Source organism: Hesperophylax consimilis, chromosome 16, assembly GCF_061612785.1.
Source record: "Hesperophylax consimilis isolate HC1 chromosome 16, BYU_Hcon_1.0, whole genome shotgun sequence".
NCBI lineage: Eukaryota > Metazoa > Arthropoda > Insecta > Trichoptera > Limnephilidae > Hesperophylax > Hesperophylax consimilis.
The window spans coordinates 25,416,279-25,986,770 of NC_142851.1; the positions used below are offsets into that span (position 1 = coordinate 25,416,279).

The window sequence follows — 570,492 nt, forward strand, 5'->3', positions numbered from 1 at the left end:
ATTTTTATATATAAATTCTTTGACAGATCTAATACGCCTAAATTTTAAATGAAATACCTATATTATTATTATTATCATAATAAAAGTTGAACACATCTACTATTTCTGCGATAGTATTGCCAACTGCATGCAATATAAGTACAAGCGAGTATCCAAATGACTCGTCCTGATATTGTTGTAGCAATTAAAAATAATTTTCGATCCAGTAATTCTTGTTGGTATGTCGAAGATGATTATGCTCAGTAAATCGGGGATGTCTATAAGTCCATCAACAATTATAAAAGTAAAAATAAAGTCGGAAACAAGTTTTCTATCTGAGAGTTTTGATTCTTTCATTGAGTGGTTGAATTTATAGTTTCTATGGGTAGACCGAGTTTGTTTTAAAAAATATTTTCCAAAACAACCAAAATTAAATTAAAATTATCCTCCAACCAAAATTTAAAATCATGATGAAAGAGAAAGGGGCTTTTTTGTGCCCGGAGCTCTCTATGCCAATATTTCATTAGTTATAAGAGTTTGTTTTATTTTATTTTTATTTATTTCATTTAAACGCCCATAGGGCTTTTACATAAAATGCAAATATTTTTCTTTAAATACAAGAAAAATAAAGTTTTTACATAATATATAAGAAAATACAGATTACATAAAATATAAGATTTAACAATGCATTGGTTAATTAAATAAAGGTAACATGAAACATAAGAGTTTACGAAACGTGGGTAACATGGAATTTGAGTAAGTGAAATAAAAATAGATGATCTGCCAATATCCTCAAAATCAATTGAACAAAAAAGCAAGAAATTGTTGTTCACATTAGCCTATAAACTATGTAACTTCAATTAACAATCTCTATTACGCAAGATTAGGATAAGAATCGACAATAGGTCTAATAGAAAAACATAAGAATTAAGATTAGGATAAGAATCGACAATAGGTCTAATAGAAAAACATTTACGAGTATATCAATGTAAACATTCCCTAAAACTGAGTTTAAATTTTGACACTGATTGGCAGCGGTAAACATCGATTGAACTATACTTATTACCAAGTCTGTGTAATCTTTGAATAGGCGAGTTTACGAAATAATTGTTAGCAGATTTTGGAACATTATACAGGGTATTCAATCGAGTGTCCCGTGTAGGTAGGTATTCGCAACGAAATAACGCTTGTTAAATCAATGGCGTCCAGTCTGCCATTTGATATTTTGAATAAACATACCATTTCAGTCACTGTGCGCCTTGATGATAAGTCAGTTAAGTTTAGCAAGTTCATTAAAAGGCATGGTAAAATTTCGATCGCGCTGGCCTCGCTTATTATGAATATTTTTTAGATAAAACCTTTAGATTCACCTTAATTACTGTACGACACAACTTTTAACCTTAGGGGAGGTGGAAAATATTGCAATAAAAATTTCAATTACGTAAAATTAAAATTAGCTTTCGTTTTGTGTAACGAGACCGTCCATTTTCAAACTTTACTGTCAAACGTCATTTTGTTTTGTTGGTATTTCTGTTACTATGGGACGAAACGAACGGCTAGAAGTGGCTAGAAACATAATCGCGCGGGCGTTTTTTTTAATGTTAAAAAATTCCGTCAAATTAGTATTTACCTAATATGTGTGCGTTGTGATTGAATTTTATTAGCTGGATTTTATTTTTTTACGTTCAAATTTTATTTAAGTAAACTATTAGATTACTATAGATGCCAATATACAGCCTAAACAATGTGCAAACATATTTAATTCCTTCTTTGCAAATGTTGGGAAAAATCTTGCGAAAAATATTCATAAGCCTTCAAACCAAGAAAACCATAAAAATAAAAATATACAGAAACGTAATATACTTTCAATGTTTGAAACAACAACAGAATGTGAAATCTCGAAAATAATAGAAAATATGAAAGGAGGTTCGTCCCCCGGTTTTGATTCTATTACGACACACATGTTAAAAACTATGAAACCTCACTTAATAAAACCTATCACTCATTTAATAAACTTAAGTTTAACAAATGGAATTTTTCCAATGAACTACAAAACCACAATAATCTCACCTATTTACAAATCTGGAGATCCACATCAAGCAACGAATTATCGCCCAATATGTCTAATTTCTAATATAGGAAAGATCTTTGAAAAAATAGTAAAAAAACAATTGGTAAATTTTCTAGATAATAATAAAATATTACACAAAAACCAGTTTGGCTTTATAAAATCACTCAGCACACAAGATGCTATTGCTAACGTAACTTCGTCCATTTATGAATCATTAGATAAAGGTAAAAAATGTGCGGGTATATTTATTGACCTTAGAAAGGCATTCGATAGCATATCCCATGAGATGTTATTCAAAAAATTGAATAATATTGGCATAAAAGGCAACGCAATTAAATGGATCACCGACTACTTAAAAAACCGTCCTCAAGTAGTAAAAATCAATCGTGTTAATAGTGATCAAGAGATTACAAGCTTTGGAATCCCCCAAGGTACAGTGCTTGGACCAATTCTATTTACTATATATGTAAACGATATTTTTTTTCAACCCTTACATGGTCAAATTACGTCATACGCCGATGATACAGTATTAATAATAAGTGATACGAATTGGGAAAATGTAGAATTAAAGGCCACAGAAGACATCAACACGCTCAAGAATTTTTTCGACACTAATTTACTGTCACTTAATAAAGAAAAGACATTTGTAATTCCATTTGCAATCCATACAAATGATACTCCTAAAAATTTTAACATTGTCATACATAATAATACTAAAATTCACAGCCAAAACTATTGCAAATCAAACTGTACAGTACTAAAAACAACACATAAAATTAAATATCTAGGAGTAATTATTGATAAAAATCTGAAATGGAAGGAGCAAATATGTCAAGTAGTAAACAAAATTAGAAAATTAATATATATATTTTTAAGAATTAGAAACTTTCTGTCGATAAAAAATCTATATTTAATTTACTATGCCTTAGTTCAATCCACTTTACAATACGCTATTATTAGTTGGGGATCCGCGTATAAATGTAACCTTCTTCCAATTGAAATTATACAAAGAACAATTATTAAAATTATATTAAAAAAAATCCTTCGACTACCCAACAGAACGCCTGTTTGAAGAATTTCAAGTACCTACATTTAAAGACCTATATATTAAAAACTCATTAATCCAAATTATAAAAGAAAAAGATAAATATCAATTTTTAAATGAAAACAGAACGCGACTTAGACATGTTTTTCTATGCCCAAAACTAAATACGTCTTTTGCACAACATCATTATACTTACCAGGGAAGAACTTTTTTCAATCGTCTACCACAGTGATGGGCAAAGTACGGCCCGCGGGCCAAGTCCGGCCCGCCAGGCTAGTCAATCCGGCCCGCGACATTGTTTTGAATAACCCTACCACAATTTACCAATTGAACAAAATGTATTTTCTACGTAGATAGAATAGAATACTTAACGGTTTCCTTCTCATTGTGTTTTAAGTACGGTATTATTGCATCTAATATTAGTTTGCACACAACCTCGCGCTTTGTAGATCGGTAGCATGGCAAATGCATGGCGATGTGAAGTGCAATGCGTGTGTTGCTCGGCTAAGTTCGGGACGAATCGGGCGCTACCATTGACTGACCACCATTTAGCTTCACTACTGCGAATCAGCTCATCCCAGTTTTTACCAGATTATGATAAACTTTTAGAAGCTCAGCCACAGTTTCATCTGTCACATACGCCTTCATACTCTTCTAAAGAATAATCAATTTTTGTTACTTTTTTACCATTTTAGCATATAATGTACTCAATATTATGCATGATGTAAAAATTTAAAAATTAAGTACTTATATCACTTATAAAAAATTATTTTATTAAATTTTTTTTCCGGCCCGCCTAGATAATTTTTTATTTTATCTGGCCCTTACCTTAAAAAGTTTGCCCATCTCTGGTCTACCAGAAGAAATCAGAAGCATTAATGATAAAACCCGAATACTGCTCTCTGTCAAGAGACATTTTAAAAATATTCTGAAAAAAAAAACTACTGTCACTTAATTAATCTCACAAATATCCTTAGTTTTCCATAACTTCCTTTCTTTTTTAAATTAAATTAAAAAAATAAATTAATATATTATCCTTCACTACTATCAAAAAAAATACTACAGCAAACATACATTTATGTAAAAAGTATTATTTAAGTACTAACTAACAACAACATTTATGTACACTCCCCTTCCATACACAAGCAAATGCTTTCAATGGAAGAGTAGTAAAAAAATACAAGATGTAAAATGAATTATGCACCATGTAAACATATTATTAAAAATAAAAAATAATTACAAAAAAAAAAAAAAAAATTCTGCGATGTTGAGCGGCTACGCTAAGTTTTTGTAACATGGTTTATGATGAAAAAGAAAATGCCCTTTTATACCGCCTGCTCGCGTCAAGGCAAGAAAAACATCCCAGTTTTCAATTAGTTTAGCGGCTACGCTAGGTTTGTGTAACATGGTTTGTGATTGAAAAAAAAGTGTCCCTTTTATACCGCCTGCTCGCGTCAAGGCAAGAAAAACATCCCAGTTTTAAAATAGTTTAGCGGCTACGCTAGGTTTGTGTAACATGGTTTTTGCCTTGACGCGAGCAGGCGGTATAAAAGGGACACTTTTTTTTGAATCACAAACCATGTTACACAAACCTAGCGTAGCCGCTAAACTAATTGAAAACTGGGATGTTTTTCTTGCCCTGACGCGAGCAGGCGGTATTAAGGGGACACTTTCTTTTGAATCACAAACCATGTTACACAAACCTAGCGTAGCCGCTAAACTACTTGAAAACTGGGATGTTTTTCTTGCCTTGACGCGAGCAGGCGCTATAAAAGGGGCACTTTCTTTTGTATTACAAACTTAGCGTAGCCGCTCAACATCGCAGATATAGTTTACTTAAATAAAATTTGAACGTAAAAAAATTAAATCCAGCTAATAAATTTCAATCACAACGCACATAATGCATGCATATTAGGTAAATACTAATTTGACGGAATTTTTAACATTAAAAAAAAACGCCCGCGCGATTGTCTCTAGCTACTTCTAGCCGTTCGTTTTGTCCTATAGTAACAGAAATACCAACAAAACAAAATGACATTTGACAATAAACAAATAAAAGTTTGAAATGGACGGTCTCGTTTCACAAAACGAAAGCTAATTTTAGTTTTACGTAATTGAAATTTTTATTGCAATATTTTCCACCTCCCCGAAGGTTAAAAGTTGTGTCGTACATTAATTAAGGTGAATCTAAAGGTTTTATCTAAAAAATATTCATAATAAGCGAGGCCAGCGCGATCGAAATTTTACCAAAGGCATAATTGTAAGTATAGTGGAATTTCTAATTTATTTGATTGATTTATCTTAGAAATTTACTGGAATGAATTTTAAAGTGTATCGATTGTGCAATCCAGGCCGCTTCCAATCGCCGTCGAAAGTACATACTTTGGTCAACGTTCTTATTTTTGAGTCTCGTCGAAGTTACATTCTGGTTCGACCCACTCGTTGTTCGAGTGGAATGACTTTTGACGTTTGGCGTATGTAAATATGTAATTTCGACGAGGCTCAAGAATAAGAACATCGACCAATGTACCTACGTATTTTCGAGCGGCCTGGATTGGAGAATCGAAACCCTGATAGAAGTTTTTTTTTTTTTTGTTATTTGTTTTTGGGGTATTATGCCGTGTTGCGCTAACTCCTTCTTTAGCCAACGTTTCGGACAGCATTGCAGTGTCCATCATCAGGGCAGATGTCTGCCCTGATGATGGACACTGCAATGCTGTCCGAAACGTTGGCTAAAGAAGGAGTTAGCGCAACACGGCATAATACCCCAAAAACAAATAACAAAAATACTTTTGGCCGTGAAAATCTTAAATCATATTTCCCTGATAGAAGAATTATTTTCGACTTGACTTCGAACTAAAGAAGAATATGAAATTTTTTTAATTTCGATATGTTTTTAAAGTCTCTGACATTACGGAGAATGAAGCCAAGCATTTTTAATCCTTTATTTGTAACTGTATTAATGTGAGAAAGAAAATTACATTTAGAATTTAAAACAGGCTTTAGAATAACAATTATTTTATAAGCAATAATTATTAGCCTGAAACACTCATCCACATTGAAAAATCTCCTGATAAAAGATACATGACGCCAACGGGACTTGAACCCGTGTCCTTTCGATTTCCGGTCGACAGCTCTGACCACTGAGTTATGGCGGCTTATCTCTTATCCGCGAAATAATTCAATATATACTAGTGTTTCATTCAACAATTACTGCTTGTTACATTTTTTCACCTGAAAACAACCAACTTTATTTTATATTTTTTATTTTTTTTATTTATATTTATAATTTGTACATTTATTTATAACAATTACAGGTAATAAAGCCTAAGACGTTATAATTGTACCATTTATGCAGTGTATATGCAATGCCAAAAATCTCGTAAATGCGCTATAGGACACAAAAAATAAATCTAATTTCTTATCTACCGCATTCAAAAAGCACGTAGCTCTCCCCACAGGTGAGTTCATTAATAAATTAGTGCGGCTTGCTCTACTATATAGAAGATTGTGATGACGTCCTCGAGAGTGAGATTCTGGTACAAAAAAATTTAATTGGGCCAGTATCTCATTATTAGATAAGTGACCGTTTATTAGTTGGAAAAAATATTTAAGCAAAGCAATACCTCTACGTGTCTCTAGGGAGTGGTAATTGGTCATGCCTAATATATAAATCGATGGGTAAAGCCAAGGGTAACGTCCATAGAGCCGCGAGAATAAAAACCTTAAAAATTTTTTATGGACTCTTTCAATGCGTAAAGTGTATGTTAATTCATGTGGAGCCCAGATGATCGAGTTTGATTCAAGTACACTTAGGACTAGTGTGTTATATAATAACGTCAGTGTTTTTGTGTTACGAAACGGATATGAGTTTCTAATTACGAAGCCGAGAAGCCTGTATCCTCTGCTTATTAAATCATCGATGTGTTGGTGAAAGGTTAGTTTGCTGTCGTAAATAACTCCTAGATCTTTGATTTGATTTAGGTGTTGGAGAATAATTTCATTGATTGTATATTCAAATACATGCGGTTTCTTTGATCTTGTATACGAGACGATATTGCACTTGGGTGTACTGAAGTTCAAGCCATTTATTTTGGCCCAGTTTGAGACGCAGTCAATGTCACGTTGAAGGAGAATACAGTCAAGATGGTTTTTTATTGAACGATATAGTTTCAAGTCATCTGCAAATAGTAAATACAGCGAATGTGTGATGACTGAACCAATATCGTTGATAAAAATCAGAAACAGAAGTGGTCCAAGGATAGACCCCTGAGGAACTCCAGAAAAAACTGTGAATTCCAAAGAACTGGAACCCTTATAATAAACAAACTGTCTACGATTTCGAAAATATGAAGCAAAAAAACAGAGTAGTCTTTTGGAAAAACCAAATGAAGCTAGCTTATTTAGAAGAATGTCGATGTCAACCTTGTCGAATGCTTTTTCCAGGTCGAAATAAACAACATCCACCTGTCCCCGATTGTCGAGAGTTTGTGATAAGAAATCTGAGATGCATAAGAGGTTTGATGTTACTGACATCTGGGGTCTAAAACCATATTGACGGTCATCAAGAATTGGATTAACGTGATTAAGTATATATTTATGTAGAATTTTCTCGAATATTTTCATGATGGAACATAGAACGGCAACTGGTCGATAATTCCGGATATCGCGTTTATCTCCCTTCTTGTAGATAGGGGTTATTTTAGTTAATCTCCAGATGTCTGGGAGAATCCCGTTTTTTAGGCAAACATTGAAGAGATGACATAATGGTGGTATTAAAAGGTCGGAACAACCCTTTAGTATAAATGTTGGAATATTGTCAGGACCGATGGAGTGAGGTTTCTTTAAATTTGAGAGTGCCTCCTTAACATCTTTTTCTGAAATACTGACCAGGTCGAATGAGGGCCCAATCTGTACAGTGTGAAGGGTAGAGTCAATATTGAGAGTTGGTTGGACATTATGAGAAAGGCATTGTAAGTGCTAACTCTCTCACTAGATGGCGTCGAGATAAATTGTCTACATTTTTTGGTGAAGACACTAAGGCTTTATAATCATCATCTTCGAAGCCAAATTTCTTGTATGTGTCCTCCTTATGAGTCTCGTAAAAATTCAAATGTAAATCCACAAAGTTCTTATGTATGGGTCACAAAATAGCATTTTATTTTTTTTACGATTTATAGCACGGATCTTATTTCGTGACCAGAACTAAAGTACCCAAGTTTCTCTTATGTGTTTCCTTGTCTTCCCCACTACCTTCAGACTCACAACCTCACAACCCCCCAATTGCAGATGCCATAGACCCTCTGGCTTCGGACATTTGCAGCTGGGAGCAGTCAGAAATCTACCAATCTAGAATACCAATTTAATTTTAGATTAAGTAACATGGGTACAAGAATTTGGTCGCTAGTGTTGAAGGGCTTTAATCTCATACATGCTTTTAACTGAGTAAGTGTTGACGTGATCTGAATTATTTTAGTCATTTTCTGCTTCTTCTATAACACAATCTGGTGGGGGCACTTATACAAAAGTCCCTTAGTCCCTCGCATAAACATAAAACAGTTTGGCCTTGAGTGGGAAATGCTCCCCAGAATGTTAGGCTTCAGCACTGCACAGATAATATCAAGAAGTGAAATCCAAACCAATTTGAAAGAAAACTGATGTCGCCATACTACGGAATATCTTTCTACTTCTAGGCCCCAGACAGGCCAATGAAATTGTGTATCAAAAATAATATTTATTATTTATTTATCCGAGACACTATCTAGATTACAAACCAATTTAGTACAAAGTTGTGATCATTCAAAAAGGTAGTTTTCAAAAGATGAAAAAAAATTTTGCAAGTTAATATTGTTAATTTTGAATTTTAAATATGAGGTGGTAAAATATGACGTTTAATAACTAGGTCCTAATGGTCAAGTGGGTAAGATGCTGTCCCGGTAAGATAAAAGATCTTGGGTTCCATTCCTTGTTGTGACCATTATCTTTTTATTTTATAAGTCTTGTTCTGTTTCAGTTGTGTTTAGATTATTTGGTATTATCTTCTTCAATAAAATTATCATACATTTCATACCCTTCAAATTTTGCTTGAAATGGCTTTAGCCGTGTTTCGTGACCAGATCTGAATAGTCAGGCACTTCTAACCTTCCCTTTCCCCTGCTCTTTTCCTTCCCTACTCCCCTCAGCCACCCAACCTACCCCAATTGATGCTATCATAGACCCACCGGCTCCAGGCATTTGCGAGCTGTTGAAACACTTGAATGTGGTATTCACAAAAATATAACTAGTGGTTTTGAGAACAGAGCCCTCGCGTCCAAAAGAGGATGTCTAATTTTCTCTTACTTAATAAATCAAAACAAAACAAAAAAATTCGTCTGACATCATAAGATGTGTAAATAGGTAAACTTAAATACCTACCTACTAAAATATAATCCGATCATTTTTTATTTATTTTTCAAATAAGTAATAACTCAATTTGTACAACGAAACATTGCTATCTCGATGAAAATTTTTTCAAACTTTATTCAGGCAGGTAGGTTCCGACGCGGAACGTACAAACAAATTTACGTCTTGAAATGCAAAACGGTCGAGTTAAAACAGGACTTCTCTACGCTTAGTCAATATGTATGTGTGACCAAATTTGAGAAACCAAGAAAATTTGGGCTTCATCTGGCACACCGACACGCCCACAACACAACTTCTACCTGCTTCCCTCTTCAGTGATCATCAGGATCTGCGGGCGTGCGTTTCTTCGTAATTATCATTTTTGTTCGTGAGATACATTTTAGATGCTAGCATCCGACAGAGGCAAGTTATCTGCATGTGTTGTGGACCTAGATAACTCGAGTGAGTAGGTACCCACCTACACTGTTTGTAGAGTAGACTAAATATAAAGAGGCTGAAGCTGGCAATTCTACTATGTTATAGATCTTTCCGACATAGAATTGCTGCATACATATACCAAAGAACCATAGATACATTTTTATTCGTGAGATACATTTTAGATGCTAGTATCCGACAGAGGCAAGTTGTCTGCATGTGTTGTGGACCTAGATAACTCGAGTAAGTAGGTACTCACCTACACTCTTTGTGGAGTAGACTAAATATAAAGAGGCTGAAGATGGCAATTCTACCATTTCATAGATCTTTCCGACATAGGATTGCTGCATACATGATTAAAATAAACCAATGAACAATAGATACATTTTCGGTAGGTACCTGTGATATTCGACCTGCAATTGTGCGAAATGTGTGGCGTCTAGGGAGAAGAATTCTCGCGAAAAATGTCTAACATAATACCTTACTGCTTTTTTGCTCATGCATTAAAAAAATATTAAAGCGACTTTAACCCCGTCTTTGAGAGTTTTAATAGGTAATAAAATACTTATACAAATATCATAAATATAATTACAATAGGTAAGATATCAATATATTTAATATATTCGATAATTCAAAGCACCTAAAAAATTCTGTTTTTCCTCCATATAATCCTGGCCTATTCAAGAACCGCATTAATAAATTGTTTTCCACAGTCCCCACCTTAACCTCTCTAACAAGGCTGCCCAACTAAAGCTGATTTTAGTGTCACGCCGACCGCACGCGCACCGTCGGCGCTGATGGTCGAGATATATGAGATATATACTTCTAGGAAGCGTTTTTGAATGACGCGTAGCTATCAGCGCGCAAGGTGGTCAGCGCTGATGGCTACGCGGCCGTACGCGTCGCGCGTCGGCGCCGCGTAGCTGTCGGCGCTGACGATCGCACGAGCGCCTCTGCTTTCAGCGAGCGTTCTAGTGTCGAGCGGAGCAGGCGTCATCGCGTGTACAGTCATGGCGAATCGCGAAGTGGATACAGGTGGAGTTATCGATGAGGTTCGCCATATAACAAGACAAAGTCTCCAGCAACGGCTCTCTGCTCAATCAATGGATGAACATGGAGTCTTCGTCGTCGCCGGTTTTTATTTTTTTAGGATAGGTAATACAAAGCAGTAATAACTAATACACTCCGCATTTTGGTCTTCGACTGTACAGTAAGGCGGTCAGTACGATACTGAAACGAGCCACGCTGAGCCTCAGCGCTGACGAACTACGCGCTGATCTATGAGCGCTGACGGTGAGCGTGACACTAAAATCAGCCTAAGTGGTGACACAGCTTCCCCGCCTTTACACTGTACGGACAGAGGCGCCTTTGTGAGGTGTTACATAAAAAAATGTGATTTGGAGATCAACATTGACGATGATATATAACTTGAACACAGAATGCCACATGGAACTAACACAGCATTGCTCAATTACGTTTAAAAATATTATATTTATATTAGAAAATATTATATAAAAGTTTTACGTAATCAAGAACATTTTATTTCCTAGGATGTAACGAAATAATTTCACAACCTATAACGTTTTTTGGCATCTTGAAAAACGACTTGGGAGTGTTTTTGTTGTTTCTTCGTAACCACGGAAACTACTTTTAAAAAAATATTTTTAAATTTTTTTTTATCAATATTGATAAAATTCAAATTTTAAAGTGCAAAACACCGCCACCAAGTACTAAATAAATTCAATTTGCCGCCATTGAGAGAAATGTCAGAGTCAATTTATTTATTGGACATTTGTAATGCGCCGCTTTTGTGATATATCACCTCAGGGGCGCTTTACAGCTGATGCAGGTATTACAAAAATATAAAAACTGGACGAGCTGCTGCAGCGAGAGAGTCGACCGCGTCCACCAACAGTGCCAGCACGAGGTTCGCCATCCGTCCAGATATGTGTCTGCTGCTAATTAAGCGCTGACACAGTATCCACACATAGATAACAGACTTTGGCAGCATCGCTGTGACGTTCGGCGAAGATAGAGGATGGAGACTCTGCAGCAAGAATCCTAGGTGGTGAAGAAACTGGACCAGCTGCTGCAGTGAGAGAGTCCACCGCGTCCACCAACAGTGCCAGTTCGAGGTTCTTCATCCGTCCAGGTATGTGTCTGCTGCTTATTAAGCACTGACACAGTATCCACACATAGATAACAGACTTTGGCAGCATCGCTGTGACGTTCGGCGAAGATATAGGATGGAGACTCTGCAGCAAGAATCCTAGGTGGTGAAGAAACTGGACGAGCTGCTGCAGTGAGAGAGTCCACCGCGTCCACCAACAGTGCCAGTTCGAGGTTCTTCATCCGTCCAGGTATGTGTCTGCTGCTTATTAAGCACTGACACAGTGTCCACACATAGATAACAGACTTTGGCAGCATCGCTGTGACGTTCGGCGAAGATAGAGGATGGAGACTCTGCAGCAAGAATCCTAGGTGGTGAAGAAACTGGACCAGCTGCTGCAGTGAGAGAGTCCACCGCGTCCACCAACAGTGCCAGTTCGAGGTTCTTCATCCGTCCAGGTATATGTCTGCTGCTTATTAAGCACTGACACAGTATCCTCACATAGATAACAGACCTAGGCAGCACCGCTGTGACGTTCGGCAATTCCATCATTCATCTCCATGTAATCTTGTTCCTGGTGATTTTGTTAGGGGTGCATTATGCCCGCAATAAAAGGCGACGGTCGGGATAGTAAATCACCCTGTGCTTAACGAAAAATTTCTTAGGGCCTTCAGAGTTTCCAAGAATTCTATGTAAAACATCTGGCGTACCTACAATTAATACCGATCCTCGTCGAATGTTCAACTTCATCGAATTTCGAATATTTTTTAACATGCCACACTAGCTCCCTCTAGCGGCTAGTGTTCTTGATATTGCTGTATTACTGGAGTTGAATGTATTATTAGTAGTGGATCTTCCAGAATGCGACTTTTACATATTGCTCAATAAAATTTAGCCATCAGGCCCGTTCCCACAATTCGTATTTTCAAAGTTAGCATAGTTTCCCACATTTGCACATTCGACCCTACAATAAAACAATTCATTGGCCTGGTATTTTTATAAAAATATTGTCTTGTTTGGATATCATTTATGATTTAAGAATTCGTGACATTTTACTTCAAGCGGCGACGGCTTTCAAATAGAGCTGTTTGCTCTCCATTTTATGATCACCCTAGCTAAACCATTATGCCTAAAAATATTTTCCAATACCTTTCCCACCCTTGTCCCATAGTAATAAAAACCCCAAATAAAGTTTCATCTCCCTTAAAATAATCCCTTTAAAATATTTGTATTGTTTAAGTCACGTTTCTATCATTTTCTAGGATAGTTAAGTGCATTATCTTTTATATTTAAGAATGTTGTTTGCCGACGAGCGAGTGGAACAACTTTATTTTTGTAATATGTCCTTCAGAATTTAGTTTAAATACAGATACCAATTTCAGAATTTAGTTTAAATACAGATAACTGGTAGGTACAGGCGTACCTAGGCAGGAGGGAGTATTGAAATAACTGGTAGGTACATGCGTACCTACGCAGTCAGTCGTGAGATAATTACTAGGTTTATGTAAACCTAGAGAAAACTGAAGAATAAAGGAAACTAGACCCTTTTTGTGTTAGTTAAATAACACATCTGCCCTGATGATGGACACTGCAATGCTGTCCGAAACGTTGGCTAAAGAAGGAGTTAGCGCAACACGGCATAATACCCCAAAAACAAATAACAAAAATACTTTTGGCCGTGAAAATCTTAAATCATATTTGAAACTAGACCCTTATTTCTTTCAGTTTAAGTTTGAGCAGAGGAAAATAAGATCCTCTGCAATTATATTGTGAATTAATAAATTTATATGTCAAGAAGATGTGTTTTCCTGCATTCCATCTGACGGCGTGTTCTCGTACCACGATACCAGAAACAAGTAGAATATTATATTTGGTACAATTAATTAATTATTCGATTTTTAAAAAGCAACAGAAAAGGTCAGGTGTTGTAACATTTCCATTAAGAATGCTTTTAATGGCGTTTTGGATCCTTTGCGTTTTAATGTTTTTTGTTAGATATTCTTATTGTCATGTTATTAGTTAGGGAAAGTTTTGTTTTTAGGTATTAGGAGCTTTGTGTAAATTTTGTTCGATATATATTTTGTGAACGTTTTTTAGGAAATTTTTCCGGGGATATCATAAAAATGGGTACAACACTAATGTATAAATATTTTATTCTATATCTATTTGATGAATAAGATTCGGGAAATCGTATTTAGTTTTATGTTTTAGTTCAGTTAGGTTAGATTAGGTTCATCAAGTGAGGTGTATCATTAGGTGACCTGGGTTCATCGGATGAGATGTGTTCAGGGTGTGCCAGATCGAGGGAGGTTGGTTTGGGGAGACCCTTTAACCTCACCAACTAATCTTTTGCGCCGCAGTGGGAGGGAAATATTAATATGTCTTTCAATCCTGGACAAACTGATCCCTAGATTTCTATCCTACCCCCATACCTTTCACCTGCCCAGAACTTCCTCTTCATCCTATTCTTAAAATAGACCCTCCACACAGCATCCTAAAAGATAAAATTTGCCATGTATCAAATTATTTTCTGAAACCCATGTACCCGTGTACCCCATAAAAAAAAATAGTTTTAAAAATATTTTTGTAAATTATCGAAATTATTTCTGCCCAAGTTAGGTTAGACATTTGAATGTTGGCTATGTTATTGTTACATCTGGTATTTAGTCAAATACCTATACAGTTAAAAGTTATTTCAGAAATGAGAAATTTAAAATTCGCGGCGCCTCTCCGGCTCTCCTTCAAGTTGTGGGCGCCACACGACTTTGCCCTCACAGAGTACAACAGACGGCACGTCCTTGAGTGTGTGTGACTGTGACTGGCGAATTTAGAATTCACTATGAGCCATAGACGCAACAAACGTTGCTTTTAAAAAGAAATATTGAGAAAAAAAAGGCGTTTGTAAAAAAAAGTTTGTGACTACACAAAACTTATTACCTGAATTTCAGTATGAATGTTTTTTTATGATATTTTTAATAATAAAATAATAAACTTTTTTTTATTTAAAAATATATTTCTTTTACATAAAAACATAAATATGTTATACTTAAAAACTAATAACAATAATATCTAAAATTATATATTTTCTTTTTTCTACTCTGTTTCTAATTTCTGATTTTCCTCTTATTTTATTATTATTATTTTTACTATAATATTTATATTTCTTTTTTTTTCTTTTTTAACCACTTATTTGTTTTTATGTAATTAGAAATTGTTAGTTACCAGCCTCAGAACAGACTTTGTCTAGTGAGGAGGGTAAGGAGAAAAATCATGTATGTACATAACTAATAATAAATAAACGCCCGGGTTGCCGGCACTGAATTGAAAAAAAAAAAAAAAAAAAATATTTTCTTTTTAACGTAACTACCCAATTTAATAGAAAAAAACGTTTCTCGTATTTGAGTTGGAGAGTAGTGCCATTACAATATATATTGGGTAAAGAAAAGAAAGAAAGTTTTTATTTATAAAGTAAGAAATAAACAAAATGTATATAGCATGGTAACAAAAGTATAGATAATGAAAATAGACTCAAATTGCAGTTACTAAATTAGATACACAGTAAATGGAAATAATTTTAAGAATATATTTATTCACATTTAACATTAATTTAAGAATAGTAGTAAAATAAAAATAATATGATTACATTTCGATTTATAAGTAGGTAGTAGGTGGTATAATTAGTAGTGGTATAATACATAATACACAATTATTATAATAGTAGTGGTATAATACATGGAGTTATTTTATTCATTTGGAGTAAACGGAGCTGATTATTGCAAGCCAAGGTACATAATAAATTGCGACAATAAGCTGTTGGTGGTTCGAATGCTGATATAATATTTCAAGAGGTTATGGTAAAAGAAGAAAAATATATTTTTTTGTTAATTAATGATGAAATTAAATAGTTAATTATGTACTTAGTATGTACTATTAAAATTTGAATTTGATCAATTACTACCAATATGTACCTGTAATCAAAAGACGCGTAAAAAAATAAATTATAACTTAGCATTATTATTTGGAGGTTATAATTATTATCATCAAGAAGTTGTTTTATTTGTAATTTAAAGGCTTTATAATTTTTTTCAGATTTGATTTTATATGGGAGTGTATTAAAAAAATTATAATAAATATAATGGTGTTGAGAAGCGCTCATTTTAAATTTAGGGATTTCTAAGTTGCCACGCGATCTTGATCGGTTACTTATTTTTGGAAATGTTATTGTAGGATTGAAATGATCTTTGTGAGTTTCTAACAATGAGTTCTTTTTGAATAAATTATTTAGACTGAGAACCCTAAAAGAGTTAAATAACTGTGTTGTTGGAAATATAGAAAATTTACGTAGGATGACTTTTAGAATCAACCTCTGTGCTTTTCTACAGGTAAGAGGTTAGTTTTGAAAGTCCCCCCCAATTATACCATATTGTAGAATAGATTGGGCAAGAGAGAAGTAAAAAGTTTTAATCATATTATATGGTAGGATGTTTCTCAATCTAATGAATAAGTAAATAAGTTTACTTACTCTGGTTGCCGTATTTTGGACTTGTTCGTTCCATTTTAAGTGTCTATCTACTATGATACCAAGATACTTAATACTATTTTTGCATGTTATTGGTAAACAAATTGCATTGCCGCATTCTTTTTTTTATTTTCACACTGTGATGAATGAATTTTAGTGGTAATATTGTTTTCGAAATGTTTTTCCTGCAAAGAATTTGTAATGAAAATGGGATGAAATATGTTTTCTCGGTATTTAGTGATGGAAAATTTAGGTCGAACCATGTTTTGAGTATGTTTATATTGATATTGGCTATCCTCATTGTTTTCTCCCATGATTTTCCTTTTGCGATAACTACAGTATCATCTGCGTAAGATATGATATCTCCAACAATGGGAAGAGTGAACATTTGATTTACATATATAATAAAAAGGATTGAACCGATGACAGTTCCTTGCGGTATGCCAAAAGAAGAGGTTTTGGGTTCACTAAGGGTATTATTGATTTTGACATATTAAAATCTCTATTTTAGGTTACATTGGTACCATGATAGCACTATTCCGTCCAATCCAATTTGTTTTAGTTTCTTGGTGAGTTTCGAGTGTGATATGTTATCAAATGCTTTGCGGAGATCAATGAAGATTCCAAGACACTTTTCTCCATTATCTAATTTTTGCATTATCGTTGACGTTAATTTAGCAATCGCATCCTGTGTGTTGAGATTGTCCCTAAATCCAACTGGTTTGGGCTCATTTTCGTCTTATCTTTTATGTAGTTGTTGAGTTGTTTTTTAGCAATTTTTTCATAGATTTTTGCTATGTTTGATGTGAGTGCTATGGGACGATAGTTAGAAGTGTTTTTTTCGTCCGCAGATTTAAAAATAGGGGTCACAATAGTCTTCTTATAGTTTTTCGGGAATATGCCCTTCTTTAGACTTACATTTATTATATGAGCAATTGGTTTGCTGATTATCTCACGTACAGTTTTTAATGTTTTTACAGTTATGTTGTCGTAGCCAGGGCTTATTGATAATCTTAAACTTATTATGGCGTTTTCAACTTCTTTATCAGTTACTGAGGTAAATGTACGGAAACCTTCTTCAAAAGTTGGGTTTAGCTCTGGTTGTTGAGTTTGTTTGGATAATATAACTAGCAAGATTAGCGCCGACATTAACAAAATAATCGTTAAAGATATCATTCACGGCCCAAATTCAAACGTGGCATCATGTCAATAATTTAAACTATTCAATGCGCATACATACAGACACACACACACACACACACACACACACACCCTCACACACACGCACACATACCCTTGTTTGTCCAATCCCGATTTCGAGGACTTCAACTGGCTACCCGAATTTGAGGTCCTGTTATATTATATAAATTAGACATGTATTCTACACTTATACGTATACTCAAGTTAATCGTGATCGTTGCTGTCTATTCGGTTTCATCATACACCCGGTAAGCACCTAGAAAACGGTCCTCAAAAAACCGGAATACACAGCCGGTAACTGAGGACTTCCCATATCCGAGGCCTGTCCAGGTATTCAGGATTACACATACGTAAAATACACGGATCTCGGAAGGTCCTCGATTTAGTGGTCTATAGTTTTTGGAGGTCTTGGGTCCTCGAAATAGTGTGGAACGAATTTCTTACACGTATCTTGGAAGCGTCGCGGCTCGTCCTAACGTTCGCTCGTTCGGTGAACAGGCAACAAAAGTATACGCCTCATCGTATTGCTAAATATTTTATTTAAAATATAAATTTGCACAAAACTTAAAAAAAGGTTCAAAATAAAATTGAATTGCCTATCTAAATATATGAATTTGGTAAGAGATCATTACGGCTCATTTTTATAAACTGTTTTGCTTTCATGTTAAATTGTGTCACTGGCAAATTTAACGTTTTTCCATCTATCACAGTACCGATCTAATACGAGTACCTACCTTTTCATGTTAAATTGTGTCGCTGGCATATGTAAGGCTTTGCCATGCATCACAGTTAAATTGTGTCACTGTCAAATGCAACGCTCTGCCATCTATCACAGTACCGATCTAATATGAGTACCTACCTTTTCATGTTAAATTGTGTCACTGGAAAATGTAAAGCTTTGCCATCCATCACAGTTCAATTGCGTCACTGGCAAATGTAACGCTTTGCCATCCATCACTGTTCAATGTTGTCACTGGCAAATGTAACGCTTTGCCATCCATCACAGTTCAATTGTGTCACTGGCATATGTAACGCTTTGCCATTTATCACAGTACCGATATAATACGAGTACCTACCTAGTATTATGAATATTCATTTTAATATCTGGTCTGTAGAACGGTTTAAACTTTCTTAGGGATCGTTTGAAACAAACAATAAACTAATTTTGTATCTAGCCATACGAACTACTCACTGTAATGATATTTTCGAGGAATTATTAAACTTGACAATGATAAATATGATAATATTCAGCTTACGTGATTTGTACGATGTATAGTGTGTCGCAATGCGCCAAATAAAATAAAATCATGTAATGCCCAAGAAATTAAACGTATCGATGGATAAATCTTATCACTTCTCTATACTAAAATGGCGTGTATCTTCATTAAAATCAATACCCTTTTATCTGACGGATAATGATCGTATGATTTACTGTAATTTGATAATAATTGAACACATTATCAAAATACCGCTGTATTTTATAAATACATGTGAGACATTCTGAGCTATTTTAAGCCTACGATAATCTAACAAAACTTATTTGGGTTATCTGTGCTTTTCGTTAGTCCTGTGTTCAAATTGCTCAAATTTGATTTGAATTTAAGTGTCATTTTCAAAATTGGAACTGATTGTGTGATGAATTCAGACATGTACCTATACTACCTATAATATGGTATTTTTTTACAAAAAAGCTTTTTTAATTTTCTATTACATATTTGAAATGTGTGTTTATTTTGTTTAAATTTCTTAGGGTTAGTCTTGACTAGTAAAGTCTAGCCTAAAAAAACTAGCCTATAAACCTAACCAAACGTAACCTAGTTATTTTTCATCCGTTTCGTGACTGTAATTTTTTCATGGTTGTATTGTCACTGTCTTAAGTTGTCCGGTTATCGAAACAACGGTATCCCCTTTTTATAAATTTTGGTAGCTGAAAGTTAGACAGGAAAAGGATAAGAGGGAGGTGAGTAGGTATTCATAACTGATAAGTAACGACTTAAGCCATTTAAATCTACATTTCAATTCAGAGTTGTATGATCTTATCTGGGCGATTCCGAGTGTCTCTGTTTTATTCAAATTCTTTACATGAAAAACTAATATAAGTAAATAAAAATAATAATTTTGAAACCGTGACGTCTGGCTCAGGAGCTAAAGATCTTACCACTCTTCCACGGATGTCGTAATAATAACTATAAATAGTGAAGATTGGAAAAAAGTCACTACACAAAAGAATGTCGCGTGACCACGTCCATTTCGTTAGTAAAATCGTTCCGTCAACGTCATGTTTTCTAATAAAACTCGAGGAAATGAAAAAAGACGTTAAAAAATAATAGTTTCGAGCCATTTACAGCATTTTTCAAACAGCAGGCTTCAGTCCTGAAACGTCCAATGTCCGTGGCATTGTTTCTCTTCTTTCTCTACTCGGTCACTCGGTGTTTGAAATTATGTATGTTATTTCATCCTCTTTTCATCCGCATTATTAGATTATAATCATAATTTTAGTTTTATTACCCGACATCGTTCGTCATTTGAAATCTTATTTAAAACCTTTATTGTACATACATTTTATGTTATGAAATAAAAGACTGAGAATTATTTTAAAAAATTCGATACCCTCATATTCTATTCCTCATGTCAACACATTTCTTAGATGAATTAATCACTCTTAGAATCAACACTAGAATTACTTTATGAACTGAAGCTCATTGACGACACAGGAGAATGGACGCAGTGCATGACGGAGGCTTCATTGTATTTGATGCCTAAAACTCTTCGACATCTATTTGTTTTAATTTTAATACAATGTATCCCTTCGGATCCGTTGCAGCTGTGGAATGATATCTGAAGATTTTTTCATCATGGTGTTGCTGAAGAAACAGCTATTAATCTTTGTCTTAATACGTACAGGATATTCTTTTTTTGTCTATGGTTAACTGTAGTGCTAAGATCTGAAATTTCCGCGTCCCTTATAAACTAGCCGAAAAATTAATAGGAGTTGTTTAAAGCCACAATAAATAGATTTAAATTAAAGTTTAAACCTTCTACGTTTTGTGGAATCAAAAGTTTTAGTTAAGATTTCAAAGTGTGAGTGATTTTTGCGCAAAAACTAATTAAAGTAAAAAAATATTAAATGTCAAGTTGAGTGACTTTGTCTATGCAATAAAACAAATATTAAATAGTGATTGCCACCATCAATTTTTCATCAAGCATAATTAAAGAGGGGCATTTGTGAACTTACTAAAATAGTGATGTCTAGCACACGTAGCAAAACCCCAATAATTTCGGAAGATAAATTGAACATGGATAAGATTATTGAATACATTGATAAAAAATTTGAAACCCTGAAAAAAGATATATTTACAAAAATTGATTTACAAACTACAGAAACTACAAAAAGTATTGATTTTATCAGTGCTCAATACGATGAGATGTTAAAAAAAATTGAGGTCTCAAATAATTTAAATCGAGCGATTCAAACAGATTTTGAAAATATAAAAAAAGACCAAATAGAAAAAAATATGATTATTAAAAAACTTGAAATCCGACTTTCTGATTTGGAAACGTTATCAAAATCTAATAGTTTGGAAATAGCAGGAATTCCACAACAAAACCGCGAACAACCTGTGGAAATTGTTAAAAAAGTTGCTGCCGCAGCAGGAATCCACCTCTTACACACTGATATAACTGACGTCACGAGAGTCTCAGACAGACGAAATGAAGCCCCTCCTAAACTTCTTGTGACCTTTTCCGATAAAAGAAAAAGAGATTCCCTCCTTGATAAGAAAAAGGAAATAAATTATAATGAAATCAAGGATCTGGCGACATCTCGAATCTTCATCGGGGAAGAATTAAGCCCGTATCATAAAGAAATCCTATGGAAAACAAAACAATTATCAAAAGAAAAAAATTACCAATATGTATGGTACAAACAGGGTAAAGTTATGATACGCAAAAAACAAGATGATAAAATTATCTACATTAAGCACCTTGATGATATGGTGAAAATAATTTAGTGAATAATATGAACAACATTACTTAATCCACTTAATAATTTAAATTGAGAAAATGAATAACGCACAAACAACAAACATACCAAACATATCATCCATAAACAATAATTTTAACATAATGCACCAGAATATTAGAAGTATCAATAAAAACTTTGATGAACTACAAATATTGATGAAAAGCTTAAATTTAAAATGGGATATTATTATTCTTACTGAATGTTGGCTAACTGATAAATACTACCCCCTACAAATTGGGAATTATGTCCCTTACTCTACAATAATGAACAACACAAAAAATGATGGTGTCATCGTATATATTAAAGAAGATATAGAAGCTGATGTCAGAGAGATCTGTATCAATAATGCAAACTGTCTAAGTATGTCAATCGGTAATGACACAACAATACTCGCAATTTATAGATCTCCTTCTACACAAAATCTAGAACCATTCCTCAACTCCTTACCTAATCAACTAAGTCTACTAAAAAGAACTAAAGATGTATTTATCATCGGTGATATAAATATTGATATTCTTGAAAATGGCCATCCAAAAAAATTTGATTATATGCAAACACTAGCATACCATGGATATAAAAGCCTAATTGATGAACCAACACGTGTATATAATGAAAGCAAAACTTGCATTGATCATATCTTTTGTAAAACTAATAGAAAAACTCAAGCCATTATTTGTACTACCACACTGACAGACCATTATACAATAATTCTATCTATTACAAAAAAAAATACATATGTAAACCAAAAAAAGAAATCACTCCTAACGAAATCTGAAACAAATTGGGAAAACGTCAAATGCGAGTTAACAGTGAATGACTGGACAAGCCTTCTGGAAAAAGATGATACTGATACTGCTTGGAGTTATTTTATAGAAGTTTTACAGAACATTATCCTATCAAACACCAAAACCATAGAAAAAAAGTTATCTCATAAAAATTTACACATTAAACCTTGGATTAGTCAGAATATTATAAACTCAATCAGAAAAAGAGATGAACTGCACAAAAAAGTCAAAAACAACCCTTATGATATCCTAACACTTCGATTCTACAAAAGATATCGTAATACATGTAAAAATGTAATACGTTATGCTAAAGAAACATTCTATAAAAACAAGATTGATGAATGTAATAATGATTCACGTAAACTCTGGCAGATCATAAATGAAATAACTAATGCTAAAGCCTCACATAATGACAATAGCATTAAGGAATTAAACATTGATGAGATTCCCACATCTTTTACAGAACACCCGGACAAACTTCTTGACTTTATAAACAACTATTTTTGCAATATAGGCTCAAACTTAGCAAATAAAATTAAACAAAATTCAATTAGTACTATCGAAAATACAGTGAGGATTGACGATGTAAATCAAGAAAACAGCCTCAATATTGTCAAGATAACAAGTGATGAAATAAGAAATATTATAGCCTCCCTAAATATAAATACTTCATCGGGAAATGAACTGATATCAAGCAAATCAATTAAATATCTACAAAATGAGTTAATCCACCCACTGACGTATCTTATAAATCTGTCAATATCAAATGGTATTTTTCCTGCTTGTCTTAAAATTGCTACGATCATTCCAATATATAAAAACGGTCCCAAAAATGATGTATCAAACTATCGACCAATTAGTATTTTAACTACACTATCAAAAATATTAGAAAAAGTTATAAAAAAACAAATGCTTACATTTTTAGATTCTAATAAAATATTATCATCTACGCAGTATGGTTTTAGGGAAAACCTGGGTACTGGTGACGCTATAGCTAATGTAACAAATACAATTATTAGAAAATTGGATGAAGGCAAAAAATGCCTAGCAGTTTTCATTGATCTTCAAAAAGCTTTCGATACCATTGACCACGAAATACTGTATTTAAAACTAAAAAAAAATGGAATAACCGAAACAACCCTAAACCTACTTAGAAGTTACTTAACGGGAAGAGAACAATTTGTACAAATTGGTAAAAGAAGGAGCAAAACTCTACCAATTAAGTACGGTGTCCCCCAGGGAAGCGTATTAGGACCTATACTATTTCTAATTTACATAAATGACCTTATGAATCTTCCCATCAAAGGAAACATAATGAGCTTTGCAGATGACACTGTAATTTTATTCCATGAACAAGATTGGACAAGCACATATAAGGAGGCTGAACATGGCCTAACTGTTCTTCAAAACTGGCTTAAAGCAAACTCCCTTACATTAAATGTGAATAAAACCAAATATTTAATTTTCTCCAAAAACAAAAGAGGACAACCAATGAATGAGCATATACTCAAACTACATGAATGTCAAAAAAAATTTCCTCAATGTTCCTGCTCGATTATAACTCAAACCAAAAGCATAAAATATCTTGGTATTGAAATTGACGATAAACTACACTGGGATTCACACATTGATCGAACTTCAAAAAAGTTAACTAAACTCATCTACTTCTTCAAAAAATTACGGAACATTTTGTCAGCTAGGGATTTAAAGAGAGTTTACTATGCTTTATGCCACTCCAAATTGGAATATGGAATAATAGGATGGGGCTCAGCAGTATCAAAACATATAAAACAGCTGAAGGTAACTCAGAATTGCATCATAAAGACCATACTAAAGGTTCCCATAAGGACATCAACAACAGAAATTTTTAAACAATTTGACGTTCCAAGCATACAGAAAATCTATGCCAAAAACATTTTGGTACAACACCTCAAAAATAATTCTCAGGAAAACACCTCACATACTCATAATACCAGAGCCAAACAAACAGAGATACTAACTATACCAAAGTGTAACTCTACCTTTGGACAAAGAAGCTCTGAATTTTTAGCAGTAAAGGTATATAACAAACTCCCACTTAGTATCAAACAAATCAAAACAAAAAACAACTGCATTAAGAACATTAAATCTTGGCTTAAGGAATTACCGGAAAAAGAACTTACTAGCATATTTAAAACATCGTCGTAGAAGTTTCTGGAAACCCTTACCCAAAACATGAAGTCGAACCATAGAAGTCGCTGAAAAATTATTCAAAACCTAGTCCCCCTCAGCACAGGATCTCCTAGTGAGGAGGACTATAAAAATCTATATCAATTAATCATATAAATATATATAATTCTTATAAAAATGTTTAAAAAAATGTAATATAGTAACTAAATAAAAAAAAAAAAAAAAAATAAAAAAATATGCTTATGAAGGAGAATTAGTCTTGCAGAATGCAAGGCTTACCTGAACCCGATGAAAGTTGCAGTTTTTGAACAAGTGACTGATTTTAATGTAATCTGAAAACACTTTAGGTGAATTGATGGCTGCCAAACTCAATGACGAACAACTTCAAGCATATAATTCTATTTTGAATAAGTTTTTTTCAGATGAAAATGATGACAATAAGTTTTTTTTCATTGATGGCCCGGGCCAAAGATATTAGAAGAACCTAATATCTTTGGCCCGGGCGGAGCGGGGAAAACATACCTTTACGAAACTTAATTCACACTCTAAGAGGAAAAGATAAAAAAGTTTTATCAGTCGCTTGGACAGGCATTGAAGATCTCTTACTTACTCTGCTTTTAATTTACCCCTTAATTTACAGGACTATACAACATGTAAGGTCACATCAAAGAACCGGAAAATTATAACGGAAGTAGAAATTATAATATGGGTTGAAGCACCGATGGCCTAAGGTGTAGCTTTAGAAGTAACAAAGTTATCTCTTTGGGCGGAAACTTTCGTCAGATCTTTCTCACGAAGATAATTAATTGCCGTTTGCATAAAAAGCAGCACACTTTGGTACTATTTCAAAACTTTTCAATTAAAAACAAATGTCATAGCTTTAGAAAGTGAAAAAATATTTTCTAAATGGCTTTTGGACTTAGGAGATGGAAAACTTCCTCCTGTAGAAGCGACATTAGAGTCATCTGTGTTTATTCCCAATGTAAATATTTTCTAAAATATTATTTAATGTATATGCGGTGAGACACATACAACTGCTGATGCTTTGCTGATGAGTCAACGTACCATATTGTGCCCCAAGCATAGTCATGTTTGTGCAATCAATGAGGATGTACTTCAACGGTTAGAAGGAAAAATGAAGACTTTTCATTCTGTTGATACCATCAATAATGAAGAAGGAGATTTAAATTATAATGAGCAGGCTAATTTTCCTGTTGAATATTTCAATTCTATAAACGCAAATGCCTTTCCACAATGAAATCATTTCGGTGGTATGGGAGAGGAAACATTTTTCTCATTGACGAGATTTTTGTTGGGGTGAAGGGTGTTCCTGTCACTGTCCGCGCTCTGACTACTACAGAATATCTTACTATTATATATCTACTCACTGTACTAATATCTACCTATTAAATGTAACTGTTGTTAGTATCACTTAAACTGGGCAAAGCCCAACGAAGTGCCGCCCGCAGTGCCCCGTATTCTAAGATTGTGTGATGCAGATATGTCGCTGAATTCGATATAATATTAAAACTAGATCTTCATAAAACAAAAACTAAACATGAAGTAAATATGAAACGTCTCTGTTTTTCTACTTTTTCCAATTTGTAAGTAAATATTAAAAAAAACATCGGATCAATGGTCTAACTAAAAATGACTTCAGTTCAGTGAACCAACTCTTACAAAAATAATAAATGAGATTCTTTATTTTTTCAGCTAGTATAACCACTGTTGTCAGTTTTGTAGAGGAATATTATCTCTGCTGGCAAATGAATTATGTTTATTCTTAAAGGTATGCAAACAACCTTGTCATTTTTGATGATACGCCGTATTAAATTATTGTAGCAAAAACCTTTGTTATACTGTTTGTATTACCAAATAAACATTGTATTGTAATGTAAACACTGTAACCTCAGAACAATGGTATTTAAATATTATATTGGAACTTGAGTGGCTTATTTATGATTTGAACTATTCACAGTGGCTGGTTATTGGCGAGATATGCTTCTCTACACGAGCATTACTAAGAGAAGCGTAGTATTTTAATTGAATTGTACTATTATAAATATTGAATAACCCAATAGATGAGACATTTAAAATTTGCTTATACCTACTTCATTAGAAAGGATTAAGAACTACAATTTTTAATACTGACGAAATTACAAACACATTTTAAGGACATTCGTAATAGGTACATTAACTGTGTATAATTTAATACCTAAAACTTAACTAGTAGTAAAATTTTTGTTATTTGTTTTTGGGGTGTTATGCCGTGTTGCGCTAACTCCTTCTTTAACCAACGTTTCGGACAGCATTGCGGTGTCCATCATCAGGGCAGATGTGTCACATCTGTATAATAACAAAAATACTTTTGGCCGTGAAAATCTTAAATCATATTAGTAGTAAAATGTCCAAATAATTGAATATAAAAAATTCTTCCAATTTCATTTCAGTTCTTAAAAGTTATTTTGTCACTAGCGCAGACCCGTGAAAAAAAATGTATGTTTAAAAGAAATCTAAATGGTATATGTGATTTTTAACAACTACTATCAATGAGCAATAATTGTTAGTAATAATGATGAAAATGGAAATACTGCATCATATTTCATATTATTCTGTTATTATCGGCAGGTTCACGTTTCGACGTATTTATTTTGTATATTTTTATGCAAGCTTACAGTGTTAACGCCATTGCCGAAAAAAAACACAAATTACCCAATGATATTTTTGTGCTCCTGGTGTTTTGTCTCTTTGTATAAAATACCTATCGACCATTGGTATATCACGGGATGTCATGATGATGATGATACCATTTTAAAAATCACTTTTGAAATAATGTTCTGTTCAAATATTATATTGCTAGCTGTACCCCTCAGTCTGTCTGTGCAGATTGAAAAACATTAGAGTGTGTTACCTTTACATCAAACCTTTAATATAAGCATGTTTGTCCAAAAAAATTACGTCATTTTTCAAAAACACTGGTCTTGAACTCTCGCGGGTGACATCTACACAATATAAATATATATAAACAAAAATGTTTCAAAATTTCAAAGTGTGAAGAACTTTCGGAGACTAAAGATTTTGAACAAACGAACATTAACATTTTTATTTATATAGATAGAGAGTTAAATATAGGTACATAGGTACGTACTTTATCGCTTGTCTGAGTTTTTCAGTCAGTTCCGATTTTGAAAATGATACTTAAATTTTAAGCATGTACTAGAGTTTATTAAAAAAGAGTTTTTTTTCCTCTCTCGTACACACTGAAGATTTTTAAAACGTCTTCTTTCTCAAATACAGTTACGGGAAAGTATTAAGTATTATTTTTTTTCAATATCTACGTATTACCTGAAATCATTTTGAACAAGTTAGGTTAGATTAGGTAAAGTATTGTTACAACCATAAATAATCGGCAAACTCGAGAAATTATTGAGAAGCACAATACATCCAGGGCTGGACGCAAAAGGGTTCACGAATCAAAGGAAAGAGGAAAATAGTATATAATCAAAGTATTTCATTATACCTTATTTAATTTAGGGGCAAAAAACTTGCTTTCATTTTACTTTTATAACATTTTAAAACGCTGAAAATTTTTGTCGGGTTGTTTCACTGAATTTTATCAAATTTCTAAGTTAAAATTCAAGTTCTGTAAAAATTCTATTCAATTTCCATCAAGTCATCGTGGGACAGTTGTTTCACATGTAAATATAACATTTATTACCGTTGTTATATGATAATACACAACGTTGTTACATGATAATACACAACTGTAATTTGTAGTGTACAACTACTGACCCTGTACCAATCGCAAGTCACTTGCATTAGTAGTCACAGTATGATCTGGTGCCGCAAAATAATTTAAAAATCCTGACTCAATGCTGTGCAGAAATGGGTGGCCCTTTGGAAGACTACATTTTAGATCACAGGCGTCATGTGGAAATGCCATACTTTTTCTACTGGTAAGGAATTAGCATCATTAATCCCTTCGGCACCGGTGCATAGTCGGGAAACAAAACAATATATTATTTCTTATCCAAAAGTATCATAAAATCGTTGACAGCCCTGTTTTACTAAAGCCAAATTGCGATACTTGCCCAGCTATTCCAAGTAGAATTAATTTTGAAGGCAACAATAAACTCACTACTAATACTCTATTATAATATTTTGGTAGATTATACATGTGAAAAAGTCACTTATTTATACATATTAATATTCTGTTCAAATAAAATATTCTCTGTTATTATAACATTCTAGGCCTTAATAGAATTTACTTTATATTAATTACTATTCATTATCACAAACACCTCATACCTCGATTTATGTCAGGTCTTATACAAACCTAGTATTCATTCAACTATTACTACAATAATAGATATTTCTTTTAATTATATATTGTTTAACTGCACTTATATTAACAACTGTATCACTTGCAAAAATATTTTGTGTACACATTACTTGTTCTGTAATCACTCTATTGTATCACTCTATTGTAAAAGCCATTTTATGGCGTTTAAATAAATAAATAAATATTTATATTATGTTCTTGTCATCGTTGCATAATATTTATAAATGTGCACTTTAACACTATTTCAAATAGATTAGGTGTTACGATTGGAAGATACTTTCAGTATAGCCCTGGTAAACGATCACCCTTCAGAAATGAGACGTTGCTTGAAATGGCCATAGACATGTTTTGGTGCCATGTCCTTCCCAATCAACCCATCTCTAGTCTCTCCCCCAATACTACCTTCGGCCTCACAGAATACCCCGATTAGAGATGCCTAGTCTCATTACGTCCAGACGATTTGGAACAGTTGGACTCAGTTATTCACATGAAAAGGTTTGTAGTATATTTGTTTTTTCCAGGTAATGGTGTGATATTATCAAATTTCACAACCAGAAACACGATATCATAATAATAATTTAATCATTGACGACAATATTAACGACTCTCAAACGAAAGATGTGAAACAGGAAATACCCAGAATTGAACTCAGGAACTCAGCAGTGACCATTCGACCATTTCAAGTTTTTAAACTACCAATTATTATCTACATTTTCTATGCGTATTTTTGGCTGCTGACTTCATGACGTTTCTCTCATCTTCCCTTTGAGAGTCATTAATATTCTTGACAATGATTAAATATTACAATTTAAGGATTTACTCATTAAGTAATTAGTTTACTTTTATATCATGTATAATTTATCCGATAAATTATCGCAGTAAACACTTCAATAATTTATTCTTATGACGACAAGTTTTTGACAAAATGTAATATGTAGGTGCGGAGCGTCAGATCATTCAGATAATAACATAGGTAATGTAAAAATACATTACTTTATTCAGTTGTGCCATATAATCAGTACAGGTATTTATGGACTTTCGACTGTCACACTAGGTGACATGCTCACATTGTTTCGGTCGAATAATTAAATCGATTATTTGAAAAACTCCTCGAGTTCAATAATCAATACAAAGAAAATAAGTTCTGTACACCACTTTTAAAAGAATTTTAGCTTAATTCTCCGTTATAAGCAATTTAAAAAAATATGTTGATAACTGAAGATGGTTTAAAAGGGAGATATGTAAAGACAAATGACAGAGGAAGCGCGCTAACATAAAAAAGATAACAAATAATTATAAACAATAATTAGTCGCCTGAAATATCAATACAAATTGAAAATATCTCCCGAGTAAAAATAAATGCCGCCAACGGGAATTGAACCCGTACCTTCTGATGTTCGGTCAGATGCTGTGAAACCACTGAGCTATGTCGGCTTATTTCCAACCCACCAAATAATTCAATATGTACTAGTACCTCAATCAACAATTACTGCTTATTATTTAAGCAACCAACTTTATTTTTGTAGGAAAGGCTTTGTTAGTGCTAAATTTCTCGCTAGATGGCGTCGAAACATATTATATCTTCATTTGTTGGTGAAATATTTTTGACTTGTCAAATATTATTATTTTTTAATGATAACAAATAATTATATATAAAGTATATAATTTTTTGTTATCGTTTATGCTATGCATAAAACCTTGTCTTATAAACATTACTTTATCATTAAAAAAAGATAAAATTAAACACGGCTTCTTTAAAATAGAGCGAATATAAGTCGACATCTAAGTTATGAAGCATTTAAAGAAACACTGCAAATTTTATTTCTGCCTGTAGAATGTTATGTAACAGAAAAGGATTTTTTTTAATTTTCGGAATGTACTTTGTGATTTTTATTGATCGAGGTAATTTCATATATGTAGTCACATTTTCAACTCGGCCTCTGAGTAGAGATTATCTTAAAAATAACATTTATTTCTTATGCTTAAAAACTTTTAGTATTTAAGCGTATATGTCGGTAGAAATTATGAATGCTGGGAACTTGAGTTTTTTCACGTTTTCCCGTTTGTATTTATAAGGCCTTTTCCCATTTAATTTTGGGGTCAATAATGCCAAATGAATCTGCCATTTTGTAAAATTTAAAACAAACCGTTGTCCCGCATGTAAATATGTTGTTATTGTTGGACAATCTGTCTTCAAGGGTTAAATCTGCATTTATTAACGTTCACAAACATGGTTTTCGTAATATCTTCTTCTTTATCTTTAGAATCTTTGGTCTTAGCCCTACCTTATTCTTCTCCTATATTTCCTATTCTCGGCTGCCTTAAGTAGCCAGTAGCTATTTTGAGGTTATATTGTAATTCCAAAGATCATCGTCAGCAACTTTTGGCTTGCTCCTAATATACTTATTCGTATTTTCACGAACAAAAGAAATGTCCAGATTAAATTATTATTTCATTCACAAGTTTGTGGAGTGGTGGTGTTATCCAAATAAGCGATTGAAATAATTTAGTAAAATAAATAATGATTACCTACAATTAATCACAGTCTAACCTTGTGTTGAGTTTTGAATCATTCGTTGTTTGATTAGGGACATTATCTGATGACTCCATGTTATATCTCCTGACGTAAGTGATTTGATTACCATCTGGTCTCGGGTTAGGCACTTCAAATATAATAAAAGCGTTGACTCAGCTCAGGTTTATCTTAACCGTTCATTTTGAAAGAATATGGGCATGATTAATCTGGCAGGCGGATTTGCTTAAGCGATTATTTTTTACCTTGTAGTGATTATAAGAGATATAAGCCACGGTTTAATCCTATAAAGCAGATAACTAATTGTATGAAGCAGCGATAACTCTTGAACGGTGAGCTCCGGCGTAGTAAAATTTGCGCAATTTGAGTCTTTTGCGCATAACATCTTTTATAGTTTTTGAAAGATAAAAAGATATTTTAAAGCTCCATAACCCATGATAGAAATTGCTCCATTTTACTTGCCTCTTGAATGTTGATCTCTGGTGTGACGTTTTTCTAATTGAATCTAGTTGACGGCCTCCGTGGTTGTGGGACGTTCTCGGCTATAAGGCCGACGGTCGCAGGTTCAAATCCCGGCATGCGCAAATACATTTTATTTGATGAATTAGTGTTATTTGACTTAAAAATAATATAAAGTATACTTGCAGCACATTCGAAAGAAGAAGATACTCTCAGTATCGCCCTGGTGTAAGACCACAATTTAGAATTGAAAAGTTGCTCGAAATGGCTATGACTATGTTTGGTGACCAGATCTGGATAACCAGGTCTTCACCTTCCTGTTCCTAATCTCCTTCCCCTCCCCAAGTTAGTACCTACCTTCAGTCTCACGACATATCACAATTGGAGATAACGTGGTCTCACTGGCTCTAGACGGTTGGGAGCATTTGGGACTTTTGTGTTAAATTCACGTAAAAAAATGAATATTGTGGAGAAACACCTCTTTTATTTTTTTATGTAACACCTCACAAGTGTCCCTGCCTGTGCAGTGAACAGAAAGGGGAACTATGTCACCACCCGGTTGGGCGGCGTTGTGAGGCGGAATAAGGTAGGGGCTGTAGGAAGGGATTTGTTAATGCGGGCCTAGAAGAGGCTCGGATTATAGGAGGGAGGAAAAACAGATGCCGGTAGCTCGTTCCACATACGAGCCGACTTACACAAAAACGAGTCGTAAAAACGGCCCGTTCTTATGAAGCCAACGTCAACCGTGAACGGGTGTTCAGTTCGTGTCCGTCGAGTTTCGCGCACGTGCACCGGTGCATCAGGAATCAATGCTGCTAGCTCCTTGGAGCAGGCTCCATTGAAATACCTGTAGAACAGACACAGCATGCCTACATTGCGTCTATGCATTAGAGAAGGCAATCGGTCTGTTAACAACGGATTGTCAATCAGACGGATCGCTCTCCTTTGCACAGATTCAAGCAGGTTTATTAAGTATTTTGGGGCAACAGCCCAAAGGTGGCTGCCAAATTCAATAGTTTGACATTTTGTTTTGTTTTTAAAATATATAATGAGGAAATTTCAAAGCGCCTCAACTAATAATGGAAATTTCTTTTACCTTTTAACGGGTTATCATTAATGTGTAACAGTATCTAATGTCTGTGTATTTTGAAATGCAATGTACTTACAAATATTTTTTTCCGATTTATAATATTATACACGACAGACGATTATGATTTAATTAATCTTTTAATCTACCAAATAAATATGTTACATTTTTTTATCTGTTGTTATTATTAATCAGGGAGTTACAATATTGATAATAACAAATTGAAAAATCTCTAATTAGATTTATTTCCTTGAAGTTATGTGGTGTAAACAGATTTATTTTGTCGTAATGAATCAGGCAATAAAATAATAATACAAAAATAGTGATATCAAAAATATTTACAAAGAAAACATTTTTATTTTATTTATTGTGCTACACCATATTATTTTTGAAATTTATTACTAATTGATAATGAAATGTTATATTTCCCGTAATTGGCAAAGATACAGAAATAGAAATAGATGAAAAATGTCAAAAAAATAAAAGTAGTTTTTATTTATTTTGAACGGTAGTGGGGAGGGTTAGGAAATAGGGAAGAGGGATGTGGGAACTATCTGGTTATTGAGATCTGGTCACTAAACATGGCTAAAGCAATTTCAAGCAATCTTTTCAATCCTAAGTGGTGGTCTATCACCAGGGCGGTATTGTAAGTATTTACTACTTTGGATCGTGTCGCTAATAGGCTAAGTATTATTTTTTTAAATTAATAAATTGTGAAATAACACAAATTAATCAAATGAAATTAATGTACTTGGGGACGCCGGGATTTGAACCTGCGGCCTCCATATTCATAGTAAAGGATCGTGACCACTCAACCACTGAGGCCGTCAAAGTATACTTTCTATCAAAGAATTTAGTGAGGATATTTTTAATGGTTTCATATTGCAAGAGCCGTTCGAGATTTCAGTGTTTCCCCGAGTTCCAACATTCAGAATCAAAACGTTGCTTGAATATACTTTAGTGTTTGATTTGGCTAGATCCGATAGTGGGGTTTTTCCGAACCTTCCCGTCCCCCATCTCTTTGCCTTATCTCCTTCCCTTCAGCCTCACAATATAAGCCAGTCGAGGGTACTATAGTCCAACTGGCTTCGGCTTATGAGAGGAGTAATGGACGAAATGCGTCTCATTTGTTCAATATTCACGTGTGAGTCATTCCGTAGAAGAAGTGGGTACTTGTTCATTCATGCAAGGTAACCCTGACCCATTTTTCTCCAACAAAGAATGGGGGATGAAGGGAGAATATGTCACTATTTTCAATACCGCACGGGTTATTTCTTCCCTAAAGTGTGAATGAGGAATATTCTAGTCTATATTTTAAACAGTAGCACCAAATAACTACGTAACCAAAGGATGGGTTGTTTCACAAAATTTGAACATTTCATCAAATTTCAACGTTCATTTTCGGGTTGTGTGAAAGTCCTATCCAAGTTCTGTTATTATATTATTATAGGACAGACCTGAAATAATAACAGAATTTGAAAAAATCTTTCACAGAACTTTAATTAAATTAACTTTGAAATGTAAAGAATTATTAAAATTTTCCGAAACAAGCCATCCTAAGTGTCAGATTTTTTTAATTGTTAATTGTGTTAAAAAGCATTTTTTTCGTCGCAGAAATGGTTCATTTTTCAGCTTTTTAAAATAATATATATTATAAATTGCTGTATTATAACCCTAAGATTCATAGAATGGGGAGTAACTCGGCTACATACAGCCAATCACTTCTGTAACGGCATCCGTGACGTTGGGCCGAACCGGAGCGTTCAGATTTTTGTAAGTTATTGACTGAGAGAAATTAAACATTTTTTTAATGTTCCTGTACATTTTATTCTGCAGAGTCCGCAAGATTGAGGTTCTTCCTACGAGCTGTCAAATTGTATTATTTAATATTATGGTAGGTACCTACCGGCACGAAGAACGTTTGAAAAAAGAATTCTCATTGAGATGATGACATTTCTTCGGACAAATTGTGTAATTATTACTTACTAAAAAGATGTTACATAGAATTTTTATGGTTTATAAGTAAGTAGACGGGTATTTAAGTACCTACTTATACATTTTTTTACTTAAAAAGATTTCAGAGAAAATTTAGATATTGATTAATTAATTAAGTAAATTGTATTTGATTAATTTATGTTATTTCACAATCACTCAATAAAAATAATATATAGTATACTTGCGGCACGTTCTAGAGTGCAAGATACTTTCAGTATCGCCCTGGTGTAAGACATGTATTGAGAATTGAAACGTTGCTTTAAATTGCTTTGACCAGACCTGGCTATACATGTTCTTCCCAACCTTCCCCTTTGGTACTCTCAACATACCCCTATTTGGTATGCCATAGTCTCACTGGCTCCAGACGGTTGGGAGCACTTAGGACGCTGTTTCACATTAAAAATTGAAATTTCCACGTTTTCTATAATATTTTATATTAAACATGATATGAACGTTTCTATATACTACATGAATACACGAAGTCAATATTTGTTGTTATTTCCACCCCAAGCGTTCATCCGGCCCAAAGCATCAGGTGTTCTCTCAGTCCTCGGTCCCTAATGTTAATATACTCGTACAATCGGATTAGCCCGTGTTGAAGCAATTAATAATGATGTTTTTCTTTAATAATGTTTTGTGCCCATAGAGCTACAATTAGAGGCGTCATTGCGTACTAATATCTCGTCGTCATAAATTTATTCCGCTATTAGAACGCGATAAGCGGTGCGCCTAGACCGGATTTGGTAGTTTTAGTTAGAGCGTTGGGAGAGTTGGAGGTCAGTTGGAGGTTAAAAAAGCAGAACCTATTTTTTCGCCTCATGTCTCATCTGAATACATCAATGTTTGTGTTCAGAATTTGGGTTTCGGAATATGCTTGAATATGTTGTTGTTGTGAAATTATGTCGGGTTGTTTCAAATGGCTTAAATTTACAAGGTAATATATATATATATATATATATATATATATATATATATATATTGTCCTCTTCCCGTAGTATGTTGATCCAGTAAGAAGTTGTTAGACTAAGTTGATCCACCTTTAACACCAAATAACTTGGCTATTATGGAATACATCTGTATGAACTGACAACAGTGGTACAATAATTATCAATGTTGCCAGTTTGCCAGAAAAACCATTTGATATACTGTTAATAAAATTTTCAAATTTTGTATGGAAATCGGATGCATAATTAATGTTGATCTACCCAAATTGGCATACTTATGTTGATCTCATATATATTGATCTATTCCCGTAGTATGTTGATTCAGGTAAGAAGTTATTAGACAAAGTTGATCTGTGTCCCTATATATGGTTTTACTAAATGAACCAATCAAGGGGCAATCGGTGGACTGTTCATCACAAGGTTTTATGTGATTCCGTAATCTTTTGTGATATTGAACCCAAAGTATTAGTCTCTAGAGTCGAATATCGCATGAAATGACTGTGAGATGGTACCGTTTCAAATCAAAATGACGTGTGTTGCTTGAATTGTTTATAAGAAATGTATGCGTATTTAGATTGAAACGAAAATTTCGCAAAAACAAATCCATAAAAAAATCATAACTTAGCAGGGGTACACGGGTTCATAGGGTGAGGTTTGTCTAAGTCCTGGCGGCGGATGCGTTTGCCCATCTACTGCGTGGCGGGCCGGATCGAAAAAGAAACTGGTTGAGGGATACCTTTCGACCATAAAAATCCAAAATGGCGGCAAAAGGAATAATGTTACGTAGGAAACTTTGAACCTGTATCTTTTACCATCTCTCCTGATTACGCTTCGTGACTTAGTAGGGTAGGCCGGGTTCTTGGTTATAATGGGTAATTAATGGGTGATTGGACGCGGTTGGAGCTAACTAAAAACTGTCCAAAGAAGAGAAGCTAGCAGTCCACAATGGAGTGCTGGTACCTACCCTAATATATGGAAATGAGGCATGGAATTGGCAGAAGAAGGCTGAAAGTAGACAGAATACTGTAGAAATGAGATCCCTGAGGCATATGTGCGGTAAAATCATGTATGACGAAATGTGCGTATGCTGTGTCTATTCTACAGGTATTTTATTAGAGCCTGTTAAAAGGAGAAGCAGCATTGATCCCCGGTGCACCGTGCACGTGCTTTATACCCGACAGACACGAGCGGAACACAGGTTCACAGTAAAGTTGATGTTATCTATATATGAACGGGTCGTTTCTCCGACTCGTTTTACCGTAAGACGGCTCGCATGTGGAACGAGCTATCAGCATCTGTTTTTCCTCCTCCATATAATTCGCGCCTCTTTAAGACCAGCATTAATAAATTCATTCCTACAGCCCCTACCTTAACCCGCCTCATAACGCTGCCCAACAATGATCATTTTGTATGTCTTTATATTCAAATTCGCAAATATGATTTTTTATGTGACACCTATCACAAGAGCGCCCCTGTCTTTACACTCTAAATACAGAGAAACTATGTCGCCACCCAGTTGGGCAGCGTTATAAGGCGGGTTAAGGTAGGGGCTGTAGGGATGAATTTATTAATGCGGATCTGAAAGAGGCGCGAATTATATGGAGGAGTAAAAACAGATGCTGATAGCTCGTTCCACATGCGAGCCGACTTACGGTAAAACGAGTCGGAGAAACGACCCGTTCATATACACGGTGTCCGGAAACTCGTAGTACAAGCGGGAAACTGGAGAATCTACACCACATGGGGAACCCAAAAAAACATAAAGTTTTTTGATTTGAGCATTTTCAAAAAAAAAAAAAAAACAAAAAAAAAAAATTTTCGGCTATTTTAGGGTTAAAGTTTTTTCTGGTGTTTAGGGTTGAATAACAGATGTTTTAACCCTGCAGAGCAGAAATATTTTATGATTACACCGGGTTAAATGAAGGGTGATTTCAAAATAATGCTTCAAATCCGAGTTTCTTCATTTGTTTTACTTTCAAATAGTTTTAATTAGTTGGGTACTTTGATCTTCAGTAATAATTTATAAGAATTTGATTAAAAAAAAAAAAAAAAAAAAAAAAAAATCAACTTCAAACTCGATTTACTCGATAACGGAAGCTCAAATAAAAAAAAAATATACTACAAAATCGACTCCAAATGTGATGTAGATTCACCAGTTTCCCGCTTGTACTACGAGTTTCCGGACACCCTGTATAGATAACATCACCTTTACTGTGAACCTGTGTTCCGCTCGTGTCCGCCAAGTATCAAACAGGTGCACGGTATTATATGGAGGAAAAAACACACACGAGCGGACTTACGCAAAAACGATTTGTAAAAACGACCCGTTCTCATAAAGACAACATCAACTTTATTGTGAACGTGCGTTCCGCTCGTGACCGCCGAGTATCACGCACGTGCACCGGGGATCAATGCTGCTAGCTCCTTTTAACAGGCTCTAATAAAATACCTGTAGAATAGATTTCGTCATACATGATTTTACCGCACATATGCCTCAGGGATCTCATTTCTACAGTATTCAGTGTACTTTCAGCCTTCTTCTGCCAGTTCCATGCCTCACTTCCATATATTAGGGTAGGTACCAGCACTCCATCGTGGAGTTTCGCTTCTTTGGACAGTTTTTTGCTATCTCCAACCGCGTTCAATCATCCATTGATTACCCATTTTAAATAATTACCCATTATAATCAAGAACCCGGCCACCCCTACTAAGTCACGAAGCGTAATCAGGAGAGGTGGCAAGAAGTTCAAAATATACCATATAACATTATTCCTTTTGCCGCCATTTTAGATTTTTATGGCCAAAAGGTATCCCTCAACCAGTCTCTTTCGATCCGGCAAGTCCACAATGGAGTGCTGGTACCTACCCTAATATATGGAAATGAGCATGAAACTGGCAGAAGAAGGCTGAAAGTAGACTGAATACTGTAGAAATGAGATCCCTGAGGCATATGTGCGGTAAAATCATGTATGACGAAATGTGCGTATGCTGTGTCTATTCTAGGGGTATTTTATTAGAGCCTGTTTATATATGAACGGGTCGTTTCTCCAACTCGTTTTATCGTAAGTCGGCTCGCATGTGGAACGAGCTATCGGCATCTGTTTTTCCTCCTCCATATAATCCGGGCCTCTTTAAGACCCGCATTAATAAATTCATTCCTACAGACCCTACCTTAACCCGCCCCATAACGCTGCCCAACTAGGTGGCGACATAGTTTCTCTGTATTTAACGTGTAAAGACAGGGGCGCTCTAATGAGATGTGTCACATAAAAAAGTCATACCTCCGAATTGGAATATGGAGACATACAAAATGATCTATATTATAAGTTATAACCAATGAATTCACCCAATTTTTATCGATTATCACTTTTTATTAGGATTTAAAAAAAATCGTAAACATTTTCTAATCACATAACTCTTGAAAAGAAAGTCCCAATGATTGGCATAAATCATTCAAATCGAATAAACATTATTTTTTAAATATTAATATTCTGTATAAATTATTGTCACATCTTACCGGAAATCGTTATATTTTAAAGTTCTCTAAATAAAATTAAATCTTCTTATTTAAAAGAATTATCTCACATTTAATATTATTTAAACAATATGACCGGAAGTCGGCATCTTTCAGTGAAAAAACACCACAAGGTGGTTACAAATGCAATTATATTTAATCAATTTTTTCGATTATATTTTATGTGAAGAATTTTTCACAGAGGCCCAATGAATATTATACGATGAAATCACATGCTTCATCGGTAGAGGAGACCAAAGTCAATTGAACCAATTTGACTTTAACATTTTCTACGTCTTGCATATAAAGTTTACGATAAAAATACTTATAATCAACGTCAGACAATTTAACTGCCCACCAAATTCGTATACGATTTTTTTTCAATCTCATATAAATTAAGCTATATACTCATAAACCAATTGAGTGAAATGCTGCAATGACCCCGACCCCGGGGTCATTGCAGCATTAACGGAATGTTGATTGAAATGTAGAATTTAGGCACATAGTTGTCCAATTTCAATAACTTCGATGACGAAAAGCAGTTTTTATAATTAGTTTAAACTTACTCTTCAAATTTTCAATTATTTTTAACGTAATACACTATATATCCTCAAGAAAATCTGTTTAATCACGAACCGTAACTACTTGATGTAATAAAAAAAGAAAAACAAATATATTTTAATATCATAGTTTGCTTTAATCTCGATAAAAACAGAAGAAGAAAAAGTTTTTTTTATGAATGAGATAAAACTTTACCCCAAACAACGTGTAAATATATTAATTAAAATCAAAATATAAACTTCACATTAGGAAAGAGGACAACGAACAAATAAGTACATTGACTAAGTGTTACGGACGGACATGCACTTGAGCAAGACTTGGGAGCTGTACTCACAGAAACTTAAAAAAACTTGGGTTTATTTGTAGTACGGGGTCAATTATTATTATTATTATGTAATGAGCAGGCAGCATTCTGGTGATGCGCTCATATCTGATTTCACAACAAGTTTGACAGTAATTGAGTTGTACTGGTATAATTATCCCCCGAAAACATTAAAACGGAAACAATATAAACTACTTTTTTAAAAGAAAGACATACATTCCCGGGTTTTGAATAACCTGGCAATATTTGAAAATCTCCTACTACCACCACAGTCAGCTGAAAATGTTGCTTGTGTTGTGATGGAGGACTTAGCCAGCCCAGGAATTGAACACACTACGCCGCGCCTGGGTGGGACCCAAACGCGATGTCAACTCGGCCACCGACCGGTCTAAAATATGACAGAGATCGCTCCAGTGGATAAGTAATAAAACGTAGTTTATAGGCAGTTTATAAAAAAAAAATTGTCTAAAGAAACAGATACATTTTTAAAACAGTAATAAATAAAGTACATTCTGGAATCGTCAATAAGTCGTTTTGAAATATTTAGCCGTGTTAAGTAATCAATAGTAAACGGAAACGCGGTGGCAAAACGTGGAATTCCATAGCCGTTTTTAATTTATTAAAAATATTTATAAAATCAAAGACAAAACAATTAAATGTATTCTAATCAGGGTGTTGTTATAACAAAAGAACGCCGGCCGGGATATATCCGCGGGCGGCCACGCAGCTGCATTATCTTAACAACGAAGTTAAGGTCTGGTAAGTTTTTAGATTCTCACGGCCAAAAGCATTTTTGTTGTTTGTTTTTGGGGTGTTATGCCGTGTTGCGCTAACTCCTTCTTTAGCCGACGTTTCGGACAGCGTTGCAGTGTCCATCATCAGGGCAGATCCGGTAGATCCGAAGATGTGTGGATCTTAAAAAAAAATTTTTGAATACCACACCAGAGTCCCAACTGCTCCCGTCTGGAGCCAGTGAGACTATGGCATCCCCAATTGGGGTTGTTGTGAGACTGAAGGTATTGTGGACCTCGAAGGAGATGACGTAGAGGAAGGTGGGAAAGTACCTGGCTATTCAGATCTGGTTACCAAACACTAATTGTAAAATAGTACAAATTAATTTTAGTAAAATTTATTTGAGCCCGCGACCTTCGGATTGCTAGTCGATAGCCTTACCCCTCGATAACGGAGGCCGTCATTAAGGTACTTTTTAAATTATGTTTTACATTTGAAAGTAGAAGTTTATCACAATTTGGGAGGAGGGTATGTGTACCGCCGCCCCGGGAACCATTTATTTGATAACCCACACTTCTGCCATAGGTCTCCCCAAGTTGTTTGATATGTTTGGTGACTTATCAGGTGTGCCCGAGTTTATGGGGTGAGTTATGTGAGGGGCTTGGCGGCAGATGCGCCTGCCTAATAACTGCGTGGTGGGCCGGATCGATTAGTCCTCTTTCAACGCATCGCCTTGCAACGCAGTAGGAGACTTAGATTCTTATGTATATCACTCGAACACACTGAACCCCAGATTACTACCCACCCATCAAACCTATTTACTTCCCAGAACTCACTCTCCTTCCTTTCCTTCAAAATTCCCCCAGCACAGCATTCACAAAGATGACATAGGCCCTGAGGGTTACGATTTTCGTCAGGGCCTCCTGTGTGGATATGATGTAAAAAATATAAGAAATAAACAAAAATCTTGCTAAACGTTGGCGGTGACCTATGGTAGGGGTGTTGGTTATCTAATAAATGGCTCCCGGGGCGGCGGTACACATAATTGTAATAGTTCTCGAGGGCTCTGATGTACAGACATTATGGCTTCTGTTGATTGACGAACATATACTAAAACATCGTTGGTTGGAATCGGTGCTTGAAATGACTTTAGCCATGTTTAGTAAAAAACAAATTGGAATAAATTTTTCAGCAATTTCAATTTAAAATTTGAAAAATTAAATTCTCACCAATCTAATCACCGCAATTTTAATAGGCACATATTATGGATATTACGCTTTGTTTCAACTTAATCATTACAAGAAACTTACGTCGGGAGAGATGGTAAAAGATACATTAAAATAAAATTTTATTCAATCAATGTTCAAAATTTCTCTTATAAAATGACTTAGACAAATCTCACCCCATGAACCCGGGCGCCCCTGCTAAGTCACGAAACGTAGTAAATGATGCATTAAAGTTACATTTTTGTAATAAAGTTCAAAAGATTTTGTTGATCTCATATATATTGATCTATTCCCGTAGTATGTTGATCCAGGTAAGAAGTTATTAGACAAAGTTGATCTGTGTCCCTATATATGGTTTTACTAAATGAACCAATCAAGGGGGCAATCGGTGGACTGTTCATCACAAGGTTTTATTTGATTCCGTAATCTTTTGTGATATTGAACTCAAAGTATTAGTCTCTAGAGTCGAATATCGCATGAAATGACTGTGAGATGGTACCGTTTCAAATCAAAATGACGTGTGTTGCTTGAATTGTTTATAAGAAATGTATGCGTATTTAGATTGAAACGAAAATTTCGCAAAAACAAATCCATAAAAAAATTATAACTTAGCAGGGGTACACGGGTTCATAGGGTGAGGTTTGTCTAAGTCCTGGCAGCGGATGCGTTTGCCCATCTACTGCGTGGCGGGCCGGATCGAAAGAAACTGGTTGAGGGATACCTTTCGACCATAAAAATCCAAAATGGCGGCAAAAGGAATAATGTTATGTAGGAAATTTTGAACCTGTATCTTTTACCATCTCTCCTGATTACGCTTCGTGACTTAGTAGGGGAGGCCGGGTTCTTGATTATAATGGGTAATTAATGGATGATTGGACGCGGTTGGAGCTAACTAAAAACTGTCCAAAGAAGCGAAGCTAGCAGTCCACAATGTAGTGCTGGTACCTACCCTAATATATGGAATGAGGCATGGAATTGGCAGAAGAAGGCTGAAAGTAGACAGAATACTGTAGAAATGAAATCCCTGAGGCATATGTGCGGTAAAATCATGTATGACGAAATGTGCGTATGCTGTGTCTATTCTACAGGTATTTTATAAGAGCCTGTTAAAAGAAGCTAGCAGCATTGATCCCCGGTGCACCGTGCACGTGCGTGATACTCGACGGACACGAGCGGAACACAGGTTCACAGTAAAGTTGATGTTATCTATATATGAACGGGTCGTTTCTCCGACTCGTTTTACCGTAAGTCGGCTCGCATGTGGAACGAGCTATCAGTATCTGTTTTTCCTCCTCCATATAATTCACGCCTCTTTAAGACCAGCATTAATAAATTCATTCCTACAGCCCCTACCTTAACCCGCCTCATAACGCTGCCCAACCGGTTGGCGACATAGTTTCTATGTATTTAACGTGTAAAGACAGGGGCGTTCTAGTGAGAGGTGTCACATAAAAAAATCATACAGCCGAATTTGAATATGAAGACTTACAAAAACTTCCGTCTGGAGCCAGTGAGACTATGGCATCCTCAAAGGAGACCTCAAAGGAGATGGCGAGGAGAAAGGTGGGAGAGTACCTGGCTATTCAGATAAAACCAAACACTAATTGTAAAATAGTGCAAATTAATTTTAATAAAATTTATTTGAACCCGCGACCTTCGGATTGCTAGTCGAGAGCCACCTCAAGTAGTTTGATATGTTTGGTGACTTAGCAGGAGTGCCCGGGTTTATGGGGTGATGTTTGTTCGGTTCTTGGCGGCGGATGCGCTTGCCTACCAAATGCGTGGTGGGCCGGATCGATTAATCTTCTTTCAACGCATCGCCTTGCAACGCAGTAGGAGAGTTGGATTCTTATGTTTATCACTCGAACACACTGACCCCCAGATTACTACCCACCAATCCATACCTATTTCCTTCCCAGAACTCACTGTCCTTCCTTTCTTTCAAAATACCCCCAACACAGCATTCACAAAGATGACTTAGGCCTTGAGGGTTACGATTTTCCTTAGGGCCTCCTATGTGGAGACGATGTAAAAAAATACAAAAAATAAACAACTATCTCGCTAAATCGTTGGCGGTGAGTAATGGTAGGGGTATTGGTTATCTAATAAATGGCTCCCGGGGCGGCGGTACACATAATTGTAATAATTCTCGAGGGCTCTGATGTACCTACAGACATTATGGCTCCTGTTGATTGACGAACATATACTAAAACATCGTTGGTTGGAATCGGTGCTTGAAATGACTTTAGCCATGTTTAGTAAAAAACAAATTGGAATAAATTTTTCAGCAATTTCAATTTAAAATTTGAAAAATTAAATTCTCACCAATCTAATCACCGCAATTTTAATAGGCACATATTATGGATATTACGCTTTGTTTCAACTTAATCATTGCAAGAAACTTACGTCGGGAGATATGGTAAAAGATACATTTAAATAAAATTTTATTCAATCAATGTTCAAAATCTCTCTTATAAAATGACTTAGACAAATCTCACCCCATGAACCCGGGCACCCCTGCTAAGTCACGAAACGTAGTAAATGATGCATTAAAGTTATATTTTGTTAAATCAAGTTCAAAAGATTTTTTAAGCATGGATTTGACGTTTGCGAAAGTTCCATTTCCATATAAATACGCGTGAGGCAGTCTATCCTCTTTAAGTACAAAGTCATTTTCATAGAATATGGATGTTCTAACAGAATCTAAAAAGTACCACGACGCGCGCGGAATCGGCGGTTTTCAATTTACAACGCATGCAAGCCGTCAAGTTTGACAGAAATATATAGATCAACAAAATAAATCGTGTAAAATGTATATGCGACCGAAAAATGGGCGTGGCTTACAGCAAAATCTCGATGACACAAGTTGATCTGTACGGATTTACATATGTATGCCAGCTTGGGTAGTGGATCAACATATCCGGGGTGGATCAACAAATGCAAACGGATCAACATATACCTGGCGTACCGTCGCGCGAGATCAACATAGTACGAGAGGGGATAAATATATATATATATATATATATATGTTTATATATATATTGTCCTCTTCCCGTATTATGTTGATCCAGTAAGAAATTGTTAGACTAAGTTGATCCACCTTAAACCCCATATAACTTGGCTATTATGGAATACATCTGAATGAATTGACAACAGTGGTACAATACTTATCAATGTTGCCAGTTTGCCAGAAAAACCATTTGATATACTGTTAGTAAAATTTTCAAAATTTGTATGGAAATCGGATGCATAATTTATGTTGATCTACCCAAATTGGCATACTTATGTTGATCTCATATATATTGATCTATTCCCGTAGTATGATGATCTACCCAAATTGGCATACTTATGTATGTTGATCTCATATATATTGATCTATTCCCGTAGTATGTTGATCCAGGTAAGAAGTTATTAGACAAAGTTGATCTGTGTCCCTATATATGGTTTTACTAAATGAACCAATCAAGGGGCAATCGGTGGACTGTTCATCACAAGGTTTTATGTGATTCCGTAATTTTGTGATATTGAACTCAAAGTATTAGTCTCTATAGTCGAATATCGCATGAAATGACTGTGAAATGGTACTGTTTCAAATCAAAATGACGTGTGTTGCTTGAATTGTTTATAAGAAATGTATGCGTATTTAGATCGAAACGAAAATTTCGCAAAAACAAATCCATAAAAAAATCATAACTTAGCAGGGGTACACGGGTTCATAGGGTGAGGTTTGTCTAGGTCCTGGCGGCGGATGCGTTTTCCCATCTACTGCGTGGCGGGCCGGATCGAAATAAACTGGTTGAGGGATACCTTTCGACCATAAAAATCCAAAATGGCGGCAAAAGGAATAATGTTATGTAGGAAATTTTGAACCTGTATCTTTTACCATCTCTCCTGATTACGCTTCGTGACTTAGTAGGGGAGGCCGGGTTCTTGGTTATAATGGGTAATTAATGGATGATTGGACGCGGTTGGAGCTAACTAAAAACTGTCCAAAGAAGCGAAGCTAGCAGTCCACAATGGAGTGCTGGTACCTACCCTAATATATGTTGCTTGAATTGTTTATAAGAAATGTATGCGTATTTAGATTGAAACGAAACTTTCGCAAAAATCAAATCCATAAAAAATACCTACTGCGTGGCGGGCCAGATCGAAAGAGACTGGTTGAGGGATACCTTTCGACCATCAAAATCCAAAATGGCGGCAAAAGGAATAATGTTATGTAGGAAATTTTGAACCTGTATCTTTTACCATCTCTCCTGATTACGCTTCGTGACTTAGTAGGGGAGGCCGGGTTCTTGGCTATAATGGGTAATTAATGGATGATTGGACGCGGTTGGAGCTAACTAAAAACTGTCCAAAGAAGCGAAGCTAGCAGTCCACAATGGAGTGCTGGTACCTACCCTAATATATGTTGCTTGAATTGTTTATAAGAAATGTATGCGTATTTAGATTGAAACGAAACTTTCGCAAAAATCACATCCATAAAAAATACCTACTGCGTGGCGGGCCAGATCGAAAGAGACTGGTTGAGGGATACCTTTCGACCATCAAAATCCAAAATGGCAGCAAAAGGCATAATGTTATATGGGAAATTTTGAACTTGCATCTATTACCATCTCTCCTGATTACGCTTCGTGACTTAGTAGGGGTGGCCGGGTTCTTGGTTATAATGGGTAATTAATGGATGATTGGACGAGGTTGGAGCTAACAAAAAACTGTCCAAAGAAGCGAAGCTAGCAGTCCACAATGGAGTGCTGGTACCTACCATAATATACGGAAGTGAGGCATGGAACTGGCAGAAGAAGGCTGAAAGTAGACTGAATACTGTAGAAATGAGATCCCTGAGGCATATGTACGGTAAAATCATGTATGACAAAATGTGCGTATGCTGTGTCTATTCTACAGATATTTTATTAGAGCCTGTTAAAAGGATCTAGCAGCATTGATCCCCGGTGCACCGTGCACGTGCTTGATACTCGATGGACCGAGCGGAATACACGTTCACAGTTAAGTTGATGTTATCTATACATATATGAACGGGTCGTTTCTCCGACTCGTTTTATCGTAAGTCGGCTCGCATGTGGAACGAGCTATCAATATAATCCGGGCCTCTTTAAGACCCGCATTAATAAATTCATTCCTACAGCCCCTACCTTAACCCGCCTCATAACGCTGCCCAACCGGTTGGCGACATAGTTTCTATGTATTTAACGTGTAAAGACAGGGGCGCTCTAGTGAGAGGTGTCACATAAAAAAATCATACCACCGAATTTGAATATGGAGACTTACAAAAACTTCCGTCTGGAGCCAGTGAGACTATGGCATCCTCAAAGGAGACCTCAAAGGAGATGACGAGGAGGAAGGTGGGAGAGTACCTGGCTATTCAGATATAACCAAACACTAATTGTAAAATAGTGCAAATTAATTTTAATAAAATTTATTTGAACCCGCGACCTACGGATTGCTAGTCGAGAGCCACCTCAAGTAGTTTGATATGTTTGGTGACTTAGCAGGAGTGCCCGGGTTTATGGGGTGAGGTTTGTTCGGTTCTTGGCGGCGGATGCGCTTGCCTACCAAATGCGTGGTGGGCCGGATCGATTAATCCTCTTTCAACGCATCGCCTTGCAACGCAGTAGGAGAGTTGGAATCTTATGTTTATCACTCGAACACACTGACCTCCAGAATACTACCCACCCATCCATACCTATTTCCTTCCCAGAACTCACTGACCTTCCTTTCTTTCAAAATACCCCCAACACAGCATTCACAAAGATGACATAGGCCTTGAGAGTTACGATTTTCCTTAGGGCCTCCTGTGTGGAGACGATGTAAAAAAATACAAAAAATAAACAACTATCTCGCTAAATCGTTGGCGGTGACTAATGGTAGGTGTATTGGTTATCTTATAAATGGCTCCCGGGGCGGCGGTACACATAATTGTAATAATTCTCGAGGGCTCTGATGTACAGACATTATGGCTTCTGTTGATTGACGAACATATACTAAAACATCGTTGGTTGGAATCGGTGCTTGAAATGACTTTAGCCATGTTTAGTAAAAAACAAATTGGAATAAATTTTTCAGCAATTTCAATTTAAAATTTGAAAAATTAAATTCTCACCAATCTAATCACCGCAATTTTAATAGGCACATATTATGGATATTACGCTTTGTTTCAACTTAATCATTACAAGAAACTTACGTCGGGAGAGATGGTAAAAGATACATTAAAATAAAATTTTATTCAATCAATGTTCAAAATTTCTCTTATAAAATGACTTAGACAAATCTCACCCCATGAACCCGGGCACCCCTGCTAAGTCACGAAACGTAGTAAATGATGCATTAAAGTTACATTTTTGTTTAATCAAGTTCAAAAGATTTTGTTGATCTCATATATAAAAACAATATACACAAACTTAACCACATGGACTACAAAGACAATAAATATGATGGATCGTCTGAGATCGCCGCAGGTTTCGCACACTATTTTCAATCAGTATTTAGCGACAATATCCCCAAACTTGACATATCGCCTATAGCTTCATTGTCATTTAACTCTTTACCTGTACAAATTCATGAAATTAACGATGACGATATTATTACAGCTTTCCATAAACTAAAACCTAAATACTCCGTCGGCCCAGACTGTATTCCACCTATAATCCTCAAAAGATATGCAAGTTATTTTGTTCAACCTCTAAAACATATTTTTAACCTATCACTTCGCAAAAATATCTTTCCGGAAATGTGGAAACTAACGAAAGTAACGCCTATACATAAAAAAGGAAAAAAGTCAGAAATAGATAATTACAGACCTGTAGCTGTGTTGTCAGCACCCGCAAAACTTTTAGAAACCATAATTTATTCACAGATATATAACCAAACAAAACACGCACTCACCGAAAATCAGCACGGATTTCGTCCCACACTGTCACCTTCAACGAATCTTATGAATCTCATTACCTATATTAATAATTCATTTGAAAATTTTGTACCTGTTGATGTGATTTATACAGACTTCGAGAAAGCATTTAATAAAGTCGACCATGATATTTTATTAAAAAAATTAAGTGACATCGGATTCTCTCAGAATTTCCTCGCTTTTATGGCTAGCTACTTACGCAATCGTCGTCAGTATGTCAGTTACGGACACCATATCTCTCACGAATACAAAACTAACTCCGGGATTCCCCAGGGATCGAATCTAGGACCCCTTCTCTTTCTCTTATTCATCAATGACATTGGCAACACTATAAACCACTCAAAATATCTCCTTTTTGCTGACGATATAAAACTTTTCAAAGCAATCAAAAGTTACATCGATTCCATTCTTCTGCAGAACGATCTTGATTCTCTTGTCAAATGGTCGGAACTGAACAACTTACCCTTCAGTATTCAGAAATGCAGTGTCGTTACATTTACAAGGTCCAAAGATACATTCCTGTTCCCCTACCACATTAATAAACATGAATTAACACGTAAAAATGAGATTCGAGACCTTGGCGTAATTTTTGAAGCAAATCTCTCTTTCAAATCCCATATATCTGATATTGTCTCCCGTGCCAACAAAATATTTGGATTTGTTCTTCGTAATTCAAGATCATTTACCAACGGAATCGCAATCCGAAGAACGTATGAAGCACTTGTTCGCAGTATCTTGGAATATAGCTCCATTATTTGGGCCCCTTCTGAGCAAAACCATATTCTCGAAATAGAAAAAGTACAAAAGAGATTCATGCGTTACCTATATATGAGGGAATATATGTACTACCCTTTCCTGTATCCATCCTTATTCTTAGCAGGAATGCTCGATCTTAATACATTAGAAGCCCGCCGAAAAATATTTTTAGGAAAACATTTTTTTAAGATAATCTCTGGAACTATACATAATCCATCTATTTTGAAAGAGATTAACTTATATGTCCCAGACAAGTATACTCGTGGAAGGTCCCATACCCTTTTTTATGCTCCAAAAGCGAGGACTTCTGCCTATCAGAACGCCCCAATCAACAGAGCGACTGAACTGCTCAACGAGTCTGCATTGACCAACGACATTTTTAACGTAACCTACAGGCAGTTTAACAATTATCTTTTGACGTATGTCACAAAGTAGTGAAACTGACCTTTTTATGTGTTTTGCTATACTTTTTGTCTAATTTGTAATCTTCTCCATAATGTATTGGTGAATAACCGTTTTACGGAGAACATGAAAAATAAATAAATAAATATATTGATCTATTCCCGTAGTATGTTGATCCAGGTAAGAAGTTATTAGACAAAGTTGATCTGTGTCCCTATATATGGTTTTACTAAATGAACCAATCAAGGGGGCAATCGGTGGACTGTTCATCACAAGGTTTTATGTGATTCCGTAATCTTTTGTGATATTGAACTCAAAGTATCAGTCTCTAGAGTCGAATATCGCATGAAATGACTGTGAGATGGTACCGTTTCAAATCAAAATGACGTGTGTTTCTTGAATTGTTTATAAGAAATGTATGCGTATTTAGATTGAAACGAAAATTTCGCAAAAACAAATCGATAAAAAAATCATAACTTAGCAGGGGTACACGGGTTCATAGGGTGAGGTTTGTCTAAGTCCTGGCGGCGGATGCGTTTGCCCATCTACTGCGTGGCGGGCCGGATCGAAAGAAACTGGTTGAGGGATACCTTTCGACCATAAATATCCAAAATGGCGGCAAAAGGAATAATGTTATGTAGAAAATTTTGAACTTGTATCTTTTACCATCTCTCCTGATTACGCTTCGTGACTAAGTAGGGGAGGCCGGGTTCTTGGTTATAATGGGTAATTAATGGATGATTGGACGCGGTTGGAGCTAACTAAAAACTGTCCAAAGAAGCGAAGCTAGCAGTCCACAATGGAGTGCTGGTACCTACCCTAATATATGGAAATGAGGCATGGAATTGGCAGAAGAAGGCTGAAAGTAGACAGAATACTGTAGAAATGAGATCCCTGAGGCATATGTGCGATAAAATCATGTATGACGAAATGTGCGTATGCTGTGTCTATTCTACAGATATTTTATTAGAGCCTGTTAAAAGGAGCTAGCAGCATTGATCCCCGGTGCACCGTGCACGTGCTTGATACTCGACGGACCGAGCGGAATACACGTTCACAGTTAAGTTGATGTTATCTATACATATATGAACGGGTCGTTTCTCCGACTCGTTTTATCGTAAGTCGGCTCGCATGTGGAACGAGCTATCAATATAATCCGGGCCTTTTAAGACCCGCATTAATAAATTCATTCCTACAGCCCCTACCTTAACCCGCCTCATAACGCTGCCCAACCGGTTGGCGACATAGTTTCTATGTATTTAACGTGTAAAGACAGGGGCGCTCTAGTGAGAGGTGTCACATAAAAAAATCATACTGCCGAATTTGAATATGGAGACTTACAAAAACTTCCGTCTGGAGCCAGTGAGACTATGGCATCCTCAAAGGTGACCTCAAAGGAGATGACGAGGAGGAAGGTGGGAGAGTACCTGGCTATTCAGATATAACCAAACACTAATTGTAAAATAGTGCAAATTAATTTTAATAAAATTTATTTGAACCCGCGACCTACGGATTGCTAGTCGAGAGCCACCTCAAGTAGTTTGATATGTTTGGTGACTTAGCAGGAGTGCCCGGGTTTATGGGGTGAGGTTTGTTCGGTTCTTGGCGGCGGATGCGCTTGCCTACCAAATGCGTGGTGGGCCGGATCGATTAATCCTCTTTCAACGCATCGCCTTGCAACGCAGTAGGAGAATTGGAATCTTATGTTTATCACTCGAACACACTGACCTCCAGAATACTACCCACCCATCCATACCTATTTCCTTCCCAGAACTCACTGACCTTCCTTTCTTTCAAAATACCCCCAACACAGCATTCACAAAGATGACATAGGCCTTGAGAGTTACGATTTTCCTTAGGGCCTCCTGTGTGGAGACGATGTAAAAAAATACAAAAAATAAACAACTATCTCGCTAAATCGTTGGCGGTGACTAATGGTAGGTGTATTGGTTATCTTATAAATGGCTCCCGGGGCGGCGGTACACATAATTGTAATAATTCTCGAGGGCTCTGATGTACAGACATTATGGCTCCTGTTGATTGACGAACATATACTAAAACATCGTTGGTTGGAATCGGTGCTTGAAATGACTTTAGCCATGTTTAGTAAAAAACAAATTGGAATAAATTTTTCAGCAATTTCAATTTAAAATTTGAAAAATTAAATTCTCACCAATCTAATCACCGCAATTTTAATAGGCACATATTATGGATATTACGCTTTGTTTCAACTTAATCATTACAAGAAACTTACGTCGGGAGAGATGGTAAAAGATACATTAAAATAAAATTTTATTCAATCAATGTTCAAAATTTCTCTTATAAAATGACTTAGACAAATCTCACCCCATGAACCCGGGCACCCCTGCTAAGTCACGAAACGTAGTAAATGATGCATTAAAGTTAAATTTTTGTTTAATCAAGTTCAAAAGATTTTTTAAGCATGGATTTGACGTTTTTGAAAGTTCCATTTCAATATAAATACGCGTGAGGCAGTCTATCCTCTTTAAGTACAGAGTCATTTTCATAGAATATGGATGTTCTAACGGAATCTAAAAAGTACCACAACGCGCGCGAAATTGGCGGTTACAAGTTACAACACATGCAAGCGGTCAAGTTTGTCAGAAATATATAGATCAACAAAATAAATCGTGTAAAATGTATATGCGACCGAAAAATGGGCGTGGCTTACAGCAAAATCTCGATGACACAAGTTGATCTGTAGGGATTTACATATGTATGCCAGCTTGGGTAGTGGATCAACATATCCGGGGTGGATCAACAAATGCAAACGGATCAACATATACCTGGCGTACCGTCGCGCGAGATCAACATAGTACGAGAGGGGATAAATATATATATATATTAGGGTGTCCCAGGACATAAGGAAGAATTTTTTTTTCATGAATTTAAATATGCATACCCTCTTATTTTATTTTATTTGATCCCAATAACTCATATAATAAATATTATTTTGATTAAACAACGGCAACCCGTGCCGACTTGATGCCAAACATATGGTACAGAGTTGATATGGAAGGATTTTCAACTTTCATTTTTGTCGGATAAATAAAATTTAAAAATGCACAAATGTTCAATTATGTAGTATTTTATATTTAAAAATGGTTTATTGGTTAATTTTTTTCTTCATAGTTTGTTTGTTACAGTCAGGATAAATCTTCCGGTGATCCTGAACGCATCGTAACAAAAATTATTTTTGTTCCTCTTCAACCGTGAGATTAAGCCATGAAAATCTTGCATTAACTTAACAGTTTTTTCAGCTGTATCATTCACTACCCTCAGCGGCGACACCTTCTTTCTTACTTCTTGATACGAAGCATTATTTGACCACATCGTAGGTAATTCGTTAAGAAAACTGGCATCTGTTTTCAGACGATCAAACAAATACTTGCTCTTGACTGAAATGAAGTCGTAAATATTTTTCTCTGAAACAAAAGTCACTAAATTATGATATGAACAAAAACCTCAATACAAAACACAATTTAAACTACTTAATAAACTTACCATACAATTTACCATCAAGATCTTCCTTCGATGGGATGTAACGTTTGTCATGTGTTGATAAAAATTTTTTTTTTGATATTTCGAGCTTTTTTTTTTAGTTGTTTGATCCACAGCGTCGTCAAACAGCGATAAAATAGATCCTTAATCGGTCAAATACCATAACTTCTTACTGAACAGAAATAAAGCTGCCATTGAGATGTTTTCATCAATTTTTTCTTAAGCCTTCATCGATTTCAAAAAGCACAAGTCCTGGTAAGGTGCTTTAACTGCTATAATACATTGTAACCATGGCTTGACATAGGATGTTACTATGACTGTTCATACACATTATTGCCTGTGCAAACGTCTAAAAGTGCCGCCTTATCCTTGCCGGTAAATTTAAATTGCGCACAAATTGATGCTATTTTCAAGGAATAAAGCGCCTTTGCCATCCATCGATCACCTGGAGGCCGAATCTTAAATTTTCTCGCTGTATCTCCTCTTAAAACTATCATACAGAGCTCTAAAAACTCTCAATGGTCATCTCCAAGTATTTTTGTTGTCAGTGCAGTACGGTAAAAATCAAGCAAATCATCGATTTCGGAAGCGGTTAGGTGCAATGTAAGATTTTCTCTGTAGCACTGAATTTTATCGGGATCAACATTTTTACAGTTATCTCGAAATTTTTTGAAGAGTGGTATGTCAGGGCTTGTAGTCACTTGACTGATTTTTACTTCAAACACAGCTTTTAATACCAACTATGGCTATATTTGGTATATATTGACAGTTAAATTCACTTTCCGGATATTGTAGAACAAAACTTCAAGAACTTGTCCATTAGATGACAGTTTAGAACCCGATATTTGGTGTTTTAAGACTCCTATTAAAAATATACTCTTTTCAGAAGTGCGTAAATCTAACAACATCTTGCCTGAACGAGTGATTTTCGTTTACTAACAAAATAGCAAGTTACTACAAGCTCATCAACACGTTTGCTCGCTGGCGTCTTAATGTACAAGTACTAACATCTTTCGATGCAAGTCGGCACGGGTTGCAGTTGTCCAAAGTAAACGAAATTTTTTTTATAAGTGTTTTGTCATTATTAAAACAAAATTAGAGGGTATGCGTTCAAAAATAACAACTTTAATTTTTTTGGGACACCCTAATATATATATTACCTTATAAAGATCAGATTAGATTATTATAGAAGAAGTCGGTATCAAGAGTTAGAATAACAGAAGAGTATTTATGAAACGATGTATGAATGTGAATGAGGCAAGGAGTGTGGGCCAAGACTGCACGGAGAAAAATGACTAAGGATGAATTATTGAAATTCTTTAAAAAATATGATGGTAATACATTTCCTGATGAAGTCCATTACAAATATATCTGAAACACGTGTTCAAGCATCTGCGCTCTTTATAATATATATAAAATGAAGAAATGCCACCATTTTAGTATTTTTATACACACGTGTTCCGCCGTCCTCGCAACACATTATCTTTTTACAGATACTTTGTTGGGAATTCTTTCAATTCATTCGTTAAATGTCTGCAGTCCCATTTTTAACAGGATGACGAAACATTTTAACAGATTTGTAATAAATTCGCATCTTCACAATTTTTGCGGTCCGTCCTATTTCCTACCACTGAGGGATACGACATGATGTTAGTTAGTTTCATGCAGATTTATCTAATCTTTGATGACTACGCAAAAAAAAATGCTTGCCCGGTAAAAACACGCTATATTTAACGATATATTTTTTCTTCTGTAATAAATTTTAAATTTATAAATTTAAAATTTTTAAATTTAAGTATTTTAAAATTATAATTTTTAAAATAAAATAAATGCAGCGAAAATCAACGTTCACAAATTATTACGTGATAAATTATTGTAACATTAGTCCAATCACACATATTTCTACCTCACTTTCTTGGAGGACTCGTGTTCAGTCGGTTTAGTGAACATTTTACTAGCGGTCTATTTGCAAATCTTATATTTTATTTTAAGATGGATAATATTACCATATTCAAATGTGTTATGATGTGTTTAATTGTAATTTTTCTCATCGTTGGCTTCGTCTACAAAGCCATGAGAATAAAACCCGACGTCAGAGTTATGTGAAAAATGTACTTTTTTATGTGTTTTTGAAGAATTTATTAGTAGGTACCCAATATCAAGACCTCAAAAATTCTTCATACGGGTATGTACAAAGAAAAAATAAAATTTCCTCGTGTATAAATGTAAATAATATTAGCCTAAAATTATTTGCCTATTGTAATGGAAGTAATACCTACTCATAAGCATAAGTTATTTCACCTTTACAAAAAGTTCGACATGAATTTTTTTATGAAGAGTTTTTATACAATATTTTGTTTTCAATGAAAAATATATTTGTGACTGATATCGATATAAAATAAATTATTATGAAAATGATTGGAATAAATCTTTTTCACAAATGATTTCGTTTCATATTCATGCTTGGATATGTTTCAGTACTTTAGATAAACGTTTCTTCAATAATCACATTTTAAAGTATACCTACCTACATATTGAGATTAATATAATGCTTGTATAAATTAACTAACTAACCATCAAGCCGTTTTCCGCAGGGGTAGGCAGAAAGGACAGACCGCCAAACAACTCGTTAGTGTCACACATTCCTTGCCTCATTCAAATTCATACATCGTCTCAAACATACTCTTCTATTATTCTGACTCTTGACATGGCCCGACTAAAGTATCTGAATCACTTGATCGTGCCATGTCTTACTCGGGCGTCCCCTATTTCTGCTACCATTCACATTTGCGTCTTATATGCTCTTTACACTCCTTTCTTCGCTCATTCGGTCAACATACCCAAACCATTTAACGTCCCTTTCTTAATCATACTCATTACGCTTACATCAGTCTTGCACCCTTGCGGATCTCCACATTTCTCACACGATCATACATGGTTTTACTACACATACGTCTCAGGGATCTCATTTCTACGGCATTCAGTATACTTTCATCATTTCTTTGCCAGTTCCATGCAATAGGGTAGGTACCAGCACTCCATTGTGGACTGCTAGCTTTGCTTCTTTGGACAAATTTTTGTTAGCGTCAACTGCGTTCAGTCCTCTATTAATGGACCGTACTTATATAAGATGATTATTTAAATGGTTAGTTTAAATTTTATGGTTATAATTTTCGCAATTATTTAAGGAGCGCTTGAAACAATTAGCAAATGACTTGTTAAATCGCAAAATACAATTTTTAGTTACAATCAAATTTAATCTAAATATGATATACTTCCAATTATTTAATTGCGGGAAATTGACATTTTATATTTTATCATTTTGTAAATGTCATAACAAAACCAATTATGGATTTCCTCCTTGTGTGCCTCTAACATGACAACAATAAGAAATAAAAATAGTAATTTTGTGAGAAAATTATATAAAAATTAAATATTTCTCTTAAAAAAAAAAATGTTATTTATGAGAATTCGTTAAAAACTAGTGAATACAAATTGAGCCATTCTAGTATAAATGAATGTGTCAAATTAAAATAAGATATCGTATTATGTATAATACATTAATAACATTAATTAAGGTCGTTACCGAATTACATAAAGCCAGAACAACGTATTACGTATTAGTAAGTTGATACAACCTTGTTGGTAACCTTTTTCTTAAAATATTTTCCATGCTGAAGAAACCCTGATTTATTTACTCACTCTTAAAATTGCACAATGAGCATCAAATATTTTCTACGGAATTTAGTTTTCCTTGAGGGAACCTTGGTCCAAAATACTTACATAAACTCTACTTTTACCTGTCTTTTTCTAAAATCCCGTGATGTGTATTGTGAGTCAAATAACAAAAATATATATCTCTCATCTCTCATTCTTCTTCTAGAGCAGTGATGAGGAACACGAGGCCCGCGTCTTGTTTTCGTAAAAATATTAAATGATTTCTGTTCTGTTTTGTAAAAGGATTTAGCGGAGAAATTCAGTTTTGATATCTTGATGATTGCATTAGTTCCATTTTATAAGGGCAGGTACGCTTTTTTTCTGATAACATGTAAATGACAGAAGAGAATTTTGATATTTCTTATTTTAGAGCAATCGTTGTGATTTTCAGGTGTTATGATAAAATATTTAACGTTTTCAAAATCTGTATTACAAAGATGAAAGGGTTTTGCAAACAAACTTTATACTGTCTATTTTGAATAAGCCGCCTAAAGTCTTTAATATTTCAGGATGATAAAATCAAACATTTTCGCCTGCGGCGCTTTGTTTTTGCTTTATATGATTGTTGTATTAAGGCGATGCACTACGTCGTGTAATATTTTAAATTGAGCCGCTATTAATAACAACCCTTACGTAGATGGCGATAAGGTTTAAATTCCCGCTTAACACCATATCTGTTTTGATTTATGCAAGAAAAAAACATGGCCAAAAAGTGCCGTTTAATTTATTTTGTCTATGTTCAGGCATAAATATTTATTTTTTTCCGATCGTTTTATAAATAACTTAATTTTCCACATTATACAATAAAATCATAACCGAAAATGGGTTCGTAAGTAGGATATTTTGAACTTTAAAGCAGTTTTCATAGGCCTTATACATTATTTTTCTCTGGGCTTATAAAAATACTTATTTAAAAAATACTCGATTATTTCAAAGGCCAAGATGTATTCTACTCGCAGTATTTAATTAAAGTTTCTGAAAAATTTCTAGGCGACCAAATTTTCAAACCGAAAACACATGATTTTGCATTACTATGTAAGACATCGCCTTAATAAAATTACGGTTTTAGCAAATATAAGTACAGGTTTGCTACACCACCGACTGCAAAATTAACCACTACACTACAAGCTTCTTATTTAACCTTTCCCTAGAAACTGGTGTATTTCCTGATTTGTGGAAAATATCAAAAATTTATCCGATTCATAAAAGCGGCATAAAGATTTCTGTGGAAAATTACAGACCGGTAGCAATACTATCTGCACCGGCTAAATTGTTCGAATCGATTCTTCATAAATTCGCACTATTACAAGTTGAACCCTTTCTAATTTCTGAACAACATGGATTTAGAAGAGGTCGATCGACAGAAACCAACCTATTGGTGTTTACTGATTACGTATCTAAATCATTAGACAAAGGCCATCAAGTACATTGTTCATACAATGATTTTCATCAATCAAGGCCTTCGATACTGTAAATCACGACGTTTTACTCAATAAACTGGCTACAATAGGATTCTCCATAAGACTACTTACTTTTTTGCTAGCTATCTTGCAGACAGGAAACAGTTTGTGTCTCATGGACTATTCCAATCCAACCATTTCTTTGTACGATCGGGGGTACCCCAAGGCAGTAATTTAGGCCCACTCCTCTTTTCCATATTTATAAACGATATTTCAGAAGTAATTCTGCATTCTAGGTTTCTTCTCTTTGCTGATGACTTGAAACTTTTCTTAGAAATACTTAATTTAGAAGACTGCAATCAACTCCAGTCAGACATTAATAGAATTGTTGAATGGAGTAAAATAAATCGGATTGAGTTTAATGTTTCAAAATGTTAAATTTTGTCGTTCACTAGGGCGAGTCATACCTGGTATTACCGGTATACAATGGACGCCCGAAGTTTAAAACGTGTCTCGACAATGAAGGATCTTGGAATCATGTTTGATAGTAGACTGACATTTCATGCTCATATTGAGGCGGCATGTAGCACTTCACTTAGAATTCTGGGCTTTGTTCTACGCACTGCAAGGAATTTCAGAGATAACCGTGTGCTTATAGTTTTATTTAATTCCTTAGTAAGGAGTAGACTTGAAAGTGGGTCGGTGATTTGGGGTCCACACCAGGTAAAGTATTTTCTCATGTTGGAGAGAGTTCAGAAGAAATTCTTGAGATTTCTCTACATGAGGGAGTATGGCTACTACCCGTGGCTCTATCCCACTGACTTTCTTTTGGGTATGCTCGGAATGAACTATCTACGGGTCAGGAGAGATGTGCGCATTGCTACACATTTCTTTAGACTGATTCGTGGATGGTTTGAAAACTCGGTCATCATGGAGAGCATTCATTTCTATGTTCCCGATGGTTATCTACGTCACCGACAACATAGACTATTTTATCTCCCGGCCTGCAGAACTAACTTGCCAATGGTCATGCCTGTGGGGAGAGCAATCTTGCTGTTAAACAGAATCAATTCGGATATCGACATGTTTGCCATCAATGAAGCTTCCTTTAAAAGGCAAGTTTTATTATCACTGGTATAGTTGATATACACACTGTAAATATTAATCTCTTAATTCTTATTATAAAAATTATTTTAAAAACGCTTTGAAATGAACAATTTTGTAATGTTTTTGAAATTAATAAACAAATTGAATTGAATTGAATTGAAAGCAGTACTACTTACAAGCAGTACCTTACCCATTGCGGCCCGCGAATTAGTTGAAAATTAATAAATTGGCATTGCGGTTATAAAGGTTGTTCATCACTGTCCTAGAACATATTCATGTAAATGTTTTGACCTAGATACCTCCTTATTCCTTTACCAACGTTTTCAAACCCCTAATTTTCTTCATCGATCAGACTGGTATGCGCAAACCGACACACATTGGACGATTGATTAAAGCATCAGATTAAAAAAATGAAATGGTGTTTTATTAATTAACGACTATGAATCGCTTCTTTACACAGTGTGCGACACGACGCGAATCTGAATGCCTGTGTGTATTACATAATATGTACCCTGTCTGCCCGTGACACTAATATTTATTGATACTTATTGAACTGATTATAAACTGATACAGTTTATTGAACCGTTAACTACCTTTCAATGTCAACGGCTTAGCGTCTCTCCATAATAGCGGTAAATTTCTCGTAAAATCATTACGCGAACCGAGAATAAATCGAAGATCTTAGCTATACAATCGAAATTGCAATAAAATCGAAAGTATGGTTCTGCTGGTGACCGGATAAATCATCACAATGATAATTTATCACATCATTAAAAAGTTATATAAAGTCATGGAAACTGATGAAACAAAAACTTTATTGACTGGGTTAAGTAGGTTAGGTTAGATAAGGTTAGGTTTAAATTTTTTTTATCGTTTCTAATGACTTTATATAAAGTGTGTTGAATTGTCACTGTGTTGAGTTATCATGGAACCGGTTCTGCTATCTCTAGGTACATACGTAATATCATTCTTATATGTAACATTACTATTCTTAAGTAGGTTACATCACAACTGTGGGTATGGAGATGGTTATTGTCTGGTGATCTGTTGAAGGAACAAGTCGAATGTCGTCCTTGTCAATAAACTAACTAACTAACTAACCATCTCGCTGTTTCCCCGCAGGGGTAAGCAGAGAGGACGCCAAACAACTTGGTCTTGGCACACACTTCATACATCGTCTCATACATACTCTTCTATTATTCTGACTCTTGACATGGCCCGACTCGAGTATCTGATTCACTTGATCGTGCCATGTCTTCCTCGGTCGTCCTCGACTTCTGCTACCATTAGCATTTGCATTATATATCCTCCTTACACTCCTATCTTCGCTCATTCGTTCTACATGCCCAAACCATCTAAGCGTCCCTTTCTTAATTTTGTCAATAAAGGCATTTATTGACATGATAATCAAAAGCGTTCTCAGTAATCATCCTTTAAATACTAAACAAAAAATTATACATTGATGTAGGTATCATATTTAGATAAGACACGAAGCGAAAAAATAGGTTCAGCTCTCTTACCAACTCTCCCAATGCTCTGATTAAAACTACCGGATCCGATCTACGCGCACCGCTTATCGCGTTCTAATAGCAGAACAAATGTCGACGAAATATTAGTACGCAGTAACGCCTCTAATTGTAGTTCTATGTTCTTTTATATCGATTTTGGTGTTTTCAATATGTAATGAATTTTCGCTAAACACCACAATGAAAATCTTAATCCAGTCGACCCTCTGAAGTATCCAGGGGAAGGAGAGGTGCTCATTATGACGTATTTAGCTAATGTTAATTGGAAATCTGAAATATGTTTATACTTTTGTAATAATTTTCTTGCTAGTTGTTGAAGGCAGTTAATATTAACGTTTATCTGTGATTTTGGCAACAACTCTTTTGCGTATAACACATTTTATCGTCACATCACAAAATGCTTATCGGATAATCCCTCCTGGAAACAGATTTATCTGAACCCAGCCACGTTTCCATTATGCATGGCGCATCATATGTGACGCTATTTTCTGCGGAGGCTATAAAAGTTATACGGGATACGTGAGGATTTACTCCTGGGCGGTATTACGTTACGTATACGATACAAGTCCCGAAGCTGCCTTCAGAATTTGCCGTCGCGGATTTTGCGAAACGCAATGCACTTTGCGGTAAAGCAATTACACCTAAGAACACGAATGAAAATCAAAAAGTGTTATTGAATATTCCTAAAATTCAAAACGGTTAAAGCAATTTTTTTATCATATCCTTAGGAAAATAATTTCCCTCAGGGCCTATGTCATCTTTCGGGAAGCTGTGTGGCGAGTTTTTTTAAGGAAAGGAAGAAGAGGAAGTTCTGGGAAGGTAAAAGGTATGAGGTTTGGATAGGAATCTAGGGTTCGATGTGTCCAGGAGTGAAGGAAATATGAATATATCCCCCCCACTGCGGTACAATGCGATGGGGTCGAGAGACCAGTTAGAGAGGTCAAAAGGACTTCCAAAGCCAGCCTCTAATGTCTACAATCACGACATTCCCCTCTCTGAAAATTCTAATTCTCACAAAGCTCTGTACGCAGATGATACCACAGTTATGGTTAGATACTGTTCACCCAGAATGATTACATACCGACTCCAAAAAAACATAGACTCACTCCAAGATTGGTACGATAAATGGCGTATAGACGTGAATCCCTCAAAGAGCGTGGCCGTCTTTTTCTCTCGTAGAAAAGGCGGCCGGGATCCGCGAGAGGAAATAACGATGTACGGCCAAACTATACCATGGCAAAAATCGGCCAAATATCTTGGAGTTACACTTGACAGATGACTCACATGGACAAAACACATAAATAACACTCTCACAAACGCTAAAAAAACATCCAACGCCCTTTACCCGTTGCTTCACTCAAATTCAAAAACTTCCATACAAAACAAACTACTCATCTACAAAACACAAATACGCCCCATCATGTCATACGCCTCACCCATTTGGGGCACAGGTAACACAAATTGTCTTGCCTCATTCCAGAATGCCACACTTAGAAGATACACCAAAAGCCTTTGGTTTGTCCGAAATAACATAATTAATTCAGGCACGAAAATCCCCCCATTTAAAACCCATGTGGTAGAATTAGCCAAAACATTCTATGCGAAACTTCCTATGCACACAAATCCAAGAATAGCATGTCTCGGGCGTTCAAGCCCCGACGACAAACCCACCTATCCATTCCCAGTCTCTATTACCTTCCCCCCTTGATGAGTGGACTCAAATAAAAAATTAAATTGCAACCAAATATACAAAAAATATAGTATAAATTTTACAAACACCTTAATTTAAAATAATATATAACAAACATAAAAAATAAAAAAAAATTATTTACAAAAAATACAAATAAATAAAATAACTACATACAAAAAAAATTTAAAATATACAAAAAAATAATAGTATTTCAGCCCTATAAGTTGCTATAGGCAGCCCACTCATAGGGTAGAAAAAAACCATCCCCCAGGTACTTTACACCCTCAGTTCACGAGACATGGAGAAAAATTTCCCCGAACCTCGTCAATGTACAATAGATACCGTTCCTCTCCCTATCTGGCACGCCACGCAGCTGCTGGGCAGGTGCATCCAGAACATAACTCACCGGATGAACCCGGGCACCCCTGCTAACTCACCAAAAGGCATAAGACAGAAATGTTGGTTATCCAATAAATGATTACCGGGCGGTGGTATCCAAACCCGCTTCCCAAATTGAAAATTTAATTACAGAACCGGCTTTTCTGATTGGAAAATTAATTGTAGTAATACAAATAAAAAGGAACATTTTGTGTGAAATTATTAATGATATTACGTAGTATATTTAGATAGGCATTTGAGCGCTTGGAAATTCCGTTATCCGTGATTGTAGTTTATCGTGGCAATCGCCATATTACGATTAAAATCCTTGTGTTTGAACATGTAATAATTATTAACCTTGTTTCAAGTATTTAAAGTTTTTTTATGTACTAATTGTCACTTTAAATACTTTGGATTACGACTTAAAATTGTACGACTTACCATTGTAGGTACAAGAGGAACGCTTTGGATATGAAAGAGGAAGATACGATACTGTTGTACCTCACTTACCAGGAGTAGGTACTCATGTCATGCTGCGACCGGTAAACCAGGGGGAGCACTTTTTTGTTAGGATTCGGAACCTCCTAGTTAAAATTTAATCAGCCGGTAACAATACATGGCAACCTAGAGCCAATACAGGAATGTGAGATAGTTACTAAGAATTGTTTCTTCTTTTCTTAAAATAATATATTTATTCATATGCCACACAACACAGGGTCAATTAGTATTATATACCGTGTCAAGTTAATTTACTAAAATTATCAAAACGTTAAATAATTAATGACTTGTTTATATAAAATCATGAATTAAATAATTGACATAATTTATAATTGATTTCTTACCATATACCTTGCATCGAGACATTGTCCACTCTATTATCTAACATGGAATTACAATTATAATTGTATACAGAATTTGGGTAATGATTACAAGAAGGTTATAGACATATTTAATGTATCAATCACTAAATATTAACAGGTCGTCAAATTTCGGCAAGCAGAACAAAAAATCAAGTTGAACAAACTGCCTAGCTCTGCTTTGACTCAACTCATTTATTATTTATTATGTGACTAATACCAGTATTGATATTACGTACATACACTGACGTATTTTAGTACACTAGGAATTTTCTATTGACTTATTTCTTTAACGATGTTTCCGGTAATGTTTCAGAATCTATCTATTATCTTATCTACTATTTTTCCTTCTAGCAATGTAAAGTGTTTTATTTTATGTTGTTTTGTTTTAGATGTTCTTTGTCTTAAAAAAATAAAGATATAAAAGCCTAGCTGGTAATTTATGAATAGGACCTATAACTGCTAGAACAATAAACATACAAATATAGATTTACATGCTAAAATTGATTGCAAGTTATTATCGTTACAGAAGTTCATTTAATCATGTTTGCTTGAACATTAAGTTTGGCAGGTCCCTTCCCATCCCTTAATAATAATAACATGGCATTTATATAGCGCAGTTTAGTATCATTTCACTTCCATTAGTCTATTAGTATTAGACTCCAACTTCAAAACATATTTTCCACTACGTCTAGGTATAAGTACAATCACATGTATTGTTGTGCAAAGTATTATATAGATATTAGGTGTATTATATTTAGATTATTTAATTTTATATTAGTTACTAAGTTCTTATTTTTTTATATTTTAGTTAATATTCTGACGTAGTTTTATATTTCTTGTGTATATATTTCTTTCTGTTTCCCCTCGGGCTAGTTTTGTTCGCCATTGGAACAGTCCAAAATGGTCTCGTGGAAATCGTTGTCTCCCTTGCTGTCATGGTTAGATATATGATCCAAATGTTGTTAGAAAGAGAAAACGCCATGTTTCATAATCAAATCTCGAACTTAACCACAGAAAAAATTAAATGTAGACCTCTACGAAACCAAAGGCCTTAAAATATTTTATGTGAAACGAAAAAAACGAGGTGAAAATAATGCTTTTAATTCATTTGGCTAGTTAAAAGTTTTTTAGTTTTCAGATTGCTTTCAAAACTATAATAATAAAAACTTATGTGTTTATTACTAATAATAAAAATTTAAGCGTATTTAACTATCTTTCAAAAGTGTTCAAATATTTGTCAATTTATTCATTTAACAAAATACATAGAGTGGAAGATACTCTAAGGATGGGTCGTTTTACAAAATTTGAATAATTCATCAAATTTCAACATTTATTTACGGGTTCTGTGAATGTCCTATTCAAGTTCTGTTTTCTATCATGATTGGCTAGTTGCTTGAAATAACTGAAATAATAACTGAACTTGAAAAAAATCTTTCACCGAACTTGAAAATTATCTTTTAAATTTGAAGAATTGTTGAAGTATCACACTGGTCCAGACCACCATTCAAAATTGAAACTTTGGTTGAAATTACTTTAGCCGTGTTTGGATCTAAATAGCCTGAAGGAATGGCGCCAGACTATGTATCCGAGTTTAGTGTCCGACAAAACTTAACCAATAGACAGCCTACTCTAAGGTCAGCAGATCTAGATGTTAGTAATCGTGTAATCGAACTTTCTAGGTCAAATCGAGCCGTCTACTATGATCGCTCTTTTAGTGTAACAGGCCCGCTCATCTGGAATAGACTTCCCTCAGCTCTTACTAATCTCCAGAATTTGTCTGAATTTAAACGCGCTTTAATAAGAAAATTATTTAAAAAATCTTACCATTCATAAACCTTAACATCTTTTATATATTTTATAATAAGCCATATTCTAAAACTTCCCGTAATTGTTTGGTTTCAGTTGCCTCCTTATTGTAGCTTTTTAAAATGTCTGCTCAGAAGATTCTCATTTCTGAGCACAAACTGCCTCCTGTTTTATATTATGTTTTAGTTTTAATATTCTTGCTTTGTCCTGTCCTGCTGTTAATGTTATTCTAAGTTTTGTCATCACTTTGTATAAACAGCATATTTAGTGTTATAATATTAGATCTGTGTTGGGTAAGGCAGACTGTAGGAATGAGATGACCAGTAAAACTGAATTAAAGTTTTTAAATTTGTTTTAGTTAAGCACACTTAAAGTGAAATGACACTAAACTGCGCTATATAAATGCCATGTTTTTATTATTATTACTCCCTCATCTCCTTCCCCTACCTACAACCTTAAGCCCCACAGCATACCCCAATTGGATGACTTACAACAATGAATTAAAACTTTAGATTTCTTCGGCTTAATTCGTAGAATGCGTAACTACGATTTGTTAAATTTTACACGAGACGCAAAAAAACTCGTAATGAAAAAAAATGAAAGACATGTTATTATTTTTATTTATGTTCAGAATATACCATATTTTTCTGTATATATTTATGATCATTAAACATGTGTGATTTAAGGCTTTCTATTTTAAAACGGAGTTAGGAACTTTACTTAGTTATGCAAAATGGTGCCATGGACATCTTACTATTTTGTGTTTAAAAACTAAGTTGGTTTTTTTTAACGAATTCACGATTTACTATAGCGGCACTATTTTTAAAACCAAATGGCATTAAAATCTTATTTTCAACGAAAACGGAGTAACTTATTAAGCTGACGATTTATGACTAAGATACTTATTTATATCTAATATATAAAATATTTCAAAAAGTTAATTTGCAATAAATTTTATTACATTAAAGTGGGTAATCGAGGAGAAAGATGAATCGATCTAAGTAAATCCCTTGGACTGAATGAAATACTCTTATAACTAAAAAAACGACGGATATTATTCTAGATACGATAGTTAGAAAAGACGTTTCTCTGAACTCTGATGAGCTGCCGATTTTTGGCAAATGTGTAGGGAGTTTGCTCCAAGTTGTTGGGCCAGCTACTGCAAAAGCCCGGTCTCCAAAATTGGTGCTATATAAGGGCTGGATGTTTCGCCGTCTAGGAATTTCTAGAACAATCCGGAACATTAGAGAGTTTTCAAGAGCATTCCACAACATCCCGTAACATTCTGGAATGTTGTGGAATGTTCGGGAATAGACTGGAACGTTCGGGAACATCTTAATATATAAATTACCATAGGTACTGAGATAGGTTGCTTGCCTAGGTATTAACATAGTTTTGAATGCACACTTTCGTCAAGTACGGTGGCGCTTTGTCATGTATTTCTTTAAAGTCCAATAAGGTTCCGCAGATGTTGTGAAATCTTAATATATAAAAATTCAGCCCGCGTATTTTTGTGGTCGCAAAATTCTAGAAGAAGTCGACCAATATTGCTGCAAATTTCCAAGTTTGTTGTTGTTAATGCCAGTTATATGGTGTGGTAGGCATCTATCCTCCATCCGTGAGGACGGTTCCCATTTTTTACCTGAAGGGCGTACTTTTGGATGTTTCGCCCTCTAGAAATTTCTAGAACAGTCAGAAACATTTGAGAGTATTCGCGAGCATTCCACAACATCCCGGAACATTCCGGAATGTTATGGAATGTTCGGGAATAGACTGGAACGTTCGGGAACATCTTAATATATGAAAATAAGCCTTATTAATTTAGTCGATAAGTAGTCGACAATGGTGAAAATTTAAAAGTTTGTTGTTATTAGTGCTAGGAGTGTTTAGATGTTCGAATGGTAGAAGAAATTGAAAACGCCCGAGGAACACTCAACGCAATATTTCTGCACTGGAATGAGATACGAAGTTGAATGAAAGTAGATGTAATGTAGTTATTCAACAGTAACATTGTAGTATACAGTAGTGAATGGTGGAAGAAGTCGGAGATACTCGAGAAAGACATTAGCTATAGTAAAACATTGGGGGTTTACTAGTATGGGATTAATTATGAAACTGTTTTTGTTCCTTGAATACATACATAACATTTTATTCCTTATTTTAAAAAATCACCCCAAATATCCCGGGTCCTGACTCCTACTACTATCATTAAAAGCAGAAGATGTATCCTACGCAATGATGGTGGTTAGCCGACGCACGACGTCTGGGTGAGACGAGAAACTTAGCCACTAACATATAACTTATTAAACGAGCGAAGACCTGTTTTAACCCGAACGTTTTACATTTCGCTTGTCTATAAATATGTTTGTGTGTTCCGTGTCCGGTCAATCCTATTAAGATGGTAGCTGTGTTAGATATTACATTTTTACCCCGAATTTGTCAAATATGAATTATCAACATGATGCGAGGTCTCTGTTCACAAAACTACTAGTTTATTCGTGGTGCTTCCAGCTATGTTTTGCTAGTTCTTGATACGCCTGGCTCTTTCCTGTTTCTTTCAGCCTTTTCTTACTGATGGACGTTCTTTATTGTTTCTTTATGATTCTTTATGATCTGTGAGTTAAAGATAAAATATTTTTTAGTGTTTGAAACTTTAAAATGTTAAATTTTTTTATAGTGGAATAACTAATTGTGTAAAACTTCAAATTGTAAAAAATTGAATCACTGAGGATAATTTTAACAAGTCTCAAACCAAAAAACGTGAATTAGAAAAAGATTCAGTTGCATCTAGAAAATGAACCCAGGACCTTAGCCTTGTAAGGGCTTAGCTCTGACAACTGAGCTAATTCATCCCCATAAAATTCAGTAATATTTACATAACTCTATCACACTTCGACTAAGGTTCTTCCAACAATATAATAATAATATTTGGATAATTTGTTTAGGCCGTTTTTCTGAAAAATCACCTCAAGGGCACTGTACAAATATTTAATACATTTCGACAATGATCTATGTTATTACTAACTATTATCAATTGTCAAACTATTATCAATTTATGGCTAAAAATCATACATTTAGGTTAAACTATTATCAACAGATTACATCCACCGGTTCGTTGATCACTAATACAAAGCTTTATGTACAACGTATTTGATTGATGAACGTGATTTATTTATATTTTGTACAGACAGATAATATACAGTAACACACTTAGGTCACTTGAGATTAACAATGTTTATTGTTTATTAGAAAACATTAGATACGGTTCGCACGCACAGGACATAATTGGACTTTCCGGTATTTATTTTAATAATATATGTATATTTATGGTGTTTCAGGAAAGGAAGAGCAAATTTTATGCTGGGCAGTACTACAGTACAAGGTAATGATCAAATTTCATCATCCTAAATGTGATTCATCCCTCGGTAAAAGACAGATTTTGAATAATGTAAATCCAATAAGAAAAGTGTGATTTGGATGTATTATAGGCAATACAAGTGCTACTCTCAGGAATAGTATATTTAATGTAAGGGTGTGAGTGCGTAAAAGGGTAAGTTTTTAGTTTAGACCTGAATTCTGTTGGACTTGTTAGTAGACATCGGAGTTGACTGTTTCAGACCAGTGTTTTCCAGGACGCATATTTCAGAGATGTGATTTGGATGTATTATAGGCAATACAAGTGCTACTCTCAGGAATAGTATATTTAATGTAAGGGTGTGAGTGCGTAAAAGGGTAAGTTTTTAGTTTAGACCTGAATTCTGTTGGACTTGTTAGTAGACATCGGAGTTGACTGTTTCAGACCAGTGTTTTCCAGGACGCATATTTCAGAGATGGTGGGGCCATTTCATCGATGGACTTAAAAACCATCCAGAACAATTTGTACTTGATTCTTTCAGGGCACTTGAGCCAGTGAAGCTTATGAAGGTGTTCTAAAATGTGCGGATATTTAGAAACCCCGATTATGAGCCATGCTGCTGCATCAAACATTGATTGTAGTTTGTCTATTTGATATTTTGGAAGGCTGGAATAAATGCCGTTGCAGTAATCGAGACGTAATACTTTGTAAGAGTTGATAAGTAGTTTTGTTGCATCAGTAGGAAGGTTTCTTCGGACAGACTTGAGTTGTATTAGGTGAAAAAACCGGTACTTACCGTCCTATTTATTAGACTTTCAACCCGTCTTTTAAGTCCGAATCTAAATTGACACCAAGAAGTTTGACTATTGTTTTGGGGTTGATATCGCTGCCGAAAATAGAAATAGGTGAATCGTCTAAGAAATAAAGACGTTTGTTTGAGGCCGCCCAGAGAAACTCAGTCTTAGATGGATTTAGCTTCAGCTTGTTTGAAGACATCCAACGAGTTGTTGCTTCTAGACATTCAGCTATAAGGATCTTGAGACTATTGATTTCCTTTATAGCGCTGTAAAAATAAAATTGCTGATAGTCAGCGTAGCAGTGAGACAAGAGACCAAATGACTCGATTATTTTGGCGACATCATTTGTAAAAAGGATGAAGAGAAATGGACCCAAAACGGATCGCTGGGGTACCCTTGAAGAAAGTGTTGCGAAGTTAGAAAATTTATTTCCAACCCTCACGGCTTGTAAGCGATTGGATAGATAGGATACCAGATAGATAGGATTTTCGGTGTCAATGAATGGAATTCAAACCAAATGTTTCTTCTAATCTAAAAGACAAGAGACAGAAGACCAAATGTATTATTTTGGCGACATCATTTGTAAAAAGGATGAATAGAAGTGTACCCAAAACGAATCCCTGGAGTAACCTCGAAGAAAGCGTTGTGAAGTTAGACAGTTTATTTCCAACCGTCACGCTTTATAGTTAGGTAGGATGCCAGTCAATTCTTTTATTGTCTCTTTATGAGGAATTCGTGATCAATCGTGTCAAACGCTGCACTCATGTCTAAGAATGAGATAAGTGCTAACTTACTTGACTCTATGGCAAGAGTTGTGTATAAAGCTTAGCAAAGTAGTCCGGTTTCTGTTGAGTGGAACTTTTTGTATACAGATTGCGAATATTTTTTTCAGATTATACTGTTTTACATTTTTGATTTGAGAGTTGTTAATATTTTCTCCAATGATCACAAATATGTATTGAGTACTACCCCAATCTCTCAAAAAGAATCCAGAACCTTTTTTGTTGATCCCTACTGATTACTGATTCCTATAGAAATCCAACAACCTGTAGGAAAGGGCCTAATTATCGGTTTTTCTCGTCGCTAATCGTTTCTGCATAAAGGGTCTAGTACTCCGTGAAACAATGGTGACGATGAATATCGCAGAACGGCAATGGAGAGATTGTCACCGTGCTGGGAACTAGCCTTCCCTTTCTTCCTGCCATCTACTCCCGTCTCCTTTGTTCCCTTTTACTCTTAACACAGCCGGTCCATTGAATCCACACGTTTTGCTTAGCAAGTTCAAGTTTTCAAGGCGTTTTGTGTTTAAAATTTTGCTGAATACCCACGGTAAATTTGCTGTACAATAGAACAAATAATACTTTTTTTAAAACTTGTCTTCGAAGACTTTTTGAATTCTGTGTCGTGCTTTATGTTAGTCAACTCAAAAAAGGCTTTATATTATTTATTTTCTGATGACCTCCAAGGTTCATAGTTAATATCCTTTGCTCTGACTCCAGATTTGTTGAATAACCTCTGCCATAAGTCACCGCTACGTTTGGTGGCTTAGCAGGGATACCCGGGTTAATAGGGTTAGGTTTGTCCGGGTCTTGGTGACGGATGCGTCTGCCCACGAACTGCGCGATGGGCACTGGTTGAGAGAGATCATTTGACCTCTCCAACATGTAGTTCGACACATTGAACATTTAATTTGTATTTTATAAAAAAAAATATCGCCATTTCGGAATCTAAGGAAGAACTGAGCTCGGGATTTGTATCATTTTCATTAATTCATTTATGCATTCATCGATTAATTCTTCGTTAATTCATTCAATCTTTCAATCAATCATTCATTCGTTCAATAATTCATTCAACTCCCTCCATACTCACAATAGACTCATATGTTATGGTGTACCTGGCTCCGGGCACTCGAAATTCTTGTTAGGAATTCGGTTTTTTATCTCACAATCTTTAAGTGTATATAATATATACACACGTTTAATTTTCTAGAAATTTCTGCTTATTTGACGCATACCATAAAAAATATTCTTTAAGGGTAAACGATACATCTCTAAATAGTATAAAATAAAGTCGCTATCCGTGTCTGTTTGTGCGCTTAGTTCTTCTAAACTACGCAGCGGATTTTAATAACGTTTTATCTATCATTTAGAGAATTTCTTCCGTAATAATTTTCTTTTTTATATAAATATGTGTATAATACATGTAAATTATATTTATAGATAGTAGAAAGTCGATGTTTTATAATCAAGTCGTAAAAATATATTTTCGGGCAATATTGCTAACGCTGGCTAAACCTTGTTAGGTACATCAAAATAATGTACAACGGAATTGTATATCTTGAACAGGCCTACAGAAAAGTCCTCCATGAAATGTCTATCTCCATATATCTACATAATATGTGTATAACCCCCAGCAACGCTGGGTAAAAGTATGTTATAATCGTAATTAATTATTTCTGAAAAAAAAAACAATTAATTATTTTTGAAAAAAAACGAGTTACGCTTAGAATATATTAATATGAATGTTTTGTGTGCGCATGAACTTACATACGTAATATGAATATGTATAAATAATTTGTTTTGTCCACATAAATTCTTTTAAGAGAGGCATGTAAATACAATATTGGATTGAGTCACCGATACAATATTGTCTTGTATGCCTTTCTTGAAAGAATTGAGTTTTTATACGAAGACATTATTAATTATTCATATTAATATTATGTATTTTCATGCGCAAACAAACAATTCATTTGAATATTTTAAGGCACAACTTGCAAAACATTTTTTTCCTAAAATAATTCAATTAGTGTAGATTGAAAAATTTATCTTCATATTCTTACTCATTGAATACAGTCAGTAAAAGAGGACAATCATTTTAATTAAATATACGCGTGATTACGCATGTCTGTAAAGATTTTTTTTCATTAAACGCCAACAGTAATTTTATTTACGTCAGCTGCTATCAGTATTATTGATTAAACGATATCTTTCTATTTTTGCAAGTTGATTGTGGATAATACCAGGTATTGGCGAAGAAACAACATGACGTCTTTGGTCCAATATTGACGCAATTCAGTGAGAAAGAATCCTTAAAAGATTATCTAAATTAAAGGTTTAACTCGTTATTAAGATTTCGCCAACGTCATAACTATAAAATATTGTGTTTTATGTTTGACGTTTCTAATTGATTTTCCAGTGCGCCTACGAATGAATTTGGTCGGTTGCGAAAACTTCCGAAAGCACATATTAACCCTTTCAATACCAGACTTCCTCTGGAGGAACGCGACCAAAAAAATTAATATCTTTTGATTTTGTAAAACAAATCGCCCCATATTTTGCGTATCGCTTATGAAGGATATTGGTCATGGTGTCTTTTTTTTATGCCAGATTGCAACCTTTATTCCCGCAGCAAATACTGTGAATATACTGCAGTTTTGACTGTTTTGCTTGGACTGGGATCCATTATTATTTGATGTTTTGTGTAAATTTGTGCACTATAAATTTAAAAAAAATAAAATTGATCAATTATTAGTGAGATAGGTTTTTTTTCTGTACCAATAAAAAATAACAATTTGAGACCTAAAATTAATAAAAATCAAATACAAAAAAATCTAAATTAGTCAGTAAAAAAAAGTTTCCAAAATATTGTTGAAGTTCTCAAGCATCATATTATCAAACTTTAAATATGGTATATATACGTGGAATCGAAAGTGCCATACTGAAAGAGTTAAGGTAAATAGGTACCTACTTACCTACCTACTAGTTGTGCTATTATGCAGCCCTTTTTTTAAAATTATTTCTCGATTGCCGGCAACGTGTTTTCAAATAAATTTTTGTCTATTAAATTCATTTATATAAATATATTTGCTGTATAAACTCGTTGATTAATAGAAGATCATTAAATTTGGTTAGGTTGAGATTAGCTTATAGCCTCGGGTGAAATAGAGGCCTTGTTCAAATACTATGTTTTGTAAGTGAAAATGTGGAAGGGAGATTATTTTATGCAGTTACTATTGTGGTTAATTAAAACAAATACACTTGTTTTGGATTACTTGGTGTTTCGTTGGAGGTAGTGATTCTAATCATTGTTTTATAACTTACGTGAACTGATAACGCGGATTCCCTTCCAGAGCTGGGCTATCTTTCGATACCGCACTATCGGCATATCGTATCGGCGTATCGGCTATTGCTGGAGTCGCTTCACTACCTCCTCTAGTTCCGCCCGAGTCTCCGCCACGGTCAGCGGTTCGCGGTTAGTGCGGCCCTCTTCCGACCGGTTCTTTCGCGATCGGCAACTTGCTCGACTCTGAAGTTTCGCGTAATTGTTGTTTTGTGTGTGTTAAGTTCTTCACGTAAATTGTGTTGAGTAGTGAGGTTGTTTTGATTTTCTTTCAACGTTCTGTAAACGGTTTCCAGTACACAACGTATATTGACCTTCTCAACTCGTTTGCCCGTCTGCTCAACTGGTTTCGGACACACGCCCCCACCGGTTTATGAATATCCACCAGTGATTATTACACCATCGAAACGAGATTGAAACTGTGGCTCGTTCCTTCACCTGCTCAGTTGTGATGGCAAAGATGATCGTGGGTAGATGATATTATCTCAATAAACGATAAAGTTTTGTGTGATGATTTAGTATAGTGAATGAAAAATATTAAAAAATTAGATTCCAAATTAATTTAATAAATAAACAGAAAAAAAACAAGATGAAATTTATCAGTAAGTTATGTCTTATAGTTTGCCTGGTGGCGGCTCCGGCCCTGTCACAGAGTACCGAGGCATCGCCCAGCGAAGGTGAGGTGGCTACCACCCTGCACGATGCATCCATGGCGAATACAACCATCTCAGATAAAGAAGATGGGGTTTGCGTGGATGGGCTCATGCTGCCGATGTGGAGGCCCCAAGAAAATATCACCACGGGAGACAAAGTCTTGCGAGGCCTTATTTATTTCTTCGTCATGCTGTACCTTTTTATAGGTGTGTCTGTCATTTCCGACCGCTTTATGGCTTCTATTGAAACCATCACGTCACAAGAGAAAGAAGTTCGTGTAAAGAAGAAGGACGGCGAAGTGCAGATAATTGTTGTGAGAGTTTGGAACGAGACCGTTGCTAATCTTACTCTGATGGCTTTGGGATCCAGTGCACCCGAAATCCTACTGTCAATCATTGAAATTGGTGCCAAAAACTTCAATGCCGGTGATTTAGGCCCGGGTACTATTGTTGGATCGGCTGCATTCAATCTGTTTGTGATTATTGGCATCTGTGTTCTTGTCATCCCTGATGGAGAGCATCGAAAGATCAAACATTTGCGAGTATTTTTTGTAACTGCCTCTTGGTCTGTGTTTGCCTATGTGTGGCTTTACTTGATTCTTGCCTACTTCTCCCCAGGTGAATTGGAGATTTGGGAAGGACTTCTTACTCTAATGTTCTTCCCGGCAACAGTTCTTACCGCTTGGATTGCTGAACGTCGACTTTTGTTTTATAAATATTTGCACAAAAGCTATCGCATGAACAAGAGAGGTGTCATTATCCAAATGGAAGGCGGCGAGAATCCCGAAGAAATGGAACTCAAAGAGGCTCGACAAAAATTCCTAGGAGATGAAATTATGTCCGAGGAAGTTAGGGATTTCGAAGAATCTAGGAGAGAATACATTGATACATTGCAAGAGCTTAGAAAACAATACCCTAAAAATGACTTGGAATCGATCGAAACCATGGCTCATGAAATGATTCTCAGCAAAGGTTCTAAATCTCGTGCCTTCTACAGAGTGCAAGCTACTAGGAAAATGATGGGCAGTGGAAATCTAATGCATAAAATTTCAGAACGCGTACAGAGCGACCTTAGCGAAGTGAAGGCAGAATTACTGAGGCAAGAAGAAGACGAAGAACTCGCTGAGACTGGCGTCGGCAAGATTTTCTTCGATCCTGGTCACTATACAGTAATGGAACACTGCGGCGAATTTATGGTTCGAGTAGTCCGCACAGGAGACATCAATGAAGCATGCAGCGTGGTATTCCACACCGAAGACGGAACTGCCAAAGAAGGTAGCGACTACATCGGTAAAAAGGGCACTCTTTACTTTGAGAAGGGAGAATACGAAAAACGCTTCACTCTCCAGGTGATTGACGATGATGTATTTGAAGAGGACGAGCATTTCTACATTCGTCTTACTGACGTTCGGGGCCCGGTGTCCCTGGCCTCTCCCAGCATGGCAACGGTGATGATCCTGGACGATGACCACGGTGGAGTGTTCTCCTTTGCAGAGAGGGATCACGAACTGGTGGAGTCAGTAGGGGCTTACGAACTGAAGGTGGTGCGCTACTGTGGGTCCCGGGGCCGCGTATCCGTGCCCTACTGGACGGAGGACGGGACTGCCAAGGAAGGAAGTCAGTACGAGCCCATCAAAGGAGAACTCGTGTTTGAGGACAATGAAGTCGAGTAAGTCATATTCCAGGAATGTTTTCATCTGTTTGTTTGTTTCTGAATAAGTTTTAGAACGCATGGCGCTCCGTGATGATATTAAGGTCTAAGACGATTCATAAGATTTTACGATTAAGTATATTGTTAAGCACATCATTTTTGGTATAAACGTATTACCCGAAACATTTAAACACTATGCGTGTGATATTAAAAGTGTCCTAGTGACCGCCATTCAAAACAAAAAGCTGAAGATATGATTACTTCTCGACCCTGATCAGTCTCAACTTCTTTCTCTTCCCACTTCGCAGCCTCACAATACACCCCAACTTGGGAATAAAACCATTCAGCCCAACCCAACAAAATGGTTCCGCGTAATTTGTTAGAACCTCAGTGCAAAATATGCACAACTTCAATAAATACATCTTTTCGAAAATAGAACACCACATATACTAAATAACTTCCTACCTAGTTTAAAACATCTAGATTTACACACTACAGAATAACAGTGCAGTAGGTACAATACCCTTTGACCAAAACATCTAGCTATGTGTAGTTTTTCAAGTTCGGGTATAAATTGTGCATTGAATATTTGAAACTGTCAATTTTATTACATTCACGCTGATTGTTTTCACACGACGCGACGCGACGGTTAGTAAATAAACAATGGCTTAGAATGATTTACAATTTAAAAAACATTTTCAGAAATAATATTTTGACATGAAAGTTTTGTTTAGGTATGTATAAACATCGAATTTGTTATGATAAAAATGTCAATATCATTTATATGCTCGTTTGCCATGAAGGCTAGTTTTCTACATAATTTGTTTGTGAACGGTGACAATGAAATACATCCTTATTCCTAGTATGTCGATTATGTACCTACTCTTATATTAACTAAGGAGTTTAACAGTCGAGCTCCGAATTTAAAATTTTTAAAAAGAAGCTTCATCCGCTTATCCTTCGTCGACTCTCATTGTATGTATTCAAATCAATCAATGTAATACAAAATGTAGTTCCTTTGTTCTAAAGGAGTATTCAACGTAAACTTAATAAACCGTGAACACTTTTGTTTTTAAACTCTTCGACAACAATGGTAGCACGGAGAAAAAAAATATTGTTACAAAGGTCTCGTAATAAAAAACTGTTTATTTGGAAAAAAATCTATATATTATTTTCTCGTCGTACGTATGTTCTTCAATCAAAATCTGTTAACTTTCAAATCGGTAATGACCACACTTCTTGGAATTATCTGTTCAGTGGTTACTGCATAATTACAGATCTGCCAACAACGCGTGCTTGCGTATTAATGAATGAAATTATAACTCGTACATGCTAGTAAGTTACCGTGTACGGAATTGCCGTGGAGATATATTTTACGAGTATTTTTGTAAAATTTGTTGATAGTCGCCGACCAGGCACAAGGGCGGTGCTGAATGTCAAGTTCAACTAATTTGTGTGAGGCGGCCTTGAATTTAAAATTATAATTTGGTACGCATTCTAAAAAAATATACCTCTTTACTCTATACCATACCCGACGATTAAATAATTATCTAACGTTTGCGAACGGAATTATTGATGTGGTGCGGACTAGAGGTGATTCGTATTTATCGTACCCAGTAAAAGTACCGGGTATTTTCATGCGATACTTTGTACTTGTGACAAATCTCCAAAATACCTGGTTCCAAAATACTCACAAGTATTTTATACTGGGACTAAATATTTTTAATGGATACTTTTACCAGGTATTTTTGATGAGTAATTTTGATAGGTATTTTAATAGATATTTATGATGGGTATTTTTGATGGGTATTTTTGATGGGTATTTTTGATGGGTATTTTTGATGGGTATTTTGAATAGGTATTTTTGATGGGTATTTTTGTGGGGAAAATTTTTTCTTAGAAGTTTTTGTAACAGCCCCCCCCCCCCCATTGATTTGAAATATTTTGTGCGGAAGTACATATCTGAAATTTTTTGTGGGGAATTACGTTTCACTTACATTCTCTAACAACCTCTCCCCCCCCATGGATTTCGAATAATTATTGGGGGAATCAAGTTTTAATTTGTGGGCAAAATGTGGGTAGAATTTATGTGAGTACAGTTTAGAAATTACTTATTCTGAATCAATCCTCAGTAAATTCAGGTCGGTATTAAATGTATTTTGTCAGCGGTATTTTTACCAGGTATTTATTTGTACCTGTACTCATTGTACCCAGTAACGAAAAGTACTCATAGGACCCACCTCTAGTGCGGACTAATTATTTTTTCTATGGTTGGGAATGTAATATTATTATTTTGGTTGAATTTCCTATACACACTGTGTTCGGCGCTTACGTCGTGAATTTTGGGATGTGATTGGGGAAATGATTCATGAACCACGTAGAAATTAAAAAAAAAAAATATATATATTACAGGTGACCAGTATATAAAAACACACGCGTATTTGAATGCTAAGTTGTGTCAAAATTTCAAAGCAATCAGTGAAGAACTTTTGGAGATTTAAGATTTTGAACAAACGAACATTTGATTGCTTTGATAAAATATATTTTTTTCTTATATTATCATGATTCACCAACAAACCCCAAAGTTTCACGGTACGAGTGTAAAACACGCTGTGAACTGGTTTCGCTTCTTTTCTTTTCGTAAAAGAAGTTTAACGAAATAACTACAATTTATAATTCAATGATAACACGTGGATAAAAACCAGTTGTTGCAGAACATTAAATTAATCCACTTAACTGATATAGTTAACTTGGGTTAGTTCGCCATAATAATAACTCGTCATAATGCCTTGTGTTGGTTGGTTGCACTGAAGTGATAAACTGTAGAACGGTGTTTGCGTATCCACGTTCCCGAATAGGCTCAATTTCTCCTTATTTCTGGCAAAATTGATCAAACGTTTTTAGGTAGGTTTTGAAATTTTCTTTTTTATTAATTTTATTGGTCCGACGGGCGGAGTGAAAGCTCTTATGATGTTCCAATTCAAACAATTCGAACAATTTGAACAATACAAACGAATAAGGTTTGAATTGTCTCTTGACGCCTGCCGACTATTTCAGTTTATGCAAAAATAAAAAATAGTTTTATTTTTATTTTGTGAAGCTCACGCACAAACATTAACGTGTCTAGTGTAAATACAAAAGATCTTATGGGCTTAAATTCACCATTTACACCCAATATATGGATGGGATGGTCCGATGCTCTATAGTGAACCCGCTTGCACAGCGCGGGTGTAAATTGTGCACCCTAAAGTTTAAGTTTAGACTTACGGAATTCAATACTTCGTTTGTGTGAAAGCACTATAAAACAATACAATGATTATTACTTCAATGGTCACAAACAGAGATGAATACAAAAAAAATCTGAAAAAAGGATCATAAATAGAAGATTTTACACATAAAAGCATTTTATCGGCCTGATATTGTTTTTCTAAGTTTATAAATAGACCCATAATAAATGTAGTTTTAAAGTAATGGCAAATACTTTTATGTTTTGTCGATTAAAATTTTGAATGAAAAGCACGCTATTTTGTATTATTTTACATTGCATCGCCTCAAGTAAATTTGCGACATCAGTTTTCGTTCTATCAGTATATATCACACTTCTAGGGACTACGTGTTCGGTGGTTGTAGTTATAATGTGGGTCTGATTGAAAGAAGTGTTGTGGCGTAAAGAGGAAAACAGTTTGGCGTGGGGGGAGCTAATGTTGGCTGGGAATGTGTTAGTCCATTTAGCATCAGATCAAAGCTGCTCAAACTGTGAGTTAATCAATATATATTATAAAAGTAAGAGTATAATGTGCGTGCCACTAAAACTCAGAAACGAGTCCCGTCACGATCAAGGGAGTTATATGGTGTGGTAGCCCTCTATCCTCCATCCATGAAGAAGGTTCCCGTTTTCACCCGAAGAGCGTGCTTTTGAAGATAATAATATAAGAGATGGGTGTTTTTCCCTCTAGAAATTTCTAGAACAGTTCAGAACATTCGAAATTATTCGAGAGCATTCCACAACATTTAAGAACATCCCGGAACATTCTGGAATGATGTGGAATGTTCGGGAATAGTTAGGAACGTTCAGAAACAACTTCTCGAAATAGTATAAAACAAAGTAGCTATCTGTGTCTGTCTGTTTGTGCGCTTAGTTTATCTTAGCTTAGCTTAGCTTAGATATAGAAATATAATATAACAAGCATATTTTATTTACAGAAAGTAGAAAAAAGTCGATGTTTTGTAATCAAGCCATAAAAAATGTTTTCGGGCGCTTACATTGCTAGCGCTGGCTAAACCTTACCAACATTTGTGTAAATTTAAAAGTTTATTTTTATTAGTGCCAGGAGTATTTAAAGATGTTTAAATGGTAGAAAAAGTAGGGGATTCCTAAGGAATACTTGTAGCAATATCTCTACACCGTAATGAGATACAGAGTCGAATTAAAGTCAATGTAATGGAGTTTTTTTAACAATAACATTGTGGTATACAATGGTGAATGGTGGAAGAAGTGAAAAGCGCAAGAGAAGGACATTAGCAATAGCGAAGCATTGCGGGGGATACAATATTCTAAACAAATTTACACATTTCGAAAAACTCTTTGTAAAGCTCAGGCATCCCCGGGGTTTCAGCTAGTTAAAATATAAGTTGACCAGGGTGGAGTTTTCTTAATATCAAAAACAAACAAAAAATATTTTTTTGAATATTTATAAAGACGTTGAATATTTTTTGTTAATTAGAAGAACGGATCCATCCAAAGGCCAATTACCAAAGTGTTTCTTCTACCTATGGACGATGACCCCATATTTTAAACGACCTGCATCTAAAATAACCTGTTACATCTTAGAAGACCAGGATCAAAAACTCACATGTTAAAATTTTTAAAAAACTCTGGTCTAACAATTAAAAAACATACAATGCGTTGATGAAGTATGACTTAATGTTATTACATATTATTTTTAAAACAAAATTGTAGCATATATACACAGATTTTGCAATAAATATTTAATCTATTTAAACATTTCTAAATACTGTTCAGAAAGCATTCACAAAATGAGAACCCAACTCATTAAAAAGTATTATCTTAATTGCTGAAAAAACCTAAAACTTTTAATTGCACTTTCACTTTATATCCATAGTGCAAAGTTAGCCATTTGTCAAATAAAGGCTTAATTGAATAATATTGTGGATGCAGCAAATTTTTGAAACCAGAAACGGAAAGTACAAACAAATTTACAGACAGATAAAAAGTCAAACGGTTAAGTTTAAACAAAGATAAAATCCACGAGTATAATAATAATGAAAGGTTTGACAACCTGTTTAATTCGCAGACCAAATCGCCCATCCACACACTATTTTTCTGAAAAAAATTATTCTTTATGTGAATACCTGTGGGACTGTTGTGCGGTATTCATAATTAAAAATATTCCAAGTGTTCAAATTCCAGGTGTTCAAATTACCCGCGTCATAAAAAGTGAAAAATTACATTTTATTTTCTGAATGACTTAATGAGTATAACTTCAATTCGTAACATTTAATAATTTAATAAAGAAAATATTAGAAACTTATATTGAAAATTTTGAAACAGAATAGATCGCATTTAGGAAATGAACACAGGATACGACCGAATCTTTATTCGATTTTTCTGTTCAAAATTTTCGTTTAAGAGTCGTTAATATTGTATTCAATGATTATACGTTTATCCTGACGAAGGAACCTTTGGTTAATTTTAATTATTCTTAAAAATAATAAATTATGCTCAGTGAATATTACATTTATCATGTTACATTATATTATAATAAGCCCTTTATTCGTGCCAATAGTGTTTGATCTTGATAATGTCGGCACGGTTTACTTAATATCTTAGGTTGATTTTATTTTTATTAGATTTTTAAAATGAAATGCGTCGCGTGTCCGCTGGGGTTACAAGTAGTATTTAATTTAGACGATAAGTAATACGTATGCATTAATTTATTTTGAAACACGACAAATAATTATTGTGTAAGAACACAGCGGAAAACGTTCGTGAAATACAAAGCAGATAATAAAGTTTATCGGAAAATCATCGCGAAACGGAGCTACCCTCGGGTGGAGTATGGTGGGTTATGTGTATGTAGTATATGGTGCGCAGGCGCCCCCTCTCCTCTCTCCCCTCTCCCGCCGCGCCACCACGGACGACACTGCACACCGCTCTGAACACAGCGGCGGGACGGACGTGCGCTACACCCAGCCACTTTCAGCGGGAAAGTAAAAGCGCGCCAAAAGATGCGGAAAACGTCGCGACGCAACTTTCGTCTTTCCGATAGATGGCGCGGATAATTTGACAGTTCTTCTCACTCTTGTAAAATTCTTGTAAAAGTTCGGCTGTTTCTTCATCTGTCTGTGATTTCTGTTTGTCGCGCCAAGTTTTTGATTTCTCCCCTCGTCCCCCCACCCCCTTCCGTCGCCCCTCCACCGCCTGTGTTGCATTTCGCGCCAAAGCTCGTCCGCGGCGTCAGCTAAACTTTATTAGACCAGGATGAGCGTCGCGAGGAAAGCTCCGCGCTAGGAATAGATCCTCCGGCTCTACGGCAGTACGGCCCTCCGCCCGCGTTCCTCCGGCGAGCGCTTCCTATCTGCGCCCGTGATCTGATAACGTGGACTGCCTTCCAGAGCTGGGCTCTCTCTCGATACCGCACTATCGGTATTGGCTATTGCTGGAGCGGCTCCACTAGCTTCTTTAGTTCTTTTAACTCCTCTAGTACGGCCCTCTTCCGACCAGTTCTTTCGCGATCGGCAACTTGCTCGACTCTGAAGTTTCCCCGTAATTGTTGTTCTGTGAGTGTTGAGTGCTTCTTTTGAATTGTGTTAACTTGTGAGTTTGTTCTGATTCTCTTTCATCATTTTATACTCTTCCGAATTATATTTGTTGAAAGGGTTTCCAGTGCATAAATAAAGTGTTTATTCGCAACATGTCACAGTGTCACTAACGTATTGACCTTCTCAACTCGTCTGCCCGTCTGCTCTTCTTGTCGACTGGTTACGGATCCACGCCCCCACCGGTTTATGATTGCCCATCCGATGACTCGCCAGTGATTATTACAGCATCGAAACGAGATTGGAATCGTCGCTCGCTCCTCGAACTGCTCAGCTGTGATAGCAACGATGATCGTCGACAGATGATCTTACCTCATTATACTGGAAAGTTTTGTACGATGATTGGATTTAATGCAAGATAAAAATAGAAATCAATTAGACTCGTAGTTAAAATTGAAAATTAACCGAAAAATATCAAGATGAATTCCATCAGCAGATTGTGTCTCGTACTGTGCCTAGCGGCAGCTCCGGCCGTGTCCCAGAGCACCGTGGCGTCAACTAGCAGTAGTGAGGGGGCCACCACCCTGAATGGCGCCTCCAAGGCAAATACCACCACCCCAATTAACGAAGATAGAGTGTGCGAGGATGGTCTCATGCTGCCCATGTGGATGCCCCAGGATAATATCACAACAGGAGACCAAGTTCTGCGAGGCGTTGTTTATTTCTTGATCATGCTTTACCTTTTTATTGGCGTGTCTATTATTTCCGACCGCTTCATGGCTGCTATTGAAGTTATCACGTCCCAAGAGAAAGAAGTTCGAGTGAAGAAGAAGAATGGTGAAGTTCAGATAGTTGTGGTGAGAGTTTGGAACGAGACCGTTGCCAATCTTACTCTGATGGCTTTGGGATCTAGTGCACCCGAAATCCTACTGTCAATCATTGAAATTGTTGCCAAAAATTTCAAAGCCGGCGATTTGGGCCCGGGAACTATTGTTGGATCGGCGGCATACAACTTGTTCGTTATCATTGCCATCTGTGTTCTTGTCATCCCTAACGGAGAGCATCGAAAAATCAAACATTTACGAGTATTTTTTGTAACTGCCACATGGTCTGTGTTTGCCTACGTGTGGCTGTATTTGATTCTGGCCTACTTCTCCCCAGGTGAGTTAGAGATATGGGAAGGTCTTCTCACCTTTATGTTCTTCCCGGCAACAGTTCTCACCGCTTGGATTGCTGACCGTCGTCTCCTCATTTATAAATATCTGCATAAAAATTATCGCATGAACAAGAGGGGTGTCATTGTGCAAGTAGAAGGTGGCGACAGTTCAGTCGAAATGGAACTCAAGGACGATGGACTAAAATGCCTCGAAGATGGAGTCATGTCTGAGGAAGTAAGGGAATTCGAAGAGTCTAGGAGAGAATATATTAATACTTTGAAAGAACTCAGAAAACAATATCCTCAAAACGACTTGGAATCGATTGAATGCATGGCTCATGAAATGGTTCTCAATAAAGGTCCGAAATCTCGCGCCTTCTACAGAGTGCAAGCCACTAGGAAAATGATGGGCAGTGGAAACATAATGCGCAAGATTTCAGAACGCGCACAGAGCGACCTGAGCGAAGTGAAGGCAGAACTGCAAAGGCAAGACATAGACGAAGAACTCGCTGAGACTGGCGGCAGCAAGATTTTCTTCGAACCTGGTCACTATACAGTAATGGAAAACTGCGGCGAGTTTGAGGTTCGAGTTGTCCGCACAGGCGACACCGAGGAAGCATGCAGCGTGGACTTTCACACCGAAGACGGGACTGCTGAAGACGGTAGCGATTACATTGGCAAAAAAGGCACACTTTACTTTGAGAAGGGAGAATCCGAAAAGCGCTTCACTCTCGAAGTTATTGATGATGATGTGTTTGAAGAGGACGAGCATTTCTACATCCGTCTAACTGACGCCCGGGGCCCAGTATCCCTCGCCTCCCCCAGCCTGGCCACGGTGATGATCCTGGACGATGACCACGGTGGAGTGTTCGCCTTCGCGGAGAGGGATCACGAGCTGGTGGAGTCTGTGGGGACCTACCCCCTGAAGGTGGTGCGCTACTCGGGGGCCCGGGGCCGCGTGTCAGTGCCCTACTGGACCGAGGATGGGACTGCCAAGCAAGGAAACCAGTACGAATCCATCAAAGGAGAAGTCGTGTTTGAGAACAATGAAGTCGAGTAAGTTACATTTCAAGACTTTTACTGTTTTTTGTTTGTTAAATGTTTTGTGCATACGATTTTAGAACGCATTCCGCGATATTTTAATGTCGATACAAAAACCCCTTTTCTATTTATAAATGAATGAATATGTTGTATAAAATGTCATTTCTGTACAACATATACGGATGACATTTTATAAAACGTTTTTATACGCACCTACTAGCCGTAAACATTTAAGACTAACTGTACGTTATATGTATTTGAGCTTATGTTATACATTTACATGAGTGAAGTGCGTACTATCCTCTGTTTTATTCCTCAGATTTTCTCACTGAAAATCTAGGACTAGATCGACTAGATTTTAAAAGAAAAATTGTAATGGCGTGAGTAGCATATAGGCTGCTCAGTGAAATATTTGAAATCCTGATGATCCTTACGCTTTACGTCTCGATAACCTCACCAGAGCTAGACAGACCATCCTTTTTTTATTTTACCCATAAGCCGTACCAATCTACCAATGATCGCTATGGGGATTCCGAGGCAAACATTTTTCGTTAAAACTTCAGAAACAGATAATTTAGTGTTTGTGTACATAATTTGAGATCTGAATACAACTCATCCATGGAAGCGTTAGCTTGTGGTTGGAAGCGGAGTGTACAGTACATTATTGTTATGTTATCAAGTACATTGCAGTGGTAGCTAAAACGTGTCTAAAATAATGTAAATAGTAATAAACACGTCATTATATAATGTATGTATTTGGAGAAGAAATATTCACTAGTGGGAAATTAATCAGATTTAGGTTATTGTCAAGATTTGATAGATTGTCTTTAAAATAATATTTTTTCGCAGTTTTCAAAGTGTGGATTTTGTCATTAATGTTTCTAATTTCCATTGAAAATAGTTCTTCCTTGGTAGGTATAGTAATTTTGTGCAAATAATTATTTAATTTTGGGCATAGAAAAATATATTAATACATTTAAATCTCGTAATTATTCCTGATTTAAATAGCTTCCATTCACCAGCTAGAAATATTCGATCAAACATTATTTTTAATTGCAACAACCATTGATTGAACGTAGTTGACAATACTTTCTCGGAAACAGTAGTTGTGTTCAACTGCACGGTTTATTTATTTTATTTATTAATTTAATAATTTAAACGCCCTGATGGGCTTTTACTTTATACATAATTTACTGCATAATACAGTGACAACAGAAGGTTTTATTTTTAAAACATCAACACAAAAATAACAATTTTTTTTAAGTTCTCAATATATCAACAAGAAAACAACAAATATACGCAATTGCCCCTTAAATGTGCTACATAAAAATGTCATTCAGGTATCTCTTGAAAACAGGCAAACTCATATTAAATATGTCGATAATTGAGGTGAATTTATTTCCAAGTGTGTGAAAGCGAGAAATAGGTGTATGTATGTGATAGTTGGTATTAAAGATATTGTTGCAGAATAATATATTTTGCCTAGTTGCTCGAGTAGGTAGGTAGGTACTCTGAAATCTATGAATTGCAGGAGTTCACAACAGTCTAGTTTCGAGTTAATAATCTTAAATAAAAAAGTTGGGTCATTTATTTTTCTTCTGTTTTCTAGGGAATGTATTTTAAGTGTATTTAGTAAGAATGTATAGTTTATGTGTTGAATAGGTATGTGTAATTTGAAGTTAATAAATCGTAAAAATTTGTGCTGCACACGTTCAATATTTTTTATATGAATCTGGTAGTATGGGGACTACACTATTGAATTGTATTCTATTATTTAGTTACAAGAAGTCTATAATAACATACCTCATAAATACATATTTATGTTAGCTTTTATTTTTCTGTTGCACGTGTTCCATTTTATAAATTTTTTAACAAATTTTGATTATTTAACAATATTCCACAAATTTATTATACATATCACATCTTTGTGAAAAGAGAAAGCATATAAAATACTATATATAAATAAATAAATAATACATATAAGTGTTTTACTAATATAATGGAATGGCAAATTCTCCTTGCTTCGTTGTGATGAAAGATCACCAATCAGAATGGATAATTTATAGCTTGTTTCCTTTTCCCCTCTCTTCCACCTAAGCAAATTGATTTATCCTCACAACGTAACCCACATTGTGGATGTCATAGTCCGTAGTGCTTCGGGTCACTGAGAATCATTGTGAGGTAAATAAAATAAATATATAAAATCAAACGAGTGAACCCGGCCCAACGTTTTCGAATAATATGTTAAGTTCCTCATTTCCTCAATGAATTAATAAACAAGTATTTTATTTAATAAAATATCTAGTCCTAAGTGCGACCGTATTTTTTTCTAATTTCTCGGTTTCAATTTTTCGTTTGAGGTAAAGCTTAATGCTTAATTACTATTTTCGATTAATCTTTTAAACGCATTGTTTTACGTTATGAATACCAAAATTTATGCTAACTTTAAGGTTTTTCTATCATTTCATAGGATTATATTAAAATGTCACCCATCTCACTCTTCAAACCCACTTTTTAAAAATTTCGCAATCTAGACGTTAGACAATTACACGTTAAGACAATTCTCATACACATAAGGAAAAATGATTTAACACGCAAAACTCAACAAAATATTTGCACCCGCTATTCATCACACCAAAAATGTAAAATTCCTCCAACAAAAACAGCCTTCGCCCAGCGACAGTTCTCTTATATAGCGCCTAAAATGTTCAACTTACTGAGTATTGATATTAAGACATCGAAATCTGATGATCTTTATGCCATTAGTGTATAGAACTGGTTATTTGCTGAGGAAAGGAAATATAATAAAGAATGCCTTACATCTTAAAACTGTTCTTATTTTTTCATATTTCTCGAGTAAAATTTTTATCTTTAAATTAACTTTCAACAAAAACTTGATACTACGCTGATGCGATTATTCTTATTTTTATTTCTATTATTCCTAACATTATCTATTATTTTTATTTGTATCCTACCTTATTTTTATTTCTATCTTTATTTTTACAAGATTCAATCTACCTATTATATATTCAGAATTGGTTATTTATGAAGGGAAGGAACTATTTTAAAGAATGCCTGACATGATTAAATTAAGTTCATTTGCTTTATTATTCTTTTCTTTTCATTTAAATTCTGTTTGAAAGTTCTTTTTAAAATAATGAATTAATTTATCTTTATTTTCAGTTAAAGTATTACCTATTTCACAAATACATTACATTCCACAAAATAATATATTAACAAATGAATCATGTATTGCATTTATATAATTATACAAAAATTTCGACTTCCATAATACGGACATGTGTCTAGTGTGGTAGTCGAAAAGCATGTAAAAAACTGTATTCACATATATTGTTATGAATAAAGAAAAAAAAATTCCCATGAGCACAATTCAAATAAAAAATTATTTACTAAAAAAAAATATAAATATGTGTTAAGAATGTATTTATTCAATAGAAATGTATGAAGGCATAAAAAAATACAATATTATGGCTAAGATTACCCGTGACAATTTCCCTTGATTAACTTTTTTCGATTTGTTATAAAATTGTTTACAAAATAAATAATAAAACAATTTTTCGCTTCAAATCGAGCATTTCTTGACTCACTTTTACAAACAATTTTAATGTCAATTACCTACGTTCGTGACGATTTATTATACAAATTTTTAGCTTGTAGCTTTATCTTAAGAATCGCCAATATTGTCTTCAATAATAAAATATTACAATTTGAGGTTTTACTTCTTATTAAGGCGATGCACTACGTCGTGTAAAATTTTAAATTGAGCCGCTATCAATAACAACCCTTACGTAGATGGCGATAAGGTTTAAATTCCCGCTTAACACTATCCGCCTGTTTTGATTTATGCAAGAAAAAAACATGGCCAAAAAGTGCCTTTTATTTTATTTTGTGGATGTTCAGGAATAAATATTTTTTTTTTTCCAATAATTTTATAAATAACTTAATTTGCCACATTATACAATAAAATCATAACCGAAAATGGGTTCGTAAGTAAGAGATTTTGATCTTTAAAACAGTTTTCATAGGCCTATACATTATTTTTTCTGGGCTTATAATAAGACTTACTTATATAAAAAATACTCGATTATTTGAAAGGCCAAGATGTATTCTACTCGCAGTATTTAATTAAAGCATCTGAAACATTTCTAGGCGACCAAATTTTCAAACCAAAAACACCAGATTTTGCATAACTACGTATGGCATCGCTTTAAGTTATAAATATATTTTTTGTATATGTACCGCCTTGAAACAAAATACATACACAAACTGCACGTGGTTGGCAAAATCGATACAGACATCGTATAATACATAATGGCTTTGGCTAAGACCTTGTGAACCAGTTTAAATGTGTGTGTACACCTATACATTTACGTCGATAAATCTGCGTTATTTTGTCCAATCGCTGGGTTCTATGTAACTCATGTATCTATACTATTAGTTGCAACCGAATTGAAATCAGAACATTAATTATAATGTTGATGTTATTAAATTGTCGACATACAATCTACATTTAATAATCGACATACAAGGTACATAAAATGCAATTTTAGTAAATCAGAAGCCGCCTTATGAATTAATTTAATATATTCCCTTGTAAAACATCAAATATTTCTGGAATGCAGCTCTGGTAGGTAGTGAAAACTAGGTCTATTTTTAAGGTGGAAATAGTATTATTCTAAAGAATTTAAAAGGTTTTTCTAACTTGATTGTGCCATGTTTTCTCGGGCGTCCTCGAATTGCACCATTCACTACTGTTACGATTTAAAAAAATGCATTATTTCTACATTTATTCGACTTAGAGAAAATGTCTTCTGATAAATAATCTTTTTCGGGAGTCCCCAACTTCTTTTACCATTCAAACCACTTTTTAAAGACTCTAGAAAGTAATAAAAACAAACTATGAAAATTTCAGCGAAATAGGTCCAGTAGTTTTTGACTATATTGAACAAACAAAGAAACAATCATTTTTATATATATTGATATTAACTACCGTAAAATATTATAATATCATTATAGTGAAAGATGGAGGTAGCGCAACACGGCATAATACCCCTAAAATAAATCACCATAATACTTTCAAATAATATCTTTGTTAATGTCATCCATTTTCATAGAAATGCTTGTGTCTACGATTGCCTAAGTTGATAGAATGAATTGTTATCTATAACGAGTCTATCTGTCGAGTTTCATCTCGATCGGATATCGGAAATTGGATAAATTTCCACTTCCAAGATTCGATTTCATTCGTTCATTCATTCATTTTTCATTCATTCAATCAATCAAGAAAAGAAAATCTAAATTTAAATATTTATATTAGGGTAGCATGGCTACATTATTGTTACGAAAATAATAATTTCACTTTATTAATAATTATCAATTAACTTAAGCCCAGAAATTAGTAATTAGTGTCAACTAAACCCGTTTAGATTTATTTATTTATATATAATTTGTACATTTATTTATAACAATTACAGGTAATATAGCCTAAGACGTTATAATTGTACCATTTATGTAGTGTATATGCAATGCCAAAAATCTCGCAAATGCGCTATAGGACACAAAAAATAAATCTATTTTTTTATCTACCGCATTCAAAAAGCACGTAGCTCTCCCCACAGGTGAGTTCATAAATAAATTAGTGCGGCTTGCTGTACTATATAGAAGATTGTGATGACGTCCTTTTAGTAAGTAATTTAGTAAGGCAGTAATAAACAATTGACTGCAAATGAATACTTTTTGACTTGAAGTTTAAGTCTGTTGTTTTGGTGACAGAGGGCGAACTTCCTTTTACTCACTTCTTAAATTATCGCTGCAAGAAAAAGCGACATCTCTGTAGACAGAATCTCAGCTCTACTGAAACTGAAGTTATGGATTCCATATAAAGGAAGCCTAGCGCCCATTTCATAAATATAAATAATATACCTTCAGCCCTTACAAACAATTTGTCACTTTAATCCTTTATAATATTGGTGCCAACGTAAATTGGATCAAACTCTATAACATGTGACACCTACTAAAATATTTACTATAGCATTTGCACCTAATATGTATTGTAACATTACCTCCCGACATACTATAGCAATAATTTATCAATGTAAATGTATCTTCCATTGATTGAATGTAAGAATTCATAATTCTAACATGGGGGGCGGTTAACATCGCCCATGCCTCTAAAAATATTGACGATATTCGTCACCAGAATAAACTTGCTTTAAAACATGATTCAATTTTGTTCCATGACTAAGGTGATGATTGTATAAACTTAATTACCTTTTTAAATGATTTTGTCATTTTCGTTAACCTTTAACGATGAATTTAATAATATCCTCGAACTACCACTTATCTTTTGAAGTACATGATTATTTAAAAGGACGTTGAAATTTTAACATAGTCTACTGAAATTACAATACAGTGCCGAATGTGTGTATTGTTTACAAGGTGTAATTATTTGTATTTTTTAATCACTGGCCTTATTTGTATCCTCACTAGATACGTCACCAACTTCAAAGTTAAGTATGCCAGGCTGGTAACAGTTAGTATTATTATAATTAAAAACTTATTACATTAAAACAAAATTGTGGAATGAATTAAATGAACACAACATCTTCTTTACCTTATGATTGATTTGTAAAACGAAACGTATGGCGTTTTTCCATACAGAATATAAATTCTTTTTTCAAAATTTATACAACAAAATTCTGAATTGACAACTTGTTTGTAAAAATGTGAATATTGCACAAGAGTCCTAACTGCTCCCAACCGTCTGGAGCCAGGACCATGGCTTCCCCAATTGGGGTATGTTATTAGGCTTAAGGTAAGGGGAGGGGAAGGAGAAGGGAAAAGGAAAGTGAGAAAGTACCTGGCTATTCAGATCTGGTCACAAAGCCATTTCAAGCAATACACTCTTACACCAGGGTGATACTGAGAGTACCTTCCTCTCCGGAACCTGCCGAAAATATTCTATTTATTATTATTAGTAAATTGTGAAATAACACAAATCAATCGAGTAAAAATTTACTTGCGAACGCCGGGGTTTGAACCCACGATCTCTTGCTTGCTAGTCGAGAGTCTTACCCTCGACCACAGAGGCAGTCATCGACTATTTTACAGTTCTATAATGCGTTCAAGTCGAAACAGCCGCCAGCTGTTGTAAAATAATTGTACATTATAATTCATAAACAGTTTTTATTTTAATAATAAAAATATGTTTACCTATATTTTCTATGGCTAAGTAAAAATAGAGAAAAGTTTGAACAAACGCAAAATATTTGTGGTATAGTTCGATTGTATATACCTAATACGCAACGAAGCAGTAACATTGCAATCATTTGGTGTGTTCGTTTCCTGTCTTTATAACTTTATATGGAACCAAATTGTGTATAATCGAGAAAAAATTTAATTCCAAGCGACTGCCACTGAATCTTTGTGGACCTGAGTAGCGTTGTGAACAGAAGTAAGCTCTATTTTGCCTTACTTCTTTCGAAATAGATAAACACTTTGAAGTACCGAATTTTTCACCTTGAACAGAAAATTAATTTACTTCACCTGTATGTGACTTAGGAGTCGAATGGTAATTGTTCTAAACCGGGATTTTCTCCTAGTTGGACAGACAAAACAATTATATAATAATTGGCTTACTGTTAAATTGGTAAGAATACACTTCTAGGGTTCATAATATGTTCAGTGTGTACTGCCTAGTCACTTATAGGTCCGCCAACAACACATACTCGTGTATACATGAATTAAATTATAACCCATTGTATTTACTCGTATTTTAGCGTGTAGCGAATTGCTATCGAGATTATTAATTTTTTATAACTCATGAGCTTGAGTTTGGATCGCTGTCGCCGGCTAGGCAAAAGGCACTTAGGTAAAAGACACATAGATACAAAGCGCTTAGGTACATAGAACGGTCACCGGATAAATCATTACAATGATAATTCATCACATCTTTAAAAATTTATATAAATTCATGGAAAGTGATGAACCAAAAACTTTATTAACTGGGTTAAGTAGGTTAGGTAAGGTTTGGTTTAAATTTTTTTTTCATCGTTTCTAATGACTTTATATCACTTTTTAAAAGTGTGTTGAATTTTCACTGTGTTGAGTTATCAGAGAACCATACAGGGCACGAGGCACATAGGTTCAATGCCCATAGGTTGTATAAAATGTCATGTTCAACCGACTTGTATGAGGCGGCTCTGAATTTGAAATTATAATTTGGTGCGCGCTCTTATAAAAATATATATATACCCAAATAATCGAACATCGGCGCACGAAATTTTGGTTCGGTAGGAATAAATTATTATTAATTTGGTAGAATCACAAGTAGTGGCTAACCGGTTTAGCATATTTTCGTTCAGGTACTTATTCAGAGACACTGTTTAATTAAATATTTTTGTACTGACAACATAATTTGCGATTTCACGCATTTTAACTCTTTAAAACGCTAGTACTATTACGAAAAAATTTGGAACATTTTTCACCTAAACAAAATGGATTACCACAAAGAATACAATGAATCTATTGGACTTGTTGAAAACTCATTTTTTAATTATATGTATGCTGTTTGTGTATAAAGAAATTGAAATCTTCGTATTTTTCATGAGACCTCTGAACTGTTCAGATTGTATAAACTTCGTATCTAAAATCTATTGATAATTCTGACATAAAAATACATGAGAATTTTCCGTTTATTCATTTAAATATTCAAAAAAAAATTCTGAATAACAAAAAAAAATCGTCTATAATCGTCCCAATATGTCGATTTCAGCTTTAATTATTTACACTGAACTTAATTATTTGCTTACGAATTATGTTTATTTACTACTTCTTATTTTTTATTATATGTTCAGAGAATTGTATTTCAAGAAGTAGATTTGGCTGTGGTATTATAACGTCAATAAGCTTTGACAATTCTATTGGGATTAATATTCAATGCAGGATTTAAGGAACCCAATAAGAATACAAAACATTTCACAATATTTGAGGGTAGCAAGTTCATTAAATATTTTATCGGGGTTACGTCTATTCATAGGTCCAATTTTATTATGTTGATCACAAAACATTTCTCGAAAGCTATCCTAAATAAATACCTAGCTAAAAAGGCACTTGAAGATAAACCTATTACCCTTAGCAACTATCAGGGTTCAGAATCGATTTGGTGCTTTAAATGGCTCTAGCCATGTTTACTGACCAGATGTGAATAGGTAGGCACTCAATTTTTCCACGGTCTCAATGTTACCCAATTATGAGTTTTTTTTCTCCACAGTAATAACGCATAAAAGTAATTAAAGATAATAATTTCAGTATTGTGTGTCTATGTAGCTCCAGTTGGATGACCTCTAGAACTGGGATTTGCTTTGATTTTCAATGTTGGAATTGATTGTAGGAACGATTTAGACAAGCGAAAAAGTAGGTACAAGAAGGATTTTATTTTCATTAAATAATTAATAATAATTCTTTGAATTTTGATTTTTTTTTCTTCTTCACACATGCATTTTTCTGAAATTGGATGACATAAGTACAGGATATAATATGTGTATATTTATTATAGTTTATTCTAAAACGGAGTGAGATGTTTTTTCTTGAGATGTAAAGATGCAGAAGAGGATGATCATGGCGTTACTAGGCGTTTTATTAATTTCAGCCTGTTGGAGGGAGAAAGCGACAAAGTGCCATCTGTCCTTAAAAATACAAACTGTTTGAATTACAACCAAACTCATATTCAACATCTGGTTTGGGTCTTTACTTAATTTTAACAATATGAGTACATAAAAAATATATTTACATTACAAAATATATTTATGTTCGCAATCTCACCAATGAAGAAACTGGTTCTTGTGCTTGGTGAGAGAGTTACACTAATTATAAGAAAAATAGAATATCATTATGCTATAAGTAAGTATATATATATGATAGGAACAATATATATAAAGAGACAAAATCTAAATACAGTGGAAATGAGTATAGACTGTTAATAAATATCAATGGAGGGAAAAACAGGCAATTATTTAGTTAATTATTTCTGAAAGAAGTCAGTTTCAATTTCAATTTCAGTTTTAGTTTAAGTATGTTAATATCCTTTAATTTCTCTATTTCAATCGGAAGGTTGTTGAAATACTTTATTCCTAAATATTTATAGTTATTTTGCATTTGTTTGGTATTACATCATTATTATTTATTACATAAATCATAAATAAAAATGTACAGTAGTTAATATACGAAATAAAAGTAAGTACTATCTTATTGGATTTTGGCTAGGGAGGTAGCCTCTTTGACTCCAGTCCCTGGGGAAGAACGTTCAATCCTCAGTAAAAAATAAATAAAAATTAAGTTGCTTTAAAATTTTAAAAGTCCACGGTAGTTAACAGTCTCTAGGGAGGAAGGTTCGATCCGCAGTCAAACATTTTTTTTTACAATAAAAATATATAAATTTGTTTTAGACCACTTTAATTTTAATTACACTCTACCGGTTTTGGAAGCACCCTTTCTTCGTCAGGAGAACATTAAAACTCTTTTTTTATATTAAAATTGTACATATGTATAAAAAAAAAATTAAACACTAAAATATATACATATATATATAATATATAAAACCTTTGATTTTACCAGTTGATTTTTTTTTTCTAATTCGTGGCAATAACCTCTTATCTATTTTATTTTTCTAATGCAATCGATTGAATGATAAATAATGTATTAAGTTTAAATATAAATGTGTTATTCACATTTGTCACGAACTGGTGGCTTCAACAAAATCATAAATAATAACTACATGTCACAAGGTCATTAAACACTATTTGTTGTGATTCTCATCAAAGTTATATACTAAAAATATCGATAGCACGATATGTTAGTATGATTACTTACAGTTTTTGTGCATGTTTATTTACTTCATTTGCCAAATATTTTCAAAATTTCTGAGCCAGTTTAACCCATCCAGCGTTTTAGGGTCAAATATGGGCGTCCACAATTTATAAAATTATTTTTAACTTTTTTTCTATCTTGCATTGAAATTTCTAAATTATTTTTAAGTTAGAAATAAAAATAATAATTCTTTCCAGTTTGCTTCAAATATTTATACTGAATTCCATAAACAAAATAGCTAAAATGAATAATTCATATTAATTTAAAATTATTTTTTATTATTTATTTATTTATTTTATTTTGTAAGAAACAAACAGATTTTATATAATACACGAGATAAATATACAAGTTAACTGAAGTCAAGCCACATAAGTTTCTTATGTTAAAGTGCATTAGAAATGAAGTTTTAGTATCTTAAAATTAATTTGGTGTTAAAGGAAGGGGAGAGGAAGAGGAAAATAGGAAGAGGATAGGAGATGCTGCCGATAAATTCCATACTCTCATATTAATAATCGATCGTACGCATTACTTCATATCGATATTTCTTAAGGTTATTAACAAAAATGTCAATGCTGTAAAATTTTGTATAATATTGTGCACATATACAAGGAATTGGGGAATTTTTTCGAATGTTTGTTCTACACAAGGGTAGATAAAATAAATCAGATTGTCGGATTGATGTAGACGGAATATGAAGATTTATTAAATTGGATTAATAAATCTTCATATTAAATACAGAGATAAAAGTGAAGTTATAGTTTTCTTACGAATTTCTTAAAAACTAATGAGATTTTGAAATATCGAGTTCTCTCATTTTTTCTACGATTGGGGTAAAATAAAATAAAAATACTGTTAGCGTTTTTGGTAACATTTTTACGTTGTATTTATGTAATATTGGTAATATCAACAACTCTGGTCGAGTAGCATACTGACGATAGCACTTCTTTCAATGGCGGCGAATTGAATTTATTTAGTACTTGGTGGCTGTGCTTTTCGGTCCTAATTTATATTTTGATCAATATTGATAAAAATATATTAATGTTCCGAAAAATAGGTCGTAAAAGTCGTTTTTCAGGATGATAAAAAAAAATGAAAAAAAAATCCATTACGCTTCATGTCATTTTCTTATTGAATATGGAATTATAGGATGGGGATCTGCTGTATTTAAGTATATACATAACCTAAACATGATTCAAAAAGGAATCATAAAGACCATACTGAAAGTAAGAACGCCTTCAATTGAAATTTTCAATAGTTTTGATGTACCAAATGTACAACAAATATATGCTAAAAATATACTCTTGAAACTATTCAAAAATACTGAATCTTCTACAATAACGCGTATTCATCGAACAAGGACAAATCACTATGACATAAAAAATATTCCAGGTCATAAAACCACATTCGGGGAAAGAAATTATATTTATTCTGTGACGAAACTCCACAAAATCCTTCCCTCCTTGATATGAGGCGAATAGAAAATTTGAATGATTACAAATCAAGAATATCATCTGGCTGAAAGAGTTTAATGAAAAAAACATTAAAAACGACATAGAAAACTAATAAAACAGAAATAAATAACTTTTTTCCGCCTCAGCACAGGTCACCCTAGTGAGGAGGACTAAGAAAAAACAATTTACTGTAAATATATTTAATATCATATTTTGTATGTACAATGTTTAAATAGTCGCTATATTAACAGGTTAGTTAGAATTGTGGGAATTGCATTGAAATAATAATAAATAATTAATTACAATAAATAATAAATGCGTTATAATATTAATTAGTCCTCATTAAAGCTAATGTAAAAAGAATTAATGATAATCATTAAGTTCCTTAATAAAAACAAAAAATAATTTCCACGAATAAATTCTTATATAACAGTACAACACTGCAAATTACCGATGTGTTAGGATTTTATTTATAAATAATAATCAATAATAAAGACAAAGACGACATATTAAGCCACTCGGGTATTTATAAACTTAGCTGTAATGATTCCCCTGCCTTCTAAATAGGTAAAACAGCACGTAATGTAAACATCAGAGTGAAGGAACACTTACGCTGTTAATGGTAAAGGTTTTTCTGAACTTACTAATTTTGACGGCCGGCATAGTCCAGTGGTAACGCATTGGACTGCCATTCCGAAGGTCGCGGGTTCGAACCCGGCGTGCGCAAATAAATTTTATTTGATTAATTTGTGTTATTTCACAATTAATTAATTAAAATAATATATAGTATATTTGCGGCACGTTCCAAAGTGGAAGATACTACCAGTATCGCCCTGGTGTAAGACCACCATTCAGAATTGAAACGTTGCTCCAAATGGCTTTAGCCGTGTTTAGTGACTAGATCTGAATAGCCAGGTACTTCCCCACCTTCCTCTTTCCCTTCCCCACTTACCTTCAGCCTCACAACATCCCCCAATTGGGGATGCCATAGTCTCACTGGCTCCAGACGGGAGCAGTTGGGACTCTTGTGAGGTATTCACTATAAAAAAAAACACTTGATATCATCAGATCATATTTTTTAATAAAAAAAACAGGTAGTCTCTAACATAAAAATGGTAAAGGTATTAAATTAGAATCACAGAAATTAGGAAGTCTTTAAATACAAATATGTCTAATAACCTACTAAACAATCGAATCAACTTATCTGAACCAAAAAACTCTCTATAGCTCTATATATTTTTTGTTTCCTACAATCCATTGCACTCCATGATATTATGTAAATGTTAATTTTTTTCTTAGGTCTTTAATTATTATTATTATATGTGTAATACTTGTAATTGTTATTATAATGTAAATTATACCGTAGGTTCATTATCACAGGTATGTTTTGTTTTCTCTGTCCCGCTTATTAATTATCAATTTGGTCATCTCTTTCAAGTATTCTGCCACTGTCTAGTACATATATACTCTTTTGTAATATTTAATATTCTGTCTCCTTCTGTCTTCTTATCTATATATAAGCGCTTACTCTGCCTTAGTATTTACTAATTATATATTTTATACGGGTATTCCCACCATGAAAACGCGTCCATAAATTGCCTCGCCCGGTACGACGAAAACATACGTAACACATATAAAAAACCTGAACAAATCATTCGTTGTTAATATTGCAGCCATGTCCCTATGCAAATAATTTTTCACTAACAACCAAATTAACAAATTTTTCAACAACCACTATTTTAAAATCACGATGAAAGAGAAGGGGGCCTTTTTGGCCCGGAGCTCTGTATGCCAGTATTTCAAGTCAAAAGTCAAAATAATTATATATATCCTGAAGAAGCTTTACCTAAAACGGTCGAAGTAAAAAAAAATAAAAAACTCGTTGTCAAAAACTAGATTTTTGATTTAATTAAAATATATGATTACCTTTCTAAACCATCAAAGACTAATTGTATTGATGTATTAAATTGAGATGATGACCTCCAACTCTCCCAACGCTCAAACTAAAATATTGAATCCGGTCTACGCGCACCGCTTATCGCTTATTCTAATAGTGGAAGTGGAACGAGTGTAGACGAAATTTAACGCCTGCAATTGTAGCTCTATGATTAACAGCCGCATTAATATTTTTACGTATGAGTAAAAACAGCAGAAAGGTCGTAAGTATTTTATTTATTTTTTAGATTTCTATAATTTATAAACGTTAAATAAATAAATATATTTCACATAAAATCCATTGAAATGTATGAAAGAAAACCAAGGCGCACAACTCATACCACTAAGAAACACTAGTGTAGCATGTTAAAATGTCAAAAGTTGGAGGTATTTTTAATATTATAGGGTGTTTGGTATAGGTAACATTGTTATTCTGTTCCACTACAAAGACGCTAAAGATACTGTATCTACTGGTATCTACCAACATCGAATTTATTTTTACATCCATTATGAGTTACCTTTGAACTTGAACGAGTGGGTTTATCTGGACTATCCCAAGATAGGTCGGTGATGATATGACAATACTTAAAAGGGAAAAACAGAGACAGCACGGAGTCACGACTAACCGACATTAATTCGTAATCGCCAAACATGTCAAGCGGCTGTTCTCTGATGACCTTCACCGTAGAATTCGAGGCCCCACTGTACGAAAAAAAATCAATATTTTTGCTAGGCGGGTTCAAGATGACAATTCAGAAATTCCCCGAAATTGTCATTTTATCGAAATTGTCGTTTTATTTTGTCGAAATGTTAGTTTTAGATTTTTTTAGTATTGCTTTTCAAATTCTGTTATCTTATCTGTAAACCATGAAATCGAAAAAAAAATTCTATTAAGGCGATGCCATACGTAGTAATGCAAAATCATGTGTTTTTGGTTTGAAAATTTTGTCGCCTAGAAATGTTTGAGATACTTTTTATCTTGGCCTTTCAAATAAACGAGTATTTTTTAGATAAGTATTTTTATAAGGCCAGAAAAAATGTATAAGGCCTATGAAAACTGCTTTAAAGTTCAAAATCTCCTACTTACGAACCCATTTTCGGTTATGATTTTATTGCATAATGTGGCAAATTAAGTTGTTTATAAAATGATCGAAAAAAAAAGAAATATTTATGCCTGAACATCCACAAAATAAAATAAAAGGCACTTTTTGGCCATGTTTTTTTCTTGCATAAATCAAAACAGGCGGATGGTTTTAAGAGGGAATTTAAACCTTATCGCTATCTACGTAAGGGTTGTTATTGATAGCGGCTCAATTTAAAATATTACACGACGTAGTGCGTCGCCTTAAGTGGTTTGTGTTTGGCGTCATTGCTGTATTTCGCCGGTGTTTCGCGATATAATAGTTTCAGGTTAATGCACTATTTACAGTCGGCTAAGTCATTTTCTCATGAGCTATGGAATTTTGAAATATTTCAATGAGCGGACTTCTGTTTTGACTCGACGGTTTGGCATTTCATCTGTATGTAAAATTGTTTGCACGTTCCGTTTTCAGTTTTTAAAATCTGCAGCATCCACGTTATTATTCAAGCAAGCCTTACTTCGAGTAGATGGTTAACTTTGACTGAGCTTTTCAGTATTATGATAGCTACCTGCCAGAAGAAAGTTTGAAAAAGGAATGAGATTTGAGATAGTGACGTTTCTACGGACATTTTGTATTTATTTAAAATATTGTGTGGTTTATAATTAAATAGTACTTATTTAAAAACCTACATACAAATCTTATGATTTCAGAGGAAATTTTGTTTTTTATTTATTAAATAAGAAAAAACTAGAATCATAATTTTTGGACCTAAAGTCTACTGTTCGCAGAACTTCTAGTTGTAATAAAGCTGTTATTAATTAGATTCTTACACACCCGTTCAACGTTGGTGTGGTAAAGCCGGCCTTGAGCCTGGTTTAAGACCATTAATAAGTCAAGTTTTGCTCTGACCTTACGCGCCTTAAGTGTTATTTTCTTATCAAAAATATATACGTTTTTTAAATGACCGCTAGCGAGGCAGGGAATTCTTTAGTAATACGAAAAAAACTCTTTCAAACGTTCGAATTTTGAAATTCGGTGGTCTATAAGAGTATAAAAGTTTTTTTCCAGTTCTTACCGAGTTCATTCACATTGAAAAGAAGTTTAAGCATACAAATTGAAAATATTTACAAGTTGGCTAAAAGTTTAAAGTACCAAGAAGATATTAGGCACGCGTAACTTTTATTATAATTTTCATTATTATTCGTTATTTTATTTACGCTCAACTGGGCTTCGATGATGGGATATTTTCACAAACTATGATTACCGCTAGAAATATGTGGATTTTTTCTGATTATGATCATCCTACTTAAAATAATGTAAATTTAATATTGTCATTCATTTAAAGTTATTGATTTCAAAAACCATATAAAACTGCACATTCTGAAATGGTTTCAACTGGCTACAACGAAATTATGACGTAGAAAACGACAATGTTTGGGAAGACGGCTGTCACAAACGCCTGTGACAAATCGAAAATGGCACATTTTAAATCGTTGTAGAAAATGTATTCGTCAACATAAAAATAAATGAAAAATACCTTAATTATTGTCATTTTTACAAGAATAATTGGTGACAATACCTTATTACGTGAAATTTAGGAATTTAATGAAAATAACACATAGGTACGTACGTTTCTAGCTGTAGGTTTAAAATCAAAATCAAATAAAAACTGTCAGGAATAGGATAAAATGGTAGTTCATTTTGGAAAAACAGAAAGTTTACATAAGGAGTTTAACAATCCAAATTATGTTAGAAAGTTCCATAATGTAAAATCAATTATACATAGTGAACAAATAAAACATTTTGTTTTTAATTCACAACAAACATTCTAATCGTCATCAAAAATATTAATTTTGACTGTTCGAGTGTCCTGCAAGAAGAATGATGTATTTTACTAATGTTTTGTGATTTCGATTGTGGATTTCCTGCATAACTTTGGTTCAATGAACTCCAATTTTCTTTGAATTTAGGTATCATTTTGAAAATTGTATCTGATTGTGAAGCTAAAATATTTTTAACAGGAGATCATTTAAATTATCATGTTTTTTATAATAAAATAGATTTTTTAACAATTCAGGCTATCCCGTAACTTTTCACGGATCTGGGTTTTTATCTAGTAATTGGCGCTAGGAATATACTGGTTAGTCTAATTTCTTTTCTAGCCATTGGTGCTAGGAATATCCTAATTAGTCTAATTTCTTTTCTAGTAATTGGCGCTAGGAATATACTAGTAAGTGTAATTTACTTTAACATGTACGAAATTAATTGTTTCGTGTGATTTTTTTTAAATTTTACTATTCATTATTCAAGTCTGTAAATGATTGATATATGACCATTGCCCATGATGTGCGAGTTCCCCCCAAGGCACGGAGCAGCCGATGTGTCACAGGACCTCTCCAGAACAAACCGGAACTATCTGAACAGAAGTGAAGTGAAGTGATGCGGCAACCCAGTGAACAGAACAGCGGCCTATCATTTGACATGGCGTGAATGAGCGCATGACGTCAAAATCATCGGACACTTCGGACTACGATGAAATTTCAATCGATCTATTCCCGTAAATCAATGGAAATTTGATGTACGTTAAGCAAAGGGGTAAAGCTTTTACTCTGGATGTCTGGTATCTAGATTGCTTCTTAAAAAAGCGAAAGAACCGTTAAAAGATGTGTTTTATCATGATTTTTTATTTATTTGGTATTGTATCAAACATCAACCATTGTCATTGCGAGGAAGATGGGACAGTTTACGTAGGCATTTATCGATATAACGTGTTTTAGGCCCGTCCGTGTTTCCCATGTAAGAAGTAAGATCACGTTATCCTCATTTTCTGTGAAATTGATCGAAAATTATTAAAACTTGGAAAAAATCAGCTCGAAGTCCTATTTTAACTTAACCGTTTTGCATTTCATCTTTCTGTAAATTTGTTTGCGTTTGTTTACGTTTCAATAAGGTTGCCGTTTTAAATGATCAGTTATGTTTATTTGGTCTTATTTGATTTTTTTTAAACATTGTGGTACCTACCAAAAAATTGTCATTTGTTTAATTTCTTTTGAAAACTTGTATAATTCCTTGCTCGAAATAAAAAAATAAAAATAAAATATACAACTTATAATTAAGTTGTTAGGTAGGTATTGAAGTACTTACTTAGAAATCTTAAGATTTTAGAGGAAATTTTGGCTTTCATTTATTAAATAAGAGAACATTAGAAGCATTATGTATTTAAAAAGTAATTGTTAAAAGAACCCGTTGGCAAACTGATATCAATCAGTTTAACGGGACTTAATTGTAAAAAATGTATTTTTGAAAGTTAATAAATAAAAAAAAAATTAAAATAAAAAAAAAACACTTTTTAGACACGAGACTACTAGTATTCAACTTTCCACGGTTATAATTTGATATAAATGAGTATGGCTGGTAAACGTTTTGAGTATCTGATCCATTTTCCGTAAAAACAGGTTACCAACAAAATGGTATATATGAGTAAAGGCTATTTTAATTCCTCCCTTAAAAATATCTACCTTTGTCTAAGTTTCGGTCTATGAAGATGAGTGAAACATGATTTAATTTACAATTCTAGCTCAAGTTGTTGAGCGTGCTTAAAATGTTTAAGTTATTGGAATGCCGAAGTAGGGTCTGATGTGTGTTTAAATAACCAACGCTAGCTTCTATATTTTGGTGTTCTTGAAAAGTTTTACAAAATGACATGTCTGACACCCAAATAAAGCAGGCGACGGCAGAAGCAAGTGCTTCTCGTATGAACTATTATAGCAAAGCCTACACCCAAGAGATATGAGATATGTGGGTATGTCTTGGGTGCCTGATGTCAGGTTATTTTTTTACTTGCTTCGGGTAATACTGTTTCAAAATTGTTCAATTATTGGTGTTCTTTACTAAACAAATCGTCTATTTCATTAACATGTCTGGTACCAAGAGCCGAATAGCCTTATGTAAATTGGCGACATTGATTTTCTTTCAAATCTTGAAACTTCTAGGGATTTTCAAGGGAAAATAGTATAGATATGCTTACAGTTTTGTACAATATCAAAATAAAGCAAAATTCATGCTACTTCATGTGATTTTTGGCTCAAGACCGGGATGTCCACACTTATTCGAATTAGGTGTTCAAGGTTTTTGAAACAATGGATGATTGACTCATACCTCGTGCAATAGCTAATTTCACCAAAAAGGTTTATTGGGTTGTAGCTTATAAATAAGGCTAAACGAGGAGGCGTGCTTATTATTACGGGAACACGAGTAACGAAATTTCGATTTTGGCTGCGGGCTCAAAGACTCTTGGAAAATTAAACTTGATACGGTTTCTGAATACCCTGTAACCTTAACTTGTCTGATTTCTGAATAAGGTTTTAGAGTAACAATTATGTTTAAGATATTATTTTATAATACAAAAATGTTACGATATCAATGGAAATCGTTTCACCCTCGGAATGCTCACAATTTTTTTGACAAATGCGTAAAAGTAAATTTTCAATTATATTACTTGTCTTTTCTATATTGTTTGTTGAAGGAACCAACAATTTTATTTTGAGTTTGGCCCTCCGAAATGGTGGAGTTAACAGTTTAAAATGATATTGTTAACAGCATGATTCTATGTCTAAACCTCGGTTTAAAAAAAAAGTTTCCTGGAAAATTTTGAAATTAGTGACCAACGGAAGGAAGATTTTCAACCGAAAACGAATCTGAGTAATGTAAAATAATACGAAACACCATATTTCCTTGAAATTAATTTAAATAAAACACACATTAATATATCGAATAAATTGGTTTACTTACAGCGCTTATTGATTCGTTGTTGTGTAGCAGATATTCAAAACACTGATAAAATAATGTTTGTAAATTAAGAATCTCTTCCAATTATTTATTCAAATTAATAAATCGGAATTATGGACCATTAACGAATGTATTGACAGGTATCCTGATAAACTTCAAATAAAATACCAATGTTTTGTCAAGATGTTTGGACACGTGTTTATAAAAATCCTAATATTTTTGCATTTCGTCATCATATATTATACCGAACATGTGTTCCGATAATATTACGAGTTTACTAACACCTAATCAGTAAGCGGCTTGCAGTCCCTTTTTTAACAGGATTACCAATAATTAGAAGAATTTTTTAATAAATCAGGATTACTCATTTTACTCGCTGTAAATGGGTGCTTACTTTAACCAAAGAAATTACAAAAATAGTGAACATCTTAGAATTACTAACTATAGTAAATAAGTAAGTCTAGTCTTAGGGCGGGTTGTTTCGGAGAATTTGAACAATTCATCAAATTTCAACGTTCATTTTCGGGTTCTGTGAAAGTCCTGTTCAAGTTCTGTTATTATATCATTGTAGGCTAGTTGCTTGACAAAACTGAAATAAAAACAGAACTTGAATAGGACTTTCACAGAACTTGAAAATGAACGTTGAATTTCGATGAATTGTTCAAATTCGCCGAAACAACCCGTCCTTAGAGTCATTGGGTTAAACTAAAGCAACGCAGTGAGTAATTATTATGTAAACATTGGCCTAGACGAAGTTTCGGTAATTATTGGCTGAAACCGAAACCTCGGTCGGTCACTATTTGTAATCGATTCGGAACGTTTCTCATTAACTTTTTTGCTGTATTCTTCTTCGTATGGTACGAGAGTGGATGGTTGATACATACATACAGGGATAGAGAGATTTTTCAGCCATTTAATAGCATCCGGCGTCCGGGCGTCGCGACGTGCAGTATCGACGTGCCTCAGGGAATTGGTGGAGAGTAGACTCTTTTATATTGTGCCGTACAGTTTGAGCTTATCCACATTCACTCGATACTGACTCCTTGGTCCTCAGTTCACTATCATTTGCTGTATACTATATATTATTACGTAATACTACTTTCTTAACCACCTATTAGAATAAACATCGAATTACGTTTTCCGTACAATAGCTTTAACGTATTTGTTTTCATGCACTATATTTTAAAAACTTATATGAATCATTGGTGGCTTCTTCAAAGCATGTGAAAGATTTGATCGAATGTGTCTTTTGTTGGGATTTTGCACTGTATCTATGTACTGTGTGCTTGGTTATCTTTATGGGAACAGTTCCAATATCAACAACCACATTTTATTAACGTATTATGTCCATGTGTTCTGCTCGTGATCCGTTGTATGGCTTTAGTCCATGGAATTAATGAAATCGCTGAAAAAACATTTAAAGACAATAGGCCACTTGCAAGGATTTTCTAATGACTTGGAAAAAAATGAGTGGATAGATTTCTCTACTAAGATTACGAAAATGTTACTCAAAAAATTTTGAAATGTATAGTTTTTTTTAAATAAAATAAATAAATCTGTTATTTTTGGCTTGTGACGTCACCACTTGAAAATGTTCCGTCTCCAATATTATTGAATTAATTTTTGTAAAATTCCACACTGATTATTTTTTTTATATGGCAACACCTTGATTTCCGGCGACTTGTGAATTTGAATATTGACACTTGTTTGGGGTTTGGCTGTTTGTATTGTAGTCCGCTAACTTTGTTGAGAAATTAAGCATATATTATTTGGAAATGATTGAAGTAGGTTTTGTTCAGGGTCAGTCTGACAATTTGCCGAACATAGATTCATTTATGATGGCTACTTTTCTAAGTAATAATATGAATTTCATTGGAAGCGAAATTAGAAATGTCAAAACAAAAAGGTTAGTATTTTTTCTGTATCTTCTAATATACGAATATTATGTTATATATTTTGACAACATTTAATATGTACTTATATATTATGTTTCCATCAATTATTATTATTAAGACAATTGTTAACATTCAGTTATATGCAACTGTCTTTTGTTTTCAACGTGTTATTATTATATATTTTAAAGGTCTGCACGTGAAAGTTATGGTGATAATGCTATCGGGTATGTGCAGGTAAAAAGAGAAGGTCCTATCTGCACAGTGAAAGCAAAAATAACCCCCGAGCACCGTGTCCGCCAAAAAGCATACTCTGTTGTACTTTTGTGTGATGAGATGGAAGATGAAATACAAGTCTTAGAATGTCAAGACTGTGCAGCTTCTAGAGGTTAGTTGAACTGTATGTCGCTATATTGTAAAATATGTTTCTCTCCTCTAACCTCTACACTCTTCTACCCTATGGAGATGTGGGGAAGAGCAAACTCTTGTGTGATGTAACAAACACAGAATCATTGCGAGGGTCTCTGCCAGCTACCTGTTGACAAATAATTTATATTTGGAACATTTTGCTTTCAGGTGGCTGTAAACATGCACTGGCATTTCTAACATGGCTCCATAGGAGAAGTGAAGAACCAGCGTCGACATCTGTCGACTGTTATTGGAGAAAATCAAAGTTATCGTGTGTCGGAACCTCCCAAAAGTTCATTCTGGCATCCCAAGTTGGCAAGAACGCAGTAAAAAGCGTGGAAAAAGGTAATGGAGATTTCCTGGCAGCAGTACTCCAAAGGAGTCTTAAGGAGGGGCTTCGATGCCAACTGACTCAACTTTACATGGATCCGAAGCCCACTGACTGTTTGTCCATGCACAGGATGATTTCTGCTTTTAAGAAAACACGAAACCTGCACAATACAAGTGCTACAGATTTCATCAATTTTATTACATGTGATCTAAATATTCCTCCAAATATCTTCGAGGAAGTTTTTTCATTAACAAGAAAGCAGGCTAACTGCCCGTTATGGTACGAAATGCGATATGGCAGAATTACTGCATCCAAACTATACGAGGCAGCTAACTGCAAAACATTGGATGGAACATTGACTGAAGTCATCTTAGGGGCAGCCAAGATTCCAGACACAAAGGCTATGCAACGAGGTCGGCTTTTAGAACCTTTGGTGTTAAAGGTACTAGCAAACCAACTGGGACACAAATATAAAGAATGTGGTTTCAAAATCAGTTGCAAATTACCAATTATCGGTGGCTCCCCGGATGCAGTCACTGATGATTATATTGTTGAGGTCAAGTGTCCAGTCAAACATAGTACAATGAAAAATTACTTTTTTGAGGGTGTTGTTGCCAGAAAGTATTATGCACAAATGCAAATACAAATGTTTGTACTGAACAAATTCAAGGGAGTGTTTTGTGTTGCTGAACCCAACTTTGAATCATCTGGCAAAATAAATGTTTTCCACATCGATTACGATGAAGAATTCTGTGTCGAAGCTATTAATAAAGCCATGCTGTTTTGGTCCAGAGCTATATTTCCTGTACTTAAAAAAAATGTATAGGTATACATTATTTGAAATAAATCACGTATTTACTGCACTACACTCGCTTCTTTATTCATAATAATACATGATTATATTGATTATGTACAATAGCATCATATTATTTTCATCCCATCCACCATAGTATAATATGTATTTGTATAAAGTGACAGAAAAACAAAAACAAAAAGTTTACATAAGACATATTTTTACATTTATACCTAGTATTTATTTGATAATACGTACACATGTTATTGTATTATCGCATAGATTTTTTTTGTATTTATTATTGGAAGTAAGAAAATGATTACAAAGTGGAAATTCTAACACAAATAGAAATGTATTAAAAAGTGGAACATGATCACTTTGCTACAACACAACTGTATTTATATAAACTTGATGTAAAAGTAAGGCGTAATGAATGAATAGCAATCAATCCACTCTCAGTAAAATATTGGAAGCATTATTATAGTCAGTACTTGCACTGACTGGTAACGCTGGCCGCTAGATGGCGCTAGTGTAGCATGTTGCATTTCTTCGGGACAATACAAACCTAATGGCGGGCTTTAATATTCTTTTTACGTGTGAGCATAAGAACAGTAAGGTCGTATGTAGGTTACTAAATATTTTATTTTCGACTTATATAATTTATTAACGTAAAATAAAGAAAACATTTCAAATAACATGCATTAAAAAAAACCAACCCACAGAAGTCACGGGGCTAGGAGGCGCTAGTATAGCATAATCAGAATGTATGGTAAATGTAAGAAGTTGAAGGTGTTATACATAAATTATTCTACAGTATTTGATATTATCCCTTTTGGTGGCTTCATTGCCTATAAACTCTAAGTAAAAGCTCCAACATATGTTTTTATAAAAAACACATACTGGCGCTATAATTACATAATATTATACACTTTAGACTTATTCTATATACATTACATGAAGGATAAACAAAATTACACTGGTACATATTATGAATATTTATATTCAAGTTAAAGTTTATATGATAATGAAGCGCACATAACATTTTAAACTAAACATTAGCGTAGAGCACAAAACACTAAAAGACTAATAATATTAATAAGACTAATATGATCAAATTATTGGTTTTTGTAGATTTATGAGTCCACATGCAATCATAACAATATGGTCAACTTGTTGAGTCAAATGGAAGTCTATACAAGAATGTGGCTTTAGAATATTATACTCTCTGAGCCGGCTTATTACACGTTCAACGTGTATACGCAGGGCTGCTATTTGCTTGGATAACTTCACCTCTCTTTTAGTGTTATTTACACCTGTAACAACACTTGGTGGACGCACAAGTTGACAATGTTTGCCTTCTAAAATAGTAGCTAGTTGCTTAAAACCTCTATCTGCCATTACCGACATGCCTTCAGACAAGTTGTCCAAGAAGCCGCACTTTTCCACAATCATCATATCTGTAGTACGTCCACCAAAGCCCTTTGAAATGAAGTTAATAAAGCCATCAGGAGTGATTGATATTAGGTACTTGAGTGTATTGCATTTTTTATATTCTGACCAAGTTAGTGCCTGCTGCAGTGGATTTGATGGCTTCTCTATCTGAATTTCAAAACAGTCTATGATTGATACGACATGTTTGTATCTTGCTCTGAATGGAATTGGTAGTAAGGCTTCTATTGCTTCTGACTTAGGCCAAAATACCAGTTCTGCAAGATGACGAGATAACTTCGGTAAACTTTGCTTAAAGATTCTTGAAGCTTGAGCCTCAGAAAGGCCAAATTCATCACCTAAAATGCTGAAACTAGAGTTTAATTTAATTTTTTTTAAAACGATTAAAACATTTAAAATGTTTATATTTTCAAGGAGTGCTAGGGTTTTAACAATCCAATAAAAATCTTTAAGGATTCCTAAATACAGCTTTGGTTTGTTTTCAATATGCTGCAGAGTTAATTTCAATGACAGACTTTTGAAATCACTATTTGAACTACTATCAACGTACGAATCTGACGTAGCTTGTTGGGAGTATTCTGAACCAGATGCCGATTCCGAGGCAGAACTGTCTGGCTGAAGAGTGACATGCTTTAGTTGTACATTCTTGGTATTTTTATTATGCTTCACAGGAGAAGTACTTACGTCACGAGTAGTTAAACACTCGATTGGACCCCTACTGTGTTCTTTTCCTGTATTTGTCAATTTACTTTTGAATTTCTTTTTCAAATTGCATTGAATGGCTTTCGAATCAGTTGCGTTCTCAACTATCAACATGTGAAAGTTTTCTTCGGAGCTTGATGTATCTTGTGGTCCATCCACATGTTGTTGAAGTATTTGGAGTCCAGAGCATTGAGGCTTCTCGAGAGGAAACGACACTTCCAGTTCAACGTAGTCTTGAGGTTGATTGATGATCTGTTGTGGCACAGACTCATCCACATCAGACAGGCAAGGAGACATTGGCTCGAGACTTGCAACAAACACTTCACCGCCTTTAGATGAGCTTGGATGCTGATCCACCACATTGAGTAGATCTCGCCCATCAGCTCCAATTTGACATTCAAATTTATGAGGAATGGTTCCTTTTTTTAAAAGCACCCTTTTACTTAGATGTTGGGGCCATTTCCGAGCATCCACGCTTAACTGAAAATAAAAATACAACTTATCAAGAGACATTGTATTTATTCAATACAAACTTAACAATGCAAATATAATAAGTATCTTCATTTGAGAATAGCCTGCAAAAGTGTAACAATATTGTAATGTGTGTAGGCTTGTTGTCACTAGGTAATAGACCCACCTACTCAACCTACTGTACTGTACAGCAAACTATTCGTGAAGCATGCAACAAAGAAAAATATGTATTTTTTAAATATTGTGTTCAAACAATAATATTGTAAAAAATATACTTACATTAAAATGATCTTCACAGACATATCGTACGGTTTTATTTGACAGTTCACCCAATTGACTGGACCTATGAATTGCAATACACCATTGTTTTCTAATTGCTGAAATTCGCGGTACAACGAAAAATCTTTTTTCCTTAGTAGTCGCCGAAGTATTTGGGCACAAAGGAACCATACAATATTTATAATTATTTTTACGATCTCGGATCCTACGGTTACTACACGAATCCATGTTTAATTAAATAACAAAACAGTAACAAAACGCAGCGTTAGAATTGGAAGTACTTCGTTTTGACATGACAGATATTATTCAGAAGTGACAGATGTTATGATGTGAAAATCGTACAGATTATCCTTCCGTGGCGGCTGTCTTAGAAGTATAATGGTGATGGTCCTGATTTTAACAAAATCAAATTTAATAATATATTATTATGAGTTTATGAGTACAAGAATAATTTAAATCGCAACATTTGGATAGTATCAAACAAGAGGTACAATATCAAGTTATATGTTATATAACTAGAATGTGCAGCTGTTAAAAATAGTCTCATTGCAAAAACAAAAACCAACCTTGGTACATATAGAATATATAGGTACTTCGACCAACTAAATATATTTTATGAGAACCTTCTTTATACTTGTTTATATATTTCATATTGTTGATAAACCTTCCCCTTTAATTCATTTAATTTTATGTACATTAGGTTTTATTGTAAAATATTTGGATTAAGTGACTGAACATTATAATCGTATATATTCATCAATCCTATAATATTGTGTATAAGTATATTTATATTATATGTCATCTCATTTAATATGGCAGACTGAGATTGCAATATCCTCCCAGTACTGCTGGAATAAAACTTTAAATAAATTAATAAGGATTAATGATCAATAAGAAGGTTCAAGGAAAAAAATATTTATGAGATGTAATATTTTTGGTATGCCTCGTTATTCTCCTCTGCCATTCGTGTGAAATGCGTCGTTTTTTTTTTAAATGTTTTTGGGCTATGTAATTATTTTGTTTTCGCACCCATAAATTATGTTCCGTCTTTCCGGTTTATGAAAAAATGGTCCGATTTTTCGGATTAAAATTTTCAAAAAATCGCCATGGTTTCAAAAATACGATTAAAAAAAAAAAAAAAATACAGAATGTCTTAGAATATTTGCCTAAACCGGAAAATAAAATAAAAAAATGGGATGCAAGAGGCCTATTGGAATTAGGGGTTTTGATACCATGGTATTTGCATCATTGGTGTTTACAAAATACTTGTTTTTCTCACAAACACAGAATTTTTATACTTTATGGATGGAAAGCTTTTATAGTTTTCTTATTAGCTTTCTTGGGCACAGTTTCTTAGTTTTTATAGTCTGCACGCCACTGGTGCACGTAATAAATGTATACTGTGGAGCTAGGTAAAGTTTGAACGAACTTTAAATATCAAATAGTTTATTTAAAACTTTTACAGACATACTCATTCTGTATGCACCTATTACATGTTTATATGCACATATCTGCGAACTTGGATACTTGAGACTCAACATTATACCCGTGTTTCAAGGTGTAATATATGAACATATCATTCCACACATAGCCTAGGTGCGAGACGCTATAGTTGAAGCCTTGAAATGTGTATCGCTTTGAAATTTACTTCGTTTATACACATTTATTAAACTCCCTCATTTAAATGTTTTACGAAAGTAACGTTTCGCAGATAGTAAAACTGATAATAAAACGAATTATTTATTTTGTTTTAAATATGGATTCGCACACATTTTCATACTTAAATTTTCTTTTAGATTTTTAGTTTAAAAGTAAGGAATAATCATAATAATATTAACTGAATTTTTTTATAGCGCCGTTTATGTGAAAAAATCTAAAGAGCTACTGAACCTGTTAGAAAGTTTTGCCGTTTCAGCATACAGAATTTGGCACATTAGACTCTAATTACGTGGGTTTGCTCGACGCGCACATTTAAATTATTTCTGATGAACGTATTACCTAAATATCAAATGTTTTTATAGGGATCCCTACGAATGTAAGTTATTTATATTTAAGATTAAAAAACACAGGAACTAACCATTAAAATATTTTTTATAAAACTGTATAATTATATAAAAGTTTTTTCAATTATAAAATTAATGGTAAGCAACAGATTTTATTATTCTAGACAGTGAATTAGTTACTTCCCGAAGGATCCCTCTAGAAAAATTTGGTGTTTTAGTAAAAAAATAATCAGAAAAATCGATTTTCTAGGCCTGCTAGGGATAAGTCATTAGGCTGGGCCGCTCGCCGAATACCATTTTTACACGACTTCATTACTTATATTGTCAAGATTCCCACTTAATTTTAGAGATTTGTAGGGCAAATTCAACCGCAGGGCTGTCTAATATACCAGGGCAGCGCGTCGCATATTTTTGTGCACGGCTGCTTCGCTTACGTCGTTGATATTCTGGCTTTATTTTAGGGTATTGTCTCGTTTTAATAGGTACCAAGAATTATTTTATCGCTCAATCAATAATTTCCGTTCTCTGTGACATACTATCTACTGTATTCCAATACACATATCTACCAACCCACATCAAATTTTGCTGACCCAATACCCCTTCGATAATGTGAATATATTAATATTTTATTACGTAAATGAATTTAGTCATCATTTTTTTGGTTTACTAAAGGTTTTTTTCACATTTAAATTTTTTTAACTTGTTGGGGAAATATGTTCAAATTACATGCATGGAAAGAATGAATCGTTAACTTTTTAGTTCCCATTTAAGCCAACAAAGGTGGTATATGACGCAACCACACGGCTACGCAATCCTCAGAATGCTGCCCCCACCCAGCCGTGTTGGTATTGCCATTTGTTCGTATGAGATTTCGCTAAATTTGGTTTTTTAGTCACCTAACTTCATTAAAAGTTTTAAATTAAATAACACACAATGAGTCGCCAATGGTGCTACTATTGTACGTTTAACACCTCTCGCAGGTTTTTTTGTATTAATTTACTAAACGATAAAATTATTTATATTTTCGGTCGAATCCAGCAGATTCTTCGCTTAATTGTATGTCATATGATAATTGGGCTCATGCATTTTGTGTCGGTATGCCATTTTGTCAGTGAATTCTGCACACAAGACTATATCATTTTGTCCATATTTCGGGTATATTTTTAGCCGATTTTACAAAATCTTTAATATAAATTACATATTTTATTAAATTGACATGGGCAATTGGTTCATAGGTTATGAAGAATAAAACTTATTTATCAAAAATTTGAATTGAGTACTGAATTATGCATTAAACATAAAAAAATATTTATTTTTCGGAATAACTTTATTGAGTAAAACCTCAAATTGTAATATCTTTCCGTGTCCCAGAAAGACAAGGGTCCTGGGTTCGAGTCCTAGATGTGACCGTATCCTTTTCTGATTTTTCTGTTTCAGATTTTCGTTTAGAAAATCGCTTATATTGTCTTCAATAATTAAAAAATATTTTATTTTGAACTGAATGCTCCACTGAAAAGAGTTTTTCTTCGTCATCACATATATATTTATTTATTTGATGGTAATATTTATTTACTAATATTAAGTTGGATCATTCTGCGGTGTGCTCTAATATACAAAATTTAACATATCTTATCTGATTCTGCGTCTGAACTTTTTTTAACTGTGGTGTATTGTATTATACTCTATTTTTATTTCTCGAATCCGGCATTTAAAGTCCGAACAATGCGAACATTTGGCATTTTTCCAACAAAGCTGGGTTTATTGATTAACTAAAACATTATTATTATTAACCTTGCGAATGCGTTGAGTTAGGAGAAAGGGTATTATCCGAATAACGTTGTTACGCCATGATAAATCATTCCAGCACTTCAGTCGAGCTAAAACGTTATACATATTCGATTTACTCGTAACATATGGTTTTCCCACCTCCAACAGATATATTGCGATTTTTAAACGTTGGTTCGTCCAGATCACTAACAGCTGCTTCCACCAATCAAAACTGAGCGAACACTAAGAAAACCAAAGCTAAGAATAATAGAGGCAAGTTCTAAATTCACGAGAAGTCGGATAGCCCAGTGGACTATCGGAGTTTTTCACCAATAAATAATAACAAAAATTACCCTTACCCGAAGTATTAGCTATATACATGACCATCATAATATTCTAATGCACCCGGAGTGGAAATCAATTTTCTTTAACTCTACTTCATTGTTTTGCATTACCTGTTCTATTGAGCCTTAATTCGTCTTGTAGGCAGTCAGCCCATCTCTTCATCGGTCTGCCTCTGAGTCGTTTGACTGGGAGACCCACTTCTCATGTTTTTTGGTGCCCTGTCACCTTCTACTCTTTTCGCATACAAATTTGTGCTACACTATTGCATGAAATTTAAAAATATATTTAAACGTACTTATCATAAAGGTAACAGGCAGAATACTGTAGTATCTCGAATTCAGATAGGTAGAAATTCTAATAGAAATATCTTAAATTATTCCTAATACCACGACAGCGAAACTATCGATATCTTCTGACTAAGTTAAAATATTTTTAAAGCACCCCCTATTTGTTCCCAGACCTCCAATTCTTTGATATTAGGAGAAAACTTTTCTAATGAAAATGGCAAGAATTTGCCAACTTTGTTCCTTTGCGAATAATAATTTTCATTATGAATTTAATCCACGAAAATTTTCGTAAGGGAATTATCGGAAATAAAATATTCAAGAATTTGAAAAACAGTCGCCATTTCAAAAGAAAAAAAAACTATTGGAAAATTACATTTCTGAATAATTTGATTAATGACTCACAACAAACAGGATGTTTTTTTAAAAACACGGAATATTATTTATTTGGATTTGTGATGCTGGAATCATTCATAGAATATTTGCCTGGGGATAACATTGTCTTTCAAATACAAATTTTGCCAATTTTATTTATAATATATAAATGTTTTTTTTGGCAAATTAGAGAGACGTCAGAAATTTACCTTAAAAAACTGTTAGTAAACATGAAAAATCATCTGTCAAAAAATTAAACAAAAGAATACCACGTTTTAAATAATATTGAATAGTTGAATAATTACAAATCATATAATTTTTTTCAATTTGTAGGTACCTACTTTATCGCTTGTCTGATTTCATACAATCATCGGTTCAAAATTTAAAAAATTGAATAGCGAATTTTTACTTAATTACGTAGGAATATTTAACATCACAGACCACTGTAATTACTATGTTTAAGGATAGGTTGTTTCACAGAAATTACAAAATTCATCAAATTTCAAAGTTAATTTTAAGTTCTGTGAATCAACTGGCCAGTAATGACATAATAACATAACTTCAATAGGACTTTCAAAGAACTTGAAAATTAACCTTCAAATTTGATGAATTGTTCAAATTGCAAATTGCTAGTTTTTCTCGGATCGTCAGATCGCCCTGGTGAGCAACCACAAAACCGATTCGGAAATTTGCTTGAAATGTCTTTAGCTAAGATTATTGACCAAGTCAAGCCAGATAATTCAAGCCTTTCTCCTCCCCTCACCTAATTGCTTCAGCTTTAGAACATTTCCCCTTGTGGGGATTTTTGGAACGGATTAGTCGGGAATTGATATTTAAATGATTGGATTTATTTTACCTCCAATTACTACAATTTGACCTCTCGCTTTAACGCTGAAAACGAATCCGTTCCCCTGGACTGCTACTCGCTTGATATTAATGGAACACGTTTCGACGAGATATTAATGCGAAATAGCTATTTTGTGATTTTGCACGGAGAAAACTTAGCGATATATTGTTAATTTTTGAAAAACCTAGTAAAATAATTAGTTTTCCTGTTAAAAAAGGGACTAGAGGCCTACAACGAATGATTTGACAAATTTCATAACAATCAGTAAAACATGAATATATTATGAGGAAGTCGGAATACGTGTTCTTCCAAGTAATAATATTTTCGTATTTCGTCCATTATATTTATTCGGACAAGACCACCTGCGTGAACACGTGTTCAAATATATTCTGAATGACTAATATCTTACTAGGGAAAGGGCATACAGTCACATTTTAACAGTATATCGATAAAACAAGCCGTACTCATTTGTCTCCATGTGCGCCAGTGGGTACCTACTTTTAAAACATTAGTCGCAAGTGTGTAGGGTCGTCAGCCATGAACATACTCCAAATACAAATATCCGTGTCCCAATAAAATTCCCGCGCCGGACACGTGACAAGATGGCGGTTGTTCTTTTTAGCGAATTCGCGAATAGTCCGGCGCGGAATGGCGGACGGCGGATGGCGGGAATGGCTCACGGCGGGGCCGTATTAATAGCCTGAGCGTCACGACGCACGGCGGCAGCAGGCCGATGACATCTCAGCTGTCTCCGGCGGTCGGCGGCGGCGATACCAATTATTATTATTGTTTTGCGGGAGTTTTTTACTCATCGCGTCACCCGCTCACCCGCCCCGCCAACCACTCACCAGGTATTGTGTAACGTGTCACGTCGCGAAATGTACGGCACGCGGAATGTGTCGCTCGTCCCACAGCGCAGCTCTGGAGATGACCTGCACGAACACTCCCTGTGGTGAACCAAGTTGTCAGCAGGCTGCAAGATAAATGCAATACTGTCTTACAAATTGTACAGCACGCGGAATGTGTCGCGCGTCGCACAACGCAGCTCTGGAGATGAACTGCACGAACACTCCATGTGGTGAAACAAGTTGTCAGCGGGCTGCAAGATAACTGTGGTACTTATCTTACAAATTGTACAGCACGCGGAATGTGTCGCGCGTCCCACAGCGCAGTTCTGTAGATGACCCGCGCTAACACTCCCTGTGGTGAACCAAGGTGTCGGGCTGCAAGAGAACTGGGTACTATCTTACAAATTGTACACCACGCGGAATGTGTCGCGCGTCCCACAGCGCAGTTCTGTAGATGACCCGCGCTAACACTCCCTGTGGTGAACCAAGGTGTCGGGCTGCAAGAGAACTGGGTACTATCTTACAAATTGTACACCACGCGGAATGTGTCGCGCGTCGCACAACGCAGTTCTGTAGATGACCCGCGCTAACACTCCCTGTGGTGAACCAAGGTGTCGGGCTGCAAGAGAACTGGGTACTATCTTACAAATTGTACACCACGCGGAATGTGTCGCGCGTCCCACAGCGCAGTTCTGTAGATGACCCGCGCTAACACTCCCTGTGGTGAACCAAGGTGTCGGGCTGCAAGATAACTGCAATACTGTCTTACAAATTGTACAGCACGCGGAATGTGTCGCGCGTCCCACAGCGCAGTTCTGTAGATGACCCGCGCTAACACTCCCTGTGGTGAACCAAGGTGTCGGGCTGCAAGAGAACTGGGTACTGTCATACAAAATCCCGCTTCAGATGGTCTAAAGCTGCAGATACTGAAGTTACTTCAACAGATTTATATTAGTGTACGGTACAGATTTTTATTTATGAAACCACCGCTCCGCTCCGGTGGAGTAAAAAACAAACTAAATATATTTTATGTTTTTTTTATTATTGATTAAATTATTGAGGTTACAAAAAATCGTATAAAAGTCTGCGGTTACAACTTGTGGTAAATAGAATAGTCGTAGGAGCATCGACTCGTAAAAACATTGGACTAAATAGTATACATAAATAAACGAAAAAAAACAGAAAAGTTCTTATTAATATTGCTAACATTTTCAATATCTCCTTTCTGTTACTCTAAGCAAAACTAACACACTAACATGTGATGGTTTATATTTCTGACTAATCTAAACTTTTCTTCGGCTATTAGTGGTTGACCTCTTGATCACTTCACCAAATGTAATAATCTCCCTCCGTCGACTTTTATAATAATAATAATAATAATAATAATAATTGGATGACTTGTATAGCGCCGTTTTTGTGCAAAATCACCTCAAGGGCGCTGTACAAACTTATAATACATTTCTACAGTGATCTATGTTATTACTTAACTATTTATGGAGAAAATATACAGTACAATACTTACCTGGTAGGTCACTTGAGATTAACACTTAATTAACATTATCTAATTGTTTATTGGCGAAATTTAGATACAGGATTTAGGACTTTATTGAAAAATTGAATATAACTGGACTTTCTCTTAGGAATGGTATATTTAATTTAAGGGTACGACAGCTTAAAAAGGTAAGTTTTCAGTTTAGACCTGAATTCTGTTGGACTTGTTATGGATCTTAGTTCCGGAGGGAGTTTATTCCAAGCCTTCGGCCCAGATACTCCGAAAGCGCGATCACCAAACTTAGTATTTGGCTTGCGCATAGGTTCTATCAGTCTGCCTACAGCTGATGATGTTGCTGATCTAAGCGTTGACTGCCTCAGACCAGTGTTTTCCGGGACGCATAGTTCAGAGATGTAGGGTGGGGCCATTTCATTGATGGATTTAAACACCATCCAGCACAGTTTGTACTGGATTCTTTCAGGGCACTTGAGCCAGTGAAGGTTACGAAGGTGTTTTGAAATGTGCGAATATTTTGAAACCCCGGTTATGAGCCGTGCTGCTGCATTAAACACTGATTGAAGTTTGTCAATTTGATATTTTGGAAGGCTGGCATAAATGCTGTTGCAGTAATCGAGACGTGAGACTACGTAAGAGTTGACAAGTAGTTTTGTTGCTTCTGTAGGAAGGTTTCTTCGGACAGACTTGAGTTGTCTTAGGTGAAAAAAACCGGTGCTTACAGTCCTATTTATTTGACTTTTAAACGAAAAGTCTGAATCTAAATTGACACCGAGAAGTTTGACTGTTGTTTTTGGGATGATATCGCTGCCGGAAATTTTATACATACATTATTTGTGCAATTTGCAAACACGGTTTTTTTTCAAATTGCATTGTTGCTTTTTTATAGTATTTTTGGAAACAGTTAAGTAGTTTTGGACTTACAATATATTATTCTCACTTTAATTTAAATATGATAAATAACTTTGTACACACCATTATTGAATCAAAATAATGGGCATTCAAAACCGATGGTTTTTTCGTAAGGATAAATAAAAATCAATATAAAATATACGTTCATCCTGATGAACATTGAAAACCATGTTTCGACATCTCGACATGGTTCAAAACCATTGGTTTTGAACCATGTCCAGTCATTTGATTAAAGAGTGTTGAAGTGAATTTGCAATAATGGAATAGATTATATTCACATTTAATACCTCTTTAGTTCAATTCAATCCACGCTTAAATATTATATTTCCTTTGCCTAGTAAAAAATATGTTAGGTCTCACCAGATTGAAGTCAAGGAAAGCATTCGAATTAAACGGAAAGTGGCCGAAGCGTGAGTTAGGGGAGTAACGATCTGGTCTGTTACATCTAGTCCACCTGGAAAACTCATTTTAACCCTCAACTTGCGAGCTTTCGATAAAGTTAAGGTAGAAGCCAGAAACCAGTTAAACTAGTAACTAGGAGTGGACGCCGATTAAACCAGCTGCGTTTCCAAATACGGAATGCAAAATTAAATTAGTAGGGACGCAGTTAAGTTCTAGAAAGCACTGTACCAAAAGGAATGCGTGCAAATTTAGTTCCGTTCTCAACAACTCATACACGGCTTTTAGAAATGTTTAGAAGTTGCACTTGCAATGGTATCATCTGGTTTCCAACAAAAACCTAAACCCTCTTTTAAATATTTTCCCACTTAACCGGTCTTTCCCTTCTAATGACATTGTAATTCCTGATTATAATAAGCTTTCTTTACTCTTACCCCTCCCTCTTCCTCTATCAACGCATCTCCAAAGGTGATTGATATATAATCCTTTACTTTAATGTACATTTACCCCTCGCGATTGTTCGCGAAACATGTAGATTGTGAATATAAAAATAAAGTGATGCAAACTAAATTATTTTCCTTTTTAATAAAATAAAAAAAGTCATTACAAAGTGATAACCAAACAGGGACAAAAGAACTTTTCTTCGAAAACATATTGATTGAAATCTATGCATGCAATTATATTAATGCTATTTATCTTGGGTACCTACTTAATCTTGGCAATAATTATTAATTTAACGCCATTAAAACCTCAATATTATGCGAAAATAAAGACGTAAAATCTACAAAAAATAGATTTATAGTCGCTAAGGAAATTTTTTTGCTTTATTCCATTAAATATTATGTAATAGCGATTAGGCAAGTGATGAAATATGTACGCATTGTTTTTAAGTTTTCAAGAATTTACAAAAGCTCTGTCGATTTCTATAAACATATTCATAAACTAAACAGGAGCAAGCGATGTGTTTATTAATTCATCAGTTTGAATATTGCTTGATCGCTATAAATTATTTTAGATTTTGATTGTATATTATTTATGAGAACGTTTTGGATAAATTGTTTATGCAAGTTACTTACACTTTGCCGGTAAGAATATGATAACACGACCAGTCTATGAATTGACGTGAAAATAATCAATGTTTCGAAATCGATTTGAGGAAATAAACATCCGATTTTGTTATTTTAACAAGGGCGGTTTACTCCGATGCATCGATTTAAAACAAAATATTTAAGCCTTATAGGTAATTTTGCCATATACATAGATATTAAAAACCTACGACTCTATCTATCGAATTTATGTAACAAATATTATGAAATGTAAGATTTATTCGTAGATGTCACCTATAAATCGTAATAATATCAAAAATGCAGCATGTAAACACGTTTTTATATCTGTCCATCTTTTGGTTTTTAATAATTTCTAGTCGTTCAATACCTCATAATGAAAATCCTTACATTTCCCATCTAACTCTCTGAGCTTACTGAAATGTGTGTATTTAAAAAAATTGAATTGTATATTCTTCTTTTTTTGTATGGTGGGGGGTCAGAAGGAAACATCTACACCTCAGGTTAGTGAGGCCAGTCTAGGGCCTCAGGCATCGCCGTCAGACCTCATCAATCCCGCCGGGGAATGAATGCAGCGGGCATTCTTTGACCACATGTTCGATGGTCTGCACCGCACCGCATTAAAAAATCGCCGACTTCCCAGTCCCCGAGTCCCCACTTATGCATTATGTGGGTACAGCGGCTGCGAGAGGACCTTATCCTAATTATGTCGGACCAGAGTTTACGAGGCAGTGAGTATCCAGGCTGTCTCTCAGTGGGGTCGTGGATGAGATAAGTATTTCTCACAAGTTTTCACTTATCTTTTGGAGTGAGGGGTAATCAGAGGAGTCACTCAATAATGAATTTAAAAAATCACTTATTTCGTTAAAATCACTTTAGTTTTTGGCAATATAAATCAGTTCTGATTTTTAAGCATCTTCGCGGCATGATAGATAGCTGAACTAATCTCAACTTTTTAGAAATGCTATTAGGAAGAGGTCACATAGTTTTATAATAAACCATCAATCATGATTATCTTTCAACTCTTCGCTTACCCTTCAAATTTCCTAATATCCGGAGAATAAAACCCCATAATTCGGTTATTACTTAGAAAATGCCAGTTATACCCTTTGGCATTAAATTGTAAATTTGGCTTCATTTAATAAAATAAAACATCATTCCACCAAAATCTAAAAGTTGAGAGGAGTTTAATGTATACCGGTCGGTGGCCGAGTTGATATCGCGCTTGGTTCTCACCCAGGCATAGTGTGTTCAATTCCTCGGCTGGCTAAGTCCTCCATCACAACACAAGCAACATTTTCCGCTTACTGTGGTGGTAGTAGGAGATTTTCAAATATTGTCAGGTTATTAGTAACCCGGGAATGTTTGTCTTTCTTTTTAAAAAAATTAAATAAATACGGAATGTGTAATCTTGACAAAGTTAATAAAAAGTTTTTTTCTTCTGTTAGGTGCATTTGGGCTTTTTCGGGTACGGACTTTACGTAAAATAAAGATTGTGTCCCCACATACACTGGGCTGGCTTAGAATTAAGTCAATTTATAAATATACTTTTTTGATTGGATATGCTCAACCTTTTAAACTGTGTACCTTAAATAACTTGTTTACATAAACATAGAATAATATATATTTTTAAATATGTGCGTATAAAAATTGGCTACGAAACGTTTTTTTTTATTAAAGAAATTTAAGGTATACATGTGAAATAGGATTTATATAACGTTTTTAAATACATATGTGATTTAATACCACTCTTCCATGAAAGCGTTAGTTCGTGGTTGAAGAGGAGTGTACTTTATTGCAGCTATTTATCGGGAATTAATTTAAAAAATATAGATATATGTATTAAATGGTGTACCTAGTTAGTACATTGCCACAATATATAGTACATATTAAGCAAAATAAAACATAAGGCACATCTACAAAAATAACGAGAAATCAAAGATATTTGAACAAGTAAAAATTCTGTCAAGTATAAAACAAACAAAAAACCACAACAAATAATAAACACAAAAAAACAATATAATCACTAATCAGTCACAATTATTCAAGTCTGTATTTGATAGTTTTCACTAAATAGATTATAGGTGGTTGAAAAAAAAAACCTTCCAATGATTAATTTCCTAGTTTTAAAGTTGTATGGATTTAATTTTTTTTTCTTTTTTCTCGCAATTTTATATTATATGTGTATAAGTTATCCCTATATCTTTCGAATACATACTAGCTTAGGTTTATAGGGCTCACTGGCTTATTTATCAACGACCCTCTCCTTGTGATTTTATCGATGAAGTTTTGCCTTAAAATTGGTATTTACCATTTAGGGATATGACTTTATAACATTTGAATGCCAAGGTCAAAAGAAAACCTCGAGTAAAGTGGAGCACATACTCGAGTCCATACGTTACTCATAATGCTCGCACTATTCATACCTCATACCTACGCATATTTCTATAGCTGCCGGCAGACCGTGAACTAATTCTGACGACATTCTAGATAAAACTATAATTTAATTGTCATATGACATTTTTAATCTAAATTCCTCAGCTTTTCAACGAGCATTACGACAGTGGAACTAGGATGTTGTGGGTAGCGTCCGGAGTTCTTATGACATTTAATTGGACCATGTTATGCAAAAAAATCATCCAACCCACAAATTGGCAAGCTTAGATAAGCGCAATTGAATGTTTGCGGAACTCAAACAAACATTACATCACCGTATTAAATGGTTGAAGTTAGATTTTTAAAGTTTATTATAATTAAAAAAAAAAACATTGTTTATGTTTTGTCGTATTCAAAGTCTTGATTATTTTGTGTATAAATTTACATTTCATTGGTTAGATGGTTTCAGTAAATTAAAAATGTTTTTTTTTAAAGACTTGTTAGGTATGGCTTGATTCTATGATCTATGGTTTGGATGAGTTCAGCGAGGTTGTTTTTTTTTCTTAAAGTTCAAAGTCGAATACATCATCTAAAGCAGATGATTTTTTTCTGAAATATTTGAAGTATGATAATAATTTGAATGTAAAAATATTGAAAGAAGGGTTGTAAAATCACATGGATGTTCCTAACATTGAGATTTTGAGTTGGGTGTCTTCAGTAAATGAAAATATATCTATCGATGAAGTACATATGAGTGATCAAAAAGTCAAATTTAGTAAATTGTGGCTTGAATGGAAATCAGAATATATGGGCTTCATTAAAGTGCCTATACAACACGCATCCATCAAAGTGTTGTCAAATTGAATCGGTGACAGACTTTTTGTTGGTGTTCATATATGGCCTGGTAATAATACTGATCGACACACCTAACTTTGTAGCCGGTGGCTAGGTAAAAGTAGATATTGGAATGCGAATGTAAAAAAGTTTCTACATTTATTTAAGTATACTTTGGAATAATAATTCATTCATTAACAGGAGTGATATAATTTTAAGAGGGACGGCTGCGCGGCCTTTTTCATACAAAACTTAAATTTTGTTAAAATACCTAACAAACTGAATAGTTATTATTTTTTTATCCATTTATACCATTTTAATTAGTTAGTGAGACTGTCTGATATTTTGTTGTGTATGTATTGTAGACGAATGTTACATTTTGTCTAGTGTTCCCAGTCGGCACATTGACTTATGATAATTAAATAATTTTATAGACAACTTTGGTATTTTTTTGTAAGAATACTGTAAATATTTTTAAAAAATTCCCCTTTAAAAAAATTAAACATTGTAATAAAAAATTTTTTTGCGCAGAAATTTTAATTAACGTACCACAAATTTAGTGTTCCAACGTAAATCTGTTGTTTGTTATCAAAATGCTTTTTCAATTATTTTTATAAATACAGTTACATATATTTTTTTAATATTTCCCTAGATTGCCTCTAAAATTATGAAAAAACGGATTCTTTAATCCTTTACCCTTTAAAAAAGACTTTATAATTTAAAGTAGGGCATAATCATACTAGATTATTATATTTGCTTTAATTTGATTAAAAAAATAATTATTCATTTTGGTTGGGTATTTTGGCCTCAAATCTAAATTTATGTTTAGTTTGAAAAGCCGGTCCTTAATGGTTACATTTATACCTAATGTATTTTTTCTTCAAAATGTATTTATTATTAGTAAGAATAACCGACTAAATGGAGAAAAATGTGTATTGCTAATTTGTTAAGAATCTCTTAAAAAATTTGTTAATCCGGTAAAAACTGATTTGCAGGCCTTTAACGAAGAATTAACAGGTTTGGTAGAAATGCACTAAAAGTTTTTTAGGAAACCTGTTAATTTATTCGTTAAAGGCCTGCAATCCCGTTTAAAATCGGATTACCAATATTTTGAAGAGATAAAAATAATATTCATTTTCAGTGGTGTTTCTAATTCCTATGCCAAAAAAATATACTTAAGCCAAAGGCATTCTTTTTACACTAAAATAATGTCATAAATATAATCGTTAAACATTTTAAATTTCTTTAGAGTTCCAATTGTCTATAATGCGACTGTTACGAGTTGCACGTAATATCACGAATGACATTGGATTCAGTGCATAATGCAACGGCTTACTCAAAGAGAATAATGCATTATTAAATGTGTACTACTTGTGAGCTTGCACTTGACGTCAGTTGCATTTTGAGGGATTCAATTGTGTATGTATTATTTTAGGGATAGAATGAAAAGCAGCAGCGTCTGCTATTTTCCACAAAAGTATCTATTTAATAAATAATCTTCAAGTCAAAATGTTTTTCCGCAAACTTTATCTGAATTAATTTATTTATTACCTACATGTACCTTACTGTGGGTGGAGCGATTTCGTAAGAATCTATGTTTTCTACCACTTATGGATCATAGTTTTAACAAGAAAACACATAATGGTATATTACGCCTTCGTGCAATCGCTCTTACAGTAGGAAGATTTGAGTGGGGAGGGACACATCTCAAAACCAAATCTCTTCAAAAGAAAAGGGATATTGAAAGTCTCTCCTCATTGATGCAATCTTCACATGTGTCTGAATATTTTTAGAAATTTCAAATTTTTAATGTACCTATTGTAACATTATGTGATTTGTGAGTAGTTTTTGTAATTGGTAGGGGGACTTCTATGGTTGCGTGGTTACGATCCTTGGCTACGAATCCGGAGGTCACGCGTTAAAATCCCGTTGTGCGCAAGTAAATCGTATTTGATTAATCAGCATGTTCCAGAGTAGTAGGTACTTTTAGTATCGTTCTAGTGAAATACCACCATTCACAATCAAAACTTTGCTTGAAATAACACAAGATCTGAATAGACAGGTACTTACCCACCTCGTTTATCTCCCAACTACCTGCAGCCCCAAAACATGCTCCAATTGGGGGTGCCATAGTCTCACTGGAGCAATTGAGACTCTTGCGTGGACTTAAAGATTAACAAAATGTATTGAAACAAAAAACCAGAAAAATTTGTAGTTCCATTAATCAAAAACTATAAAAAACGTTTCCTTCAAAAGCTTTTAAATTTTGAAACAATCACGAAACTGTTAAAAATACTACAAGACGCTGTATAAATCTGCGATACTTTGCATTATTTTGAATTGTATTGCAATAAAAGAATGTTGAAACTCGTGTGAAGCCGGGTAGTAAACCTAATTATGTGTAGGTATTAAATGCAATTCATTTTGTCATGTTCCACAGTGTATACCAGTATATTCAGCAGCTGTCAGTTTTATAGAAGGGAAGCCATATGACCGAAGAAGGAAAACTAAAATCAATTGGATTCAGGTCAGTGTCCCCCAATAGCTAAAGCTGGGATCATCGTTGGGCGGCTCGCGGAGTCAAGCGACAAGCGGTCAACAATTGCCTCGGGGCGGGCGCTTCAACAACATTTCAATACTCCACGATTCCAGGATTGTTTAGGATGGGTTGTTTCACAAAATTCAAACAATTCATCAAATTTAAAGTGTGGTGAAAGATCTGTTAACATGTCAATATTTCAACATGGGCCGATTTTTTCACGGTATTGGATAGTGACAGAACTAAAATAGGACTTTTACGGAACTTGAATCATAAATTTTATGAATTACTTTCACGAATTTATAAGATAAACTGGGTTTTCCTTCAATAACGAATAACATATGCCTTTTACTAAAGATATTAGTGGATGGCATCACTCAAATGTATCTTTAAATCGTTATAATTATCTTTGGTTTTAACCGTTGATGTTTTAAATCTAATAATATAATTTTAGACGATTGAAATTTTGGTACTGTTTAGATTTTCATGGTAGGTACATTATTATTTAATACATCTCTTTGAATTCTGATTGTGTTTTCTTTTAGAATGAATGCAAACCTTTGAAGTGAAAATTAACCTAATTTCCGACTTCTGATCATGCTGAAACTCGGCACATATACTCATTGTTGATAACGATGCTTTTTACTAACGTTGGTGGCAATCAGCACACACACGCGGACATATATGCATTTCCCTGAAATAAGATGATGTTATGGCAGTAATATACGAAAGAATTGTCCGTTCTACCGAATCGGGATTTACATCAGTTGTTAGCGCGGTTGACTTTTGTTTTGTGTATAATTTTTGATAGCTCACTAAGTATATTTTGTTCTTGAAATCCGTGTTAAATCGCGGGCGTAAAATCATATAAAATATAAGGTGTCTAATAGGTAAATCAAAATTAAGACTATTCGAAAAACGGATGTAAGACCATCCATCTAGTGGCTATTGATTTATTTTGTATTGATTGTTCTGCTCTAAAACCCTACTTTCTATTTAGCTTTACACAAATGTCTTTTAACCGCCTTTTCAACATTGCATCTCTCATTAGGTCTAACTGTGTTATTCCATATTTGGCATTGTCATCAAATCAACAATATGCGACAGCATTTGGTTAAGTTTTGATGACCGTTGAGTAAGGCGGCTGTTTAAATAGTTTTAAAATGATGTGATAGTTACATACCTCATGATAACTCATCCTATTATTTATGGCGTGAAACATGACATGACATACAATACTACCAAGAGTCAAGCGTACGAACTCCAAAAATTTAAGCACTCAACCAAACCTGTAACCGTATACGTTTTTTTTAAATCACTACCAGTACCAAATCATTGGAAGTACCAAAACCATTCGAGCAAGATTCACGGGTCGCTGAGATTTAACAATCGATCACAATATAATATATTCACTATAACTACGTGTTATGTATCTAAGTAATTCAGAAATAGATTATTCAAACTTGACTTTTGACTAAGTTACCAAACAACTCAAATAAGTCTGCTAAAGCGAATTACGTTTTTTTCCATCTAATCGATCATAAATTTCGCAAAAGGCTAGAGTAAAGATACGCTGCGATTGTTAACAACGGTACACGAAAGCATTTTTAATGGCAAAGAAAAAAGGCTTGGTTCGTCATTTCGCTCCAAATTTGATTGGTTTATTGACTTCCTTTTTTTCAAATTAAACTATTGGAATACTTGGAAACGTTATACAGAACGTAGTATTTAGAAGAAAATTGATTTAAACGGTGTAATAATGATAGATGATGACTCTGAATTACGAATTTCTATCGAACTACGACTTAATTTCCTTGAAAACTGTTTTTAAGTTCTTAAAAATGTAACTAATTTGTTAAAGAAAATATTTGTACATTTGCTGAGCTGAAAAAGCAATTATGTGAAATTCCCTCGATACAAAAAGTTTGTTCCGAAATTTATAAAAAAAACTGGTTCTGTTATTTCAAGTGGTGTTTCTTTAAGCGCTGTTTAAAACATTCGTCGAGAGATTTTTGTTCTTTTGTAAATAAGTCATGCTTTATTAAATATTATTTCGCTTATACCCATTATTTTTTATATTAGCGCACTCCCTCTAACATTCATGTTATAACATCTCCCTTTCAAAGCATATTCTTCTTCTTTTTGAACGCTTACTACGAAGCCTTAAAGAATCAAACATTACTTTCACAAAATCTTATGTAGGTACTTAGTAACAGATTGGAATTTCACAAAATTAATTACTTCACCTCCCCTTTTTCAAATATGTTTTCTTTTGCCCTGCGCCCATACCCCATCCAGGAAATTTTCTAATTGCTAATTTGATTGATTATAAATTCGGTACATTGGAAATCTTACAAAACCTCAAAGTAATTTGTTGAAAGCGTTTTGTTAAGATCTGCTGTCTCAAAAATCGATGGGTGATTTTGTACGTTTCTTCAGAAAATGTAGTTTGTTTACCAGCGGCGTGCGTTGAATATTAAAAATGGCCATCTCTTTAATATGTTGTGACCAGCTGAATAAATGAGCTTCCATTACCAAATTCATGAGAACGAAAGCATTTATGGTAGGCACAGCTAGCCTATATGTATTGCACGCCACTTCTACTGGTTTAAACATAAATAATGACAGTTCATAGTTAAAATTCTTAGGAATATGCGTGACTATATCTAAATAAAGTCTAAAGCATTTTTTTTCATCCCTGTCTATTGCCCTTGCCGCGACTTATAGCCAAATAATTCATGTTATTCTCTCTTTTCTCCCGAGGCACCCATAGCCACCCCTGAATCTCTCCAGCACCTACCCCAAGGCGGCTTAACCTAGATAGATCCTTTATAATATTTCATTCATTTTGGGAATGAAGTGAATAGTTATTTATTATTGTAGAAAGCAATCACTTTGTGGTTTGATATATTTAATTAAATAAAATACTTTTTGTTTTAAAACCACGAGTTTTTAATAATTTTTATAACCGACCGGTTTCGCTTTACTCAAGCATCTACTTTCTGTCATGGCACCGGCGCTAATATATTACATACAAACGGGCATGGTAACAGACTCAATAATCTAGAAGCACTGGAAATAAAAAAAGCTGTAAAAACCAAAAGTCCTATTCTCAATAATCAATTAGACATATAAAGTTCTCCTTATCACCATGTCAGTTGATGCTTTGTTTTTCCATATATATTATTATAATCCATTAGTCTACATAATTATCTTTCGTTTTTCCCCATGTCTTTTGAACTTGTGTAAATGAATTGTATGCTTTCTCTGTGTTTGTTATATTTATATCATGTTGTCTCCCTCTAATTTTTTTAATATTTAAGCTAACACTTTGTACTTCTTGTTTAGTAATAATTTGTACCCTGAAGATGCTTGAGTAAAGCGAAACCGGTCGGTTCTAAAAATTATTAAAAACTCGTGGTTTTAAAACATAAACTATTTTATTTTATTGAATAGTTTTTTTTATTTCTAAAGGAATGCAGGGATAGCAATATATTTTATAATGTGTAAGAGTAATTTAGTTAAATAACACAAAATATGTGGTAATAAAATAACAAATAAACCTTAATATATGTAAGTTTAGTTTTTTATGTATTTTTGCATGGCTCTATTGCATAGCAACCTACAAAGAATGAAGAATTACAAAAGTAAGAATATTTAAATAGAATAAAAATTAAACCTGATTCGTAGTTTCTAATGTTGACGAAAAGTAAGCGTTTTTAATGTGATAGCTTTCTTTAAATTAAATCATTTAAAAACCATTTCAAGTATTTGAATAAGAAACCTTATTCTTTGGGAAAGAGGACGTATATTAAAAGCGCTCTGCAAGCACTAAAACACCCCGCCTAAAAGGGGTTGATTTCTGTTTAATTGTATTTGAGAAATACCGTGGTTTTATTAGGAGCTCGTATTTAAATATCAATGTTGATTCTTCCACCCTTCGTTCATTTACTAAAGAATTAATCAAAATGAAGCTAAAACGATTGCTTGCAGAATGTATGTATAATGGTACTATCTTTGTTCCTAACTGCTATAAAATTGATGTTATATTTTCAAGTTGGGTTGATAAACCATACAAATTCACTCAATTCTAAAAGGGATATTGATCGAAACATTTTTTTTGTCAAATAATATTAAACTAAAATTTTTTCTCTTGTGTTAAGGGACTCCATTATTTAAAGAAGAAAAAAAACAAATTTTGGTCTGCGATTAGATTTTTAATGGTTTCTTTTTTTTCCAACTAAAAACATTTTATAGAATCAGCAGATATTGGACAGATAGTGTTGGGTTAAGGAGTTGAGCAGTTAATCGACTGAGTGACCAGTGATAACACGTGAAAGATGTTTTGGAGACCAAAAATTTGATTTATTTTTTTTACTACAAATAGGATAAAGAATCACTGGTTAAAGAAAGTCAAGTGCTTCCGTTCCCAACCTCTAATACCTTGTTCCTTTCCAGAACCTCCTCTCCTTAAAAATGCCCTCCACACAGCATTCCTAAAGATGAGCAAACATAGGCCCTGAGGGAAATTATTTTTCTCTCAGCCTTCCGTATGGGATTAGTGTAAAAAAACTTTTTTGGTTCGATCTTATGAATATAACTTGTGTTGTATTTTTTTAATGTCATTGGATAGTGAAAAAAAATGTAAAATAAATAATTTAATTTCTTAATTTTACTAACATTCGTCATGTAAATTTTTTCATTTGAAAGACACTGAAAATATTTTTTTATGAATATTTTGAGCTTCACAAATCCAAAAATAATATTATAACATCCCAAATACTAGTAACTTTATATATAAACAAATTGTACCGATATATTGAGTACGATCAAAATAAAAACGGGCAGTAGACGTAGCATAGAAGACAGACAACCGAACTCGTAATTCATTGGTGCCCATGTTTAGTGGAACCAACAGGGTTCAAGGTTGTCCCAAAGCCCGCCAGATCGACCAGATTACAAGTTTAGGGCCGTTACGTGCGGCACAAAGCGCGGCTCACACTTGGCTGATCTACGCGTGAGGGACCGTCTTATCCAGAGGTAAATTGTTGCGAGACTGGTTCAGTCTTCTCAAATGAGTGTGGCTAAATTCGGAGACAAGCCGCTTAACGTATTGGATCCATATTTGGAGAATGAACGAAAAGAAATTCTGTCAATAAAATACTTAAGAATTACTTGACCCCTAAAACCGTTGACATTTCGCAATATATATAGAAAATATTTCCGCATTACATTTGAATCCAGTTAAATTCGGTGTTTTTGAACTATTTTAAAAATAAAATAATGTTCTTTAAAGTAGGTGAAAATCTCCATACAAAGCAGTTAGAGCTAGAGGATTATCCCCACCATCAGGAATTCTACAAGGATCATATATCGGACCGCTATTGTTTAATTTGTACATCAATCCAGTTAAATTCGCTGTTTTTGAACTATTTTCAAAATAAAATACTGTTATTTAATGTAAATGAAAGACTTAGAGATTTTTGTATTAAAAATTGACAAATGCAATTCAAGATCTTAAAATTTTGGACGCAAACAATAAGACCGTGTAAGGCTGTATATATACCCCCAAAAAGACTACGGTTGTTCTTTGTATTTGAATAATATCTTCAAAATTGCAAAATTGTCCAAAGGGTTGAGAAAAATTTATTAGTACTAATATTATTTGTAATTTTGATAAAATCAAATTAAATGTTTTTTTAACGATTTATTAAAAAAGTACATTTATTCATTAATTATTGCTACTAAGTTCTAAATTCAAAATAACTTTCATATCAATTTATCATAATAAGTTATTCTTCTTATTTATGCTATCATCTGTACATTCTACAACCTACATCCCGCAGCATGAAACAAATCTTGAAACAATATTTCGAAAAAATGAGGTTATATGTGTTAAGCCGTCACGCGTAACCGACATATTATTATACATATTACTCGTACAGTTTTTCTACTTGTAATGTGCAAGTAAGGTCGCCAAGTAGAGTAATTAAAAGCATTGCTGGCTTGGGCGGCACCAGCGGATAGCAGTGTTATACGAGTAGGTACCGGCATCATAAGTACCTACTACCGCAATAGGTACTAGGTACCGGGGCTATAGGTACCATCGTAATAGGTAATAGCGTAATCCTTCAATGGCACTCTGCGGTTGTGGGGTGTCCACAGGCGATATATATTGACATTGTAGCGAAAGAGTAATTTCCGCTAAGCCAACTGACTGGGTCGTTTAATGCCGCTGTAACCTTAGTGTAACAATGCTGTAACATTGAAACGGACTAAGTCAGGGGCGCACATCTTTTGGCTTCCCTGGGCCGCGGCCGCATTGAGCGAGAAGTGTCTCTGAAAGCACGTACAAGTACTAAAGACATTGAATTTCGTAAATAAATAATCACTAAATAGCAGTTAGAGCTAAAAGCTTATCCTTACTATCAGGAATTCTACAAGGATCACATCTCGGACCGCTATTGTTTCTTTTGTATATTAATGATATTGTATAGTCAGCCTAACTCCCCGCATTCGCAAGTTATCTTATTTGTTTCGAACTCTTAGAAATATACTTACTCCTACGACACAACTCCTACAACACAACTACAATAGTATACTATGCTCGCTTCCAATAAATATTAGCATACGGCCTCATAATTTGAGGTGGCTATGCTCAAACTATTATTGATCCTCTGCAAAAAGCACAACAAGTGGTGTTATCAACAAGCGACCGACAAGATATTTCTCAATTCGACTTTTTATCGAGTTAAATGTGTTAAATTCACGTCAACTCCTTTAAAAACACATTTCTTGTACAGATAAAATAAAAAAAACACTCTTACCACACAATCACACCACCAGAAATATAACCAAACGACACAACGATGCACCTAAACCTCATACTACATCAGCATAAAGACAATTCACCTACCTAGCTCTCAAAACTTTCAACCTTCTTCCTCATATCCTAAAAGCCGAAACTCAACTCCATACTTCCAAAATCCTAATAACTATAAGGATCCTTTCAACTGCAATACATTTCAATTACAACACCATACATTTTAAACTTTAACCCTAATCTCCCTCCACACACCTCTCACATTCCTCAATTAATTTAATTCGCATAAAATAAAATGCTATTGTTCACTTTTTGTTTAATTCTTAACTTAGTATTTGCCACATAAAATATTAACTAAATTAGAATTGTATAATTTACAAACTACCTGTATATTATGAAAATCTTCAATCCGTAAACTTCACGCGCCATAACACAGGGGCATCCCTACATCCCTATCATGGCGGTTGAAATAACATTCAAAATTTATCATCCAATATAAATTTTCTTATAAATAAAAAAAATGTATATGGGCATATAAGGCAGATGTTTTAAAAATTCTAAATTTATAATTTTTTTGATGATACTAAACATTCCGAAAAAATCACAAATATTAATGACAGTCTAGAATTGCAACATGATATTAATAGGCTTAGAATCTATTGTACAAAAACCAAATTTGAAAAACTTCGTTAACTTTCTTAACCTTGAAAATGTTACACAATACCTTTCACCAAAAGCAGTAACCTCCCGATATTCCCATCTACGGTGTACAACTGGAAATATGTGGTGAAGTAAGGGGTTTAGAATAATAATTGACCCCGGTATGTCTTTCTGCTCAGATAATGAAAACATACTATAACATCTTTTCAGACTCTTTAGGTAATTTTCGCAAACTAGAAATTTTTTAAATCACAATGTTAATTACAAACTCTCTACACCGTTAGTTAAAGATCTTTGTTATTTTTGTCATTTTAATTCTCAAAAAATGTTTCAAATTTATAAGTCCACAAGAGACATTATTTGACCTTGCTTTTGCGAGACAACTGCTGTTTATCTGTTTTTATTGAAATATTTGCAATTCTCACGTGGATTTAGTTCCGAAAATTTGCTTTATTTCCACTATTCACTCATCCTTGAAAACCGTTGTTCACAAAAGTCAAAAATCATGCTGCCTGATGGGAAAACATGAAAAAGGCGTGATAATATTAACATATAATAGTAAGAAGTTTATCCCGTAGAAGACCAAGTAAAAAACATGACTTACTTTACAGTTTTGCCGCCCGAATTACTATTTAACCTTGGCCGCTGGTTGGACACTCCTCGACTCTATTTGGTAAGGTCCACCAATGTCCAATAAAGGCGACATCAGACTTGGTCCTGTTCTTTTACAAAATCAGTGAAAAGAGTCATTTACCGTAGAAAAAAAATCTAAAAGTTAAGTACGAAGTAAAGTGCTATTCAACATGTCTCTGATTTGCTCTCTGATATTTTCGAGTTTCGCCAATAAAAAATATTTCTCGAACTCGTAAGTGATTAATATTTTTTTGTATATTATGGTTGAAGAGTATTTTAAATAAAAGAAATCATCTCCAACGGTGACTGTTTTCATAAGGCGAGAGAATCTTTCACTCTGCAATACATTTTAGATTTATTCGTCACTCTGAAATTTAATACCGCGGTTTTAAATTTAAAACGGTTCAGATTCAAAGAAACGCATCATACAAACATAAATTAATATTATTAAAATATGTTCGCATGCATTTTTATTTTCACTTAGTGCAATTTAGGTACACTTACTTCACACGGTTTAAAGTGTTACACAGATAGAATAACTTAATTAATTATTAAGTTGTTTCTGCCTGTTTACCTTACTCTTGTCCATTCAATACTATATACTATACATATACAGGAATGGACTATAAAACACATAAAGATAAACCGGTAATATCATAAACCAGATCTGAATTGCAAACGATTTTATTTTGATCTTTTAAAATAAATTTCAATGTTAATAATTTTTTGTTCTGGAATGTGGGGAGGAGAGTGAAATCCCAGACATCCCTTATAAATACATATTTGCAAGTAAAAATATAAACTTTATTAATAAATAGTCAGTGTAAATTATGAAACATCATTCTCGCTATTGTTTCATCGAATTGAAGATTGTTGGGGATGAAAGTCTTATTCCAATTTGCTTCGATATTCGAACCTGAAATATTAAACCTTTCGTATGTTATTTGAAAATTATAACCAGTTCTTACATAGATCTTGATGAAGTTGAACAAATTTCAAAGTAAGTATTCAAGTTTTATTTAAGATCTGTATTTGTTTTATTTAAGATATATTTAAGATATGTTCCAATATGGGCCAGTTGTCTCACAGAACTTGAATGTAAACATTAATATGTGATGAACATAGCCGAATAAGTGGATGAAAAATAATTTTATAGTCATTTTCAAAAAAATTTGTGGAAACCACATTCGGTAATTTGTCATAAATTTTGTATTGATGTGAACTCCATCAAAACCTTGTTCCTGTCTTGACTTGACATTATCTTTATGGTTTTATGCTCTATTTTCGTCAGAGCTGTATTTTTTGAAATTATTCTCTTTTTTAACAATTCTCCTTGTATTAACTTGGTGTAATATGTAATGTGTTGTAATTGGACATGGTAATAAATAAATAAATAAATAAAATCGATCTGTGACACAAGAACACTGTGACTGCGTGGAGAAAAATAAGCATTGCTAAATTATTAAGAATATCTTCAAATTATTAGTAATCCGGTTAAAACAGGATTGCAGGCGTTTTACGAATGGTTTAACAGGATTCCTGATAAAATTTTAGCAAATTTCGAATACATTATACGACGTCGGAACACTTGTTCAAACAAATGATATATATTCGAGATTTGCTAAAAGTTTATTAACTTCAATTTATTCGTTAAAGGTCTGCAATTCGTTTTTTTACCGGATTACCAATAATTGTACGAGATTTTTAATAAATTAGCAATACTCATTTTTCTCCATGCATCGGTGTCACTTTATTTAATGTCAAAAGTATGCGTAAGTATACGTCACAATAGTGACGATCTGTGATTTTGAGAGCACTTTTAGGGATGTAGCGACCATAATTTTTCTTTGACTACCATAGTCTCACTGGCTGTGTTTAGTAGGGAACAGATAAAATTCTTCACAAAAAAACCTTCGAATCTATCAAATAAAACTCATTGCTTTGAACTAACATACATTAATTTGTGTCACAAATGACGTGCTTCATGATGGAAAAATTTAAAATTACTTTTCGGCACGGGAGTGGTTATTTACTTTTTTTTAATGTTTTTATTTTTTTTATTTAGTAGCTATATTATACATTTTTTTTACATTTTTATAAGAATATATATATAAAAAATAGATGTTGATTATATTCATAGTCCTCCTCACTAGGAGATCCTGTGCTGAGGGGGACTAGGTTTTGGATAAGTTATTCAGCGACTTCTATGGTATGACTCCATGTTTTGGGTAAGGGTTTCCAGAAACTTCTACGACGATGTTTTAAATATGCTAGTAAGTTCTTTTTCCGGTAATTCCTTAAGCCAAGATTTAATGTTTTTAATGCAGTTGTTTTTTGTTTTGATTTGTTTGATACTAAGGACGGGTTGTTTCGGAGAATTTGAACAATTCTTCAAATTTCAAGGTTAATTTTCCAGTTCTGTGAAAGATTTTTTCAAGTTATGTTTTTATTTCAGCAATGTCATGCAACTAGCCTACGATGATATAATAACAGAACTTGAATAGGACTTTCACAGTACCCAGAAATGAACGATGAAATTTGATGAATTGTTCAAATTCTCCGAAACAACCCGTCCTAAGTGGGAGTTTGTTATATACCTTTACTGCTAAAAATTCAGAGCTTCTTTGTCCAAAGGTAGAGTTACACTTTGGTATAGTTAGTATCTCTGTTTGTTTGGCTCTGGTTTTATGAGTATGTGAGGTGTTTTCCTGAGAATTATTTTTGAGGTGTTGTACCAAAATGTTTTTGGCATAGATTTTCTGTATGCTTGGAACGTCAAATTGTTTAAAAATTTCTGTTGTTGACGTCCTTATAGGAACCTTTAGTATGGTCTTTATGATGCAATTCTGAGTTACCTTCAGCTGTTTTATATGTTTTAAATGCTGAGCCCCATCCTATTATTCCATATTCCAATTTGGAGTGGCATAAAGCATAGTAAACTCTCTTTAAATCCCTAGCTGACAAAATGTTCCGTAATTTTTTGAAGAAGTAGATGAGTTTAGTTAACTTTTTTGAAGTTTAATCAATGTGTGAATCCCAGTGTAGTTTATCGTCAATTTCAATACCAAGATATTTTATGCTTTTGGTTTGAGTTATAATCGAGCAGGAACATTGAGGAAATTTTTTTTTACATTCATGTAGTTTGAATATATGCTCATTCATTGGTTGTCCTCTTTTGTTTTTGGAGAAAATTAAATATTTGGTTTTATTCACATTTAATGTAAGGGAGTTTGCTTTAAGCCAGTTTTGAAGAACAGTTAGGCCATGTTCAGCCTCCTTATATGTGCTTGTCCAATCTTGTTCATGGAATAAAATTACAGTGTCATCTGCAAGGCTCATTATGTTTCCTTTGATGGGAAGATTCATAAGGTCATTTATGTAAATTAGAAATAGTATAGGTCCTAATACGCTTCCCCGGGGACACCGTACTTAATTGGTAGAGTTTTGCTCCTTCTTTTACCAATTTGTACAAATTGTTCTCTTCCCGTTAAGTAACTTCTAAGTAGGTTTAGGGTTGTTTCGGTTATTCCATTTTTTTTAGTTTTAAATATAGTATTTCGTGGTCAATGGTATCGAAAGCTTTTTGAAGATCAATGAAAACTGCTAGGCATTTTTTGCCTTCATCTAATTTTCTAATAATTGTATTTGTTACATTAGCTATAGCGTCACCAGTACCCAGGTTTTCCCTAAAACCATACTGCGTAGATGATAATATTTTATTAGAATCCAAAAATGTAAGCATTTGTTTTTTTATAACTTTTTCTAATATTTTTGATAGTGTAGTTAAAATACTAATTGGTCGATAGTTTGATACATCATTTTTGGGACCGTTTTTATATATTGGAATGATCGTAGCAATTTTAAGACAAGCAGGAAAAATACCATTTGATATTGACAGATTTATAAGATACGTCAGTGGGTGGATTAACTCATTTTGTAGATATTTAATTGATTTGCTTGATATCAGTTCATTTCCCGATGAAGTATTTATATTTAGGGAGGCTATAATATTTCTTATCTTGTTATCTTGACAATATTGAGGCTGTTTTCTTGATTTATATCGTCAATCCTCACTGTATTTTCGATAGTACTAATTGAATTTTGTTTAATTTTATTTGCTAAGTTTGAGCCTATATTGCAAAAATAGTTGTTTATAAAGTCAAGAAGTTTGTCCGGGTGTTCTGTAAAAGATGTGGAAATCTCATCAATGTTTAATTCCTTAATGCTATTGTCATTATGTGAGGCTTTAGCATTAGTTATTTCATTTATGATCTGCCAGAGTTTACGTGAATCATTATTACATTCATCAATTTTGTTTTTATAGAATGTTTCTTTAGCATAACGTATTACATTTTTACATGTATTACGATATCTTTTGTAGAATCGAAGTGTTAGGATATCATAAGGGTTGTTTTTGACTTTTTTGTGCAGTTCATCTCTTTTTCTGATTGAGTTTATAATATTCTGACTAATCCAAGGTTTAATGTGTAAATTTTTATGAGATAACTTTTTTTCTATGGTTTTGGTGTTTGATAGGATAATGTTCTGTAAAACTTCTATAAAATAACTCCAAGCAGTATCAGTATCATCTTTTTCCAGAAGGCTTGTCCAGTCATTCACTGTTAACTCGCATTTGACGTTTTCCCAATTTGTTTCAGACTTCGTTAGGAGTGATTTCTTTTTTTGGTTTACATATGTATTTTTTTTTGTAATAGATAGAATTATTGTATAATGGTCTGTCAGTGTGGTAGTACAAATAATGGCTTGAGTTTTTCTATTAGTTTTACAAAAGATATGATCAATGCAAGTTTTGCTTTCATTATATACACGTGTTGGTTCATCAATTAGGCTTTTATATCCATGGTATGCTAGTGTTTGCATATAATCAAATTTTTTTGGATGGCCACTTTCAAGAATATCAATATTTATATCACCGATGATAAATACATCTTTAGTTCTTTTTAGTAGACTTAGTTGATTAGATAAGGAGTTGAGGAATGGTTCTAGATTTTGTGTAGAAGAAGATCTATAAATTGCGAGTATTGTTGTGTCATTACCGATTGATATACTTAGACAGTTTGCATTATTGATACAGATCTCTCTGACATCAGCTTCTATATCTTCTTTAACATATACGATGACACCATCATTTTTTGTGTTGTTCATTATTGTAGAGTAAGGAACATAATTACCAATTTGTAGGGGGTAGTATTTATCAGTTAGCCAAAATTCAGTAAGAATAATAATATCCCATTTTAAATTTAAACTTTTCATCAATATTTGTAGTTCGTCAAAGTTTTTATTGATACTTCTAATATTCTGGTGCATTATGTTAAAATTATTGTTTATGGATGATATGTTTGGTATCTTTGTTGTTAGTGCGTTATTCATTTTCTCAATTTAAATTATTAAGTAGATTAAGTAATGTTGTTCATATTATTCACTAAATTATTTTCACCATATCATCAAGGTGCTTAATGTAGATAATTTTATCATCTTGTTTTTTGCGTAAACATACTTAAAATGTTTAGTTGGCTTAGTGTTTTTAATGTCTATGAATGGATTATCGCTCAGTTGAATAATTAAGAAATAAGAAAAGTCGTTCAAAAATTGAAATGGTTAATGGATAAATGTTCCACGAATAATGAATAATGAAGTATTACGCTAAATTTCACTCTATTCTCTGTGTAGATTTGGTTCTGTGTGCGTGTATAACGTAGCACCTTTCCTCGAACCCTTTTGAGGTGTGTTCATAAAATATATTGCTTTCTTCTTTGAACTTGCCAAATTCTGGAAAAAAAATAATAATCCGAAATGAACAATCATGACTAAACTTGTTCAAATATGGGGAAATACGTACATGATGTATTTAAATGACTTACAAAAATAATTCAGAATAAAATAATAAATATGCCTTTTAACTGTAACCCAGATACCACCACTAAAAAGGCATTCCATCGAACAAACTTACTGAATATCAGAAAATTATACGAATATAACATTAAAAATAATCCACAAAATCGAAAATGGATTTTAAACACACGAATAAAACATTTATGTAAACATCACAAGAAGTACATGAACACTCACTACACAAGATAAAATAATTAACTGTACATTAATTCCGTAAAGACTGAAAGTGGTAAAAGAAACACAGACCACGAGGGTGTGCACACATACAATTTCCTTTCCAATAGCTTGACAACGGTAAATAGAATGAATATATTTAAGAAAAAAACGGTATGCTCTTAAGGCCCCGTAGTAAGCGTTCAAAGATGGTTTGAAAGGAAGATATGTGTTTACGAATGTTAGAGGGAGCGCGCTAATAATAAAAAAACGATAATAATTAAGCGAAAATGGAGAAAATTTGTTATATAACATGACTCCTTTGAAATAGAGCAAAAATCTCTCAATAAATGCTTTAAGATAAACTGTGAATTTTTACATGCCTATAACATATTAAATAACAGATCAAAACGTGTTTTTAATCATTTTCGGGGCTTACTTTGCGATTTTTTCTTTCGAGGGAATTTCATATAATTAACGTTTCGACACAACAAATATATATAGATATTATCATAAAAAATAACATTTTTTTGGTACTTACGTAAAGAGTTAATGAGAAACTTTTTATAAATCGGTAGAAATTGGGTAAACGGGGGCTTAAGATTGGTGAGCAAAATTAGAGTGTACTTATGTAAGTTGGTAGTAAACAATAATATTTATATTTTTTTAACGTGTGTTTTTAAGTTGAAATTGAAATAAGTGAAAAGTGAAAGTGAAAGAAAGTGAAATAAGTATATTATTTTTTAGTTAAAATAATAATAAATATATCTCCTCACCGTGTCAGACATTTATAAAATTAATATTATGAACAAACAATAATTATTATTCTTCACGGTTTTGGAAGACGTTGAATCTTATTTTGGTTACGTTTCTGAGCACAGTGAAATACACAGAGTAAATTGTGTTGAATAAAAATATTGGACAAAATCGTTAAACTGGAATTATGTGTATTGTTGCCGATAGCGCAAACAAGAATTAATTAAAATTTGTCAATCAGTATGAAAACACTTGGAACGTATTAACCCTTCAGGTTTTTAAATATTTTTGCCAACAAGTCCCAAAGACATGGTGAATTTTCTCGGAATTTCAGGATGATAAAATGTGCTACATATTAATTATTTTTAAGGTGTCGTAATAAGCAATACTATTTTAGAAATAAGATTAAATTATATTTGAAATATTTGAATTTGAAAAAAACATAGATCTTTCCAAAAAATATTAAAATTTAAACAAAAAAACTTACCCGGACATTTTGACTCGGAACGTCCATAATTTTGAAAGAATTCGATATTTATAAAACATATCCCTTTTGTGTAGGTAATAAGTAATAAAACTGTAACTTCACTTTTTATACCGTTTACTCAATAAAAAAAATAAATATTTTTTAAACTTTCAACTGTCAATGGAAAAATGCCGAATTTCGTAATCATGGATAATCTTTGAAGATTTTTTAAATTTTATCCGTCTAATAATGTATAAATATTTGATACAAACTGTGAAGAATAATATTTATCTTTTCAATAACTTTCCAATTGACGCCCCGGTCAGATCTGTCCTTCAGAGGTTATAATGGAATATGATGTTTGTGGCTAGTAATGTCCTTCCGTGGCCTGAAGGGTTAAGTACCCTTTAGATTTTCGTGAGTTTTGATAATATATTATTCATTTAGACATATGTTTGAGCATTGAGGGCGATCGATATAATTTTTTTATGTATTAGGTAGCGGAACTTTATCTTCGATCAATCATACATTTCGTAATACTTCTCGATGCAATAACTTGGGGGCTAGCGTGGAGGGCGTTTAGTATTCAATATCCATGAATTAATGATAATGTCACGAATCAACTTTAAAATGTGTGTGACCGAATTTACTCTTTCTGGGCTGCAAATGATCGTATTTAGGAATAATTATTAATATATTAGCATGTAAACAATTAGGTGTCTCATTGCAGAGATACTAAAATACTTTGTTTACTTAAATTTTTTTTTTTCATCATACATGATATAAAACTTAAAGTTCTTCCTACCCTCGGAAAAGAGCTTTTAGACAGACAAAATTCACCCAAAAATCACCATTCGTAGCTGTAAATTAAAATAACATGTAACTGTGTACTTATCCTTGTATTTTTACAATCGTTGAATTGAATCATGGTGGATAGTGTCACAGCTATTGCAGCTGCCCATACGCTAATGTTTGTGTTTTAATTATACAATCATGTTTATATTATCTCTCCAATGCATTTTACGACAGTGACCAACAGTCATTATTTCCGCCTGACTTGTCAGTTTCCTGTTTTTAGTACATTATATTCCCACATTGAATATAGTGCGTGTAATACATTAGGTGGTGTAGTAAGGACGTCGTTCAAAAACAGAATAATTGAAAAAGGCATTACGTATATAATCATTTGCTCCCACCGTAAATAAGATTGATGGTAAAATTCTGCGGTATGTAATTTGTAATACTTTTAATACATTTTTCATGTCAGCTTATGTAAGCCGCCATTTAGGATTATGCAATACACATAACAATTTGGGCTTTTCATTATTTATATGTTGCATCGTACGGTCTCAGTGGAACTATGAGATCCTCGTTGTATTGAAGGAAATGAAGATGAAGAAGTCTGAAATGTATTTAGCTATTCAGATATGCTCACTAAATATAGTGGAAACCAGATGCGGTTCTTTGGTATGTGCATTTTTGCATTGCACTACGTGTCATAACATAACTTACAACGACTCTATGGCCCCGTCATCTATATTCGAAAGTGTGTTCCAATCATAATTACCATTTGGAAAATGGAAATGTGAGCTATCTTATAATATAAGTTTTGTCAAGTGATAAAGAGTGCATGTCAAAAAATCGCTCCACAAAAATATCCAAAATTTGTAGATTATAACTCCTAATAACCAAATAATTTATCGTTAAATGTGTCCCCGAAGAACACTCTAGAGAATTGTCGAATTTTGTGAAATCTATAAAGTCTCATTTATATTTTACAAGTGTTTTAAACTAACTGTGAAGTGTCAGAGTGTTGTTGCCGAAAAATCAACCATCTGTTATTATATACTGTGCTAAGGCAATTTACAGTATATAGGAGTGAAATACGCCATCACACAGAAGGGAGCCGTGGCAGTGCGGGTTAACGCACCACTATCGCTTGCACATTATCCGGCCGCGGCGCATCGAGTTCGATCCTCACACCGACAAAAAAAAAAAAAACTTTACTTTTTTTTTTAAAATAAATAAATTTAAATAAATAATCCTACACCATCTATCTGAAGAAATAAGAACTAATTATTGACAACATCACTTTTAGCCAAAATCACAACCAGGCATAATCATTCTCGCTCTGTGCATTAGTCACGATACTGTGTCTACATTCAAATTAAAAATAAATATTTAAATAAATAATTGCTTTAACATGAGTCGACAGAGGAATGCTAAAAAAAAATCAACGACATCTAGTGACGCTGAGGAAGATGACAATAAAATCATTAGTTATATCGATAAAAAGTTTCGAGAAATGAACGAAACAATTAATACGAAACTAAATATTCTGCCAGATATAAAAGACTCCATCAGCTTCATTTCCGCCGAGTATGAAGACCTGAAAAAAATGTTATCTGATTCATTGGGCACAATAAAAAATTTACAAGCTGAGAATGTTAAGCTAAACTCAGAAGTGCGCGATCTTAACGCACGCGTGTCCCACATGGAACAGACAGCCAGGGAAACCAACGTCGAGATCCAGTGCGTACCTGAGCATAAATCTGAGAACCTGATATCGATCGCTAAACAACTTGGAACCGTGATTTCTCGCCCCTTTGCCGAGTCGGAAATACTTAACATTCATCGAGTCCCCAAGATCAAACCAGATTCCAGAAGGCCTAAGTCAATCGTCGTGAAGCTCCCGAGCGTGAGGGCAAGGGATGAAGTCCTGGCTGCAGTCGTCAGCTACAACAAGAAAAACATGAACTCCAAGCTAAACTCAACACATCTAGGCATCGACGGCATCAAATCACCGGTATACGTCAGCGAACACCTCACACCAGCAAACAAGGCCCTGCATGCAGCCACGAGGATTAAAGCGAAAGAACTTAATTATAAATTCGTGTGGATCCGTAATGGTAAAATATTTGTACGTAAAGATGAAAACTCAGCGCATGTAGTTGTGATTCGCAACCAGGACTCGTTAGCTTCGCTTGCCTGATTCCTACCGTATTTTGTTTAATTTCAATTGGTATATTATCTGTGAATTATGTATACTGACATGGACAACCTAAGAATTTATTACCAGAATTGCAGGGGTTTAAGAACTAAACTTAATGAAGTTTATCTAGAAATACTTAATAACAATTTTGATATTATTATTCTAACTGAAACATGGTTGAACGACTCTATATCTGATGCAGAAATTTTTGGCTCGCGTTATAATGTTTTCAGAAGGGACCGTAACAGTTCTTCTAACCATAAAAGTGACGGAGGGGGTGTATTGATAGCCGTTTTACAAGAGTACCAAACTAACCGCTGCAAGCATTGGGAAAGTACCTTGGAAGACGTATGGGTGACTATCAAATTCAGCCAGAACAAATTAACGAGATGTCTCTATATCTGTGCTCTTTATATACCCCCCCCCGTTGCTTGTTGATAATTTTGAATACCTTTTTAAAAAAATTAGCAATGTTATGGAAGGCGTTGGTGAATCAAATTTGTTAATTATAGGAGATTTCAACCTGGCAGGTATTCGTTGGACCCGCAATGAGCCTAACCAGACTCATTTCTTATCTCCAGAAAATTATAATAATGACATCGGCAACCATCTTGTGAACTTTCTTGCCCTAAATAACCTCAATCAATTCAATGACATTGTGAACAGTAACGGTAGAATCTTAGATCTCGTTTTATCCAATTCACATGCACTACAAGTCAGGCAAAGTACCGATATCTTAAGTCGCATTGATGTACATCATCCACCCTTAGAGATTGATTATAGTTTTGATTTCAAATTAACAAAAATGCTAAAAAATAAAATCTTACTTAAATATGATTTTAATAAAAATGATTACATTCAATTCAATAGGGAATTACAAGAACTAGATTGGGCATTACTTTTACCTGAATTCATGTCGGTAGACAATATGGTTTCTATATTTTACACTCATCTGAATCGTATAATTGAGAAATGCGTAACCAAAATTGTAAATTGTAATAAGCAGTATCCCCACTGGTACTCACCAGACTTAGTTAAACTTATTAAGGAAAAAAATAAATTTCGAATTCTCTATAAAAAATATAAAAATCCTCGTGATAGAAATTCTTACGAACTCTTACGCACCCGTTGTTCCAAACTCATTAGTTATTGCTACTTTAAATATATTCAACAAATCGAATCGTGTCTGGTTAATCATAATAGCGTTAAAACTTTTTGGAGATTTATCAAACAAAAGAAAAAAAATAACAGTACTATCCCCCAAAATATGACGTATGGAGAAAAAAAGTCATCCAATGGCGAGGAAAGCAGTGAACTATTTGCCCAACACTTTTCATCAGTATATGAGAAAGATAACATAAGAGGCAACGAAGAGACTCAACCTCATCCCGTTTCAATTGATCAATCAAACGGCGTTCTGCACACAGTAAATATTAGTGTGCACGATGTAAAAATAGCAATGCTTAACCTCGACCAGAGCAAAGGTCCGGGTCCCGACAAAATTCCACCTATCCTAATTAAAAAGTGTGCACACAGTCTCGCACTCCCTCTGACTATCATTTACAGGAAATCGTTGTCTTCATCCGTTTTCCCAACAAGATGGAAACAAGCAAATATTGTACCTATACCTAAAAGTGGCGACCTTCACGACGTCACAAACTATAGACCCATCTCCATTCTCTGTTCATTTGCTAAAATTTTCGAAAAAATAATTTGTCCAAGTCTGAATTATCATCTCAAAAATCTTATTACTCCAAAACAGCATGGATTTCTCTCCCAGAAATCAACATCCTCCAATTTACTTTGCTATGTCACTACCTTAACCGAAGCTGTCGATAAAGGTCAACAGATAGACAGCATCTACACTGACTTTAGCAAGGCCTTTGATAAGGTAAATCACAGATTATTAATACATAAACTAAAACGCATGGGTGTTCATGGTACCTTGCTAAACTGGTTTCACTCCTATCTAACTGACCGTGAACAAAGAGTAGTATTTGATGGTTATGAGTCAAGAGGATTAGATGTGCCGTCTGGAGTACCTCAAGGGTCCCATTTGGGCCCGATCTTGTTCCTTGTTTTTATAAATGACTTGTGCGATGTTATTTTGGATTCTAAAATTTTATTGTTCGCCGATGATTGTAAGATTTTTAAAATTATCCACACATTACTTGATTCAATACTCCTTCAAAATGATATCAACAGAGTTTCTAAGTGGTGCACTGACAATAGAATGTTTCTGAATTCTTTAAAATGTGTCCACATAACTTTTACACGTAAACCCAACTCAATCTCAACTCAATATTTTATCGACGGTACTAAACTCCAGGAAGTCACAACCATTCGGGACCTAGGCGTAATATTCGATAAAAAACTAACTTTCACACCTCATATCGACAGCATTATTTCTAGATCCCTAAAAATGCTAGGATTTATCAAACGAAATAGTAAAAATTTTCAGAATCCCAAATCAAAAATAACGCTATACAATTCCTTGACCCGCAACGTGTTGGAGTACGCAAGTTCTATATGGAGTCCAACCTACAAAGTTCATATTCAGCGAATAGAGCGGGTTCAAAAACATTTTATGTACCACCTAGCGTATTGTGATAAGCGAGCTCGATCACTTCCTCATTACACCGATAGACTAAATTTCTACAATGTACGCACCCTTGAACAGAGAAGACTAAATATCGATTTAAATTTTCTTTTCAAAATTGTTAATGCTCTAATAAACTGCCCTTTTTTACTCTATCAAATTATGTTCAACGTTCCTAGAATTGGTTCCCGACTCATACATTATATTCCGTTACATATTAAAAAATATAAAACTAAGCTGGGGTATGACTCACCTTTACCAAGAATGTGCCGTTATTTTAACGAGACATATAAAAGTCATCCCATTGATTTGTCAATGTCATCACTGGCCACCTTCAAATCAAACGAAAACAAGACTTAAAGCTACCTATCGTGTTGATCTATAAAGTAATTACTATTGCTGTTATGAAATGTATATGTAAGTGTATGTATTTGTGTATACATGTATGCATGTAGGTGCATACATGTACATTATTCTTTACTTATAGTTTTGTGTTCATCAATGTTGTGTTTGTCTGTAATTAGTGATAGTATCAACCAAGTTTAAATTGTGTAATTGAATTTCGAGAGCTTTGATATGAATCACTGTTGACAAACCTAAGAAGAAAAAAAAAAAAAAAAAAAATATATAAGACTATCGCGCAAGCGCAAAAGATTCGTGCATAAAACTTTGTTGAATCATTCTACTAAGACAGCATCGGGCGGTATCGAGACAGCTCGGCCGTTCTTAACGGTGACATGAGCGAGACACATTATATGCTACGTATACATACGAACTGAATCTCAACTTATAGGAAAGGAACGAAGCAACCGCAAATAGCGCGAAACGCCGCATGCAGTTGCTTCCTTCCTTTCCCGTAATTTGTGGCTCGGTTCGCTTTTCGGTTAGCAAATATATATTATGTACCATTACGCTCCTAACGGAAAATCACGTAATGGAGCAGTACACATATATAACTCACTCCGTGCACTATCGACGCATGCGCCTTGTCTTGCAGGCAAATTAATTTTGCAAAACTTTTATCAAGCGTAATCCAATGCATCTGGAATATATTCGTTTAGGAATACTTATTTACAATGTTAGCGCTATAACATTCACGTATTGGCACTCGTGCGCGGTGAATTTAAACGGTTTTTCAGCGATTTTCAGCCATGAACTCGAGATGCTATTGTTAAAGCTGACGTAGCAGTATTATTAATTCATTTATTTAACAAATGTTACTTTGTGGAGTCAATAAATTATTGCAGTACTCCTATTAATTAGTTTTCTACATCTTTACTACATTTGGGGGCTTAGGATCAAAGGATACAAAAACACAGTTTTGAGGTAAACTCACATAAAGATTGGAATGCTCATGTGACCGACTGAATGCCCAATTGATATCCTTAATATCTCTTAAACGGTTGTACGTTGGAGATAGAGCTTTGTGTCACTAATAAATGATTATAACATAACAGTTTTTGTAGTTGGCAGTGTAGTTTTGTATATTTTAAAAGTGAAATGCACTGCTGGCAATTCCAGCCAAGAGCCGCCTCCGGTTAAAACTATTTTGAACAACCACGTTCATACTCTGAAACGGAACGGAAAAGGCGATGCTGAGAGTTCCTTCGACTTGGGCAGGATATTCAAATGTATTACCATCATACAAAATTTTACGACGATTTTTAATATTTTATTCAAAATCTGCATATGGATAAACCCCTACATACAAAAGAAAAAAAATTGCCTTTCGCTAGTATTTGAAACTCCGATCTCGTGTCCCTGAGATAATTACGTGGGTTACAGCACTGCAACGGATATCTTTATACAGTTTATTGAAAACAAAATTGCCAATTTGTATGGCCCTTCATACCTACTGGTGACCAAATCCAAAATTTGCAAAATCCATAATAAAAGCATTAAATCGAAAAAAAATATAATTTGAAACACCTAATTTCTATATGTTAACTTATTAACGAACACCTTGACCGTTTCAATGAGTTCCATATAAATAAAATCATGGATTTCGAATTACTTTCACGTGAACTTGACCACAAGTATGGAGGTCCGCTAATGGGATTGCCTACTTGTAGGTACACATTATAAATACTCATAAATGTTCGGCCCGTGCGTCGTTTTTTAGAAAATTATTAAACGAAGGTTTTTCTATGGAAATTGGGGTGAGTTGTTGCTGTACTGGCGGAGGGTCGATGAGGATATTTTCTTGGAAAAACTTATCGACCATTTCGTGTATTTTGCAAGGTCAATGACTAACATACTAGGTTCAATTTGGTAGAACGGTATAAACCTGCCATTGCATTATTGAAATGTGACGTACCATGAGACTACCGCCAATCTATGATTAATGAACTTGATAGGGCTTTCGAGCAAGAATTCAAGAAATGTTCAATTTAAAGGTACACGGAGCAAAATGAGTACCTATTGCTAATTTATTTCAGACGGCTTCCGTGGTCGAGGTGTAAGGCTCTCGACTAGCGAAAATATTACGATCCTTTTAATACATTTGTATTTTACTAAAAGTTTATGAAGAAACCTATCAATTAATTCGTTAAGGGCATGCAATCCCGTTTATAAACGAAATACGAATAACAAATAATTATAAGCAATAATTAGTCGTCTGAAATATCAATACAAATTGAAAATATCTCCCGAGTAAAAATAAATGCAGCCAACGGGAATTGAACCCGTACCTTCTGATGTCCGGTCAGGTTCTCTGAACCACTGAGCTATTTCGGCTTATTTCCAACTCGCAAAATAATTCAGTATGTAATAGTACCTCAATCAACAATTACTGCTTATTATATTTTTTCACCTGTAAGCAACCAACTTTATTTTTGTAGGAAAGGCTTTGTTAGTGCTAAATTTCTCACTAGATAGCGTCGAGACATATTATATCTAAATTTGTTGGTGAAATATTTTGACTTGTCAAATATTATTATTATTATATATTTTTGTATTGATATTTCGGACGACTAATTATTGCGTATAATTATTTGTTATCCTTTATGCTATGCATAAAACCTTGTATTATAAACATTAGTTTATCATTAAAAAAATAGAAATACGAATAATTTGAAGAGATTCTTAATAAATTTGAAATACTCATTTTTCTCCATGTATAAATTGTGAAAGTGGTTTTGTAATGTCTGTTTTTTATCTACGTATGTTTGACAAACTTTTGCAGAGTGATAAACTCTTTGATATTGGACCCATTGGTCACGTGCTTGAAACACCGCTTGGATAAAGCATATTTTTCCATTTCCCCTGTTGCCTCAAATTCTTTATGACAACTTATCGCTTTCAATATACTTTCGCGTAAAATAATAAACTGTTATTTTCAATCAATACTCGACTAATGGAAACCAGTTTCCATTGTCCGGAACGCCCAGACTTGTCAACTCAAGTCAATAACTTGAATTCTTTGGTAGACATTTCGATACAAATCTAATTGCGTCACTCATTATGACGTTACGTAAACATAAATTTATTTTTTATTATTATTACAAGTAAATTATTTAACATTACAAATGATAACAATATGCAGAGTTTTATATATATATTTTTTTTATATTATTCTACTACTCCATAAGTTGAACTCCAGGAGCTCGTCTTTATGAGAGGAATTGGTTTAAAGCCTTTTTTTAAATTAATTCCACACGGGAGGCCCTTTTGTTAATATGACACCTCACAACAGCGCCCCTGTCTGTACAGTGTAAAGGGTAACTATGCATCAGGTTAAGGTAGGGGATGTAGGAAGGAATTTATTAATGCACGTCTTCATGAGGCCCGGATTATATAATGGAGTATAAAAAGATGCAGGTAGCTCATTCCAAATACGAGCGACGTATACAAAAACAGTGAACAAGTGTTCCACTCGTGTCCGTTGAGTTTCATGCACGTGCACCAATGCCCCAGGGATCAATGTTGCTTGCTCCTTAGAGCAAGATCCATCAAAATACCTTTAGAACAGACCCAGCATGCCCACATTGCTTTTGTGCATTAGATAAGGCAATCGGTCTGTTAACAAAAGTTAACAAAAAAGTGATTTCCCTCAGGGCCTTTTTAATCTTTGGAGAAAGTGTAAAATACAAAGGCTTGTTTATTTTCATTTTTACTTCCTGTAGTATGCAATTTCGATGTTTCGCATCTGCCAGGCGTCCTTTGACGGCAAATATAAATTTTTAAATTTCAATTTTTGGATGAAAATTTTTCAGTTTGGGTAAGCGCAGTATCCTCAAACTGAAAGAATCCTGAATGTCTTCATACAAAAACTGGAAATTTAAAAAAAAATATTTGGCCTTCATCGATTCAAATCTTTCAATCTTACCACACTATTCATTGAAAAGTCACGGACCGCCACTGGTACGTAAAGTAGGGATGTTGTATGTTGTAATTGGACATAAAGTTTACACCACTGTACATTGGGTCACCTACGTTTAAAAATTAAAACAACAATATTTTATGATTAAAATTATTTTGCACTTGTAAGGTGAACTTCCCTCTTTGGTTAATTATAACAATTATATACACTTAGGACGGGTTGTTTCGTAGGATTTGAACAATTCATCAAATTTCAATTTTGATTTCCAGGTTCTGTGAAAGTCCTATTCAAGTTCTGTTATTATATCAGCATAGGGTAGTTGCTTGACAGAATTGAAATAAAAACAGAACTTGAAAAAATCTTTCACAAAACCTGAAAATTAACTTTGAAATTTGAAGAATTGTTCTAATTCTCCGAAACAACCCGTCCTAAGTGTCACAGTCACGCTGTTTATTTGTCTGCCTGTAAAGAGATATGTAATAATGGCAATTATTTGATAACACGAGTCAGCAATCAGTTAACAGTCCTGAAACTTGGAACAATCAGTCATTAATTTGTAAGCAGTAGTTTTATCAAATTTCTAACACAGGTGAACTAACAATATTTCTGTAAACCGAACGATGATTCGTTCAAAGTAATTAAAGTTGGTGGTCATTAAACTATTTTACTTCTTTGTTTTGTCACGTTTACCACAATTGATGTATATTTATGATTCACGGCCCTTGGGCACACTAATAATACATGCTTTATTATTTATGACTAGCGCAGACTCGTGAAAAATCACGGGATATTATGATTGTACACAGAGAAAAATGAGTACGGCTTTTTTATCAAGATGCTGTTAAAAATGTGACTGCATGACCATTTCCTAGTAAAATATTAGTAATTCAGATTATATCTGAATACGTGTTTACGCAGGTGCCCTTTTCCGAATAAATATAATGGACGAGAAGCAGTAGTTACATATAAACCGAAGTTACATATAAAATATATTTACATATTTAGACCGGTCGGTGGCCGAGTTGACATCGCGTTTGGGTCCCACCCAGGTGTAGTGTGTTCAATTCCTCGGCTGGCTAAGTCCTCCATCACAACACAACCAATATTCTCAGCTTACTGTGGTGGTAGTAGGAGATTTTCTAATATTGTCAGGTTACTCGTAACCCAGGAATGTTTGTCTTTCTTTAAAAAAAAAAAAATCACAACAGAAATTAGTATTTTTAATGGTTTATTACATTCTAATGAAATATATGTTAAATTACTGAAGAGTTGGTCCAGGTACGACCTCTATACAATAATATGATCTTCAGTTTATGGCCCTCCACATTAGCAACCAAATTCTTCTGTATTCATATAAGTATTCAGAAATGTTAGATTCAATCGTAAACCTAAGCTCCACAATGCCGTCCACGACCAAGTCCATGGTTTCTATGTTTTAATATCCAATTATGCCTTTAATAAAATGAATACCTTTTAATGAACATCTTATTTCAATTGGCTCTCCGAAGAAACCGAAAAGTGTTATAAATAAAGTCACATTAAAGCTGTTTATTTAAGAAAATTTAATCCGCTAACGTTCTTAATACCGGGCATCGTGCATCATTCCCGATTTTTTCATTAGAACAGCGAGTATATTTAATTATGAACCGTTTTTTTTCCAAGTTTCCAGAGTAGGTAATTAAAGTTGCCAGCGTATTTCTGAATGGCGAAGAGTAGGTACCTTGAAATTTACGTAGCAATGAAAAGAACCGGAGTTCTTGCTTAATAATGTAGCGTTTCCCGTAATCAAACAAGAGCCCAGTTGGTATGTTTCGCTGAAAGAATGTTGGAGGAATTTGCCATTACGTAGGCGCTTGATCGTTGCAACGATTGCGCAAGGTTGTCACCCCCGCGTTTTACGCGAACTCACTAATGATGAAAAAATACCAGAATTTTCGCAACTGTTGAAAAGTACCTGTCGCATTAATAAAAAGTTTACAAATAATTTATTTATTATATTTAAAAATTGTCAATTCATAAAATGGAAAAATAAAACTTTTTCTGCTTTTCTTAATACTCAAGATATATTTTTTGATAAAGTATCCTAAAAATTTTAATATTATCAGTATAAATTTATGATGAAATTTTACCCAAAAGTGTATTTTAAAACCGTTCATGGAAAGTTATATATATATATATATATATTGTTTATACAGTCAGAAAAAGTTATAAAAACAAATACCATTTTATAAACTAGATTAAATATTTGAAATGTACTTTAATTATTGTAAATCGGAAATTTTTCATTTGAAAAATGCAAAATGTTCAAATACGATATTTAGGATGGGTTGTTTCGGAGAATTTGAACAATTCATCAAATTTCAACGTTCATTTTCAAGTTCTGTGAAAGATTTTTGAAAGTTCTGTTTTAATTTCAGTTTTGTCAAGCACCTAGCCTATGATGATAATTACAATATTGTATTAATAATTGTCAAGCACCTAGCCTTAAGGACGGGCCTTAGAAAACACGTTCCTTTTATTTAGGGAATCTGCCAGAAAATTGTCTCTTTACTTTCATTTTTCGTTTATACAATAAAATATATATTGTTTTATTTATCAATAGTTTTTTTACATGTGTTTTTCGACATCTGTCTTACTAGGGTACACCTGTGTTGAGAAGATACAAATATTTTGATACTTAAAGAATATTTACATGCATAACTAAACCAAAACACAAATTACAAAGTTGTATACACTTTAAACTATGGAGACAATAGAAAGATAATAGAAAGTGTAGGTACAGTGACGACAATATTATAAATGTACATATATGGAAAATAAATGCATCTAGTTAGGTTACACACTTACAAAGGGGCTTTGTAAGTATGTATGTGAATTTTTGTTATTGTTTACGTGTAGTTTGGTTTACAGATGTTTGCCATAGTGGGACGCCCAATACTTGTTATCCATTGCTTTATTTTATGTTTGAATTTGGTCATTGACTGTGTTTGTCTAATCGTAGCTGGTAGTGTATTTTATATATAGTTTGCAAGCTATGTATTTAAAATGTCTTTGCCCAAAGGTGGTTTTAGCAAAAGGAGTTTAGAGAAGTTCTTTGTTTTTGCTCGGGTATTGTGTATCGTTTGAGTTGTTTTGTGTAGTGTTCTGTTTTGGTGCAAAGAGCTGTTTTATGTCCATAATGTTGATAGTATTGAAGATAGTATCAGTGCTGGTAAAAAGAGGAAGTTTGATAATTATTTTTATAATTAATTTTTATGCTTTAATAATATGGTCGAGGGCACTAGAAGAAGTATTACCCCAAGCTAAAATTCCGTATTCTATGTGTGATTGGCACAGTGAGAAATACACTGATTTTATGAGTTTGAGGTCAAGGAAATTACGTGTTTATTTGAATATATGGTAATAATTTCTAAATAAAAACCAAAAAAATACAGTCTTGATTCAAAGTCAGTCTTGAAATGCAACTTTGCCAGCTCTTTCGTAGCACATTTAAAGATATTTTTATTACTACTAAAAAATTTTTTTAAGCTCATTTAGTCTTTTTTTAATATGTAACTAAAACACTGTTTAACGGTTGGGAAGTGTTTTTTATTAGTAAGGCGTTAACATCTGTTAATTTCGTAAAGTCTCGTTGAAAATTGCTACGTTTAATTTAAATAAGTAACATTTTAAAATAATATAACCTATCGCCTGTAATACTGACATTACAAGTTGAACATCAATCAATTTTCAAATATGGAATATCTGTGTTTGCTAATTCCAGAAAACTTTTCAAACTTCAATCTAAAATTTTTTATTAATTTTATTTTTTTTAGTTAAACATGAAATAAGGTAATTATATTTTAAATAAAGCTTTCCGCGTTTTTTTCGCTAGTATGAAATACTAAAAACATTTACATAACATGGTTAAGTTGTTGATGTAATTTATTCTAGCGCAGACCATTGAAAAGACACGAGATATTATAATTGTAGGATCTGGGAGGTTGAAAACATTTATAAAACAAATATTTGCCTTAGGATCCCTTTAGAAGAAGAAATTTGCCTGTCGAATCTAAATAAACTTTGAAAATTACAAATCTATCCACTGACATTATAAATTATATCAACAACTTAACTATGACATAAAAATAAAAATACAAGACACATTTTATTCAAACTAATTGTGTCTCCCATATATTGAAGTTTTTTTTCTCTCTCTCTTTTTTTTTCCATTTTTCCTTTTTCTTTGTTACATTTTTTCTCCCACACTAAAGTTTGTTCAATTTTTTATTTTTATATATGTATGTAATATTTTACATCTACATTATTTTCTGTATTCATTTGTATTTTTATTAAGCCTGATTTGTCTACAAAATATATGTAACTATACCGCTACCCGGCTCAGAACAGATATTGTCTAGTGAGTAGCGTAACGCATATGATTTTGTTAATAACCATAATTAAAAATTAATAAAAAAATAAAAAATTTAAAATTGATCAAACAAATATTTACATGAACGGGCCGCTAAAGTATGTCCACTGGACTTAGTTTAGTGAAGCAAGACGCGTTGTATATATCTTTACTCGATTAATTCTTCTAAGCATTTGTCAAACATTTGAACAAAACAAATACGCATTTCGAATAAAGAATTATTAATTCATAAAATAAGTTTTGAACGTATTTTATCGCTTGACTGATGTAATAAGTAGTTCCAATTGAAATTTAAAACTTCATTGAGTTGAATAATATTTATGATTACGCAGAAATGTTTCAAATTACTTACCAATTTACCCGCGCACCAAGAACCGAAGTTAGTTATTTGTTAAGTGTGTGAAACGTGATGAGTTAGGTTTAGAACAAATAAAACATGATAGATACCAGAATCCTCACAATGTAGTCTAAAATGGAAGTGTAAAGGTTTTGTGAACGAAAATACCTTACAATAGGTTTTAAATTGGCAAAGTAGTGATTTTTGATATCATCAACTTTTCCCTTATAATGATTCAAAATCGCGGATACTAATGAAGGAGATACTCTCAGTATTGCCCTGATAAAACCTACCATTCCGATTTAAACGTTGCTTGAAATGGTATTAACACATAGAAATCCAAATTTATAGACTTGCCCTTACATGAAATCTGGTTATCATTTCGACGAGCTGGAAGTAGACCACGTCATCATATTTTAGGCACGCAGCATTCGAGAATGCTTTGAATAAACTACGACATCAGTTATACATTGACCACCGAAGAGCGCACTTTGGAATAACCGGACTGCACAGAAAAAAAGGTTAAAGTAAGGCAAAGGTTTGCAGCACAGTTCATTGTGGGACTTTTCTGCACAGGATCTAAATGTTCTGAATGCACCTGACTTAGCAACTTAGTGAGGCGTTTAAATTTTGACACACTAGTTGGCGTGTACCTGGCGATGCTGGGGGTTATCCTTAGGGAATAGACATTTACCAATGCGGAATTTTCCATAGGCCTTTGATATATATACAATTCCGTAGTACATGATTTTGATGTATATCTTAAGGTTTGGCCAGCATTAACAATGTAGTGCCCGAAAATATATTTTTATGACTTCATTATAAAACATCGACTTTTCTGTAGTTTCTATAAATATAATATGCATGTATTATATATGTAAAACTTCACAAAATGATAGTAAAAATCCGTTACGTAGTTTGGACGAACTAAGCTCACAAACAGACAAACGCGGATAGTGACTTTATTTTATACTATTTAGAGATAAGCAAAAGTTTCTAACTAAATAGCGTAATAAAATTTTCAATTTTAGAACAATTCTGAACAATTATTTACCCGATTTGGGATTTGTAGTTAAATATTTTACGTAGCCAGCAATTTCTGCGCCATTGTAAAAAGGACAAAAGATTTTATTTTCGAGGACTAAATATTGATATTTATTTATTTATTTATTGATACATTACTCTACAGTACTTTACATTTCAATTCAGCAACGTTGGCCTCACTGGGTTGTTCACCCGTGCTGAGGCCCCCATTTTAAAATATGCGAATTTATACATTTAAACAAAAAACAACATTAAAATAAAGATAAATTTACATCAAAAATAAAGATTAGAAATCAAAATCCAATTCTGACACCAAAATAAAAACATTAGAAGAGAATGGAAATCGGCATTTACAATGATCTATGTGCTTGTGCGTGCCGCTTGCCTTATACATTTTTTGTGTTGCGTGTATATGTTTTATTCTCTTATGTTATAGAATTTTGGAAATATTGTCTTTTTTGTTCTTTAATCCATTTTTTTATTTTGTGTTTGAATTTATTTTTATTTTCCTCAATTTTTGTTTCAAGTGGAAGACTGTTGAATGCTTTAATTGCGTGGTATTTATGGTGTCTTTGTCCAAAGGTAGTGTTTACCGTCGGAGTTTTTATGTTTTTTTTATACGCTTTTCTGACCGGTCTATTAGTGATATTTTGTGTTTGTTGGGGATTGTTTTTTTGGTCGAAAATGTAGTTCAGTAGAGTTTTAACATATAATTGGCGTATATCAAGTATGTCACAGCTTTTAAATATTTGGTCTGTGTCGGTTAGATTATGTTTTTTGAGTATTACCTTTAATATCGTTTTCTGTGCGATTTCTATTTGAGCGATAGCTGCGTTTGTTGCTCCTCCCCAAGCAATTATTCCATATTCCATTATTGATTGGCATAGTGCATAATATATTGTTTTCAATTGTTTTATTTTATATATGTTTCTAATATTTAGGAAAATGTGTATTGTTCTGAGGAGTCTATTTGTGATTTGTTTGATGTGATATTAAAATGCGAGTTGCGTCAGATAACTGTCAGATCCATTTATCGAACAATCACAGAAAGGTAGACGATCACTTCGCCCCCCGCACATTTGCAACTTGTTTTGTGCCCCTTTCCCCAATTGACTTGTCTAGCAATTTGAATGTCTGTGTATTAACTGTATTTAGTGACTAGTTTAGTTTAAAGATGAATGGACACTTATTTTGCAACCTTCCTCTTCGTCATCTTCTTTTCTTTCGCACTCCCATCATCCTCACAATATGCCCTATAATTGTGGATATCACATTCTCACCGGCACTGAGTTGTTGGGGCTCTTATGCAGTATTCACATTTTAAATAAATCAATAAAAAACGGTACAAATTTCCATGTGATTTGAACAAAATACACTTCAAAGCTATTTTATTGCAATATCAATTAATCATCATGCATTAAGTTCGCACAGCAAAAAATAACGTTACGGTTCAGTCGCAATTAATCGTTTGATTTACAAAGGTTTCAAATGAATCCAGTTCTGTTTGATAAAACTGAAAGAGTCAGGTAAATTTAATTTCAGAATACCTTAGTTTTCAATTAAATAATATAACTAGTAGTTCTGTGAACAGTAGACCTTATTTAACAAATCAAAGCCAAAATTTCCATTGAAATCATAAGATTTGTTAATAATGCATAAATACCTACCCATTTAATTATTTACCATATATTTTATGTCACATTTTTATTTTATTTTAAATAAATTACACAATTTGTCCCGAGAAACGTAACTATCTCAATGACATTTCTTATTTCAAACTTTCTCTAGGCAAGTAGGTACCATAAAAAATCAGTCTAAGTTAGCCACTTAGACACATCTAGTCAAAGATGCTTGCCTGATGTGGATGCAGCAGATTTTTTAACCTGGAAACCGAACGTACAAACAAATTTACACAAAAATGAAATGCCAAACGGTCGAGTTTGGATAGCATATAGTTTTTCCACAGGACATTGCTATGCTCAGTCAACAATATTATGATTTTTATTTTAATGAGGTTTTTTTTTGCATAGCACAAAGGATAACAAATTATTATAAGTATTAATTATTAGCCTGAACACCCATTAAAATTTTCCGAGAAAAAATACGTGCCGCCGACGGGAATTGAACCCGCAGCCTTCTGCTTCTGCTCGTTTCTTCTTCTTGCTCGTAAGCTGCTTTACCATTACGCTACGTCGGCTTATTCTAGTACTAGTGTACTTGTACTAGTGTATTAATTCAATAATAATAATAAAACGCCAAATAATATTACTAGTGTTTTTTGTTTTTGTTTTTTTTTTCACTCAGCAATTATTACAGCAACCAATGTTTTCTCTTAAGATTTTTTCAATTTATATGGGTGTTTCAGGAAAATGACTTTTAATAATTTGACATTCTTTGTGCTATAGAAATTATTGACAATATTTGTTTTTTAGAGGTAAAGATCCTTAGGAAAATATTTTATAAATACTTTAAGCTTCACAAATCTTACAATTATAATATCCCATGATTTTTCATGGGTTATTTATATTTAATAACTCTAAATGAAATTTGTCTAAGCTGAAACTTTGACATTTTTTCGGATTCACCGCCCAAATTCAAACGAGGCATCATGTCAATAAAATAAACCGTACAATGCGCATACACACTCACACACACACACAGACGCACACACACCTTTAAACTACACACGTCACCTGGTAATTAAGGAACAAACATACCACTTACCAAACACTACAAGGAAACATATCATAGGTACCCAACGTGAAATATCTAATTCCTGTATATTGTTTCAGCACTGTAGCTCATGAACTGTTTGTTTCTATAATATCAAATAAATAACACATATTTTGACTACTATTTTCAAAGGTTGATGATTTCTGATCAATTTACTGGGGCTTCCTGTCTTCATTACCAAGTGCACGTGATTACAGCATTTTGTTCAGCAATTCAAAACACTTAACCCGTAATTATTGTCCGGTGACGGTTTCTGTGAACCAACCCAGATAAATAACCTGATTTTTAGTCTGGCGCGAAAGCACGCATTTAAAAATCAATTTAGGTAAGTACGTACATCTTGAAATCATCCAAGTTCATGGAAGAAAATTACTTCAAAAAACTCTGTTGCAGTTTCAATACAACAGTGCCCTTTGCAGGTTAGTTAACACTAAGTTACATCTGCTTTGAACCCTTTCAGACCGTGTTTATATTTGAAAAGCCACAGATCGAAGATTTTTTTCTTTTTTTATCTAGGGCTAGTAATTTTTTTAACGGTTTTCGTTTTCCAATTACTGGTATAAACTGGCTTTAAACTCTATTTTTTAATTGAATTTGATTTACTAGTTCAGGCGGAAGCCATTTTTATATTTAGAAAGGTTATTTTTATGCTTACTCTCGAACGATTTTTTTCTCCGAACTTTTAAAGATAATTTTTTAATTTTTAATTTTTGTGTATTTTTTTTTAATTTAACAAAATATTATTATTTTGTATACATTGTAAGAAATTCATCATTTTGTATGAAACACGCCCTTTGGCCTAACTTTATTTCAAATAAAAATAGAAATAATTTGTAAACTAAAAAATAAAATAAAAAAACATGGGTACATCAAAAAAATTCAAATACCTCTGCATAATGTTATCAAACATACATTTTTTTCTACCACTGCCAGTTTTAAATCAGGTGTAAAATGGTTGAAAGGAAAAATAATAACGAATAAAATTTTAAATTCTTCAGTTAGGGAATGGATGGGAACAGGAAAAATAAGATATGAGCTTAGTTAGATAAGCATGGAAGTAGAACGTTTAGTTGGTGGGAACAGTTGTGCCAAAATATATCCTTGATTAAATGGCTTTGAGAAAGCCCTCGTAAACCACAGTGTTAGAATCTGATGTGACTTTTCCAGGACAAAATATTGAAAAAAATTGTTAAATAATTTTTAAATCAGTTTTTCGAAAATGTATATTTTTGTGATGAAAGGTTTTCAGGTGTTTTGCATAGTCAAACTGGAAGCCTGAAGTCCAACATAAAAGAGACTCCAAAAAGTGCTTCTACTGTGTAAATACAAGGTTTTCCAATAAGAGGTGTTATTTTTAATAACCCGCTATTTCGGTAGATGTTACTTTTGAAGCTGTCAATTTTTGACATTTGACTAGTAAAAACTACGCCATTAATAAAAATGGAACGAAACACGCTTCAACAACGCATTTAAATTATTAAAATTCACTTGAGTGAATCAAATGCAAATCATCTTGAGTGATGAGGCCCATTTCCACCTCGGTGGCTTAATTGAAAAGCCTATTATTGAAAAGCCTTTCTATCTTCAACGTGTGAATGTTTGGTGCGGTTTATAGTCCAGCGGAGTCATTGGACCTCACTTTTTCGAAAATGAGGCTTGAGCAACAGTTACGGTGGATGGTTGCGCTATCGAGAGATGATTAATGATTTTTTATGGCCGGAATTGGATGGTTTTGATCTGGACAACGTTTAATTTAACAAGACGGCGCTACGTGCCACACAAGCAACGAAACCATTGATCTTTTACGATTGAATATTAAAATAACACCTCTTATTGGAAAACCCTGTATGATGTTTCTGTACTGAGATAATCCCACGGTCACCGTGGTCACGATCTCAGGCTACGAATCCAGAGGTGGCGTGTTCAAATAGAAGTAAATTTTATTTTACTAACTTATGTTAAAACACAATGAATTGAATGTTATTTCACAATTAATGAGTGAGTGGTAGATGCTTTCAGTATTGCCCTCGTGGAAGACAACCATTCACTATCGAATCCTTGCTTAATATGGCCTAAGCCGTGTTTGGTGACCAGATCTGAATAGTTAGATACATCCATATATTATTACCCTCCTCACTATCTTCAGCCTCACAACGTACCCCAATTGGGAATCTCATAGTCACACTGGTTCCAGACGGTTGAGAGCAGTCGGGACTTTTATGCAGTACTCACATAGAAAATAAAATATTTTTATTGGTGTGCAGAAACTGGTACATACTTACTGTATAAATCCGTGCTTTGTGCATAACTGATTTTAACAGACAAAAATAAAGATATAAGAGTAGAATTAGGTTAACGGTATTTATTGCCTGGGGCCAGGAAGTACGTTGTTACGTTTCTGACACAGAATTGAGTTGTTATTATGATAATGCTGTACTTCTCAAGGACTAACGAATTATGTTTTGAATAACTCGGTTGTATCCACTAACCAATGGTTTCCTACATCAAGAGGCGTATTTGACCTATATTTAAATGTTGGCATAATCAGTCAAATAATAAATTACCGAAATTCTTAATTTGTAACCATTGTTACTAGTTTATAGAACTTAGTTTTCAATTAATTAACTAATTGTAGGTAATTGACTGAACGTAACTCTCTTAATTTTAAGTCGGGCTACCATTAAATTTGTTTGTTACGTTCCGGTTACGGTTAAAGATGGTGGCCGGCTTAGCCGATAACCAAGATCAAAAAAATCATTTCTCTACATATAAATAGCTAATTTTGGTACCTATGGTAGATTATGTACCACATAAAAAATATATATATATATATTTACATAAAAATTACGTGTCTCTATGTTCGTACACGCTTTGAAACCGCCAAAAGCGATTTTTTGTGAATGTGTATTGTGTATGGTTGGTTCCAGCTTGAAAGATAGGATAGTTTTGGACCCGATATGTGGCGCTGTTGTCCAGATCTAAAAAAAATATTTATTTTTATATCCTCATACATACAATAGCAAATTTTAACTTCCCTATATAGAAGGCGGTCTGTGGCAGGATAACGTCTGCCCGGGCCCACTAGAATATATATAAGCATACTAAGACTGTAAAATTTACAAAAACATAAAATAGAACCAGCTGACGCACGGACAAAATTTAGCGTCAGCAGACGACAGGTTAATGGTTCAGTAAATATATTTTTTCTAAATCAAATCGTCGTGTTTACTATTTTTTTTACATTAACCCCACACGAGAGGCCCTGAAGAATATAATGTCTCTCAGGGATTATGTTATATGTGTGGTGGAGGTCTTTTTTAACGAAATGAAGAAGAGGAAGTTTTGGGAAGGTGATAGGTATGATGGTATCTAGGTATATAGGATCAGTTTGTCCAGGAGTGACATCCGAACATATGGGTTTAGAGACCAGTTGGAGAAGCCAAAGGGTCTCCCCAAAACCAGCCTCTCCTAATCTGGCACGCCACGCAGCTGATAGGCACGCGCATCCTGAACACACCTCACTTGATGAACCTGGGTACCCCTGCTAATTACCAAACGTTGCTGACCATTTGGTGTGAACTATGGCAGAGGTGTTGGTTATCCAATAAATGGTTCTCGAGACGGCGGTACCCATACCCGCCACCTAAATTGTTTATTAATTAAATACATACCTACTTTATGAAATAAGAGAAAATTAGAAACGTACATTCTTAAATGCCAGGTCTACTATTTACAGAGCGTTGCGTATTAAACTATATCTGTTTAAAAATCATTTTTCCTATTCAAATTTAATTGCAGTAGTCCGGCTGTTACCCTTGAATAAATCCAAAAAAAAAATTCTGGAAACACAATTAGGCATTAGCCAATTTGTTTATGGGGTTCGAACAGAATACAAAAAGCACTTCGCTTTGATTAAAGATTTATAATCGACTTCAATCTTGTGCTCAAATTGGTTGTGGTCATTTGGTGTGTTGAAGCATTCTCGCCTCACAAAAAATGTGAGAAGTAACAAATAGCCGTTTCGGACAATCTTCCAGTATCCATTATGAAAATACCGCTAGGGTATCCAAAATATTGGTTCAAGTGGTGAAAAAGGTGTCGTGCTTCGTTCTCTTACCTTATCTAATATTTCGGCAACCTTGTAGTGTCCATCACCACATCACTGGGAGGCTGTTAAAAGTGTTGGCCCAAGGAGGACGGAGCTCAACATTATCTCCAGATTGAACAGCCTTACCATGAGTTACTGCCAGTTATGCGATGATATGGATTCAAGGATTTCCAAAACGTTTGATCGAAACACAATACAGCATGGCAAAACACTTCAAAACAAAATAACAAAAAACTCAATATTCAAAAAAGGTATTCAATTTTAGGTATTCAAAGTATACTTAAGTGACATTTTTTTTTGCATAGGAGCACAATGTCCGAATTTACTTTAATTATAGTTAAATGAATCATACTGAACTTTTCAAATAACATTTGTCCGACAGCCAAGCATTTCAAGGTGTGGGCAGCTGATTAGGACCAATAAAAAATTCAAGAATTACACCAATCGTAATTTTCTCGACGAAAACGAGAAAAATTTGGTTATGTCATCGCCCGACACTAATTATTTAACGAGGGCCTTTATCTCGCCTTTGTCTTGACTGAGTGAACTGTTGATTGTTCTCGGTGGCTTATAATAGAAATGTCATAATCGGTCCCTAGTTGTGGCCAAATCAATTTAATTTTTGATCCAATTCTCCAATAATCCAAGCTAGGTGTCCCATTAATTTATTACTAGGGTTTGCAAATCCCAAACCTTTTTAAATCCCGCGTGATTGCGGGATAGAATTCAAAAATCCCGCTGATTTTTATTATTTGGTATCAATTATCTTTGATACTATGTAGCCATGTTGCCCTGGCTTAGGGTAGTAAGTGAAACATAATTTTGTAGCGTTTAAATAAAATAAAAGAACAAGTAATGAAAACTAGATCTCATGCGGAAAATGTCTTTCGTGTGTTCGTTTAAGGTAACTCATGCTTTTGGCATGTCTCTCAGCTATGGGCCTATATACCGAAGGAGTTAATGACTCCAGTTCTTGGTTTCTATTCCAAATTGAAAAGGATGCAATACATTTTGGTAATTTTATCAATTTTAGCAGTAACAATGTTACTTTTAAGGGAGATATAAGATTTGGTTAAGAGTATACACTGGTAAAAAAATGTGTATATTCTTAGCGTGCCTTGTATCTGTTATAAATAATCGCTTGACAAACCAAAGTCGAAAAACGGTAGATTTTAGCGAAAAAGTGTTTTTTATTTTTATTTCGTCAATAATTTTACAAGAAAAACAAGTTAATCAACGGAAACTGTTACAGATAAAACAGAATTTTAAAGTTGTTTTTTTTTATATGCATTCATTTTCTATTGTAAAAATACATTTTTTAGTAGTTTACGCTTATATATTTTTTAAAGTTATTAATAATTTTATTTTAATTCTACTCAAACGAAACGATAGGAAAATCACCAATATGGCATATTTTTTGATATTCACAATGTAAATCGGTTCGTTGTAATTGCAATTGAAAATGTTGATTTCGCATTAAGCTTCGCCTTATAGGGCAATCAATTTGGAGAAGATGTCTGGAAATAAGTTAAAAATTTTACTTAGGTAATTGTTAGTTAGGTGTTACAAATAAAATAATATTAATGATTGAACTTGTTAATAATACAACAAGAGGATAAGAGTATGTCTTCAGCAACAAAATATCTAGCTTCTGTTTTATTTTTTAACATATTTGATGATGAATCGCCTGAACGAAAGCGACTCTAAATAAAACATCGTACGTTCCTCGCTTCCTTCTCTACACACGTTCCATCAAAACAGACGCGCACGAGACGTGTCTGATGAATATTTTAGCTGTATTTTATTTCCCGACTCTCCTTGCCCCAGGGAATTTCTGCTACCCTGGACCCACGACCTGCTACAACAGGGACTAGGGAGGGATGACTAATTATAATTCACAGGATCAGAAAGCATTTATAAAGGGGCGAGGAAATTAATTAACAGGCCCATCTATTAATATGTTGCTGTTGTGTATTATTATATCTACCTGTTGAACCTGATTCATGTTTACGCAACGTTGATAATCAATCAAATAACGTGGCCATGTAAAGCAGGGAGAAGTGCTGTTTATCATACAAATTATGGAACTGAAATACTGTTGGACGAAATCAACTTTAAACTTTCTGCTCCTCGGTCAGCTTAGAAACCGGATTTCTGAATATTCGGATCTTGTCGGGGGTTGGACACCCATACATAACTTACTAAAAAACTTAACCTAATAACCCATACTAACCTTTCCTAACCATTTCAAGGATAGTAACTAAATATCACGCCATATTGAGCGAGGCTAGTTATAAAGTACACTGTCATAATATTATTACGATAATAACGTCTCTACGTTTTGAAATGAGATGGAGCTATCGGTGAAAAAATATTTTAAACAAAAATATTTGAAATTTGGTAGATTATTATTAATTAAAAGTGGCGTACACAAACTGTTTCATTTTCGTATTATTAAAATTATGCCATGAAATAATTTTGCAACTATTGAATAAAACATTTAACAAATTTCTTATTAAAAATACTTAACTCTAAATTCGACTGTTGTGAACTCCTGCAACTTATAAACATACATACACCCACAGTAACAACACGACAAAATACAATATTCTACAGCAGCACACATAAGCTTAACTACATTGCCCACTCTCCGATACAACGACTTCACACCATGGGAAATCATTACTTGGGTGATGTTGACATATTCAATACCAACTTGGCAAGTTTTGTGGATCATTTAAAACATTTGTTTCAACAATACTCCTAAACACATCACGTAAACCTACAAATAGCTGTAATTTTCTGTTTTTGTTTCTTGTGTTTCTATGACTTATTGCATAGCTTTTATCAAATTTAATTTTATTCTTATTTTTTATGTTTCGAAGTATCTGTCAAATTAAAATTATACTACCGACCATGTAAAAGCCCCCTGGGCGTTAAATAAATAAATAAATAAAAAAAAACATAAATTTAATCAAGTTTAGTGCACGAACTATTTTATTCGCTTTTGTATCGACAACCCTAGACAGGCAAGCTTTGTTGTATAACCTGCCATTCTAAAGCAGAATTTCATTTTTCAGTTGTTTCAAACATCCCTTACCTCTTTGTTCATAAAGTCTTAATTAGCAATTAGAGAGTTCAAAGAACCGTTTGCTTTATTCTTCCGATGCCTCTTTCAACAATAACTTTATCGGACCCCTTTTCACGAAAAAACGGATAAAAAGTAAACCTAAGTATCTCGGGTAGGAAAAAAATCCATTATGGATACCAATTACAAAGAAAATGATCCTTTCTTATCTAATGAAGCAAGCATCCAGTTAATACGTTGCGATGGCGATAACGAATCATCGCATCAGGTCTCTTTCCTTGGCTTGGTTAATGGTTACGAATCTCTTGTTCGGTTTTTGCGTATGTCTGGCCCCTCGCCAATTGCTTTGCACAATTCTTGTCGGGTAGTTGGTTTATTTACGAGGGACTATTAAAGAAAATCGAATCTGAGGAGTCGAAACGGAGTGATTATGCATGTAGGGGCCTTGACGTGGTGGCTCCCTAGAGCTGGAAGATTTGACTCCAAGCTCTCGCACCGACAGCAATTCTGGGCCTTATTTTAGAAAATGTGGAATTCCGTACAAATATTTGTATATTTTTACAAAACTTACGGTCTAACTCTAATGCCAGTATTTAAAACCATTTGCACAGTAAAACATTAGATCATAAAATTATGACCGATATAGATAATGAAAAAGCAGAGACAATACAGTTTTAAGAAATTATTTAACCACTTCTGTTGTATCGATTGTGTAAATTAGGATTTACACAACGCGGTTTTCAAGCAAACACAACTATCTGAACTAATCAAACATATGTACAACTTAGCAAGCCTAACTAAGAACTCACAACAAGTAACAACTAATGGCTTCACATCTAAATGGCATGACACACCTGAAGATTGGTTAACTAGATCGTATCACGTTTTCTTCGGACTTTCTTTATTTTCACGATTATCTTGTGAGGTTTTTTTTTTGATAATATGTAAAGTCTTGTTTCGTGCTGTGCGTATGTGAAGTGTGCAGTCCTAAGGTATTTAAAGATTCCTGACAGCATCCAGTGGCGCTAGTCGGTCTGCTCCTTGCGAGCTATTTTAATGGGATCCACTTCAACGTTAAATTTTTGTTCCCTAAAATAGACGCTCGTCGTTTACTCGCGTTGACAGACGTCGGATTTGTATAATTATAGAAGTTGCAACGTTTCACAGCTGCTGTGTGGATTTTGGATCATCAAAATAAAGGTGTATTAACGAGGCTAATTTGCCGACGTCAAGCATCGTGAAATATTGTATTAGTGAAATTTTGCTAAAATAATAACATTTATGCTTTCGTAATGATCTGACGCGTTTCTGTACGTTGGTTGGTGTAATTATTGACTTTGAACAAATATTTCAAATTAAATTAATTGCTTTTTCTTAGTAATTCGATAAAAAATATATCGTAATATGGATTTAAGTGAAGATCTGAGCTTTAAAACCTAAAAAATTAAAACTTCATTTCCGCTGACTAGGTCCCTCCGGTAATTAGACACCTACTATCTAACCATAACTCTGTATCGGTACACACGCCTTGCTTTATTCATATTAATGCATCATCTCATACATAGGTTAGTGTTGTTTGATTCACTTAGTCGTGTTATGTCTTCCACGGATGTCCGTTAATCCGCTCCACTTGTCCAAACAATCTAAGCGTCCCTTTCTTAATTTTGTTCACAATTATCTCTTAAAGTTATATCTAAAGCTCTACATTATTTGTTATCAGGTTATGCTACATTCAAATAAATTATTTATCAATTACCACGTTTTATTTTTAAATACTTTGCTCTCTATTAAGGGAATATCCATTGTAACCGAAACGGTTTACGAAGCCCATTTTTGACGTTATTTTAACGCACTCATAATATTATAACTTGATTTAACACAGAAAGTATAAAAATTTAATAAATAAAAACGTTACGTAAATTTATGTTACCACTATTATTAATAGCTTAACAATTGTGCGGGTGCTTTGCCTATCGTTAAAAGTGAAAATATTGTAATCAATCACCGGTAAATTATCTAAAATAGGTGGATTTCTTTTTTTTGTGACCGATAAAATAAATACATAACCATGACACAATTTCCCGAACCCGCAAGGAAATTAAAATAGACTGAGGGACGACTATTTGTAAGCCAAGAGTTAAATATTACTTTTTTCTATTCACACATCAATCATTATGTTTGCGTTTTACATTATAATTATGTTTCTGATTTTCACGAGCCGCCCATTACGATAATCAATGTTTTAATGCGGGTTCATTTTGTTCGGAAAACTTGACTTAAGGCGACAAGGCGATTTGCTCGACGATCAAATTTTATTCATTTATTTATTTATTCATTTTCGGGAAATCGACAGTTCACATTAAATCAGTTTGAACATAAGTATTATATAGTAAAATAAAACCAATTGTGGATTTCCTCCTTGTGACTTTAACTGAGACAGCATAATTAGGAATAATTTATTTAAATAAATTATACAAAACAAAGATTATATAAAACGAAAAATTTACAAAACTATACATTTATAGCCATGGAGAGAGGTTGTAGGTATAAATCAAATCATTATAGAGATATAGAACAATAGAGACATAAACATTATTCACAAACCATCAGAGAAATATTATTTTATGGACCTCTTGTATTTGGTAAGTTCGGAACTGAAAATATCAACCTTGGATAATACGCTATTGTAATTATTGCATAGTCTGTTCAGGCAAGAATTCTGCTTAGAGTTCGTTTTGCTTTGATCAACCCTGAACAGTACACAAGAGCGTGTTGAACGCGCAGGTACATTGAACGGAATCGTGTTCAGCAACTCTGGGCATTGAATATTATTGTTAACTACTTTATACAGGAATTGTGTATCCTTATGATGCCTCCGTACACTCAGTGAATCAGTTTTAAAGTATAAAGCTGATATAAAATAAATAAAATATTAAATATTTCTGATGAACGTATTACTAAAATCTCAAATGTTTCTTGAGGGATCCCTACTGATTTAAATTATTTATATTTAAGATTGATAGAAACAGGACTTAACCATTAAAATATTTTATTAAAAACGGTTTGAAAATTTTATAAAACGTTTTTAAAATATAAAATTAGCGGTGAGCATCAGATTTTATTTTTTTGGATGATGAATTAGTAACATCCCAAGGGATTCCTCTAGAAACATTTGAGATTTTAGTAATACGTTCATCAGAAATGATTAAAATAAAAGTCCGTCCATTACGCCGGGCCACGCGCCGAACATTATTTTTCATAACTCCATGTCCTTAAGATTCCCATTTAAGTTTAGAGATTTGATAGGGCAAATTCAACAACAGGTCGCTCCAATACTCCAAGGCCACGCGTCGCATATATTTGTGCACGGCAGCTTCACTTACGTCGTTAATATTCTGGCTTTATTTTAGGGTATTGTCTCATCTTAAAATTGAAAATCTATGTTTGTGTTGTATTAAAAACCTCTCAAATGAGAACTCTGCTTACAGTAAAATACAGAAAACTATCGTATTACTGATCTCCCAGAAAGGCAATGGCGTTCCTAATAAGGGTGTGTTTGAAGCTGAAGGGAATGGGAAGGGAGGGAGATTGGGAGGATTGAATTAGAATACCTGACTATTCAGATCTGGTTACCAAATTGGTTTTCTTTCACCAGGGTAATACTAATAGTATCTACTTCTCTGATATTAGAATTTATGATGATGTTTGTTTGTTTCAATTAAAAAAAAAAAAAATCTAAAAAACATTTTGTTGAAGGTTGTAGATTAACTGATTATTCAAGTTTCGACCTTTAATTTACTTAAATTCAAATACAATATCATTTTTTAATAGAAAATCAAGCTAAATGTTTACTTTCCTTTTGTATTTCATGAAGGTTGAATGTGTAAACATGGTGCATAAATAATACTTTACAAAAATTTCACAAAAATACGATAAGTAGGTACCTTAAGAATCGGATCCCCTCATAAATCTTTTAAGGCTACTAACAAGCTCTTGGTCCTATTTAATTTTTTATTCATTGCCTTCTTGCGTATTTACACAAATCTTTAAAGGACACGAATTACGACTTATCTTAATAATGTATGCAAAATGCAGACCCGTGAAAAATTACTCATCAATCCGAAATCTTGTCGAATCGGTTCTAAATATGGAAATGGCATTAAAAATTAATTTAATTGTAAAATATTTATTAGTAACACATCTTGCTCTTATTTATGCCTCTAATTTGGTGTTTACTCTTATTTATGCCTCTTTTTATTATTAGGTTAACTACAGGTATTCTACTTCCTATAAAACAAAGTGTTATAAAATGGTAAATATTTATCTTTTCCTTTGTTTCAATGTATTCTACATTTCTCGGTCTGATGAGCTCGTGAAAAATTTCAAAGGAAGAGCCTGCGTTAAGGCTGCCTAATGTTAGCGAAATTCGTCTTCCGGCTTCGGAGCAACTTCCGGCGGAAATCTACAACGCTGATTGATCATGCGTGCTTCCTCTAACCTACTTGCATTCATTTTACAAACATGAAAAAATACAATTTTGCCCTTTTTCCTTACGAATTTGTTAAGGATAATCCGAAATTTTTTTTGTTTTTCTATCTTTCGAATTGTATTAAATTTCAATTTGTTAGGATTTTGTAGCAACAAGATATGACTGACATTTGAAGCAGCAATATATGACTGCCTTTGGTAGCAGCAAGATATGACTGAAATTTGTAGCAACAAGATATAACTGACATTTGTAGAAGCAAGATATGATTAAAATTTGTAACATCAAGATACGACTGACATTTGTAGCAGCAAGATATGACTGACTTTTATAGCAGCAAGATATTACTAACATTTGTAGCATCAAGATATGAATGACATTTGTAGCAGCAAGATATGACCAACATGTGTAGGATCAAGATATGACTGACATTTGTAGCAGAAAGATATGACTGACATTTGTAGCAGAAAGATATGACTGACATTTGTAGCAGAAAGATATGACTGACATTTGTAGCAGCAAGATATGAATCACATTTCTACATCTTCTAATGTATACAAGGTACTTTTTTTTTCTATATTAGCGATAAGTTATCTTCTTTATATTTTGTAGTACAACTTAAATCTTTTAAAATTGGTAAATAAAATATTTCTGGCACACATTTCTGGCTGCGTCCAATTAATATTTCGAGTTTTGATTCACTTGATCTCTCCATGTTTTTATGAACATTTCGATCCACAATTTTATTTATTCTCCTGTTTGGTTGGTTAAAAAAGTATGATTTTTTCCGCAACTCGGGTGTATATTGACATTAAATATAAGTAAACAAGCAATCAGCCTGACAATATGATGTCTATTCTGAGAAGAGTTACAATGTAAATCAATTTTAATTACATACTTTAAAATTAGAATTACTTGAAATCTTAAAAACTCACAAAATATGCAAATAAACATGAGAAAAGTGCGGTCATAAAATAATGGTCTTAATATTATTAACTTCTGAATAGTTAATAAAATACGAGTATAGATATAAGTACTTATATTTAAATTTAAATAAAAGAGATTAATGAGGGTTTACGATAACTTGGTGAAGCCGGTCCTTTTTTTAATAGCCATGATGTGTTGAATACTTTTCATGTTTATTGTTTATTTCTTAGATCTCCTTATTTTTAAAAGTTACATTCGTGTTTTTTCCTTCAAACTTACGCCACAGGGATTTAATTTCCACTGCATTCGGTCTACTTTCGTTCCCCCCATCAATTCCATGTCACGTTGCTATTCACTAAGGATGACATCAGAACTCATTAATGTTTGCGAATGTTGGGAGATGACAGGTGAAAGGAACAGGACAAGGGAATGTAGAACGGAGAAAGTTGTAAAAACATGGCTATAAATTCTCATATGGATACGGAACATAGCCTAAGGCATTTCAAGGAATACTGGTAATTACAAGGTAATGCAGTGAATACTGAGAAAGAATTCTAACTGCTCTCCCAATTAACTAGTGTGGGATGGTACTGTGCACATTTTGAACTATGAATACCGTTCAAAATGTGCGGGAGATTGAAAGTTTATTTTTCCGATTCTGATCATCTTACTAAAATTTTAAAATTTCATTCAAAACAATTTATTTTTAAAAACTATTTAAAACCTTATATTCCGAAACGGTTCCAACTGGCTACAACGTCATTATGACGTAGTAATTGTAAAGTTAAAAAGATTTTCTTTTTGTGTTTTAAAAAACCGTTGATTTAATTTATCAAGCTGTTACAATTTCAAGCGCAGATTCTAAGAAACGTCTAAATTGAACTTTCATTATCGATTAGTCAGTATCGTTGCAATTTTGCCTTACCTGTTGTTAAAAAAGACGGACAATACCTGGTTACGAATAGATTGAAAATATATTAATTACTTCGTCTATCATTTACAAGCGGAAAACATTGTTTGAGCCATGGCAGTGGACTTGATTCACTCAGTTTTTGGCCGGTATGTATTAGCATTAAGAACGGAGCAATGATTCAGCTTCGGCAAAGTTTTGTTTTTTAAAATGAAATAAGTATTGTTGGGTTAACTATTATTTATTACGTAAACCGAGAAAGCTGGCACGCACCACAAAGCCGAAAGACCGGGCCGCAAATACTCAGCGAAACCTCGCGTTTTTCACACTAGTTTTATGCTTTGTTCTATTTCTGCGTAAGCAAAGTATGTTTCCTCGTAGTTGATATTAGGAGTAAGTCACATAGAAGTGTGTTGCTATGTGCGTGTTCCCGAAGTAGGCTCAACTATTCCTTACTTATGATTAAATTTATCAAACATTGTGGACCCCTCAATGCTTCGCTATTTCGAATGTCTTTATGTCTCCGACGTCTTTCGCCATTCACTACCATATATACTACAATGTTACTGTTGAATAACTACATTACATCGACTTCAATTCGTCTCCGTGTCTCATTCCGGTGCAGATATATGACGTTAAGTTTTCTCGGGCGTCCCCGACTCTAAACCACTCTGTAAACACTTCTGGCACTAATAATGTTTTAAAATAAAAGAGTTTTTGGCACTAATAAAAGAGTTTTGCGAGCACAAACATAAGCAGGCAGCATTTTCATATATTTTGAGAATTGTGAAAGAGTTTCATCTGCTGCCTACCGCCTGGAGACAGTGACACTATAGCATCCTCAATTAGGGTGTATTGTGAGGCTGAAGGTAATGGGAAGAGGAAGGAGATGGGGAAAAAGAAAGGTGGGGAAATCAAACTGGTCATTAAACACAACTAAAGCCATTTCAAGAAACGTTTTAATTCTGAATACAAGTCTCACACCAGGACAATACTTAGAATATCTTCCACTGTGGAAAGTGTCGCAAATATACCTTGTATTATATAAAAATAATATTATCCTAGTCTTAAATCCTGTATTCGTCTAGGATAACTTGAAACTTGTAAATTTGACTGTCCTGAAACGGGAATCCTTCCTAGTTGGACAGTCAAAATCATAAAATATAATCAATATTATATTATAACAAAAAAATTAATAAATAATATTAAATAATAATAAAATAATAATTATTTTAAATGATTAAATTGTGAAATAAAACAAATTAATCAAATACAAAAATTACAAAAAATCAATGGTAAAAATATTCTAGTTCATCACTTAAAAAATAAACCAGAGGCAAACCCCTCTCACGATCATAAAACCAGAGCCAAGCAAACAGACATGCTAAATGTAATTCTACCTTTGGACAAAGAAACACCGAATTTTTAGCAATAAAATTATATAATAAACTCCCTCTCAACATCAAACAAAGGAAAACGAAAAATAACTACATTAAAGACATCAAATCTTGGCTTAAGGAAATATCGGAAGAAGAACTAGCTAATATATTAAAAACATCATCTTAGTCGCTGAAAACGTATACTAACATATATAGTCCCCCTCAGCACAGGATCTCCTAGTGAGGAGGACTTCAATGATCTGTTTTAATTTTATTTATATATTTTATTTCATGTGCCATACAAAAATGTACCTTATTATTTAAAAAAGTAACTAAATAAAAATGAAAATAAATAAATAAAAATAAAATGTACTTGAGCACGCTGGGATTTGAGCCCGCAACGACTCGAATTGCTTATCAAGAACCTTACCCCTCGATCATGAGGTCGTCACGAACAGATTATCAGTTTTTGGGGCTTATGTAAACTGGCGACATCAGTTTTTTTTCTAATCGGTATGGATCGTGCTTATTGGGAATATTATGTTCTGTGGGGTATGCAATAGTCTTCGCGTGTCTGTCGCGCTATAATTTCTTTATGGTAGGAAGGAATCAACCAGAATTTTGCAACGTTTTGCAAAAAGTCAATGGAATTATATGGCGGTTTTTATCGTTTAATTTGTTACTTGTATTTTCCTCTAATGAAAGGCTTGCTGAAATAATGAAGTATCTTTAAATTGCAGATCGGTGTTATTGATCCCATCTAGCTACATTTATCGTGATCTTTTTTCCTGACAGATTGTGATTTTATATATATTGATTTGATCTATTAAAAATACGACTCAGCTTTTTGCATTAATACAAAAAATATATGTATTTTCATCGTTACGCTTGGTGTTCGTTACAGCGCCCAAAACAACGTTTAATTATGATGGTTATATGGAAGTTTTAAAGCCACATAGGTGGAAATAATATTATTGTTTAGCATTTCTTTGTCAGCAAAGTTGTGTAAATTTCACTATGCAAGAGCTCACATTTTTAGCGGGAAAGAAAAAAGTGCTTGGTACGACTGTGAAGTGGGGTCAGTACAGTGTTTATTTATGTTTATTTATATCCTGATATATCAGGAATTCCAAGAAATATTTTTATCTTGTAATTTCGATTTCACTATGGCATATAGAATTTTGAAATATCTATTTATCTTAATAAATTCTCTTTTTCCCGTGTCTGCTAATCAATAAGAAACAATGTTTTACAAAAGAGGGTGTCTAATCTCGGGTAACGCCGGATGGAAACTAGGTATTGTGTAGTGAATGAACACCATATTAATTATTGTTATTCACGTTCTGAAGCTCAGACGATCAGTAGTAATCGGGTATCGGGTAGTTTTTACGACTCGTTCTTGAGTTCAACAGCTCGGATGCGGAACATTCAAGACCCATGTTCACTCCTTCCTTTCCTCAAAAAATCCGTCCACACAGCTTTCTTGAAGATGACAGGCACTGAGGGAAATTATTTTCCTCAAGCCTCTTATTATATTATATAAGCCGGTTATTGTTTAAAGTGATATAAAGTCATGAAAAGTTATGAAAACCACAAGGTTTGATATGTTACGTTAGGTTAGTTTTTCTTATCGCTTAATGATTTTATGTTACTTTTCAAAGGTGTGTTGATTTCTCACAGAGTCTAGTTGTCATGGTATCATAAACAAGTGAAATAAAGTTTTAACCGTTTGGGTGCCAAATGTCGATTTTCGTCGATTCGTGTTTTAACGAAGATAGCCGATCGTCAATTTCCGTCGATTGCGTCAGTCGTGTTCTGATTCGCGCGTACGTCTGTACGTAAAATTCTCATTTTTTCGAAACGCCTGGACTTCGGGATCCTCCTCCGCGTGATTCTAAACCAATATTATTTAATAAAACACCGAAAAAATCATCGAAATCCTTGAAAATTCAAAGAATTTATGGGGTTTTAAAAAAATATATAGTTTCATAAAAAATAATGTTTTTTTGGTGGCATTTTACAAGCAACTGTATGAATTTTTTAACGGTTAAATTGGTTTCATTCATTGAATGGAGAATTTTTATTCAGTCATTGGTTTCATTGTTTTCGTTAAGATGGAATCCCACCAAGAATCTTCTAACAGTTAAAAAAAATTTGGTAAAAGTGAACAGAAATATTCTATTTTAAAAACAGTTTAATTTTACCAATAGTTCATAAAACTGGGACCTCAACTCATCTATTCTATGATATGTTTCATTAAATCTATTATCAGTGAGAACAGGCCATCTAGACGACGGAAACACAATGTTTAATTGACTTCAACTTCCGTTCTATGAAATAGACTATGTAATATTTAAGAAAAGAAACTAGTATTAGTTTATAACTAACATAAATAATTAATATAACATGATTAGGTTCATAACGAACGACATTAATCATGAGGATTATGTAATGATAGTAAAAGCTGTTTGATTGATGGGAATGCTTGCAAATATTCTATCATAGATTTTCCAGCCTACTTAAGAACAAGCTAAGATACAAGTAATACTACAAAATGTTATTTAGGTAATATCCCATTGATGAATACATTTGATCAATCAATTAACAGAGTGGAAGGAGATATATTTCAAGTTTTGCTAATTTCGTTTATGTATGACCAAAAGTTTTTTTTCGAAATTTCGAAATGAAAAAATAATCATTCCATTGACGGCAAACCGGGCGTTTATTTGTATTTAATTTTCATAATACGCAAGTACTGTAAGTATATGTCTATTCGGAGACGGATTGCAATAATCGTTAGTTTTTTTTTGATAAATCTTGTTAGTCTACATTAAATATATAAATATCAAATATAAAAAAACTAAATTTGTCTTACTAAAACATCATTAAAAAGCATTAAAAAAATATTCAGAAAACATAAAATAAAATAATGATGTAAATTAATAAAAAAGATTTACCTATGTTTATTTTCAATATTTTTTTACAATATAAATGATACAGTTTTATTATTACAATTTTCTTGTGCGTATCTACGACATAATTAAATTATTATAGTATCTACGTATGATACTTTTTACATTAAAATACGCGTATGACATTTAAAAATAAGATAGACATAAACTGAGATGAGAACCTTTTAAAATCCAGATAAATGAATTTAAAACACCTACCTGTATTGTATTTTACCAAACGATTTTTTTCGAAACAAAATTTCCCAGTTTTAATCTGGAAAGTTAAATTATTAATACTTAAAAATCTCTAATCAAAAATGTTAAAGCTTACTCATTGTATTGCTTGGTTAATTTTTGTAATTCAAAGTTATTCAATGCTTACAAATCTGCCCTTTGATATCACGGTTCTCGTAGGTACATAAACTTCGCCATAGACGTATTTGAAGTGTTGTTATTATTATTTGTTTGTGTTTCAAAATTACTAAAATTACTCAATTTGACAAACACAGCACTGTGCTCTCTGGAACTATGATTTTCACAATTATATGAACTGTGTTAACGAGGTCATGATTTAGACACGTATGTGGTATGGGTACACTATACACCATACACCCGAGGTGATATTGCACAAAAACGGCGCAATACAAATCTTCCAAATATTATTATTAAATGCCAAAATGTTTACGCGTAGCTGTGGTGAATAAATAAATGGTATCAACACATATTACACTGTGAGGATGATCCCGCTAGGTTTTGTTGATTCCTTTATCACCACTGAAAAGATGCATAATAGAAGTTACATGATTTTGGTTCCAGATGTGCAAATTATGTCTTTTGATACTTGTCCTCAGGACCAGGAGAACCTTTCTGGGGTGAAAACAATGTGTTGTGGGTGTATCCGTGTATCCTACGTAAACTTTTGCAGCGGGTCTTTCTAGGAGTAGAGAGGTCTTGTCTAAATTTCGCAACAGTAATAAGGCTCGTTGCTAAACGTCTCATTTGTGTCGACAGGATGTACTGAGATCATTAAGTCTCATTTGGTAGAAACTAAAGCCTTTGAAGCCAGGAAATGTCTCTCAGCCCATTACTCGGATCATGACATCTGAGTTATTGTTATTGTTGAAAAACTTTTTTATTCTCAAAGTGTGACTGTTTGGTGCGGTTTATGGTCCGGCGGAGTCATTGGAACTTACTTTTTCGAAAATGAGGCTGAAGCAACAGTTACGGTGAATGGATCGCTATCGAGAGATGATTAATGATTTTTTTATGGCCGGAATTAGATGGTATTGATTTGGACAACGTTTAATTTCAACAAGACGGCACTACGTGCCACACAAGCAACGAAACCATTGATCTTTTACGATTGAATATCAAAATAACACCTCTTATTGGAAAACCCTGTAGATTATTCTATTTGGGATGCGGGTATGTTGGATAAAAAAACACTTCTGCCATGGGTCACCTCAAGTGGTTCGCTACGTTGAGTAATTTAGCAAGGGTACCCAGGTGATGTGTGAATGAATACGTAATTTTTGGATACAATATTTTACGTAATTTTTTCTATGACTAACTCATTACATGGGGAACTATATATGATTGGATTATAATATTGTATTTTTAAATATGAAATTGTCGCTTATGAACTGATTTTTTATAACGCCATAACTGAACAGGGTTAAATACTTACTTTTAATTATTATTCGAATACGTTTTAGTGTTTATTTGAATTTTTTCCTTTCAAAATTCTATATTTCTTTGTGTTTCTGATTCTTTCAATCTTACCTACATAGTATCTCTTATAAGCGTATTTGTTTGTAATATATAACAAAAATAAGAATATAATATATACTCAGTTGTATATTACCAAATCAACCACCAGTGAACATTTATAAGTGGGATGTTTCTTTTCCATCCACATTTGTATATTAATTTATTATTAATACGAAGACTGTTTATGTTCCTTAAAACAAATAAATAATTAAAATGTATATAATTATTATTGCTCTTTAAAAGTGGAGATCTCTGACAGTTTAACATATTTCTAAAAATTGTTTTTCTTTTGTTACAGGTAAGTGCTACATTTTTTGATTTACGACCTTGCAAACTGCTAAGATAATGGATTTGATGCGGAAAAGGGACTCTTTATACGATTACGGAATGTTCTCATTAACTAAACAATGATTGCGTGTATGAATATGAATAATGCAATGAGTGTTTGCCAAGACAGGGTTGCCAGGGTTTCCACTCGTACGTAAGTAATTAATAATATATAATGTTTTTTAAAATATGTTAAATCCAATTTCCTTTTTTTTTAAATTATATCCAAACAGGAGGCCCTGAGGAAAAACATGTCATCTTTGTCTGAGGGTCTGTTTAAGGAAAGGAAGCAGAGGAAGTTCTGGGAAGTAAAAGGGTATAAGACGTGGGTAAGAATCTAGAGATCAGTGGGTCCAAGTGTGACGAACGAATGAATTTATCACTCTCACTGCGGCGCAAGGCGATAGGTCAAAAGACCAGTTGGAGAGGTCAAAGAGTCTCTCCAAACCAGCCTTTCTTGATCAGGTACACCACGCAGCTGCTGATGGATAGGCGAATCCTGAACACACCTCACCTGATGAACCCGGGAACCCCTGCTAAATCACCAAACGTTGCCAACCAATTGGGATAACCTATGGCAGAGGTGTTGGTTATCCAATAAATGCTTCCAGGGCGGCGGTAGCCAAACCTTCCTACCAAATTGAATGATAATGAAGTGATGACTTGTGTTTAGCACTCGCGTTCTACGTTTAACCATATCTATACCAAACTACCTATTTATTCATATTCCTACTATCGAATACATTATCAAAGCAATTTATAAAACAGCAGTACTGTTACCATTTGAACCAAATTCGCTGACATCAACTCATTAGTGAACACTTATGTACGGGCTGTTTGGGAGAATTTGAACAATTCATCAAATTTCAACGTTCATTTTCGGGTTTTGTGAGAGTCCTATTCAAGTTATGCTATTATATTATTAAAGGCTAGTTGCTTGACAGAACTGAAATATCAACATGAAAAAATCTTTCACAGAACTTGAAGATTAACTTTTAAATTTGAATAATTGTTTAAAATCTCCGGATCAACCCGTCCTAAGCGTTCCGCTCTTCGCATCAATTTTCGAAACTCTTCTCCAGTAGCAAATGAAATAACGCCAAATTAATTTTTCATTTCTAGTTTATGGATAGGTGCATTTATTATATACATTTCCACTATCCTGTTGTCCTCTCTTATCGGCGGTTGGCTGTATATAATAAGGGGAATCTTACCTCTTCAGACTGCAGCCGTTATCAATTCAGTAAAACACATTTTTATTATCCTTGTATTACTTATGTTTCCTCAAGTTATTATTTATTCTCCAACGTTTTAAATTTTCTCCTCTTACTGGGATATATATAAACGTAATGAGGTGCATGAATTATTCGAGCTTTTCCCATTTTGTAAAATAAGGCATCGTTCATAATTCCTCATTAATTTAACGTGCATGAATAAATTCAAAATCGTCCCGTCTTCAAATGTCTCCTAACGTATGGAAACTAGTCGAGTCATAATATGAAACATATTCACTGTGATCGCATTCAGACCGAATAGAGTCACTAAAGACCGGGGGCCTGGCTCCCGAAAGATTAATCCCCTAGCCAGGCTTGTTCCACCCCCAGCCCGTCGGGGCCCTCGGGGTGTTTAGGCCGCTGAGCGGGGGCGGAGAAGTAGTTGAGTCAAGAGCTGTATTATCGTTAAGGCGGTTGATACATTTTCAGAAATTGGATTGCTGAAACTTGTGATGCTACTGTATTTTGTATTGATTGTGTATTGGTTGCTATGACCGTTGCGGTGGGCGTGATTTTGCCTTGCGTTGGCCTTTTTGACAACATAATCAAATATTTGCTTTATTCTTTTGTAAAAGAGAAAGAATTTGTAAATTGCTAAAGCAGTTGATTGAATCGAATAACACAAGAAAAATATATTCTGTATTGGAAGGCTTATTGAATTGCGTAGAATATCAAATGAGGATAAGAAAATAATATTATCTAACATATTTTTATGCTGTCTTATGAAACATTCATAGCCAAGAAAATTCTGTTTTATTTTTCAATATATTCTCAAGGAAGTCTGTTGTACTTTTCTTTGTACGAAATCATGACAGTTATTTTTCTCGGGAAGTTTGAGATCGAATTTCTATCTGATAATACGTTGTAACATGAGCAGACCTTTGATGTTACACGTTTTGTAAAAGAAAACTATCTCCTCTTTAGACGACCTCCTTGACAAAGCGGTAAACTTTTTGGCTCTGGAATCAGATGTCGTTAGTTTAAATCCTGGTGTTGAAAATGAAATAAAATACATTTGTCACATTCAGTTTAGAGAAATAAAAAGTAATATTTATATTGGCACCATTTCCCAGAATAAAGAATAACATACAATAGTATCTCTCCATTGAGACCACTTTTCAAAGCTAAGAATGGGTTGTTTCAAAAGTTTTGCCCAATGCTTTGAACAGTTGTCTCACTGGGAAGATACTATTATATACTATTCTTTATTCTGGGAAATGATGGTAAATTTTTAAATTTGAAAAATTGTTCAAATTCTGTGAAACAACCTGTAGGTACAGTGTTACCGAATGACTTTTACATACAATACAGTACATCATTTTTTTGAAAAAATTCAAAGAAAATAAAAAGTAACACAATATACATAACATGATATTTCATGTTAACGATATTTCGTTATTATTATAATAAATACGTTTCATTAAAACAGATAATCTGTTAATAAATATTCTCCAAATTAACCATACCTAGTGTAAAAACGCATAAAAGTGTGATTTAAAATAATTTATAAATATACTAGGTAGAAATAGTTCGCACATACAGCGTTCGAAGTTCATTGTTTTTAAACGTGACATAGCACTGAGATACTGATAGTATCTTTAACCCTGGAACGTGCCACTTATATAACATATATTATTTGTAATTTGTGAAAAAGCACAAATTAATCAAATAAAATCTACTTGCGCATGTCGGGATTAAACCCGCAACCTCCACATTGCTAGTCAAGAGCCTTACCCCTCGACCACGGAGAATGGGATTTACTTAAATAACATAAAAAATGTTAATGTTTGTCTAGTTGTTCGTTTAGGTACGTGCAGATTTATTAAATGCAGGAGTTCGCAACAATAAAATTTAGAGTTTAAAAATTTTACGGAAAGGTTCCTGCACGAGTGCACTTTTTCAGAGCGCTTCTCCGCTACAACATGGGAGGCTTATGGCGTAGACTACGCCAATAAAATAACACAATCATCACTGCCATGGTTGCCTGGATGGAGTCCCTCCTGATGACCCTCTGGAGACGGGAGATGTTCAAATATCCTCCATAAATGGCTGCTTGCACACATTTTTCACTTCTGTTCCGCATTTTGGTGCCTACCTATGTATTCTTATTATTTGTCTGTTATTTTAAAATATGGAATGTATTGCATTGCACTATCCCTGCATACATTCTAGAAATAAACTCTTATTATTATTATTCTGTGTCACAAAGATTTCGCAACACCTTCGCTTCAATTTAATCGTTAGTATATAGGGCCGTTCAAATGCTATTTCAATACATCTATATAGTTACCGTAAAAAGGCTTTACGGCCACTTATTGGATTACTACTTTTGCCGTATAGTTATGTAATGTAGCGAAACGACACGTAAAATAACCACCGTCGGCCAAAAAACAGATATCGATTCACCCACTTAAGTTTTACGAATTTTATTCTGAATTCAGAAAATCAAACAGAATTGTGATAATATCGATGGAAAGATAACTTTGATGGATTATACCAATATCTGACAACTTGTCACTTTATTAATTATTATATATTAATAGGACAAATACTGGTTGGTAAATAAATACTTTATTATAATTGATTTCAACTTTCATATTTTTATCAATATTAAACTCCAAAATTTAATCTTCAAAAATGGCGCAAAGAATTTAAACACATTAAAAGTAGCCAAAAAGGTAATATGTATTAGGGTTGTGTAGGAATCTAGGGATCGTGGGTCCAGGAGTGACGAACATATCCCTTCCACTGTATATATCTCGCGACGCAGTTGTTGGGCAGGCGCATCCTGATCACTCCTCACCCGATGAACCCGGTCACCACTGCTAAATCACGAAACGTAGTGAAGCACTTGTTGTGACTTATGGCGGAGGTGTTGGCTATCCAATAAATGGTTCCTGGTGGTGGCGGCACACATACGCACACCCGCCTTCCAAATTGAAAAACACCTCCCAAAGTTGATTACTCCAATGCATCGGTAATCTTTTTCTGTGTCTCCTGTCAAAAACATTGCCAGTGCTCAAGGGTTTTTCCAAGTTATCCAAGAGTAAGGATTATTGATTGTTCCGGATTTGTCTCACAAACTCCTAAAATTAAAATTCCAGGTCAATCAAACAATTTGGAATTTATTTGGGATTTATAACAATTAATTCGTATTGTATTAGCAGGCGGTATGAATAATTCCGTGCCTCGACAATGAAGTTGTAATCGCATTTATTTAAGTCTCAATTCCTGCATTATTATTGACAACTGTGCGCCATCTATGGGGAGCCTCTTAAACTAATAGGCTATAACATGTCTGCCATACGTTGTAGGCAGACATTTTATAGCCTATTTTGGATAACCAGCTCTTCCAGATTGCATAGATTAGTGCGCCTTCTATCCATAGAATCCTGAGAGAACAGAAAAATCTTACATAATCTCCATGTCTTTCGGCAGGTGAAAAGCAAAATGGTTTGTACCTAAGCCGTTAACACTCTACAGAATAAAATTTATTAATGTCATTGAACCATTGTACCTTCTGAATCGATTAAGCGGTCATTTCTCTTTACCGATTTCAGCAGGTCAGTGCAAGTGTAGAGAAGGTATGGAGCATGGAGTTGTAGGTTCAGTCACGCCAAGGTCAACCCCAGTTTTGTTATACTAGGACGGTTTATTCTTATACCCGGAATAACTATTACATAACACGCTGAAGCCTTATTCACAGCTTGTGGCAGGACACAACATGCAATACCATTAATGGGGGGGTATTACGTTCATAACGGGTTATTATATTTCTTTTATTTTAATTTAATCTTTTTTGCTAGTTTCCCAGAACAATGATTTAAAGAAATGATAAGAATAACAACAAGATTATGAAAAGGGCGCTTAGACGGTTTGAACATGTGGAGCCGATGAACGGGTAAAGGAGCACGAGGAGAATATATTAAAGTGGAAGTAAATGGTATAAAAAGTCGGAGAAAGAGATGGCATGACCAGGTGAATCAAGTACTCAAGCGCCGGATTATTTACAGAGTCAGAATAACAGACAAGTATGCAATATATTTTTTTTTGCTTCTCTGCCGTTAACTTAATCAATGCGCACTCACAAATCCACTACCAACACAATTAACTATTTATCACTGTTTATCTTTAATTGTTTATTGTTTCTTTACATTGTATATTTTCTACGTTAGAATTTTAAACCTCACTAGGACAAGCCGGTGTTGAGGATAACTGTGTTTAACTCAAATCAATCCCCAGCATGTACTGACGTACTAACTCTGGCCGGGAAAATGTGTATAATCACTCGCCAGATATTTCATAAAGAGATTTCATTGGTACTGATCCTTGTAATTATTTCTAAAACCTTGTCTCCTCTCATTTTATCTTTGTGCTGTTTTTTTTTTCGACGATTTATTAATGTGATTAAAGCAAGGAGCTAATACATAATTTTGTGGCGATGAATCCTCATTTCCAGCAGCGTGATTTTTAATTTGAGTTAGTTCGTAGTGACTGGCTACAAAACATATGAAATTGGTCATATTATGACGCATGAAAAATGTAAGTTTACCCAATCGATACGTAGGAAAATAGTAGATTCCGCACGTCATGGCTTTGTAATCAATGTAAACGGTACAGCCTGCAGTCTGCGGAGTGAAGATTTAGTCACCCTTATAATAGTCAACGAAGGTAATAGTAAGGCCATAGGTTATCTCAGGGATGTCCATCTTTGACCCCTACAGTATGATTAACATAGAAAATAATACTATTTATTTCCACAAACTAACCACAAATACATTTTATATTTACCGGTTTATATTATTAACGTCAATCTACAGTCAACGTGAGTTTTTATGAATGGTCTTTGATATTTGGGTGTTACACAACGCAGCGTTTCCACCGGCAATTGAGTGACGAGTTACAGCTTTTTCTACTGGTGCACACTTCAAGCGTACCTCGCCTTGCCTAGACAAATGATAGTCTTTGAAGATCTCTACGTCTGTTGTGTAAACATAATCTATAAGATTTCTAAGACATTTTATGTAGAATCTATTTTTCTATTTTAAATATATTCAGTCCGATCTGTTCAGTGGGTACTACATATTAAAATAAAAGAAAAACACGTACATCCGTGATGGTTTTTATAGTCCAGATATTTCCCTGCGTGAGTCGAAATGTTAGATTTAATATTGTGGAAACCTTAGATACTGTATCAAATGATTGAAATTTTTAGCAACTTCTTCTTCAAGAGCCTTCTGGTTACCAGTTTTAGACATAGGCCTTTCTAATATTTTTTACAGCTTTTCCTTATCCATCTCATTAGCAACCATCAAAATCTAAAAATATTAATGGATTAAAAAAGTTCATGCGAACACGCCATTTGAAAATGTTGTGTAATACCACTATTTTAACCTGTCACTTACTGTGCTAAAAAAATCCACGCGTTCGGGTGCTGTGTAGTCAATACACATCTCAAAATAAGCGATTTAATATCGGAAAAATATGAATATTCATAGCTAATGGATTATGTTTATTATATTTGATAACAAAAGTGATAGTAATTATAATTTAATTGCTGAAAACATGAAAAAACCATCGGCAGATGCTAAAGAAACGTGCGAAGGGTCCACATCTAACGACGCGACGGTTCGCAGCCAACTGGCTAGCGGCTGGCGGCTAGCACAAACACAGCTGTGCGGTCGTAGGTATCGATGGTCTAAATCAAAATACAACTGCAGACGTGTGTATGTCTCATGTTTCCGAATTAAAGCGGGACATCAATAGCGTGTCATATTTCCTCGCACACTCTTCGCGTATTAGTATCACACGGTTGATTGTATTGGTGTATTTGTTCCCGATTTTTGACAAAAATCTCTGATTTTTAATTGAATTTGAAAACTATGTAAAATATTATTTTTTAATTCAGTTCATAAATGTAATACGGAGAAATACCTAAAATCTGAACCCTATTTTTTATATTTATAGAGTTATTAAAGTTATTAGAAGCAATGTGTAGTAAATACACACCACAGATAAGGAAAGGTTAAATATACGTTCATTTCATGTTCATGATAATTCATATATACATATATCTCTAAAGATAAAGCTGAATTACAATACATGCATGTAAGATATGAACACAATGCTACACTACTTAACACAATTCACATACATACATACACAGACACATACACGTATGCACAACAAGCATTTTTTAAAATATCCTTTATCTATATCTTTACCTCAAATTATTCCCTAGCATGTCCTGTAAAATAATCACTCCCTAGATATTTATAGACATATATAATTTTTACCGATCTTTGTAATAATTTCTAGAAACTTGGAAACTGTTTACCATTTTTTGATTGAACTGTTTACGTATTGTTTGTTTCTAAAATAATAAAAATATAATAAATAAATGATACATTTAAAAACTTAAAACGAAATAGAAAGATCCATTATTTCGATTGTTACCCTTTATTGCAAACGCCAAGTATTTGAAATAAAATTTTATTACGATCCCGTCCAATTTATGGTGAAAGTTGTCAGGTGATCTGATAAAAACCCTTTCCCTTTCCAAACAAAGTAATTGCACAATAATAATACTAAAAATGATGTTTTTTCTTCAATAAGCTGATTACGAATTAAATAATAAATTACGTTTACGAGGCATGGGGGGCTGGTAAAAGCACCGCGTGTTAGTCGATAATATTTCTTGTGTAACGTTCAGGACATAATTAAATGCATTCTGTAAAGCGATCATCTTGGCATAGTACACGCTGCATGTCTGCACCAGCTGTGGAATACGTAATAACAGACTTTATCAACTAATATCTACCCAATTCTACTGCTGACGATAAAAAATAAATTAACACACGATTCCATATAATTTTATTGAACAGATAAATCCAAAGACTATGAATACAGAACGGACCATCTCCGAAAAGAGAGCTAGGCCATTCTGACAAATCGGCGATTGCCGAGCATTCAGTTGAAACCGGCCATTACTTTGAATTTGTTCCTGGGAAGACCCAAAACGCATCGAGCAATTCACAAACATCCCTTTAATATTAATTGAGATGATGTTGCTAAGCTCAATAGTTCTTGGTATCCGGTAATTGACGGCTACACAAAAAACGTCGAAAACAGTTTTAAATTATACATAGTTTTGTATCTACATAGATAAATAAGCATACACTTCATAATAATCTTCAATTACACATCTGACCTTATGATAACCCCTGTAACGCTGCACAAAACGTTGGCTAAAGCAAGAGACCTCCTGGCATGGCATAATATCCCAAAAATAAATAACGGTAAGATAAATCCAATGCTTATTTTGTTAACATTGTTTTTATTTACTTTACGCTCAGCTGTTATACAAACAGGAAAAAAGCAATAGTAAAGGAAATATTGATTTTAGACTAACTGAACTAAATCGTCGGATCAATCATTATCATCTATTTTCCAATCCTATAGTATTTATAAATTATCCTTTTATTTTTTGAAAAACGCTTATACTATTTTACATTGTTTTCGATACGGGCATTTAAAAATAAATATATTTTCACAAATAATCAGAGTTTTTTATAAAACATTATTTAGTAATGAAAGTCTTACTGGGTGGATCACACATGCTGAGGCCTTTCAACATACAGTACAACGTAAACGACGTGAACGTTAACGACAATTTGGTCAAAAATGAGTTAAATATACAGTTTTGATCAGACGAAAATTCTGATCAAAACTGTATGATGAACTAATTTTTGACTAAATTGTCGCTTCCGCCCTTTTACCTTTCCGGCGGCGATATGTTACCCATTTAATCACAGTAGATTATTTAATGGAAACCTTAGATGATGATGTTTATAGAAGGAAGAAGATGTATATATTATATATAATTGCCCCTCGTATGCACTTTCCCCGATTTACACGGGGAAAGTGCATACGAAGTTTTTTAAAATTATATTTCACATAATGCAAACATATTATTGAATAAGATTAAAAAAAATAAATGATCATGGAAATAAACTGTCTAGAACAACAGACGTTTTAACATTGCATCAGTCTGCAAATTTGTTTATTACGTTCCGGTTCCGGTTCAACATGGTCGCCGTGTTATATCGTGGTTCGTACTACGAGCTGGGAAATCCGAATAATCAATATTATGGCGCCTATCGGCAAGAAGAAAATTTTGGTCTTGATTTATTAAATAACACAAAATTATGAACCAACTTTTTTAAAATGTATTTATGCATAAAAAAAATGAACTATTAACCCCTCGGATTAATTTGTTCCCTTTTGGGAACAGCTCATATGGTCTAACAGAAATCATTTTGTCTCCCTTACTATGGTAAGAAATGTGATATAAAAGTGTGAGAAAGAGAATACACCCCGCTTTATATTCAAATCTATAAGTTAATACAGAAGAATTTGAACAAAATATATTACTTTTTTATATTAATTGAGGTAACTATAATATTTATAATATATTTGTCTAATAACACGTTCAACTTCATCATAGTTCAGTGTTTAGACAAAAAACGTTAGATGGGCTATATAACATCTAATTTTTGCCTGGAGAATTTTAAAACATCTATGTTTGCATGTAGAATTTTAATATTTAAAAAGTTTTGTATATACTTCTAATAACATTTGAAAGGGTATTTTATATACATCTATGAAAAACAGTTTTTAGTTTTGGGATATGTTCAAAAACATTCCGATTATTTGGATTTTATTTCAAATCGGAATAATATCAGATTATGCCAAAGATCTGAGGGGTTAAACGATCAAACTTTCTTTGCACTGTTTCCACTTTGTTTGTACTAACCACGCCATAACTTCACAGGAATCTTCGTACATCTAAACTATATATTTTTGAAGCGCGAAAATCAAATTGTTTTTCATTTTTTCATGCTTGGGTATATTTTATATTGAATCCATCTTATTAGTGTTTTGCTAATTTGCACAAAATTTTATTATATGTGTTGCTTTCTTACAATTAACTCCATTTATCTTCTTATGTTCAAATATTGTAATCAATGTAAATGTATATTTTCATGTAAAAGCCCATAAGGGCGTAAATAAAATAATAAATAAATAAATAAATAAATAATAAATAAATAAATTATTATATTATATGCAGCCGGTGGGACTATCGCATCCCTAAGTATTGATGTATTTTGTGTGGTTGAAGTAAGTTTTACATGAAATGCACTCGCAGAAGAAACAATTGTGATGAATGCAAGGAAAAATATTAATTGAAATGACCTCAAATTCTAAGCGATGACATAACGGTTCCAACTGTTTATCACCGCGGAACTGAACTTGATTGCTATTTGCGTCATCTACGCCAATTTTATTACTATGCGGCAGGGGGCGTAAGTGAGGGTAATAAAGAAAAGGTCAGATAAAATTGGGAATTCAAATCCGGTCAGTAATTTAGCTATGCAAAGTGACGACACGCAACGCGCTATGCTGAAAAGTTATCAAACGAATTATTGAACACAATGAAGAACAAACACAAGCTTTTCCGACTACAACTCTGGGTCGTGTTCAGATATGCTATCTCAAACATTGACCAAGAACTTTACCTTGTCCTTGCAAAACTAATGGCAGATAGTACGTCATAAACCATTATACAAGGTTTTCCAATAAGAGGTGTTATTTTGAATAGCCCGCTATTTCGGTAGATGTTACTTTTGAAGCTGTCATTTTTTGACATTTTACAAGTAGAAACTACGCCATTAATAAAAATGAAACGATACACGCATTGAAATTATTAAAATTCACTTGAGTGAATCAAATGCAAAACATCTTGAGTGATGAGGCCCATTTCCACCTCGGTGGCTTGGAAGGAAGGAAGGAATGGCACGACCAAGTGAATCAGATACTTGAGTCGGGCCATGTCAAGAGCCTCTCTGCCTACCCCTGAGGGGAAACGGCGTGATGGTTAGTTAGTTAGTTAGTTAGTTAATTTTACTTTTAAGTTAAGAAAGTGAAATGTGTATATTTATTTTACCTTGAAAAAATAAACATACCCCATTTGGGTATGCCATAGTCTCACGGGCTGCAGATGTTTGGGAGCAGTTGGTACTCTTGTGCGGTTTCACATAAAAAATCCAGATAAAAATAAAAATAAGTGTAGGTCCTTTAACAGCAAAATACTTTAAATTGTCATTAAATTACATGGTAAATTCCTCTCATGTGGATTTTTGACGCATCTTGTTTTTTTGCATTAGGGCGTTTAACCAAGCGATTGCGACTTTTATTAAAGCATTTTGGAAAATTTAATTGCTTGCATCTGGAGTTGGCCACTTTATACCTCATTTTAGAATGAATAAAATCGAATATTTGATGTAAACCTTTCGCTGACACTGCAAGACCTCAGTAATCGAAACAATAAATTCTCTATAAGCTTCCTGTTATCAGTCAGGATTGTATTTGTACCCCGGAACAATGAAATAACGCTGAATAATTTCCTCACTATTTTGAATTATATATATATTTTTTCCAGTCCCCAAAGTTTGTGTTGAAATGCCCCCAAACACCATGAACATCATCAACAAAAAATATCTTAAAATTAAAATGTTAAAAACATAGTACAATTCCATTTCCCCAGTTCATTAAAAATTGTTTTCTCGCGTGTCCATTTTGGTGCCCTTTAAGATATCGTTCCTAGGAGCAGTGCCCCGGGCGTCCCCCTTACCCCAGCTCTACGTTTTAATAGTGGCGGCCCGAGCACTTATTCGATGGAGGTGACCGACACACTACCCGAAGAACACATAAAATTTCTCTGATAAAATGTTCATGGACGTGTCATGCACCTAATCAGATGTAAAAACACAAAATAAATTAAAACCTCTATGGATATATACAAATTTATAATACGATATAGTAAAAATAACGCAATATCCTAAACGAATATCACTGAACATAATTATACCTATAACTTGCGTTTTTTGGTCGCGCAGAATTAATTTCGATGGTCTTATATGAATCCCTCTACGTTCGATGGCGTAAACGCACTAACAAGCCACGGAATATTGTCTATTTTTTAGAATACACACTCCAATTCGCGCCACAACCCTTGGGCCACGAGATATATTTAAATATTTAGCGACAAGAAAACCGTTTTATCGCGAACTCTCACACTCTTACGCTCGGAAATCAGGTCTAGTCTAAAAGTGTAGAATAGGCAATTTATATATTTCTGAAAAGAGATTTCTTTCCAGTCATTACTTTTTACATACAAACAAATCATCATCATCAAACACGTTTCAATTCAAATCTATGGAGCAGCCGCCACGCTACGTCTCCACTATTTATTTTTCAGAAATTTCTGGCATTTCCTCGAATTACTGACTGTTTATCCGCTCCTCCTACCCCTGACAACCGGGATAATATATCTGCAGAGAGTGTTAATTGAATTCAAGCTCGAAATTTCTTCTGATTTTTTAAAGACAGTTTGTTTATCAAACAAACTCGAGTTGATTCAATAAAAAATAAAACGGCGTTGCTTGTGTTCGCATTGGCCGTAATGCTTTATTAATCATCGCCACTATTTGTTTGTAAAAGTAATGTTTGTGTGGATAGTGCAAAGTTTTTATAGCATTTCTAAAAAAAACAATTCGTTACTAATAATGCTAACTAGTTTTTTATTATTGTTTAATGAGCGACGAGCAGGCAGCAATCTGCTGATACGCTCATATATGATTTGACAACAGTAATTGTGGTGTTTTCAATATCAAATAATTTAATCCTTTCATCTCTCTAAATGAGAATCCAATCGATCTTTGAATTGTTTTATATTAGTAAAATCGGTGACATGTTGTGGAAGTTTGTTCTATGCATCCACAACTATATTTGCAAGGAAGTACTTCCTAGGATTGGATGACTACATAAATGTTGTAATACGTAAAAAAAGTCTTTTTTGTCTTTCAGCTTTATCAAATTTTTTATCGGTTTTCACTTCACATAATTTGTGATGTAATTTAAATATTTTCACTATAATACGTTAGTATTCACCATAGCCCATACATTACTCTATTTATATTATCCAATAAATATGTGTGTATAAAGTTTTCAATATAGCCATTAATTAATATGTAAATACTGAATTCTCTGTTCTTCGAAATACATACTCGTTCAACAAATACATAAATATATTCGGTTATCGATTTAAATTGATAACATAAACACTCTTCAAAGCCAAATACATAAAAAATCTTTATCAAATATAATGGCATTAATTTAAAAAGCACGATCCCATTGAAGTGGTCGAACTGTCTCAAAGGATTACTTTAAAAATGAAATGTTGAGAAAAAAATCAAAAGTAATTAAAGTTGGAGAGGAATATGATAAATAAGTTTAAAATAATCTCAACTCTCAAAAATAATAATTGGCAATTTTGAATTAATTAATCTCTTAATTAATGTTAAACGACAATTACGAGTATCATAATATCTGTAACGATTGATGAAATTTTTAAATATATGGATTTTGACTTCTCAAAATCAAAATCATGTTTACTTGAACGCATCTTAATATACCTATATTTATGCTGTTTATTAGCATTTGTCTGAGTTAAAAAAAATACATTTAAAAAAAATACATTTAAAAAAAATATATATTTTTTACAATGGACATACATATTATTACATTTTACACTGTAGTAATTTATTTATTATGAAAATCGAATTACAAGCGTACATAGTAAACAGGATAATAATAGCAATAAATTAAAGAACAATTAATGTGTACCCAAAAACACTATTGCAAGTTTTTTTTATTTTTTTTATTTTTTATTATTTAATAAATGTTTACAAGTTACATGTTTAGACATTTTTTTAACTACCATACTAGGCTAATGCCCGTGTTGTGGTAGTTATACATGAAATAATAATAACAATGACATAAAAGAACTAAAAAATACTTATAGTAACATAAGTATGTAAGTATAAATCATAATGAAGTAATAATAATAAAAATAACTTAGAAGAACTAAAAAATACTATTTTATAGAAACATAAGAAAGAATTAGAGAAGAAAAAAAAAAGAAAAACAAATTTGATGATAAATAAAACTAAAAACAAGTATATTAAAATTAAAAGTAAACTGAAAAATAAAGAAAAAGTATATGTATATTAAAAAGATACAAATAAAAATTAAAAATATTAAACATTAAGATTAAAATTTAAACATAATTAATGTAGATTGTTTAATGCATATAATTGTTTGTGTGCAAGTTTATATAACTTAGGTATTATCTATAAGACAACATGTTTATGTTCAACACTTAATTTTAATTTTCGTGATATGAGACAAGTTGGAAAAGAAGTTTTTAATTTTTTTTTTTGTGTTAGGAACTCATATAATCTTTGAAGAAAGGTCGTCCCCTTTCAAATATCCATTGATGTACACGAGCAGTAAATATGGATATAGAATTACTTGACTTTAAGTCGGTACTCAATGCATTGTATATTTTAGGCGCGATGAACCAGAATTGCCGTTGAGCGAAAGAGGTTTTAGTTTGAGGAACCACGCAACCCAGGTTTGATGAAAAGCGGGTGTGAGCTTGGTGTTGTGGAGCCAACAGTAGGTTATTTTTTCGTATGTAACAAATGCTTACCTTAGTAAATAACTGTCGTATATCTAATACCCTGATTTTAGCAAAGAGTTCATTAGAGGGATGGGTAGGTTGGCATTTAAATATAATTCTCAAAATTAGTTTTTGAACTGTAATAATAGGATTAATAATGGATTCAGCACAACCACCCCATCCCACTATACCATACGTTGCTATAGATTGGAAAAGGGCAAAGTATACGCTTCTTAAAGTCTGTAAATCAAGGATGGACCTAAGGGAGCAGAATACATGGCAGAGTTTACGAAGTTTGTTTACTGTGTTACTGATATGGGCTTCCCACCGTAGTTGGTTGTCTATGATTATTCCCAAATATTTAACTGCATTTGATGATTTAAGGGTAGAACACGTGCAATTTATATTAGGTGTGATTTCGTGAGTGTGTAAATTGAATGAACACGAGTGAATAATAGGTTTAGGGCAGTTGTTGGGTACATTATGTTTGCGGATGGAAAATGTCATATATTGGGTTTTGTCGATGTTAAGTGTGAGGAGGTTTGTGTCCAGCCAATGTTTTACTTTTAATAGACCATTATTAGCTTTGTTAGTGACTGATTCCCATGTTACATCTTCAAATATTAGAACAGTGTCATCGGCAAATGATGATATTTTACCTCCAATATTCATGGCATTCAAGTGATGCAATTATTAATATAAGTGCAGTAAGACAATGCATAATTCAAAAGAAATATATACCAGTGTAACAATAGTGAGCTAATTTATACTAGGCTTGTATAAGACCTGTCATAGATCGAAGTATGAGGTGTCTATGATAATAGTCAGTAGTGAGTTTATTAATATTTTCTATGATAATAGTCAGTAGTGAGTTTATTATATAGTTTAGTTTATTCTTACCCACAAAATTAATTGTACTTGGAATACCTGAGTAGGCACCGCAACTTGGCAATGAAAATACAATTAAAACTTTACCTCGCCATAGAGACAAATCTCTTTTTTGGTTAGGGAAATTATGCTCAAATAAAATATTGTAAATATTTTATAAAATAACAAAAAAAATAATAATTACAATAAAATAATAATAAGAAAATGATAACAAGAATATAATATCAAGGACATATTTAAAAAAAAAACAATAAAATAATTATTAGAAAATAATAACAAGTAAATATAAATTAGAAGATAAAAACAAGAAAATATTAATAAGATAATAATTACAAGAAAATATTAATAAGAAACTAATAACAAGAAAATAAGAGAAAGAATAACGCAAGACTCATCGATAACAGAAAAAGAAGATTTAAAAAATATACTAACAAATATGGATTCTTAGAGTAGTTATTGATTTTTTTAGATTAAAAGCTGAACGAGTTTTTTTTTTTTTTACACCCGAGGTGGCTTTTACAAAAATAAAGATAGTATAACGGTAACATGACAAATAACTTTGAACACGAGAAAGAAATACTAAAAATAAAATTAGAATTGACAAATAATACATACATGAAATAAAAATATAAATAGAGAAAATCAATGGTTTAATAATTACCATATATATATCTATATATATAAATGTTAGTGACCAAATATTAAACTTCCTATTTTTATCTAAAGAAACAAACATGTTTTAAGCAATGCTTACTTTTTCAATTTTTAAACAATAAAAGTACTTGAAACTAAATGTTGATTAATTTTTAATTAAAATTTCTCAGCTTTTATCTTGGCAACTCGAGTTGCATCCCTTGATTTTTCACGAGAAAATACTAGAGCGTATTATGATTAAGTATTCAATCGCTCAGTGGATCCGTATTAGGAAATGACACAAAGGTGTATCGTTTGTATACAATTCGAATACAAAGAGATCTTTTCCGTTAGAAATCAATCGGTTGTTTACGGAGTCCCGAAGTTTTTCATGTATCAGGTAAACAGAAAATTCTGACGAATGTACATTTAAAAGGTTTACAGAAGTGTTTATATCGAAAGCAGTCCGAGGCAGTAAATCAACAGCATAATTATTGCAAACACAACAAATTCTTTGAACTTAGCATTCGTGATGAATGGCAAACATCTTCATACGATGTTATGATCGGATCAAAAGTTAACATCTGGCGGGCTCCGGGAAGACAAATTTCTGGGCAGTGGCTACTGAACAGATCACAATCCCTAGATATGTGTGATCTTTCAAGTCGGGGTCACCACTTTAGGAATATTTTAGGTCAGTGCCGGCCGGCTGGCGCCTCAGCGTCTCGAGGAACACAAAATAACAACATTTCGCTTCGAAAACGCATGACAAAATTCTTTGTAACTCTGAAACCAACTGTTCCAATTGTTTGAATTCCAACTTTTTAACTCCTAAGAAGATTATATCCGATTCGGATGACAAAGTGATAACGATTGAAGAAATACTTGAAAAGATGCTAGTATCAGCAAATAATGCAATAAATATCAGGTTTGACGAAAACATTTTGTCGCTGAATGTTGAGACAAATCACTCTCTACCTTTTAGCAAAACAGAGAATATTGAAAATATACATGTAAACATAAAAGTTCACGAAATAAATTGTCTACTTAAAATTACATCTTGTAAGGCAAATTGTACACACATAAGTAGTAAAGAATTTTTTTATTTTTTTTTTATAAGAAAGAAAAAGTATATAAAATAACTTTAAATGGAAAAGTCAAACTCCACAGTAGACGAATGAAAACAGATTCATATGTATTTTACACGGAGAAAACTTATTCATATAAAATATTGCTAACTTACTAAAAATCTGGTAAAATTATTCGTATTCCTGTTAAAAAGGAGTCTTTAACGAATGAACTGTAAGATTTCGTCAATATATAATAACAGGATAAGCACAGCTGCACGAACATGTGTTCCGATATATTATGAAACAACAACGTTTTAATATTCTCCATTTTATCTTATTTGGTGCCAAAATCTTGTTATAGTTTTGACTCGACAATATCTTCATTTTTAATGTGAATACCGCACGACTTCCAACTGCTCCCAACTGTCAAGAGCCAGCGGGACTATAGTGTACCCAAAAGAGTATACCCAGTTAGGGTATGTTGTGGGGCTGAAGGTAGTTGGTAGAGGAGGAGGAAGATGGTGAAATTTCTGGCTATTCAGACCTGATCACCAAACACCACTAAAGCCATTTCCAGCAACTTTGCGATTCTGAATAGTGGTTTTTGCCGGGGTGATACTGAGAGTATCTTCCTCTGCCGCGTTATTAATTGAAAACAGTCCGGAGAAATGATAAATAAAATCTGATTTTGTGATGATGTAAAAATCTTAATGGAGTATTTTTACAAACAATGAAAACTATTAAAATGAGTTGAAGATTTAGAATTTGTTTTTTTTCTGAATCTGATTATCGTAGTAAAGATGTTTAATTGTAATGATGTCATTCTTAATTATTTATTATCAAAACGTCCTAAAACCGCACATTCCGGAAACGGTTCCAATTGGCCACAACGTCATTATGACATAGAAAACGCCAATGTCTGGTAAGATGGCATCACCAACGTCGCGCGTCGGTTGGTCATGAACGCGTAATCAACGCAGCCATATTCACGAATAAAAACGAACTTGTCGTTTTGGTGGCAATCCGAAAATGGCACATTTTAAATCGTTACAGTAAATTTATTCGTCAACATAAAAAATAAAATAAAAATTCCATCTTTGTAGTAATTTTTTTCAAGAAATAAAAACATTTTAGTTACAAGTGAAGTGCCGAAACACGGGGGTGGATAAAGCTGAGTGCCTATTCATATCTCCTTGATGATTTTTCAGTGAAAACATCCTTGGTGGCGAGAAAACCCTTATTTCTTCAAGTATAATTTCGTAGGTGTGTAATGCGCAGGAAACCATTTCCTAACAAAAGAAACAGGGCCATTAACATCAAAGCTGTTTTTACGACGACCAAAGAACTAAAACCAAATGTATATATCAAAGAAACGGATTCGGTACGTGGTGCGTATGAAGCAGTTCGAGTCATTCGTCTCTGCTTCGTCGCTTGACTGGACTTCTGACGAATATTTTCGAATCGGACATAAAACTGAGAGTATTATAAATGTATAAGATTTGTCAGTTGTAATGTTAATCGGTTTCAGTCTATTGTCAATTGCTTGCCTTTAAACTTTTATATATTAACATTTTACATTTAAATTGTGATGTGTTTCGTTTTTTAGTGTGCACAGCTTAAAAGTTTTAATTTTATCTAATTTAAAATTTGATTTTAGCCATTTATACTATGTATTGAAAATAAGAAAAAGATGATTTGAAAAGTAGAAATGTAACTACAAATGTTAGAGAAAGCGCGCTATTCTCAAAAACGATAACTATTAATCGAAAATGGTAAAAGTATTTAATAAAACACGACTTATTTTGTTGAGAAGTAAGAGCTTCATAGATGCACGCACAGATGGCAGTGCATAGAGCTTGCGTGGAAGTCCGCAAGATGGAGCCGAAGGCCAGTAGTCGTCAGGGCCAGTGGGAAGGCTCCCAGAGAAACTTACTGTTTCAGATTCCAATTAGCCAGCTACTAGTTAGGTCGACTACCGAGTCACCATTATATACGCGGAGTATTAATTATATCCCTGATTAATCTAAAAGAACCATTTATTTATAACTCCTGCCAAGATGAGTTGGAGATCTGTTTGTACGAACACAACACATTTCAAATAGAGCAAAAATCCCTTGACAAAAGTTACATTTAAAGATACACTGTGATTTTTTTCATACCTATAACATGTTGAATTTCAGAAAAAAATGTGTGTTTAATCATTTTCAAGTATTTAAGTATTATTCTCATTGTTAGAAAATTTGAAAATTATTTTTTTCTCTGTCGTTATAAGGTTTAATTGTAAATGTATAAGGTTTCACAGTCGTCTGTGAAATCTTTGCTCAATATTAGTAAAACAATCAATGGAAAAATTCTTGGTTTTTAAGTTGGTTTTTAAGAAGTCACATAGTAATTTAGATCCTAATACAATCCTACACGAAATATTTTTAAAATAAATAAATATTTGTTGTGTAAATTAATCACATAATTTCGTTATTTTTATTTTTATTTGCTTATAATTTCTCCTAATTTTATTTCCTCTGGTAATTCGCCAAATATCTTCTTTACTCCTGAAATTAACGACTTTTGATTCTGGTTTATTTTTTCTAAAGGGGAATATCATTTGATTTCTAATTTTAAAAAAAATACACACGACTCTGTGGAGAAATTGATAATCCGTTTGATAGATTTCCCTACCTTAGTAACGGATTTCAATCTTTGAGCGCCGCTCTTGTTCTACCGATATTTAAATGGAAGTTACCCCCGAGATACTAGTGTCATTGATTCCTTCGACACCGGTGAATAACAATCACATCGGGAAACAAAACAATCACCCGCTCAACTTTTGGACACGGTTGACATTGTCACATGAGAATAAGTAGTTTCTATGACTCGTTCTTGAGTTTAACAGCTCGGCTGTGGAACGATTTGTCGGCTTCTGTGTTTCCTCTCCCCTATAACATGGGTCTCTTCTTGACCCTTGTTCACTCTTTTCTCTCCTACAAAATATTCTCCACACAGCTTCCCCAAATATGACATAGGCCGGGGTGAAATGTAAAAGAAGTAAAGTCATAATAATGATTTATTTTCACCAGTGGTCGAGGGATAAGGCTCATGAATCCTCGGGTCGCGGGATCGAATCCTGGCATGCGCCCTGGCAATTGAGGGTTCTACTTAAGCCATTATATATCTTAAACTAAATCTTATATTAAAAAATTATTTCCAGAAATGAACTTCTTATAAAATTACCTAATAGTAATGTGAACTAAAACCTTTTTGCTATCTGCAATAGTTTAGCAAAATAAAATGAGATTATTGTAAGTAAAAATATTTTACTTTGAACTATTTTTTTTTTAATTTGAAGGAAAATGAAAAAATGCTTCAAATAAACTAATTGACAAATTTAATAAGCTTTTGAATGATGTGCAATAATTATTACATTATTTATCCCCTTACTCATCAAATTCAATTTCCCATAATTTGTTCCAGTTGAATGCATTAATTGACTGGACTAATATTCAACTGCGACGAAACAATAACAACGTTTAATAATTAGTAATTACATAAATAAATCACAGTGATTCACAGAGCGTTTTCCGTTTTCTATTTAACAAAAAAGAATTCACTAAATAAATATTTGCTCTCTAGACAAAAATACTTTAATGTTAACATGTCTGTTGTCTATGTTTGATCAAGGTTGATGTACTGTCTTTAAGTTGATAAATGCTGCATAGTTAATACTTTATTTAAACAGTACGATCTCCAAAGCCGAGCGGTAAAGAGCCTCGACTCTGAAATAACAGGGTTCCAATCAAATGTTTAAAATTTTACTTCACACAATGTAATGAATATAAAATAATTGCACCTGTATATAAAACTGGCGCAGACATTTCAATTTTGAAAAAGGTAATAATTATTAAAATAGTTTTCTGATAAAATATTATATGATAGAGCTTCATCGATTGTCTGAATTATTCTTCAAAAAGGCAGTTTTTTAAAAAAAATTTTATTAAAATTTGAACGTTGATAATTTCACGCAGGACTAACGCACATCGCGGACAACAGACATTTTAGTATGTTTGATAGTGCTGTGGAATCTTTTTAACACTTTATACCGGTGAAAGATAACCGTTCAAATTTGCATCGTTGCAATAAATGTCTTTGGCCGTGTTTAGTAGCCAGATGTGGATATCTAAGTATTTCCCAGCCTTCCTCTTGACCATATCCATCCCCTCTTTACTTTTGCCCTGGCGATCAGCATGCCAGTTGTTCAATTTTGCTGTTCAAAAATTGTTAAAAAGCTGAAATGGACCTTGAATCTGTGTTAAGCCATTATAATTTCGAAAAAGAGTCAAAAGTATTAAGAATATGTTTCATTTAATGATCCGCATCCCAAGTTTGCAAAAACGTCTTCAGCTAGCGCTTGCCATAATGTGCTAAATTTATAGAACCTATAAACATGGGTTGAACTGTGAAATCTAAGTGGATTCAATGGCTTTAAACCAAAGTTTATTTTTCACGAAAAAAGCACAATACAAGTTATCCAATAATTTATATTATTATTACCAAGCAATAAGCATAATATGTTTCATGAATTAATTAAATCGAGTTGCTAATTGAAAACCGAACTCCCATCACTCAAGTGGCTAAACCTTATTTTTGTCTTACTCCTTTTTAGTTCATCATTAATAACTTTTTTCTCGGCTAAGGAAGAGTTCTCCCGATACTGTTCGATAATAAAAAATTAACGATTTAAATAATACTTCATATTATATTCTAAATATTGCATAAAAACTGAAATAAATATTTCTCAGCGGCGAATAACCAATGAGTAGGAACCCATACCACCTACGCAGTTAATTTGTTTAGTGCATTTTTTATCGATAAACACTTAATAGTTCATTTTAATATTGGATTTATCAAAGAAAATTAATCATTCATTGGCGAAACGCGAGCTTTTACTGCTCGACAGTAAAGTTAAGCTCTCAACGCGGTGATTCGGAAGCTCCATGGGCCGTTTATTTAATACAATATTCATCAGTTTGGTTGTTTTTTTGCCGAAACAGCTCAATAAATGTACACGTGAGATAATCGATGGCTGGGCAGTAAATCAGTTATCCGTTCGGGCTATATGTTTAATGTAGAAATACTGATTATTGACTATTTTTTCCCGATATCGTGTACAGATAAAGTAGCCGAAATACAACGCAGCATATTTGTGTTTACTGTGACGGTGGGAACAGAATTATGCTGTAACGGCTGACATCCCAACAATTTTTATATGAAATAAAACTTATGATCCCGATTTGAAGTGGAAAAAACTAATTAGTTTCTCTCAATTTGAGAAAAAACCGCCAAAAATCGAAACATTGCGTGAAATGGCTTCAGGTATTTTAAATTTAAGACATGATAAGAAATTTGGTTTTCATCTCTTCACTTTTTCCCCTTTTACAACGCCTCATCACATTTTCCACAACTGCTGCCTTTTCCTATCAAATGTTAGCTATCATCACCTTGTAAGCTGCACTTACAAGATATGTAGATTTGATAGTCACGATGAAAAGTGTCTTCCTCTAACCTCTAACATCTCTTCCATCAACTCATTGACCTTGAGGTTTCTTCTTTTCTCGTCAAGTAAAAATTTTTGGCAATTCGATGATGATTTTAAAATCAGTTTCGCTATCTGCCTCCGTGGTCGATGTGTAAGGCTCTCGACTAGCAATCTTGAGGTCACGGGTTGAAATCCCGGCGCACGCTAGTAAATATCATTTATTTTCAAGTTATTTCACTATAATTTATTCATTTAAAAATATTTGTCACGTTCCACAGTGGAAGATACTCTTAGAATCGCACTGGTGTAAAACCACCATTCAGAAATAAAAATTGCTTGAAATCGCTTAAGCCGTATTTGGCGATATGATCTGCACAGCCACGTATTTCCTCACTTCCCTCTTCCCATCTCCTTCCCCTCCCCACTATCGTTAGCCTCACAACATACCTCAATTGGGATGCCATAGCTTCACGGGCTTCAGACGTTCTTGACTTTTGTGCGATCCACGTAGAAAAAAAATAGAGTATTATGTAAATGCGCCGAGATACTCAAATTTAAAAAGCTTCATGACAATTCAAATGTCTTCGGAATGTTATGCTAGGTAAATCTTCCAAAGAAAAAAGAAACGAAGCAACCGCAAATGGCAATTGATTCGTTGCTTTCCGTAATTCGTGGTACGTTTCGCGTTTCGGTTCGCAAATGTTTAAGTACACTTATACACTCACGCGTGGTGATCGTAAAAAAGTGTTTTGTTTTCATCACATTTGTATCAAGGGACATTTGTACCATCGTGTCATTGTTGAATTTTACCTCTGCACTTGCTATTTGAAAATTACATTCAATTAATGCTTTCAATTTACTGCTTTCTCACGCCAAAAACACGTCGTCATAATTCATTGTTTTATTTTGCATATTCGCAGTTTCAGTTTAATGGAAATACGCGGGCAGTCTTGAAAATACACAATTCTATATAGAATTAAGAGATATGAATGAAAATCGCAGAACGCTACGCTATTCTGATTTTATCTACATGATGTTTTAGTCTCAAATCTTGTGTATTATGTGGTACACAAAATATATACAAATACTGACAGTGATTTTAAAGATTTTGAGTGTTATCAACTGGGTTTTATCTGGTCCTGAGATGTTGTCATGAATAATCAGTTACATTATATTAAAAAGTAAGCTCGTAAAAAACTAAGGATGGGTTGTTTACGAAATTTTAACAATTCTTCAAATTTAAACGTTCATTTTCGGGTTCTGTGAAAGTCCTATTCAAGTTCTGTTATTATATCATTATAGGCTAGTTGATTGAAAGACCTGAAATAATAACAAAACTTGAAAAAATCTTTCACGGAACTTTAAAATTAACTTTTAAATTTTAAGAATTGTTCAAATTCTATGAAAAAACCCATCCTTGGTTTTTTACGAGTTGACTTTTTAGTATAATGTAACTGTTCTGACTGGTCGTCGTTTTACTATAATAAATCTATTTAAACTTTTAAAATGCATTGACTGTCAACTGAACCTTTGCACCCAGGAACTGGAGTCGACAACTCTTCCAAACTCGCCAAATAATGATCGGGTAGGACTGACATTTATTTCGTATATTAACTGCTGTAATGTTATCCGATTTCAAATATATCCGTGATTGCTACCAAAAGTTGATGGAATACAATGTCATTGACAACAAGTCTATCTGTAGAGTTTGAGCTCTATCAGATGTCGAATAAGGAATAAAATTCCGCTTCCAAGATTTGCATTCATTCATCGCCGAAAACATACGTGAAATTCAAATAGATATATTAAAAACTAGCACAGCCAACGAATACACAAAATATGATAATCTTAGGATTTGTGAAGATGAAAGGTTTTATGAAAAAAATATTTGCTCAGGAAAATCGCTTTTCGAAAAGAACTATTGTTAAATTTAGAGAAGATAACCTTACGAATGAGCACCGTTAGTAGGTATACATGAAAAATCATGACATCTGTCAAAAATTTTAACGAAAAAAATACGCATTTAAAATAAAGAATTATTCATCAAATGATTAATTAAAATAAAATAATTTTGGTACCCACCTTATCGCATGTCTGAATTGTTATCACAATCAGTTATAATTTTGAAAATGACACTTAAGTTGAAAAAAAATCCAAGTTTTAGAGTTAATTAAACGGAGTCACAGATGAGAATCACAACTGAGTGCTATAATTTACGTTGTCCGCCTGTAAGGAAATTATCACATTAAAGAAATACAACTTAGTACATACATTCCTTCTAAGTTTACTTACAATGGAAGTGTTATTCTCAAAGCTACTTTTTTCGTATAGTATCTTGGAGTAACTCGGTATGCATCAAACTATTATTGATGTCGGACATTTACGCATTTTTCCTTTTGCCTGGTGACCTCTTTTATCTGTGGTTGGCTATCATCGAGGCAATCATCACTCTAGCAGTCTGCTGCAACCCGAAACAAATCAACTGAAATTTTTTTCTCTATGACATTTCTGCACAAAAAGTTTCCCAAAAGTCATATCTTTGGTTTTCTACATTTTATTTAGTTTAGCTTGCTTACCATAAAATCGAATTCTTTGATAAATTGAGTACGTAGTCTGAAACAAAATAAAATAATTTCGCATGAAAAGAATGATGTGGACAAATTTTGTTCTTCTTCCATAATGTACCTTTTTGTATTTTTATTTTTTATTATAACGACTATTTTAACATTGTACATAAAATATATGATAGTGAATATATCTATAGTAAATTGTATTTCTTAGACCTGTGCTGAGGCTGACTAAAGTTATTAATATCTATTTTATTTGTCATTACTAATGTTTTTTCATTAATCTCTTTCAGCCAAATTTTTATTATTGTTTTGTAATATTTCAAACTTCCTATTCGCTATATATCTGGAGGAAAAAAATTATGGAGTTTTGTCGAAAAATAAATGCAGTTTCTTTGTCCGAATGTGGTTTTATGACTTATGACTTGATCGAGTTTAATGAATACGTGGTACTGTAGAGGATTCAGTATTTTTGAATAGTTTCAGAAGTATATTTTTAGCATATATTTGTTGTACATTTTGTACATCAAAACTATTGAATATTCAATCGAACGCGTTTTTATGGGCACATAAGAGCATTCAGCGCGGTCTTAAAGATTTCTTTTTGAATTGTGTACCTACTTACTTACTCCAGGTAAATTATTTAAGGTAAAATAAGAATATACTAATACGATGATAAAATTTTAAAAATTCCAAAAAATTGCTATTTTTTAAATTTTAATATTCAATTTTATGTTACAAAAAATCAAAAAGACATCAATTATGTTTACACATATATTATGAAACATAGATAAAAATCAACAGCTAAACATGGAAACGAACCCCATTAAAGCGTGAGGAGGAAATTGAGAGCAAAACTTCAGGTTAGGCAACATATCCAATGGTGCACACTGCACTCCGGTTCCCTGTTTCAAATTTGTTTTGTTTAATATTTGAACACTCTGAACAAGACATTTAATGATTTGAAAACGTTTTAAAAATTTGTGTGAAAATAACCCAATGTCCAACAATATTTTCAAAAACTACCTCTGTGCACCGTCTGGAGAGAATTTTCTCGGGATTATTTCATCGACAATGATTACTTGAGCCTTGCCGGGAGGAATTTATTGGAACGAACAAATGCTTTTACCGTCAAATATTAGTGTTAGAGGTCATCGCTGGTTTCCGCGATGAAATCAACGAGCGCTGGAATACTGAGAGAGAAATGTAATATTTGTTGGGGATACAAAACAATTCAATAAAATAGGAATTTGATCGGTTCACTGACTAAATTCAATATTGATCAACTAAATATTTTTAATGATATTACAAGGCCATCATACTTCATTTTCGGATAGGTCTACGGCTTAAACTGACTATTTTGGATTAGGTACAGAAGATTTATTTTTTGTAGTTTTCTACCGAGTCACGTGACTCATTAACTGTGCAAAATCAGGTTAGCCATTTGTTCCGAATGAAAGGATTACATCTAAAGGAAATTATTTTAAAGTTAGGTGTTTCTAAGGATGCTCCGACTAATGAACCGACTAACGGGAATCACACCAAATGTGTTTCGCAAGACGCAGATCACATTGTCAGCAGGAAGAACGTATCGTTTTTTCAACTCATTCTTATACTCAACAGCTTGGCTGTAATTACTACATTGTGTGTTCCCCTCTCCAAAAATGTAGTTCTTTTCTATACCCTGATTGACTCTTTCCTCCTTTTAAGGACAAGGAAAATATATATTTTTATATTACTCATTTTTAAAATATTGTTTCGAAGCTTTCGGTGTAAAGTTTATGCATTTTTTTTTTATTTTACTAACGTAGATTTTATTTATAAATTTACATTATAAAAAATATGATTGCAATGGTTGCGTATGTAAGTACCTATCTTATAACTCTCATATTATACCTTTCCAAGGTCTTACACGTGTCAAGTCAACTTCACAGGAGTGTGGCGATGTTTTCAGAAGAACTGATATTGAATACAGAGAATTTAATTCATGAGCTAAAAAAATGTAAAAACAAATCAAAGAAAGAGGGCAAATTTAAGGTTCTTTGGAATACTTCCAACTGGGCTAATGGGCTTTTAGGAATTTAACGTAATATAAATATATTCTGAAGAAATAATTTAACTATTTGCTGATTATATTAGACAAAACATCATCTCGCATACCGATAAGGTGCATACGATAACTGTGAATTGTTAATCATTACATGTCTGTGATTTATGAAAAAGAAAATGGTATGTGTGTTCGATGAGTATCTGCATGTTGTTCGATAAATTATAAATTTTTTTAAACCAACATTTTGAAATTTTTCCAAAGATGAATTCTGATCCCACGAAATCTGCAAACCTCTTTCTGTCCGCATAGTATCGGGATAAATGCATTGTTTCAACTTGTAACTTCATTTTTATTGTGAGATTGAGTTTAAAATGTTTCTTTAACAGTAAAAAACAACAAGATCAATCTTTTTCAATTATGGCTAGGTAGCCGAGTGTGGTAAAAAAATCAAATGTCATTGAAGTAGGAAGCTACTAAGGAAGTCTTTCATCTAATTGACAGATAAATCAGTAGACGATAATGACACCTAATATAAAAAGAAAACGCTTTTAAAGTGGAAATTTTTTTTGTCAGAATTAATGGTGTTTCTGATATTGGGCCAATTGTATCACTTTCTGAAAATGTCTTCTCTTAGAATTAAGGACTTGAGGTGTTCCCCCACCAAGATGGACACTTTGGGAGGCGGGTACGGGTACCGACGCCCCGGGAACCATTTAATGGATAACCAACACCTCTGCCGTAGGTCGGTTCAAGTGGCTTGCTACATTTGTTGCCTTAGCGGGGTAGCTTATCCGTCACTCATAGACATACTGACCCTAGATTCTTACCCAACCTTCATACGTTTTCTTTCCCAGAACTTCCTTTCCTAAAAAGACCCCCACACAGCATCCCCAAAAATGATATATTCCCTGAGGGGAATTATTTACCTCAAGGCCTTTTCTGTGGAGCAAATAAAAAAAGGATCAATAATTTATTGAAGTATTACAATATTGAATTATCTTGTTAGATAGATAAATAAAAACTCAACTCCTAAAAAAACGAAGTGTTTTCTACAATACATCTATTTTTATTTTTTATTAATATTTTTATATTTAAAATTTTTATTGCAAAAATACAAGTATTTATAATATAATTATATATATTTTTATTTTTCATTATATATTTAAATATTTTGGTTTGACTGAAGAATAAATCTTCCTCCCAGGGACTGGCTCTTAAATACAACAAACTTTTTTTTGGTTAGAATAAGGATTGAACTTTACTCCCCAGGGAATAGAGTCAACTGGGCCAAATCACCAATGGGTAGGACCAATATTTATTTCGTATATTAATTGCTATAATGTCTTCCGATTTCGAAGACGCCTATATGTATGCGTGTTTGCCACCAAAACTAAATAGAAAGATAAATATCAGCCGAGTTTCTGCTCGATTAAATTTCTAGATTTGAGTTGATCTCCACTTCCAAGATTTGCATTCATTCATTCAAGAAAACAAATCGGAAACACTCTTCATTGAAAGAGTAAAAGTATATAAATGTATAATTATATTGCGTTAGAAACATTTAGATCTATTTAAATACCTAGGTATTTTAATAGATCTAAATGTTTAAATACCTGGGTAAATTCAAATATATCTAAATTTGAATTTACCTAGGTATTTTAATAGATCTAAATGTTTAAATACCTGGGTAAATTCAAATATATCTAAATTTGAATTTACCTAGGTATTTAAATAGATCTAAATGTTTGTAAATTCTTAATTAAAAAATCCTTTGCTTCCTTCACACGCTCGTCACCCATCTCTTCTCATATTGGGCTGTTAGTTACTTTATTCTCTTGATTTCAATCTTAATGTGTTAAAACCTTATTTATTGCTCACTGGAGGCTCAAAATCTAAAACTTCCTGCAGGGCTATCTTGTCCATGGGATTATTATGTGCATAGTAATTATAATAAATTAAGGAAATTAAGGCAATGCACTACGTCGTGTAATATTTTAAATTGAGCCGCTATCAATAACAACCCTTATGTAGATGGCGATAAGGTTTAAATTCCCGCTTAACACCATCCGCCTGTTTTGATTTATGCAAGAAAAAAACATGGCCAAAAAGTGCCTTTTATTTTATTTTGTGGATGTTCAGGCATAGATATTTTTTTCCGATCATTTTATAAATAACTTAATTTGCCACATTATACAATAAAATCATAACCGAAAATGGGTTCGTAAGTAGGAGATTTTGAACTTTAAAGCAGTTTTCATAGGCCTATGCATTATTTTTTTCTGGGCTTATAAAAAGACTTATATAAAAAATACTCGATTATTTCAAAGGTCAAGATGTATTCTACTCGCAGTATTTAATTAAAGCATCTGAAACATTTCTAGGCGACCAAATTTTCAAACCAAAAACACACGATTTTGCATTACTACGTATTGCATCGCCTTAAGGAGTGTATCTGGATCCTAAAGAGAATCAATTTCGTAGGAGTGAGGAAACTTATCAGCCAAGAAATCTTTAAATAATCAAGATATGAGCTTTTTCCTAGTTAAAATATAATTCTTCCAAAACCAGTCGAAAAACATTTTTTGAGTATCTGCATCATTTCTCAATATAATTTACCTAACCTCCTGTAAACCTAACCTTACCCAACCTAAGGTCCTAAGGGAAACGACACCAGAAGAAGGGTAATACATTTATCAGGTTATCAGAATATTTGTTTAAAATATGGCAAGTATTTCCAATTCACTCTTTCGTATTAGAATTATTGTTGCAGTTTGTTTTTTGACTTCAAGTGCATTGACTCTCGAGATGTAGTATTTGGCAGGCGGCCAACCAACAACCGATATAAACCTATGAGATATTTTGTGCAAACTTTATGCAACTAAGGTGGCATAAGACATAAAGAAATGTTGCTGCCAAAAATGATCATTGCCGGTCCACCTCGTGGCGAACCACGAACCATAAATAAACCACTAACTACGAAAGAATTAACGTATTACGTGTGTCCACGTTCTAAGCGACGGTAGCTGAACCAATCAGAACACTTTTGAAAAGTGATGTGTATAAAGTCATGAAAAGTTATGAAAACAAAGGTACTTAGGTTTTAGGTTTTTAGCTAATTTTTTTTCTTTTTTATTTATTGTTATTAAGTTTAATTTGTAGAACTCCATTTTTTTTTTTTTTAATTTTTTAATTTTTTTAATTTTTTAATTTTTATATATTCAATAATATTTGTTATTGGGTTTATAAAAACAGTTTATTTTTAAACAAGTTCTGCTGTGTAATTATTACTAGCTGTTTCGGCAGTTTGATAATGCCTTCAGAGGGCGAAACAGCTGTCACGCGTAATAATAATTACACAGCAGAACTTGTTTAAAAATAAACTGTTTTTATAAACCCAATAACAAATATTATTGAATATGTAAAAAATAAAAAAAATTCTATCACTTTTAGTAAACTTATATCACATTTTAAAAGTGTTCTGATTTGTCACTGTTCCGATCTGTTATTAACCGTTAGTGCCAAACTATTTATAGTTCACTCTTTCAAAGTTTCAGATGCCAAGAATTATTATTACAGAGCTAAGAATGTAGTGGTGTATATATTTTACGTGGTGTAAAAGAATTTTTAACTACTACGAGACAGAATTTTTTATAAGATAAACGGTTTTGTTATTCCTGGTATCGTTCCTTGATATCTTTTTTCGTACTTTTACTTTTAAAAAGAGTAGTTCTAGTCATTTTAAGACTACCACTGCCGGTGTCCGGCCTTCATGCTGAAAAAGAAAATATTTGTCTCATTCTCTTAACTTTGGTATCTAGAAAATCATGACTTAAGTATCCCTGTTAGGTTGTTTGAAAAAATTGTAGGTTTGTACAAATTAATTTGAGAGATAAATTTATTGATTGAGCGTGGCAAAGTCATATTTTAAGTCGATCGTTTTGCATTACGTCTATCTGTAAATTTGTTTGCGCATCTCGAAAATCTGTTGTCTCCACTTTATTATTCAAGCAAGCCAAGTTTTGACTAGATGGCTAACTTTGGCTTGGTGGCTAACTTTGGCTTGGTGGCTAACTTTGGCTTGGTGGCTAACTTTGGCTTGGTGGCTAACTTTGGCTCGATGGTTAACTTTGGCTTGGTGGCTAACTTTGACTTGGTGGCTAACTTTGGCTTAGTGGCTAAATTTTTATTTATTTAAGTACCTACTTATAAGTCTTATGGACGCGAGATTTACTATTAACAGAGTTTACTGGTGTGTGTTAGTTTTTACTACCCGACCTCTCATTTAAAACATATAGGGCATATACGTTTTGCCGTCAATCGTAAAATATAATAGTACAAAAGGGACAGCATAATCTGCTGGCACAGTTACGTAAACAGGACGGATTATTTTTGGCAGTGTTTATTCGGGAAACAAATGAACAATAGAAACGAGAGATTTATCTCTTTGAAGGAGGCTGAAAACACCTCTAAATTATTTCTAAAACCTCTTAATGTGTATTTGGTGAAACATTTCGAAACAGGAGATCTTACAGAAGTTCTGTACGTGGGATAAGTGATGGCGAGAACACGGAAACTTTTTAAAAATAGAAAGGAGATTCGGTTACTTTCACATAATAAAATTTTCTTAAAATTGTTTCATTTAGATCTAAATGTAACTGGCCATCAAATCATAGTGCATTGTAGTATTTTCTCAAACTATGAATATGGTTTAAAATGTGTGCAAGACTTAAAGATAATTTTTCTGATATTTTTATGTTTTCATAGATTTCAAAAAACGTATAAAACCGTAAATTCCGAAACGGTTCCAACTGGCAATAATGTCATTATGACGACATACAAAACGCCAATGTCTGGTAAGACGGCCAACACCAACGTCCCCGGCCGTGGCGTGACGTCAAAAATAAAAATGAATAGTTCGTTCTGGCGCCAAATAGAAAATTTTTACATCTGTATAGAAAATTTTAATTTTTAGTTTTTATTTTGGTTTTCACCTATATAGAAAATTATTCGTCGACATAAAAAAAAACATATAGTAAATTTATTCATCAACATAAAAAACATATAGAAAATTTATTCGTCTACAAAAGAAAACATATAGAACATTTATTTGTCAACATAAAAAAAGTACAAAACTTATTCGTAAACATAACAAAAACAAAAATACCTTAACTATCGTCATTTTTTCTTCACTTTTTCAAGACTATAAAAAACAGATGATGGGATGATGGTATGCTGAAGAATATGACCAGTAGAAGCGACTTAAGGGCAGAACGAGGAAAATGTGGTAAAGATATAGGAATGCCAAAGGACTGGAGAGAATAACTAAGCACTAGAGTCGGAGGACGACATTTCAATTTTTATGGAGGAAACAAAAACATACGCTTGGTTATTGCACATTACAGCGTAATATTGTGTCTTGTTTTCATATCGTTGTAAAAGCAGACCAATAAAGTTTCTTATATTAAGACTTCTAAAACTGCTCATAAAACAAACAAGTCATTTGATGCTCAAAGCTTTTCCCAGTAAAGTTTATCTTCGAGAGTTATTGTTTGCAACAACTATGCAATTTAAGATTCTTCGACAACTTGCCAAAGAGACAGCTAAAAAACAAAATAGGAAACATTGCTAATTTTCTTCTTTGCAGACAAAGTGAATACGAATTAATAATAAAAAATACTGGAGATCTAGAAGGCGATATTTTTACATCAAGTAATGTTTGTTGTTATTCTTTACTGCAGAAAGATCGCCGTTGTTTAACGTCACGATTATGCGAAAGAGCTTCCATGATAATTATTCTCATCCTCGCTTATAATTTCAAGAGAGCGAAGAATATTATGCGGAAAAAAGAAAAACAAAAGCCCACCTCGCGCGTTCCAACATTTTAAAAATTGACTAATGGAGGGGGGCTATTTAACAGCGATCGCGTGAAAGCTTTGGCGGCCAGCTATTTTAACGTACAAAAAGTTCTTATATTATTAACCCGGGAATGCGGGGCGTGTTGTACCACAGGGTAAGGACTCGATGACTTGATGGCTAGGTCTCGAGATGGATGGGTATCTATTCTAGAACTAGATAACTAGGTGTTTAGCTGGCTAGGTGACTGGGTGTGTTATGTACCCGCTATTTATACGACTGGAGCTCATTTAGATTTGTTGCGTTTGTATTTGGTGGAAGAGCTCACTCGGCCACTTACGATTTTGGACGGAAAATGATGTCTGCCAGTCGTCTAAAGGTACATATATCACTGTGCTCCAATGAAACAAATAAACTTACAAAGGAGCTGTCAGCATCATTATGTTTTTCCGTTAATCTAAAAGTTTAGGAGCTCGAATTGGACAAACTTGAAAACGATACGAAGGATTTCGGCTTTTTTAACCCGTCTGTAGTTTTTTATAAATCATTCCTTTTAACTATTCCAATAATTTTATAACATTTTGTTCCCCTATCCCTTAAGGCGATGCCATATGTAGTAATGCAAAATCGTGTGTTTTTTGTTTGAAAATTTGGTCGCCTAGAAATGTTTTGGATGCTTTAATTAAATACTGCGAGTAGAATCCATCTTGGCCTTTGAAATAATCGAGTATTTTTTAGATAAGTCTTTTTATAAGCCCAGATAAAAATAATGTATAGGCCTATGAAAACTGCTTTTAAGTTCAAAATCTCCTACTTACGAACCCATTTTCGGTTATGATTTTATTGTTTAATGTGGCAAATTAAGTTATGTATAAAAAATAAATATTTATGCCTGAACATCCACAAAATAAAATAAAAGGGACTTTTTGGCCATGTTTTTTCTTGCCTAAATCAAAACAGGCGGATGGTGTTAAGCGAGAATTTAAACTTTATCGCCATCTACGTAAGGATTGTTATTGATAGCGGCTCAATTTAAAATATTACACGACGTAGTGCATCGCCTGAATGATCCTTCCATATTTCTTACACTGTACCTACTAGAGAGATCAAATGGCTTCTCTCTTTTACAAAAGGATTGACTATGTGGAAGATTAAAAGTTTAGTTTTCTGATTATGAATATCGTACTAAAAATAGGTAATTTTAAAATTTTCATTCACTATTATTGATTTAAAATACGATCTAAAACCGAATATTCCAAAACCTACTGGCTAAGACATTATGACATACAAAACGCCAATATCTGTTAAGACGGCTGTCACAAGTCCCACGAAATGATGTCATTGCCGCCGGATTCACGAAGGAAAATGAACAATCATGTCGTTTTGGTAGCAAATCGAAAATGGCACATTTTGAATCATTACATAAAATTTATTTGTCAACGTAAAAATATCATCGTCATGTAAATTTTTTCAAGAATTAAAACAAACAGGAAAAATACCTTATTGTCATTAGGGTCGTTAAAAGAGTAAACATGTGATTTATAATTGAGTTGGTTTATATTTAAGTTCGATTTTTTGGGAGGTGGGTTTGAGTACTGCTGCCCCGAGAAACGTATTGGATAACAAAACCTCTGCCGCAGGTCACCCCAAGTGGTTTGCAACGTTTATTTAGTTAGCAGGGGTGCCTGGGTTCATCGGGTGAGGTGTGTTCAGGATGTGCCTACCCACCAGCTTGGTTGGTAGCTCCAACTGGTTTCTTGACCGATCGCCTTGCTTTGCAGTGGGAGGAATATATTCATTTGTCTGTCACTCCTTAACAAACTGATCCCTAGATTCCTACCCAACCCTCATACCTTTTACCTTACCAGAACTTTCATCCTTTCCTTAAAAACGATCCTCCACACAGCACGCCAAAAGACGACACAGGCCCTGAGAGAAATTGTTTTCCTTAGGGCCCAATGCGAAAAAAGTACCTGCTTACAAATCTTACGATTTCGGAGGAAATCGTTTATTTGTTTTGATTATATAAAAGAAAATTAGAAACATATATTGTGGAAGCAAAGTCTACTGAACTACTTGCAGTAAGTATAACATTACCCTATAATATTAATAAAATACGTCCAACTGAAGTAAAATATTGGCAGTATTTACTATTTTATTTTTATTATTTATCGTTTTTTTACATTGTATCTTTTTTTAAGTAAGAATTTTTAACCTCAATAGTACAAGCCTGTGTTGAGGTTGATAATTTTACAAAATAATAAAAAAATAGCACGAAGATTATATATTAAGATAACAATATTGTTACATTGACCTTTCTACGAATTGGATAACTACATGGTACCTATCAGCCTATTCATTACAGTATAATGTTGTAAACATGTAGGGTGACCTGGATATACATTGATATTTAATTGCAAGAAAAATGTAACAAACTATTATTTTTAAAAACAGAGAAGAAAGAAAGAGAAAAAAAATTACATTATAAAAAGAAAAGGATGAAAAAATAAACGAATTCAAAATATTATGCCACAATTTAAAAGGACAAAGATGAAAGGATATGTTAGAAATCCTCGGATGGCAGAAATAATTTGACATTCTTTTTAATCGTACACAAGGAATTTGACGATTTAATGTGATCTGGAAGGCTATTAAATAGAAGTAGAGCCTGGTACAAATAATGTCTCTGCCCAAATGAGGATTTAGGGTGAATTGCCATAAATAATTAAAACTATTCGCTGGCATCTCTGGTCACTAGTGGCGCGTGTGTAGCATGACATAATCATGCATAAAATCTATTAAAATGTATGAAATAAAACCAAACCTCACGACTCATGCCGCTAGAAGGCGCAAGTGTAGCATACTGCCATCAGAATGTACGCGAAATGTCAGAAGTTGTAGGTACTATACCCATTCTATTGTATTTGCTTACATACACCACGCTGTTCTACTCGTACGTGGAACAATATTAATTTTATTGATAATGTTATCATTATTAACGAATACTGGCGATTCGCTAAATATAATCCTTTAATGTGAAATTGCAATTGTAGTTAGTGCATTAGTCTAGTAATCTAGTTAGTCCTACACATTGCCAGGTCGTCAACATCGCAGCTGGTTGCAAAAGAGATTATGTAGATTTCAGTCGAGTTCGAGCGCAATAATAGATACCATTAACACGTACACTAAGAACTTTCGGGTAAGCTTAACATGATTTTCACACGTAAATAAAAGAATCTCAATACAAAATAAAGGTTTGATAACCGACCAGTCAAGAGGATGGTGAAAATCGTAATAAAGTAACTGTCGTAAGTATAAAATTAATGATTGAAAACCACCACCATGAAAAAAACGATAAACTTGTAGAACTCCGCTGCACGCTTTATACGCAAAAATATATAAATACCACTTGGTTTCAACTGAATTACTGCAAGAAATAACTATTTATGTCGTGGGAGATGGTAAAAATTACATTAAAGTTATTATTATTTCTCATTCAAAGTTAAGTTCTCAGGATAGGAAATACGCATAAATTATTAAAATAATCCAAATTAAACCCTACAAACCTATTCTGTGTACATACCTAGCAAATCTCAAGTCTCTGAAAATTCTTGAAAGTACATACCCAGCAAATCTCAGGTCTCTGAAAACTCTTGAAAGTACATACCTACCTAGCAAATCTTAGGTCTCTGAAAACTCTTGAATGTAAATACCTAGCAAAACTCAAGTCTCTGAAAACTCTTGAATGTACATACTTAGCAAATCTCAGGTCTCTGAAAACTCTAGAAAGTACATACCTAGCAATTCTCAGGTCTCTGAAAACTCTTGAAAGTACATACTTAGCAAATCTCAGGTCTCTGAAAACTCTTGAAAGTACATACCTAGCAAATCCCAAGTTCGCTGCAGATTAGTTGGTTTAGATTTTAAATGGTCGTCTTCATCCTAAGATTTGATTATTTATCACATTCTTAATTACTTCTGCACAATATGTTCAATTTTACAAATTAAAAATATACTTATTTGAACACAGATATAAATAATAAGCTAACTCTCCTCTAACAAAGTTTTTCGATTAAATACTTCGAATATCACGAACATTCCCATAGCGGTTCGATAGCCTTATGAGTTTGGTTTTACTCCGCAGGTTTTCGCCCTGAACATCTTAGTATGTTTTTTTTCAACCTGTCTGCTATGTATGGCTTGAATCGCTTATTTAATCTTCAAATGTGACTTAGATTGAATCACCCCAACCTATCTAGAAACATGTACAATTCTAGATAAGTACGTACCAAGATTAACCTGTGTTCAAATGATTAATATAAAATAATTGATATAATTCACTGTTTATCATTCAGTTTAATCTTTATTTTTAATTATATTGTGTAATTTTTTGCATTTTCTATGAAACATTATTTTCTTAGTTATTTCATAAAACTTATATATTATAATGATTTTAAAAATTACAATAATTTGTTTACATTTATACCGACGAGAGTCCCAACTGCTCCCAACGGCCTGAATCTCGTTGAACTATAGTATTCCCAATCATTTGTGAGATACTGTGAGGCCGAAGGGAATGGATCAGAGAAGGAGATGGCGCAGACGAAGATTACGTAGTACCTGGCGATTCAGATAAGGTCACCATGTTTCGATTTAGAATTAATTGATTTTTTTCACAAGAACTATACCGAATATATCCATCACTTTGTTCATCAAAAAGTGCCTTTTATTTTATTTTGTGGATGTTCAGGCATAAATATTTTTTTTTCGATCATTTTATATATAACTTAATTTGCCACATTATTCAATAAAATCATAACCGAAAATGGGTTCGTAAGTAGGAGATTTTGAACTTTAAAGCAGTTTTCATAGGCCTTTAAATTTTTTTTTCTGGGCACAAGCCCAGATAAAAAAAGACTTATCTAAAAAATACTCGATTATTTCAAAGGCCAAGATGTATTCTACTCGCAATATTTAATTAAAGTATCTGAAACATTTCTAGGCGACCAAATTTTCAAACCAAAAACACATGATTTTGAATAACTACGTATGGCATCGCCTTAAACTGATACCTCAATTTTGTAAGATTTGTGTAAACTAACAAAACATCTAAATAAACATACAAGTCATACGATGCAATACATCACCACAAAAACAAGAATCTCTTTAAAATATGTAGATGTTGTGACACCAGCGTAATCTTTGACCTCTTTATTTAACAGTTTAATAAGGCTATCCGTATAATAAGGTTCCGAGTAAACAACGGATTCGAGTAAGCGCCATCTAATCAGACGCAAATGGTTCCTATAAATTTACCTGCGGGATAAGGGCATTCGCTATCTGCTACCCGCTATCCGCTACCCAACCGATTGCGGATTGTGTAATCAACGCCAGAGTATAAAATAGGGTACTTACCCAAAGCTAGTCCTGTTTACCAGAAGTTCTGTACACATATTCGTACATAACTGGACATTTGGTCTGTTAGTAGTGTTAGCGCGTAGTTGAGAATTAATTTCGTTTGCTGCGTGAGATTGGTTCCTTTTACCGGGATAAATTGGGCGCAAGTACTAACTGATGAATTCAAGTGTACTAAGAAATTTATCACATGTTTACGTGATATTAGTTACTACCACTTTGCCTGATTCTCGTTACTCTTTATCTTGTAAAAAATAATATAAAAAATTGGCTTAAATGTTTAAAAACACCGTAACTTCTGGCAAAGCTTAAGCCAAATCACTATTTTGATTAATCTTTATAACGAATTAATGTATGTTATGATTACAAAAAAATAGGCTTTAGATAAATTTAAGGTTAACCTATCGTTTCGCTTGAGTAGAATACAAATAAAAAAATACATAAATTACTCAATAAAAAATATATATATGTAAACTACTAAAAAAATATATTTTTTCAATACAAATGTATGAACGCATAAAGAAAACAACTTTGAAAAACACAGTATTATAGCTAAGATTATCTGTGACAGTTTCATTTGAATAACTTTTTTGCTTTCTTATTAAATTATTTACAAAAAAAATTAAAACAAGTTTTGTGCTTGAAATCGAACGTTTCTTGACTCCGTTTGTCAAGCGATTTTAATCCTATTACCTAAAATATAAGGTATACCAAGAATATACACATTTTTGGCTCGTAGCTTTCTCTTCTGTAGGAAGCTGAAAATAATTCCGTTCCAAAGTTTTGAGTGGGTAACACAAAACGATTTTCAGGATCTACTTATATGAATTTAACCTCTTCTTTAATATTATTATTCTAAATTCACTTTGTAGCAACATTTTAACTAGATGAAATAAGTATACAGAAGGAACTTTTGATTCTGAAACATGTAGAATTTTTTTTTTAAATACTAGCTGAACGATTATAATATTACTCCCCTCTGCCAATCGTTTTGAATTCTTCGTTTTTCGTTTTGGCTATTCAAAAAACGATAAAAAAATGTTACAGAATGTCTTAAAATTGTTGCCTGAACAGATTTGATTGAAATTTGATGCAAGTGGCCTATTCTATACAAGAGAATAGTAGGTTTCTTGGCCTTTGCATAAAATAATTACTTCAAGTGGCTCAGTACACAAACAGACCACGTTTGAATAAGTCGACTCGGACGTTAATGTCGGGAATACAATCAATTCCACACGCGTTTAAATGGAATTAGCCAACTCCAATCCCAATAGGCGGCGGCCACATGTGCGAAAGTGCTTTAACTAATGAGACCGTTTAACAATATATAAGAAGGAACAATGGATTCATTTCAAGTGCTTTTTATTCATTTGATTTTTTTGCTTATGACAGATGTTAATGATCCTTAACATTAGCCGCATATATCACGTTAAGTATTGCGAATTGTACAATTTACTAGAATGTCTATGCTACAAATAATTATAAAAGATAATGATGCTATCGTTCGTTTATTAACTGTAGTTTTCTTTTTTATAATTTAAAATAATGTCTTAAGAGGAAGCTACAAGCCAAAAATGTGTATATTCTTGGTATACCTTATATCGTAGGTAGTAGGCATTAAAATCGCTTAACAAACGGAGTCAAGAAACGTTCGATTTCAAGCAAAAAACTGGTTTTTATTTATTTTTTTAATAATTTTATAAGAAAGCAAAAACGTAAATCAATTAAAACTGTCACAGATAATCTTGGCTATAATACGGTATTTTTTTTAAGTTTTTTCCTTTTTGTGTTCATACATTTATATTGAAAAAATATTTTTTTTGTATTTTTTTTATTGAGTATTTTTTTTTTATTTGTATTCTAACTTGTTATAAAGATTAATCAAAATAGTGATTTGGCATTAAGCTTCGCCTTAATAGCTTATACTTATTAATTATAATGTGTTTACCAAATAAAAGATAGATAATGTATTTATAAAAGCGTAGCAGATATTTTATTTTTGGCTAATTGAAATTTATAGTTCAAATCGTCGTTCTAATCGTGAACTTGAAGGTGAAGTGTTAGGACAGGTTGTTTCGGAGAATTTGAACAATTGATCAAATTTCAACGTTCATTTTCGGGTTCTGTGAAAGTCCTATTCAAGTTCTGTTACTATATCATTGTAGGCTAGTTGCTTGACAAAACTGAAATAAAAACAGAACTTGAAAAAATCTTTCACAGAACTTGAAAATGAGCGTTGAAATTTGATGAATTATTCAAATTCTCCGAAACAACCGGTCCTTAGTGTGGAGAACTGTAATCCATGTTTATATATATAGTTATCTTTAACCCTCTGCTGAGCGACAAGGTCTACCCAGACCTTTTCGATTTTAACAATTGTGTAAGTGTTTCGTGACTCCATCGAAGTACGGCAAACACAACGGACGCAGAAATAGCTCGATTTCATATATTTCGTTTTGAGATTTTTTAAAACCAGTTTCGTGTAGAAACACTTCAAGGTCTTTGCAGGCCTAATAAATACTATGCAGGTAGTTTTCGTGTTTTCGAGGTTTTGGAGTATATTATGGAGTATAACATGTTATACATTGCTGGTTTGGCAATATTCATAATCCACGATGAATTGCCTCCCAAGCGAAAGACCAACAAGAATCGTTCGTTCGTAATCGCGTTGGCCCGACAGTTGGTAATTCCACTCATCGAAGAACGGGCCACCAATTCAAAGGTATGCTCATACCCGCTTATCGAATAAGCTACGGCTAATTTCAATGTTTTTGTAAGTATCCGAAATATTTACACATATCTCACAAACATCAAATACTAATCATTTGGTTTATTTCGTTAAATTATAAGTTAGTTCTGCACAAATCTTGTTGCACCAATTATCACCAGTTTATTCATTTCTTATTTATCTATGATTTACGTGGTGTTTGTATGAACGTATGTAAGTGCAAGCGAGATAGCATGCTTGCGAGAAGCTATAAAAGGCGATGCATACTAGGATTGTCCCTCTTTTGTTAATAGCAGCTCCCCAATAAATATCACTACAAGATCATGAATCATTATTGTGTACGGCTTTCACCCGCTAGAATAATACTCCAGCCTCTACACTGCACTGGCATACATTACAGTTTTTAAAAAAATTGCGCGCACCTATTTAAGAAGTCATGTGTTATTATAATTTCTCTACAACACAGGAAAACTGCTAGCGTGAAAGACAATATTCAATCTCTACAAATAAAAACAACGAGGACAAAAAATTATCAAAAATACGGTTGATAATATATTTTAACGAAATGTAAATTAATTAGATATTTGAAAGAATTCATTCGAAATCAGTACTTAACATATTTTCATCAGCATAACTAATTTGTTAAATTAACGAATCTTACGAAAATGGTTTTGTACGTTTTCCAGGTATAAAATAAAAATGTCGTTATTCGCATTTAATACGAGCATTAAAAAAGCTAAGGGATAAAAAAATTACCTTACAAAGCGCTTATTTTCTAAAAACGAATTCTGCTTGACCTTCAACCTCAAGAAAGTCGATAACCCCTTGAATGTTTGTCATGAACTTTTTTGCAAAACTGTTTTGTATTTTTCCGTAATGAAACGTATTTAACGTTACAAAACTTTATTATCCATCTTAATTTGTGGAATAGTGGTTACTAGGAGAACGTAATCAAATTCGTCCCTTAGCTTACAACACCGCTCAAGTCGAAAATTGGCGGTTTTCACATTTTAATGCCGATAGATAGAGCTGCTCATTGCGCGTCACATGATATAGATTTCAGTCAATTAGAAGCCTTAATTAAAAAAGTAGTAACAGCGCGCAAGTCGGTTAGCCTCTCAACACCGCACAAGTCGTTAGTCTGTCATACATTTCTCGTAAGAGTACTTCGCGCTCCGTGATTATTATATTTTTATGTGAGTTTTATCGCTGAAAGGTCTTTGCAAGATGTTTTAATAGAAGATTAAGAGGTAAGCTATATAATACAGTAATGTTTATTGATTATCACATAATATTCATATAGAAAGAAATCATTATTGAATATCTTCATTTACTTAAGCGGTGTTTACTAACCAGCTTTTTTAACTTGGGCGGTGTTTCAAAATGTATTTTATTTCTTTGAGGAAGCTCAATAATTGAAATACACTATGGATGGAGAAGAAATTGATTCATGGAGTTCAGGTGATGATGGTGTTTTGCAAGAAATCTAAACTCAGATCATGTGACAACATAACGAACAAAACCGGCAATATTTATTTGAAAATTTCTGGAAGAACATGAACTGGGAGCAGCAAAGATCATTTATAACTTCTCATGTTAATAAAGTACCAAAGAAAATTACAAAAAATCCAGAAATCATCCAAAAGAACTGATAGTCGAACTTACGTTTTCACGATTGATAATGTACGTCACCAAGTCTGTAAAAAAATGTTCTTGGCCACTCTTGGCATTAAAGATTCGTTTATAAGATATTGGCTGACAAAAACAGACTGTGCCATGCCTCCAGATTTGTCTACTTCAACCAGTAACCGCAGAAATCCAGAGAAAATTGAAGCCCACAAATATGTTGAAAAGTTTTTAGCAGGTCTTCCAAATATGCCGTCGCATTACTGTCGTGCTAAAACATCAAGAGGATACTTAGAACCAATTTTCTCGAACATGACACAGCTCTACCACACATATCAAGAGAATTTTGAGTTAGAGGGTAGAGAATGCCTTGGTCGTAAATTATTCGACAAATTATTTTTGAAACTCAATCTGAGCCTATTCTACCCGAAGAAAGATCAATGTAACGATTGTTGCAGTCATAAAACTGGAAACATTACGGATGAAGAATACGCACAACATGTTTTGAAGAAAGATCGAGCCAGGATCTCTCCTTTCCTTTCTCTCGAAAGATACTGACAAAGATATTGCACAGTCCGGAGCTTGTCACGTATTCACACAGAATGTTGAATCGGTAAAATTGGCTCCGTATCTTCAAGCTAATGCAATTTATTATAAAACTAAATTATGCATCCATAATTTTACATTATACAATTTAGCAACTAAAGAAGTAATGTGTTATTGGTTTGATGAGTCAAATAGCACACTTGAAGCCTTTGTTTTTGCTTCATGTTAGTAGACTATCTAGAGAAAGTTTTGAGCCAGAAATTATTGCCTGTGATTTTATATTCCGATGGCTGTTGTGCTCAAAATCGCTATGTTACCTTAAGCAATGCTTTATTACGTTTAGCGATTGAAAAAAATATATTGTAATTACTCAAAAGTACCTGGTAAAAGGCCATACCCACATGGAATGTGATTCCGTACACAGTGCAATATAGTGTAAATTAAAAGGTAAAGAAATTTACCTTCCACAACAATACATGGCTATTACTAAAACCGCTAGGAGTGATCCTATGACTTACGAAGCTCGTTATTTGGACTATACCTTTTTTACCGACTTTTCGAAAGAATTAATTTATAAATATATACGGCCTTGTGAAAAAGCAGGTGACCCAGCCGTCACAGATGTACGTATGCTAGAATACAGACCAAATAGCACAATTTGGTATAAAATTGGTTTTGATGACGAGCTTCAGCCGTTACCACATCGTCCCACGCCAATTAACAGCATTAAACAAATAAATCACCTGCAGAAATTGTATGCAGCTAGAATACCAATTACAAATCGGAAGTATAAAGATTTGTAAGACCTAAAAAGTGTATTACCATCTAGTTGCCATTCTTTTTATGATGACCTTCCGCACAGCAATCGCTAAAGACTGCAACTAACTATTAGACTGGAGATTTCGAGTATATTTTTTTATTTTTTTTATTTTTATAATTTTATTACTATTATATCTTGTTTAGTTGGAGTTTATTAAAGACTATGTTTTAAATATTTTCATGGTAAAATAAAAAATAATAATAATAATTGCACTTAGGTACGCTCTAAAGGTTCGTGTGTCACCAAATAACTTTAAGCAATTGATCTCAACAATGTTATTCTTAAGATTTAGGTTATAAATACCTATTTATAACGATTGTTAATTATTTTTGAAATATTTCTTGATAAAAACTTTTCTTTGTAAATCATCTTTAATACCTTATTCCCTAACATTTCCGCAAGCAACACCGCCTAAATCTAATAAAATATCAGTCAACACAGCTCAAGTCATAAAATAAAAGTTAAAATAAAGTAAATTGTCAAAGTAAGCATAAATAATTATTTCTTAACCTCTAACTAGGGTATTTATTAAGTAATAACAGAAAAAATCCACCGATTTTTTAAAATAAACAGTTTTTTTCGTCTCCTGTAAAGTTGGTAAAAATGACTTATGCGGTGTTGTTAGCTAAGGGACGTAATATCTCAGCGCTCTAGACGCCAAGAAACAGAAGAATTAGAAATATTTGAATGTTCTGATTTTAGAAGAAGATAACCAGAAAAAAACAATTATCGTTTCCATTAAGGTGATGCCATACGTAGTAATGCAAAATCACGTGTTTTTGGTTTGAAAATTCGGTCGCCTAGAAATGTTTCAGATGCTTTAATTAAATACTGCGAGTAGAATACATCGTGGCCTTTGAAATAATCGAGTATTTTTTAGATAAGTCTTTTTATAAGCCCAGAAAAAAATTATGTATAAGGCTATGAAAACTGCTTTAAAGTTTAAAATCTCCTACTTACGAACCCATTTTCTGTTATGATTTTATTGTATAATGTGGAAAATTAAGTTATTTATAAAATGATCGAAAAAAAATTAAATATTTATGCCTGAACATCCACAAAATAAAATAAAAGGCACTTTTTGGCCATGTTTTTTTCTTGCATAAATCAAAACAGGCGGATGGTGTTAAGCGGGAATTTAAACCTTATCGCCATCTACGTAAGGGTTGTTATTGATAGCCGCTCAATTTAAAATATTACAAGACGTAGTGCATCGCCTTAACCTGAACTGTTATAATGTGGTAGACACTCTCAAAATCATTCTGCTGAAATTCCACCATTCAGGATCGAACCGTTGCTCGAAATGGATTTATCTGTAATTGGTGACTAGATTCCAAGTACTTCCCAACCTTCAACTTCCCTATTTCCTTTCACTATTTGATTCTTTCAGCCTCACAACATACCCCTATCGGGGATGCTATAATCTCACTGACTCCAGACCAAAGATATTATAAGAACGAGATATGCTATGTTGTCCGCCGGACCGTAGGCGGTGTACTACCTAATTAGGGTACTTTGAATACTATCGGGACGTGTACGCACAGAAATCTGTTCTATATATTAGTGCGGATACCTTAGCGTAAGCGAAGATGTGCAGTAGTATTGGTGAACAAAACCGGCGACACTGGGCAAAACAATTCCACACAGTATGAACTGATCACAGCACATCTCGTTCTTCTAATATCTTTGCTCCAGACTGTTGAAAGAAGTTGGAACTCTTGTGCGATATTTATAAAGGAAAGATGATAACACGAAGAATAATTATCATGCATGAAGCTTCACAATAAAGATTAGTTCATCGAGATCAATAAATTCACTGATGCCAAGTCACTACAACACCATCTGAACCACCATAAAGTCGAATGCATCCCATGAATGAATTTTGCGAAGATAGATTGCACAACAGCAGTTTGCTGTCAAGAATGCCTAGTTTGCCTGAAACATTCCCACAAACATTAAACCTAATACAGAACGACTGAAATATGTCTAGGAATTTATAAATGTAAGTGTATATTGTAAATAAGTATAAGTGTGTCAAGCCATATTAGCATTTTTCTTCTTATTCGAGTTCAATTCGAATAATTTTCTTTCAAAAGAACATTTTTTGCGAATTGGCAAGGAAAAATAAAATACAAAATATAGTTTATATTAAATTTTGAGCTACTTCAAAAGATCAAAGAGAATAAAAATTTATGGATAAAGTCAAACTTAATAAAAGGAGAAACGATTGGATAATACGTACTGCATAGTACCTGTACTGTAGTACTGACAAAATGAAGAAGAGTATCTCTCAAAGAGGCTTCAAAAACAGCTCGATTTTATATTAAAAAAAAAGATTATTACATGAATTTCTTGTGGAATGAGTGTAGTAGATATGAGATCATTGGGGCGTAGATGTAATCAAATTATGTACGACCGTCCTACTAATGAAGAAATTTCTAAATTACGTTAGAAATTCAATCCATGACGAACAGTGTACAATTATTATTGCCGCTGTAGTTCTTCAGGAAATTTGGCTAGAAGTTCTGATATTAATATTGGTTTGGTATCTCGCCATTTATATAAATATATTCGCCAAATTTCCACCATGTTTGAAAATTACAAAGTAATAACATTTTAGTAATAACTGTTTTTTCTTTTTGTTACAGGTAAGTGCCAATTTTTTTATCGCGTTCTACGGATTGGTAAGTGTTTAAAATTATATGTAATTGTTATGATATAAATGAATATAATATATGTACCGATATGAAAACGTATGAACGTATGAATGGAGTGTGTGGTCTTTCTCGGTCTTTCAGTTTGAGAAATGTTGTACAGATTAATTAACGTTGCTAAAATCCGACTACCATCAAAGCGTCTACCGAGACTGATATTCTTTAATGTTCCCCGGGACCTGACCGACGAAGATTTTTTAAGGATGGCTCTCACTGGTATTCCCAACGTTGAAGACATTGAAGAAACTATTGCAGGCTGTAAACTAAGTCACCTGGCTGGTGCTCGCACAGGTAACGCTTGTCACCGTATCTACGCAGTACCCGCTACCGTACGTAAATTTCTAGTCGAGCAAGAGAAAGTATTTATAAGCTGGACTATTTGCCGCGTCCGAGATTTTATTGGCCTTACTGTCTGCACCAAATGCTACATGATTGGTCACTCATACAAGTATTGCAGAGATACCAAACCCACGTGTGGACATTGTGCCCAACAGAATCATACTGGTGAGTCCTGCCCAAATTCCACCATCAAACCAGTTTGCGCGACATGCACCAGATTTGGTAAGCCTGCTGATCACTCAACTGGAGATAGGGACAACTGCCCGGCCTACATCGCTGCACTCAAGAATGACCTTGCAACTATAGATTATGGAGTGTAACATACATGAGCATAAGTGCCTCACCATCGAGAATTATAATCCCGTGACGAACTGTCTACGAATAATGTATATGAACGCGAGAAGCATCTGTAATAAGTTTGATGAGATCGAAGAAAAAGTAAGAAGTTCGCGGTACATTGTACACGTGCTCGTCATTACGGAAACGTGGCTTAAGATTGGAGAGGAAAAGTTTTACTCCCTGAATGGTTACAAAAGTGTTTTTGCTTCTCGCCCCAACGAAGGAGGAGGCGGCGTAGCAATATATGTGATTGATACTATGAAGTGTGCAATTATTGAAAATTTCTCAAATGAAAATTCCTTTTTAGGTATAACGCTTAGTAGCAGTGATAGGAAACCAGTTAACATCTATGCTATCTATCGAAAACCCAACACAAATATGCAGGATTTTCTAATACATCTAGAAAAAATACTGAACGAAAGTAGACAAGATACATTAATATTCGGAGACTTTAACATTGACATATCCATATCCACACACTCTTCATTAAATTTTTGCAACATCTTACAATCTTACAATTTTTCAATACATAACAAAACATTTCCCACGAGAGTCACTGATACAAGCTGCACCTTAATAGATCACATCTTATCAAATAGGCAAAACATTCAGACTACTATATCGAATATTGATGATCCACTTAGTGACCATAATATACTTATTGTTGATTATAAGAACAACTTAAAAAAATGTTTTAATAATAGAACCAAATCCCGGATTACGAGACCTATCATCAACAGTATGTCAGTAAAATCCTATCTTCTTGATAACAATTTCACGATCAACTTAAGCAACTCAGAAGACCCTTTTAAAAGTTTCAATTATCACATTAAAAAGGCAATAGAATCAGGTACAACTACACCAAAAACAGGATTAAGAAGTCGGGTACAACTGAATACTCCGTGGTTTGATTCCAAATTAAATACATTAATCAAAGAACGAAACCAGATTCACAAGCAGTGGAAACAAGACCCTGGTAATCTTACTCTTGTTACACTTAAAAAGAGATTGAGAAATACCATTACTAATTATAGGCGAAATCTAAAACACAAATATTATGCGAACAGCTTTCAACAAAACCAAAATAACCCCACTAAAACCTGGAAAATCATAAACTCTATTCTATCAAACCGAACACATAAACCAACTAACGAAATAGAATCCCTCGTGGTAAATGACTGCGTAATTAAGGATCCGAGCCAAATAGCATCCGCATTTAATGAGTTTTTTCTCTCAATAGGAAAAAAGCTAGCAGCTACCATTCCGTCATTCCCGGATGACTGTAATACCGTATTTGTGGAACCGAAGGCTTGCCAATCCTTGTACATGGCTAGGACAAACAAAGATGAGGTACTGAGGATCATCTCTAAAACTAAGCTGAAAGCAGCACCGGGACTCGATGGAGTAACACCATCAGTTCTTAAGACTTGTAAAGAAGAATTAGCGGGTCACCTTACAGAACTTTTTAATTGGTCACTGTCCTCGGGAAAGTTTCCAAATGAATTAAAGTTAGCGAAGATAATACCTATACACAAAGGAGACTGTAAAACATGTATCTCTAACTACCGTCCTATATCACTTCTATCGGTTTTTTCAAAAGTATTTGAGACCATAATCAAAGATAGACTCCTAAAATACATATCTGCGAATAATATCCTTACACCACAACAATATGGCTTTCGGAAAAATTCTAGTACTCAATGTGCCGCCTTTGATTTTATCTCCAACCTTCAACAGTATATAGACCAGGGTGAATATGTGGCAGCCATATTTATAGATCTCAAAAAAGCCTTTGATACGGTCGATCATGAAATACTCTTAAAGAAATTGGAATATTTGGGAATTGTTGGGAAGCCCCTAAATCTCCTCCGAAGCTACTTAGATGATAGATTTTGTCTTGTTGAAGTCAAAGGTGTCTCGAGTGGCTTAGGTAAAATCACATGTGGAGTGCCACAGGGATCAATTCTTGGGCCTCTGCTTTTCTTGCTATATGTCAATGACATAACTAAATGTGGTATCTCTGGAAACCTCCAACTTTATGCGGATGACACTGTAATCTATTATCACAGTACAAGCCTGAGTGACCTGGAGTCTCAAATGAATGTAGATGTCTCAATTCTAGCTAATTGGCTGCGTATTAATAAATTGAGCCTCAATATAAAAAAAACGCACTACCTAACTTTCGGTAATAAGGATTATGTGCCCATGAATATCACACTTGGAACTGAGAAGCTCCAAAATATAGAAGTCACGAAATATTTAGGGCTATTAATAGACTCTAAACTTTCGTGGAATTCCCATGTTGAGCATGTGAAATCTAAAATATCCCCAATAACAGGCGTACTGTACCGACTCCAAGGTCTTTTCTCTACATCTCTACTAAGGGCCACATACTATGCGATGATTCACTCCCATCTGAGTTATTTAGTTAGTATCTGGGGCACTATTACTAAAAAACAAATATCAGAAATACAAGTGATTCAAAATCGAGCAATAAGGAATATCTACCGTCTACCGTGGGATACACATATCAAAGATATATATTTAAAGACAAACATACTTCCTTTTACGGTTCTACCTAAATACAATATCACTTGTACAATATTACAAATCATACATAGATCCTCACACACTAACATCAAACCAGCATTTAATTCAGACATACACCAGCACAAAACACGGTCCCAAAATCTAATACACCTAGCATCGTCTACCCACACAACAAAATTTGGTATTAACTCATTACAATATATTGCATATAGACAATACAATGCATTACCTAATGAAATAAAGCAATCAGTAACTAACAAAAAAATATTAGTTAAAACGCTTAAAGATTATTTCCTGAAAATGTTTTTAAACCAGTGAATTTTCGCTCGCTTTCATATGTTGGTTTACTATGTTTCATGTGTATAGATGTCTCTCAGTATTTCTAAAATCTCTATTCTTAACAATGTATTTTTCCTTTTTTATTTATTTTTCTTTTCCTTTTCAATATGTTGTATTTTTTTAAAAGTGTAATATCCTTGTAAAATGTATTTTATGTGTCTGTACTTCCCGTAATGAGTTTTATCTCAACTCATTGGGAATAATGTGTTACTTACCATGTTTTTTGTAATACATTATAAATAAATAAATAAAATAAAAAAAATTGCACAACAGATTCATGTTTTTAAATCAATCTATCTGTGAATTGCAACTAGCCTAGTTTTTGTCATCCTCTTCTGTACATTATAATAGTGTTAAGACTATATAATATTCCCTAAATAAATAAATAAACACAGGTGAACTAGCGGGAATGACAATATACGGTTTCTGAAAATAAACAATATGTTTAAACGAAAAAAATTAAATTAAATTAACATTTGTTAAAAATTAACTAATTTTGGGATTAACTCAATATCAGTTACTATCGTCATAATTCTTAAACACGACTATGGTGTCAGAAAATTTAATTTCTCACAAAATCTAGATAATCTTGAGTTATTTTTAAAAATGTTATCATTGAACATTCACCAATTTTGAGTTGCTAATAATTCATGATTACGTTTTAATGATAACCATCAAAACTATTAAAAATGGATACGCCACACTTTGATATTATTATAATCACGCTAGTTCACATTTTCCTGAATCGAAAATGGTTGATTTTCAGTTTCAATTTCAGCTACATATGTGATATCTGTTTTATTTCCACCACATAACGTTTAAATTCATTTCATTGAATGCATTTAAGCTCCATGCAAGTACGTTTTCAATTTGTCCGAGTATTCAAGCGCGTATTGATTTCATATGTCTATTTCATTACCGGTCAACAACATAGCAAATCCAATTCCTCACCCATCGTCCTGTCTACAACAACGAACGGTATTAGTAATAAATACCAACGGCGATAAATTCTGAATAGCTCGTTTTATTAAATGCTCCTCTGACATTCCTGAAGCGTCCAGAGAGCAGTATAGTCAGGATCCAAAATTATTCTGTTATCACTATCCAGTGTTATCTTGTTTTGGTATTACTGTCCTGGGTTATTTTATACGGTACATTAAAGTGTTAATAGTTCGGAGTGCTTTTATACCTGATAACGTGATTGCGTGCCATAATGGAATTAGCGAATTCCCCCCGGATCGTTTTGCGATTATTGGTAAAAAAAAATCATTGAAGAAGAAGATAAAACTCGTAAATCTAAACGAAACATGAAACAGAACAAGACATAGAAAATAAACTTATAACGGTCACAACAAGGAATTGAGCTCAGGATCTCTTGAGAAAATCTTGAAACTAAATATGGGAAAGAATAACCTAACCTAAATGATATATTACATTTATGGGTATAAGTTTTTTTTAAAGTTACCGGGACAGGCCTTTTAAACCACTCGACTATTGGGACCTATTTTAAGCGTCATATTTGTCGATATTATATTTCAAATTCAGAATTAATAAAATCATCTTGCAACTAAATGTAGTAAAAATAACCTAACCTTAACCATTTATTTTTCAATGATATATTACATTGATGGGTTTAACCATAAAAGTAAGTTTTTTTTAAAGTTGTTCCGAAATATTTTCAATTCTTTGCATGTTTTAGCAGTTTTTTGAAAGCTAAAATAGAGACGTAAAATTTAAAAAATAATTTTGTAACCACCGTTTTTGATTTTTATAACTAATGCCACAGGGTGCTACACAAACGTAGCTTCTTCAGGGCAGTATAATACTGAAATTTCTACTCCATTAAAAAATAACACGTTAAATTAAGCTTTACAATAAACTTAAAATAAAGGGGTTATTAATGTTCGTTCATTTGTTGGTTTCCAAAACCACAGTGTTTTGGAAATAAATGATTTCATAATATGAATTCCATATCAATATTTCGTTGAATAAGATTCGTTTGAAGTAAGATTCAAATACGGATGAAGCTGAAGTGTAATGCTATCCATAGTATAACAAAGATCAAACAGCAAAAACTCCCAGAATGTGAATTCTGGCGACATGAAATTCGTAGAACTTTTTCGACGGCTTTAAAAACAAAATATTTTTTTTGTAGTCAATACGCCGTATTGTAAGATCTATTAATTATAATAGAACTCGAAGCTTGTTAGTGATGCTAATTAACTACATCATAAAAGATAAGTATTTTATGTGTCATTTCACCATAAATCCGATAAAATTTAGTTCACATCACAACCATTAGAAACATTATTTATATGACGTATTACTCAGGCTTAACGTTTCTATGATCCTATTTGATTTCGAATTTGACTATCAATCGAACCCACAAATTCATCATATTAAATGTGGGACAGCGCTACATGAATCCCAAACCGTAATATTTTACATAACGAAATCGGTTTTCTATGGAATATACCATATTTCTCTATCAAATATTTATATTGTGAGTTCAGGGTTGACAAGCAAGGGATGGTCACCAATGAAAGTAATAGTTGCGACGATTTGACGATCGACTATTGATTTTATTTTTATAATAGGAAAATAATGGATTATATAATTTTTTTTTATGAAATTCTAAAGGTCGTGTTTGTTTAGTTATTTTCATTCAATTATTTTTTAATTTCTTTTCATATTTTCAACCTTCATAAAATGAGAAAGGTTTTTTAACGAGCTTTTAAATTAATAGGTGGGAATGTTTGGCCTATTTTTAGATAGGTTAACAAACAAGAAATTATATAGGTTTATTAGTATGTAGTTATGTGAGTAGTAGACCACGCATCCCAAAACGTGTGTTGTTATTTTCCCTTATTTAATAAATCACAACCAATTTTTTTTCTCAACTTATAAGATTTGTAAGTAGGTACTTAAATACCTCCCTACCTAAATATTAACCATATAATATATTTTATGTTACTTTTTAAAATTCAAATAAAATTTATACAATTTTACTAAAGAAACGTTACTCTCTCAATGAAAATTCTTTTATCAAACCTTATTGGGGCAGGCAGGTACTATAACATTAAAACAATTGGAATAAGTAAGTCCAAACAAACATGATGATTTCATATTTCGACAGTCCCGAAGAACATTGTAGTTTTGTAGTAGAGCTATTTAAAGTTTCAATGCAAAATATCAAACAACTCCATATTTCTTGATCTCAAAAACAGTAAAAATGCAAAAATGAAACTTTTAACTGCTCTAATACAAATTCGCACATCCCATATTGTTCTTGAAAAACGGCCACCATCTTTAAACGAAAACGGAACGCACAAACAAATTTACAGACAGAAAGTTTGGGCCCAAGCGGTTGAATGAAGAAAGAGTTTAAAAATAATATTATAATATGAGGTGAAAGTGAATGTTGAAGATGTCGGGGACATCCGAGCAAGATAAAGTGAATAAAATACCTCAGTCGGCCGTATTTATTTATTCTTTATTTTTTCCTCCGCTGCTTATCTCACTAGGGAATTCCTGTGTCAAGATGAGCAGCTTTAAAATTATATTCACAAATAAGTAAATCGGTTCCATGATAACTCAACACAGTGACAATTCAAAACACATTTGAAAAGTGATATAAAATCATTAGAAATGATGAAAAAAATAAAACTTAAACCTAAACTAACCTAACCTAACCTACTTAACCCAGTTAATAAAGTTTTTGTTTCATCACTTTCCATGACTTAATATAACTTTTAAAAGATGTGATGAATTATCATTTTGATGATTTATCCAGTCACCAAGTAAATCACATGACAGAAGCCCATGCCCATGTCGTGCATTCCAACAAACATCACCAATCTCAGCCAGTATGGATTTTTTTACCATTTTCTTGAACAGATTCAACCTATATAACAGAAGTGTATGTATGACGCAGTGTATGAATGTGAATTATGCAAGGAATGTGTGCCAATACAGAGTTGTGTGGCAGGAAGCGAGAAATTTTTATTGTGCAAAGATGGTGGACTTTTCTAGCAAAGGATTTAACCCTTGTCGCCAGACAGGAAACCCGGGCATATAAACCCCTCAACAAATTAAGAGGAAGCTACAAGCCAAAAATGTGTAAATTCTTGGTATACCTTATATTGTAGATAATAGGCGTTAAAATCGCTTGACAAACGAAGTCTACAAACGTAAAAATTTCAAGCAAAAAACTGGTTTTTATTTATTTTGTTAATATTTTTATAAGAATGCAAAAAAGTTAATCAAGTGAAACTGTCACAGATAATCTTAGCTATAATACAGTATTTTTTAAAAGTTGTTTACTTTACGCGTTCATACATTTCTATTGAAAAATATTTTTTTTTGTAGTTTTCATTTATATTTTTATTGAGTAATTTCTTTTTTATTTATATTCTATTCAAGAGAAACGATAGGAAAACCTTTAATGTATCTAAAGCAATTTTTTTTGGTATTCGTAATGTACACCAATTCGTTATAAAGATTAATCGAAATAGTAATTTAGCATTAAGCTTTGCCTTAAGAGCAAAACCCAACCAAAAATTTAGTGTCCCCTATATTGTCTCCACGAATTCAGGCAATAGGCATAAAAATCTCTTGACAAACGGAGTCTAGAAACGGTAGATTTTAATAATTTTGTCTGAAAGAAAAAAGATATTTGAGGGAAACTGTCGCAGATAATCTAGGTCAAAAAATTGATTTTTTTTAGTTGTTTCTTACATTCGTTCATACGTTTCAAATGAAAAAATACATTTTTTAGTAATTTGTGCTTAAATTTTTTACATGGTAATTATAAATTTTATTTTAAATCTACTTGTTCAATTTATCCAAAGCATATTTTTGATATTCATAATGTAAACCGATTCCTAGTTTAAGATTAATCAAAAATAGTGATTTCACGTTTAGCTTTGCCTGTTAAATAGATCTTTTAAAGTTCATTAATCGTGACTAAAATGAAACTGGTTGCAATGAACTAGAAATTCAGAATTCCGTTTGAGGGGTTTTACTGCATAGGACAAATTATGTGCAGGAGTTGAGCTGTCAGCCTTGTGTAATTACTTGATATATTTAGATACACGTGTAAGATGTAGTTACGTGCTAAAAATAACTAAATAAGAATTTCCTGAGCTATGAAGTTGAAAAGTGAAGTAAGCCCATGTTTTGAAATAGTTCTTATTAAATATTCATATTGCTATTAAAAAATATTTTGTTAAATTAAAAATTAAATTAAATTAAAGCTCCGTGTTGCTGTTGCTCCTTCCAGAATCTTCTAGACTCACTGACCTACTCCGCCAATCAGTTTAGAACTTTATAAAACCTTCTTGAACTTTCTCCTTCCAGAACCTTTTAGAGCATTCGAGAAACTTCTTGAAATTTCTGGAACCTTCCAGAATCACCGACACGGTCGGCGGGCCCGTTATTAAATAATTTGAAGCATTCACGGATTTCCCATAACAAGGCAATGTGCTAGAAAGCACATTTTCGTCACCCACTCCCTCCCACGCTCAGCCACCCCCACCAAACTCTCTTACTTTCGATGTGACACCAAGGTCTATCTACCGGTGGCTGGTTGTGACGAAAATTTGGCGTGTAGGAAACACGGGCTTCATTTTATAATATACGAGTATATTAGATTAGATTAGTTTTTTGGCATAATGCACTATTATCTTAACTATTAATCACTATTAACCTACGTCCTGACAATCTCTATTACCATAGAGGTGCAATACAAAATTGAGACATTTCAATTAATGTTATTATTAAATTTGCGTAAAAAAAACTTTCGCCATTGCATGAGAATAGTAACTGGAGTGATATCCAACTACACGTTTCAGATTACCTGCTATTAGACAAGACAATTGATTTCATTGGTCAAGAAATGGCAGTTATAACATAAATAGCCTTCTACACTAGCGACCAAAACCTTACTTAAAAGTATTACGCGTTTGACAAATCAAATCAAGGGATATTATAATTGTAAGATTTGTAAAGCTATAAGTATTTTTATATCACTTGTTTATATCAGGATCACTGCCTTTAAATAAGAAATTTACCTTTAGAAAATGTAATCATCTGAAAAATGCATTCATTTGGGAGGCGGTCATGGGTACCGTAGGTCAACCTAGGTGGTTCGCTACGTTTGGTGTCTTAGCAGGGGTGCCCGGGTTTATGGGGTGAGGTTTGTCTAGGTCTTTGTGGCGGACGGGACCTTTTGACCTCTACAGCAGGACTCTCTCAACCCATAGCCTTGCACCGCAGCGGGAGAGATGGAATCATACGTCCGTCATTCCTAGACAGACTGACCCTCAGATTCCTACCCATCCTTAATCCATTTTTATTTCCCATTACTTCCTCTCCTTCCTTCCTTTCTAAAAATAATATATAGTATATGATATTTTTAGATAGGAAGAAAATATATAATCGAAAATAATTTCTTTCAGGCCTCGTGGTGGTATTGTACAAAAACAAATTAAAACTTGAGAACTATAATTTTTGGGGTTGTGTGGTAAAATTGTCCGATAAGAAGGAAAAACCCATAAATAACACCTTTTGTTATCCAAAACTAAATTATTAATCCCTGAACCTCGCTGAATGCAATAAAGTGGATAACTTCTGCATAGGGTAATATGAAAAGCATGTTCCTTATTGCGTTAAGTGGGCGGAAGGTGGGAAGGAAGCATAATGCGCTGCATCCAATAATAGGTTGCGATATTCACCCAGCGGAATATCACAACTGCTAAAGGGAAGTTTCTGAGGATCATATTCATTATCTCTTTTAATTTGAATGAACCATCTACATATGATAATGATTACTCATAAAACAGTATACCCGTTTAATTCACTAGAAGGACATTTCACCTGTGATTTGACCAATTATAACCATCCACAATAATTAAAATATGCACATGTATTTTTTTTATGAATACTTAAATTTAACTAATGTTGATTAATGAAATTTAACTAACAATTAATTAATTTAACAAGTTATTATACCTACTAAGGAAGAGCTTTCTTCAATCGATTACCGAAAGAAACTTGACGCATTAATGACAAAATCCAAACATTGAACATTGAAAAAATATTTTAAAGACAAAATTATCAAAAAAAACTCATTCCACATATTCGAAATAACATATATCACACATTTTCTATATAAAGTATATTACTTATCCTGTCTAACTACTTACACTTATATCACATCTACCAAACACACAATGTAACCATTTTTGACTCTTTCGCTGTAATATACTTATTACAACACGTATCATATTATTATGTACTAATAAATAACTACAATAATGTACTGTGCACTCCTATTCGAAACACAAGCTAACGCTTCCATGGAAGAGTAGTATTCAAATCTCAATATCCTATCCTCTTCCTATTTTCTTCTTCCTCTCCCCTTAATTAATATATTAAGATATTAAAACTTCATTTCCAATGAACTTTAGCACAAGGAACTTCTGTGGCTTGACTTTAGTTAACTTAAGCTGTTTTTTTCTTACAAAATAAATAAATAAATTACTTACGTTTGCGACACTTTCCAAAGTGAACGATAATGTCAGGATCGTCCTGGTGAAAAAATGCCATTCAGATCTGGATATAAAATTTCTTCAAAATATTCCTTTTCTCAAACTCGTTCCCCTTATCAAGATACTCCTTTATGTTATAGCGTTGCTTGTACGTAATTGATATTAAAATTTATTTTCATAATTTTATTCTTCAATTTAGATTTAGTGCACGGGTTCTGAAGAGTTTCTTAATTTTAATGAAAGCGCTTCTAGCCACATTAAAGTAGATAATATTCTCTCCAATTATCATTAACCAACGTTCGCAATTATTTGTATAATTTTGTGAGAAATCTGTCCTAGAAGCTAAAAGTCTCGCTTGAAGTATTCCTCGGGTGGAATAAGTTTACACCTGAGTCCACAAGATAATTGAATAGTGCAAGCGACAGGAGCAGAGAGCGAGGACCAGAAAAGACACAGGAGAAAGCAAGTAGATCTAGAGGCGTATTTATAGCTGGTCGACCTAACCCACCGTCGCGACGCTACATATCTTCACATCCTGCCTTAATTTAATTCAGACGGTCTTCCAAGTGAAAACATCTACTGCGTTAATCCTCCTGCTTCATATTGTCTTTAAATTGAAATATTGCGCGCTTTAGTACTGCTTCATGGGGATCATTCTATAGGGATCGTCAACATATCGTTTTTTAACGACTTTTAAGCGAGAAACGTGATACAAAAAAAGATTCAGTCGTATCTTACAATATTATAGTTCGAGGTTTTAAATAAGAAACATAAAATAATGTTTTCAAAGCTCGTCTCTACGCATAATGCATACGGTTTGATTTTCATTTATAATGTGTTAAAATTTGCCTTTAAAGTATTATTAATGAATTATACTTACTCCTGTATAATTCTTCCTCCCTCCTAGACTCGAATGTGTTGCGAATTCGACGGTTACTTTTAAAAGTTAATAGCCGATCCTATGTAAACGCAAATAAATAAGTTCCCTACCCCTGCCATAAAGCACATAAATTATATGCCATATTTTTTTAGTCTTTATGATACAGTGGTGATATATCACAACCGTGAAAATATCAGAGTCTAGAGAACGAAGAGCGCAGTGGGACGGGGAATAGATGAGACAGACAAGGAGATAACACTTATTCAGTGTTCACAGTCCACCCGCACCACATTACCTCTCTGGCGAAGACAAACACTTGGGTTATTTCTGGGGGTGTTTAGAAGATATAAACAAAAATGAAGCCTCCTCTACTGATATTTTGTAAGATTGTGTCATTTTTAAAACCAATATTTTTATTTTTAAATTCTAAACGGTGTTGTTTATGATATATGTATATATTATTTTTAAAATATCTTGAATAACAGTTTTATTTTGACCCCTCCAGCGTTTTAGGGTCATATATGACCGGACGACCTTTTTTTATCATACAGAAACACGTAATTTTTTTGACGTTAGAAAGAAAAATACATTTTTTTCCAGTTTGCCTCAAATATTTATAGTGGATTCCATTAATAAAATCCTAAAAATAGCCAAAATGAATAGTTAAAAATTAATACTTTTCATAAGTAATAAATTATTTCTTTTTTTATTATATGAACGAGATAAAAGTGAAAGTACGGTTTTCTTACAAATTCCTCAAAAAAAAACGAATGTGTTTTTGAAATACCAAGTTTTCTATGTTTGGAAGAAAGAATTAAATAAAAATATGGGTAGGGTTTTTGACAAAATTTTTCACGTTTGATATTAAAACTTTATTATTTAGAAAAAGTAATGTTTATTTCAAATATATCGAAAAGATAATTTTATTTAGTTTCGAAAACAGTACTTGTTTTAACGGAAAATTAAGAAATAAGATACATATATATAGCGCATTTTAAATATACAGAAAACATTGCTTAGTTGTTAGCACGATTTACTCCAGTCTTTTGAAAGGAAGATTCAATCCTCAAGCAAGCCAATAAAATGCGTATTTTTTTTTAAATACATTAAATAAACATAGATATTTTTACGGGTTGATAGTTTTTAGTTTTATATTAACTGAACACAAAGGTATCTGATATTTCTTTTAGTATATCTTAGAGGATGATGTGCTGGGGGTATTTTTATGAAGCGGATGGACAGAATTTTGGTAATGAAGAGATCCACTTTGTGAAATGGAAGAAATACGGAAACACAGAGCTATTGAGCACGAGAACCCGTCATTAAGAGAACCCATTCTAGTGGCAAACATTCCAATTGTGTACAAATGTAACCTTAGATGTAGAGACAAAACAGGATATATTTCGTAACCATGCGTTCAATCTTCCTAACAGGATTTTACTTCTAGTTTCATTGTGGAAACGAAATAACATGAAAGCTTCGCAAGTCCCCGAAGTCAAGAATTTACTTACTTATTTATTTTACCGAAAGAAAGCCAATGTCTTGCGTGTCACAATATTTCACATTCTTTTAGCATCTTTTGTAAAATGAGTACAGAATGTTGAACAAACATCCATAAAAAAAACCTATAATGGAATAGCACTTTCGAGAGACACGAGTCAATCTCCCAGCCTTTGTTTGTCCAAAGGATACCTATCCTTAAATTATTGCCATCCCCGAACAAGGCTCTCGAGATCTTAAGATGTGTTTCTTTGTTCGCTGTTCAAATAATTCCCGTGAAATGACAATGACGCCTTTTATCCTCATTGCTTGAAATTCGAGATTGGTTATAAACAGATTTTCTCTGGACAACGATGTTGTTTATATTGTGAAGATATTCAAGACTTGTTTGGAAATGGATGTTTGAGATCTCTAAATGATGTAAGGATGAATCGCTTTTATGTAAACAATGCCGCGCCAACAATGTACATTTTCTAGCCAGTGTATAAAAAATTTCCTTGTCAATATCGTTTAAATCAACTAATGGTAACTAGTTCTTTAAAAAGGATTTTATCGTAGTTTTCTCTCGAAGATTGGCTGCCGCTAGAAAATCTACCACAAAACGTAGAAAATTTTCCCTTGTTTCTGGCGAAATGTGTTTTTTGTTATTTTAAGATACTGTGGGACATTTAAAAATTGATCCTATAGTATTTGGGCGGTTTTCTAGAATGTCCTTTGAATTATAGATAATTTATGAATTAAATATTCTCGACAAAAGCCATTGTGCTTTTCGAATAAATCTGGTTATCACACCGATTTGTAAAATGAATGGAACCAATAAAAAGAAAAGTGTGGGTGAGTTTTACCAGACGAAAGGAAAATCTGAGCTTTTTTCGAGAACATGGATACACCCTTAATACACTTAGTCGGTTTATCTATGCGTTGTTTTACCCAAAAAAAATCCTATAAAAACATCGCTGGTATAGTGGTTAAAGCGTTTAGTTGGGTTGGAAAAGATTTGCCAACTTTGCGCTTGGACAAAGGGATTTGCAGCTTCTGCCTCTGACGGGAGATTGGGTAAAGGGCCAGAGACCATACAACCTTATCCTATTGTACTTACTTCTTACTGCCATCTAGCTGGTAGTTCATTTAACTTGCTTTAGCGGCTTGTCAGGAGTGATTCTTACAGAAATAATTTACAACGAAAGCTCTGATAGTGTCGTTACGCTACGCAAAAGAAATTTATCGATTTTTTCTTTCTTAGATAGAAATTGATTTAAAAAATTAAATTTCAAAAATGGAAATTCTTTCTTGACTATGGTTTGGAAGTCGAAAATTCTTTGTCGTAGTAAATTGATGATATCATTTTTCTATCAAATCGGTAAAATCATAACTTTTCCATCGATTTCTATGTTTAAAAATCTAATTGATTTTAGTTAAATATTATGATCATGAAAATAATTCACATTTCGCGGTTACCTTATAGAGCCGACTTATTAGATGGTTTAGCGAGGTTTCATTTGTTGAAAATTGATTGAGAGTTCCAAATGGAAGTTGCGTCTTCTGAACATCTACCATTTAAATATCAGTAAAACAAACATAACATTTGCGATATTACGAAGAATTTTTTCACACAACTCGGAGACAATTCATGTTTTTGTTTTTAACGCCTTTAAAATCGTCCAATGTTTAAAATTCATACCATGGTTAAGCCTGAATAATTAGAAAGCTTCAATTAAAATGTCCATTTCAATATATTTGTAAGTGAAGAGTTGACCTCAACCTACTGACATATGAATTTAATGAGAATTTAGCGGGAAGAGAGAGAATAGAAAATATTATAACTTTATAATATATAAGGTATCTTAAATTGAACTTGGAGATTCAAATTTAAGGTCTTAATTTTGTCGTTCTTATCGGTTAAGACAATTCCGCTATTTGGCGTATGGAATGAATTCCAAAAGGTGTAAGGAAGGTTTGACAGGATCAACTCAACCCAACAGATGGTGCGAGGGTGTTTTAATTATAGATCACAAGGTATTCAAGAGTCTTTGATTTCTTTATAAAAGCAATTAAATGTAACAAAATCGGGATTTTCAGACTAATGAAATGAACCTAAATATATTTTCTGTAATAAATGGAATTAAATATAACAAAATCAAGATTTCGAGATGTATGAAATGTACCTATATATATTTTTTTAAATCTAAAATTTATGAATAAATGTTATACAATTTCGATACAATAAGATAAAACACAAAAGTTCCAATAAACTAATTTGTAGTGGTTTGTCTATGGGTGCTTTTCTCGTTAAACATATTTTACAAATAAACAAAATTAAAAACAGTTTTTGACTCTAAGTCAAAAAGGCTTGTAATACTAGTATAAACGCAATTGACTTCCAATTACGTTGAATTAACTTGGCGGATGGGTATCGCTCGATAATGTTAGTTTTGATACTTAAATTCGATGTTTAACGTAAAATTATCATAATAATATTAAAAATATGCCCCTTCAGCTTGGATAAGAAATAACGCTACGAACTGAGAAGCAGAATAGTTTTATATTCTTCTTGTGTCCACCTTTAAACATTATATTATGGCTTTCTCAAAAGTGAGTTTTTCTATTAATTTCAATCTTCAGCATATCTTATTTGTTAGCAAACCTTGTTTCTCTCCGCCAATCAAAGACGCCACCTGATGATATTGAAATCTGCCACGTAACCGTCATAATACACAGGTAAGCTGTCAGACATGCTGTCATAAGACATGCAGACATAAGCTGTCAAACATGTCAGCTATCTTTTATTTTCTCATAATCTACTCATTCATCATCCAATCTCAAAATGAAACATCAACCACGACTGTTTTCATGGATCTCTGTGTCATAGCCATCTTCAGCCACAAAGTTCTTGGTGAGAGTCCGTGATACGATCCAAATTGGTGAAATCCATCGACAAATACAACCGTTTACCTGGATACACCTTCTCTTGTGTACTAGCCGTATATTGTTGTTAAAATGGATTGATACATTTCAATCGATCTATGCATCGTGTTATGTAGTGGGCGGCTGTAGGGGTGGCAAGGTGTAGGGGAGTGTTGCCGGGGTTGTGGCCTCTGGGAACTCTTTATCCCCGCTAGTTGCGGCTTAGCATCGCAGTTGAGCGGCTTCTTGGTTTACTGTTCTCACGGCTAAAGCTATACTACGTGCCTGTTACCACCCACCTATTTACCTTCTCATGCGCGAGGCACTCTACCTGCACGTGTGATACATTGCATTTTATCTCGTACTTCTTATCCGGGATTGTAACTATTATTAACTAGGGCTAGTTCGCTACATATATATATATATATATACCATCAGCATGGGTAAGCCACCCAGTGAGGCCAACATTACTAAATTGTACTAAGAAATTTAAAATATTGTACCAACATAAAAATAAACTTTTTAAAGCTTTTGTTTAATACTTCTTACATAGTTTAGTCCTTTGTTGGGCTAAAAATAGATGTTTATCAAATTGTTTTGCACTGCCTATGCCGCATTTATGTTTGAAAGATCATAAGGTGACTACAACAACAGGCAGTTTGGGCTGTTGTGAAGAATTCACAAAAAAATGAGTAGCTGTCGTTATCAGATATTTTTTGGTATAAAAGCTTCTCCTAGATTACACATTCTGATGATAAATAGATTCTCTAAGTAGGTATGTATTGGTTCAATTATGATAAAAGCTCTTTCTATAAAAAACATTATCTCTTCGGTCTAATCTCGAAACATTTCTAGATGAACAAAATACTACAATATTATACCGGTATCCTATACCCTGTTTTGAATATTAAAGTACCTTCTAAAGAAAAAGTTCAAAAGAGTGGAAACTAGACCATAGAAGAAAATGTATAATACACAATCGTTAAAAGCCTTGCTAATGAACACGAACTTTAAATTGCAACTCCAGTACCTTTAAATAGGGTTTCTTCTTTGCGCTCGCCCATAAAACAAACTTTACTAAAATACATTTTCTGCATTAATATTATTTGTCAAAACTAATGTACGAACTTTCTATCATTTGAAGATACAATCAATGTCTAGGAACTGTTTATGTAGTACTTAACAATGGAATGAAATTGCTGAACAAAATTACTAACACGAGATCGATATTCTTAAAGTTAAATTTCGATCGAAGCTTACTACATACGCACAGGTTAATCGTTGCAGGACTAGATAGCACATTTCGAGTAATAGGAAAAAAAATTGTTATATGTTTTTTTTTTCTTCAATAATTGCAAAATCACGTTCTGGCTCCATTTCAATTGAACTAAAATATTTCACCAGTTTTTCATAGTTAACAAATAAAAAAATATATATTGTAATAAGGAGAAGGATGATATTTTAAATTTAAACAATCAATACAATAATTATAACGATTGTAACTCTTTTACGTAGGTACGACTTCTAAAATTGTGAATTCTGAGGTGTTTGAATAATAATCATTATTCTGAATTTGCCTACCACATTTTAGAAACAAATCATTATTTTAATGTAAATAAAGAGTTAAAAATGTTACACACAATTATATGGTTAACAATAAGATTAACTGACGGCCTCCGTGGTCAAAGGTTAAGGCTCTCGACTAGCAAGCAGGGTATCGCGGGTTCAAATTGGCAAGCAAATTTAGTAGATTAATTTGTTCTATTTCATTGTATAGTGATAATTAGTATATTTGTGGCACGTTCCAGAATGGAAGATACTCTCAGTATCGCCTTGATGTAAAACTACCATTCAGAATTGAAACGTTGCTTTAAATGACTTTGATCGTGTTTAGTGACCAGATCTGAATAGCCTGGTACATCCACATCTTCCTCATTCCCATCTCCTTTCTATCCCCACTACTTTCAGCATCACAACATGCCCCGATTGGGGATGCCATAGTCTCACTGGCTCCAAACGGTTGGGAAGCAGCTTGGATTCTTGTGTTGTTACACGTAAAAAAATAAAAAAAGATAACTACGAAATTTTAGAATTTAGAAAAAGCGTTAATAGCAATTAAATATTATTAGTTACCATTTTTTTAAGTAGCCATCTATTAAATTTATATTCGCTTTGTGATACCTTTAATTTGTATTTTTGTTTAGATATTTTAGTAATTCTTTGATTATTCTCTGTTGCTATTTAAGTATCTACCTACAAATCTTATGTTTTAAGATACTTTTATCATAGAATTTTGGTTTTGATTTATTTTTAGCGAATATTAGAAACATACTTTATTAAATAAGAGGTCTACTATTATCTATGTGAGGATATTGTGTCAGTGCTTCATTAGCAGCAGACACATATCTACCTGGACGGGTGACGACCCTCGTGCTGGCACTGTTGTGGACGGGGTTGAATCTCTCGCTGCAGCAGCTGGTCCAGTTTCTTCACCACCTAGGATTCTTGCTACAGTCTCCATATTCTATCTTCGTGTCACCTGTTCCTGTACTTCATTTTACATCACTTTCTTATTGTAATATTTATATTTTTTGTAATACCTGCATCAACTATAAAGCGCCCCTGAGGTGTTGTCTCACAAAAGTGGCGCTATACAAATTATCCAATAAATAAATACTGTTTACAGAACTACAGTTTATTTTTATTGTCTAAAATTATCATAAAATATGTACACAAAATAGCTTTTATATTATAAAAACTTAAGTAGACAACTTGTTACAACAAGCAAGTAGAGAAAAACTTCTAAGAGATCGGGGGTTAAAATTTAAAAAAAAAAACTCTCAAAGAAAACAACAACGTAAACAAAACGAAGCATAAAATACAGGGTACTGGTGAATAAATCGTTGAAACCTGGGAAGTATAATTAACTAATCGAAATCGGAATGAAAAGGCTCATTGAAAATTCTACGTCGGCACCAGCTGGAACCGGTAGGAACTTCTAGCGGAGTATAGCGAGAAAGGAGGAACGATACTGGTCCATTCTCGTCTCTTCCGGAGTCCCCAAACAAAAAGTAATCTTTCGGTGAAGCCGGAAGTACCGCAGAGGCTTCCGGAACTACCTATAAACATGGCGCCGCGAAAACCTCGGAAAATTGGGTTTATTCGAGACCACTCAGGATTGTTGTTTAAAAAGTATCCTTTGTTCCGAAATAAAATTATATCATTTTACTTTGTGGTGGAACAGAATTGAAATAAATTTTGTTATCTTGTAATACATAGAACCATTTAAATAATGTTTCAAAAAATCGATTTACTTGATATATTCAGCTGGGGAGCTGCATACAAAACAAATCTACTCCCTGTTGAAATTGTACAACGTCTAATTATAAAAATAATATTGAAAAAACTAAGAAATTATCCAACACACCTAATTTTTGAAGAATTTAATGTATGAAAATTTAATGATCTTGTCCAAAAAAACATAATAACTCAAATAATAAAAAAAACAAAATCACAGCTTTTTAATTAATAGTCGTGCTCGTCAAAAACATATATTTCCAACACAAAAATGTAACACAACTTTTGCTCAACATCATTACATATATCTAGGGAAAAAATACTTCAACAGCCTACCCGAAAATATCAGAACAATGGAAAACGATAAACACCTACTAAAAGCAATTAAATAGAAGTTCAATGTAAAAATACCAAAATGATGAAACTATCTTTTATATTAATTACAAATTTTAATATTCATAACTACAAACACTAAATATTCTTAATCTTGATGCTCACCACTCTTTTAGACACAAGCGTCAGCTTCTATAGAAGAGGAAAATTAAAAAATCAAAAGCAGTAAAAACTAATTGTATGAATTATTTTAGTTTACATTATTGATTATACTCTGTAATACTATTATACTGAAAATTGATTAACTATTTAATAAATAAATACATTGTTGAAAAAAAATAGATTTGGAGACGTCGAGCAAACTCACATAAATTAAGATATTTTAATTGTTTTTCCAATAACGTAATCAAACATTTACTTTATTAAGAGAAGTGAGATGGCCACACAAAATTATGTTAAGAACTATTAACATACATGTTACATAAATGCAACGTGTTAGGATTTATTATCAATTTATTGCTATCGGAAAAAATATGTAGATTGGCAGTGTAGAACTCTGCCGCAGTTATTTTCGTGAAAACAATCAATCGTTTATAGTCTGTTATAGGTATATCGTTACGTCGATATTAAAATTATGTATTATTTTATTTCTGAAGAAGACGATAATACTAATAAATCTCAACGAAAAGTGAAACAGAACAAGACATAGAAAAAATAAAAAGGTTACCGTCTCAACTGGGAATTGAACTCGGGTTCTTTGTCTCATCGGGTCAACGACTCTAACCACTCGGCGATTAGGACCTAATTTTTTAAAGTCATTATTGTTGATCTCATGTTTCAAATTCAGAATTAAAAATATTATCTTCAATTATTTTTTCCCATATTTTTGGTTGGTATCAAATGATTTCAATGTTCTAAACATTTTAAAATTTACTTTTATTTTATATATTTATTGATGGGTATAATAATCAAAATGTTATTAATAGAAGTTATTCCAACAAATATTGTTTTTTTAATTACAATGTAAAAATTTAAGATTTAAATGAAAAAATTACTGTGACGTCATATATTTACCTTTCTAATGAACACCGTTAGTAAACTTGAAAAACCTATCAAAAATTTAAACAAAAGAAGTACTGAAAATTTGTAAACAAATTTGAGTTCAATAGGCAGAAATATTACACATGGCAGATAATCGAAATTAGTAATACGTAATAATAACGTAATACGGGTATACCTACTATATATCTAAGAGGTATGTTACTATAGACTTCTATAACGTTCTTATTCAAAATACTTAACTCTAAATTCAACTGTTGTGAACTCCTGCAACTTATAAACATACATACACTCACAGTAACAACACGACAAAATACAATATTCTACAGCAGCACACATAAGCGTAACTACATTGCCCACTCTCCGATACAATGACTTCACACCATGGGAAATCATTACTTGGGTGATGTTGACATATTCAATACCAACTTGGCAAGTTTTGTAGATCATTTAAAACATTCATTTCAACAATACTCCTAATCACATCATGTAAACCTACAAATAGCTGTAATTTTCTGTTTTTGTTTCTTGTGTTTGTATGACTTGTTTCATAACTTTTATCAAATGTAATTTTATTCTTATTTTTTATGTTTCAAAGTATCTGTCAAATTAAAATTATACTACCAACCATTTAAAAGCCCTAGGGGCGTTAAATAAACAAATAAAAATATAAACTATACTACGTGCATTTGAAGACATCTATCATTTTTGCGAAAGTATTCCCAACCGCCTGTAATCTAAGTACAATCGAGTATCTAGATGATCCAGCCCTGTTGTAAAAATTGCTCGATACAATTACAAAAAAATCTTCCATCTGAGAGCTTTAATAATGTTAATTCATTAATCAAATTATTGTAATTTATGACCGAGTTTATAGTTAATATAAAGAAATATATAGTCAATATTTATAACTCCGATCCCAGTATAACCAGGCATGCAGAACGCTGTTCGGCCTCCCTTGGCGATGCAGCGCCTCACAGATGTTTGCAGACGGAAAGGTGCATGGTTTTCTGCCTTGTTGCGCCACAGAGTAGCCGGGACGAGTTAGCGCTATTGGGAAAAACTCTTGTCTAGGCCATCGCCCTTGAGGTGTTTTTGCACAAAAACGGCGCTATACAAGTCATCCAAGTATTATTATTATTATTAATGGTAGGGTGTGCCCCTACACCATAGAAGGAGAATTTCCCTCAAGCCACCGTGGTACAAGTGCTAAACATGTTTTATTCCATTTTATTTTCTACATAATATCATGTTTATTTATTTAGATGGTTTTTTATATATGGCGTACAGAGTATTGCATACATCTCTGTGTTCAGCTGAAATAAACCAATTATCATTATTGCTTTCTAGTTATATTTAATATATATTAATATAATTGGAATATTTTAAAACTTTTTCAAATTCATAGCCGCGTATCTTTTTGAGATTTTGAGATACACACTTGAAACCCAGGGTGGATGGTAACATAACTCCTCTTCAACTCTTGAATCACTCGAATTGAATAATTAGTCTCTGAAATATGATTCTTTTTATGGACATGTTGAATCCGGAATGTTAAACATCGTGAGTCCACTTCACGCATCTTCTCATCAGTTCGCTACACCCGGTCGCTATCAATGTGGGAGCAGTACTGGCACAAACTTTGAATAGAATCTAAGTAAGGATCAAAAAATCAAAATATTTATTGCATACAATTGAACAAATTATTGAAGGTTGCATGACATTCCAACATGATTTTTTTTTATTTTTATATTAACTCCACACAGGAGGCCCTGAAGAAAATAATTTCCCTCAGGGCCTATGTCATCTTTGGGGATGATGATGATACATTTTAGCTCTTTTCAATACTTTCAGGACCACTTCATTGACAATTTTACTTTGATGTTTGGCTAGGTACTCGTTAATTGAATCATTGGAGCCATCCATCATAACAAGTGGGTTTTGACGATGTTCGATAGACATGTCAAATTCGCACCCAAACTTGAGTGACAAATTCATATCCATTTGAAACTTTGGAAAAGTCTGGACGGTAAGTTTGGCCTGACACATCATTCATAAATATATTTCATGAACAGGATTTCAAGTAAAAACATTTAATTGAATCAATACATGAACATTATTAAGTGATAAATAATACGGTTAGTATAATTATTCTTCGTTTTCCAGGAAATTGGATTACCTATGGGGAATTTCAGAACAGAGGACCAAATGTTTTGGTTCCTAATAAAAAAAAAACACTTGTGAGATAATGAGTGGCTAGGAAGTGGGTGATTGAAAGAAAAATGAGAGCTCGATGTGTGCGTAATGAATACGAATGAAAGATGTGCTTAGATAGTTAAGTTATATATATACATACAAAATTTAAAAGTGCCAAAATGCCTATGAATCCGGTTAAAACTGCAGGCCGCTTTCTGATAAGCTTTTAGTAAATTCTTAATAATATTGGAACACGTGTTCATTCACCTGCGTTTATCTTCCATTATCATATAAATATATCTTCCATTATTCTAATTATTGCTCATACACAATTGAAACATACACAACAGCTCAAGTTCGACTCTATCATAAAATTGTATCGATTAAACATCACAAATTAAAACATTAATGAGATACATTATAGACATAGACAAATCACACACTTACTTTCACATATTTTTGTTTCCTTGGAACGGGCAATTTGCCTTTTTAGGAACCAATAATTTCGACCTGATAAGGTACAAGAATCTATAATCACTAAAAATATTTTAATTATATCTTGTATCATATTGTACTGTGTGCTCGGGCCAGTTATTGTTGCATAGTATTTGGTTCTGTTGTTTCCCACCCGCGTTCCGCGCCTTTTACCTACATGAGTCAGTTGTTTAAGTAACCGCGCCGCAAGTACAACCGCTTTCCGCATAACCTATCTTGAGTTATTAAAACCACCGCGCCGCGCTATAAACGGCAAATGTTATACCGCAAAGAACGCCGTGAAAAGTGCATAAAAATAGCAATCTATAACGCATTGAACCATTTCGCAAATCCAATATCACTATTCCCTTTCCTTGACCTCCTCCAATACTAACAATTACCCCACCGGTGATTAAAGCAGAGCAAAGTGGAAGGTGCCGACAGCTTGGAGATATTGGTAAGTCAATCAAACAATATCACAAATACCGCAATTACAGTCCATTCACGCCGCAACACTGTGTGTAAATCTAAAGGAATAAATAAATATTGAAAATAAAAAAAATAGACGAAATACGAAAGTTTTAGGATTTTTATGAATACTTGTTCCGACATCGTGACAAAACATTAGTATTTTACTAAAAGTTTATCAGGATACCTATCAACTAAATTTTTAATGGCCTGCAATCCCGTTTTTTACCGGATTACAAATAATTTTGATATTCTTAATAAATTAACAATGTTTTTTATCAGTAAGTTTATTAGTAGTTAAAAAGCCAAGGAGTAACATTTGTAAATACTCGCAAATTATTTATTTTTTCGAATATTTCGGTCGCTAACTAAACTTCACTGTTTAAAATAGTCTAATTACTCTGTTTATTTATATGCTTGCGGTAAAACAACACACAAGTCAGCAGTAATAACGAGTATCAATTATCGCCGCCATTTAAAAATGTTGTTGCTCTTTTATGCCATATTATCACTTGACACTTCAAAATCCGTAAGGCGCCCAGACCTTTAGTCTAGTCGGCTTCGAGGTAGTTAGAATTCGACGCAACTTTTGAATATGAAAACACCGCCCGTCCTATGGTTTATTTCGCCCATACACGTATATTTTTGGAATGTTTAACTTTGGCATAATTGAATGAATTTGTTTGAATTAAGAATTTCCTGGAAACATATAGTGTTTTTTATTTGCCACATTTTATCTTAATTTTGATGAAAAGTGGACGAAATATGAAGCTAATTTACAATGATTTCTGCCTTGATAATGCATTCTTACAGTAATTATTTATGTCTTGTTACTTAGCCTGTCGTTCCACGGATTGGTATGCAATTGACATAAAACACATTCTGTAAGTCCCTGCGCAAAAAAGTTCCACAATGAACTGCGCTGTGGAGTGTTATCTTACTAATTTTTCTGCGCAGGGTCTGGCAGCATTAAGATTATGACGACTGCTTACCGATCCATGGGTCGTCGAGCTTATACATCACAGAAAATCCCAGCAGTGTGATATATTTTTTAATAATTCATCTTTCTTTTGTTACAGGTAAGTGCAAAATTATTTTTCTCTCGTCTTCGGAAACAAATATCGGTAAGTGTTCATGATTCTAGAATAAAATAACCATGTTTCTCAGCAATTTGAAGCTCAATTTAAATCTGATGTAAGGTTTATAATAGTTCATTAACAGGCAATTATAAATTAATAATTTTTACTTAACATTCCCGCTCCGAAGGGGGTTTAATGGTTACCCCAAACATGAGCTTTGTGCGATATCTAATTTATTTTTTGATCACATACTCGCTATACTACTTACTATTCGGTAATTTATCTGCATTAAAAAAATATATGTTCTGTTAAAAAGTTTTAGGATATTAAATAATTTATATTGAAAAAAATATCCGACCTAAATTCCGATGAAATAACCCTCCCATCCCCACCCCCTTGTACCCAACTACTTTAATTCTTTACCGCAAACAAGCCGCGGTGCGATCGTAAAAGGTATATTTAAGAGGAAAAGGCTAGGATAATACACAATAACATTCAATATTATATTCATACTAGCTTTCGTAGTATCTTTTTCACCGTTTTGCATCACTGAATGGTTATTGACTGCTGGGCGAAGACGGGCAACGTCCGGTTTAAAAGGTAGGTAGTAACTAATATCCGAGTGTTACTCGGCAAAATGAATTTATGGGGGACCCTAGTGACCCCAAATGTGCGCTAAGGTTAAATAATAGTAATTACCTAAGCTAATTCTTTCTTTTTCAATATTTAGCTTATCGTAGAAACATTTGAGATATTTCACCTCTAGAGCTTGAACTATATTGAACGAATATTATTTTATAAGGGAAATAAAATTTAAAAATATAATAAAATAAATTCAGAGTGAACGGCTAAAAATAAAGTTATTTTAAGATTTTAGATGAAATCAAAGCAGAGCTAAAATAATTGTAAAAAAATCTCTATTTTAAAGTAGAAGATTGTGAATACAAAAGTGGCAAAAAATATATTTACCTCTCATCAAAATAAAACAGAAAGTCCCAACAACTAACAACTAAACTATGCAAAATGTTGGGGCATGAAGCGCGCTGAGATTTACTAAAACAGCACAAAAACAGAAAAAATAAACTGAGGAGTTTTTAAATACGACTGGATGAATATTTCATTAAAGTAGCAAATTTGTATTCCTTAAAGGGGTTGTACTACTTGGGTAAAAGTTCTCTTTCTTCGTTCACTCATAATAATAAAGAACTGAACAGTAGACCTCGCATTGTTTCTAATTTTCACATTCAAATTAAAACCAAAAATTTTCAGGGAACAATAAGATTTGTTAGTTCATAGATACTTAAATACCTATCTACGACAACAATTTCACATTTGAAAAAGAGAATCTTTATAGAACCACCAACTCGTCGTGTACCATAATACCATTTTCGTAACTTACTTACTTGATTTTCGCAAAATTATATTTTTTTAAATTGTGGTTAAAACGGTCACCATCTTGAAACCGGAACCGGAACGTAATATACAAATTCTTAGAAGGTAAGATAGTACAATAAATCAATCAATTAATATATAAATAATCTACCGTAAGCATTTTCGCCAGAAAAGGTAATTACTATCCGAGTGCCTATAGACTACTGCGGCGTACGACATGTTCAAAACGGCCACCATCTTGAAATCGGAACCTCAACCTAATAAACAAATTCTTAGAATAATAAACTAAATCTGTTCAGATTACTTTACCTACCCAAAGATCTTTAGTCTTATTTTGCTATTATTAGCTTATTTTGTTGCGAAAAGGTAAAAAAATCGCGAAGAAGAAAAAGGATGAAAAAATCAGCATAAAACATTATTAAAATGAATTATGCTGCTGACTGAAAATATTAGCATGATTTGATTCGATTCATTTGTGTTATTTCACAAATTATTCATCAAAAATAATATATAGTATACTTGCGGCACGTTCCACAGTGACAGATACTTTCAGTATCGCCCTGATCTTAACCACCTTTCAGAATTGAAACGTTGCTTGAAATAGCTTTAGCCGTGTTTGGTGACCAGATCTGAATAGCCAGGTACCCCCTACCTTCCTCTTCCCCATCTCCTTCACCTCTACACAACCTTCAGCCTCACAAGATACCTTAATAGGGAATGCATAGTCTCACTGGCTCTAGAAGGTCGGGAAGTTTGGAAATCTAGTGCGGAATTCACATAAAAATTAAAAACAAAAAAAATATAAAAAAAGGGTTCAGTTAGGTGATTTTTTTATTTGAAGTCCCTCACAAACACACATAGGTATTTAAGCAAAGCATTCGCATTAAAATCCTCCCGAGTTTTATTCTTTAGCTCCGTGTGTGAAATAAATTTGGATTTCAGTTTATACGAAAACATTTAGTTCTCCATTTATTTACCTGCCGGATCATAAATCTCAAGTGCGTTGGATACCTACCTGATTTGCTTGGTACTTGCTATTCCGAGCTTAGCTTGTCGGGCGCCCACGTGGCGGGAACCCACCACCTAGTCTCAGATACTACACAGTGAAAGGGTACGTATATACTATCTACTGCTTATTCAATATTAAATTGATGGCCTTCTTATCGGCAGGATTCGATGATGAAGTATTTAATCTCAAGCTAGCGACTATATTTAAACAGAGACGTAGAAGTTAATTTGGGCGTATCACTAAAAACGTTAAGCTGATCTAACATTATGAAATGCAGATTTATTTCAGTCTCTACAACATTTTTCGTAATATGGTTTTTATGTATTGTTAAGTTTCGTATCACCAGAATTGAAGATTATTTTGTTATCATCCAGATGAAAAACCACCAGTCAGAACTAAAAATTACTTGAAATGGCTAAAGTTTCGTTTTTTTTACTGCCGACTACAGCACCGCCCAGGAGTCCCATGTCCCAACTGTTCCCAACCGTCTGGATTCAGTGGGATTATGACATCCCTGATTGGGGTATGAAGTGAGGCTGCACGTACTGAGGAGGAGAAGGAGATGGTCTAGAAGAAGGTGAGGAAGTACCAAGCTATTCAGGTCTGGTCATCGAACGCGGCTAAAGCCAGTTCAAGCAACGTTTTGACTCTGAATGTTGGTAGATACTGCAAGTAAATCTACTTCTCTAGAACGTGCCGCAAATACACTAAAAATATATTTTTATTGAGAAATTGTGAAATAAAACAAATAAATCAAATACAATTTAATACAATTATTTAAGATAAGTACTCGGCCTAAAGATACACTGTTATATAGACTCACCGGCTGGCTCTGGTTGTAGGATTTTTTGTGATTTAACTGAATATAAATCTAGTTATGTCATAGACATATTAATATTCATATGTCTGTGAGTTATGTTTATTTTTAATTGCAGAGAGCATAATATACTTAGATATATTATGTGAACAAGAGGCATAAAGTGAAAAAAATAGGTTCCATTTTTATTATTTTTTTGGTAAACTAATGTTTAAGACAAGATTTTTTTATGCATAGCACAAAGGGTAACAATTATTTGACAAGCAATAATAAACACTCATCCACATTGAAAAATCTCCTGATAAAATGTATAATACCTTCTAGTGAGAGAGTTAGCACTTACAATGCCTTTCTCATATAAAATAAAGTTGGTTGTTTTCAGGTGAAAAAATGTAACAAGCAGTAATTGTTGAATGAAACACTAGTAGGTATATATTGAATTATTTCGCGGATAAGAGATAAGCCGCCATAGCTCAGTGGTCAGAGCTGTCGACCGGAAATCGAAGGGACACGGGTTCGAGTCTCGTTGGCGTCATGTATCTTTTATCAGGAGATTTTTCAATGAGGATGAGTGTTTCAGGCAAATAATTATTGCTTGTAAAATAATTGGTTCCATTTTTGTTCGTCCAATTAGTCCGACATGACCTCCAACGCTCTCAACGCTCTACCGACCAACTGCTCGTCGACCAACTGAAAACAAAATCTGATCTACGCGCTATGTGCACCAATTATCGCTAGTGGAACACCTTTCGCGATCAATACGCAATAACGATTTTAGTTGTTTGTTCTATAATAATAGGTTCCATGATAACTCAACACAGTGACTATTCAACACACCTTTAAAAAGTGACATAAAGTCTTTAAAAAAAAATTTTTTTTACCTAACTTAACCTAACCTACTTAACCCAGTTAATAAAGTTTTTCTTTCATCACTTTCCATGAATTTATACAACTATTTAAAAATGTGATGAATTATCGTTTTGGTCACCATAATAATATACGCCTAAATTCCAAAATTTCACAGTCCTTCTGTCAAGGGTTTCTAGATTGGAGTTTTTTTAAATTTATTTATATTTTTGTATTTAGTTTCTAGTAGTCTTTACATTGACTTAAAAATGTTTGAAATTTGATTATCACTCTGTTCTCTCGGCCATGTTTCCACTTTAGTTTTAAATATATATTCATTTGATTTTTTTTTGATTTGATAGAGCATTGTATGGTTTCGTAGCGTGAATTTTAATATTTCTCCGTTCAAAAGATGTATTGAGGACTAACCAGTATATTTTGGCATATTGCCCTGGTTGAGTATTTATTTTGGGCAGTGGAGTATTAAGATATGTTTTTTGTTTATTTAAATTAAATATTTTTTTAAACAAAATTTTCTATATTGTAAACTTGAAAGCTTTAAAATATTTCTTTGGTATAGTTTAGTTTTCAATTTCCAGAAAAATCAATTGTATTAACTTACGATTTTATGGCATGATATAAACCAGACAAAAGGTTTTTATACACAGTGGGGCAAAAGTGGGCTAAAATTTTGCAAATGGCGTCAAATGTCATTGTGCTTTGACATTTATGTTGTAGACAGATAGAAAATTGGTTGGCAATAAAAAATGGAGCGATACACACCTGAAAAGCGCGGAATTATTGTTACTGCTTATTTGACCAATTTCCGATCTTTTGTTTTAGCTCAGCGTGAATTTCGTCGTCCTGCGCCATGTGCGCGAACAATGAAGCGTTTGCCTGAATGTTTCGTGCAAACCTTGAAAACAGAACCAAAATTGTTTAATTTCTAAGAAAATGGCAGCCAATTCACATTACGACATTACTTTTGCCCCACATGCATAAAAAAGACAGACCAGAAATTTGTCAAATAAGTAGTAACAATAATTCCGCGGTCTTCAGGTGTGTATCGTTCAATTGCTTGTAGTCAACTAATTCTCTAACTGTCTAAAACATAAATGTCAAAGCACAATGACATTTGACGCCATTTGCAAAATTATGGCACATTCACATTTTTATTTTTTATTTATTTATTTATTTTTTATAATATTGATTACATTTTATGATTTTGACTGTCCAACAAGGAAGGATTCCCGTTTCAGGACAGTCAAATTTACAGGTTTCAAGTTATCCTAGACGAATACAGGATTTAAGACTAGCTAAAATAAATATGTTAAAACGAAGATACATAAAAAGATACATAAAATTACGACATTACTTTTGCTCCATTTTGTATAAGCCCAGTAATTATTTTCGAGAAACTAGAAATAACCCATTAAAAATGATCCCATAAATATTATGCTTTCAATAAGCCTTTTAATGAGAATATACAAAGTATGTCAAACCTTCATTTCTTATTGAATAATATATTTGGCGGAATTTTGGAATCAATATTTTACTTGGGGAAGTCAGTTACTTAGTTACGTTACCCGTTTTCTTAGAATTCCGAGGGCTATCTTTTGTACCTAAAACGCTAAACTTATCATATACGCCTCCCATTCACCAATTTTTTCTTTCACGAATTTGCAAAATAGAGCTTGTGCAATATAAAATCTTAATGTATAAAAATTCCCTGATTATGTTTGTGCTCTCAAAACTCGAAAATTAGTCGACCGACATCGCTGAAAATTTCAAAGTTTGTTTGTTTGAATGGTCGTAGAAGTCGGGGGGATTCTCGAAGAATACTAAACTCAATATCTCTGCACCGTAATGAGATACGGAGTCGAATTAAAGTGGATGTAATGTAGTTTTTTAACAGTAACATTGTGGTATACAGTAGAGAATGGTGGAAAAAATCGGAGACGCCCGAGAAGTACATTAGTATTAGCGAAGCATATCGCGGGGTCCATTAGTATTAATATTCTTAAGTATTACAGTTTTTCCTTTTAATTTGTGTAATTTGCGCGATGTGTTATATCATCTGAGTAAATTTTCCGATTTTATATCCGGGTTAAATCTTCACCATAAGAAAAACTAAACCCTTTCACACACTTTTCCACAAATGATCATCTAGTCAATCAACATTATGCAAGCGCATTATATAAGCAAAATAAATACAAGAACAATACGTCAACCCACCAGAGATCAAATGGGAAAATAATTCACCGACTCCAGATATTTTCATATAGGATTTGGCTCGGTAGAACTCTTAATAGAGCCTATAAATCCTACTGATCCCTCAACATAAATATTTAAAAAATCTTTCGTAATCCTACATGTATTTGAAATTACTGTATTTTGCATTTTTATATATAAATTTTTTGATAGATCTAATACCTCTAAATTAATGAGAGAGCTAGGTATAATACCAGTAGCCGAAATAACGAATAATAATATTTTTTCAGTCTGAGAATGTCAAATTCTTTTTATCTCATTTAAGTACCATGTTTCTTGACTTAGTATTTATTATTTTTCTTTCAGTAGTATTATTTATTTATAAGTAAACATATATTATTTATGGTCATTGAATTATACAATTTATTTTATGCTACCATGATACGGGCAGGAGCCTAGTATTATTACAATGGTAGAGAATAATCAAACATCTTGACTGGTTAGTTGCCGAGTGAACAAAACCGTCAGGTATACGAGCATTCGATAGTAGCAAGTTTTCAAAAGTTTTAACTAGGTAAAATGTGTCTTTCACTTTTAGAAAATAGACATGTAACTATATTGTTAATTGAGTGTACACGGAGAAAAAAGATCCTGTTACAAAAGTGATGGCGTTCCAATTTCCTTATAAAATATTAGTAATTCAGAATATATAGAGAACAGTTTTTATTAAATATCATGACGGAATGCGTATCAATATTTGTGTGAACACGTGTTCCGCCGTCCTCATAGAATATCCGATTTTAACAATAATTTGCTAAGAACTTTGTCAATTCATTCGTTAAAGGCCTGCAGTCCCGTTTTTAACAGGACAACGTATAATTTGACCAGATGTTTAATAAATTAGTAATATTTTATATCATTAAGTTTTCTCGTGTCGCGTTTATTTTGACTTTCTTAAGCACATTTTTGAAATATTATTGTACCTACCTACCTGACTGAAAGAAAAGTGAAAAAAATAATTGAAATTGTGAAAATGACGTTTCTTTGAACAAATTGAATAATTCCTTATTTGTTTTTTTTTTACAATTAAGTAGTTAAGAATTTAGAAGAAATTTTGGTGGTGATTTATTAAAATTAGAAACATATTTTTTCGGATGCAAGACTTCTGCTGTTCAACTATTAGTTAAATCATTTTCGAAAAATATCTTCCACACTAGTTTTTCTAGCGTAAAAGACATTGCCTATTGCAGTTTAGGAAATAAACTTGTATGGATTGAAAAAAAATCTTTTGATATTACTGTATCACTTTTTAGATACGCAGGTAGACATCTGAAATCTTACGATATGATGGCCAACCTTTGATTTTCACAAAAGTTCTAAGGATAGAACAGGTATAATGGGCTCATCGATAAGTCTACATTTAGCAATCGATGCACTTTCTTTGTAAATTTTAACCCGGCCTCGAGGAGTGTGGGTTAAGGCGCCGCCGAGCAAGAAAGAAAGAAGGGGTGGTTTTCTAGGGAGGGTTTAGACGTCCGTAGCCATGGCAACCCCGGCACTCCCAGAAAACGTCTTTATTTTGACAGTCTGACTAATAGAGGTCACCACGCAATAGATGCAACAAAGGATTAATGAATCAATCATGACGTCTGAGTCGCTGTCTGGAACGTTAGCTTTAAAATAAATATAACATAATTTATTAATACATTTTTAACAAAATTCAAAGAATATTTAAATAAAATATCACTTTGTATTCCCCACTATTTAGTTAAAAAGATTCGACATGTTTCAAAACTAATGGTTTCTTTGTCCGTATAAACGTATAATGAAAATTTATAATTTACGAATAGACAAATACGTACAATGATCAAAAATATTAAAATGATCCATGGACCTAATAAACTCTGGACGGAACTATTCGAGAACAAATTGAAGCCGCGGGGTGAGGAGGGAGATGTACGAAAAATATCAAGACCTACTTAATTTTTTTAGTGACAAATCCTATTCCCGGTCTCATCAAATAAATCAAATCAATACACAAAAAAGGCGTTATATTTGAATTTACAATACAAAGATAAAATTAAAATAGTTCATCATACAGCACTTTGCATACAAATCATTTCAAAAGTTTGTCATACAAGATGGCGTCAATGCCGCTCATACAAATTAAGCACTAATGCTCTGTATAGAATTTTTAAAGTCCGTGCAATGATCAGAGATTAATCCAAAATACATAATTTTACATATTTCATACTAACGCATTTATTTATACATCAAAATCTTATATGAAATAACACAACACGAATCAAGGAGTCACTGAGGTGTCTAAATAACAACAAAAAACTGTTATTAATACAGGTATCAATGTAAAAACAATGGATTAAAGATTTAAATTTAAAATAAAATAGTGTTATTAAGAAACTCTAACAGAAAAGAAAAATTAAATCTCACGCACATGATGAAAAGCCCTCTCACAAAAAATGATTAGAAACAATGTACGTGAATTTCAAGAAATAATTGATCCTGACCTAGTTTTGAAACCATAGTAGGTTTTAGCGAAAAAAAAAATAAACGGTGACACGAATAAAATTAATAAAGTCTAAGCTTATTTGTGTCGACAGACGATGCTTTATTTTGGACCGAGGGAAAAATTAGGCAAAATAAAACATGCCCTTAGTTAGCGTTTTCTTTCTACAAATGCCATACTTCTGAAAGCCTGAAGCAGACATTTCAACAGACCCTATGTTCTGTATTTCAGCAACGGGATTTTCCTCACGCCTATTATCGAGATTAATTAAATTATTTGTGCCATCCGGTTGCCTAATTGTGAGCCTTGTTGTGTTTGTTCTGAGAAGGGAACATTGTTGGAGTTTATTGGCTTGTGATATTTTCGTGTTTCTGGATTCAAGGGAACTTGTAGCGGAGGTATACAGGTTTACACGAAATTGTTTCAATAACGGCAGATAAGAGAAAATTGGTTTTATATTAATATTTTGTAATTTAATTTTCAAAGGTTGATGCATTGGTGAAAGTTTGTTTGCGTGTTTTTTTTATTTTATTTTTTTTTTTATAGTGAATACCTCACAAGAGTCCCAACTGCTCCCGTCTGGAGCCAGTGAGACTATGGCATCCCCAATAGGGGGATGTTGTGAGGCTGAAGGTAAGTGGGGAAGGGAAAGAGGAAGGTGGGGAAGTACCTGGCTATTCAGATCTAGTCACTAAACACGGCTAAAGCCATTTGGAGCAACGTTTCAATTCTGAATGGTGGTCTTACACCAGGGCGATACTGGTAGTATCTTCCACTCTGGAACGTGCCGCAAATATACTATATATTATTTTAATTAATTAATTGTGAAATAACACAAATTAATCAAATAAAATTTATTTGCGCACGCCGGGTTCGAACCCGCGACCTTCGGAATGGCAGTCCAATGCGTTACCACTGGACTATGCCGGCCGTTTTGATTATATGGTAAAAGAACTTGATAAAATAGTGACATTTCTATGTCAAATGAGAGTTTTTTTTAAATATTTTTATTTTATTTTATTTGGAAAACCAACAGTTATAATCATTACAAGGTATGGTGTAGTAAGTGTTAAATTATTTAACCAATAATAGGTTTTCACTAAGGTATTTTAATTATTTAGTGAACATATATAATATTTATGTTAGAAAAAAAGTTACAATTAGCCTATAGGGATGGGATGGCGGAAGGGAGGGGGATGGGATGGATCTAGTCTGTGTAATGTGTAACATGTACGTATGTGTATTAATAAACAAATAATAATGATAATATAATTATTTATTGATTTTAGGTTTGAAATTGTGGGGTGCTGAGTTAAATAAGTCTAATTTACTGTATGAAGTATTAAAATTGTATGAAGCACGGTGAATAAAAGCATTTTGTTTTGAGTTAGTGTTACATTGAGGGATGTTTAATGTGTGATTTTGTCTGGTTTGTCTGATGGGTACTCTTAATTGAATTCTTTCTAGTAATTCCGGGCAATCTATCACAGAGGTGGCAATTTTTTGTAAAAATAGTACGTCTGCGGAGTTTCTACGACTTTCCAGTGACGAAATCCTGAAAAACGCTGCTGACTCCTCGTGACTCAGATGAGGACGATAGGCCCGAAAATCAAGGTATCGTAGAAAACGATATTGCACTTTCTCAATCCTTTCTATGTGTGACTTATACCTGGGATTCCAGACTTGAGAGGCGTACTCCAGAGAACTGCGTACATACGCAAAGTACAGCATTTTCATGGTATTTACTTTTTTAAAATTTTTGCATGTTCTGAGTACAAATCCAAGTACCTGGGAAGCTTTTGCAACCATGGATTCGATATGGCGCTCAAAAAGTAATTTTGAATCTAACACTACTCCCAGATCCTTAGCCTCTGTCATTTTGCTCAGTATTGTGCCGTTAAGGGAGTAATTAAAAGAAATGGGATTTTTATTTCGGGTGAAGCTGATGGTGCCACATTTTTTTACATTTATTTGCAGGTTGTGTTCTGCACAATAAATATTTAGGCGATTTAGATCTTCTTGCACGCGGGTACACTCATTGATACACGTGACAGGGGAGAATATTTTCATGTCATCTGCGTATAATAAAGTTCTGGAGTGGTGAAAACATTTCCCAATGTCATTTATATATATATTAAAGAGTAATGGTCCCAATAATGACCCCTGGGGTACTCCCGACGGCACGGTTTCCCAGTTTGATTTATAGCCACCGACAACTACTGCTTGGCTACGGTTTTCAATATAGGACGAGAGCCATCTGAGGAGGTCTCCGTGTACACCGATTTGTAAAAGTTTTCTCAGCAAGATATCATGAATAACTAAATCAAAAGCTTTGCTATAATCTGTATATATTGCATCTACCTGTATACGCTGATCCATGTTATCTTGTAAGAATTCTGTGAATGCCGTTAAGTTAGTGGTTGTAGATTTCCCCCTCATAAATCCATGTTGGTTATTATTGAGTATATGTATTCAGAAAATGATGTGTCAGGTACAATATTATCTACGTACCTCTCATTTGAATTGAGTTTTACGAGAGTTAAACGATGAGTTTTTTTCACAACCGTCCTGTTCTTCTGATCTTGCCCAAAGTATTTTTTTAGAGGAACCTTCAATGAATAAGTTACTCATTTAGATTGGATCTTTGGCTTCTTTACCTTGACACCACCAGATTTTTTCAGGCTTGGAATTAAAAAGTTAGGAATTAATCGATTTTTAAAAATTCATCAGTCGAAAACTTTTGTTGATATTTATTGTAATATATTTAAACGCCATCATGAACTTTGTCCATAGATTTATTTTCAAGAATGCAGCTAAATATCTACGCGAGAGTGAATAGCAGAGAGAATACAATCTGTATGATATAGGGTTTTCCAATAAGAGGTGTTATTTTGATATTCAACCGTAAAAAATCAATGGTTTCGTTGCTTGTGTGGCACGTAGCGTCGTCTTGTTGAAATTAAATGTTATCCAAATTAATACCATCCAATTCCGGCCTTAAAAAATCATTAATCATCTCTCGATAGCGATCCACTAACCGTAACTGTTGCTTCATCCTCATTTTAGAAAAAGTAAGGTCCAATGACTCCGTCGGACCATAAACCGTACCAAACAGTCACATTTTGAGGAAAGAAAGGCTTTTTCACAATAATTCTTGGGTTTTTCGAGCCCCAGATGCGACAATTTTGCTTGTTGACGAAGCCACCGAGGTGGAAATGAGCCTCATCACTCAAGATGATTTGCATTTCATTCATTCAAGTGAATTTTAATCATTTGAATGCATTGTTGAAGCGTGTATCATTCCATTTTTAATAATGGCGTAGTTTCTACTTGTCAAATGTCAAAAAATGACAGCTTAAAAAGTAACATCTACCGAAATAGCGGGCTATTCAAAATAACACCTCTTATTGGAAAACCCTGTACGTTGATTCTGTCTTCACAGTACAAGTTTGGTGGCTCTTGGCACCGGGTTGCAATCTTTAGTAATCGTGTTGTAGTAAACGGGTCAGGCCAGCATCGTGTTGGCACCCGCAAACATCCGCCACCCCCCACCCGCGGTAACTCTTCAGCCGCCCCAAACAATCAACATAGACACCCATCAATGGGACACCGAATTTAACACTAATTAATCTCACCTATTCATTAGTACTAGTCAATTATTGACTATGATGAAATTAGAACTCAGGGTGCATTTTAAACATTAATACAAGATTTATACATTTTCAATTTGATTCCTGCGCCGTAGCCAAATACACATATTAAAGACTTAGATATATAATTTTTTTTTTTTTTTTTTTTTAAATGTTTCATTTTAAAATGAATGCATTTCTAAGACGTTAGCAGATTGTTACAAATCAATCAAGTACTTGTGTCATCAGGGGTGTACTGTAACTTTTTAAAATATACGCAGTTTTTTATGAAAGGTATTGTCGAATATTTAGTACTAAATAATTTTGTAAGTTTCCTGACATTTAACAAAGAATAGATTTCAGAATATCTTTCAAAAATACTCTAGTTTTTTTAACACTATTTTATCTTAACTATGAAGAATAAAATACTAACCTTTTTTCAATCTTGACCTCCAACATTAAGGACGGGTTGTTAAGGACAGAATTCGAAAAATTCATCATATTTCAATATTAATTATCTAGTTTTGTGAAATTCCTATTCAAATTCTGATATTAAACCATTATGGGCTATCTGCTTCAAAAAACTGAAATAACAACAGGACATGAATAAAACTTTCACAGAGCTTGGAAATTTGATGAACTGTTCAAATTCTGTGAAACATCCCGTCCTTTAAAAGGTTACAATGCTCTGAAGTGTGTTCCAGTTACCTAAATAAATACCACGATTCATTATAAATACTTATCGATTTATAATAGACTTGAAACAGAAATAAAACAAACACAAACTATAAATACGCAGCTAAGCATTTTGGAAGGACGTGCGTGTTCGGAAACACAACAAAGCCCTCAATAAACGATTTGAAGATGGACGGGGAAAAACAAGTTACTAATATTATTACCATTTTCACCTAGGAGGCCATGAGACGATTTTTTTTTATCATCCGTTTTTTTCTGGTTTAACAACTTCATATATCGGGGATGGAATCTGCCACGTTGTCATAAAACTTGTCCTGCTTGATTATGATTAAAGGATAGTGCTCGGGCCAGTTATTGTTGCATAGTATTTGGTTCGAGTTGTTTCCCACCCGCGTTCCGCGCCTTGCACCTACATGCGTCAGTTGTTAAAGTATCGCGCCGCCCGCAAGTACAACCGCTTTCCGCATAACCTATCTTGAGTTATTAAAACCACCGCGCCGCGCTAAAAACGGCAAATGTTATACCGCAAATATCGCCGTGAAATAGTGCATAAAAATAGCAATCTATAACGCATTGAACCATTTCGCAAAATCCAATATCACTATTCCCTTTCCTTGACCTCCTCCAATACTAACAATTACCCCCACCGGTGATTAAAGCAGAGCAAAGTGGAAGGTGCCGACAGTTTGGAGATATTGGTAAGTCGATCAAACAATATCACAAAATACCGCAATTACAGTCCATTCACGCCGCAACATTTGGTCCTATTCGAGCCGCATTATTTAAATTGAGAATTACATTTTGGTAATTCTAGAACCATATTTGTTCCTATTCAATCGCAAATCGCATTCATTTTGTGTAAGAATTCAGTTAGCAATACTCGCCCGCTATTTGAAATTACATGCCTAGGTATAGGTACTCTTTGATATTTTGGGTAATTAAATTATTTATCGATGTTGTTGTAGCAAATTTATTCGGTGCAAATCGCAAAGATATTCCAGCGTAATATATTCGTCTATGTATTAATGCCAACCTAAGTACGTACGTAAACATCGCTTGAGTTTATGGCACAATATATTTAATTATTTGGAAAATAACTTCTCCACTATAATTCGTCAGTACAAATTGTCGCCCAGTACACTTGTGTTTCTTGCGCATTATTTTATAAATAATTAAACTTTTAGTTTGCAAATAATTCTAAAAATGGAAGACAAACTAAAAAGACAATTAGTTTTACTAAAAGGTAAAAGAGATATTATTCTAAAAAGGGTTCAAAATTTAGTTTTGCTTGCAAATAATTTGCCAATTAATTTCGAAGCGTCACGCTCAGGTGAAGCATTTATGTCTGAATCTGAAAGTATTTTAGAAATTAAAAATAAATTTGAATTAATTATTGATCAAATTAACGAGAATACTCTTACGTCAGACCCGAATTCTGAACCAGATTATTCAAGCTGGGAACAGTTTGAAGAATTATACACACGTATTATTCGCGCACGAAATAATTTAAAACCAAATTTAGCTACAAAACCGCAAACATCTACATCTGCGTGTGCTGCTACGACTAATAATAATAATTTTATTAAGTTACCCGCTATAGAATTACCTACGTTTGATGGACGGATGGAAAATTGGCACCTATTTTATGAAACATTCAAAACAAATGTTCATTTAAATTCACAACTATCCGATTCGCAACGCGTACAATATTTAATTGGAAAATTAACTGGAACCGCGAAAAATGTTACGTCAGGTTTAGTGCCAACTGGAGACACATATAAAATAATCTGGGATACGCTAGTCAATAAATATCAAGATAAGCGATCTCTTGCCACTTATTACCTGAATAACATATTTCATTCAAAAACCGTAGCTCACAACGCAAACAATCTGACAGTTTTTATAGAAAAATATTCAGCCTCTATCGCCGCACTAAAACAATTGGGAATAGAAGACCTTTCGGATTTTATATTACTACAATGCGCTTTGCAAAAGTTAGAGTCGCAAACTGCACAAGCATTTGAGCTCTCAGTTCGAGAAATTGAGATTCCCACCTGCAAGCAATTGGTGTCGTTTGTGCAAGATCAGGTCAAAATTCTGCAACGAACTTCAACAACTCGTGGACCTAACATCGCCAACACACATTCAACCAGTTCTGGTGGAACTGGTCGCACAGCTCAACTCCGCACACATCATACTTACACGAGTACGCAATCAAAATGCCTTTATTGTCTAAATGAGAACCACACGCAACTGTACACTTGTACACAATTTTTAAAATTATCACCAAAGGAAAGGTTTTCCTTCGCAAAGGAAAAATCTTTGTGTTTTAATTGCTTGAGCCCGCTACATACATCTACAAAATGTAAATCAAAAGGCACTTGTCATAAGTGTCATGGCAAGCACCATACTTTTCTTCATTTTGATAAACCCAGTCAAGCTAACGCCTCCACATCCAATGGAGAAACTCAACCTAACGATGCAGAACCGCCGATATGTACTATGTCAGCAACCACGCGACAAGGGGCAACCACTGAAGTTCTTGCTACCGCCAAAGTTAACACTGTTGATCGAAACGGTGAAGAGAATACCGTCCGCTGTCTTCTAGACCCAGGCTCACAAAAGCATTATATAACTTCACAATGTTGTGAAAAATTAGGCCTGGCAGTCAGTTCAGGAACGCGCTTCGCAGTCCAGGGTTTAGGTGGCAAAACGCAATCAATAAGAGGAAGTGTCACATTGACAATTCAATCTAGGATTGATCCCTACTTCAAATACTCCATAACCGCTCTAGTTTTAGAAAAAATTACCGCTCATTTACCTACTTGCAAGGTGGACTTGACGTCATATAAATTTATAAATGTTCCGCTGGCAGACGACACCTGGGCAATACCAGGCCCAATCGATTTGCTAATTGGCGTCAGTCTGTTCTCTCAACTGTTGCTACCAAATAAGATAATCACCCCCGGTTTTCCAGTCGCGATTCAAACCACATTAGGTTATGTTTTTATGGGTGACGCCCCAGTAAATTCTCAACCAAACACCGCATTCACTTTCTGCGCTACGCACGAAATTGAGAACTTAATGCAAAAATTCTGGGAAATCGAAGATATTGGTTCGGAACCAGTTCACAGCCTCGAAGAAAAAGAAGCTGAAGACATTTTTAAAGGCACCACAACTCGCCTCGAGGACGGTTCTTATGAAGTGGCTTTGCCATTCAAAAGCAACCCTTGTGACTTAGGTGATTCATTGCAAGCTGCGCAAAATCGGTTTTACTCACTAGAAAGAAAATTTAATCATCTGCCAGAACTAAAACCGCTTTATGATGAAGTAATAAGAGAACATATTCATAAAGGTTATCTGTCCCAGGTGGAAGCCTTACCGTCAGAAAACGCATACTACATCCCGCATCACGCAGTTAGGCGTGAAGATAAATTGACAACAAAGGTGAGAGTGGTTCTGGACGCAAGCGCAAAGACAAAAACTGGTTTATCTTTGAACGATATTTTACACACGGGACCAAGCCTACAGAATGATTTATTTTGCATTCTTCTGAATTTACGCCTTTTTCCTATCGCAATATCCGCAGACGTTCGTCAAATGTATTTATGTATAAATGTTCGCAAAGAAGATCGTCGTTATCAACGAATTTTATATAGATTCGATCCGCAAAAGCCGCTTCAGGCTTACCAATACAATCGCGTAACATTCGGTCTTAAATGTAGTCCGTTCTTAGCCCTTCGAGCAATCAAACAATTAATGTTAGATGAAGGCGCTCGCTTCCCTCTTGCAAGGGATATTATTAATAGAGATGTTTATGTAGACGACATCGCTAGCTCTGCTTTAAATGAGCAAGAAGCTATCCGCGCGGCTGAAGAGTTGATTGAGCTCTTCCAGTCAGGAGGTTTTCAACTCGCTAAGTGGGCATCCAATTCCAGCACAGTTTTAGAAAACGTTCCATTGGAACTTCGCCTGTCGCAAAGTGTAACTTTCGATAATAATGCATCGCTAAAAATCCTTGGGCTACGATGGCATCCTTCGGATGACATTTTCGCATTTGAAGTTACTCCAGACAATCGAACTTGTACGAAACGCAATATTTTATCATCTGTCGCTAGACTCTTTGACGTGATGGGTCTGGTAGCACCTATAATTGTACAAGCCAAACTTCTAATAAAGGAGCTGTGGAATTTGAAAATCGATTGGGACGAAATCCCACCCGCAAGGATATCACAACAGTGGCAGCAGTTCAACGTGGAATTGCCGTCAATATCGTCGATTCGTATTCCACGTCATATAGGAGTCACTGAAGGATGCACGTTAATACTTGTTGGATTTGCGGATGCAAGCGAAAAGGCATATGGAGGAGTGGTATACGCTCATGTGACCACTCCTGATAACCGAATTAAGGTTCAATTAGTTTGCGCAAAATCAAAGGTAGCACCGCTAAAAATCGTCTCCTTAGCACGCCTAGAATTATGCGCTGCATTATTGTTATCGCACCTGTTAAAAAAGGTAATTGATAATTACTCCGCTAGGTTTACTATTCATTCAACATTTGCCTTTTCTGATTCGACTGTAACTTTAAGTTGGATTCATTCATCACCTCACCGCTGGCAAACCTTTGTTGCCAATCGCGTAGCAAAAATACACGAAAATTTAAACAGTAGTCATTTTTATCATGTCGCAGGTGCTGATAACCCTAGCGACTGCCTGTCAAGAGGTATGCTACCATCGCAATTGATAGCAAATGACATTTGGTGGAATGGTCCAAAATGGCTTTGCCAGCCGCATTTCGAGTGGCCTATTTCACCATTTAAGCACGCAAATTCAGAACAGTTACCGGAATTGAAACCCAATCAGTATGAACAGCCAACTACTTTTGGCTTGTGCTCTCGTGTAGCTGATCCACCCGAAATGAAACCTAAAGCCGATAATCGCCTCAAGACAATCGTGTCACCTTTATTATGCACATTGGCTTCTCGCATTCATTCGTGGTCGAAATTGATTCGAATTGTCATTTACGTGTTTCGCTTCATTAGGAAATTGCCGCGTAAATTTGAGTTAAGCCATATTGACATTGCAGAAATCGCTATTATAAAGGCAGTTCAGCAAGTACATTTTTCCGATGATATGAAGTCAGTGAACGACGGCAAGAAAGTACGGCAAGTTCTTGCTAAATTAAATCCATTTATTCAAGACGGTCTCCTAAGAGTAGGAGGCAGATTGAGAAACGCCGAACTCGAATTTGATAGTCGTCATCCTATTTTATTACCCGCTCACGATCATATAGTTGATTTAATAGTAGATTATTACCACACTAAAAACTTGCATACGGGACCCACCTTACTTATGTCTCTGTTGAGGCAAAGGTTTTGGATACTTTCTTCGCGCAATTTGATTCGGAAACGCGTGCATCAGTGCAATACATGCTTTAAAGTCAATCCCAAACCGCAATTCCCAATAATGGGAGATTTACCCGCTTGCCGCGTCCGCGAAGCTAAGGCCTTTCTGCACACGGGGGTCGACTACGCTGGGCCGCTTCAAATAATCCCGCATAGACGTCGGGGTGTTAGAAGCCAAAAGGCATACATTTGCTTATTTATCTGTCTGGTGACCCGCGCGGTTCACATTGAACTCGCTTCAGACCTCTCGACCGAAGTCTTTCTCAACGCGTTCAAACGTTTTCTATCCCGTCGAGGGCCTGTAAATGTAATGTATTCTGATAATGGGACAAATTTCGTAGGAGCTAAATCGCATTTGAAGGCTTTATTCGAACTTTTAGAGTCACCGGACTACAAGAAAGAATTCTCAGAAAATTTGTTGGAAAACCGTATCGAGTGGAAGATGAATCCTCCACAAGCACCCCACTTCGGTGGGATCTGGGAGAGTAACATTAAGTGCATTAAATGTTACTTAAATAAAGTTGTGGGTACATCTCTTCTCACATACGAAGAGATGCAAACGGTTCTTCATCAGATTGAAGCTATTCTAAATTCACGCCCATTATCAGTGCTCAGCGTTACCGATGTTTCGGCTCCATTGCCTTTGACACCCGCGCATTTTTTAACGCTCACTCCATTACAATCTTTACCCGCTGCTGATTTGTCAGATGCGCCAGTAAATTTGCTGCAACGAAAACATCTTGTAGATCGTCTCGTCCAGACTTTCTGGAATCGATGGCGAATGGAGTATCTGAACACGCTGCAATCGCGTCAGAAATGGAATACAAATTCGAATCCAATAACGAAAGGCACCGTGGTAATAATTAAGAGTGACAATATCGCACCACTACAATGGCCTATTGGCGTAGTGGTAAACGTCCACCCCGGCGTAGATGGGGTGATCCGCGTTGCGGACGTTAAGACTAACTCCGGAACATATCGCAGGGCAGTCGTTAAACTCTGTCCCCTGCCTACACAATAACTTTAACGTTATCTTAGATTTAGTTAATTTAGAATTTAGTTCTACCGCGGGTTCAGTATTGTTTATTGAATCCTTTCATAACGTGTTTTTGTTTTTCATTTTTTTTCTTTGTTGTATTAGTTACTTTGACCATTGGTCAAGGCGGGGGGCATGCTCGGGCCAGTTATTGTTGCATAGTATTTGGTTCGAGTTGTTTCCCACCCGCGTTCCGCGCCTTGCACCTACATGCGTCAGTTGTTAAAGTATCGCGCCGCCCGCAAGTACAACCGCTTTCCGCATAACCTATCTTGAGTTATTAAAACCACCGCGCCGCGCTAAAAACGGCAAATGTTATACCGCAAATATCGCCGTGAAATAGTGCATAAAAATAGCAATCTATAACGCATTGAACCATTTCGCAAAATCCAATATCACTATTCCCTTTCCTTGACCTCCTCCAATACTAACAATTACCCCCACCGGTGATTAAAGCAGAGCAAAGTGGAAGGTGCCGACAGTTTGGAGATATTGGTAAGTCGATCAAACAATATCACAAAATACCGCAATTACAGTCCATTCACGCCGCAACAGATAGATTGATGGTTTCCATTAAATTTATCAATTTTGTACGGTGATGTATTTACTCGTTCTGCTCAAGATTATTATTTTTAAATAAACATAGTATTTTTTACATTGTTTCGTAACATGGGTTCTTTTCTACATTATTTAGTTTTCGACTGTTTTCATTTGACTTATTTCTGTTAGCTTTTACCTTTTTAAAGTGTCTGCTCAGAAAATTCTCATTTCTGAGCACAAACTGCCTCCTGTTTTATATTATGTTTTAGTTTTAATATTCTTGTTTTGTCCTTTTCTGCTGTTATTGTTATTCTAAGTTTTGTCATCACTTTTTATAAACAGTGTATTTAGTGTTATAATATTAGATCTGTATTGGGTAAGGCACACTGTAGGAATACTTTTAAGAACCACTAATACTGAATTACCATTTTTTAAGTTTGTTATACGAGTAGTTAATCGCACTTGAAGTGAAATGACACTAAACTGCGCTATATAAATGCCATGCTATTATTATTATAATTATAAGTACGCTTTGTGTGAACAAGTAATATTAGCTCATGGATAAAAGCTTAGTGCGGCATTGTTAACGCGAGTTCACGAGTTGTGGATTTGTTTATATAAGTACGCTTTGTGTAAGTAATGTTAGCTCATTGATAAAAGCTTATTGCGGCATTGTTAATGCACATATATTATTTGTATTTTTATTTCTTGACAACTCTTACACTCCTAAATGCAAGACCCAACCCGTGACATCTTTCCTTGGGCAACTATACGTTATCTAGGCATCCTAGAACCTTTTTTTTACATATCTCTTAATGTTTTTAGAATTTAAACTCTATTCACATAAAACTTTTACCTACTAGAATAGGTGTGTGTTATTTATTGAAAACTTCATAAATATTTCGTTACAGGCATACTGTAGTTATGTACCTACTATGTGACTAAAATACAAGGGCTAAGTATGGTTCTGAAACATCATTTTGTTCTGCAGGAAATGCTTTACTAATGACGGCTTATATTCTACTCTGCATACTATTTCCGTACGGTTACTTTAAAATATTAATTTTCCTACGTTTCTTTGTTCTGAAATACGTTGTTTTTAATCAGTCAGAAACATGATCATTTAACTTTAAAAAATAAACCAGGAGTTTTGTTTAATTTTCAAAGACTGACATCATTTCTCTACAAAGTGTATTATTATATTGGTATGTTTTACAATAACAACTTCTGGAATATTTCGCTATCGCGATGGAATCCGTAGCTTAAAAACTAATTCATTTAAAAAGGAAAAAAAGGTAAATTTTCATAAATTATATAATCGGTGTTTTCTGTTTGAAAAACGTTTGCCTAGCTGGCTTTACTGCTCGACTTCAGTTATTGGGGTAATGTACACATATATGGAATATTTTATTATTTATTGACTGGAGCGATTTTTGACATATTATGCCAGGTTTGTAAAAAGTTTTGAGTGATCTTTTGTCATAATGTGCCATATTTATAGGACCTAAAAATATGGGGTAGACGGAAAAAATGGCTTTAAATCCTTATTAATGTTTTGAGAATTTAAAAAAATAGTATTGACTGAATTTGTTTTCACAACTTTCGAAAAAATATTAAACTCTGCCTCCCGCTTGCGTCAAATGCGTATGTGCGTATGACCGTTTCTCTCTCCTCCAATATCTCTCCCTCTCTTCAGATGATTTTCTAGTCACAGTGTGTCCGGTCTGAGAGTGTGTGACACCTCAGACATTTGGAAGTATTGGCAGACGTTCGAAAAATTCTGCTAATGTAAGTTTGGCAGGTTAGTTTGGCTCGAGTCCAGCATCCAGTCTTCCATTTTAAATCGTGTCATTGATATTCGCTGAGATAACGCTATTTTGTGCTTTTCATTCTATTACTTGTCCGTTCACGTGTATTCAAAGTTATTTACTAAGTGTCGATATTATATGACTAATTATTGACGACAATCTACACCACAAAATTCTGGTCAAAAAGTGTTAATAATTCTAAGATTTAATCGAAGATCAAAGATATAAATCGAAAAGAAATCCAAAACACAGCTAAGCTACCATCAATACATTTTATATTAAATTCCTTGTATTAATTTCAGATTTACATTTTTGCGAAGTTCTTTATAATAAAAGTTTTTGTTTTCATTTTCTGTGTGTTTTTCTAACTAACTTTTTTAAAATATTACTTTATTGCTTCAAAGTTTAGTGTCTCTGTAGTTGAACGTTGTAAAATTCTTAAAATGTCACGTTAATACAATTTAAACAACCAAAATGTCTGACTGCCAGAATACCATATGCGTGATTACAAACATATTCAACAGAAATATGATGATTTAAATCTGTAATCTCAACCCTACCAACATGTTGAATAAATCTGAAATTAAAGCTTAAATATGAACCTTATAATTCTAAAAGCGGTGTTAATTAAATAATCAATCCTGCTCCGAACGTTAAAGAGATTTAGTAAATTAAATTAAATATATTTAGGGCGACTTGCACCAACTATCGCAAATTTTATCTTAAATTGTATTTAACTAAACGTATTTAAGACCCTAAATACATTTAACTTAAATGCGTTTAGTTGCGTCCTGCACCACGCAGTTCGGTGGCAATTTTAGTTAAACGTGTTTAACGCGTCGGTAAAACAGTTACCGCGTGGTTACCGCCATTAACGCGTAAATAAAACAGCTACGATGTTTCATTTTACTTGAAGTGTCAAAATATTTTGTGATTGTGTGTGTGGTAATAGTGTGTTCATTTATTTTGAAGAAAAAGTTAAAGCAAATAGACATAATGATGAAATAAGACAAAAAGAGCTTCTGTTGTTGGAATTAAAAATAAAACAATTATCCGAGTAATTTTGTTTTTTATTTCTTTTACATATTATATTGTTTTAAAGTATTATAAGAATGCTGTAGGTATGATTAGAAGTTTACAACCTTGCAAAGTACCTACTCCTCGATAAGGAGTGTTAGCTTCAAGTTACGAGCACCTCGCTGATGTTTTTATTGGTGTTGAATTTTAACTGAGGTTTAATTTCTTGCACTATGATGTCGTTTTTTTACAGAGACGAAATCTTCTTTGAAACTTCTTGGCACTGAGTGTTTCAAATAAATTTGTTCTTGTGTTTACTTCTCTGACTATAAACGGTCTACTTATAAACTCTATAATTTCTTCATCATCGTCAGAATACAAATCCCAAATGTTCATTGTGAATACAAATTAAAATGATATAGATTTTAACCACAATCAAAAATCTAAGGGATAACCTAAACAATTTTTGACAGTACTGCTTTATGAGTCGGGCTAAACGCGTTTAACTCGGTTAAACAGCCCATTTTGGGTATTTAACTTTGACAGTTCTTTAAACGCATTTAACGACTTAAATTTTGTGGTGCAAGACGCCAAGTCGACTTAAATCAAATAATGTGTTTAAAATTATATTTAAATCAAATTTAACTTATGGTGCAAGCCGCCCTTAGAGTGTCAGCAGTATTAAAGTAAGCTCTCAGAATTAAGTAGTATTAAAGGGCTTGAAAATATTACCTTTTATCGACACTAGAACCGCGTTATTTGTAATGATTCGACCTCAATAGATTGTATTGAAAGATTACGAGAATCTCGTTAAAAGTTTAGGAATTCTTTAAAAGATACGTACGTAGTAAAGGAGCTCTCTTTTAATCATTTTTTATGTGCAATGAAGTGAGATGAAAACGAAATGAAATTACGTTTTATTTCGTTTTATTTTTGATCTCGATTCTTTCTTGTTCTGGCGCTCGTTATTACAGCAATAATTTGATTAAAATCGTCTGTAAGTAATCACAAGCAAATCAGGTGTATTCTATCGTCGATGATGTTCAACGAGATGAATAAATGGGATTGAAATAAGTTATGTCTTGAGACGAAGCCAAATGCATCAATTGTACGTTATATTATTATTTGAATTTACATTGAGATCAAATAAAATTCAGTCTTCACACATTGAAAACATTATGCGATTAACAGTCTTACAAACCAATTAAATTCGGACAAGTTCTCTCTATCTCTCTCACTCTCTAAAAGCTTTTTATGTAATCAGCATTCCACTAATATAATAATATAGTTCAATTAATTATATAAAATGTGAAATATATTTTATTTTCAATGAATCAATGAATACATATAGTAAATATATAATAGAGATATACGAGCTTCGGTACTTCTCTCAAGCAGGCAATAAAAATGATCCTCATTCTTGTGTGACGACCTTCGTGGCTTAATGTATATTGGATATCGCCCCCCCCACCCCTCCCCCAATGTGACTGTTGAGATTTCACAGATGGGTGATAAAATCTGTTCTTCTTTTGTTGGGGGTTGCATAACACAGGAGTTATAAATAATAATATAGTTTCACATGAAGAAAAAAAATTGTGGTTATACATAATTAGATTAAAATAAAATTGTTTTTATTAACACTTTATTGTATATATTTTCAATATATAAACGCAACCGGTTTCGGTTCACCCTGAACCTTCATCAGGGTTATATAAAAACATATTGGAATATGGAATTGGAATATGTTTTTATATAACCCTGATGGTGAACCGAAACCGGTTGGTTTTATGTATTGGAAATATATACAATAAACTGCCATTAAAAACAGTGTAATTTCAATATAATTATTATAATAATACCCAGTATATAAGATGAATGAAACGCGATGGACGTGAAACCGATTTACTTATATTTTTATGTGAAGCACTAGAGTACCAACTGCTTACAGCCAGTGGGATTTTGGCATTCCCAATTAGGGGCATATTGAGAGATTGAAGGATGTTGGAAGATGGGGGATGAGAAGTATCTGGCACACTCAACCACCCATCAACCAACCATCAGTGAGACTATTCTAGCTCCAATTGGGGTATGCTGTGATGTTGAAGGTGGGGCAAAGAGATGGGAAAGAATAAGGTAGGGAAGCACCTAATTTTTCAGATCTAAATACGGTTAAAGCTATTTTAGCCGTTTAGGATCTTCCACTAAAATATAGCACACATTATTTTTAATGAATTTATTATAAAAGCGCCCAGCGCCCTTCTGATTACCCCTTGACCAATGAGACTCCTTGAAATATGTTTGAAGTAATTTCTAGAAACACGTCTTGATTTCAAATTATGGTTTCTCACTGGGTGACACTGAAGTATCTTCGATCTTATGTGAAGTAACAAAATGAATAATATGACAATTTTTAATTCCTTTACCGGAATTAAGCGGAAAATATTGGTAGAGCCTCTGTAAAACTTTATATCGTTGATTCACGCGGAAATAGCGAAGGTGAAACTATTTTTTTTTCTAAAAGAAGCCAAAATACAAGCTGCCATTTCGGGGCGAACTATTTATTTTGTGCACAAATCAAAATTTCTTTTAATCTTCGTAATTAACTAACAATGCTCCGATTCAAAATGCTTTGATTAAACAAACGAGGGACACTTGTATACTTTATATCCATCGTGAATGTACAATTCAAACAGATTCAGTGCACGTTTTTTGTCCCTTTCTTATTGGGAAACACGAAAATACGGATAAATAAAATTAAGTAGCAGTCCTATAATAACTGTTTTGAGGTGCATTATCTCCTACTTAGAACCTTTCCAGTTATAGTTTTATTGTATAATGTGGAAAATTATTTTCTGTAGATAGTGATCGGAAGACATTTTAATATTTGCGCCTGAACTTAACAAAATAAAACGAAACAGGCGGCCGGGAATTTTAACCCTATCGCCATCTACATAAAATACGTATTGAAGTATTGATAATTACATATTTACACCTATTTTAATGAATTTAAGCCCATGTAATTGGACAAAGTCTAGGAAGTCATATATGTTCAGCGCCCTTGAGACGATTTTTCATAAAAATGTCATATTTTTGTTCGCTTTAATGAAAATGCAAGTATAAAACGTTCTGTTTGTAAATACGTGTAGTAAATAACCGACATGATTTTTTCATCACAAGTAGTTAAAACAACATACGGAGTTTACACTTATTTTCATTTTGTAAATATAATAAAACCAATGATATAAAATAGAAACATTAACCAAAGGAGTGGTCCGACAGTTAGTCGATATGTCATGTATAAATTCTTGCTACGTATGCGGATCACTGTTAGATAACGTTAACAAAGTGTCATCGTTGTTGCTTCTTTACTAAAGACATTAAGACTGCTACTGTGTTGCTGACAGCAGAACAGTTATCATATGCAGCTCCCTTTAAAATAGATTCCTGCATTCCTCCGCCCAACGATCTGTCCCTGTCTGACAGTGTGAAGTACCTACACCAGTGACATTGCAACAAATTATTATATATTACCGGTCTGTTAAGAAAACCGATGTTCCTTCAGTGAGTTTAATTCAAGCGTATTACGGAAGTTTGTGCAGTTCTAACCAGCAGTGTCCCCCAAGGTCATAATATCTATCGAAAAGACCAAGGTTAAGTCAGAATCCCTTTGCGATTCTAACTTTTAAACACAGCTACTCCAATAATTATTTCAAATATTGATCACAGTGCACGACAAAACTACAAACTGATTCGCGTTAACAATAATTGCAACCTGTATTTCTTTTATTTTACTTCTTATATTTTGCTTTTGATTTTTAATTAATGAAAGAAACGCCACAGAAAATGCGGATACAAACCAATTTTGTTTTACTATCTTTCTGGTCTGAAATATGTCAAAAATGTATTAAATTGATTGGTGTAGACATCATGAATGGAAAGTCAAAACAGTATTTCGTTTCGCTTTTGAAATTTTATTTTCGGGGTTTTTAACTTTGTTAATATGGGGAATGTAATTATGTCACGGTTCGTTACTAATATCAAGGCGGATTTTTTTGTATGGGGAATGTAATCATATCACGGTTCGTTACTATTATCAAGGCGGAAATTGTTTTTTACACGCAATGTTAATTTGACACGTGTATTGTATGTAATATTTTTTTATCAGATACACTTTCGCGTTTTACTTGGTTCCTTATAAAACGTGAATTTACGGACAGTAGACACGTATAAATTGACTTTAAAATTGAATATTTTAACAAAAATGTTGATACCTACGTTTTCTTGAATGGCGATTCATTATAATTTATATAATGACGATAAGAAAACAGAAAACGAAACCCATTTCAAAATCACTTTTTTTACGTTGCGAAAAAGAATGCATATTCATGTGTAAGAAAAAAATCAAAAACTTGAAATGTGGTTTTGAAAATCGATAAATTCTTTATTTCTTTGATTTATTTTTATTTTTTATAGTGAATACCTCACAAGAGTCCCAACTGCTCCCGTCTGGAGCCAGTGAGACTATGGCATCCCCAATTGGGGGATGTTGTGAGGCTGAAGGTAAGTGGGGAAGGGAAAGAGGAAGGTGGGGAAGTACCTGGCTATTCAGATCTAGTCACTAAACACGGCTAAAGCCATTTGGAGCAACGTTTCAATTCTGAATGGTGGTCTTACACCAGGGCGATACTGGTAGTATCTTCCACTCTGAATTATCTTAGTAGTATCCACTCTGAATTATCTTAGTAGTATCTTCCACTCTGAATTATCTTAGTAGTATCCACTCTGAATTATCTTAGTAGTATCTTCCACTCTGAATTATCTTAGTAGTATCCACTCTGAATTATCTTGGTAGTATCTTCCACTCTGAATTGATTACATTTGCCTCTTGTTTAGGCATTTGATTGTGCGATTTTGTATTATAAGGACATATTTGGGAGGTGGGCATGGGTACCGCCACCCCGGGAACCAATGGATAACCAATACCCCTTCCAGAGGTCACCTCAAGTGATTTACTACGATTGGTGACTTAGCAGGGGTGCCCGGTTTGATGGGGTCAGGTTTGTCTAGGTCTTGGCGGCTGATGAGTTTGCCCACCTACTGCGTGGTGGGTAGGATCGGGAGGGACTGGTTGAGGGAGACCTTTTGACATCTTTAGCCGGACTCTCTCTCTCAACCCATCGCCTAGCATCGCAGTGGGAGGGATGGATTCATAGGTCCGTCACTCCTTGACACATTGAAACTCCTGGGAACATTGCTACTGCAATTGTTGATAAAAAATGTTCATTCGTTAGTTCCCCTTTTCGCCGTTTTTTTAAAGTGTACATTGTTTCACAAAAAATTCGAATTCTTATTTCCATTTTTACATGTTCCAGAATAAAATGTCAAGTGTTATCAACAGCTGTGGTTGTAGCGAGCGCCGAAGGCGAACATTTAGTACGAACATTTGTTGGAGTTGATCGACGGACAATGCTCCGAGTCGTAACTTTAGCTGAACAAAATTCTGATGAATTAAAAATAAAAATCATACTGTTAATGTTAGTGGTCATTTAAAATTGCATGTAAATCAAGAAACATACAGATTACCTTCCACGCGTTTTTCAGTGGCTTTTAAATTGCATTGGTTTCCTCACGAAACACCCTGTAGTTACAAAAACAAATTTATGGAAGTACTAATATTAACATAATGTGTTTTGCAGTTCTAAAGGCATGATTTAATGATTTCTGTTTTCTTCCTGATTAAAAAAACGCTTTTTTTCTGAAATCAATCACTTTAAATAAGAAAAAAAAGTGTCTTGAAGTTAGACGAAGAGAAAGTCGAAGAAAGCAGCAAAATGCGCAAATAATTGTTTCATATACTCAAATAAGATTAACGAACGGGCCATAGAGACAAATGAAAAAGCTATGCTGCCATTTCTGGTTACATCATGATTTTTTGTTGTTGTTTTAAATATCTTAATTTTTGTTACTTTATAACCATTCTTCTATGAATATATTGACTTCAGTATGGCTATCCTTCAATCAATATATTGACATTGTTAAGACTATACTTATTTCAAAGCAAAATAGAATAGAATTTTTTTTTTTGTCAACGTAGTATTTTGACCAACTGATCTTGGGATTAGGACTATTGTGCGGCGGGCCCGAAGCTCCAAATGGAAAAAGTGTCCACGGATAACTGGAAGGAAAATGCTTTGATCATTTGCCGGAACAGTCGGGGCTTTGGGAAATTTACTTACTAAATATATAAGCGGCCCGTTCCACAATCTTGGGTTTATATTTTATTTTTAAAAGTTTCGCACCTTTCGGCCACAGAGTTTTTTTTTGTACAGATGTTGATATGGAGATTTTTATTCACCGTTTTTCCGGAACTTTTTTACATAATCTTACATAAAAGGCTGTGCTGATTTTATGGTAACAAAAGGACACGACACGATTCGAGCATTTGGTTGACTTGATAAGGCATCCCCGACTTCTTAATCTATCGCTTGCGCATTAGGTATGCATTCATTCGCTCCGCATATCAGAACAATCTGAGCATCTCTTACTTCATCTTGTTCATCGCTTACATTGTATCGATCTGCCATTCTCTTCCAATCTCCTCATTTACCTGGTATAAATTTAGCAAAATTAACAACACTTGATGATGCCTGAATTTTATTTTTATAACTCAATAATATATTAGTATTTGTCTTTGTGTAATTCTGAGATAAATCTAATGAAATATTACCATAATAAATTCTTAGTTTTTCATAATCATAAAACCTTTCCAACTACATATTTGGTTTTATAAGGTAATAAGAAAAATTCTACTATATTTCCTTGTAAGAATCTGATTTTATTACAGCAATGATAATTAAAAGAGATGAGAGCATAATGATAATGTTATATGAACGATTTAACGACCACAACATTGCGAAATAATGTTTTTCTGCTTATTTTCTTCCCAACAAAGAACTATCATTTTATGGAACGTTAATATACCAAGCGTTTTTTCTATTACCATCTTTTTCTATTGAAGATGAAGTAGGGCACTTACAGCTTCAATCAAGTGGTCCGCGAGGACCTGGGACTTGATTTCAGCATCTCTTGTTTGTTAGGCAGCTGATGTAAATAAATTGAAACAGTGGGATTTTTATTGCCGCCCGGAAAACGATTAACGTTTATTAGTTCGTCTTGAACTGAACGTAAAATGAAAATTTGTGTTATTGGCAATAAGCGTGCAAACTTCATACGGTGTTACGGAATCAGTAGAACAAGAGACTTCGGTATTAGAAAGTCACATTTGAAAACCGTAGATATTCAATACAATTTTTTTTAAATATATAAGTTATATCACAGCTATAATAATATACAAACTTACATGTATGAACATATTTTATATGTTGCCTAAAATCTTTCTTTTATCGTTAGCTCTGTCTAGACACTCGCACAACGCACGTGAGCTGTTCCTAACTAGAAAAATAAATAATTGACCAGTCAACAGACTAAAATAAAGTGAATCTATATTTTCTTTCGCAATACCATAATATAATGTATTTTATAATACTCGCATTGTGAGATTTTCGCATGCTTGATTTTTTTTTGTTATAGGTAACATAATATTATATTGGCACAATTTACGTACCTAGTTGTAACTCTTAATTTAATATGTTTATTTATAATTTATTAAATACCATGTAAATGTTTATATATACATTTTTTTTTTTTTTTTTTTTTTTTAAAAGAAAGACAAACATTCCCGGGTTACGAATAACCCAACAATGTTTGAAAATCTCCTACTACCACCACAGAAATGCACATAGTATTTAAAAAAAATTACGACTTATAGCTTAGATCTGAATCTAATAATTGAATCCCATGTGAAGGGCCGTTATTATTTTAATATTTTTATTTTATTTTAAATTTTAAAATATTTTATTTTATTTTAAAATATTGAACATACACAATATATCAGTGAATCTGTATTGTATTGGAATTTTTCACTCCTCCTTTTAGGTCTTAAGGAGTCCTCTGCTGAGGCGGACCAAAGTTGTTTTATTCTATTTTATTTGTCTTCTACCTCGCATTTCGTGTTTTTTGTTTTGTTTTACCATTAACCTCTTTCAGCCAGATTTTTTATTTTTATTCTTGATTCATACACATTAAACCTTGATATTCGTTTTATATCTGGGGGAAGGATATTGCTGAGTTTTATTTTAAAATAAATGTAGTTTCTTTGTCCGAATGTGCTTATAACTTGGAATGTTTTTGATGCCATTTTGATTCGACCTAGTGTGATGGATATGCGATCTAGTAGAGAATTCCATATTTTTTAAATAATTTCAATCGTATATTTTTGAAATTTTTTAATGTATTTGTTGTGCATTAATCTAAAATGTATTTCATATGAAGGCAGGGCCGGCCTTAAGCCAAATAGCGACTGGAGCGAGTAACGCTTAAGGCGAAGCTTAATGCTAAATCACTATTTTGATTCTTTGTAACGAATTGGAGTACAATATGAATGCCAAAAAATATGCTTTAGATAAATTGAAGGTTTTCCTATCGTTTTGCTTGAACAGAATACAAATAAAAAAATAAATAACTCAATAAAAAATATAAATGTAAACTACTAAAATTTTTATTCAATAGAAATGTATGAACGCATAAAGGAAACAACTTAAAAAAAATACAGTGTTAAAGATACGATTATCTGTGACAGTTTCACTTTGTTAACTTTTTTTTTAAAATTATTTATAAAATAAATAAATACCAGTTTGGTGCTTGAAATCGAACGTTTCTAGACTTCGTTTGTCAAGTTGACTCCATTTTAATGTCTATTCCCTAAAATATAAGGTATACCAAGAATATACACATTTTTGGCTTGTAGCTTCCTCTTAAGGGCCCGTTGTCAAAACCAGTAGACGCCTAGGTAGGTGATAATATTTGGAGGATTTGTATGTTTATGTAGCGCCATTTTATGAAAGATAATCTCAAGGACAATGTTTTCGGTGTAAGATATTATCAGCACCTTGCATCTTGGCAATACGACACCCGGAGCGGACTGCTGAGTTGAATTCAGCTCTTCATCATATTTCAAATCGAAATATGGTTCGAAAGACTGTTTATTGTCATGAAACAGTCTTTCAGGATCATTTCCGTCGATTGTTAGCAATAAAATATAATCCCTTCTTTACTAATGAACATTTTTGATATTTTGATTTATTTATTACTTACTTATTATTTTGATATTTTCAAATATCACAGCTGCGAAGTAAGTTTTTGAAAATACGTCAATTTACTCTCAAACAAAATTTTCCTCATTTTCGAAATAGCTTATGAGAAATTTATCGCAACACAAAACAATAATTATTATAAGGTTTTAAAATATTAAATGAACACACGGATATACAAATATTATTACGTAGGTAATGGAATATCATTGTAGTAGTTTTAGAATAGGTATATACTAGATACAAATGTAAAATTTTATAACAACATAAAATACATATTATATACAGGTTCGCAAAAACATGAGCCAAATTTATAGAACCTAAAAATATAGTATAAACGGTTAAATCGGTGGATTTATTGGCTTTAAGCCGCAGTAACTTATTTCATTGGTTCCCATATTAATATTTAGAGGAATGGTATTAATTAAATAATATGGTATATATATATATATATGATAGCAATCGCTTGAAATAATGTTTTACCAATTAGTATTTGGTACTATAATGTTAGAGAACAGATTTCCTGCTAAATGTGTAGAGATTTTGTTTGCTTAACATAAAAATTGTGAATATCAAGAATTATAATTGTTTGAAATAGTGAGAAGAATTGTTCTAAATGCAAATATAAATAAAAACACACCTTTTTACTAAATTCCTGTCTATATTTATTAATAAATACTTATCTATCTTTTTTTACTATATTCTTATGTATCTTTTTTTTACTAAATTCTTATCTATCTTTTTTTACTAAATATTTATCTATCTTTTTTTTTACTAAATTCTTATCTATCTTTTTTTTACTAAATTCTTTTCTATCTTTTTTTACTAAATTCTTATCAACAATTTTTTCACTAGCTCATAAAAATAAAAGCATTAGGTCATTAACCGCCTCACAACGCTTCCTAGTTCACTGTACAGACAAGGGCGCTCTTTTGAGGTGTCATTTATAAAAGGTCAGGTAAAATGATTATTTTTAATGCATAGTTTTTTTTAAATATATTTTATTGTAAAATCTGGCACCTACTTAAAGTTTTGATCTGAAAGCTTTCAAACATGTAAGATATAATCATTAAAAACAAAATTCTTGATTAACCTGTTCGTTTTTACTTTAAATAAATAAATGTGAGATGTTTAGCACCAGGTTGTTTTTTCAGGCGATTAATGTTTCCGTTTAAGACGGGCCTCGAGAGGCCCCCTTAGCAGTAAGCACCTCTCCTAGGAGACGTGTGCTGTGCACCCTCGCCTCGCCTCCCCTCTCGCCATTCACCCCTTAGCCGTGGACAAGGGAAAGATGCTAATTGCCTGTAGCTTCTATGGGGGATTTTACGTAGATTTATTTTTTTATCCAGCTCGTTAATAGCTTAAACTTAAGCCATTAAACGGTCTCCCACATCATTGTTTTTTTTTTAGATAAAGTTAAAATAAATTTTTTTTTTTTTATGCAATTTTTTTTTGGATTAATTTAATTTGTACATTTATTTCATGTAGATGAATTGAACGTAATTAAAGTAATATTTTAAATTGAGCCGCTATCAATAACAACCCTAACGTAGATGACGATAAGGTTTAAATTCCCGCTCAACACCATCCGCCTGTTTTGATTTATGCAAAAAAAAAACATGGCCAAAACGTGCCTTTTATTTTATTTCGTGGATGTTCAGGCATTCGATCATTTTATAAATAACTTAATTTTTCGAATTATGAAATAACATCATAACCTAAAATGGGTTCGTAAGTAGGAGATTTTGAACTTTAAAGCAGTTTTCATAGGCTTTTACACTATTTTTTCCTGGGCTAATAAAAAGACTTATCTAAAAAATACTCGATTATTTCAAAGGCCAAGATGTATTTTACTCGCAGTATTTAATTAAAGCATCTGAAACATTTCTAGGCGACCAAATTTTCAAACCAAAAACACATGATTTTGCATTACTACGTATGGCATCGCCACGTGTTGGTATTTATTTCCGATTAATTCTAAAATAAAGAAAAGTGTTAATCAAGGTAAATTGTTACAGATAATCTTTTTTTATTTTTAATAGAATGAATTAATACACTACTTAGTAGTTTTTTTATAAGGCAATTAACAATTTAATTTAAATTATAATAGAGCAAAGCGATAGGAAAAGCTTCATTTTAATCAAAACATATTCTTGGCATTCATAATGTAAGCCGATTCGTTGTAAAAATTAATAAATCATGGTGATTTTACATAAGGTTTCCCCTTGAATAGGTCCTGTAAACACGGAGCTGATCAAAAGAAGCTGCATTGGTTTGTGATTGAAATTACTAACGGTTATTTCATTATTGATGCACTGCCGCGGAACATCACAATCATATTCGTATGGCATGGATAATGATTCGAGTGAGGATTTCTGTGGTGAATCTGTAATACCTACTGTTTAAAATATGTATAATACTTAGCTAAAAGCTTTTGGGTTCTCACCTACACATCTTGAAATAATGTTGTTCATTTCGTGATCAAAAATGAAATAATTATGAAATGCTAATAAAGACAAGAAACGTTGATATATTCAATCGGACAAGAAACTCGGTGACTCATATCAAAAGCGAATCGACAGGCTTAGTACTTTCCAAGTGGTTACTAACGCGTTAGGTACTGGTAAGTGACAAGTAGTAGCGCCATCCGCGATATCCTATAACGTTCCTACAACGTTCTGACTCACCGCGGACATGTAAGTGATTTGCGTCAGTGATTAGATTAGTTTCTTTTGAGTTACTCCGCGTGCACATGGTTTAACTAGAAAATACGAACCAGTGATCATCGTTATTTTATAACGCATTCTCATTTTACGAATATAATACAATTTCCTGACTGGTAATGTGAGTATCCGCTATCTTTCGACTCCGGGGTTTGTTTTCAAAGTGCAAACAGTAGTTAGCATGTAGGACACAGTTCTATCGCAGGAAATAAATTGCAGTGCAAGGTGGGTGCACACTTTGGGAGATAAATTTCCTCAAAATTTCCAACTTCCGTTCGGCTACTTGCATTTGGCAGCGGAACGGAAATAGTTCTTCTCTCTTCTGCGCGCTCCGTGTTGCCAAAAGTGCAATTTGTGAGATTCTGCGTTGTATTTTATCGATGTCCCCGTTCTATGATTTGTCGACTTGTCAACATTCTGTTTTCTAGTGGCTATTCCGAAACAATTTTATAGCAATGCTTTGTAAAACTTTCACAATTTATACATAAAATGTATATTTTTCATTAGTCTGGATGTTGGAGACATCTTACTTTTTATAATTCGTGTAATAACTTCTACCAACATGTATGGTCATAAATTTATACCTGGGGCTCAATGCTAAAAGTGCCTATTATGCTTAACAATTTCTTGACGTATAAAACACCTAATCGATATTTTGACTTCTACATTTTGACACCACAATTCCAATTATCTAGATAACCTGATGCAGGTATTTATTTATTTATTTAGAATTAACGGCATAGTTTCCATTTGGGTCCACGATAGTTATTGATAGTCACTATCCGATATAGAAATAAAATAAAAATTATTAGATTATATATGCAAACAAGACATATTATGAAATGTTGTGTTTGTCTGTAATTAGTGATAGTATAAACCAAAAAAAAAAAAAAAGACAAACGGAAAAAGAATATTCATTAGTACAAAGTAAGTGGAAGAAATAAGGAAGAAACAAAACGAAAAACATGTTTTGCAGTGACCTCTGTATAAATTTTTAATGAGTACCTACAACTTTATACTTCATTAGAAGCATATTAAAAATATCAGCTAGCATAAGAATTACCAATGCTGTGTAATCAATTTATAACACAATTGTAGTCTTAAAACCGTAGCATAATTGTCATAGTAATACATACTAGGGATCCTTAATCTGGTGGCAGGAACATGAAAGTGAATCAAAATTTGATATATCAGGGCTATCCAACTGATAATTTACAGTTTTACATCTAAAAAAATAAGATCAAACATTTAAAAGCATTTAAATAGGTAATGTTTTAGAGAACTTTCTGAAATCTAAATCAAATGAGCAAAAACTGACAACAAAACAGGCACTTTTAGTACTAACCCCTAGATTTATGCTATCATTTTAAGCATCGATCTTGTATTATTTCACACACACAGCTTTTTTCAACGATTCTCTGCACTCTCGATCCAATTAAAAGTGTTATGAATTATTTAAAAGGAGAACTTAGCCATAAATCGTAAAAAAAAGCACAACTACCCTCGATACGAAATTTTTGCTACAAAAAATTGTTTGCTAGGGCGGAATGGCTGTTGAATGCATCTTTCGGAGATGAAATGAAGGGTATATCTATTCTCGCCAGTCAGAAGAATGAGTCAATAATCTATCATCATTATTATTTCCACCCCACCCAATGTTTTTTTACTACATTTATGCCACGCTGAAGTAGTACTTTTTTCTTTTAAATGAATCTCGTTTGACTGGAAAATTTGCCATCTGGAATACGCACACTATAAACTTTGTACATATTTTTAAATAATAAAATATGTAGATATATTGTTGAAAAAATAAATTACTATTTTTTAATAAACCACTGACACAAACAAGCAGGTACGAAGTTGGTGGTCACGCGCCACATCATTTACATAGAGAAGCAATAAATACGCATTTATCTGACAAAAGTTCTTCATTACACTTTTCTCCGTCAGGTGGGGGATGAGAGGCCCCGGGAGGGGGGCCACTGGCGCCACAGCCTCCCGATATACTAACCCTATAATATGACACATTATCTCCCCAGCCACCCTCACTTCACCCGCCACTGGCTGGCGGCCAAGCCTGAAGCATAATCTATATATTTTTGAATCTCTTAATTGAAGCGTGTACTCTTAGCGTTTACAAATAAACCTTTTTACGTTATCTGCAATGCTGATATTTATTACACTAGTTTACATCGTTTACTTTTAGTTTACTTAAAAAGGTCTAAAATAACGATTACATTTTGAAAGCTCGTAATTGTTTTCTAATTTTTAATAAACTCATTGTTACCCACCCCTAAAATGTGTAAATAGAGTAGTTTTAAGCACATATTTTTTATATATCTGGACATGACCGATAACGACCGATGACCTATAACAAATTGAAACCGATCCGATGTGCCAATGAAAATTAGAACAAATCCAAAAGTTGTTTTATCAAATTCATTAGACTGCTAAAATTCAAATTTTAATATTTCTTATTTAATTGAAATAAGATTATGAAAATCGTCATAGAGTTAATGGTTATCAAGTGTCCAAGTAACGCTTTCGTTTACAGTTCGATCAATTATTTAATTTTGTTTTCTACTTAGCCATAGTCACTGGAGTCACTGGCCGCCAATTAGAAGCGCTACTACGCTATTTATTATTTAATAAATATATTTGTACAGCGCCCTTGAGGTGATTTTTTATGAAAACGGCGCTGTATAAATAAGTCAAATATTCTTATTATTATTGCGTGCTAATTATCTCATAAAAACTTGTTCCGCTATTAGAACGCGATAAGTGGTGCGCGTAGACCAGATTTTGTAGTTTTAGTTAGAGCGTTTGGAGAGTTGGAGGACAATTGGAGGTAAAAAAAGCGGAACCTATTTTTTTCGCTTAGTGTCTCATCTAAATATAATACATCAATGTGGAAAATTTATTATTTTTTATTAAGATGTATCTACCCTCGGGTCCGATTTATTATCTAAAATGAAGTTTCATCAGGGAACCCGGTGGGAATTTCTATCACGTTTTATTATGAAAATACATGGTTCGTGCACACCTCCAGAGAAGCGAAAGTACGTAGCGACAATTTCTAGGAATTGAACATGATCAATGATGAATTAAGATATATTATCGTATGGCAAAATTGTTATTTGTAACTTTCTTTCATGTTTAGTCTTGTTATTGTATTTTCTTCTTGCCCCTAAAAATTTTTACTTTTATTTAAAAATATATAGAAATTGCTTTACGAGCTATATACTCGTATATATACGTCTGACGTATGCAGACTATAAAGAATTACCATTTTAGGGCAGTCAACTTGAGAACCTTAGTTCATGCTAAATAAAAAAAAATTTCAATATATTTTGTTTCGATTTTTATCAGATATCGTAATTTTTCAAGTTTCATCACAAATCCTAAAAGAATCCCTTGGTATTGGTAACTGAGTTAGTATTACATATTTATAAAATAATAAAAATAAACGTTGTACAGAATAAATTTAATATTTAATAAATACCAAGTAATGAAAACAAGGAAAAATCGCATGTAACAGTTAATTTAATTTTTATGATGTATAGATAGGTACCCATAACCCATTATACATATTTGTAAAAATGTGTTTAATATTTAGTACATAAAAAAATAAAAATTATATCAAAAGTGATGTTTGTTACTAAACAAAGTATATTAATATGTTAACGTTTCGCATCTAAGAAAAAAACTATATTTTCAAATTGCTCCCTTTATGTTTACGTTTTTTTTAACATTAGCTCCACACAGGAGGCCCTTAGGAAAACAATTTCCTTCAGGGCCTATGTCATCTCTGGGGGTACGATGAGGAGAGGAAGGAGTGAACATGGGTATTGAAGAGATCTATGTTGTATGAGAGAAGAAACAGAGTACCTACACTGAAGTAACTGGCCCGTGATTATATAATAATATAACTTTCACAGAACTTGAAAATTAACTTCAAAATTTGATGAAACGTTTTGTGCTGTGTATAATGATAATATATGACAACACTGTTCTGTGAAGTCTAATTTGTGTTTTTATTTAGTTTTTTTTAGTTTATCGTTTCTCAAAATTTCTCTGGGCAATTATTGAATCTCAAAAACGAAACGTAAACAATATTTTCGTATTGGTTCGCGTTGTCAATTTTATTTTGCAAAATCAATCAATTAATCAGTACTAAATCAATTCAGTATACTGCTAAAACATTGGTATGGATTGGTGGTAAATATTCATGTAATATTTTCAAAGATTGGAATGGATGTGTGCGTAATTGACAAACAAAACCAATTCAATTAGAAAATCAATAAACTCTCTGTTTAATGACTGGTAACTAATCATGTGAACTCCAATTACGAAATCACGTCCAGGCAAACTATAGTGGTGTTATGGGCAGGGGTCACAGACCATCGTATCACCACAAAACCTGTACCACAAGAATCACCAGTTCTTTTGCCGACTATGTAATCTCTTTTGTCGATGATACAGTTTTATTATTTGAAGGAAAATGCTGGAATGAAGTTCATAGTATGGCAGAAGTTGGTATAAAAGAGGTTTAACATTGGTTAGACAATAATTTCCTCACACTCAACTCCGAAAAAACTAAATTCATCCGTTTCAGTGCAACTCAAGCAGGACAACGAAAAGAAATACACACCATTATTATACACCATTGCAATGATCTAACACTTATAAATGTAATACCTACTTTAGAATGTGTTGATAGTATCAAATATCTAGGACTCATCATAGACAAATTCTTGAGATGGGACGAACATATGGACTCAACATCCACAAACATCAGAAAACTTACTCATCTATTCATTGCTATTATAAATATTCTCTCCGTAAAAGATCTGAAATAAATATACTATGCCATGTGTAACTCTTTACTAGAATATGCATCCTTAGGTTGGGGAGCATGTACCAAAACAATACCAAATCCCTTAGCAAAAGCTCAAAAATCACTTCACAAATTTCCGGCCGCAAATTTCTTCCTTAAATATTGTGTAGAGAAAAGGGAACGAACGGGATCTATAAGAGGATGCTACCAGAATAATAAAAGTCCTACCTTAGTTATGGTGTCCTCAAGGTTCCTTTTGGCCAGCACGTAAAGAAACTCACAGAGTAATTGCACTTAATGCTTTCAATGCAACCTTACAGCGGCGGTGTAGAAATTGTACTGGCCATGTACCTACTGATGAACCTTTCTTCTCCTGGTGACAGGGTTATAAGGACGGGTAGGTAGGATAAAATATTTGAAATTATCTATCGGTATATATGCCCAAACAGTCATCCTTAAAAAACCATTTAGGTGATGTATTATTCGAATACGAGTTCTTCTATACAAAAGAAAATTTATATTAAATACACAAAAACATCATCACCACTTCCATCGACCATCTTCACGACACCCGTCATTCTGGGAGGGATCTATACTAAGACATCCCTTGCTCAAAGACAATACTTTTACTTAGGGCCAAAAATGTTTAGCCTCATACCCGATACATGGAATCAAAAAGTGCACGCTTTCTGAGTTAATTGATTAACAATTAGCTTATGGAATTTTGGGGAAAATCGAGAGCGAACATATGCCAACTAAAAGATAAACTATAAATGTTTAGTACGTTCATATAATTATTTAATATTTTTGGCCTCTAGACCTAAAATTCCCACTACACAAAGTCAAATAATATGTACTATAAACACGTCTTAAATCATTTAAAATAATATTTCATTAACATATACTATTACACATTATAGAAACAATGAAAAAATTAAGATGCTCACCCAACTTATCTCTTATATTATAAATATGAAAATAATTCTCACAACGATATGATGAATGTAATGTAAAAAGTAATTTCTCCAAAGTTATTAATCCATTGGTATGTATTTGTGTTACATTACCTACGTAATATGAACTAAGCCTATCAATTTGATCGACGTGAAATGGAAAACCTTCCCAGTTGGATAGTCAAAGCTAAATTTTTATATAATTGTATTTAGCATCTAATAAATATATAAATTAAAAAAAAATGAATAAATATTATTAGCAATAAAAAAACATAAATTTGTTTTTGACCACTATTGTTTTATTTTCACTCTACCGGTTTCGGAAGAACCCTTCCTTCGTCAGGAGAATACTAAAAACTGATCTAATACACAAAATATTGACATATAAATACAAAAATGTTAAGTGTTTGAGGGAGGGGTGGACAAAGTATGAGGACGGGTTGTTTCGGAGAATTTGAACAATTCATCAAATTTCAACGTTCATTTCCGGGTTCTGTGAAAGTCGTATTCAGGTTCTGTTATTATATTATTATAGGCTAGTTGCTTGACAGAACTGAAATAAAAACAGATCTTGAAAAAATCTTTCGCATAACTGGAAAATGAATCTTGAAATTTGATGAATTGTTCAAATTCTTCTAAACAACCCGTCCTTAGGTTTGCGTTGTTTGATTTCTAAGAAAATATTCCTTTTAAAACTACGAGATTGTCACATTGTTCCAAAATCATGGAATGTTTATTTTTAGAAATATCTTTGCATCGTATTTTCCTTTAGCAATGGAGTTTAAAAAAATCGTAGGACCGCTCGCAAGCAACATGTTTGCCGTCCATGGAGTACAGAGTGAGCGTTTATTGTGGTTGGATTGGAACATATTATATAGTGCAACTCCCTCGATACCTACAGCACCTATAGTCCCATCTAACTCCTTACTAGCAGGCCACAAGAACTTTAACCGTTGATTAACACGAGGATGTTACAGCACTAGCTCTACAGTTTGTTCAGAAACGATTCGAATCAAAAATATTTTAAAATAAATTGTTACAAAGGATTCGATAAAAAAACTGCCATCTAACAGTTTAAAGGGGCTCAATTGTTATTTATTGTAACATTTGAAAATAATTAATATGTATTTATTAAACTATGGTTAAAGAGACTCAAAGCAGTATATTTTTACTTTATACGATAGCTTACTAGTTAAAACAGACGCCCAAAGAGAGGAAGATTCTGAATTGGAATTAAAATCACGGTTTTTACCTATTTATAATATATTATAAATTATTAGCGAGGACCCGTAAAAAATCATGAATGAGGTCTGAATTCTAAACACAGTTTGAAAATGGCCTTGAACGCTGAAACAGCTGTCATAATAATAAAAACTAAAATACTTGCAGAACTTTATAATAACATTATTGAATTTTAATTACATTTTTTTTATTAAATACCAATTTTCAAAATGACAGTTAAAAAATAATTTTCTATAAAAATATTATTGACTGAGCGTAACGGAGTCCCGTTTGAACTCGACCACTTTGCATTTCGTCTGTCTGTAAACTTGTCCATGTGTTCCGTGTCCGGTCAGTCCTGTCAAGATGGTAGCTGTGTTTGATAGTACCTTTATATTCCACCAGACCGCATGAGTGTTGCGATCAGGCGGAATAATCAACATTAGACGAAGTATTCGTATACAGAACTACTGATATTTATTACAGATAGGTTCTTTATCGCCTGTCTGAATTAGTTCAAGCAAACAGTTCTAGAGCTCTATATAGAGTTAATTGAACCGAAATTTTATTTTTAATAACATTTTTTCAAGCTTTTTCGTTATATTTTACCATTCAAGACACTTTGAATTTCTTTTTTCCCTTGTTATCTAAACAAACGAAAGCACGTCGTTTAGAGAAGTAATAATTCTAATTACTCATCTGAATTCCTATTTACCATAGATATAAAATAAAAAAGACGTTTTCCAAGTGCGGCTTCGTATTAAAAGGAATGTAATATTATAACCCAGGTGCTAACCGCGAAGAGTTTCAAAGGTTTTTTGAAAGGTTCATTTAAGTCCATTAATAAAATGAAAAGTTTGTTAACCCTTTCAATTCCAGTGTTCTTCCTCAGAAGCATGAAGAAAAAAAAATCTCTTGATTTTGTGAGACAAGAAGCCTCATATTTTGCGAATCGCTTGTGAAGGATATTTCTGAAGGCGTCTATTTTTTCTGCTAGCTTTCAATCCTTATTCAGCGACAAATACCATAATAACATAATGACCATAATAACATAATGAGATATCAAATTTCGACTGTTTTGCTTGGACAGGGATCAATCATTATTTTTGTGTTTCTTAATTTTTTTTTATCTTTCTCTATATTCATACATGTAACACTGTAAATTAATATATTTTTAAATTAAAGAATTCTTATTTCGATTTTTTTTGTTGCTAATTAAAAAATAACCCTTTGAGACATAAAAATATTCAAAATGTAATTTGAAATATCTAAATTAATTAGCAAAAAATTTACGCCAATTTAAAATTGTTATTTACGTTATTTCAAGTATATCATATGGCCCATATTTGAAAACCAAATTGCGGTGTTGAAAAGGTTTTAAATAAGAACCGAGAAAAAAAGTTGCATTAACCATTACTTGAAAAATGTAATTTGGATGTCTATAAACTCTCTTGTTTCAATTAACGCGTTAAACACGTGATTTTACAACTTTGCGTTGTATCCAGGTCCCGTGTTTTCACGTGATTAAACAGCCGTCTAAAAATGTGCATTTTAGTGATATCTAGTTACTGATATTATAACTTTTTCGTAGTTCTATGAATATTAATTACTCGAACCATTCCAAAGCTGTCATCTGATGGGCAATACTCGAACCTGCGAGGTGTCCAAACAACGCAATGTGGCTCTCCATAAAGGGCAATGTTGGCAAAAATATCTTACAAAAATGATATATTTAAGTGTTTTAAATAAATACGAGAAGTTTCAATTGATTTCACCCAGTATTTTCATAATTATAACACTTTTAAGAAACCCATCACAAAACATGAAATTGCACAAAAATGGGCCTGCACAGGGTAAGTTTTATGTGTATTTGGTCGGTACTCATAGTGTTAATTAACAAAGTTCATTAACTACTCCCCTATCTTGAAGGTACCCAGTACCCACAATAAGACTTATTAAAAAGTATTAGGTAATCATAAATACTCATAAATATTAAAATACCTTTGTGGGAATTTCACTGTAACTTCTAAGTAGAGTAGGATAACTTGTGTATTGTGATGAATATTTTTTTTACTTGGCTTCTTATTTGTAAGCCTCTAGCCATCCAGCTTTTGATAATATATCATCACATAAAATCGTACCCAAATCTAGTGATGGGGTTGGTCCTTCTAATAGTAATCATCTAGCCACCTCGCATTCTATGACCTTCTAATCCTGCAAAAATTCTCTTCCTAGAACTGCATCTTGGTTATTTACATTGAAATGATTTATTTATTTATTTATTTATTTTCATGTTCTCCGTAAAACGGTTATTCACCAATACATTATGGAGAAGATTACAAATTAGACAAAAAGTATAGCAAAACACAAAAAAAGGTCAGTTTCACTACTTTGTGACATACGTCAAAAGATAATTGTTAAACTGCCTGTAGGTTACGTTAAAAATGTCGATGGTCAATGCAGACTCGTTGAGCAGTTCAGTCGCTCTGTTGACTGGGGCGTTCTGATAGGCAGAAGTCCTCGCTTTTGGAGCATAAAAAAGGGTATGGGACCCTATCACCAGGCGTTTCTTTCCAAGTGGCCTGTCAATCGCAGTGTTTTGATTAACATAATCTTAAGATAGTTCCATGATAAACCATTACACCACCGAATCGTGGTCGAAAATTTATGGTGCGACCAAAAGCATGAAACTCTGAATGATTTTATTTTCAATTCCTTTTATTCAACAAAATGCATTGATTTTCCACACAATACAACAGCTCCGCCAAAATGTGTATTGTTCCCATCGTTGCCAACAACTTTTTGACTCGTATTCAAATGTATTTATATCGTACAAATGGGCTTTTTTTAATATACTCGTAAGTGGGTCAATGGCAGGAATAACATCCATTCTGTAGTAAATGTCGTTTTTCCAATAGAATTTTCTTCAAAGAGATTTCTGTTGTCAAATAATGTATTAAAACTATTGTTAGTCAACCAAGTAACTTTGATCTCAATCCCATAATAAATAAACTATGTTAAACTTCTATTAATACATTTATTTGTGAAGTGATTTTATTGACCGCGTAATTATATAAATATTTCAGTAAGTACAAATATTTAATGATATAACATATATTATGTATCTTGGATCGTTCTTGGGATAAACATGGATGATGAATGTTGAGGTATAATTTGCAATTGGTGAATTGGCGCTTATATTGCTAACACCGGCCAAACTTTATGGGATACTTAGCAAAATAATTTACTACGGAATTTATATTTTGAAAAGGCCTACAGAAAAGTCTGCAGTAATTTTATATAAAATATATTTAATTTGACCCTAACGGAGTGAAGTGAACGGAGTGTTAAGGAGTGAACCTTCCTTCCCAGGAACTGGAGTCCACTGCGCTAGCAACTGCTTCAAATCCTGAATGGGTGGGACCGATATTAATTTCGTATATTCGTCCGCGTGTGTATGTGATTGCCACCAAAAATTAAAAGAATGCATTGTCATCGACAACTGCCTATCTGCCGAGTTTCAGCTCAATTTCCTCTTCCAAGATTTGCATTCATTCAATACCTGTTTTAATTTTTTTTTGGTTAATCATTAAAACACTCCCACGCTTTTAAACAGCAGTAACTTGTTGAAAATAAATAATGATTAAACATTTTATAAATATGTGTTTAATTTTTATGATTGTACATATTAATTTTTTTTTTAATAATTTAAATCAAATAAATAACACTACAATTTAATCAAAAAGGACCGATATGTTTCAAAACCAATGTTTTAAGAAAATAAGATAAGTTCCTTGATTATCTAAGAATTAGTAATCAGTGGTTCAATTAGCGAAATTTCGCACTATTTTAATTTCCCAATTACGATCAGTTGTTCACTGCTTGATCAAGGCAACATGGAAGTGTCATCTAAATATAGTTTTTAATACCTTTTTTATATGCACTGCGCCTTGGTAAACGCCAGTAAACCTGATTTATCGAAGGCAGTTTTATTAAATTGCAGCTTAGCTGGTTATCATAAAACTAAGGAACCTAACCAAACCTAACCTAAACTAACGAGCTCCTCAATGGGCAATTATGATTAAGCGGTGCTTTTAATGATTTTCAAAGTGTTTTTTAGTTCTAATTTATTCGTGATTAAAAATGTGTTTTAAAGCTTTTTTTAATTGTTCTTCTTCCAGGAATACTAGTATATTGTTGCAACGTTACGAGGTTTTTTAATTAGCTCTAGGTACCTCTTTAAAATGTAAGGTTTTAAAATTGGTTTGAAAAGTACGCAGGAATCAAATTAAGTTGGTCCTAGAATGGATTGCCCTGTTTTGGCAAGGTAAATGTGGAAATCTAACGAAATGAAAAAGAAATTAACTTTTCTTTGGTCGTAATTTGAAGTAAGCGGAACCATTAACTTCTTACCATAGGATGGTACAACGACAAGGCTTTTTCCTGTTATATTTGAAAATATTACATTTTTTAACAAACAATAATAAATCACTTCTTTTAACCACTATTTTAAATAACAAATTTCAACAAGTTCTTCAAATATTTTCTTCTTCCATGATATGCAAATTCACTTTATGGCAAGGCTGCCCAACCCCAGGCCCGCGGGCCACAATGTGGCCCGCGAACGAATTATAAGTGGCCCGCGTGAACCATTTTCAAAAAACCCGCTAATCCGCCAATTTGAAAAAGTGTCGCGGGCCCGTGGTAAAACAAACAATGCAGCTTGCGCGCGGTCACCAGTGTTGCCAACGAAGGCGATTTATCGCTATTTAGGCTACTCAGAACGAGAATCAGCGACGAAAAAATCTAACCTCTTGAACTTACTTTTTAAACAAAAATACACCGGTTTTTGAAATAATATTTTCTGCGTCCGAAATGAATCTTGTAGCTACCCCCACCCCCATGGAATTCGAAAAATTGTTGTGGGGAATCACATATGATGTTTTTGGGTGCGCGGAATTTTTTCTCAGCTAAGTTCCGTAACAACCCCCCCCCCCCATGGATTTCAAATATTTTGTGGGGAGCACTCATTTTGAATTTTTTTGTGGGGAATTATGTTTTATAGAAATTCTCGAACAACTCCCCCCCCCATGGAAATAGGAACCGTCAGGTATTCAGTGGCCCGCCAGTGATTCAAAATCGTCAATTTGGCCCAACTGTTAAAAAGGTTGGGCAGCCTTGCTTTATGGCGTCATTTTAATTTAATAAAAATAAGTCACTTTGAGTACAACACAATCTAATCAAAATTAATGGTTTCTTAGTCAGGATAAGTAAATAAAAATAAGTATTCATAGAAAAAAAATACAATTAACAGTAATCCTTCTATTGCATTTATATATATTACATTCATTAGTAACAATATGTGTGTATATTTTATCACATCATTTCATATCATATTATACAATATCCTCTCCTTTGTTCAAACACTTAAATTTTTATATTTTGTTATCACTATAAGAACAGTTTTTTATTTATTTTTATTTATTTATTTTATTTATTAATCTTAAGTTAGCTCACATCTTCTCACATTTTGTTATTATATTAATTATCACGCCTTTCCTAAAACACTTGAATCAGCTGAAATTGCACTAAAAACACTCTGTTGATAATTTAAAATATAAAATAATGCTACATAATAAAGAAAAAAAAAATTATATCATATCACGTTTACGACGACTGTATACTTTACCAATAGGTAATAAATAGGTAATTTCTCAGCTGCCAGAAAAAAGACCATAACGACTCACTTAATTACTTCACTACAGTTATAACACCAAAGAAACCATTACGACTCACTTACATTACTTGACCACATTAATATCACAAAAGACACCATTACGACTCTCTTACATTACTTGACTAAATTAATATCACAAAAGAGACCATTACGGCTCACTTACATTACTTGACTACATTTATATCACAAAAGAAACCATTACGGCTCACTAACATTACTTGACTACATTTATATCACAAAAGAGACCATTACGGCTCACTTACATTACTTGACTACATTTATATCACAAAAGAGACCATTACGGCTCACTTACATTACTTGACTACATTTATATCACAAAAGAGACCATTACGGCTCACTTACATTACTTGACTACATTTATATCACAAAAGAGACCATTACGACTCACTTACATTACTTGACTAAATTAATGTTACAAAAGAGACCATTACGACTCACTTACATTACTTGACTAAATTAATATCACAAAAGAGACCATTACGACTCACTTACATTACTTGACTAAATTAATGTTACAAAAGAGACCATTACGACTCACTTACATTACTTGACTAAATTAATATCACAAAAGAGACCATTACGACTCTCTTACATTACTTGAATACTTTAATATCACAAAAGAGACCATTACGACTCACTTACATTACTTGACTTCATTTATATCACAAATCCTGAAACTTCATCTTTCATCTTAGTCCCATAGGGGATGCTGCACACTTCATCTCACTCTGTGTTTTGCAGTTTTATTCTGCTTTTAAACATTCTTCTCAATTTGCGAAACAAATTTAAGCACGAAGATGCAGGCGGTTCTTCGCAACATCTCCTCACAGCTCACATCTCGCGGTGCATCTCAATTTATTCCGAATGCATTATTCATAAGGGAATTCAGCACAGATGAGCTTTCGGCTTCCGTCCTTGCCCCCAGATCTTTATCGGTGAGTTTCCCAAACTGCGGAAAGTGCTGGAACGGCAATCCTAGAATAATTAAGCAATATTCAAATGTATGGTCTGGGATTTCTTTCACGCGGCTTGTAATTTCAGCGTCAATGAATTTTAATACAATAGTAATTTCATAATGTGAATATAACATAATTTTTGCAAATGGTGTCAAATGTCAGCGTGAATTTCGTCGTCGTTTTCCTCGCTGTCCTGCACCATGTGCTCGAACGATTATACGTTTGACTAAGCCTCTCGTACAAATCTTCGAATAAACTTTCCGTGAAAACTGAGCCTATTTTTTTCATCTCTAACAAAATGTCAGCCAATTCACATTATGTCATTATCACCTGCATCAAAACATCAAACCGGAAATTGGTCAAATAAGCAGTAACAATAATTTTGCGTTTTTCAGTTGCATATCACTCTTTTGCTTGTTGTCGCCTAATTTCCTATCTGTCTATAACATTAATGTCAAAGCACATTCACATTATGACATTACTTTTGCCCCACCTTGTACTCAAGTACTTCTACTATTATGTTATAAATTATTTGTTGTTCGTTTTGCAGGACTTTAATTTTATTTTATATAATAATAATCAATTTGGGAGGCTGGTATGGGTACCGCCGCCCTGGAAACCATTTATTGGATATCCACCTCTGCATAGGTGTTTCGCTACGTTCGGTGACATAGCACGAGTGCCCGAATTCATGGGGTGAGGTTTATTCTAGGACTTGGCGACGGATGCATCTGCTCACTTATTGCGTAGCGGGTAGGGAGAGACTGGTTGAGGAAGACCATTTGACCTTTCTTGCAGGACTCTCGCGGCCCATCGCCTTGCACTGCAATGGGAGGGATGGATTCATACATCACTTCTGGACGCACTGTCTCTAAATTTTTACACATCCCTCATTTCACGATTGGTACTTAAATACCCAATTGTGTGTAAATAAAATATTATTAAAAAATAAATTTATTCTCACTCAAAGTTATGTAAGCCTAATACTTGGCATTTTAAACTTGCTAACTAGTTAATATTCCCGTTTTGTAGACCAATGTAAATGAACTCAGTAAGAAATGGAAAATAAAACTTTTGTACTCGTATTTAACACTTTCGCGTCTTTAGGTTTACTCAATTTTAAAAATTCGAATGTTTGAAGCAGTTTCCGTCGTACCTACGCGCCGTAAAAATATTTTTTATTTGAACTTCTAAGGAGACGCTAAGGAGTGAGTTACTAGCCGGCTACGCCTAAGGTTCGTAGAAAATGTATTTAAAATGTTAAATCATCCAGGAGGTATAGCGGTGATTGGCTAGAAAGTCGTGACGTAGCTAGAAGCCCATTTTCCACTGGGAGATTAGAATTTACTGTAATCCAAGTGGTGTCAAGCGACTCGAATGCCTTTGCAAACTGGACTTCAAGCTACGTCGCGGGCCTGCGAGCGACCCCATACGTTTTTTTGAAGTGAAACTTCTTTAGGCGCGTAATGGATTTTCGGGGACGGAGTAAAACCGAGTCAGGATCGACACGAAAATGCGGGTACCCCCACCACCGCTCACCGTTCACTGTCCCTCTCTCACCATATGCGCTTGTTGAGGTGGGGGAGCCGCTCACGAACGTTCTCTCTCTTCTCTTCTTTCCTCTCTCTCAGACACCAGCGAACTGCGCCACGCCAAGCATCAGCTGCTTGGTTAGTATACTGCGTCGTGAGTGTAATACGAGTGAAATACGTAATTGATTGTGGTTCATACGGTTTGGTACAGAATTTCAGTGTTAAAAATGAGTAGTGACGAGATAGAGGTGATGAACACATCATTGTCATTGTAATTTCTTTGTAATTTTTAATTGTAATATTGTTATTTATGTAATATTGTATACTTGTGAATAAATTGAAAATTTTTGGAACTATACATTAATCGAACGTCATTCATCTATAAGAAAATATTAGAAAAAGCAAATCCATGCTTCGTCGTTGAATTATTTAACCTCTAATTTTCAAACTAACCTAAGAGAGAAAATAGAGATGATGAAATGAAAATAGAGAGAGAGGAATACTAGAAGTTTCACTTCTGTCTTGCGTAGGCTTGACACACCCACTTTTTTTCAATAAGTGTCTTTATGAACCAACCCTGTTAAATACATTTTTTATGAACCTTGGGCTACGCCCCAGTTTCAAAATTAATTTAAAATACATATCTAATTTAATTTACTGAATGACATTTAGCTAATTATGTAAACAATTTTATAATTAGTACTTATGTGAACTTTCTCTTATTTAATAAATTAAAACCAAAATTTCCTTCAAAATCACAAGATTTTTAAGTAGGTACTTAAATACCTACTTACTTAATTATAAACTACATATTTTTGTGTGAATTTTTTTTTTAAATAAAGAATTTTCAATTTGTCCAAAGAAAGTCATTATCTCAATGACAATTCGTTTTTCAAACTTTCACAAGAAATTTCATGTAAATACGACGATTTCGCAGTTCAAAAAAGAATCTTTACTGAACCATTAAAACGGCCACAAAATTCAAACGGAAACGGAACGTACAAACAAATTTACAGACAAGTGAAATGCAAAACTGTCGAGTTAAAAAAGGAATTCGCTACGCTCAGACAATAAATTGTATTAATTTTTTACATTTTTTTTTGAGTGCTGAAAATATTAAACATGTTTTTATGTTCGGAAGAAAACAATGCGGTACTTTTGATAAAGCTTAAATAATGGGAAAATGCCATATAATGGAGATTTTTCAATTCTAAAATAGCTCTATTCAACTTTGAACCGAAATATTGGTACATATTGAGTTACTTAATCGGTTCTACGAAAAAAATTAAATTACGTATAAGAATACTAATTTGTTCTCTTAAACATAAGATTGTCATATAAATATATCTTTTTCAAACCATCTTCGGTAATTTTCTTCTTGTAAAACAAAAATTGGCTCAATATTGATATAATTTTTTACCCAACCTTTTTTCGCTTGGTATTATTTTTGTTCTGAATTGTTAACTTTCTGTAATTTATACAATATTGTCTTTTACTGCCTCTCCATTCTATTTAACAACCCGTTTATACAACTTTATGTAGCTTTATGGAAATTGCAAGAGTTTCCCTAAATAAATAAATTAGTGCTGTCTAGTCACGTGTTCCTTGCCCTGCTGGTCTAAATGTATCACGTGGGATACTTACATAACCACAAAATAAAAAAGTTGTTAAGCTTTTATGAGAGCATTTGCACTTTCGCCGCTCTACCATAAATAAGTTGATTAACAATACAATATTCGTGAACACACTAATAAGTTAGGAGGCAGAAGTATTGAGTTAAGGGTAGGGAGTTTTTATCGAAACGTTTTATATCATAATATAATTTATATTGCTACCTACGGTAAGCCCTGAGGTTAACATGGTGACGTATATAATTTAATCTTAAGATGCTGGGGATATTATGGGTTTTTAATTGTGTGTTTAGTGGAATATTGCCTGTGCGACTTTTGTATTATCTTACTATATTGGATAAACCCTTATTAGGTAAAATTTCAAGGCGGCCAGAAATGAGAGGAGAACGTAAAATGTTCGAAAGTATCTGTTTCGTCTTCTTTATCTTTTAGTTCGAGAGTTTCTGGTGGCAAAATTGATGTGCAAAATTTTCAGCAGTTCTGTAACATGCAGCATCGATTGCACAAAGTTGCACAATTTTTCTCGCTTACAAAATTTACGACGCTAAATTGTGTTCTCTTACCAGAGCAATATTTCTCACCTCCTTATTATTATTATTAACTTCATCTCATTATTACATTCTTATTAAAACCTTATAACCTTCTCATTACCTCCTAATTACATTCGCATTACCTTCTTATTACTCCTTTTTGCCTGAAATTTACATTCGCAACTGTAATACACCCAGCCAGCTGTATGAATGTATTATTACAGAAGAAAATCATGTAATAAGCACTTGCATACCTAAATGGTTTACGGTTAATGCAAGCTGAGAAGATGCCCTCTGACCTTAATAGTTTTAAAATTACCATGATTTGCAACCGCAAAACTAGAAAGTGATTTAAATGATTTGATTTTACTACCATAACACTTTTTCGTGTAAATATTTTTTAATAACGGATGTCATGGAATAAATCAATATTAAAGATCTTAATGGAGTTTAACGGCGAAAACTCTCTATCATTTGTAAAGTAAAAATATTCAGGTGAGTACAAATGTGTATTTTTTAACTAAATAATCAATACCTACTAAGAACTCTCTCTTCTCCGCCGATATTTGTTTGGTTGGTAGCGCCGGCGCAACGGAAGTGGAGAGCGCGGGAAAGGAAAGATGGCGGAGGTAAACTTGTCGGCCTGATGGCCAGAGTTTTGAGGGTTTTTTCTGGCGTTCTTGAGAAGAGCCTCTTTTCGGTGAAGTTTCCTTGGATTCATGTGAATTTGGAGTTGACCTGTGAGCCCGATTTTGTTTTCTTTTTATTTGCGATGCTGACCGGCGAATTTTGTGAACTGGTGGACCACCTGTCGATGACCAGAAGTCGAAGTTTGTGATCTCGAGGAGCGCCTTGAATTGATTGCGAAGGATTATTCAGAACTTGTTTTGCGGTCTAGCACCGGAGGTCCTATCAAGATCTTAAAGGTACTGGAATTGGTGGCGAGGGATCATACGGATCGCGCAGTTTACCTTCCCAGGCTGGAGTTCAGAGTTGCAGAGTTTTATGCTGGAGGGAGAACCCTGGTACTGTGGAAGTCCTTCGTAATTTATGATAGATAAGGAACTCAGTCATGTTGACTACCTTGGGGTGGATCAGACGTTTGGAAGGAGTGAAGTAATTCTCTCGCTTCTAAAATAATGTTTGGTTTAAGAGGTATTTATATTATTATTGTCCTTATACTTTTGTTTCTACATTTAGTTGGCGATGTTTTGCCCGTTAAACTTTGTTCTTGAAGACATTATTTCATTTATGAAAAGAGTTGAACTCATCCCCCTCTTTAATAGAAAACAGTTTCAGCATGTTCCAGGTATCCTGAGTTTAATATGATGCATGCTCTCGTTTTATGAATTACACGTAAAATAGGTGCAAATTTAACATTTTCTATCATGGGATGTCACCCACATTCTCACATTAGTGACAGTTTATTTGATCATTGAAGAAGAATATAATACTAATAAATCTACACGAAATATAAAACAGAACAAAACACGGAAAATAAAAAAGGTAACGGTTGCAACTGGACAATTCCTTTAACCACTCATGCATTATGGCCTGATTTTTTTAGGTCATTTTTATCGATCTCATTTTTCAATGTAAAAATATTATCCTTAACTAACGATAATATGTTACAACTTCGTAATTCAATGAAATTCTCAGATCTTAACTTCATCGCAATGGTTATTCATCTAGTGGTCACGCGATGATATAGATAATATATTATAACATCGTAAATCAATCAAATTCTCCGATTTTTACGTTAACGCAAGGGTCATTCATCTAGTGGTCAAGCAAAGATATAGATAGTATAATAAAATATGTATGCATAGACTGAATGATGTAATAATAGATGAGTTCATTGAGGCGTTTGTATAGTAAAATCAAGTATCATCTCGTGAGAAATATAGAGATCCGCAAATAATACAAGACTGATATAAGCTTTTCAATTAATTTATATTAAATAATTAATCAATTTACAGAGTATAATCAATAATGCTAACTAAAATAATTCATATAATTAGTTTTCACTTCTTTTGATTTTTTAATGTTCCTCTTCTATAGAAGCTGGCGCTTGTGTCTAGAAGAGTGGTGAGCATCAAGATGAAGAATATTTAGTGTTTGTAATTATGAATATTAAAATTTATAATTAATTAAAAACAAAAATTAATCATTTTGGTATTTTTTCATTGAACTTCTCTTCAATTCCTTTTAGTAGGTGTTTATCGTTTTCTATTGTTCTGATATTTTCGGATGTTATATGGATTAGGTAGGATGTTGAAGTATTTCTTTTCTAGATATATGTAATGATGTTGAGCAAAAGTGGTGTGTTACCGGTGTTAGTGGTGATGATAATCTAATGAGTAAGATTAAGAAAGGGACGCTTAGATGATTTGGGTACGTAGAGCGAATGAACAAAGAAAGGAGTGTAAGGAGAATATATAAAGCAAATGTGATTGGTAGAAGAAGTTGCGGACGCCCGAGGAAGACATGGCACGATCAAGTAAACCAAATTCTTGAGTAAGGCCATGTCAATAGTCAATAAAGAAGAGTATGTATGAGACGATGCATGAATGTAAACGAGGCAAGGAGTGTGTTCTCTCTGCCACCTCTGTGGGGAAACGGGTAACTTTTCGGGAAACGGCGTGATGGTTAATTAGTTAATACAACATACAATTTATGGCATTGTAAATATCAGGTTAGATTACTTTTTACAATACTGATAAATATGGTTTTTTTATTAATATTCAAACCTGTCAAACTACCTTTGTAGTTTGCTGTGCTAAAGTACTTATGTAGTTAAATCTTCCAACCTCACTCTTAAATCACCCGATATTTTTTTCTTTACGAAATAATTATAAACTCTATTTATTATACTGTTATACTTGGTGGAATTATATATTATTAAAATAGAAAATAAAACATTTTTTAACTTATTTCCACTTTTTATTTTTTTTTATTTTTTTATTTTACCACTACCGGTTTCATCCTATTATGGACATCTTCAGGCTTGAAGATGTCCATAATAGGATGAAACCGGTAGTGGTAAAATAAAATAAAAAAGTGGAAATAAGTTAAAAAATGTTTTATTTTCTATTTTAATTATAAACTCCTTACAAATCTCTACTGAAACGGAAATCTAACCCCAAATTTTACAATAACATGCTTCAATGTATTTTCCAATAAGTTTGTGAGTGTTATAGAATTTTCCAATTAAAATGATATTTAACGCGCAGAAACTACGGATCATTTTGTTTCTAGATTGTTATTTGATAAGGTCACGCTTTCGTTATCCTTGTGAAACTGATCGTGTTTCTTAAACCTAGAATGAGAATTTCAATTAATTCCTTTCATTAAAAAAGCTTACTATCTCCTTACAAAAATTTACTAATGGTGAATCATAAAAAAGTCTATTAGTCTTGTGTCGACAGAAATACAATTTTTCACAATATGAATTTTTTTAGCCCACACTCTCTATAATTTAAACCTACTAAAAAATATTTTTAACGTGTGTAATTCCAGTAGGTCTAATTTAAGTGAGTGTAATTTTGTTCATGCGTAATTCAATCCGTATGTAATTCTGACAGTACAGTACCCATCTTGGTACAAGAAATTCACGCCTCTGCAATGTCATCCTGATACCCACCTAGTGAGTTCCAAACTTTTTCTTTAAATTCAGAAAAGAAAATTTCTTTTAAAGTGATAAGTTCATAATGGATATTTTTTTAAATAACTGAAAATTGTTCGAATATTTAAATTAGATTATAATATAAGCTTGTTTTCCCTCTCTTGCTTGTAATAATATAGGCGTAAGCAAGACAAAAGGCTGTCTGAAGTGTTTACACGCGCACTTGTTCCTCTCTATCTAACACGATCGAACAATATTGAATTTATCTTCTATTATCTTTGGATTTATTTATAACGTCGGTAACTTTTCATCATTCCAGAGCATGACGGCAGATCGCTAATGAACAAACGACAGTTCGCAATGACTACATGTTCTTAATTTATTCGACGTTGACTGAAGTTTGTACCATATCCATCTGCAGTCATGCTTGGATCGATGACAAGTTATCGACATTTACGATAAATCCTTTTATCGATAAACCGTGCTAGATAACCGTATGTCATTTTTTTAAAATAATCTGATAACCAAGCTGTTACCCAATATAACGTGCCAATACAACAGCTTTATGTTGAATGAACGTAATAATAAATTGAACAATTTAATGTGAACGAAGATAATTAAAACCTAATTGATTTAAGACCTAAAGTTTTACTATGCGTAAGATATTCTAGGCGTGATTTAGCCTATTTAACCAGAACTAAACCCGAGTTCTCATTGTGGAATTCAAGATGGTAAAATATTTGTGCTTCATCAAGCTTTGATCGGAACTTCAAAGTGGCTATGAAATGTGTACGAAGGTATGGGTTATAGGCGTGTATCATCGTAGGTATTTGGTTGCTTTCCATACATAATTAGTATGGAATTTTAGATTGAGAGTGTACACTTAATCTATTTCGTAGAATCTACGAAATAGATTATATAAATATAATTATATCATAGAAAAGCTTCATCAAGAGAAACCCAAAGTTGAATGGACGTCAACTTTAGATAATTGACCTTGGAAACTTGCATAATTGATCAGATGAGAACGAGCCATTACGGAAAAATAAAATGTTAATATTATTCAAATTAGCTAAATTATTACGTTGATATTAATTTTCTTCTACGCTGTCCTTATCCATTGTGCCCTTCGATTTCATGATTTTCTTTATGAATTTACAACCCGGTTTCGTCCTAGTTTCAACACTCTTTTTTATTTATTGAATAGCCTTGTCCTCACACCGCGCAACATAAAACAAATATTTTTTTAGCAAACGGTAGACGAACTGATTTGTTATGAATATTTTTTGTGAAATCTTCATAAAAATTCTTTCCAAACCTTCATGTTTTATCTTTCACTACAGCATTACCATAACTTCAAAATTTACATGGGCCCTTGGGATAATTTTTTACAACAAACGGTGTTATCATAAAAAAAATTTAAGTCACTAAACTAACTATTTTCTTCGTTTCTCAACAACAATATTATATTACAATACCGTAAATTTTAAATTTACTTAACAACTTGTTTGACGTTGTATTTTAGTATTTTATTTTGAGTTTATTTTAATTTTATTATATATTAATATTTTTATTTAAACGCGATGCTCGTTATATTATACGTGTTAATGGATAGCTTTATCTTATTCATTTTATTAAAATATTCTTTTTGCAAGGTATTGCTTTATAACATAAGAAAAAATATTTGTTTGCGCCCGTACATACGCAATAAGAATATGAATAAACAGTTTTGTTTGTAAAAAACTCAATTCTTTCAAGAAAGGCATGCAAATACAATATTGGATTGAATCATTGTTACAATATTGTATTTGTGTGCCTTTCTCAAAATAATAGATTTTTTGATTTTTTGCTTTTTTTAACATTTTATAATATGTAAATTTTTTTCTAAAAATGTTTGATTGTGTATTAAAAAAAAATTGGAAAAAAATCTCTTGTGGCTGTAATAATTAATATTTCGGTCTCTACATTAATGTTGAACTGTTGCTTGTTCTCACTTGTCTAGATCGTGCGAATATTATAACGCCTCATGTCTTGTGATTGAAACTACGTTAAATCAACGCGTTTGCTACTACTACATTCTTTATAGTAAAAATATTCATTTTACTTAACCAACCATGACTTAACTGCAAATATATTTTAGAAGTATATACACATATAGTAAAACAAAGGCAATTTAAAAAAGTCTAAAAGTTCGGAAAACTTTTTTATGTACTTCAAACTTTTTTAAATTAAGATATGGATTAGAGAAAATAAGGTAATAATACAAAAAAAAATTTAGAATAATAAAAAATATACATAATACACATACATATTTTTATAATATTATATTGTTGCTATTATAGCTAATCCCATTCATGCTGCTGGGAATAAAAATATTTTTATTATTTTTATTTGAATGCACCATGTAATGCAATAATTTTTTTACAATATATACAATAATTTATTAAAAACCCTGAAGAAGTGAGCGTTGCTCATGAAACATGTTGGTAATAAACAATAAAAGTGGTTAAAACGAAGTATTTTATTAATTTTTAATTAAAATGGTGCCACAAAATAAGTTTGCTGAGTTAGAAGAAGAAATTTATCATTCATTCTACCTTTATTATTGTACTAGCTATACCCCACCAAGCGTTGCTATGGCTCAGTATGTCTGTGCAGATAGGGAAAAACAGCGCGGGTTGCTTATACGTCCAACAAATGGTGCTGTTTTTTAAAAAAACATGTTTTTGCCTGTCACAGGTGAAATCTATAGATATATAAAAACACACGCGTATTCGAATGCAACCTTGTGTCAAAATTTCAGAGCGATCGGTGAAGAATTTAAGAACTTTTGAAGAGATTTAAGATTTTTATTTATTTACATTTTGTCACTATATTTTATTTTATGTTTTTTTTTTAAGTTTGTTTAATTTCACTTAATTTTAATACAGTCCATTTTATTTAAGCAATATTTTATATTATAAAATTATAAAAAATAAGCACCCATTGTGCCTCGAATTACCAAATAATGTTTTATAAAAAAAATACTGCTATGTAACAATAAAAAAATATAAAATTTCTTAGAGAATCTACATAAAAACTCAATAGAAAATTTTCATGATCCAGAAATCATAGTTGAACATTTTACGACAGCTTTTCCATCGCCAAACTTTTTTATAGTCGTGGAATACGCAATCGATAATCTATTAAAAACACGATTTTATATTAATATGTTGTATCCATAGAATAAGGAAGAAACATTACATGTCATTTACCCAAAAATCACGCCACGACTCCATCCAATTACGCAAAACAAGTTTATCGCGACAAATGTTGGTTTCCATAATAATAATAGGATGATTTGTTTAGCACCGTCTGAAGGGTGAACGTAACTTACGTTATAATCTACGAATTAATAAATGGGGTTAATTTAATTATTTTATGAAAATACACTTCTTGCAAGTTATGTATTAAAATATTAAGACGAATTAATTATTTGCTCTCGTATATACGTAATACGTATGTAAATAAATAGTTTACAATATAAAATTCCGTCCGTTTAAAAACTGAATTCTTTCAAGAAAGACATACAAATACAATGTTTGATGGAATCGCCTATTAAATATCGACATTAAATTGATTAATTACAGTGGAAGAGTTAAAAATAATTTATGTACTTTAACGGCCGTTGTTCCTCATCATACTGATCAACCTGTTGAACTGAAATTTAGGCTCAACGCTGCTCAAATGCACAACTACCCTCTTCCCAACGCAACTCTCGTTCAAGATCAAATGTCGATTAAGGCTGAGAAATCAAAAAACTGGATTTACCTCGGCTCAGCAAATGATTAATTATAAAAAGGGTCAATAGAGTGAAAAATGGCAACGAAATGTCGAATGTTATTCTGTTAACGCCCTAATATTCGTATTACGTATTACCAATTTTACTATCATTATATGGACAGCGTAGATGAAGATATTTATGATAATATTTATAAAAATATAGCGGAATGGACGATAACATGTAACACAGGAGAGGAATGACAAAGATTTCTTAAACCGTTTTCGAATGACAAAAATGCCGTTTTGAATGCCGGATAATGTTAAAAACTCCATAATATATATTTTTTTTTATTCTGTTCAAGAGTTTGCCGCTTTTGATTTGTTTTTTTCATCCATTTTGCTTGATTTTGTTTTACATGGAGGAGAAAAATCAAACGTCAAATTTTAATGTAGGTGCATTCGTAAAAGTTAAGCTAGGCTTCACTTTATATGCGTCTGTTTGAAAAATATAAAATGTAAGTTTATGTATTACGGTATTTGAAAAACTGATGTGTATAAATAAAAAAAAAAAACACAATATTAATTCGTCTATATCAATTTAACATTGAAAGTTTTTACTTTGACGTTATTTTATCGTCTATGAAAGTCAGCGGGTACACTCAAGATGATTAACGATAAAAAAAGTTTGAAACAGGCGAATAAGGAAGTTGAGTGAAAAATATTTTGACTTATAAAAAATATGTTCATGTAGATCAAAAAATATCGATTCTAAATGTAAAAATATATTTCTATATTATTATTCTTAGAATTAGTTAAACGTTCTTGAAAAAGCATTCAATAGCAATAGACTGTATACGCTCTACGATTGGTCGAAAGAATTCTGACGTCACATGTGTCGTGACTTGTACGTACAACGGATCACCTATGGTGCATCTCTTTCTATTACATGAGAGATGGTCGGTTTAGATGAGAGAGGTGTATAGGCCAAACGTTTATTTGGGTTTGTCAAATATATGTACGTATTTGTTTTTATTATTATATGAAATGGATTTCTAAAGATACATATTCGTATAGTGCTTTATAATAATATGTTGTTTATTGCATAACTTAGAAGTTTTTATTAATATACATGTCACATAACATGTGATACACTTCAGGCCGCCGGCCGCCCAGAAAAGTCTCACAGTGAACTGGGCTGTAAACCGTTATTTTACTTTTGGTCTTTACTTTTCTGCGAGGTGGTCCTGAATTCGCGCGGGGCACGTCAACAAATAGCGACGGCAATACCGTACAAGTACCGTACCGGGCGGGAAAAGCAAATATTCTAACTTGAAATATTAATTTAACTATGAAATCTTAATCAATTTTCTTTTTTTTTAATAAAATCAATTCTAATTTTTTAATAACATCAATTCTAATAATTCGACGGTTAACATTGGTAAAAAAATTACTGGAATACCTTGTTGAAGAATTAAAAATTTTTCCATACAAAATGCTTAAGGGCCTGTTCAGACACGGCGATAACCGCGCGATTGATAAAATCGCGCGGTTTGAACCGCAAAAATGTTGACTGTTCAAACATCGGCGGTTAGTTAGCGATTAGCGATCAGTTTCAAGATGGAAGTCGAAGAGAAACTAGCGTGTCTGTGGCTGCTCCAGAAAAAAATAAAGAAAAGAAGGAAAAGGCAGTATTGGGTGCATCCAATATTAAGGGATCGACTGACACATGGCCAATTCGTAACGCTATATCCCAATTTAAGAATGTTTGAGAGGAAATTTTTTGACTATTTAAGAATGTCAATAAAATCTTTTGATGAACTAATTAAACTAATCAGGGAAGATATTTCGAGCTCTGAAACACAAATGAGGGCAAGCGTGTCACCAGAAGAAAAACTCGTAGTAACTTTGAGGTAAGATATTTATTATATCGCGCGGTGCCCGCAACGCTACTGAACGCTGAGGAAGATCTCCATAGTAATAAAACCGCGTGGGCGCCGCACGATTCTATTTTCTAGCGGTTGAGTGGCGGTAATCGCGAGGTTGGACTAACCGCGCGATTATGTCTGAATGATTATTATACCTGATATAAATACCTGCGTAAATAAGACCCACGCGGTTCCCGCGCGATTCTCAAACCGCGCGGTTCCCGCCGTGTCTGAACTAGCACTAAGCGACATGGTTTTCACAGTTCGAATGACGTCACACCCACACCCCGCCTCTTACCGCTCGGATTCCGCTCGTTTTGGCGGGCTTAATAAAATTTAAGCTTTGAGAATTAATTTAATTATGAAAACAAACTTTAAAAAAAAAAATACCAGTATTTAAGTTTGAATGCGAACATTGATAAAAAAAATAAAAAAAATGGACTCAACTTCCTTATTGAGCGTTGCTCAACAATCCACTTGGCTGATCGGTGCCTCAGGTTGATCAATCGAAAAATTGGGAAAAACGTCCATTATTATTTTGTGTAGTAAGACATATATGTAAATTAATCTAAGTTTATTTGTGAACGCCGGATTTCGAACCGGTACCCTCTTGATCCCGAGCCAAATATTTTGAGCGCTCGGCCACGTAGTTCGTAAAGTTTTCTGACTATTCTCAGTTAATCAATAAATCATTAGTCCATTCATAAATGAACGGTGCAGTAATAAAAAGCAAATAAATGGTTCCCTTTCCGGTAGATAAATATTGACAAAGTTGTGATTGGATTTAAGTTTTCCGCACTAAACTATAATCTGGCATTAATATCGGATCGCGAATAGCCGGGGAGGTGAATATTAATAGATCGTTAAAGTATGATTTACGGCGGAGATTTATAACTCATTGATTGAATGTGCAATCCAAATGCTGTAAATTAGAAATGCCTGGATCATTAGTCAGATTCGACATTCGGATACCATTTTGATATCATTTTTGTTTCACCATCAAAATAAAATAATATCATAATAAAAAATGCTTAGTAATATCTCCCTTTCAATGTGAGGGTAGGCAGATAAGGTACACCGCCACACATATTGGCTTAGTACCACAAACACACCTCTGTTCACATTCACCCATACACTTTTCCATTTTACCCATGACCTGGATAAATATTAGATTTATTTGATTCACTTTTCATTCAATTGATTAATGTGTCTCAAGTGAATTAAATTGAATCATTTGATTCGTTCGATTCACTTATATATTTTTTAATTGTTTCACTGGATCAATTTTCCATCCACACGCAAATGGTTCTAAAGCAAGAGTGGTATAATATCTAAGATGCAAAACCGTAGTAAGATTTAAAGATGTAAAATTTTAAGTAAAACTTTAAAAAAATAATTTGATTACCACCTTCCTGAAACATCTGCATTATTTTATTGTTTTTTTTATATATATATATATAATCAATCATTTGAGTTCTCACGACTATCATAATAGGGTCCTACCCATATCATTGTTGTCGTAACTATATACAGGGTTTTCCAATATGAGGTGTTATTTTGATATTCAATCGTAAAAGATCAATGTTTTCGTTGCTTGTGTGGCACGTAGCGCCGTCTTGTTGAAAGTAAACGTTGCCCAGATCAATACCATCCAATTCCGGCCATAAAAAATCATTAATCATCTCTCGATAGCGCAATCCATTCACCGTAACTGTTGCTCCAGCCTCATTTTCGAAAAGTAAGGTCCAATGACTCCGCCAAAACAGTCACACGTTGAGGATAAAGAGGCTTTTCAACAATAACTCTTGGGTTTTCCGAGCCCCAGAGCGACAATTTTGCTTGTTGACGAATTCACCGAGGTGGAAATGGGCCTCATCACCCAAGATGATTTGCATTTGTTTCACTCAAGTGAATTTTAATAATTTCAATGCGTTGTTGAAGCATGTATCGTTCCATTTTTATTAAAAGCGTAGTTTCTACTTGCCAAATGTCAAAAAATGACAGCTTCAACAGTAACATCTACCGAAATAGAGGGCTATTCTAAATAACACCTCTTATTTGAAAACCCTGTACTATAAACAAATAAAAAAGATATATTTAAATCATAATACGAATTAAACTAAATGAATATTCTCCATGACATCCCTTTATCCGTTAAAAAGTCATCTTGTCGACTGAATTAACAAAAAAAACAATTTTTTCTTAGAATATTAACCTGAAAATAATTCTGCAAAAAGAAAAATAATATTCCTACATAGATGTAGGTATATTTAATCACAATTATTAACAAAATTACATTTAATCTTTTGACTATATTTGATTTGCCAGACATTTCCCAGCTTTTCTATTTATCATCAGCCATCACCTCACCTTCCTTCGTGTTTTCATTAAAATTCCCTAAACGCGGATTGCATACACGGAGAAAACATACTGATATAAAATACTGTAAATTTATTACAATTCCTGTCAAATTATTCGTTTTCCTGTTAAAATCGGGAATAGAGGCCTATAACGAAAGATTTGACAAATTGCATAAAAAAACTATCAGTAAAGCACGAATATATTTATAATGAGGAAGTCCATTCGTCCATTATATTTATTCGGACAAGGCTACCTGCGTTGAACACAGGTTCAGAAATATTCTGAATTACTTATCAGAAATATTTATTAGGAAAAGGCCGTACTAATTTTTTCCGTGTAGTTCCTCTAGCTCTCGCTAGTTGATCAATCTTATAACTCTTGTAACAAACAAATAACAAAACCACTTTAATTTAGGTTTTATGTGGCTCCGGAAATTACAAGATTGAATGAATAATTATTTAGCTCGCTGGAAATTGAAAATATGTTATGCTAACGGCCCATTAATTCGGAATACGGCGTGAAAAAGGCGGCGGAGTAGTTACGACCGGTGACATTTCACTTTTCGCTAAATCACCGCGGATATAATTACCTTAATTTATCGGACTTTGTTGTCATAAATTAACCATTACCAGACGCCGGGCAGACAAAGGCTTTTGTAACGTTTATTCGGCGACAAATAAATGCTTTTGTTGAAAGGCTTTCCTCAGCGAAAACTTTAAGGCGTTAACCAATTGGGCTTTTGGCTTAATGCTTATGTAAAGTCGGTTAAGGGAGGTATATTGCTGTTTACATCTGTTCAACCGTTAAATAGTTGCTTAAGAAAACCACTCCGCACAAGATTCCCTATTTCTCCCATCCTTCTGGAGCCAGTGAGACTAGGTATCCCCAATTGGGGTATGTTGTGACGATGAAGGTATTGGGGAGTGGGAAGGAGATGGAGAAGATGAAGGTTAAGGAGTACTTGGCTTGTCTCCAAACATGGACAAAGCTATTTTAAGCAACGTTTCAATTCTGAATAGTGGTCTTACACCAGGGCAATACTGAGAGAAACTTTTTCTCTGAAACGTTCCGCAAATATACTATATGTTATTTTAAATGAGATTATTGTGAAATACATAAATCAATAAAATAAAATTTACTTGCGCCCGCCGGGATTTGATCCGCGACCTCCAGCTTGCTAGTCGAGAGCGTTTAAAAATACTTATAGCCTTAATAAATTATTATGATTTTAAAACAAATAATATTTTCGGAGAAAAATGATTGTATTCGTTTTTAAGTCGATCTTCCTCAGATATTGTCCCTTATCGGAGGTTGGCTGTCATAAAAGCACAGCCAGGAACAACTCAAAAACATAAAATGTGGTGATAAATTAAGTAATCTTTAAACTTCAAGAAGTATGAAGTTATTTAAAACAATTATTTGTGATAAAATTATTACACCACGTTAAGGTCAATAATGTCGATAGAAGTCAATATCCCAAATGGCATTACTTTTAATGGAAGATTAGTTCTACATCTCTGAAAAATAAATGTTATACATAATTACCACAATGTTTACGTAAACGAGATTTAAAAATGCATCCCTGACTTATCCAACCAAGACATTTATTGGAAATCCTTATTTTCCAACAGGTCACCAAAGCCAAGTACGACGACTCTTGACATTTGAGTGTGATAAAGTTCTAAGTTTTAAATTGCCGTTAATGTAATATATTATATCTTGTACATAAATATGACACACAGACAGATTTATTTCATTTAGCGAGAGAAAAAAAGCATTCCTGACTCATCCAATTAAATCATTCATACTGGTTACTGGGTACCATTTTCATGTACGCAAATTATGACACTGGATTTTGTGCAACCAAGATTTAAAAAAGTATAGTCAATCGATCGGGATATCATTTTTAAATATCTAACGAAGGATTCAATGGCAACTCAGGACAGTGGCAATTCACCATGCTTTTGAAAAGTGATATAAAACGATTAGAAGTAATGAAAGAAAAAATGTTCTGTGAACCTAACCTAACCTAACATTTCGTGACTTTATACTCTTCAGGAGTGTGTTGAAGTGCGTTAAGTTACCCCTGATTTGTCCGGTTACCTTCACAGATACAGTAGGTACGAGTAAGTCACGACTCAAGTTTAAACTGTTTACAGATCCTGTATATTATCGCCATATATAGTTAGTAATAACATAGATCATTGTACAATTATATTATATATTTATACAGCACCCTTAAGGTGATTTTGCACAAAAAACGGCGCTATACAACTCATCCAAATATTATTATTTTTATAACGGTAGGTACGAGTAAGTCACGACTCAAGTTTAAACTGTTTACTCCCCGCGTTGAAATTTTAATTAGATTACTGTTTAATTGAACATTAGCAAAAAAGTTTCGTTAGACTCGTCAAGTCACATTGCCCGAGTTGCCTGAAAGTTTGCCTGTTTCAGCGCCTCCTGCAAGGCCCGCCCACAGCCTTTCAGGAAATACCCTCTACATACTTTAGACGCCGATTACAATCTTAAGAAATTCTTCGTTTTGATAACTAAAAAGATTCCGCCCTGAGAAAACGAGGCACGGTGAATACTGGGCCATCATCAGTGTTTACAGCACTGAGGAAGGCTAGAGAATTTTGGGACATGTTTAAAATAGATGTTTTTGAAGTGTTGGCAACACTGGTACTGACGTTTATACATTCCGAATGAAGAAAAACGAACGTTTGCGCTAGTCTCACGGAATTCCGAATACGGAAAACGAATTCGGAAATCGAATACGGAAAACGTATGTATGCGGCCAGCCTAAAGAAACCATCCTGTCACTTCGAAAGTAAACAACAATGTTCTCAAAATTTGTTTTGACAGCATCGCCATTCCATTGTGAGAATATTATGTACTAAATACACAATTTGGCTGTCCTGAAACGGGAATCCTTCCCAGTTGGACAGATAAAGGTTCATTTTGTTTTCTATTGTTTGTAATTTATATATATATATATAAAAAAAATTTAAAACATCTGTAAGCGGAAATTATTGCTAGTTTTGTGATGGAGGAGCTTTTCGAGGAATTTAACACAATACGCCTGGATGGGACCCAAATGTCAACTCAGCCACCGTCTGGTCTTGTTTATATACTCAATAAAGTGGTTCAAAAAACAAAAAAGATTTTTTTATCCAAATTATTAACTAGTTTTCAGAGAGTTAAATGGATATGTATATATATATATATATATATATATATATATACATTATATATATATATATATATATATATATATATATATAATATATATATATGTGTGTTTAATAAATTTCTAAGCTCTTTATAGAAATAAAATATAAAGGAAGTTGTATGGACCTTGGAATTTTGGACAGAAAATTCATTACAAATTTCATGCCGCCGGAATTCATTCCAAGAGATTTTTCCGCAGTTAGCTATATTTAAACAGGTTCCGTGTATTCTTTTTTAAGTTCTTCTGTTGGAAGAAATAATATCAGAAATCAATTCCAGGGCGCTAAAGCAATAACCATTTTTTATTAAATTATTCTTGGGATAACCCTTTTTTGCGCCAGTAAAATAAAATTACTAATCTACCGTAATTTTATAGAGATGTGTACAGATATTGGTACTGAAAATGTCCCGATTTCAACTTTTTGATTCGAGAAAAAAAAATTACCTCCAAATATTTTACGGCCGTCCTAAATTTTTCGCTTTTTAAAATACATATTCCCAAAACACACAGTATAAAACCCAGCTCTTGAAATATCCGTATCGAATTGAATATGTTGGTTTAACTCCGTTTATTTATTTACGTTATTTTAAGTAAATATTTAAAATTCACGTAAGTTTGTTCATTGAACAAACATTATTTGTATCCTCGTAAAATACGTATGTATTATTTCTCATTGATGTACTCGTAGGTAAATCTTATTAGATTAGTATTTATTATTTATTTTTGTGCAAAATCACCTCAAGGGTGCTGTACAAATGTATAATACACTTCTACAATGATCTACTTACTATATATGGAGATAATGTACAGTACCATACCATACAGGTCACTCGAAATTAACACTTAATTAACATTGGCTAATTGTTTATTACCGAAATTTAGATACAGGATTTAGGACATAATTGGAAAATTGGATAAAATTGGACTTTCTCTCAGGAATGGTATATTTAATTTAAGTGTATGACAGCTAAAATAGATAACTTTTTAGCTTAGACCTTTGTTGTACTTGTTATGGATCTTTAGTTCCGGAGGGAGTTTATTCCAAGCCTTCGGTCCTGATGCTCCGAAAGCGCGATCACCAAGCTTAGTATTTGGCTTGCGCTGAGGTTCCATCAGTCTGCCTACAGCTGATGATGTTGCTGATCTAAAAGTTGACTGCCTCAGACCAGTGTTTTCCGGGACGCACAGTTCAGAGATGTAGGGTGGGGCCATTTCATTACTGGATTTAAACACCATCCAGCACAATTTGTACTGGATTCTTTCAGGATACTTGAGCCAGTGAAGCTTACGAAGGTGTTCTGAAATGTGCTAATATTTAGAGACCCCGGTTATGAGCCGTGCTGCTGCTTGGTTATATTATCAACAGCTTCATACAACAGGGCCGCACAACCGCTCCCAACAGGCAAAAAACAAATTATGCTGTCGTAAGGGCAAAATAAATTGTGAGATCAATTCGTGGGTTATTATACTACCTACTACCATCATTGTGTCGTAATGGAGGACTTAGCCAGCCAAGGAATTGAACTAACGAATCCTGGATGAGATCCAGACGCGATGCAAACTCAGCCACTGACAGATCATAATGTGATTATAATATGATTATAATTGTGTATTCAGACCTTCCTATAAATGTTCAATTATTTGCTAATTGGGAGCGGTACAGGTGCGTTGTGCGCCCGATGTGCACAACGCTCGTGAATCATGGAGTGGCGCACATGGCTCTCAATTGTATGGTTCTGCTGTTTAGTAAATAAATTAACTTAATAGCTCATCAATAAACTTCCAAGGTCGGAAATTCCCAATGGGATGAAATTGATAATCTGATGATCTTACATTTACCATAAATTCATATACTTCACGAATTTTACGTGTGAACACCTGTGAAAAGTTCTCAGTTAGTAAATTTCATACTATTATAATGTAATGGGGTGCGATCAGGTTCTTTTTCCTAATGCATGCCATGATGTATGTTTTTTTTAAATTTATTTATTCTTGGTTATATTATTATGTAACTAATAAAAAAAATAATATACAATGTTGAAATGGAAACAGAAAACAAAATTTTATTGACAAAACGTGCTCTTGGAATTACAAGGTTCTATCTGAAGCAGCGCTGTGAGGCGTGTTAAAGTAGGGGCTGTAGGAAAGGATTTATTGATGCGGGTCTTGAAGAGGCCCGGATTATATGAAGAAAGAAAAACAGATGCCAGAGGCTCATTCCACATACAAGCCGTCTTACACAAAAACAAGTCGAAGAAGCGGCCCGTTCTCACGGAGCCAACATCAACTGCGAACGGGTGTTCCAATCGTGTACGTCGAGTTTCATGCACGTCCACCGGTGCACCTGGGATCAATGCTTATAGGTCTTTAGAGAAGGCTCCATTAAAATACCTGTAGAACAGACTCATCCTGCGCGCAGACTCACGCACATTGCGTCTGTGCATTATAGATGGTGATATTTGGCTCTAGAGAGAATTACTACTAGTCTTCTTATTTTTTTAATATAGCGACTATTTAAACATTGTGCATACAAAACATGATGTTTAATACATGTATAGTAAATTGTATTTCTTAGTTCTCCTCACTAGGGTGACCTGTGCTGAGGCGGACTAAAGTTATTCATTTCTGTTTTATTGGTTTTCTATGTCGTTTTTAATGTTTTGTTCAGAGTTTTTTCATTAATCTCTTTCAGCCAGATTTTTATTATTGATTTGTAGTCATTCAAATTTTCTATTCGCTTCATATCAGGGGGAAGGATTTTGTGGAGTTTCGTCGGAAAATCTTTGATATAAGGCTAAAAACCTAAAGCCAGAGCAGCTAATAATAAAAATTACACAAAGAGACAATAGAGGCTAATATATTTTTATAAATTTCTTTTATTCAGAGTTCAACTAGAAAATAATGGATATAATATATCTTCTTTGTAGGTATACAAGTTCTCTGAAACAAAAATTTAATAAGATTTAACAAATTATTATAAGCAATAATTAGTCGCCTGAAATATCCACAAAAATTGAATATCGGCTTTGCCGACGTAGCTCAGTGATCCAGAGCACCTGACCGGACATCAGAAGGTGCGGGTTCAATTCTTTTGAATTCGGCATTTATTTTTACTCGGGAGATATTTTTAATTTGTATGGATATTTCAGGCGACTAATTATATTATTGCTTATAATATAATTTGTTATCTTTTGTGCTATGCGTAAAAAACCTTGTCTTATAAACATTAGTTTCTCATTATAATTAATATAATCAGATTTGTTTAGAGGAATTAACAAAATATGTATATTCTTAGTGTGCCTTATATCACCACGAATAGGCATAAAAATCGCTTGGCAAACGGAGTCTAGAAACGCTAAATTTTAACGAAAAATAGGTATTTATTTATTTTGTGAATAATTTTATATGAAAGAAAAAAGCCAATCAAGAGATACACTTTGGCAGATAATCTTAGCAAAAAAAAACATTTTTTAAAGTTGTTTCTTATGAGCGTTCATACATTTCTAATGATAAAATACATGTTTTGGTAGATAAAATTTATAGCTCACACTTTTGTATAAACTAATTATTTTTTTCTTTTGATTCAACTCAAGCGAAATGATAAAAATGAACGAAAAAAAGAAAAACAAAGCTTCAATTTGTTGAAAGCATATTTTTTTATATTCATAATATGAACCGATTCGAGGTAAAGATTAATCTAAAATAATGATTTCATACTAAGCTTCGCCAAAACAATGTTTTATTTTATAAAAAATCACAACAACAAAAATTATTTGAAGCCGATTGACAAACTAAAAACTGAAAATTTATTGGCAAGAACAAATTTAATAAATTGACAAATTAATTTGAAGTACATAGGTATTACCTACCACTCTTGGTGAGGATTGTCGCTAGTGTTCAAATATGTACAAATTTTATTGCAAAACTCAGAAGCTGTGACACATAAACTCGTATAATAAACCTCGATTGATTTTAAATTTACATCGCTACATATTTAGTATAACTTTTTGGTAGTTTTGAGTGACCGGTGGCTATTTAATATTATAAGTATTTATTTCTGTTTCAATTTAGCTTGAATTTTTACAGGAATATATCTAGAGATAAACAGTTTCTGCCAGAAGGAATATATTCATGTTTTTATTTTGTTAATACCTACGTGATTTTTTCATAAATTACGCAGCGAGTAATGTCCCACGCCCTAGGAATTAGTCTGTGTTGTGTGTCGCTTTTTTTCCAAGTATTTTTATTTTCCTACCATAAATACGCTAGCTTTTTTTCAATTCCTACTGGATTAAGACAGGAATTGTAAATAAACATGGCCAAATAATATGTAAAAGATAAATTTAATATGTAATATTATTTTTCTTTGTTTCAGGAAACTTATAGAAATTCACATAGTCGAAGAAGATAGTTATGAAAAAGACGTTCTCTTCTACTGTAATCTGGGCGAACCACAGATGGTCGGGGGTAAGAATTAGTTTTCATTAGTACTATTTATTTAGTTAACTATCTATTTTATTCCATTTTAGATAACGGTCGCCTACAAAAGAAATCAAAATTGAGTTTTTGGTTTTCTTATTCATTTAAGAAATTTGGTAAGCCCCACAAATATTATTAGAATAATAAATTAGATTTTAATGTTTTTAAGTTACGTCAATGATTTGTTTAGATGTATCAAGGGTAGTTCGCCATCCTTTTGTTAGCTTACCTATATATATTATATCTTTTGCATAAACTATATTATCAAGAGGATGTTGAAAAACCCCCCAGTGTATATATATAATATTTTGCTCATAAGATACGTATGATACATTTTTGTATATAAAGTCTTCATTCAAAGTCTTTACTAATGACTTAAAAATATTTTTCTCACAAATAACTTTTTTATGAGAAAAAAACTTTTTTATGAGGAAAATTTTTTTTATGAGAATAAAAATTTCTATGAGAAATAACTTTTTTTATTATTAGAGGAAAAAACTTTTCTATGAGAAAAAAAATGTTATTTAAATCTACAGTACAATAGTGAAAATAATACCTATTGATTTAATTTAATCACAATCCATTATCTATCACATAGTTTGAATGTTGTATATCCCAAAAATAAAAATACTTTTTTGTTGTATCTAATATTAATAATAAATAAACAGTTAGAGGATACATTTTTAAAGTAATAAAATCCTAAGTATTACTAAAATAGGTTTAGTAATAGAACTTTCTGATATAATTCCATAAACGGTTTAACGAGCAACATTAAATCTGACATATACCTTGTTACAGATGTTTGTTTGTAGGTCAAATAAAACAATAATAATAATATACTTACAGTGAAATTGCTGTGTGAGAATAATAATATAATTAATATTAAACCGCAGTTAAAACACAATGTAAACTATTGTTGTTTATTTAACATTTATTCAACTTTGAAACAATTCTATTCTAGCACATAAATTGATCTATATTTTCTGATATATATTTTAATTTTCGGTGAAAGAAAAGTAAGTGTGATTAATTTTTTTTACGTAAATTTAGATATTTCACAGATGATAAATAATATACCTATCATTCTAAGGCAAGAATATTGATGTTATTATCTGAATCGTTAACGAGTATGGAAAAAATGGTGGCATTTATGTATTTTTAAATAAATATAAATGTTATTAATACAGTTGTATAACTGGGTATTTTTTGTACATTGTAACGATGGTAAAACAAGTACATTTTATTGATTAATAAAATAAATAAAGTTACAAAACGTTTAAGTTAAGTACATTTGAAATAATATAGCTCACTTATACTATAACTCACTTCTTGAAAATGAGAAATAAGATTAACTAATTAAATTAAACGTTATTAATTATTAACAAATATAAAATTATTATAAACATTAATTACTCGCCTAAAATATACATACAAATTGAAAATATCTCCCGAATTAATATAATCAGCAGTAATTTTCGATTGAAGTACTTGTACATATTTAATTATTTGACGAGTGGGAATAAGCCGACGTAGCTTAGTGGTCTAGAATACCTGACCGGATATCAGAAGGTGCGGGTTTAATTCTCGTTGGCGGTATTTATTTTTACTCGGGAGATATTTTCAATTTGTACGGATATTTCAGGCGAGTAATTAATGCTTAAAATAATTTGTTATCCTTTGCGCTATGAATAAAAACCTTGTCTTATAAATATTAGTATAAATATAGTATTTTTAAAAATATCTATTAAATTATTTAAAAAAATTAAGAATATTTTAAAATAAAAATTAAGAAACTTAGGCAATATGAATATTGACTACGGACAGGTAAACTACAATTACGTATAATTCGGATATATCCGGAATCTTTAAACAATTATGCAGTCGATTTATAAGTGTGCTAGCCTGATAATTGTTTCCTTAAATTGTCAGAAAAAGGTAACTCTTTGTCTCGTATTTCTGGTAGGTACAAATAATTTTATTTTGTAAGAATTTTAGGGCTGTCAGTAAAATAATTAATAATTTTACATAATAGAAAAAGGTCAAAAATAATCCGCCTATCTGCCAACGTAATCAAATTGAGTTTTTTCATCAGAAGGATACAGTTAATGTCTAGAAAGAATATTCAGCTGTACCCTGTTAATAAATCTAAGAGATTTTTGCTGTACCTTTTCTATATTGTGGGATTGTATTTATAGAATGGAGAACATTGATTAAAAAATTATCCTTTAAAACAAATTTTTTGATGTCACTGTTTATAATCTACTGTATATGGTATATTTTATACCGTTGATATTAAAATATTAAAATAAATAAATTAATTAAAAATAATATTTCAATACATCCTTTATAAAATTACAGACCATAACATAACAACAAAATAATTAATTATAATCATTTTGAACATTAAAATATTCTGCAAACGTTATCCATAGCCATAAAATATAATAATTTATTCTGAAAAGTTCTAAAAATGGATAAAATTTATTTGTACGTAAAACATTTTGTTTCAAAATTGATTAATAATAGTTTACTAAACAGCCAGAACTATTTACACAGAATAATTTAGAATAGTTCTTCTCTAAAAAGTTCATTCAGTCAGGCTTTTGTTTGTTCATGATGGATCTTGAGTTAGAAATCATTACGAAATGAGATATTTGATTACTTTAGTAAATTCCATAATAATTTATTTTAATCAATTTGGTAACATAAGCTGTGCCCAATAAAGCATTTTTCCGTTACTTATATCAACAAGTTACGTAATTGCAAATATATTTTTTGGTTACACATTCAGATCCTGATCAAATAAATTATTTTTATCGATAGCCTTTCTTAAAAAATCTAATAAATACTACTGATTAATCTAACGTTTTAATGAACACTGAATACAGTGTTGTTAGTTTTTCAATCTCATGAAAATTATGCATTAAGACAACGCTAGTGCCTGTGAAATCGTTGAATGAAGCCCAGAGGCGCGTGGAAAACGTTAATCACTGTTTCTAAAGCTCTTTATTAGATTGAGTTATTATCTTCGGGGTCATATTATTTCCTGAGAGGGTGTACTTCACATCTTGGCTTTGCGGCGGACGCGAAGGGTAGGTAAGTAAGGGTAGGCGATGTTGGTTCGCAACAAGATTAAACACAAACAACCCCCGAAGCTAAGTTCCGGTGGGACTATTTAATAGTGAATCTTACCCACAACACGGAGATTACTTCTAATATTGACAATGATGTTAAATTATCATGTTTCATAAACATCAATAATGATAACAATACCAATATGGTATTTAAAAAAACAAATACTGCTCTTTTTCGACAGTATTTAACATCACGATATTTTTCTTAAAGCAACTTTTAAACTCTCGAAAGTTTTCAATTTTGTGAAAATAACTGAAGAGAAAGAACTCCTTCTTGAGTGTTTTATGTAGGTACACTTTGATCTTTAACCGTATCAAATATGAGCTCTCAGTCAAATATTTGAAAAATAATATCTTATGCTTCGTACATTGCATCGCTGATACGAGATTTTGGTTTTCCTACATTTACACAAATGGTTTATGTTTATGTAAGAGAAAAAATGTAAATAATGTTTTCAAGTAACGGAATATGGCACACAAATCAAAATAATATATAAATTCTTTCGTTATAATTTTAGTTAAACATTCCGAAAAATTAAGCTAACACACAAAAACGTCAACAAATCACGCAGCAGATAAATAAATGTGTAACTAATAATTAGATACAGTTATTGTTATAGTTTTAAGTAAAGTAGATAAAGGTATTAAGATAACACTGTTTGAGATTTCACTACTTGTAAATTTATTATAAATCCTTAGTATTTGTTTAATATTATATTTATTTAATAGTGTTATTTTAGTGTAGGCTTTTGTATAATTAGGCTCGTAGAATAAGATTTCTCTATTTTTTGCACCTTTGTTATAATTATTGTTATGATTTTGCACTTCTTTTTACTTATTTTTATTTTCCTTCTTTTCCAAATACAGAAATGTTCGAAGTTTACTTGCCGTCCCCAAAACGCAAATTTTCAGTTCGCCTTCCTCCTGGTAAGATTGTGTTATTTTGATTTTTTTGACCCCTTACAGACATAATAATACTATAAGCTTGAAAAGCATTAATACGCAAATAAAATTGTGTAAAATACCCCACCATCAATAATTGATATTTTAACATACACTGATAATTATTATTTCATAATAGCATTAAAAAATATAATTTGCTACCTGGAAAATAAATTTTTAAAAATGTCTTTCCTAAGACCAAAAATCTTCATCAGAAATATATTTTATTTATTTTTATAACATGTATTCTGAAGACAAAACCCAAACATTTAGCAGCTTATTTTAGTATTGCTATTTGATTATTTAAACCTAGAAATTTAAACATTATTTATTTGTTTATACTTTGAATCATTCCCGAAATTAATGGTATTTGAGTATACCTTCATACCTACATTATTTGTGTAGGAATTGTAACTTTGATATGAGTATTATGGATACATTCTATTTATCTCTATAACCTTACTTAGGAAGTATTGTTAGCTAATAATTAACCTAGTTAATTAGTAACTATTTACTATTTATCTATTGAATCTCTTCTCTGTTACATAACTCCCCCTTACCAATACTCTCTTCACTTCCGATGTTCATATTTATGATTTTTCTGTTTCCGATGTTCTCGCCTTGGGCATCTTATGCTGTATTTTGTTCACCAATCTTCTTAAATTTATCGTAAGTACTATTTATGAAACTTTATGTATTATACATTTTGCCGAAGCTTGGTTGGTTCGTTTATCAGTTTACGCTTTTTCTATAGTTCGCTTCTTTTTGTGTCGTCGATTTTTGTGTCGTCTTTTTTGTGTTGTTTTTTTCGTTTTGTTTTACTTTCAGATGTTGATATTTATATTTATTTGTTTCATTGAATGACAAAGAAATTTTTCAACAGTTTTAAATACCTACACCTTATTGCTATGTATTCTTATAACAAACTTTTTTTTTCGTTTTAAAACATTTTCGTTATTTTTTATTTTGGTGTTTGTATACTGGCAATTTAGAAGAAATAAATATTAACTTGGATACTTTTATTTTGCGAATTATGACAAATATTGAATTATGATTTATGAATGTGTTTATTATAAATAGTTTTTATTATGAAAATATTACTTTATGATTTATATATGTGTATATTGTGAATAGTTTTGAATTATGACTATATAACTTTATAATTTATGAATGTGTTTATTGTGAATACTATTGAATTATGGCAATATTACTTTAAGATTTATGAATGCATTTATTGTGAATACTTTTGAATTAGGAAAATATTGCTTAGTGATATATGCATATATTCCTTATGAATACTTTTGAAATGTTGCTTTATGATTTATGGATGTATTTATTGTGAATACTTTTGAATTATGGCAATATGGATTTATGATTTAATAATGAATTTATTGTGAATTCCTTTGAATTATGCCAATATTGCTTTATGATTTATAAACGTATTTATTGTAAATACATTAGAATTATGACAATATTGCTTTATGATTTCTGAAAGTATTCCTTGTTAAAACCTTTGAACAGGGTATTTTCGGTATTTTTTTTTTAATTTTCGAAAAAAATATGAGCTTAAAGTTTTTTTTTTGTTGACGAATAAATTTTATAAAACGATTTAAAATTTGTCATTTTACATTTGCCGCCAAAACGATACTGATGTTTTTATTTGTGAATATGACGGCGTTAACGTCAGGCCGGGCAACGTAGGTGACAGCTATCTTAACAGCCAGTGGCGTTTTCTACGTCATAATGACGTTGGAGCCAGTTAGAAACGTTTCGGAATGTGCTGTTTTATATCTTTTTAAAAATCAATTATTTTAAATGAAAATATTAAAATAAAAAAATTGATATTATTATCAATATCAGAAAAATAAACTTTAAATCTTCCACACATTTTTAACGGTATTCATTTTGAAAATACCCAATATAACTATATTACTTCAATGATTTATCAATGCATTTGTTGTAAATACTTGAATTTAAAAAATATTTACATTAAGAAGATAGCTATAATATAACAATATACCACGTTTTTCACATTACTTGTATATATAAGCATTTTTATATAAGATTCATATTTCTTCTTAAGCACGGAAATCAAAAAAATTACTCGCAATGAAATAGAAACCCAAGGACGAGAAACACAAAAATCTTTGACTTAAGAGGAAGTTGCAAGCCCAAAATGTGTATATTCTTGGTATACCGTAGGTAATAGGCATTAAAATCGCTTGACAAACGGAGTCTAGAAACGTTCGATTTCACACAAAAAACTGGTTTTTATTTATTTTTTAAAATAATTTTATAAGAAAGCAAAAAAGTTAATCAGGTGAAACTGTCACAGATAATCTTGACTATAATACTGTAGTTTTTAAAAGTTTTTTCCTTTATGCGTTCATACATTTCTATTGAGAAAAAATTTTTTTTAGTAGTTTGCATTTATATTTTTTATTGAGTAATTTATTTTTTTATTTGTTCTCTACTCAAGCAAAGCGATAGAAAAACCTTCAATTTATCTAAAAAAAAATTTATTGGTATTCATAATGTACACCAATTCGTTATAAAAATTAATCAAAATAGTGATTTCAACAAAGCACATAAAATAAATGATGCACCAGCAAAACTGCTAAAAGTTTTCGAGCCACTAAAAAAATACAAAATACTGCAGCATCTTCAACATGTGTTGTCTATCTCTCGTCTCAGAAGATTGTCGCCGAACTTTACAGTATTTCAAGAAACCGCGCGAGTGTTGTCACGTGACATACGAAGACGTGGGCACCGCAATATAGCGTGATCTTCGGAGAATCCAGAACTTAGAGTTTACAGTAAGGATGCAAGATAAGAAAGAGATAATTTCGGTCTGCGAAAGGAAAAACGGATTAAGTGTAAATATTAAGCTGTGAGTTAACTATGCAAATTGCTTATGTATCTAATTACCAAATAAGTGAAAATATTTAATATTTTATTAACTACTATTAAGTACTTAATTTGTTAGACTTTATTTTGACTCATTCGGTTTTTCCTATCACGTATAAATTTATTTAAATTTAATTTTTTTTATTTTTTTTATAGTGAATACCTCACAAGAGTCCCAACTGCTCCCGTCTGGAGCCAGTGAGACTATGGCATCCCCAATTGGGGGATGTTGTGAGGCTGAAGGTAAGTGGGGAAGGGAAAGAGGAAGGTGGGGAAGTACCTGGCTATTCAGATCTAGTCACTAAACACGGCTAAAGCCATTTGGAGCAACGTTTCAATTCTGAATGGTGGTCTTACACCAGGGCGATACTGGTAGTATCTTCCACTCTGGAACGTGCCGCAAATATACTATATATTATTTTAATTAATTAATTGTGAAATAACACAAATTAATCAAATAAAATTTATTTGCGTACGCCGGGTTCGAACCCGCGACCTTCGGAATGGCAGTCCAATGCGTTACCACTGGACTATGCCGGCCGTCGAATTTCCATTTAATGTGTGATAAAAATGATAAAAGTCATCTAATGTTGCGTATACACTTGCGAGCCGAAGCGCGCGCCTAGCCACGAATAACATGAAAAGAACGGTTTAAATGGGTTGATTCTTTCCTTTCCCATAATTCGTGGATCGGTTCGCGCTTCGTATATACATGATGCTTTTATCCTTTCCAACATGTATGTTATTTTTTCTTCATCATTTACTTTAACTGTTTTTTTTCCTTTTGGAAAATAATGGATATTTTAACGTACCTATTTAATTGCTACTCATTTTTGGATATAAAATCAATTACCATGTCAGGTTAAACGAATTATTAGCGATACAATTTACTTCAAGCATTCCGAACTATTTTTCAGCATCATCAAATTTCAGTAGGTACATAATTATATGCTAAACTGAAATAAACCATAAGGTATGTACGGCCGCCATTCGCAATAACAGCCAGGTTTGCTCAGTAGAAGTTTAACTACGGCTGACGGTTTAGCCTATTGTCTTTCTGTAGCTGAAACCGGGGGCTTAAACAAAGACAAATTAAACATGGTTTACCCTTAATAACCGGGTAGGTACAACTCCATTTATTTACCCGTTTAGTCCAAGCTTTCCTCTAACAATCTCTTGTCTTCCTATGAATACGGCGATGGAGGGAAAACATTGTGCTTGCTTAGTGTTTAACTGTACCATCATGTTTGATAAAGAATTAAGCCTATCTTACATTATGAAACTACCTTAATGCATGTTTAAATTAATTTGAAGACATCAGACTGTTGGGAAATTGCATACAATTTAGGATCGTGAAATATTCGTGTCAGAGCAACCATGGCACCATCTGCATCAATGCTTTTTACAATCTCTATTATCTTAATATATAAAAATCACGTGTCACTGTGTTCGTACACGCTAATCAACCGATTTCAACAAAATTCTGTGAATGTGTATGGTTGGTTCCAGTTTAAAATATAGGATAGTTTTGAACCCGAAAGATGGCGCAGTTGTCGTTCATTTAAAAATACACACAACCACAAGTTTTAACTTCCCTACCTGTGGTCGGTCTGTGGCAGGAAAATGTTTTATATCATAAAATGTATTCCAAATGATTGAGTTAAACTCTATCTGGTTTTTAATCTTAATATATACACTTATATATAAATGTATGTTTGTGCTCGCAAAACTCAAAAAGTAGTCGACTGATATCGCTGAAAATTTCAAAGTTTATTGTTATTGGTGCCAGGAGTGTTTAGATATGTTTATAAGAAGTCGGGGACGCATGAAGAAGACTTCACGCACTATCTCTGCACCGTAATGATATACGGAGTAGAATCGAAGCCGATGTAATGTAGTTTTTTAACAGTAACATCGTGGTACACAGTAAATAATATGTATAAATAAAAATGTTAATAATTGTTCGTTTATTCAAAATCTTAAATCTTTGAAAGTTCTCTACCGATTGTTTTAAAATTTTGACACAACTTTGCATTCAAATACGCGTGTGTTTTTATATACCTATATTAATAGATGTCACTTGTGACAGGTAAAAACATGTTTTTTTTAAACAACGCCATCTGTTGGACTAACATGTTTTTTTAAACTTTGTCATCTGTTGGACGTAAAAGCAACACGCGCTATTATTTATCTATCTGCACAGACATACTGAGCCACAGAGACGTGTGGCGGGTACAGCTAGTACTAAAATAAAGTCGATACCCACGTCGGACTGTTTGTGCGATTAGTTCTTCTAAACTATGCGATGGATTTTGACAGGGTTTTGCCTATCATTTAGAGAATTTCTTACGGAAAGTTACTGTACTATTTATAATATAATTGTAGAAATATTATATAGAATGTAAATGTAACACGCACCGACACGAACATGGAATACTTACAACCACTAATTTTATTTCGTGTAAGTAACCGGTTTCGTACTGAGCAAGTTAGAACAAGTAAGATAATCATGGCAATTCATGCAGGTTGTAAAAATCGTGTTGTTTTAGAAAAACTGGTTAGAATTTGATTGTCACAAACACCGAACAAACTGAAGGTTGATAGTCCGATACAGTTTTCCATACAAACTTTGAGGAACCAATAACGGTGATAGAAAAGATTCCATTATTGGTGTTTTACTTAATTTAAAATTTATTATTATTTTTTTTTTATGTTTGATTCGTAGAGAATCATTTAAATGTCTTCTTTCGTTTAGGTTTTGTGAACATACTTAGAAGCGGGGAATAAATAATTTTTCTTACTTTATTAATTAATGTTATATTAAGGTAATTGGTTATTAATTGATTTCTAATTTTTCAAGTAAATTTAACCTAAGGCTATGTCCTTTTTAATGAACTTAAACCCTTACATATAGAAAAAAAAATCAAATAAATTAATAGCAGCCACATCATTATTAAAGAATTAAGATAACATTAATGTGAGGAAAACAGACTTCAAAATACCACCACAGAATATGAAATCTATTGCCACAATTATTTTATCATTAAATCGGTTTAACCGGTAATAAATCATTTTTAATTGGGAGGGGGTTAAATATAATCATATAAATAAGTCGTCTAAACCTGGTTAACACCACAGTTTTAAAATGTACTTGAAAGTCGAAACAGCTGTAACAATAACGAATACCAAAAAATACTTGCAGAACTTAATAATAATATTATAAAATTTGATTAACATTAAATTTAAAAAAAAAATAAATAAAAACTAACCCACACAGTGGCTAATACCCAGCTTAGTTATAAGGAAGTAAAACAAACTATTATTATTTCATTCAGATAGATTCCGTCAAATGTTTATAGAAGGAATTTGTCTGCCGCTACCCCTCTAAATTTTCTTGACGCCCCCTAATTTTCTTTGATCATTCTACTGCTATCCTGAAAGCCTTCAGCCCTCACAAGACTTCGAGAAAGACTGAGTTAAACTAATATCATGAAACTATATGTTTACACGCAAAACTATTAGTGAAACTAATTTCACAAAACATATTTTGCGCAACTAGTTTCTTAATGTAAATTCGGCTTTGGAGACGTGTACATTTTCGTGTGTTATTTTCCTGAGATTCGACTGTAAAAATGGTTGGTTTTAAATGTCTTGAAGTTATATAATACTTTCACTATTGTGTTGGTGAAATTTCAAGATTCAGAAATGAAACCTAATTACCCAAATAAAATATCTCAAGTTCTGTTTATTTCTTCAATATGGTGTAGTTTTACTCTGACTCTGAGCAGCTATTATTTGATATATGTAAGATATATTAAAGGACATCTTGCTACTCAACTAGGCCCACGGCCCAACACCTACTCTCATTTCGAAATATTTGCCAATGAAGAATTTAGATTAGAATATAAATGTAGAACAAGCAATATCCATGCCGTATTTTTTAATTTATTAACGTCATATGAATTTTTCATACTTCCACCAAGTTGTGCAGATTTCATGAACCCAGATATCAAATTTGCTAGTTTCCACTTTTCACAATATTGTTTTATTCCTTTGCTGCTTTCCACAATAGCTAACTGTTTCATAGTTACGACCCGGTATTTTCATTTTCAGGTTCAGAACCGTAGGTATTCTATTCATAAAGAAATAAATCTGGATAGGCACGTACTTACGAGTATCACAAGGTTACTGTAAAATAGTTTTCTCTGCTTCATGACACGTATTGTCAGCTTTATACTAATGACAATAAGTACGACAGTCGAATCTTCAAACTGAATTGCTAAGGGTCCTAGAAATTCGTCAGAATCAACAAGTTTCTACATAAGTGGGAGAACCCGCTGTTTCCAAAAAATATGTTCTCAGCTCTTTTGGCGTTGTGAATGCCATTAAAATTGAGGTTGTCGGTTAATTGGAGAGTGATTTCAAAATATTTTCTTGCGTAGTGTATCAAATTATTCAAGTTCAATAAACTTTTAATTTTTGATATTCGAACTGATGTAGGTAGGTTTATAGTAGGTACCAATGTTATTTTATTGCTTAATAATTAATTGTTTGAAATGTGTATTTCTTTTGTTTTAAATAGTTGTTTTGACAGATGCCTAAATGAATGAATAGAGTGGACATACGTAACTGAGACAGCGCGGGTTGTTTCACTGAACTAGATCGAGTAGATGTACTTTAGCGGGCCGTTCATATGGCTATTTCATTCGTCATTGGAAAAATGTCGTAATTATTCCAGTTTACCAAAGGTAAATATCTTCTTTTAAAGGTTAATACTTTCAGCTTCACAAATCCTACAATTATAATATCCCGTGATTTATCACAAATCATCATTTAGTATTATTCATCAATGGCTCGGTACAATTCGTAAGAGCATTGTTCTCTTTTCATAAGCGCCACTTTGAAGATTAGTTCTAACGGGAGACGTATGGAAATAGAGTCTTTCTGGCAAGAGGCCAGTATTACCATTGTTGCGTCTAGTAACGAGGCCACACGCACAAAGTAACTCAAACATTTACACGCTTTATTATGAAAAAGGTGTGGCTATTCTATTACATTAGCTTTTAAAATTATATTTATAATCTTTACCTTTTGATAAGTGTGTTCGGTGATTTACTGGTTCGCGCTACTTGGGGATAGGGTGACCGATATTTACGTAATGTCAAATGTCGATTCAGCGCGGCATTTTGATCCTACTTTCTGGACCTTTTTAAACGAATAAAACATACTATTAGCTAATCAAACATTCAAAATCATGATATTTAAATATCATGAACCTTCAATGTTATGAACTTTCAATATCATGAACATTCAATTTCATGAACATTCAATATCTTTAACATTCAATAACATGAACATTCAATATCATGAAAATTCAATACCATGTACCATCAATATCATTAAAATTCAATATCATGAACATTTAAATTTAAATATCATGAACATTCAATGTTAACTTTCGATATCATGAACATTCAATGTTAACTTTCAATATCATGAACATTCAAGTCATGAACTTACAATATCACTAAAATTCAATATCATGTACATTCAATAACTTGAACATTCAAAAACATGAACATTCTATGCCATGAAAATTCAATACCATGAACTATCAATATCATGAACATTCAATATCATGAACATTCAATAACCCGAAACGTTTTGTCCTGTCTCCGAGACTGTAAAATGGACGCAGATGAAATATTTAGATTTTACATTCCTTTCTAATATATTATATACTCCATATCCTCTCACTCCACAGAACGCCCTGAGGAAAATAATTTCCTTCATTTCCTATGTCATCTTTGGGATTACTATGTAGAGGTTATTTTAAGTAAGGAAGGAGAGGAAGTATCGGAAGCATAAAGATATGTGCAGTGGTTGTGGTGTCTTCGGGTCCAGGATTGATGAACGTACGAATCCATCCCTTTGACTGCGGTGCTAGGCAGTAGGTCGAGAAAGTCCCTCCGGAGAAGTCAAAGGGTCTCCTACAATCGGCCTCTTCCAATCTGGCCAGCCTGCAGTTGGAGGGCAGATTATCCGCTACCAAATCCTTGGCAAACCTCACTCCATGAACCAGAGAACCCCTGTTAAGTCACCAAATGTATCTAACCTCTTGGGGAGACCTTTGGTTAAGGTTTTGGTTGTCCAATGTACCCATTTCGCCTCCTAAATGTAATTGAAGTGCTAGTTTTATAGCGAAAACAATACCAACAGTTAAAAACGTTATTTAAAAAAAACTACTTTTGAACTAACACAATATACTCGCATAATATAAGACTCCAAGGCCTCGAAGAAGTCAATTAAATTGTATATCTGTGAGAGAAAGAAATTCGGTAATTGAAAATGTTTGATCAAATTCACCGGAAGTCAGTCAAAATTGACCTTACTTCGGGTGATATCTATATATACTCGTATATATTCTTACGCTTCTAATGTGATAGAACCATTAAGTCTACAATCCTTGCAATATCAGTAAGAAATATTTTTCCCGTGCGGGAAGTTGGAAGGGGGCATGGCGGCTGTCGACGTCGCCCGAATACTTCCGACCGCGAACGAACGAGTCGAAGGTGACCGGCGACCGCGCCCCACTCTGAGCTTTGAACATGTATATATAAGTCAAAGTAATGCCAGGGTTCTGGTGAGGTGTGTTCAGGATGCGTTTGCTTAGCAGCTGCGTGGCGTGCCAGATCAGGAGAGGCTCGTTTGGAGAGATCCTTTGATCTATTTTTACCCTGAACTCCTGGACACACTAATCCCTAGATTCCTGCCCAACCTTCATACTCTTTACCTTCTCAGAACTTCATCGCCTTCCTTTCTTTAAAAAAAGACCCTCTACACAACACCCAAAAGATGACATAGGCTTTGAGGGAAAACCATTTTCATCAGGGCCTCCTGTATGGAGTTGATGTATTATTTTTTTTTCTATTTTACACTCTTACTGATATACGAATAGAATTCATTTGACTTAACTTCTAATAGGATAAATCGTAATAAAAAAAGAAGAAAAAAAAACTGTTTTTGAACGTGAGGTTCTTTCAGGTCCATCGACATTCGAGAGGTTAATATACGATTGTTGTTTTCATTATTCCCACTCTACTACAACTTTCGCTCAGTGACTTCCCGATATTTCCCCAAAAGCGAGTATATTTCACAGATGAAGACAGCGGCGGCCATCAGTGGTCCTAAATGGACCATAAATTTCAATCTCGGGAACACACGGCCAAGCGCTTATTTACGCCACCCCACGTACCGTCACTGCGTGTTCAATACATTCAGCGCGGGCTAGAAGCCAGACGACACGATATATTGAACACGTGAGTACCTACCGAATAATGCTGCCAATTATTTTACAGCATTTGTTTTTAGTAATTTCGCAAAGAATTAAAAAATACATACTCGTACGTACCTTACGTCAGAAAATAATCAAATTGTTAAGAAGAACGTTTTTTTCAATTTTTGTTCGTATAGTATGGGTAACCATGGTGATGAACCATGGAATGACCAACGCCTCTGCTATGAGTGGTTCGCTACGTTTGGTGACTTAACAGGGGTGCCCGAGTTTCAGAGGTGAGGTTTTTTATAGGTCTTAGCGGCGGATGCGTGTGCCCACTTACTGCGTGGCGAGCCGAATTGAGAGAGACTGATTGAGGGAGATCTTTTGACCTCTCCAGCCGGACTCTCTCGGCCCATCCCCTTGCACCGCATTGGGAGGGATGGATTTATCCATCCGTCACTTCTGGACTCACTGACCCCAGATTCATACACGTAAAAAAAAAAATATTGCTATTTTATTAAGAATCTTTTCAAAATAAACGTAATCCAGTTAAAAACGGGATTGTAGGCCCTTTACGAATGAATTAATAGGTTTCCTGATAAACTTTTAATAATATAGCGATGCATTATCGCGATGTCGGAACAAGTGTTCATAAAAATCCTAACATTTTATTCTTATATATTATCAAGACAAATGCAGGTGTGTGAACACGTGTTCCGATATGTTAGGAATTTACTAAAAAAATATCAGGAAACTGCCTGCAATCCCGTTTTTAACCGGATCATCATTGATGAACTACTAGGAAATGAACCAAGGATCTCTCTTCGTACCGGGAAAGGAATAGTTGTGACCGTTATCTTTTTTTTTGTTTTGTTTCTTGTTCTGTTTCGTTTTTCGTTTCGATATATTAAAATTGTCTTTTTTTTTCAAAGATTCTCAATAAATTAGCAATACTTATTTTTCTCCGTGTAACCCCTTCCCTCGTACCTTTTTCCTTCCCTCAACTACCTCTTCTTCTTTTCTTTGAAAATGCCCACCACACAGCATCCCCAAAGATGAAATTGTGTATCTTATGTATAATCAAGATGTTAAATGCAGCTCTGCCATCCTCACATAAATGTGAATTTATAACGATCGCAACAATTATATTTTTCCGTAAAATACATCTTAACATATGAATTAAGACCATTATCAGGACGTATTATCAATTTAAATCTAGAAATACTTACTTACATAAAACTGGCGCAAAAGCGAATATTACTCAAACAAATTAGATAGATATTCCTTGGAATAAGAATAATCCACCAAATTTATAAGATTATTGAATAATACTGCTTAATCCACATAAGCCACACGTATTACGAGAATGGATAATATCTTATAATATAATATAATTCATCAACATGAATGATTGACAGATAAGATGGATGCTGTTTAACGGGAAGCCGATGATTCCCAGGAGTTCTTCCAGCGGAATGAAGGCTGACAAATCGGTTTAACTTGTTCTGACTAATGAGTGATGGTGATAGTACACAGGCCACGTGGCCGCACTCTGGAATCTCTCTATCATCGAGCTGGACTTGTTGAAATATTAGCTCACAAAGAGAGAGCTGACGCCACTTGTCATTGCCTAATATTTCACCAGCGGTTAGCGGTAGATACAAAAGTTTTCTCCACGTATAATAATATATTACATTCCTTTACCACAGTGTTTCCCAAAATAAGCGAAATCGTCTAGAGACAGCTTAAAGGGCGATCGTGGCTTCAAGGGTATCTGTGAATATTCAAGAGGAGTAATGGAGCGATTGGGACAATAGGAATGTTTTTACAAATTTTAGAAGTATTGACAACATTGGCCACTATCTGTAATCTAGACATATACTCGTAAAACTTAATTTGTTTAAATATTAGCTCACATATAGCTACCTATAGAAAGAGCTTACTCCCCTTGAAGTTGCTTAATAAATATATTTCACCTCACTTTGAATTATTTTCCCTTTACTCCTGGTGTAATTAATATTTTTTTTCTGAATAAATAATCAAGACGATTGTCCTGTCAGGGGCCTAGAGCTAAAAGTGTAAATTGGCAACATCAGCATTCTTTCAAATCGGTATGTATCACACTTCTAAGGATTTACGTTCAGTGTTTACAGCAGTGATTCCTAAAGTAGGGGAAGTCGCTTTGAGGTAGGTAAGTCAAGGGTAGTATTGGGGGGAAGGGGGAAAACCATTAAGAAGGAGGATAAAGAGTTTTAAACATTTTTACTCATAACTATACAGATTAGGTTAGCTTAGGTTATAATATACGTTTGTTGACTTGTTTATGTTAAGGTAACATGCAAGTTACGTGTTGTAACGAAGTAACGTCCGATTTACGAAAAACTAACACAAATTTTGGAAAAAAATGTAAATTCATATATAAAGACAAAGAAAAAGGGACAAATCTAGTCAAGAATTATAATATTTTTTCACTTGTTAATGACAAACAAAAATCATTTAGACCTATCGCCGACTAATACCATATTATATATTATAGATTTTCAATTCAAATACTCGTTATTCTATGTTGTTTGGTCAAAAATCTATTCATTTTCCTTCTGATTTAAAAATATCACAGAAAATAATTCATGTTCGAAATTCTACTTACTTAATAATAATAATATAATTATTTGCTGCTTATGACGATACTAAATTTTATTACCAAACATTTCTTACGAAAAGTATTATTCCGTACGTTTAATTTCCGCGGGCGATTATTCAAAAGCCTTATCAAGTTGAATTGCTAAGGTCTCTTATAACTGTTTGTCTTGCAGAACTTTATTGAGCCTTGACAGCTTCCCATAAGACGGTCTGGAAGGGGGAGGGGTTAGATTGGAGGGGATAATACCAAGTAGTGGTAGTGCGCAGCTTGAGAGGTAGTTAAGGGTAAGAACCGGCCGGCAAGGTTACGACTGTTTTATGTTGTCTGCATTGATTTATGTCCCGAAACTCGGGGAAATTGCAATACTTTCGCGACCCAGACGGTCTTTCGTTGAAGTCTACAAACAAAATAAACGAATTATTCTACTCGACAGGCGAAAACACAAACGAAATTCAATTGTAATCTCCGCTTTTGTTTTTCAGACATCATAGAATTTTACGGCCTAAGCCCGAATGCATTAATATTTTTTTTTTTTTAAGTTTTTTTTTTTTTTTTGAAGTGAAACTTCTTTAGGCGCGTAATGGATTTTCGGGGACGGAGTAAAACCGAGTCAGGATCGACACGAAAATGCGGGTACCCCCACCACCGCTCACCGTTCACTGTCCCTCTCTCACCATATGCGCTTGTTGAGGTGGGGGAGCCGCTCACGAACGTTCTCTCTCTTCTCTTCTTTCCTCTCTCTCAGACACCAGCGAACTGCGCCACGCCAAGCATCAGCTGCTTGGTTAGTATACTGCGTCGTGAGTGTAATACGAGTGAAATACGTAATTGATTGTGGTTCATACGGTTTGGTACAGAATTTCAGTGTTAAAAATGAGTAGTGACGAGATAGAGGTGATGAACACATCATTGTCATTGTAATTTCTTTGTAATTTTTAATTGTAATATTGTTATTTATGTAATATTGTATACTTGTGAATAAATTGAAAATTTTTGGAACTATACATTAATCGAACGTCATTCATCTATAAGAAAATATTAGAAAAAGCAAATCCATGCTTCGTCGTTGAATTATTTAACCTCTAATTTTCAAACTAACCTAAGAGAGAAAATAGAGATGATGAAATGAAAATAGAGAGAGAGGAATACTAGAAGTTTCACTTCTGTCTTGCGTAGGCTTGACACACCCACTTTTTTTTTTAAAGAAAGACAAACATTCCCAGGTTACGAATAACCCAACAATGTTTGAAAATCTCCTACTACCACCACAGAAAGCCGAAAATGTTGCTTGTGTTGTGATGGAGGACTTAGCCAGCCGAGGAATCGAACACGCGACGCTCGGGTGAGACCCAAGCGCTATGCCCACTCAACCACTGACCGGTCGAAATATTATATATAATTTTGTTCATTTGAATTCCACTGTTAACTTTATACAACCAATTAAACTTTTTAACTTTCAAAACATAAATAAAACATAATCGTAACAAAAATAGCCGTTATCACTTTTTTTGTTTCATTTCAACAACCATTAGCGCCGTTTTAATATTTTGACATTTGAACGGTCTCCGTTATTAAATGCCAATTTTTGACCAGTGTCAGCGTTTAATTTATTTATTAATTTTTTTATTTTTGTTTATTGCAGAAACAAACAGTACATAATTACATAGATGACAATAGTTACAAAATTATAAAAGTTAGCACAATAATTGGTACCAATGACATGTGGCTGACATATATGCATATGAGGTATATTATACATTTTACGGTTAAGTTACATTTTTAAGTTAAGTTAAATTAGTGTGCTGGGGAAGGAGAGAGGTGTGTGTGAGTGTTTGTGTGTGTGTGTACGTGTGCATGTGTGTCTGTGTGTGGTTGTGTGTGTTATGTGGGCGAATTCAGTGTGCTAAAAAAGTTTTTCTTAAATAGAGGGAGAGAATCAAAAAATATATCGGTATTTGTGCTTGTTTGAATTGAGTTGAATGTTTGAAGGATGCGAGAAATAGGGGAATTGGCTGCAGCGTTTGTATTATTACTAGTTGTGTAAAAAAGGTTGGTGTGTCGAGTTCTTTTAGATGGGGTGTTAAAATTTATTTGGGATAGAAGTTCTGAGCAGTCTATTTCGTTGTGCATTATTTTATGGAGAAATGTCATGTCAGCTACCGTTCGCCTGGATTTCAGGGATTGGAGAGTGCAGATATAATTATTGTTGTAATCAAACTATCATCAGTCGTCAATCATAAAGGTCATTCCGTTAAAGGTAATTTGGACATCACAAAGTGGTAGGTTATGTGAGTATTGCCCCACAAAGACAGAAGATGCCATAGTCCTACTGGCTCCATGCATTTGGACCCAAAGAAAAACGTTTATGAAAAAGTTACATTACTCTTGTATTACTTGAGAACAAGCAAATTCTTAGAACTAGTGGGCTGTAAAAAGTGGGAAAATATATTTTTTATCATTACACTTACTATTACACTGCGCTAGTGAGCCGAGAAATATCAAATATTGTCAATTTTTTATAATTATATTACACTGTCAATTTTCAAATAATTTTTTTATTTTGACAAATTTGAGAAACGTCAAAAATTTACCTTTTGAATGAACACCGTAAATAAACTTGAAAACCATAAGTCAAAAGTTTAAACAATAAGTACACATTTTAAGTATAGAATTATTAATTAATTTTGTCTTAAAATAATGATGGTTATTATGGTACGTTGATAAAACAAACGATTTTTTTTCTGGAACATATTTTTTAGCATAATTCATCATATTACTCTTTCATCACATTTATTATAACCAAACAATTCAAAAGATTATTTATCCCAATCTGCGTGAGACTCATTCATCGTTCATATTTTTCAATCTGATTTCCGTGGGTTGGTATTATTTATAGAAATTAATTAACTCTCGTAATTTCCGTCTGTCTATAAAACACACTGGCGCGGTAATCCGTATATTCTGCTTTTATTTTGTCTCGGAGATTATTATATAATCACCCCTTCTCAGTATTGGGATTAGCAAGAACGTCCTAAACCCTCCGGTTAGGACCCCGATTTAGTCTTGGCAAAAATAAATTATTAACGAACAGGACACTGGGAATAGTCTTTTGGGATGATTTCAGATAGTTTTCCCACCAGAAGAAGGCACTGATACTAAGGAATTAGGAAGTAACGCGAAAAATCGTGATCTTAATAACAAATTTTTACCATGTAAATCTTTTAATAAACGGTACAGAATAATAAAATTTTCTTCCTTGTTTTTATGAAGCACCGTTTGATGTGCAAAATTTCGTAGGCACCTCCATCTAGATAGGAAAGCTATGAATGCAATCGGCAAATCAAGTTATTTTTGATTTTATGGTAAATGTACGCGATGTAACTGGATTTTTGTATGCATGGACTTCTGTAAATCTATAAAAAGTTTCTACATTTCCACAACTAGAACGAACTGTTGCCAGTTAAAGTTGTGATGTTAGCTATGTGGAAAATAAATTACCATTGAAAAGGAGTAAGGCACTCGACTGGAAAATTAGAGATGGCGTGTTCTAATCCCGGCATGCGCAGGTAAATTTTATTTGATCGATTTGTGTTATTTCACAATTTAATCATTTCAAATAACATAAGGTGTATTTACAACACGTTTAATAGTGGAAGATATTCTTAGTATCGCCCTGGTGTAAAAATCCACCATTCAGAATTTAATCGTTGCTTTAAATGGCTTTAGCCGTGTTCGGTAACTAGATCTGAATAGCTAGAAAGTTCCCCACCCTACTCTTCCCTTCTCTTTCCCCTCACAAAACTTTCAGCCTCACAACATACCTGAATTGGGGATGCCATGTTCTCACTGGCTCCAGATGGTTGAGAACAGTTGGGACTCTTGTGTGATATTCGCATAAAAAACAAAAAGATAAAATAGTTTTAACAATATTTACCATAGAAATTAATATTATATTTTACAAATTAATTCATTTTTACGTTTTAAAATTCCAAATTTAATTAAAATATAAATTCAAATAATCGATAAGAGGTCAGGTCTAATATATGTACAATAATCAAGTCTCGGTGGCTTGGAGGTTAAAAGCGTTTTCCCGGTAAGACAAGGATCCTTTGTTAGGATCCGTTGCGACTTTAACTTTTTCTTTTCTACATACTGTTCTGTTTCGTGTTTAGTTTAGAATTATTATAAATATTTTTTCTTAATGACTTCAAAATTATCCTTTCAAATAAAACTTATTTGTAAGAAATTATATCATATAATATCTACATAATTAAAATCTTAAAGTCTTAATAAGTTCCACTTCATTTTTTTTCTTCTTTAGTGGGGATTTAATATTATTACAATTTTTTTTTTATAATTTAATGAGTAAACCCTCAAATTGTAATATTTAATCATTGAAGACCATATTAGCGATTCTAAAACAAAAAAATGAAAAGAAAAATCATAAAAATATACGGTCGGGTCTAAGAAATGAACAGAACAGCGCCACGGCAAGGTCCTGGGTTCATTCAAGACATAAGGTCCATTTCCTAGATTTCGTAGAATCGCTTATATTGTCTTCAATGATTAAATAGAATATAATGTTAAGATCGCTCGTTCAATAGATTGGTCTCATTAGATAAAAACATCTCAAGCAGAATGTCCGCACGATTCCGCGAATAATGAATGAAAGACGATTTGTTATATCCTCGTCGCCTGATGTGAATTTAATTTAATATACGGTACATCTCGCATCCTTGCTCAGATATGATCCTGCTAATCTTTCTCGCCGGGATTAGGTATAGAATACGGAACTCAAGGAGTCAAGAAATCACGCTTTTCTGAGAAGCAGACACGTTCGAACCATCTTACAAAATAATAATGATATTTTAAATGAAATTAAATTGTTTAAATTGTTAATAAAAAATAAAACGTGTTAATCATTCCATTTATTTATAATTGCAATATTTGGGGAAAATTTGAAATAATTATTAATATTATCATCAACTATTTTTCAATATTTTTATAAACATCAATTTCAAGTACAATTAATGTTGTGGGTAACAATAACTCACCTCACCTCACTTCATACTTCGACTTATGACAGGTCTTATACAAACCTAGTTAAAGTAGCTCAACTATTTATTTATTTATTTATCGTTTCTTTACATTGTATCTTTGTTTTAAATTTATAATTTTTAACCTCACTAGGACAAGCCTGTGTTGAGGTTAATAATTTTACAAAATATTAAAAAAATAGAGATAATAAGATTATAAGAGATTTAAAATAGTACAAATATTAAAAAAATATAATTCAAATATTACATATAATTATACACTGGTATATATTTCTTTTGAATTATGCGTTGTCTTACTGCACTTATGTTAATAACTGCATCATTTACAATAGTGTTTTTGTTTACACATAATTGTTCTATAATTTATTGCTATTATTATCCTGTTTACCACTGTGCGCTTGTAATTCGATTATCACTGTATTGTAAAAGTCATTATATGGCGTTTGAATAAATAAATAAATTTCTTTTGTTTTCGATAATGAATGAATGCAATAATAGAAGCGGAAATTAACCCACTTCCCAACATCCGGACAAATTGACTCATTATTGATGACAATGCATTCTATCAACTTTTGGTGTCAATCACATAAGCACAGGCGAACCTATACGCATTTCTCTGAAATCGTATAACATTACAGTAGATAACATAGGAAATAAATGTCGGTCTTACCCGATCGGCATTTGGCGTGGGTGGTAGAGTTGTCCACTCCAGTTTCAGGGTAGGAAGGTTCAATACTCAGTCAAATAATTTTTTTTTTCAAGTTTTAAACGACTGATTTAATTGTATTAGAAGTGTATATTTTTCTGGTTTATGGACTTTACTGGAAACACTTGGAGCTTATTTTAACTTTTTTATTTCGTATCACAAAACATGCTTTTTATAATATCTACGTTGACAATAACAATTTATTGATAACGGGCCCGACCCTTGTACAGCTAAACACTGTTTACTGTAATAAATTTCTGAAGGAAAGAACACCTTTTTACTGGGAACAATCCCTTTATAGGTTAAAAATACTAATCCATTGACACGTGTTGATATACACAATGAAAAAAAAGGCAACTGCATATCGACATATTAGAGCTGTAAAAATGTTAGCACAGATTCACACCATTTCTAATAATCAACTATTCAAACAATCCATAGATGGCGACTGTATCCAGAATTATTAAAACCTTGTCTTTTACAAAATTAAACAAGAAGATGTATTATAAAAAATAAACTTTGATTTGATTTTCAATTGACCAGATATTAAATTTTTTGCACGATTACTATTATTTTATAAATAAGCACTGTTTTGTTATCAACATTTAAAGAAGGCAGTTTTTAGGCATGATTGGTGGCTTACTTCCCCCCATATCCATATGGTAGTTACTAAACATAATAAAATAGAAGTCAACATGACTTTTTCACGAGTTACAAGTCATGTTCTTCTAATACTTATACCGATAGAAAGTTTTAGGAACACTAGAAGGAATATAGAAGTGCTAGAAGTATAAGTCTAAGGCGATGCACTACGTCGTTTAATATTTTAAATTGAGCCGCTATCAATAACAACCCTTACGTAGATGGCGATAAGGTTTAAATTCCCGCTTAACACCATCCGCCTGTTTTGATTTAGGCAAGAAAAAAACATGGCCAAAAAATGCCTTTATTTTCTTTTGTGGATGTTCAGGCATAAATATTTAATTATTTTTCGATCATTTTATAAATAACTTAATTTACCACATTATACAATAAAATCATAACCGAAAATGGGTTCGTAAGTAGGAGATTTTGAACTTTAAAGCAGTTTTCATAGGCCTTTACATTATTTTTTGCTGGGCTTATAAAAAGACTTATCCAAAAAATACTCGATTATTTCAAAGGCCAAGATGTATTCTACTCGCAGTATTTAATTAAAGCATCTGAAACATTTCTAGGCGACCAAATTTTCAAACAAAAAACACATGATTTTGAATTACTACGTATGGCATCGCCTTAAGGAGGTGTAAGGTTTCTTAATGAAAGTAACAAATTCAATTTAAAGGTGCGTTTACAGACTAAAACATACATTACACTAAAAAACGGTGTGGGTTAACGAATAGTGGAATTTACTATTAGATTTCTAACATTCTGTAACTAACAAATTATTCCACGATTTATCTTATTGGTTATAATCTTTACTAAAATTAATACGGTTGATTTATTGAAAACTTGATTTAAGATTTTCACGGCGAAAAGTATTTTTGTTTATTTTTCCGAATAACTTTATTGAGTAAAACCTCAAATTGTAATATTTAAATATTGAAGACAATATTAGAGATTTTTAAACGAAAATCTGAAACAGAAAAATCAGAAAAGGAAACGGTCACAACGGTCCCAGATGTGACCGTTTCCTTTTCTGATTTTTCTGTTTCAGATTTTCGTTTAAAAATCTCTAATATTGTCTTCAATATTTAAGTATTTTTGTTATTTGTTTTTGGGGTATTATGCCGTGTTGCGAAATAACACATCTACCCTGATGATGGACAGTGGAATGCTGTCCGAAACGTTGGCTAAAAAAGGAGTTAGGGCAACACGGCATAACACCCCAAAAACAAATAAAAAAATATTGAAAACTTGTTTAAAATGTTATTTCAATCAATTTCCTGACAAAATACGAATCCATTCAGAATATATCGGTACACGTGTTCTTTTCCTGATAAATATAATGACGAAATGCGACAATATTATTATTTTTTATGAATATGTGTTTCACCGTCCACATAACACATCGCGTTTTACTGATACTTTGTTAGGACATCTGTCAATTCATTATTTAAAAGCCTGCAGTCCCGTTTTTAACGGGAATAAGAATAATTTGACAAGATTTTCAATAAATTACCAATATTTTATATCAATAAGTTTTCTTTGTGTGACTACGGTAGTTTACCGAAATTTCCTGACTTATTTAATATCTCTAGAAAATTGTGGAAAATTTTCACAAATAATTTGCACCAAGAATATTGTTTTAGAACTAACATGTTGAGTTTCGAAGAAAAGTTATCTTGATACACATTTTTTTCTGTTTTCGTCCGAAATATCGAAATTCGTCAAAAAATATACTGTACAAAAGTTTGCGCAAAAAATGGGTCAAAAGCAGAATGTTGCGAAAATTACCAATCGCTGTGAATGGACCATTTTCAATCTACGGGATTATTCAATTTCTTTATAAAAATGGATACTGAGAGCGCCTATAACATAACTGTATCAAAATTTTGTCAAAAAGTGTGGGGTAAGGTAAGTATTGTGTATTAGCTGGTTTTGAAGTGACCGCATTTTGAACCATAGATCTATAAGAAACTGGCGAAATTGTTACGTTTTTGACGCCTTTTTTATTGATATAAGATTTGGTAAGGTGACTGTTCTTCATCAAATAGTTAAAATAGTACTTGATATTGAGAGAAAAACTTTGATATTACTTATATCTTTGTAACATCGTGCAGACCGACAAATGACACAGGCATATCCAACTGAAATTCGATGAAGATTGATGGAGCACATAGTATCTCCGAAACTTAAGTGAATGGTGCGAATTAAGTTCCGAGAGTTACTCCTGTCTATATTTTGTAAGGTGAAGATTTCCCTGATGGTAGCGAGCATCCGATAGTAGAGTGAACAAGAGGAAGAAACAGTGGCGTGGTATTGATTTATCACAGGTTAGATTTTATACTGACTGGCAACTTTTTATATTGATTATACACCGGTAGTAGGAACCTACTCATTAGTTCCGTTCACACGAAGCCCTCACAACGTGCTAAGCAGAGGCAAAATAAAGTTTATTGGCTTTCCCATCAATATTCAATATGTCTTAACTTACTTGCTAATTCTCGCGGCTCTGCGCATTGTGCGGGCGTCGTGTGGACGGAACCTTTATTCATTAACAATATTTCCCTTATCAGGCTAACGTTCCTTACATAAAGATCGCTCATAGCTGAATAATACATTTAGCTTGTAGAAATATTTTATTGACAAAATAAACATAGTTGTAATACATTTATGACGCCTACCAAGCTACACTTGTATCCCAGCTTCTGGCTGTATATTGTATAAAATGAGTTGAGTATAATTTAAAGGACATGAACACCAAACACACGTAACGGGTGAGAAAGTATAAGAGAAGAGACTGAACCCCAGCGAAGGGGATAAATGCTTAAATGACAGGAAGGAAATTCACTGGGTTTTACAGAGAATATATTTAATATTCTTAGGTCCGTGGGTTAGATGTTGTTAGTTGTTAATTAATTAAGTTCGCCCTTATTTCAAGGTCTGTCTGTATTTTATTTTTAATGTCACACGACGAAGTGCTCACTTCGGAAAAATGTGCTTTTGAAAATGTCAAGTTATGATTTATTGAAATAAGGTAGCAATCATTGTATTTGTTTACCAAACATATCCTGATATTAGTATAGTACCTAAAACCTACCTATCCTATGTTGGAGGAGCATCAACCACTTTTTATTCGAAAGAGTAATATTTATTCAGCAGGAAATTAACCGACCTTATTTTTTTTCTATTACTGCTTTGACACGGTGAAATCCTTAGCGGGTGTTTTCCAATTATATTAAGGTAACATTGAACAAATATTCTTGTGTAAATCGCATTTCGTTGGTATTTAATGTAAAATTAAAAAAACATTTTTATTTTTTTACAAAATGCTATTAGCTTAACCATTTTATTTTTGAGAAGATACTACAGGGTTTTCCAATAAGAGGTGTTATTTTGATATTCAATCGTAAAAGATCAATGGTTTCGTTGCTTGTGTGGCACATAGCGCCATCTTGTTGAAAGTAAACGTTGAATAACAGTTTCAAAAGTAACATCTACCGAAATAACGGGCTATATATGTGATCGACAAAAATTAGATAAATTAATTAGGTCGCGAGGGTCAAGTGGTTAGAGGCGTTGTCCCGGTAAAAAAGTAACCGCCATTGACACCCATTGAATGCTTAGTTCTGAAAATTTCGAAATAAGAATATTATGTAGTTCAAAAACATGTATCTAGACGAACAGATTAATTCGCGAATAATGAACGTAGAGAATTCTATGTTATGTTATATACAGGGTTTTCCAATAAGAGGTGTTATTTTGATATTCAATCGTAAAAGATCAATGGTTTCGTTGCTTGTGTGGCACGTAGCGCCGTTTTGTTGAATGTAAACGTTGTCCCAATTCCGGCCATAAAAAATCATTAATCATCTCTCGATAGCGCAATCCATTCACCATAACTGTTGCTCCAGCCTCATTTTCGAAAAAGTAAAGTCCAATGACTCCGCCGGACCATGAACCGCACCAAACAGTCACACGTTGAGGATAGAGAGGCTTTTCAACAATAATTCTTGGGTTTTCCGAGCCCCAGATGCGACAATTTTGCTTGTTGACGAAGCCACCGAGGTGGAAATGGGCCTTATCACTCAAGATGATTTGCATTTGATTTACTCGAGTGAATTTTAATAATTTCAATGCGTTTTTAAAGCGTGTATCGTTCCATTTTTATTAATGGCGTAGTTTTTACTTGTCAAATGTTAAAAAATGACAGCTTCAAAAGTAACATCTACCGAAATAATGGGCTATTCAAAATAACACCTCTTATTAGAAAACCGTGTATATTGGCCCAAAGTTTATTCAATTATTAGGGTAGTTTCATCTCGCAACACCTTTCCCGGTTATTACCCTGCTAATCTTCTTGTCAAGTTTGAAGAAGTAGAGGAGTCAAAGTATGCTTCCCTGAAGACGCCTTACAGAATCTGAACATGTTCACAGCTTGCGACGTCTGTAAGTTTATGTTAATGTGGCAGTTGTAATCTCTTATCTCCAAATAGTAAAAAATATAGTCGCTATCCGTATCTGTCTGTTTGTGCGCTTAGTTCTTCTAAGATAGGCAACATATTTAGATAAAGTTTTAATAATCGTTTAGAAAATTTCTTCCGGAAGGTATACATATATGATACATGCATATTACATTTATAGAAAGTAGAGAAAAGTCCATGTTTTATGATCAAGTCGTAAAAAATTATTATTAACGCTGGCTAAACCTCATGAGATACATCAAAATAATTTGCTGAGAAATTGTACATATTAAAAAGGCCCACAGAAAAGTCTAGAATGGTATATTTCTATAACCCCCTGCAACGCCCCGGGTACAAGTCAGATAGTTTATTTCTCGTTTAGTCCTAAAATACGTAGTAAGCTTTGTATTTAGTATACATTTTTAAGACCGTTTTATCTTATACCTATTTATTTTAGTATCTGGTTCACTTGGTCAAGCCATGTCTTCTTCGGGCGTGTCCGACTTCTTCTACTATTTATTCTCCATTCACTCCTTTCTCCGATCATTCGCTATAAATGTCCAAACCATCTGAGCGTACCTTTCTTTATCTTACTCATTACGCTTAGATCAACCTTACATTATTTTCGGATCTCCACATATCTCACCAGATCATAAAAGGTTTTACCATTCATTCATTTCAGGATCTCATTTCTACAAAAAAACTTGTCAGTTTAATACAACAAGGACATGTCAAATACTGTTGTTTTAGATTTACATAGTTTACTTTTTTTTGTAATTATTACGACTTTTTGCCCACTGTGCGACTTTTAAACGATTGATCCCTAGTAATTTATATTGTGTACCAATAATTAAGCGTTTCCTTGATTATCAGCACGGTCGCACAGTGGGGCGGTATGTAAATTTACTTCGGTGCAATTGAACTGCGTTCCGTATGACAGGAAGTCTGAGTTTAGCGATAGTTAGTAAACGATGTTAATTGCTGTAAGGCATTGTTTCCGCGCTCTCAATTGTTGTGGAGAATCATTTGGAGTTGCACTCAATTGCAATTCACATTACCGATTGATTAATCTAACGGGATCTATTAAGGGGTTCCATGCTAACTCAACACAGTGACTATTCAACACACCTTTAAAAAGTGATATAAAGTCATTAAAAACGATGATTTTTTTTTTTAACCTAACCTTACCTAAACTACTTAACCCAGTTAATAAAGTTTTTGTTTCATCACTTTCCATGACTTTTTAAAAATTTGATGAATTATCATTTTAATGATTTATCCGGTCACCCTATTAAGGTTACACGCAACGCTCGTTATAATTCATGCGTTCATAGATGGCGGTAATCAATTTATTTTGTTAAATTTTCATTTTTTGCAAATCGATTTCAATTTTAATGACGAATTATTTGTTTCCGCCCATATATACGAAAAATGAATACGAATAAATAGTTTGCCCGTATAAAAACTCAATTATTTTAAGAAAGGCATGCAAGTACAGTATCGGATTGAATCACCGGTACAATGTTGTTTTTATATGATTTTCTTGAAAGAATTCAGTTTTAATACGGACAAAACTATTTATTATTTAAAAAATATATTAATATTTTTTTTTATAAAATTAACGTCATCTTTAGACACGTAGATTATGAGGAGCGTTGTGTTGAACCTTAAAAAATTCTTGTCGAAATTTTGCTGAGTTTTAACTTTTTTGGCTGCTAAGCGGGTGTTTATTTTGAAGAATAAAAAATAAAAATAAATTGAAATCGAAAATGCAGCATTGGTATCCAAAAAATACATTGTCAATTCATGATTTAATTTCATATTTTTGATATTGGAATAGAAAAATATGTAACGAATATTTCATACCGAGATTTGTTTTACTTTTTCACAATCACAATTATAATTAACCTTTGCATATTTTCTCGTCATTAAAATGACCTCGTCAGCTGAAAATAGATGTCTTATAACATCCTGAAAATTCCTAGTGTAAAATCCTTTCGCATTGCACTACTTGATTAAACAGACTTGTATTAGGCATTGTATGAATAAAGCGAGGAGTTTGTGCATGCAGAAAATTAGTATTACTTATTTATTAAGAATATCTTCAAATTATTCGTATTCTGTTGAATAACTGGATTCCAGGCCCTTGAATTAATAGCTTTCCTGATAAACTTTTAATACAATACCATTGTATTATCACGATGTCAGAACACGTGTTCATAAGAAACAAAACATTTTCGAATTACGTAATAAAGGCGATGCACTACGTCATGTAATATTTTAAATTGAGCCGCTATCAATAACAACCCTTACGTTGATGGCGATAAGGTTTAAATTTCCGCTTAACACCGTCCGCCTGTTTTGATTTATGCAAGAAAAAAACATGGCCAAAAAGTGCCTTTTATTTTATTTTGTGGATGTTCAGGCATAAATATTTAATTTTTTTCCGATTATTTTATAAATAACTTAACTTTCCACATTATACATTAAAATCATAACCGAAAATGGGTTCTTAATTAGGAGATTTTGAACTTTAAAGCAGTTTTCATAGGCCTTATACATTCTTTTTTTCTAGGCTTATAAAAAGACTTATCTAAAAAATACTCGATTATTTCAAAGGTTAAGATGTATTCTACTCGCAGTATTTAATTAAAGCATCTGAAAAATTTCTAGGCCACCAAAAACACATGATGTTGCGTTACTACGTATGGCTTTCCTTAAAATGTATTGTAAAGACAAACGCAGGTGCTTTAACATGTGTTCCAACATGTTAGGAAATTACTAAAAGTTTACGAGAATCGGCATACAAACCCGTTTATAACCGTATTACCAATAATTTGGAGCGATTTTTAATAAATCCGCAATATTCATTTTCTCCGTGTGCCTAGACAAAATTGTATGGCGGTCTGCACTATCTGTCTACCCCTCCGGAAAAATTAGTTCTTTATTGAGTTAAGAGGATGCTGCAAGCCAAAAATGTGTAGATTCTTGATATACCTTATATTGTAGGTAATATGCATTAAAATCGCTTGACAAACGGAGTCTAGAAACGTTAGATTTCAAGCACGAAACTGGCTTTTATTTATTTTGTAAATAATTTTATAACAAAGCAAAAAAGTTAATCAAGTGAAACTGTCACAGATAATCTTAGCTATAATACTGTATTTTTTAAAGTTGTTTTCGTTATACGTTCATACATTTCTATTGACAAAATATTTATTTTAGTAGTTTACATTTATATTTTTTATTGTGTAATTTATTTTTTTATTTGTACTCAAGCGAAATGATAGTAAAACCTTCAATTTATCTAAAGCATATTTTTGGATTTTATAATGTCCAGTGTACACCAATTCGATATAAAAATTAATCAAAATAGTGATTTGGCATTAAGCTTCGCTTTAAGTATGAAAATCCTATTTCTTTTTTTTTTAAATGGACGCCTCTTTCGCAGTCTTTTCTTAAACAATGCCACAAAAGGATCTCTTTTCAAAAGAACATGGCAGTAAAGTAGGAATCACTTAAATAATACACGTTCAGATGAAGGGTTGTATACCGTCACGGGTCTTAAAAAATAATAAAAGTGTCACATTAATTTTTGGTTTTGACAGCTCTTTAACGGACTGAATTTATATTCATGAAGCCGGAATTATTATTTGGAATGTTGGAAATTCGGTTGGATTTTCATTTATATTTTTTAGTGTTGCAAAATCACGTATTGTTTTGATGTATCGCGGACCGCAGAATGGAATAATGCCGCGGTTGTTTGGCTGCTCCGACAAAATTTCCATAAATACCGCAGATTTAAACTGAAATGTTCTCGTAAATACTAGATTTGTCACGCATATTATTATTTATTATCAGAGTTTTTTCGGTGTTATTTTTACGAGGTTTTTTGTGGACAAGCTTTCATTTAAGCTAGGTGTCTAAAAATAAATTATTGGAAGATTTGACTAAACAAAAACACGTACCAGTAAAGGACGTAAGTAATACGGAGTGTATGTACATACTTGACACTAGCCAATGAAGAGATCTGATTAATAAACATATACGAGTAGATGTTTGTCATTAGAGAAATTGATCAAACAATTTAATATTTTTAATGTCTTTCTTGAAAAAATTATCGTTCTCAACGGCCTGCTTGGGGTCTAAGAGTCTGATTCAAACTGGCGACATCAGTTTTCTTTCAAATCGGTATAGATCACACACGGGATTATTTGTATACGTGATATTAACATTATGTATTTCGAGTATGAGTTTAAATTTAAAATTCATTAGATTTTCATTCATCACGTACACACACCGTGCTGCTAGCGTTGGAGGCAGTTTTCAAGCAAAAAAAAATTTTTACCTTAATAATATGTCAGGCCTTTGCATTAATGTTCAACAATCGCTTGATATTTGCTCGCACTCGCTCGCATTCGCTCCAGCTGAATTCAGCGTAGTTCATACGAAGACGGGAAAATATTGTCTTTTTTTCCCAGCTCCGTACCTATTATCCTAGTGTGAACAAAAGTTTGAAGGACAGGACAATGGGCCAATACATTGTCCTAGAGATAGATAGGCAGGCCTCTTACTCGTACTCTTAATCTCCGCAAGACATTGTCTTACCCCCAAGAGTGCGCAAGGCCGCATTGTCCGCGTGTGAACGCGCACGGATAGAATGCATAAATGGTACCCTGAAGAGATTACGATATCTTATTGTAAAAAAATACCAAATTTTCAACTATACATATAGAGATCACAACTTCTTATGGCGCATCGATTGCCTGAGTTATAGGAATTAAGAGTGCATAGAAAACACGGTGGTGGCAATTGTTGCCGTTATAGGATTCACTTCAAAATAATGTATATTCATGTTGAATTTTAGCGATTCAAAGTGCACTAGTGACATACTTATTCACAATTCATACTGCTGAGGATCTTTCACTTCCAATTCTTTAATGATCATTACAGACATTCCCAGTGAAGATCTACCGAATATTTCAAATCCACCTTTTTTTTCGTTTTATTATTTAGTTTGTTCTCCAACTATTCCAATACATCTCGGTATAAAGAAAAAATATTTTTTAAGAACTAGCTCGTACGCGCGTCATTGTGTATCCATTTTCGTACCGTTTCGCGTTTGAACTAGGATCGAATTATTGTAAAGTCCCATTGTCCTATTTTGGCTAGTCGGGGTTGTTCGCGAACTGGACAATATTGTCCTGTCTTCTGTATTATTCTGGTGTGAACTTTGCATACGGACGAACGTAGCTACAGATATCAGACTAAATAACCATCACACCATTTCCCCGACAGGGGTAGGCAGAAAGGATGTACACTCCTTAACTTTGATAGGAATCAGCGCTTGAAAAACATTTGACTAATCCTACCGCTTTAACGCTAATTCCAAACCCACAGATTTGGTTTCGCGCGCGGACATCATATTGGTTAATTTTATTTCTTTATTTGTTAAAAAATGCAAATATTTTCATAAATAAAGCACCACTCATAAACTTGTTGGATTCTGCAGTGAGATTACCTCGTGTGTAGAAAATTATATGCCGTTTTTAGACATGATAAATCCCTGATCGTAAAGTTGGCGTTTTTGAAGCATGGAATTTTCAAAGAATGTCAACGGCATGTTCCCGAACATGGAAACCGAACAGAACCCCGGTTCTAATTTACTTGAGCCGAGCCCACTTTATAGGCTGAAATAAATATGAAGATACCAGAAAACTTTATGTTCACTTGCCCCACAGTGGTTTTGAGCGTTTGGCGGGTTTGTGTGACTTAAAACTAACTATTGTGATATCACCCGGGATGCTTATAAATTTAATCCCGTTTTCATATTTATCACCGAGGAAATATTATAGTATTATGTGTTCACCAGAGCGTATGAGAATAATAAGTTATGCGAACGTTATAAGAGATATCAAAACTGTCTAACCATAATAAAGTTTATCTGCAGGGGTAGGTAGACGTTGATACGATTACCACACATAACTACGTTCCTGGTATCTCACACGGGAAAAACTTACTGATGTAAAATATTGTTAATTTATTAAGAATCTGGTAACTGCAAGCCTATAACAACTGAATTGACAAATTTCATAACTAAGTATCAATAGAGCAAGAATATGTTATGAGGAAGTCATTGTATTTATTAGGATGAGACCACCTACATGAACTCGTGTTCAAATATATTCTGAATGACTAATATTTTATTATGAAAGGGACATGCAGTCACATTATAACAGTTTTTTTGATTAAACAATCCGTACTTATTTTTCTCCGTGCATTTCATTACTTTCAGACATTTCTGACAGTTCTATGTTTCATTAAGTTGGTATTAAAACTCCACTGTGGGTTGCTAGTTTTTCTCCCTTTAACAACATTAATAGCAAATACTGAATCTAGTTCCCTAGACCACCGGGTCAGACGTGATCGTATTTTCATTACTGATTATTCACAAGAGAAATAATTCTAAAACGGAGTTAACGGTAATGTAATTTAATCTCTGGTTGCGATTGTAAAATTCGTACAACCCTGAAAACCGATAAAAAACAGAAATAAAGTGTTCCCTTGGTAGCAGAGCTTGTGAAAAAATGTTATTTTTGTGTAAATTTCCTTTTAATTTCTCATGGTAAAATAAAGTTTGCCAATAAACCAATCCGTTTACCGACACGAACATCTGTTCGATCGACAAAAATATCTATTAACTACTCCGTAAGTCTTACTACGCCCTGTTGTGTTGTTAGTCCGTGGTTGTTGATGGGATTGCTATTTCTATTCTTATGTTTTATGACTCTTTGCACCGATCACATTTCGCCATTTTTTGTCTTTACACAATACGAAGTCGAACGCACAGAAAGTCGTAAACGAAGATAAATAAATAAGTAATACTGTTTGGATCTTTGGTATTTGGAATTATTTCGAAATGCGGTAGTATGTTTGTTCCGCGTTGTGTTGAGTCACTCATCCAAATAAATAGACTACAGTGTTAGACGAAAAGAGACGAATTAAACTTTGCGGATAGGTGGAACACTTTCGTACAGTCAAATATTTATATCTACTTTATTTACATTGAATTCAATTCCAAAATAACTTCTCAAAGTTACACGGATATAAATTACTAATGCTAAATTATTTAGAATCTCTTCGAAATTATTGGTCAGTAATTTCAGTTGAAAACTGGATTGAAGGCCTTAAAAATGAATAAACAGGTTTCCTGATAAACTTTTAGTAAATTACGAATATATAAATTTATCTGCAAAACAGAAAATGTGTTAAAAACTCTCTCAATGAGAGCTCTTGCGAAGTACACGTTGCACAGATTTTTTACGCCATATAATGTAATATATTATTTTCATCGGGTGGAAAAATCATTTTCTGTTAGTTAGTGTTAGTTTATATATCTACTGTAATCGCAGGAATAATGAATTTAGGGCTTTTATGTGTATGATGCATTGTAACAAGTGCAGGACGCTAACACGTACTAAATTTAAGGGGGTTAAACCAATACAAATTCGTAAACATAAAACATTTTTGCATTGTTTTTAATTACAAAAATGTTAACCTTTTTATGCCTTTTTATATCATCGCTATCTCTATTGTACTAAAATAAAGTCGCTAACCGTGTCTGTCTGTTTTTGCGCTTGGTTCTTCTAAACTAAGCAATTGTATAATTTCTTCCATGAGGTTTATATATAACAACATTCCTGTTATATTAATAAAAAATGGAGAATCACCGGGTACACGTCAGTTAGAAAATACTAAACTAGTTCAAATAAATTTATTATTGTCTGATGAGGCGGGCCCGCAAAAGAAAAAAAAAAGTTTTTGGTTTTTTTAACAAAGAAGCGTGTAATTTTTGGTACTTTCCAAGTAAAAATTCCAAAGAAAGATCCCTGTTTAAGTCCGTTCCAGTTTTTGAAAAATTTGTGATCAGCATCGAGGATAACTATCATGTTTCGACGGCCGGCATAGTTCAGTGGTAACGCATTGGACTGCCATTCCGAAGGTCGCGGGTTCGAACCCGGCGTGCGCAAATAAATTTTATTTGATTAATTTGTGTTATTTCACAATTAATTAATTAAAATAATATATAGTATATTTGCGGCACGTTCCAGAGTGGAAGATACTACCAGTATCGCCCTGGTGTAAGACCACCATTCAGAATTGAAACGTTGCTCCATCTCTGAGATTGTAAATATACCCTCAGGTGTGCCCCAAGGATCTCACCTGGGACCGTTACTGTTTACAATTTTCATCAACGACATTATAAAATGCTTTAATTATGCAAATGTTCTACTTTTCGCTGATGATATGAAAATATTCCTGCCTATTAATTCTATAATTGACTGCTTTAAACTACAAGAAGATCTGTATAGGCTTAATGATTATTGTATCCGCAATCGTCTCAACATGAACACTTCTAAATGTTATGTAATTACCTTCACTAGAAATAAAATTAAGTTTGACCATAATTATCATATAGCTGGCCAACTACTCAAAAAAGTTACACAAATTCGTGATCTAGGTGTTATACTTGACAGTAAACTTACATTTGAGGCTCATATTGATATGATTGTTAAGAAAGCCCTTAGAATGCTAGGATTCTTATTCCGTATTGGAAAAGAATTTAATAATATCATAACACTTAAAATATTGTATTTTTCTTATGTTCGCAGTCATCTTGAATTCGCTTCTCCCATATGGAATCCTCAATATAATATTTACATAAATCGCATTGAAGCCATCCAAAGAAAATTTGTCCATCATTTAAATTTCAAACTAAATTCAAACCTTGACGTAAACAGCTCGATGGACCTTTATGGACTTAAGCCATTAAAAACTAGAAGAGACTCCGCAGATATAATATATCTCCATAAAATTATCAATGGCTTTATTGATTGTTCTCCCCTTCTGTCTGAAATTAATTTTAGAGTTCCGAGCGTTAGAACTAGAGAAAAATCACTTTTTCATCTCCATAAATGTTCTACTAATATAAGACAAAATGCGTTTATATTCAGAGCCTGTAGTATATTTAATAAGAATTTTAATGATATGGACATATTCTCAAGTAATTTAGGAACCTTTAAAAGATATGTAATAACTAACATTAAATAATTTTAAATATTCTACTTGAAGTTATCATGTTATTGCTTTGAATCCTTTCCAGTTACTTACCTTCCAATTTATACTCATGTGTTCAATTTAGTTGTAGGTATACATTTATTATATTGTTATTATTGCTATTGTGTAGTGTTATTGATTGCTGCTGTGTTGAAATTTTACAATACATTTTGTTTTGAATTTTAGTTGGTTATTAGTATATCAGTTAAATTTAAATTTTTGAAATTTAGCTGGTTATTAGTATATTATTTGTGTTCCTAGATCTGTTATTATTTTTTATTTATTATTTACAATTTTGTATTTTTTGTAAATTTCTCAGGCCACGGGTACAGAACCCTTAGTTTCTTGTTTTAATATTTTTTATTATTATTATAATTTTAAGTGAAAATCTGTTATTGGATTTTATCTTTATTATTTAGTTTATTCTTATATATGTAAATAATCTGTTGATTTTCCCAAATAAATAAAATAAAATAAAAAAATGGCTTTAGCCGTGTTTAGTGACTAGATCTGAATAGCCAGGTACTTCCCCACCTTCCTCTTTCCCTTCCCCACTTACCTTCAGCCTCACAACATCCCCCAATTGGGGATGCCATAGTCTCACTGGCTCCAGACGGGAGCAGTTGGGACTCTTGGGACTGTGAGGTATTCACTATAAAAATAAAAATAAATGTTGTTAAGCTTGTCATATTCTTATAATGGGGATCATTCATATGTCAAAAACAAAATGATGCTTAATTGCCATTTGATGACTCTGTCACATGTGAATTCTATTCAAATTGTATTTGTGATTAAAAAAAGCCATATTTTATTTTCCCGCGCTTTGATTTGAGTCCATGAAATCATCTTTTTACCACAGGTGTCATATTATAGTCAAAATGATTATGTTCGATTTTATTTTCCGGAGTCAATTTTACATCAGAAAAGAAAATGGTTTTCTTTCTAGTTTTATGAAAAGCAAGCTCGCCATACTAAAAATAGAAAATGTTTTTTAAGTTTCACTAAGGTTTATGAAAACGTTATCGTTAAATGTTTACTTTCGTGATTGTGTTGAACTCTGCACAGTGATGCTGTCCCATATAAGGCTGGGGACAAAATAAAATTAAAAAATAATCAACATTTCCACAGGTTGAATATCTAATGCAATAATGTGCTTATGGTAACGATGGACATGGTGATTTGACATGATGCATTCTGTCATCTGAAAAGTTTAATTTAAACCATTTGTTTTCAAATGTCTGTGTTTAAGTATCAGCAGTAAATGTCTAATTTTATTCTGTATTTTTCCAGTACTAAGTCGCCTAGCCAAGGTATAAACACATTAATATGGTGCGATAATTTTTCCTATCAATAATTGCTTTGGCTGCTGTTAACAATATTCCCCTTTTCTGACCCGTATTTTAAAGGGTCCAATATAGACGAATTATACATTAATTAAGAATCAGTAAATATTTTTTTTAACAAAAAAATATATTTCGTCTTTAATTTTATCCACAATGTTTAAATAAACATTAAAAAAGGAATGAATTACAAAATTATTGATAAGATAAGTAATCGAGTCAGAATAATGTAAATTAAATACCTTGGTTAGTAGTCTCTATACTCGAAACTTATCACAAATACTAGATATTTACTACTGACGCTTAGACTTTTTGTTTATCAATACCTGTGATTACTTCTAAGAAATATTTGTTTGTGCTAATAAGCGCACTGCATTAGTAAACCAATCTGAACGATTGTAAATTATTTGGGCGACTAAATTAATATGTGCCTATAATACTTTTTATTTATTATTATGTCCCTAGCTTTGTATAGGACCGAAGCACTGTGCGCCGTCGTGCATTGCGAGTGATATCACGTATTAATCGTGCTGTGGTCCTCCCTCTCCCTCCTCCCCACCCATATTCTACTGGAGGGGGAGGGGGTGAGTTATAGCTGCCAAGTTTATTAGTAACCCGGGCTTCTAACGAGACAGGTGTTAATCTGATTGTTAATTAAACTGTCAAGTTTCTACGTAATAATAAATTATATATCTTTTCAGGCCGACATTAAATGCTCTCATTCGTATTCAGGATGTTGTTACTAACTTTCGCTATTGAAAAAAAATACAACTAATCAACGTAAAACTCTAAAGCTTAGTTATTTGTATATCTGTAATATATGTCTGAAGGACAATATAAATGTAATTCATATATTTGAGCTTCTTCATTTTTATCTTCTCCTGGTGCCCTCCCCTAATGAAGGTTGGATGCAATCGCGGAACTTTTCACCCTGTAGAACTGCACTCGTAACAGTCGCATTGAAGTCACAGACAATTCATGAAAAGCGGCGTATTCTTCAGCTTCATTTTCCGTCAATCGTTCTCTGAATTATTCATTGAGTCTTCTTCTTCTTTCGTATGGTGGGGGGTCAGAGGGGGTCAGAGGGGGACATCTAGATCTGCGAGCCATTTTAGGGCCTCAGGCGTCGCCATGTGGACCTCATCAATCCCGCCGGGGAATGAATGGAGCGGGCATTCGTTGACCACATGTTCGGTAGTCTGCACCGCACCACATTCACACATCGCCGACTCTTTAAGGCCCCATCTGTGCATCATGTGGGCACAGCGGCTATGGGAGCACCTTAACCTATTGATGGCGGACCAGGTTTTGCGAGGCAGTGAGAACCCAGGCTGAGTAATTAATTGAGTAATCATTTGTCTTCGTTCCTTATTATATTACGAAGATATTATTGTTCCTGTGTTTTTTTTACATTAATTAAAAGTAAATAATATTAAATGACTGAGTAATGCTAATATCTTTCTCGGGCGTCTCAAATTTATTCCACTAGTCACTTCTTTATCCCACAATGTTATTGTTAAATAACTACATAACATCGACTTTTATTCTACATCGTATCTCATTATGATGCAGTGATATTTCATTAAGTATTCCTCGAGTGTCCCCGACTTCTTCTATCGTTCAAACTACTCTCTAAACACTCCTCGTACTAATAAGAACAATCTTTGAAATTTTCTGCGAAATTGGTCGACTACTTTTTGAGTTTTTTGAGCGCAAACATACACAGCCTGAATTTTGATAAATGATTATTGCGCCGTGGCGGGAACCGAACCTGCACACTCATGGAGTAAAAATAAAACATGAAGAAGGAGGCTCTTATAATAAAGACATACTATTTACAGATTTTAAAGTTACTTAAAATGTTATTTTTTAGTTAATGAGATAAACAGTTACCAACAAATCAATATTTCTATAAGGTAGCATTAGCAAGATTATAACGAGAATCTTATTCGAAATAATGATTGTAGCAATTCAGCAAAATTTCACGTGAAATCTCATGAAATATCACTTTTCAACCCCGTGTTTCACGTTTATGTGTTATTTTTCAAATCATTTGAATTTGAATGTCGTTTTCTTACATTAATCATCAGCACCAATTAATCCGCCAGTAATTTGGGCCATTTCGACTTTCAAAATGAAAATCGAATGTTATAATTCAAATCATTCGAATAATTTGAAAATAACATGAATAATAATTGTAGGAACTTATCTTAATTTTATTTGAAATATCACAAAGTATATAATTTCAACCTCTTCCCACAATAATATTTTTAACAGCGGTTTCATGTTCATTACTACGCCCAAGTTATTCAAATTGAAGAAGAAAGCTAATTAAAATCAAAGGTAAATTAATTGTTTTACTGTAAAGCATTGTTTTACTTGGAATCCGATATTTAATGTTGCTGTGGATCTCGTTAGGGAAACGTCTTCTTGTATTCCTAACGCTTCGTTTGACGAGTCAAGAAAGGGTGACTACAGGGTGTTTCTAAAATTAACTTCAAATTATTCTAAGCAATATCAGTCTAACAGATAAATTTACACGCACATACAATGAAGCTATAATTTGATGTAGCTATAAGTTTCATAAATATTAATTTTATTAATAATATCCAATGTTCATTTCTTACTTTTGTTACTTTGACGTTAAAATATCAAATTTATCTCCATTTGCGTAAGGAATGCCTGATTATGAATATCACAAGCCGATCTGGTGGTCCACTTAAGATGAAATAAACTGTATTTACATAAAACATTTACAAATATAGATTCCAGATCTCTAAGTTTGAGATTTGTTGCTGCTTCAGATGTTTCAAATTTTTTTCGGGATATTCGGGACTATTATCATATTAGACAGTTTATCTTAAGGCGAAGCTTAATGCTAAATCAATATTTTGATTAATCTTTATAACTAATTGGTGTACGTTATGAATACCAAAAATATGCTTTAGATAATATTTAAGGTTTTCCTATCATTTCATTTGAGTAGAATTGAAATAAAATAATAAATTACTCAATAAAAAATATAATGTAAACTACTAAGAAATATATTTTTTCAATAGAAATGTAGGAACTCGTAAAGGAAACAACTTTAAAAAATACAGTATTATTGCTAAGATTATCTTCGACAGTTTCACTTGATTAACTTTTTTGCTTTCTTATAAAATTATTTACAAAATAAATAAAAACCAGTTTTGTATTTGAAATAGAACGATTCTATATTCCGCTTTTCAAGCGATTTTAATACCTATTACCTACAATATACAAGGTTTACCAAGAATATACACATTTTTGGCTTGTAGCTTCCTCTTTAAAAAATGACAAGCGATTTGTGGACAAAATAAGTAAGCCTTTCCATTATGGAAATATATTTGTTTCTTCACCCCCAAACACTAGCGATATTTATAATAATAATTAACTGAAGTTTTCTAAGCAGATTTAGACAGTAATTTTTATCTTCTTTTGAACGTCAAGTGTGAAAAATTTCATCAAGAAGTATGATAATTCTGCTCTGAGGAGTGTAACAAGGGTTGGTTTCTAAAAATCTCTCGTAGACATCAATGTTTGAACAAAATTTTATTTTGTATAAAAAACAATCCTGCAAACCCAGTACCAGGACATTCTTTAAATGTATATAATTAGAGAGTAGATATTCCATACGTACTAAAAAAAGTTTGGTAAGACATTAACTTTCATGTTTCAGATTCCTCAAACATACGGTAATATTTAAAACACTGAATTCGATAAAACCGGTGACAAATGAGGTGTTCGCCGCGCAGACAACGACAAATTATTATACATAAATGTAGCTAAATATGTAGATTACATTTTGATAACTCTACCCCTCAAAGCAGCTCTCATCGGAAGGTGCAAATTGTCCCACCTTTGTTCATCCTTTCCCGTCTCCGATGAGTGTTGGTTGTCTGTTGGGCTTGACATTCATTACCTAAAAGTTGGGAACTTTATTTGGCAATCAAATTCATTAAATATTCTCCGGGAAGTTAGGTTAGGTTAGGTACGCAGATTTTTCAATGATGGCCGAAAGCAATCACGCTGATAGATGAATAAACTTTCAGCAGAATTTGAGCAACTATGCCGCATGCCTTTTACTCTGACAACACTGTTTTATTAATATTAATTATTTGTGTCGGAAGCCTGTAATTTTTTACATACAATGCACCTACATCTTTTTAGAAAAATAACAATAATAGTTTTTATGTGCCATCAGTAGGTAAATTGGATTTAATACAGTCACCACAAATGAATTCATTCAAAATAATCAACTATAATGATTAATTTGGGTTATTATACAATTTTTTGATTTAGATTAACATATATTTGCGGCACGTTCCAGAATGTAGATACCTTCAGTATCACACTAGTTAAATAATAATATTTCGAAGATTTATAAAGCACCGTTTTTGTGCAAAATCACCTCAAGGGCGCTGTACAAATATATAATACACTTCTACAATGATCTACTTACTATACAGGGTGTATCGGCACGTACCCGACAAACTTTAACCAGCTATTCCTTAGCACATTTGGAGTAAAAAATGTTATGGGCACTTTGCTGTCCGGTAACATTTTTTTTTTCAATTAAAATCAAAAAACTAAAAAATTTCCACACTCCCACACTGTCATTGGCATTGCTTCTCCTGTTCAACAGCTGTTATTAGCAAGTATGTCGAAAAGCGTCTTCGCTCTTTCGTACACAATGTACAGTGGTGACAATGTGGTGAAAATATGAATAATAATTTTTTTATTAAAAAAAAAACGTTACCAAACAGCAAAGTGGCTATAACATTTTTTACTCCATATATGCTCAGGAAACGCTGGTTAAAATTTGTCGGGTACGTGCCGATACACCCTGTATATGGAGATAATAAACAGTACCATACTTAGCTGGTAGGTCACTTGAGAACTTTTTCACCATTCAGATCACCATTCAAAGATCCAGAATCAAAACGTGTTTGGTGATCAGATCTGAATAGCCAGATACTTCCCCACCTTCCTCTTCCTCACATCCTTCCCTCCCCGAAATTTCTTCAGCCTCACAACGTACCCGAATTGGGGATGCAATAGTCTAAATAGAGAACAGTTGGGACTTTTGGATCTCGGGGATCATATCAAAAAATTCAAATTGCATTGATCAAAGGTATGTATTAATAAACATAAATACCTGAATTTACTTTCATTACACGGAGTAATGTGATGATGGAATATTGTGACAGTTATCTTATGAAGTATTATTCAATCTAAATTCATGCAAAGACAAACAAATGCACGCTTCGCGGTACAATAATCGAAGATTTCCGTATTCAATAAACCTACTTTCAGATCATAAAATTATTTATAGTCTACGGAATTTTGTTTGTCAAACAAGAAGCTCTTGATGTTATATATGTTGTTACATAAAAAAATATTCTGCTACAACTGTGACATTTGATCGAAACTTCGGTGCGGTCAACTAAATCTTGAGGATGCCATAACAATGTTTTACCACCGCCCCGGGAATCATTTATTGGATAACCGACACGTCGTGGGTGCCAGATCGGGAGAGGCTGGTTTGAGCAGACCCTTTGACCTCTCCTAAGATCTCTCGACCTATCACATTGCTCCGCAGTGGGAGGAATACATATTCATATATCCATCACACCTTTTACCTTCCCAGAACTTCATCTCCTTCCTTTCAGTAAAAAATATCGTTCACACAGCATTTCCAAAATGTAACATAGGCACTGAGAGAAATTATTGTCCTCAGGGCCTCCTGTGTGGGGTACCTAAGTGTAAAAAAAAGCAAACACGCGCCAGTTGAAATGCGTCAATTAAAACTAAAACGTCGAGTGTGTCGAAGGGTGCACTAGATAAAGTTAACGAGCTTTTGATGACAGCATTACAATTTGAATGCTGGTGTAATAATGTTTTCCATGGCCAACTGTTTGGAAACTTATTATTCTACTATAATGGTGGAAAGGCTAAGGGGCACAAGTATAAATACTCTTGAACAGGTTTTTAGAATTGAGCTTTCATGTAGTATTAATTATTTCTTTGATCTATCAGAAAATCATTCAAACTTCGGTGTATCATGTTGTGACAATTTTGTTTATGCGTAATGTATTTTCGTTCCGCACGCTTAAGGCCATGCCGTACTGCGAAATCTTGTGTTTTTGGTTTGAAAATTTGGTCCCCTAGAAATGTTTCAGGTGCTTTAATTAAATACTGCGAGTAGAATACATCTTGGCCTTTGAAATAACCGAGTATTTTTTAGATAAGTCTTTTTATAAGCCCAGAAAAAAATAATGTAAAGGCATATGAAAACTGATTTAAAGTTCGAAATCTCCTACTTACGAACCCATTTTCGGTTAAGATTTTATTGTATAATGTGGAAAATTAAGTTATTTATAAAATTATCGAAAAATAATTTAATATTTATGCCTGAACATCAAAAAAATAAAATAAAAGGCACTTTTTGGCCATGGTTTTTTCATGTATAAATCAAAACAGGCGGATGGTGTTAAGCGGGAATTTAAACCTTATCGCCATCTACGTAAGGGTATTGGTAGCGGCTCAATTAAAAATATTACACGACGTAGTGCATCGCTTTAATGTGACATCACTATTTTCGATTAATCCTTACTACGAATCGGTTTACATTATGAATACAAAAATATGTATTAGATTAAATGAAATTTTTCCAATTTAATATTATTTTCCAAATCATTTCGTTTGAGTAGAATTCAAACAAATTGTTTGTTACTTAATTTACTGAAACATGTTTTTTATTAGAATTGTATTAACGCATATCAGAACAAACTTTATAAAAATACTATTTTACGGCTAAGATTATTCGTAAGAGTTTCCCTTGATTAACTTTTTTCTTCTTTTGCGAAATCGATCCGTTTGCCAAGCGATTTTTCCGCCAATCATCTATAATCGTGGTTATATAAGGCACACTAAGAAAATACACATTGTTGGCTTGTGTACTCCTCTTAAGACCCCGCATACCCAATTTCAACCGATTTATAACAAGTTTCTCGTTTAATAACTATTCAAGTTAGTTCCAAGCATGTGTTTTTTTTATGATAATATCTAACATTTGTTACGCAGAAATGTTAATTATATGAAAGTTCCTTGATATAAAAAAATCCCAAAGTCAACTCCGAAAATTATTTTTTATTCGTTTTTTTATGTTTTTTAATATGTTATGGGTATGAATAAAATCACAGTGTATCTTTAAATGCAACTAAAGAAATTTTCGAGAGATTTGATCTACTTCAAACGAGTCGTGTTTTATAAAATATTTTCACAATTTTCGCTTAATTATAATTAATATTAGAGCACTCTCTTTAATATTCGTATTTACGTTTCAATCTTTCAAACCATCTTTGAACGCTTACTACGGGGCCTTAGCCAAATATTTCCATAGGCGGCGGAGTAGAATTACGGAATATCAATTTTGGGATGTCATATCCCAATAAAGTGGGAAAGGGAAAGTACATAAATGGTTAAAAGATGGTTGGGAAGTATCTGATCAAGTTTAATGCAATGTCAGAAGTTTAGTATCGAATCTTCTCAAGTTCAACTGTAATGCGTGTACAGCCCTGTCAAGGTGTTCACTATTCACTGTTCACTCACTTTAGAGGGTGGCAAGATATTCTGTTAAAATCCACAAAAGAACGAATAATACAGTAATGAAGCAAATTTACACAGACTAAAAGTTTCGCTTTGGTTCGGTCTGCTTTTGTTAGAAGACCGACGATATTTCCATGAGAATGCTTTTCATCAGAATTTGATAGCAGTCGTTTTAAAGTGTCATGTTTTGAGCATCATTTCTTAAATAGAAATGGGGTTTTATTAACGCATCATTGGAATATTGTAACGGTCTTTGCGAACAGAAAAAAATCTTAAATTACTTTTTTGACATTCGTAATAAATGCTGCGGCCCATAAGCTTCTCTGCCATTAGTCTAGAGAGTTTTGTTTTTCGCAGAAAACAGCGACATTGTTTGACATTTTCGAAGATGACATCTTTAAATTACTTTGTTCGAGAAAGTAGGTAGGAATACTTTTACCATCTTCTACACCTTTAGAAGCTCATGCACCTTTAGTGCCTTCAGAATCTGTTGTAAATAATTCACCACAATTACCTTTCACAGCTTTCATACCCTTTATACTTTGCTTCTGCAATAAATAACGCCAGTAACTTCTGACATAAGTCACAGTTATTGAATGAAAAATCCATTTGAAAGAATCTGTATTTCATTGTGAATCACGTCAGAATACTTAATTCTAACAAGATGTTCATTCCATGTTTAGCAAGATAATTGTTAATTCCATGTTTAAAAAGATAATTGTTCATTCCTTTTATAACAAAAAATTGTTAATTCCTTGTTGTTAATTTAAATATACCTACATAATGCTTTTATAACAAAAATAACCGATTTAATAATAAAGCTTGTTGCAAGAATAAAGTAACTTTGTGAATCTATGGATATTTACATCCCTCCAAGTTTCTTTGAGGAATACGGAGTAACTTGATTTGTTTCCCCTGATTAAATACGTCTGCCTTTGTCATCTTCAATTTTCAAAGTTCTTAACAGTTCTTGTATTTGTTTTCTCTCATTCAGCATCTCGTTTCTATCTTCTTTCCTTTAAGTGAACTTTTTATTCTTTCTTTCAAAGATCGGACACAAAATAATTTTGTCGGTTATTGGAAATTACAGCCATTCCCTTTAAATATAATATGATAATTTATTGCCATTCCATACATAATGTGTACTTAAATTTGCAGTCCAAGAACCACAATTCAGCATCCGAATCGTTTTTCGTTTGGCTTTAGCTATGTTTATTGACCAGATCGAAATATCCAAATAAGCCCATTCCTCTTCCCTTTCTTTTCTCCCACTATGTTGATCGTCATAATATTCCCCAGTAACTGGGATGCCATTGTTCCACTAGCTCCCAATCATTCTTCAAATTCTACAAATAAAAAAATTCGAATAAATCTTTAGATATCGAAATATAGTGGTTTTGCACTATAAATAAATTGCTAGTAGGTGGTAAAAGCTAAAAGTACTGAGTAAATCTTCGTAAATTTGTTTCCGATCCCTTAAATGTTATATACTGCGTGTTTAAGCGATTTTCGATTGAAAACTCGCCGCAATTTCGTGCGATATGAATATGTTTGTATTCGTAAAAAAAAACATAAAAAGCATTTGCCATCAAATCCATTATCGATATTTCTCGTGTCGTTTACGCTTTGACAGATTCTTCCACTGAAAAGAAGTAACTGTGTCAAGCGGCGAGTACCTACCTACTTTAGGAGCAGAAGGACGTTTTTCGAGTGGAGCACGCACAGATTGTTTGATCGCATTTTGAACACTTCCCCAGCTCTATGGCAAACATTTGACTCTAAATATTGGAAATTTCCTTTGCGGTAAACGGGAGATTATTTATATGCTAAAAATCCCGATTGCTTTCAAAGCAAATAAGGAGACGTTGGTTTAGAACAAATGATGATGAGGAGAATTGCAATGTTGAAAAGGTGGGTGGCAATTTGAACAATTAGTACCTAAATAGAGATAATATTTAGTAAAATCTTGGAACTGTGACAGATAATGATTCATATATTTTTGGGGTATTGTGCCGTGTTGCGCCACCTCCTTTTTTAGCCTACGTTTCGGACAGCATTACAGTGTCCATAATCAGGGCAGATGTGTAATATTACACAAATTAAAATCCAACATTAGTGAGAATTTACCAATATTTTTTATCTTTAAATGGACAAATTTATATTGTTAACGTCATTCCGCTAATGTTCACATTTTAATGGTTGTTTTCGTTTCATTGTTCAAAGGTTCTTTGGAAAATATGAGAAGTGAGAAATTGTTTTTATTTGTTTGATAAATTTCCAGATCACAGATCGTCTTCCAAGAAAAACTCTATTTTTTTCGTTTAATTATAAATCATAATAATTCATCTTTAAAGATATACTTTGAAGAAAATTCCTTATTTACATTTATATTACTTTTGGGAGAGGAATAATCAAATACCTATTCCGAGATCCGTTAACCAAGGATTTAACATAATATATATTTACCCAAATCCGCTGGATTTGTGCAAAAGAACGGTAAAAAATATGATAATTTTTCACTGAATTACTTGAACAAGAAAATGTTATCCGATCACGAATTTACAATTTGAAATTACTTTTCTGAGAAAATGATGAAACAAATATTTTCAGTTTTGCCGTCTACTAGATTTTACTTGATCAGAAAGTTACATTTTTATTGGCTGCTTGAAAACTAGTCGAACTTTGTAGCCGCATTACAGCTTTAAGTTTTAATAAGTATAGTAAGACACCAAAACACGTAAATACTCGCAAGTCGAACAAACTAACTCAATTACAAGGGCCTGCGGGAAAGCTGCGGAATTGCAGCTTAACATGGCTTTGTATGTTGTGAGCTTTTATTTTTCAAACGCTGAGTGCATTTTCAATACTTTGTTAGATAAATTGTAATTCATTGTCATTATAAAAAAATTATGTGCAAACTTCCTCTCAGAAATTCTAGGACATATTTTCAGTGTAATATTTTTCCAATTTCTCTACTACAAATCACTATGCATAATCTAGATTGAAAAAAAACTCGTGTGAATTAGCCTCGATGTCAAATACGGTATTTTTAATATGTTCTTGTATGCAAAGACCCGCGTATTTATATTCGGTATCAATTCACAATAAATCAGAAATTATACAAACAGATAATTAAAGGTAATGCGTTCGCATATTTAATTTCGGCGTAAAAAGCATAAATAAATAACAGTGTGCATATTTAGTATCAACTCAAGCTCGAACTTCCAATTTGCATGCTATCTAAATCAGAAACCAATAGTTTCAGTTACTTATATAAGATTTAATATGTAAATATGGTCATTTAACAACTACAGATAATTGTTGAGTTGATTGATGGCAAAATCTTTACTATAAAGCAGTAAATCTGTGTGTATAAAGCTGCAAAAGGCTCTCTTAAGACACTACTGTTTTCAGCTCGCAAAGTCATTTCCCTAATGTATTACAACAATATTCATTCGAAGGTTTTTTATACTATCAATAGGAATATTGGCAATTTGCTTGATTCAATTTTACAATTAATTTTTAATTGAAAAAAAACAAATTTAGTGAAGAGTTTGCAAACTACAGGCAATGGCGATCAATAAGACTAGATCAGTTCGTGAAAATTCATGTTTATTATTTTGTTTAGTCGTGAATATTACACATTCCCGTATAAAAACTTTGAACAATAAATTTCAAAATATATACATTTAGGTTAATATGTGGTGACCAATACCTACATAACTAATCGCGTACCTTTTTTTCTAACAGAAGATAACAAAAAATACATATTTATAGAAGTAAGTAAGAACATATTTAAGTGTACAACAAACAGAGGGTTAACATAAGAAAATTACGAAGTTATAACAATGTATATAAAATAACATATTATGACGGTGTACAACAGTATGTTATTTCAAATGATCTGCGTAAGGGTAGGTATATATAATATGTTCCAAGCTAAAATGAATACCTTCTTAATTGATAATAACCCGTGGTATTATACTACCTACATTATACTACCTACTTATTATCTAATGGTTAACCCATTGAGTCATCGAAAGCCTTTTTAAAATTAATAGATATTATGAAAATATGTGTTTTTTGTGTATTTTTTGTGTTTGTAATGTTTTAATGTGTGCATATTATGTTGTAGTTTTTATATGTGTATATTCGTAATTGTTAACATAAAAAGTATTTTTCTTTTCATAAAATATAACGCGAGGGTTTTGAATTAAATACGTTGTTCAAAATACTTGAAAGCATAATCTTCTATCGAGCTTTACTTTAGCAAATTTGTGAAAACTTTCGCTTCATTACAGAATTTATGAAGTTTATGCCGAGTTCACGCTTGAATTCTGATGCCAAAGAATCACGTGCAAAATTATTATTCACTTCAGCAGCTTATTATTCACATTTTCTTGGAATTTATACAACTAATAGTCAAATCACAATTATTTATTACTACAATTGACTATGATTATAATCTTAATAAACGACAAACAATAACTATAGTTAAATTTAAAAAGTGTGGCCAAAGATATTACCTCTCGCCTTTAAATTCTTTAAACTGTAAATACTTCATTTGAACCATTTTATGTCGTATCTAATGGAACGTTAGATAGATGGCACTTTCATTTTAAAACAATATAACGTTTGTCCAAACATGTATGAATACCTACTCTACGAACACACAGACAATAACATTGGTATTTGAATGTATTCAATGGAACGTTAGATATATGGTACTTTCATTTTGAAACAATCTAACGTTCGTCCTTACACGTTTAAGAACCTACTGTATAAAAACATAGACAATGACATTAATATTTGAATATAGCCAATTGAATCTTAGATACATGGCACTTTTATATTGAAACAATCTAACGTTTTTCATTACATACTATACGAACGCATAGACAATAACACTGATATTGGGACGTTAGATAGGTGGCACTTTCAATTCGAAACAATCAATGTACAAGTGCGAGTATCTACTCTACAACCACATGGACAATGTTACTTTGATTTTGAATTTGAATTAATATTATGGAACGTTAGATAGGGGGAACTTTAAATTCGAATCAATCTAATATTATCTGTTCTGTTTTTTAGATGAATTAGCGACCCTGGCGACGATAGCGGAAAGCAAGCACCCGGATAAGCGGACGGAAGAGGAGAAGGTGGCGTTGTTGGGGCGGCCCAAGTCCGGGGACGTCATGCGCGCGCAACTCAGGATCAAGGAGAGCAAAGAATTCAAGGTTAGTCAAGAACATCACCAATATATTTAAAAAAAAAACATAATGATTTATAAAAAAATTCAGAAAATAAAATGAAGATGAACCTCGAAATCATTCTTACCGGGGGGTGTATGTCACAAAATGCGTTGCCAAACCCAGTTATAAACCCCGATTTTTTTTTTAACATTAACATTTTAACATTTTTTTTCCACCGATATCCCCAATATAACGACAAACTTTTTACGCTTTTTTCAAGTACAGCCCTCTTTTTTACCGATGTAAATATTATTCTTAAATTGTTGGACATAACGATTTTCACTGACTTGGTATTTCTATATAAAACTCTAAGGACGGGTTGTTTCGAAGAATTCGAACAATTCTTCAAATTTCAAAGTTAATTTTCAAGTTCTGTGAAAGATTTTTCAAGTTCTGTTTTTATTTCAGTTTTTTCAAGCAACTAGCCTATAATTATATAATAACAGAACTTGTATAGGATATTCACAGAACCCGTCCATGAACGTTGAAATTTGATGAATTGCTCAAATTCTCCGAAACAACCCGTCCTAAATTATGCATTTGGTAGTTCAGAATTGTATTATTATTAAAAAGCTTTCGGATTCTTCTACGCAATACTAGAAGTCAGGGTGTATTTTAGTGCAGATATTCTGAATCTAACTTATTTAAACTACGTTATTCCACATCGCCCAGAATTACTAATAGAGGGAAATAATTGTGACGAGCCAGTGGACATCTTCAATTTATCACTAAATTAATACAAAAGATTTTTACTGAGGCTGTTCAATTATGTATAATTTTTAGTATATATTCATATGCAAGAGCGCCTAAAAACGTCGATAGTAATTAAATTTATAGTGTCTTCATTGGTGCCATGTGACTTTATAGTGTCTTCATTGGCAGTGCCATGGGACTTTATAGTGTCATCATTGGCAGTACCATGGGACTTTATAGTGTCTTCATTGGCAGTACCATGGGACTTTATAGTGTCTTCATTGGCAGTACCATGGGACTTTTTATAATGAGTAAGATTAAACATAATCAGTAAGATTAAGAAAGGGACGCTCAGATGGTTTGGTCAAGTAGAGCGATTGAATGAAGAAATGAGTGTAAGGAGAATGCATTACGTAAATTTGAATGGCAGAAGTCAGAAAAAAAAATGAAGACATGGAACGATCGAGTGAACTACTAGGGTCGGGCCACGTCATGAATCAAAATAATAAGAAAATATGTATGAGTGTGAATGAGGCTAGGAGTGTGTAACAAGACCGAGTTTTTTGGCTGTGCGTCCTTTCTTTCTACCCATGCGGGGAAACGGCGTGATGGTTAGTTGGTTACAATAAAATTATCGTCCCAGTCACAAAGTTTCCAGTTTGTGGACACGTTTCATGTAACTATATGTATATTACTATACTTTATAAATTATGTCTTTAAAACTTTCTGCTAAACGTCCAACGGGCACTGGGCATGTTAAACTACATTACGAGGGTACTTTTATACATTCCCTTAGCGAGATTTTGGCAGCGAAACTCTGTTTATAATGAAAATAGTTGGCAGACATCCCACCCAACCGCAGACATCGTCCGATGGAGGGAAACTAAAAAAACCTCACAGGAAGTGAAAACTATTCGCGCCATTGGTCCGCCGGAAGTAGGTAGTAGCGCCGCTGCGGAAAGTTAAAAGCTTCGCAACAAATCGAAAACTTCTGTTTCACTGACAGATTTATTCACTTTTGAAGAATATAAATATATTCCATTATAGTAGGTACTTCCATAAATATATTCCATTTCAGTAAGTACTTCCATAAATATATTCCATTTCAGTAGGTACTTCCATAAATATATTCCATTATAGTAGGTACTTCCAAAAATTCTTTTCATTTTTCTGAGTAAAATAAAATATTTAAAATACCTTCATTTTAACAATGTTGAGATGCTTCAAATTTCCATCATTTTATTTAAATACACATTCCGCTAAATTTAGACTGATTTTCTTACAAATTTTTTGCGGTGTTTTTATGGTAAGGACGAGCAACCTTAATGTGCAGTCGATAAAATACTTAATACTGACCGGTCAGTGGCTGAGTTGGCATCCCTTTGGTTCCCACCCAGGCTTGGTGAGTTCAATTCCACGGCTGGCTCCTCACAAGCAACATTTTTCGCGTACTGTGATGGTAGTGGGAAATTTTCCCGGTATCCCGGGAATGTTTGTCTTTTTTAAAAAACATATTACAATTTAAACATATTAGGTGCCTACCTGTGTATATACTTTTAAACCCGGTAACCCATTTGGAAACAACAAACTTAGAACTAAATTACTGAATTACTTGACGGCCGGCATAGTCCAGTGGTAACGCATTGGACTGCCATTCCGAAGGTCGCGGGTTCGAACCCGGCGTGCGCAAATAAATTTTATTTGATTAATTTGTGTTATTTCACAATTAATTAATTAAAATAATATATAGTGTATTTGCGGCACGTTCCAGAGTGGAAGATACTACCAGTATCGCCCTGGTGTAAGACCACCATTAAGAATTGAAACGTTGCTCCAAATGGCTTTAGCCGTGTTTAGTGACTAGATCTGAATAGCCAGGTACTTCCCCACCTTCCTCTTTCCCTTCCCCACTTACCTTCAGCCTTACAACATCCCCCAATTGGGGATGCCATAGTCTCACTGGCTCCAGACGGGAGCAGTTGGGACTCTTGTGAGGTATTCACTATAAAAAAAAATATAAAAAATAAAAAAACTGAAACATAAAATTAGATTTTCATGCATAGAAAGGTTTTCCTCTTTTAGTTGTATTTTTAAAGCTTTACATAATTTATTTTCCCTGTAAACGTGATTTTTAGTTCTAGTTGATATGGAACAAAAGTAGATCAGTGTCTGTAAACAATTTAAAAACACATAATTTTTTTTATTTATTGGCTTGTACTGTTTTATTAAACAGGTGCTGTTAGGTAAGAAAACATAAGTTTATGTACAATACCAAACTTATAACGATTCAATTAATTCACAAATACAAAACACAAGAAATAACAACTAACACATATATTAGAAACACTAGATCTCAAGGTCAAAAAAATATTCAACAAATACTATATTTAGGCTAAAAAGCTTCCTATGCTATGGTAATAAACTCTAGAAAAAAATCCCACTCTCATTCAAAACTCACAACACTATTTTAACAGTTAAATCTCAAATAAAAAGCTTAATACAAAGTATAGTTAAAAGGGAGTTTAGAAATAGAATAAATACTGACACCAATTACAGATTGACGGCCGGCGTGGTCTAGTGGTATACGCTTTTGACTACAGATCCGAAGGTCGCGGGTTCGAACCCGGCGTGCGCAAATAAATTTTATTTAATTAATTTGTGTTATTTCACAATTAATTAATTTAAAATAATATATAGTATATTTGCGGCACGTTCCAGAGTGGAAGATACTCTCAGTATCGCCCTGGTGTAAGACCACCATTCAGAATTGAAACGTTGCTTGAAATGGCTTTAGCCGTGTTTGGTGACCAGATCTGAATAGCCAGGTACTTCCCCATCTTCCTCTTTCCCATCTCCTTCCCCTCTCCAATACCTTTAGCCTCACAACATACCCCAATTGGGGATGCCATAGTCTCACTGGCTCCAGACGGGAGCAGTTGGGACTCTTGTGCGGTATTACTGTAAAAAAAAAAAAAAAAAAACAGATTGAAACTGAAACCACTCAATTGAACAAAAAAAAAACCTTGTATAATATTTATAATTATTTCTGAAAAAACACTGTTCAATTTATCTTTGATTACTTTATATTGTTAATGCGATGCAATACGTAGTAGAGCAAAATCACGTGTTTTTGGTTTGAAAATTTGGTCGCCTAGAAATGTTTCAGATGCTTTAATTAAATACTGCGAGTAGAATACATCTTGGCCTTTTAAATAATCGAGTATTTTTGAGATAAGTCTTTTTATAAGCCTAGACAAAAATAATGTAAAGGCCTATGAAAACTGCTTTAAAGTTCAAAATCTCCTACTTACGCACCCATTTTCGGTTATGATTTAATGTGGCAAATTAAGTTATTTATAAAATGATCTAAAAAAATATATTTATGCCTGAACATCCACAAAATAAAATAAAAGGCACTTTTTGGACATGTTTTTTTCTTGAATAAATCAAAACAGGCGGATGGTGTTAAGCGGGAATTTAAACCTTATCGCTTTCTACGTAAGGGTTGTTATTGATAGCGGCGCAATTAAAAATATTACACGACGTAGTGCATCGCCTTAAGCTAATGTTTATGAGACAAGGTTTTATGCATAGCATAAAGGATAACAAATAATTAGTCAGCAAGCATAACATAATAAGATAACAAATAATTATAAGCAATAAATAGTATAAGTAATAATAATTAAAAGTAATAATTATAAGTAATAAAATAAAGTTGGTTGTTTACAGGTAAAAATATAATAAGCAGTAATTGTTAATTGAAGTACTAATACATGTTGAATTATTTGGCGGGTTGGAAATAAGCCGACATAGCTCAGTGGTTCAGAGCACCCTTACTCGGGAGATATTTTCAATTTGTATTAATATTTCAGGCGAATAATTATTGCTTATAACTAAATTTTAATTGCATGTAATTGAAATCCTCAGCACAGGAGATCCCTGTGAGAATATAATTATATCTATTTGTTACGAAAAAAAGATAATAAAACAATTATTATTTTTTATATTATTTGAGTACCTTACAAGAGAACATTGGTACATTTATGTTTTTTATCAATTTAAGGGATTGCATACAGATGAATAGTTAAATTTTTGTCAAAAAATAATACTAGAATCTTCGGTTCAGCTATTCTTAAATTTACTACTTTTAGAATGTTCTTGAGATGATTTAATTTCTTAACCGAGCTATGCAAAAAATAAAATAACTTTGTTTATAAGCTTCAGGGAATCAAATGGAAACATGTTTTACAAAAGTGGTCTAGTACTTATTAGTAATTTCATGTGTCAGTGTTCTCCCCGGAAGCTTGTCAGAGCATTTGATCTATTATCAATATTAATTTTATGAATAATTATTAAAAAATCGCACTGATTGATATTTCAAACTTGTGTTTATTAATCGTGTGTGTTATTGACTGGATCATAGAGATGTACAATCGTTGGCATATCTTCCCCTAGATAACAATAAAAATATCTATTCCACGTATAAATATTTATTTAGTCGATATTACTTATTACGAATCGGTGATTACTAAATATGTAATGTTAACCATTAATAAATATTTTATTTTCATACATTGATACATGCCAAAAGTAAGAAATGACCTTAAGACCGTAAGAAACAACAATTTATCTGGACTTGAGAATATCACATCAGCATCTGTTAAATAAAGCCACTCTTTGCTATGTCGATCACATTTATTATACAATCCCTTTCCTTTTATAATAATAAAACAGAACGACGCTTCGGTCATAAGCTGTTGATCGTTTAGTTCGAAAATTCAACAAAAGACAACAAATATAATTCAGTATCATAAAAAATAAATGCTCGCATTATATCTAGAGTGTTCCTGCTACAATGCGTTTTGTATTGGCGAGCGTTCTAGAATATTCTTGTAGCGTCGCGACAATTATTTCGCTCAAATCATTTCAAAAGTTTGTCATACAAGATGGCCGCCAGGAAATTTCTCCTCATCCTAGATGTGGCTTCAATGCGATTCTGTCAAAGTTTTTTTTAAGTTCATGGACCTATTGATAAATTAAAGGAACCACAGAGCCGTCTCTAACATTAGATACAGGTATCATTGAGCAAATCTTGATAACAGGATTTTTATTTAGACCTTTAAAATAAAACAGCAGCGTCTATAAACGACCGGTTTATATTTGAAAAATAGTCAAAAATTGCCCCAGTACCGTTCCGCCGTTTTAGGTTGTGCATCACTGAAATAAAGTGTCGTAATGGAGGTGTGGCCAACTGGAAAGCCGCTGGATTATTTTGTTTCTGAACGATTGACCAAAGCACTTCGTATTATTGGAAAGGGGATAAGAAAATATTTCCCAGATTTATTTTTCGCCCAGTCAAGTTCACGGAATTCGACCCTTTCCTAATATAAAAAAGATTCACCGGATCACATTTTGGGATGATTTATTATTCTCTGCGTTGTGTTGGGGAGATCATTTATCATGGGTCATCGTTGCCTTCACGAACACACACGTTTTATTTACCTCGGATGGCTTTAACTTTTAAGTACAAATTATTGAATATAATAACAATAATGTATTAGAAAATGCGCCGTAATTCCGGGTGAAATAAATCTCTGATGGCTAAAACTAATCTATATTAGAAAATAAGCTGAAATACAGATTTTATTTCTATTTAATCGATAGTTTCCCAGCTCCAATAACAAAGTATACTTACTTTATGTATTTATTGTATTGTAGGTATAATTATGTTTAGGCACGACTGGTTTTTCACCTTCCAATGAATAAAAGTTTAAACTTAATATAAATTTTTTTCGATACTCGATTGATGTATTTCAATAAACAATTAAATTAAACTCCATGAGTTAACTCTGTCAGAACCATAACACTTATATTACAGAACAAATTTGATTGGATAATACAGAATGCTTTATTTCACCGAATTATTAAAATAATTTCCATCGTTTTTATTCATTTTCATCTCCGGGGGGCTTAAACTAAAAAATGCGATGAAAGGTCTAAAGATAAAGACCCATTTACAATTAAACATTAAACCCACAACTATATCCATTAATTAAAACGGCCAGAAGAGCATTCAAATTCCAAGGTCAAAATACCGTAGGGACTCTTTTTCCTGCCTATTCTACAGACTTGAAAACCTTTGAGGTATTTTCTAGAATTCAGGAATGGGCCCTTTAGAGCAGCGTTCATTGTGTTCCTGATAGAGGATGAAAATTAATGGAAATTCAATTTGCCTTTTCCTTTGAGAATGAGGCGTGTGAAGAGGATGAAAGTTTTCACCTGCCGAACATAAGGCAAATTAAAAGGTAACATGAACGTACATATCCGCATAATTGTAAATACTTTAACAATTTCAACTGGCACATTGGAAATAGAAGTTGAAGATACTCATACATCACCCTTGTGAAAGTAAACTATTAAAAAACTAAACGTTGCTTAAGTTTAGTTACCAAACCTAATTTCTTCCTTCTTCCCTCCCTACCTCCCTCCTCAAATTATTCCCTACAGAGATGACTGAGTTCCACTTACTCTAGGCAGGTAACAACTTCCATACTAGCGACCAAACATTTTATTCCTAATTGACATCAAGAAAATTTATAATCAGGATAAAAGACATTGTCTGTATTAAAGCTTACCACACAAATACATAATATTTGTGTGCTGTACCGCAAACATTCATATATCAAATAACACAACAATATCCATACATACATAATAACATATCACAACAATATTCATACATACATAATCATGTAAATATCATCATAATAACACATTTAAACAATTAAAAAAGTTCTGCCTTTCAACATATCGAGCTGATAACGTGGTGAAGCTTCTTACTTTGTCAATGCGTGAAGCTCTTTATTTTAGAGACATTTAACCCTTCGGGCAATTTTGGTATATATTCTTCACAGACCACAAACAAGTCTTTTTAGGAGATATATATCCCAGCCTGACACGGACTCATATATGTTATACTGTCTCATTTTGTATTACGGTGAGAAACATGCTTTTATATATCGTGCTTTCAGTTTGCATTCAAAATTTTACCATAAGCGCTCCGAAATTTTTAAAATAATTCTATGAAACACCATTTGCATTTGAAAAAATATTTTGCCTCTTTTAAAATGTTTTTAGATTAGACGAAAACAAGTGATTTTTTTATTTATTTGGAAAAACCAGCAGGTTTTTTTACATCTAAAAATAATAAACTTATGTTGTGTTCCCACAAACAGTTCTCCAACTCGTCGTGGAAGGAGATTATAAATTATTGTTTCTTTGTGATAAATCAGGGATTTATTCATACTCTGCGTATTACTATGACTCGATAGTCGACCTAACCAGAAACTGGCTAAATGGAATCTGAAACAATAAGTCTGGGAGCATTCTAACTCGTCCTGGCGACTACTGGCTACTAGCTGCCATCTTGCGGACTTCCACGCAAGCTCTATGCACTGCCCTCTGTGAGTGCATCTGTGAAGCTCTTACTTCTCAACAACTTATAAACAATACAAATAAAATCTAATGACGGATTTCTACAAAAACATCAAATTATAACAAAAAACTAAGGGTACCTCCGTGCGCTGAAATATTTACAAAAATTCAAAATTGTAAATATTAGATAAATAATAAGATAATTTATAAGAACACAAGTAAATTACAAAATATAAAAACAAATTATTCTCACTACACTATCACCAGTAATAATCGCTAATATATACCTACAACTAAACTGAACAAATGTTTATAAAATGAATGGTATGCAACTGAACAGGATTCATTGCAACAACATGATATCTTGCAGTATGTTATTAAAAATTATTAATTATTCAATGTTATCTACGATGTATCTTTTAAATGTTTTTGAATTACGCGAAAATACGTCAATATCATGAAAATTCTTTTTAAATAATTAACACGCTCTGATTATAAAAGCGTTTTTCTGTTATTAGTAGAGCTTGAAGCTAGAGCTTGGGACTGTAAAATTAATCTCGGACAAAAGGGGCTGAAATTATCAATAAAACAATTGATATATATATTTTTAAATTTAATAATAATAAATTTAATAGTGTAATTATTAAGTTCTGTAAGTATTTTTTGGTTTTTGATATTGTTACAGCTGTTTCGGCTTTCAAGACCATTTTCAAAGTGTGGTTTAGCCACGTTTAGACGACTTATTTATATGATTCTATTTTACCCCGTCACAATTTAAAATGATATATTACCCGTTAAACCGATTTACTGATAAAATAATTGTGACAATAGATTTCATATTCTGTAGTGGTATTTCGAAGTCTGTTTTCCCCACATTAATGCTATCTTAATTGTTTAAACAATTACAATATATATTGTTTAAACAATTAAGATATTCCCCATTTTGTTTGTCATTATTTGCTTTGTTGTTTAGTGTTTAATTTGATTGATTTGATTAAACATTCATGTATCTTAGTTTTGGGTACACCTGATCTATGTGCTTGTATTTTCTTTATTCTTCTTGTATTGCGCATTCAAATATTGATATGTTAAAACGTAAAACACATAAACCAATATTTTAATGTTAAGTTAGCAGTACGATATTTTCGTTCGATTCCATTGATGTATTATATTTAGATGAGACATGAAGCAAAAAAATAGATTCCGCTTCTTCACCTCCAACTCTGCCAACGCTCTAACTAAAATTACCGAACCTGGTCTACGCGCACCGCTTAGTGCGTCCTCATAGTGGAACAAGTTTCAACGAGATCGCAAACAAGTTCGCAGTAACGTCTCTTATTGTAAGTCTATGATTAATTATTAGATTGTGCCTAGTTTTATAAGAATTTAGTTGATAGAAAGGGATTGAATTCCGATAGAAAATTGAAAATTCTAAAGCCCACATCATCATAAAATAGTTATAAGTGCAATTATTATTAATGTATGCATTTCCATTTGATGTTCGTTTCCTGTGAACGTGACCCAAACTGAACACATTGCAATAAATTATCGTCAATGTCAGAAATGCATTATTTGTTCGGCTATGAAAGACGGATTGTTTAATCTTCCCAGTTAATTGCCTCGCTTGCCACCGGAGCGAGGATTGGTGCAATATGCTCTGATGGCAGAACTTTTACGAGGGAAAAGTGTTGAACATAACCGGATTTTCAAAGTTAACAAGTTCCTACTGAATTAGTTTTCTTAAAATATTGTTATTTAACGCGATTGTTCGTCAGTCGTTAAGTCAGGAATTGTGGCGATGGTATGAGACGATTGCTCTTGCAAAGAAAAGCAAAGCTTGCTCTATTTCTACCAGCTATAAAACTACGTCTGCATCTACCCCGACTCCTCTACATAAAATAATGGCGCTTAAAGCAGGTTGAATTACTTTACTGTTCTCATAGAGCAGATCCCTGTTTTCTACGTTGCATCGTTTCATGCAGCAGTTGTAATATTGATGTTGTATTCGCGCTATACAAATTAATGTACTGTGGTGTTAGCTGCCTGCTCAACGAGTAACACAAATCTCTAAATAGTATAAAACAAAGTATGTCTGTTTGTGCGCTGCTTCTAAACTACGCAACGGATTTTGATAGGGTTTTTACTATCATTAAGAGAATTTCTTCCGGAAGGTTTATATATATTTAATGTATGCATATCATTTTTATAGAAATTTGAGAAAAGTCAATGTTTTGTAATCAAGTCGTGAAAAAAATAATGTTCAGGCCCATGTTATGTTTGTGCTCGGAAAACTCGAAAAGTAGTTGACCGATATCACTGAAAATGTCAAAATATGTTCTTATTAGCGCAATAGTGTTTAGAGAGTGGTTTGACAGTAAAATAAGTCGGGGCGCTTGACGAATACTTAACGCAATATCTCTACACCGAAATGAGATACATAATCGAATTTAAGTCGGCGTAATACAGTTTTTTATAGTTACATTGTGGTATATAGTAAAGAATGGTGGAAAAAGTCGGATCCGCCTAAGAAAGATATTATTTATAGCGAAGTATTGCGGGATTCGCTATAAATAACTATAACCACATAGGCATGTGATTCACCTTAATACCTGTATGATAGTGTATGGCCACCCTCAATTTTCTTACCATTGACTAGAAAAGTTTTTAAAACTGCAGGTTTATTGGTATGTAGTACACGGAGAAAAAGCATATGCCTGGTTTATTAAAATCATTTTAAAAACTTGATGGCAAGCCATTTCCTAATAAAATATTAGTACATTCAGAACATATCGGAACACGTGACCTTATCCTGATAATTATAATGACTAAATGCAACAATATTAGAACTTTAATGAACACGTCTTACGACATCCTCATAACATATTCGTGTTTTACTGATATTTTGATAGGAAATCTGTCAATTTGTTCATTAAATCCATGTAGTCCCGTTTTTAACAGGTTTACGAATAATGCGACCAGATTTTTATTAAGTCAGCAAATGTTGATAATAATATTATTTCAGTTTGTTTTCTTCCAAGACTGTTTAATATCCTTCGTAACTATTCTATTATCCTATTAACAAATCACAATCATCTCTTTTACCTCATGTAATCGTAAAATTCTAAACATCGCGCTAAAACTACAAGGAGAGTACTTTGTCAATTCCATTTGGCAATACTTCATTCATTCGTCGTAAAAAACTTGTGTTTTCATGTAAAACCGAACTGATTACAAAGCACAGATTCAAATTTACTTTTCCCGTCAGGAGAATGTATGGCATATTTATAGCTAGACTCGCAGGTTGCCATTTTATTCAAATCGTAAAGTAGTGGTAAATGTAACATCAATGTTTCATAAGGTAATCTCGTTCGGCATTCCTACGTAAAATATTGCATCGGAAATGAAAGCGGTCCCGGCAATATAAGATATGAAGGTATCGAGGACATAAATAAAGATATATTATGTATTTTCTATCTCTCACGCGTTTATGATTTTCGCTTATTTTAAGAGGAATTTTTTTGCAGTGAAAAAGGTTTGCTTCTTTTCACTCTAAAACTTTCATATTCAAATCTTATCTTTTTTATGCCCGGAGAAGGAGATACCACCATAAATGTCCTCCAACTTTTCAAGTAGACGAAGTTCTCTATTTTTGAATCTCTAATAAAAATGAGTTAAATTTCAGTTAAGAAAAAAATAACCATTTCCAGTGTGCAATTCAATCGAAAATGTGACCAAAAAAATTTAAATACAGTTTTGCCGCCCGACACAAATAATCGACTTTTTTCTATCCATGAATATATCCTCTTTCCGTAATTATTAAGAAGGGTTTTTTTTATATTTGAGCTACATTTCGCTAATTAAGGCAACATAAATATTCGATAGCGGGGGTTTGCTTGACACTTACATTTTAATTATTTCTGATAAACGTATTACTAAATTCTCAAATGTTTCTTTAGGGATCCCTACGAATGTAAGTTATTTATATTTAAGATTAATAAAAACAGCACCATAAAATTAAAAAAAATTATAAAAGTTTTTTAACTTTAAAATTTACGGTAAGCACCAGATTTTATTTTTTTAGATGATGAATTAGTAACTTTTCGAGAGTTCCTTTTATAAACATATGAGATTTTAGTAATACGTTCATCAGAAATAATTAAAATAAACCACACGAAAAGATCGATTTTCCAAGCCTGCTAGGGCAAAGTCGGCAGTAAGTCCATCTATTACGCCGGGCCGTGCGCCGAATATTATTTTTACACGGCTTCATCACTTATGTCGTTGAGACTTTATTATTGAGACTTGATAAGAGAAATTCGACGGTAGGTCTGTCCAATACCCAGCTGTTTCACTTACGTCGATAAGATCCTGGCTTTATTTTAGGGTACTTAATGTCTCGTCTTAAGTATCATTTTCGCCAAAACTAAAAAAAATATAATATTTTAATATCAAAACAAAATCCTAAACAAAACCAGAATAAAATACTCTCGAGTACTCAATTTGACGTCCGAATCCGCCGATGCAGTGTAGCCAACCAAACAGGGCGTTTTGATGTGATGTTGACGATTTATAATAAAACACAAATACATATTCAGAATTCGATTTCGTTGATATATAATCTAAACAAGTGTTTTAAGCCATAATATTTTTCACTGGAGTTCTTTATTGAACATTGGGCAATATTTTAATGAATGAATCCCAACTGACGAACTTACCACAGCAACATTGGATTCAAATCCAACCAATCGCGATGCTAATATTTTAATTGGAGGCAGTAATTTGATTTGAAGATAAGCCTATTATTATCAATCAGAACTCAAAACTAATTGAATGTCTGTTGACAATGTCGCGGAAAATCAGTGTTATTAACGTGGCATCTAGTTATCGCAAAAAATATTATCTATACTTCTTTATTCCAGTTTTGAGAATCTCTCTCCTTTAATGAAACATTGTTTATGCAAATAAATATGCAACTCTCGGGTTGCCAGCAATAACGCAGCAATTTGATAGCTTCCGTGGTCGAAGGGTTTAGTGAGCAGATCGGAATATGATTTTCTTACTTGTGTACTTATCAACACGTGTTTAGATACTAGAAGTAACCAATTTCCCAATCTGAATTTTCGAAGGCGCTATATTAACGATAAACAAAGTATACGGCACGACGAGCCACAGCGTGATCCACTGATCGAGTATAAAGCATTTAAAACCGAAACGGGGTCCCTTCTAAAATAATTCTTTCTTCTCTTTTGTTTATCGCCATGAACAATGTCAGCACAGTAAATTTTAATTTTGGCTTGGATTAATTTTTTATAATTAACCTGTACCAGTAGTTTTTTTTGGCTGTTATAAATTTTAGCAATAAATTAGCGCAGACCCGTGAAAATCACGGAATATATTTTTTTTAAGATTTGTGAATCTGAAAGTATTTACCTCAGGAACTTTATTTCAAAAGGAGAAATTTACCTATCGAATGTTAGTAAACTTGAAGAGTTACGACATCTGTTCAGTGACATTATAAAAAACACGTTATATTCATCCTAATCAAACATAAAATGTAGCACCGCTTATAAAAAGAATAGCTATTCAAAGAATATGTGTGTAGGAATGAAAATTTATTGGAGAAAGCTATGAAATATATTTATGGTCCACTGGACCTAGTTCGGTGAAAATACGCGCGTTGTCTCAGAAACGTTTCTTCACTCCATTAATAATGTGTAAAAAAATAAACTAAATAAATGAAAAAAACATATAATATAATAAAAACTACAAGATATCTGTATAAAGTACACAGAAAAAAGATGCAATCGAGAATCCTAAATAAAATCTCTTATTCGCATATTCAATACAAACGCAATTTATTGTAGATTGGTGTTTTAAATAAAAGTACAAAAATTAATTTCCGTCTTGACATACTTGTGAAATTAGTTCACGGGTATAAGTGTACACAACTTCTGACTTCCTGTAGCCTTTGGGGGGGGGGGGTGTTTTGAAGGGCGTGAAATTCATTGCATTGACGAGAAACGTTGATATTCAGGAAACACTGCTACGCATTCCTGTAACTGGATCAAAGCGAATGCGGGGGATTGGTGCATAGGAGGGATGGAGAGGTCATAATCATGTCCATATCCACCTTCAAACTCTCCCCCCACAGATACAAATGAACTTATCTCGCAATAAGCTAGAAGCCACGGCCATTATTATTGGGACCATTTTTAATTAATAATAATCTTCTCGTTTCAAAGCCAGTGGCTTTTTCGTTAGGAGAAATAAAATAAAATTCATTTTAATTATCCTGAAAGGATAATTGAATTTACGTTAGCCGTATTTAGTAAGTAGATCTGAATAGTCAGGTAACTCCAAAAAATCACTTTTCCCTCTCGGCTCCCTCAGCCTAACAGGATACCTCAAGTTGGGGATGCATGCCTGCTGGCTCGACGTGATAATGGTGTGACGATAAACCTGTCGACGATGTAACGATAACGTGACAATTACATGACGGTAGTAAGATGAAGACGTGACAATAGCGTAAAGATGGCATGAAGACGGCGTGACGACGACGTGGCGTCGACGTGACCATAGATCTAATTATTTAGAATATCAGATATACTACCATATACCGCAAAGGTCGATCATGTCTACACCAGCAATGGAAAATATATTGTATTACCGTACTGGCTGCAGGCTACAGTTAAAATGATGTGTGGCTTCTCCCAGGGACGGGGACGGCCGTTAGTATTAGTATTCCCGGGACGTAGCGACGCCGACGCCCCGCGTCGCGACGCCCGCCCGCCGCGCCGGGCTGATTGGAACTTCCTTATCTTGTTGCACTAGACAAGCAATACATCTAATGCGAAAATATTGCATACTGGGAAAAACACCACTATTTCTACTGAAACCTAACTAATCGGTTTACCGAGCTAATTAAAAATATGTATTTGTTTGTTTAAATTAAAGTTACAAATTTTATTTAAACTCTTATCTTGTCAAAATTATCAACATGTTTTAAGAGGTTTTATCATCAAGATACAGTGTACTAAAAATTAAGATTTAAAAAATACACAAATAAGTAGGTAGATACCTACAGATAAAAATATAACAGTAAGCGGTGGGAGAAAGAAATGTATTCGTTATTATTATAAAAAATAATTATATAAGTAAATAATTATTGTATTCAAACAACAAAAACTTTTATAAATTAAAATTAATAAGCAACCAAGTTTTTCTAAATAGCAAAACTTGTTTTGAATATTGATATTTTCGCGAAAATTAATGTGATAAATTTCCATCTTTAAATTTTGATAAATTTAAATAAATTTCTGTTTAAACAAAGTGTTTAATTATTCATATAATCGGCCATAATGATATTATTTTGACTTCAGTATTTTATTCACTGGGATGATTGTTTTTCTGCGACATTCCGACTTCTGACTTAGCTCAGTAAAAAAAACCTTTGTTTCTTTAGTCGGCATCTTACCCGATCTGTTCTATGATCTATTTCGTAGAATATATGAATCAGTGATAACGGGCTTTTCCATGGAATAGAGAAACCCAAAGATGAATAGTCTTTTCATTCGTTATTTAGCCATTCGAACGATTGGTGTCATGTATATATACATTTACTATATTATGTAATTAATATCATTCCTCTAAATATTAATATGGAAACAAATAAAACTGTTGACTGCGGTTTAAAGCCAATAAATCTACCTAAATTTCACCGTTTATTCCATAGTTTTAGGTTTTATAAAATTGGCACATTATGGCAAGCGATCGTTCAAAACTTTTTAGCAAACTTGACATAATATGCCAAAAATCGCTCTAATTGCTATAGATTCTCATAAATAGATAAGGCGGGAATGCAGCATTAGTTACCTACTTATATTGTGTGTGTGATTTAAATACATATTTGTACGAGTATAATAGTATGTATAGAACAAGTACTTGACCGAATACCCACAAGTAAAACCGTTGAATATAATAATACGGGATGAACTAATGTGGTTTATTACCTTAATATTAGGTGCTTACCTTCACTGTAGCGCGAGCTATCCGAGAGGGCGTGTGCGAAGGCTGCCGTCGTGGTTAGCGGAGTTAGGGGTACTTCCAATGCCACTTCTCAGTACTTCTAGTCCCACATGGCAGAGGGTCAACTTCCCTCGCACGCTTCTGGGCTTTCGCGTAAAATTAAGGTTTTGTTTAAGGGTTAAACGTTGTAATTGGATAATTGAGCCATAAATCTTTAATACACCCGTATTTATGTATGCGTACCGTTTAACTTCATTTTGGTTTGGTATTATAAATGTTATTATTTTACGTTATGAACCTGCGGGCTTTAATAACATGGTGATTAATTGAAATGTTTAAGTTTCTTCCTGGTTAGTGGGTTAATTGGGTTTGAGCAAGGCTGATTGTATTAAAGACGAACCCACTGGCAACCAAAATTGTTCCGAATTTTTTTCAATAATATTTTCGACGCGGTGGATATTATTTACGTACGTACTCACATTAATCACTAACATAGCTGGCATATACGAAAAACACACAAAAGCTATTCTTTTCAGAAAATCTAGATTAATTTTGTGTCATATTGAAACTAAGTGATAAGTTTTAAACATTCTGAAATTAAAAAAAAAACTAAATGCTTTCAATGCTTCCGTCGTCACGAAGCCCGAACAAAGCAGTGAGCCACTCCCATCTAGAGAGAGGGCAAAAAAAATATTTGTTTACTTACCTACTTGTTAATTATATTTCTTATTAGATACAATACTTCACATACGTTAACACATTGCTAATGTGGGCCTCTTTAGGTAAAATGTTCCTTGTTCGATAAAAGGATGATATGAAATAATAAATTGAAATAGAATAAAAGAATAGTGATCCAAAATAAAATAAAATACAGTATAAAATTAAGGCATAAACGATTTTTTTTAAATCACAAATTATGGTACCTTCTATGAGATACGGCTGTACATAATGATTTGTGTATTGTAATTGTGTTGTCTATTACGTATATGTATTTGTTTTATACTTTTACGTCATGTATTTTTTTTAAATGTAGTTTAGTAGTGTTTTTGTGTATACCTAATTGGCTTATGTTTAGTTCATTAAACATGTTGAATATGTTGGTCTATGACAGTCATTCTATGTTTTTCGAAGCATTATTTAGTTTTATTAGCTTAGTTTGTTTCTGTTCGTTTCTTCCACACAATGATTCGATATTATATTATAGATTGACAAAATGCAAAGTATACCTACTGTTTTCGTTTCATTTAATTCTTTTTTTACTTCCACCATCGTGTGGAATCTCCTTCCGAAGTTAGCGCCCTTTACCTCCGGACGAATATGTTTAGGAATATTTGTATTGTTTTGGGAAGTTTATTTGTGATTTGTTTGATACGATGTGTCCATCAGAAATTGTTTGTATTGTTTAGTTGGGAACAGCTCGCGTTCTTGGACGTTAAAGAGTTTGAACAAAGCTATTGAAGTTTGTAGATGAAACCAATGATTTGAATTAATTTTATTGTTGTGTTGAAGAATATTCACTTTCCTATGATTTAAAGCTTGAGAGCTTGAGTGAAACAAGATGTACAAATATATGAATAATTTGGGAGGCAGGTTTGGGTAACGCCGTCCCGCGAACCATTTATTGGATAATCAAAACCTCTGTCGTAGATCGACCCGTGGTTAGCTACGTTTGGTGATATAGCAGGAGTGCCCAGGTTCATCGGGGAAGGTTTTTCAGAATGCGCCTGGCCACTAGCTGCGTAAAGTGCCAGATCGGGAGAGGCTGGTTTGGGGAGACCTTTTGACCTCTCCAACTGGTCTCTTGAACCATCGCCTTTCACTGCAGTGGGAGAAATAGATGCAAACATCTTTCACTCCCGGATTCACTGATCGCTAGATTCCTAAACACCCCTCATATATTTTTTCTTTCCAAAACACCCTCTCCTTCATTTCTTCAAAAAGGCCCTACACACAGCATCCCCAAAGATGACATAGGCCCTGAAAGAAAATATTTTCCTTAGGGTCTCCTGTGTGTGGATAGTGTAAAAAATAAAGAATTTGTATAGCGCCGTTTTTTTTTAAATCACATCAAGGGCACTTTCACCTACAATATGCTGGCCATGTATAACATTTCGGCAACCACGTATTTCAAATATTAATAAAATTGTACGAACATATTATTTAGGTAGAGAAAGGTTTTTAACCCTTTCAGCCCCAGTGTTAATTCAAATTAACATGAACTTTGTTATTTTTTTTTATTTTTGATATCCATATTCCCGCCACAACAACGATAAACATTTTGACATCTGCTGATCATCATTTTAATCGAATTTCTGCCGTCATTAATTACTTAATTTAAGGTGAGATATCAATATTTCATACTCGAATTACAAATATTTTAACGCATTAAGATGTGTTCTATAATAATAACATCAGTTCAATTCACTGATCACGGTAATTTCTCAGAATATTGTAAATTAATTTCAATGTTCATCCAAATTAACACTGGTAGTGACGGACATGTTTTCGACTAGCATCGCGAATTTTTTAAGATTTATTATCCTTGATTATTTATTTATTTCTGGATGAATTTTAGTTAAAATGTTATTTGTTTGTACCTTAGAGAATATCACTTCATTGTAAATGTGCATTTTTGACATGAAACAGTTATTTGTATTACTTTTGTGTTATGTTTATTTTACCTTTCTATTTAAAAAATACCCTCTGACGCCCAATGTTAATCCAAATTATCATAAAAATTTCAAAAAAAAAAATTAAATACCAAAAATTTTCAAATAATTTTCTGAGGTATTATCAAGCATCACATATTTTATATATGTGAAAACAATAATGCGGGTGTGAAAGGGTTAACAAGACTGTCGCAGAGTGAATCGAATTTATGGTTGTGGAAAATGTGAAGTGGATGAAGAACTATCGATTCAATTATGAATGGGGACAGGTGCCAATGTCCCGCCTTGATGAAAAGTAAGCTCAGATACCTGGGGGCCATGTTGTTGATCAACGAAATAACCCTGGAAAACTGTATCAAAAGAACAGAGCTTTTGTAAAAGGGAAAATGTATAACACGGGACACAACATAAAGAGCCCACGGCCTGAGTACCCATGGAAACGGTGTAAAAATATATTTCAAACAAAATAATGTTAACAATCTTATATAAAAATAAGGCTTTTACCTTTTACTTTAAATTTGGTATTTTCGCATTGGTAGGCATGACATTACAATATATTTAGACCAGCTGTAGGAATTTCAAAGTGGCAAGCCAAAAGTACGCCAGTTGTAGTGCTTTCGATTTCGTAGTTTTAATGCAAACTCGCGTCGCGTAAGGTCGTGTACTACCTCTAAGTAAATTGCATGGACAGATTCAAAATGCCCTCGTTTGTAACGAGAATGCATTTAAATTACTCTGCTAACCCTAGCAAAAGCCAAATAATAACATTTCATTTTATAAATACACGCAAATTATTTTGATAAATAATACAATTATTGTTTCCCGCCCGAAAATGTTTTGTGTCGTTAGAGAAAATCCGAGGCCGACTAGAATACAGGTCTGTGCGCGCAACTGCTAATTTACGAAGCCACTGCTGTTTCTAAGTAAGTTTCACTATTTAAAATAGTCTAATCACTCTGTTTATTTATATGCTTATGGTAAAATAACACACAAATCGTCGCCATTTGCAAACTGTGGTTGCTTTATTATGGCATGGCACTGACTTAATCATTTGACACCCCAAAATCCGTCAGGCCCCCAGACTTGTACTCTAGTCGGCCTTGAAGTAGTATTCGACACAACTTTTGAATACGAAAATGCGGCCTGGTCCTATCGTTTTTTTCCGTTAATACATACATATATTATTAATGTCTATCATTGTCATACATGAACAACTTTTAAATTAAGAATTTATTGGAATTTATTTATTATAAGAGTGTTCCTAAATTCCATATTTTATATTTTGTGAGACTTTGACAAGTCATGTATTGTAACATCATTTTGGTAGGTAAATAAATACTTCCATGTACATTTTCTACGAAATGAAAATAAAAATTCTTAAGACTTATTCAAATACATCTTTTTCTTGATAGATGAGAAATTGACATAATGCTGACAAGGATTGTGTGAATGTTTATTTTCAAAAAGATTTTTATGGTGCAGGGAAGGTCATCCCAGGACCCTTATCACCAGGCAAAGTACCTTCGACAGGACGTGACATGAAAATCAAACATGTAAAAAGTTTTCTTAGAAAATACCCAAAGAAAAGATATCTGAATGTCTACAACATAGTGTTATTTGGTGTAGGGGAAAAAACAGCTAAGTACTTCTTTATGTGTTTTTTTTATACCTGTCGAATATCTGAAAAAGAAATCGGACTTTTTTCTTAGGAAACTTTTACTGTCATTCCGAACGTGACTTTTTGTAGGATTTTGTTACCTGTTTTCTTGAATTTTTATACAATAACGCAAAGTGTATTTAAATTTATTAATGCAAAGAAAAATATCAATGTGAGTTTAAAATGTTTCCTCGATAACTTAATGATAGAAAAAATTCACTGAAAAGCGGTGATAACCCTTTTCCCTGTGAGTTTTTCCAATGCAATTTATTTATGTTATAAAAATTATAATATTTATTAAGAAAGAAATTAATTCACGAAAAATAAAGGCGAAAAACGTACAGTACCTACGTACAAAGCCGGCAACATTCACAAAATTAAATAGCACAATAAATTTATTTAGAGCAATATTTCAAAGGCCACCTGAAATTTATACATAACTATTTTTTCATAGAATTGAAAATAGAACATTTGGAGTTATACTGCTACGTTGTTGTAAAAAACATGGTTTTATAAATAACGAAATTCGATTTGTCAAGATAATTTTATAGTAAAACAATTTGTCAGCGTTTTTATTTTGTAATCACAAAACTACATTTGATGTATTTTCATATTTGTTAAAATACATCTACTTTGATATCACTAACACCTCTATAATACTTGAATACAGAATGCAAAATATTTTTAAAATGTTAGCTTTAATCATAGAGCTACAATTAAAGGCACTACTGCGTACTGACATCTTGTCGAAACTTGTTTCACTATTAGAACGCGATAAACCGAATTCGATAGTTTTATTTAGAGCGTTGGGAGAGTTGGAGGTCAGTTGGAGATAAAAAAATGAAACCTACTTTTTCACTTCATGTCTCATCTAAATATAATACATAAATGGCTTTAATTGTTGGCGGCGTTGTTTTCTAAATAAGATGATATGTCACGCTTGTGTTATTTCACAAAGGCAAAATTCAGAAATCCTCTCTTCATAATTTTTCTACATCTCAGAATATTTATTGCCAAGGCATCCAATTTTGTGCCAAATGCTAAAAATATTTAAAGACATCCAAGCGAACCTTAAAGATATCTTAAATTTTTCTTTTTGGCGAAAATATCAAAATTATTTCTGTCCCATGGAAGTCTTTTAATATGCAGACCGCTCTTCTGGGAATCGCCCTTTGCAAAGTTAATCCTAAATTAATTATACGATTTCAAACATGTAAAAATATTAACATTACAGGGTATTTTCTTTACATTCAACATTTATATCTCAATCTCGCTTGTAAGAAGTCAACATCAATATTTTAAAGATTAATTTTCACAGAAAACTGAGTTGGAAATATTATCTCCTTCTTGCACACAATTGTATTATGCGCAAACAAATAAACGGTGTCTGTCAAAACCTAGAATTCAAAGGAAATGGTAATATTGAATAAAGAGACGGGTGGGGACTAAGTCGATAGTAAGAATATCAATGAATTTCACTTGAAATATAATGGATTTCGTCACCAATGATTTTGTTATCGTTTATTTACGTTGATTCCGTATCTCAAGTATTTTTTTAAGAATTTTCTAGTGTTATAACGTTACAAATTGGTACGCTTTGATTTTAACTGCTTATTTTACTAGAAGAAAAATGAGTACGGCTGATTTTTTTTAATTGCTGTTAAATACGTGATTGATTGCGTATCCTGACACACTAGAAAATATCTGAACAATATTTATGTTAATAAATTTAAAGACGAAATGCGCAAATATATGAATTTTTATGAACACGTATTTTGACATCCCCATAACATATTCGTGTTTTACAGACAGTTTTTTTAGAAAACCGTTCAATTCAACCCATTTTTAACACAAAAATTATTAATTTTAGCAGATTTTTTAATAAATTTGTAATATTTTATATCAGTAAGTCTTCGCCGTGTATTATGAAATTTGTCAACAGAGAATCTAGCGCTCTGTACGAATTCTTTCATAAAATTCAACAATGTTAAATAATAACTGTCGATCGTACAAGATATTTCATAGAATATTTTCTTTATACCGTAAATGATCACAATATAAATATTGAAATGACATTAGGGGGAAAGGGGTGTAATCGTATCTTATATACAGGTTTTTCCAATAAGAGGTGTTATTTTGAATAGCCCGCTATTTCGGTAGATATTACTTTTGAAGCTGTCATTTTTTGATATTTGACAAGTAGGAACTACGTCATTAATAAAAATGGAACAATACACGCTTCAACAACGCATTGAAATTATTAAAATTCACTTGAGTGAATCAAATGCAAATCATCTTGAGTGATGAGTTTCATTTCCACCTCGGTGGCTTCGTCAACAAGCAAAATCGTCGCATCTGGGGCTCTAAAAACCCAAGAGTTATTGTTGAAAAGCCTCTCTATCCTCAACGTGTGATATTGGACCTTACTTTTTCGAAAATGAGGCTGGATTATTAGTTAGTTATTACAAAAACAGTTACGGTGAATGGATTGCGCTATCGAGAGATGATTGATGATTTTTTATGGTCGGAATTGGATGGTATTGATCTGGACAACGTTTATTTTCAACAAGACGGTTCTACGTGCCACACAAGCAACAAAACCATTGATCTTTTACGATTGAATATCAAAATAACACCTCTTATTGGAAAACCCTGTATTTCGTCAATCGGCAGAATCATTGATTCTTTTTTAAAAAATCCATCCCAATTGAGATTCAAAATGATTGTTATTGAAAATATAATATTGAAAAGCATTTTTTTTTAAATTTGCTTAATACAGTTTACAAAGTTATTTTCATTTTTTTATGTTTTTACGTTATTATCCAGATAAAAACGTAGCGAATCTAAAAATTTCTCACAAAAAAATCTGTGTAAATTTCACAAATTATAACTATCACAAAGGATGTTTTAAGTCGACCATTTTACATTTGGCCTATTTATAAATTTGTTTGTATATTTTCTTTTCCATTTCATGATGGTGGCCGTTTTAATGGTTCAGATTCTTTTTTCAAGACCGAAATCGTCGAATTCATTGTTCTGTTATTATATCATTATAGGCTAGTTGCTTGACAAAACTGAAATAAAAACAGAACTTGAAAAAATCTTTCACAGAACTTGAAAATGAACGTTGAAATTTGATGAATTGTTCAAATACTCCGAAACAACCCGTCCTAAAAATATACTATTCAAATTTTCTTCTTATAATATGGCTGAAGAATATTTGAAAAAGAATTATCTATGAGACAAATTATGTAATTCAGCACTTAAAAATATATTTTTACAATATGTTGTGTTTTATAATAATTATGTAGGTAGGTATTTATGAACGTTCTTACAAATCTTACGATTTCAGCGGAAATTTTGGTTTTGACTTGCTCAACAAAAGAAAATTAAAAACATCTTTCCTGGATGTGAGGTCTACTATTCACAGAACTACTTATTAAGATTAAGTGTGTTTTTTTAAGGCGATGCACTACGTCGTGTAATATTTTAAATTGAGCCGCTATCAATAACAACCCTTACGTAGATTGCGATAAGGTTTAAATTCCCGCTTAACACCATCCGCCTGTTTTTATTTATGCATGAAAAAAACATGGCCTAAAAACAAAAAAGTGCCTTTTATTTTATTTTGTGGATGTTCAGGCATAAATATTTAATTTTTTTTCGATAATTTTATAAATAACTTAATTTGCCACATAATACAATAAAATCATAACCGAAAATGGGTTCGTAAGTAGGAGATTTTGAACTTTAAAGCAGTTTTCATAGGCCTATACATTATTTTCTTATGGGCTTATAAAAAGACTTATCTAAAAAAATACTCGATTATTTCAAAGGCTAAGATGTATTCTATTCGCAGTATTTAATTAAAGCATCTGAAATATTTTTAGGCGACCAAATTTTCAAACCAAAAACACATGATTTTTCATTACTACGTATGGCATTGCCTTAACCTAATTGATTGTATTTTCTGCGTAAAAATATTAGGAAAAACGTACGTGCGTTTTAAAATTGTCGCTCTTGGACATAGTATTCGGAATAAGAAATTCATGTTGATTTTGCAGTGAAGTTAAAAATAAACATTAATCAAAGGCTTGTCCAAATCTTTTTTTAAAGACACCATCAATACCCAGAGAGAAACTCTCTTTACTAGCGGAACGCGACACAGGCTGTTGTGGTTGACGTCAAATAGTTAGGGTAAAATTTTCTCAGAGGAACCCTTCTTTAAGATTATGTGAGACGGGATATACTGGTGGAATATTTCCCAAGAATGTGTAATCCTGAGATGAAGGAACCGCGCTTTGACAGATGGAAAAATTAGAAATTCTGGAATGGTGGTGATGTCTGACGGACATTATGAAATCCTGATGTTTTCCACACACCGTGAATTTTTCACTCAGCCAAGAATGGGTAAAGGTAAGGAAAAAAATCAAGTTCCTTATGTATCGTATGCTAGGTATCGTGAAAGTCCTTTAGCTTTTGATGGTAGTCAAATTTATAATACTTACGGGAAGAAATTAGAGTACACATTTAAGATTAAATTATCCAATTTAGAAAAAAATAACTTTCTTAACCCTCGGAAAACCATGACATCGGTAGTGACCTCGGTGGTTGAGGGTTGAGGCTCTCAACTAGCACGCTGATGATCACGGGTTCAAATACCGGCGTGCGCATATAATTTTATTTGATTAAACTTGTTATTTCACAAATTACTAATTAAAAATAATATGTAGTCTATTTGCGCTACTCTCAGAATCGTTGAAATGTTGCTAAAATGGATTTAGACGCGTTTGGTGACCAGATCTGAATATCCAAGTACTCCCCACCTTCCTCTTCCCATTTCCTCCTGCTGCCATAGTCTCACTGGCACCAGACGATTAGGAGCTGTTGGGACTCTTGTGTGGTATAACTTTTTTTTTAAAGCGGGGTAACCGTTGTGTCAACTTATCTGTAACGGATGTACTTGTAGCTAACCGCACTTGCCTCGATTTTAAGGAATTTGTAACCATAAAAATGCTCCGAGCGTGCTAAATTTTATTTTATTCGCTCGGCAAAGAAATTATTGATCTTAATATTATTCTAGTTGTCCTTTTGTCACTTGCAAATATATATTATTTATCTGTGAAAAAACGCGTCGCAAATTCAGCGTCAAATGTCATTATTCCGATTTTCAAAATTGATATGACTTATTTTATTGTAAAAAATGCTTATTTGGCTGTAATAAAACGGTGTAACATATTTTATAAAATTTAAACAGCCCTTTCTTTTAGTATAGATACTACTTAGGGTAGATATATTGCTATATTTATATACACACATCATCTGGTAAGTCGGTACAATTTACAAATATACAATTTTGCAAAATTCAAGTAAGTTATTACAAAAATAGTGTCAACCGGCGTTCGGCATTTTACGCTGCCACTATTAGGACGCGGCAGCCTGGCAATCCAATTTTAAATATGGCCGCCTGCTTTTCCATGAAGTTCAAAATTTGTGTAATATTTAAAAATATTAACGTACTTATTAAAAAATATTATTTAACGATGTATATTTTTATGGTGTGTGCATCATTGAAATTTTGTTTGTAATTCGAAGAGTTTCCAATCCAATTCTGTTCAACATTCTGTGAACCAATTGGTTATTTGGTAATACGTAGTAAGCGCCCTTGAGTTAACATAATTACAATAATTACTATACCGCGCTCTATAAAACTAAACAACAGAATTATTCAAACGAGGAATTAATTAGGACGGGTTGTTTCAGAGAATTTGAGCAATTCTTCAAATTTCAAAATTAATTGTCAAGTTCTGTTATTATTTCTTTTTTTTTCAAGTAACTGGCATATAGTGATATAATAACAGAACTTGAATAGGACTATTACGGAACCCGTAAAAGTGCAAACCAAAAACAATTTCTTATTAAGGTTTGTATTTTCACAACGGTGATCGTTAAGTATGAACCTTCCCCTACAAATTATTATATCGTAGATGTGAAAAAAAACTGAAACATTTTGAATGATTTTCACAAAAAATGAACAAAACCACGCTTTTGAAAAGGAGTTCAATGGAAACGTTGGGAGATACATGGTGTTAATTACACTACGCGCATTTCCTAAAGCATGGTGTTAATTACACTAAGCGAATTTCCTAAAGCATGGTGTTAATTACATTACGCGCATCTCCTAAAGCATGGTGTTAATTATATTACGCGCGTTTCCTAAAGCATAGTTAATTACCGACCAAAAGTTTGCACGTAAATCGATAAGATTTATGTGTTTGAAGCCCCCTTGATGGAGACGTTTCATAAAAAAGACGTTCTTGAACCAATCGTGGTTTATTATTTCAAATATGTAGAAACGTACAAAAGTGCGCTAATTTTCTGGAACCATATTATGTTTATAACATCGATATTTTTATTTGCTTCCAGAATACCGTGGATAAGTTGGTCCAGAGAGCAAACGCTTCCATCCTCATTGGAACATCTTCTTGGAAAGAACAGTTTGTAGAAGCGCTCACCGTTAGTGCAGGTAAAATATGTTTTTCTTTAATTTATCTGTTACTAGAGCTATTCTCTGTTAAATGCTTAATGTTCTCTCCAATACATTTAGGTTCTTGATTGACAACGTAATCAACTCTATTTTCTAACCTAACCTAATCCATAATCCTGAAACGTTCTCATCTAGCATAAAAGATTTTCTGCATTTAACATACTATAATTTATCTCAGACATATTGAAACTTACTTATCACCAGACTACATGTCCAACATGTTCCAACAAAAACATTTATAGGTACTAATGTTTTTTCATTGATGCAAACTGTTTAATTTATAATTAGTTTTTCTAGTGAGACTTATTTGAGAAACATTTGTTAGTAATTAAATTTCACCGAAAGTATTTAACAATCTTAAACTTAAAACAGTTAAATATTCATGAAAAATAAAGATTAACTAGTCGAGTCGATTAATATGCAACAAAGATGAGAAGAAAAATTTAACGCCATCTACATAGTTGTGATTTTGTGCTCAAACAACAACAATTTGGTAAACTTTCAAATTGAGAGGCGGGTTTAGGTACTGCTTACCAGTAATCATTTATTGGATAACCAACACCTCTGTCATATGATCACCCCAAGTGGTTCATTGGATCGTCAGATCGGGAGAGACTGGTTTGTGGAAACTCTTTGACCTCTCCAACTGCGCCGTAGTGAGAAGGATATATTCATATGTCCGTCACTCCTGTACAAACTGACCCCTAGATTCCTACCCACCCCTCGTACCTTTAACCTTCCCAGAAATTCCTCTCCTTCCTTTCTTTCAAAAAGACCCTCCACACAGCATTCTAAAAGATGAAATAGGCCTGAGAGAAATTATTAAAGTCAGGGCCTCCTGTGTGGGTTTAATATTAAAAATAATAAAAAACGAATGTATCTGTTAAAAAAACAAAGTCATTTTATTTCGAATTCTATTTATATTAGCCAAGTATCTCAAACTGAATATTTCATATTTTTTGTTATTCGTTGTGAAATTGCATTATAATGACACATCATCAATATTAACTAATCAATTTTTCTTTCTCACTGGAATGTACTTACTACAGTACGTAATACTTATCATATGATTAATTACTTAGGACGGGTTGTTTCGGAGTATTTGAACAATTCATCAAATTTCAACGTTCATTTTCAAGTTCTGTGAAAGATTTTTTCAAGTTCTGTTTTTATTTCAGTTTTGTCAAGCAACTAGCCTATAATGATATAATAACAGAACTTGAATTGGACTTTCACAGATCCCAGAAATGAACGTTTAAATTTGATGAATTGTTCAAATACTCCGAAACAACCCGTCCTTATAAATAACTACAATAATTGAATGTACACCCCCCCCCTTACAAACACAAGCTAAAGCATCTATGGAAGAGTAGTATTTAAATGTTGTTTTTCTTTTATTTTTTTTTAAATGTATAAATTCTTAAATTATAAAATGGGGGCCTCAGCACGGGTAAACAACCCAGTGAGGCCAACATTACTAAATTGAAATATGAAATATTGTAAAAAAAATGTATCAACAATAAAAAAAATAAAAAAATATTTTAATATGTAAAAACCAAAAACAAATGCGGTTTTATATGTGATTACTGATTACTTTATTTCTTTAATTAAAAATAATAAAAGTTAGTGATATCCATCTTCAGTCTGAAGATGGCCGTGATAGTCTGAAACCGAAACTGTCAGAAAAAAAATAAAATAATAAAATATAATAATAATATATAACCTGAAAACGGTTAAGGTTAAAATACAGGGTTTTCCAATAAGAGGTGTTATTTTGAATAGCCCGCTATTTCGGTAGATGTTACTTTTGAAGCTGTCATTTTTGGATATTTGACAAGTAGAAACTACGCCATTAATAACAATGGAACGATAAACGCTTCAACAACGCATTGAAATTATTAAAATTCACTTGAGTGAATCAAATGCAAATCATCTTGAGTGATGAGGCCCATTTCCACCTCGGTGGCTTCGTCAACAAGCAAAATTTTCGCATCTGGGGCTCGGAAAACCCAAGAATTATTGTTGAAAAGCCTTTCTATTCTCAACGTGTGACTGTTTGGTGCGGTTTATTGTCCGGCGGAGTCATTGGACCATACTTTTTCGAAAATGAGGCTGGAGCAACAGTTACGGTGAATGGATTGCGCTATCGAGAGATGATTAATGATTTTTCATAGCCGGAATTGGATAGTATTGATCTGGACAACGTTTACTTTCAACAAGACGGCGCTACGTGCCACACAAGCAACGAAAACATTGATCTTTTACGATTTAATATCAAAATAACACCTCTTATTGGAAAAACCTGTATAAAATGGACATTACATATTTCAATAGAATCCAGAATACAGAAGTCAGCGTCAAAATGTATTTATGTTAGTGAATAGGGCAGTATTTTCAATTTTTGAGGATGTGTTTCTTAAAGCTTAGAAAGAATTACAGATTAGGAAATAGGTAATTTTATGTGAATTTAATAACAGCGTGAAAGGCCGATTAATCGAAAGGTCATACAACATAATGGTGGACTTAGTTTACAAGTAAAATACGTATTAGTTTCGAGTAATGTTCCTGCAGGAGAATGTTTGTTCTGTTTCTTGGGATTAGTTCTTAGTCCGTGACGAAATCCATTGTAAATAATAATGATTGCATTTCACCGCAGATCTGGAGATACCAAGTGGTTGAGTTCCGTGATCGGGGAAGTGGTCCCAAGGAGGAATGTGTGCTCCTTGATTAAAAATAAATTGCTCGGGGATGGCCTGACACGCAACCCATTTGTTAAAGCGAATTGAAAATAACAACGCAAGGCTTTTAAGGATACATACTCTCGCCTTACAAGGATGTTTCAGGAAGACGATTTAATATGAGATTCAATGAATCAAATAAGTAGATCCTTCATTTCGAATATTATAATTATATTTTACGTATTCGTAAAAAGTAACATGTTGGGGCAAATGACAAAAGACAAATGTTGGGGTGTATAAAACATTGTCAGTTTTGATTAACGATCAGCGCTATTTATGAATATATCTATTTGAATGTCACCTTTGTTTTCGTTAGTGAATGAATGCAATTACCGATATCCGATAGAGCTGAAACTCGGCAGAAATATTCGTTGTCGATGACAATGCATTCTATTAATTTTGGTGGCAATCACGTACACCCACGCAAACATGTATGCATTTCTCTGAAATCGGATCACATTTCAGCAGTTATGCGAAATAAATGTCGGTCCTATCTGATCGGCATTTGGTGAGGTTAGCGCGATTGACAATAGAACCTGTGAAGGAAGGTACAACCCTTAGTGAAAACAAAATAATAAGTTTTAAAAGACATTTTAAAATAGATATATTCTTACAGTAAAAAAAAATTGTTTATTTTTTTAATTAATTGTTGATCTTTGAACAGTCCCCGTTAAACGTCGATTTTCGGTCCGTCTCAGCTTTAATCAAATTTTGATCAGCCATTGTGCATAACAACATGACCATTATGCTTTACGGCCTATCATAATTTGATCAGAAGCCAAAAGAAGCCGAGAATTGGCGTTTTACGTGAACACACCCCAACCTAAAATAATCAAACCTTTGTGATATTTTGTTTCCTGTAAAAATGTATGTTCCTTACCCACCCTTATGGTCATTTTCCTTGTGATAATTCCGATTCCAATACGCTAATCATTTCTGTATTCTTTGTCACTATAACTTTCGTCCCAAGGAAGGAATATTCCACCCAAAACCGGTCGTAAGTGTATTCTATTTAGGTTTAAAACAAAATATTTGTTTGAGCATATCAAACTACAGCACGCACAATTCATCTACAACTATTCACTTGTTTAATAATAATTTTCTTCCAGTTGTTAAGCAAAATGTAAAACGTCTTTTTTAAGTTCCATTATAGAAACCTACCCTTAAAAATACAAATATGTACCGGTTTCAGAATTGAAACAATGTTTCAATTCTGAATGGTAGTCTTAAACGATGGCGAGACAGAGAGCATCTTCCATAGTATATCATGCCGCAATACAGCATACTGCACAGTATTTTTTGCTATAATGTATTGAATACATTGTGAAATAAGAAGAATTAATCAAATAAAATTTACTTGCTGTAGTATAAACATCATTTTAGTGATAATATTCAGTTATATCTCTACCAACCAAAAATAAACGATTTTCCGTTTATGTGCTTAGTCTTAGATTCCAACCGCTAGTACATTTTACCGCTTATTGAAATATCGGGTCTAATTAGTAAGAAAACACACAACTCAATAACCAGAAAAGCACTGTTTGTATTTGAATATATTGATTTCTTGTACGGTATAAATCATAAATAGTTTCATTTCTAAGTGAATTTAAAACTGTACCGGGCAGAAAAGCCTTTCGAAAACGTATAAATCTCTTATTTTATTGTTTAAAAATAGATATTTCACAATATTTCCTCCTACTTCCATCGTTAAAAGCGAAATGGGACGCTAGTGTAAAGCCGGGTCTCCAGCGACAATATTACCACTCACATTGAACCCAAAGTTTGTGCAAATCTGAAACATTGGGGCAGGGCCACATCTTTTTGTTTTCCGTGGAAACAAAAAAACGTGGCTCTGCCCAGTGTTTTTATTTTTGTTTGATGTTGTGAAAACATTTGGTCGCTGGAAACCCGACTTAACATAATATTAAACTCTAGAAGCTTCATTGGGAACTCGGTTCACTTTCATTATTTAGTTTTTATTGTTCATCTAAAAACACAAAGCATATGTATATTTCAAATGTAGCATTGCCAAACGACCCACCTTTGGAGCACTAAATTATATTGTACCAATGTAATCTGAAATCTTATACCTATCAAAATTATACACGTCATCTTCGTAAAGACAATATTCGTAAATCACTGATTTCGATTGTCTGAACAAGATTCATTTGCACCTTTTTTGCTGTACACATATTTTTTTTCCTGACGAGGATAGCTTGCAATTGCTAAGTGCGGTGCACATTTGTACAAAATGCATACGTATTTTTTCATTTTCCACAGCTGACTGCTTGCTTTATATCGATTGAAGAAAAAACATTAACAGTCTTACTCACGCTATTAAAGCATTCAACAGTCTTCCACTTGAAACAAAAATTGAGGAAAATAAAAATAAATTCAAACACAAAATAAAAAAATGGATTAAAGAACAAAAAGACAATATTACCAAAATACTATAACATAAAAGAATAAAACATATACACGCAACAAAAAAAAATATATAAAACACGCAACACGCACAAACACATATATCATTATAAATGCCGATTTACATTCTCTTTTGATATTTTTCTTTTAGTGTTATAATTATATTTTAATTTTTAATCTTTATTTTTTATTTTAAATTTATCTTTATTTTTTATTTTAAATTTATCTTTATTTTAATGTTGTTTTTCTTTTATTTTTTTTAAATGTATAAAATCTTAAATTATAAAATGGGGGCCTCAGCACGGGTAAACAACCCAGTGAGGCCAACATTACTAAATTGAAATATGAAATATTGTAAAAAAAAATGTATCAACAATAAAAAATAAAAAAAATAAAATGCTGATAAACAACGGTTTATGTAAAAAGAAAAGTATCATAGACTAAACTGATGATTAACAGCCGAGTTACTGAAAATTTACACAACGTGTTTAGCTATGTTTTAGCGTGTACTCTTGAATTATTTTTGTGAACGATGTAAGTTAGAACATATTTATAGCATAATGCATTTTTTATGCCTTTTGACTAAATAGATTTATGCCATACATAATGGCAAAAAAATTGTTCTATTATAATTAAGTTAACGTTATATTTCAGAGAGAGGATGATTTTATTGATATTGTGGACACTGATGATATTATGGCATTGACATTACGCCCTCGTATGCAAAACATAAAACATTAAAAATGCCTGCATCGATTCCATCTCAGGTTTACGAAGAACGTCGTATATCAAAACTGTCATCTTTTGTCGCACAGCCAAATGCGCAAGCGCTGCGCCACTGAAAACGACGTTGCCAGGCTAAATTTTGATTGAAACAGTCACTAAAATGCGTTTATTATTACGATTTCAAGACAGAACTTATACAGTCTTTATTCAATGTGTAAACTAACATGTAGTGTTTTTTTTATTAGTAGGCTTTAAAATAATTAATTATCATCGGAGGTTCTGGTTACAGGTACTGAGATCAGATCTTAATCCTTAATTTCATTTGACGTAGGCAGATTAACAATAATAAGCCATAAATTAACTCATACACTCATAACCACTCGAGTGCTCGCGTCAAGAACTGGAATATGAATTGAGTTATTGGCCTTTTCTTGAACTCATTTAAAAAAATCATACCTCTGATTTTTAATACGGAGACATATAAACTGATTATAGTGCTATGTAGCCAATAAATTCACCTAAATAATAATAATGAGCGAATACCTCGTGGTTCCAGGGAGCAATACGGAAAATATCAAAAGTCGTAATCTGGGACCGAAATTATATAATAAAATCCCCCAAGAATTAAATATTAAAACATGCAAAATGTCCTTCATCGGTTCAATAAAAACTTAACTTGGGGAGGGTATAGTCTAAAAAACTATAAAATAATGTCACTTATAATTTTAAATGGTTACCTATTAATGGCTCATTTAGTAAAAACTTAATAAATATTCAATTTGGATAAAAAAAACAACACTTACCGAATAATTTTTTAGCAATTATAACAGCATTTGGTTCCTTAGAACGGGCAATCTGCCTAGCTAGGAACTAATATCGACCTACATTTGTAATTATTTTTAATATACTTATACAGTTATTATTATACAGAATTCTGCAAGTCAAAATGGCATATTATAGCGTGCGATCACTCAAGACGTTTTGCAAACTCGGCATGATATGTCGAAAATCAACAAAATCAAGTGGGTAGTGGCTTGTATAATTTATTATTACGTTACCACGAATCGTTTTAACAGTATATTCAACTAAAGCAGCACCCGTCTAGCCATTACTCGACGGTGTACATTATACAGGGTGTCCGGAAACTCGTAGTACAAGCGGGAAACTGGTGAATCTACATCACATTTGGGGTCGATTTTGTAGTATTTTTTTTTATTTGAGCTTTCGTTATCGAGTAAATCGAGTTAGAAGTTGATTTTTTTTTTTTTATCAAATTCTTATAAATTATTACTAAAGATCAAAGTACCCAACTAATTAAAACTATTTGAAAGTAAAACAAATGAAGAAACTCGGATTTGAAGCATTATTTTGAAATCACCCTTCATTTAATCCGGTGTAATCATAAAATATTTCTGCTCTGCAGGGTTAAAACATCTGTTGTTTAACCCTAAACACCAGAAAAAACTTTAACCCTAAAATAACCGAAAAATATTTTTTTTTGTTTTTTTTTTTTTTGTGAAAATGCTCAAATCAAAAAACTTTATGTTTATTTGGGTTCCCCATGTGGTGTAGATTCTCCAGTTTCCCGCTTGTACTACGAGTTTCCGGACACCGTGTATTTTAAATGAAAGATGGATAAGATCTCCTGGAACGAATAATTTTATCCTCGTTATTAAATGAGAATGGTTGTAATAAAGGCTGGCGGTACACCAGCTACTAGTAGCTTACTAGTAAATCCCAATATTATGATACTGATTTCAATAAAGACATAGTTTCAGATAGTTTTAAAATGTTTTTTTACGATTATGTAAAAAGCGTAATTTATTTCGAAGGATTTCTGACATCCATTGAAAACGAAATAATACAAGGTGTCCGGGGGAAAGTGCGCTAACTTCGGAAGGTGATTCTAAGTGGTACCCCATTGGTTTGCTAAGTTTGGTGACTTAGCAGAGGTGCTCCGCTTCATATACACAATCGAAATTTTAACCTAACAACTACCTTAAAAAGTGTAGAATAACCCCCTGAAGTTAGCCCACTTTATCCCCGGACACCCTGTATAATGATGAGAGTTTTTTTAATATTAAATTGGAAAGAAAACAAGTTGGTTAGGTTAGGTTAGGTTCAGTTCACCTGTACACCTCAGAGTTCAGGTAGGTGGCTATATATACGGTTAATATAAAAAAAGGAAAAAAGATGGGGGATTTTTTTATTTTTATTATTTTTTGTAGTGTAGTCTACGCTTTTTACTTGAGTATGATGCGGGTTCAATTCCCACGTAGCACAGTATCGTGAATGTGGATTTTTTAATCTCGTAACACTTTCACCTGTTCAAAAATGCATTACTCAAGTATTTAATCTAAGGAAAGAAAGTTTGAGTGTACACAACTCCTTGGAAGGATATATCGTTTTAGGAAATGCAAAAAAACCGTTTCAAAATGGCATTATTTGAGTATAGTAACTAACATATGTAGGCTGCTAAATAATTTCTACTAAATTTTAACTTGTAATAACGTGTCGACTTTTAGCAAAGAATTGTGTCTTTTTAAATTGTAATAACGTGTAAACTTTTAGCAAAGAATGGTGACATTATAAATTGTAATAACTTGTCGACTTTTAGCAAAGAATGGTGACATTATAAATTGTAATAACGTGTCGACTTTTAGCAAAGAATGGTGACATTATAAATTGTAATAACGTGTTGACTTTTAGCAAAAAATGGTGACATTTTAAATTGTAATAACGTGTCGACTTTTAGCAAGGAATGGTGACATTTTAAGCTTCAACTGTAGCTGTGGTGTGGGCGAAATTAAAAATAATTTGCATAAAATTGAAGTGGTTTCTTCGGGGAAGCTTGAGTTGGAAAGCTTTCTCTTCCCTTCCTTAAAATGATCTTCTTTTAAAGTGGAGATTCGTGGAAAAAAGTTAAAGTGCACACTTGCATGGGCGCAAACTTGGGACATTAGTGGCAAAAGAGTGGGGAGTAGGGGGTCATAAACGTTGAAAACCTACCTAAACTCTACACAATAACCACCCCCTTCCGCTATGCACCAACTAACCAGCAAATACAGAGACGTCTCAAGGGTACAAAGAAATTCCGCTGCTGTATCTCGTTTATGTATTAATTTTTTGGTTTTTAGCTTTCTTCGCTTTCTCCCTTCAGGGGAATTCTTTGTCACATGTTTGGGAAGGCGAATATATAGTTATATTTGATGTTTTAATAATATAAAACGCATATCCCGGTAAGATAATAGATCTTGAGTTCGATTCCTAGTTGTGACCGTTATCTGTTTAATTTTCTATGTCTTGTTCTGTTTCCTGTTTCGTTTAGAATTAATTGGTATTTTCTTCTTCTTCAATTATTTAATAATTATTTCGAAAATAATGAGAAGTAATTTTAAGTAAAATTTGAAATAAAAGAAGATACTTGTTCTGAATTGGATAAATAAAAAAAAACATAAAACTAGAAAAACTATTATTAGACCCTTTGCCTTTTAAAAATGTGAATTTTTGATATTTTTTTATATATTTTTATTTTTTGATATATTATGTTATGTTTTTACGCTGGAACGCCAAAACATCTGTTACAAAAGTCGTTTCGCAAACTGACAGGACTAAAGAATAACGTTTAATAATTTGTAAATAAAAGAAAATTAATTTGGAGGTATACAAACTTACGGCTTAAACCATAAATACAGTTTTTAACACGTCAGTTATCTTCTAAAATGATGTTCTTTATCTTATTATAAATAAACAACTGTTAATAATTGAAGACAGTATTACCGATTCTTTATTAAAAATAATTTCCATAAAACTGAAATGGTCCCTTCGGGGAAGCTCGAATTTAACTAAATTTTCCAAAAAAATAATTATATTGTTAATTTTTTATGTATGTATGAAATATTTTTTTCATTTAACTGTGTAAAGTCTGTGGAATCTGTTTTAAAATCTATGTACACTGTTCATTGAACTCCCTTTTAAATTCGTTTTTTCTTATGTGAAAATAAAATTCTTTTATTTTAATAATGTTCTTTCCCGAAAAAAATTTTCAATTCCCTGGGAATAATATATTATAAATAGTAACTAAATAAATAAATAATATTGACTTCAATGATAAAACAATTTGGGATTTCCCCGATTCAATTATTCTAAAAACGTTGGTTAATTATTGTTTTTGAAGCAAACACCTGTGTATTTAGTGCAGTAACTGTATTCTCACCTTTGAATTAGTTTATTTTAATAGGATTTGTATCTTTTTCATGTTCCGCCCGGTGTCGTTTAATTTCTTGGAATTTTAAAACAGAATCCCTCACAGAGCACTAAGCTAAGCTGTTAAAATTCTTGTTCCTATCTAACTTGTAAGGCATTACATACAAAATGCCCGCGTTGCTTATAAAAGTTGCACATTTTGGTTTTTTTGTTTTTGTTTTATAAAAGCACTACTGATCCCAACTGTATGGAGCCAGTTAGACAATGTCATCCCCAATATGGTATGTTGTGAGGCTGATGGTATTGGGGAGCGGGAGAAGAGGAGGAAAATAAATGTGGGGGAGTATCAGTAACTATTCAGATCTTGTCACCAAATACGGCTAAAGCCATTTCAAGCAACTTTTTTTGTAATTCTGAATAGCGGTCTTACACCAGGGCGATACTGAGAGAAGCTCCCGCTCTGGAACGTGCCGCAAGTATACTATATATAATTTATAATTAATGTATTGTACAAATTGATTAAATAAAATTTACTTGCGCGCGCCGGGATTTGAACCCGCGACCTTCAGATTGCTAGTTGAGAGCTTTACCCCTCGAACACGGAGGCCGTCAAAGGATAGTTTTAACAAAATAAAAACATTTTTAGTAGGTCAGATACATCTTCGTTTAAAGGCTTACATTTAGCTAATTAATAATTAACGTGTAAAATTATGTTTTTTTAAATTTATTTTAAACATTAAATACCAATTAAGTAACCATCAAGCAAAAAAACTGTTTTACAGTTGAGTGGGTTCGTAAAAACAAATTCCTCAACGCACAACTGTATTGAACGAAAATTATCAAATGATAATGATAATTTTACGCCGGACTACATGCAGGAGTTAGACAATGTAATCCATATTGGCATAAGGTAAATAAAAATGAACAGCAAAACAAATGTAAATAACATAACAGAAGTATAGGTACATTTAATACTTTTAAAAGTTTAACAATAGTATTGACAAATAAAACAAAATAATAAATTTAACATTACAATACATCGTTTTTCTCATGGAGGATTTTGACGCAATTCTTTTTTGTATTGGGACATTGACAATACTTCAAGATATATCAAGGTGTATGAAATTTTGTGTAGGGGTTTTCAAAAGCTCTAATTTTAAGACATTATGAGAATTTCTACATCACACCATATGGGTTAAGCAATCAATTTTGAGACATTATGAGAATTTGAGAGGCATAATGAGAACTCAGTGTAATAGAGACATCTTGATTAAATATTATTTGCAAGTCTCTGACGCAGTAGCGGCTTGCAAGTGTCCAATCCAATAAATTCATCTTCATGATGAAACCCAGAGCTTTCCCTTCATCAAACTTAGATCGGATTATGGAGATTTATGCAAATCTAATGCGAAAGCTGGATCGCAGAACTTGTTGAGAGTTGCCCGACTGGTGGAAAACACATATTGTGTTTTTGTCGCCGGAACTATTTCTACCGAAATCTGAAGCATTATGTAAATTATTGTAAACAAAGAAATTAATGTTTTGTGGGACCCAAATTTACTATTATTTACTTCGTTTATTCAAAACAAATATTTTTAAAACAGAATAAACATTAAATCATTAACAGGTCTGATAGGAACAAACTTTGTTTATAAGAATTGAGTGAAAAATTAAAGGGGATAAAGGGAATAATAAAAAATATAAATTTCCAGAGACACAATTTTTTTTTTATAAAACCCTTTTTTTCATTCAATCCTAGAAAACACTTCCTTACAAATATAGGAATGGATGCATGAAATAAACTTCTACAACATGTCATCAATTCTACTAATATAAACCAATTTAAAGCGCGATTGGATTCTCATTTTGAGAGAAGAAACGATAAACTTATATCAAATTTTAAAAAAAAACTCAAAAACTGTTAAAGTTGTCGTGATATCAGATAAATAATAATTTCTTTTATAGTCCAACGCAACAGTCTTCTTTTAACCGAAAATAAAGGAAATTTAGACATCGACGAACCTCCAAGTATCTGAGTAAAACCAGATCCATTAGAAATCATTCAGCTAGAAGGACCAGTATACAGAGGGGTTTATAATAATATTGCGTTTAATGGCCGATGTTACGAGCAATTAAACTGTTTAAATAGTTGTGATATTCGAACAATAATGGTATGGGTGATATATGGTGGTATGTAGGTTAAATTAAGGTTACAATCAGAGATGTGCTTTATTTCAAATAAATCCATTTCAAATGGAAATGCAAAATGCAAAATGGGTATTTTCCATTTTGCATTTTAAATGCTTTTCTAAAAACCATTTTGCATTTTGCATTTTAAATGCTTTTCTCAATGCATTTTCCATTTTAAAAGCTTTTTTGCAACATTCTTCCTACTATCTCCACTCATCTTTTTTTCATAAGCCCCAAATATAAGTCGGTCCTCAACCTCGCTATGAGAGATAATTTACATTTGTCAAGTTTCTCCCTGGTAGGAGCTCTGGCAATTGAGTGATACCATTACAAAACATACTGATTCAAATACTGAACATGGGGCCATGACGCTGTAATATTAAATGTTAGATGGCAGTTTCTATGTTTTTACGTTGGCAACATTAGTTCCGCGCAAATTTTTTGTGGTTTCATAATCTGTAGTCGTGGTTTTTTTGGATTTACCATCATGTAATATGTTTGTACTACATTGATGTCCATTATTAAATTACAAAATTGTTTAAAAATTCTTTAATCATTTTAATTGTTTGACCTGAGAAACCATTTTGCATTTTCAATGCATTTTGAAAATAGGTATTTTGCATTTTGCATTTGAAATGCATTTCTAAAAACCATTTTGCATTTTGCATTTTCAAATGGAAAAGTTTTGACCCATTTCCATTTTGCATTTCAAATGGTTTGGGGTACCCATTTTGCACATCTCTGGTTACAATATGTTATATCTGCCTTACTTTGCAGATTTATGTGTTGGGAACTCTTTGTTAATAAGTAAAAGGTTCTACTTATAATTGTGTTTATTTACCTTACAAATAATAGGTCTGGATTTAGCTACACTGTTCATTACCCGAGGTTTGGTAATTATCTGGTTCAAGAAGCTTGTTCCCTGTCACTATAACCTTACAAGCATACACTCTAGCGACATCTGACGGACTCTGGAGTAAGCTTTATGACTAGTGCCATCTATCGCTTAAATACTCAACTTATTACCACACATCACAAAATATCTTTTGCGCTTCCTTCTAGAAAAGCCCATAGAGTACGAGTGCCATGAAGGCGGCCTTTATATAGTTTGTTAAAACTGTAGCTGGGCAAAAGTGAACTGCTACAAGTTTTCTTATTAAAAACAATTAACTAATTGAATTTGCATTTAAAGATTATCATTATATATATTTTTCACTTTAAAAAAAGTGTCACGAAAATAAGTTTTTGTGGTATTTGTGAAAAAACTTCTCGACAGTAGGTTCCTACCTACTTATTTACCTAAGGGCAATATTGTCTAGATTTTTTTAGGATAGTGCGAAATGTAGATTGGTACTTACACTACAACAAAGCTTTCCTAAGATAATGAAAACCATTTATAGTCTGGAATCATAAATATTACGTTCCTAGCTAATCTTGTATTTAAGTAGTTGCTTAGGTACTGTAACCGAAGTTACGCAATGGAAATTTGGTATAAACTTAACGAAGTTCCGTGTCTCGCCATTCGGCGATTTGATAAGGACGAAAGTCTTAATGTAATTTTATAGTTGATAAGTCCCTTGTATTTTCATTTTGACGACTAAAGTTGAAATTATTAATTTTTCCGGTAGTAAAGTTTCATTTTACGCTATGGGTTTCATTTTATACTAATATGAATACTTAATTACAAATCAAAACTACGCAGCGGGTATTAATTATTTTAGAATAATAACAAAATATTACACTTCCTAAAAAGTTTTTCCTATAAAATCAGAATAATTCACGTTTTTTTGGGTGATTAACTGAATTACTGGTTTGCGAAACATTAAAATAATTTGATAAATCAAAAAAAAATCTTTTGAAATATTTCGAATAACGAATTGTTCATAATAACAATGATTTTATTATTCTATTAGTTATTCGAAATGCTTTGTGCTCTTTTATGTATCGGCTTGCCATCACTACCAATTATTTTCTTATTATGAGTAGTAAATCCTTTTGTAATCATTTTTAGAATATTCATTATTTTACGACACTTGCGCTGCGCGATTTCATCACTATTGGTCCCCGCAAAGTAGAGGGTGGATTGCAAGACACCTCCCCTACACCCTGACACGCGTCACACTGACACGGCCTGACACGCGTTAGACACCCTGTCTTCATCCTTTGCGTCATTCACATGCATCCGTTTATCATGTTAACTCCATTGTCTCTACTGACGCAACACTAATGCTTCACTGTATTTAGTTTCCACACTAAAAAATATGTAAATGACACTGCAGCACAAGCCAGCGATTTGGGCGCTAACATTCTGAATTATGTGACAATTTTTATGAAAAAAATGCTTTTCAGGTACCGCTAGAAACAATAATACTAAAGAGAAAATCTACAGATCTCTGTGTGTTTAAATAAATAAAAAATACAAATCTTAAAAACAAAAACTTGTGTTCCTATGTACAGGAAAAAAATCTTAACACAGTACCTACGTATATGTACGTAATTTTACAGCATAAATAAAATGTTGTAAAGTTATATTTGACGTTTTAATAATATAATATTTTGTTTTTTTAGGAGAAGAAGATGAGGATGGTGAACAGAAGAAACCGTCATGTATGGACTACTTTATGCACATCCTGACTGTCTTCTGGAAGTTGATATTTGCATTCGTCCCACCTACAGGTAACAAAATACGTATTTTATCATTTTATTTTTCTGTAGCGCTGTTTTAAATGTACCTATGAACTTACTACCGAATCTTCACCATAGCAATGTTCTGAGATAATGAGCACTAAAATAGCTCAAACTAGAACTCATTATTTCCAGAGCAATGTTTCTTCCAGTCTACCACAAAGATTTTTTATCTCTAAAATAGATCTGAAGCTACCTTCTAAGTAGTTTTAAAATAGCTTTCTTTATAAGTTATTATCTCTAAACAGTGTTTAGGCAGAATAAACCTTGTTGTTATAATTACGTAATAAAATACCTATGTATCGCACAACAGATTTCTGATGTACTTCCGTATCAGAACAAATCATGAACAGTAAATATTTATTTAGGTTCTATTCATTTAAAGGTTTGGCAATGGTGCACCCATTTTCCAAAATTGAACATTTAAATTGTCACTCAATAGAAAAACACCATTCCAATAGTTATAAACTTGCTAATTTCGGTGGTCGGTGCATGGATGATGTGAAATATTCATCGGTATTCCTGCGTAATGTGTAAAATTAATTCAAGTTCAATTGACTTTTAATTTTGAAAATTAGAAGTGATAACTATCATTTCATATCAGACAAACGATAAAATTATTTTATTTCAATGAATTATAATAATAATTCTATATTCCATGTTTGAAATTTTTTTTTCGACAAATCTAAATCTGAAAAATATTTCCAAAGTTTACTAAAGGTGTTAATTTGAAATGTAATTATTTTTTTGATAGGAAATGATCCTGATAGGCAATGATGTTAAAAATGTGACTGCATGACCATTTCCTAATAAAATATTAGTTATTCAGAATTTATCTGAACACGTGTTCACACAGGTCCGAATAAATATAATGGACGAGATACGATAATATTATTATTTGTAAGAATATGTGCTTCGGCTTCCTCATAACATATTCGTGCTTTACTGATAGTTTGTTGTGAGATTTATCAAATCATTCGTTATTCTTTATATCCTGTTTTTAAGGCGATGCCATACGTAGTAATGCAAAATCATGTGTTTTTGGTTTGAAAATTTGGTCGCCTAGAAATGTTTCAGATGCTTTAATAAATACTGCGAGTAGAATACATCTTGGCCTTTGAAATAATCGAGTATTTTTAGATAAATCTTTTTATAAGCCCAGAAAAAATAATGTAAAGGCCTATGAAAACTGCTTTAAAGTTCAAAATCTCCTACTTACGAACCCATTTTCGGTTATGATTTTATTGTATAATGTGGAAAATTAAGTTATTTATAAAATGATAAAAAAAAATATTTTTGCCTGAACATCCACAAAATAAAATAAAAGGCACTTTTTGGCCATGTTTTTTTCTTGCATAAATCAAAACAGTCGGATGGTGTTAAGCGGGAATTTAAACTTTATCGCCATCTACGTAAGGGTTGTTATTGATATCGGCTCAATTTAGAATATTACACGACGTAGTGCATCGCCTTAACAGGAAAATGAATAGTTTGACCAGATTTTTAATAAAATAACAAAATTTCATATCTGTTTTTTCGGAGTACCATTTTAATATTCCATGATTTTCACGGGTCTGCGCTAATATCTTGCTATTAATGTATTTATTAATAATATTTTTTTTGTTTAATATATATCGTCGCATTAATTCGTAGAATGCGTAACTCCCAAATGTAAAATTTTACAGGAGGCACAAAAAACCTCGTAGTGAAAAAAAATTAAGGACGGCTTATTCTTTTTATTATGTTTCGAACATATAATATATTTGGAAATTTATTTTCAATCATTAAACTTTTATAAGTTAAGGCTTTCTATTTCAAATCGGAGTTACGAAGTTTACGTAAAAACCGAGAATGGAGATACGCATTTTACAAAAGATACATACTTTTCTGCGAACAGTTTTATGAACAACCTAGCGGAAAATTTGGGAGATTTTACATTTACAAAATAAAACACAACAATGTATGTGTATGTCGAGGCAGTCTATTTAGATGCATTTTAATGATTTTAATGATGCGGAAGGTTATCGTTAAAGGAGTGGTAATCCTTTTCTAATGTCTGTTTTAAGTCTTGTAAATGCTGGTACTTTTCCTTCCTTAATCTGACTCTCAAGTGAAATCTTCAAACTCTGGAGATCATTACAGATTCGGCGACGGTTTTGTGCGGGGTGAGATCTACACTGACCGGGAGTAGTCGTGTCAGAGATGATCGTTAAGTGACGCTTGGAGTTGATGAAGGAGATTGTAGAAGAATTTGATCTGACATTGTCGATCACCCTTGTTGTCCTGTAGAAATAAAACTGATGTACTTACTAGGGTTTGTAAGACCCGGGCAAAGAGTAGCCATGACAGGAAACGTTGTGAAAGAGACTCCTCAGAGTGTGAAGATAGGTGGGAGAGACTTGAAAGTGGAACTGGTGAGCAAACATGTGCTTTAAGCGTAGAAACTCTTCATGCTCAGCATCACTTTGGAGTAAAGTGAACGCTTCATCTTGCCCGGCTGGTCGATCCCGAGGCGAGAAGAAAGGACGTCGATAGATGCGTGCGTTCCTGCGTACAATGCAGGACAATTGACCCTCCACCATCATCCCATGAAGCGGGTAATCTTAATGTTGTGACAACCTGGAGTCGCTTGGCAGTTGATGTTACTCATTTCGGTAGGAAATGTTTACTCACATTTATCGATTGCGGTCCAAGTAGATTTGCCGTGTGGCGGGAAATCGAGTCAGATAATGCAGCTTCGATTATCAGACATTTGGAAGAAGTGTTTCGGGAAAGAGGCCCGCCCAAAGTAGTTCTCACGGACAATGGTACTGCATTTTGTTCCTACAGTGTTACAGATAAGTGTAAGAGATGGAATGTTCGTCAAAGATTTTGCGCGGCATACCGACCAGCTGGAAACGGTATAGTTGAACGACATCATCAAACAATAAAGAGAACTGCAGCCAGAAGTGGAAGCGATCCCCTGCAGGCAGTGTTTCGGTACAATCTTTGGCTGCAAAAAGTCAGGATGATCGAGGTATTGCGCTGTCTAGTATAGTTCACACTTCACACTCGTGGAGACACCCTTCTGCGCAAGTGAATATAGAAGAGGAAGTATTGACTGAGCTCTAAGTGGGCGATCTTCTTGCGGTTAAACCAGTAGATGGGAGATGCACATCGTGCATGGAAGGGTGACAGGACTTACTTCAGTCAACAACATCGAAGTAGATGGCATACCAAGACATGTGCTTGACCCGCGGAAGATGCCTGACAGAGAACGGACTGTGTCTGAGGAGAGACGAGATGGAATTGCCGCACGTTCCACCGTAAATATTTTGGGTTTGTTTGAAGAGGACAGTGAAGAACCGGATCCGGATATGCATCAGGAGGAGATCCACTTGCAAAGAGATGGTGACCTTGAAGAAGAGATAATCACAGAACAAGGACCTATTAGGTATTTACGAAACCGCAGAGGCACATAAAACAAGAGAACTACGGCAGAGCGTCACACGGTGCAGAAGACGTCAGTTTAGACTACAGATACAAAACACTATTCGTGACTTCACAATTAAAATTCAGGTTATAAAATGTTCAAAATTGATTAATCAACTTATCTCAGTTAATTTCACGGTAAAACTATTACACCGTAAATAAATTTCCTCAGTCAAAAACACAACAAGCGTGCACGGCTCACCGGCCAATACTGAATTAAGGAGTTACGAAGTATTCGCGAGTAAAAATGGCACCATAATTTTACGCAGTTTTCTAATTTGTGTTTATCTAAAAGGTTATTTTTTTTAAATTTTCGAGTTTTACTAGTCGATGCGGGTCTAATTTTAACACCAGATGACATTAAAAACGTATTTTCGAACAATTTGGAGTTACGCAGTCTACGAATTAATGCGACGATATGTTGTGAGGTGATCAGTTTTTCTCTTTGTGATTTTAACAAAGTTTACGTAGTTTTTAGAATTGAATTGATTGAATTGATGTAAAAGTTATCACGATTACAGACTAGTGATTTTAAAACGACATAAATGAGTTTAGTCGACGAAGCGCTTAGCCGGACCGCCACCTTTTTGTACTAAGAAGGATTTGGCCCGCTACTTGGTGACAGCCCCAGAGTTATTACCGCACCTATCTCTCCCCTTCCGGTTCACGGCACAGCCACCCTCTCCCCACCCACTCCCTACCCTTCCCCCAACAGTTAGGAGCCATCAGCTTATTTTTCTGGATATTTTTGCGATCAATTCGGACATTAGCCTATATGCCTAATGGCAGGTGAAAAGCAATGTTCTGTCTATTTGGATAATACCTTGTATCTCATAGATAAATATTTTACGTGGATTGCTCTAATATTCTGAATCTTGTCATTTTAAAGAATCATTAATTTAATGTTCCTTGTATTCCGAACATTTTTATCAATCATTCATATTTTTTTTGTGCAAGGAAAAATCTCGCATAAACCTAATTTTACGCTACGCACTTCACCTCATGATATAATTTCAACACTTCAAAACGTAGATTGGCAAGCATTCAAAACAGTGCGTATTTACCTACTCCAAAGTAGCGATGAGTAGTCGTTCATAAACGAGCCCCTTGATAATTTAAATTAATTGATATTTTTTTAAATTTAGCTGTATTTGTACGACTCCTGATAAACTGTACCACGGCTCAATGGAACGGTTACCTTTTTTTCGGGAGATATATAGGCGATACAATAACGCCATTCAAAAGTACTAAATGTTATTACATATATGTGAACGGCGTCTCATATTCCAACTTCTGGACTTGGACATATGTACCAACATCTGCTAACTACATAGCATCTTATTTTTCCCGCTGGGAGCTAGAAACCGTATCGGGGGAGTCGTAGCGGGGGAGCACAGTATACTCATTCCTCATAAGCTCTGAGTTCACGTCTTTCCTTCAATTGAGCCATCGTTCAATTGAGTCGACTCTTTGAGCCATGCAAAAATATTGAGCTGGTACTGTGGATGCCACTCTTAATAAAATGAGTCATGACCCATCGCTACTCCAAAGGGCTCAAAATATTTATTAGTTACCGGCACTTGTAAAAGTAAGAAATTCTAACAATCTATCATCGACGAATCGTCGAGTTGAAAACGCTCGATCATTCTGTTGGTCAAAATACTAAACGTTTTGTTTCTTATCTGAATACAAATTACTACCAAGTACTCTAATTTGGTTTGGTACTTAAATTTTTTTATCATAACGCTAGCTATCTGGATGCTCTTTCCGTAGATATTTACTTTGGCGCTTTTGAAAACGCCAGGTTTTCTAAGCGCCTTTCAGCTTCAAGTTTTTATTGTATTGCTTCAAGGTTTCTGCACGTCATACGCCAACCAGGAACTCGATCGTATAAGTTCGAACAATAATGAAAAATTTTCTTGTAAGTTTTGTTTAATCTTTTTTTTAAAGTAGTAAACTTCAATTAATTTTTACAGAAATGTCAAAAAATGTTTCTTATGAAAAAACTGCAAATAATAATTTCTGTCGAACCTGCGAAAACTCACAAGCGGTGAGCTCTGGCTTTATGAACTTTACACTGTGTGGGCTAGAGTGGTTTGAAATATTCTTTCAACTATTCAAAAATAAGTCAATATATCGCTGTATTGGTTTCAAATTTAAAACTTGTTTAGAAAAATTAAAATGTTATTGAAATTCAAGCGAATGTCTTTGTTAACTATTTATCTCTTTCCTTGAATCTAAGGAGCGAAGACATTTAGTACTCCGAATTTATTATGACTTATTTGGACACCAGCACTATCATTATTACAAATCGAACGCCAATTTAAGTCAGTTATTATTGGATTATTTATTGATGAAGATATACAAGAATCCGTTTCAACCGCCAATGCATGGAACGTAAGGACCAGGCCAATTTTGGTGCCTTTTGACAAAACCAGTAACCGCCTAGGTAGGTGATCTCTATAATCAATAATATTCGGTTTGTATTTTTGTGTAGCTCCGTCTTTATGAACAATAATCTCAAGGGCGATGTGTTTGGACTGTCAGGTGTTAGGTATTATCAGTGCCTTAGTAATTCTCCGATTGCGCCCGCGTAGGGCCGGCCTTTGCGTATGGCGTCACACGGAGTCACCATGGTTAAAAACCGTGACATGATCGCTTGACGCAAATACTTTAAATGAAAACGTTCACACTGCAGCCATGACCAATATATATATATATATTCACCGCAATGTGCGACAGTCTATTGTGCGGTTCTTTGAATAAGCTGCGAGTGACGAAAACTGGCCGAGAACCGGCGTGTGTTTAATGGCGCTTATCGTCTAAAAATTGATCCTTAAGAAGGATTGTTTCACAGAATTTGTACAAATCATCAAATCTCAAAGTTAATTCTAACGTTCTGTGAAAGTTCTATTCACATTTTCTTACTATTGCAACGTACGAATGTTGTGTCACATCACTCGGATGATAACAGAACTTAAATAGGACTTTCACATAGCTTGAATACCTTTATTTATACGGCTTAGATTTTATCGTGTACTGAAAAAATACACTAAAATCGGATGGGATTTTTTTTTTAAACTGGGAAGATCTAAAAAGAAGAAATTAATATTCCACTGTAACAAGGTTGAATTATCATCCTTGTTTGATATTTGACTCTACTTTGTACTTCCCAACTTATCTCTTATCTGAACTCTTATCAGACCCCGACTGGAAAAGTTTTCACAAAACTCCCAGCGCCAATAATTATTGTGTATTAAATTTTAGGATACCCTTTCTTTATATTTATAAGGATATTTTATAACAACGAAACCTCATTTAAACTTGATTTTCTTACATTTTCTAGACATAATTATTTTGAAAAGCGCCTGGTTAAGATATTTTTTTTCCAAATTCAATTTGGCTCTCTGCTTAATTCAATATAAAATACGGTTATGGCTTCAGCGTATTTTAAACAGATTTCTGACTTTGCAGGGGTGCTGAAACAACAATGTTTTTTTTTTTTGCAACAAGAATAAATATTTGAGAGTAAAAACTTCTGAAGTAGAATCCACTTTTCAAGGGGTTTTTGTCGTTTACTGGAAAATGATATTTTAACCATTTTTTGTTTTTTAATTAGTTTTATTATTCACAATGTACATTTGTTACTTATAAATTTTATTAATTAGCGACCGGTTTCGACACGTTCGGGTCATTAACTAGCTATTTTAAAACTATTAGTTTTAAAATAGTTAGTTAATAAATTAGTTTTAAAATAGCTAGTTAATGACACGAACGTGTCGAAACCGGTCGCTAATTAATAAAATTTATAAGTAACAAATGTACATTGTGAATAATAAAACTCATTAAAAAACAAAAAATGTCTAGAAATTGTTACATAGTGAATGCCAAAGAAATACAAAAAAAGATATTTTAACCATTAAATATTTTTAATTATTTTCTCAGGAGCATGATACAATGTGTTAATATATATTATGTTTATGTACATCATTTATGCCATCTATAAATGGCGATGAATAAAATAAAAAATCAAAAACCCAATTTTTTTAGAATTTAAATAATTATTTGAATTTCAATTACAAGAAATTCAAGTATTTCAATATATATATTTTTTAAATTTTATAATTTCATAAAATTAAACAATTAATCTAATCTAATATGACTTGATTTTATAGATATCGCTGGAGGCTACCTTTGCTTCGTGGTGTCCATCCTGTGCATTGGCATCGTGACGGCCATTATAGGAGACATCGCTTCGCACTTTGGCTGCACGCTGGGCATAAAGGACTCTGTCACCGCCGTGGTCTTCGTGGCCCTTGGAACCAGTATACCAGGTATTATTCAAGGACTCTGTAATCGCCGCGGTCTTTGTTGCCCTTGAAACCAGTATACCAGGTATTAGTCAAGGACTGTCATCGCCGTGGTCTTCGTAGGCTTTGGAACCAGTATACCGGGTATTAATAAAGGAATGTCATCGCCGAGCTCTTCGTGGGCTTTGGAACCAGTATACCGGGTATTTATAAAGGAATGTCATCGCCGAGCTCTTCGTGGGCTTTGGAACCAGTATACCGGGTATTAATAAAGGAATGTCATCGCCGAGGTCTTCGTGGGCTTTGGAACCAGTATACCGGGTATTAATAAATGAATGTCATCGCCGTGGTCTCCGTAGCCCTTGGAATTAGTATATCCGGTTAATACCTTAATTAATATTAAGGAATTTGACACAGGCGTGGTCTTCGTGGCCCTTGGACCTAGTATACCGGGTATTAATAAAGGTATGTCATCGCCAAGGTCTTCGTGGGCTTTGGAACCAGTATACCGGGTATAAATAAAGGAATGTCATCGCCATGGTCTTCGTGGCCCTTGGAACCAGTATACCGGGTATTAATAAAAGAATGTCATCGCCGTGGTCTTCGTGGCCTTTGGAACTAATATACCCGGTTAACTATCCCGCAGCCATTTGGGGCAGTAGGTAGTACCCAAAATTACTATCCTCCTTATATTAGCTTAAATACTTGACATACCATTTTAGTATTTTACGTATTTCTACGCAAATACATGAGTTAACATTAATGACTGACTGAATAATTGGGATTTCTATAGTATAAAAGCCCATAAGACAGAAAAAAGCATGGGGTCGTCTAAAGACCCACTTGGTTACAAACGTTTTGTTCGGCATCTTGGCCTGTCAAGAGTTAATACCTTAATTAATATTAAGGATTTTATCACACCCGTGGTCTTCGTGGCCCTTGGAATCAGTATACCCGGTAATAATCAAGGACTCGGTCACAGCCGTGGTCTTTTTGGCCCTTCTTTTTGGCACCGGCCAACCGTCCGTCAATTCTTAGGCACGACTACTGAAGTTTATATGTGTTATAAGTGACTGAGCGTAGCTAAGTCCTGTTTTAAGTCGTCCATTTGGCATTTCATCCGTCCGTTCAAGATTGTGGCCGTGTTGGATACTATCTGTTCATTCCGCCAGAGTTCGCATAACCGTGAATCTTAGTGTTCCTGCTACAAGCTGTCAAATCGGAATAACCAATATTATGGTACCTATCAGCCGGAAGAAAATTTGAAAGATGAATTATCATTGAAATGGTTACATTTATTTTGACAAATTGTATAATAATTCCATTAAATTGAAATTTTAAAAAAAAAGTTACATAAAATTACAAACACTCTTTTTTGGACGCGAGGTCATTTGTTCACAGAACTAGTAGTTAAATTGTATGTTTTCCATAATTCAGATACATTCGCCAGTAAAGTGGCAGCTATCCAGGACAAGTACGCCGATGCATCCATAGGAAATGTGACCGGAAGTAACGCGGTGAACGTGTTCCTGGGAATTGGCATTGCCTGGTCGATCGCAGCCTGCTACCACAACTACCATGGCAACAAGTTTCTCATAGATCCGGGAAAGTGAGTACCAAACCGACAATTATATGATCCGATTACTCACCTCATCATTAATAAAATGTATGTCAAATACTTAATTCGTATTTACTCACCTGGAGGAGGCCCACCACTTCCCCGCCCTGTATTAGATACTGATGGTGTCCCTTCAGAGCTCTCGCAAGGACGCTAATTTTTTTGATATAACGAGTCTACATTTAAAATTTCAAAACAAGACCTCCAAAATGTCCACGCATACAATGTTATTCGCAGTATGCAAGTGCTGCGTATTAGTAACTTGTTAGTAAGTTCTATTCTATTTTGTTATTTTATACAAATCATATGTACAAAGTATCAACCAATCAAATAATAATTCACAGCCACCTGCAACATAAGAAAATTGTGCACCTCTGTGTGTGGTGGGGGGTGTCGTCGCCCGCTCACAGGCAGACCTAGGGAGAGAAAGCAGGGCATTGAATAGGTTTCAAAGGGACCAGGTTCCGCGCCCTTAAGCCAGGAAACCGGTTGTGCCTCGATGAAAAGTGTGAGTTGGGGTTGGGAAAAATCACGAAGACAACGAGGAGAAAGCGTCGGAGTACCTGGAGGCAGGGCGGAAGGTCACCAATCGTATTTACTCACCTGTTGAATTATATCAATTTATTACTTAGCTATTTCTTACTCTTCAAGGGTGTTATCGGCTCAAAGTGTCAAATTTGAAGGTCAGTTGGCTAATTGAAATGTTAAGCCTTGGTGTTTGGATTCACCAATTTTAATGTTTTGACATTTACCGGTCCCCATTAGGGGGGCGACACATTACGCTATGCGCATCATGGCTTGGTCTATTTCAGAATATCATTTCAGATATGCTGAAATAGTCCAATCCACTAGAATATAGCGTGTTCTGTCAAAGATATTAATCTTTGATTCTCGGCCCCGTGTCCTGCTAGTTTTTATGGGCTGTTGGTCCAATTAGTCGTTGATTAAACCACCAAACATAACCGTCATAAACATTTGACCAAACACTAACGGCACGAGAATCGGCGGTTAACGGGAACAGTCTTGATGCAAAAGTAATCCAAATATCAGTAATTAAGTACTGATTTGACAGTGACTTTAAATGTGACGAGAGTCCAAAAACCTGTGTCTTAGGCCCGGTTGTTTCGCAGAAATTGAGCCATCATTAAATGCGATTGAACCTTACGAATGTATAAAAAAAACAAAATGATTCTGAATGGCCATTTTACGAAAATGTTACATTTGAATTTCTGCGAAACAACTGGGACTTAATTATTAATATAGCGAAAATGAAAAGGAATAAGGAGAAATACAATTATATTAATTACTTGACTTTTAATTTTAGCCTCGCCTTCTCCGTGACGATTTTCTGCACCGAAGCCATGGTGACCATCATCATATTGATGATTAGAAGATCGAAGTCCATCGGGGGGGAGTTGGGAGGAGACAAGAAGGTGAAGGTAGTAACAGCCTGCTTCATGTTCTCGCTGTGGCTCATCTACTTGATCCTCACCACCCTGGAGGCCTACGACGTCATCGAAGGCTTCTAAACGGAATCAAAGACAGAACTGGCTTACAAAAACCATACTAAAGTATACACTAAAGATCTAGCGACAGAAGTTACCATCTCCTTTGTTGAACCTAGATTTGTTTTACTTTTACACTCCTTACTGTTTCGCTACAATGATTTGTTCGGTGTGTTCTTTAAAGTGAAACTTGGGGTAGGCGGATTACTAAACTTTTAAACGAAAACATTGTCATGAATGCGTCAATACTTTTTAATTAATGCAACCTACTGGACAGCCGTGTTCGGTATGATGCTTATCAACATTTACGAGTAGTCAAATGAAACGAAAGCTTTTTAAAATTTAAACAGTGGTGTGCTATTATTATTGTTGAAGAGTGTGTGCGTGTGGTTTTTTTTATGAATTACTTAACAGTATTTACCAGGGATGAAATTCAATTATATGATTACTGTTGAAATTTACATTATACAAACATAAATGAATACTATTCAGTTGAATTATCAGATGATTGTCATGATCTAATCCTTTGTGGTAATTTGATGTTTATATTGTGTTATTTAACTTCTGAAATAGGTAAGTATCCGTACTTATTCTGCTTTATATTAAATCTACTATATAAATTTGCTACTTCAGCTAGCGTTCATGATTCAAGATATTAATGCATTTTGTGCGCGTTTTAAAATAGTACCTACACCACCGTAATATATCCCTAGTAACTATTACTTATACACATTCGTTTTCAGTTGTTGTTTAATTGAGTTAAAGCCTTATTATTACTTTCACCAACCATTGTGTGTTTCAATCGTTTATGTGAGAAGATGTTTAAAGTTTTAAAAAGTAAACATGTACACAAATGATTGGGATGGGAAGAGACAACTGATCTAATGTTGATTAGGCGAAGGTGCTTGTGTTTCAGTGTACTGTTTTTGAGATTACAATTATTATAGCTGCGAATGACTTCCAAAAATTGATTGTGAATACTTAAAATGTAATTGACATGGCAAGATGTAGGCCATGATTTTTTTTAATAAACATAACATAAGTACTTGTGTGTGCTTCGGTAGGCCAAAAACTTTTTTAAAGCACAAAATAAAATGAACAGAGTATTTAAATGTACATATTTAAGATGAAAAGTGTTTAAAATAAACTGTTGTACATGAAAATTCATTATGTTAATGATTTTTTCAAGGAATAAAGACTTAAATGTGCATGTTCATAAAGTCCTTCATTGCAAATTATAGTTAAAAACCTTTCCTTTAAACTGTTATGAATTATATAGATTCTCTTCACAAAAATCTAAAACGCATTGAATTCTGACTGATTTTGAATCATAGAAAATGTTAGACTATTAAAACAATTTAGTTTTTAGTCCTAAAATTATATTTTTCGCACCTCTGCACCTTCTTTTGCTAAACAATGAAATGCGACACCACTACGCCACAATGTACTCGTAGTTCATATTTCTTCTGCTGATTGTTACGTCATCCTAAACCTCGAACAACTGAGATAGGTACTGAAAACTAACTTACCTAAATGCTATTCACCTGGTGTATCTTCTATTATTATACTTACCTTTTTTCAAACGGAAAATACGTTATATTATAAATTTGATCCTTTCCGAAGCAACGAAATGAGATTAACTAAATGAGGTTCAAATTGTACAAAAGCTGTTGATTTAATCTTATGATCCTATTATTTAACTAAGAACGTTTGTGTAAAACACTTGTCATCAAATATTTATAATATATTATATTGTTCAATAAATCTACGTGTCTAATGTAACATAACATACTCTACTCCGTGAAACAATTTTAACTAGGTCTGTAAAGTTTAATAGAAAACTTAATATAATATAATCTTTACAAATGTATTACATCTTTCTCATAATTTACTTATTCAAAATAACTGAAAACAATTCTTTAAAAAAAATGTCAATGCCTCCCTATAATGTTTTTAAATAGGCTCCTACCATTATGTACTTTCAAGTCTAACAACGTGCTGAAACTAATATAATAATTTGATGCTTTGCCCGAATCTATCGATACTTATCAATGTCTTTTTAAAAAGTGTATATTTAATTAATACTTCTACCTAAACAACAAATTCCTGACGAGTGTTTTAAAGCACCTTAGAGTACGTATACATTTGCGAACCAAAAAGCGAACCGTACCACGAATTACGAGAAAGTAACGAATCAACTGCAAGCGGCTTATCGCCATATCGGCATATCAACCATTTGCGGTTGCTTCGTTTCTTTCCCACGAGTTGAGGTTCAGTTCGAGGATGTATATGTAGCATTATAACGGATCAAGTCTCAAAACGTAACTACGAGTAGGTTTGTATTGTAAAGTACCAATTTTTAATGTAGAGGCTTAGAAAACAATCAATCAACCTACTTTTTATATTCTTCTTACATAATATCTCTTTCTACATAAAATATTATATATATTATCCCATTTCTGAAATGGTCTTTAACGTGTATTATAGAAAATACGTATTAAATACACATACCTATTCTTAAGTATTTAAGCATTATTTATATTTACTACGATTAAACTAAACTTCTTCTTTATGCATTTTTAATGTGTAGCTACTTATAAATTTTAATGTGGAAATCTGTGTTTATTAGAAAAAACCCTTGAAAATGTTTGCATCGCCCGGCACGTCCATTTTCTTACATTAAAATTTTGTTTTGGTAAGTACTTATCTTAACCCTCGGATGGCCGCTGTTTAATTATTTGATTTTATATTGATGTTTACAAGTATTTTAAAACTATTTTTTAAACATATGGATGATGTTAATTCTTAGCCTCCTTCTAAATACTCGCTTATCTATTTCAACACAGGCTTCACATAATGAATTATTGTTTAGACTAGATTGTAAATTTTGCATAAAAGACATAAGAATGAAAGATGTGCTATAATTGTAAGTGAAGCGTGATTTGTAAATATGAAATTAAGTAATGCAGTAGAGGAAATCAACATTTTCAAAATACCTATGTTTTGCGATGCATTCATTTTTACATGTAGATAGCCAAAGAAATCATCCAATAAACATTGTTACATTTATAACTCAGCTTAATAATTATAAAAGAAATATAATAAATAGGTATTATAATTTTAACAAACATTCATTTGAAATAGATGGAAACTATCAGCGCTTTTTTCCAGTTTGTTTTATAAACCCGTCTGCATTTCATAATCCGTTATTTTTAAAGTTTTTCTTATGTTTCTAGATTGTAATTTAATATGTTAAGCTTGTTAGTTAATTTGTATCGTATTTAGTTTCCCCTTAGTGGTTTAATTAGCATAATAAGGCCGAAGATAATATGAACACCACTTAGTATGTTTTAATTAGAATTAATATTTAATACGAGTTAGAGAAGATTTTAAATATTTTAAAGTCATGCTGGTTAACATGGATCCATGTACACGGCAAAAGGGTTGGCATGCGCTGTATGTAACATACTAAATACTAAAACATCATTCATTAGTGTGAAATTTCATAAAAAGCTTTGTTATCGAATGACTTATGAAAATATCACATTCAGCGTATGTTTAACTATCCTTCAATTAAATTGATAATAATTCATACATAAATCTTCCATCCGCTAGTCGACAGCGCGAGTCGGTTAGTGTTTATTAAGTGTTCAGTGTTTTATTTATAAATATATTAAAGCTATATCATTCAAATGCAAGCAAGGTGGCCCAAGAAGGAAATATTTTTAAAAAATGTTCGGTAAAAAACGATTAAAAATCTGTATAAAGAACCTTATATGCAACGAAAAGTTATAAATTCAAGACGAATATTTTTTTGATTGAGTTATTTTTGAAAAAAATTGTTTTACACATTTTTTGGTGGGCTTAACGAAAACTGTTATAATACTACCGCAGTGTTCAATATTTTTCTGATTTCAATCTAAATTACTAATCACAAATATAAAAACTTATTGATTGGTACATAATTTCAAAAAGCAAAGTTTTTTTTTTATTGCAATTAAAATATAATATTCATAATATATATTTTCCAAATAACAGTCATATTTTCAATTATTTCATAAAAATGGTTTTGAAATTGACACCAATTAATTTTCGGTTTTTATTGTAGATAAATTATCATGTATTTATATTTACGTACATCTTTATTTTTGCAATAAAACATGAAATTAGTTTTATGAATTGTTTATAAATTTTCATAGAGGACAATTTCGTTGATGTTAAATTGATACAAATTTATTTAGTGATTACCTATACACACTTATATATCATTAAATGATAATGAGGAATTATGAAATATTATTATATTGATGTTGATCATAATAATATGTTATTTTGTTATTTATTATAAATAAATTGAATTATTTATAAATGTAATTGATGTATTTTATTTATTTGCTGTTTGTTTACCTTCAAAGTTTTATAATTTATTCACCTTTAATTGTCAATGAAAATTACTGTTATAGTCAAACAAAAACTGAGGTCAAATCGAAATTCGGCCATAAAATGTACAGGTTTCATAAAAAGATTCTTGACATAAAATTTGGTTTACTGTTTTTTTCGTAAATTTTTTCATGAATGAATTCAAATGTGTGTTTAACCTTTCCCTTACTGTGCTAAAAAAATCCACGCGTTCCGGTGCTGTGTAGTCAATACACATCTCAAAATAAGCAATTTAATATCGGAAAAATATAAATATTAATAACTAATCGCTTATGTTTATTATATTTTATTTAATTGCTGAAAACATGAAAAAACCATCAGCAGATGATAAAAAAAACGTGCGAGGGGTCCATATCTAACGACGGTCGGCGACCGACTGTCTGGCGGCTGGCGGCTGGCACACACACAGCTATGTGGTCGTAGGTATCAATGGTCTAAATCAAAATACAACTGTGGACTTGTAGATTTCTCATGTTCCCGCATAGTGGACTAAAGCCGAACATGAGAAATCGTGTCATTTCCTCGCACACTCTTCGCATAGCAGTGTCACACGGTTGATTGTATTGGTGTATTTGTTTCCGATTTTTAACAAAAATCTGTGATTTTTAATTGAATTTGAAAACTATGTAATATATTATTTTTTTAATTCAGTGCATAAATGTATACGTAAATCTGAACCCAGAATTTATTATATTTATAGAGTTATTAACGTTATTAGAAGCAATGTGTCGTAAATACACACCACAGATAAGGAAAGGTTAAACAAATATATACAAGATATCTGATAAATGATATTACCGGGATGGGAATAGGTTTTGTCTCACTATTTTAGAAGTGACTAATTTATAAGACTTCCTTAACCTTTGGAACACCAGACCCTTTTTGAAAAAATCAAAACAAAATGGAAACAAAAATGAACTCAAGTTTGTTTCAAGTCTTTTCAACTCTGTTTCAAGTGTAAGCCACTGTGTTAAAAATTTATATGCACTTTCTCATGGCATACAGGTTTAAATCGCACGTAAAAAAATTCCAGCTAGGGCGAAATTACAATGCCAGTAGCGCATGAAAGGTTTGTCGGCTGGAAAAAAGCCTTGTCACTGGTCCACGAACGGTTTTCCAGAGGTTAATAATGCAAGTTACATAGGGAAATTATTATTTGTAATTCAAATACCTATATAGTTGTGTACACGGAAAAATTATATTTATGCACATATGTATTGACTGTGGTTTCGTTAACCCTTTTAACCCGTCAATAATATTTGGCTAATTTATATAGCGTCGTTTTCGTGAGAAATCACCTTAAGGGCGCTGTCAAGTCACAAAATAAAAATTTTACAAGAGACGATAAAAACTAATATTTTCGGATTCGTAAAACTAATCTTGAAGTTTATATGTACCTACGTGATATATTTTTTTTCATTTTACAAGAGTTAAATTACATTGACGGTTCCGGCGAAAGAAAATAAACTGGTTCCTTGTAACCCGGACGAGAATATCAACCATCTCTAAACTATGTATACCAATAAACTGTTAAAAGTTCTTCAACCAGAATATTCTTCTGCTTTGTTTATTTTTATTATTATTTTCACTTTACCCTCATTTTAACAAACCATTAGATTAGGTGTACCTACATTCTGTATGTCGCTCTATTTCGAGCTTCCTACAAACAATACTTACAATTGACCTCCCTTGAGAATAATGTATTTACTGGCATTGATTAACAATGCATTCAAAAATATCATTAACGAGATAAAATATAATCAAAACAAGAATCTATATAGGTCTCTTTGGTTGAAAAGTAACTACTGTTAATGATGGATGTATTGACAGTATTTAGTGTAAACAGATAATATACATAGTACCTAAAACTGATAAATCAAATCAATGCCAAAACAATTTGCAATCTGCAATGTTAGTTCTCTCGGCAGTTGTACAGAGCAACACTCGTCTCTTGTGAGTAATTTATAAGATAATTAGTTTTGTGGTCCAAAAGATCAAACATAAATGTGAAAATTCCAATCGGGGAGTAATATCAAAGTTTTGTAAATTTTGTTTTTAGTTTGTAAAAGTTCCTGACAATGGATGCAATTGAAACAACCTCCCTTTTACCAAAGAATAAGGGGAATCTAACTATTCTAGATTGTCCAGCCTATCATGCTAGGTGAGCTAAACCTTTTACTTCGTACTGCACGAGCCATTTGCATATATGGAATCCTTGTACCATTCACAGTGGAATCATGTTGGCGTGACTACAGCTAGGCTTACAATTTACGTTCCCTATAATTTTTTCATTGTGCGTCCCATCAACCTATCTGTGCAAGATATTATTAAAGGAAGAAAAATGTGCACATAACATAGATAAAATTAAGAAATCAAGTTTGCGTCACGAAATAATAAATTCCTTTTTTTTAATATGTAGGTTACAGAAAAAAGTATTTCTTATCTGATAATTTTCCTTCATATTGGAGTTCGTGGGTTAATAATTGGTGATACAATGGTACTAGTTAACAATTATTATTTTTGAAGCTACTATTATGTACAGGGTTTTCCAATAAGAGGTGTTATTTTGATATTCAATCGTAAAAGATCAATGGTTTCGTTGCTTGTATGGCACGTAGCACCGTCTTGTTGAAAATAAACGTTGTCCAGATCAATACCATCCAATTCCGGCCATAAAAAATCATTAATCATCTCTCTATAGTGCAATCCATTCACCGTAACTGTTGCTCCAGCCTCATTTTCGAAAAAGTTAGGTCCAATGTCACACATTGAGGATAGAGGCTTTTCAGCAATAAATCTTGCGTTTTCCGAGCCCCAGATGCGACAATTTTGCTTGTTGACGAAGCCACCGACGTGGAAATGGGCCTCATCACTCAAGATGATTTGCATTTGATTCACTCAAGTGAATTTTAATGCGTTGTTGAAGCGTTCATCGTTCCATTGTTATTAATGGCGTAGTTTCTACTTGTCAAATGTCAAAAAATGACAGCTTCAAAAGTAACATCTACCGAAATAGCGGGCTATTCAAAATAACACCTCTTATTGGAAAACCCTGTAGTTTAGAATTTATTTATTCCGGTTTATATCGATTCCTTACCGGCCCGTGAGGGACGGGAAAGGCTAACAAACTAAATTAAATTTAAAAATTATGTATTGCCTCGGATGGATATTATTGTTTCCAAGTTACACAACAATGAAACAGTAAAAATAGATAAGAATACTTCTCATATATGAGTCGTGTAATTTCTATACCTGCTATATCAACTTTCATTGATTTGGAGAAAACCGCAAAAAACTGTCACATCTCTAGCGTACATAAGTAAATGCACTACAATTTTTTATATAATGAATTGGAGTAATAAAATTTCGAAAAGCATTTATTTTTCTATATATGTCTAGCAATAATTAAGTTATTTCGATAAATAAAATGGATATAGCGGATTTTGATACTCACTTCGTGATTTTGAAAGTCAACTGAGCCGACATGGCGGGTTTAGAAACTCACGCGTAGATCATTTTGACACACGAGCGTGGCGTCAGAGCGGCGGCCATATTGTATTTCGGCAAAATAACTGCTTGTGATTCGTTGAATCCGATATAGCGGGTTTTGATAGTAACTTTCTGTATGATATAGCGGATTTGGTTTCTCAATCGCAGCTTAAACATGGTTTTTGGTCGCGAAAAGGAGGGTTTTGAAACTCAATTTTAGGCTCCTCTTGTTGCTCGCAAAAATGTGAACAAGATGTCATACTCAGATCATTTTGTCAAAAAATCGGATATAGCGGGTATAGAAATTATAGGATTCATATGTACAAGCAAAAAAGTGAAAACACAAATAAAATAACACAGAGACCTTGCAACAAGTGTTGAAATATCTGTGAATATATGTCAAATATTATAGTGCGAACGCTGAGAACTTTTAGTAAATATTTGGTTCATAAATATCTGTATACTTACACAAAACTAAAATCTGCTGACACGTTTCTTTCATCGGGATGTGTGCGGAAGATGAAAGCATGCGCGGACAATTTTTAACAGATGTGCAGCCGCACATCTTAGAGGAAACATTGCGTACAATATGTTAATACCATGACCAGTGACCAGATATAGAAACAATAGCACGTGTTGTTTTTACGACAAACAGATGGCGCTGTTCTAAAATTATTGTCCAACAGATGTGTTGTTTATTTTTATTTTTTTAATATAGGTATATAAAAACACACTCGTATTAGAAGGTTGTAGTAACATTTACATTTTTATTTATATAGACAGATACTTGGAGCAGGTTGAAGCTTGTGTATTTAGGAAGTATGTTAACGAGAGATGGGAAGGCTGACAGAGATATTGAAAGGTATCTCTGTTAATGGAGGACTGAACGCAGTTGGCGCTAACAAAAAATTGTCCAAAGAAGCGGAGTTAGCAGTCCACAATGGAGTGCTGGTACCTACCCTGATGTATGGAAGTGAGGCATGGAACTGGCAAAGAAAGGATGAAAGCAGATTGAATGCTGTTGAAATGAGATCGCTGAGGCGTATGTGTGGTAAAACCATGTTTGATTGTGTGAGGAATGCGGAAATCCACAAAGAGTGCATAAGCGTAATAAGTAAGATAAAGTAAGGGGCGATTAGATGGTTTGGGCATGTAGAACGAATGAGCGAAGATAGAAGTGTAACGAAGATATATGATGCAAATACGAATGGTAGCAGAAGTCGGGGACGCCTGAGGAAGACATGGCACGATCAAGTGAATCAGATACTCGAATTGGGCCATGTCAAGATTCATAGAAGAGTATGTATGAGACAATGTATGAATGTGAATGAGGCAAGAAGTGTGTGCCAGGACCGAGTTGTTTGGCGGTCCATCCTCTCTGCCTACCCCTGCGGTAAACGGCGTGATGGTTAGTTAGTTAGAAGATTGTCTAATTTAAAACTCGCATACCCTCATCATGACACACTTAATTTTGCAAGCAGTGATGATGCTAGTGTAGATGGAATAAAATCTATGTATATTAAAAAACTGTTTATTCTTTCGTTAGTTACTAGTTACTCCTCTGGTCACCTGCAATGATAAGTGTCAAGCTTTACATGGTTTTCAGACATTTTTTTAATCCATTGAAAAACCTTAAAAGAGAAATTGTTAATTTTTCAGCAGCAATGGCAATTTCACAGGGCTGACTGTTACAGAGATCCTGGAATCTGCCACCGATCCTTTCTGGAGGGGGATCCGCTGGCTCCTTTTTGTTAGTTTCTGGTTCGCAATGGTGGCCATGCTAGTAGGAGCGGCCTTAAACATCAACGAAGCCAGCAAGACCTGCGGACTCACCGACGAGATGCTGAACCTCACAGTCATACCGCTGGAAGTACCAACCGCCTTTGTACCTGAATTCGCTACGCCCAGTATCATCAAAGACCAGGAGATTATGGTTATGGTCAATTAAATTTATAAGGTTGGAGTGTACAACACCATCACATTTGATGATCAACCAATTTGATATTCAACACAAATTTGAAATTTAGACATTTGAACGGTTCCCAGAGGTAAATTGCCAATCGCCTGCCGTATGCCAGTTGACACTATTTTCGTAATAACTTACTTGTTTTTTACAAAATTATATTTTTGTAAATTGTAACGTCTTACCAGATTTATAAAAAAATGTATATAGCTGTCCTATGTAGCCCAGGACGGCTAATTATTTTCAGAGAAATGAATTTTTCTCTCTAATGTTAATGATTAATAATGAAGGCATACAAAAATATTCTTGAGTTTTATTATACAGGGTGTCCTATGTGTGATTCTACATGATGGTAGAAGTTAAAAATATAACTTTTTTCGAAATTCCAATACTTATTTTCCTAGACAAAATAATTTTTGCATAGAAGAATATTTATTTTCCCATACAAAACAATTCAACTTATTAACCAAAAACACTACCATAATTTTGTTACTTTTACTTTCGTGTAGAATCACCCCCCGAAGTTAGCACACACTAACTGCTTAGTTACCCCTGGGCAACATTTTCCAGCTAAATAAGCATTCTTCCCAATAAACATAACATGGAATTTTGCGTGCGCTTTTTCACAAATAAAATAAATACATTTACAAGTGACGAAACGATAAGCTAGAATAATATTATTTAATTATTTCCTTGACATGCTAATAAAATATATCTTAGTATGTAGGAGCATTATTTTTTAAAGTTCAAAATATCATAAAATCGAGGCAAGTGCGGTGATCTACTAGGAAAGCCATGGTGAATTTCTTGGTATATTAGGGTTTAAATGCTGATTCTCGCACTATTTAAGGGTTTGAAGAAATTGCAATCAACTGACAAGCATAGCAGTACAACTGTTATTTGAGTAAAAGCTGAAACAGGTTGAGGATCATTAAAGGGGACATTAAAGGGGGGGAATGTAAGAAATTCAAAATGGTGCTTATTGTAAATATTATAATAATCATCAATAATGTGATTGAGTTTGAAACACCTTAAATGTCCTGCCGCTAAGTGCTCCGTTGTAGCCTCTCTTTCTGATACATGCGCTATTTATGAGAAAAAGGGAGACATTATAACGGAACTATCAGCAGCATGCCTTAAGTTAATTAAGTTCACATTAAAATCAGCATGTTTTACAATCAAAACAGCACGTCTTTTGATCGATTCATAAATTATATTTTAATAAAAACACCGTCCAATTTAATCAAAATATGTATTTTTTTAGACAAAAGTAAGAAAATAAATTTTTGTATAATTTTTGTTAACAGCATTCCAGTAACAGAGTAGTATACCAGCCTTTAAATTCTATTATAACTGCACTGCAGTAAACAGTGCACTTTTATAGCATTCTTTATATTTTATAATAATCTTTGCTTGAGCTAATTACTATTACATAAAAGGTTAAAGCTAGTCCTGGGTTGATCGATCACGACCCAATGGCAAAGTGATTGGGTCGAAAATACCTGATCTTTGGTCTATATATAGAAGTACCTAATCAAAGATCTAAATTAGTACAAAAATGCCATAGATAAATAGATCGATGCGCCGCCCGCTCACACCGTGTTTTCATTTGACGTAGGTAGTAGGTAAACCATAGATGTATAAATTATGTAGAATGGGCATCCCGAGGTATGAAGACGCCTAGTCTAAAAAATGTATACACCTATGGTCACTCGCCACGCCCATCACGGGTGCTAACTGAGCAGCTGATGAGCTGGATGGATCAGATTGAATCTTTTTTGAAAAAGTAACCCGATCGATCATTGGTGGTTTTTGATTGGGTTAAAATGATTGGGTAGTTCACAATCAGCCCAGGACCATTAGAAGCCACTGAAAGCAGCAGTAGTAATAAATGTATAACAATCAGTTTATTAACAATTATAATTTTAATAGATTTTAAACATTTTCCAGAAAAAATTGGTTACAGGACTTATATCCCCAGTTTTATCGAGTTTTCATCTAAAAGTAATCTATGACCTGGAGGTCCAGCACGGATGATCGATAAAGCCCTATGTTAATATGATATTGACAAAATCTATCATCTATGGTCAGTTAACGATATTTGCGAGCACGGTCAGAATATGATTCCCACAGTCAGTAGACAAAAACCGCTACTTTTAGCGCAGCCTCCAAGGTGTCAGATGAGCTGTCAATATGCACAAACTTTTGGATAATGTTTTACACTATGCAAAATAATTGACTTATTAATGAATGGAGGCGAACTAAGCACTTAAAATTGAATAATTTTTACACTTCTAATATGTGAGAACTGTTGAAATCCGCAATGAATGGTAACTGTAACACACATTAAAAGATGGTGCCTTAGACCCCGGCTAACAAACACACAGACCACAGAATATAGCGTACGATATTACATATGTACACGTATTAAGCCAAATTCAGTAAATTTTTCTGAAACCCAGGAGCATGATAATAATTGTCATAACGTCATTCGTTATGCAGCGTGTACACTTGCGGGCCAACGCGCTAGCCGAACCACGAAAAATGGGAACGCAACAGACCAACCGCAAGTTGCGGTTTGCGCCCTTTGCAGTTGATTCGATTTCCATGATTCGTGGTTCATGTCGCGCTTTGGCTTGCAAATGTATATGCAGCATTATGTTCTTTTTGGGCAGTATTAAGCTGAACTGGATTCTAGAAGGTTTCATAAAAAGTAACGGACATAAAAAATCACTTTATATTTTAGATCTGCTTGAAGGAAGGCACTACTGTTCAAATACAGTCAAGGATTTAAGGGTTAAAGGATAATCAATCAATTTTAAGAATCTTTGCTGGATACATTGTAAAAGTAAAAAAATTATTACGTTTTTGAATACAAAAATTTCTATGTGGAAAAGGTAGATGTGACAAAATTAATAATAATGAAATGAGAATGCTCAAATCGTTTCCCCTTGCAGTATTTTCAAATAATGAATCGTATTACATGATATATATTGTTTCGATGCAATTCTTTATTATTTTATAATTTAACTTATCTACTTTTTCTTTACTCATCCTCTTCTTTTTTCGTACATTTTACAGCACTTTACTAGGGTACCCAAGACATAATGGAATTTTTAATACGCTTAGTAAAAAATTTCATTTATAAAAATAAATATGTACATACATAACACCGATAATAAGTCACCTCTGCATAAATTAAATATTGCCACTTTCCAGAAGAGTCAAAACAGCATAGAAAAAGTTTTCAATTATTTTTTTAAAACTACTTGAGCAGTAATGGGTTGTTTTGCTAGCCAATGATAGGAGACGGAGTGTATGTTTTGGAAGAACATGGTAATGTCTTATATGATATAATTCCCAAACTTTTGTTAAAAAGCATTTTTGGATCAGTCAACCCTTTTAGACCGTATGAATATTTGAAAATGTATAGATTTAAGAATTTTTTCCTCCCTATCAAGAGTCTATGTAAATTGGCAGTTTTCGATTTTCAATTGCTGGTATAACTGGCTTTGCAAGCTATTTTTTAATTTGATTTTAGCTAATCATTTAGTCAGTATGTAGACATTTTTACATATTGAATGTGATTTTTGTGTTCAATCTCAACCAAATTTTTGTAAAATTAAATTTTTTCAAATGTTTTGTCTTTATGTAATTTTTTTAAATTGAATAAAATGTTGTTTTTTGCACAGTGTACTATTTGTCATTTTATGTGAAACATGCCCTCCGAAACCTAATGTACTTTCAAATGAAATTAGCAAAACCTTCTAAACTATAAAAAAAATAAAAATAAAACACCAAAATTTTTCAAATAACTCCACCAATTGTTATCAAGCATCGAATGTATTCTACCACCGCCTATTTAATTCAGGTATAAAAGGGTTAACCAGTTAAAGTGGTGGATTCACAACAACAATACGAAATTTGAGATTTCTCTGTAGAATAATATACGAAGAATGTAAAGCGATGTTGTTGTTATTTAAAAAATATTAAAAACATTAAATACAAAAAATCACGTAGAAACAAATTATTGTTAAAAAAACATAGTACCTACATAAATGCATTAAAAAGAAAAAGGTCATCAAAAACACAATGATCTTAAATTTAAAAAAAAAATACAATAGATACATATATTAGTTTAGTTAAATGAAAACTCTATTTGCTTATAAATAGTATCAATGGAAACCATTTCAGAAATGACAATGTATACATATTATCATCTACATATATAAGTAAGGTAAATACCACGTGTGAGCAGATAATTTCAAAATAGATTTTTTCGTTGCTTTGAACAATACAAGTCACACTGATTGATGCTTTAAAATTTTGAAAGTCAATACTGCAAATATATAGATTTGTTCTTCCAAGACATTTTTAAAAATGTTTCTTCCGCGGTATTGGACTTAAACCGATGATATTATGTAATAGTTTTAAATACTGAATTGCATAATTCAATACAGCAGAACCCAGTTAATTCGAAATCTACGGGACATCAAAAACCAAATTTCAAATTAACAAATTCTATGTAATTCAGCCGCCCCTTTAAATTCGGGTAGGATATTCAGAGTAAATTCGTAATAATACGACTTATTCCAGTGTAAATCGAACTTGCGCAGCCGGCTACGGCCGCAGTCAGCCCTTCCAGATCAGATATTCGAAGTGTATTGATAAAAATATGATATATTACAAGTAAATCGAAATTTTTTTTTGGTAAAATTTATCTCACAAGGCCGGGACACTGAATCAAATCAGCATCGTAACTTGTATAGGACCCTCCAAAAGTGTATTTTTATTTATTTTTTTAAATTAACCAAAACATTTTAAGATGTAATAAATAAGAATAAATTGAAAAAAAATTGAAATCGAAAATTTTTGTAAAATCCCATACAAGTTAGGTTGAATGAGTGTCCCGGCCTTGTGATCTAGGAAGTTTTGGTTTATTTCGAATTATCAGGTTTCAAATTAACGGGATTCCACTGTATAGCATTCTCATTTGCCTCTCGCATTTTAATAAAAAAATGTATAAGTCACAGTATATTTTTCACATAAATCATATTTATGGAAAAACGTAATAAATATTACACTGATGAAGATTTTTCATGTAATGTCACTTCAATATGCATAACATTTTAACATAATTAAATAAATATCCAATCTTTAGTACAGAATTGTAGATAGAATACAGTTAAACTACATTCTTTATCTATAAATGTTATTAACGGATCACCATTTTAACATTTCAATTAAGAAAATTAAAAAAAGGCATCATAAATATTATTTCACTCATTGCATTGTTATAAAGAAATATAATAAATTAGTGGCATCGGGAGGGTTTAAATGCTTTGAATAAACTACGACATCAGTCATAAATTGACCACCGAAGAGCGCACATTGAAATAACCAGACCATGTGCAGAAAAGTAAAATTAGCTAAAGTGAGGCAAAGCTTTGCAGCGCTGTTCACTGTGGGATTTTTCAGCGCAGGATCTGAATATTCGTTCTTAAAAAAATCGCCTGGAGTAGCGACGATAAAATTGAGAGAGGTGATTGAATTATAACACATTTGTAAATAGTATAACAAAATGTTAAATTTTGGAAACAAGTCCAAACTTTTGTTTATCCGATTTGCGATATGTAGTTAAGCTTTTTATGCACCCAGCAATTCGCGCACCATTGTAGAAAGGACTAGTAATTCATAAGCAGATTTTATTTTCGAGGACCGAATGGTGATATTACAATGAGAGTTGCCTGTATACTGTCCGATTCATTTATTGACAAATCACCGAAAGTAGGGTGGTCATTCCGCCTCCCGGGTTCGGAGCAAGTTGGTTTGTTCCCCTTTTCCTGATTGGCTCTCCTATTAATTTCGATGTCTATAAGGTTTCCATATTATGATTATGGTGTTTTCCTAGCCACATAATAGCAATAAACTTAAAAAAACAATACATATTCTAAAATCAGATCTCTAATCATTAGGTGACCATTTAAAAAAGATTTATCGGATTATAAATTATTCAGTAAAATTTTTTTACATTATTTTTCACCAACAAAGTATTCATGAAGTTAGTATCAATACAAACATAATTAGCGCTCTAAAAATAATCTCTTAACACATTAAAAAAACTTGAACATTTATTATTGCTAATGAAATGGCAATCTCTGTCCACGGATGCTAAAATGTCAACTCCATCCTAATTAGGAACTTGTTTAAAAATATATTCTCTTGAACAATGGAGTAGCGACTAAATCCTGGGCCCGAAAAGCTCCTGAGAAAAGTCCTGAATACGATAATAATATGATCCTGTAACTGAAAGCTCCAATGTAATCTCTCCATTACCCACATGCACTGTTTACGAGAGGGAGAGGTTATAACAGAACTGTCAGCGGTATACTTATACAAATGCCCAACAAATTTATTATTAAAAAAACAAGGCGCAAGCTTATCTTTCGATGAAAACTGCGCACTAATTATTGTGCCCAGAATCCTGGCAGCTATATATTAAAAGATAATTATAATTCCTACTGATAAAAGTAAATCTTAAATTAGTATTTTGAAAATAGCATCTTGTAAGCTGTAAAGAGCCACAATGGGTTTAGTCTTCTCTAAACAGAGGTCCCGGAACTCATCACAAACTTCCATCAAATATTTCTTGTGACGAGGATGTCTGAAAGAAAAATAAATCAATGTTTTAATGGAATCACAGCCTTCCATGGCAGAACAGTTAGCTACTTGGCTCAAAATTTAGAGAGTGCAACTGATATATATTTTTACACAGATAATATGAAATTTAGTATATTTTCACCGACTTCCAGAATAGAAAATACTCTCATTGTCATCCTTTGTAAGGGACCATAATTTAGAATTTCTTTTTTGCAAAATTGCTTTGGTTATGTTTAGTGACCAAATCTAAATAGCCAGGTACTTCCCAACCATACTCTTCCTTTGCTCGTTCTACCAGCATTTAGTACATTTTTGGGAATCACTGGCTCGGGGTAGTTGGATTCTTGTACTGTATGATCAATAAAAAAAATTAATTGACTGCAATGTGGAAAATATTACCTTTCTATGACAGCGCGAACGGCTCTATCGTGCTCATTCTGCTGTACATCGAATTCCAAAAACGTTGCAAGACTTCTGACAACCGAACTATCGACAGAGAGAGCGAGGACTTCCACACGGTTCTTTGGGGAAAGCTTCTGGATCGTAGTAAACATCTGAGACACTATCTGCAACGTGAAACATGCTCAATAAATAACACAAAGTTAAATATTATTTTTCTGCTTAACAAATACTCCGCAAATTATTGAATTTTGTAAACAAACCTGCGCTTCGTATCTTCTCCTCGTGTTTGCTGGGAGCCTCTCAGATTTTTCAGGAGTCACAAAGTTAACCGATATAGCGGGACCATTGGAAGACGGCTGACGTTCAAAATCAGTTCTACCTGGAAAGTTGAATTGTAAAATGTTTAACTGATTCTTTGCGCATCCCATCATATTACGGATGACATAGTCGAGCCGTGAGGTTTATCCAAATCCTGAACACAGACAATTAAAGATTTAAACTAATTAATACTAGCAACCTTTGTAAATTAATGAACTTCTTTATGTTTGACAGATATATGACATTTGACAATGTAAGTTGAAAGCCTGTAAAAATTGATGCAGGTTGATCTGTAATCGATGTTTTTTATTTTTACTAATTTCATAGCAGCACTACATAGAGGATGTATAAAAAAAAGGATTGTTATGATAAATGGATGCTGAAAACTTACTATCACTCTTAATAATAGCGGTGGATCCTCCACCGGCCCCACTAGAGGAGCTTTCCGAGTCATCGTTCCAAGTCCTCACCAACTTTTCCATGAAATCCACTATTTCACTTGTTGCAACTCTACGCTCTTGAAATCTAGAATTATCAAAGTTAGACAATATTAGTAAAAGAATTAGATAATTAGAAACTTGTACGTCTAAAGTTCAAATTTTTGTGTTTAAAACTTTGGCACATTTCATGGACAAGCATTTTGAATAATGGTCAATTGAACGGTTCCTGTTAAACACCGTTCTTGCTATGCATGTTACCTATGCATGACGACTTATTGATTAGCCAACAAACATAACATCATGACTGTTAAGACGGCTGATCAAAAACCTGAAAAGGACTGAGAATTTGAATTATGTCTTAAAAATACACTTATTATGGTCGGCTATGTGTCTGAACAATAATTAAAGTAGAAATGGGATAAATAGAAAATCTATTGTTATAAAGAAGGGTATCTGTGTGGTGGGCGGCCACGAGGCGGATGCCGGGCAGACATTCTTATACAAGTCTACAGTTTTATTCCGAGATTAATGAAATTATGCACAATTGACATTCAAAACAAGTGGAACATCATTGATTTCGGTCATGGTTAAAGGTCATCTGGTTTCAAAAAACTATGTGTAAAGGCCGGGCAATGCCTGGGACTTCAGTAAGTAGAAATATAAAACTGTAGAATACAGACCTGTCTCTATCCCAGCTGCGAACCCTGACAGTTCCTTGCTCCATGAGGATGATAACATGTGTGGCGGACAGATCTCGACAGATGTCCTGAATCTCATCCAAGTTGGTGGCTTCAATCAGAGATGCTCTGATACCTGCCGTCCACAGCATATTGGCTATCTAAAAGACATGATAAATCAGAATAAGGTATTAATTTAATTTAATCACTCAATTAAAAAATGAACAAAACACATTTTGCATTAAATCCTAGGAAACACTTCCTTGCAAATACATATGTGGAAGCAAGGAAAAAACTTCCATGACACGTCATCAATGCTACAAATATAAATCTATTTAAAGCTTGATTGGATTCCTATTTGGAGAGAAGAAAGGATTAACTCATTTTTTTTAATTTTAAGAAACTCAATTATTTTAGAACTACGTATTTGCGAAATTAGATAAGAGTGCATGAGCAGAATGCAGCCAACTCATTAATTAATAATGATAACAAATAGGACAAATGCTGAAACACCCTAGTCAAGTTCAATCTTGCTCTAGGCCAGTAGTGCCCAACCCACGGTCTGCAAACCCACCTTATGCGGCCCATTTTGTACCACACTTGTACTACATGCGGCCCGCAAAGGTTTGAAAAACAGGTAATGCGGCCCATCTACTAAATAAATTGTGCATGTGTATCACTGCTCTAGGCACTAAACTTAATCAAATAGTATTAACACACTTTATTCGGGTAGTTTGCACACTGTCGGCAATGTGTAGCAGGCGAAAACAAAGGTCGCATATGAAAAAACAGATTTTTCTTTAAATCGTTATATCTTCGAAAACATGTACATCTTTTAATTAAATTTTCTATATATTAATCACTATCCCCTAGCTATAAAAGTATAGTTGGGACCTTTCCAAAGAGATTGGTATACAATAATATAGAATATCAGATAGCAATACCTTTTACCCTGTTAAAGTAGAACCGCCATAAAAGGTAAATCTACCCTTCCCGCTGTCGAGAACAAATAGATTGAACGAGTAGAACTACCTTTCCCACACAATGCGTTAAGTTACACTTAGGCCATTCTTCCACAGGGATATGCAAGTATGATACTCATGTCGCAAACAACTTGTGTGCCCCAAAAAACTCGCAAACGATCATGATTTTATGTCTGGGATTGCCAGGTGAATGCAAAAAAATTTTAGCACGCAAAGTAATTTCCATAATAATCTATGAAATGAATCCTATAATTTCTATACCCGCTATATCCGATTTTTTGACAAAATGATCTGAGTATGACATCTTGTTCACATTTTTGCGAGCAACAAGGGGAGCCTAAAATTGAGTTTCAAAACCCTCCTTATCACGACCAAAAACCATGTTAAAACTGCGAGTGAGAAACCAAATCCGCTATATCATACAGAAAGTTACTATCAAAACGCACTATATCGGATTCAACCAATCACAAGCAGTTATTTTTCCAAAATATAATATGGCCGCCGCTCTGACGCCACGCTCGTGTGTCAAAATGATCTATGCGTGTGTTTCTAAACCTGCCATGTCAGCTCAGTTGACTTTCAAAAGCCTCTATATCACGAATATAGTGAGTATCAAAATCCGCTTTATCCATTTTATTTATCGAAATTACTTAATTATTGCTAGACATATATAGAAAAATAAATGCTTTTCGAAATTTTATTACTCCAATTCATTATATAAAAAATTGTAATGCAATTACTTATGTACGCTATAGATGTGACAGTTTTTGCGGTTTTCTCCAAATCAATGAAAGTTGATATAGCGGGTATAGAAATTACACGACTCAAATATTAATTTACTTGTCAAGATAAAAAGACACCATATTGTTTCGTGGGAATATTGGAAAAAATGGTTAAGTCCGAAATTTTACTCAATAATAGAATTATGATGTTATGCCCTATAAACTGGTAGTACCGCTAAGCTGTGTTAAAATTATTTTCTTTAATTCAAAAAATAAATTTAATCTTAGATAAATAAATAAATATTTTTGTACTGGAAAAAACATTAAACCGATTTGCCTTATATTATATCTATGGATGTTCACTTGTATATTGATATTAATAATTTTTATTCCAGGATGTGGGGAGGTTTTCACACTACAGTTTTTAGGTGTGTTAAAACCACCAAGCTAGGCACATGCCAGTGTTATTAATAGAAGAATATAAATATTTTTTAAGAAATACAAGTAAACCAAGTAATAATAAAGAAGAAATACAAGTAAAAATTAGAGAAGAAAAATTAATTATGAGTAATTAGGTTGGGTGTCGTGAGTGAGCATGGGACCAACGCTCACTCAGGTGTGGCGCTTGGTGTAAAATGTTAATACGGCAGCCCGCTCTGGTGTCCAGGCAATTTGTTAACTCGTCGAATATCTATACTTTGAACAGGATGGGGGACATACACCCTCCTTGCCTTACTCCTGACCGCAAGTATATCAGCTGGGAGTACGTACTTGACCACCTTACAACGTTTTCCTGCTGGGAGTGGCATTATCATTTCTAGCAGAAAACTTTAACACAAATTAATTGTTATTGGTGTGTCAATACTTCTGTAAACGTCACGTAACATTTGTTGTATTTTTTGCCTTTGTTTGACAGTTCGAGTGGAATATTATTTTTTATAGCAGATGAAATTCAAATTGTAGTGCATTGAAAAAAAGCGAAGCAGTCAATTTGAAACAATTACATGATGAACAAAAAGCAGTTAGTAACTTGGTGGTTTTTGCCAGTGCAAAAATGTCTGGCAAAATATACTAATCGCTGCCATTTTGAAAAAAAAACTAATTCTGACATTAATGAAAAAGATATACTTAAATGAATTCACATCATATTATATTTTTATGTCAACACAAACTGCAATTGAATTTGATAAAAAGGTAAGATGGTACAGAACTTAAATGCTTGTTTTCTCAAAACAGTTATTTTAGAGTTAAAGTTTTTGTCTGTATTACACCCACGGTTTATTCTACAGTTTTCAATAGTTCTATAAGGAAAAAGATTTTGAAAAAGGATTGTTGAAATCTCGAGCAAAGGCAACTAACGCAATTAAATAATTTCATCAGTCATTTTCCACCAACAACAAACCACCAAGGATTGACCACCAACCAAGTATTAGATGGTATTTTTATATTTAAAATTAACATTGTACAAACAGAATTAATTTTTCCTTGATTACCTGAGCCTTTTCCTTGGTGGCCTGTTTAGTGCTTGAGGTGGCGCACACACAGATATCACTGTCAGCCGAGTGCAGGGCCCTGGAGTCGTCAGGGTTGCCACAGGCTCCCTGCACCAAGCGCTCCAGGGAGAGGGAGATGCCGGCTGCTGACTGGTGGGATACCTCGTTCCGCCCGCCCAGCCCGGAATGTTGAACCGTTTTTCTGGAATGCAGACAAAATACTAAGGACGGGTTGTTTCACAAAATTTGAACAATTCATCAAATTTCAAACTTAAATTTGAAATTCTGGGAAAGTTTACAGTAATTGGATAATAACAGAACTTGAATAGGACATTCACAGAACCTGAATATTAATCTTGAAATTTGATGAATTGTTCAAATTCTGTTAAACAACCCATCCTTGGTGTAATCTACACCATTTGTTACCAATTTTCATACGACCTTTCGGTTCCCAAGCCTCAACGAAATTGATTTGCTTAAGAAATAATTTCTATTGAATTTGAAAGCGTAGGGTTAATTCCACCAAAGTAAGATAAATGTGACCTTACTTATGGAGCACACAGCACAATTCTATGGGTTTATCTTTCCGGTGAGGGGAATACACACATTTTCTTCCAGGTACTAAGCAAAAGACAAAATATTACAGGCAGCTGTAACAGCTTTTCAGTCACCATTCATAGGCAATTAGAAAAGATTAATTGTGTTCTTTCTTTGGTTTTCAAGAACCGCAATGTTAGAGAATGATGCGTGTACATATTATATGTATGCGATACGTATTTCGTATGATTAAAAAGAGTGCCACGCTTGCACGTTATTCTATTATTCCGTTACTATATTGCAGTAGAACCCCGTTAATTCGAACCCCGATAATTCGAAAAAACGCGTAATTCGAAATTTTCGCCAAAAAAATTTTAAAATTTTTTTAATTCGAAATTCGTTAATTCGTAATTCGAAATTTAAATTTTGTCCGCGCACGAAAATTTGTTCGTGTAATTCGAAAAAATTTGATTATTGCGAAAATAAATCATAATATTTCGTAAATCTGAATCTAAGTCAACCGTGGCGGTAAAACGCCGAAAAATGTATTTTTACGTGGTTATACAGCGACCTAATTAGTATTATTATTTTGTAAATCTGAATCGATTTACACTGGAATGTCGTATTTTTTCAAATTTATTTCGAATATCCGAGTTTGAAGGGCTGAGAAAATACGTTTTACTCGGATATATTTCGTAGTTTTACGAGTTTACACCAAACATCTGAATTTAAAGGGTCGGCCGCGACGAAAATCAGCCGCGAAATTTCGATTTACGTGTAAATATATCGTATTTTTACGAATTTATTTCGAATATCTGAATTTTAAAGGGCCCGCCGTGACGGAAATCGGATGCGAAATTTCAATTAACGCGGAAATATATCGTATTTTTACTAACTTTAATTCGAATATCCGAGTTAAAAAATACGGCGCGACGGAAATCGGCCGAAAAATTTAGATTCACGCCGAAATATGACATATTTTTACGAATTTACTTCAAATATCTGAACTTAAAAGGCCGGCCGTGACGAAAAACTGCCGATAAAATTCGATTTACGCGGAAATATTTCATATTTTTACGAATTTACATCAAATATCTGAATTTAAAGGGTCGGCCGCGACGGAAATCGGCCGCGCATTCTCGATTTACACGGAAATATATCGAATTTTTGCGAATTTATTTCGAATATCTATATTTAAAGAGCCGGCCGCGACGGAATACGGCCGTAATTTCTCGTTTTACGCGGAAATATATCGTATTTTTACGAATTTAAATTCAGATATTTGAAATAAAGGGCCGGCCGCGATGGAAAATTACCGCGAAATCTCGATTTACGCGGAAATATATCGTATTTTTACGAATATCTCAATTTAAAGGGTAGGCCGCAACCGAAATCGGCAGTGAAATCTCGATTTACGCGTAAATATACATATAGCATTTTTACGAATTTATTGCGAATATCTGAATTTAAAGGGCCCGCCGCTACGGTAATCGGCCGCGAAAATAAAGAAATAATTGGTATTAATACGAATTTACAGCTAAAATACCACCCGGATTTGAAGAGGCGGCCGAGAAAATCGATTTTCGGCGTATTTTATTATTTTTTTTTTCATAAAATTTCGAATTACGTGGGAATTCGTTAATTCGAAATTTGATTTTTGATGTCCCGTGGATTTCGAATTAACGAGGTTCTGCTGTATGTAGTAAGTTTTATAAACATGTACACACAGTAAAAATAGCAAACCTCAAGTCAGCCAGCATTCCATCGTATCGACCTCCAGCGGCGATGACATCCAGCGCCCCTTTTCTGCGCTTCTTCTTCAATTCACATACAAACTGACACATCATGCCCGAATACTGGTGGATGTTGTACACCATGCAAGGAGATACAACAATGGGGCACTAGAAACAAGCAAAATGTCCTATAACCATTTCAAGTTGAATAAACAACATTTTGTAAAATTCTTATTTTTATTTATTTATTAATCTTAAGTTAGCTCACATCTTCGTGTGTGCTAATAGTTTTATAAACATATAAACATGTACATTGTTTGCAAACATAATCTTTCTTTAAATATTTCAATAAAGTCACAAAAAAGAAACATTAATAATTGAGATCGACATATTTTCTTAATTCATTTTTGAACTTATTAACACGTTCCCGGACGAGCATGCTATAGCATTCGCATTGGATAGTTTAATTATGTCGCGGATGCTATAGCATTCGAAGTTTATTAAGTTTTTTTGTCAGATATGCTTGAGCAGTTGCTTTATCCTTATAAAATATAGGTAGTCTATTTCTTACTGTCACTGCTGACACAACCACAGATCGCTTACTGTCAAATGAGACCTTTTCTGCACACAAAGATAAAACAGTGTTTACGTATCATGACGGAAATGCTAGAGCAATCGCAAAAATCTAATACAAAAAATAGTGCCAAAGTAGGGTGACTCACTGCCCGTGAACGTGTTAATATTTTCTATCACAGCAATTTCCTTCGGTATTTTGTTATAGAGTTGAACGGCCTGGTACATCAGAGATTTTTGGGTGCTTGTTTTTTTTCTTGTTGGCAATCTAATTTGCTTAGAATTTCTCGTCCCGTGTCCGTGTATCTCGTTATTGTAATTTATTTTTCTTTTCAGTTCCTTAGACATCATCCCTATGTTAATTTTATGTATAAAAATAAGTACATTCAAATACACAGTTTGCTTCACCGTCAAAATATTCAGCTCCTTTAACATGTCTCTTATCCGTGTGTATATGTTGCGCTTAAGTATTATTCGCATTGCTTTATTTTGCAGTATTTGCATTTTTTTTATTTTCTCTATATTGCAGAGAAAAAGAATACTTGAACAGTAATTAAAGTGTGGTGATATAATTGTATTGTATATTATCTGGCATGTTTCTTTATTTACTTTGTTTCTGATTCTACCAAGAAATGATATTTTTTTTGCAATTTTTTTAATTGTATAGTCTGCATTTTTTGAGAAGTTCAATTTTGAGTCTATAATAACACCTAGATATTTAATTTCTTCCACTTTTTTATGATTTCTCCATTTATAGAAACCTTTGGTTCCTCATGCGTATTTGTTCTGCCTATATGCATGTATTTTGTCTTATTTACATTTAGTTTTAATTTATTTAGTTTGAGCCATTTCGACAATGTTTCTAAGTCACTATTTATCTTTTTGATTGCTTTCTCATAATTATCTTCTGCAATATAAATTAGTGCGTCGTCTGCAAACAGTCTTATTTTGCAATGTTTTAATATTTTTACCATATCATTTATATAGAGTATAAACAATATCGGACCCAATACAGATCCTTGTGGTACACCCAGCTTATTTTCAATCGGATTTGATATATTGTTTCTTATCTTTGTTGTTTGTTGCTTTTAAACCATTCCAGTTCTTTCCCTTTTATTCCATATTTTTTTAATTTTTTAATAACTCTTTTTCTATCTATTGTTTCAAAAGCTCTCTGAAAATCTAAAAACACCGCAACAATATGCAAGTTTTTATCTATATCTTCCTTCCAATCATCAATTACTAAATTTAACGCTGTTTCACATGAATTATTGTTCCTAAATCCAGATTGTTCGTCACAAAGGATGCTATTATTTTCCAAGTATTCTTCAAGTTGAGATTTAATTATGTATTCCATCACTTGCTCATATTTTGGTAACATATTTACAGGTCGAAAGTCTTCACATTTTTTTGTGTTCGAAATCTTTGGAATCGGTATCACCATAGACGTTTTCCATGATTCAGGAAACTTCCCTGTTTCTAACGATTCGTTTATTAAACTAAGAAACTCTTCTCCTATTACAGGTAATGCATGTTCTAATATTTGAATAGTGATCCCATCTTGGCTGGGCTTTGATTTGATTTTGGACAGTATTCTTTGGAGTTTCTGGCCGTCTATTTTCTTAAACTTTAATTCGCAAGTTTTTTCTTCAAAATTGAAAATTTCTTCTTCTTCTATGATTGGAATATTTTTGTTAATTTCTTCTATACTTGTCACAAAATATTTATTAAACTTATCAGCCATGTTGTTTTCGCCAGCCAATTCGGATGGGAATATGATATCTTTTTCCACATCTTCACATTTATTTTTCATCATTGACTTAAGTGTTTTCCACATTTACTCTCTTAAGCCCAATTGTTTTGCAGAAATTCATCAAATGGCCATTCAGCGCCATTTAGTTTTTTTGATAGTTGAAAGGTTCCGGTTAAATGCCGATTCTAAATCCGTTTCAGCTTTTGAACAAATTGTGATCAGCCGAACAGGACAACCATTATGTTATTAAGCTTGTAAGCTTATTACAATTTGATAAGATAGCTGAAGCCCACCTAGGTTCGGCGTTTAGCGGGGATGTCAAAAACAAAATGGCACTGAATGGCCATTTGATGACAATGCTACATTTGAATTTCTGCGAAACAACTGGGCCTTATTCACTGTAATGAACTTGTGACGGAAAGAAAAGACAGCATATTGATCATATTATTCCGCCATTCCCATATCACAATAAGACATTAAAATCACCCTTCTTGTATTTCTGATTACGCATTATTCAAAAATTGGGGTAGTGAATGAGTTAAAGAGAGTGGGAAACATGGAACTTACGCATGTCATATAACAAGGATAATAAACAGTTTTTTTTTTTTTTTTTTTTTTTTTTTTTTTTTTTTTTTTTTTTTTTTTTTTTTTTTTTTTTTTTAGTTACTTTTTAAAATAATTAGGTACATTTTTGTATGGCACATGAAATAAAATATATAAATAAAATTAAAACAGATCATTGAAGTCCTCCTCACTAGGAGATCCTGTGCTGAGGGGGACTATATATGTTAGAATACGTTTTCAGCAACTAAGATGATGTTTTAAATATATTAGTTAGTTCTTCTTCCGATATTTCCATAAGCCAAGATTTGATGTCCTTAATGTAGTTATTTTTCGTTTTCCTTTGTTTGATGTTGAGAGGGAGTTTATTATATAATTTAATTGCTAAAAATTCAGAGTTTCTTTGTCCAAAAGTAGAATTACATTTAGGAATATTTAGCATGTCTGTTTGCTTGGCTCTGGTTTTATGATCGTGAGAGGGGTTTGCCTCTGGTTTATTTTTTAAGTGATGAACTAGAATATTTTTAGCATAGATTTTTTGTAAACTTGGAACATCAAACAGATTAAAAATATCAGTAGTTGGCGTCCTTACGTCCTTAGTTTCAGACAATAGTTTCTAGGTTTGCATTACCTTAACACCCAAGACCTCTGCATTATACACAATGTTTTCCAAGTCCTTGATGCCCTCCTTAGCCAGGGTGCTGGCCTCTCCTTTGCGTTTAATGAAGGTCTTCAAAACATGTCCCAGCTTGTCCACTGAGCACTCTGTCTCCATCAAACTGAAGAGAGCCACCATGGCGTGGTCTGAGAGACACAGCGATATCAAGTGCGTCTGAACTTGGAATTTAGACAGTTTGTCATCCTGAAACAGAAATAGTGTTCATAACATTCCGAAAACAATGTTATAAAAGCTGATGAATGGATTTCTGACAAACAATTCAATGGGTGAAGCAAACAAAAACAAATAAGACAACTAATCAACCCCGGCTTGTATAATATTATCTATGTACTTTTAATATTAGTCAAGTTAAAAAAATATTGGATAATATCAGAGGATAAAGAATATTAGGTTTTATAAAGTAGCTCACACGAGCATCAGAGAAGATGGTGTAGATATCATTATACTTCTCGGGCTCTATTCCACAATTCAGCAGAACAGCTTTCAGGAGACTGGTGTGGTTGAGGCGGATAGTTAAGTTTCTGGATTTCATGGCGGGGAATGCATTAGCTATTTCATAGACTATTGACAGGAGTTCCGCTTCAGCAAAGAGATTACCTGAAATACAATATTTTTGAAAAAATGTATCACCATGAAATACTAAATTCATTATAATTAAATCTCCGTGTTCAAGAGATCACATTTACCTTTTTAAGAAATAATAAGGCAAGACGCCATATTGTCTGTGCCTTGTTTCTTATTATTCAGTAAGGAAAATGGTAAATAGAATAAAAATAAAATTGAAATATCAAGCAAAGCCAGATCTTAGTAAACTAATATAATTTTTCTTTACCTGGTGTTGGAGTTACAATATCAAAGGAGCATTCGTATAACTCTGTTGGATGAAAGCCATGTATTTTGTTTTCCCTGTAAACCTTTTCAATAGAGTATCTTTTCAGCATGGTAATTCCATTCCATACCACATAACGAGCAAATGGCACCCTGTAAAATATTACAAAGGTAATATGTCACACACTTTCACTTAAAACATATGAAAACCAAAACATAACAGTTGTATTGTATACGCACCTCAAATCGTGTGGAATGTGAACCACCCCACCGCTGTGTGTCATAAGCCTTACGCTGGATTCCACAGGATCATAAAGATTGCATCGCGGCAGTAATAATGGGGGAGACAGTTCAACACCACCATGTAATTTGAATATTTTGATAACCTAAAGATATTTCAATAAAAGACTTCAAGATTATTGCATTGAAGAAAAAAAAATATGGAACAACTCTGGAAGAAAAAATCTTGTCAGTGAAATAAATCATAGACAAGTTAGTACCTAAATCCGAGAATGGCTGCAGCTATAGCTTCTCGAAATTATTTGCAATTTTTCAGTTGTGGTTGTAATTTATAAAAAAATATATTAAAACTATATAATTGAGGATTTGACCAGGTACTCAGCCGTCAATAAAAAAATCCTTTTGAAAAATATATAATTATTATAAAACAGTTGTTACTCGGTAGGGAGCAATAGCTACAACTATGTAACTGTAAACACAAGATATAAAAATTATATTACTTAAGTAGGTACTTTTATAGAAATAAAATCAATTGTTTTTAAACATTAATTCATGGTTAGAAAATTAAGAAAAAAACATAAATTATCATCTGCAAAAAAAACCAAAACACATCTCACAATGACATTACAAAACTTACAGACATGTCATAGAAATCTCAAAGTGGCAAGCAAAAGGTCAGGTTGTGTGCTATATCTAACCAAATTGTATAAATGAGTGCCAAAATGCCCCAATGCGTGATGAGAATGTTTTACCATTACTCGGCGAACACTAGTAAAAGCCAAGGAATAAGATGTAATTTGTAAGTACATGCAATATGACTATTATTACAAATTACAAATTAATTCAATTGTTTTCCGAAGATTTTAAGCTCCATTGCAGAAAATGAGATAGCGAATGTAGGAACACATAAGTACGAGAATAACAACATATCAGCAGTAGGTCATCTCATACAGCATTCCGCATTTGCTTGGTAGTGAGTATGAACACATACTGTCATCTCAATAACATCCGTGATGTAGAATGTAGTATTTTATGCAACTTTTAAGTATGTAGAAGCTGAAAGGTCCTACATCTATCTTGTTCGTACACACATATTCTTTGAATTTATATCTTTATCATAAATGAACAAACGCTTAATGAATTAAGAATTTACTGGAATCATAAGTGTGTTTGTTACTTGCCACATTTTGTGTTTTGAGACAATAATGAACTGCGTAATGAAATCTTTCTAATGTCACTGCATCTAACGGGAAAAATATTGTAGAACTTTAGAATATTTACATTATGCATTATGCAGTTAGAAGTTGGTATTTAATTGCATAATACGAGGCGTATCCAGAAAGTAAGTGTACTGAATTTTTGTAGGTTACAAATTTTTTTATTGAAACATAAAAATTACATGGTTACCGTAGTACATAATGTAAGCTATTTTTCGACATAGTCGCCATTCCTCTCAATGCAGGTGGTGAAGCGGGGTATCAACTTTTTAATGCCTTCCTTGAAGTAGTTTCCCGCCAACCCCTTCGTCCACTTCTCCACCTCCTCCTTTACCACCTCGTCGGTTGAAAACCTTTTTCCACCCATGTACAGCTTCAGGGAGGTAAAGAGATAATAATCTGAAGGTGCTAGGTCGGGGGAATGCACGGGGTGGTTCAGGACATCCCATTTAAACGAGGCAAGCAGTTCCTTCGTGGCGTTGGCCGTGTGTGGTCTGGCATTGTCGTGCAGCAGGCTGACTCCATTTGTCAGCATGCCTCTTCTCTTGTTTTGAATCGCCTTCTGCAAATTTTTTAGGGTCTCACAGTATCTTGCAGAGTTGATGGTCTCCCCTTGAGGCAGATATTCAATCAAAATTATGCCTTGACAGTCCCAAAACACAGATGCCATAATTTTCTTGGCTGAAATTGTGGTTTTGAACTTTTTGGCGGAGGGTGAAGAGGTGAGAACCATTTTTAAACTCGCGATACCACTTGTACATACTCGTACGATTCATAGCTTTATTACCATATGCAGTTTTCACCAAATTATAAACCTCAAACGGAGGTTTTCCCTTCCAAACGAGATAACGGATGACGCCGCGTATTTCGCACTTGGCAGGAGAATGGATTGACATTTTTCACGAAACGTGTTGTCGCGTCGACACTTCTCAACGTACTGACCTTGAACCGGTCTCGTTGCGGAGGGGAAGAGTCAGGCTACACGTAAGTGTAGCCAACATGTCGAAAATAAAATTCATTCGGTCGTGAGAGTCTCAGTACACTTACTTTCTGGATACGCCTCGTACATAATAATTATTGTCTTAAAGATATTAATTAAACATAAATCTCATTAACGTACCATTTCTTTAACAGATGTGGCTAACAGATGGGGTTTCCGGCTGTGTGAAACTGCCATTTTGAGTAAGTTCATATCGTATGTTATATCATCTGCTGGTGTTAATTCCTGAAACAGACATCAAAAACATTATGTATTTCTGTAACAAACGATCTTAGTAATACGCAGATTTCCGAGCGTACATTGATCAGTTCTTCGATCTCGAAAATAATATCTCGTTACCGAATCGCTTCGTCTCTCACTAGCCCGGGAAAGGGATGCTATTGGTTAACTTCTTCACCCCCGCCGCTTTGGCTTACAGATGTGATCCCTGGAAGGGATGACACAGGTGTGATGCCCTAGGAAAGGTCATGTTTCAGTTCCAGAGGACAAGTTGCTTCCAGATGCTTAATGCGCCACTTCTCAGAGGGAGGATATACTCGTTGAAACCCTTTTGGTAAAACAAAGGGTGAAGGGAACCTATTACGTTTCCATTGGGAGGACCGAGACAGGTGCAATCTGTTTCTCAATGAACCCATAAAAGTGGTTGTTAATGTTTATTACACTGTTTACTATCGAACTGCTATAAATACATGTCATACTTGCAAATTGATATATCTATAGCCAAATTAAATAAATTTTTTATATTAACCCCACACAGGAGGCCCTGAGGAAAATAATTTCCCTAAGGGCCTATGTTATTTTTGGGGATGCTGTGTGGAGGGACCCACCTCCCAACTAATTGTGTTCACCGTTTAAATTGTGAATTTATTTAATAATCCTGTTACAAATGGCGCCCAACATGATGGCCAATCAATTTGCGGGTGTTAGAAGTTCATAGAATCAGTAAAATCAATGATAATTAGTGAAAGTACTGAAAATTTTGAGGCATTATTGTCAATAGAGAAGTGACATAATTGTTTTCTTACAAACTTTTATTTTTACATTAACCCCCACACAGGATGCCCGGGTCTCAGCCTCTCCCGATCTGGCACGCCATGCAGGTGGTGGGCAGGCGTATCTTAAACACACCTCACACGATGAACCTGGGCACCAAAAAATAGTTCCCGGTGCGGCAGTACTACCTAAGTTTTCACAAAAATGGCGCCAATAAAGTATCCAATTATTATTATTATTATTACATATCAACTTTGTAAAAAAACAATATTATTGAGTCTGTTGTAAATATAATTGGTTTACGAAGATAGCATAGAAAGCACATAAACATATCATAGGTACACAACATGAAGTATCTTATTACTGTATATTGTTTCATCTCTGTAAATCATGTACCGTTTGTTTCTATAATATAAAATAAAATATAGAAAAATATGAATTAATTATTTTCTATCACCGGTTCTAAGTACCTGTTGAAAACAGGCGTTGATCAAGTGTTTATAGGCCTTGGAGCGGGTGTCCATCAGGGCGTGCCTCAGAACTTCGCGCAGCTCACATTCCTCCAGCGCACCAGGAAGCTGGTCCCACTGGAGAAGTTCGGCGCAGGTTGGACGCACACTGACATCATGGTTCAACAGCCAACTGAAAGGTAAAATACTATGATTTATATACGTACATTGGTGATTTACGATTACATAATCAATTAGCAATTCTCGGCGCGTTACAGCATATGATCACAATATTATCAGAAGCTGAAACAGGCTGAGAACAGGCGTTTAAAGCCCTTCTTCCACAGGGATACGCAAGTATCCCATATGTGACGATTCAAGTATCTTGACAACTACCGTCATACATCTGTAACGAGGTTTGTACACAGGCACACATTGCCAGAAATTTTGTTAACTCGTCAGCGACGCTATTCACCTGCAACCAGTCGGGCGACGTTGTCGTCACTCATGTAGTAGAGACTTTAAATATTGTGTCACCTGTGTCAGACATTTTACTATTTGATTAAGAGTGAGGTTATGACATCATTCTAATTTTGACATTTCGAGAATTCAACAATGATTGGTGGCGACGCGGGTCTCTTCATTTCAGGAGCGACGTGTGCGTGACAAGCTGTTTATGATGTGAGTACACAACATGAGTATCGGATACTTGCATATCTCTGTGGAAGGGCCAAAAATTTTAAATGGTGCTGATCGATGTCAATTAAATGTGACGGGAGTTGAAACATCCCAACCCAAATTTTCGAGACATTCAATTTATTCCATTTTTTATAATCAGTCGACAATGGCTACCATAGACATATGAATATTAGTAGACCTCCCCTAAGTGATTAAAAGCGTATTATCCCCACTCCCCATACCGGTTCCATTGGAGCCGGCTGTGCTCGCGTATGGCCTCAAGTGAAATTTGAAAACGTGACGTCATCATTCTTGTGCGAGCTATGGTCGAGGCATCATCGGTTCATTTTACGAAATAACACGGCAAAATGTTGACTTGTGCTATGAAAACTTGTAAAAATAGATGTGAAAAAGAGAATAAACCCAATTGTCGTATTACATTCCATATATAAGCATTATTTTACTTTATTTTAAGCATATTCACATCGTATAATATGAATCAGTTGTTACTTGTTATCACATCGAGAAACGTCTGGACGCGAAACACAAAGCTGGTTGGTCGCTGGGAAGTAAATTATGAACATTTATAAAAGTGTCTAAATACTTAAACGAAATATTCGACTCTGAAAATAAAACCGAATTTTTTTGCCGAATTTGGACTTCGCAAATTTGTTCATAACGTGGCGAGTAATTTGCGCTCCCATGTAAAAATGTCCATTCATTCCAAAGCAGATTTTACTTTTAAGAAGTAAATGGTGATATTATAATGCGAGATGCCTATTTACTGTCAGATTGATTTATTGACGAATCACAGTCAGTCTTACGCCCTTCGTTCTTCAACAGTTGATTTTACCCCTCGCCATTATCTTCTCGTCTATTAATTCCTATGTCTGTGATGGCTACCCATATTTAGATCCTATAGCTTTAGGCCTTGAGCCATAGCTGCCTAAATTTAGGTAGACGGGTTTTGCTAATTAATTTTTTATAATTTAAACGATGAAATATAGTTGGATTCATTGTCTTAAGCCTTAGACACATTACGCTATATTATGCGTGCATAATTTGGGCATGGCACATACGTTTTATATGTTGGGGTGACACACTACGCTATAATCTTACTCAGGAAAAGGGGTCAGATCAATTAAGGGACTGCCGCGTTATATCATTATCATTTTTATGAATGGGATCTGTCACTTTGACAGATGATAGGCGCGTAATTACGGAGCTCCGTAAATTGTACTGACCCCTTCTCCTGCCGTAGGTAAGAGAGGGGTAATTTTTTTTAATTTGTCTATTTGTTTATTCTATTTATTGACTACTGAAAATATCGTCGGTTAAGAGAGACAAGTGGCTAACTAAAATTTTTGCCAAATTAAGTTTTTGCCGAGAAGTCAGGGACGCCCGAGGAAGACATGGCACGATCAAGTGAATCAGATACTTGAGTCGGGCCATGTCAAGAGTCAGAATAATAGAAGAGTATGTATGAGTGTGAATGAGGCAAGGAGTGTGAGACAAGACCAAGTTGTTTGGCAATCTGTCCTCTCTGCCTACCCCTGCAGAGAAACGGTGTGATGGTAAGTTAGTTAGTTAGTTAAGCTTTTACCGACGATATGCATTTCTAACCGCTACAACAAAAGATAGCAGTTTCAAAATCCATAGAATCTTTTAACTTTAAATTTTTCCCAGAAAAGATACCTATCAGCTTTTACAAATCTTAAACAAAGTTATAATTTCAATCGTTACTAGTAAGTACCGTATCAAAAACACTTGTTTGGAGTTCTCAGGAGTGTCAAAAACTTCCGGCATGATGATCTCGTCTGTCCTTAAGTTCCCCAGGGTTTTGACTCTCTCCATGCCAGTCTTCAACGGGAAATAAGACATCTCAAAAAGGATTATTCCCAGAGAATAGATGTCCACCTTCTGGTTGTATATCGCCTTGTTTCCGGTGGTAGTTAGTTCGGGAGCTACGTACAAAGCCGTGCCAACCTGTTAAACGACAAATTCATATTGCTGTAGTGTGCAGGTTATAATAATATGCAATTTTCTGTGCCTACCTCTTTATAATAAGTATCAATCAAGGAGTCTAGGAATAATATGGCGGACACCACTCTTGCCTAATGAAATAAATATGCTATAATATAAATGAGAATAAAAGTTTTTTATACTCACATGTCCCGTCATAGAGCCGTCTCCAATGTCTCCTTGTGAATATGAATCCATATCTGTAAAAACTAATGTTATTAATTTTTATTTACTGTTATAAATGAGTTCATGGTAGTTATGATTTCTTATGTCATATTTGATAATTTATTTATTTATAGTGATTGTTAACCTATAGTGTCGGAGTTGCCACCATAGCAACAGACAATTGAAAAAGGCATTTTTCTAGCTATTCTCGGAAAACCACTAATTCTATTAAAATACAAATTTGATGAATACAAAGATATACACATTAGCTGTAATGATGTTAGAAATTCATAAAATCATTGTTTTGTAAAGCACAAGTCACTAATTACGAAATCAGTAGCCGCACGGCACACATAAAGGCTTTTAGGCTAAAGCAACTAAAAATTCACATAAAACAACTTGAAGCTCGTGGGTATCCGTCATTTCATAGGTTAATCTAAAAACACTTTTTATTGCGAAAATTCCTAAAAGTTATCTGGTAATCCATGTGTATTAAAAAATTTGCCAGTATTTAGTCAAACGATAATATAAAAACCCAACTTCACATAAAATTAGGTAACATCGTCATAGAAGGTGCATAATTTATTTATTTATTATTTTATTTACGCCCTAATGGGCTTTTACATGAAAATATACATTTACATTGATTACAATAATTGAACATAAGAAGATAAATGGAGTTAATTGTAAGAAAGCAACACATATAATAAAATTTTGTGCAAATTAGCAAAACACTAATAAGATGGATTCAATATAAAATATACCCAAGCATGAAATAGTAAGTAAAAGAAAGTTCAACATAAAAAGTAAGTAAGTGGGTGTGTTTAAACCCAGTATTAATTGTGAGTTTAACAAATCGATAAACCAATATAAATTAGAGTGTAACTTACTCGTGAGGTAAAGAACATTATAACAGAGATTTAAAAAAAAAAAAAATAACAAAATAAGAGTTGCACCTGTAAAAAGCAAAAACTAATAGAATTTAGCAATATCGACATGAATAAGAAATAATAAGATCTGAGATGGAACATAGTGTTATGTATAAAAAGTAGTTAGTAGGTATATGCATAGAATTATAAGTGTATAGTAGAGCAAATAAAAAACAAACAAATATGGATATAATTTACTTGAAAGGTTTCGAATGGGAGAAGATGTAATAAAATTATTAAAGCTATAAAAGTTAATTATTAGCCGATAGAATCGAAATAAGTTGCCTTTTAAAGCTCACAAAATTGTCAAAACCAAACATATCTATAAGTTCACAGTATTTATTCGCAAGGTTGTGAATTCTAGGAATTGGTGAAAAAATAGAATAATTAGTGTTGAGGTTCTTGTTAAATTTAAAAGTATCTTTACTGCGAGTTTGCCTAGCAGGAACATTAATGCAAATAAGTTCCAACAAATTAGGGCTGTCAATTAAAGATTTAATAATTTTGAATAAAAATAGCAAATCAATTAACACTCTTCTATCAGATAATTTAAGAAGTTTAGTTTCAGCAAGCAAGTTATTGTAATTTATAAATTCGATTGGAATTTTCATTTTAAAATTAATGTACCGAAGGAATTTATTTTGTACTTTTTCTAATGATTGAGAATGGACCTTGTAGTACGGTGACCATACGGTGGAATTGTATTCTAATTTGCTTCGTACTAACGAGCAATACAGATGTTTTAATGTTGACATACTTTTAAAATTTGCTCCCATTCTCAAAATAAAACCTAGTATTCTCATCGCATCGCTTGTTATTTCATCGATGTGTTCGTTAAACTGTAGACTCTCGTGGAATATAACACCAAGATCACGAATCTGTGATACACGAAGAAGATTAGCACCATTCATAAAATAGGAAAAATTAAGTGGATTTTTGCCTTTGTAAAAACTGATAATCTGGCATTTACCTAAATTTAGTTGCAAATCATTGACAGAACACCACGCACATAGTTTATTAAGGTTCAACTGCAAAATTGCGCGATCGTCATCGTCTTTGATTATTCTGTATATCTTCAGATCGTCGGCAAATAACAGGACTTTAACATTAGTAAAAATATTAACAATATCATTGATAAACAAACAAAATAATATTGGGCCCAAGTGAGATCCCTGTGGTACTCCGCTCGAGGCAGCAAATGTATAAGAAGTAAACGAATCTATCTTGACTGCTAAGTACCTTCCTAATAGATAACTCTTAAACCATTCCAACATGCTCCCTCTTATTCCCAACAATTTTAGTTTACGTAATAATATTTTGTGGTTTACTTTATCAAATGCCTTACTGAAGTCAGTATATATGGAATCAGTTTGATGTGATGCATTAAGGGCATTAACAATATCATTCGTGTACAATATCAAATTGGTAAGAGTAGATCTACCTTTAATGAATCCATGTTGAAGGGGAGAGATGGTTCGATTGATTCGGGATATCAACTTATCTAGTACTAGGCTTTCAAAAAGTTTGGGTAAAGTAGACATTATACATATTGGCCTATAATTTGTTACTTCGCTCTTATTACCTTTTTTGAAAATGGGCGTTAAAAGACTAAACTTCCAAAGGTCCGGGAATACACCTGATGAGAGTGACTTTGTAAATAACTTATGAATAGGATATGACAATGTATGCTAATGTATAATAACAAGCTTCCCCATCAGAATCATGTGCAGTTCTCTTAAATTCTATCAGCAACCGTGAAAATGATACCATTATAAATATTAAACATATTTTGTAGTATCAATAGGACAATATTTAATAAAAATAAAATAGTTATTTTGTTTAAAACCATCATTTTTTATTAATTTATTGTCCGACCACCGGTTTTGTTTAGCTCAAACATCATCAGGGTGCAAATTAGTACTAAACTGAAATACAAAGTGTGTGTAAAAAATATATTAAAAAAAAAGATATAGAGGGAAACAATAAGATAACGATATAACAATACAGTTAGTTGAATAAATTTATATTAATACAAAGGAAATGAGGAAAAAAACCAACGGTTAAAATAATCTATTGGAACTATACTGACATTGTCATACATAACACATCAAATCATCCATTTTACCATAAACACTCCGCATTCGTCCATCGCTTAATCAAGATACCAATGCCTAGTAATAATTTCGCTAAAGAACTAATATTAATTAAAAAAATTGCAGTCAATAGCAATACATATATATACAGTCGGTCGGACAATAAATCAATAAAAAATCATGGTTACAAAATAACTGTTTTATTTTTATTAAATATGTCAAACCACAAAGCGATTGCTTTCTACAATAATATAAGACAATATTTATCCATAGCATGACTGGTTTTTTGTTTTTTTTTTTTATTTTTTTTTTTTATGTGACACCTCACAAGAGTGTCCCTGCCTGTGCAGTGCACAGACAGGGGAACTATGTCACCACCCGGTTGGGCGGCGTTGTGAGGCGGAGTAAGGTAGGGGCTGTAGGAAGGGATTTGTTAATGCGGGCCTTGAAGAGACTCGGATTATAGGAGGGAGGAAAAACAGATGCCGGTAGCTCGTTCCACATACGAGCCGACTTACACAAAAACGAGTCGTAAAAACGGCCCGTTCTCAAGAAGCCAACGTCAACCGTGAACGAGTGTTCAGTTCGTGTTCGTCGAGTTTCGCGCACGTGCACCGGTGCATCAGGGATCAATGCTGCTAGCTCCTTGGAGCAGGCTCCATTGAAATACCTGTAGAACAGACACAGCATGCCTACATTGCGTCTATGCATTAGAGAAGACAATCGGTCTGTTAACAACGGATTGTCAATCAGACGGATCGCTCTCCTTTGCACAGACTCAAGCAGGTTTATCAAGTATTTTGGGGCACCAGCCCAAAGGTGGCTCCCAAATTCAATAGTTGGGCGGACTTGAGACTTGTACAGGGTCAGCAGCTGGTCACTGTTGAAGAATCTCCTAGCCCTGTACAAGACGCCCAACTTTTTGGAGGCCTGATTTACTCGGGCTTCTATGGATCCCCGATACTTGAGCTGGTCTGATATAGTATCTCCAAGCATTTCAATGGAGTCTTTATTGGGGAGAGTGCTCCCATCAAATTGCACCAGACAGTCATTGATCTCCCTCTTTGCCGAAATCAGACACGCTTGGGTTTTTGAGACGTTGAAACTGACCAAGTTGGCCTTACTCCAGGCACGAACCATCTCTAGGTGGTGGTCAATTTTTCGCTTCAAAACTTCCCGAGCTGTTCGGACATCATAGGTGGAAGGGGGCCTGTCAAAAAGATAACCCCCGTGAACGGTGCTGTCATCAGCGTAGCAGTGAATTGGTGCACATTCGACGATGTTTAGCCATGTTCGGCCACTTCTTCCTTAAGCCAGCGGTGTAGGACATCCTCCGTTGGACGGAGTCTACCCTCACATCCACCCTGATGATATACAGTGTAGGTATGTAAGAAATGTTGGCTCAGGGGGGAGCAGACGTAACGTATTATAGTCTAGGAGGTAGCGTTGCATTTTAGGTAGTCTTTTTACACCGATCGATCGTTAGTTTTTTTGATAGATCTAGTGTGACTAATAAGGGAACCAAGCGTCAGCTGACGCACCCGCGGTTTGCGTGGGAGTGAGAGGTGGCGAAAATGGTACCTACAGCCATGGGCACCCGCAGAAAATTTTCTAGGGGGGGGCAAAATATTTTTAGTAACTCTTGACGCTCACGTCACACCGGTGCATCGCCAACCTGGCGATGATATTGCTCCAGGCTGGCCAACGTTCTGTCTCTCCACACTTTCTTTATGCTAACACAAACTGATTTAAAATAAAAGAAACATTATTTGACTATTTTCAATCAATCCAGGGGGGTCCAGTGCCCCCCCTTGCCCCCCCCTGCAGGCGCCCATGCCTAGAGCAGTTACTTGAGAAGCTGACGTTCGGTTCACTGATTTAGTAGTATGAGATCAACTATTGATATTAAAATCAGACGGTTTACTGTGACTTTTTCATTTGCAACCCTCCCGGACTATTACTATTAGCAGTGAGAATCATAAAACATGCTTATTTTTATATTACATATTCATACAAAACTTAACTTAAATAACATAAAAGCAATAAGATAAAATAAAATCACCTGGATTGCTTTTCACTTCCAAGGCAGTTTGTGCAGCTCTCGGTAGTATGTTGGTAGCCAGTCCAAAGTCACCAATCTTCACATGATCGTTGGAGTCGAGGAAAATGTTGACCGGCTTTAGATCTCGATGAATCATACCCTGCTGGTGGATGTGGGACAGACCCTCAACTATTTCTCTGAAAAGTCGCCACACTCTGTCCCCATCTAGGTGGAGCGCGTTATCTATGGCGTTTCTGAAACATAAACCAAAAACTAACTGTAAAGACTTTCCGTACGCAATTACAGTCCATTCCACCTTCTAACTTAAATACAATTAAAATAAATTAAGTTCGTCTTCATAGTTAAAATATCTTTTTAAGTTTGAATTTATCGAAGTCTGCCGATCTATGGCAGATCGGGCGTGATGTCATATAAGGGCAATTTTTGTTTTTGACAGATAAAGTACTAAATTGTGTCAAGTTTTAGACTTTTTTTTAAATTTTACCGACATATAATTTAAGAATACAATATAAAAATTTCAGCATCTCGTTGTTATGTACCTCGCTGCAGTGTACCAAAGTGTAAAAGTTAATACCATAGCCGCACTTGAATCAATTTTCCATATTCCTAAATGTCTTGATTTGGGTTTTTGACATTATGATGTCAGATGTCAAAACAAGAACGATCTAAACCATAACAAAAGAAGTAATAAAATTATATACCTCCTTAGAAACTTTAACTACAAGAATAATAATAATAATATGTACAATATACTTTTATAATTTTGGATGGTTGTCAGTTTGTTTATGAACATGTCCCATTTCTGACAAATAATATTAGTTTTGTTATATTTAACAACGTGTGCCAGTGTCCAGTGTCTATGTTCCTCACAGAAAATTGTGTTTCCCACACAAACTTCCCAAAGAATGCTCCATTTTCTCTGCTGAATGCATAGCTATCATAGAAGCTCTTCAACTCGTCAAATCATTAAATATTAAAAACGCACTCATCCTTTCAGACTCGCTTAGCTCACTACAAAAAATAAGCGCATCCCCACTCAATTCCAGTAGCGACTCTCTAATCTGCTCGATCAGGAACCTACTGCATTCCATGTCACTGGTTCATGCATCAGTGGTCCTAGCCTGGATACCGGGACACCTCGGTATTACTGGGAATGACATGGCTGATCATATTGCTAAGGAAGCCACTGCCCATGGTCCGTTAAGTGATATCCCTATTCCGGTTAGAGACCATTTCCCTATTCTAAAAATTAAGTACCAACTCCAATGGTCTTCTGAATGGAAAAAATCTTCTCTGATAAAAGGTCACCAGTACTCATTAATTCAACCTTCTATTCCTGTTAAGCCCTGGTTTCACAAATACACTACCATGCCTAAAAAATATATTTCTTCCTTAACCCGAATGCGGCTGGGTCACACTTGTTGTCTTAGCCATCTTGCCAGGTTCCACATAGTCAGTTCGCCGTACTGTGATTGTGGGTCAGAGGATACTCTGGACCATAATTTTTTTGAGTGTCCTATCAATGACCAATTTCCAAACTTCATGCATGAATTGGTAAAACTTGATATTAAATTGCCTACCAGTATTCCCTGCCTTCTTAGTTTAAACACTCCTGAAATTTACCATTTGTTGGCAAAATTTATTTATAAAAATGGCCTTAATATCTGACCATAATAATAAATATAAACCAAATTTCTTTCACTTTCATTTGTATTCACTTGTTCAGGTTCCTATTTTCATCTATTTTTACTAATCCCAACTCTGCATATTTTGACTGAGTTAAAACACTATTCTTTATGCATTTGTATATTTTTCTTGATTCTTTTATTGTATTTGTTTATATTCATATCATAGAACTGTTTTAAAAAAAATAATGCTTCTAATTTTGAAAAATCTGTTCTTTTAAATAACAAAAAATGCCCACTACTATTGTGCACAGGTTCTTATTTTTATAATTTTGTAATTACCCATTATTACCAGCTCTGTATTGTTTTTGTTAAGTTATGTTTATGTTACACCCATGTTATGTTTATGGTAGGTTTATGTTTATGATATGTTATGTTCATGTTATGTGCATGTTATGTTATGTTATGTTCATAGTATGTTTGTGTTATGTTTATCTTTATGTTTTATAATCACATTTGTTTACTCCCATATGCTGTGTTTGTTTATAAGATTGCCAATTTCATAATTCTATTTTTAAAAAACGCTACTAATTTTAGAAAAATCTTTGGTTTAATAACGAAAAGCGCCCACTTATATTGTACACAAGTTCCTATTTTTATAATTTTGTGATAATCTTCTGTTACCAGCTCTGTACCGTTTATGTTAAGTATGTTATGTTTATGTTATGTTATATTTATGTTATGTTATGTTTATGTTATGTTTGGTTTATTTATGTTACGTTATGTTATGTTATTTTATCAATGTTGTTTTGTCAATCATGTCAATTTTATCCTGTAATTTGTTGTATTTATTAATAAGAAAAATGTTGTAATGTATGGCCAAGATCACTCTTAATGGGTGAAAGCCAAAATAAAGAATAAAAAAATAAAAATAAAAATATTTAACAACAATTATAAAGTTTAACCTCTCAGACAAAGGCATTTGTATGCTATGTGTTCCTTTGCGAACTGTCAAAACGCGGAAATTTTTGTGTTGTTCACGACTTTTGCTAAAAGCATCATAACTCACGTCTTGGGAAACGTAGCCTCATTCTAAAAAATGTTTTGGAAAGATTATGAAATTCACTATCGTATTGTTTTGTTATACGTAAATATTTGCGTTTCTAAATATACATTTTCTGAAAACGTCAAAAATATGTAAAAATCGCTGACCATTATTTCAAAGCTGTGAAAAATGTACTTTTTTCTGAGTATCATAAAGAAATAACACTTTATATATTGAAGAAATATAATTAAAAACTATTGGTCACCTCAAAATATTAACCGTCCAAACTAAAATATTTTTAATAAATTATTTAAAAACGCAATAAATTACGAACGAACAAGCTGACAGATTCAATCGACTCAGATAATGCACCTCAAGATTCCATAGATATTTTTGAATGCAGACGCGTAGCGTTATTCATTATCGATACTCTGTTTTTTAAATCATGGCAATCCGTATACTAGTGATGGAAATAAATCGATTTTTGTAAAATCTCGCGCGCTTACGTGAAAAGACGTACTAATGTCTTGACCGCTATTATCATATTTACGTCTTTTGACGTTCTAATGTTCCGAGTGGTTAACCTGTCAACTGTGTTTCGACCGCCGGCGGGCTTTTTCGAAATCCGGCGGTTTTTTTTTTTTTAAATGAGATTTTAACCCTTATGTATAAAGAATTTGTATAAATTAAAAGGTCAGAATCGCTTGCGCCAATTACAGACTAGCATTTGCTTTTTGTTTCACGACGCTAGCTACTCTGTTCGTTTAAATATTAATTTATATATGACAAGCCGGCGTCATCTTCTTGTCAGCGTCATTTTTAAAGTGGCCCAAATCAAGTTTATTTTTTGCGACACTAAAAAGAGTTCCGTGATAACTCAACACAATGACAATTCAACACGCCTGTAAAGTTATATAGTCATTAAAAGCGATGAAAAAAAACCAACATATATAAACCTAACCTATGCAACAAATTAATATAGTTTTTGTTTCATCACTTTTCCTGACTTTATATGAGATTGTGTGTTGAATTGTCATTTTGATGAGTTTTAGGTCAGGTATTTTTTTTAGTAAAAATACATATTTATCAGAACAAAATTGACACACAAGAATGTCAATAGAATGAATCTTGTCATTTAGGTTATCGTGATGTCAGAAGCCACTAAGTTAACCACAGAAGAATTAAAATATACACCTACATGAAACCAAAGGTTCCAATCGCAATTTAAAAAAAAATAATAATAATTATATGAAACGCAAAAAAAGTGAGGCAATAGTAAAATTTGTAATACGTTTGTCTAATAAAATATGTTTTTATTTTTTTTTATCAGTAATTATAGTTAGGAAAAACATAAAGTGAGCTATTAAATTTTTTTTATGTTTGCATTTAAAAATTTTATATTTATTTCTAATAATAAAATTTGAAAGAATACATTCAGAAATATTCCATTTATTTGGATTTTATTGCAATGCGGAAATACTCTGACCTTCTGACAGAACACACCAATATTTCGACCCTCTGATGTTAATATAATCAGTATTTTGTGGCATTTACAAATTTCTTACTTAATAGGGGTAATTAAAATATTACCTCAAAGTACTCTTCTCACAAAACTCCATCTGAATGTAGAGGTATTGTATTTGCACTGAGTCATGTCCATTGGTCGTACTGTTGCTATCAGGAGATGACTTTGCTTCACTCTTCTTTTTCCTCTCCTGGGATATGCTTGACGCTATGCTGCAGGCATCAAACTTATTTTCCAAAGAATCATCGCATTTAAACTCTACAGAATCACTGCTTGAAGATTTCTTAATTTCACGGCTGTAATAATAAAAATAATTAACTCATAAGTTATCTCGAGAATAATAAAAGAGAACTGGAACCCAATTTGGGGCAAATCTTCATGGATATTCATTAATTTTATGAACTATTAATAACATGGTTTTCAGCATTTGCCCAAATTTCAAAAATAATTCTAGTTAACTCCTAAAGTGCGGCTGGCTACATTTTACATTTTTAGTTCAGTGAAATATTGACTACCTTGAGTTGCACTACAATGTGCTGTAGCTAAGTTTTAAATGTTTTTTTAATGTATTTCATTACTGTCTATAAAAATTCCAAACTAAAACAGTTAAAGTTGTGTGCCTCTTATTTTGATTATAATTTTCAATATTCTAATTATTTTTTTTAGTATAGCGACGATTTAAACATTGTACATACAAAATATGATGGTGAATTTATGTATAGTAAATTGTATTTCTTAGTGTTCCTCACTACTGACTAGGGTGACCTGTGCTGAGGCGGATTAAAGTTATTCATTCCTGTTTTATTTGTTTTCTTTGTAGTTTTCAATGTTTCTTTCAGAGTTTTTTTCATTAATCTCTTTCAGTCATTATATTCCATTTCAAATTATATTTGGTTTTGAGAAATTTACAAAAAATTCCCCCGTCTCATACGTGTTAAAGGGTGTGGAACAATCAACACAGTGCCTTGTCACCAAGTTAATTTTAACAGTTGTGATTTCAAAACGTTGGAACTAAAAAAGCGTTTTCCTATAAATTCTGTACAGAAATGGCTGTGCAAATTTCATGAGGCTAGAGCTCACAATTAGAGAGTTTTGCTGGCTTTAAAAATAACACTGATTTTCTGCTTTCTATAAATCTGACTATTTATTCAAGAGAAAAAATATCACTATTTTTTTATCCCAAAAGCACACTGCTGATTGACATTTGCAACTCGAATTTATTTCCAAGATAGAATTCGGCATTCCAGAGTCATACATATTTCTGCAATACATATTTTAAACAACAAATTTATATTATGAAAGTACTTACAGGTAGTCAATCATAACATCATCATCATCGTCCTCACTTTCGGAGGAGTCGACTCCTGAGGAAGATTCTTCCTCCAGGTCCTGCGTGGGTGGCTTTGAGCGGGACGAATAGGAGACAGACCACTCCACACACAGCGCTGGGATGGCCAACTTCTCCACATCCTTAAAAGGCAAACAATTTTCAAAATACTTATTCAGGAAACAAAAGTAGTTAATTGAGTTCAATCGCCATTCAAGTTGTATACTCTCCAGATATAAGTTGGAAGGGATGATCTGGCAATTTTGAGCTGCAACAGATTTGACCTACAACACACTTCTAACTGTTTGCCGTTTCAGTGATTTATTTATTATCTAATTTGGCCTTGTCAATTTGATAATAAATCATTTTTTTAAGTAGTTTATAAGTGATTTGCTCATGTAGCCCGATTTTTCTAAACCAAGCATTTTTTGGTTTAAAATAAATTATGTAAATGTATTAAATTGGATAATATTAGTTTGGTCAGCCGTCGGATGACTTTATTCTCAAATTACATACATGCCAAGGAATCTATCAACATAATCAAGGTTTATCATACCTCTGACCCACTATAGCACACTCCAAAGGCATCAAATGTCTTGGAATTGAAATCGATGAAAATCTCCCATGGAACTCACACATTGACGTAATTACAAAAAACTCACCAGGTACATATACTTCTTTAGAAACATCCGTAATATCCACAACATAGAAAACATTAAAAAAGTGTAGTACGCTTTGAGTCAATCACTAATAGAGTATGGGATAACTGGTTGGGGATCTGCCTTGAGCACTCACACAGAGCGGCTCAACATAGCCCAAAAAGTAGTACTAAAGATAATTCTAAAAGTTACGGTTAGAACTCCGACAGAAGAAATATTTAAAAACTTCCAAGTCTACAATGTACAAAAACTTTATTAAAAAAATATTTTATTTAAAATAAACAAATATATATCTAAATACTCCACTGCCCAACATAAATACTCAACCAAAGCAATAAACCAAAATATACTGGTTACTCCCAGTTTCTTTTGGACCGAGAAATATTAAATTCTATGCTATGAAATTGTACAATGCTCTACAAAATCAAACAAAAAAAAATAACGGAAATGAATATAATTAAAACAAAAGTAAAAACATAGCTGAGAGAACAAAGTGATATTCAACTTGCATTATGAAGACGATATAAAGACAACTTGAAACTAAATACAAAAGTTTAAAACTACAGGCCGCCTCAGAACAGGAAACCCTAGTGAGGACTGTGAAAAATTTGAATTTATACTTATACATATTATAATTTATACCTACATCATGTACAAACTTTGAAAGTGAAACTAATGAAATTTTTTTAAAAAGTGTATTCTTTAGTTTGCCAAGCTCTAATACATATGAATGAAAATTTGAATATTATGTATTACCTGATTCTTATCAATGGATTCAATGGGCTTCTGATTAGCGAGCTGCTTCCCGGGACTCTGGGTGAATGTTTCAGAGGAGGCATTGGAGAAGTCGTGGCTCCTCTGCTGCTCCAGAGTGGCGCTCTCTATCCAGCTGTTGTAGTAGCGCACCACATTCTCGTGGTTCAGCCGCGAGAGCAGCTTTACTTCGCGCGTGATCTTCTTATTCAACTGCTTGTTCTTGGGGTCGAGCTCGATGCGCTTTATGGCGTAAATGCCGCCGTCCAGCTTGTTCTTAACCTGAGTTTTAAACATAATTATAGATGGGTGATTCCCCCCAAGTGAACAATATCAACGCCTCGTGGGTGACGGATATATTCAGGGGGATGGTTTGGCCTCATGGGCAACAGAGGAGCAGTGAAGGGCAGTAGGGGGAAGGGCAATAAGCGCTGAATAAATTTGATTCACCAAAATATATCTCAGTAATTTGCCACTTAAACTACTTATTAGCATGAAAATTCATTTAAAAAAAAAAACAGCAAAGAAAGATCAATAATTACCTCATAAAAAAATATTTTGTGATAATTAAAGCTAATATAATGAGAAACAATACTTTATTGAGAACATACCTTCAAGACATCACCGAAAGCTCCTTTTCCAAGCCACTTTAAAATTTCAAATTCGTTTTTAATGCGTGACTGTCCATTGGCCCCAGTGGGTATAAACAGCTGTATATCCATAGTTTCGGGTGAATCTCCATGAGCATCCTGAACAATTAAAAGATTAATTAATACATTATACATTATGTACAACTATCTTTTCGAATAGATGAAATTCATTTTTAGAATTTACTTTAGGTAGGTACTCTAATAGATGAAATTCGTTTTTTGAATGTACCTTACTCAAATAGATGAAATTCATTTTTAGAATTTACTTTAGGTACTCTAAGGACGGGTTGTTTCGGAGAATTTGAACAATTCATCAAATTTCACGGTTCATTTTCAAGTTCTGTGAAAGATTTTTATCAAGTTTTGTTTTTATTTCAGTTTTGTCAAGCAACCAGCCTATAATGATATAATAACAGAACTTGAATAGGACTTTCACAGAACCCGAAAATGAATGTTGAAATTTGATGAATTGTTCAAATTCTCCGAAACAACCCGTCCTAATAGATGAAATTCGTTTTTAGAATGTACCTTACTCAAATAGATGAAATTCATTTTTAGGATGTACTTACTCAAATAAATTAAATTAATTTTTAGAATGTACCTTACTCAAATAGATTAAATTCTGTTTTAGAATGTACCTTACTCAAAAAAAAATACACAAAATTGGGCTTCGCAGAATTTAAATTTAACCAATGGTTCATTTATATAAAAACATACAAATTGTCACCTCACTATTCAGACATTGTTAGCCTGTTTGAAACATACTGAAAAAAGAGCCTCTTATTTCTTTAAGAAATGACAAAATATCAATCATTATGAACAAGTTACGTTACATCGGATCCAGCACCCCCATTAAAGTCAACACTTCTTTGTGGAGAAATTCTTTCAATAGGGGTTTTGATGAACTGATGATTCAGAAGCTGTTCTGCAGACCATCTTGTTCTCTCATTGACATCCACACATCTAGAAAATTAAAAAGACATACATTACTCCGACACGTTGAAGCATGTGGCGTAATGTCGAGCCATAATCACCTGAAGATGGTAACTGACAAAAATTAAATATTACAGGAGACTATTTTTTCTTTTTTGTACCAGTTTTTTTTTACATCTATTGGTAAGTGAATATTCTGTTTACAATGCAACACTGTAAAATTATATGCATAAGCTTTATTTATTCAATCTACGGCACAAACATGAATACAATAGGTAGTTATAAAAAAATATAATCCTAATTAGTTGAATTTTTTTAGAACAATTTTTTTTTATCAAATTACTTTGCATTTTGATTGACTTGCATTGAAATTGTATCCAATTGTTAATCTGAAAAAATACTTTCTGTCTGTGGGATTTTTACCCACACTATGGTGGTGTAAGGTCGCGGGAGCTCGGCATTTCGAAGGTAGATATACAAAAGAAAATTTCAGTTACTATAACAAAATTTTAGACCACTGTAATATACAATAAAGTGCATACGGACACAGAATCAAATTGGCGAGTGATAATTTGGCATTCTAAAATATTGCGGCGGGCGTCTAGCTATTTAGGACGCTCATGATAAAAAAAACACTATTTGAGCCAAATTGTCAGTTACGATCTTTTCGCGATTATGTCTCGGTATTATTGAATTAAAATTATAAAAGATTACCTGTTCAGGAAGTCTTTAAAATCTGTCGGAAGTCCTGTCGGAGGTATGGGTGCATCCTCTGTGACGAGAGAGCCCTTCAATAAGGACAGCAAAAGGACCCCAACTCTAAACACATCCTGTTTCTTAGAATATCTGCAGAAGAAAATACACATTTGTATTAAGCAATAGTCTATTAGTGAAGAATGGAAAACTGTAAATAATTAGTGACATCAGCACGAAGAGTATGCTCCTTGCCTTTGGATCTAGAGGCCACTGGGTTTGAAAACTGGCGTGGGCAAATTAAATTAAATTTTGTACACATATAAATTATTTCACATACAAAATATAAATAAAAATAATTTTAATAGCCACTCATTTTCGAGTGAAAGATCCTCTCGGTTTTGTCCTGATGAGGGACCACCATTCCGAATGGAAAAAAATGCTTATAAATGGCCTTACCTATGTGTAGTGACCTCATATATATAGCCAGGTACTTCCCAACCTTTCTCTTTTCATTCCCCTCCCCCGACATTCATCTCTCACTCGCTCATAAATTTTTTGTAAATACTCACCTTCCTCCCTGATTTCCGCCCTGGCACAATTCCATCAATCTTTTATCCAAGCTATAATCGGCCAGCCGTACGATGCCCGCTCTGTCGACAAACACACTAGTCTCCCGCACGTCCTTGTGGACCACATTGTTCCGGTGAAGGAAGTCCACGGCCTCCAGCAAACCCGACGCAAAGTGGCGGAGCATGTCTACCTCCATGTTTATTCGGTCATTCAAATAGAGGCACGATAAGTTTCCACCTTAAAATTTGAATGAATTAATGAGTGTTTTTCGTGGATTGAATTTATCTTTCTGAACAAAAAAATAACCCCAGGGTTACTGTGGTTAAATTGGAACTTACCCAACACAAATTCCTGTAGTAAATACACAACTAAGGTATCATTCTCCTGCACATACTTCATATTGACATAGTGGACGAGGTTGGCGTGGTTCAGCTTCATGAGGAAGCTCATTTCTTGCTCGATGCTGGCAATCTGTTTCAAGCACATGGATAGGTCGTAGTGTGCCACAGCCGTGTGGGTCGGGGAATCCACTTTCTTCTTGGCCGTGCTCTGAATGCGAGGGGACAGAGCCTGGCCCTGCCCCGGTAACAGTTTCACGCTCCACTCACTGATAGCTAACAACTCTCCAGTGGTGGTGTCCAAACCTGCATACACTACGCAGCCTCTTTCTGAGTGACCTGGAATATGATTACAATTTAAATATTAGTTATATATGTACATATTTTACTGGTACACACAAAAATACTTTTGTCAACTTTTAAAAAGAAAACTGATTGAAAAGGTACAGCTGTTTAATTTTGACACGATGCACCAAAATAATTACTTATTTTATAGAATATTAATGTTCTTTGAATTATTTAAAAATAATTATATAATACCTAAGCACCGCCCGCGATTAACTTGACGATCTCCTTTGAAGGCAAATTTAAGAAATTTGGTACCACGATGTTCACAGAAACTACCGTCGGAACTCTCGGAAGTGGATTGGCATCTTCTTCTGCAAAAAGAGTTCATTGCACACTCAAAATAAACTTCAACTTGAAATAATTTGTTGAAATTGGCAAAGTTTGTTGTTGCGTTGGCAAAGGGGCCCAAATTTACAAACCTTGCAGAATAAGTTCTGGTCCTTTCTAGGGCAGGGTTGATGATGCTCAGAGGCAAGATGGAAGTGTTTTCATTAGCCAACTCTTGGCATATGCTGAGCCGGGGTTCTTTTCTTAACTTCATCCCTGATTTTAGAATCTCCTGCTTTCTCAAAATCTCATCCTTGATTTCTTGCCTCTAAAATTTTATAATATTTCATCATTTTAATTATTTTTTTAAATATTTATACTAGTTTTACTTTTGACAAGCAATTGTAACCAATATTTAACCATGAAAAATGCATTATGTGTAGGTGGTACCTATATCAAAACAAACAAAAAACACATTACTAAAAATATAAAAAGAATTCCCCAGAATTACATACAATGTATTTTTTTAGAAAGTAGAATAATGCCTGTAATAAAAATCTCCATATCAAAAGAATGGAACACATAATAGCACTTTAATCATATGTATGTATATACTTGACAAATCGGTATCTTAAAATCAATAGATAAACCTAATTCAACATTAATCTAGTTAATTCTCCACACATTTGCCACAAATTACTTATGGCAATCTCATAATTATAATTACTGATCTACATGCATTGATAAACATAATTAATTATGTATATTTTCTATATATGTAACAACAAATGTTATTAATTGCACAACAATAATTAATTATTTTGTCCTAAATCTGGAAAATATACCTGATGTATCCCAGAAACACAGCTGTGTTAAGAATCATTAGATAGAAACATTACATAGGCACTGATACAGGAAAATACACCTAATCCTCATTATGTATCTCAGAAACACAGCTGTGTTAAGAAACATTAGTGAGAAACATTACATAGGCACTCATACAGGAAAATATACGTAATCCTCATCAGTGAAACACAGTTGTGTTGCGAAACATTACATGGGCGCTGATATTTAAATGAAATATTTAGCTATAATTCGGGGGCTTAGGATCACAGGGGCCTAACTACAAAAACTGGTGTATTGAGTTAAGCTTGGTTTCGGTAATGCCATAATCATATTTATTAGTGACACAAAGCTCTATCTCGTGCATACAACCGTTTAAGAGATACTGTTGGTCATATCAGTTGGGTATTCAGTTGGGCATATGAGCATTCCAATCTTTATTTGCGTTTATCTCAAAACAATGTTATTGTAGATAGGCCCCTGTTATTCCAAGCTCTCGAATTTGTTGACAATTTGTAAATGAGTTGGGTTATTTCAGTGGATTATAATATTTATCTCTAAATAGTATAAAATAAAGTCGCTTTCGGCGTCTGTCTGTTTGTGCGCTTAGTTCTTCTAAACTACGCAACTGATTTTGGTAGGGTTTTCACTATCATTTAGAGAATTTTTCCAGATGGTTTATATATAAAATACATGCATATTTAGAAAGTAGAGAAAAGCCCGTGTTTTCAAATCAAGTTGTAAAAAAATATTTCGGGCGCTTACATTGCCAACGCTGGCTAAACCTTATGAGATACATCAAAATAATGTACTACGGAATTGTATATCTTTAAAAGACCTACAGAATAGTCCATGACGATATATGTCTATCTCCTAAGGATAACTCCCAGCAACGCCGGGTAAACGATAGCTAGTAAATTATTAAAAAATTGTTTCTCATATTAATCCGTTTTTTTGCAACAACTAATTTAACAGTGTCGAAAGAAATGTTACCTTTTATTCCATAATTTCAAATATGTTCATTATCAGTATAAATTTTGAGATTATCGGGTGTTTTAAGTATTGTGCGTAATGTGGAGTTTCCCAATAATGTTGCATTCCTCTGACAGGAGTAATAAAACAATACAAGCAATCAAGCGCTATTAACGTACCTCTTTGTCTTCCTTCACTTGTTTAATCTGTTCATTTTGCTTTTGAATGCTTAACATTTCTTCATAAAATGATTTAAAGCCAGGTTTATTGTACCCATGCAGAAAGGTCTAAAAAAAAATTATTAAATTTAAAAATCAGAATCAATTAACAAAATATATACATAAAATAGGACATGTTTAATATGCACATTTTATTTTAAAAACACTTTATATCAGTTAGATAATAATATTTACTTTCCTTATTTATACATTATTGTCATTATACATAGCTCTTTCATTAAAAATTTAGGCGTATTAGATCTATCAAAAAATTTATACATAAAAATGCAAAAATCAGTCATTTTAAATACATGTAGGATAACGAAAGATTGTTTAAATATTTACGTTGAGGGATCAGTAGGATGTATAGGTCCTGTTATGAGTTCTACCGAGCCGAACCCTCTGATATGAAAATAACTGGAGTCGGTGAATTATTTTCCCATTTGATCTCTGGTGAGTTGACGTGTTTGTTCTTGTATTGTTTTGTATTTATTTGCTTGTATAATGTTGATTGACTAGATGATCATTTGTGGAAAAGTGTGTGGAAGGGTTTAGTTTTTCCTATGGGGAAGATTTAACCCGGACATAAAATCGGAAAATTGTAAAGCTGCTCATCTCTATACAGGAATTCTCTGGTGAGTTGAGCGGCGAAAGATTGTAGTGTAACACCATTTTATGAATGAATATTTCAGTTTTCGGAAATGGAAAATAATGCATTTAATAGCTATTTCGTTAAAAAAAAGAATAATTTTGATTTTAACGAAATAACTATTAAAAAGCATTATTTTCTTGCTCCGGAAACTGATTTACTTCTCATTATTATCTAACTACTACAAAGTGTGTTTATTAAGTGCGTATTAACAAATTTTATGTGGGCGAAAACAAGGGTCCCATTCGAGAAAATGGATTTAGATTTAAACAGCTATATTTTTGGAAATAATACATATATTTTAATGAATTTTTTTACATAGTACTCACCACACCCCAACTATAAAATTGTTGTCTGGAAGTAAACCCACTTTTATAATACGACTCCATAATCTTAATTTGAAGTGAGTGTTGGTCCATTTAATGATGTTTGTAAAAAATAAATGTATTTTTTATTATGTTACAAATTTTTTTTTTTGGTCAAATCATTACGACAAAAACAAAAAACTTCCGCATTTCCAGTGTATTAAGGAAGTATTACCCGTTCTACAGGTTTAAATATGGTTTACTTTTGATAAAATATTCTTCCATACAAAAGACAAGGATTTAAAGATATGGAAAGACTTGGTTCACATTTTTAAATACATATACATATAGTTGGGACCATTACAAAGAAGAGATTGGTATAAAAAATTTATGTAAAATTATCAGACTGCAATGCCTTTTCCGCCATTCAAGCAGGACCGGCGTAAAAGGTAGAATTACCCTTCCCGGACAAAGTGTGTTAAGCGTGTCAGTATTTTCTGTATATTTACTGAAATAACCAAATCAGCTTGATTCCATGTCCGCTATTGTAAAGCCAATATCATATTTGTAAAATTAATTTCTTGTCGAAACTTCAACACTATGGGGAGTACTTATTTACTTTTCATATGGGTTGTTTACCTGAACATGTTGAGCAATTTCAAAGATCATAACTTCTCCCTTGAGACTTGAGCATAAACATTTCAATTCATCTAATAACTTCCGAAGCTGAGTGTCTGATAATCCCTTTGAACGTTTGACATCCAAAGATGGTTCTCTGAAAGTTAAAACAAGCAAAAAATCATTTCATTCAAATAAACATTTCCAATGGCTAATAATCACCAATATGTATTTTGTAGGTAAGTCATGGATGGTTTTATGTTCAGAATCAATTGTCTCAATTTTAACCCATCCGTACCAACAGAATGAATGCAAGTATGTTTGTCATAAATATGAAGTGACTATACTATTCATTATGAAGTCATATTGCAATATTTCTCATGCCATAATAAAATTGTCACCGATCATGTGGGTAGGAAAGAAGAAAACCACTCATAGAGCCAAATTAGAAAATAAGGATTGGTAAATTACATCTCAGGATACTTGGTGGGACACTTTATGTGCAAATCTATCCTGCAGTGTATTTCTTGGTTGCCTGTAGATCCCTGTTGTGGAAATAAAGTTAACAGGATATCTACAGGCAGCCATGTTTGCCATGGTTTGGGAGGCCGCAAATCTTGTAAGTCGTCTGCAAATATTGCCTGAGAATGAAAATAAAAAGAAAACTCATTAATTTCAAATCAACTTAATTATCATCGAAATCGAAGAGCACAATTAGTGAGTAAAATACGTTACCTTCAATGCTTCAATTTCATTGTCTTGCCTTTCTTGTGGGGTGTCATCAGACATTTCACTTATTTTGCGCAAAACATTAAATAATGTTGACTACTGTTGACTACCTTGCAGAAATTTGCTGCATGTTTTGACACTTCAAAAAACGTGTAGGTTTTTTTTAAACTTTATTCTTGGCTCATAGATAAAACCAGATTTGGCCATATTCATTTTGCAGTGTTGCAAAAATGAAACTCACCGTAAATACTGGGGCAAGTTTTTACAAAAAAAATAATTTTGTAATAAACAAAAAATGTGGGCGCTGCGATTTTTCAAAAGGTTTTGAATTGCAACACCAAGATGGCTCATAGGAAAATAAATGTTAAAATGAAAAAAACACGTTGGTCCGAGCGCATTTTTTCTTAACCTTTTTTTAGGCCTTAGACACATTACACATGAATTGAGCGTAGCATGCATAAATATACGTAGCATGTATGTATTTTATGTAGGGCTTACACACTATGCTATTATCTTATTGGGGAGAGGGGGTCAGATCAATTGGGGGACTGCCACGGAATATCATTTCTTTGCACGGGAGCTGTCACTTTGACAGATGACAGCCGCGCAATAACGGCGCTTTGTAAATTGTTCTGACCCGTTCTCCTGCCGTATGTAGACGAGGGGATCGCATAATTTTCAAATATTAAATTTATTTGAATGTATTCACACTAAAATAAATTTAAGCAAATTGCAAGATTGGTGCAAACTTCAATAAATGCCACATAATAAGATTTTTCAGAATAACTCGACCTTTTGACTACCAATATAAAGTCAATAATGGTCCCTTCACCTCTGTCAGTGAAATTATTGATCTTGGCGTGATTTTTTATTCAATTTCAAACTTCATTAGGATTAGTTTGGATCAAGTTTTTGTAGTACCTATTCCAAAGTATTTTTTTTTAAATATTTTATTGTAACTGTATTTTGCATTGATGAGATAGGTAAATACGACATATAATAATAATTAAACTGTAAAATGACGATAACTTGTAAAACTGTTTATTTTTGATAATGTATGTGGTTCTTTTTAATAAAACTTCATTTTCTTTAAAGCGGGGTCGCCAAGACTACCTGAAAACAAAGCAAAGAAAAGAAAGCACTCGATTTAAAAAAAGGGAGACATTTTACCTTTTTATATTACTCGTTAGCTATGTTTTAGAACTAGTAAGAAAATGTCGTGGAACTCGGTGGAACTTTTTTTATAACTCTAGCTAAAGAAAAATTTTCAATTTGTTTTTTTTTTTTTAATTTTTTTAAACAAAACATATATTATTACAAAAACACTAGCTTTTTGGTCGTTGCAGGCAACTTAATGGTACAAATGAATTAATTTAAACTGATGAGAAAAAAAGTATTATTCGGAGTTAAATGTGGATGAGGCAAGAGGTGTGTGCCTAAAAATATATTGAATTATCTATTTTGAATATGGATGAAGCAAGGGGTGTGTGCCTACTTTTATATTTATGATTTTATGCTTAAATGTGGATGAAGCAAGGCGTGTGTGCCCACAAATGTATTAAAATGAATATATGTTTTAATGTGTGTGCCTAAAATTAGTTTTTGACCGTTGCAGGCAACTAATAGGTAAAAATAGGAAGTGATCTGATGTTTAAATGTGGAAGAAGCAAGGAGTGACGCCCATAAATATTTTTAAAAGAATACTCTGCGTTTGAATGTGGATGAAACAAGCAGCGTGTGCCTTCACAAAGGGCCCAGGGAGTTCAACCGCTCAATTTTGTATACCTGCAACTTATCCACTTTGATCGTCCAGAATGGCAGGCGTTCAGAATTAGCCTTATCTCGCAAAAAGGGCCTACGAGCCTATCGTTTATTTTTTTCACTGAGCCACTCGGGTTGCGTTGTTCGATTCGTTTAGTTTGATGACCGTCTCGGATACTTTACGGTTCCATTTATTAAATATGTAAATAAAATTAGTTCCAGTATCAGTACCTATCTACAGTACTTACCTACCCTACTTACTTATAGTACTTATTTACAGTAGGTACCTACCTACATTACCTATCTACAGTACCTACCAACAGTACCTACCTACACCACCTACCAAAAGTACCTACCTAGAGAACCTATTTACAGTACCTACCTACGGTACTTAACTACAGTACCTACTTACAGTACCTACCTACAGTACTTCAACACACGCTCTTGGGATTGAGTGTATTGATGCATATAATGATAGATGCGAAACGTCACTGAGAAACAGCTGTCATTAGGTATAGATCACACTTCTAGGGATTTTCTAATCAATGGGTACTGGGGGCTCTTGTATAGGTGTTGGACATGTAATTAATGTAATGATATACATTTAATACAAAAAAAGTTTTGTAATCCAATATTTTATTTCATTAATTAATTAATATTTGGATGATTTGTATAGAGCCGTTGTTGTGCAAAATCACCTCAAAATTTCACTTATGAATTTTTTTTTCAATATTTATAATTTCTTTAAAATGAATATTTTTTTTTAATAAATTTTTTTTTTGAAATTTGAAATTTTTTGATATTTGTAATTTGTGTATGTCTACTTTTAGAATTTATGATTTGATTTTTAAATGATGATGAAGTAAAAAGCGTGTGCCTAATCTAAGTAGGTACCTACCAAGCGTGAAAAATTTCAATTAAATACATTTTTTTTTTAAATATTTTACTTTCCCAAACTTCTGTGCTGCAGGACGATTACAGCGTCCTCGAGGTATTTTTTTCCCAAAAATGGCGCGATGAAAATTATCATCATGGAGGAAAAAAAATTGTTACATCAAACTAAATTTAATTTCATCAAAAATTACCGAAAAATATGTCGTATACAATACGCAAGTAAGTACCTATCTGCTCATTAAAAAATAATGGATTAATTAGCGAAAATCAGCTGAAAACACCTAATGTTACATTCTTTTTTTTATATTATACCTACCTATCTTCTATAAGCCTAAGTAAAATCTCCACCATCCTTATAACTTGTTAATTTTTTCATTATTGCATTGTTTACTTAATAATCGCGGAAAATAAACAACCAAATTTGATATCCATTTTGTAAATGGCCTCGTGTGAGCATTTGTCTGGATTAGGTCAGGTTTGAAACGAAAACTGGTATGTAAATGATTGAAAACTGTTTATTTATTAAAATAGTTTGTTAAATAATTTCTTATGGTTTATGTGCAAAACTATTTAATAACAAAAAATCTTGATTAACGAGGAAAATTATCACTCTGAAAACATTATAATTATCGTGTACGAATAAAATATCAAAAAACATTTATTTACTACAAAAATCAAAAAAGTAGATGATAAAATAATTTTTTTCCAACTCCAGGAATTAAAGTAACATTTTCTTCATTAGCCTCAAAACTTTTTTTGGTGCCTTAACTCAAAATTGATAACTTGGTGTGTTATTACTCGTTTAATTTAAAGAAATATATATACATATATTTCAACTATATAAAATACATGGGTGATGTAGGTAATATGTCTGTCTCGCTAGCAAATCCTAATTAGCATGCGCAGTAATTTCTTCAACAATTTACAACACAACACAATCAGCTTACATAAAAAAATATAAGTACGTAAGTAAATCAATCACAATCAGCGCACTCGCAGTTTCAACTAAATATTATAGCAAAAATAAAAAAGTCAATCAATATCACCAAAACAAAAACTCATATTTACAAACGGGTTAAAAAAATGGTTGATGTTTGATCTATCTATGTAGAAGAATTATCTGGCTTCATTTGTTCTTTGTGGAGGTTTTATTTGCTACTTTCACTGGTTGGATGGTTTTTATTTCATCCTTTTCCTTCGTGGCAGTGTAAAATCTTGATATTATATATTATTCCAACATGAACGGTAGGTTTTTGGTCTGAGACCTTTGCCACCCCAAATTAATTCCAAACCCCGTCCCGATCTGCGAAACAGCGGCCCGCGAACGGTTCGGCTCACAATGCCGCAATCGGCTCGTTCATGCTCCATAAGGGATAGCAACTGACTTGACAAACGTAAATATCTCTCTTAACCCGATCTTAAAACTAGGAACCATAAAAATATTATCTCCTGAGTGCACTGAAATACCAGTCCCTTTTTTCCCGACGTTGATAGATTTATCGACCGTTGGTCGTGCTCTTTTTTTGTTTTTTACAGTAGCTTCACGTAGGATACCCATAGAAAAATAATTCCCCTCATAGTCTATATCATCTTTTGGAAAGCTGTGCAGACTTCTTGTTGGGAAAGGAGGGAGAGGAAGTTCTGGGATGAAAAAAAGATATGAGGGTTGGGTAGGAATCTGGGGGTCAGTGTATCCAGGAATGACAGATGTATGAATACACCCCTCCCACTGCGGTGCAAGGCCATGTTCTGAGAGTCCTGCTCGAGACATCTCCATCAACCAAACTCTACCGATCCGACCAGCCATGCAGTTTGTGGGCAGACTCATTTCTCTCCAAGACCCGGACAAACTTCAATCCATGAAATCGGACAAACTTCAACCCACGAACCCGGTCAACCCTGTTAATTCACTAATGGCAGAGGTGTTGGTTATCCAATAAATGGTTTCCCGGACGGCGGTAAAACATGGACGTTGATAAACGAGCGTTGTTGGATATTCATAAACACCAAGTCAACATCGAGTTTAACCTACCGATTACAATATTGCTTTATATATTATTTATATTGTGCTCGATTCCGTTCCGATTTAAATGTTACTTATACTTACCAAAATTACCAAATTTAGTCCTCAGTTAAAAAAACTTCTTCATAAAATATTTTATAAAATAATCTCTCATTTCTAAGTCTTAGCTCGACTCCAATCTTCCATATATGTAATTGAAATTTTCCCATTTAAAAATTATTGTATAAATTAACCTTCTCTCTACCTCCATAATTTGAATTGATGGTCTAGAATTCTAGAACACCCTTAAAGGGTGAAACCCCGAAACATTGAAAAATAAAACATTCAAGTTATAAAATCATTTCCTACAGCATTTTTGATTACTTATGTACCTATCTTCTATGATGTGTGTAAGCACGTATGTATTTTATTCAATTTATTCAAAAACGTCCATGTTCCGAAACCGACGATTATTATGTTCAACGTGATTGGTTTTATTTTTTAATCTGAAAACTATTATTTCAGCGATAAATATAACAAAAGCTATGCAATACAATATACCGACGAGTATGTAAATATTGAGCAAATATGAAAGCTTAATTTTAGATAATGTTTGAGAAGTCTTTTCATTCCGTGTTCTGTGCCTCGATAGTTTCTCAACTATTCCTGCAGCAGCTAAAAGAGCGGCCTTCTTGCGAATGTAAGATGTTAATCGATCCGCATATGTACCATAAAAACAATCTGGGTAACTCGTCACTTTTTGCGAAATTGTGTAGTATTGTACATCACCTATCACTGGTAATATTCTTTGGATGTATTTGGTATCAAGAACTAAAGCGAATTCAGTACCTTCCTTAGCATTTTGTTGAACTATTTCTAGAAAATGTTTTTTATTTGACTTATTTGTAACTTTAACTTCATTGCCATACGGTTTCGACATGGTCCATTCAAATGCCAAATGTACGTATTTTAATTCATACGAAAAGATCATAATATTCGATTGACGAAGTTGGTCAAAAGTATGATATCGAGTGATGGTCGGATTTGAAAGGGCATTGAACATCTTGTAATAGTAGCACAATGTTATAATTGACGATGACAGAGTCCAACTGAAAAATAATACCCTGAACAAATACTTCTGTGGATGTTTCGGGATGGAAACTGTTAAAAACACCGACCACATAAGAATAACTGTCATTTGAAGTGGATATTTGTAACCGCTTGCATGCTCGAGTACCAGGGAAGCAAGGAAAATACTGGCTGCGCATACGACAGCTAATACAACCGTGTTCCAGTTGAACACCTTTTCAGCAGGATTAACCACGATACAGACGATTTCTTCCGTTTCCAAGCACATAAGTGTGTCTGTCGGGATCTTCCCGAACATTCCGTTGTCCACTAAATCAAACCAGTACAAATCATTGTAAAAAAATCGCAAGTAATTTACGTGTGAACATTCCACATGGGCTCTCCTGGCTTCGGGAGTTCTGATGTTTACCATCAGGCGGGTATTCAACGTCGACAATAGTATGGAGAGCTACTGATAAGTTGCGTGGGATTGCACATACTTCAGTAGATTGGTCTGATTCTCCATCATTCCGTACGTATTCATAAGGAGACCAACGGCGCACGAATACTTGTGATCTTGAGTATAATACTCACGCTCCTTAGCTTGAACTTCCTCCAGGTTGGAGGGGAGTTTAACTATCTCCCCGTTTATTTTATTCCAGACCACTGGAGAATTATTTAAAACAATTCCACACTCATCGTTGCTTGATGATTGTATTATAACTTGCTCTTTGCGATTCGTTAAAACGACACTCTGTGGTTCATTGGAAATACGAATTTGCGATGTAGTCTGTTCGGCAGACGCCATCACGAAGACGCCGTTAGCTTGTTTTTGGAGCAACGGGATTCCAGATTTTGTGTTATTCAAAACGTCTACAATTATTAAATAGTCAAAATTGTTGGAGGCTTTAGAGTCAAACAATGCTCCTCCAAGAATAAACGTAACGAACACATGAAACTGGTAGTTGTACATCACTCTGTGTTTCGGTGGTGTAAGATCTCTGGTAAGCATCGTAGTGGAAACTGTCACTGGATTTCCAAAGTCATCGTCCGTTATTCGGACTACCATGAGACCTGAAGCATTGCTTTGCGCTATCAGGAAATAATTAGCTATATCAGATATATGGTTGTCGTTAATTTCTGTATTCTGATAGATATGGTTTATGCTGGCAAACGTGCACACATAATTATAGATGGATAAAATAATTAATACACAAACTATTGAAAAAATCATATTGAATTCGTTTTACTCTTGGTTATCAAGTTGTTCTTGTGAATCTGCAAGCAGTATTATTTATTTTTTTCATTTCCTACCATATTATACCGCTGTAAATTGTTCTAGAATAAAGCAATTACGTAATGTACGAGCAGTGCTGCTAAAAGACAAATAATAAAATTGTGTTTATTTTTTTATATATTTGCTCCTAACGCTAACGCAGAGTAGCAGTCACAATACCAAACCGGTTTGAAAAAAGATTAACATGACTGTGGCACTTAACCATACTTATGCCTTTTTTTCAATATTGAGGGATCTTTCCAAAGCTCGAAATATATGTGTATGTTAAATATATATGTTGTAAAAATTAGCGAGAATTTTCTTTAAATCATCGTGGGAGATAAGTACCTATAACGTCATTAAAACCAATTACTAGCGTAGTAAAAAATAAAATATCACACGACCCGAATTTGAAAAACATTCAGAACAAACGCGTGCATGATACAAGGCACAATGAATAAAGATATATTGAGACTAGCTACTTAGGCAGGTAACTTCCGATCACAAAAAAACCTACCACACATTAAAACAGAAGGATATAAAGATATTAAGATAATTACCAGATGATATTACCTGCTTATAAAAATCTAAGAAAGTAGCAAGCTGGCAAAATCAGTGTAGTATAGTATATTCAGTATATATTTATTTATTTATTTATTTACGCCCTAATGGGCTTTTACAAAAGTAATTAACAAGTAATACAGTTGTGTTACATAGTTTACAATAAATTATGATTTTTGATTAAATTAAGGTTAATTAAAATTAATAGTGTGGATTACGGAAAGCTAAATATGTATTAAAGAACATATACATATAAAAACAAAAGTGTATTCACTACAGAGTTATGAATTCATACATCTCAGTAAAATGATTAAAAAGATTTCGTTTTATAACTAATACGGAATCTTTAAGCATGTCTACAATATTCCCAAATTTATTGCCAAAATGATGTAGTCTATTTATAGGTGTATGAGCTTCATAGTTGGTTTTAAAATTGTCACAGAAAAATGTAGCACTTTGCCTTGTATTTCTAGTCGGTACGTAAAATTTTATTTTGGCGAGAATTTCAGGGTTGTCAATGGAATTATTAATAATTTTATTTTAAAGTACAAGGTCAGAGATGATCCCCCTATCTGATAGCGTTATTAAGTTAAGTTGTTTCATCAAAAGAAAATAGTTAATATTTTGAATTGGAATATTCAGTTTAAAGTTAATAAATCTTAGAAATTTGTGCTGTACCCTTTCAATATTGTCAGAATGCGTTTTATACAATGGGGACCAAATAGGCGAATTATACTCTACCTGGCTTCTTACTAAAGAAGTGTACAATATAATATGTAGTATAATTAATAATACTCTTAGATAGAACATTTGTTTCCAACTTGACTATTGTTTTTAAAATTGTTAATGATGTTATTGACAGACCTAAATTACGAATCCATGTACGTACAAACTAGAAATACTCAATCAAAAAATCTTTTTAATTGCAACCACAATATTAGGACTGAGTCATTTAGATACCTGCTTGCAACGCAGTTGCATGTAGTTGGCAATAATTTCTCAGAAATATTAAATAATAATAATTGGATGACTTCTATAGCGCCGTTTTTGTGCAAAATCACCTCAAGGGCGCTGTACAAAATACATTTCTACTGTGATCTATGTTATTACTAACTATTTATGGAGATAATATACAGTACAATACTTACCTGGTAGACTACTTGAGATTAACACTTAATTAACATTATCTAATTGTTTATTAGCGAAATTTAGATACAGGATTGAGGACATAATTGGAAAATTGAATATAACTGGACTTTCTCTTAGGAAGGGTATATTTAATTTAAGGGTATGACAGCTTAAAAAGGTAAGTTTTTTTGGACCTGAATTCTGTTGGACTTGTTATGGATCTTAGTTCCGGAGGCAGTTTATTCCAAGCCTTCGGCCCAGATACTCCGAAAGCGCGATCACCAAACTTAGTATTTGGCTTGCGCTTAGGTTCTATCAGTCTGCATGCAGCTTTGTGATGTGTTGAACTGCACGTGATGTAGTTAGACGAAGGCTATAATAACATACCTCATAAATAAATACTAATGTTAGCTTTTGTTATATCAGTGCTAAAATATTATAATTATAAAAAAAAAAAAAAAAACTTATTATTTACCATTTTTCATTAAAAAACAAGAAACACCTAAAGAAATAAACATAATTATCCACTCTGTGAAAAATACAGAAAACCACAAATGCAATATGTTATGCACAAACATAGAAAGCAAGACCGATATTAAGTACCTAGGCATAACAATAGACCAGCGTTTAAAATGGTCCCCACATATAAATATTCTGAACAACAGAATAAGGAAACTAACATATATATTTAGATGTTTAAGAGATATTTTAAACGAAAAATTACTTAGAACCACATACTTCGCTTTCTGTCAATCAATTATACAATACGGCATTATAGGCTGGGGCGGTACATATAAAAATCAAACTCAAACAATTTACATATCACAAAAACTAATAATAAAAACCATTTTAAAAAAACCCTATTCATATTCGTCCGAACTTTTATTCAAACAATTTAAGGTCAGAAAATTAAGTGCATTATACTTCTACCATGCAACATTACAAATTTATAAAAACTATATTCAAAATAAAATTGCACCCTTTAAAAATAACAGAAATCTTAGACAAACGTCAATACTTCCTACTCCTAAATGTAAAAAAACAATAGGACAGTTCAACCATGAATATCTCGGAGTTAAATTTTTTAACTAATTACCAGAAAAAATTAGAAACATGAATGCAAATATAAACGAATTCAAAAGCCACCTTAAAAAGTATTCCGAACAGTTGAACTGAATCGTACCAAATATAAACAAATATAACAACACCCCCATACACACAAGCCCTGCTTATTTATGGGGGTACATCGAATACTTATATTATGTAATTAATAACCTACTATATTGTGTAATTATATTATGTAATTGTTATATTATGTAATTCGTGTATCTTTTTTTTACTAATAAAAAAAACTAAAAAAAATAAAAAAAAAATATCATAGGTTCGTAAAAGCCTGTAGGGCGTGTAATATAAATAGATAATTCCCGCGGACCACACTTGAAGCTCTGGCAACGAGACTTCAATGTCAAGCTGTTATTACGTATTTAACTCTCTCATTATTTAGATGATAATTTATAGTTTGGACTGCGATATTAGTCCCTTGTCCGCGTTCAAAGCATACCACTGAAAACCTCTCCCTAACGACACTTACGGGTTACTAGTTACAACGACTTATACTATATTTACTCGCCTTTCCAGGGTTGGCCCAGTAAAGTAGAAACTAGTATATACTTTCTTTAATTTAATCTTGGCTTTAATTTATCTGCCTTTGCGTAAGTATATATATTATTAGGTGACAGAAAATACTCAATATCACAGGATTCCGAAAAACAAATAATGAAGATTCTGCTACTTGACGCTGTTCATAATATTTTAACATTTTAAAACTGCCGTTAAATACCTATCACTAGGGGTACGTAAATTTCGCAAATAAAAAATCGTGATTTCGCATTTAAAACAACTCAAAATAGAAAATTTCGCATTTATTTCGCAAAAAAAATACAGTGTTAAAAACTCAATTAAAGGCTAGCATTGTTGTAATTTCTACATTTTCATCTTCATTGTTTGCCTGCGATCAGTTACGACAATGTTTGTAGAAGTACCTCTCGGCATCAACACTATTGACAGGGCATTTGAGACATTGAATAGCTGCTTTTGCAAATCCAGGGTAGCAAGATTTTGATGCAACTAAAACTTGCATTACATCCACAGGAGCTTTTTGGCCGACCAATCGAAGTAATTGTCTGTGAAAATGTGAGTACCCATCAATTAGTTCTTCTTGTGGTACACTTTTGAAAAACGGAATTTTTGCGAAGCTTTCCACTATGGAATTGGAATTGACAGAAGAAGAGGGCACATTTGCTGCTTCCGATGGACAAAATAATTAATCTGTCCATGTGCTTGTAGCACTCATTTGTTGGATTCGGCCCCATGTGTACCAACAATTTATCCAAGCTCTTTTGAGCTGCTGTCTTCAACATCATGCTGTGATCGATAGAATTTTCGGTTGATAAAATAGCCGTCTCTGTCTGTTTTGAACAGAGTTGTAATAATTGTTAGCGCGTCTGATCAAAATTTGAAAGCACGTAACGTAAAAAAGTGCGAAAGTATTTAATTTTCAAATTCGCTTTTATCGCAAATAAAATGCAGATTTCGCTTTTATCGCATCTATTTCGTAAAAACGAAATTTACGTACCCCTACCTATCACCAATCTGGAAGGTGGGAACTAAAACACATTTGATTATTAGTAATTCTCTGCATGTAAATTTGTTTTGCACGTTCCGTTTACGGTTCAAGATGGTGGCAGATTTAATGGTAGGTACACTGAAGATTATTTTTCGAATGTGAAATCGTAGTGTTTATTTGGTCTTTTTTGTTCGAATTTTTTCAATATTATGGTACCTACATGCTTGAAGAAAGTTTGAAAAAAGAATTGCCTTTGAGATTGTCACGATTCTTCGGAAAAAATTTGCTATTCCTTTTTTGAAAAAAACAGTTCTCAAAATGTTTGGTTTTTAATTTATTAGCTAGGTATTTAAGAACCTACTTACAAATTTAATGTTTGCTGAGGAAATTTTTGCTTTGATTTGTTAAATAAGAGAAAATTAGAAACACCCGTTTTGGTCGGTAGTTCACAGAACCACTAGTATAATACGAGTATGTCTACAAATACGCAATGTGCATGAATGCAAGTGATGTATTTCTAAATCCCTAGTTTAAAAAAAAAGCATACGAAAACATTCAACGTTTGATAGATTAGATTCATAAAACGTGCATATTTTCGCAGTAGCTTGCCACAAATTTTTAGAAAAAAACTTTTTTGTCGGCAATCAAAATTATAGACACAATTATTAACAGGTAGTTAAAAAATACTAAGCTGCGGAAACAAAAAAGTCTTACTTATAAAAATAATTAACTAATAATTCTAAATTGCCAAAAATTAAAAAAAAATACCAATTGTTGTACTTAATTTTTTGAACGGACCCTGGTCTATACAGACATAATCATTGCAATCATCGTTCTAGGTACTTACCAAGAAAATATCTTATCGTTAGTATCACTAAAGACAACGATAAAATAACGACAAACGATATTGCTCAACATAATGGTAGGAACAAACCTATCAAATGATACCCTTACAGCCAACACAATTATCTACTACACAAATTATAATCGAAAGCACCATTTTTTATCGGAACCAATATTGTAATAAATACCTATACGATATAAATGGATGTCAGTAAATTAACCCTTTACTTCCTAAAGTCACCCAAACAAATTGTAATTAAAAAATCTAACTGACTTGAAATGGATTTAGGAGTTTTTAGTGACCATAAACCAATCAGTAAAGTACTTGACCTCTTCTTCACTAATTATTAGGGGAGGCATATTCACTCGGCTTCAGGCAGATGGGAATCTTATGTGGTAACATGTAAAACAAAAAGAAATAGTGGAACAATGTTTAATATATATTGTTATCTCAAACATCCATACATAGGTAATTTATTCTATTCGTAAAATCTATTATCTGAACTCTCTTACATAATCTTCTCTAATAAAAAATCTCAAAATATTTTTTTATTATTTTAATAAATTGATCTATTTTCAAATGTCAAATGGATCTATGCCTTTGGGGATGCTGTGTGGAGGGTCTTTTTGAGGAGAGAAGGGAGTGAAAATGGGTCTCGAAGAGACCTATTTTGTAGGAGGAAGAGAACACACACACAGATGCGGCAAATCGTTACAGAGCCGAACTGTTGAACTGAAGAACGAGTCGTAGAGACCACCCGTTATCATGTACGTTTGTCAACCAAGCACAAATAATGTGCCGAAGGAATCAATGATGCTAGTTCCTCGTAGCATCTTCCATTGAAGTACCGGTAGAACAATACAGCATTCCCACTTGACGCATGTGCTCTAAATATTGAAATCCGTTTGTTAAGATAGGGTAATCTATCAAACGGACCGCCCGTTTCTGCACAGAGTCTAGGGTTTTTTCGAGTATTTCGGGGCTCCAGATCATAATGGCTGTCAAAAAAAATATTTGTGGAAAATTTATTGAAAAGTATTTTAGAACCTCTAACTACAACAAATTATTGTTTACATCAGATTGGTTCAAATAATATTGTTGTATTTTCAAGGAATCTACCTAATACCTAACTACCCCCCTCATATATAGTCTTGGTCTTCACGTTTTGCTGTGGAATAGTGATCTTTGTATAATCTGTTGTTCCCCAGCTTCGTGATTGAATCCATCTTTTGTTACGTGGCTTGAGCAATCCATGCTTCCATTTTTTTCTCTCTTTTCCCTAGCTCGTCTGTTTTGAAACCATATTTTAATCTAAAAAAAAACATTTAATTAGTGTTATTAGTATTAGTGTTCGTCCAATTTTACTGTGAACTACATTATATTAGGCCTTTGTGTTAAGTTGTGGCATTACTAAAGAACAAACTAAGTTTAAATTTTAGTTTGAAAATCTTAAAAACTTTCCGAAATAACCAATATTTTTTGATCCACAGAGGTAATTTTTGGACCACAAAATATCGATTATTTTGGAAAGTTTTAAAGACTTTCAAATGAAACTTTAAAAAAAGTTAGTTCTTTAATAGTGCCACAATTTAAACCCACTTACGCTAGCAATATAGTAAATAAAATCGCGCGAACATTTTATAAAAGCAGGTAGATTTTTCGTTTCGATTTTGTATGAATTATTAAAAACAATCTATTTTGCCCTCCTCATCACATTCTGGAAAGCGTTGGAAAAGAGACAAGATTAAAAATAACTTACCCTGGTGTCAGAAAGATCTAAGACACTGGAGAGTTTGATAACTTCGTCCGAGTTGAGGTAGGCAGATCTTTTGTAGCTTATTTCCAATGTTTCTATTTGAGCGGCGGTAAAGGGTATTCTGGGATGTCTTCCTGGCTGGCGTTTGGACCCTTCCTTCTTATGACTTCCTGGTAATTAGAACTTAATTTTATTAAATGGTTCCATTTATAAAATACCTACATACTTATATTTCTCTGAACTAGTTTAAGACCCCGTAGTAAGCGTTTGAAGATGGTTTGAAAGGGAGATATGTAAATGGGAATGTTAGAGGGAGCGCGCTAATATTAAAATGGTGAAAATATTTAATAAACTCGTTTGAAATAGAGCAAAAATCTTTCGATAAATACTTTAGTTGCATTTAAAGATAAAATGTGTTTTTTATGCCTATAACATATTAATTAACAGAACAAAAAAAGTTTTTAATAATTTTCGTAGTTTACTTTGCGATTTTTTTTCTTTCGAGGGAGTTTCATATAAATAACGTTTCGGCGTAAAAAATGTATGGATATTATCTTAAAAATAACATATATTTTTTGGGAAACTTAAAAACTTACAGAGTTAACGAAAACTTTTTATAAATCGGTAAAAATTTGGTATGCGGTAAGAACTTTTCTGAACTAGTTTTCGTCGACACGTCATGATAAGTAATGTGTCGACGAAAAATCCACAATATTCGTTTTAAAATCGTGGTTCTACTCACGGTAAATAATTACAGGGTTAGTACCTAATTAGCTTACAATAACGCATTCGTACCTTTTTCCAGTTTGCAGGAAATCGACTGAATTATTGTGCAATGTGCATGTTAGGATCTATTATTAATCTATTACTGTTTACATAATAATACATACTTAAAACAAAAACCCTTGTACTTATACAGTCCCTGGAAAAGTCATTAACCCATAACTATTATTTATTTTCAATTCCTGGTCTGAACGTCTAGAAATATTGCATTTTTCAGCAATTTGCACAATTTGAGTTTCAACTTCTACTAACAAACTATTAATAACACTACTACTACATAAGTACAATATCGGATGGGGAAATTTGTAGTTTTGCAGTAGAACTGTTTAAAGTTTTGTTTTTAGATTTTTACTGTTTTTAAGATCAAGAAATTTGGTGTCGTTTGATATTTTGCATTTAACCCTATTAATTTAATTGGAGAAATATATTATCAAATACAATAAAAATGTAGAAAAGAAAATTAAAGAGTTCTACTGTAAAACTACGAATTCGCACAATCGACATTGTTCTTCAGGACCGTCGATATGTATTTTGTTCATACATAACAAACAAATATGAAAGCGGCTATTAACTATGTCTTTGATGGTTATAATAAATTAAAAAATTAAAAATTAAAATTAAAAATTAAATAGCGGAATTTCTTTTTTTCATATTTCACATAAACATGCTTAACATAAATATGACTGTATTGTAAGTAATAATTAATTTTTACGTATTATTAACATTACAGTGTATTTGGGCGTTGTCATAAGAATAAATAATAACATTGTCTTATTATTATTAAATAATTTAAAACAAAATGCTGCAATTAAAAAATATATATATATTAGCCCACTTTAGGTTTTTTTTATTGTTTTGTCGTAATTTTTTGCAAAATACCTACGTAATTAAAAAAAATGCCGTTCCATTTTTGTTCCATTCTGTTCCTTGGCTAGTTAACCATGGACTATATATACTTAAACTTCTGTTTTAATTTTTTTCCCTTTTCTGCTTAACTGCTCATTAAGTTCACTTCATGAATATGTCTTACTTTTCTTTTCATTACATATTATATATTATGAAGTTTAAATCATGTTCAACATTTGTACTACTACAGTGTGTCTACAGAACATTTTGTTACGTAACGTACCTCAAATTACTACATTGTGTCCATATAATATTATGATGAACATGTCAACACAGCTTCTAACTTCTAACCAAATAACTTAAAATACTGCCACCGTCGGTGGAACTACGGTGGAGACTCCCAAGGAGGATATTGTGTTTCCACCTATGACGGCAGAATAACACCCATGCGAACACCTCGGCACAGGTTCTCCTAGTGAGGTGTTCACAGAACATTACTACCTAAGCTTCAATCGTGTATATACAGTTGCATATAACGTTTCGTTCTAATACCATGTTTTATATTTGGAACATCTATCTGTATTAATTGTACCCAATGTCAATATTTATACCTATAAACTGTATGTATAAGTGAATAAATAAATAAAATATAAAATATCTTTCTTCAATAGCAGGTAGGTAATGTTTACGTATCACAATAATTATTATTTAACAACAACTTATATTAAAATGTAGATTACTTATATTTTACCAGTCTGTTACAAATCTTCGACTATGGTAACGGATTATTGCATTTAGTTATTTTATCAATAGATTCTTAAATGATTACGAAACGACATACCTAGGTAGGTACTACCCACTTTAATTTACTTTGAAATGTTTTGGGTTCGAAGTAGAATTGTTTACTTTAAGTATGTTTCAATAGAAACAAAAGTTATTACAAAAACGGAAACATTGCGAAGGACAATAACCGAGGTTATCGCTGCGATGATATTACGATTCATCAAACAACAGTAAAAATTCGTTTACAAGAGAAGATTAGTTCAATGCACGTGTTATAAGAATTATCCACTTACTTTGTAATTTTGGCGGATGGTACCGTGTACAGTTCAGCCATTGAAATGTGAATTGATGGAAATCTTCATTCTGGAAAGCCATGTTTTGACAAGGCGGGAAATCTTGCGCACTTTCCCGCCTTACAGGTTCCGTAAAAGAATACTCTTCACGTTGAATTGACGTGCACGTCTTTTGTCCGGCCCTGTTCAGTATGTGGTCGATGGAGAAGTTCGACGTGCTGGTCATATTTTCCTTAAATATAATGATATAATTGATTACTTTGACACTGGAATAAATTATTACAGAAAATCTAAACTGATTTTGACACAACTGGTATGATGCACACTTACATTATTTGAGCCGAATGAAATGCTTTTGAAATTGAAATGCCTTATCTCTAGAGACCGAAAAAGAATGTAATGTTTTGAGTACCTACATACATTCTAAATATTTCTTGGTCTACGGTTTTGATAATTTTGAATAGATATTAATTTGAAGACCTTTTATGCTTTTAGCTAATAGCTTTACGATAACACTACTTTTGCCAAAAACTCCACAAAAATATGCGTCCGCCGGTTTTAAAATTGCGTAAAAAAAAGTCGTTTGAAATCTTATCTACTCTATTTTATTTTGAGAAGGTCAAGTCCTAAAAGGTTTCCTTAAGTAATTCAAACAACCACACATTCGAAATACCTAAAACAAAACTGGTAAAACGGCTAGCATTGTGAAATAACGTTTTTATTAAATTTGACTATTAAACTATTCAAATTTGACTATTTTAAAAAATTGCTATTTCTGAATGTACCTTTTTAAAGAATATGAATCATTTCGAAAATCAAGCTGTTTATGATATTAAAGTTCTCGAAAATTCATCTGCCTTTATAAGTAACAAAACACACCAAAGGGATTATTTTTTTATAATAACATTCTCTAACAGCGCCACTAAAAAAAACTATTTATAATAAGGTTTTTTTGGTAGTTATCTTGAAAAGTCGTAATTACATGCAACAGTACCTCTCTGATAATTATTATTGTAACTAAAAGTAGGTATCACTAATAATACAAATAGAAAAACTCCACCTTAAAAGGTATTACAAATTATGAATAAAAAATATTTAACTTTTAAAAAGTAATATAAAAGGATAACAAATTAAAAAAAAAATAATTATTAGCCTGAAACACAAATATAAATTGAACAAATCTCCGAGAAAAAATAAACGGCATCTTATGATTGCCGGTTAAATTAGGTTGGGGAGATTTTTCAATTTATATTTGTTTGTTCAGGCTAATAATTATTGCTTATAATAATTTGTTATCCTTTGTGCTTTGCATAAAACCTTGTCTTGTAAACATACGTTTACCTTCAATAAATTTTAATAATTTAAAAAGAATCAACCGGTAGAAAACAAAGATCTTTTTAATATAAGGCGACTTTCTTAAAATGTCCTACCCAGGAACTGGAGTCGAAAAATGTACCAACCTTGTTAAGTGGAAGTTACAATCCAAAAATGGGTATATTATTGGTATACCTTATATTGCAGGTAATAGGCATTAAAATCGCCTGACAAACGGAGTCTTGAAACGTTCGATTTCAAGCATAAAACTGGTTTTTATTTATTTTGTAAATAATTGTATAAGAAAGCAAAATATTTTAACAAGTGAAACTGTCACAGATAATCTTAGCTATAATACTGTCTTTTTTTAAAGTTGTTTTCTTTACGCGTTCATACATTTTGTTGAAAAAATTTTTTTTTGTACTTTACATTAAGATTTTTTATCGAGTAATTTATATTTTTATTTCTATTCTACTCAAGCGAAACGATAGAAAAACCTTCAGTTTATCCAAATCATATTTTGTTGGTATTCATAATGTACACCAATTCGTTATAAAGATTAATCAAAATAGTGATTTAGCATTAAGCTTAAATACGCCTTGACTGCCGATCGGATAAGACCATGTCATCATATTTAAAAAAAATTGCGAATATTTCCGCGTGTTTACCTGAGTACCACCAATGTATTGTCGTCTACAACAAGTATATCTGCCAAGTTTCAGGTCGATCGGATGTCGGGAAGTGTGTTAATTTCCGTTTCCAAGATTTGCATTCATTCATTCACGTGAATTATTACCAACTAGATTTAGATATATGCTGAGAACATGGCTCCTTAGTAAAGATACTTTATACTAGGCGATTATACCAATCTGTATTTTGTGTTCAATAATAATTAATTCAAGATAAGGTTAATATCAGTATTGTGTTTGGGGACCAGATCTGAACAGTCTGGTACTCCCACACCTTCCTCTTCCCCACCTCCTTCCCCTTCCCACTACCTTCAGCCTCACAATATTCCCTAATTGGGGATGCCATAGTCTCACTGGCTCCAGTCGGTTGGGTACTGTTGCGGTTTTCACATAAAAAATGTATTGATGTATATTTTCATTTTAATTGCACATCCCGTTGACAAACTGCTTAATTGTAGTTTAACAGGATAGTAATGTCGAAGAACAATAAATAAAATAAAAATACCTGTTTTTTCACTGTTTATCCATATAAAACTTTGAACTCAATTTCACAATGTCTAAAATTGAACAAAGTGTTGCAATTTGAAGATGGTTTCAGAATATGAAATAAAAATGGGCGATTACAGAGTTTGGCTCGCGATCTATCGTGTACTACTGTCCTTCTGCCCTTAGGGGAAGCTTATCTACCTTTTTTTGGGGAGGATCCTTTCCTAGCTCCTCCCATCCTTGTACTAATCCTTGCACCCTTACATTTTTCTACCCCTCCCCTTTATATTAAAATACTATTATAATCCTTCTTATAGGTTAGTAACAGTTTTCATCATCATCACAATATTGCCTCCTATTTCAGGGTTCCGTCCTTGCCGTCCTGTTCCAATCCTCCTTAATTTATACATGTTCATCTGATTTCAGTTTTACCTACACTCCATCAGGACATTAATTTAGAACCCATCGCTTCGATAAGGCACCTACAGTCCTACAGTTGTTGTGAGTTGCAGCGAAGAGTTGGTAAGTGCACAGAACCGCATTGGACAATGCTAAATGTATCACATTATGTATGATTGGCAAGAAATTTAACAAGATGATCCCAAAATTCTAGAGGTTTATTGTTATTTTAAAAATATATATATTTTCTCTAAAATTATATTTTTATTTATTTTTGGATGTATAGACATCTGTTATTCTGTATTTTAGTATTCCTAAAATTATTTAATGTACCGACACTCCCTCCCTAAACGCGAGTTGTTCTCAATTAGGGAGGTATTAATTAACAGCTTGGAACATATATTGTACACTTACCCTTATGCAGATTATTTGAAATAACACACTGTTGTGCACCGTCATGGATGGTTGGTATATATATATTTATATAATATTTGTTATTATATTTGTTATTACTTTGTTATTATTTTATTTGTTATTATTATATTTGTTATTACTTGCTTATATCAAAATGTATTATTTGTTTTTACTCTGTTAATAAAAATAAAATAATCTGATTTTTTTTATTATTTTTGATTTTGAATTGGAAGTTCCAGGAAAAATTTGAAGAGTGAAACAAAACTAGGCATATGAAATGCGGTTCCATGATAACTCAACACAGTGACAATTCAACACACTTTTAAAAAGTGATATAAAGTCATTAGAAACGATGAATTTTTTTTTAACCTAACCTAACCTACTTAACCCAGTTAGTTAAGTTTTTGTTTGATAACTTTCAATGACTTTATATAACTTTTTAAAGATGTGATGAATTCTCATTGTGATGATTTATCTGGTCGCCATGATATGTATACGTACATAATATATTATGTACATGATATTATACCCAGATGCATATAAATAAGAGGGGGACTAGGCGCACCCCACCCCCTCCCCCTTGGCATAGCGGAAAAAATACAAGAGTAACAAATCCCTCATTAAATATCTGAAAAATATAATAATACTAGCCCAGACCTGTCAAAAATCGTGGTATATTCTGAATTCTTTACACAACAGTTCCAATTATGAAAAATGACAGTGAAAATAATTTTCTGTTAAAATATTATGCTGTAGGTAGGTACTTTATCGCTTGTCTGAATTATTAGCATGATAATTTCCCATTTAAAAAAAAATTAAACTTAAGCAATTGAAACCTAAATTAGTATTTTTAATTATTTGCACCTAACTTTTTATCGAAGAGTCGAAAATTTATGAGTAGCAGTCATCGATGTACTATACTAGATTAGCCCTGTCTAGTTCAATTCATTTTAAAAATAACGCCACGTAACGTACGTCACAAATATGGAGATGAACTTAACAACCCAACTCTGTTTAAACTCCTTGTACAAGCGTTCAAACTCGTAAGCGAAACCACGGAGAATTTGTTGTCAGAGGTGTTGTAATATGGACATAATTCAAATTTAAATATTTGGAACTCGGTTATTTTTGTGATTGAAAAAATGAACTTGCCCAGCATAGCTGAGAAGCAAAATAGACCAACAAAAGGTAAAACGCAATGCACAGTGCCCATTTCGCATTTCGATATAATGCGTGGGCCTTTTCATAAATGTGCATGTAAACCAAACCAAAATTGTGTTGGGGTTATTTTTAAATGAATATGCCGTGTCTAGTCTAATTTAGTCTATGGTAGCAGTGGTCCCAAAAAACTTTGTAAAAAATTTTGCAATACACTCCACCGACTCACTGGGGTAATGGAATGCCACTGATAATGACCACTATTTTGTTTGTAGTACATATATTCTTAGTGAATTCCTGATGGATAGTGGTTATAAAACTAAACTTTATCATTAGAATACAAAAAAATATTGTATGTTTTTTTAAATCTATTGTCGAAAAATTACCAGAACACGTGGCAACTGGTTTAGTAGGTTCATATTATATATTATGTATCAGTTAAAAATAAATTTATTTTCGTTGAATAAAAATATGGTACCGTCGCATAGGCGGCATATTATTAAGTTAGAAGTGTTAAATTTTAAAATTTATAATTAAGGCGATGCCATACGTAGTAATGTGAAATCATGTGTTTTTGGTTTGAAAATTTGGTCGCCAAGAAATGTTTCAGATACTTTAATTAAATACTGCGAGTAGAATACATCTTGGCCTTTGAAATAATCGAGTATTTTTTAGATTAATTCCTTTATAAGCCCAGAAAAAAAATAATGTATAAGACCTATGAAAACTGCTTTAAAGTTCAAAATCTCCTACTTACGAACCCATTTTCGGTTATGATTTTATTGTTTAGTGTGGTAAATTAAGATAATTATAAAATGATCGAAAAAAATTAAATAATAATGCCTGAACATCCAAAAAATAAAATAAAAGGCCATTTTTAACCATGTTTTTTTCTTGTATAAATCAAAACAGGCTGATGGTGTTAAGCGGGAATTTAAACCTTATCGCCATCTACGTAAGGGTTATTATTGAAAGCGGTTCAATTTAAAATACTAAACAACGTAGTGCATCGCCTTAAATAAAAAAATAAAGGTGTACCAAACTTGTTATCTTGAAAAGTAGGTAAGTACAGTATTATTTTTTAACAAATGGCATAAAAGTTCAGGGAAAGGAGAAAATAGACATTAAAAACAGGCATCATATAAAGTAGGAATATTTTATTATTAATAATATTTGGAATATAAATGTCTCAAATAAAAGTGTTTATAATTAGTAACAACCAACAATGTTCATTTTTCTATCGAAAGTCGGTTCATGCAAATGAAGGGAGATGTTACAATGATCAGGCAGAACGAAGTCACGTCGAAATTCATTAAAGCGATGCACTACGTCGTGTAATATTTTAAATTGAGCTGCTATCAATAACAACCCTTACGTAGATGGCGATAAGGTTTAAATTCTTGCTTAACACCATCCGCCTGTTTTGATTTATGCAAGAAAAAAACATGGCCAAAAAGTGCCTTTTATCTTATTTTGTGGATGTTCAGGCATAAATATTTAACTTTTTTTCGATAATTTTATAAATAAATTAATTTTTCACACTATACAATGAAATCATAATCGAAAATGGGTTCGTAAGTAGGAGATTTTGAACTTTAAAGCAGTTTTCATAGGCCTCTACATTCTTTTTTTCTGGGCTTATAAAAAGACTTATCTCAAAAATACTCGATTATTTCAAAGGCCAAGATGTATTCTACTCGCAGTGTTTATTTAAAGCCTCTGAAACATTTCTAGGCGACGAAATTTTCAAACCAAAAACACATGATTTTGAATTATTACGTATGGCATCGCCTTCATCGGTAATCTGCTTGTAAATATCTCAAATAAATGTGTTTAAAATTAGTTACAAACAACAATTATGTTCATTTTTCTACCGAAAGCCGGTGCATGCAAACGAACGGAAATGTTACAATGTTCAGGCAGAACGAAGTAACAACAAAATGCATTAAACAATCTGTGGGAAAATATATCAAATATATGTGTTCATAATTGGTAACAAACAACAATGTTCATTTTTCTACCGAAAGCCGGTGCATGCAAACGAACGGAAATGTTACAATGTTCATGCAGAACGAAGTAACAACAAAACACATTAAATAATCTCAATTAAATGTGTTCGCAATTAGTTCCAATTATTGACTTTATAAAGGAAATTTTTTTTCTTTTACGATTTTACGTCCGGGTTAAATCTTCCCCATAGGAAAAACTAAACCCTTCCACACACTTTTCCACAAATGATCATCTAGTCAATCAAATTATGAAAGTGCATTATATAAGCATAATAAATACAAAACAATACAAGAACAACACGTCAACTCACCAGAGATCAAATGGAAAAATAATTCACCTACTCCAGATATTTTCATACCAGAGGGTTCGGCTCGGTAGAACTCCTAACAGGGTCTATAAATCCTGCTGATCCCTCAACATAAATATTTCAAAAATCTTTCGTTATCCTACATGTATTTAAAATGACTGATTTTTGCATTTTTATATATAATTTTTTTGATAGATCTAATACGCCTAAATTTTGAATGAGAGAGCTAGTTATAATGCCAGTAGCCAAAATAACGAATGGTAATATTTTTATAGTCTGAGAATGCCAAATTCTTTTTATCTCATTTCCTAAATCTGTGTATTTTCTTACTTTTTCATTAACAGATTTTTGAATAATTATAATTATTATTTACCAAGCATTAAAAAAATCTATCGGCTATGGCTTATTTAACGAGTTTTTTAAAATGTTATTTGAAAATATGTCAATGTTGTGGAGTTTACTTATTTCATTGATCAATCTTTCTAATCTTGGTATAAAGTATAAACTTATGATGTCTATAAGTTTATAATCTGGGACAAACAAACAGTTCCAATATAGAAAATAACACTTAAATTCAAAACAAATCTGAGTTCTATAAAATTCATTAAGCCGGAGGTAGAGGTCTACAACCGAAATAAGTATTTTGAATTAATAAAATGACAACAATATCAAAGGAATTTGAAAGAAAAACTAATATTTTTGTGGGCAATGCAACTCTTCTCCAGTAAAAGTTAGTATGTAGATATGATGAACATCTAAAAAAAGGAAGTTTGTAATAGATTTATATTAATGTATGCATAAGGTTAAGATAACATAATGGAGATTTTGGATCATAACTAGACCAGAGCAGACAAAGGGATTTGCAAAGATATTATTAGGGGATTTGTAAATATTTTTTAGTTATTTCCGCGCCTTTGGGAAACGAATTTGTAGCCAAAATGTAACATTTCTAAAATGATGAACGAAAAATGACTGCTTGTCTAAAAAACCCTTAAACAACCCAGATGTTTCGGTCAGAATCTCGTTTGGTTATCATCCTTTTCTCCAAACCCGATATTCATAATTAGTGGTTTATGATATCACTTAATGTTAGGTCAATATAAAATTTAAAAAAATGGTTGCCTTGAAACCGATAAGAATTTAGTTAAAAACTAACAACTCTAAAGACAGGTTCATTCATCAACTGGCCAGTAATGACGTAATAACATAACTTGAAAATTAACTTTGAATTTTGATGAATTGTTCAAAATCTGTGAAATAACGGCCCCTAAGACATCGGCGAACTTCTCGATTTAACGAGATGCCTCGAGGAATCGTAACCCATTCCTGGACAGGATGAGATCCGCTGTTCCATCTGAAGATCCCGTTGAGGACAAGTATTGTGTCTGTCTTCATTATAGCTTGTCGCGTTCTTTAAATTCTTTTTTTCCATTTAAACACCACATGTTCTCCGACAAATATAATAAAAGCCATTAAATATAACACTCCCATCAGGATGTAAATATTCCATAAGTACTTTAAATTAATAACACTTGCAGTTGTGAACTTCTCATTTCGTGGTCCTTGCTTCATCACTTTATCCACAATTCCTGCAGCATTCAACTGTGCCCCCTTCTTGCGCATATAGGCAGTCAGTTTGTCTGCGTATGAAGAGTAAATGCAATTTGGATATGTGGTCAGCTCGGTGGGAACAACGTAATACCGAGCGCCATATAAATGCGGGACAATTCTTTGCATGTGTTTATAGTCTAATAGTAATGCAAATTCAGTACCAGTTTTGGAATTGAACCAGTCACGACCATCACAACAATAACAATCACGACGTAATCTGTCAAAACTCCTGTTTAAAATATCTAAAAAAACAACAAAAAACGCAAATTAACAAGTGAAAAGTGATACTATTGGATAAATCGTCCACGATTTATTCTGTGGAAGTGTTATTTCAGTTTGAAATTGATGTTTTTAGACTCAGTTGTTTAGTTTAATAATTTAAAATCTTTGTTTTTATTCCCAACACTAAAGTTTTACTAATAAACTGTCGTAACCTCGATTAGTCAAAGAAATTAGTGGATGTGAAGAATACAGTGAAAGTGAATATCATATAAAACAAACAAAAAACAATAGTTAATTGTTTATGAAAAACAGTTGAACAGTGAAAACTAAAAATCTAAAATAACATTGTCATCTTCCAAAGGCGATTTACAATATATAAAGAACTATACTGTCGCTAACTCTTAACTCGGGAGTAGTCCTGTGGATAAATCGGTCACACCAGTTGAAATTAATATCGACGGGGAGGGCGGACGTTCGAAACCCAACCAAACCAACAGGATTTTTATTTTTATTTTATTTATAATCAAAAGCACTACTGCAAAGTCTTGGCCACAGATGTCACTACAAGTTAATAAATAATCAACAAAAGCATAAATTATTCAAATAAAAATTATAAATAACCTATTCCAATAAATAACTCACTTAAAATTTAAATCAACTTCACATTATCTAATATAACAATGACAACTAGAGGTAAAAGTGCGCTTGAACTCGATGAAATAAAAATTGAAAAAATAACCCAACACATCGATAAAAAAATGGATAACATTAAAAAAGAAATCTTAACACAAATCGAATTATTCAAAGGAGAAACGCAAAAAAGTATTGATTTCATCAGCAAACAATACGATGACCTAATAAAAAAAATCGATCTAACCATAATCCAAAACCAAAAAATTGAAACTGAATTCGAAACATTCAAAAAAGAACAACAAGACCTCAAAAAAACAGTGGAGTACCTGGAGAATAAAATTGATAATCAGGAATACGAGTCTCAGTCGAACAACCTAGAATTGCGCAACTTCCCGGAAAATCCACATGAAAATCTAGTTACTATATTTCACAACCTATCCACAAACGTCATAAAATCGGTAGTACAGCCCGAAGACGCGACCTCTGTGGTGCGGGTGGGAGGCAGAAACCGCTCCGATGATTCTCGTTCAAAACCAAGAGATATAATAATCACCCTCAGCTCTAAACTAATGCGAGATTTATTCCTGGCTAAACTAAAAGAACACATTAAAACCAAAGGCCGAATTACTGCTTCATCCATAGGACTACCACATACTCAAATGGGTCACAGTACACCCATCTATATATCCGACCACCTAACTTCAAGAAAAAAATTCCTACTGGCTCAAACAAAACAACAGGCAAAAATAAAAAACTATAAATTCACATGGACAAAAAATGGTCAGGTGTATGTTCGTAAGTCTGAGGACTCTAAAATCCTTAGAATCTCGTATGAATCGGACATTAAAAAAATGTGACTGGAAGTCAACAAAAAAAATCCATTAACTAATCTGCTTATCTGTAATAATTCAATAATTTTTATTTATTTTATTTTCTCAGTCAACTTTGCTCACATCACAAATCTATCTATAATTATTAATAATCTTACTAAACTTATCAACTTGCTTCAAATATTTATCGTAACTTGCTCCATAATTCCCCTTTATCTGATCATTTTAAATCACTCAAATATTCTTTTCTATATAATATATTCTATGTTCTATTCTATATTCTATTCCACAATTATTCCAATTCATCCATTTATTTCCACTGTGCTAATTTATCGAATTATTATACCAAACTTAATTTATTTAAATATTTTTAATTTCTCAATTACTTTATGTCGTATGATACATGTGATACATTCAATTGTTTTAAATTATAAAATAATTTCAACTAAATTAACTCCTTATATTTCCATGATAATCCTAATCCTATCATATCATCAAATAAAATTATCTTACTTAAATCAATTACCTCACTTAACTTCTCTTAATAATGCTATTCAAAAATTGGATACAACTATTCTAATTAATTTCATAATTTCAAACCACTTGATTCCGTCTATCCTAGTGATTGTTTTTATTCTTGCACTTTTTTCACTTTTCTTAATAATTTTAATTTTGCTAATTCTCTTAAATGTGGTATATTTATTAATTTTTTTACATCCCTTGGTAATTATTATACTATTAATTTTAAAAACTCTACTTCTCCAAATAACTAAAGTCTTCTATAATTCTCTTAACTGTCGCATGAACTATAATTATAACAATTGTTTCAACCATTTCCTATGCATTATTATTTTAAATCGTGATATCTGTTTTAACTATTTTGATTATTGTGTCACTTATTTTTCTTATTTTTCTATGAATTTAAATTGTTTCATTTTTAATTTTATACACATCTGTTTTAATTATTTTGTTTATCTCAATGTCTCTTATTTTTCGATGAATTTAAATTATACCAATTTTATTTTTATATATACCTGTTTTAATTTTTTCAATTATCTCAATGTCTCTTATTTTTCGTTGAATTTAAATTGTTCCATTTCTATTTTTATAAATATCTGTTTTAATTTTTTCGATTATCTCAATGTCTCTTATTTGTCGATGAACTTAAATTATTCCATCTTAATTTGTATATACATCTCTTTTAACTATTTTGATTATCTCAATGTCTCATATTTTTTGATGAATTTAAATTTTCCCATTTTTATTTTTACAAATATCTGTTTTAACAATTTAGATTATCTATTTGTCTCTTATTTTACAATGAATTTAAATTGTTCCATTTTTATCTTTATAAATATCTGTTTTAACTATTTTCATTATCTCATTGTCTTTTATTTTTCGATGAATTTTAATTGTTCCATTTTTATTTTTATATACATCTGTTTTAACCATTTTGATTATCTCAATGCCTCATATTTTTTTTTGATGAATTTAAATTGTGCCATTTTTATTTTTATAAATACCTGTTTTAACTATTTTGATTATCTCAGTGTCTCTTACTTTTCGATGAACTTAAATTATTCCATTTTTATTTTTATATATATCTGTTTTAACACTCTTCCTATTGTCCTAATTCCGTTAATTCATATAATTCTACTAAGCACTAGAGAAACTAAACATCTGCAAAAACACATCTTAATTATCAATTTCTATGGTTTTCCTTTTCCTTTATCTTTATACATCCACTTAACTCACAATGTTACTGATGAATTCGAGCCCCCACCATACACAGACGCTTATAATGGACCCAAATAACCCTATCGATAACCTACTAAACATCACGGTTCAAACGACAAATGATATAAATGAATATAAAAAAACTATCTCCACACCTAAAGCACTAAAAATATTTGCCATGAATATCCGCAGCCTCAATAAAAACTTTGACAATTTACTTGTACTCCTAACTGAATTAGGGAATGAATTTGATATAATTGTGCTGTCAGAGTGCTGGATAAATGCAAATTATATCCCGAAAATAATCAACAACTACTCCGTGTTCAACACAACTCGGCACATGTCCCAATCCGATGGGGTCATAGTTTATGTCAAATCTTACTTAAACCCTATAGTGTCTGAAATTTCAGTTGACCATGCAAATTGCCTCAAAGTTACTATTGACAACTTAAATGTCTTCGCCATATATCGCTCCCCTAAGCTCAATAATGTCTCCCCTTTTCTCTATTCACTCGAAAAAAAAATCGAAGACTCAACTAAAGATCTCATCATAATAGGTGATATCAACATAGACATACTAAACGAAGCCAGCCCTCATACAACAAAATACCTAAACCTAATGGGCCTACATGGCCTTATACCATACATCAACATACCTACCCGAGTCACACTCACTACTAAGACATGCATAGATCACATCATGGTTAGAACAAAGCGATCTGCTAAATCAATTGTATTCGAATCTACTGTAACAGACCACTACTCAACCATCCTAGAATTACATAATTCAAAATCTCCTCCCCCTAAGCCCAGTAATCCTACTCATAAAATTGTAAATATGGATCATCTGATAAAGGCAGTAGAACTAGAAAAATGGGAGTCTACCCTGCTTTCTGAAAATGTCAACACAGCTCTTGAAACGTTTTCTGCATCACTAACTGCCCACATTAATTACGCGTCTTTCCCCACCAAAACAGCCTCCAACAAAAACAAGAAGTTGAAACCTTGGATTACGAACGGCCTTATCTTCTGCATACGTAAAAGAGACAGACTCCATAAACAAGCACTAAATAACCCTGACCCCCAATTCTCACGATTCTATAAAAAGTATCGTAACATTTGCAATAACCTGATAATAATTACCAAACAAAAATATTATAAGAAAAAAATTGAAGAATCAGGATATGACAGCAAAGTAATTTGGAACGTAGTCAACGACATATCAGAAAATAAAAAAACCTCACTCAACATTCAATCACTAGTTATAAATGGGAAAAATATCCAAGTTCACGAAGACCCAGAAACCTTAGCTGATCACGCCAACCATTATTTTAGTAATATCGGCACAAACTTAGCCAACAAAATTTTGAAAGCCACAAATAAAACCCAAAATTTTCTAGCTTCAAGGGTAAGACAACAGAACTTTCTACATCCCACACTTATCCTAGCCCCCACATCCACCAAAGAAATTGTTGACACTATACTCTCTATAAAAACAAATAGTGCTGCAGGTAATGACAAAATTTCACCTTACATACTAAAACACATAGCTCACTTCATTACCACACCGTTAAAACACATTGTTAATCTAAGTTTCAAAAGTGGCACCTTCCCCAACCAACTAAAACATGCTACGGTTATCCCAATCTATAAGAGTGGCGACAAAACAAATATCGAAAACTACAGACCCATTTCTTTGCTAAGTGTCCTATCAAAAATCATCGAAAAAATTGTCAAAAGTAGACTTATCTCCCATTTGGAAACCCAGAAGATTCTCTCGCCCAATCAGTTTGGCTTCCAAAAAAAAATTAGTACAGAATCTGCAATCTTAGATTTGACTGAGAACATCTCTAATAGCCTGGATGAAGGCGATTCCTGTCTAGCCATATTCTTAGACTTAGCCAAAGCATTCGACACGGTTTCCCATCCCATACTCCTAGAAAGGCTATCTCAAATAGGCATCCGGGACTCAACTCTTAACTGGTTCTCCTCATACCTAACTGGTAGATCACAAACTGTAAAAAATAATAACACAGCTGAAAGTAACCCTCTACCAATTCAATTCGGAGTCCCACAAGGGAGTGTCCTAGGCCCTATTTTGTTCCTCATTTACATCAACAAACTCTGTAACCTACCCATAACCGGAAAACTAATATCCTTTGCAGATGACACTGTGCTCATAGCTCGTCATAAAAACTGGAAAGGAGCATTTGACATAGCTCAACACGACATAGGCCTTGTAAAGAATTGGTTAGATGACAATCTCCTGACACTCAACGCTGGTAAAACAAAATTCCTAACCTTCAGTCTATCTGTTGCAACCCAACCTACTAACAATAAGAAAATAACAATTCACTCTTGTCCAAGACCTTATTCTTCCTGTACTTGCCCAAACTTACAAAAAGTATCCCATATAAAATACCTAGGGGTCCTAATTGATCATCATCTTCGTTGGGATCAGCACTTAGCCAGCCTAACTCCCCGAATTCGCAAGCTCTGTTATGTTTTTCGAACATTAAGAAATATCCTTACTCCTACAATAATGAAAACAGTCTACTATGCTCTCTGCCAATCCCAATTAGCATATGGCATCATAATTTGGGGCGGTTGTGCACATTATCTTATTGATCCATTACAAAAAGCCCAAAAAACGATAATACGTACTATCAACAAGCGACCGACAAGATACTCCTCCACTCGACTCTTCACTGAATACAATGTCTTAAACATACAGCAACTCCACATAAAATTTACTCTAATGCATTTTTTGTACAAATATAAGAAAAAAACCCTCGTACACCACAATTACACCACCAGAACAATAACCAACCGACACTACAACGTCCCTACACTACATACCACGTCAGCTCGAAGACATTTCATGTACCTAGCTCCCAAAATATTTAACCTTCTCCCTGAAAACTTAAAAACCGAAACCCAACCCCATAAATTTAAAAAACTAATATCAAAATGGATAAGTTCACTTGGAGACCACAATATATAAAAATTGGTACATAAATTAAATTATATTATAATTTTATCAACTAATTATCAATTATTATTAATATTTAATACCATTTTTATAAATACTATAAAAATTTATTACTATAAATACATTTAGAAACCATGATTTTAATATTTGTAATGCAATTAAATTTGTATAATTTAAAAACTTTTAATTTAATTTAATTTGTATATTTTTATTACTTACTTATTATTTAATTGTATAATCTAATTGTATAATCTAATTAACTTATATTTCAATCTAAATTGCATAACTTTATAACTTATAATTAACTTATTTTATAAATCCAATCTGTAAATATCACCCGCCATAACACAGGGACATCCCTAGCATGGCGGTTGAATTATCAAAAATATGTATAAATGTTCAACAAGTTCTTATAATAAATAAATAAATAAATAAAATAGTGTTCAAGTGATGTAAAGAAATCCCCTTTATATAAAGTAGTTTTACTATAACTATCATTATAATAAATGCGATCAAAGCTGGACGCCAGTGTCATGTAGTCTCCTAAATAAGAGAGCATGATAATATCTGTTTTTAATACATCTGCATTATCGCGATAATTGGCCACAGACGGATTGGAGAGACTCTCGAAGAGTTCGCAATAGTAGCATAATGTCAAAACTGAAGAAGACACGGTCCAACTAAAAAAAAATATTCTGTTTGCATGCTGTCGTGGCTGCGCGGGTATGGAGACAGACAAGAAGATGGACCACATCGACAAGACAGTCATCTGGAATGGGAACTTATATCCGATGGAATGTTCGACCACGAATGAGATGACCAGCACCCCGGTTGCCAACGCTGCAGCCGACACGGCCAGATTCCAATTGAATACACGAAGAGCAGGATTAACGATAACCCACACTATTTTTTCTGAACCGAGACATATTAGCGTCTCCGGTGGAAGGTTTTTAAATGAAATATGTCTGAATCCGAACCAATACATGTCAGTATAAAAGAAACGTGAATATGTCGAATCGTCGTAATTTTTACGACGATACCTTTTTCTAGAGTTTGGATTTGAGTAATTAAATGAGTTTTTCGAGTCAATAATAGTAAAGAAATAATTTGATGAATCGGATGAGAGAATACATATTGTTGAAGGTTGTCATTGCCGTCCTTTAGTAGTAATGTGTAGAATAAAACTCCGACGACACATGAATATTTATTATTATTATATTGATGTGATTGATTTTTCTGTGAGGGATACGTCTGAAAATTCCGTTGCATCGGCCGATAATATAACTTCATTTCAGCTTTGTTCCAGTAACGTGCAGTTGGATTAGGAGTTACAATTCCGCAATCAGTATTTCGACTGGACTCGATATAAATCAATACGTTTTCGTAATCAGTCAGTACAAGTTTTCGGGGATCATTCATCGTTTGAATACTTGAGGAATTTTGTGCCATAGTTGCGTATATCGCAATTCTTTCTTCGTGTTTGATCACCGAAGGGATTCCAATATCCACATCATCTAAATTATCGATGAGAAAAAGAATGTCACAGTTTCTAAATATATCCGGGGTGAAGATGGTATTTGCATATGTTTGCATAAAAATACGATACTGAAAATTACACACAGCATATATCTCACGTATCACGATCACATCTCTAGAGAGAATTGAGTCAGATTCCTTCACCGGTTTATCAAAATCAGCATTTGTGATCGTAATGACCGCGAGGCGGTTGGCGCTAGAGCTGATGCGTAGGAAATATTGTAGCACTCCCGTCATATGAATATCGTCATGTCTAAGTTTATTGTAAATATACCTTGGGTGAGGATGGCAGCTTTTACAAAGAATACTAAATATCAACAGGGACTTCAGGACCGACTGCATTCTTCAACAACTTTTTTCGTAGTGTTAAAGCCAAGTTGTGTGATTCGCGGTCTGGTATCAATCACATAATGCCTTATTGTAACTAGAAGGCTTTCTTACCCACCTACAATCTTTTTTCCAGTGCATGAAAAGTAAACTTATTGAATATTCACAAATACAAAAAAATAACGAATTCCGACAAGAAGTCGTTAGCAACACGTGTTTTTTTTTGTTTACCCTTTCAAATAGTTTTTATAAAATGTTTCATTTCATGTTTCGAATAAGATATCTACTGTATCTCATTATTATCACTGGATTGTCGTATTACCCTTGAGAGATGTTTGAAATTAGTAATTTTTCTTTAAGAACACAAGTTGTTAATTTTAAAGATATGTATTTAATTACTTGTTTTCCTTTATTCCTGGACTTTCTGATATTTCGCTCATATTTCCTGCTCGCCCTTCCAGTAGGTACCTAAATCTTTGGGATTCAAATCACCAATAATTATGCTTCCCTCTAAAACCCAGATTTTTTGTACACCTTTGCATGATCGACGTCACCCAGCAAAATGCCGAAATTTACCACTTAGGAGTTAGTCAAGTACATATTGTTGTACATTTTTGATATTTTGGGTATTGTTAACTTTGTTGTCGACTTCACCTCCTTTTCCCGTTACCTATATATCGTACCTGCTGAATTTATTGCCTAAATTATAGAACAATTCACAGCAATAATTAATAATAATAATAATACCGACTGAAATACACCATCGTCTTGCACGCATTTAAGATAGGTATTTTTATTGACTAACCATTGTGTTGCGAAAATTTCTAACCATAGTTATTTCCGACTCTCTTAACCAAATCCATTCCTACAAACTCATTCATGTTAAAATTATTAAATGCATCTTGTCATAGAAATCCAACATACCAATATATATTATATTATCGTCTACAAATAGTTTTGGATTCGGAATATTTTCATATTGCATATCGTTACAGAAAAAAAGAACTATGATTATCAAAATGTTTTTTTAGTAATATGTTATTTCCACATATGATTTATTATTTGTTTCATCATTATATTTTCAAAAAAAAGTTTAAAAAAATATTTTTGAATATAATATCTAAACATTCGTTATGCCGAAATGTTAATTATATTATGAAATTCCCTCGATAGAAAAAAATCGCAAAGTAAGCTCGGAAAATTATTAATTTTTTTTTTCAGAAATATCCACTTTAAAACCAAATTTCTGAAACCGTACAAAATGGGCTACCGTTTTTTACAATTCGAATTCGTTCGCTATGAGGCATTGGAAGCTGATTGTTCTAAAACTGTGAGATTATTTCTTTAATGGATTACGCAATTCTTTTTTATATCAATAATATATTTAATTAAAATGTATATATCATGAATACTTTTATAAAATTTAGATATATCTTTATTAAATTCAATTTTTAATTAAATTAAAAAAAAATTCAAAGCAAAAAAAAATCTACAAACAAGAGTACTAGAAATTATACCTAAGGGAAAACTCTGTATTTAAAAACATATTAAACTTTTTCAAGTTTTTTTTGTTATTTTATACTTACTTTATTTATTTATTTTAGAATGGTTCATTTAAATACATAGTTAATGCATTGATAGTATGGATAATCTTATAAGAAAAACCTTCCAGGGAATTTTATTTTATTTTAGTATATAATTTATATAAATGTACGAAAGTAGATATAATAATATATAAGATAACACATTATACTGATAATCTTACAAGAAAAACCTTAATTCATTTCGATAAAAAATGGTTTAAGCTTTGTAACGTCATTAAAATTCGAATTAAATTATGTATTAATTTGATAAAAGTATTAAATATTTGTATTTATAAATGAGTTGCATTATAATATAATATTAAAAGAAACCAAAATGATTTCCTCAGTTTGAAAATTACCATCATTTAAAATAATGGATCATTTAAAATAATGGCGCTATATAAATTAGCCTAATATTATTATTATTATTGACTTTGATAAATTTTTACAATGTTTTCTATTATTTTCAACAGATTTATTTATTTATTTTTATTTAAGTACATAAAACAGGCATGGTGCCAAAACAATTACATACACGGATGTTTAAATACATAATAATAACAACAATAAAGTAAAGATATAAAACATAACGAGTCAACTCCATGGATAGAAAATGAAGAACTCAATTTTTCAGGTATTGAACAAATGAGTTTTTCTAATATATCGGTTGAATTGTTAACCAAAATTATTAAAAATACTCATAATTGGAAAGCCACGGGTTGCGATTGGATACATAATTTTTGGTACAAACGTCTGACTACTTTACATCCTCTTTTGGCAAAAAATCTTTCAAAATTTTTCAGTCAACCTCAAAATTTTCCAAATTTTCTAACTAAGGGTATTACTTATATGTTACCCAAAAGCGAAAATATTAATAATCCTTCTCAGTACAGACCCATTACATGTTTACCGACAATATACAAAATTTTAACCTCTTGTTTAACAGATTTAATATATACTCATTTAGATGAAAAAAATATTTTATCTGAACAACAAAAAGGTTGTCGCAGAAAACATATGGGATGTAAAGAACAATTAGTTATCGATTCTGTAATTTTAAAACAGATTCAAACTCGGAAACGTAATTTACATACTTGCTATATAGACTACCAAAAGGCTTTCGATAGTGTCCCGCACTCGTGGCTGATCAAAGTATTAAAAATATATAAAATTAACCCCATTATTATTAGCTTTTTGGAAAATATTATGTCCTTTTGGAATACCAATTTACTTATCAATTTAAAAGGTAAGAAAATAGTAATACCGGGCATTTCAATTAAAAGAGGGATTTTTCAAGGAGACTCATTGAGTCCTCTTTGGTTTTGCTTAGCATTGAATCCTCTATCTAAAATGTTAATTAAAAGCAAGTTTGGAATAAAAGTTAAGGGTAATACAAGGGAGAGTAGTACAATTTCGCATTTATTATTTATGGATGATATAAAATTATTTTCGAATTCTGAACAAAATTTAGAGAAAATGATCGAGGTAGTTAAAAACTTTTCAGATGATATCAAAATGACATTTGTTTTAGATAAATGTAGAACGATCCATATAGAGAAAGGCAAAATTGTAGATGGGGACGAGAGTATATTTAGAAATTTCCAAATTACTAGTATGAAAAGGGATGAGGTTTATAAGTATTTAGGATACCCACAATCAAATAGATTAGACCATAGTAGTATTAAAAATGATATTAGGATTAAATTTCAAACTAGGATAAGGAAAATTTTAAAATGCAATCTATCTGCTAAAAATTTAGTAAAAGCAATAAATACTTGGGCAATACCTCTATTAACGTACTCATTTGGCATTATTAAATGGTCTAATACAGATTTAGATAATTTAGAAAGATCAATTAGAACTACGCTAACAAAGTTTAATTGCCATCATCCAAATTCAGCTATAGAACGAGTTAATTTACCTAGAAATTTAGGAGGTAGAGGTATAGTCAAAATAACTTCTTTGAAACATAATCAGGTAGAAATGCTAAGAACTTTTTTCCATAGGAAAGCTCATAGCTCAGAAATGCACAAAATAATTTGCAAGGCAGATAGAAATATTACACCTTTAAATTTATACGATGAGAATGCCAACATTTTTATAAATCCCAACCAGGAATTATTAGATTCCTGGTCAAATAAAATTTTACACGCAAAACACTTCAATTATCTCAACCAAACGTATGTTGATAAAATTAAGTCAAACAAATGGTTGAGTATTGGAGAGTTGAGCGCAGAAATAGAAGGATTTATGCTTGCAATTCAGGATAGAGTCATTAATACTAAAAATTATAGAAAGCATATAATCAAAGATACAAATCAAATTGATGATTTGTGTAGAAAATGTTTGGCTTTTCCGGAAACTATAGAACATATTATATCGGGATGTTCTATATTAGCACCGTCCGAGTATACATTTAGGCACAATCAAGTTTTAAAAATAATTCACCAAAATTTGGTAATTAAACATAACTTGATTGACTGCCGTAATGTAGTACCATATTATGAATACGAACCAAATTCATTTTTAGAAAACGAATTTTATAAAACTGATAAAACTATACTAACAGACCGAGCGATTAGTCATAATAGACCCGATATAGTTTTACATGACAAAATTAAAAAAATAACTTATATCATTGATGTTGCTATTCCAAATTCCTGTAATATTCAAAAATCTGTTAGTGAAAAAATAAGAAAATACACAGATTTAGGAAATGAAATAAAAAGAATTTGGCATTCTCAGACTATAAAAATATTACCATTCGTTATTTCGGCTACTGGCATTATACCTAGCTCTCTAATTAAAAATTTAGGCGTATTAGATCTATCAAAAAATTTATATATAAAGATGCAAAAGTCGGTCATTTTGAATACATGTAGGATAACAAAAGATTTTTTAAATATTTATGTTGAGGGATCAGTAGGATTTATAGGCCCTGTTAGAAGTTCTACCGAGCCGAACCCTCTGATATGAAAATATCTGGAGACGGTGAATTTTTTTTTCCCATTTGATATCTGGTGATTTGACGTGTTGTTGTTCTTGTATTGTTTTGTATTTATTTTACTTATATAATGCACTTACATAGTGTTGATTGACTAGCTGATCATTTGTGGAAAAGTGAGTGGAAGGGTTAAGTTTTTCCTTTGGGGAAGACTTAACCCGGACAACTAAATCGGAAGTTAAAAAAAAAAAAAAAAAAAAAAAAAATGAATAAGCTAAATATGCAGAAGTAAATAAAATAAGAATGGGTAAAAGGTAAATACTAATATGTTCATAAACGATTTGTTATTGTCACACCTGTACTGGTGGGACACTGATTAGGTGTGTACAATGTTGCTTCTCTTTAATAAAGGGCTTCATCACAATATCATCTTAATATGATTAAAGGTAATACGTTTTTTTAAGTGTTTAAATTGGTCATTAAAAATGTCTATTTCATTATTAGAGCCATGTATAATGTTATAATTTCTTAATGTTCGCGGTACAGGGGAAAAATATCCTGTATTTGTGTGGTAGGCTTTAATATAGAAAATGTCTTTCATCCTCCTTGTTGATTTTCTTGATGGTATATTGATGTTAATTTGGAATAAAATGTGTGATGTATCAACTGATGAATGTATAATTTTGTGTAGAAGCAGTACGTCAGAGAATTTACGTCTGACCGTCAGTGAGTGTAGTTTATAGTGCAAAATTCAGTCATTATATGTTCCAAATTGACCAGATAAACCTTCACAATAAGCAATTACACGTGTTAGTTTCCTTTATATAGATTCAATCCTATAATTATGAATCTCATAATTGGGAGACCAAATTGTTGATGCGTATTCGAGAATACTTCGCACAATTGATTTATATAATGTTAAAGTTAATTCTGTACTTATAAAACAATTTGTGATTATTAGCGTTAATCCTAATACTTGTGATGCACTTTTTGAAATTGTATTTACATGTTTATTTAAGCTAAGTGACAAGTCAAATGTCACGCCTAATAGCCCAGTCAATGAAGGGAAAAAAAGACCCAATGTCGGAACTAATTCCCCGGAAGCTGAATTTTTCACAGATGTTTAGAAATGTATTTTTACAAAAGTCCCCGACTTTCCCTCTTGTGCTTTCTTCCCCACCCCCCCTTGAATATATTTTTCAAAGCCTTTTGGAATACACTAATATCTCCTTCATGGTTTTATAAAATCAGATTATTTATTTTTTGTTTAGTTTCTAATCAGTTACTCTAAAAAATTGTATTCTTTCATTTTTACAAGAAAAGCTATACAATCTCTACAATTTATTAGTAAAAGAAAAATATCAGTTCTTAAAATAGTATTTCAGAATATATTTGCACATAACTTTTTTCTGGGCCTGTTAACGAAAAAAAATAAATCAACAAAACTTGTAGACAATATTTTTAGCTATAAAATAATGTATATAATGATGGGTTTTAATATATAATAAGGCACGTAGGCTGTTAATAAGGAGCACGGCGCGCGGCGGCTCGAACGCGCAGCGGTTCGCGGCGCAGCGAGAAATTACAAAAACCTTAGGAAAGTAATGATTAATTCATGTGTTTGCTTTTTTTTATAACAAATTCATCTAACGTTGAAGAGTTTTATTGTTATTTTTACCAGTTTTAGTTCGGAGGGGAGGGGGGGAATATAAACATTTTCCCCTGCCCAATGAAGCGCTTTCATTATCCACCAACCGCCGTGCCCCGGTCTGGCTAAACAGTCATATTATGTTGTATGATTGTTTGTAACTTATTATTTAAATAAGCCAAAAATACCTACAACAGCGTAGGACTACCCTTTCACAACATTAAAATATTGCAGACCTTATGTTATGGCGAAGGGCTGAAAAATCTTTTGTGGAGATTCTCACTTGTTTTATTATGTGCACCTATCAACAATAAAATACCGATACAACAAATCACTTAAAATAGTGCATAGATCTAAAATGGTTTACTTTCAAACAAGCTTCTTAAAATATACCTCAAAAATATTATAATGAAAAAACGGTTTGTAAATTATATTATATACTTATCAATATTATCTATGACAAAATAAGGCAAATATTTGAATAATTTTCTAGTCAAGAGAGTCTTCCATTTATTCATCATACTGGGGTGTGTTCAGACATGATAATCCGTTACGGTTGTAGCACATGGCAGAGCAGGTAAATCCAGATTTTCTGCAGCCACAGTAATTTCCACATCCAGACTTGCAGGAACAGTACACCATAGAAAGAAGGTCATCAGGAGCAAATTATTTCAAAAATTTCTTCTTTCCACCATTTTCATTTACATTTTCATACCTCCATCCCCAGTTTATAGGGTTTAGTTTGTTTCCTAACCAAAACTGTACTTGCAAATAAACTCTCAACAAATGTTGATGACACGATTCTGAAGTCGGTGGTAGTTTTGCCAAGTCAAATTTAGTTTTAAAAGCTGATTTTGTCGTTAGTCTGGTAAATTTATAGTATCGAGCTTCGTTTCAATTAGAGTAGCTACCAAGACCATACATGGCGATAGCGAATTTTTCTCCATTTTGCAACAAGTTCTCTTCAGTTGCATCTTTTTCCAGAAATGCCTCAGTTGCGTGTTTTGTTTCGGGATTGTTTTTCATCATGTCAACAACTTTTATCTTTCCTAACCCATATAAAGATAGGGTCGTATCACAGCCCGTAATGGCATGGGTAAATAGCATGTGTTTTCGAATATCTTTATGTAACATTATAGGTTTCTCTATGATGTAGAAAGTTCTTGAATGGGGCTTTTCACCAACATCTTTACAGAAAAAAATAGATTTTCCTTCAGGAGCAAGACTTACAAGTAATACCAAAAGATCACTATCCGTGCCAACAACAATCACTTTTGAGAAGATGTTGAGTTGTTCGATGCCGGTTAGTACAATGTCAATATCGGCATCACCTGCGGCCGTGACTGTACACAAACCAGATTCACTAAATTCATGACACAGTGCTTCAATCATTATTTTTGTTGTTTTTCTTATTAGATAAGAAAGCTTCCTTCTTAGTCAAACAACGTGTAGTGCAGTTTAATTCAATATCGCACGATGAGTTGTTAGCCGACCTTCGTCTTTGCTCTTCATATTTTACAGTTGGTTCTTCAGGGTATCCATCGAAAACGACAATAGAATGTTTGCCAAATTTAGTATGGACGAAACGTGAGTATGATTTAATGATGTCTCCGTAAGTAGTTTCAGATTGCCAAACAACAGAGTGTAGGAGGTATCCCCCATCGATGACTATTGCAGCATTTTCCAAATCAACTTCGTCATGAATACTTCCGATAAATACTTTCGCCATACATGATTTTGTTCCTTTACGAAGGGAAACTTCATCAAAAATAGAAGGGGTCTTGAAGCCAATTCATATCCTAAGTAGGTCTAAAGCTTGCTAGGACTATCACTAATGCATAGTATTCTGTTAAATAGCTGCTGGGGGTTTACTGCAGCTTGTCTCGTCCTAACAGTTGCGGATTTGAATCTTGCTGGGTAGTCACCATGTCTTTCCTTTTCAGTCGTATATCTCCAAAATTACATCCTTTCATTTTTTGCATAGGTGCCAGGCCCACCTCATAAGCGTTATCACAATTGACACTATTATCCGAAATAAACCCTGAAGATAAAGACACCAGCTCCCCCAAGAGCTTGGTGAACGGGCTGTGCTGTCTTAGCCATGATATATATTTTCCTTTATCTAGCTAATCCCTTTTCTTCCGCGATTCGCGCAGCTCAACATGCTGTTCAGTAAAATGAAATTCTATACCGATGAATTCTTCAATGCTCTATTGCACTTTCACGCAGTAGGTGGTTCCAAGTTTCCACTTTGACAAAGCGCTGTCAGTGATTTCGCGCCCAAGTGTCAAACCTCCTATCTCCTCCATATCTTTTTTCCACGTAACACGTAAAATCTTGATACATATTTTCTATTTGTCTTAATTTCCCATCAATATCTCGGTATTCTTCTCTGATTACGTGGACAAGAGACGCTGCTGTTAAAGTGTAGGCTCTGTTTGCCCGATAATATTCATGTCCCTGGAGCATCTGGGTTACTGTTGAGGACGCGTAAACTGATTCCCATAAATTTCCCACATCATACCTTTATTTAAATAATAAGTTACAAACAATCATACAACATAATATGACTGTTTAGCCAGACCGGGGCACGGCGGTTGGTGGATAATGAAAGCGCTTCATTGGGCAGGGGAAAATATTTATATTCCCCCCCTCCCCTCCGAACTAAAACTGGTAAAAATAACAATAAAACTCTTCAACGTTAGATGAATTTGTTATAAAAAAAGCAAACACATGAATTAATCATTACTTTCCTAAGGTTTTTGTAATTTCTCGCTGCGCCGCAAACCGCTGCGCGTTCGAGCCGCCGCGCGCCGTGCTCCTTATTAACAGCCTACGTGCCTTATTATAAATTAAAACCCATCATTATATACATTATTTTATAGCTAGAAATATTGTCTACAAGTTTTGTTGATTTATTTTTTTTCGTTAACAGGCCCAGAAAAAAGTTATGTGCAAATATATTCTGAAATACTATTTTAAAAACTGATATTTTTCCTTTACTAATAAATTGTAGAGATTTTATAGCTTTTCTTGCAAAAATGAAAGAATACAATTTTTTAGAGTAACTAATAAGAAACTAAACAAAAAAGTGGGTGTGTCAAGCCTACGCAAGACAGAAGTGAAACTTCTAGTATTCCTCTCTCTCTATTTTCAAATTTAATTTATTCCTCTCTCTCTATTTTCAAATTAACCGTATGAACCACAATCAATTACGTATTTCACTCGTATTACACTCACGACGCAGTATACTAACCAAGCAGCTGATGCTTGGCGTGGCGCAGTTCGCTGGTGTCTGAGAGAGAGGAAAGAAGAGAAGAGAGAGAACGTTCGTGAGCGGCTCCCCCACCTCAACAAGCGCATATGGTGAGAGAGGGACAGTGAACGGTGAGCGGTGGTGGGGGTACCCGCATTTTCGTGTCGATCCTGACTCGGTTTTACTCCGTCCCCGAAAATCCATTACGCGCCTAAAGAAGTTTCACTTCAAAAATAAATAATCTGATTTTATAAAACCATGATGGAGATATTAGCGTATTCCGAAAGGCTTTGAAAAATATATTCAAGGGGGGGTGGGGAAGAAAGCACAAGGGGGAAAGTCGGGGACTTTTGTAAAAATACATGTCTAAAGGTCTTCTAACATCTGTGAAAAATTCAGCTTCCGGGGAATTAGTTCCGACACAAAACCTTCATTGACTGGGCTATAAGTCTTTGATTGAAGTTGTGTTTAGTATTGGGATATTGTTAGTGTGATATGTTATATTATGTGTTTGAGAATTTATTAATGTTCTTTGTGAATGAAATTACGGCACATTTGTTTTCATTAAAATATAAATCATTTAGTGTGCACCATTCATGAAGTTATGATAAGTCTTTTTGCAAATCGGTGCAATCTTTGAATGAAGTAATTTTTTTGTACAACTTAAGGTCATAGGCAAACAGGAGATATTTTGATGTTTTTATTCTTAAAATTATGTCGTTGATAAAGATTAAAAACAGCAAAGGTCCCTGATTCCCTGCGGAATTCCCGACGTTACATGTAGCAAATGTTAGATGTAGAAAACGTGAGATCTTAATTTAAATTCGTTATATTTAAACGACTATGGTAACTCTATACGAACCCTATGAAAACTAAAAAAGGTGGGCGTTGTCCATTTATAATTCGAAATACAGAATGTCGCGTCTTACGTCCGTCACTGAATCTAGCAAGTATGCAGCAACATTTTTTTACAACAACAATCCCGGGTTACGAGTGGCCTGACCGTATTTTAAAATCTCCTATTACCACCACAGTTAGCGGAAAATGTTGCTTGTGTTGTGATGGAGGATTTAGCAAGCCGAGTAATTCAACACGCTATGACTGGGTGGGACCCAAACGCGATGCCAACTAAGCCACTAACCGGTCATAAATACTGACATTGTTTTTTTCTACTCCAAAAATTTGGCTAAAAAATAAATACAATGAAGCACTGCTCCGGAAAACTAGCGGCAAGCCCATTCTTATTGCATTGATTCTAGGGTAAGTATTCTACAGCGATTGTAGCTGCCCTGATACCATTATTTAAACGCGATGTCATTTTGTATAAATGTATAAATGCGTGGTCACCTGTTTACTCTCAGAAAGAAGTACCTAATTATATATTTCCTCGAGGAACTGATTGAGGAACCAGGAACTATAATATTATACTTAGCTGCTGAATGGTTTCTGTATTATTGGACTATCAGGTATTTATTTTAATAATATGTATTTATGTTCCTTAACGAGCGTGTTTAGGAAAAGAAAGCAAACTTTATGCTGTACGGTACCAGATTATAAGGTTTTGATCAGAATTCTTCTTCCTAAATGTGATCCATACCTCGGTATAAGACAGATTTCGAATAATATAAATCCAATAAGAAAAGTGTCGTTAGAATGTATTATAGGGAATACAAGAATGCAGGTATATTTAACTGAAGGGTATGAGAGCTTTAAGTATGTTCAAAATTGTAATGGCAGTGTACAATTTCATATACCCATAAGAGCTACTCGTTCCATAACCCTGTTTAAATGTAACAATTCCAGAACTAAGCATTTCACAACAACACTCGCTTGTACCTAGATTACATGAAATTAGTAATAGGTACGCAGATATAGCGGATCTGTTTAACTGCACAGAAGCTACGTTCAAGAAGGCTATACTATCATATCTTGTAAAAAAAATATTTATAAAACCTAAGTCTACTAATAGTTATTTGTAATATTTTGTGTGTACTTTTAGCTTATTTAGAGATTGTATTAATTTTATATTTTCTGTCGTCATTTTATGATCAAATGCAAAAGTTAATTGTTATTTTTGTTTAAAATTATTACTAGTGTTTGATTATGCTTGTATTCTTTGACATGTAATTATTGTGTATGTTATATTTTATTTTATTTATTTTTATATATATAAATTACAAACAATATAAAACAAAATGAACCTTTGTCTGTCCAACTGGGAAGGATTCCAGTTTCAGGACAGCCAAATTGTGTATTTAGTACATAATATTCTTACAATGGAATGGCGATGCTGTCAAAACAAATTTTGAGAACATTGTTGATTGCATTCGTCAAGTGACAGGATGGTTTCTTTATCCTTGAAAGAATCGCAAAGATGTAATTTATTACCAGGGTCAATTTGAACAACATTAGTAATTGCATTCAGAAAATATGAATGGTTTCTTTCGGGACATCACAAGTCTGAGATTCTTTCCAGGGCATTTTGGAGAACATTTGCAATTATATAGTCAGAATTTCCACATTTATAAATCAGTATAAGACATATGAAACCTATTTATACCGTGGATATGTATGCCAAATCTAAAAACATCTTGATCATAATAATCATACCTGCCTCATAATAATTATTTTCCCTAATCCATTAGATTGTGGTAGCACAAAAAAGGTTGCATTATTTATTTCCAATTACCTTTTGTAACTTTTAAAAAGGGTCTAATCCGGTAAGCTGCACAGTGAGCAGTTGTATTTCCAATGCATGTAAGCAACCGATTTAGTAAGTATGCTCAAGCGTGTGATCCCCTTAATGCGCTGGCCCACGTGCCTCCGCGGCATTACTACTGCCGCCCAGTGTCTGGTGACTGGTGTCAGGTTGCAGAGGAGCCGATCTTGTGCGCAGATCACAACAAACAACACCACTTTATTGTTCAGTTAGGTACTCTCTATTCAGCTCTCGATGATAACAATTGCATACAAGCACTGAGCTTAGATATACTAGATATGTATTTTTAACATTCTGAAAATAATAGGCACATTTCGCAAGCAATTCATACCTACATATAGGCGATAGATAACACGATTTTAAAGATTCCATGATATTTCAAAATATATCAAAATGACAATTAAACACACCTTTAAAAAGTAATATAGAGTCATTTATTTATTTATAAGTACATGTTACATGATTAATACATTTATTGAATGAATCTATTCGTTCCAGTGGGTTGATTTGACAACTAGAGATATCTCTACAAGAATGTATTTTCAGAATATGATTTTCTGAAGGGTGACCTTGAATGTTAAGACTGTAGGTTAGATATTTCGTTTTGGTTATGTTTAATTTTAGTAAATTATTATTGAACCATTGATTGATAATTTGCAATGTTAGATCTGCTCTATGAAATGTTTTTTTCCCATGTTTTACTTTTTATTACTAGGGTCGTATCATCGGCGAAAGTAATTATGTTGCCATCAATAGATAATCTACATAAGTCATTAATATAAATGAGGAAAAGTGTGGGAGGACCGACTACACTGCACTGTGGTACACCAAAATTGATGCTGGTGTGATGAGATGGTTTAGGTGATGGTAACTTAACACATTGCTTTCTATCTATTAGGTATGATTTGAACCAATCAAATGCCGTATTTTTTATTCCAATTTTATGGAGCTTAGCCAGAAGGATTTGATGAGAGACTGTGTCAAATGCATTAGCTAAATCTAAAAATATTGCCAAACATTTATCACCTTTGTCGAGTGCTTTTGTTATATGTGATGTAAGTTCTAAAATAGCTGAATCTGTATTTAGCCCTTCTTTGAAGCCATACTTGTTTGACGAGAAAATATTGTATTTTTGTTCAATAGTTACCTATGTAACCTAGTTTTTGTTTCATCACTTTTCATGACTTTTTATCACTTTTTGTAGGTGTTTTGAACTGTAATTTTGATGAGATACCCGGTCACCCTTTATTGCATACGCATTTTTCAAGTATCATTTAGTTGCAATTTAAGTTATACTATGTAGAAGACGAAAGGCGTTAATGATTAAAACCAATAAATTAATATATGCACGTTCCGAAAACATAACGGCAAAGACGCCGGTTCTTGGGAACACCTTCGATTAAAATACCGGTATAGAAATCAAACCATTCCCACCATGTACATGCTTTGAGTACGTACCGACATAAACATCCATTTAGACATGGAAATTTAAGTCAGGACGTTATGATAGCAATGTTGATGGCTATCAGCTTTATAGATTGAAGTAAAGATCCTCCTAGAGTCGTCTGTATCTATGGGTACTTTGTGTGAATTTCGAAAAAAAGTATCGGTAACAGTTTCTGCCTCAAACCGCTGATGGAACGGTTGAAGTTGAATGCATCAATAAACCGCATTAGATTGGCTGTTGTTATTCTGTTATTGTATCCCCCTGCAAACATTTCTAAAGCAAAGTACCAATTATCATTGTTTGCAGCATGCGCGGTCACGGCGATCTCAAATTCCTACAATCATAGCTTATTATTGAGATCAATGAGATGCAACAAGATAATGTTTTGTTGAATGGGATAATGCGGAACTTGAAGTGACACTTGAGGCCTTGAGTGACAGATGACAAATCTTTAAATTTTTGTTCAGTCGCTATACAAGGTGAACGGAAACCCGTGGTAGAAGCGGGAAACTAATGAATCTGCGTCACATTTGGAGTCGATTTTGTTGCATTACTTTTTGATTTGAGCTTTCGCTGTCGAGTAAAGTTCCAGGATTTTTTTTCAAATTTGGAAAATATCGCTTGGTGGATTATATCTTATTTTTAATTTGAATCGTCGACCCGGCTCCAACCCGGCTACCCTTTTTAGTTAGCGAAAAAAGTTTAAAAAAACCTAAATGCTCAGATCAAAATTTCCTAAATATTCTTTGCGTGATTCACTAATTTCCCGCTTGTAATACGTGTTTCCCGACACCGTGTATAATTAAGTATATTTTAGAAAAATTTAATTAAATAATTGAATTGGAAATAATGATAAAAGATCAATATTTAAGTAAAATATATATTTATATTTATTAAAATAATATATAAATCAATATTTATACAAAATACGTGAATTGGGTATTTATTTGACTCCAATGTTATTAAACATACTATTTTCATATAAATAACTTGCAGCGAAAAGACTACAAATTAATGAAATAATTTGATAATCGGGTAATCGGTTTCATTCATAATTTTGGATGAGCACCCAACCTTATTTTTACCCTGTAAGCCACATTCCCCTATCCGTTAAGATAGATCCCGCAATGTTTTGTCAGAGTATTAACATATTGCTAATCAACCCAAGGGAGCCTGCTATGCCTCAATACAAAGGACTATCCCATAAAACTGTGGTTTAACCTTTTGAACGCGTTAATTTGCTCCGTTTTATCTATACCCGTACGCGGTACATATTTTCAAATACCTATGCACGCAATTAAATGTCAAATTATAGCATTCTGGCATTATTTATTGGACTATATAGACAGAACAGATTATTCTCCACAATATGAAAACAAATCCTCGTGTTTCAACACTCTTAGATGTTTATAAAAACAAAAACATAAAATTTCATACAAAGACGTACCGTATCTTTTGAATGTGGTCCCGCCATTCACTCGCCGTGTGTGTACTTAGGCCACTGCGTTGATAGACATAAGTGGGACACCATGATCACTTATCATTTTTAGTTCTGAAAACTTTTTCTCAAACTCTTTTCTAAACTCAACACTTAAAAATAACACATAAATTTTATATCACTTAATAAATATTGTTTTTTAAGCACTTTAGAGGAATCTCTGTCTGTCACATTTTTTTTGGAACTATGGTAAACTTTAAAACAGGGTTCGATACATAAAGACACACCACATTCTTTACATACGTATCTCGTTAACTGCATTTTTTTATTTTTCAATCGGCATACACGACATCGTCTACGCGGTTTTTTTATTTTGCCAGTTGATGGAATCAATTCGGCCATATGCTTAGCGGCATATTTAGGCAAAACCCGAAACGGGTTGAGGTGGGCTGATGTATTAGGCTCTGGTATTTGAGAAATCTCTGGTTTATATTTCTCAACTAGTTGCATAATAACCGCCAATTGAAAATCTGCTAGAGATTTTTTTATACCTGTCACTTGGGTGTACAAAATAAATGAATTCAATAAATATAGGTCAAGTATGTGAAAAAATACTTTTTTAAACCATTTTATGATCTTCCTCATACAGGATAAACTGCTCAGCATCATGTCGCTTTTGTCAACAGCTCCCATAGATTTATTGTAATCAATGACACAGGCAGGCTTGCGAATGGGTTGTTTAGTTTGGTGATTTATTTTACTGGTTTCCTTAAATGAGTTATCGTGCAAGGTAGTTAGCATATGTACATCCCTTTTATCACACCATTTTAATGCTAAAAGGGGACCGCGGCTTTTTGACTCAAATTCGCCTTTTTTCAGTTTAATAAATTTTGGCATTTCCTTCCGGTTCTTTTTTACCGTCCCACAGGCATTTGTTTTTTTCGAATGCAAAAAATTGAATAAATTTGGACTTGAGTACCAATTGTCACACCATAAATTGTGCCCTTTGCCAAAATAATCAGTTAGGAGTGTAGTAACAACAGCGCCGGTTATTCCCAAGTTTTGTTCATCTGTAATTTCCGTGCCTTCTCCGCAGTAAATTATGAAATCTAGAATGTATCCAGTTTTCACATCACACAAAACAAACATTTTGATTCCAAAGCGATGTCGTTTTGATGGAATATATTGCTTAAAAATTAGCCTACCCTTGAAAACAATGATACTTTCATCTATACATAGGTCTTCATAAGGTATCACAGACTCCTTAAATAGTGTTCGGGTGTGATTTAAAACTTACCTTATTTTATAAAGACGATCTATAGGAAGCGAATTTGAGTCACAGAAATGTAAATTTTGCAACAACAATTGATATCGGTCTCTACTCATGATCTGGCCAAAAATAGGGGAACTTAGAAATATATTTGTACTCCAATACTCTTCAATAGTCAAATGTTCGTTTCTTGTCATAAGCATGGTTATTGCAAAAAATAGATACATTTCTTCAATACTTGTGTCCTTCCACTTATGAATTCGTGACTTCGCACCAAATTCCTTTGAAATGAGAAGAAAAGTATGGTAGTCGTTTGTTTCTCGAACAATTTCATTCATAATCGAGCGATTTAAAAAATGTTCAAAAAAATCACTTTCTGTTGAATTTTCGTTAAATTGTACAGAAACGCCGGATTGAAAATCATCAAATTCGTGTACTATTGGAATATGAGGTCCAGACACCCAGGAGTGTAGCACTTCTTCACTTACAGACTCATTCGCTTGAGTTTCTGTATCTGAAAGTTCCGAAGGTTCAAATTCATCTTCGGACATTTCATAATCAGAATCCAAAACGTTCAATATATTTTCAATTTCATCATCTTCCAAACTATGGGCCATTTTTTATCCGAAAAATCAAATGAATTAAAAAACTAAAAACTTGTGAACGTTTCCTAATAAATTTTGAAATAGTATATAAAACACGAAAATAACACGCACTTTAGTAATATATAACTAATACATATATATAACAAAATATATTTAAATTAATAAAGTATATAGTAAAGTCAATAACTCAATTTTGTAACACAGTAAAATGTTAAAAAATACGCGCAATCGGCACAATATGGTCACTCGTGGATACAGTAAAATTGAATTTGCTAGACGAAACACAAGAAATCAAAAAGAAAATGATTTCTGAAGTGAACAAATTAATTTGAATTTTTCGTAATAATTCAATATTACAGCAGAACACAGAATGTTATCGGCGCAGATTCCACAGATCAACTCGGCGCGCGCAAGCGCAGATAACATACTAGTACTAACGCCATCCGTTGACAAAATTGTGAACTAAAGCACTCAAAGGCGCGAAGAGGCGCACTCGATTATGGATCTTTTTTTATGAAATACAATTTTATTTTTGAGAAATACTTGTAGATGTCAGCATCGTGATAGTTCTACGAATGTCCAAGCGAGCAAGAAATACATTAATGACGAAAGAGCGCTGTAATATCGGCCGTCAAAGTTTCCGTATCAACTGTTGATACGGCCGCGTGTGAGTATAGACTTTTTGCCGTAACAACAGTTGATACGGCCGCGTGCAAAAGATTAAACAATTCCCCCATTTCGCCAAAAAAGAATTTCCCCCACTTATTCTAATGATTCGAACATTGTTCCGTTCATTCACATCTTTTTAAAATTCACGTGCTTGAATCCTCCGATTGCACATTCTGTGGTCTAGAAATGGGAACTTTAGATTACATATTTTTTGGTTGTCCCCTCTCTAAAAAAATATCCTCTCTTCTATTAAGCCTTATCTAAAATTGCCTCCCTTCTATTCAAAAAATCTTATCTCTTCTGAATTCGACTCCAATCTTCCATATAATTTTTAAATTTACCCATTTAAACAAAATTGATATATAAATTTACCTTCCGTCTATCCATAATTTTAAATGATAGCCTAGAAAACCCTGGAAGGGTGATAGCCAGAAACAATTGATTTTTTTATGATTTCTAATGGCAAGAGATAAGTACAGGGTTTTCCAATAAGAGGTGTTATTTTGATATTCAATCGTAAAAGTTCAACGTTGCTTGTGTGGCACCTTGCGATGTCTTGTGGGTTTTCAACAATAACTCTTGGGTTTTCCGAGCCCCAGATGTGACAATTTTGCTTTTCGACGAAGCCACCAAGGTGGAAATGGGCATCATCACTCAAGATGATTTGCATTTGATTCACTCAAGTGAATTTTAATAATTTCAATGCGTTGTTGAAGCGTGTATCGTTCAATTTTTATTAATAACTTAGTTTCTACTTGTCAAATGTCAAAAAATTACAGCTTAAGAAGTAACATCTACCGAAATAGCGGGCTATTCAAAATAACACCTCTTATTGGAAAACCCTGTAGATAGTAATTAATATAAAATAAATTCTATTAAGGTATAGAATGTTATAATGACACAAAATATTTTATGTGAAAAGAATACAACCAGCCCAGCCAACAATTCCATTTTACAATACAGGTTAAAATTGGAAAAAAATGGTTCTTTATATTCTAACGAAAATGTACAATCCTTTTTTAACCTACCGTTGTATTGAATTGTAATTTTCGATACTATCCATAATTATACCAAAGTATCTTACATTGGTTTTAACGGTAAGTACTGAGGTTGTTTATCGTTAGGTACTAATTACAGACGATTGAGGTAAACGCTATACTTGGCTGAGATTGTTTCAAAGTAACGTGTGGTAAAAACATTGCACAGGAAAAATAATTATTTTTCCCTTTATGCACATAACTTAAAACAAACAATTCCTTAGGCATAGTAATGGTGTACAAGCTTCAAAATAATATGCTGCCAAACTATCTGCAAAGAAATATTATATACCATGAAAATGTTCACAATTATCCTACGAGAAGACGCAGAGATTTTAGGCTTCCCAAAACTAAACTTTCATGCACACAAAGGCAAAAACTTTATAACAATTTACCAAATGTCGTAAAGGAAGCCCCAACCCTTAGCACTTTTCGTAGGACATGTGCTTTATATGAAAAAAATAATTTTTGATTGTTGAACATACTCACCAATATTATTTTATGAAAAAAATTGCGTACATCTAAATAAAGATTCAAAAACAAAGTAATATAGTCGGACCGATTTTTGGGGTTGGTGTAGAAAAAAAAAGTGGGTGTGTCAAGCCTACGCAAGACAGAAGTGAAACTTCTTTTGTTAAACCGTATGAACCACAATCAATTACGTATTTCACTCGTATTACACTCACGACGCAGTATACTAACCAAGCAGCTGATGCTTGGCGTGGCGCAGTTCGCTGGTGTCTGAGAGAGAGGAAAGAAGAGAAGAGAGAGAACGTTCGTGAGCGGCTCCCCCACCTCAACAAGCGCATATGGTGAGAGAGGGACAGTGAACGGTGAGCGGTGGTGGGGGTACCCGCATTTTCGTGTCGATCCTGACTCGGTTTTACTCCGTCCATCGAAAATCCATTACGCGCCTAAAGAAGTTTCACTTCAAAAATTATTACCAATCTTCAACCAACAGTTTTTGACATTTAAAAGCAACATATATCATTATGATATAAATATCTTCTATGTCATAATGATATAAATGTCTTCCATGTTTTAATGATATATTTGGTTTTAAAATGTCAAAAATTAAACCTGCCTAGCTATTCCAAGTAGAATTAATTTTTAAGTTAAAAATAAACTCACTACTAATTACTCTTTTATAATATTTTGCTAGATTATACATGTTAATAAGTCACTTTCTTTATACATATTAATAGTCTGTTGAATAAAATATTCTGTTACTATATCATTCTATACCTTAATATAATTTATTTTATATTAATTACTATCTATTATCATAAACACCTCATACCTCGATTTATGTCAGGTCTTATACAAACCTAGTATTCATTCAACTATTATTACACTAGTAGATATTTATTTAAATTATATATTTTATCATTGTCTCTTCTATTAACCACTGTATCACTTGCAATAATATTTTTGTGTACACATTAATTATTCTGTAATTTATTACTAAAATTCTCCTGTGTACCATTGTATGCGTATAATCCGATGTATCATTCTATTGTAAAAGCCATTTTATGGCGTTTAAATAAATAAATTAAAAATAAGCTTTTTGCAAGTTATGCTTTACAATATTAAGACGAATTATTTGTTTGCGCCCTTACATAGTCAATATGAATATGAACAAATAGTTTTGTCTATATAAAAACTCAATTCTTTCAAAAAAGTCATACAAATACAATATTGGTTTGAATCACCTGTACAATATTGCCTTTCTATGCCTTACTGAATTTACATAAAATAATTAAATTAACGCCATCTATGAACGCGGGGATTATAACGTATGTTACGTTTAACCTTAAAAATAAGACAAGACGTCACACTGCTCGTAGCATATATCAGTAATCTTTTAACAAGCTTTTTGGGAGGGTTGCTATTTTGGTATGCCGGCCCTAAATTAGGGCGGTCCTCTACGAAGCGATAATGTAATTAGGTATATGATATATATTATAACTAATGAATAAGCGTATTATTTGTTATGTTTACACATATCAATTTCCCCCATTATTATGAACTGATTCGCATAAAGAGCCCACAAAAGGTCTGGCGAATTACAAACAAAAAATGATTGAATTGGCTCCTCCCAGTAGTACGTTTCCGAGCGATCGGATTGGCTAAATTATAAGACTGGATTTGTGGTAGTAATAATTAAATGATTTGAATAGGGTACTCCACCAGGCAGATGTGGAAGGTGAAAGCAGTCGGGTATGTCTGGTCTCAAGGGGAATAATTGATAGTGATCTGGGAGCAGTCACACGGAAAATGGTGTTAGTTGTAACAATTTGATTGTAAACGGATACTGTTTACTTGGCAATTTGATATGGTTGTAAATATGGAGAGGGATGTTTTCCCACAATAATTCCATTCAGCAAGCATCAAGGTACCTTAATCTAAATTATTATCTACATTCAAACTGAATGTTTCACTTACCCAACTTTTTTTTTGTAATAATCTAAATGGCATTTTTTTAAATTCACGATTTTATTATACCAAATACCTGAATAGGGTATTTTCATTGTTTTTTACTCTAGAAAAAATAAGGAAAATTAAGGTATTTTTTATGTAGATGAATAAATTATTAAAAAAGATTTAAAATTTGCCATTTTTAATTTGCAGCCAAAACGATTTTTTTTAATTCTAGAATTAATATCTAGAAAAATATTAAAATTACAATTTTTCATAATAATGATCAGAATCCGAAAAATAAAAATTAAATCTACCACACATTTTTAACGGTATTCTTAGTCTGTGTAAATTCCCAATTCTGTATTACAACGCACACATGGGATTTTAGATGCAAGGTAATTATGTTTCGAGAAATAAATGTCAACGTTAACATTTTAAATTTGATTTATCGTTGTTTGTTTTTATTTAAACATGAAATAGATTTTTATTTTTAGAATGTTATAAACTTCTACTTAGATCATCTTTTTTGTAACTTTAACTATATCTGAATCTGTATAGTCAATTAGAAACATATATCAATTTGATTTTTTTCATAAAGTAGGTTATTTGTTTGATTTTTTTATTACTTGCTACAAAGATATCCTGATATATTATAAAACACATTTTGGGGTAAGAGAACACGTTAGTTAGAGTTATCGCAATTTTCAATCTATGGTTAGCTATTTTGCTGAGTCATCAAAATGATACATTTTAAACATCCAACACACATAATGCAGTAAAAATGGAATAAAAACGGAGTATATTAATGTAATGAAAAAATACAATAGACAGGAGACATTTACAATATTTACAAAAGTTAAAGTTGAGTAAATAAAATTTTATATGCATTAGAGAGATATCAAAATTGCACCTTTCACAAAGGTACACGTAATGTACGTAGGTACAAAATATAAAAGAGTGAAGTCATTAATTTAAATATTAAAATAAACAGACACAGACAATAATAAATAATAAGCGCAAACCGAAGTTAATAAAAAAATCAAAAAATTGAATTTGTGGAAAAGGTATGTAAATATGTATACACGGTGTCCGGACACTCGTAGGACACATTAGAAGTCGATTTTGTGTGCAAAACTTTTTTTGGATTTGAGCTTTCGTTTTCAAGTAAATTGTGTCCAAGGCAGGAATTGTATCCGGGGCAGGAATTTCTTACATCAAATTTGAAAATAATCTGTCGTTAGGGGATTTATTTATATTACATTTTTTTAATAGACGCCCTTCACATCGCCCTTGAGATGATTTTTCACAAATACGGAGACATACAAAGTCTCCAATTATTATTATTATAAATGTCTTTTTAAAATGCGTCGAAGCGTACCTGGCTTAAAGAGTTATTTTAACTGAAAAAGTTGGCGAAAAAAAAAGAAATAAAGTTTTAAAAAAATCTATAAAATAAATAAAATTCTTCTGCGTTCCTGTATCATATTTTACTACATTTAAACTATATACTCCAAATATCTTACAGTGTTACTTGTTGTACGATTTAATCTATTATAATATTTTGCTAGATTATACATGTTAACAAGTCCCTTTTTATATATATTAATATTCTGTTCACATAAAATATTCTCTCTTATTACAACATTCTATGCCTTAATAGAATTTATTTTATATTAATTAATATATATTATCATAAACACCTCATACCTCGATTTATGTCAGGACTTATACAAACCTAGTATTCATTCGACTATTACATTATTCGATTCCACTAGTAGATATTTCTTTAACCCTTGGGACCTTCTAAGACCCAAACAGTCCCAAATGCCGTGCGCGCATTATACTCTCCTAAGACCATATTTGTCCCAGAACGACCGCACATTATTAAAATGCATATATCTCTCTTCCTCTCATCTAAAAATTAATTATTTCTTTTATGTCAGAAAGAGAACGAAATAGTGCTTGTTATTGTCTTTGAAAAAATGGAAGCTTGTAGAAGGTTCGATCCGTGCAAATCAACAACGTCTCAAGGGTATTTCAGTCAACAATTACTGCTTATTATATTTTTTCACCTTTAAACAACCAACTTTATTTTTGTAGGAAAGGCTTTGTTAGTGCTAAATTTCCCACTAAATATTTTGACTTGTCTGTTATATTATTCCCATCGGCGACATTTATTTTTACTAAGGAGATATATATTTTTTTGTTTTATGGCGTTTAAATAAATAATAATAATAAAAAAGAAATGCCCTACTCGAAAAAAGTTTTTTGGGTTCTCTAGGTGAAGTAGATTCATTTGTTTCCTTTTCATCGTTCCACCATTCTTGAAAATACTACTGGTTGCGTATAATATGCTGCACTAAACATCCGAAATCGAAGATCTGAAAAAACATAACTCACACCAAATACAGATATCAACAATACGCCGCCTCATTGTCCCCTGTGAAGCCCGAGGGAAAAAAATGAATGATGATAGAGATGTTAGAGAAGATGATAAAGATGTCAGGGTTACTTCGCGCCCTCTCACGAGTATTTCCTCGATCTCCCTGCCCCCGCCTTACATTTCCTAGGAAGGAAAATAAAGATGTCAGGGTTACTTCACGCCCTCTCATTTCCGCGATCTTCCTGCCCCCGCCTTACATTTCCTAGGAAGGAAAATAAAGATGTCAGGGTTACTTCACGCCCTCTCACGAGTATTTCCGCGATCTCCCTGCCCCCGCCTTACATTTCCTAGGAAGGAAAATAAAGATGTCAGAGTTACTTCACGCCCTCTCATTTTCGCGATCTTCCTACCCCCGCCTTACATTTCCTAGGAAGGAAAATAAAGATGTCAGGGTTACTTCACGCCCTCTTATTTCCTCGATCTCCCTGCCCCCGCCTTACATTTCCTAGGAAGGAAAATAAAGATGTCAGGGTTACTTCACGCCCTCTCATTTCCGCGATCTTCCTGCCCCCACCTTAAATTTCCTAGGAAGGAAAGTGCTCTAGGACGTATTACAGTTTATTTGCTTTACATTTCTTAATTCTGTTAAAATAAGGTTTCTGTAATAAACATCGAAAAGGCAATTAGGTATAGAATTCCAATAAGAATATTAGGTTAATGGAAAAATCAACAAATCCTGCAAACTTAAAATTAATGTCTGGGATTAATGGGATGGTCTTGGTTCCAATTGTTTTCTTCGTTGCTTTATCAAAAATGTAGTCTGGGGCACCAGAAATATGTGTGTTTATCAAAATCTAGAAATATGTTTATAGTTCAACATGAAAAATTCTTTGCCAAGTTCGACGTTTTCGTGAAAAATCTCTAATATATCTTTTTTGACCTGTTTGGAACCCGTGCTTTTGCGATAATAATCAAAAAGAAATTTTACCGAACTTGAACTGAAATCCATTAAACTCTTATTTGATAATATAATTTAACAGTAACTAAACATGTGCAACAAAGATCACGTGGGCTTTTAAAGTTCAAGTTTTAAAGTTCAAGTTAGGTACTAAAAAAAAACAACTTACACAAATGGAGGCCGGACTTATAGACTCATGGCTCCTAGGCAGATTGAGAATTAAAAAAATATATATAACCTTCTCAGATTTTTCTATTTCATGGGGATGGGGGTCATAAGGGGGTCGACTCTCCCGATTAAGGTCCAAGGTACATAAGGTCCATTATATACCACACGGCAGAACAGATGTTCTAGCACAGCATAGCATGACACGAGTAATGGTGCTGTTGAATGAAATTTCTGAAACCCTGGATGAATTTACTTCCTTTTTGAATACGAGTAGATTTAAGACTTTTTTTGTATTATTAACTCTCCAGAAGTTAAGAGTGTCAGATTGCGAAGATTGTGCTGTAGTTGGGTGAATAATCTGTCGTACAATAAAAAAATACCATGCACCATTTTGGGGTTTATGAAAAATTGACACACTGTTTTCCGTGCCCTGTTTCTGCAATGTTTAGGTAACTACCATTTAACACCTAGCAGAATACCCCTTAGAAGTGGGGGCCCTATGAAAAATGTAAATATTATATATCGCCGATTAAGATGACATCTCTAAGGGAAAATATTTCGGGGATTCATATCTGAAAAAAATACGGCACATAGCTAGGACGCCCTCCGATGCTGGGGCCTAGTTTAGTCTTAGCTAAGCTCTGAAAAACTGCCTTGAAGTTCAAAGATATAAACTGCATAAAACAGAAAAAAATCCGAAACAAAACATAAGAATTATCATGCGAGTCACTTATTGTCCCTGACCTCCGGCCGTATTTTATAACCGTGATATTGAACTCGAAATTAATCTGAATTGGTGAAGTAAAAATAAATTTAAATTTCTAAAAAAATTAAATACTTCTTTGCTGGATCCGCCCCCCTTTGTCTTAGCCGGATCCCACCCTCCATTTTTCTTAATTGTATGCACCCCCTTTTTTTTAAAGCCATATAGATTTTCTAAACAGGCGCCCTTTTTCTCAGCCTGATCCCGCAAGAGTTTTCTTAGCTGGATCCGCCCACCTCTTTTCTTAGCCGGATCTCCACTTTTTCCTAAGAGACACAACTTTTTTTTAAGCACGATTTTCTGCAGCACCTTTTTCTAACCCGGATCCGCGCCCCCTTTCGTAGCCCGATTCCCCCCAATTCCCAGTTATGAAATACGCACAAATTATTAAAATAACCCAAACTAAACCCTCAAAACCTATTATGTGCATTTTTATTTAAGCCCCCTAAAATAGTTGTCTCCATTAGATAAGTTGAAATTAAGTGTTGTTTTTTAAAGATCCTTTGCATGCAGTGGAATGCAATATGTTTACCAAAACCATAACACAAACGCAAGTGATTAAAATTAGGCTTAAGAACAAAAGGGTAGATTCCTTTTTAAATAAAACACTTTGTGGAATTTGAAATTACACCGAATTTATTGTTGTTTTTTCCAAAGTTTATATTGCTACCGACACTCTGTGGAGATCACTCCACCAACGGAGAGCGAAATATAATTGTCACTTTGGGTTCCTCTAGCTATCGAAGAGAAGTGAGTTCCCTAATCAAAATTGGAACTTTAATTCCCTAGTTTCGCTGCCTTTAAAGAAGGTGCAAACTAGCGACATCTATATTTTAAATCAGTAACTCTTTTAAATTATAATTGGTTTGAAACTCGGAGCATTTTTCAACAGCAAGCCAAACGTGAAAATAATAAAATCATCCAGGTACCCGTGAAACTAACATTAACACGAGACAATACGCTAAAATAAATCGAGAATCTTATGAACGTAAGTGAAGCAGCTACGCACAAAAATTTGCGACGCGCGGCCCTGGTGTATTGGACAGCCCTGTGGTTGAATTTTCAATATCAAATCTCTAAAATAAAGGGCGAGTCTTAACGACATATGCGATGAAATCATGCCGTCGACTTTGCCCTAGCAAGCCTAAAAAATCTATCATTCCGTGGGGTTAATTATAATTATTTCTGATGAATGTATAACTAAAAGTGCAAAAGTTTCTAGAAGGATCCATCGGGAAGTTACAAATTCATCGTGTAAAAATTAAATCTGGTGCATACCGCTAATTTCATAGTTGAAAAACGTTTTATAAAATTTCCAACCCGTTTTAAATAAAATATTTTAATAGTAAGGTCATTTTTTATTAATCTTAAATACAGGGTTTTCCAATAAGAGGTGTTATTTTGAATAGCCCGCTATTTCGGTAAATGTTATTTTTGAAGCTGTAATTTTTTGACATTTGACAAGTAAAAACTACGCCATTAATAAAAATGGAACGATACACGCTTCAAAAACGCATTAAAATTCACTTGAGTGAATCAAATGCAAATCATCTTGAGTGATGAGACCCATTTCCACCTCGGTGGCTTCGTCAACAAGAAAAATTGTCGCATCTGGGACTCGGAAAACCCAAGAGTTATTGTTAAAAAGCCTTTCTAGCCTCAAAGTGTGACTGTTAGGTGCGGTTTCTGGTCGGCGAAGTCATTGAACCTTACTTTTTCGAAAATGAGGCTGGAGCAACAGTTACGGTGAATGGATTGTGCTATCGAGAGATGATTAATGATTTTTTTATGGCCGGAATTAGATGGTATTAATCTGGACAACGTTTACTTTCAACAATACGGCGCTACGTGCCACACAAGCAACGAAACCATTGATCTTTTACGATTGAATATCAAAATAACACCTCTTATTGGAAAACCCTGCATAAATAACTTCCACCCGTAGGAATTATTCTAAAAACATTTGAGATTTAAGTAATACGTTCATCAGAAAAACAACGTGAGCGTTGAGTAAATCCCAGTTACAAGAGTCCTGATGTCGCCTTAAAATTGTCATGTACAAGACCGTTCTCGACACAATAATTATTGGTTACACTAAATATATTAGCCGTCAGTAATAGGAGCCAAACCATGACCAAAAGGTAATTTACATGTCAATTTTTATTTTCTACGTAGGGCTCACGGTATGCACGACCGGATTCAAGGCGTCCTTCACTTACGGTTCATCACGTACGGTTACCCTACGTGACTCCCCACACTCATAAACGCGTTTCTTTAAATATTGTTTTATCAAACTATCCAGTATGATTCTGAGAAAACAATGCCAATGTTATTGCAGATGGCCTTCAAAATTACTTTCAAAGAACCTAGATAGTCAAATGAAAGTATGATTCCGTTCGACAACACCATTCATTTATTAAAATAGCGATGAAGGAATGAATCACTAGTTTGTTTATCTGTTATAACGTGCCTAACCTACCTCTCACCGACAACTAAACACAATAACAATACAACACATTTTTTTAAAGAAGTATAAAGTCATGAAAAGCGATGAAACAAAAACTAGGTTAAACAGGACACGTAGGATATGTTTATGGTTAAAAGTTCACTAAATACTCTTTTAGCATGTGTTGAATTATCTAATAATAATAATAATAATAATAAATTTATTTCACATAAAAATCATACAATAAAACATGCGGAAACTTTGACTAGCCAACTAGGAATAGATCCTGTTTTAGGCCAGTCAAATGGAAAAGTTTAGTTCATATTATAATTTAGTACTTAATATAAAACAAAACCGGTAAAGTAAATTACAGCCAGATAGTAGTAATAAAAAGACAGATCACTACAGGAATTGTAAGGTAGAAAAAATGGGAAGGGTAGTTTATAAGTTTATAATATAGTTGGATGATTAGAAAATAATCGATAGCATTGATAAATAAAGTACAGATTAATACAGAATTGACCATTGTGTTCAGAGGTGATAAATATGTGTTTTTGTATTGTATGTAGGTACTTTAAAAAATTATGTATCAGTGTTTTGACAATAATGTACATATATATTTTTTATAATGAGATTATCTATTGATCAACATATCTTCACTTTTTACCCTCCCTAAATCAAGGAGCCAGTCGTTGACCAATTTACGCAAAACATTTGTACTTTTCGTTTTCCAAGCATTAGGAATGATATTAAATAATTTAGGTCCTGAGTACGAGAATTGCCGTTGCCCAAGGGACGTCGTGGTTTTTATTGGGACTATTGGATTATTCCTTGAAAGTCGGGTGTCGTGAAGGTGGTCGATGGAAGGGAAGTGCTGACGTTGTTTTTGTGCAAGCAATATAATTTTTCTAATATACAGTTGTCTAACATCGATAAATTTTATTTCCGTGAATAATGCATCACTGGGGTACCTGAATGGTTTTTTGAGGATGACTCTTAGTAGTGATTTCTGTGCTTTAACCAGGGAGTCTAATATTGTTTTGGCACAGCCACCCCAACCTAGGGATGCATATTCGAGTAAAGAATTACACATGGAATAGTATATTGATTTCATATCTTTTACAGAGAGAATATTTCTGATGGTCATAAAGAGGTGGGTAAGTTTTCCGACTTTTAAGGCAGTTGAGTTAATGTGTTCTTCCCATCTCAGATGTTGTGTCAATGGTGATTCCTAAATATTTTAAACTATCTACGGATTCTAGGTTTTTGCAAGTACAAGTATTCGGTTCATTACAAATGTGAATAGTAATATTCAGTATTTCCTTGGGTTGTCCCGCTTGTGTTGCACTAAAACGTATAAATTTTGTATTTTCCGTGTTGAGAGTAAGGAGATTATTATCTAGCCAACGTTTAACGTTGTTTATCCCAATTTCGGCTTTTCTATGCGTTTCAAAGCCTCAAATAGTAAGACCGTATCGTCAGCAAAAGTGATGATATGATCGGCAAGGTTACTGTTACAAAGATCATTGATATAAATATTAAACAATATCGGTCCTAAAGTACTTCCCTGTGGAACACCAAATTCGATATTGGCTGGATCGCTTAGAGTGCCACTAATATTAACTCTTTGGCTTCGATTTTCTAGATAGCTTCCTAACCATTTAAGTAACTGCCCCTGAATACTGATTCGTTGAAGTTTTTTCAAAAGGATTTTGTGCGAGATGGTATCGAAAGCTTTAGCCAGATCCATAAAGAGCGCGATGCTTTTAATTCATCGATCGATGTTATTAGAAATTACTTTAGTAAGATTGCCAATGGCATTTTCGGTACCTAAACCCGGTCGGAAGCCAAATTGTCTTTCAGAAAGAATGTTATTATCTTCAAGGTAAAAGCTAAGACGGTTTTTGACAATTTTCTCGATCTATGTATTAAATTATCATGGAACCCCATTTTTGGGGTATATTGTTAGGCTAAAGGGAGTGAGGGGAGGCAGGAGAAGGGGAAAATGAAAATACTTGGATTTACAGATCCGATCACTAAATCTGGCAAAAAATTTCATTGCAATAGGTAGGTAGGCAAACAAGTTTATCTTTTAGTTTTGACACATTTTCATACACTATGTAAATATATTTACCTACGTAATTACGAGTTAAAACCATGCAGATAATACAAATAATATTATGATACTTGTGTAAACATTTCAATTTCAGGTTAAACCATTAGTGTGTTGTATTTTTAGGTGAAAGCTACAGTAATGGACCTGTAATTTATTTATACATGTTATACCTACATAAATTTGCATGATATTTACAATGTAAAAACTAAATTTTATTTCTTTGAGGCATGATGGGAATGAGGAAGAGATGAAAGGTGGGAAGTTAAAGTTTTGGATCTAACCACCCACATTAGACGATCAAGTGAATTAAATACTTGAGTAGGAATGTGTTAAGAGTCACAACAGAAGAGTATGTATAATACGATGTAGGAATATGAATGAAGCAAGGAGTGTGTGCAAAGCTCGAGTTGTTTGGCGGTTCATTCTCTCTGCTTAACTCTGCTTGGAAACGGCCCGATGGTTATTTAACCAACAAAACTTTCCAAATGCCTGAGCGCAGTTAATATCTGGTTGTCTGGTATCGCCAGGTTAAAATTTACTCCAGTATCACCCTGATAAGAAATAACCATTCAGAATCATTATTCTGATGTGTTGTATTTTTTTAAACATGAAAATTCACTGTTATTGTTTTACGTACTTATTGGGCATATTACCTACATACACTTTGATGTTAAACATAAAAAAAACATTGTGGATATTTTGATACTATCTTAGCAAAGATAATTAGATCGACTAACTAACTAACTAACCTTCACGCCGTTTCCGCAGGAGTAGGCAGAGAGGACGGACCGCACAAACAACTCGATCTTGGCACACACTCCTTGCCTCATTCATATTCATAAATCATCTCATAAATACTCTTCTGTTATTCTGACTTTTGCCATATCCCGACTCAAGTATCTGATTCACTTGATCGTACCATGTCGTCCTCGGGCGTCCCCGACTGCTTTTACCAATCATCAATCATTAATTCAATCGATTTAATCATAAAACAATAATAGCCGAACGGGACACATGACAGATTTGAAACATCGACATTTTATTTTTATTATATGAAGTGAAAATGAAATTGAATTAGTCTTTGATTATAATACAATTATTTTACTATGGTTAAAATACACACACATAAATATATTACAAATTAAAAATTCATCATCATTTCGAATAGATTCATTGCCAATTTTAATGAGAATAGAAGCGAATATACCGCGCAGAGTTTTGGCGGTCGGGCGAAAAGTGTCACGAGGCTGGCCGAATGAAGCGTTATTCCGTACAAGAGCGTCGTCCCGTCTTGCCACGCTTACTACGCAAGAGTTGGTTTTGCCCCCCTAGACGCGCCAAAGATGTTTCAGATCAGAAACTGTTTAGGTTTGATTTCACATTGCAAATGTGTGTAATAGGTTAAGATCCATATTAGAGAACTGTGTTAATAAAAATATATTATACAGTATAAATCAGACGGCCGGCATAGTCCAGTGGTAACGCATTGGACTGCCATTCCGAAGGTCGCGGGTTCGAACCCGGCGTGCGCAAATACATTTTATTTGATTAATTTGTGTTATTTCACAATTAATTAATTAAAATAATATATAGTATATTTGCGGCACGTTCCAGAGTGGAAGATACTACCAGTATCGCCCTGGTGTAAGACCACCATTCAGAATTGAAACGTTGCTCCAAATGGCTTTAGCCGTGTTTAGTAACTAGATCTGAATAGCCAGGTACTTCCCCACTTTCCTCTTTCCCTTCCCCACTTACCTTCAGCCTCACAACATCCCCCAATTGGGGATGACATGGTCTCACTGGCTCCAGACGGGAGCAGTTGGGACTCTTGTGAGGTATTCAATATAAAAAAAAAAAAACAAATAATGGATAAGCGGAATCAATTATAGGATACGGAGTAAATAGTTACGGATTAGCGTATAACACGTACTTAAATAAAATAGAACAATCCGTTTCCTAAAATTGATATCCGGCAAAAAAAAAATACAATTATGTGAAGGCGATTATAAAAAAATGTTCTCTTTTTGTAATGTGCTCTCTATACATAGTAGGGTAATACACAGAATACAAAAAACCTGTAAATCATAACTACCCTACTAGGCATAGAGAAACACAAATGTTTATTATTAAAATATCGCAAAATGTAAACGGAGATAGAACAAATATACATAAAATTCCGGAATTATTTAACGCATTACCTGAAGACATTAAAAATGAGACATCTTATTCAAAAATCAAAATAAAAATTAGATCGTTCTACCTCCGTGAAACATGAAAACAAATAATATTGAGGATAAATACCTAGATCTGTGAAAACCAAATAATATTGTGAAAAATACATAGAACTGTTAACCATGGTTAAAAATAAAACAATTACTATCGTACATTATGATCATAAGCATTATAATAATAAGTAAGTATTTTTAAATTAGATATATACTATTAAGTAAATATTATGTATTACGCGTCAAGATATCAAGTTTAGATTTAAATATATTATTATAAGCAAATAAATTTGAAAAGTGAGAGATTTCTTACAATCAAACTAATTGATCAGTTTTGTAGGATTTAAGTAAGATAAAATATTGTACAAATAAAAAAAAAAGGTACTCAATTTTAGACCCATCTACCTATGTGTTTTGACAGTTCACATTATTTGTCTGTTCAAAGAAGACGGTTAATAAATATCATTCATCCGATTTTCTGCAAAAAAAGTCTCAATTTTCAAAAGCATCATGTAAGTGGCCCATTGCAGTAAAAAATATCCATGCCTGTGACAGATCACGCTGCAAGTGCGTAATGCTACGTATACATCCGCGAGCCGAGCGGCCGAACTGAACCTCAACTTATGGCAAAGAAACGAAGCAACCAGCCTCTCCCGATCTGGCACGCCACGCAGTTGGTGGGCAGGCGCATCCTGAACACACCTCACCCGATGAACCAGGGAACCCCTGTTAAAAAATTTGGACGGTACACAAACCCGCCTCCCGAATTTAATGGCGATATGCTGAAATAGGCCAAGCCATGATGCGTATAGCATAATGTGTCGGCCACATAAAATCTATTAGCAGTAGGCCGGGTTCCCACTACGCCGGACCGGTAGATCTGCCGGAAACCGGACACCGGACAAGAGTGTTCACATTACACCGGAGCCGACAAGAAAATCGGACAGTCAAGTACTCACCTCAGTTGAATTTGGACCTGTGCGCACTATGGACGACGAAATTGTTGTGTTGTGGTAGTATCTTAATAAAAGACAAAATAAAAGAAAACATTGGGTGCATCCTATTTCATGGGAAAGATTTTCACTTGGAACATTTGAAACATTAATATGTGAACTCAGAAGTGACGAATCAAAGTTCTTCAATTATTTCCGAATGACAGCAACCACTTTTGACAATTTACTGGGACGACTTTCAATAGGAGTACGAGATACAAGTTTCAGAGAATGTATTTGCCCAGAACAAAGATTAGCCATATGTCTAAGGTTATGATAATTAAAAATTCAAATAACTTATTTAAGTATTTATTTGTACTCAAACTTAAAGCTTTATAAAAATTCTTCAAACTTTAAACCCTTCAAAATCTAAGTATTCTTGGGAGTCTTGAGAATTTCCGGAATGATTACTAGATGCTGTTTGCGAAGCTGGAAACGGATTGGAGGACGAAGATGAAGTTGATGGTATAGGTGTTGTTGCCTGTTGATACGTAGAGTATCCAGATTGTTGTTGATATTGCATAGGTGTTGCCTGTTGATTGACGCTTGTGTAGTACTGTCCGGTCATCAACATTAAAAAACTCACCGTATTGTTTTCTTTCTTTTTCTTCCAGTTCATCGAAGTCTGGTTTCAATATTAAACATACTTCACGCCATACTGTTAACTTTAAGTTTTTGTCTTTATAGACGTCTTTGGTCTTATCCCACAGAACAGGTGGACAAGCGTAATTAAAGTTTCGGTTTGAATTTCCATGTTACACGTCTACTTTCAACAAAAAATGCACAACAAAGGGAGCACGAGCGGGGCGAACACGTCTACTTTCTTTGAAAAATGCGAGCCGATGACGCGAGGGGAGCCCGGAGCACGGGCTGGGCGAGCGGGGACATCCGGATACCGGCACAAACTCGTTCACATTACTCCGGTCCGGTGGTTCTACCAGCACTTTCGCAGTGACAAAACGCTCGGTAAAAAATTTTTGCCGGGCTCGGCAAAAATGCCGGACCCGGGATAATGTGAATAGCTACATATAAATTGTACAGCCACTAGCCCTTCCGGTAGTTTTACCGGCCCGGCAGATCTGCCGGTCCGGCGTAATGGGAACCCGGCCGTACCTACCTACACCGTAATATCGTAATATAATATTATAGTATTATATTATTACATCGTATGGAACGAGGTGTTCAAAAAACATAACCGGTATATTTTTTTATTATAAGTCATTGTGTAGGTGTTTGTTGATAACTAGTGACATCACCCGTTTTTAATTGATTAGCACACACGACTGGACGCTTTGTTGATTTACGAATAACAGACCAGATGTATGTATGCAGTACATTATTATTTATCAAATCAGTACGAATCCGGACATTGTGAGCAATACACATAATCATCAGCGCACTTACCAACCTATCTGAAGAAAAACATCGTGACTTTGAAGGTAAAAACTATACAAAATCATAATTCGTTTATTGAGATGCGATTAGAACAGTTTTTTTTTAATAATTCGTTATTTTATTCGGTAAACTTGTCGAAATCCGCTGCATGCAAAGGCTCTTAAAAAAACAACATTTGATTTCAACTTAAATATTTGATGTAGGCAATTATAAGTCGGAAGTTTAAGTAAACATGTGCAGAATAGGCTTTTAGGGGGTCAGATTAGGTTATTTGAATAATTTATGCGTATTTCCTAACCTTCAAATTTAGCTTTGATTAGATGAGATAAAATGGAACTTGAATGCATTTTTTACCAACTCCACCGGACATAAATAGTTATTTCTTATAGTAATTAAGTTGAAACAAGGTGCTGTTTATATTTTTTTTGTAGCGGAATTCGACAATTATGTCTAATTTAAAATACTGATTTCGGATGTGTGTCTGAAACTTCGGTTCAATTGACACTTGAACTCGGAAATGGTTTGATTATATGTGTCATTTTCAAAATTGTAGCTGTTTTTTGAACAAATTCAGAGATATTTTTAAAGGAAAATTATTTTAAGTATCCCGTGATTATAATTCTTATATATTCAGTAAATAGTAAAAATGGTTGGTTCTGTAATGGTTAGCGTAGTAAACTTCCGAACTGTTGATCGGCGTTCGATTCTCAGCCGTGTATTTTTTTTACTAAAATATTTATTTTATAATATACATACATACCTATGTTTATTTAATACAATTTTCATTTAATTTAATTCGACCTTTTTTAAATTAATTGATTAAAATTTTTGATGCAAAATTTAATTAAAATTTTTAATGCAAAATTTAATTAAAATTTTTAATGCAATATTTAATTCAAATTTTTCTTTGCAAAATTTAATAAATATTTTATTTTTTTATTTATTAAATTTAAAAAAAAAATAATGCAAATTAAATAAAACTTATTTTTATTTCATTTAATTTTTATTTTGAATCCCATGATTTCTCAAAAGGTCTGCACTAGTAATGTTCTTTTTTGGGTATGTTGCATACATTGATATGTATTTATTATTACCGCGGTTTCGTTCGCGTGGCATGAGGGATATGTGACTGTACAAAGAATTTTCCCACGGGAATTAATGTTTTTTCCGGGATAAGAATAAGCTTATGTCACTTTCCAGTCCTCCAACTATCTCTATGCAAAAAATCACGTCGGTCTTCGCTCCGTTGCGACGTGAAGGAAGGACAAACAAACAAACACATTTTCACATTTATAAAATAATACTAGCTGTACCCCGTCACGTATTTCTGTATGTGCAGATATAGAGACAAAAGAGCGTGTTGCCTTTACGTCCAACAGATGGCGCTTTTTTATAAAAGGTATGTTTTACCTGTCACAGGTGACATCTTTATAATATAGGTATAAAAAACACACGCGTATTCCAATTCAACGATTTGTCAAAATTTAAAAGCTATAGGTGAAGAGATTTAAGATTGAGAACAAACGAACATTTTTATTTATATATGCAATATCTTATTGAATGGTGCGGTCACAAAGTTTTTGTACTATTACTATTCTGCTAGTGTTATAAAGATAGACGGCGCAGTAATATAAGTTCTAGAAAAGTTTTATAAAATAATTATTACTTGAGTTTTTCATTGCTGGAACAACAAATTATTAACTTTTAGATAGGCCAAACAGATATTGCCTTTTAGATGGGCACATTACCTTTAGAGATATTTTTTTGTAGTGACGGACCAAAGTTTTGGTTTAGGTCAAAATATAGCCGAAACTGCGTTCGTGACGTGTCGGATCGAGTTCGGCTTTTCTAGGATGCGATTGTAGGTATGCCTCTAGAATAACTTAAATATTAATTTAAAAGAAGATAAAATTCAAAGTTTATAATTTTAATAAATTGCTATCGTCTAACATAAAGACTATTAGACTAAACCGATTATCTTACTACTATAGTAGTAGTTCTAAGGTCTTTTTTATTTTTGTAATTCCTACAGTTAAAGTAGGTGCCTACTAAAAACCGTTATATTACCACGAATCAAAAGGCGCTAAAAGAAAACCAATATTTGTACTTGTTATCCCTCTAATGAACTCTTTGCTAAAATCAGGGTCTTAGATATACGACAGTTATTTACTAATGTAAGCATTTGTTACATACGAAAAAATAAGCTCACATCCGCTTTTCATCAAACCTGGGTTGCGTGGTTCCTCAAACTAAAACCTATTGATATGTATTTATTATTTCATTCGCTCAACGGCAATTCTGGTTCATCGCGCCTAAAATATACAATGCATTGAGTAGGTACCGACTTAAAGTCAAGTAATTCTATATCCATATTTACTGCCCGTGTACTTCAATGGATATTTGAAAGGGGGCGACCTTTCTTTAAAGATTATATGAGTTCCTAACACAATAAAAAAATGAATTATAAAAACTTCTGTCCAACTTGTCTCATATCACGAAAGTTAAAATTAAGTGTTGAACATAAACATGTTGTCTTATAGATAATACCTACGATAAATAAACATGCACACAAACAATTATATGCATTAAACAATCTATATTAATTATGTTTATATTTTAATCTTAATGTTCAATATTTTTAATTTTTATTTGTATCTTTTTAAATATACATATACTTTTTCTTTTTTTTTCAGTTTACTATTAATTTTAATATATTTGTTTTTAGTTTTATTTATCATTAATTTTTTTTTCTCTACTTCTTTCTTATGTTTCTATAAAATAGTATTTTTTAGTTCTTCTAAGATATTTTTATTATTATTTCATGTATGATTCATACTTGTATACTTATGTTTCTATAAAATAGTATTTTTTAGTTCTTTTAAGTTATTTTTATTATTATTTCATGTGTGATTCATACTGGCATACTTATTTTTCCATTAAATAGTATTTTTTAGTTCTTTTATTTTATTTTTATTATTATTTCATGTATGATTCATACTTGCATACTTAAGTTTCTATAAAATATTATTTTTTAGTTCTTTTATGTTATCTTTATTATTATTTCATGTCTAACTACCACAACACGGGCATTAGCCTAGTATGGTAGTTAAAAAATGTAACATGTAAACATTTATTAAATATAAAAAAATAAATAAAAAAAATTATTTCAGTTTAACAATAAAAACGCCTCATTTCTACTAGGTATACAGTGTTTTTTAAACTTAATGGACGAAACTAGAACACAAGCCGAAATTCGGTTTCGGCTAAAAATCTGTTGTACATATTTCGGTCGGTCAATAATTTCTTGTGCATATGATAAACGATAGAATAGTTGGTGTCAAAATGTCTGTGTGTGCCTAAATCAATGCCAATTTTCCCTCTCTTCTTTTTTCAACATAATATATAATATAATCGATTCCGTAGACCTGTCAGGGGCCAAGTCAGTTGAAAGGTCTTAGTTAGTATTCTTTCGAATCGGTATAGAGTATGGATCATACATCTAGGAATTATTTGTTCAGTGGTTTATCCTAACTGTAACTCACACGACACGGTAATTTAACCGTACCGAGTTACCGTATAAAAGTGCAGTGGTTGTGCTGAGGACTGAGAAGCAACGAGATTATTAGTTTCGGTTAAACCACAGCGAATGTTACTTCCATACAACTTTAATATAATGCGTCCGGTGGCAGTATTGTTTTAAACATTAAAGTTAGTATATTAACATAACATTATCTGTTACGATAAGATAATAATAAAATTAATAATAGCCATGCCTAGCTTGTACTAACGCCAATCGTGAATCTAAGAACTTTATTGTTAAGTCGTGGTAGTGGGATCTGAGGAAAGTGATTATATCAATTAATTACTTAATAGTGACATAACATAGGTATGTTTATGTGTAGGTACCTACATATAATAATTTCTGCAAAATATTTTTGAATGACTGGCATAATAATGGTGGTAAGATCTTAATTAGGTTTATGGGAAAAGGAACTGAAAAGAATTCAGAATTAAATAGTTTAAAAATCGTTAATCAATTTTTCACATAAAAACCTTGATCGCCTTCAATGTATAAGTACTGGAAAATCATTTAAAAATGCACATGTTTGAAAGTATTTGAAAAAAGTGTTTGGAACATCAGCTCTCAGTCCTTTCTTACCCCGAAAATTCCCAAAGATACTGAGTGCGTAGTGTGTTTTTCAATTCCGTTTTAACTTAGGACGGGTTGTTTCGGAGAATTTGAACAATTCATCAAATTTCAAAGTTCATTTTCAAGTTCTGTGAAAGATTTTTTGAAGTTCTGTTTTTATTTCAGTTTTGTCAAGCAACTAGCCTATAATGATATTTTAACAGAACTTGAATAGGACTTTCACAGAACCGTCATAACCGTCACCACCGAAACAACCGTCCTTAAGGACGGGTTGTTTCGGAGAATTTGAACAATTCATCAAATTTAAACGTTCGTTTTCGGGTTCTGTGAAAGTCCTATTCAAGTTCTGTTATAATATCATTATAGGCTAGTTGCTTGACAAAACTGAAATAAAAGACTCGCCATTCAATTCTTTATTTTTTTTTATTTTTTACCAATATTAAATTTGCTGAAAGAACACAACAAATGCGGACAACTAGAATTAGATCTACATTGAACTTTGTGGCGGTACATACTAAAACTTCTTTTGGTCAAAGAAATTATTTATATCAAGCACCACATATGTTTAATATTCTTCCAAATCATATTAAGTCTACCAATTCGTTAGTTAAATTTAAAAAGTTAATTAGGGTTTATTTATTGACAGACGATTGTCTTAATATTTTTTTATCCTTGTCCTTTCTAATAATAAGATTTTATATAAGTCCCATTTGCTAAAAACTGAATGTCACCCTATTTGTCTTTATTATCTACTTTGCTTCTTCTTTTGAATAATGATTAATGATTAGTTATGGTTCAAATATTGTTACAATATACTGTCAAATTACCCATCTGGTAACACATCTAATACTTATTTTTTCTTTGATTTTGAAATATTTTGTGTTTGTATGTAGAATTACTTTATGTTTGTGATACTCTTATGTTTGCTTCACTCAAATGTAAATTGTTAACCTCGATACAGGCTTAGTCCTAGTGAGGTTGATTTTTATGTGAAAAAAAAGTGTTTTATGTATAATGAGATGCAATAAATAAATAAATAAATTCGACAATATTCTTTTCATGTTTGTTTATTTTTCAGCTTCCTAAATGCGCATCTCCTGTGGCAAAATGCTTTCAAAACATCCAATAAAATAAAAACATTGGGGCAGGGCCACAAGGTTTTTACAACGCTGATGGAAAAAAAACATGTTGTGGCAGCGACCAAATATTTTAGTTTTGTCGGATATCTTGAAAAATTTTTTTCGCTGGAAACCCAACTTAATAAATAATATAATTATTGTAGGTTGGCCAAACATAATATCTCTGGCGTAAAACTGAGAGTTTTTCTACTACTGTGAAACATGCGGAATATTATCTATATAATTTAAAAAAATATGCCCCACCATTTTGGATCCACACTCTATACTATTTTGTAATATTTTAAATGCAGTATTTATTTTTTACAGAAAAATGGTCATTATGAAGTCTTTCATGACAATTCTTATGATTGGATTGTTTACCAATGCTGCCTTCGGAAATGATTGTGATGGTAAGTTGAGAAAATGAGAAAAAAATTCCAGTAAATTACTCGTATATCATCAAACAATTATTGACATTCACATTTTTAGCACTTTATTTATTATTTTATTCAATATCAAAGTATTTTTTTTATTATTTTGTATTTATGGATATTATTCAATCATGTTCGTCAGTAGGTATCTACTACATGGTCCTCAGGGCTTATGTCAACTTTGGGGATGCTTTGTGAAAGGTTTTTTTAGGGGAGGAAGGAGAGAAAATGGGTCTTGAAGTGAATCATGTCGTAGGAGAGGGAATGGAGGGGAGGGGGAATTGAGGCGAGGGGTACAAATTGTTTCACAGCCGTACTGTTGAACTCAAGAATGAGTCTAGAAATGACTCATTCTCATGTTGCAAATAACTTCAACCGTGTAAAATTGTTGGACGCGCGTTTGGTGTTTCCCGACTATGCTGCCAAAGGGATCAATGACACTCATAGACTAAACATCAATGATGACACTAGTTCCTCAGAATATCTTCCATTGAAATACAGGTAGAGCAAGTTCGGCATTTCCATCTGACGCTGTGCTCTAAATATGTCTGTTGAGTACTATTAAGTGTATCTTTTCAGAATTTACGACAACCCCCACCAAATGCACAAAAGTATCGTCTCCCGGTCCTCCAAAGTGCCCAGGGAAGCACGAGGTGTATACGGAGTGTGGAAATGACTCGTGCCTCAGAGACTGTGAGACATTTGGATTGACTGACATCGCCTGCCGCCCGGCCTGCAATCCCGGGTGTATCTGCCAAAGGGGATACCTGAGGAATAAACAAAATAAATGTGTCAAGCCACAAGATTGCGGTAAGAATTTACAATAACACAAATAACATATTATTAGTTGGAGGAATAAAAGTAGTATGTGAAGTCCAAAAACTAAAACTTACCGGAGACAGTTAACTACGGCATCCCCAGTTGGAGTATGTTGTGAGGCTGAAAGTAGTCGGGAGGGGAAGCAGACGGGGAAGAGGAAGGTAGGTAAGTTCCTGGCTATTCAGGTTTGTGCTTTTTTTGGTCCCTGTCAAATACATGCTTATAAATAATATTGTGTACTTGTGTTGCAGGGTTTAATGTATGCCCAGGAAAGAACCAAGAGTTCAGCGAATGTGTCTCTCCATGCGCAGAAGATTGCGGAGATCTCGGACACCACGCAGTCTGTAACTTCCTCGTGTGTAACCAGGGCTGCGATTGCAAACCTGGCTTCTTCAGAAATGCAGAACGGGAATGTGTGCCACCTTCAGAGTGTGGTGATTATGGTTTTGCTATTGTATAGTTAAAGAGTCCTTATTCTTTTGTATAATAGGGGTGGGGTTCAGAAGGGAACATCTAACTCTACGAGCCAGTCTATGGCGTCCGGAGTCGCCCTATAGACCAAATCAATCCTGCCGTGGAATGAATGGAGCGAGCAGTCCTCGACCACATATTCCGTGGTCTGCACCGTACCGCATTCACTTTAAGGCCCCACCTTCTTAAAGAGTTAATGTAGATTAGTCCGCCACTATTGTCATCAGGATGTGCTTCATGCAGTACCAGTGCTTATACACCTGAGATCTTTGTGAAGAGAACATTCTTCCTTTGTATCTTGCAGAAGTGCGCCATGACCTTTGTGATTTGTAATTTGGCACCGACTTGCCAAGGCCCCGATAGTACTTAACACAGCGCTCTTAAGGTTTTTAGTAGCGCCAGGCGCCGTTTGGCCAAGGCTGGCCCCGGTAACACTGTTTTCATTGTACACATAGAGGGGTATTAAGCCGATCTGAGGACCTTGGCGGTAAACCAGGAAGACCAGTAGTTTCCGATCTTTTTTGGCAGCAGAACCCTAAATAGCCCTTGAAACTCAACCCCACTTCCAGATATACATCTATACACGAAAGAAATACTCAAAAAGAAAGAATGTGTTTTAGATTACCGATTGGATACGCCGGTGCTCAACAGATGATATTTATTTATACATATATATGGCACTCCCTACACAACTGCGCTAGAATAAAAATGTTATATTTCCAGTGTGCGGAGAGAACGAGGAGTTGGACCTGTGCTACAACCCGTGCCCCCCGGAGACGTGTTCCAGTATCGGACGGCAGTACAAGTGCGCCGTGCCCGACCCTGAGGACTGCAAACCCGCCTGCAAGTGCAAACTCAACTTCAAGAGGGACAGCAGTGGAAACTGTGTAGACATCAGGGAATGTCGTTAGTATGCACTCATTATATAAAAAGGCCATGGATCCGATTCCGACAGCTGTCGAAAATTTTAATACAAAAACTCTTTTTTTATATGATAGCCATGCAAGAATTCCAACCAATTAACAGAGACGGAAGAAAATATAGCAAAATTGATTTGATTGAAAAATATGGCGTTACATTAAGAGTATCCATATATTATATTATTCTTTTTATTATGTAATACATTTATTATCTTTCTAACTATTATAACTTTTAAATAAATACTCTACACGGAATGAACATTTATTTAACCTTCATTACATAAAAAATAAAATATATTATTTGTAGGTAGATATTAGCGACAAAGTTCAAAAATAGTGCTGTTTAACAAAATAAATGTAATTAAATCTCAGGGTGTAGGTGGAGTAGTCTTTAGTTTGTATCTCCCAAATAAAAATATTACATGAGAATTTAGATTATGGATGAAACATGGATATTGAAACAAATACAGATAAATGATAATGTCAATACTTACACAGTCACACTTCTTGAAATCACAAGATCTAAAAAGAAATAAACAAATACAGATTAATGATAATGTCGATACTTCTTGAAATCACAACATCTTGGATTCATGTTTGATCGATTGCTGACATTTCATGCTCGCATTGATTTGTAGCACTTCAGTAAGAATGCTGGGATTTTTTCTGCTCACGCACTGGAAGGAATTTTAGGAATACCCTGGTTCTAATGAATTCTTGGCAAGGAGTAGACTTGAAAGTAGGTCGGCAATATGGAGTCCATACTGGGTAAAGTATTCCCTCATATTGAAGAGAGTTCAGAATATATCATGGAGAGTATTCATTTCTATGTTCCCGATGGTTATCTCCGTCACCGACAGCATAGACTAATCTGTATCCCAGCCTGCAGGACTAACAAGCTGATGGTCATGCAGGTGGGGAGAGCAATACAAAAGCTGTTGAACAGAATCAATTTGTATATGGACATATTTAGCATCAATGAAGCTGCCTGTACCGGACAGCAGTTGGATGTACCAACATAATTATTAAAATAATTAAGGAAATGGATATTTACTGTTATCACGCATTTAACGACGCCGAATCCCCTTTGAAGCTTATCACCGGACACGTATCATGTGTCAAATGGGATTTAACCGTAGTAATTAAAATTTGGTTATTTTTCTTGGTTCCTTAATGCTCTCGTGCATCCTGTTTAGAGATAAGTAATATAATTGCTGTACATTAACACGTGTTGGATTTGAACTCAATAAATATGCAAACAACTGGCACAGCCAGTCAGTTGTCCGACGACATTCGCAAGTTGTGTTTCTTTTCAAATCCTTACCTAAGGTACCTCCGAGAGGAAACCGGCATTTACAGTCGATGTCACTGGCGTAGGTGTCCAGTACACTGCCTTTAAATGCAAGCTCTGTTACTACTAGTGTAGTTTTATACCAAAGTCTTTTATTAAAAAGGCAATAAAATTAACAATGTTTTAATGTTTTTAGCATAATAAATTGAATTGAATCTAGTGTTAAATAGCTTTTCTTTAACTGTATCATTTGATTTGAAAATTGGGTGATGCTGTTCTACAGAACAGTTTTCATGACAATAGTCCAGAATGTCCGCCCACTTCACCGTCGTGGGATGGACTTTCGATCGGGAACATGCAATCAGGCAGTTATATACTCGAAATCATAGCCCGAATCGACGGAGTAATGCATTAATACTTGTCATATATTGTGTATACATTATATTGAGTGTTTTAATCAAGTAGGCTCTTCGGAGTAGCCAAGGTATAAGTGCAAATACAAAGTTTGACAAAGAAACCCTTTTTTCCTTGAATATTGTTTTTGGGTTATTACGTTTTGTCGAAAGGACTCTGTGTCAAGACCGAATTTTTGGGCAATGAATCCTTCCTGCCTACCCCCATGAGGAAACAGCCTGATGGTTAGTTAGTTACTTAGCGAAATTGTCGCATTCCATATTAAGGTGGAGCGGTCTAGTATGGAGAATTTTTTTTTTCGTAATATAGAATTCGGCATACGCGGGATTGGTGCTCCGTTATGTACTTATCTAAAATAAAAAATATAAAAAATATTTATTTTTAATTACGACATCGCCACCACTTTGAATTTTTGATAAAAACACTGAAAACACCAATAATGTTCTCCCGATTCTTAGAAATGCTTATAATTATGTAAAAAAAAATTTACTGTTTATTTATTACCTATGATATAATTACATTATTATTTTATAATATAATTATAAAGTAGGACTATAGGAACAGTTAAACTATTCCCACAAAGCAACGAATCCTTCTACCCCAAACGCGTATCAAACAGAGTGAAGTGTATCGCGTATCATCTTGGCTAAGTTTCCGATCCGGTAGACATTATCTAGTAGATCGGGGTACTGACGCTATTCCTTCTTGTAGTTTAAACTTTAGACTCTCAAAAAAATGTGCTTCGTCTTCAATTCCTCAAGAAATAATGCAATGTGAAGCACAACCAAATAATTCTCACTATGAGGTGAAAGACTTCCCTGTTGTGGCCAGAACATTAGACAGATATTGTATTTCAGATCGAGCAGGAGCTGCAATTGTTTTCGCTGTATTACAAGATGTTGGCTTAATTTCACAGAACGATACATCTCGCGTTGTGTATAGGAGTAAAATTCGTCGAGCTCGAATGAAGAAAAGAACTGCCCTTACCAGTAAGCCGTTAGTAATCGATTCCAATCAATTTGGTTTATACTTCGACGGACGGAAGGACAAAACTTTAAGCATGGAGGACAGCCGGCAAAAAATAATAACTGAAGAACACGTTAGTTTAGTAAAAGAACCAGGTAGCGAGTACATGGGACACGTTTCATTAAAAACCGGAAAATCTGAAGCAATAAGTAATGGAATTGTTTCATTACTGTCTTGGAAAGATATTGCTTTGGAAAAAGTGTTACAATTGGATGCGACGGAACTGCAGTTAATACGGGGTACAAAGGAGGTGTTATTCGGCGCCTTAAATCATATCTCAAACGGCCTTTACAGTGGATTGTCTGTCAATTACATGCAAACAAACTCATTTTGCGACATCCCTCTGAGAACATCGACGGAACCACGACTGGACCGCAAAATTTCACTGGAATTATTGGTAAATCTTTAAATAAGTGTGAACAACTTCCTGTCGTGAAATTTAAAATCATTCAATGTTCATTACCAAGTATGACAAATACACAGGATTCAAGTACAGATCAGCTGTATTTACTGAAAATGTGTAAAACTATTGACTCCGGATTCTGCAATGAAAATTTATCAAAAACAAATCCCGGTAAAATTGTACAATCCAGGTGGCTCACTACAGCGAATAGGATTCTTCGGCTTTATATTTTTACCCTAAAACCATCAACAAATATAGTAACTTTAGCGACATTTATTTGTATTAACAGTTTACGCACCTATGTGGTTCAACATTAAGACCAAACCATTATGTATTTCCGGTGCAATGCATTTAAACCAAACAATAGTGCTTTCACGGTATTTGCCCAGTGATTTAAAAAATATTATTGATACAGTAATCCAGCGTAATGGATTTTTTGGGCATCACGAAAATATACTGTTAGCTATGTTAAACGACAACCGAAAATACGTAAGAGAGTTGGCGTTGAGAAGAATATTGAAAGCTCGGCAAATGAAAATGCAATCAGACTTTATTCGTACCTTCAAAGTGCCTGTTTTTGATTTTTCAGCAGATGATTATATTGATGTTATAAAGTGGAAAAATATAACCGAGCCACCACTAACCAAATTTGTAAGTGACGAGACAATTTTACAAGCCATTACCGATCACACCATAATTGACGATGTCATACTACCAATGATAAAGAATTTTCCTTGCCACACTCAAGCTACAGAAAGATGTGTGAAAATTGTAACAAAAGCCTCAGCCGTTGTTTGTGGACCCTTGAGGCGAGATGGATCAATAAAAACAAGTTTAGAGTCACTACACCTTATGCCTATTTTTAACACCAAAATGCAGTAACTTTTGTAATTTTCAAGTTTTTCAATGCGGTAAATAATATATGTACATTTTTTATTTCCACTATTTGTTCCATTCTAACAATCTACGAATGTATTATCTGTAAAATAAATGGTAAAATACAAATTTTATGTTTGTTTTATTTCGCGTATATGAGCTATAAATACTTAGGTAAAATCGTGAAAATTATAAAATATAAAGCTTTGGCGATGTCCAGGTATTGTGAATATATTTTTTTTATTATTTTTGTTGTAATTGTTAATATATGGAGCATCTTTCCCAACTATGCCGATTTCGAAATTCTCAAAAAATAAATTTCACTCCACCTTATTCCATATTCCAATATTGGATATTACTATTTTGCGATATTGCCACATTGCATATTCTGCCATCAATTAAAAGGCAGCTAGGAATTTGTGAAAGTCACTTTTTGGTATAGGTACTAGACCATTCACCGATTGTAGTAAAAAGTGCATCAGAATGTGAATTTTTAAAATTCCCAACTGCCTTTTTGCTTATAACCAAACTGCATTTCGCTATAATGCTGCTTTGTGTATTGCCATATTTCAAATTTTCCAATTTCAAATGATTCCTCACACTAAACAAATACTCTATCACTGTAGGAGATTGCCCATTCTTCATGGCACGTGCGACGGATTATGAATATAATATATAGTAAATAGTTTGTTTATTTTCCAGTTCCCCCATTTGAGTGCAAGGAGAACGAGGTGTACGACGCATGCCCCGGCTTCTGCCAGGATGAGCGATGCGTCACAGAACCCCTGCTTGCGTGTGCTTCAATAAGGATACGGTTCCACATCTGCCAACCGCAATGCCGGTGCAAGACAGAGCACTGCAGAAATGCCGACCAGAAGTGTCAGTACCAAAAAGATTTTGGAATTTAGAAAACGCTAAGAAATTATAAATATACATTCATTTAATATTTGGTAGGCAAAACCCCCTTTAAAAATGGATCAAATTAGTGAATTCCCAAAATGAACAACAATAATTTTCGAATACACACAGACTGTTTCACATTTGGATTTTTTGTTTGGTCCGACCCTTGAAATAAAAAAATGGCCTTGTGTGAACTCACATATTTATGTACAGAAAAACTCATTCATAAGGTTTATCAAGGGACTGGAAAAATATATTTCGTGAACCTTACAAGAGGATTTTATTGTTTCAACGAGTGGAACGACTACGGGTAGTAGTCGTAATATTTAAGTCTCATCGCTCTAGGCTTTGAACGATGGCCACCTGAATTTAAATAGACAATTTAAAAAAATATATTTTGAAATTAATTTTTTTTATAAAACCTACAAATATTGGATAAACGATAAAATATAGGTGGATTCGTTGGCTTCAAACTACAATAAGCAGTTTATATGTTCGGTAGTATAATTTTTCGAATGAGCGCGGCTGAATCCTAAACCAAATGCCCGGAAATCACTATCACTCGAGTAATTTATTTTGTAAATACCCCATCGCTCCAGTGGATGGGAGAGTTTCACTTGTAAGTTACAACAATTACTATAATTTCTTTAAATGATTTTTTTAGTAAAATAAAATGTGTTTCAAATTTGTTTTTATTTTTTATTTATGACGCAGTTACAAAAGGAAAAAAAAATTGAGTCATATTTGAAAGCTGTCAAACATGTGAAATTTTTTGCTTTCAAAACATAACTCCGAATGTTATATGTTCGGAAAAAACATAATTTTGATACATGAATGGAATATCTGGATTATAAACTTGTGAACATTTGATTAACATTATTATATTTGATTAACATTTGATGATTTGAAATAAGTTAGCACTGAGTTAACAAGTTATTCAAGTTAACACTGAGGTAGCATAGTTCAATTCTGAGGATTCAATATATGTAGTCATCCTCGTAGAAGACTTGGGACGGTTTGTTAGTTTTGTGAAGCCCCTGGCCAATAATGATATAACTTGAATAGAACCATCATATAACTTGAAAATCAACTTTCAAATTATATGAATTTTTCAAATTCTGCGAAACAAACCGTCCTTAGTTTATTTTATAAATATGTATTAGGACTGGTTGTTTCGGAGAATTTGAACAATTCATCAAATTTCAACGTTCATTTTCAAGTTCTGTGAAAGTTATTATGAAGTTCTGTTTTTATTTCAGTTCTGTCAAGCAACCAGCCTATAATGATATAATAACAGAACTTTAATAGGACTTTCACAGAACCCGGAAATGAGCGATGAAATTTGATGAATTATTCAAATTCTCCGAAACAACCCGTCCTTAATGAAGTTTCCATTTCAATAATAAATAATATTCTTTTAGTAAACAATAATATTACGCTCAAATAGAAATATTCACGATTATCCAATAGGGACGAGACTTTTGTCATATCGGATAATTTAAGTTTTTTTGTATTAAAAAATCCAGTCTCATTTTGGAAAATCGAATAAAATATTTCTACACCATCTGGAATAATCTTCACCAACATAAAAAAAACTTCTGAAAATAATGTATAGATAGTTACATACCCACATTTCAATAAACATAATATATTTCACATTCTGCCTTTTTGCTTATGATGACAGAATTATCCACTCATTGCGATACTACTCTCCAACGGCCCACCACGTCCAACGGAGAGTAATAACTAATAACGCAATGCATAGAGTGGATTCCTCTAGAAACATTTGAGATTTAAGTAATACGTTAATCAGAAAGAATTCAAATTTGAGCGTCAAGCAAATCCCCGTTACTAGAGCAATGTCGCTTTAAAATTATCATGTACCACACCGTTCTCGATACAACAATCCCTCCCTAAACACGAGAATTTCTCAATAAGGGAGGTATTGTTAAAGGAGTGTGTGCCAAGATCGATTGTTGTTTGGCGGTTCATCCTCCCTGCCTACTCCTTGCTTCATTCATATTCATAAATCATCTCTTAAATACGCTTCTGTTATTCTGATTCCTAACATGGCCCGACTCAAGTATCTGATTCACTTGATCGTGCCAAATCTTCCTCAGGCATTGTGTATTTTTTTCATTTATTATTATTTATGTGATCTTCGGAGATGCTGTATGAAGGGTCTTTTTAAGGAAAGGAAGAAGAGGAAATTCTGGGAAAGAAAAAGGTTTGAGGGGTGGGTAGGAATCTAGGAATCGGTGTGTTCAGGAGTGACGGAGGAATGACCTATCCCTACCGCTGCGGCGCAAGGCGATGGGTCAAGAGAGACCAGTTAGAGAGGTCAAAGGGTCTTCCCAAACCAGCCTCTCCCGATCTGGCATACCACGAAGCTTGTGGGTAGGCGCATCCTGAACAAATCTCACCCGATGAACCCGGGTAAATTAAATTACTTTTTCAATAGCCAAACATTGGTTATCCAATAAATGATTTCCCGGGGCGGCGGTACCCAAACCCTCCCAAATTTAATGGCGATATGCTGAAATAGGCTAAACCATGATGCGTATAGCATAGTGTGTCCGCCACATAAAATCTATTAGCAGTACCTACCTAAACCGTAATATAATTTATATTATAGTATTTATATTATTATATCGTAGGAAACGAGGTGTTCAAAAAACATAACCGGTACATTTTTTTATTAAAAATCATTGTATGGGTGTTTGTTGATAACCAGTGACATCACCAATTTTTAATTGATTAGCACACACAACAGCTACGCTTTGTTGGTTTGCGAATAACATACCAGATCTATGTATGCAGTACCTTATTATTTATCGAATCAGTACAAATCCGGATATTGTGAGCAATACACATAAGCATCAGCACACTTACCAACCTACCTGAAGAAAAACATTGTGACTTTGAAGGTACCAAACAAAATTATAAATCATTTATTGAGATGTGATTAGAACAGTTTTTTTGATAATTCGTTATTAGTATATTATTCGGTAAACTTTTCGAATTGCTGTATTCAGAGGCTCTTTAAAAAATCAACATTTCATTTCAACTTAAATATCTGATGTAGATAACTATAAGTCGGGGACTCGCAAAAATAATATTTGGCTGTCATCAGTTGTTTTGTTTTGCTCTATCTAAAAATAATTTTATACCATTATTTTTTGTTTTCTGAAAAAGAAAAGTGTAATATGTTGTGCTTTGAGGTTTCTTCTCCCTCCTGATCATCCAGGAGTCACTTTTCGCTGCTGATTTCCAGATATTTATAAATTTTTTTTTACTTCTTTCATTTTCAAAACTATTGTTGTAGTTGTTCACTGTTGTGAATAATGGAGGAAGATTTTCCACCTGGACAAAACCCCCAGATCCCCCTCCGGACCCCCCAGACGGGGAAAATGTAGAAATTTCTGACATTGATTCTGTCATTTTGACTTCTAACAAAAAAGGAATTTTATTCCCTCTTCCCCAATAAAACTTGACTCGCCTTCGACTTCACAGTCCACGCAAGTGCTTTCTCAACATCCTCCAACAAACTTTTATTCTCCTCATTCCCGTGGCCCGTACATAGTATATGCCCAAAAAACTGAACATGGAAAAACCATCCACCCTCTTGAATTTGGTAAATGCCTATCAAACAGCAAGAAATTTTCAATCAAGCCCGGAGATATAAAAGCCAAGGGTCGCTTCTGAATCTCTGTAGAATTCCTCTCAGGGTCAGCTGCCAACAGTTTCATCAAAAACATCTTCATTTCATCTAATTCAAAGTTCAAGGCATATATCCCTACTTTCATTGTCACTCGCATGGGCCTGATCAGAGGTATCTTGACCGATCTGTCTTCGATCACTTTTAACCCCCCAACACATTGGCAATCCCATAAAAGCCAGGAGTCTAAATTACAAGGTACTACAAGGTATTACAAGCAGTGGCGGCTCGTGACTTTTGGGTTACTAGAGTGCTAATATTACAAAAAATGGCTCTATTGATGTTGTTGTAGCTGA

General features: G+C 33.4%; 4 protein-coding genes and 1 pseudogene across 8 annotated transcripts; 4 read left to right on the forward strand and 1 right to left on the reverse strand.

Annotated features, from left to right (window-relative positions):
* Nucleotides 1-75,382: 75,382 nt before the first annotated feature.
* On the forward strand, nucleotides 75,383-77,119 carry LOC149416937 (sodium/calcium exchanger Calx pseudogene; annotated as a pseudogene).
* Nucleotides 77,120-83,283: 6,164 nt separating this feature from the next.
* On the forward strand, nucleotides 83,284-434,907 carry Calx (sodium/calcium exchanger 3). Of its 3 annotated transcripts, XM_089641071.1 has the most exons (9): nucleotides 83,284-86,089; nucleotides 326,602-326,693; nucleotides 330,707-330,766; nucleotides 377,669-377,805; nucleotides 404,725-404,824; nucleotides 419,698-419,805; nucleotides 427,461-427,619; nucleotides 429,033-429,204; nucleotides 430,538-434,907. In XM_089641071.1, the coding sequence occupies exons 1-9, from the start codon at nucleotides 84,357-84,359 to the stop codon at nucleotides 430,740-430,742; spliced, it is 2,766 nt and encodes a 921-aa protein (XP_089497197.1). In that variant the 5' UTR covers nucleotides 83,284-84,356; the 3' UTR covers nucleotides 430,743-434,907. The 3 variants fall into 3 exon arrangements, with proteins under 3 accessions (XP_089497197.1, XP_089497198.1, XP_089497199.1); XM_089641072.1 differs by lacking the exon at nucleotides 330,707-330,766 and having other exon boundaries at nucleotides 377,660-377,805; XM_089641073.1 differs by lacking the exon at nucleotides 330,707-330,766.
* A 2,162-nt stretch (nucleotides 434,908-437,069) lies between these two features.
* LOC149416939 (uncharacterized) lies at nucleotides 437,070-444,665 on the forward strand. 3 transcript variants are annotated; one of them, XM_089641075.1, is made up of 3 exons: nucleotides 437,070-437,111; nucleotides 437,218-437,319; nucleotides 440,307-444,665. In XM_089641075.1, exons 2-3 carry the CDS (start codon nucleotides 437,237-437,239, stop codon nucleotides 440,593-440,595), a joined length of 372 nt encoding a protein of 123 aa, XP_089497201.1. In that variant the 5' UTR covers nucleotides 437,070-437,111; nucleotides 437,218-437,236; the 3' UTR covers nucleotides 440,596-444,665. The 3 variants fall into 3 exon arrangements, with proteins under 3 accessions (XP_089497201.1, XP_089497202.1, XP_089497203.1); XM_089641076.1 differs by having other exon boundaries at nucleotides 440,310-444,665; XM_089641077.1 differs by lacking the exon at nucleotides 437,070-437,111 and having other exon boundaries at nucleotides 437,129-437,319; nucleotides 440,310-444,665.
* Nucleotides 444,666-485,991, reverse strand: Gcn2 (eukaryotic translation initiation factor 2 alpha kinase Gcn2). The gene is made up of 30 exons (XM_089641074.1): nucleotides 485,894-485,991; nucleotides 485,630-485,799; nucleotides 485,180-485,315; nucleotides 483,548-483,655; nucleotides 481,706-481,881; nucleotides 481,479-481,597; nucleotides 480,939-481,277; nucleotides 480,600-480,837; nucleotides 480,049-480,180; nucleotides 479,235-479,364; nucleotides 478,363-478,500; nucleotides 477,755-478,033; nucleotides 476,322-476,482; nucleotides 475,078-475,308; nucleotides 470,818-471,050; nucleotides 465,716-465,768; nucleotides 465,300-465,532; nucleotides 462,890-463,061; nucleotides 461,547-461,651; nucleotides 459,210-459,355; nucleotides 458,974-459,122; nucleotides 458,551-458,738; nucleotides 458,094-458,324; nucleotides 454,586-454,743; nucleotides 452,306-452,507; nucleotides 449,111-449,268; nucleotides 448,382-448,515; nucleotides 447,933-448,051; nucleotides 447,670-447,836; nucleotides 444,666-447,274 (listed from the first exon to the last, which is right to left on the reverse strand). The coding sequence occupies exons 1-30, from the start codon at nucleotides 485,945-485,947 to the stop codon at nucleotides 447,148-447,150; spliced, it is 4,986 nt and encodes a 1,661-aa protein (XP_089497200.1). The 5' UTR covers nucleotides 485,948-485,991; the 3' UTR covers nucleotides 444,666-447,147.
* A 67,558-nt stretch (nucleotides 485,992-553,549) lies between these two features.
* Nucleotides 553,550-567,165, forward strand: LOC149416941 (zonadhesin-like). Its single transcript, XM_089640693.1, has 6 exons — nucleotides 553,550-553,703; nucleotides 559,255-559,337; nucleotides 559,938-560,168; nucleotides 560,429-560,611; nucleotides 561,372-561,554; nucleotides 566,281-567,165. The coding sequence occupies exons 2-6, from the start codon at nucleotides 559,259-559,261 to the stop codon at nucleotides 566,484-566,486; spliced, it is 882 nt and encodes a 293-aa protein (XP_089496819.1). The 5' UTR covers nucleotides 553,550-553,703; nucleotides 559,255-559,258; the 3' UTR covers nucleotides 566,487-567,165.
* Nucleotides 567,166-570,492: the final 3,327 nt, after the last annotated feature.

Coding starts and splice junctions, on each gene's coding strand:
- Calx (XM_089641071.1), top strand. CDS start 84,357: ATGAATTCCATCAGCAGATTGTGTCTCGTACTGTGCCTAGCGGCAGCT. Junction 86,090..326,601: donor TTTGAGAACAATGAAGTCGA/GTAAGTTACATT, acceptor TCTTTGTTTCAG/GAAACTTATAGAAATTCACA. Junction 429,205..430,537: donor TTTCTCATAGATCCGGGAAA/GTGAGTACCAAA, acceptor TTTTAATTTTAG/CCTCGCCTTCTCCGTGACGA.
- LOC149416939 (XM_089641075.1), top strand. CDS start 437,237: ATGGATGCAATTGAAACAACCTCCCTTTTACCAAAGAATAAGGGGAAT. Junction 437,320..440,306: donor TGTCCAGCCTATCATGCTAG/GTGAGCTAAACC, acceptor TTAATTTTTCAG/CAGCAATGGCAATTTCACAG.
- Gcn2 (XM_089641074.1), bottom strand. CDS start 485,947: ATGTCTGATGACACCCCACAAGAAAGGCAAGACAATGAAATTGAAGCA. Junction 448,052..448,381: donor CGCTATTATTAAGAGTGATA/GTAAGTTTTCAG, acceptor TCAACTTTCCAG/GTAGAACTGATTTTGAACGT. Junction 447,837..447,932: donor GGAGAAGATACGAAGCGCAG/GTTTGTTTACAA, acceptor TTCACGTTGCAG/ATAGTGTCTCAGATGTTTAC.
- LOC149416941 (XM_089640693.1), top strand. CDS start 559,259: ATGGTCATTATGAAGTCTTTCATGACAATTCTTATGATTGGATTGTTT. Junction 559,338..559,937: donor CTTCGGAAATGATTGTGATG/GTAAGTTGAGAA, acceptor GTATCTTTTCAG/AATTTACGACAACCCCCACC. Junction 561,555..566,280: donor TGTAGACATCAGGGAATGTC/GTTAGTATGCAC, acceptor TTTATTTTCCAG/TTCCCCCATTTGAGTGCAAG.